The sequence below is a fragment of the Heterodontus francisci genome, chromosome 1 (genome assembly GCF_036365525.1).
Source record: "Heterodontus francisci isolate sHetFra1 chromosome 1, sHetFra1.hap1, whole genome shotgun sequence".
In the NCBI taxonomy this organism is placed as follows: domain Eukaryota; kingdom Metazoa; phylum Chordata; class Chondrichthyes; order Heterodontiformes; family Heterodontidae; genus Heterodontus; species Heterodontus francisci.
In genome coordinates this window covers 41,561,034-42,048,620 of record NC_090371.1, presented here as the reverse complement: position 1 = coordinate 42,048,620, position 487,587 = coordinate 41,561,034, and the positions used below count along the sequence as shown (strand labels likewise).

The 487,587-nt window shown below is 43.6% G+C and overlaps 1 protein-coding gene and 1 long non-coding RNA gene across 8 annotated transcripts; both read left to right on the top strand.

Annotated features, from left to right (window-relative positions):
- Positions 1 to 6,761: 6,761 nt before the first annotated feature.
- LOC137376449 (protein FAM53A-like) lies at positions 6,762 to 146,419 on the top strand. Of its 7 annotated transcripts, XM_068045338.1 has the most exons (6): positions 7,381 to 7,530; positions 22,700 to 22,810; positions 33,023 to 33,272; positions 58,417 to 58,471; positions 70,472 to 71,280; positions 145,375 to 146,419. In XM_068045338.1, the coding sequence occupies exons 3-6, from the start codon at positions 33,120 to 33,122 to the stop codon at positions 145,708 to 145,710; spliced, it is 1,353 nt and encodes a 450-aa protein (XP_067901439.1). In that variant the 5' UTR covers positions 7,381 to 7,530; positions 22,700 to 22,810; positions 33,023 to 33,119; the 3' UTR covers positions 145,711 to 146,419. The 7 variants fall into 7 exon arrangements, with proteins under 7 accessions (XP_067901616.1, XP_067901265.1, XP_067901439.1 ...); XM_068045515.1 differs by lacking the exons at positions 7,381 to 7,530; positions 22,700 to 22,810 and adding an exon at positions 6,762 to 6,819; XM_068045164.1 differs by lacking the exons at positions 7,381 to 7,530; positions 22,700 to 22,810 and adding an exon at positions 6,769 to 6,906.
- Positions 146,420 to 147,966: 1,547 nt separating this feature from the next.
- LOC137376421 (uncharacterized) lies at positions 147,967 to 296,041 on the top strand. The gene is made up of 3 exons (XR_010976215.1): positions 147,967 to 147,993; positions 150,567 to 150,691; positions 295,682 to 296,041. It is a non-coding gene; the product is annotated as an uncharacterized lncRNA (long non-coding RNA).
- The last annotated feature ends 191,546 nt before the right edge of the window (positions 296,042 to 487,587 follow it).

Here is a 487,587-nt window from a genome sequence, read left to right as displayed (position 1 = left end):
GGTCATTGATGAAGCAGCTGAAGTTGGTTGGGCCTAGGACACTACCCTGAGGAACCCCTGCAGTGATGTCCTGGGATTGAGATGATTGACCTCCAACAACCATCTTCCTTTGTGCTAGATATGACTCCAACCAGCGGAGAGTTTTCCCCCTGATTCTCATTGACTTCAGTTTTGCTAGGGCTCCTTGATGCCATACTCAGTCAAATGCTGCTGATGTCAAATGATGTCAAGGGCAATCACTCTCACCTCACCTCTGGAGTTCAGCTCTTTTGTCTGTTTATGAACCAAGGCTGCAACGAGGTGAGCAGCTGAGTGGCCCTGTCGGAACCCAAACTGAGCGTCAGTGGGCAGGTTATTGCTGAGCAAGTGCCGCCTGATAGCACTGTTGACGACCCCTTCCATCACTTTGCTGATGATCGGGAGTAGACTGACAGGGCGGTAATTGGCCGTTTTGGATTTGTCCTGCTTTTTGTGTACAGGACATACCTGGGCAATTTTTCACATTGCCAGGTAGATGCCAGTGTTGTAGCTGTACTAATACAGTTTGGCTAGGGGCGCGGTTAGCTCTAGAGCACGTCTTCAGTACAATTGCCAGAATGTTGTCAGGGTCAGTAGCCTCTTCTATCTCCCTCTGACTGTTCAGGGGTCTATAGTACACTCCCAATAGTGTGACTGCTCCTCCTTTGTTCCTAAGCTCAATCCATATGGTCTTAATTGATGATCCTTGTAACATATCATCCGTCCTCACAGCTGTAATTGCTTCTCTAACCAAAATTGCCAACCTCCTCCCTTTTTATTCCCTGTATCTCATCTGAAAGCCCTGCCACACGAATCGTTGAGCTGCCTTTCCTGTTCCTCTTTAAGCCACGTTTCTGTAATAGCTATGATATCATTCTGCAACATTTTCTATCTGTGCCCTCAGCTCGTCTGCTTTATTTGCTATATTTCTTGCATTGATGTATATACCCTGAGCGCTGCCAAACTCGTTTTTTAAATTTTCTATCCTTTTTTCCTCTGTCTTACAGACTGACTCAATAATTTTCTGCCTTCCACTTCCATTTCTGATTTTGCCCTATCTGAGTCTACCCTTAGGTTTCCCATCCCCATGCCAAACTAGTTTAAACCCTGCCCAACAGCATTAGCAAACCTCCCGCCAGGGATATTGGTCCCGACCCCATTGAGGTGCAAACTGTCCGGCTTGTAGAGGTCCCACCTCCCCCAGTACCGGTCCCAATGTCCCAGGAACCTAAAGCCCTCCCTCCTGTACCATCTCTCCAGCCACGCATCCATCATCTCTAACCTCCTATTTCTATGCTCCTAGTGCATGGCCTGAGGTCCTGCTTTTTAATGTCTTACCTAGCTCCCTGAAATCTGCTTTCAGGACCTCATCCCTCTTTCTATCTATGTCGTTGGTACCAATGTGAACCACGACCTCTGGCTGTTCACCCTCTCCCTTAGGAATGTCCTAGTTCTAGCATAATCTCTGGTCTAGCATAATCTCCCTGTTCTTATACTCTAGGTCTTGGCCAATAAAGGAAAGTATCCCATATGCCTTCTTAATCACCTTATTGACCAGGTCTATTCCTGCCTCCATTTCTTATGCACTTATGTTCTTTCTACATTCAGAGATACGTGGACATGTACTCCAAGTTCCCTCTAAACCCATCTATTTACTATATATTCCCTTGCCTTGTTTATCATCCCTAAATGCAATAGCTCACACTTCACCAGATTGAATTCTATTTGCCACTTTTCTGCTTTGCTGACTAGTCCATTGAAATTGTCCTGCAGTCTACAGCTTTTTCACTATCAACCACATGAACAAATTTCATATCAGCTGCAAACTTCTTAACAATCCCCTCCCACACTTAAGTCTAATTCTTTGCTATATACCATGAAAAGCAAGGGACCTAGTACTAAGCCCTGCAGAACAGCACTGGAAATCGCCTTCCAGTCACTAAATGGGGTGGCAGTGGTGTAGTGGTAATGCCACTGGACTAGTAATCCAGAGGCCCAGGCTATTGCCCTGGGGACACAGGATCAAATCCCACCATGGTAGCTGGTGGAATTTAAATTCAATCAATTAATAAATTCAATCAATTGATTCAAAGCTAGTCTTAGTAATGGTGCCATGAAACTATCACTGATTGTTGTAAAAACGCATCTGGTTCACTAAGGCCCTTTAGGGAAGGATATCCGCTGTCCTTATCTGGTCTGGCCTACGTGTGACTCCAAACCCCAACAATGTGATTGACTCTTAACTGTCCTCTGAAATGGCTTAGCAATCCACTCAGTTGTAAAGGGCAATTAGGGAAGGGCAACAAATGCTGGCCTTGCCAGCACATCCCATTCACATCCCATGAAAGAATAAAAAGAAAAACACCTGTTGGCCATTACTCTTTGCTTCCTGTCACTGAGCCAATTTTGGATCCAACTTGTCACTTTCTCTTGGATCCCATGAGCTTATAATTCTCTGACCAATCTGCCATGTGGGACCTTGTCAAAAGCCTCACTAAAATCCATGCTGACTACATCAAACATGCTGTCCTCATTGACCTTCCTTGTTACTTCCTCAAAAAATTCATTCAAGTTAGTCAGACACAACCTTCCCTTAACAAATCCTTGCTGACTGTCCTTGATTAATCTGTGTCTTTCTAAATGAAGGTTTATTCTGTCCCTCAGAATTTTTTCCGATAATTTTCCCACTGAGGTTAGGCTGACTGGCCTCTAATTTCTCAATCTATCACTTCCTCCCTTTTTAAACAATGGCACATAAGGACATAAGAAATAGGAACAGGAGTAGCCCATTCAGCCCTTCGAGCCCTCTCCACCATTCAATGTGATCATGGCTGATCTTCTACTTCAACACTATTTTCCTGCACTATCCCCATATCCCTTGGTGTTTTTAATGTGTAGAAATCTATCGATCTCAGTCTTGAACATTCTCAATGACTGAGCCTCCACAGCCCTCTGGGGCAGAGAATTCTAAAGATTCACCACCCTCTGAGTGAAGAAATTCCTCCTTGTCTCAGCCCGAACTGGCCTGCCCCTTATTCTGAAACTGTGTACCCTAGTTCTAGACTTCCCAGCCAGGGGAAACATCCTTCCTGTATCTACACTGTCGAGCCCTGTAAGAAGTTTGTATGTTTGAATGAGATCACCTTTCATTTTTCTAAACGCTGGAAAATAAAGGCTCAGTCTATTTAATCATTCATCATAGGACAATCCCTCTATCCCAGGAATTAGCTTGGTGAACCTTCGTTGCATTCCCTCAATGGCAAGTATATCTTTCCTTTGGTAAGGAGACCAAAACTGCACACAATACTCCAGGTGTAGTCTCACCAAGGCTCTATATATTTGCAGTAAGACATCTTTACTCCTATACGCAAATCCTCTTGTACATGTTACATGAAAGCAGTGCCCCAGTCTCTGGCACCATGTCTATAGCCAGAGAGGATTGGAAAATGGTGGTCAGAGCATCCATTATTTCTTCCCTTGCTTCCCTTAGAAGCCTGGGATATATTTCATCCAGGCCTGATAATTTATCCACTTTCAAAGATGCTAAACACCTTACATTTCCTCCCTCACCATGTTTATCCCATCCAATATTTCACACTCCTCCTCTTGAGCTATAAGAACTGTTTCATCCCCCTCTTTTGTGAAAACAGATGCGAAGTATTCATTAAGAACCATGACAACATCTTCCGCCTCCACAAGTTAACTATTTGTCTCTAATTGGCCTTACTCTTTCCTTAGTTATCCTCTTGCTCTTTATGTATTCATAAAACATCTTTGGTTTTTCCTTGATCTTACTTGGCAATTTTTTTTTCATGGCCTTTCTTTGCTTTCCTAATTTCCTTCTCAATTTCACCCCTGCACTTTACTCCTCTAGGTTTTCAGCAGTATTGAGATGTTGGGATCTGACATAAGCTAACGTAAGGTAAGAAAGTACAACCAGATGACATTTTTTTTATTCATTCTTGGGATTTGAGCATTGTTGGCTAGGCTAGCATTTGTTGCCCATCCCTAATTGCCCTCGAGAAGGTGATGGTGAGCTGCCTTCTTGAACTGCTGCAGTCCATGTGAGGTAGGTACACCCACAGTGCTGTTAGGAAGGGAGTTCCAGGATTTTGACCCAGCAACAGTGAAGGAACGGCAATATAGTTCCAAGTCAGGATGGTGTGTGACTTGGAGGGGAACTTGCAGGTGGTGGTGTTCCCATGCATTTGCTGCCCTTGTCCTTCTAGTTAGTAGAGGTCGTGGGTTTGGAAGGTGCTGTCTAAGGAGCCTTGGTACATTGCTGCAGTGCATCTTGTAGATGGTACACACTGCTGCCACTGTTTGTCGGTGGTGGAAGGATTGAATGTTTGTGGATAGGGTGCCAATCAAGCGGGCTGCTTAGTCCTGGATGGTGTCGAGCTTCTTGAGTGTTGTTGGAGCTGCGCCCATCCAGGCAAGTGGAGAGTATTCCATCATACTCCTGACTTGTGCCTTGTAGATGGTGGACAGGGTTTGGGGAGTCAAGAGGTGAGTTAGTCGCTGCAGGATTCCTAGCCTCTGACCTGCTCTTGTAGCCACAGTATTTCTATGGCTACTCCAGTTCAGTTTCTGCTCAATGGTAGCCCCCAGGATGTTGATAGTGGGGGCTTCAGTGATGGCAATGCCATTGAATGTCAAGTGGAGATGGTTAGATTCTCTCTTGTTTGAGATGGTCATTTCCTGGCACTTGTGTGGTGCGAATGTTACTTGCCACTTATCAGCCCAAGCCTGGCTATTTCCAGGTCTTGCTGCATTTCTACATGTTTCAGTATCTGAGGAGCTGCGAATGGTGCTGAACATTGTGCAATCATCAGCAACCATTCCCACTTCTGACCTTATGATTGAAGGAAGGTCATTGATGAAGCAGCTGAAGATGGTTGGGCCTAGGACGTTACCCTGAGGAATTCCTGCAGTGATGTCCGAGCTCAGATGATTGACCTCCAAAAACCACAACCATCTTCCTTTGCGCTAGGTATGACTCCAACCAGCGGAGAGTTTTCCCGGGCTCATTGATGCCTTACTCGCTCAAATGCTGCCTTGATGTCAAGGGCAGTCACTCTCTTGAGTTCAGCTGTTTTGTCCATGTTTGAACCAAGGCTATAATGAGGTCAGGAGCTGAGTAGCCCTGGCGGATCCCAAACTGAGCGTCACTGAGCAGCGTATTGCTAAGCAAGTGCCACTTGATGGCACTGTTGATGACACCTTCTATCAATTTACTGATGATTGGGAGTTGACTGATGGGGCAGTAATTGGCCGGGTTGGACTTGTCCTGCTTTTGTGTACAGGACATACCTGGGCAATTTTCCACATTGCTGGGTGGATGCCAGTGTTGTAGCTGCACTGAAGCAGCTTGGCTAGGGCCGCGGCTAGTTCTGGAGCACAGGTCTTCAGTACTATTGCCGGAAATACATGGAAATGAGTGAAAAGATTTAGAACAAATATCAGAAAAAAACTGCTTTATGCATACAGTAATAAACTTTTGGAATAATTTCTAACCAAGATAATAACATTCAAAAACATTGTTATTCAAATAACTATTAAATGAAATGATGATTAATGTATAATAATGTACTTTTAAAGGGACGAATGAAATAGGCTTTTATCTCCCCGGGCTAATCTTATGGCCACAAATAGACTGGCCACGACTTCTTGTAGTTACTTTTAATTGGTTGAAATCTATGGGGTTTTGGTACCTCTTTTGCGATGGAGGCAGATCTCTTCCCAGCTCCAGTAGATGGCATCACTGACCTGGTAGCGTGCTATCAGCATGCCTGTGACATAGGGACTATTTGCACTTATCATAAATAGTAATTATACATTTAATAAGGTGAAAATTTCCTTCCGTGTATTTTGTGAATGAAAAAGGAACTCAAGTGAAGTCCTTTACTATTGAAATATTTATAATATAATATAATAAGTCTTAAAAATACATTCCCGTGTTATAAGTTATGAACGACAGTTGTAAACGGGATCAGTGTCTTCGGCCCCACTAAATGGAATCAAATGATTTTTTTTTAAGGTACCAGTTATTTATCTTTACTTTTCTAATAAGAGTCTTACTTGGCCTACGCTTAACAACATCAAACGTGTGATTGCGACAAGCACATAATTGCACAATCACCGTTTAGTTGAAAATCTCAGTGGGAAAAATCACGTTGTTGGGTAGGATTGAATGAGGTGAAAACTAATTCAATAATCTCTTTTTAAGCAAGTAGACTTGTGCTAGCTTTACGTGTATATATTTTAAAATATACACACTCAATACGCATTTTAATGTATGTTACTTCTGGGTACGCTGTATTAAGGCGCCGTTTGTAAGGTGAGATCCACAAGGTTAAAAAATGAGCAATATTGCAATGATTGTTGTTTGAAAGCTCTATTCTTTATTGGTGTGGGTTATTGACCTGCTACTGCTCCCACGAGGTTCCATTGTTTATAATCTGGGGTTTGGACTGGGACTGTTCCATACTGGAGTGGGAGGAAAGTTGGGGGTGGATTGAGTCTCTTCCCTCCCCTCCCGGTGTTACTCAAACTAAACAAACCTCTCGAGGGATCGACGTAAAAATTTTATACCCAAGAATAAATATTGTTTTAAGACGTGCCATCGAATAGGCCGTGCATTGTGAATTGTTTGTTCTGACTTGTCTCCCTCCCTTTCCACCCATGATGCGTGAGTGGTAGAGGCTGAGGTTACAAAAGTGGCCGCGCTGAGCCAGCGGCTCAGTTCTCCCGGCAGTTGGGAGATTGAGGGAAGTGTGAATGTATGCTGCTGTTTTACCCGTACGTTGCTCACCTTTATCATAACCAATGTGTCTGTGTTATCCGAAAAAAGGAATACTGGGCAAGAAAATATTTTTTCTTTAAAAGGCAAGCTTGATGTCCTGTACATTTGTTGGAGAGATGTGTTATGTGTCTAGGTATAAAAAAAAAAGCTGGTACAGTAATGAGGCTACAGTAGCTGAGAGAGAAGGCTGTTTTTTACAGACGGGTTCTTATTGTTGCGGGGGCGACTGTTGGGGCCGAGAGGGTCTCGAGCACGCACGGCCTTGTGGGAGTTGTGGTTTTTTTCTCGCCATGTGCGGCTGACTGAGGTATCGTCAGCGGGACAAACTCTATCTCCCGGCATTCCGCTGTATCGCGTCTGCGCACTGGTGTAAAATCAATCCCCTCCTGCTCCGTATTCCGGCGCTTTCTAACTGGAAGGTGAGGTGGTTGGGGGTGGGAAGAGGAAAGAGCTGTGTGATTGATGGTTAGCTTGAAGCAATCAGACGCCTGGAGGATATGCAGCTGTCGAGAGGGGCCACCAATCGGCGTGCGGCGGTGGGCGGGTTTCCACCGGTGGGAGTCAGGTTGAGTTTGCTCCTGGGTTTGTGTTTTTCTTGCGATGATTGTAGGCGGTGGACTGAAGCGCCCTCAATGAAGGGGGAGGGGTGGCACTTTATTATTCAGCACCTCTTTGGGACGGAGGGAAGTTCAGCTTTCATTGATACGGTAAGAAATAATGGTGAGTGTTTTTTAAGGAATGCAAGTTTAAAAAAAAAATGCATTTTCCTTTATGGATGCGCTTGTTACATTTGGGAAATGGATGCAGCAGGAATGTAAATGCAATTTTAATTTGCCTCTATCGGTAACGGGGTTAATTTGAAAAAAATAATAAAACACTCGTGAATAACGAATATTTATTTATCCTGGATGGCATTCATTTCTATATTTTAAAAAAGTGAGCAGAATGGCTTTTCCAATTTTTTTAGTTTCTCTTGGTCAGTGTGTTTCTGGTTTTAAATGACTGATTTGCTTTAGTATCTGTAAATGAGAATTTCCTTTGTATAAATGTACTTAGACTGGGTGAAAATCTAATAAAAAAAATCAGGTGCATCTTGAATTGCTGTTCATCTTTGTGTTCTTCCTTTGCTAAAGCAGTTAATGATGTCATTGTTGTTGCCCTGAATCTTTTTTTTAATATATTATGACTCTTATTTTGCAACAGGAGCTGAATTGTAGCTTTTGCAGTTTTGCAGCTTAAAAACTTGTCTTAATTTTTCATGTATTCAGGTATTGGGTATATGTTTTGATTTTTTTTTTAATATGGGCTGCATTGGAAGACTGGCCCCTTTGGGATTCATGGCATATTCTGAGAATACAGTGACGCACTGCCAGCAGTACATAAGTCTTGTTGCTGAATATTTTTCAGTGAGGTGAGAAGGGAAGTTGTAGTTTAACTGTATTCATGTCCACTCCTACATAAGGTAGCTGCCTATGTTTAAAAGCTATTCAATGATTTCCATTCCGCTGTGTTACTTGAGTATTGAGAACATTCAAAACTTAATTGAGGCAATGTATGGCTTATCAGTGTAGAACTTTGCATTTTGGAATCTGTCCATTTGACAAATCTTTTATTAAATGTACTAAACTTTCAAAATACTTAAATACAGTCATAATTTTAAAACCTACTTTGCATTTATCTTTCAGTATTGGGAAATTGAAGTGAAGTAGTCTGTAATTCATGTTCTCATGCAAACATCTATCTTTTGTGTAGATAAGAATCAACACTGCTGAGAGGGCATTAAACTGTAACCACAAACTGATTTTTGCAAAGTAAGTTAGCTTGTTTAAAGCAATACTTTTGTTGTGGGCAGTAAAATTTCCTTCTAGGGAGATTCCATGAGGTGCATGCAAGTTTGAGAAATCATGTAGGCAAATGTGAAGTGTCAGCATAGGCTGTAATAGCTGGGTTTAAGGGTCTGGGTGGGGGAGAAGCATGATTCCTATTCTGAAATGAATAGGCATGGACATGTCATTATGGTTTGAATTCACTTAAAGTATAATTCATTGAGCCGTACATTTATTGCAAATCTGTTTTTAATGCTAAAATATTCTGAGCAAATGCATTTCATATCCTGTAGATCAAGGTCCCCTGCAAGCTTGAATGTAGGAATACTGCCACAAGAAATACAACATGGAGGAGTGTAGTGATCATGAAAGCAGAAATCTGAACTCTGCAAATGATGGGTATAATTTGATATATACCAGAAATGGTTTATTTTGGGGATATATAGATTCATTTATAGTGCCGGAGGTGGCCATTTGATCCATCGGGTCCATGATTGCTCTTTAGAGCAATCCAATCAGTCCCATTTCCCCTGCTTTATTCCTGGAGCACTGCAAATTTGTTTCCCTCAAGTGCCTGTCCAATTTCCTTTTGAAATTATTCATTCTCTGTTTCCACCACCCTCATAGGCAGCTAGTTCCACATCATTACCACTCACTGCATAAGAGAACATTCTTCCTCATATCTCCCCTGCATTCTTGCTCAAAACCTTAAATCTGTGTTCCTTAGTCCTTGTACCATCTGCTAATGGGAACAGCTTTTCTTTGTATATCTTATCTAATAACTGTCAAATCTTTTACACTTCAATCAGATCTCCCGTCCTTCTCCTTTGTTCCAAGGAGAACAACCCCACCTTCTCCAACTTAACCTTGTAGCTTGAATCTCTCAACTCTGGAACCATTCTGGTAAATTTATATTCCACACCCCCTCAAGGACCCTTGGGTCTTTCCTAAAGTATAGAGACCAGACTGGAGACAATACTGTAGTTGGGGCCTAACCTGAGATTTATTGAGGTTCAGCATAACTTCCTGCTTTGTACTCAATGCCTCTATTTATTTATGAAGCCATATGCTTTGATAACTAATCTCTCAGTATGTCCTGCCACCTTCACAGATTGATGTACATGCACCCCCAGGTCTCTGTCCCTGCCCACTCTTTAAAACTGTGCCATTAAGTCCACATTGCCCCTCCATCCCTTCTGCTAAAATCCAATATCAGTCATTTATGCAAGTCAAAAAAAGCAGTGGTCTTGGCATGAACTTTGGGAAATACCACTTCCAGTCTGAAAAACAACCATTTACCTTTACTTAAATAAAAACAAGAAATGCTGGAACCACTCAGCAGGTCTGGCAGCATCTGTGAAAAGAGAAGCAGAGTTAACGTTTCGGGTCAGTGACCCTTCTTTGGAACTGACAAATATTAGAAAAGTCACAGGTTATAAGCAAGTGAGGTGGGGGTGGGGCAAGAGATAACAAAGGAGGTCTAGATTGGACCAGGCCACATAGCTGACCAAAAGGTCATGGAGCAAAAGCAAACAATATGTTAATGGTGTGTTGAAAGACAAAGCATTAGTACAGATTCGGTGTTAATACACTGAATATTAAACAGCAGCAAGTGCAAACCTGAAAAAAAAAAAGTGGGTAAGCAAACTGAACAAACTAAGATAAATGAAATAAATGCAAAAAAAAAATGTAAAAAAGAATTTTAAAAAAAAGGAAGAAAAAATAACTAAAAATGAAAGTAAAATGGGGGGCTGTCATGCTCTGAAATTATTCAACTCTGTGTTCAGTCCAGCAGGCTGTAGTGTGCCTAATCGGTAGATGAGATGCTGTTCCTTGAGCTTGCGTTGATGTTCACTGGAACACTGCAGCAATCCCAGGACAGAGATGTGAGCATGAGAGCAGGGGGGAATGTTGAAATGGCAAGCAACCGGAAGCTCAGGGTCCTGCTTGCGGACTGAGCGGAGATGTTCCGCAAAGCAGTCACCCAGTCTGCGCTTGGTCTCCCCAATGTAGAGGAGACCACATTGTGAGCAGCGAATACAGTATACTACATTGAAAGAAGTACAAGTAAATCGCTGCTTCACCTGAAAGGGGTGTTTGGGGCCTGGGATAGTGAGGAGAGAGGAGGTAAATGGGCAGGGATTACACCTCCTGCGATTGCAGGGGAAGGTGCCATGGGACGAGGTGGTGGGGGTAATGGAGGAGTGGACCAGGGTGTCGCGGAGGGAACGATCCCTTCGGAATGCTGGGAGGGGAAGATGCGACTGGTAGTAGCATCACGCTGGAGGTGGCGGAAATGGCGGAGGATGGTACTTTGGATATGGAGGCTGATGGGGTGAAAAGTGAGGACAAGGGGAACCCTGTCACGCTTCTGGGAGGGAGGGGAATGGGCCGGACACGGTTGAGGGCCCTGTCAACCACAGTGGGGGGAAATCCTCGGTTGAGGAAAAAGGTCATATCAGAAGCACCGTCATGGAAGGTAGCATCATCAGAGCAGATGCGTCGGAGAAACTGGGAGAATAGAATGGAGTCCTTACAGGAGGTAGGGTGTGAAGTGTAGTCGAGGTAGCTGTGGAAGTCAGTGGGCTTATAATGGATATTAGTAGACAACCTATCCCCAGAGATGGAGACAGAGAAGTCGGGGAAGGGAAGTGTCAGAGATGGACCATGTAAAGGTGAGAGAAGGGTGGAAATTGGAAGCAAAGTTGATAAAGTTTTCTAGTTCGGGGCGGGAGCAGGAAACCGCACCGATACAGTCATCGATGTACTGGAAAAAGAGTTGGGGGAGGGGGCCTGAGTAGGACTGGAACAAAGAATGCTCGACATATCCCACAAAAAGACAGGCGTAACTAGGACCCATGCGGGTACCCATAGTGACACCTTTTGCTTGCTGTTTTCTGTCTTTAATTCAACTGTGGTTCAAGTAGGAGCATTCTTAACTTGTCATAAGGTTCTGGGTTCAAGTCTTGCTCTGGAGTTTGAGCTCAAATGTCAAGGCTGACACTACAGTGCAGCACTGAGGAAGTGCTGCACTGTTGGTGCCGTCTTTCAGGTAAGACGTTAAACCAAGGCCCCGTCTGCCTGCTCAGATGGTTGTAAAAGATCTTTTGGCACTTATTTCGAAGAGCACGGGAATTCTCCCTGGTGTTCTGGCTAACATTTATCCCTCAATCAACATCACAAAAAGATTATCTGGTCATTATCACATTGCTGTTTGCAGGAGTTGCTGTACACTAATTGGCTGCTGTTTCCTACATTACAGCAGTAACTACACTTCAAAGGTACTTCATTGGCTATAAAAAGCTTTGAGATGTCTGGAGGTCAGGAAAAGTGTTACATAAATGCAAGACTCTTTTTCTGTAAGTGTATTTTTTTATCCAAGCTGACTGGTCCTCCTATTCCATAAGCCTCAATTTTAACAGGCTTTTTATGTGGTACTTTGTCAAAGACTTTCTTAAAATCCTTAGACAGCATACGTTGCTTTCCCTTCAACCTTCTCTATTACTTCATCAAAAAATTCAATTAGATTAGTAAAGCATGATCTGCCTTTTACAAATCCATGCTGGCTCTCAATGAACTCAAACCCCTCCAAGTGCCTGTTGATTTTTTCCCCCCTAATGTTTGCATAGGATTACGTATGATAAATGGCACCGAAACCGACCATTCAGCCCAACCAGTCCATGCCAGTGTTTATGCTCCACTTGAGCCTCCTCCATCTTCCCTCATCTAAATCTATCATTGTAACCCTTCTCCCTCATGCTTGTCTAGCTTCCCCTTAAATGCATCCATACTATTTGCTTCAACCATTACTTGTGGTAGTGAGTTCCATATTTCATATTCTCAGCATTCTTTGGGTAAAGAAGTTTCTTCTGAATTCCCTGTTGGATTTTTTGGTGACTATCTTATATTGATGGCCTGTAGTTATGCTCTTCCCCACAAGAGGAAACATTCTCTCTATCCACTCTATCAAAACCTTTCATAATTTTGAAGACATCTATTGGGTTACCCCTCCGCCTTTTTTTCAAGAGAAGTGACCCAGCCTGTTGTTCCTTTCCTGATAGGTATACTCACGCATTTCTGCCATCCTTGTAAATCATCTTTGTACCCTCTCTAGTGCCTCTATTTCCTTTCTATAATATGGCAACCAGAATTGCATACTGCACTCTAGTATGGTTTAACCAAGGTTCAGTACTAGGTTAGCATAACTTCTCTACTTTTCAATTCTGTCTTTCTAGAAATGAAGCTTAGTGCTTGGTTTGCTTTTTTATGGTCTTACTAACCTATGGTGCAACTTTGTGATTGGTGTATTTGTACTCTGATCTATTTGTTCCCCATCTAGTCTTGCACCTTCCAAATAATAGACTTCCCTATTCTTCCTACCAAAATGTACTACATCACATATATCCACATTGAACTTCATTTGCCAATTATTTGCCCATTCTGCTGGTTTATTAATGCCCTCCTGTAATTTGTTGCAGTTCTCTTTAATATTGACTGCTGTGCACCCCCCAAAAAAATTTGGTGTCATCTGCAAATTTAGAAAGTGTTTTTGATTCCAAAGTTCATATTGTTAATGTAAATAATGAACAGCAGTAGCTCCAGTACTGATCCTTGTGGAACACCACTTCCCACCTCTGCCACTCAATGATCCTTTACTCCCACTCCATTTCCCACACCTCTACCCTCACCCCTTCCCCCTCCCTCCCAGAACTGTGACAGGGCTCCCCTTGTCCTCACTTTCCACCCCCACCCTCACTTTCCACCAGCCCCAACTTCCAAAGGATCATCCTGTCATTGCTGCCACATCCAGCATGATGTCACTATTAAACGCATCTTCCCCTCTCTCCCCTGTCAGCATTACGAAGGGATCGTTCCCTCTGCGACACCTTGGTCCACTCCTCCATTACCCCCTTCACCTCGTCCCCTTCCCATGGCATCTTCCCCTGCTATCGCAGGAGGTGTAATACCTGCCCATTTGCCTCCTCTCTGCTCACTATCCAAGGTCCCAAGCACTCTTTTCAGGTGATGCAGCGATTTACTTGTACTTCTTTCAATTTAGTTTACTGTATTCGCTGCTCACATTGTGGTCTCCTCTACATTGGGGAGACCAAACTCAGATTGGGAGACTGCTTAGCAGAACACCTCCGCTGAGTCTGAAAGCATGAGCCTGAGCTTCCGGTTGCTGGTCATTTCAATCCCCCCAAAAAGCGCTCATGCCCACCTCTCTGTCCTGGGATTGCTGTAGTGTTCCAGTGAACATCAATGCAAGCTCGGAACAGCATCTCATTTACTGATTAGGCACGTTGCAGCCTGCCGGACATGAACATTGAGTTCAATAATTTCAGAGCATGACGGCCCCCCTTATTTTTATTTTTAGTTATTTTTTTTCTTTCAGTTTGCTTAGTTTGTTTCTATTGTGCCTACCCATTTTTTTTCATGTTTGTGCTTGGGGCCAGGCTGTTCATTTTTCAGTCAATTAACACCCTCTCTGCACTAAGGCTTTGTTGTTCACCATGCTGTTTGTCTTTGCTTCATGACCTCCTGGATGGTTATTTTCTGTGACCTTGTCCTATTAACACCACCCCTTTGGTTATCTCTTACCCCACCCCTGCTTCACTTGCTTAAAACCTGTTGCACTTCTAATATTTGCCAGTTCTGATAGAAACATAGAAAATAGGAGCAGGAATAGGCCATTTGGCCCTTCGAGCCTGCTCCACCATTCATTATGATCATGGCTGATCATCCAACTCCATAATCTGTTCCTGCTTTCCCCCCCATATCCTTTGATCCCTTTCACCCCAAGAGCTATATCTAACTTCTTCTTGAAAACATGCAATGTTTTGGCCTCAACTGCTTTCTGTGGTAGTGATTTCCACAGGGTCACCACTCTCTGGGTGAAGAAATTTCTCCTCATCAGTCCTGAAAGGTTTACCCCGTATCCTTAGACTATGACCCCTGGTTCTGGACTCCCCCAGCATCGGAAACATCTTTCCTGCACTTACCCTGTCAAGTCCTGTTAGAATTTTATAGGTTTCTGAGATCCCCCCCCCCTCACGCTTCTGAACTCCAGTGAATAAAATCCTAAACGACTCAATCTCTCGTCATACATCAGTCCTGCCATCCCAGGAATCAGTCTGGTTAAACCTTCGCTGCACTCCCTTTATCGCAAGAACATCCTTCCACAGATGAGACCAAAACTGCACGCAGTATTCCAGGTGTGGCCTCACCAAGGCCCTGTATAACTGTAGCAAGAAATCCCTGCTCCTGTACCTGAATCCTCTCGCTATGAAGGCCAACATACCATTTGCCTTTGTTACCACCTGTTGCACCTGCATGCTTACCTTCAGCGACTTGCGTACGAGAACACCCAGGTCTCGTTGCATATTCCTCTCTATTTATTGCCGTTCAGATAATCTTCCTGTCTTTGCTACCAAAGTGGATAACCTCACATTTATCCACATTATACTGCATTTGCCCACTCACTCAACTTGTCCAAATCACCCTGAAGCACCTCTGCATCCTCCTCAGAACTCACCCTCCCACTCAGTTTTGTGATGGAGGGTCACTGACCCGAAACATTAACTCTGCTTCTCTTTCCACAGATGCTGCCAGACCTGCTGAGTGATTCCAGCATTTCTTGTTTTTGTTTCAGATTTCCAGCATCTGCAGTATTTTGCTTTTATTCTGGTTAGTCCCATGACTGATAAACTGACTGGCCTCTAGTTACTCGGGAGGCCATTGAAAAAGGGTGTTACATTTGGAATCCTCTGGCACCACCCGTGTCAATTATTTGATTCATAAATTCATTCTTGTAGTTTAGTTAGGCCTAACAACCCCTCTAATCTTTAATTTTATCTCCCAGCTTCATTGAAAATGTTTGCAAGGCCTTTCATTTCCTCACAACAAATGGGATGTGAGAAATTCACAGGACCTGATCTAAACTTGGTGTGTAGATTTAGAAACAAATTGGTTTAGATTTCATTAATTTTACCAGAAGTGCTTTCTTTTTCCTCTGTACTGAAAGAGATGGAACTTTGTTTTGGAGGTCAAAAAGTGCTGATTTAAATTTGCAGTTTAACATCAGTTTTGTGAATGGGTCTGTAGCTTATCATAACCTTTGCATGAGCCAGAAGCGCAGTCTGTTATGAATAACTTAGTTGTTTAGGCTTTAATGGGAACTGTGCAATTTAGGCTAAAAAAAAAAATCCACTTATTTGTGAGTATTAGTTTGTCCTAGTCTGGGAATGTTGTGTTCCTATACTGAGGTTGGAAACAAGTTCTAGCAGGATCAGCAACTCTTAGTTTTAAAGAAAAAGTAAATGTTTAAGTGTCTAGTCTTGATCAGTTAGCGACTCAAGCAAATTGCATAGGATTCTGATAGTTTGAAATCACTGTTTAGGTTATGCTAAAGAGCTGAATATGTTTGTCATCCATTCACAATTGGAGTAGTAACTAATGCTGGTACACTAAAGTTGCCCTCAAGTAATAGTTCTATTGGAATGGTAAGCTTGGAATTTAGAGCATTGATTTTGATCCTTAAAAGTGCAAACACTACAGAAATATTAATAGCCAAATAAATGCTATATGCCTGTTAAATCAAAAAAAAATTTTCTTAATTTAAATAAATGTATTTTGCTGAAAAGGGAGCTCTTATATTATTGGTCAATGTTAATGTTGGGAAATTTTACACAATTATTTGCATTCCGGAAAAATCTTTTATTTCAAAATAAGAAAGCTTTAATATAAACCTCAGTGAATTTTCTGCTTGCGTGCATGTGCTTTCATAGCTGGTTACTATATAGGAGCAGGAGTAGGCCGTTCAGCAGCCCGAGCTTGTTCCACCATTCAATTAGATCATGGTTATCACAACACCTGATTAAATCAAGGAAAGCTGCAAGTGGTTTACATTGCTTTGGGATTGGGATCTCCAAGTTCGCTCTTGGCTGTGAAAACTCTGGTTTATATCTGTATTTTTATAATCTGGCTTCACCAGTTTGATCTGGATGCTTGTAGAGTTCTGTTTTCAGCAATGGTCCCTTGGTCGCATTTGGCATTTATCCAATCTCATTTGGCATTAATAGTTTGATGTATACAAGTTACTAGCAACATTCATTTAAGTTGAGACTGCAGGCTTTTGTGATATGTATTTAAGTAACCCATGAAGACAGGAGTTTGTTTGCAGTATTACTAAATGTGCAATTCTTAGTACAATTATAAGGAATGTTTAACTGGATGTGATCTAGATTAGTCAGTTTGGAAAGTTCATCAAACGCATTGAGTAGTAGCAGGAAATATTTAGCTGTGTGTGGCTGCTGATCTTTTAAACTACAAACTGGTAAAGACACTTTGGACTTCAGTGTATGTAACCAGGGTGGAACTTGCTGACCAAGCTTTGCAATTGTGCAGTGGAAATTGTCAGAGTAACATCAGATTAACCAGAAAACAAGTGAGCCTGACTGGTGTACCTTGTAATGCATTTATTCCTGCATTGCCTTGTCCCCATGCTGCTACTTAAATACCCTCAGTTCCTGTAGTTGCTGCTACCTCTCTCTCAAATATTCAGCAACAAATCTCCAAACTCCAGAAATATTTTTGGAAAAACAAAATCTATGTAGCTAACTGTGATGCATTGCATTTTTAAAATTTCTAAATTTTTAACCTTGGTCTTGCTTGAAATTCATGCCATTCAAATTTAAACTTGATATAGAGCATTAAATGATTTGCAATGAGAAAATAAAGGCAGCTGTTCAAGTATCAGCACTAAGGTAAGCTTTATTTTATTTGCAGTTGTGCAGCTTTTAAGTATTGGGACAAGTCAGTGTACCCTTTTTCACCATTGAATAGAGTGTACTTGAGAGGAGTGGTGCTCTACACATTGGAAGGAGGAGAACATGAACATTGTGTTTAACGCACATGCCCGAGAATTCTGTTGACCTCTCCCTCTAAAGTCATGAAAGACTAGAGCAAAAACACTAATTCCTTTCAGATAACTTCTATAGTTTTTGAGAGCTAGAGTTTGTTAAACCCTCTGTCTCATGAGTCCATAGGTGTTAAGGTGGAATTTGAAGAAATTTTAAATTGCAAAGCACTTCACAGAAATGCGGTTTAATGTCTCGTACATGAACAAAATGGGGAAATATTTCTCTAGATCAATTGAGAAAATGTGCGCTGTCCTCATCGCATTTTCTGTATCAGCTGTGTGGAATGGTTTCTTTGCATGGTCATGCATGCCTATAAAAACTGAATTGGTGGTCAGAATAATGGTGACTCACCTAATGCTGAAGCTTCATTTTATTGACTAGCAATAACAGTAAGCCATTGGCTAGCAAACTGTCTTGGTTAACGAGTGGTTTTGCATGTGTTGAAGTGAACAGCTTGCTTTTCATTATCTCCAGACTAGCTCCATAGACCTGGGTTTTCAATTGTGTTCTAGTTTTAACAGCAAGTAATTTTAAACTGGCTCTAATGTGCTGTTATTTTTCTCAATCTTTAGAAATAATATTTTCTCTCCTATTTGAGGTCACTGTTAGTTCTCAACCAAGGTGAGGCAGAGGGTGGGGAAATTGTGAACTGGATAATTTACTGAGGAGCGATTACTACTGATCCAGTTAGGTGACCAGAGTAATTATTTCTCCTTTCATTCAGAGCATTAAGTTGAGGGCTGTAAATCTGAGCAATAACTTATTTGATAGCTATTAGTGCAGATGTTTTTGTTTTCTTAAAAAAAGGTACATGGCGTAGCAGTTCTGCTGAAGATCACAGTGAAGGGAAATAGCCTGTAAATGTCCCCTTAATGCAAGTAGTGATAATGGTACAAGACCAGCAACACCATTTGAGTTCAAATCCATGGCAAGTGATGAAATTGAGTTCAATAAGTGTTTGAATATTTTGTGGTCTGACACGAGGGAGGAAAAATTTCTTTAAAAGCTGCTAGATTGTTGTTTAAAAAAAAACTACTAGTTCATGAATGCCCTTCAGGGAAGAGAACCCATCATCCCCACTTGGTGATTCAGCTGTACACAATATGATTGACCAATCCCCCTCCAGGCAGCTAGGGAAGGGCAATAAATTTGTGGCTATGCCAGCTCAAGATGATAAAACTTTGCATGCTATCTCTTGCCTCTGATTTTCTGAGAAAGATTCTCTGGATTGCGAGAGATGTAATTAAATTAACAAGTGCTTGTTCATTGGTAGGTCTTGGTAAGAGAGATGTACCCTTATGCTAGAATGCTATAATTATTTATAAGTCAGAAGATAACAGTTCTTATGTCATCTTTGATAAAATTGCAATCTGTTTTTGTCCTTTAGAGTATTTTAAAAACCTGTTTTGCACCAATCTTCTGCTTAATGTTTGAAAATGTGGTGCACAGCTATTTAAACTGAAATATGAAATGCTTTTGTGCCAAAATCTGGAGCTGTTAGTCAGTTGTACAGCATAGAAACACTCCCTTCGGCCCACCACGTCCATGCTGACCATAATGACTATCTACTAATCGCACCTGCCTGCATTTATTCCATATCCCTCTATGCCTTGTTCATTCAAGTACCTATCCAGATGCCTCTTAAATGTTGCTACTGTTCCTGCCTCCAGCACCTCAGGCAGCTCATTCCAGATACCCACTATTCTTTGTGTGAAAAATGTACCCCTTTGATCCCCTTTAAATCTCCTCCTCCTCACCTTAAATCTATGCCCTCTAGTTTTAGTCACCCCTACCATGGGAAACATACTCAGGCTATCTACCCTATCTATGCCTCTCATAATTTTATATACCTCTATCATGTCCCCTCTCAGCCTCCTTCACCCCAGGGAAAACAGACCCAGCCTATCCAATCTCTCTTTATAACTCGAACCCTCCAAACCAGGCAACATCATTGTGAATCTTTTCTGCACCCTCTCTAGCTTAATCACATCTTTCTGTAGTGCGGCGACCAGAACTGCACACAGTACTCCAAATGCGGCCTAACCAACTGTAACATGAGGTCCCAACTCTTGTACTCAATGCCTTGGCCGATGAAGGCAAGCATGCCATACGTCGCCTTTACCACCCTGCGTTGCTGCTTTCAGGGAACTATGTACTTGCACCCCAAGGTGTCTCTGCTCAAGAACACTCCCCAGGGCCCTGCCATTCACTGTACATGTCCTGCCCTGGTTTAACTTCCCAAAATGCATCACTTCACACTTGTCTGCATTAAATTCCATTTGCCAATCCCTTGCCCACTTTCCCAGTTGATCTATATCCTGTTGTAACCTTAGACAACCTTCTTTACTGTCCACTATACCACCAATTTTGGTGTCATCTGCAAACTTACTTATCATGCCCCTTACATTCACATCCAAGTCATTAATATATATGACAAACAACGGAGGGCCCAGCACCGTTCCCTGCGGCACACCACTGGTCACTGGCCTCCAATCTGAAAAACAACCCTCCACTACTGCCCTCTATCACCAAGCCAATTTTGTATCCAATTTACTAGCTCACCCTGGATCCCATGTGTTCGAACCTTCTGGACCAGCCTACCATGCGGGACCTTGCCAAAAGCCTTGCTAAAATCCATGCAGACAACGTCCATTGCCCTGCCCTCGTCAATCCTCTTGGTCACCTCTCAAAACTCAATCAAGTTCGTGAGACATGATTTCCCACTCACAAAGCCATGCTGACTATCCCTAATCAGACCATGCCTTTCCAGATGTATATAAATCCTGTCTGTCAGAATCCCTTCCAATAACTTTCCCACCACTGATGTAAGGCTCACCAGCCTGTAGTTCCCTGGCTTATCCCTGCTGCCCTTCTTAAATAAAACCACAACATTAGCTATCCTCCAGTCTTCTGGTACCTCACCCGTGGCTAACGATGATACAAAAATCTCTGCCAGGGCCCCAGCAATCTCCTTCCTTGCTTCCCATAGCATCCTAGGATACACCTGGTCAGTCCCTGGGGATTTATCCACCTTAATGTGCTTCAAAACCTCCAACATCTCCTCTTTTGTAATGTTGATATGCCCAGGATATCGCTGTTCTCTCCCTTGAACTCACCAGCTTCCATGACCTTCTCCACGGTAAATACAGACGAGAAATATTTATTTATGACCTCGCCCATTTCCCGTGGCTCCACAGAAAAATTGCCACACTGATCCTTAAGGGGACCTACTTTCTCCATAGTTGCCCTTTTACTCTTAATATACTTGTAGAATCTTTTAGGTTTCTCCTTTTATCTTATCTGCCTGGGAAATCTCATGGCCCCTTTTCGCCCTCCTAATTTCCTTCAGTGTACTCCTACATCCGCAGCCTCACAGCTCCAGGGACCCGGGTTCGATTCCAGGTACTGCCTGTGTGGAGTTTGCAAGTTCTCCCTGTGTCTGCGTGGGTTTTCGCCGGGTGCTCCGGTTTCCTCCCACAAGCCAAAAGACTTGCAGGTTGATAGGTAAATTGGCCATTATAAATTGTCACTAGTATAGGTAGGTGGTAGGGAAATATAGGGACAGGTGGGGATGTTTGGTAGGAATATAGGATTAGTGTAGGATTAGTATAAATGGGTGGTTGATGTTCGGCACAGACTCGGTGGGCCGAAGGGCCTGTTTCAGTGCTGTATCTCTAATCTAATCTATCCCCTATACTCGAGACTCGTTTGATCCCAGCTGCCTATACCTGACACATGCCTCCTCCTTTGTCCTGACCAGACCCTCAATATCCCTTGTCAAGCAAGGTTCCCTAAACTTGCCAGCCTGCCTTTAAAGCTAACAGGAACAGCTGGCCCTGAACTCTTCCTATCTCACTTTTAAAAGCTTCCCACTTGCCAGATGTCCCTTTACCTGTAAACAGCCTCTCCCATTCAACTTTTGAGAGTTCCTGTCTGATGTCATCGAAATTAAAAAATCCCCCAGTTTAGGACTACAACCCGAGGACCAGTCCTATCCTTTTCCATAACTATCTTGAAGCTAATAGTCATGTTAACTGGTTCCAAAGTGTTCCCCCACTGACACATCAACCACCTGCCCATCCTCATTTCCTAAGAGGAGGTCGCGTGTAGCCCCTTCTCTAGTAGGGCTATCCTGCACAATACACAGAAACATTAAGGACACTTTAAATAAAAAGTTATTTTGAAAAACCATATGTTTTGCTGATTTCCAACTTACTGTAATTTTTTAATAATTAAGCTTTGTGATTTGTACACATGGACCCCAAATTGCTTTGCTCCTCTGCAGTTCCTAATCTCACCATTTAGAAAATGTTCTGTTTTGTCTTTCCCTGATCCAAAGTCAATCTCATACTTCCCCACGTTGACCTCCATGTCCTTAGTTTTCCCCCCACTTGCCTAGTCGGTCTATGTCCCTACGTAGCTATTTGCTCTCATTTATGCAACCTACTATGATTCCTAACTTTGCCACTAGCCTCTACTCTGTTCGTTGCCAGCTTATTAATATGGATGGTCTAGTTGAGCTTCTGTTCCTGCTCCCTTCCTCCACTCCTCTTATGGTTGCTTCTCTCTGCCACGTTTCCTTTCTATCTATCTCTTCAGGGGTACCCTTCACCATTTTCCACTTCACCCTTTTCCATTCCTCTTTCTCCTTTGTCTTTTGCCACAGTACCACCAGGCATGGTTTTTGTTGGTTGTTTTTTTTTTAATACATTAATGGTGTCTGTGATCTATTTGCTGTGTTCTTACAACTTTTTATTCTCTTGTGCATCCCTGACTTCCGAGCACTGTTGGAGACTGTTCCTTCAGCCATCTAGACCCTAAGTTTTGTAATTCCCATTCTTTCTGTAGAAATAGAAAGAAAATATGGGGGTAGGGAAGGAAGAGGGAGGGTTATATTGAAGTTGCAAGTCCACCACCCCTTTTTGGATAGCTAGGAACCCTGCAGTGTCTGAATTTCTGGCTTGCACATGAGATTACTGTCCACATCACCCTTTAAATGAAATGTAATTGCATAATAGTTAATAGTTTTCCATCTGCATCTTTGTAAGCTGGTTTATATATTTAAAAAATGTGCACTGCTAAAAATTCCCATTTTTATACTAGCTTTCCGTGCCTGTCTATGATTTCAGAAAGACTAATTCAATATCCTCCCATCCTTCTGTCATCATCCAAATTATACTGGTTCCTCTTGTGGTGATGTGCAATATGAGGAAATCAACTGCTGCCTGTAACACTAAATGGTTAGTACTGGTTTCCAACATCAAGCTAATGTTTGCAAGTGGCCAGTGGAGAATTCAATATTGCATTTTAATTATAATTGCACTGACCATACTCATAGTGTGCTTTGTTGCAAAACTCAAGCTGTAAGCACAAATCTTTTTTCCAAAAACTAGCCTATTTTTGACATTTTTCTCTGGATTCAAGTGACGTTTAGTGCACAAGTGGGAATTTGGCAGTTGGATGATCCTGTACAATATATATTCGTATAGTTTTATTTTAGTTGGAATTTCTTTTACCAAATGGTTGAATTATTGCACAACCACTGTGTTCACTCTGTATTCTATGAATGTCTAATTAATAACCGTGCCAATAAATAAGGTTGTCTGTACTCCACAGCAGTGGTTGGCAGTTTTGAGAGTTGCAGCAGATGTAGATGGTTAATTTTATTTTTTGATAAGTCTCCCAGCAGACTGAGCATGAGCAGTACTACAGTACTGTTAAACTGTGCACTTTGTTTCTATATAATATCCGTGCTATTAAGTTTGATAGCATGAAAAGGAATCATATTTGTAATACTTTTTTTTAACCAGGATAATTGATCTGAAACAGTAACCCTACCTTCCTTTCTCCATAGTTGTTACCTGACCTGAATGTTTCAGTATTCTTTATTTCATATTTACAACATCTGCAGTATTTCACTTTTTTAAATGGTGGTGCTTTTGTTTATCAGTAAACTCCATGTTTTTATTTTGACTGCTTGTCTCAAAGGCAGATTGCCAGATCACTGGATGTTGAGAGCTGAGGGTATGCAATCTGAGTGAATATGATTGGTTGAGTAGAGGGCATTGGTATGGAGAGAAAAAACAGATTATGGTGGAGAACAGAGCCCTTGAGGACTCCACTGAAATATTTATCAATTAAGTTGAGGTATTGGCTCCAGCACAGGACAGTTTGTAAAGGTACGAACCACGATCTGAGGCCACATGGTAAATTGTTCAGAAGTGCCAGCTTCCATCGGAGGCTTTGGCATTGTTCGAGGCAATGATAGATAATTGACCAACAATTTTAGAAGTTCAATTCATGTTGAGATGAACTTGATAGGAATGCAAAATGATTGGGCTTGAGCTCATAATGAGATTTGTTCCTCGTAAATGCCTGCTATAAGTGGGATCTAGTTTCATGATAGTTCAGAGATGTTCTTGACTGTTATATGCTGAGTTAATACTTTTTTCTGGCTTTATTTCTTGCTAGTACCAGCTTTGTTGAAGGATTAGTGTTGAACAGCATGTGGAATGAAACTGCAAGAAGGGAACAAGTTTCCTGTTTTGTTTTGGTCCCTTAAAACCATCTGTTGCTGATTAGAATTGAAACTTCCATTTGAAAACGTTCTCCTGAGTTCAACAGTCATGTTCTCAATGAAGGTGTTGATAACAGTTATCTTTAATAACCTTGGACTGAAAAATGCACTTGAGGTTTCCTTGTTAAAAACATGGAATGATGCAATAAACCTTAATTTTTCTGCATATAATCCTATTGTTACAGTTTAGATCTAAAAAGGTAATAATTTGCCAGGTTAAAGTGTAGGGGTATTCTATGCATGTCATTGATCAGGGAGATGAAAGCTTGTTAAAAACATGCCAAAAATAAATCCATTTAGGTTGAAGGTTATATTGATTAAGAAACGCAAGTGTCACGCAGAGCCCCCACTGCTAAGAATGAGGCATATTAATTTTGTTATATGAAAATTGATTTTAAACTGTTGCTGGAGCAAGGAAATGACTTGTTAAACAGATCAGCTGTGGCTGGAAAAAACATTTGCATGGGAACTGTGCTTGGAGGGGCAATGGGGCTATTCCCTGCTCCAGTGTAACCCACACTGTAGTTTGAGCACCGGATATTGTGTGTAAGACATTCCAGGGTCGGCTAATAAGAGAATCCGCAAACGGATGTGGTCAGACCAGCTAGTCACATGATTAACCTGCTTGGCAACCTGGGTTTTTCTGAATTGTACAAAGTTTGAACTGGAAAAAGACTGTTTGCTCCTGGAGTGAGAAGACCTCTCCTGTCTGCTCCCATCTTTCTCTCAAGCTTCTGGACCCATTGAGGACATGTGAACTTTGAGAAAAGTCTCCTACATAGAACAAGGTTTAAGAATAATACTGGGCCCCAACAAAAAGCAAAAGCAAGACCTACCTACAATCAAGGACTTTACAGTATATTTGAAGACAGCTCCAGTGACCTGGGTTCAATTCTGGGTACTGCCTGTGTGGAGTTTGCAAGTTTTCACTGTCTGCGTGGGTTTTCTCCGGGTGCTCTGGTTTCCTCCCACAAGCCAAAAGACTTGCAGGTTGGTAGGTAAATTGGCTGTTGTAAATTGCCCCTGGTATAGGTAGGTGGTAGGGAAATATAGGGACAGGTGGGGATGTGATAGGAATATGGGATTAGTGTAGGATTAGTATAAATGGGTGGTTGATAGTCGGCACAGACTCGGTGGGCCGAAGGGCCTGTTTCAGTGCTGTATCACTAAATAAAATAAACAGTAACCAAAACCATCTTCAGATATTGCCTCAAACATTTCCACTCTATTTCTTCTGTTCTTTCCTGTCTCTATCTGCATGTGTATTGCCTATGCATGCTAGCATGGGCGCGTTTTGTTTCCTTGGTGTTAACCGAATTAGTTTACATTTAATAATGTTCAACCTTTTTTTCTTTACACCTAAGAAAACCTGTTTGGCTAGTTTCTTTTGCCTTTTATAATTGGAAGTTAATGGACAAGGATTCACTAAGGGGGAGCTAAAAAAAAAAACTGTTAAAATTAAACCCTGTTACGATAAGACCTGGTGAAGGCTGAGAGGGAACCCATGACCCCTTTCTCACCTGGTCATAACACAAGGTAAATATCAGTATAATAAATTAGCGGTGTATCCAAGCTCAATCTTTCATACCTGAAGTTTACACTTTCAGATTTTGCCGTCATGGCAAATTGAGTTTGAGCCTATCTGCAGGGGACTCAGTATTGTAACTCTGGTTTTCATAATCCTGTGTTACAAGGTGTTGGAGATAGGTTTCGTAAATCTGATAAACAATAACTTGCAACTTCACTAGTAACTTGTAGAATAGATAAGGGAGAACCAGTGGATGTGGTGTATTTGGACTTTCAGAAGGCTTTTGATAAGGTCCCACATGAGATTAGTGTGCAAAATTAAAGCACATGGGATTTGGGGGTAAGGTACTGACATGCATAGAGAACTAGTTGACAGACAGGAAACAAAGAGTAGGAATAAACAGGTCTTTTTCAGAGTGGCAGGCAGTGACTAGTGGGGATTAGTGCTAGGACCCCAGCTATTCACAATATATATTAATGATACAGATGAGGGAATTAAATGTAATATATTCAAGTCTGCAGACAAAGCTGGTGAAAGTGAGCTGTGAGGAGGATGCAGAGAAACTCGTGTGATTTGGACAGGTTGAGAGTCGGCAGATGCAGTATAATGTGGATAAATGTGAGGCTATCTACTTTGGCAAAAACAGAAAGGGTTATTATCTGAATGGCGATAGATTGGGAAAGGGGGAGGTGCAGCAAGACCTGAGTGTCCTTGTGCACCAGTCGCTGAAAGTAAGTATGCAGGTGCAGCAGGCAGTTAAGGCAAATGCTAAGTTGGCCTTCATAGCGAGAGGACTCTAATACAGGAGCAAGGGTGTCTTGCTGCAATTCTGCAGGGCCTGAGTGCGACCACATCTTCAATATTGTGTGCAGTTTTGGTCTCCTTTATCTGAGGAAGGATGTTCTTGCTGTGGAGAGTGCAGCGGAGGTTCACCAGACTGTTTCCTGGGATGGCAGGACTGACGTATGAAGAGAGATTGGGTTGATTAGGCTTGTATTTGCTAGAGTTTAGAAGAATGAGGGGGGATCTCACAGAAACCTCCAAAATTCTAATAGGACTGGACAGACTAGATGCAGGAAGGATGTTCCCGATGGCAGGGCAATCCAGGGCGAGGGGTCACAATCTAGGGATAAGGGGTAGCCATTTAGGACTGATGGATTTCTTCACCCAGAGTGTGGTGAACCTGTGGACTTCTCTACCACAAAGCTGTTGAGAGTTAGATATAGTTCTTGGGGCTAAAGGGATGCGGGGAGAAAGCGGGAGCAGGGTACTGAGTTTGGGCGATCAGCCATAATCTTATTGAATGGAGGTGCAGGGTCGAATGGCCTGCTCCTGTTTTCTGTTTCTTAATTGATTTCCTTTTATCTGACAATTTCGTCACTAAAAGACATTTAGAAGCAGTAGTGTTCAATGCTGCTTATAATTACTTGCTCTTGAACTGGAATTTGGCAATGTATTTGATCATATCAGTTAACCAAACTTGCTTTCCTTTGAAATAACAGCAGAGAGTGCTATAAATACTCAGCAGTCTGGCAGCATTTGTGGGCAGAGAAACAGGTCATCGACCTGAAAAGTAACTTTCGTCTGAACTCTCATTTGACTTGGTTTCTTCTAAATATTGTCATGGACTTTCCTTTTTTTGGTAAAACTTGGAATCTGTTTTTTTTAAAACACCTTTTGGGTGTTTTTGTTTGAAAGGAAGTTCAATAAAAATTGAACTGGTAAGCAAGGACTAGAAAGTAGGTGATTTCAAGAAAACCACAGGAGATTTTGACCTAATTGACTGACTATTCTGTGTTGCCTTAAAGAGCGATTTGCTAAGTTACTTCAGAGGGAAATGGAGTTGCCCATGTTGATGTAGGACTGGAATCTCAGGCCATACCAGGGCAGTAGGTTTCCTTTCCCAAGGGACACTAGTGAACCATTTGGGTTTTTACGACAATCCGACAGCTTCTTGGTCTTTTTTAGTGATGCCATTTTTAAAAAAATACAAATTCTCAAAAGGCCATGATGGGGTTCGAACTCTTCTCCGATTTATTAGTTCAGGCATCTGGATTAAGAGTCTAGTAGCATAACCACTCACACTACCTTATATGTGCATAATGCATCACTTTTAAAAGGCCACCTACAATATGCAGTTGACCTGGTTATTTTTGTAGTCGTCCCGTGCAATAAACTAGGTGGTTTCTATGCCTCTACCAGTATTGCCTTGTGGAATTAAGCCTTTCATCACTACAGAACTCTCTTCCTGGGACCTTGGTAAGGTTTATTGAGTTTCATTTTTATGTATTGAAATCTTGCATTTGACAGTTGCAGTCTGGAAGTCTAATGTAGGAATGTTGATGCTTTTAGGCAGCATGGGCCACTTGGGTGCATACTACGAAGACTCATAAGGCACATGATTAACATTCTTGTTAATCTCCCTATATCTCAAGATGCTTACACAACAGATGTAGATGATTTTGATTCAAGCTTTATTCAGTAAGGCTCTTTCCAATTTTCCAGACTTGTGAAATTATGACAATCTGGCTAAGTGAAAATAGAACTAAGCTGCCTAGAGTTTGTGGGTCAGGGTGGGTCATAGTTTGGATACCATAGTTTAATTCAAACTTTAAGTGAAACTTGCAGGAGCAGATCGAATTTACAATGGTATTTGGATTTCTAATTTCTTGTGCTTTTCTTTTCCCACAATATTCCCATAATCCCTCAGTTTTCTTTCATGGGAATTCCATGAGTTTCTGATTTGGCTTTATATGAAGTATGCTAGGTCTATTCCCTTTATCTCTTTCCTCATCTGTAACATCACCTGACTCCGTACCAGCCTCAGCTCATCGGCTGCTGAAACCCTCATCCATGCCTTTGTCACCTCTAGACTTGTCTACTCCAGCGCACTCCTGGTCAACCTCCCAGGTGCTACCTTCCGTACACTTGTGGTCATCCAAATCTCTGCTGCCAGTGTCTGAATTCTCTCCCAAGTCCTGTTGACCCATCACCACTGTGCTCGCTGACCTACATTGGTTCCTGGTTAAGTAATGCCTTGCTTTTAAGAATACTTGTTTTCTAATCCCTCCATGACCTTGCATCCCCCCCCTCTCCAGCTCCACAATCCTCCAATATCTGTGCTGCTCTAACTTTAGTCTCTTGAACATGGCTGGTTTTAATTAGGTGGCCAGCCTTCAGCTCACAAGGCTCTAAGCTCTGAAATAACCTCACTAAATCTCTCCATGTCTCTATCTTTTCCCCCTTTTAAGATGCTCCTTAAAACCTACCTCTTTGATCAAACTTTTGGTTCAGTGTCAAATTTTTTTTTAGCCTTGCTGTGAAACACCTTGGGATGTTCTATTATGTTAACAGCACTACATAAATACAAATTTCTTTTCTCTACATTAGAACAAATATTTACAATATGTATAGAACATACTCAATACATTCCCTTAATGTTTTGCATTACTAGCTCTCAAGGCTAATCTTCCTGTTTGGTTAATTTAGGGACTAATTTAGCACCTGTATCAGATGGAATTGTGGTTTGAAATTGCACAAGTGTAGGCGATGAGGCTGCTTTAGCTTATGACAGATGGCATTGAGTAAATGATACAGTAGTGCAAAACTATAATGAGCTCAGTTCAAACTATTCTGAAGTAGTTTATAGAATCAAAGAAACCTGCAGAGCAGAAAGGCCATTCAGCCCATCATTGTGACGGCTGTTTGAAAGTTATATAATTAGTTCCACTTCCCTGTTCTTTCCCCATAGCCCCTGCTGCTTTTTGCTGTCCATGTAAATCTCATTCCCTTTTGAAAGTTAATTATTTGGGCCACAAGCTTTTTTTTCACCCTGAAAATATCCTGATTGGCAGTGTTTCTGGAAATAGCCCTGCAATTATCTGAATTTAATATTGTGATGTGAATTTTTATATTTCATTGCATTTGTTTATAGTGTCCTTTTTAATACTCAAACCATATAGTGAAAAAATCAATGAGCTGCATTTCAAACAATGGTACTTCATTGAGCCTGCATTGTCTTACAGTTCAACCTTCATGGGTTTTATTCTAAATTCTGATGAAAGGTGTCAGACCTGAAACATTAACTCTGCTTCTCTCTCCACAGGTGCTGCCTTCCTGTTTTCAGCACTTGGTTTTTATTTGGTTTCCAGCATCTGCAGTATTTTGCTTTTATTTGAGGTTTGAACTGTGGTGTGCAGTCTCACTTCCCTACTTTTGCACTGAATGGTCAGCAAGATGTTTACCCCAGTTTGAGTGCTGAAAGACCTTTTCGATTTTCTGAAGATCTTTGTTTCGCTTGCAGATTATCTGCTAAAGTTACACTCATGAACCAAAGATTGATTCTTGTTCATAATTGCGAATAAATTGATTTGAATTTTCATTCCACAAAATGCTAAACCTGTATTAATTTGCAGTCCCAATTACTCAATGATAAGCTGACCTTTTTTAAAAAAAAAGTTGGTAGAAAATAATGCAAATGTGGATAGTTTTGTTGGTTGAGTGTGGAGCTTAAATACAGATCGAAATTGAAGTTCTCTAAATGGCTACTATCTCCAGGATCTTACTGACGATAAATATGGAACCTTTAAAATAAGTTGTGTACTTTAATTATGTCCGACTTGAGATTTTTTAAAACTTTAGGGTATAATTAGGCTACTTTTCAACAACTGCATCTAGTTTTTCAAAAGCCTGTCTTTTTTTTAAAAAGTCAGATATTGCATTAAATATAGGGATAGCTTTTACTGTTGGAAGAATTTATTCCAAAATGACAGTTTTGGGAACATTGTGAAGATTTTCAGGCCAGGTGAAGACTAGGAGTCAAATTAAATTAAATTCTGTTGTCTTTGTGGCATTAGTGCCTTCAACTGAACTTTCTGTTTGAGGTATTAAATGCAGACTAATTCTATAATATGTCCTGAACATATGTAAGCACAGATAGTTCCTATGTAGATTAATTTTGTAAAAAAAAGTAAAGCTTTGTAGCATCTTTCAAATGTACTGTAAGTTCTTAAAACACTAGCATATTGCCTGTGCAAGTATCAGTAAGTTTTGTCAAATTTTTAAAAATATTTTTATTAAATTGCTCTGGGTGGAGTGCATGCAGAAGAGGTGGACTCTGCAAGATGCCTATTGCTGTAGGTTAATTGCAATAAGTTTGTCATTGATTTTCTTTCAGACTTACTTTGGGACAATCTGAGTCTTTGTTACAAAGAGTTGGCCTTTGCCACCTGTAGAAACTTATACAAAGCATGTTTTGGCAATTGTAGAAAAGCTTGATGAAAGCCAGCTGTATGTCGGATGTAAGGTTTTTGCTACTAATTAAGGGTGAATGTACACGACTTTGAAGTGATGAAAGGCTTTTGACCTTTGAACTAGTTATGGTGAAAGATGATTTAGGATCTTCTGCTTTGGCAGCAGTGTTGGATTGCAAACTTCATGTTGGTGACTGGGTGGCTAATTAAAAAGGACACAGCCTAATTTTCACACGATCATATCATATTGGTAAGAGTTTCAGTTTCATCTGCCGTTGCATATGCAGTTATGACAAAAATGCATGGTACTTTCCAATTTACGCAATGCTGTCTTTATAGTGGCCTATCAGTACATGATTTGGAACGCGACCATCTAATAAAGTTAGCATTTAATAAAATATAGAATTAAGTTGTAACCGCATTTTAAATATGTCCATTTTATCTGAAGCATATTTGGTGATTTACTGCCAAAATAAATCAACAGAAGTGGGTGCAGTAAGGTTTAGAATCGGGTGTCTGAAATAGCAAGTGATGACACATGCTAGGCTTGTCCATCCTTTCTGCCTTCCCTGGCAGAATATGACTCAAGCTTGTTTTAAGGTGATGGTGCTTAAGAGTAGCTTTCAGTTTGTGAGTAGGTCTCTGAGATGAGTATGCATTCATTTTGAGCAATGAATGTGTCTGGTCAGAGGTGTAGGAGCTTAAATTTAGATGCTTATGTGAGATTTACTAAAATCTTTTTTTACTAGTCATTTGTGAAGGAATGCAAGCATGGTGCCATCAGAATGGAGCTAATGATAAAGAAGGATCCTAGACAATGAGTAAAATGGCCTTCGCTTACTTAACTGGTACAGGAAGTTAATCTGCTCTGGTTTTATTCTGGGAATAGGTTTCATTAGGGTTTGCAAGTTAAAACTTTGAGATGGTATCACTGGGTGGAGATATGGCTTTATCAGATCTTGCCCTAATGTGGTTAGACCTGCATTGGTGATGTCTTGGCAAAATCAATTTCAGACTGCTTGAGTTAGATTTAAAATACATTGCTTGTATTGGCTGCATGTGCATTGTTGCTTGCCGAGCAAGCATCTGTTAATGGGAGGCAAGTGTACTGCTTACAGGGGAATATACAATACTGTTACCTGTATGTTAAATTTGAAAGGGGTTTGATTGCTTTGGCACCTGTAATTTTGGGTTATGTCTCATAACTGGAGCAGTTTGGACATGCATTGTTCTCTGGTATGGGCAGATACACTAATTGGGATATTACATTTTTGTAGAAATGTAGATGCAAATAGAATTGTGGAGTGAGGAAAGGTCTACCTTGTATGCTCAGTTGGCTTAACTTTTTTCCACTTTGAAAACTTTCGAAGTGACATTCAGGGTTTTTTTCCAATTGCTGATCTGTGATGTGTAGTCACTCTAGCAACCTGCAACAGCATAGCAACTCGATTGAGTTAACTGATTCAAGAAAAATCCTCAAGTGAGCTGCCATGGGAGGGAAGTTGAGAACTTCTGTTCCCTTTTTTTTTTAAAACAAAAAGGTAGTTATTGCTTGACAGTGGAAGTACTCTCTAGATTTGCTTTCCCTTTGAAGACTAGAGTTCCTTAAGAATGAAATTGTGCATGTACTGAATTCTGAGTTCATGGTGTACTTTTGCTTTGCATCACTCCATTTTAAAGCAACAATGTCTTGAGCCTTTTTCAATGTCGTGGGTGAGTTTGGGCAGTTGTCACGCGTCACTATTTCAGAACTTGAATGGCTAACATAGTCAGTTTCAGTAGATTATATAAATAAAAATTGTCATAAAACACGGAATTACTTGGAAAAAAAAAAATGAGGCCACGGAAGTGGCCACAGTTACAGGTTTCCTTATTGGTCTTAATGAACTCCCATTGAGTTTTTAGTTTAGTCTTTGATGGGAGGGCTGATTTCCATGCATAGTACTAGGAAAAAACTAGAATGAATTTGGGGACAGGCTAGCCTGTCATTCAAGCAAAGTTTCAACAATTTTCCATTTCCAATTTTTTAAGTTTGTAAATGGTGTGAATGAGTTTTGCGATAAACCTTATAACTTTGTATTTGTAATTTTGATAGATAATTGTACTGAAGGATATGTTGGCTCGTGAGCATTGCAGCTGCTATGGAGGTCTATGAATAAAAACAGGGATGCAGTACAGCAACCAGGGAATGCATGGGGAATATTGAAACAACGCATAAAGAACCTCCGACGCTTGTTAGTGTAAGCTGTGGAAAGGAGACAGCTACCATGGTAACGCTAATCACAGAAAAGTTGCAGAATCAGAGCCTGGAGGATATTACTTGCAAGGCCTACAGTATTAATCTGGTAAGTGCTTCACAAACCTCCTTGATTAAACTTATGATAAACTTGATTCTTATGATTTCTATGTTAGTCCTAGTTACTGTCTCTTTGAGTTGCATTTTAATATATTACTATTGATGATTTTAGGCATAATTATGATGAAAACAAATAGTGGAATTCCTTTAGTGTCTAAAGTTTATCAGAACTTGAGTTAAATTACGACAAATCATCAACTATGCTACATAACTGCTTCCATCACTGAGTTTAACGCTTGAGTGTCCAGTGGGTGAGTATCCAAGTTGTTAGCCAATCTTGCCAGTTTGATCATCTTTCCCCCTCAGGAAGGGCTGTATCTGCTGCAGAGTACTCTATCTAATGGTCTGATTGATGAGGAATGAGAGTTTGAGTGTTACTTGAAGCGAGGATTTTCATTCTTGGGAACTTTTTTTTTTGTCTGGACTATTTTCCCAATGGGGAAAAAAAATTTCTCTACTCGTCTTCCATAGTTAAGCTGGCAAAGAAACCACATGACCTTCTTTTCTGTTCTGAGATTCCCATACATATCTCAATTTTGCCCATCCAAGCAGTATCTTTCTTGCTGGGACTCATTCCACCACTTTGAGGTTGCTTCTGCCATGCAATAGGCATGCCCTATACAATATAAGCTTTACCCTCTGTCAAAATGCTGTCCATCATTCCATGAGAAGGCAGGCAGTCTGCTCTCTGCCTCTGTTAAATGCCATCATTGAGCAGGAATGTTTATTAACTTTCTCCTATTTGAGCAAAAATGAAAAACCTCTGGTCCAGCTAAGATAAGTTTACAATTTGAGAAATTGAGGGCAAGACACTTATCCTACCATCATGCTGCTCCAGCTGACGCATGTGAATGTTGTTCAGTTTTTGCATTTATGGGAAGTTATAACTTTTAATTATGTAAAATGTTTATCAGCACTCAACACTAAACTGGGATGGGTACACTAATGACATTCTCGTTTGTTGGATTTTTTTTTAGTGTAAGGTCACAGGTCTGTGATCATTGACTTTACTTGCCTAGGAAGAACTAATGAACTTTTAGTATTGGTTTTCTAATGGTTAAGGTCTTAAGTATTGAGTGAACTTTTTATGCCTTCACATGCGTAGTGGACATCTGATTAGCCATTGTAGGCTAAGCCTTCAAAGTTTGACCACATTTTTGAGTAAAATATTGGCCAAAGTTTTGGCATCAATGGCAAAGGAACTGTGCTCTCCTTTCAACTGCCCAAAGACTTAACATGGGCTTTTGTGTGGCAACTTAACGGTAATTAGAGATCCATTTCAGTATGGCATGCTCTCCAGGGGATCTGGGACCAGTGTATGGGGCAAGTAACAGCATGTCTCCTTGACCAATCTGATTGTGCACTGAGACACGCAGAGTCTAAACCAGGAAGTGTAAGTTGTAATTAATTCAATGTAAAATCATGTACAGAAAGTGAAAGAGGGAAAGAAAGATGGGATTGAGAGATGAGACAAAGTTTAAACAAATTAATGTTTTACTTTTTTAAAATCTTTGAGCAATAATTAAAATATGAAGGAATGAGACTCTACACTTTTCAGTACATAGAGGTGTTTACTACTAATTAGACTTGTCATTCCACATTGCATTCAAAAATTCACTTAACTTGAATGGGCACTTCCTAACTTGCATGTTTATTGAGTAAGTACTGCAAGTTCATGCCCTTCTGCTGCCATATCCTAACTCGCACCAAGTCCTGTTCCCCTATTACCTCTCTGCTTGCAGACCTACATTGGCTCCCAGTCAAGCAAGGTCTTGATTTTAAAATTCTCATTCTTTTCAATGGCCTTGGCATCCCTATCTCTCATCTCCTGCAGCCCCACAACTCTCCAAGATATCTGTGCTCCTCTAATTCTGGCCTCTTCCTCCTGATTTTCAATTGTTACACCATTGGTGGTCACGCCTTCATTTGCCTAGGCCCCAAGCTCTGGAATACCCTCCCTATACTTCCACCTCTTTTTCCTCCTTTAAAACACTCCTTAAAACTTACTACTTTGATCAAGCTTTCGATCATCTGACCTTGTATCTCAATATAGCATATACATAACAGGCAACTTGGACAGCAACTTGATGTTTGCATTTAACTGTGCATGTGCGGATGCTGGAAGTTGCTGTCCGATTTACTTCTACTAAATGGTGAGTGCAGATAATCTTACCATTGATATCTCAAAGTCCTGGCTGTTGAGTAAATGTCGTTTTAATAAAATGCCTTGTATCAAGGGAATCAGGCACCATCTTTCAAGGCTTTAATAATTATAAACTGTGGAATTTGTTAGCAAGTTTGTCATTGTTCTAAAATGCACTGCACATTTAGGAAGCTACTATTCAAAATGTTTTTTACTGATACTTAATCCTGCTCTACACAAATCAGTGAATCACTTTTGAATTGTATTGTGTTTAATGTGAACAAATATAGTAGATACATGCACATACCGTTTTGTCAGTGATTACTTTGCCAATTTCTCTCCTTTCTCTCCTCCAACCCCCAGCACCCCAATAAGCCTGGGCTTTTGTTCCACTGCTTTCAGGTGGTTCAGACCCTGGGTGGATCGGGAGTATTTTTATCATGAAGCATAGGTATCACTATTCTATGGAATGTGCTAGGTGTAGCAAAAGGTCTTCTGCCAGTCATGCAGAGCTACCTCAGCAGTTCAGGAGTGTCTGTGGTGGTGCTTGAACTCTCAGCTTTGTGACTGTGCTATCATTTGAGTACTAGTACTAATACTATTACTAAATATCTTTCTTGTTTTTCCCTTCTGTGTGGGAAATGTGCGCAAATAGAATTGGTGCTGACTTCAGTCATAATTTCTAAGCAAAGATGACTCTGTTACGACTCCTTAGAAAGGATGAAATTGACCAAAATAATGAGTGGGGTTGTTCGATGCCATTTAGTGGCAAAGCAATCTGGTGAATATTATACCCTTGACTATTTGCTATTAGTCCAAAGGACAGAATATCACCGCAGTTAGATTTTCGCCACTTGGATTCTTTATATCCAGCATTAGATGTGGTTGGAATGTGTTAATTTCTTGCAAGTGGTTAATATACATTATTTTATTGACACCCCACCAGTCAAACTAAAATCTGTACCCAACTCTCCAATCAGGTTTCTTAGTCACCACAGGGCAGCGCAGTGGTTAGCACCGCAGCCTCACAGCTCCAGCAACCCATGTTCGATTCTGGGTCCTGCCTGTGCGGAGTTTGCAACTTCTCCCTGTGACTGCGTGGGTTTCCGCCGGGTGCTCCGGTTTCCCCTCACAGCCAAAGACTTGCAGGTTGATAGGTAAATTGGCCGTTGTAAATTGCCCCTAGTGCAGGTAGGTGGTAGGGAATATGGGATTACTGTAGGGTTAGTATAAATGGGTGGTTGTTGGTCGGCTCACTCGGTGGGCTGAAGGGCCTGTTTCAGTGCTGTATCTCTAAATAAATAAAGTACCGAAATGGTCCTAATCAAAATTACAAATGACATCCTTTGACTGTCTCTGGTGTATTATCTGTTTTGTCTGCTGCCTTTCACATGGTTGAAAAAGAACCTGGATTTTGTAATTCCTTTCATGATATACCAAAGTGTTTTACAGCGATGAAGTACTTTTTGTAAGTGGAGTCACTAATGTAGGAAACATGGCTGCCAATTTTGGGCATAACAAGGTCCCTCAAACAGCAAAGTGGGCAGCACAGCGGTTAGCACTGCAGCCTCACAGCTCCAGTGACCCGGGTTTGGTTCTGGGTCCTGCCTGTGCGGAGTTTGCAAGTTCTCCCTGTGATCGCGTGGGTTTCCTCCCACATACTAAAGACCTGCGGGTTGATGGTTAAATTGGCCATTGTAAAAATTACCCCTAGTGTAGGTAGGTGGTAGGAGAATTGAGGGAAGGTGGGGATGTGAGGGGAAAATGGGATTAATGTAGGAAAGGCATAAATGGGTGATTGATGGTCAGCGCGGACTCGGTGGGCCGAAGGGCCTGTTTCGGTGTTGTATCTTTCTGATTCTATAATCTGTTTATGTTGGTTGAGGAATAAATATTGGCCAGGACACTGGAGAGAACTCTCCTGCTCTTGGCAATAGTCTCGAGATCTTTTATATTGACATGAGAGCAGTCAGGGCCTGGGTTTATTATCCCAACCAAAAGATGGCATCTCCGACAGTGCAGCGTTCCCTCGGGAGCGGAGAGCAGTCGGACCAGTGTGGGAGCACCTAGAACCAGGAGCGGATAAATTCAGCACCAGGCTTGTTAAAACAGGATCTGGCCGAAGTGAACTGGGAGCAGCTACTTGTAGGAAAGTCTACATCAGACCAGTGGGAGTCATTTGAAAAGGAAATAGTGAGAGTTCAGGGCCAACATGTTCTCGTGAAGGATAGGGCCAATAAGTCAAAGGAACCCTGGATGTTAAAGGATATAGAGGATTGGATAAGGGAGAAAAAAAGAGGCTTATGGCAGTTTCAGAGGGCTGAAAACAGCCTTTAAAGTAATTAGGAGAGCAAAGAGGGGGTATGAAAAAATACTGGCGGGCAAGATAAAGGAAACTCCTAAGGCATTTTATAAGTATATTGAAGGCAAGAGGATAACCAGGGAAAATGTAGGGCCCACTAAGGACCAAAGTGGCAATCTGTGCATGGAGCCGGAGGACGTAGGTGAGGTTTTAAATGATTACTTTTCATCTGTGTTCACTATGGAGAAGGACGATGTAGGTGTAGAGATCAGGGAGGGGGATTGTGATATCCTTGAACATATTAATATTGAAAGGGAGGAGATATTAGCTGTTTTAGCAGCCTTAAAAGTGGATAAATCACCAGGCCCATATGAGATGTGTCCCAGGCTGCTGTAAAGGAAGGGAGGAGATTGTGAAGGCTCTGACACAAATTTTCAAGTCCTCTGGCCATAGAGGTACTGGAGGACAGTGCATGTGGTACCATTATTCAAGAAGGGTTGTAGGAATAAACCAGGTAATTACAGGCCAGTGAGTCTAACATCAGTGGTAGGGAAACTATTGGAAAAAATTCTGAGGGACAGGATTAATCTCCATTTGGAGAGGCAGGGATTAATTGGGGATAGTCAGCAGGGCTTTGTCAGGGGGAGATAGTGTCTGTCTAACTTGATTTGAATTTTTCGAGGAGGTGGCTAGGTCTGCAGATGAGGGTAAAGCAGTTGATGTCGACATGGACTTAGTAAGGCTTTTGATAAGGTCCCGCATGGGAGATTGGTTAAGAAGGTAAGTGCCCATGGGATCCAGGGCAATTTGGCAAATTGGATCCAAAATTCTTTGGCCTCCTTATCTCGAGAGACAATGGGTAAGCACCTAGAGTGGCTATAAAGGCCAATTTTAGAGTGACAGGCTCTTCCACTGGTGCTGCAGAAAAATTTGTTTGTTGGGGCTGTTGCACAGTTGGCTCTCCCCTTGCGCTTCTGTCTTTTTTCCTGCCAACTGCTAAGTCTCTTCGACTCGCCACACTTTAGCCCCGTCTTTATGGCTGCCCGCCAGCTCTGGCGAATGCTGGCAACTGACTCCCACGACTTGTGATCAATGTCACAGGACTTCATGTCGCGTTTGCAGATGTCTTTAAAGTGGAGACGTGGATGGCCAGTGGGTCTGATACCAGTGGTGAGCTCGCTGTACAATGTGTCTTTGGGGATCCTGCCATCTTCCATGCGGCTCACATGGCCAAGCCATCTCAAGCGCCGCTGGCTCAGTAGTGTGTATAAGCTGGGGATGTTGGCCGCCTCGAGGACTTCTGTGTTGGAGATACGGTCCTGCCACCTGATGCCAAGTATTCTCCGGAGGCAGCGAAGATGGAATGAATTGAGACATCGCTCTTGGCTGACATACGTTGTCCAGGCCTCCCTGCCATAGAGCAAGGTACTGAGGACACAAGCTTGATACACTCGGACTTTTGTGTTCCATGTCAGTGCGCCATTTTCCCACACTCTCTTGGCCAGTCTGGACATAGCAGTGGAAGCCTTTCCCATGCGCTTGTTGATTTCTGCATCTAGAGACAGGTTACTGGTGATAGTTGAGCCTAGGTAGGTGAACTCTTGAACCACTTCCAGAGCGTGGTTCCCAATATTGATGGATGGAGCATTTCTGACATCCTGTCCCATCGTTTTCTTGAGGCTGATAGTTAGGCCAAATTCGTCGCAGGCAGCTGCAAACCTGTTGACTTAGTGGAAAGAGGCAGAGGGTGAGGGTTGATTGTGATTGGAAGTCTGTGACCAGTGGTGTACCTCTGGGATCGGTGCTGGGTCCCTTGCTGTTTGTAGTGTACATTAATGATTTAGATGTGAGTGTAGGAGGTATGGTAAGTAAGTTTGCAGATGACATGAAAATTGGTGGTGTAAAGTGTGAGGAGGAAAGCCTTAGATTACAGGACAATATAAATGGGCTGGTAAGATGGGCAGAGCAGTGGCAAATGGAATTTAATCCTGAGAAGTGTGAGGTGATGCATTTTGGAAGGGCTGACCCATCAAGGGAATGTACAATGGATGGTAGGATCCTAGGAAGTGGAGGGTCAGAGGGACCTTGTACTTGTCCATAGATCCCTGAAGGCAGCAGCACAGGTAGATAAGGTGGTTAAGAAGGCAATGGGATACTTGCCTTTATTAGCTGAGGCATAGAATATAAGAGCAGGGAGGTTATGATGGAGCTGTATAAAACGCTAGTTAGGCTACAGCTGGAGTACTGTGTGCAGTTCTGGTCACCACACTATAGGAAGGATGTGATTGCACTGGAGAGTGTGCAGAGGAGATTCACCATGTTGCCTGGGCTGGTGCTGAGGAGACCTATTTTGAGAGATACAAAATTGAGGGACATTGATGGGATAGGTAGGCAGAAACTCTTTCCCTTAGTGGAGGGGTCCATAACCAGGGGGCATAGATTTAAGTTAAGGGGCTGGAGGTTTTGAGGGGATTTGAGGAAATATTTTTTCACCCAGAGGGTGGTTGGAATCTGGAACGCACTGCCTGAAGAGGTGGTGGCGGTAGCAACCCTCAACATTTAAGAAGTATTTAGATGAGCACTTAAAACGCCATTGCATACAAGGCTACAGGCCAAGAGCTGGAAAATGGGATTAGAGTAGATAGGCTTGATGGCTGACACAGGCACAGTGGGCCGAAGGGCCTGTTTCTGTGCTGTGTAACTATGACTTAACCCATAATCTACTGACTTATTGGCAAGAGTGCTACCAACTGAACCACAGCTGACACTGTCCACACCATCCTCCTGTTCTGTTGCATAGCTCAGTGGGATTGCCTTCTCTTGGTTTTTCTCTCCTCTATCAACGATCCAGCAATCGCTTTCCTTCCTGGCCTGCACTCTTAACCTCTGGAGTCCCCTGAGGATCTACCCTTGTGTAAGGAAAGGGTTAACCAGACTGTACTTGTTTACTAAGGCTATATACTATTTTTGAATTCTCATTGTTTGCAGTGATATTAACCTTTAGCCTTTTAAGCAGGAAGTACAAGTCAATTTCAAGAACTAGTGGGCTATTGGACGGGGGTTGATGCTGCAGCACTGGTCGGTTTCAGGGTGAAGTAATAATTAAAGATATGCCATTGCATACTGAATCATTTGCTAACTGTGGGGAAGCAGTTAGTTCTGCAAAGGAAACATCTGCATATACATCCTTTTCAATTGGTACGAATGATACAGAAACAAAGACTGACTGATAATTAAAGGTTTCACTTGGTGGAATAGCAATTGTGTGAAACATGAGTGAAACTATCTAAGATTAGAAAGTAAGGGAGTTATGCTTGTTAACAGAAAAAGAGCTGGTTAAGTAGGGAAAACCAGTTACTTATAGGCAATAAGCCAATTCAATTTTCCATATAGTTTTGTATTTTTATTTCTAATTATGTAATGTATAATTGTGTGGATGGTCATGTAGCAAGATTGAGAAAGGTATAAAAACTGGTTATACTGAGTATTTGGATTTGTAAAGGTGTAAGATACTAAGCTGAGAACTGTAACTCAGTGCCCAATCGACCACCATTGTGTCTCACCTTTTTAAAGTCCATGTTTAAGTACTATTACTCTGCTTAAGTCTGACACCTGATTTTCAACACTTAACCTTACTGATTTGAAGAATAAATTACAAGTAACACTTGGCGGATATCACGCCCTCATCCACATGCTGTCTTTTAGTGATATGGTCCTCCAGTGATTTCACCTTTCACATGTATGCTGACAACATCCAATTTTACTTCACTATCCCATTTGACCCCTCTACTGCCTCTATTGTAAGAATATTTTTTATTCTTGGGATCTGAGTGTCGATAACAAGGATAGCATTTATTGTCCATCCCAAGTTGCCTTTGAGAAGGTGGTGGTAAGCTGCCACCTTGAACCATTATCGGGGAGATGGTGGGAATGTTACTGAATCCAGAGGCCCAGGCTAATGCTGTGGGGACATGGGTTAAAATCTCACCACAGCAGCTGGTGGAAATTAAATAAATTCAATTACTGAACATCTGGAATTGAAAGCTAGTCTTAATAATGGTGTCATGAAACTATCATCGATTGCTGTTTTTTAAAAAAAAAAACACCTGCCTCATGTCCATTAGGGAAGGGTATCTGCTGTCCTTAGCTGGTATGGCCTGCATGTGACTCCAGACCCACAACAATGTGGTTGATTCTTAACTGCCCTCTGAAATGGCCTAGCAAGCCATTCAGTTGTCGAGGGCTATTGGGGATGGGCAGCAAATGCTAGCCCTGCCACCGACTCCCACATCCCATGAAAGACGGAAAGAAAAGGTCCATGTGGTGTAGGTACACCCAGTGCTGTTTGGGAGGGAGTTCCAGAATTTTGACCCAGCAATAGCGAAGGAACGTCAATACAGTTCCAAGTCAGGATATGTGGGATTTGCAGGGGAACTTGCAGGTGGTGGTGCATTAATCTGCAGCCCTTGTCCTTCTGAGTGGTAGAGATTGAGGGTTTGGAAAGTTCTGTCAAAGGAGACATAGTGAGTTGCTGCAGTGCATCTTTCAGATGGTACGCACTGCTGCCACTGAGTAACTCCCTCCACCACAAGCAATGTTTAAGGTGCTGGATGGGGTGCTAATCAAGCAAGCTGCAAGGAGTCAGGAGGGCTAAAAGGGGTCATGAGAAGTCATTGGCAAACAGGATTTTTATACGTATATAAAGAGCAAGAGGATAACCCAGGGAAAGGATTGGCCCACTCAAGGACAGAGATGGGAATCTATGCGTGGAGCCAGAGGAAATGGGTGAGGTACTAAATGAGTACTTTGCATCAGTATTCACCAAAGAGAAGGACTTGGTGGATGATGAGCCGAGGGAAGGGAGTGCAGATAGTCTCAGTCATCTCATTATCAAAAAGGAGGAGGTGTTGGGTGTCTTGCAAAGCATTAAGGTAGATAAGTCCCCAGGGCCTGATGGGATCTACCCCAGAATACTGAGGGAGGCAAGGGAAGAAATTGCTGGGGCCTTGACAGAAATCTTTGCATCCTCATTGGCTACAGGTGAGGTCCCAGAGGACTGGAGAATAGCCAATGTTGTTCCTTTGTTTAAGAAGGGTGGCAAGGATAATCCAGGAAATTATAGGCCGGTGAGCCTTATGTCAGTGGTAGGGAAATTATTAGAGGATTCATTGGTACAGGATTTACTCATTTGGAAACAAATGGACTTATTAGCAAGAGGCAGCATGGTTTTGTGAAGGGGAGGTCGTGTCTCACTAACTTGATTGAGTTTTTTGAGGAAGTGACGAAGATGATTGAAGGAAAGGCAGTGGATGTTGTCTATATGGACTTCAATAAAGCCTTTGACAGGGTCCCTCATGGCAGACTGGTGCAAAAGGTGAAGTTACATGGGATCAGAGGAGAGCTGGCAAGATGGATACAGAACTGGCTCGGTCATAGACAGAGGTTAGCAGTGGAAGGGTGCTTTTCTGAATGGGGGGATGTGACTAGTGGTCCGAGGGATCAGTGCTGTGACGTTCGCTGTTTGTAGTATATATAAATGATTTGGAGGAAAATGTAGCTGGTCTGATTAGTAAGTTTGCGGACGACGCAAAGGTTGGTGGAGTTGCGGATAGTGATGAGGATTGTCAGAGGATACAGCAGGATATAGATCGGTTGGAGACTTGGGCGGAGAAATGGCAGATGGAGTTTAATCCAGACAAATGTGAGGTAATGCATTTTGGAAGGTCTAATGCAGGTGGGAAGTATACAGTAAATGGCAGAACCCTTAGGAGTATTGACAGGCAGAGAGATCTGGGCGTACAGGTCCACAGGTCACAAAGTGGCAACGCAGGTGGATAAGGTAGTTAAGAAGGCATACGGCCTGCTTGCCTTCATCGGTCGGGGCATAGAGTATACAAATTGGCAAGTCATGCTGCAGCTGTACAGAACTTTAGGCCACACTTAGAATATTGTGTGCAATTCTGGTTGCTACACTACCAGAAGGAAGTGGAGGCTTTGGAGAGGGTACAGAAGAGGTTTACCAGGATGTTGCCTGGTCTGGAGGGCATTAGCTATGAGGAGAGGTTGGATAGACTCGGATTGTTTTCACTGGAACAACGGAGGTGGAGGGGCGACATGATAGATGTTTACAACGTTTATAAGCGGCATGGACAGAGTGGATAGTCAGAAGCTTTTTCCCCAGGGTGGAAGAGTCAGTTACTAGGGGACATGGGTTTAAGGTGCGAGGGGCAAAGTTTAGAGGGGATGTGCGAGGCAAGTTCTTTACACAGAAGATGGTGAGTACCTGGAACTTGTTGCCAGGGGAGGTGGTGGAAGCAGGTACCAGAGAGATGTTTAAGAGGCATCTTGACAAATACATGACTAGGATGGGAATAGAGGGATATGGACCCCAGAAGTGCACAAGGTTTTAGTTTAGGCAGGCATCATGATCAGTGCAGGCTTGGAGGGCCGAATGGCCTGTTCGTGTGCTGTACTGTTCTTTTGTTATTTGTTGTCTTGGATGGTGTTGAGCTAAGGATCCCTGATGCCACACTGTCAAATGCTGCCTTGATGTCAGCGCAATCGCTCTCCGTTCACCTTTGTAATGCAGTTCTTTTGTCCTTGTTTGGATCAAGGCTATAACGAGGTCTGGAGCTCATTTGCCCTGGTGAAGCCCAAACTGAGGATCGCTGAGCAGGTTTTTGCTCAGTAAGTGCTGCTTGATAGCACTGCTGACACTTTCCATTACTTTGCTGCTCGAGCATAGACTGATGGGGTGATAATTGGCTGGATTGGATTTGTCCTGTTTTTTTTTTGTGGACTGGACATTCCTGGGCAATTTTCCACGTCCAGTAGATGCCAGAGTTGTAGCTGTCCTTGAACCGCTTGGCTAAAGGTGTGTCTAGTTCTGGAGCACAAGTCTTAAGTACTACACCTGGGATGTTGTAAGGGTCCGTAGTCTTTGCTGTATCCAGTGCCTTCAGTCGTTTCTTGCTATCATGTGGAGTGAATTGAATTGTCTGAAGACTGGCATATGTGATGGAGGTGACCTCAGGAGGAGGACAAGATGGATCATCCTGGCTGAAGGTTGCAAACCTTGTCTTTCGCACTAGAAGTGTTGGTATATTCGTATACTGGGCTCCCGTCATTGGCAATGGGGATGTTCTTGGAGCCTCCTCCTCCAGTTGTTTAACTGTCCTCTACCATTTATGGTTGGCTTGCCTGAAATCCAGTCTTGAATGAGCTACAATTTCCTCTGGTAATGCACTTTATAGAATGAACTACTGTCTTTGGTCCTCACCGCAAACTCCGTACCCTTGGTTTCCTCCTCTCACCACCACCTCTTTTTCCCCCCCCCCCCCCCCCCCCCCCAAGGTTGAGCCAGACTGTTTGGAACTTTGGTGTTCTATTTGATCCTGAGGCAAGTTTCTAATACGAATGGTCTATTCCCACCTCCATAACATTGTGTACCTCTGCCTCTTCGTTTAGCATCTACTGCTGAAACGCTCATTCGTATCTTTGTCACCTTCCGATGTGACGATTCCAATGCTCTCTTGGCTGGCCTCTCTCTTCCACACTCCATAAACCTAAGCTCATCCAAAACTCAGCTTACCATATCCTATGTTTTACCAAGTTCTGCTCATATCACTCCATCCCTGCTGACTTGCATTGGCTCCCAATTCCCCAGTGTCTCATATTTGAAACTCGTTCTTGTTTTGAAATGCCCTCATGGCCTTGCTTCTCATCTTGTTTACCTGTTCCAGCCTGACAAACCAAGCTACCTGCTTCTGAGCACCCCTCCCCCGCCCACCCATTCCAATTCCTATTCTAGGCTTTTGTGCAGTCGTCTTTTTAACGTTGATAGCTATGCCTTAAGCCTTGCAAGCCCCAGACTCTGAAATTTCCCAAAACGCTTTCACCTTTCCACCTGCTATGCTTAAGACCCTCATTAAAACCCATCTCTTTGTCCAAATGTTTGATCGCACCCTCCTGATATCTTTTGGCTTGATATTCCTGTTTTTCTTACACCTCTGATGTATTTTAATATTTTGTTGAAGGCACCATATAAATGCAAGTTGTTAGTCAGGTCTTTGATAATGAAACTAATATGAAATCTCAAATTTTCATGCATTCTCTTAAATGAGCTTCATTTTTCTGCATCTGAAGGAGTTGAAAAACAGCGTTGTTGCACCAAGTTTTAGGACCATGTAGCTTTAATTGCCTTTCCACCATGCCCTTAAAAAGGCAGACCTGCACCATGTTGCTTGCAATGCTAAAATTAGTGATGTGTGCTATGTATAGGAGGTGCAACTACAGAAACTCAGTGCAATAAAATTTATGGGGTTCAAGGTAAATCACATTTCAGTTTTCAGTTTGTTTTTCATCATGCTTGCAGCTGAACCTCCACAGCTCTAAGATCAACATTGTGGGATGGGAAGAATGCTTGTGTCTGTTCAACTGAGATTTGGTTTTGGACAAGCCTGCTAAACAATCTGCAAAAAATTAATGTGTTGAGAGCACCTTAAGTTTCTCAATCTGTTTGGATTATTCACTCTGGATATTTGACTGCCAGCACACATTTCCTACATAATTATTTGTTCTCTGGATTTGGGTGATGTTGGCAATAGTGCATTTATTGCTCATTGTGCATGGGAGATTGGTTAAGAATGTAAGAGCCCATGGGATCCAGGGCAATTTGGTAAATTGGATCCAAAATTGACTTTGTGGCTGCAGGCAGAGGGTGATGGTCAAGGGCTGTTTTTGCAAGTGGAAGCCTGTGACCAGTGGTGTACCACAGGGATCGGTGCTGGGACCCTTCCTGTTTGTAGTGTACCTTAATGATTTAGACATGAATGTAGGAGGTATGATCAGTAAGTTCGCAGATGACACAAAAATTGCTGTTAATAGTGAGGAGGAAAGCCTTGGATTACAGGATGATATAGATGGGTTGGCAAGATGGGCAGAGCAGTGGCAAATGGAATTTAATCCTGAAGTGTAAGATGATGCATTTTGGGAGCACTAACATGGCAAGGGAAGATACAATGGATGGTAGAACCCTAGGAAGTACAGAAGGTCAGAGGGACCTTGGTGTACTTGTCCATAGATCACTGAAGACAGCAGCACAGGCAGGTAAGGTGGTTAGGAAGGCATATGGGATACTTGCCCTTATTAGCCGTGGCATAGAATATAAGAGCAGGGAGGTTATGATGGAACTGTATAAAACGCTAGTTAGGCCGCAGCTGGTGTTCTGGGCACCACATTATAGGAAGGATGTGATTGCACCGGAGAGGGTGCAGAGGAGATTCACCAAGATGTTGCCTGGGCTGGAGCATTTCAGCTATGAAGAGAGACTGAAAAGGCTAGGATGTTTTCCTTAGAGCAGGAAAGGCTAAGGGGGGACATGACTGAGGTATGCAAAATTGAGGGGCATTGATAGGTTAGATAAGAAGAAACTCTTTTCCCTTAGTGGAGGGGTCAGTAACCAGGGGGCATAGATTTAAGGTAAGGGGCAGAAGGTTTAGAGGGGATTTGAGGAAATATTTTTTTTACCGAGGGTGGTTGGGATCTGGAACGCACTGCCTGAAGAGGTGGTAGAGGCAGGAACCCTCCAACATTTTAAGTATTTAGATGAGCACTTGAAACAACATAGCATACAAGGCTATAGGCCAGATGCTGGAAAATGGGATTAGAATAGTTAGGTGCTTGATGGCTGGCGCACACGATGGGCTGAAGGGCCTGTTTCTGTGCTGTATAACTGACTCATCCTGGTGCTCTGAGAAGATGGTGGTGAGCCTTCTTGAACTGCTGCAGTCCTTGTGGTGATGGTGCACCCTCAATAGTGTTAGGTAGTGAATTCTAGGTGCTAAAAGAATAGTGATACAAGTCACAGATGTGGGTAACTTGGAGATGATGTCAAAACATTGCTACTGTTCTGTTGTCAAAGGAGCTGTTGAGAAGTAACCTTGGTGAGATCCTGTAGATCTTGCCTTTTGTAGTCACAGTGCCAGGTGATTATCGGGGGTGATTAAGACCAGTAGCATGGAGGGCCCATCAAATAGCATCTACTCGCCAATAACCAGACCATTGCATTTGTGTGGCAGCCATACCACTCTGCTCCAGACCTCATGACAGCCTCATGGAGCAGCTTGACTTGCTGAGTGGCCTGAATGGCTGGCTGGATGCACATCTAGTAGTGAGAAATTTGCATGTGTATTTATCTTGGCAAATTTAAAGCTGTTGTGTTACCATGTTTGTTAACTGAGGCTGTATTTGGACATATGGAATTGGGAAAAGCCAGAGCCAACTTGTGTAATGTGGTCTCTGCCATGTTGCAATTTTATGTTTGCACCATTGATCTGAATTCACTTTGGTTGTTTAGCTGTGCATCTGCACTTCTGCCCAGTGGGAGAAACCAAGCCCCAGCAAATTTGAGTTCACATAGCTGTTGGGCCTGAGGAGAGCACTATCTTTATCTTGAGCACTGACTGTGGGAAACCTGTGTTTGCACTTGACAGCATGCCTGTAGTGTAAAAGCACCTACAGACCAGCTCTTGCTGACTTCAAATCACATATATGCATTCAGCAATGTAGAGACTGTATTTGGTCAGGCATATTCTGTTCTTCCCTTGACTCTCAACTTCACCTTTTGGCGTAGCCCAAGCCTATACCATTCAGATTCCCATAAATAAATTTCCAGCTGGTATTTCGACCATTTTCATTCCATTGACTTGCTGTCTTTTTTTAATTGGTTCCTGGGATGTGGGTGTCGCTGGCTAGGCCAGTATTTATTGCCTATCCCTAATTGCCCTTGAGGTGGTGGAGAGCTGCCGCCTTGAACTGTTGCAGCCCATGTGGGGTAGGTATACCCACAGTGCTGAGGAAGGGAGTTCCAGGATTTTGACCCAGTGACCGTGAAGGAATGACAATATTGTTCCAAGTCAGGATGATGTGTGGCTTAGCGGGGAACTTGCAGGTGGTGTTCCCAAATGTCTGGTGCCTTTGTCCTTCTGGGTGGTAAAGGTCGTGGGTTTGGAAGGTGCTGTCTGAGGAGTCTTGGTGCATTGCTGCAGTACATCTTGTAGATGGTGTACACTGCTGCCACTGTGCGTCGGTGGTGGAGGGAGTGAATGTTTGTAGATGGGGTGCCAATCAAGCGGGCTGCTTTGTCCTGGATATTGTCTAGCTTCTTGAAGGAAGGTCATCGATGAAGCAGCTGAAGATGGATGGGCCTAGGATACTACCCTGCGGAACTCCTGCAGTGATGTCTGGAGCTGAGATGATTGACCTCCAACAGTCACAACTATCTTCCTTTGTGCTAGGTACAATTCCAACCAGTGGAGAGTTTTCCCCGTGATTCCCATTGACTGCAGTTTTGCTAGGGCTCCAAAGCACTTGTTTGTCTGATTACCATCCATTTATACATTCCATCTATTTTAGAATATAGTAGTCAAGTGCTGTTACTGTGTCACAATGCCAGTTGAAGAAAACAAACCCCAACTCAAGAAGCTAGAATGTCTACAACTACAGCAACTAGCATTTATATAACACCGTTAACGTAGAAAAATGTCCCAAGGCTGACGCTGAGCCAAAGGAAGAGATGTTGGGCATGACAAACAGCTTTGAGTTGGGTTTTAAGGATGGGCTTAGAGGAGTGGACCCTAGTGTTTACTTTAACAGCAGCCTTAAAGGAAAATGCACCTGCTCTTCAGAATAGCAATGCGTTGCAGTTTGTACAGTCTTTTGCTATGACCAGTGCCATGAGTCACTGCTCGTAATTTTATAAGTATTAAGTTTAGTGATATTTCCTATCCATTTTGTTTGTCACATTGCTTAAATTTCTGTATTACATTGCAAAACAAAATGAAGAATTTCAGTATCAACTTAGCACCAGAATAATGCATTGTTTTACAGGTATTACATAATCCTCATGACCTGATGAGCAGCAGGAGATCTGCTATTTATAGATGTATGTCTGTTATTTGAGATTTCACAGCACTGATGGATATACATCAGCCTATTTTTGGGGGCCATTTTTAAAAATCCTACCAGTGTAGGTAACCTTGCATCTAAGTCCACCACCATGCAACTAGGGATGACATGGGGCCAGGAGCATAGCTGCAGTAATATAAAAGCAAAATACTGCAGATGCTGGAAATACTCCACAGATCTGGCAGCATCTGTGGAGAGTGAAGCTAAGTTAACATTTCAGGTCTGTGACCTTTCATCAGAACTGGCAAAGGTGAGAAAAGAATTTAGGTTTTAAGGAAGTGGAGGGGGGTGGGGGAGAGAACAAAGGAGAAGGTGTTTGGGGCAGAGGGCAGGAGAGATTAAATAACAAAGCTGTCCTGGGACAAAGGCCTTGCGGACTGAACATTGAGTTCAATAATTTGAGAGCATGACTAACCTTTTTTAAAACATTTTATTTTTTAACCATGTGCCTGCTTTTCATGTAGTCAGAGCTGTTCATTATTCTGCTATTAACACTCTCTCTGGACTAATGCTTTGTCTTTCACCACAAGCATTAACACACTTTTTGCTTTTGTCCCAGGGTAGCTTTGTTTAATCTCTCCTGCCCTCTGCCCTATCACACACATCCCCCTTTGTGTTCTCCCCACCCCCTCCCCTTCACTTGCTTAAAACCTAATTCTTTTCTCACCTTTGCCAGTTCTGATGCAAGCTCACAGACCTGAAACGTTAACTTTGATTCTCTCTGCACAGATGCTGCCTGACCTGAGTATTCCCAGCACTTTTTGTTTTTGTTGCATAACTGCAGTATGTATATGTAGCTGTTTACACGCTAATAAAAACCTCTATGAAATATGTATGATTAGTCTGATCAGTTTACATGTAAAGCTTTGCTTAGTTATCATTTACAGTCTTTGTAGATCAGCTTCATAAATTTAACTTCAAGGAGCCCTCAACAGCCATTTCTCCCTGTTTAAAATCCTGTAAGCTTGTTAGTTTGCTGAAGTAGGAAAATTTGACTGAGTCAAAAAGAACTCTCGTTTTTAGCCATTTGCAGGCAAATAATCTGATTGGAATGAGAAGTGACAAGTCAAATATATGAAAGGATTTTATTGCAGCTAGACTAAGGCAAACTCTTGTTCCTTTGCTGGCCACAAGGTATGAATTTTGTTTTGTGCTGAGTGAAATTGGTCTGCAGAGTTCTAAGGTGAAAATAGGTTGGTGGCAAGCGTTTTATGCAGTGTCAATTTGTGACCACCATTTCTATGTGGTCACTTGCTGTAGGTTTGCAGAAGCAGTAATTCAAGTGTGAACTAAATGGAAGTCTAGATGTCTGGTGTTGGGGGTTTTGACAACCGCACAGATGTTGCCACACAAGAACCCTCTTCACTAAAGCAGACTTGTTTGCTTGCAGAAATTGAAGGTAGTCAGTGAAGATGGAGCATTAATGAAATGTTTGCTTTCTTTCATAAAATTAACTACAGTGCTCAACAGCAGATAGCCATATTAATATGGAGGTAGACAAATTTTGTTTACTTATAAAATATTTTCTTAATTTTGGAAATCACCCAAAACATTTTTGACAAGGCTTCATTGATTTGGTGGTGTGAAAGTGGATTTGGCCAAAGACATTAAAATTCTAAGGTGTTGAATTTGGGCAGAGGAAATGCTTGCTTGTTTGTGGAATAAATGGTGGGCTTCAAGAGTTGAATCTATTGATTTTATGCAAAAAGAAGTTTTAGAAATTGCAATGTAAAGTAGCTGAGATTTTCTGGCCTACAGCTTGTTTTACAAGACTGCAAGGCAGCTTTGCATAATTTGCCATATTTCTAATCTCTACAGTCTACCTGTTTTAGTCCTGTTCTAGTAAAAGACTGGAATATATAGATTACTGTTTCTTGTGCGAGCAGCATTGACTTTTTATAAATTATTTTCTTTCACGTTGTGCATCATCCAAAATTGACAGGTTGGACTCCTCCATTGCTACTCTGAAGCTGCCAGCTAGAATTTTCAGATATAGCAAAGGTCCATTCGGCATATAACAGCTAAACATTGCAGATGCTGGAAATCTGAAATAAAAACAATGTTGTAATTACTCAGCAGGTCAGACAACATATGTGGAGAGAAATGTGACTTCATCAGGCATATCTCCATTGGCTTTCAATTCCATCTACCTGCTATTCTTCCCTTTTTCACTCAGCAAGCTCATCCAGTTGCCTGTTGCACTTGTATTGTCTGCTTCAATAATAAGATACACAATTGCCTCAGTGAAACTTCCATTTTGCCTTCTATGCTTATTCGTTCATGGGAAGTGAGCATTGCTGGCAAGGTCAGCATTTATTGTCCACCCCTAATTGCCCTTGAGAAGGGCTGGCGAGTGTTTGTCATCTGCTCCGACCCTGTAGTGATACGGCTGAGTGCAAGACCTGGGTTGTGAGGATTTTGATGCTGAAATGGGCTGTCCCAAATGAAATTAAGCTAACAAACTGGTCAAGTCTTTAAAGCTTTATTCCAATCTATTGCTTTCTGTAGTGAGTTCAGCATTAGTTAATTTGATGACTTTAGTGGGAGCCCATTCTTGTTCAAACTATACTGCGAGGATAAATTAACTAGTGTTCCCTCGTTATCCATTTCCAGCAGGTTTGGGCTGATAAGTGGCAAGTAACATTCGTGCCAGGCAATGACCTCCAACAAGAGAATCTAACCATCTCCCCTTGGCATTCAGTTGCATTACGATTGCAGAATACCGACTATCAACATTCTGGGGGTTACCATTGACCAGAAACTGAACTGGAGTAGCCACGCAAATACTGGTAGATACAAGAGCAGGTCAGAGGCTAGGAATCCTGTGGCGAGTCACTCACCACCTGACACCCCAAAGCTTGTCCACCATCTACAAAGCACAAGTCGGGCAGTTGCCTGGATGGGTGCAGCTCCAACAATACTCAAGAAGCTCAATGGCATCCACAAACATTCACTCCCTTCACCACTGACACAGTGGCAGCAGTGTGTACCATCTACAAGATGCACTGCAGCAACACACCAAGGCTGCTTAGACAGCTTCCAAACTCAGCCTCTACCACCTAGAAGGACAAGGGTTGCAGACACATGGCAACACCACCACCTGCAAGTTCACCTCCAAGCTACACGCCATCCTGACTTAGAACTGCATTGCTGTTGCTTCACTATTGCTGGGTCAAAATCCTAGAACTCCATTCCTAACAGCACTGTGGGTGTACCTACCCCACAAGGGCTGCAGCAGTTCAAGACGACAGCTCACCAACGCCTTCTCAAGGGCAATTGGGGATGGGAAATAAATGCTGGCCTAGCCAGTGACACCCTCATCCCATGAACAAATAAAAAAAATAGTTCACTGCAATCTTGAAGGTGACTAATAGTCCTCAACATCATGAAGTTTACCAAATCTTTCCAACACTGCATGCATGGTTAGGAGTATGGAGACTTGGGTTTCCACATGTCTCCCCCATTTTCTTCCAGTCTCATTTGGTTTCACCATGTCTTTAATAATCCAGCTCTTCAGCTGAGAAGGAGCTTTGAGTTCTTACTCCACATGAAAAGTGGCAGCTTCGTCTTTGAAATTGTATCCTTATAGTAAACAGAGACCTGTATTGAATATTTTTGGTGGAAATTTCAAATTTAGGCCAAAGTAAATGGGTGAGCTGACCATGGGTCTGAGTTTTCAGCATGTTATAACTCAAGTGAAATTTGTTGAAAGCTCGTGCAGACACTGGTTGCTTTTCACTGGTAGGTTGATAGGAGTTGAGTTTTTTTTTAAAGTAGAATTGATATGTAGCTAAATTTATTCTGTCCAGGAAATATTATGGTTGCCTATTTTTGCTTAACCAGCTGGTCTTCCTGAAGTTTAGTGTGATTTGTGGCATTTCGAGCTAGATTTATTTCTGTCTCTGAAATGGGCAGAAAATGTAACCCTTCATGTCCTAACACTCAAATTAGCAATCTGTCATGAGCAAGGTTCTTGAACAGATGAGGCTAGATGGTGAAAAAACTGACCATTATGCAAATAGAGCTAAACTGTGCTTTGCACAGTACATCAGCTTCCAAGTTTGTCTTGCATGGTGGAGTTTGAGTAGACTAGCAGGAAATCAAATGTTTAATTGCTTAGCATTCAAAAGCTGAGTTAATAGGCACTTTTTTTAAAGTGTGGTAAAGTAGAAAATAATTAGAGCAGCACCTGAAGTCTGGCCACTAACTGGTAGATGCTTTCTGAACTTAAGGACGATCTAGTAATTCTCATTTTCTCATTTTTAAAAAAAGCAGTTTGCTACAGTACTCTGACTACTAACTATAACATTTCAAATGTTTAGTGAGATTTTAAATAATTTTTGTGACTGCTAGGGCCCAGAACTATCTTTCCCCAAAATTGGAAAGAAATGAATTAAGCCTGAAAATAAAAACCTCCTTTCAGATTTTCCTTATTTGTCAAGCGATTCTCTCCAGGTCTAGTCCAAATGGATGCAAGAACCATAAAGCTCAGCAGATTGTGCCTTGGAACATATTGAATTCTTCAAAATTGAGTCCTCCCGTCTTCAGATCCTCAGTTTCTTCTCTATATAAAGTGGTGCCAGGGGAGTTGTGATCTGAGTACCTATGACCTTTTGTGTATTACACACCCCTATTATTTTTCATGCTATCATTTCCATTTGAGCCTGGAGATCTGTGAATCTCATTGCTAAAAGGATGGAATCTGGCTCTGCAGTTTGAACTGGAGACGTGACTGTTCACAAGATCCCAAGACATCTGGGGCTTTGGAACGTGGGTCATTGTTGTCTGTTACAGAATTACTGCATATCTGCAGTCAAAGGCACTTGTGTAAAGCCATCTTCAGTTTAGCTGGAACCTGTCTTGCTGTGTCTGTGACCAACTGCTCTGATAACGTAACTGGTTGGATTCAACTAACTTTCAATTGGACTTTTGCATATATTTATGTATGCTTGATTTCCAAGAAGAGGGTAGGGGGAGGTGTTTGAGATTCCCACCTATATAGTTTGGTGAATGTGATTAGTGAGTTGATTTAGTCTTTTTTCCCAGTGGCTCCATGTACTCAGCTTCTGTTCAAATGTTTTTCTTTTCGAATTCTGATTTATTACATTGAGAAAATGGTGGATGGTTCCAAATCCCTCTTAGAAATTAAATTCACTTTGAGGATGAGCATTTTTTTTGTCAAGGCCGATTAACAACTCAGCAGTGAGGCAGCAAAAACTAGCAAAATCCCATGAGATAAATGTCTTCTTGCAGAAGGGGAAGGAGGGGTGGGGAGCTTAAGACTCAACATCTGCCATTGCAACTGAAGAATATACCATCATATTTTTAAAAAAAATCCACCTCTTCCCTGCTTTTCCACTCCTTCCCCACCACCACCCAGAGATAGGAACAGGAGTAGGCCATTCAGCCCCTCGAGCCTGTCCCACCATTCAGTGAGATCATGGCTGATCTGCGGCCTAACTCCATATACCTACCTTTGGCCCATATCCCTTAATATCTTTGCTTAACAAAAATCTATCTATCTCAGATTCAAAATTAACAACTGTTCTAGCTTCAACTACTGTTTGTGGGAGAGTGTTCCAAACCTGTACCACCGTGTGTGTCAAGAAGTGCTTCCTAACATCTCTCCTGAATGGTCTGGTCCTAATTTTTAGACTCTGCCCCCTAGTTTTAGAATCTCCAAGCAGTGGAAATAGCTTATCTTCATCTAGCCTGTCTTTTCCTGTTAATATCTTGAAGACTTCGATCAGATCACCCATTAACCTTCTAAATTCTAGCGAAAACGAGCCTAATTTGTTTAATGTCTCCTCATAACTTAACCCCTGTAGACCAGGTATCATTCTTGTAAACCTACATTGCACTCCCTCCAAGGCCAATATATCCTTCCTAAGGTGTGGTGCCCAGAACTGCTAACAGTACTCCAATTGGGGTCTAACCAGGGTTGTGTACAGCTTTAGCATAACCTCTGTCTTTATACTCCAATCCTTTAGATATAAAGGTTAGCATTCCATTAGCCTTTTTGGTTATTTTCTGCACTTACTCATGACATTTTCAAGACCTTTGCACCTGAACCCCCCAAGTCTCTCTGGTCATCCACTGTACTTAACCTCTTCCCATTTAGAAAGTACCCTGCTTTATCCTTTTTTTAGTCCAAAATGGATAACTTCACACTTGCCCGCATTGAAATCCATCTGCCACAGTTTTGCCCACTACCTAGTCCGTCAATATCTCTTAGCATAAAATTGCAATCATCTAGACTGTCTACAATGCCACCTAACTTTGTATCATCAGCAAATTTGGACATATGACTTACTATGCCATCATCCAAGTCGTTAATGAATAATTGAGGCCTCAACACTGCCTGTGCGGAGTTTGCAAGTTCTCCCTGTGACTGCGTGGGTTTCCGCCGGATGCTCCGGTTTCCTCCCACAGCCAAAGATTTGCAGGTTGATGGGTAAATTGGCCGTTGTAAATTGCGCCTAGTGTAGGTAGGTGGTAGGAGAATGGTGGGGATGTGGTAGAGAACATGGGGTTAATGTAGGATTAGTATAAATGGGTGGTTGTTGGTCGGCACAGACTCGGTGGGCCGAAGGGCCTGTTTCAGTGCTGTATCTCCAAATAAATAAATAAATAAACATGGATCCCTGTGGGACACCACTAGTCACATCCTGCCAATCGGAGTACTTATCCATTGTCCCCACTCTCTGTCGCCTACCACTCAACCAACTTTCTAACGATGTCAATAATTTGCTCAACTCCATGGGCTTCTGCCTTAGTTAGCAGTCTCTTGTGTGGGACTTTATCAAATGCTTTCTGGAAGTCCATATAAATAACATCCATAGACACTCCCCTGTCCACTACCTTAGTCACCTCTTCAAAAAAATTCAATGAGATTTGTCAGGCATGACCTTCCAGTCATGAATCCATGCTAGCTGTCCCTGATTAACTGAAATTTTTCTAGGTGTTCAGTCACCCTATCCTTGATTATAGACTCCAGCAGCTTGCCCACCACAGATGTCGGGTTAACTGGTCTATAATTTCCTTGGTTCCCCCTTTCACCCTTCTTAAAAGGTGGAGTGACATGTGCAACTTGCCAATCCAGAGAGACCACTCCTGAATCTAGAACTCTGAAAGACTATAGGGCATCTACAAGTGCTCTCCTATTTCCTTTTAACACCTTCGGATGGAAACTGCCAGGTCCTGGGGATTTCTCACTCTTTAGTTCCATTAATTTTCTTATTACTGATTTACTTGGGTTAATTGTATTAAGTCCCTGTCCCCTATCGGCTATTAATTTTTTCGGGACTTCCGGCAGGTTATCCTCCTTTTCAACTGTAAATACTGAGGCAAAGTAATTGTTCAACATGTCTGCCAGTTCCCCATTATCAATGACAATATCTCCAGTTTCATCTTTTAGTGGGCCTACATTGCTCTTGACCACCTGTTTTCCCTTTAATGTAACTATAAAATTTCTTATTGATTTTGATGTCCCTTGTAAGTTTCCTTTCATCTTTTAGTCGCTAAAACTGCATTTCAAAAGAGCTACAGAACATAGATATTTTGGATTTGTATTATGTAAGGAAGTCTTCTGCCGGTGATTTTTTTTTAAAGTGGATACCAACAGCATAACCAAGTACATCAGTTGATAGTTAAGTACTGAAAGGTTGTTTTTGACATTTTAACTGATATTCTTAGCACTTTTCTTGCTTTGAACATCTCGTTGAGTCAAAGTTTTGGTGATTCCCACTCCTGCATTCCACAATTTATATTTCTCTCATTTTGCTGATCTATTTTAATTTTCTGTGAATTGAAGTTTTTACTCAGCTACCAGTTGCCCTATTGGACTACGTGTTTGCATACTGTCAGAAAAATCCTATTAACTGTGTATAAAAAAAAAAAGCCTTTGAGCTTTGAAATTTACAGAAACCTGTTATGCCTATGTCCCTAGAACTCAAGGATCTAATGCAATTGGCAGCACTGTGAGCCTCTAGCAGTATTGCTGAAGGATGTTTGTTTAATCCCCACACATATCTGTGCAAGAGGAAATTGCTAAACAAGGCTGTGTTCTGGCATATTTCTCAATTAACTTTTTAAAATGTATTAAGTATTACAATAAACATTCTGGTTTGCAAGCTTCCCATCAATTGGATTCAGCTTGCCTTATATTTAAAACATGGCGTGACTACAGTATGGGTCAAAGGTTAATTTTGTGAACACATGTCCATATGCATGTCTCTCTTGATTTAACTTTTGCTTAATAAACTAGGTAGCAGTTTTTAAAAAAGAAAGTAAAGTTCTTTGGGTAAGCAAGCTTGTTATATAAGCAGTACTATTGATAAAATCAGAATTGGTAACCTTCAAGGAATATGGGATGAATGTTTTTTTATCATTAACTTCTGATTTTTAAATGCTGGTTATGCTACTCTAGCCGCGACTGATAAATCTTTGTAAGTTGAATTTTACTGAAATGGCTACATCAACATCTATCATCTCTGATAGAGACTGAGCTCCTATCTGGGATTCATTTGAGTGCACAATATTCAACTGTAGAAAAAGACAGTCTTCAAAAGGTTACTAGAGCTTAGCCTTGTGACAAACCTGAAACTGTAAGGATAATTCCGCCCCTAGTCCCCAATTTGTTGCAGAGTCTTTATCGCCACTGAATTTTGCACCATCTTTGTTTCTATGGTGTTGAATTTTTTTCTCTTTGGTTGATTTCAGCACTCAACTGAGAAACTGAATGAAAGTGGCAGCTTGTTTCCATACGAAATCGATGGTAAGTTTGTTTTGTTTTTCCCACCCCACCCCCAGACAGACTCTTCAGAGTAAAAATAGTGACAGATTTCTGCTAGCCTTTTCAGAAGCTGGCAGTTCTTTGCAGTGAGAAAAGCCAGATTACAATTAATTTGTTAGGAACAGGATTAGCCCATTAAGCTCTGAGGGCTGTTCCACCATTCAGTTTGACTAAGATCGATGTGTACCTCAGTTTACCCACCCCCCCCCCCCCCCCCACCCCACACAGCCAATATCTCCTTGATACCCTTACCTAACAAAACTCTCCATGACTACTTGCATTTTTATAGCAGCTTTAACATGTGAAATGCTTTGACGCTTTCTAAGTGCATAATCAGATAAGGTAAGTTTTAAGAAGTGACTTAAAAGGAGGAGAGACATGGAGACCGAGGTGCAAGAAGGGAGTTTCACAGCTTGGGGCCTATAATAAGGCTGAAGGCACAGTTGCCAATGATAGGGTGAATTTGTATAATTTATCCCCATAATTTAGCTCTTTAAGCCCTGGTGTTTATTTTACCCTCCAAAGCTGATATATCTTTGCAGAACTCCAGATGAGGGATCTGATTAAGGTTTTGCACAACTCTGCTTAAGCATCACCTCCACGCTTCTGTATTTCAACTGTTGAGATAACGGCCAACATCCCATTAGTTTTTTTTGATCATTTTATCTATATTGGCTTTTCAAAAGAAAAAGTCTTACATTTATATAGCACTTTCTGTGACCTCTGTTCCAAAGCACTTTACAGCCAATGAAGTACTTTTGAAGTGTGTTGTCTGTTGTAATGTAGGAAATAGGGCAGCCAGTTTTCACACTGTTTCCCCCAAACAGCAATATGATGACAAAAATGAGATTAATTGAGGTGTAAATATTAGCCAGGACATGGGATAACTCCCCTGCTGCTCTTGGCCATAGTGCAATGGGATCTTTTATGCCCACCTGAGGGCAGACAGGACTGTGTAATGTGCCATCTGAAAGATCGTGCAGTACTCCCTCAGTACTGTGCTGGAGTCTCGAGTGGGACAAGCCCACAGTCTTTGGACCTTGGAGGCAAGACTGCTACCAACTGACCCATAGCTAACTTCACACAGTAGTGACTTGTGTACACACCTGAAATCCCTTTTCTCCTCTGTAGCTGCTAGCCTCTCAACATTAAGAAATATTCTGATGTTTCTTTCTCTGACCTAAAGTGGGTGACCTTGCACTTTACCACATTGAACTCCATATTCCATAATTTTACCCGCTCACTTAGTCTGTGTCCTTTTGCAACTTCCTTCTCCCATCTACACAACTTACTGTGCCTCCTAACCTGGTATCATTTGCAGACTTTTTTGATGTACAACTCTCTTCCTTCATCTAAGTCTTTGATATATATGATGAAAAACTGAAGGCTTCCCTGTACAGATCCCTGGAAAGCAAAAGCCACTTCACATTCCACCAATTGGAACAAATCCTTATCCTGACTGTCTCCTACCTCCCAATTATTTACCCACCCATGTCACATGGTTACCTCCAATTTTGTGCGCACTCATTTTTGTTAATGGCCTCTTCTGCAGAACGTTATCAAATGCCTTCTCGAAATCGATATAAGCAATCCCCAGACACTCCCCTATCCACTGTCAGTGACTTCTTCCAAAAAAAAAAATTAATCTTAACTGAGCCAGACATGACCTACCCTTCACAAATCCATGCTGTCTTTGATCAGCTGATACATATCCAAGTGTTTAGTTACTCTGTTCCTGATAGAACATTGCTCTCCAGTGGAAAGCATTTTTGACAAAGAATAGGGAGAAGCAATATAACTAATAGTTCTAAAGAGTGTGTAGAAATAGAAGGATCTGGGGGTGTATGTGCATTGATCTTTGAAGGTGGCAGGACATATTGCAAGAGTGGTTAGTAAAGCCTACAGGATCCTGGGATTCATAAATGGAGACCTAGAATACAAAAGCAGGGAAGTTATGCAGACCATTTATAAAGCTCTGGTTAGCCCCCAACTGGAGTATTGCATCCAGTTCTGGTCACCACACTTTAGGAAGGATGTGAGGGCCCTTGAGAGGGTGAGAGGAGATTTACCAGAATGGTTCCAGGGATGGAGAATTTTAGTTACAAGGCTAGGTTGGAAAAGCAGGGTTTGTTCTCCTTGGAGCAAAGGAAATTGAGGGGAGATTTGATTGAAGTGTACAAGATCATGACAGGCTTAGATAAGTTAGACAAAGAAAAGCTGTTCCCATTAATTAATGGTACAAGGACTAGGAGACAAATTGTAAGTTTTGGGCAAAAGATGCAGGCGGAATATGAGGAAGCACTTTTTTAATACTGCGGGTGGTAATGACCCGGAACACTGTTCATGCTTCCACCGCCCTTGTGGGCAATCAGTGACTTCAAGAGGAAGTTGGATGGCCATTTGAGAGAAATAGACTTACAGGGCTATGGGAATCGAGCAGACAATGGAACAGACAGGCTAGCCCTGTGGAGAGCTGGTATGGACTGGATGGGCTGAATGGCCTCCCGTGCCGTAAATGACTGATTCAAAGTCCTGGACAACTTGTTTTCATGGGTGAAATTCCTGTTTGAAATCCAAGGGTTGTGAATCTTTAGAATTCTCTCACCTAAAGAGATGTAGGTTCTCAGTCGTTGAGTATATTCCAGACAGAGGTCGATAGATTTTTGGGTATTAAGGGCTATGAGAATAGTACGGGAGGCGAGCTGAGGTAGAAATCAGCCATGATCTTGAATGGTGGAGCAGGGTCAAATGGCTTACCCTTGCTCCTATTTCTTATGCTCTTGTTTATAAAATAAGCTGAGTAATATATTAAAAATGTTAAATAAAAATATTGCTCTATAACAAGTGCTGCAAAGGGTGCATAGAAGTATTTAACACAACTTGGGTTGCTTCTCAAATTGACCTGTGAAACTTTGCCTGTTTAGTGCTTGTTTTGAATATTCTTCATTAGTAAATGCATTTTGAAAGCACCATAGGGGCTTAATTTGTTTTGCCCTCCATTGCTAAGCAGTACGTTAAAATACAAGTACTTGATTTGCTGAATGTGCTGTATAAAGCTCATGTTGATTCGTACATAGTGTTACGACTGAGCCGGGAACAATGCACTCAGTTCAGTCCCATCACTCCACAGGTCACAGCATATTAAAGTTTTCCCACCCAACAGGAAAACGGCCAAATTAAACACACTAGTGACCCCCAGAATAAAACAGACCAAACCAGGTATCTTCAGACAACAACAAATTAACTATTAAAAACTAAATCTTAAACACTATTAAGATAAACCTATGTCTAAAGACTTTATAACTTATTTTAACCTAACTTCCCCCATTCTCTCATTCAAAAATCACAGTTAACCAGTTTCTTTTTTAAATAAAATTGTTTTTAAAAATTAGCTGTTAATAATAAGGACTTTGTGGGTTACGTTCCCGATGGGTGAGGTATACTAGTGTGAAAATAATGAAATGCCTCTCGAAGTCTTCACACTGATTTGATGAAAGTCCTTCAAGACATTCAAAACCCTTTGGCTGCAGCAGGCATCAAAACCACCAGCGAATTCCAGAAAATACAGTCGAGATTCAATTATGAAGCAAATACTTCCTAGCTCGGAAGTAAAGAAAATAAATTTTGCTACCTTCAGCTTTTTTTCTCCTTAGACAGTTAACTTGGCCTGTAGCTCCTTGTAGAATTTCTGCTGAGCATAGACAGCTCTTTTCTTCAATAGCACAGCTTGCTGGTGTCTGGTTCAGACTGGTTTTTGACAATTTTACACTCTTAAATTGAAACATTATACCATGTGACCTCTGTCTCCTGCTGTGGCCTAGGGACAAGTGCAGCTGGCACTCTGCCAATCAGAAAAAATGAAAAGGTTCCATGACAATTGATGCACATGTAAATTTATGCTATACTGTATATGTCCTTGGATGTAGTTATAAGTGGGAGTGGATAATGTAGTCATCAACTCTAGTTTGAGTAATCTCATTTTCATGCACAGGATTAAATCCTGAGTACTGCATTTCCTAAACTTAAGACCATTTCCCACCTGCTTTCAGTTTTGAAAAATCAGCTGTAATTAATGAAAATAGTAAATTTTATAGCTAAAAAAATTGTTGCTGTGCTTTCCATAGACACTCATCCGATTATGGCTTGGAATTTTATTTGCTCCTTTTGAGTTCTAAATGTGTTGCACAAACTTAATTTGCAGGTCATGCAGGTGCAAAAAATACCTTCCCAGTGAATGTGACTTTGCAAGCATTGCCCATGTCCTGAGAACATTTTATTGAAAAAAACTAATTTGGACTCCATTGGGTTGCAAGGGCCACAAACCAGCATACTGATCAATGATGAGCATAAAATGAAAGCTTTCTATTGTGGAAATAGTTAATTGGCTATTCTTCATTGCAGTGTTGATGCAATTCAGTTGAATTTGGGCTTTTTATTAGCCTGCTATTTAGGGTGTCAATCAATGAAAAGCTTGCTGCCATCTTTAATGAGCAGTGGGAGCAAGAAGACAGATGGGCAAGAGATTTCAGATGGTGAGGAAAAAGGCTTGCATTGTTGAAAATGTGTAAAATAAGAGTAATCCTAAAAACCACGAGAGGTGCATAAAGGGTGGCAGGCAAGCAGGTGACGTTTAAAAACATTTCTTTAACTGAGAAATTTGATAATTGAGGGTTACTGTTAAAGTAAATTATATTTCCGATAGTTTAAATAGCATTACCACATAGAGAATCATAGAATAGTTACAGCACCGAAGGAAGCCATTCAGCCTGTCATGACCGTGCTGTGTCTCCAAGAGCAACTCACGTTGTCACACTGCCCTGCCTTTTCCTTATAGCTGTGAGCACTTTTTCTCTTCAGATAGTTATCTAATTCTCTTGAATGCGCTGATTTGAATCTGCCATCACACTGGCAGTACATTTCAGATGCTAACCACTTCATGTGTGTATTAAAAAGAAAAGATTTTCCTCATGCCGTGGCTTTTGCCAATCACCTTAAATCGGTGCCCTCTGGTTCTCTATCCTCCTCTATGAACAGTTTCTCCCTATCTATTTTGTCCAGACCCCTCATGATTTTGAACACTTCAACCAAATCTCTTAATCTCGTCTACAAGGAGAACAGCTCTAGTTTCCTCAACCTAGCCATGTAACTGAAGTTCCTCATCCCTATAACCATTTTTGTGAATTTTTTTCTGGACCCCCTCTAAAGGCTTAACATTATTCCTAAAGTGTGTTGCCCAGAACTAGACAATATTCCAATTGAGGCTGAACCAGTGTTTTATACAGGTTTATCATAACTTCCTTGCTCTTGTACTCTATACTCATTTATAAAGCCCGGGATCCTGAATGCTTCATTAACTGCTTTCTCAACTTGCCCTGTAACCTTCAATGTGCATATATACACCTCCTGATCCCTCTGCTCTTGCACCCACTTTAGAATTATACCCTTTAATTTTTTTTGTGTCTCGTTCACACTTTTTTGCATTAAATGTCATCTGTCACTTGCTTTCCACCATCTGTTTGTGCTTTTGAAGTTTATCATTATTCTCCTCACAGTTCACAATGCTTCCAAGTTTTATGTCATCTGCACATTTTGAAATTGTGCCCTTGCGCCCAAGCCTAGGTCATTCATAGATTCAAAAAAAGCAGTGGTCCTAACCATGCCAACCCCTGAGAAACCCTACTTCCTGCAGCCTGAAAAACAGTTCACAACTACTTTTGTTTCCTATCACTCAGCCAATTTCATATCCATGCTGCTACTGTCCCTTTGGTTCCATGGGGTCTAGCTTTGCTGACAAGCCTGTTATGTAGCACTTTATCAAATGCCTTTTGGAAGTCCATGTACACACCAACTGCATTATCTTCATCAAGCCTCTGTTACCACATTAAAAATATCAAGCAAGTTAGTTAAACAATATTTGCCCTTAACAAATCTGTGCTGGCTTCCCTTAAATGATCCACATTTGCTTAAGTGGCTATTAATTTTGTCCTAAACTATCATTTCTTAAAGCTTTCCCACTACCAAGGTTAAACTGACTGGCCTGTAGTTGTGGGCTTATGCTTATACCCTTTTTTGAACAAGGGTGTAACATTTGCAATTCTCCAGTCCTCTGGCACCACCCCTGTATCTACGGAGGATTGGAAGATTATGGCAAGTGCCTCTAGTCTTCACCCTTATTTCCTTCAATATCCTTGGATGCATCTCACCTGGTCCTGGTGACTTATCAACTTTAAGTGCAGTCAGCCTATCGAATACTGCCTCTTCAATTTTTAGCCCATTCAGTGTCTCAGCTACCTCTTTCAACATGACTTGGGTTCCATCATCTTCCTTGGTAAACAGAGATGCAAAGTACTCATTTAGAACCTCTGCCATGCCCCCTCCTTCCATGTGTAAAAACCCTTTGAGTCCTAATCTGCCCCACTCCTCCTATTACCACCCTTTTACTATTTGTCTACAGAAGACTTTTTGAATCCCTTTTATGCTGGCTGCCAGTCTCCTGATACTCTTTGCTCTCTCTCTTTTTTCACTTCCCCTCTGAGCCTTCTATATTTGGCCTGGTTCTCCATTGTATTGTCCACCTGACATCCATTTCATTCTGTATGTTTCATTCTGTTTCATCTTACTCCATTTCTTTCGTCATTCAGGGAGTTCTGAATCTGTTTGCCCTACCTTTTTCCTTTTGTGGGAATGTACTCAGATTATCTCCTCTTTAAAGGCAGCCCATTGTTCTATTACAGTTTTGCCTGCCAATCTGATTCCAATTTACTTTTTTTTTCATTCATGGGATATAGGTGTCACTGGCTAGGCCAGCATTTATTGCCCATCCCCAATTGCCCTTGAGAAGGTGGAGGTGAGTTGCCGCCTTGAACCGCTGTAGTCCATTTGGGGTAGGTATGCCCACAGTGCTGATAGGAAGGGAGTTCCAGGATTTTGACCCAGTGACAGTGAAGGAACGGCGATATAGTTCCAAGTCAGGATGGTGTGTGACTTGGAGGGGAACTTGCAGGTGGTGGTATTCCCATGCATTTGCTGCCCTTGTCCTTCTAGTTGGTAAAGGTCGTGGGTTTGGAAGGTGCTGTCTAAGGAGCCTTGGTACATTGCTGCAGTGCATCTTGCAGATGGTACACACTGCTGCCACTGTGTTGGTGGTGGAGGGAGTGAATGTTTGTAGATGGGGTGCCAATCAAGCAGGCAGCTTTGTCCTGGATGGTGTCGAGCTTCTTGAGTGTTGTTGGAGCTGCACCCATCCAGGCAAGTGGAGAGTATTCCATCACCCTCCTGACTTGTAGATGGTGGGCAGGCTTTGGGGAGTCGGGAGGTGAGTTATCTGCCTCAGGATTCCTAGCTTCTGACCTGCTTTTGTAGCCACGGTATTTATATGGCTACTCCAGTTCAGTTTCTGGTCAATGGTAGCCCCTAGGATGTTAGTGGGGGATTCAGCGATGGTAATGCCGTTCAAGTCAAGGGGAGATGGTCATTGCCTGGCACTTGTGTGGCGAGAATGTTACTTGCCACTTATCAGCCCAAGCCTGGATATTGTCCAGGTCTTGCTGCATTTCTACACTGACTGCTTCAGTATCTGAGGAGTCACGAATGGTGCTGAACATTGTGCAATCATTAGCGAGCATCCCCACTTCTGACCTTTATTGAAGGTAGGTCATTGATGAAGCAGCTGGAGATGGTTGAGCCAAGGACACTATCCCCTGAGGAACTCTTGCAGTGATGTCCTGGAGCTGAGATGATTGACCTCCAACAACCACCACCATCTTCCTTTGCGCTAGGTATGACCCCAGCCAGCAGAGGGTTTTCCCCCTGATTCCCATTGACCTCTGTTTTGCCAGGGCTCCTTGATGCCATACTCAGTCAAATGCTACTTTGATGTCAAGGGCAGTCACACTCACCTCACCCCTCTCACTTGGGCTAGATCTGTTCAATGCATTGAAGTTGGCCTCCCCTAATTATCTTTACTCTGGATTTCTCCTTGACCTTTTCCATGGTTCACCTAAACCTAATGATTCTATAATCCCTGTCCCCTCAATGTTCCCCTACTGTCACTTGGTTCACCCATCTGGTTCACTAATGTCCTTGCCCATTCTAGCCTATGTGTGACTCCCAACCCACAATAATGTGGTTCACTCTTAACTGCCATTTGAAATGGCTTAGCAAGCCACTCCGTTGTACCAAACTGCTATGACAAAGTAGAATAAGCACCACATGGGCTGCCGAGATTTAAGAATGTAGCTCACTATCATCTCGGACAATTAGGGATGGGCAATAAATGCTGGTATTGCCAGTGATGCCCATGTTCCCTGAATGAATTTAAAAAGAATTAGTTGGCTCACGGTTGGGAATTTCCATAGATCTGATTAAAGATTAATTTTTAAAAAATGCTCCGATTGACTAGATGATTCATTGGGCCAGATTCAGCCTATGGCTACAATGTTGTGCAACTTGCATTACTTTAAAGAATATTCTGTTACCACTTCATTTTTAAACAGATTCCAATATTTTCTAATGTAATGAACTTAAACATTTTTTTATAAAATGTGCTTCACTTGGATTGAATTGCTGTCCTCTGTTCAAGCTCCAAAGTTGCGTGCACAGTATTGATGTATATCGGGGAAAAAATGTAAACTACAAACATTTTCTTATGCTAAATTAGGGCCTTGTATGGTGACCGAATGAAATGTATGTTGCTTTGCTTGAAACTCATGCGGAAGTTATTTTTTGTTTTATAATTCCAGTTGTCAAGTAACACAATCAGCTCTAAACAGCCTAAAATCTTATCAGAATTGTTTAAGTGCTCTCCAAACCTTGCCTTTTTCCAAAAAGACACTAATTGAGTGCTTAAATAATCAGTCATGTGATGTTTGGGGATGGGTGTGGTAGGTATGGGGGCAGCAGGAGGAACAGTCCAATTGTCATACAGCCCTTGACATCCTGGTACTGATATCCTTGTACCTTGATTGCTGCACTGTTTTTCCACTGTGCAGATGTGAATGTTGGGTAATTTTGACTCTTGAAGTACAGGTAGCTAATTTATCCATGCCGTTAGCCTGACATGTTGAACAGAGCTAGCCTATATTTGTATGTGTTTTATACTAGCCTTGACTAACAGCATTTTTTTGACCTATTCTAATTTTTTTTTTTATAAAAAAAGTAATGTTTGACTTGTATTCAAATACCCTTGCTCAACAGAGTTTTGGTACTTTGTGAAATAAACTATGTGCTGTCAATGAGAGCATTTCTTTTGAATTGCTGAAAATAGACATTGTCGAAGCTTTTCGTCTTGCACTCATCAGGACAATCCACAAGAATAACCAATGTAAGGGAAGACAACTTGTACTGCATGAGAGGAGAGTGCTGATTGGTTGGTAAGTGAGCTCTGGTAGAGGCATTGCCATGGAGAATGCACCAGTTTACGGTGACTGATCGTTAACTGCCAAGCTTTGTTTGAAATTTAAACCAGGCGGCTAGACTGTCAAGGCATTGTCCTGAGGAGTGAACCAGCAAATGGCTGTCATTTTGTTCAGCTGAAACAGGTGCAATGTGTGTACATGTTCTTTCTGTCTGCAAGGAACAGGGCCTTGTGTATTAATATATGTAGCTTCCAGTACGCACAAATGCGCCTCACTGCGAGCCTTACTGACCATCTTAAATTGGTTGTCAGTGTAATTCTTAGCACACTGCAGATTATTTAGAAAATGTTGTCCAATCATGGAATCACATCAAATGTTGGACGCTGTTTTGAGTTTAGCAAGTACGGGCTGGTTGGGTACAGCTCGTACCTCGTCTGTTGTGAACATTGGAAGGGACGCGTTGTTTGATACATCTCAAAGACTGGTGGATTGTATGGCCTGTATACCTAGCATCATGCTGGCATTGAAATTCATATCGCATTACTGATTTGTGAGATAGGCAGGATGTCTTGTTTGGCTTGATGGCAGCATCCTGTTGGCGAACACCAGATGTGTTGCTACTGCATAGTAGCGGCATGAAACAGCTAGCTTTATTGCTCATTCTTGGGATACATAACCCTTCCAGGGTAATTTGAAGTAGACTGCACACTTTTCAGGGCTGAAAATGATGGCCTTAGGCCCGTTCATAAGTCTGCGCGATATACAGTAAGAAATTATCTGATCAGGGTAGCCATTGTCACGCAGGATGTCTTTGATTCGCCTCATTTCAGCATCAAGCTTGCATGGTGAGCAAATGACTCGGGCCCTATTTACGAGGTTGCCGATAAGGCCAATCTCGTAGCGTGTGGCATTCTATGAATCCCAATGCGTGTATTGGCCAGCAAAGGTAGGTTTGCGACAGACCGTGGTAGAGAGCCCCTTAACAGATTTCTCAACTAGTACATCAAGGAAAGGGAGCTCATGTGACTTCTCCATTTCAAAGGTGAATTCCAGTGTGTTGCTAGGTATATAGGCTGTACGTCCCAAAGACTTGTGGATCTTATCAAACAACATGTCCCTTCTGCTGTTTTCAACGGGCTGTACCCAACCAGCCCGTGCTTGCAAAACTCAAAACCGTGTCCAATATTAGATGTGATTCCGTGATTGGACAACATTTGCGAAATAATCCGCAGTGTGCTAAGAATTATGCTGATCAATTTAAGATTGTCAGTAGGGCTCAGTGTGGTGCATTTGCATGTACTAGAAGCTACATACATTAACAGGGCCCTGTTTGCAGACAGAAAGAACATGTACACATATTGCACCTAGAACAAAGAACAAAGATAATTACAGCACAGGAACAGGCCCTTCGGCCCTCCAAGCCTGCGCCGATCCAGATCCTCTCTCTAAACATGTCGCCTATTTTCTAAGGTTCACCTGTTTCACAAAGCGTGTCAGTTAACAGTCAGTCACTGTAAACTGATGCATTCTCCATGGCAATGCCTCTACCAAACAATTGTGCCAAACAGGTGCCAGGTAATGACCATCTTCAACAAGAGAATCTAACTATCTCCCCATGACATTCAATGGCATAATGATTGAGTCTCCCACTGTCAAATTCCTAGGGGTTACCATTGACCAGAAACTGAACTGGATTAGTCATATAAATACTGTGGCTACAAGAGCAGGTTAGAGGCTAGGAATCCTGTGGCGAGTAAGTGACCTCATGACTCCCCAAAGCCTGTCCGCCATCTACAAGGCGCAAGTCAGGAGTGTGATGAAATACTCTGCACTCTCCTAAATGTGTGCAGCTCCAACAACGCTCTAAGCTCGACACCGTCCAGGACAAAGTAGCCCACTTGATTGTTCCCCCCCCCCCCCCCCCCCCCCCATCCACAAACATTCACTCCCTCCACCACCGACACAGTGGCAGCAGTGTGTACTCTCAAAGTTGCAGCAATGTACCAAGGGACCTTTAACAGCACCTTCCAAACCCATGATCTCTGCCACCTAGAAGGGCAAGGCCAGCAAATGCATGGGAACACCACCACCTGCAAGATCCCCTCCAAGTCACACACCATCCTGACTTGGAACTATATCGCTGTTCCTTCACTGTTGCTGGGTCAAAATCTTGGAACTCCCTTCCAAACAGCACTGTGGGTGTACCGACCACACATGGACTGCAGTGGTATAAGAAGGCAGCTGACCGCCACCTTTAAGGGCAATTGGGGATGGGCAATAAATGCTGGCCTAGCCAGCGACACCCAGATCCCATGAATGAATAACAAGAAAAGTTCACTTGCCAACAGATCCGCATTCCCTTCTAAGTAGTGCGTTGTTGTTTTCCCTTACATTGGTTATTCTCGTGTATTGTCCTGATGAGTGCCAGACAAAGTTTCGACAACATGTCTCTCTTTTCAGCAGTTCTCCTCAAGTTCTGTACTACCAAATGACGATTAATATTTCTTTTATTAGTGTTGAATGTATGCAGTTAAAATTATTTTCATGTTTCATTTGTCCCATTGAAAATTTGATTCATGTACAAGCTAGAGAAATTGTTGACCATGTTTTCACTTTTCTCCAACAGAAGAAAGTCCATGGGCACTTGTAAACAGGACTTGTCCGATTAAAGCTGAAACAAACCGCAATGTGGCTTTTCCTTTTTCAACATGCACGTTTCATGGCCTGGCTGACCACGTTGGGTTGCAATGGAATATCAACACAAATAAAACTTCTGTCTCCGGCTGGATCAGTGAGTTGAATCTCAATGAGAACTCGAGCACTCCTTTGGCCCCCCCTACTAAACGACATTGCAGGTCTCTTTCAGAGCCTGATGAATTGTCCCGGTGCCGGTCTCCATGGAAACCCTGTAGTTCCAAGGTCTGGACTCCTGTGTCGAAGCGGCGGTGCAACAGCGGTGGCAGTGCAACTTTACAGCGCTGCAACAGCCATGGCAATGCCACTCTGCAGAGAAGCACAAGCATCAATCTGCTCCAGCATATTAATAAACATACACTATCACTCAACAACAGTATATTTAATATCACCAGCTTCAATACTTCACCAGTACCAAGGCCCTCATCTGCCAGCAGTGGTTTTGTAGATAGCAGTGAGGGAAGCACATCAAGTGTCCGTTGGAACTCTGCAGGACCGTTTGATTTTAACCCAAGGCGGAGGCTGTCACTTTCACAGGAGCACATTACAGAGACGACAAATCTCTTGCCTTCAGCAAACAGCACTCCCACCTCCACACCAGAGCTGAGTCGTCGACAGGGATTGCTGCGATGCCGCTCACAGCCTTGCGTGCTGAATGAAAGGAAATGTGGGCTAAAGCGCAGGCGGGAGGAAGACGTCAGGTGGACGCGGCCCTCTTTGGACTTCCTAAAGATGACGAGGGTAAGTTGTAGAAAGCCTTTTCATATTGCCAAAAAATCTGGTAAATGGTAATATTTTGTTTAGTTTGGGATGAAAGGGATTAGAAATAATTGACGTGCAGGGCTCTTGCATATAGTAAGACAGCACATTTTCAACTTCACTGCCTTTTACTAGAATTAGTTTGGCCTGTCACAAGTATGCCTGCTCTCTCACTTTAGTCCACTTGTAAATTTCTATATAAACTATCAACTGATTTCCATCAGGATTCATTTAAAAATCCATTTACAAAGATTTAAATGATTTTTTTTTTGTGCTCCTTATCCTCCCATTTTCTGTTTGAATATTTTAAGTTTTGACAAGCTCATGCCAGAGATGAATTTTAATTTATGGTGTGATTGCGTATGATTTCATAAAGACTTCATAATTTCATACAATAAAGACTGGAAAAATATTTAAATTAAAAGCTCATACAGTAGGGAGAACAACTATAAGGCAAAAGTATCAATACTGTAATGGGGCTTGGATAGACTTCAGCCATTCAGTCACCCTGGGGGTCAGAATTACGCAGTTCATAAAGTTCTGCTGGACCAGCATGAAATGAGCAGTCATTTAGCAGATAAAATGGCCACAGCTATGCAGAGGGTTTCTTCTGAAACTCCAGGTGTGGTCATTTACCATACACCTTGTTATGACCAGTTGAGCAATGTGTCTAGGGGTCTTTGGCTGTCTTCACCACCTGGTCTTAATATAACATAACGGTTTAATTTTAAATAGTGTTTTCAGCTCCCCTTTTTATGAATCCTTGTTCAGTTTCCAATTATTAGGCAAAGAATTGAGCACACGCAGACTTTTTGTTTTAAAGCAGAAAGAGGAAATTTAATAAAACCTTAAACTAATACGGTTCACGCAAACTGATATACGATGCGCCCATGTTAGCATGCACACGTGATATAAACATGCACAATAGGGACAGAAAAGAGAAGATAAGTACAACAGTTTGAGGCAATATCTTGTTACTGTTTCTCTAGCTCACTGTAGTTCTTGATTGAAGATATAGTCTTGCGTTTCGTTGGGGCCCAGTACTAGTCTTAAACCTTGTTAACGTAGGAAACCTTTTCTGAGTTTGTGTCTTCAGTGGTTTTAGTTCCCTGAGATGAGCAGGCAGGAGAGGAGATGTTTTCAGTCCATGAGCACAGTGTCGTTTGACCTCAAATCCCTTTGGGAGTTCAAATTCAAAAAAACTCCCAAGTTGCCCAGCAGGTTAGTCATGTGTCTAGCTCCTTGTATGGAACAGTCTCATTGCATCCTTCGGAGGTTCAAATTTCTCTGCAACAGCCAGTTAGCCATGTGACTAAAACTGGTCTGACCACTTCTGTGTATTGGGGAAGCGACTGCTGGATCCCCATTGTTTCAACATTGTCTTTTTCTGGTCCGGGCTTGCAATTTTAAGTTTTAATGTTCATGTGGTGAAATAATGTGTGCATCACTCCTGGGCAGGTGGGGTTTGCCGGACAACCTTAACCATTCTTCTGCCAGAGAATTTTCTGTCAGGCTAGATGATGAGGAAGGAGTTTCTTACAATGTGAACAGTTCTTCCCCATTCTATTCAGTCATTACACTGCAGAAAGAGGCTATTCGACCCATGGTGTCTGCACTGGCTATCCTAAGAGCATTTCACCTAGTGCCACTCCTTGACCCTCTCCCCATAACCCTGCACATTCTTCCTTTTCAAATAACAGTCTAATTCCCTTTTGAATGCTTCAATTGAACCTGCCTCCACCACATTTGTAGGCAGTGCATGCCAGACCTTAACCACAAGCTGAGTTTTTCCTCGCGTCGCTTTTGCCTCTTTTACCAATTACTTAACCTGTGGCCCCTCATTCTCGATTCTTTCATGAGCGGGAACAGTTTCTTCCTATTTACTCTGTCCCGATCCCTCATGATTTTGCGTACCTCTATCAGATCTCTCCGCTGCCTTTTCTCCAAGGAAAACAGTCCCAACTTCTGCAATCCATCTTCATTAATGCAGTTCCTCATCCCTGGAACCATTCTCGTGAATCTTTTCTGCAACCTCTCTAACGCCATCGCATCTTAAAGTGTGGCGCCCAAAACTGGATGCAATACTCAAACTGAGGCTGAACTAGTGTCTTATACAAGTTCAACATAACTTCCTTGCTCTTGTACTCGATGCCCCTATTAATAAAGCCCAGGATACTGTATGCTTTATTAACTGCTCTCTCAACCTGTCCTGCCATCTTCAATGACTTGTACACATATACACCCAGGTCTCACTGCTCCTGCACCCCCTTTAGAATTGTATCCTTTTATTTTATATTATGTCTCAATGTTCTTCCTACCAAAATGCATCACTTCACATTTCTCTGCTTTGAACTTCATCTGCCACTTGTCTATGTCCTTTTGAAGTTCTACACTATCCTCCTCACAGTACACAATGCTTCCAAGTTTCTTATCATCCGCAAACTTCGAAATTTGTGCTCTGTACGCCAAGGTCTAGTTCATTAATATATATCAGGAAAAGCAAGGTTCCAACACTGATCCCTGGGGAACTCCACTACAAACCACCTTCCAGCCCGAAAAACATCCATTAACTATTACTTTTGTTTCCTGTCACTCAGCCAATTTCATATCCATGTTGCTACTGTCCCTTTTATTCCATGAGCTACAACTTTGTTCTCAAGTCTGTGCGGCACTGTATCAAACGCCTCTAGACCTGCTCTCTTAATGCGCTTAATACTAATTCCCTTCCTGTTACTTACTCTGATTAAAATATTTTAGTTTAACTAGTTAAGCTACTAATTTAATACAGTACTTCTCAATTTCCTGGTCCTAGTTTAAACCACTGCCCTAGTTTTAGAAAGAAACCTCACGCACCAATTAATCACCACCTCTGACATCACTGCTTGCTTTTCTGAAAATGCACCGCTGTTCCCTTGCTCATGTGAGCTGTCGTCCTCTGCCAGCACTAAATGTGTCTCCGGTCAGGTCTGTCGAGATGAATAGTCTTCTGAGGAGTTATGGGCGAGACTCATGCCTCTGCCCCATATATCTTCGAAAGGTGGCGGTTTTGGCATCTCCAGGATTTTCTACTGGTTCTTTGCTGCAATATGATGCCTGATGTTAGGAGGTCATGTGTTTGAGGACTGGCAGACAATTTGTTAATCTCGTGGACCTTGTTCTTAATATTTAATTGAGTTGTATGTCAACTAGTTTTGTGTGGGATATATGTAGCCACATGGGAGTGCAGTATTCTCCAACTGAGTAGTAGAGAGCTAATGCTAATTGCTAAACATTTTCATGTTGGCTCAAATTGAGCTTGCAAGCTGTTTAAGATGACATTTCTGCTCTTGAACTCTTTTCAAACATGTCATACGTACCTAGAAAGAGTTTCAGTACTTTGGAAAAGAGGACACTATGGTTGGACCATTGAATCTACATGTTGAATGTAAAGCTTACAAAAAAGTTATTTTTCTCTTGCCTCATCTGACATTCATGCAGCAGTTGTATTTTTCTCCTTCCTATGTATAGTATTTTACTCTTGTCCATCTTATTTTTAAGGTGTCCTTGTTCTTCCCACTTAGCTTACATTTCATTTTATAGTTCTTAAGCTGCCTCTGATTTAGGGGCCTTCATTGTTTGGTATCTATGATGTCAACCTGGCCAATTATCATCTTTCATCAAATTTAATGGGAAGCGAGATAAGTACTTGAGGGGGAAAGGAATAGAAGGATTTGATTGGGTTACATGAAGTAGGGTGAGAGAATGCTAGTGTGGAGCATCAACACTGACGTAGACTTTTCAGATTGATCTGTTTGTGTTGCAAATGCTATGTAGTTTGATGTCGGGTGCTGGAAGGAGTTATCAGCGTGTCAAATAGCTCTTACTCATAACCTGCTTACTGAGTTCCACGAGGGCTACTCTGCTCCAAGTCTCATTGCAGCCTCGGCCCAAACATGGATGCAAGAATTAGATTCCAGAAATGAGGTGATGGTAATTGCACTTGATGTCAAGGCTGTGTTCAACTGAGTGGCACCGATGTCAGGTTCAGGAGAAAAAAAATCTCTCCACTGATTGGAGTCAGCATGCACAATAGAAGATGGTTGCAGTGGTTGGCGTTCAGTCATCTCAATGCCAGGACATCGCTGCAGGAGTTCTCAGAGCAGTGTTCGGCCCAGCGATGTTTCATCAGTGGCCTTCCCCTATCGTAAGGTCAGAAGTGGGGACAAGTGCTAGGCTATAACACTCCAAGAGTCTAGCCACCTCTGACAGTCAATTGAATTGCCATGGTCAAGCTGCCCACCATCAACATCCTGAGGTCACATTGACCAGGAATTCAACTAAACTGGACTAGCCACAGAAATGCGGTGGCTGCTAGAGCAGGTCGGAGGTTGGGTATTCCGCTGCAAGTGGATCACTTCACTTTCTCCCCAAAGTCCCTCTACTGGCTTAAGGTACAAGTCAGGGATGTGATGGAGTATTCTCCACTTGCCTGGATGGATGCAAGCTGCAGTAACACTCAGGAAGGTTAACACCAGTCAGGACAAAGCTGTCCGCTTGATCAACTCATTAACTAGCCTAAGCATCCACCCTCTTCACCTGGGTATACTGTAGCTGCACTACACTGTGTACTATGCAAAGGATGCACTAAGTCTGCAGCCTCCTCCAAGGATGAGGGCAGCAGGTGTTTGGGAACAGCATCACCTCCAGGTTGCACGCCATCCTGACTTTGAACAAATAATCACTGTTCCTTTATGGCCACTGGGTCAAAATCCTGGAACTCTCTTGCTAATATTGAGAGCATCTTCACCATATGTACCGCAGCAGTTCATAGGAGCATAGGAAATGGAGCAGGAGTAGGCCATTTGGCCCTTCGAGCTCATTGTGCCCTTCAACTAGGTCATGGCTCATCTACCTCAATGCCATTTTCCTGTATTATTCCCATATCTCGGTATCTAATATCTAGAAATTTAACAATCTTTCAATCTCTCTGCTGAACATAATGACTGAGCTTCTGCAGCCGCCTGGGGATAGAGAATTCCAAAGATTCACCACCCCTCTGAGTGAGTGAGGAAATTCCTCCTCATCTCGAGTCCTAAATGGCCTACCTCTTATTCTGGGACTCTGTCCCCTGGTGCTAGAACCCTCAACCAGGGGAAACTTCCTTCCTGCATCTACCCTGTCGAGCCCTGTAAGAATTTTGTATGCATCAATGCGATCACCTCATTCTTCTAAACTCAAGAGACTGGGCCTGCATTCTCTTCAATCTTTCCTCATAGGACAATCCTACTATCCCAGGGATTCGTCTGGTGAACCTCTATTGCACTCCCTATATGGCAAGTATATCCTGTCATAAGGTTTCATTCCAGTGAAATGAACACCTTTGGTAACTTGAAATTGAAATGTTCCAAATCATTCTGCACCTACAACCATTGTTTCCTCTTAAGTAAACCATTCTTGTTCCATTGCTCAGGTGATCCATTTTACTGTTTACTGTTCAAGTTTCACGATCACCTGTGCACTGGATTGCACAGGTGTTCTTGCATCAGCAATTCAAATAATTCAAGGTTAATGTGGAATAGTTTGCAGTCTGGAAAACTGGTTACAAGCCTTACCTAAGTTGCAGTAGAAAATTCTTTGCTCATGCCTCTGCAGATTATTGCAATTAGTGAGAATTCAAGAAAACCTTTTGCTTAAGAAATTGGCTGAAGGGAAGCAATGTATACTTGAGGGAACTACCAATTTAGAGAAGTGTGTGCACAGTGAATGCTGTTTGGGCCTTTTTCTATTTCTAATTATATCAACAATTTGTATTCGGTACCTTGATGTAAATGATTGGAAAATGAGACATTCAAGGCCTTGGTGGAGGAAAGGTATCCTGTATCTGCAGGGCCCAGGAGAGACTCCAGACTTGCACTCAGAAGGTAGTGGCAGCAGATAGCATGGCTACAAGTCAGGCCCTGAGGACCAGGATGCAGTGCCACAAGAAGTTTAGTAACCTCACATGAAGTGGTCATGTTAATCTTCAACATCCCACATTGAACTAAAGTTTGTATTCTGCCCTGTTCATGATTGAGAAGTAAGGGCCGTGCCAGGCTATGAGCATACAGATTGTATTGGGGTCCATAGTGTCTCTTGCATGCCCAGTTTTTGGCTGAGATCTATCAGCTTGTTCCATAGCACAATAGTGTGTCACCATACAACAGAGATGAGACCTTGGGGGCTAAATTCAATAGCATCTGAAAATGGGCACAAGAATTGCGATTTGCCATCAACCTGCACCCGTTGATTGTAATGCAGGTGGCACGCCAACCTGATGCTGCATGCTTATTTCAATGATTTGTATTCAGCCAGCACCAACAGCATCCTCATTGGCTGGATGCATCAGCAGGAGTCAAATATGAATGGCTAGCACCACTTAAAGCTAGCCCCCTCCTTAAAGGGAAGGTATATTGTGGCAGCAGCTGCTGATAGTCAGAAAGTGAATCTGACCTGGGAAATACTGAAGAATGACACATGGAAGAGTGTGGGCTCCAAGGTTTTCAGACACTGCATTGGAGGCCTTGGTGGAGGAAAGGTATCCTGTATCTGCAGGGCCCAGGAGAGACTCCAGACTTGCACTCAGAAGGTAGTGGCAGCAGATAGCATGGCTACAGGTCAGGCCCTGAGGACCAGGATGCAGTGCCACAAGAAGTTTAGTAACCTCACATGAAGTGGTCATGTTAATGAACACATTTCAAATGCTATATCCAACCAGCTGCACCACGAGCTTCAAACCACTCAATTCAGCACAACCCCACTGTTCACCCACCACAAATCTCTTATCAATCAGGGGACTGATACCTAACTTTCATATGCTTCACTGCACCTTTGCACACTTAACATTGCCACAAGTGTCACACCTGCACCTCAATTTACACATTCTTCAGCTATTCAACCATTACAGCCGGAACACCCAAACAGATTGCATGACACTCAAACACTTCCCTCTATCTTGCAGGACAAGGTGGCCCACAACTGGGGACTGGTGCATTGCTTAACTCCCATAAAGGATGTGACCATCATTGAGATACTCCGTGCTGAGGCTGTGGCCAGAAATGGGATTGAAACCACTGAAGATAACAATCTCTTAAGTAATCATCCTCCTCACATCCTGCTTCCCCTTCATCTCTCTTTGATTTACAAGCTGCAGATCATTTAAGCATGCATCTCTTCTCTCTCTCCCCAGCTCCCCAAAGCCTCACCAACATCCCCTCACCAAAACTTACCTTATTGCCTTTCTGCTTTCAGATACCCAAGAATTGTAACATGCCCAGTGAGTGGAGGAACAGAGGAAGGCACTGATGACAGTCACTTGATTTCATACTTACAGCCACCAGGTCAGATACTGACACTGGGCTGAATCTTCTGTGCCCAGGCGAAGAAAACGGTGGCCCGCCCACGCGGGCTGCATGTCGCTGAGCTGCCACAATCTTCCGCAAGGCAGTTCATTTAAATAGCTGGGACAGGGCCTCCCTCCCCAGTCACGTGGAGAGGACTCGCTGTCTGTCCCGGCAATGGAATCAACTGCCTGTGCGCAGGTGCTGATGCCATTTTTAAAGGGCTGTCAGCCCTACTGGGAGGTTAAGTTTTTTTTTTTTTTTTTTTTAAAGTGCAGTAAATTTAAAAACATGACATTTCTTTTGCCCCTCTCCCACACCCCAATCGTAATAAAATTAATTTGCCCTTTCCTTTCCCTCCCCACCCACCCCCAAAATACTTGTCCATCTGACTTAACCCCACCCCCAACCCACCACCCCACACTGATAAACCTATCTACCTCCACCCCCCACACCAGTCGTGCCTCGTTTCCCAGGATGGGGATCCGAAGGTGCGGGGGTGCCAGCCACCGGCCGAAGATCGCAGTGGGACATCAGGCGACGACGTGAGTATCATTTATTGATTCACTTAGTATTTAAATATTCAAATGGGGGTCTCGTCGCCGAGCGGGTGGGGGGGTGGTGGGGAGGTTGTCCACCACGAGGCCTCGCTGCAGCTGCTAACGGGCTGGGTCCTCCCAGTGTCGGGGTGTGTGGTGGCCCTCTCCTAGCTGCGTCCTCAGGGCCCCCCACCCCACCACGGATCCCAACGCCGGGGGGAGAACAAAATCCAGCCCACTACGTAATTTAGAGGATAGTGCAGAGGCAGAATTGCATGGGAACGCCATCACCTGCAAGTATCTCTCCCAATCCCACACTATCCTAACTTGGAACTATATCACTGTTGGGTCAAAATCCTGGAACACCCTCCCTGACGCCACTATGTACATCTACACCACATGGACTGCAGCAGTTCAAGCAGACTGCTCACCACCACATTCTCGAGAGCAGTTAGGGATGGGCAATAAATGCTGGCTTTGCCAGAAACACACTCCTCCCACGAATGAATAAAAATAATGATGAAACACTGGGCACCAAGTGACTTGTAGCCAACAAAAACAAGAAATGCTGGATTCACTCAGCAGGTCTGGCAGCATCTGTGGAAAGAGAAGCAGAGTTAACGTTTCGGGTCAGTGACCCTTCTTCGGAACACTTGTAGCCAAGGCTGAATTGTGCAGGAGCAAGGTGACATGAATTCTGCTGCAGAGAACTCTGATGAACCTGCCTCCACCACACTCAGGCAGTGCATTCCAGACCTTAACTGCTCGCTGCATGAAGTTTTTCCTCATGTTGCTTCTTGTTTTGCAGTGTCTGCCTGATGCAGTTTCCATTGCAGCACAACCCACAACCTCTAAGTGCCTCAGTAAAAGTTCAGACTGCTGACATCATGGCTGTAGATTAGTGTGCAAAGGGGCTTTCAGGGTGTCAGAGCAATCTCTGAAACAGATTATTAGGGTTGCTAAGGTGCTGCCCCAGAGTGGCAATGGCTGCATGGACAAACCTGCTGTCCTTTCTCAAGAAGACTGCACTCCTCCCTACACCTTTGCCACTCTGGTGTCCGTTTGCCGGTCAACCAGCCAGCCCAGTCTGCTGCCACTTATGCTGTGATGGTGCAGACAGCAACCAGGCTTTCTCAGTCCAGAGCTGCTCAAGGATGTCCTGCAAGGCCATCTGCATCCCCCACTGAAAGTAGGCAGCTTTCTACCAGCCATGCTGTTGCCATTGGGGTAGCACTGCATAGGAGCACAAGGACAGGCAAATGCACACTGAAGATGGGCACTAAAGGAATGCATAAGGGTGATTAGTTGACTTTTATACACAATATGACATGATTTCATTTATAAATTTCGTTTGGAATGTTTATTTTGTTTTTGGATTGTGGCCAAGTGGACACAGTGACAGGGAAGGTAACATGGGTAATGTGACCCATTGGTGAATGGGTAATTGGGATTGTGGTTACTGGTATCGCACTTAAATAAGTTGTTCATGGACAACGCAACCAGAAATGGGCTGTCAAGGTTGCCTGCTCCTTCTCTTACTCAGCTGTTCGTCTACGGCTGGTGGCAAGGACTGTGTCCTCATGATGGTGAATTTGTGCAACCTGCAACAGACCCCTATATATCTTGACACTCGCTCTGCAGAGCTCTTTCAGAGTTGTCCGGGCAGTGGAAGTTTTGTTTCAACATGTCAATGGTCTACAGTATTACACTCCATCTGACAGCATAGCTTTCATTATATGCATGCTGCAGAAGTTTGTGTGGGTTGCGCATCAGAATCTTCAATCATCTCGTCGGAGAATAGCTCTTGTTGGCTAGTAAGCCACCCTTCAGTTTGCCATGGTGGCAGAAATGCAGTTGGTACAGCAGCCTGCTTGTGTTTGTTCCACCTGCTGCTCTCTGGCAAGAGAATTAGTGCTAACTGAATGGAGAACCTCAGCGACTTCCTTTTATACACAGTGGATGACAAACTGAGATACATAAAAGCTCATCGACTTGGTCGCCATCACAGCCGCTGGCAATGCAGTCCTCGCCCTGCTGAGTTTACAGTTGTGGCTGCAGCAGGTGGTAAGTTTCAGTGTGGATGTCCTTACTGCAGCACAGACATATCACACATTGTTTCTCACTGAGGCTTGGGTAGAAGAATTACTCCCTGTAAAAGTGAAATACTGTGGTTGCTGGAAGTCTGAAATAAAAACAGTAAATGTTGGAAATACTTGGGTCTTCCAGCATCTGTGGAGAGAGAAAAGAGAGTTAACATTTCAAGCCGATAACCTTGTGTCAGAACTGGAAAATGTTAGAACTGGAATAGGTTTAAAGCAAGTACAGAGATGGCAAAAAAGCCGGGGGAGGAGATCAACAAAAGAGAAGGTCTGTGATTGGGTGGGAGATGGATGTTAAATGATATCATAGTGCAAGGCAAAAGTGGAGTGGTAATTGGACAAGTCAGAAAAATAAAAAATGTCTAGAAGGGGTGTAAATGGGAAAAGGCAGCATAATTACCAACAGCTGCCAACCAAAAACGTAGAACAAAAAAAGGGACCAGAGGTTATGATCTAAAATAGTTGAACTTCGTGTTGAGTTTAAGACTGTAGAGTGCCTAATCGAAAAAAGAGAGCTGGTCCTCGAGCTTATGATGAGCTTCATTGGCAGTGTAAAAGGCTGTGGACAGAGGTCAGAATGGAGCGGAGAATTAAAATGACACATGACTGGAAGCTTGGGATCACGCTTGTGAACTGAATGGAGGTGTTCCGCAAAATGGTCCCTGAACTTGCCTAGCAGATATGGCCTCCTGCTGAGATTCCTCCTTCTCTCCCAACAACTTGTTCTCTGCATAATCTCTGTTCGTTCTGTCATTCTGTATTCCAAGGGGAATGCCTACTAGTGCACCCATAAGAGCAATTGTCTTATGCAGAAACCTTGATGTAAACCAAAAATAAACCTTCACCACTCCTTGTAGACATTCGCAACTTGAAGCATCTGTACAAAGCACCGAACACTTGTAGAATCAAAGCAACAGCCAGAGGGCGGCACATTGGTGCAGTGGTTAGCACCGCAGCCTCACAGCTCCAAGGACCCGGGTTCGATTCTGGGTACTGCCTGTGTGGAGTTTGCAAGTTCTCCCTGTGTCTGCGTGGGTTTTCTCCGGGTGCTCCGGTTTCCTCCCACAAGCCAAAAGACTTGCAGGTTGATAGATAAATTGGCCATTATAAATTGTCACTAGTATAGGTAGGTGGTAGGGAAATATAGGGACAGGTGGGGATGTTTGGTAGGAATATGGGATTAGTGTAGGATTAGTATAAATGGGTGGTTGATGTTCAGCACAGACTTGGTGGGCCGAAGGGCCTGTTTCAGTGCTGTATCTCTAATCTAATCTAAGTGCTACTTTAAAAAAAAAAGAAATCAACCAATCTTTAAGGAGTTTAAACCCTTTAAATGGCACTGGTGCAAGAGGTCCTTCTGCTGAATGTGTACTCCGCTGTGTTAGGTTAACAGGGCATGAACCAGAGTGTTGAGCTCCAAAGTGGCACGACTAATAAATGTTGCATGCTGATTAATGTCATGATCTGCCTCATCTGCATACTTTCACGGCTATTCACTGCATGGGCAGTAACTTCCTTGGCAATAGTGTCCAGTGTGATTTCACTCCAAAGGTCTGTGTGGCGTGGATGCCATATTAGAGATCTAAGTGTACTCGTGCCCAAAAAATGCGCAATCAATCCCATTTTCTCACCTTTTTATCTTCAAGGACCATGCAATCAATTGTCACTGATATTTTGAAACTATAGCAGCAGACAGATGTCTGCAGCAGGTAAGTGGTTGAGGTTCTGTTATGTTTGTGATGCGTGGAGTTAAGTATAAATTTGAGAATCCATTTAATACACCATGAAGTACAGTAATGCTGAGTTTGAAACGTAGGCAATCATACATTTTGGTATTGACAACTTCACAGTTTAAAATAAATTGAACAAAGGTTTACATCAAATGTCCAGGTAGGGTGGCGCAGTGGTTAGCACTGCAGCCTCACCGCTCCAGTGACCCGGGTTCAGTTCTGGGTACTGCTTGTGTGGAGTTTGCAAGTTCTCCCTGTGACTGTGGGTTTCTGCTGGGTGCTCCGGTTTCCTCCCACCGCCAAAGACTTGCAAGTTGATAGATAAATTGGCCATTGTAAATTGCCCCTAGTCTAGGTAGGAGAATGGTAGGGAATATGGGATTAATGTAGGATTAGTATAAATGGGTGGTTGATTGTCGGCACAGACGCGGTGGGCCGAAGGGCCTGTTTCAGTGCTGTATCTCTCTATGACTCATTGGAAATGATCAACAAATTAGAATAACCAAAGCATTTAATGTTTGCATAATTGGGCCATAGATTGTTGCTTAAATAAGACATTTTAGGAAATGTCCTGCAACTTATTTTCTTTATGCTCCCAATGGAAGCCTGTCTGGAATTGGTAGAAGACCCACTAGAGAATACAATGTTGCCATGGAATAACCATTTGAAGCTGCGGTTCTCATTTTGCAGGAAAATTTTAAAATTTGCTGCTCATTAGTTCCAGTGGTGTGATGTACACCTAACTTTAGGAAGCCAGTCGATACAAAAGTATCCACATTTAAGTTCTACTTCTACCCATTTAATGCCAAAATAAAACATTTAAATATTTTGGTCTAAAATAGTAAAATGGTCTGCTCTAGATAACACATCAATCGAACTGTTATTTTAAAATGTATCGTGGTTCTGCAGTCTCTATTTGAAGGAGCTTGTATGCCTTAGTTTTAAATACTGACCAGGTAGGGTCTGTACATGTAATTATTTTCAGTTGTTTATTCCCCCACCCCCCATTCAATAGTCAAGTCATGCTTAAGGTAATGACCACCTTATCCAGTGTCTTAATTTTTAATGCCTCTAAGGAAACTCTAGTCTGCTATGGTGCATTTTTATTTGCCTTATACATATTTATTGCTATGCAAGTGACTTTAAGAAGTAACTGGAAATGGCCACAAGAACAGACACTGAAAAGAACTGTATACTTGGCCTGTATAATTTTGCAAAAGTGAACTGTATGACCAGTTTGTGCTTTGCTGATGAGAATGGCTGGTAATATATGGATGCGTTTGTTTATAATGTATGTAGTATAGGGCAAAATTGCCAGCAAAAGTGTGCCATCAAATTCGAGACTTCCTGCCACTTCAATGCCAATTGCTCCTTCATGTGAATACAGGGAGAAGGCAGTAATATTTTATACATTTATCTGTCTTCCTTTAATGTAGAAGGAAAGAGGGGTTTGTGGGGGACAACGTTTCCCCCGTGCAACAACCCGAAAAGTCCCTGGGCAGGCTGTGCACAAGTTAACCCTTTTTGTATGTGTGCATGGCCATGAAGATTTTTTTTTTTTCCTTAAGGGGTCATGCACTTAAATCACCCACACACTCTTAAATATTAGAGAATGTTAGTGGAGTGGGGGTAGTTGTTAAAATCTGTATTCCCATTATTCTCCACATCTCTGCTGTATAATTCCTGCTCGAGTGCATTGCTCCAGACTAAATTATCTAATACTGTGGTGCATAGAAATGACAGTGCTCAAATTGAGGGCTTTGTTGAGTTGAAATATTTTCATCAAGGTGTAGTGAACACTGGAAGGCAGATTTTCCTTTATAACTGAGTACTGGAGTACACATTTATTTGCCCTAGATTTTGTACTTTGCTACATCTATTTGTTGCATACATGACTCAAATCTTAAAACTGTGGGCCAGTCCCATGCAGGCTGATGTGTGCCTTTTCTGAGTACATGCATGTAAAGTTGTAATTTTATCAGGTAGCTGCTGATAGACCAGTGTTAGGTGGGAGCAAATGTTTGAGAAATTTCAAAGCCTGTTTGTGAAGAAGACAGACCAGGAAGCTTGGGTAGAGACTGTTTATTGCTTGCCACAGCTTGCATCTCCACTCTTAACGGCCCAAAGAGGAAGAGGTCTAGAAGCTGTCTCATGACTTACTGTCTGTCTGATATGGGCTGATTGAGGAAAGGAAAGGGGTGCTTGCTTTCAGCAGCCATAGCAAATGATGTGGTTTCACACCATAATTGTACTGTCATGAATGGTTAAACGCTGCTTGGATATAGTTTTATCTGCTAGCGAGGCACGTATTGTGGTTAATTCATTAACAACTGGACACTCAAATACATAATACAGTGTAGTTATGTAATGTCTATTAGAACACTATCCCAAACAGCTTGTCATATGTACATTTGGTTGGTCACCTTATTTTAAAAATTTCTTTTGGCTATAGAATAGGCTGAGCATTGCTCTTTTTTAAAAAAAAAATATATAAATTTTTGATTTCAAAGTTGTATTGTGAAAGGAACAAATTGGTCCTACCCAAGAAATTTTAGGTGTAAAATTCCCTAAGAGCTGTTGAAGAGTAGAAGGATTTAGGTGTCCATGTATGCATCACTAAAAGCGAGCAGAGCTACAAACATAATCTGAGGCTAATGGACTGTTGGCCTTTGAGTTTAAAAGCGAGAAAGTGATGCTTCAGTTGCATCATCTTGATCAGACCCCATCTGGAGTATTGCATTCAGTCTGGATACCAAATGTCAAGCAAAATATATTGGAAAGGGTACAGTGCAGATTTGCCAGGGTTTAAAAGGGCTAAGTTGAGGATTGGCTGCATAAATTTACCGTGTGTTCCCTTGACTTTAGATGGTTGAGGAGGTGATCTAATATCTATTCTAGTGGGAGAATCAACAAGGGCATATAATAAAAATTCAGCTGGGCCATGAGGAGGAATTTTCTCCTGAAAGTTTCTGGTTCTGGGTCAATTGAAATTTTTAAGATTAAAGTGGATATATTTTTGTTTGAGTATTGAGAGATATGAAGCCAAGGCCAGTAACTGGAGTTGAGGTACAGATCAATCACTATCTAATTGGATGGCGTAATAGACTTGGGGCTGAAAGGCCTATCCTTCCTATATTCCTAAAACAGGAATGGTGGTTGATTGGGTCAGAGATGGGAGTGAGAAGGTGCCCGAGGGCAGAAATGAAAAGTGGTCTAACCAGATGACAGAAGAGACGAGCAAAAACAAAACGGAAGTAATAGGCTCAAATCCAGCGGTTTAATTCTGAAATCTTCTATGGTTGAGTGCATGTGAAATCAAACTGTCAAACACTCATTCAACTTCAGAAGTAAGACTTTTAAACTCCTGGAGTTTTTTTCCGTAAGAGATATTTCCAAATTACAGTTGACCTTCCAAGAGATCATTAATATAAATTAAACCCACAGATGGCTTGACTTCAACAAAGTTGGGCATGTGTGTTCTAAGACCTCACACAGTTGGAGATGGAGTTGGGTATTCTTGCTTGTGATAGTTGGAAGGCAGATAATCCTACTGAACTAGAAATCTCAAAATAAGCCTTCCGTCTCCGTGGGAAAGAGCTTTAATAGACTTAGCCAGTATGGAATATATTGAAGACAGTATGCAAGTCATGATTTGGAGCAGATGTAGGATCTACAAAAAATACTCTTGGGAAATCTGCACATTGAAGCCATCTAAATCTGTTAACCTTAGGGATTTAACTCTTCAAGCAATAAACCAAATCATAAAGTAAAATATTTTAAAACATGAGTTGGGATGTAGTTTTACCACATTAAAAATGTTGTGTTTAATAGCACATCTAATGTTTCAACTTTTAATGCAACACACACTAACTTTCTTAGCAACATATAAATCCATTTCTTGGTTTTTGCAGGCTCTCAGACTTGGAGACAGTTGTATTCAGTTTTTTTCCCCCAAATATTTTAGGACATATATGATTAACTCTGTCTAATGGGCTTAATTTTGAATGAATTACTTTAACATGGTTCTACTACAATACTGATGTATTGATTTATATTTTGAAGAGAATTCTGAACTAAAGTGATTCAATTTTGCTTAATCCAGAACCGCTCCAACTTGAAAAAGATGAAAGTGATGAAGTTGGTGAATCTGTGTTTTTGGTTTTGATCTTGTAGCTTCAGTTTGCCTTTATATATGTTGATTACTTTTTGGCTCTTAGCTTTCTTACTTTGTGAAACTTGTAAGCAGGCCACTTTATTTTCTGAGTAGCCTAATTCCATCCAAATCAATATTTTGTACTGTATATAGATTATCCCTGCAGTAATGAATTCTGCTTTTTTTAAATTATTGACTTTGGGGATCCCTAGTTTTGAGACAAATGGTAAATTGAGTTTATTTTTGATCAGGTATCAAAATTGCTTAATCTTTAGGGTTATGTTTAATTCTTTTGTGCTGTGTTTTCCCTAATATTTTTCTTCATTCCTTAATTTTCCCTCCTAATAAAATATATCATTAAGGTCTGCCAAAACAGCTCAGTGATTAGTAGTTTAAATTTTGGCTTTTGTTTCCAAAACAAAATGCAATCAGAGGCCATCTGCTTGCAGTGCTAGCTCCTCCTAACAAGGATGCTTCCGACATTTAACTTGGAACTAAAATGTTTGTGAGCTGACCTTTTCTGTTAGTTGTGTAATGTCTTCAGTTTTATTTTCAATTGTATCTCATGTATTTTTAATACAAAAAAAAGTCATGTTGCAAGGACAGATGCCTTTCTTCCGGATATAATGCTGTTCTAATTTTCACCACTTGGTACACAGACAATGGACAAGAAATTAAGTTTGTTATAATGTGAACTGTTTTAAACAGTTTTACAACATAACTGGATTACGCACCATATATGTTGAAGTATGACGACCAGATCATGCCATTTGTTTTGGAAATGAAATGCATATATGGCTAACATGTTCTAATACCTATTTAACTTAATACATGTACATAGTACAGATTTAAAAACTGTCAGGTTCCTTTTCACCAACACAAATATGATGTGCACAAGATGTGGTAAGTGTTGAGAAGCTTACTACGTCTCCTGTAACCACCTCAGAGTAGGTTCTGTTGCACAGTTGTGAAATATGTCTTACAAATTAGGCATCAAGACTGAACATTTTCTCTAAGATAGGTGAGCAGATTAAGGTGCCTATTAGATTAAAAGCCTATTAGATCTGGCTTGGAGAAAAATATGTAATGTACACTGCTTCGCAGAAGAATGTCTTGACTTCTTGGCAGAAGTTCTGTTTTATAGTTTAATGCTGATCAATTGCATAGATTTAAAGCAACTGCAATCAAAGAAAAAAACTACTGAATAAACTTGAATGTGATAACTAGCCATAAATAATAGGGTCATTTAAGTAGCATAGCACGCATGTCGCAATGCAGATTTTTTGAAGGACCAGAAATTTAGATTATGCATTTTTGTTTAGCCGTCCAGGGTGCAAGCTGCAGGTGTGACTTTGCCCTTGTGTCTGATGAAAAACTAAATAAGTATCCAATGCTGTCTTTATGATTAACAATTAACAACAACTGTCAACATCAAACACTTGTGGTGTAAGTGACACTGGTGGTGCTGTCCAGTATCGGAAAATTTGTTTTCAGCAACTTTCCCTTGCTTACATACATAATTTTACAATGGAATTAATGGCTATTGAAAAGACCATTTTCTTTAATTCTCTCATTCCATAGTATTAAAAGCAGGAGTGCAGTATAAGGACTAGGAAGGAGGTTTATGGTATCAATTTGTTATAAAGTGTTAATTTTTTTTTTAAACAATTGCTTTTAAATTCCTATGTACCTCATTGTGATGTGTTTGTTTCAGAAGTGAATATTACAGATAAAGAACTTCAGTATGCATAATTTTACAGGATAACCTTGATAAGTTCATAATTATGCTTGGCAACCCAAATTTCTGCTTGCTTTGGGAGATTTGTCCCCCTTGTAACAAGTGAGACTTATTTTACATGAATTCACTAATGTGCATGGATAATGTGTGCGCGCGCGTGCATGCGTGTGTACACCTAGTTGGAGGCTGGCTGCATCTAACAGAACATGCAGTCCTAACATGCTCCTACATTCACCGTCCTTTACACGTAGCCTCTGCTTGGCTGTCACTGAACATAGGAAGCAGTACAATGAAGAAACCAAACTTCAATTTGAATGTTTGTTCAACTCTAAGCCTCTTGCTTCAAAGAACAAAACAGTACAGCACAGGAACAGGCCATTCGGCCCTCCAAGCCTGCGCTGACCTTGATGCCTGTCTAAACTAAAAATGTCTGCACTTCCGGGGACTGTATCCCTCTATTCCCATCCTGTTCATGTATTTGTCAAGATGCCTCTTAAACGTCGCTATCGTACCTGCTTCCACCACCTCCCCCGGCAGCAAGTTCCAGGCACTCTCCACCCTCTGTGTAAAGAACTTGCCTCGCACATCCCCTCTAAACTTTGCCACTCGCACCTTAAACCTAGTAACTGACTCTTCCACCCTGGGAAAAAGATTCTGACTATCCACTCTGTCCATGCCGCTCATAACTTTGTAAACCTCTATCATGTCGCCCCTCCACCTCCGTCGTTCCAGTGAAAACAATCCGAGTTTTTCCAATCTCTCCTCATAGCTAATGCCCTCCAGACCAGGCAACATCCTGGTAAACCTCCTCTGTACCCTCTCCAAAGCCTCCACGTCCTTCTGGTAGTGTGGTGACCAGAATTGCACGCAATATTCTAAGTGTGGCCTAACTAAGGTTCTGTACAGCTGCAGCATGACTTGCCAATTTTTATACTCTATGCCCCAACCGATGAAGGCAAGCATGCCTTCTTGACTACCTTATCCACCTGCATTGCCACTTTCAGTGACCTGTGGACCTGTACGCCCAGATCTCTCTGCCTGTCAATACTCCTAAGGGTTCTGCCATTTACTGTATACTTCCCACCTGCATTAGATCTTCCAAAATGCATTACCTCACATTTGTCCGGATTAAACTCCATCTGCCATTTCTCCGCCCAAGTCTCCAACCGATCTATATCCTGCTGTATCCTCTGACAATCCTCATCACTATCCGCAACTCCTCCAACCTTTGTGTTGTCCGCAAACTTACTAATCTACTACAAACAGCAAAGGTCCCAGCACTGATCCCTGCGGAACACCACTAGTCACAGCCCTCCATTCAGAAAAACACCCTTCCACTGCTGCCCTCTGTCTTCTATGACCGACCAGTTCTGTATCCATCTTGCCAGCTCAGCTTTGATCCCGTGTGACTTCACTTTTTGCACCAGTCTGCCATGATGGACCTTGTCAAAGGATTTACTGAAGTCCATATAGACAACATCCACTGCCCTTCCTTCAATCATCATCTTCACTTCCTCAAAAAACTCAATCAAGTTAGTGAGACACGACCTCCTCTTCACAAAACCATGCTGCCTCTCGCTAATTTCATTTGTTTCCAAATGGGAGTAAATCCTGTTCTGAAGAATCCCCCTCATAATTTTCCTCCCACTGACTTGAGACTCACCAGCCTATAATTTCCTGGATTATCCTTGCTACCCTTCTTAAACAAAGGAGCAACATTGTCAATGTCAATGATATTCCGTTTAAAAATGTTCAACTTTAGCATCATTGCAAAGTCATGTTGGCTTTGAATGTACACTAACCTTGTATAGTCAGTCTGGTGTCAGACCAGTGGGGCGCTCAAAGCTCCGCTTCAAAGATGCTTGCAAGCGTGACATGAAGGCCCTAAAATGGTGACTATTGCACCTAGGATTCACTGGCTGGCGAAAGTGGGAAATGGTGAATCATCCTGTGGACTGGTGTGCACTACCACGATGACCAGTTGCTACAGCAGCTTGGAAGCAGGCACCAACATCAAAAACAGCAACTCAGCGTCACTTGGCAGATTCACATGCAGCACTTGTGGCACAACCTGCGTCTCGAGGATTGACCTTCACAGCCATCAGCAAAAGTGCCCCAAGAGAAGACACCCCACCTAAATGGATTGGTTGCTACGTTTCCATCTTTCATAGATGGAAGAATGCCAACCCATTAGAATTGAATTTGGTGTTAGATGTAGGAAGCTTGAAATTTGAAAATATGCCCACTGTGCATAAGTGCATTTATTTTTTAAAAACATTTGTATTCATATAGTGCCTTTCACAACCTCATCTCAAAGTGCTTTACAGCCAATGAAGTGTTTTTGAAGTATAGTTACTGTTGTAATGTACGAAACAAAGTTAGGCAGCATTGTGAACATAAATGATTGCATAAAATTGCAAGGAGATATTGACAGACTAGGTGAATGGGCATAACTGTGGCAGATGGGTTTCAATGTGGGCAAGTGTGAGGTTATCCATTTTGGACCAAAAAAGGATAGAGCAGGGTACTTTCTAAATGGGAAGAGGTTAAGTACAGTGGATGTCCAAAGAGACTTGGGGGTTCAGGTGCATAAATCTTTAAAATGCCACGGGCAAGTGCAGAAAATAATCAAAAGGCTAATGGAATGCTAGCCTTTATATCTAAAGGATTGGAGTATAAAGACGGAGGTTATGCTGCAGCTGTACAAAACCCTGGTTAGACCCCAATTGGAGTACTGTGAGCAGTTCTGGGCACCACACCTTATGAAGGATATATTGGCCTTCGAGGGAGTGCAACGTAGGTTTACAAAAATGATACCTGGTCTACAGGGGTCAAGTTACAAGGAGAGAACACAAATTGGGCCTGTTTTTGCTAGAATTTAGAAGGTTAAGGGGTGATCTGATTGAGGTCTTCAAGATATTAACAGGGAAAGACAGGCTAGATAAAGATGAACCATTTCTACTGTTTGGAGATTCTGAAACTAGGGGGCATAGTCTAAAAATTGTGGCCAGACCATTCAGGAGAGATGTTAGGAAGCACTTCACGCAAAGGGTGGTAGAGATTTGGAACACTCTCCCACAAACGGCAGTTGAAGCTAGAACAGTTAATTTTAAATGGGAGATTTTTGTTAAGCAAAGATATTAAGGGATATGGGCCAAAGGCAGGTATATGGAGTTAGGCTGCAGATCAGCCATGATCTCATGGAATGGCGGGACAGGCTCGAGGGGCTGAATGGCCTATTCGTCTTCCCATCTTCCTGTGTAGACCAGCAGCCAATTTGCACACAGCAAACTCTTAAAACAGAATGCAGTAATAACCAGATAATCTCTTTGTGATGTTGATTGAGGGATAACTGCTGGCCAGCACACCAAGGCGAACTTCCCTACTCCTCAAAATAATGACACTGGATCTTTTACATCCTCCTCAATGCACAGACAGGGCCTCGATTTAAATGTCTCATCTGAAAGACTGCGCCTCTGGTAGTGCAGCACTCCCTTAGTATTGCACTGGCATGTCAGCCTGGATGATGTGGTCTTTAGAGGCATGTAAAAGTTGGACCCTAACTCTAGATTCAGGCTGCTGTTGCACTATAACTGCATTATCTGTGTGAAAATCCACTTTGTGCTACCGCTGTACTTGGTTTTGCTCTTACACTGGAATTAACGTAAGATCATAAGAAATAGGAGCAGCAGTGGGCCATTTGGTCCCTCCAAGCCTGCTGCATCATTCAGTAAAGTTATGGCTGATTAGATTGTGACCTTAACTCCACTTTCCTGCCTGCCCCTATAACCCTTGTAGATCAAAATTCTGTAGCTCAGCCTTGAATATATTCAATGATCCAGACTCTACTGTTCTGTAGAGAATTCCAAAGATTAATGACTGAAGAAATTTCTATTCATCTGTCTTGAATGGGAGACCCCTTATTCTGCAACTATGCCCCCTAATTCCAGATTCCCCCACAAGAGGAAACATCCTCTCAGCAGCTACCCTGTCAAGCCTCCTCAATCTTGTTTCAATAAGATTGCCTCTTCTAAACTCCAATAAGTTATAGGCCCAACCTTCTCAACTTTCCTCATAAGACAACTCCTTCCCAGGAATCAACCTAGTGAACTTTCTCTGAACTTCCAATGAAAGTATATCCATCATTAAGGAGACCAAAACTACATGCTCTGTGGCCTCATCAACATCCTGTGCAATTGTACTTTTCATCTTTCAGAAGTGACCTTGCATGTTGAGAAAAGCTGAGCACTTTTTTTTTGAATAGCTAGTGCTGGCTATAATCCATCAGTCACCATTTTCTCAGCATAAATAAGTTGTATAGTATTACGCAGTATTCGCAGTTCAGATACAGACCATTCGGCCTAACTGGTCCATGCAGATGTTTATGCTCCCCACAGTTCTTCACCCTTCTAACCTTATCAAAATGTCCCTCTATCTTTTTCTCCCTCATGCTTATCTAGCTTCCCATGAAGTCGCCAACTGTTCCCTGTGGTACAAGTTCCACATTCTAATCGTGCTGTGGGTTTTCCTGAACTCGCTATTGGATTCATTAGTGATTATTTTCATAAATACATTTATATACCTGGTTTCCAGCATCTGTGGATTTTGCTTTTATTCTCTGCTTTTCAATTCTTTCCCTCTAGAAATGAACCAGAGTGCTTGGCTTGCTGTTTTTAATGGCCTTGCTAACCTGCGTCGTTGCTTTAGTTAGGGACACTATGTTCATTTGTGGTAATTGTGATTAAAGGACAAATTATTCTGAAACTCTGCCTTCACTTCTTCCTCTCTAAAAGGAGATTTTTTTTTTTTGACACCAAGTTGTTTGATTCCTGGCCAGCCTACATATCGCTCATTCCTCTCAAATAATAAAGGTTGTATTGTTCCAGAACTTTGGATCATTTGAACTGCAACCATTACTTGTTTTAATTAAACATTTCCAAAACATTGATTTACCTTGTTTGAGCATTTTTCATGAGCACCATGTTGATTACAGCAATTTAGATGTATAGTGGCAGTATGCCAAGAACCTTATTGCTGTTCTTGAATTTAGGAATTTGTCTTAAAAATGTGAATCTTCCTAGTCACAGGGCCTCGAACTAGAGCAAGTCTAAATAATAGAATTCAAATCAGCCTTGGAATCCATCTGTGACGCTATCGGAACGCAGTGTACAGACTGGTGTGTACTAGTAAACTTGCAGTATTGATATCAAGGTGTAATGCTGTCTGAGCATTCCAAGTGCTGCTTAGCTGTAAGACATGAACACAGTTTAATATGAATCAGGATAGTTGATTTGTGGAGGTGTGATCTAGAGATGGGAACTGTGCAACCCACTGTTTACAGCCATTAGTTGTTGCAGGATCTTTTTTTAAAGGCTTATTTTTTTCTAAATTGCTTTTAAAATTCATCTTGAGTGGACTCTGTTTTCTTTTCTCTTCCTGAAAGTGTTAGTATGTGCTGAAGTATGATTCCACTGGTATCAGTACCTATGCCAAGTAATATTTTGTACTTTTGAGCATAGATGTTGCTGACACTTCAACTAAGTGGGTTATTAAGGCCTCATTGTCCACACGTGGAAACCTTCTGGCAGTGATCATTATAGGATCAGGAAGAAAATCTAGTAAACTTTTCTTCAACACTGCCAATGTTCCCTCTAGCTTCTGTCAGTTGTGGGCGGCTGGTTTGTTTCACTACGGGGTCTCTAAGATTGACGCATGGCCGTGCGTGCACATCTCCTAAAGGGAGCATTGCTTGTGGGTAACCTGTTCCCTGTGCGGCACATTCCTGTTGCTGCATGGCTGTGCACCTGCACAGCTGGATGGGAACATTGAACCCTACCGCAAAGGATACTGCAGCTAATTGTTGTATCTGGCACTGGCTGCAGTTGTGTAACTCACCCATACTAGGAGTCTCTCAGTTGCTCTGTATGCCTCACTAAGTAGTAAACTTCCCCTTTGAGCCGGTGGGCTGCTTGAAATGCTGTACCCTCAGTGCTTAGTGATTTGTCTATCAGCTGATCAGGTGGTGTTGTATAAACTAATATATCTCAGCAGACATCCCAAATTAATAGACTGAAATATCTGTTCTGATAACCAGTTGTGCAATGTCTTTAATGAGTGCTGTTCTGTATCAGTTGCCGTCTTAAAACTGAGCCTCTGTTGACAGCAGGACATAGCTTTCATATAGTGCTGGTGGGGTCGTAGAATGGAATTTACTGTCTGTCATGTACCTGACCTTGAGCAAGCACTGGAGTCTAGTAGAACTAAATTTAAGTTGTGCCACCTTGTTACGACCAGGTGAGAAAGGTGACTAGGGGTCCCTTCCAGCCTTCACCTGGCCTTACTGTAACAGGATTTAATTTTAAACAGTGTTTTGAGCTTCCCCCTTGGTGAATCCTTGTTCTCCACTTTTCAGTTATAATGCAAAGAAATGAGCACAAACAAACTTTCTTAAGTTTAAAGAAAAGTGAAATTTATTAAAACTTAAACTCTAATTCGGTTAACACTTACGGATACACGCCCCACACTAGCAGGCATATGCGATATGCACATGCAAATAGAGACAGAAAAGAGCAGAAGAAAAATAAAGTGGAGAGGTTTGAGACAATATCTGAAGAATTTCTTATGCTTCAAACTCGCTGTAGAGTCCTTGCATGTAGGTAATTCTTGCTTTTCGTTAGGGCCCAGTATTCTTCTTAAACCTTGTTCACTGTAGGAGACTTTTCTCTCTTGGGGTTCCTGTGTCTTCAATGGATTCCAAAGCTGGTGAGAATGGGATGAGAGCAGACAGGAGACAGATGTTCTCAATCCAGGAGACAGGAGCTTTAGTCATGTGACTAAACTGGTCTGACACCATCTTCTGTGTATTGGGAGCAGGGACTGGTTCCTTTGTTCCAACAATCTCTGCTAGTATGCAAAAAAAAAAGTCTTTCTTGCTAGGGACCTGGCAATTCCTTGTGATAGGCCCTCTTTTTTTTTTTTTATTTCCCCAGCAACAAGTTTAATTTTAATGTCCATGCGGTGAAATTCATGTGCCTCATTCTTGGCAGGTGGGGGTCTGCATGACACCAGCTTTTACATCTTGAAAACTCAGATTCTTGCTGAAAGTCCAACTAAAGCAGACAATCAGTGTGATGGGATGTCAGTGCTATTTATCTTAGATGAGGTAGCGAGTTGAAGGAAGGAAACTTTGAGGGATATTCAACCTTCCTCCCAATATAGCATAGTGGGAGCTGGTTACTTGCAAAAGAATAGCACAATTGGAATGAAGAGGGGGCGGAAGCTTGAGGAGAAAGTAGGAAAAAGGGAGTGGAATTAATTGAATAGCTTTTTCAGACAGTGTGCACAGTAGGCCAAATGGCTGCGTCCTTCCTGTGCTGTATAATTCTCGGACAAAAGTATAAGATCGAGACAGTGGTAAAAGCCACAAGCTGGTGTTTTATTGTATTTAGCTATAATTTGTAGAGTTGCATTGTCAGATGAAGCTACATTTATTTTAGAGACCATTGGACTGATTAGCAAGTCAGATAACTGCTATGTGTGAAAAGTAAAACCAGTGGTACGTCTCATTCTGATCGCTTAGATCAACCTCCAAGCTATGCTAAAAGTTCTGTTTACAGTTTGTACAAACTGAAACCAATTATGATTTTGTGGTCTAAAAACAGTAAATGAATGTTGTTTTTGCCAAAATTGTAATCCTATTTCGAACAGTCAGGCTTTCCAGCTTGCTAACTGAAGGCTATGACTGAGGTTGAATATAAAAAATTAATGACTAGGGTTAACTGGGAAATGAAGTTGTAGGCCTAGATACTCAGGTTGCAAAACTTGAGAACTGCAAGTTATTGGTGTCAATATGACAAAACTGGAAAAATTGGTGCATAGTTGCACCTCTACGAGCCTGTGGTTGTAACTTTGTTTACTGCGATTTAGTTTCCCATCCTCAAAGTAAGTCTTGGGTCCAATCTTTACACTATATGCCAAATATTCATTCGTTTACTTCCAGACCTGACTCTTCCAAAGCTTTTCCCAGCTGGCCTCCCATTTTCCTCGCGCCATAAATTTCAGTTGAGGCAAAACTCTGTCCTTATTCCAACTTGCACCAAGTCCCATTCGCCCTCAACTTGCTGGATTTTCTCTTGGGTTTGCATACTGGCATTAAAACAGTTGTACCAAAATCCAGAAATGGCTGTTTTTAATCCTGGGAAGCTAAATATCTGCTCTATCTGTTGACCATGTTTGGCATTTGTAGTGCAGTTCCACCGAGCTACAGTCAAAAGATCAGAGTTGCAAAATAGTAGCCTTTCAAATCTCAGTTTTGAACTACATGGTGTGGATCATACTGAAGTGTGGGTTTGTGCTGGAATGTCTAATTTATGAAGATGATTCTGAAAAAATTGTCATTTTTCACAATTTTCAGACTTTGGTGTACTAGTTCAGGAACACAGCATGCAGGTACAGCAAGCAATTAGGAAAGCAAATGACAGCAAAATGTCTTTATTGTAAGGGGATTGGAGTACAAGAATAAGGAAGTTTTGCTAATAATTGTACAGGGCTTTGGTGAGACCACACTTGGAGTACTGTGTGTAGTATTGGTCTGCATGTTTAAGGAAGGATATACTTGCATTGGATGCAGTATAGTGACTGTTCACTAGATTGGTTACTGGGATGAGAAGGTTGTACCATGGTGGGCTGAATAAATTGGGCCTATACTTTTCTGGAGTTTAGAAGGATTAGAGCTGATCTCATTGAAACGTATGAGGTTCTGAAGGGGCTTGATAGGATTGACTGAGGTTTCCCCTGGCTGGGCAGTCTAAACACTGGCACAGCCTCAGGATAAGGGGAATGACCATTTAGGGCTCAGATGAAAAAAATGTTCACACTAAGGTTCTGAATCTTTGGAATTCTCTACCCCCCAGAGGGTTGTGGATGTTCCATCATTGAATATATTTAAGGTCAAGATACAGATTTTTAGTCTCAGGAAATCGGTGGATGTGGAGAACGGGCAAGAAAGTGGATTCAAGGGAGATGATCAGCTATGGCCGTATTGAATGGCAGAGTATGGTTTACTCCTATTGCATGAAGCTGTCAGGGTTATGTCATTACACCAGACAATTTGCTTCTGTCAGATTTCTTTTTTTATATATATATTATATACATTTTTATCTATGCAAATATATGGTCTCATTAATGACCTATTCAGTGGGTTCAGTATTTCAATATACTGTAATATACTTTGCCAGAACAGCGTTTATTTTCAGATACATATTTGTACTGTGGCCTTAACTGGGAATTATGTACCCTTTGACTACAGATTTTTTTATTCATTCATGGGATGTGGGCATCACTGGCCTGGTCAGCATTTATTACCTATCCCTAATTGCCCTTGAGAAAGTGGTGGTGAGTTGCTGCCTTGAACTGCTGCAGTCCATGTGGGGTAGGTACACCCACAGTGCTGTTAGGAAAGCAGTTCCAAGATTTTGACCCAGTGACAGTGAAGGAACAGCGATATAGTTGTAAGTCAGGATGGTGTGTGACTTGGAGGGGAATTTGCAGGTGGTGGTGTTCCCATGCATTTTCTGCCCTTGTCCTTCTAGTTGGTAGAGGTTGTGAGTTTGGAAGGTGCTGTCCAAGGAGCCTTGGTGTGTTGCTGCAGTGCATCTTGTAGATGGTACACATTATTGCCACTATGTCAGTGGTGGAAGGAGTGAATGTTTGTGGATGGTGTGCCAGTCAAGTGGGCTGTTTTGTCCTGTCCATTAAAATTCATTTTTTTTTGTATAAATTGTCTTCAGTGTTTCACCCTTTTATGAGGGTCTGTCACATGCTATCAATTGCAGACTGTTGACCTTCCAGGCTTGTACTAATACCTCTTGCATCAATCCAAATTGTCACTTTGGAAGATCAGCTTAAGGCACCTTCTCTGCTCTTCTCCCCATTCCACTTCACTCCCATTATTTCTCAAACCATACTTCCCCAGCCCACGGAAAAATGGTGGGAAGTGCCTGACTTCTGCTCAGTGTATGGATCTGTGATGTGTGGAGGGTTGGGAAAAAAGTCAACCGTGACAGAACTGAGTATTTTCAAATTTTCCACCCTCTGCTTATCTGAATTTACTGAGAAAAAGGTGCCTTTGGCATTCCAGATACCCATGACCCTTGATTGACTTAGATTTTTGGACTACAGGGGTGTTGCAGTTTTAGTATGACCCTGTTGGGATGCCAGTAGTGACCTGGATTGGGCATCCAAGCTGTTTCACTGCTGTTATCCAGGGGTGGAGGTTAATCGGTACACTCCTGAGCCCACCTAAAGGTGTCCTGGCTAACTTTGGAATGTTGAGAGGCTAGAATGAAAGTCTTCTACGTCTCAATTACAGCTTGCAATATTAATATTGCACATTTTCAGATTTAATTTTTAAAATGCCTTGCATTGATCAGTAAGCATAACATAGAGTTTACCTTGCATCATGAAGAATAACCTTGACCTGCATTCACAATCCCTCCCAAGTGTTTTCCTACTCTGGAAATTACTGAACAAAAATTTATAGCCTGGGTATGCACACATTTTCATGTTTATTCAATCCGTATGGGAGGTGGTCTTAAGTTAATGTTCTCAGATTTTCTTTCAAAAGCCTTAATAAAGGGATGAAGGAGCTGACAGTATATAGCCTAGATTTTACCTCTGATTTCAAAAGAACAGTGCTACATTCCAACCATATACCCACAATGCAATATTGTATTTCAGCTTGTTCGTTTAAATACTTAACAAGGTGGTTCATTACAAAATCAATTAGATTTAAAGATTTAACTAGGCATGTTTTGAGTATTGCTGAAAATAGAGACATGTTGAAGCTTTTTGTCTTGCACTCATCAGGACAATAAGCAAGAATACCAATGTAAGGGAAAACAACTTCATACTGTATGAGAAGAGAGTGCTGATTGGCAAGTGTAACGAACAAAAATGGCTTTTTATCAATAAAAAGTAGCCGTTTGGTCTGCTGAAGATATGCCAATGTAGTATAACCCATGATCATCAAACAGTATATTTGCAAGTGCTATGTCTAGTTTGTATGCTATTTGAGGTTATGCACATTCCAATCTCTTGGACTCGTGCCATGGGATCTTTAACATTCACCTAAACCATAGGAATAAACAGTTGAAAACTTGATTAACACCTCATCTAAAGGCCAGCACCCCTCTGCAAAACTCCTAATGCTGCACTGAAGTGTCATCATACACCATATGCTTAAATCCTGGAGTGAAGCTTGAAATCACAACTTTCTGATTTAGAAATGAGAATGCTATCCGGCAATGTGACCTTGCATGTTTGCTTGTTTATCATGGCCTGCAAAATTAGCTCTGCAGTCTTTTCTTTTCAACCAAGACTTTTCATGATATAGCAGGTTGATTTTGAGGTTGTTGGCTATGTAAGGCTCAATAACCAACAGCAGCAACTTGCATTTATAAAGTGCCATTAACTTAGAATGTCCCAAGGTGTTTCACAGGAGAGTAATAAATTAATATGCAACCAAAGGAGACTATGTTGGGACTAAAAGCTTGGCCAATGAGGTAAGTTTTAATGAGGGTCTTCCAGAGTTTAAGACACATGAAGGGATGGCCAACAATGGTACCAGCACACAATTGTAATATAAAGGCATCTGCAATCAATGCTGAAGTACAAGTGGATATTTACAACCCAAAGCTGGTTGAATTGAAAACTATTTTCTACTTGTAACTTCTAACTCCACTTCTATTTAAAAAAAAAACAAAGTACAAATGCTTCTCCTTTTACAGTGGCATCTAAATCTTGTGTATGTATGCTAAAGTAACAGACAGCACTTGAGACATTTATCTACATTAAAGGCATTATATAAATGCACATGGTTACTTATCTGATAGCCAAGTAATTAAGAATGAACTTAACAGCTGTATCTGCTGTTGACTAGTTTGGAATACTGTTGCGAGATTGTGAAGACCAGGTTAAAGATGCCAATTTATTTGGCTGTTTATAGGAAATAGTTTGTCCAATTTTTATTCAAAAATAAAAAAGGCCTTTTGGAAAGATGATGGATATCCTTGGAAGTAATTCAAAAATGTTTTTGTGTTGGGTACATTTATTTAATGCAGTTCCACCATTAACAGTTATGAACAGCTGTCTCCAAGGAACTGGGAAGCATGGACTCGAGATTCAGACAATGCATATAGAACGGGCGGCGCAGTGGTTAGCACCGCAGCCTCACAGCTCCAGCAACCCGGGTTCAATTTTGGGTACTGCCTGTGTGGGGTTTGCAAGTTCTCCCTGTGTCTGCGTGGGTTTCCTCCGGTTTCCTCCCACAAGCCAAAGACTTGCAGGTTGATAGGTAAATTGGCCATTAGCAATTGCCCCTAGTATAGGTAGGTGGTAGGGAAATATAGGGACAGGTGGGGATGTGGTAGGAATATGGAATTAGTGTAGGATTAGTGTAAATGGGTGGTTGGTCAGCACAGACTCAGTGGGCCGAAGGGCCTGTTTCAGTGCTGCATCTCTAAACTAAACTAATTGGGTGAGTCATGGTGCAGCTGTAAATGTATCGAGACAAATAATGTACGAGTTTTGAACTTGAATTTATTTTTTGAAGTACCCACATGATCTTGCACAACCATTATTTTTCTCATTTTTAGGTCTCCCTGTAGTGAAAGCCCAACTCCCTCGATACTTGTCACTCTGTTTGAAATGATCTTTCCTGTTGCATGTTAGATGCTGATGCACATGGGCAACCTTTTCTGGCTTGCCTACAACCCTTGATAAGATGGCAGTGAATTTGATATTTGTGGACTAATGAGTTCCCAGTGCCAGTTTAGTTGCTTGCCTGGTTAAGATTCTGCATTTCCTGATTCATGGAATATTCTTGTTATTGTGCAAGGCATTTGCTTTCAAGTAAACTGAAGTTTACTGTCAGTGATGGTGGAACCTTTTGACATTGAACTATATGCTTTGCATTGTTCTGAATTTTGAACTCTTAACATTTGGAGATGACACTATCTGTACCCTGTATTGGTTGTCTTTCTCCATCCAAGAGGGATGGATATGCAGTGTAAATCTGCTAAATTCCACTAAGAACCCCTATTTTTTTTCATTCACAGGATGTGGGCATCACTGGCTGGGTCAGCATTTATTGCCCATCCTAATTGTGCTTAAAGGTGGTGAGCTGCTACCTTGGGCCACTGCAGTCCATGTGGGGTAGGTACACCAACAGTGCTGTTTGGAAGGGAGTTCTAGGATTTTGACCCAGCGACAGTGAAGGAATGGTGCTATAGTTCCAATTGAGGATGGTGTGTGGCTTGGAGGGGAACTTGCAGGTGGTGGTATTCCCATACATCTGCTGCCCATGTCCTTCTAGTTGGTAGAGGTTGCAGGTTTGTAGGATGCTGTCGAAGGAGTCGTGGTGAGTTGCTGCAGTGCATTTTGTAGATGGTACATACAGCTGCCACTCCATCAGTGGTGGTGGGAGTGAATGTTTGTGGAGGTGTCATGCTGGGCCCCCACCTGCCAAGAATGAGACTCAAGTTTGTCATGAACATTGAAACTGTTGCTGGAGCGAGGAAATGACTTCTTAAACAGATCAGCCGTGGCTGGAAAAGATATTTGCATATTAACAAACACTGCTTGGAAGAACAAAGGACCATTCCCTGACGCATTCGACCCACAATGGACCTTGATCACCAGGTATTGTGTGAAAGAGGAGCATTCCAGAAACTAAGTTAATAAAATGCAGGACTGGTTAGACCAGCTGGTCACATGACTAACTGGGCTGTTCCAGGGTCTTTTGAAATCGCCAGAGATTGAGCAGAAAGTCTGTTTGCTCCTAGACTGAACTCTGTCTGCTCCAATCTCTTCCTCCGAATCCACTGAAGACACATGAAACCCAAGAGAAAAGTCTCCTACAGTGAACAAGGTTTAAGAATAATACTGGGCCTCAACAAAAAGCAAGATCTACCTACAATCAAGGACTCTACAGTGAGCTCGAAGAACCAGAACTTTAGATATTGCCTCAAATGTTTCCACTTCATTTTATTGCTCTCTTCTGTCTATATTTGCATATGTATCGCATATGCATACTAGCATGGATGTGTCATATATCTGTAGGCGTCAACTGAATTGGAGTTGAAGTTTAATAAATTTCAACCTTCCTCCTTAAACCTAAAAACCTGTGTGTGCTGGTTTCTTCACCACTTTCCAATTATAAGACAAAGATTCACCAAGAGGGAGCTAAAAAGTGGTTTTAAAAATTAAACCCGGTTAGGGTAAGATCAAGTGAAGGCTGTTGGACCCCGAGACCCCTTTTTCACCTGTTCGTAACAATGAGGTGCCAATCAAGTGGGCTGTTTTGTCCTGGATGGTGTCTAGCATCTTGAGTGTTGGAGCTGCACCCATCCAGGCAAATGGAAAGTATTCCATCGCATGACTTAGTCATCCAGCACAGCAAGAGGCCCTTCAGCCCTTTGTGTCCATGCTGGCCATCAAAGACAAGTGCCTTTGTAGATGGTGGACAGGCTTTGGGGAGTCGGGTGAGTTACTCGCCACAGGATTCCGAGCCTCTGACCTCTTGTAGCCATGATTTTAGATGGCTATTCCAGTTCAGTTTCTGGTCAATGGTAACCCCACCCAGGATGTTAGTGGGGGATTCAGCAATCGTAATGCTGTTGAATGTCAAGGGGAGATGGTTAGATTCTCTCGTTGAAGATGGTCATTGCCTGGCACTTGTGTGATGCAAATGTTACTTCCACTTATCAGCCCAAGCCTGGATATTGTCTGGGACTTGCTGCATTTCTACATTGACTGCTTCAGTATCTGAGGAGTTGCAAATGGTGCTGAACATTGTGCAATCATCAGTGAACATTCCCACTTCTAACCTTTGATTGTAGGAAGGTCATTGATGAAGTAGCTGAAGATGGTTGGGCCTAGGACGCTACCTGAGGAACTCCTGCAGTGACGTCCTGGGACAGAGTTACAGCAACCACAGCCATCTTCCTTTGCGCTAGGTACGATTCCAACCAGTGGAGAGTTTTCCTCCTGATTCCCATTGACTACAGTTTTGCTAGAGCTGCGTGATGCCATACTCTGTCAACTGCTGCCTTGATGTCAAGGTCAGTCACTCACCTCGCCTCTGGTGTTCAGCTCTTTAGTCCATGTTTGAACCAGGGCTGTAATGAGGACAGGAGCTGAGTGGCCCAGCTGAACCCAAACTGAGCAGGTTCTTGCTAAGCAAGTACTGCTTGATAGCACTGTCAGCAACACTTACCATCACTTTACTGATTGAGAGTAAACTGATGGGGCAGTAATTGGCCGAGTTGGATTTGTCCTGCTTTTTGTGTACAGGACATAGCTGGGCAATTTTCCACATTGCTGGGTAGATGCCAGTGTTGTAGCTATACTGGAACAGCTTGGCTAGGGGCGCAGCAAGTTCTGGAGCACAAGTCTTCAGTACTATTGCCAGAATATTGTCAGGTCCCATAGTCTTCGCCGTATCCAGGGCTTTCAGTTGTTTGTTTATCATGTGGAGTGAATTGAATTAGATGAAGACTGGCATGTGTGGTGCTATAGACTTTAGGAGGAGGTCGTGATGGAGCATCCATTTTGCACTTCTGGTTGAAGATTGTTGCAAATGCAGCCTTCTGCACTGCTGGGCTCCCCCATCATTGAGGATGGTGATATTTGTGGAGCCGCCACCTCCTGTCAGTTGTTTAATTGTCCACCACCATTCACAACTGGATGTGGCAGGGCTGAGATTTAGATCTGTTCTGTTGGTTGTGGGATCTGTCTATTGCCTGCTGCTTACGCTGTTCGGTACGCAAGTAGTCCTGGGTAGTAACTTCGTCCGGTTGACACCTCATTTGAGGTACGCCTGGTGCTGCTCCTGGCATGCCCCCCACTCTTCACTGAACCAAGGTTGATCCCCTGCTTTGATGGTCGAGTGGGGGATTTGCTGGGCCAAGAGGTTACAGATTGTGGTTGAGTACAATGCTGCTACTAATGGCCCACCGTGCCTCATGGATGCCCAGTTTTGAGTTGCTTGATCTGTTTGAAATCTATTCCATTTAGCATGGTGGTAGTGCCACAATAAGTTGAAACTCTGTTTTACAACAAATCACAATCTCCTGCATCTGTAATATTCTGCTAACTTCAGCTTCAAAAATGAAATCATAGTGTTCAACATCTCCAAAGGCAAATGAATTGTGCACTAAACTATACAGATGAATGGTCCCGATCTGATCATTTATATTGAGTTAATCAAGGATAGCCCAGGGCAGTGATGCAATGCTGCTGTTGGTATCAGCATGTCTCAGTGAAATGATTTTCTTTAGACTCCTAGTGTTGGAAATTGCACATGTATTGATTGGGTGGGTGAGGGTTAGATGCTTTCAAACATCAGCTTGTTGCCTACCCACTTTTTTTTAATTGTGCATGGAGCTAGGGCTGTTCATTTTAGTCAATTGCCACCCTCTCTGTACTAATGCTTTGTCTTTCAGCACACCATTAACATACCATTTACCTTTGTTCCATGACCTTCTGGTCAGTTATTTTCTGTGACCTTGTCCTGTCAACACCTCTTGTTATCTCTTGCCCCACCCCCACTTTACCTGCTTAAAACCTTTTTACATTTCTAATAATTGTCAGTTCTGATGAAAGGCCACTGACCTAAAATGTTAACTCTGCTGTCTCCACAGATGCTGAGTATTTCCAGCATTTCTATTTTATTTGATTCCAGCATCTGCAGTATTTTGCTTTTATATTAATAGCTTGTTAGGTACACACTTAGTATCCAAGTACGAGACTGACATTGTTGAAGCTGACTCCCAGCACCAGAGGAGCATGGGGGAAAATTGGATCTTGCAAGATTTCTACTTGAGCTGCACAAATAAATGGACTAATTTAACAAAATGGTGATTATAGAAATTACTATAGAATAATGAGTCGATTTTGTAGACTGGCTTTTAAATTGCATGTAGTGAGATGATACAAATTGGAAGCATTCCTTAAATTCAAATCAATGATGTTCAAACTCGAAGCCATTGTGTATAGGTAAGATACAAATGATGTCTTTGAACTTTTTTTTTTCTCCATTTGAAACCTGCTTATTCAAATTTGGTTTCATTTGGCCAACCAAATTCATTAAAACTATATCTAATATACAGTAATATATTAAGTCTTGTGTGTACATCTGGTCAATTTATCCATTGTTCATTCCTATAGCCACACTTCTGCAAACTTTTCACCTAAATTTCTCACTGATTACACCCTCCTGCCAGAGGTGGTGCTGTCGTGCATTTTGGTACCCAGCTGCTCTGCCTGTACTGCAAAGAAACTCGTACACTGACCAACTCTACTTTTCTGCTTAGTGTTTTGTTTAAACTATAAATCGAAAGTCAATGTATTATATAAAAATAAGGGCAGAATGTCTGAATTCAAAATGAAGACTTATTTGCTTCTTCCAATTCTCTCCTTTAACTCTCACCTCACCTAAAGACTGCACCTAGCATTGACTTCCTGTCTGTAGTGCTTTAGGATTTTGTAATTGAGTGTTGCATTACAAGCTGTAAAAATTAGCAAACAAAAGGCAAATTCGCCAACATCTGAAAATCTGAACTTCCCCAACCAGTTAAATGGACCATGGAACAAAAACAAGAAATGCCGGATTCACTCAGCAGGTCTGGCAGCATCTGTGGAAAGAGAAGCAGAGTTAACGTTTCGGGTCAGTGACCCTTCTTCGGAACTTCGGAAATGGACCATGGAACCTCTGATCATTTCCACAGTGGGAGCACCTTAAAAATGGGCTTCAAAGAGCAGGCAGGTTTGTGGCTAAGCATCAGAATTGTGCTGCAGAGCCACAGGCTCCTGTGCGCATCATTGTAAACAAAATGAGATTTGGAATTGAGTGTATGCTCAATCTCCCAGCTATTTTTCTTCCCAACGCATGAGGTTGCCAGGATTTTAAAAATTGACTCAGTGGACGCAAATAAGATCATTATAAAATTACACCATTTTCTTGCAGTTTTGTATGATATTTTTAGTGAAGGTGGGATTTCCATATGATTCCAGTGAATCTGTTGGAAGTGGACAAATACTTTGAAAGTACAGAAGTCTCCCTCCCCTGACTCTATATAGAGTGAGCTTTCACTCCTTTACTGTTTCTAATGTTGATTTGGTAAAGCTCTTCAGACAGCTATTGTGGAGAGGATGAAGATCTGATAGGGTTACTAAGCATTTAGCACAGTGATTCAGGAGTTGGTTGAAATTTCATAAACAGGATGCTGTTATTAATGGTAGTTGATCTGAACTCTGGTTGAGAGAAGTACCTACCAGTTCTGTTTGGCTTTATTCATTAATGATCTGGAGGATAGATTAATTGAGAGCTCTCAAATTTGCTGATACAAAAATATGCTTATGACTTCGTAGTGGACACCAAATTGATAAGTTGAGGGGTACTTGCAAGTGGTGTTTGCATGCATCTGCTGTCCTCCTGTCTTCCAGGTGATAAAGATCATTGAGTTTGGAAGGTGCTGTTAAAGGTGCCTTGGTGAGGTACTGTAGTGCATCTTTTAGATGGTACACACTGCTGCCACTGTGCCTTAGTGGCCGAGGGACTGAATGTTGAAGGTGATGGATGGGGTCATGCAGGCTGCTTTGTCCTGAGTGGTGTCGAGCTTCCAGAGTGTTGGAGCTGTACTCTTCCATGTGTGGAGAGTATTCCATCAAACTCTTGACTTGTGCCTTTTAGATGGGGGACAGGTTTTGGGGGAGTTGGGTGGATTACTTGCCACAGAATTCCCAGCCTCTGACCTGTTCTTGTAGCCACAGTATTTTATATGGCTGCTGCAGGTCAGTTTCTGGCTAGTGGTACCCCCACCCCCCAGGATATTAGTGTGGGATTCAGCAATGGTACTTCCATTGAATGTCGAAGGAAGATGGTTAGATTCTCTCTCGTTCGAGATAGTCATTACCCAGCATGTGAGACATGAATGTTACTTGCCATTTATCAGCCCAAGCCTGAATTTTGTCCAGGTCTTGCTGCTTTGAGCATTTTAGCATTTAGTGAGAGCAGAAATTGTTAACCGACACAGTGGAAATCTTGGGACGCTGGGTAGCCATTTCAACCAAGTCCTCAGCTATCTCCTTGAAGTGCCTGTTGACGCATTAAATATCATACCACTTGTCAACCCACCTGCTGTGGCTGAAATCTAATTTGCGTTGAAGCAAATACCAGGTGGAAAAGTAGCCAGTTTGCACAGTATCATGGTAGATGTCTACAAGCATGGGGTTACAAGCTTGAGAAGAGACCACTTGCCCTCCACCATCAAATCTGAACACTAAAATGTGCTGCAAGACTTTGACGAAACCAGCATTATGCACACCACAAGCTCAAAGGTGCAACTCATGCCGCAAATGTTATGGGATTTCGCTTCTATCCTTCTCTGTCCCATGTTCTGCTTGGTAAATGAGCAGCTTGTGGAAAGACCCCTGCCAGAAAGCCAATGTGGCTTTTGGGCTGGTTGTGGAATATTTTCTCAGCCCGTTATATCCAGGAAGAATGTAGAGAAGAGCACTGGATCCTCTGTGGTCTTTGAACAATGGCATTCAATTCTATGAATCATGATGTACTGTCGGAGATGCCATGCCACATTTGTGAACATAGCTCAGTGATTAGATGTTGACATGATGGCCCAAATAATAGATCAAGGTTGAGTGTGATGGAAATCTCCATTTGATATCTCAGCGACCCATTATTATTATTAATGATCTTCAACCATTGTCATCTGCATGTTGAAACAAAAGTATTACAGAAAATTTAGGCATTTTTTTGCCAATCATTCTAGTGGGTGGCGCAGTGATTAGCACCGCAGCCTCACACCTCCAGCGACCCGGGTTCAATTCTGGGTAATGCATGTGTGGAGTTTGCAAGTTCTCCCTGTGTCTGCGTGGGTTTCCTCCGGGTGCTCCGGTTTCCTCCCACAGCCAAAAGACTTGCAGGCTGATAGGTAAATTGGCCATTATAAATTGCCCCTAGTATAGGTACGTTGTAGGGGAATATTGACAGGTGAGGATGTGGTAGGAATAGGGGATTAGTGTAGAATTAGTATAAATGGGTTGTTAATGGTCGGTACAGACTCGGTGGGCCGAAGGGGCTGTTTCAGTGCTGTATCTCTAAATCTAAAGGACGTTTGCTGCTATCCAACTGCTTTGCTCAGGTGGCAGTATTTTGGTCTTCGTCAACCTAAATCTGAACATCTAGTCACACCCCTTGTAGTTCTAATCAGTAGCAAACCACTTGTGACATACTGTGGGTATAAACCTACAATTCTTGGAGCTAGCTTTTGGTCTGAGTGAATTGAGGAGGAACTTCCCAGATTTATCATTTGCCACAGTTTTTTCATTTTTTTTTTTGGTCTCTACTAGGAAATAGCATTTCTAGGGGGTGGGAGGACGATGTGCAAGGTTCTGAAGTTGGGTGGGGTGAGCTTGATGAGCCTGTGGTCTTTTTCTATTTCAGCTTCCTCCTAAACTTGACCTGTAGATTGACTGACTCTGTGTAGTTTTGTTTGACTGCCTTAATTGTTGTTTTTCCCCTTTTGGCAGTGTTTGAATAATCATTAATTGTCTCGTTAAACTGAACCTGAATAAATTTAGTCTTAAATATATTTGCCAAGCTAGTCGACAGTTTTGCAATATATAGTCTATGGAGGAGATATAGTTTCAATGAAGAAAGGAAGGAGGCTTGGATATATATGTGTGTGACGGTCATTGTCAATTATTTTAATTTCTTCGACCATACAAAATAGTCTGGGAAAGACCAGCTGGTTCATCAAGCTTGCTTCACACTCTAGATGGCTGGAACATCAAGACTAGAGTTCCTACATTCCTTCACTGCCCCCCAAGCAGCCATGGAAATTCCTGGGAGAGGTAAAAAAAATGCCCTGCAGAATTCCTCTCCAACACTCAGGTGATCAAAACAAGTCTAGGAGGTGAAATGGACCAAGTGTTAACTGGAAAGGCACTTGCCTTCAATGTGGTGCAATCACTACCCATCAGGAACTGGTCCAGCTCCCTGTTACAGGTATGCAGAGAGTCAGTACCCATCATACCAGCAGGCAATGTATTCTACAGGCTTACTATACTCTGAGAAAAGAACTACAAAAATCCAGTCTATTCCTACTCTTAAATATGGTATAAACTCTCATCTCCTGTTCTCCCCAATCTGTTAAACTGGAATAATCGATCAGTAGGTCTGCTATCAAGCCCTTCAATTATTTTATAGACCCCTCTCTCAGGTCACCCAAGTCTACATTGCTCCAAAGTCAATGGACCAAGGTCCTTGAGCCTATCTGAGGTTCTTTAAGCTATAAATCATTCTTATAGCTCTCCTCTGGGCCTTTTCAAGGCCACTGTATCACCCACCACATCGAGGGACGGATCATACCTAGGCACTGTGTCCAGATGCATTCTGATCAAGGAATCTTGTGACAATGGTATCCTTTTGATATTTTTTCTGGTGAATGGAAAGGGGTTTGTTGTGAGAAAGAGGATCTTTGTCCATGCTACTTGAGCATATTTCCTGTTGAGCCAACCAAGAAACTGCACTGACACTATATTTAGGTTGGACCGTCCTAACTGAGTATGCAATTGAGGGGGGAATTAAGTGGGAAAACTTGAATGATTTTGTATTTGAAATGGACTTTATTTGAAGTTCTGAGTTCAGTAAAGTAGAAAATTGTCATGGTAATTTTTGGGAATCCTAAATCATTGTGGATGCAAAAGGATTTTTCTCCGATTTATTTGGCAAGCAGCATGGTTGCTTCAATTGCTCATTTTATAAAGGAAAATGAATGGGTGCCTATTGAATAGCTCTGAGGCAGACTGTTCACTCTAAGGTTTCTTGGTATAATGCCCTTTTAAGAAATAACTAACAGCTGGTTGAGTATATTATTAAACCAGCTTCCTCAGTGCCGACGCCACTTTAGGGCTGTGTAACTAAATGTACAATAAAAAACCGCATTATGCCAGTTTGCAAAGCAGTGTGCTCTTTGTGTGTGTGCCAAATCCATTCAATTGCTTATTTATCTCCCTTCACACATACACCTGTTGACATAAACCCTTATTTCTGATGGGAGATCAGGTGTCCCAGCAAGAACATTCAGTTGAATTGAACCATTGAGAGGGGGCACTCGGGGCATGTATCGATAAGACCAGCTGCTGAGCCTCCTTCTGCCACAGACATATAGATCAGCTCCCCAAAGACATTGAGTACAAAAGGTTCTGTGTGAAGATAGGATATCCAGCCAATTTATGCAATGTAATGGCAAAACATTCATGCCATTTGTTTCTGAATAGTTCTGCACAATATCCTGCCAACTTTGTTAATGTTTTAAATCTTTTCTGCACTGATTCTCTTTTACTCTAAAAATTGCACTTCTCTGTTTGTAATCATTATCTCCATAGCTGAGTGTAGCACTTGGTTAGTGTGGTGATTGCAAATTGTAATGGTACTGGTTTCTGTGCCCATCGAAACAGTGCTATGATTACAAGGTTTTGACGGAGTTAACAAAAGAAATGTCTGCTCACCATTACCTTCCCAGAAATCTCCCTTTATTGGCTGCTAAACTCTCTCTCAACTTTGTTTTCCATGTATATCCTGGAGCTACTTCTGAGTTGGTACTTAAGAATATATTGTAAAGGAAAGAAAATGAAGGGTATCTCTAGTTTACTACCACTTACCCTAAACATTTTTTAAATTAGAGATTTAATCAATCGTAGGTGAGAAATCTTGGAAAAATAAGGATCATGCTGTGTGTTTTAGTTCTATCTGTGGGTGATATTTAGACGAGATGATTCATTACTTTTGTGGTCAAAAGACATTTGTTTCTATTGTAGATGGAGATTCATAATTCAATAAAGGAGAATCTTGGCTTAATTTTTCATGCCACCAATTATATCAACATCTCGTTAAGAGATAACATGCAATTAGCTACAAAACCTGTTTGTAATTCCTCGTACCAAGCAGTGTCTGGGTGAATCAGTGTTGTACCCTCTCAAATCTCAGTATCTATCCTGTTGTGTGGAGCCCTATAATGCACACAACTGTCTGAGATTCTATTAACATTTATATGTAGGCTTACCATTGCATTTTAGATTTTCTATTCTTTATATAGTCATGACGGTCAATAATTCACCATTGAAAATTTGGAATTGTTTGTTAATCAGTTATGTTGCACTCAACATAAAACGTCCCAAGGCGATTCACAGGGGCATTAGAAAACAAGATATGACATCAAGGCACAAGGCGATTATTAGGGCGGATGACCGAAAGCAGGGAAGTGAGGTAGAGAGGCAGAGGGGTTCAGGAAGGGAATTAGAGCTTCAGGCCCAGGCAGCTGATGGTACAGCCACCAGTGGTGGCCTGATTTAAAATCGGGGATGCTCGAGGCCAGGAGTAGAGGAACACAGTTAAATTAGATGGCTGTAGGCCTAGCGAAGATTAGAGATAGGGAGGATTGAGGCCAAAGAGGGATTTGAAATCAAGGGTGAGAATTTTAAAGTTGTGGTGTTGCTGACCTACACTGGCTCCTGGTGAAGCGAGTACAGGGGTGATGGGACTTGGTAAGAGGATACAGCCAGCTGAGTTTTGGATTACTGAAGGTAGGATGTGAGAGGCTGACCAGAAATGCACTGTAATTGTTAAGTCTGAAGTTAACAAAGGAATGATTGAGGGTTTTAGTAGATGATGAGCTGAGACCAAGGTAGTCGCGCAGTGTTCAGATATGTGATAAGCTTATCATGGGATCAGATATGACACCAAGGTTGCGAACCATCTGACTCCACCTCAGTTGCTAGGGAGGAGGATAGAGTCAGTGGCAGGGGCTGATGACTCTGGCCTTGGTCCTCCCAATATTTAATTGGAGGAAATTTCTGCTAATCCATGACTGGATGTTGGACAAGCAGTCTGGTAATTTAGAGACAGTGGAGGGGTTGAGATGTAGAGCTGGGTGTCATCAGCATACATGTGGAAACTGATGTGTTTTTGGATGTCACTGAGGGGCAGCATGTTGGAGGGGGCAAGTATAAATCCTTGGGGGACACTAGAAGTAACGGTGTGGGAGTGGGAAGAGAAGCAAATGCAGGTGATTGGATGGAGAAAAAAACCAGGTAATGCAGCATTTTCCAAGACCAGATATTTTTGAGTGGGACACTAAATTGAGCATAAAAGTCAAATGAAAATCGAAATTTGGCACTGAGCCACAGGAGATATTGGGGCAGATGACCCAAAGCTTAGTCAGAGGTCAGTTCTGAGGAGTGTCTTAAAGGAGGAAAGAGATGAGGTTTAGCGAAGGAATGACGTGGGACCTTGGCAACTGAAAGCACAGCAGCCAATAATAGAGCAATTAAAATTGGGGATGCCTGAGGCTGGAATTGGAGGAGTGCAGATATGAGGGTTGTGGGGGTGGAGGAGATGGGCCATGGAGGAAGACCAGGATAAGAATTTTAAAATCAAGATGTTGCTTAGCCAGGCACCAGTGTATTTCAGAAAGGACATGGGTGATGGGTGAAGGGAACTTGGTGCGAGTTAGGAAACGGGCAGCAGAGTTTTGGGTGGTCTCAAGTTTAGGGTAGAAAATGGGAGGCTGGCCAGGAATGTGAAGGTCAAGCTGAGAGGTAGTTTGTTGTTTGAGTGGAGTGATTTTAAAGCCTGATCAGTGTTGTCTTTTGCACACCCCAACGAAAGTTGCATCATTAAAGATACACAAAGGAAACTTAAGATACTAGTCGGTTGCATGTTTGGTCGTGCAACAATGCACAAAACTGTAAATTTAGGATTACATCATCAGTTTAATTTTAGCAGGAACCTCATCTGTATTTGATATGAAGTCATTATAGATGGTTTCATGTGTATTCATTAGTGCCAATTTGGTGTGCCGTGTCAGATATGTGAACTGTTTTCTGTCTCCGCATCCATTGGATGCACTGTAGAACTATAACAGAAAACCCTGCTATTTGCTTGTGATTACTTCCTTTATGTTCATCATGGAGAGTGCCAGGTGGGAATGGATTTGATTTTGTTTGTCATAATTTCCTATAATAAATACATTTTGCAAGTGGGGGTTTAATCTTTGCATACATTTAGTTGTTCAGAATTGTGGTTTCTGTGCCATAGTTTCTCCAGCATGTCTTGGGATTGGGGATGATGTGGGGGTGTAGTGTGCATGCAATGGTTAATCTTAATCTGACCCTCAGATTTAGACTTTGATTCCAAAAAATATTTAAAGTTGCATATTTTAGAATTTGCTGCAGTGCACATTCCTGAGATGGCCACTGATGGGGTGAGAGGGGATTTCACAGGCTGTTTTAAGGGCAATTCCTATTCAAGACCTCAGTCATATTTAAGTGCTCCTTTTTTTATGAAATGCATCCTGCTGTTCACCCGTCCTTAATCGAGAACTCTTCCGACAGATTTTTCAGTTTTTTTTTGGTTAAAGCAATGGGTTTGTTTCTGCAATTTGCTGTAGTGACAAACTGTAAAATCACCTAGACTGGTCCAAAGAGGCAGGCCAGCTAGTAGATCTTTCATTGTCACAGTGCAAAATAAAATTGAATTTTGCCAGTTAACTAAATTCTACCAGCTTGTACAGTTATTCACTCATGATAAATGAGTTGTAAATCGGAGACCAGTGTGAACTGAACCCCTAATCATCTGTGAAATGAATTGTTTACTGATGTACTATTGCTCCTGTTTTTTTAGGGTTAGTTTTCTTTAGTACAGTGTAAACTTTTCTTAGGTAATGTGAACTGATTCGTCCAGAATCATTGTGTACTGGCATACAATAGATGCTGTGTTTTACAGACAGCTCACTACAATCCAGAATTGAAGCTTGGCACCTGAACATATCCTGTGGTTCGAAGCAGTATCTGTCTTTTTTTTTAAATTCACAGGATTGTAAGTGCTCATTAGTCATTGAGAACTGCTTGTTAAAAGCTAAAATTGTAATGACATTTTTTAAGGCACCACTCAATGGTTGTTTGACTTGAAGTTGGCTGTTGGAAAAATATAATGTGCAGGTAACAATGCTACTGGTTGAAATAACTGACGAGTCACGCTAGGTCGTGAGCTACTTGGTTGACCATTGCTGTGGTTATGGTTGGCCAAAGCTGCACCTGAGTGAAGGCAAAGGCTTGCACTTTGTGAAGCAATTAATTGCCATTGTAGTGTTGTATCTGACTACAAATTCAGTTTAAAAAAAAAAAAAAAAAAAATTTGTCATTGCAGGCAGTGTAGTGTAGACTTACTTGCTTGGACAATGGCATGGCCTTCACATTCTTATAGCAGGTTGTTGCAGGAGCTGAATCTACTAGGTAATTCTTTAATCTACCAATTGTTCAACTATAGCAATTCTTTTACGAACATACGAATTAGGAGCAGGAGTAAGCCATTCGACCCCTCGAGCCTGCTCCACCATTAAATAAGTTCATGGCTGAACTGATTGCTCCCCGATAACCTTCCACCCATAGTTAAAACTGCAGCAAACTGTGAAGGTTTACAGCTTTGTATGGGGGTTTATTGTACCAGAGGCAAGAACATAAGAGCACCTATTAGTTTTTAATTCCTGCTCTGCACCATTTTTAATAGCATTGCTTTTGCCTTTACTCTGCAGTTTTGGCCAACAACTATAACCACAGCAATGGTCAATCAAATAGCTCACGACCTAGCGTGACTCGTCAGTTATTACAACCAGTAGCATTGTTACCTGCACATTATATTTCACCAACCTTTCCAACAGCCAACTTCAAGTCAAACAACTATTGAGTGGTGCCTTAAAAATGCCATCTACATGTAATCTATTTTTAAATGCATTGCTAAATTGTTAGCATTCACTTTTATAATTTACAGCTCTGGTAAATGGTGTCTTTCCAAGTTTGTGACTGTTATTTCCTATAGTGGAAATTCTCTGGAATGTATCTTTTTTAATTTTTTTTATAATTTCATAATTGTCATTTCATCTAGTAAACAGTTAGCTTTACAATCTTTTATGGAGTGTAATGTCCGAAAACGTGAGTAGGGGAATGAAGCTTTGGAGTCTTCTGTGGAATAGAATCAAATTGTGGTAGCAATTAGCCTAATCTGCGAGCCCACGTATGACAAAGTATCAAGTGCACAGTTGTGAATATTGCTGTTTGTGCTGGTAGGACAAAATGTTTGTTTTTTTAAAAAAAATCATTTTTTCTCCTTCAGTTTTTCTAGCAATATTGTTGCAGTGAAAATGGTTCCATAACTGAATTTGCTCCAATTGTGTTGAAGTAACACTGCAACTGAGAAATTAGTCAAATGTTGAAAATATCTAACGTAGTTATTTGAAAATAGTTTGTGACTAACTCTGGGATGTTTTGAGAACTCAAACTCCTCAATAGTGGCCCTGTTTCAACACTCCAGCTGCTGCAACAGTCATTTTGGTATCTGTGCCCAGAAAAATTGCCTCGAGGGTTTGATCCTGTCCGTTGGATTACGTGTACTAAAGGATTGCCTCTACTGTAGTTAGATACAACCTTGTAAGGCGGGCATAGGAGTTGTACAATCAAAAGTGCTCCCTTGGCAGCCTGATTTCCCTTTAAGAGCAAGTACTGGCTGTGAATAGGATTTAAAAGTTGGCCACTTTAGTTTCAACCAAAACACACAGTTGCTGCTCGTTGGGCTAGGTTAGATTTTACTGGTAGCCTTGTGACTTGGGGCTGGATTTTACAGTGGGCGGGGGAGACCCATCCACTGGCCGGAAAGTCAGTGGCGGTCCCCAGGCCTTTAATTGGCCTTGGGCGGGACTTCCACCTCATGCAGACAGGAAGTCCTGCTTAATGGAGCTGCTGGCCAGTTAGCGCCACTGGGAGTGATGGACACTGCTGAGACTACACCCAGCTGCAGGACGAAGATAACTTGCCGCCCCAGAAAAGAGGTAATTTTTTTAGGGCTTCGCCGGGGGCAATCGCTCGGGCCCCGGCAAGGCAAAGGGGATCAGTTAGGGGGCGTGTTGTGCTTTGGGGGCTTTGGGGATGACCCTCTGTGGGGCACAGGCTGCCTGATTAGGAGGGTTCTCCCCCACCTGCCCCACACCCCCAGCCTGCCAGAAGGCTGCCTAGTTTTATCAGACAGGTTTTCTGAGGCCTCAGCTGCCTAACAGCGGAGGCATTTAAGTGGCAGTTAATTGGCCACTTAAGGGCCTTGATTGGCCTGGGGCAGGCAGGCCATTTCCTGGCGCCACGCTGTAAACTGGCAGCGGAGGCGGGAGCAGATTGGGAAGGGCCCTCCCCCAGCCTCCCATTTCATTTTACGCCCACCCACCCCCCCCCCCCCCCGCCACTAGCCCTTTTTTGTGGGGTGTAAAATTCTGGCCTTGGTTTCAGAATATGCAAAATAAGTGAATCCCAACTCTCTGCAGAACTCCTAAACTGAAAAGGCAATTCTGCACAACTCATTTGGGCAGGAATATAATTAGTTAAAAGTAGTCCGTGTGTCACTAGCTTTGATTATCCATATTGCACCTAAACTGTGGAGAAAACTTTAGAGTGATAGACCCTGAGAAAAATCAGTATTTAGGGGACTAAAATCAGGAGTATTTAGAATAAATGTAGTTTAGGAAAATTGTGCTACTCTAGGTAGTTTAGAAAGTAAATGTAGGCAAAGTTCCTGAAAGATTACAAGCCTCAGGATTCAGAAACAAAAGCTAACCTTGATCCCTAATTGCCTTCATAAAAAGCAGTAACTGCAGCGAACCTGCTGTGGTATTTTTACAGTTACTCTGTTCTCTGGCAATGCAACCCATATTGAAAAGAGAAACAACCAAAACCAGCCTAAAGCTAGAACTCTTTGTGGAGCCAAGAATAGCATTTGGCATATTTTTTTTTTCTTTATGCTACATGACTCTCATTTTCAGATGGTGAATGTGTCTCAAAGACTTGTCTGTTCGATTTGCACTACAGCAGATTGACCTGTTCAGTCGAGGAGTAATCAAGCTAAAAGTAACAGGGTGGAACAAAAACTGCATGACCAGCGGAAACCTTACAATAGAAAATGTTCCACTGTAGTAATACTAGAGTGGGTAGAAAAATGTTTTAAATTGTTTAACAAAATATTCTTCAGATTTTCAATGTACTGAGCGTACAAAGTTCAGAAAAGAAAGTGGTGAACTGATGGGCAAAGAATTCCATGTCTCCAAGTCTCCATATTAGGAATCAGCAGTACTTACTAATTGACTCAATTCTTGTATAGGAAAACCAGCTGTGACTAAATGTAATTGTGCGCGTGCACAAACAGTGTGTCCTTAACTAAGCTCTCCAAACTGGCCTCCTATTTACAAGTTGCTGTATAATTGTCCACAATTAATAACAAATTGGGTTCAGTTTATAATTTACTGTACTATTACTTCCAATCATGATTTAGTGTCTGAAAAACCAAAAAGTAGTTTTGGCCATAACTGCCAATCCAGTGTGGTGTTGAAGTTTATCCATGTATGCTATTTAGATGGCTTTTTTGGATTTCAGTGGTTGATGGAGAAAAGCTGTAATCCAGTTCAGTTACCTTTAATATGCAACTTTGCAGTTTTGAAATTGTATTACATTCGTATTGTATTAGTCATACAGCATAGAAACAGGCCCTTCGGCCCACCGCGCCCATGCTGACCATAATGCCTGCCTATATACTAATCCCACCTGCCTGCATTAATTCCATATCCCTCTATGCCTTGCTCATTCAGGTACCTGTCCAGATGCCTCTTAAATGTTGCTACTGATCCTGCCTCCACCGCCGCCTCTGGCAGCTCATTCCAGATACCCACTATTCTTTGTGTGAAAAGTTTACCCCTTTGATCCCCTTTAAATCTCCTCCTCCTCACCTTAAATATATGCCCTCTAGTTTTAGTCACCCCTACCATGGGAAACAGACTCTAGCTATCTACCCTATCTATGCCTCTCATAATTTTATATACCTCTATCATGTCCCCTCTCAGCCTCCTTCGCTCCAGGGAAAACAGACCCAGCCTATCCAATCTCTCTTTATAACTTTTTTTATAACTCGAGCCCTCCAAACCAGCAACATCCTTGTGAATCTTTTCTGCACCCCCTCTAGCTTAATCACACCTTTCCTATAGTGCGGCAACCAGAACTGCACACAGTACTCCAAATGCGGCCTAACCAACGTTATGTACAACTGTAACATGATGTCCCAACTCTTGTACTGCATGTCTCAGCCGATGAAGGCAAGCATGCCATACGTCTTCACCACCCTGATTTGTTTTGACCCTTGATTTCATGGCACAGCACTGGGGTGGGTTGCAATAAGAAACTACTTGACCATAGTGGAAAGTTTTTTTTTTTATTACTATTTGGACCTCTTGTTTTGGATTCAAATTGTACAGCTGTTCTTTTTACCCAAAGCTTTCCCTTTGCAGTCCTATAGCTTGTGCTTCAGGACCTTGCATTTTGCAGCATTGTGGTTTCAAAGAGCAGCTCGATGTTGGCTCAGCAAAACTAGAGGTCTTCATTAAAACTAAAGAAACTGGGTTCGTTGACAACTTTTCAGAATTTGAAGCTTTGGGGTGAGGGCATTTCCCATACCAGTGTTTGTCGTATTTCTTTACCAGTCTGGCCACACTTCCCATACAGGCCAAATTAACAGCAAACTACTTGGAGGTTATTGGGTTTAGAAACTCTATACTGTAAAGGGGAATTAATAGAGCTTTAATATTGTCTATGGAATTGTTTTTTTAAGAAAAGATCAATACCAGTGGATCTCCAGTGGCATTTCTAGTAGATTTGCACAACCCTTAGTTCACTGTTGCAGGCTGTGGAGTTCTGAGAATGAACCCAGCTGGAAAACCAGACATTTGATTGGTTACTGATGGGGTGAAGAGGAGGGCTGGGCTGTGAATGGAATCGAAAGCAAAGGCAGACCTATGTCTTGCTCTTTTGAAGCTGGAAATAAACATCTAAAACTCAGAATGGGGAGGCCAGGAAGAATGATATGGGTGCCTTGAGGACTCTGAAGGAGATGTACTCAAAGGGTCAATTAGTGGATTCTTTGGCCTCCTTGTCTCGGGAGACAATGGGTAAGCGCCTGGAGTGGCTATAAAGGCCAATTCTAGAGTGACCGACTCTTCCACAGGTGCTGCAGATAAAATTGGTTGTCGGGGCTGTTACACAGTTGGCGCTCTCCTTGCGCTTCTGTCTTTTTTCCTGCCAACTGCTAAGTTTCTTTGACTCGCCACGCTTTAAACCCGCCTTTATGGCTGCCCGCCAGCTCAAAGGGTCAATTAGTGGATATAATCAAAGCTAAACACGTTGTAAATAATGTCAATAGATTGCGACTGTTTAAATATTTTAGAAAACACTGGCTTAAAAACTTGTTCTATATATAAAAAAAAAATTGGAAACTGAAAATGCTTGCTTTCTCCTTTATTAAATGGTTGTGATTCCCAGGGGAAGAAAGATGAATCTCATTGCTCGATTGTGATTCCCTGTAGTATTTTGAAAGTCATTTGTGCACTGAATACTGCAATTCACAGCAGCTGCCCCATAGTTTTTAATTCTTAATTTGATCTGTGTTTGCTTGACCTAAAATCAAATGGACAGTTTTATTCAAACAGCGAGCAACACTTGAGTGGGTGAAATGCTCAATGGACTGAAGAGCGCAGGAAGAAGGGATCGTCATTATGAAAGTGCTGAAAGCAAAAATAGTTTATGTAAGAATGTCAGCTGTTAATCACTGCCTTTTAAAATACTATGAAGACACTCTTGGAAGGCTGTGCAGAATCCAGACACTGATTTATGAAGCACACCAAATAGAAACGTGTTCTAGTATTTCAGAAAGGTCTATAAAAAGACGTAACAGCCTATAGATGTGCTTTCAGGAACTGGGAAGGAGAAACTATTATACAATAGTCGCTGAGAGTCACCTCAGCTGAACTATCAACTTGCTCTCCTCTGGCTTTTGTAAATAAAACCAGCTTTACATCTGTTTAACATTTAACAGTATTTAAGAATGACCAAAAGTTAACATCCTTTTATATAATTTTGAAAAGCAAACATTTGAGCCCTATCTATTCAATACAACTTCAGAAGTATTGTCTTCATGTCCAAAAGAGTCAGTTCTTTAAGATCTGCTACTTTGCTCTTTTTCTGATCAATCTGTGCCCTTCATCTTGTGAATTTGCTGAATCCTTAGATGTGTGGATTTTGAGGTGATTTCAGTTTGTCTCTTTCCCTTTCCCTGGACACTTACATGATATTTTGTGCTGAAAGAATTTCTATCACTATATGGTGGTGTGATTATGCTTGTGTGACGGATCGTATCTGGAGAGATTGAGGTGTAATAAACCTGACCTTGTGGCTTGATTTTTGAAGCTGGGTCTTAATGAGCATAGACATTATTGCATAACCTTTTTTGAACGCTGCAACTTATTCTGCTGGTACTGGTTGCATACTGCTAATGCAAGACAGCAGCAGAATATTCTGGCTTTAGCACCCTGCTTCAAACTGGAAAGGAAAATTGGCCACTGTGTATATGCACATGAATACATTTGCGGTTCAGTAATACCCAACATCTAAATGTTTGTGGCATTAAAGAACAAACAACTTTGACAGCAGACTGACTTTGATTTTTGAAATTGCTAAGTTTAAAATTTTCTATTTTCAGTGAAGTCCAGACTCATCGCACCATTTTCTACCTTAATTTATTCTTTCTCAGGGTGCCACAATTGTCTTTAGCACCCTTCATCTTACCTGCCTTCTACATTCCTCAGACATTTGAATTTCAAGCTTGGTGTGATATAATCACCTTCTTGATTTACCTTGTTTTCTCTTACTCTTCCTACTACTGTCCTGTGTGTCTTGGCCCTACTGTTTAGTTTCTCTATTGCTTAAAGAAGCAAATGTACCAAAGGGAATCCTTCTGTAAATGGTCTCGAATTAAAGCGGTTTCAATTAGGTTTAGGTCAAAGTTAGATTGTTTCAAGTATTGGTACAAAGTGATAACCATTTTGAACTGGCACGAAATCCGTGTAATTGGCCTATTGATTCCCCCACCTCAAGTTCCCCATCAACCTTTAGGTCCTACCTGCCATTGTGCACATTACCCAAGTGGAGGTGATGTATTTAATAACTCTTGTTACAAAGTATTCTGAGCTGAACCCATTATGGGTATTGCATTCTGGTAACTTATGGAGCAGGCGAATAAGTGGGAAAGTAGTCTCTGCATCTGCAAATTTTATTCTATTAACTTTTGGTGTGGCTTTCCAATACAAGAGTGTATGGTAATCAGATTTATTGCAGGCCTGGGAGAATGAAATCTGCAGGAAAAACATTAGCCCTTGTTCACTTAAGCCAAATAAAGTCATCTATCTGGATAGATGTGATAAATAGTTTGCAATTTTCAGTGATTGCTAACATGCAGCTATCAATAAGTAGGCAAATGCAGAGATAATCAAAAAAGCTGACCACAAAATCCTAATATGGCTGACATTCAATTGTTTTAATACTTCATTTTTGACTAAGGCAAAACAGTTTCTAGAAAAATCTTGCTTGAACTGTAGCTGTGTCATGTGGAAGGAAGCTGATCAGGGCTGAATAATATGAATTGTTTTTTTTTCTGGGGTGTGGGAAGATCACCTTTGATTAAGGAGAAATTCCACAGAGTAGAAAATTGGCTGTTTGTAGATTAGAACCCAGAATAGGAAAAATTATGTGGGCTGCAGAGAGAATGCCTTGGTACTTGCTGCAGTATGATCTCATGCACAGCCAGCTGATTATTTGATGGCACTTTCATTGGTATATTCTCAGACCTCCTTCCACCCTATTGCCATGGCTAAACAGCTTTTGCTTCCCCACACAGTGGCCCAGTTTTCCTCTGGTCTGGCTGCCCTGCACTGACTATGACCTGCATCTTCGAGCTGATTCATTTTCCCCCCCCCCCCCCCCCCCCAGTTTTCCCAGTTAATCTTCGGTCACTAACCGCCCCCGCCTGCCACTTTCCCTGAGTTGAATACTCCTTCCCATCTCTGCAGCATTTCCACCACCATGGTACCATCTCCTCCACACAATTCCATAATGAGCAAGTGAGACCTCATTCTCCTTTCCCCATCCGCCCCCACCAAACTGATTACTTTCACAATTAACCCTCCCGCCCTCACCCAATTAAACATTTTCATTGGGCCCAGTCTCCTCCCCCACTGATCAAGCAATCCTTGATGGACTCCCTCCATTCAGTTTACCTAGAGAAGGAATATGTTGGGGAGTAAAGGCGTGGGGGGGGGGGGGGGCTGGTGGAGGGAGTACACCTCCATTTCCTTTCACTTCTACCCCATGTGTCCCTTTCCCCATCAGTGGTTCTGACTAGTTACTTTTTCCAGCCAAAGTAATACTAAACTAGCAGCACATTACTGGGTTTGTTCCCAGCCTCTAAATAATACAACTTTGAGAAATATACTTAGCAAAGTGAGGCTGTGTAATTTCTATCTGTCCATAACCACAGACCACCATTAACGATTTCACTGAACATCCCACTTTGCAGACTGAGTTTTAACACTAATCTAGGAGATGTTTTTTGGTTTTGGATACCTAAAATTGTTCAGCCTCTGCCGAAAAGAAAATCTGGGCTAGTGTAGACTTTCATAGTCGTAATTAGGGGGTGGGAGGGTGTGTGTACATTTTGCATTTCGACGGGGTAAAATATTAGTGATTTGTGGAACTTGCCAATTTTTCAGTTGGCCAACATTTTAGTCTTCTCTGGTTACTAATCTCTTATTTTGCATGCATTTGTCTGAGATATATTTGTACGTTTACTGACTTTGCTTTTTTGAAGACCAAGGTTAACTTTAAGCATGAGCTGTTTGGATTTTTAGTTGGCTTGGATCAAACTGGCTTCTTCCATGTCCAATTCACTATTTAATTCTGTGTTAGGAATAAGTGCATTCAAAGGATTTGAAATCCGTTGTGTTCTGATCAACTATTCTGGGGTATTGTCGTAGTCATTGTGGCAATGAAGGAGGCCATTTGGCCTATCTAATCTAGTTTTGTGATTTTGTATAGGTCTACTGTAAAGTTAATGGAAAAACCCTCTCTCTGAAAAGCTGATTTGCTAATTATACTGTGGGAGTTGGCTACTGTGCCTGTAGACTGGCATTGTTGACACTGATGTTGGATCTGTGAGCTGGCTGCAGTGCACACTTCTGATTTTTTTTCTTTTTGGTGCTTTCTGTTCAGCCTTTTTATAGTGGGTTTTACAAGCCCTGGTCAGAATCCAAGTTGTCATGCAATCTCTTATTCGATGATCAACATTCTAGGAATGTATTTATTTAACCCTTGTTAATTCGGTCACAATTTTCAATTACACTAGAGGAGCTGGATGGGTTCAACCTTTCCTAATTTGGTACAATCAATTACAAGACAGTGATTCTGGCATGGACCTGTTAGGCTGACTGGCCTGTTCCTGTGCTGTAAATACTTTGATTTATAGACAACGCAAAACGGAATCAGCAGCAGCCAGCAGTAGTTTACTGTATCAGTTTATAACTTTCAGGCGGTCATACTGTCTTTATATACATTTACCTTTAGGCTTTTTCTATAGAACTTTACTGGAGCCAATGCAGAGATGCTTTTGTTAGTATTCTTGACACTTAGGGTAGCAATATTTTGGCTCAGGGATAGTAAAACCTGTGTTCAAAGTGCAGATAGAGTAACTTGCATATGAACTGTTGCATCATTGGCAATCGTTTATACATGTTGCACTAAAGTTTATATTGGTGGTCTACACTGAGCTACAGAAGTGAATTACTGGGGCAACAGTTTTGCATTTGTGTTCATGGACAAGTTTCAGCACCTATATTATGAAATGAAAGTGACGATTGGTCTTTGCAGTGCGACTCCTGTGGGCTTGATGTATTGAAGTTAGTAATTTTTGTACTTGTGGCATCTTTGTTAGAGAATCAATATGCTGTTAACTCCCATATAAGCAAAACTCCAGCTTTTAGATGAGTAAGTCTTATATGTGAACTGATGGCTAAAAAGCCTCTTTATAACTTGAACCTTAATGAAAAGAAGATTGCTTTTTCAATAACGTGTGGCTAGCTTCTACATTTTGAGTTCTGAAGTCCCAGGACCATTTCAACTTTTATGAAACAAGTTTTTGGCCCCATTATCCATTAGGGTGTGAAATCCATTGCTTGTTAACCTCAAACCTCTTTCGTTTTGCCAAGCATCTTGCTGCATGCAGAGGCCCCTCAGGTGTCGAGTGTTTCACACTAATGAGTGGAAGAGCAGTCAACGCAATAAGAGTTAATTTGAAAGCTCTTGGGCCTGGTTCTCATGTGGCAGCTGCAGCTCCAGTCGTCGATGTTGTCTGCTGAGGAGAAAAAAAGGCTGGCCGCAGCTGCTTCCACTTTTCATTTCCCTCTCTGTAGTTTAGTTTGGTCTAACAGAGTGAACTTGTTACAAAATATCATTGGGTTTAATGAGCTTGAAACTTGGCAAGCAGTTCCTGGATGAAGCTGCCAGGAATGATTGTTTTCAGCTGGCTTATTGCAGTTGATGAGCATTTCTGCAGCAGTGTTACCTTCTGCAGATCTCAGATCTTTCACTGACTGCTTTTTCAGAAAGGTGAACATTGATTTGGATAGTGATAGATCTAATTTTACAGTGGCTGAAATAATTTGAGAAGAATAAAAGATTGCTGTCTGACTCAGTTGGTTTGAATTGTTGCCAGGAAGGGCCTACCAGTAAAAAGGTTCCCCTGAACTATCCTCGTGAAGCAATTGAGGTCCCATAGAAAAGAAATAATGCTGGAATAATGTATATCCACTCAGGAAATCTACTGAGTGCCAAAGCAGAATCCCAGCTTTTTACAGTAAGCTTCTGGGGATTGTCTGATTTAAACCAAACCTATTGACTTTTATAGCACAAACCCAAACACAGTTGTACATAGGAGTTGGTGTTGAACATTCAAATATGGGTGGTTTGGCAGTAGGCAAATGTCTTCAGGCAGAAAATATAAACAGTGCCAAATATAAGGCTGGCTCAGTTGGAATCACTCTGCTCTTAGTGGATCATTTGAGCACATAATTCAAGCTACTAGTGTAGAACTGAAGGACTGCTGCATTACCTCTTAATTGAGACATTAAACTGAGATTCTGTCTCCTGTTCAAGTGCATGTTAAGATGGCACTAATTGAAGGGAAGCAGGGAGCTCCCCTGATGTCTCAACTAACACCACCAAAAGCAGAATTTTTGGTCATTCAACGGAGTAATTTTGCATACAGATACAAATATTAATCTACATAAGTCACTGCAGTTTTGAAGTCATGCATTCTCTGATTTTGGGAGGTTCCCAAGAGGCACAATGTAACTGGAAGTCTCTGTCTCAGCATGTTGCTGAGACTAATCTTGAGAAATTCTATACAATGTTTAATCCTACCATTTTCTCAATGCATTATGGTAAACCCAACTAGTACCTGGTTGAAAATACCTTTTGCTTCATCTGATATTCTATCTGACTTCCTGTAAATGGACACTTATTTTAGTTGCATTGTAGAGATTTTTAGCAATAACGCACGAATACTGCATCTCTCAATGTATTGTGTGCTGCTATCTTGAGCCGCAGCCTGAACTCAACTATGAATTTTGCATTTATTATGAATTTGTATCTAAATAGTGACAGTATGTGGCCAAGTATAAGTAGTTAGAATAATCTAGCTCTGAACTTCAAGCTGGTTTTTGTGTATATCAGGCAAGTAACACGTGCATGTGCCACCTGCAATCATGTATGGTTCCTAAATCTGGGCAGGCCTAGTTCTAGACTTTCAGGTTGGAATCAAAACTGGTTGTTGTAAGGACCACGGCATGAATAAGATGTTACCTGATTAAATGAAGCCATTATAAAGCACTGTTATTACTTTCAGTCTTCAAGCTGCTAAAGTGAAATTAGAATTAAATACTTGAATTGAAATAGCACCTTATCACAGGGTCAAAATATCTCCAAGTTTAGAACAGTGAATTTGTTTTGGAGTACATGAATCCTGTTATGTGGCCAAATACAGCTGCCTTTCTGTTCCAGCAAATTGCAACAAAATGAACAAATCTTTTTCTGGTATTGGTTGAAGGAGTGGGATGTTGGCCAGGATATGACGAGAATTGTCTGCTCTTTGAGTACCACTACTCACACGAACAGGTGTATTGTATCTCTGGAGAAACAGTAAAGATGTACAGCATCAGTGATAATTTAGGACTCTACTGCACAGGACTGTAAGCCTAGCTAATGTACTTAAAATCTAGTGTGCAACTTAAACTTGCAACCTTCTGACTAAGGACTGAGCCAACAAAACTGCTGGAATTGCAACTTTGAATGCATTCCCACATTTTAAAGGTCTGCAAGCTTGCTGGCCACTTTCTGGGAAGGGTCTATCATAAGATCATAAGAACTAGGAGCAGGAGTAGGCCGTCCGCCCCTCGAGCCTGCTCCGCCATTCAATAAGATCATGGCTGATCTTTTCGTGGACTCAGATCCACTTACCCATGCTCCCACCGTATCCCTTAATTCCTTTATTGTTCAAAAAGATATCTACCTTAGCTTTAAAGACGTTTACTGAAGAAGCGTCAACTACTTCACTGGGCAAGGAATTCCATAGATTAACAACGCTCTGGTTGAAGTTTCTTCTTAATTCAGTCCTAAATCTGCTCCCTCTAATCTTGAGGCTATGCCCTCTTGTCCTAGCTTCACCTGCCAGTGGAAACATCCTCTCTACTTGTATCTTATCTATTCCCTTCATGATTTTATATGTTTCTATAAGATCCCCCCCTCATTCTTCTGAACTCCAATGAATATAATCCCAATCTACTCAGTCTCTCTTCATAAGCCAACCCCCTCCACTCCGGAATCAACCTAGTGAACCTCCTCTGCACCCTCTCCAGTGCCAGTATATCCTTTCTCAAGTAAGGAGACCAAAACTGCACACAGTACTCCAGGTGCAGCCTCACCAGTACCTTATACAGCTGCAACATAACCCCTCTGCTTTTAAACTCAATCCCTTTAGCAATGAAGGACAAAATTCCATTTGCCTTCCTAATTACTTGCTGTACCTCCAGACCAACCTAGCACTGATCCAGCTTCAGTTATAAGGTGCCTTCACCATTACAAATTGAAAAGCAGAGCTTTGGTTAATAGAATCAAAAAATGTTTATGGCACAGAAAGAGGCCACTTGGCCAATCATATCTGTGCCGGCATTCTCCGACAGAATAGCACTGACATTCAAGCTTACTTGATTTGTTTGTAAGCAGTGAAATAAAAATACCAAAATCAGTTGCCCTCTTCACAATATTCTTCCCTGTCAAATTTGTGGTGAGGTTTAAAATTAGAATTTGAGACATACCCATACAAGGGAATTTTGTTTAAGTATTTTCAACTAAAAAATTACTTGTGATTTTGTTGATACGCCACAATGTAGTCTCACCTAGCACAAAGGAAGATGGTTGTGGTTGTTGGAGGTCAAGCATCTCCGCTCCAGGACATCACTGCAGGAGTTCCTCAGGGTAGTGTCCTAGGCCCAACCATCTTCAGCTGCTTCATCAATGACCTTCCTTCAATCATAAGGTCAGAAGTGGGGATGTTCGCTGCTGATTGCACAATATTCACCATTCGTAACTTCTCATACTGAAGCAGTCTGTGTAGAAATGCAGCAAGACCTGGACAATATCCAGGCTTGGGCTGATAAGTGGCAAGTAACATTCACGCCACGCAAGTGCCAGGCAATGACCATCTCCAACGAGAGAATCTAACCATCTCTCCTTGGCATTCAATGGCATTGTGATTGCTGAATCCCCCACTATCAACATCCTGGGGCTTGCCATTAACCAGAAACTGAACTGAACTGGACCAGCCATATAAATACTGTGGTTACAAGAGCAGGTCAGAGGCTAGGAATCCTGTGGCGAGTAACTCACCACCTGACTCCCCAAAGCCTGTCCACCATCTACAAGGCATAAGTCAGGAATGTGATGGAATCGTCTCCACTGGCCTGGATGGGTGCAGCTCCAACAACACTCTAAGCTCGACGCTATCCAGAACAAAGCAGCCCATCACATTGAACAGTGAGAGTAGGGAAACAGAATGCAGCTGGGGTCAGTATTCAGGTAATTTAATCAACATAGAGTAAGACTTGATTGATTTATAAGTATATAGACTAAAGTGGTTTTTTAAAAAAAAAACATTCGGAAATTTAAATAACAAATTTAAAATCTAATTATATAAAGTAGAGCTGCAGGGCCAGGTGATGTGTTGTACCTGCATGATGTGGGAGCTGGTGGACCCCATCGTGGTTCCTGGTGAATACCTCTGTAGCAAGTGTTGGCTGTTCGAGGAACTCTGGCTCAGAGTTGATGAGCTGGAGTCTGAGCTTCGGACACAGCAACACATCAGGGAGGGGAGAGTTAACTGGATGCTGTGTTTCAGGAGGCAGTCACACCCCTTAGATTAACTGCTGTGAATTCGGCCAGTGCTCAGGGACAGGAGAGTGTGACTGAGGCAGGTAGAGGGATCTCTGAGGTAGTGCTGCAGGAGCCTCAGCCATTGTCCTTGTCAGACAGGTTCAAGGTTCTTGCTCTGTGTGTGGACGAGAGCAGGGACTGTAGGGAGGATGAGCAAACTGACGACAGCACCGTGGTACAGGGAGCCATTCAAGTGGGGGGAGAAAAGAGATGTAGTCGTAATCGGGGATAGTATAGTTAAGGGCATAGACACTGTTCTCTGTGGCCAGGATCGAGAGTCCCGAAGGCTCTCATACCTACCTGGTGCCAGGGTTCGGGATATCTCATCTGGGCTGCAGAGGAACTTGGAGTCCAGGAAGGGGAAAGATCCAGTTGCCGTGGTCCACGTAGGTACCAACTATATAGGTAGAACGAGGTTAGAGGTTCTGCTGAGGGAATATGAGCAGCTAGGGGCTAAAATAAAAAGCAGAACCAAAAAGGTGGTAATCTCCGGATTACTACCTGAGCCACGAGCAAATTGGAAAAGGGTCAATAAGATTAGAGGTAAATGCATGGCTCAAAGATTGGTGTGGGAGAAGTGGGCTTGAATTCGTGGGACATTGGCACCAGTACTGGGGAAGGAGGGAGCTGTTCCGACGGGACGGGCTCCACCTGAATCCTGCTGGGACCAGAGTCCTGGCGAATTGCATAACTAGGGCTGTAGATTGGGCTTTAAACTAAATAGTGGGGGGCGGGGTTCAGTTGCATGGAAAAACAGGAAGCTAAAGGAGAAGGTAAGAATGCAGGTTAGTGGTGAGGCTGATAGTTATCAAACTGCAAGAAGTATACTGGTTAAACCAGAAGAGAGAACTGATAAGCAGTGAATAAAGCATCAGTGCTGAGGGACAGGTTAGAGTGTATAGCCCAAATAAGTGTTCTATATGCAGATGCACTGAGTGTAAGGAATAAACTAGATGAGCTGCAGGTGCAAATTCAAATGGAAGATTATGATGTGGCCATTGCAGAGACATGGCTGCAGGACGGTCGGGAGTGGGAACTAAATATACCCGGTTATAAAGTTTACAGGAGGGACAGGGAAAATGGCAGAGGGGGTGGAGTAGCCTTACTGATTAGAAATAATATCACCTCATTGGTGAGGGAGGATATAATGAGGGGAAAGCATCCAGTGGAGACCTTATGGGTGGAATTGAGGAACAGAAAAGGATCTAAAACTGTAATAGGTGTTGTGTATAGACCCCCGGTAGCAGTTCTGAGGTGTTAAATGCACAAATTAGGCAAGTGTGTAACCAAGGCAGAGTAGTATTAATGGGGGATTTTAACTTACCCACTGGGAGAGGCAGACTAGCACCTGTCAGAAAGGTGGTGAATTTCTGGAATGTGTCCGGGATAGTTTCCTACAGCAATATGTCCTAGATGTAACAAGGGGACAGGCAATATTAGATTTAGTTATGAGTAATGAGCCAAATTTAATTAGTAGCCTAACTGTTCGTGAACATTTATCAAATAGTGATCACAACATGATTGAATTCAAGGTAGCGTTTGAAAGTGAAAAGCAGGAATCAGCTACTAGAATTTTGGACTTTGGTAAGGCTGACTTTACTGGATAAGACAGACTGTCCACGGTATCTGGGTAGATCTGTTAATGGGTCAAACGACTGAAGCACAGTGGAGAATATTTAAAGAAACATTTAACGAAATACAGAGCGAGTATATACCAGAGAGGAAAAAGCTCCACTTCACAAACAGCCTTGGACAACTAAAGAGATTAGGGATAGCATAAAACAACAAGAAAGGGCTCAGAAAAATGCAAAGCGCAGCACAGATCCAGCTGAATGGGATCGATACAAAGACCAGCAAAGGGTGTCAAAGCAGATTATAAGAGCTACTAAGAGATTATGAAAGGAAACTTGCAAGGGACATCAAAATCAATAAGAAGAAATTTTATAGTTGCATAAGGGGAAAGCGGGTGGCCAAGAGCAATGTAGGCCCACTAAAAGCTGAAACTGGAAATATTGTCGTTGATAATGGGGAAATGGCAGACATATTGAACAATTACTTTTCTTCAGTATATACAGTTGAAAAGGAGGATAACTTGCCGGAAGTCCTGAAAAAATTATAGCTGATGGGGGACAGGGACTTAATATAATTAAGCTAAGTAAAACATCAGTCATAAGGAAATTAATGGAACTAAAGAGTGAGAAATCTCCAGGACCTGATGGTTTCCATCCGAGGGTGTTAAAGGAAGTAGGGGAGCACATTGTAGATGCCTTAACTATAGTCTTTCAGAGTTCCCTAGATTCAGGAGTGGTCCCTCTGGATTGGAAAGTTGCACATGTCATTCTGCTTTTTAAGGGTGAAGGGGGGAACCAAGGAAATTACAGACCAGTTCGACTAACATTTGTGGTGGACAAGTTGCTGGAATCTATAATCGAGGATAGGGTGACTGAACACTTAGAAAAATTTCAATTGATCAGGGACAGCCAGCATGGATTGGAACTGGAAGGTCATGTCTGACAAATCTCTTCAAAAAAATTTAATGAGGTGACTAAGGTAGTGGACAGGGGAATTCTATGGATGTTAATTATATGGACTTCCAGAAGGCATTTGATAAAGTCCCACACAAGAGACTGTTAATTAAGGTCGAAGCCCATGGAGTTGAGGGCAAATTATTGACATGGTAAGGAAGTTGGTTGAGTGGTAGGTGACAGAGTGGGGATAATGGCTAAGTATTCCAATTGGCAGAATGTGACTAGTGGTGTCCCACAGGGATCTGTGTTGGGGCCTCAATTATTCACATTATTCATTAACGACTTGGATGATGGCCTAGTAAGTCATATATCCAAATTTGCTGATACAAAGTTAGGCGGCATTGTAGACATTCTAGATAATAGCATAAAATTGCAAAGAGATATTGACAGACTAGGTGAGTGGGCAAAACTGTGGCGGATGGATTTCAATGCGGGCAAGTGTGAGATTATCCATTTTGGACCAAAAAAGGATAGAGTAGGGTACTTTCTAAATGGGAAGAGGTTAAGTATAGTGGATGTCCAAAGAGACTTGGGGGTTCAGGTGCATAGATCTTTAAAATGCTGCGAGCAAGTGCAGAAAATAATCAAAAAGGCTAATGGAATGCTAGCCTTTATATCTAAAGGATTGGAGTATAAAGACAGAGGTTATGCTGCAGCTGTACAAAACCCTGGTTAGACCCCAATTAGAGTACTGTGAGCAGTTCTGGGCACCACACCTTAGGAAGGATAGTTTGGCCTTGGAGGGAGTGCAATGTAGGTTTACAAGAATGATACCTGGACTACAGGGGTTAAGTTACGAGGAGACATTAAACAAATTAGGCTTGTTTTCGCTAGAATTTAGAAGGTTAATGGGTGATCTGATCGAAGTCTTCAAGATATTAACAGGAAAAGACAGGCTAGATGAAGATAAGCTATTTCCACTGCTTGGAGATTCTAAAACTAGGGGGCAGTGTCTAAAAATTAAGACCAGACCGTTCAGGAGAGATGTTAGGAAGCACTTCTCGCAAAGGGTGGTAGAGATTTGGAACTCTCTCCCACAAACAGCAGTTGAAGCTAGAACGGTTGTTAATTTTAAGTCTTAGGTTATTGTTAAGCAAAGATATTCAGGGGTATGGGCCAAAGGCAGGTATATGGAGTTGGGCTGCGGGACAGGCTCGAGGGGTTGAATGGCCTACTCCTGTTCCTATCTTCGTATGTTCCTATTAGCACCCCATCCACATAAATTCACACTCTCCTCCACTGACGCGCAGTGGCAGCAGTGTGTACCATCTACAAGATGCACTGCAGCAACGTACCAAGGCTCTTTAGACAGCACCTTCCAAACCCGTGACGTCTGCCACCTAGATGTACAAGGGCAGCAGAGGCATAGGAACACCACTACCTGCAAGTTACCCTCCAAGCCCCACACCATCCTGATTTGGAACTATCACCATTTCTTCACTGTTGCTGGGTCACAATCCTGGAACTCCCTTCCTAACGGCACTGTGGGTGTACCTACCCCACATGGACTGTAGTAGTTCAAGAAGGCAGCTCACCAAGGGCAATTAGGGATGGGCAATAAATGCTGGCCCAGCCAGTGACACACTCATCCCATGAACAAATTAAAAAAAAGTTTAAAGGTAAATGTCCAAAAGGAAATTTCTGGAGGCAGGAATGATGATGGAAGATGGAATGGGAGAACAAATAGCTAAATTTGGTGTCTTTTACTCAAATAGGCTTCAATTAAAAAAAAACATGCATTTGCAGCGATAACAAATATATTAATTATTTTTTCAGAACCTGGCTCTAAATGCAACTGCATTTGCATCAAGAACACCAAAAGCTGTCAACAGTTTGTGGTGACTCGGGTGAACATCTGATTTCTGATTTTATAGAATCATAGAAAGTTTAAGGCACAGAAAGAGGCCACTTGCTCCATTGTGCCTGCCAGCCAAAAAACGATCCACCTATTCTAATCACCCCTTCCAGCATTTTGTCCACGGCCCTCCAGATTACAGCACTTGAGGTGCATATCCAGACTCCTTTTGAATGAGTTGAGGGTCTCTGCTTCAACTGCCCTTTCAGGCAGTAAGTTCCAGACCATCAACACCCTCTGGGTGAAAAAGTATTTCCTCATCGCCCCTCTAGTTTTTCTACCAATCACTTTAAATCTATGCCCCCTCGTCACTGACCTCTCTGCTAAGGTAAATAGACCCTTCACCTCCACTCTATCCAGGCCCCTCAAAATTTTGTACATTTCAATCAGGTCTCCTCTCAGCCTGTCCAATCATTCCTCATCACTGCATTTTTCCAGTCCTGGCAGCATCTTAGTAAATCATCTCTGTACCCTCTCAAGTGCAATTATATCCTTTCTGTAATGAGGTGACCAGAACTGCACACAGCCTAACTTGAGTTACACAGTTCCAGCATAACCTCCCTGCTCTTGTATTCTATACCTCAGCTAATAAAGGAAAGGATTCCATATGCCGCCTTAACCACCTTCTCGACCAGTCCTGCTACCTTCAGGGATCTGTGGACGTTCACTCCAAGGCCCCTTACTTCCTCGACAGTTTTCTTTTTATTTCTACCGCATAAATGACAATTCAAAGTCCAAAGTATCCCAATTCATTCATTTCTGTTTTAATAGAAATATGGCTTTCACACTTGCAGCTTAAATTACTATCATCTCTTTCTGGATGGTCATTTCTGCACTCTTAAATTTTAAGTCTGAAAGGGTTTTTTTTAGAATACTAAAGGGACTGATATCAACACAAACTCAAATTTTGAAATCCTATTTGAGGTGGCCTCAGGTGCATGAAGTGACCAACTTGGCAAAAGAAATCTCTCCCATTCCAGTTAAAAGTATGCTAGCAGTTGTGAAAGAAATCAAAGATACTAATATTTACTGAGTTCCAAATGAGTGTGAGAGAGATACCAGAACAGGAATGGACTGTCCCTCAGCATACATATGTATGTGTACATAGTTAAGTTTGAAAGTTGTCTGTGTGCCAACATAAACCCCCTCCATTCAGAGAAAACACGGTTAAACCTGAGGATTTTTTTCTGAATGGAAGTGCATAATGTCGCTGTAGGCAAAAGCCTTTCTTTAGAATGGGAACTAATGGATAAGTTCTAGCCAGGCTAAGCTGAAGATGGATCTTGGCCTTTTCAATTTGAGCAATGCATGAACAATCAAAGAGTCTTTTTATCTTTTGTTCCTGAGAACAGCATCCATTTAAAGTTCAAATTCCAACAGGCTTGGGAAGAAGGAAAAACGATAGCAGTAGGCAGGGCCCTGGAAATGATGATCAACAGTCAAGACTGAGCTGCAAACAAACCAGTGCTTTGTCCTGTGATAGCAGATAACAGGCTGGGGTACTTAATTGTGAATAGAGGCTAGAGGCATTTGGGGCAATGACAGAGCACTACTAAGGCAGTGAGAGCTGCTTGTGTTTTGCTGCTTTTGGAACACCATGGGTTCACCATGTGAAATTAGGCCTGAAGTGGGCTTTAATGAAGTAATCTTCCGTATTCATAGTTTCCTCAATCTTTGGCAGTAGGTTGTCTAAATGATGGCATTGTGGAAAGGAAATAATGTCAAACAAAGTAGTTTTTTTTTAATTGCATCCTGTAACAAATGTTTTACACTTGGTTCAGTCCACTGATTTCTTTCTATCCTGGTGGTGGTTACTCTGCCACACACACTCACCCACGCTGTCCCAATCTCACTGCAGTTATCATTTCCATTCTAACAGTTAGCAGTCGCACATGGAGTTCTGTATCTCTTACTATGCCTCCTTCATTCAAATTAATACATTCCAGCCCTATAGCACATTTTATTCTTAGTGTTGCTGTCTCTTGTTTTCATAAGTAAAATGCTTCCAGATTTTGGGTAATGGCTGTAGTCAATGACTTTAAGGGATTTTTGCACTGTATGGGGCCACATCAGTGCACCGTGCATAAACCTTCATGTTAATTGTTTGCTCTAGCCTTTGCACAAGGAATGCTGTAATAGCTTTTGATCAACCTTTGTCCTATCTCTGGGGCTCCACCTTTTTTTAATATAAAAAGAAAAAGTGGGTTGGAATTGAGTTCCACAGCTACTCTAAATATCCTGGTGGGGTAGGAGGAAGACGGACCGTATTATTCAAGTCTTTTAAACATGATTTGTACAAAGGCAGTATGAAAGGTTTTTTATAAAATTCAATGCAACAGCAGCATTGCATCTGTGCCCGAGAGCCATTGTTTATCTGTAATGTGTTCAGAGGTTCCGGAGGTGGTGGTTTTATAAACATGTCTTTTGTATAAAAGAAAAAACTAAGTGCAGGTCTGTGCTTAACACAAAAATGTGCAGATGACTGTGTCTGAGTGCCTAAATCAGTGAAACAGCAAGTGATGAGTCCTCCTCACAGTGGGTGTGGCGATTTGTGATCTGGCTGAGAAATTGAGTTATCTGCTTATGTGCAGGGTGTGATGGGAGTGTTCCAGAGTCATTAGCTGGTAAGGACAGGAACAGGTTCTACTCTGGGTCAAGTGGAAGAAGATTTGTATGGTCTCATTGGGTGGGACAACCAAGTTTGAAAAAGAGAAGTTTCATTAATTTATAAACAGATGAGTTGACAAGTTATTAAACCTGCAGTTACATTAAGGGTAAACTTTGGTTTGGAAACTTGTTTTGGAGCAAGTATAGTAGATCACCATTGTTATAACAAATGACTATTTGTATGCATTTAAAGCTTGCCATTTTATCACATTTTTGTTTTTTTTTTAAATGTCTTGCCTATGCTTTAACTTAAGCTTGCACTTTTTGTTTTTGCATCTCTTAACCCAAGTGTGGAGTTATGATTAGAGACTTAGACTTATTTTAAAATGCTATTTTAAATTTTTACAGGATGGGTTGTGTATATATAAAGGACAGATCTTAGTTGACAGTAAGATGCAGTGAATTTTTTATTTCCTCTGAATGTTAACATTTCTGATCCGGCTCCCTTGTGGTGAGATCCTCTATACACATCTCACTGCTGATTGTGTACTTTTAGTTGCTGAATTTTAGATGTTGAATTATAAAATAACTGTCCAAAGGATACAGTTAAGACTGCTAAGTGCAACTTAACCACATTAAAGGTCTAGTAATGCTGACACCAGTAACCACCTTACCAAATTTATTCTTACAGGATGTTGTCTCAAGTTGATGTGTTGGTATTAATATGAAAAGAACATTAAGGGCCTTCAATTTCCTAGAGAAACTATTTACCTCAGTTTTATGCTTATGACTTTTAATCATTTAAAGATTGACTAAGTTGTAGCATTCTGGCAGTAGGAACATGAAACCTGCTTTTCTGTACTGCTCTAAATTGTTTTGAAGCTAAAATGGGCAGGAGTTTATTGATTGGCTTCAGCTTCTGCTCATTGACTGTAACATGTCTTGAAAATGGTATTGCTTAGCTGTGGTTTCTCGATTTCCAGGCCCAATATTATACACTATAGAGATAGTGTAAAATATTGAAGCTTGAGATATCTGAATTCTAACTGAGTTAGAACTGTAGCACATTACAGTGCAGAAGATGACCATTTAGTCCATCATATCTGTGCCAGAGTTTACTAGAGAAGGCTTGAACTAATCCAACTGCGTGTTTGCTCTCTTTTTTTCCACCCGCCCCCCCATTTCCTAATCGTCCGGTTTCAAAAGTTTATCTACTGATCTCTTGAGATGCAATGGACTTTGCCTCAACTGCTCCCTATGGCAAATTTGATTATTTTGAATTTTAAACAGTTCCTCGCTTTTTATTTTTTTTAAAAACTCTCCTCTGCCCATGACCTGTGACAATTTTAAATTGATGACCTTCTGTTATCCCAACCAGAGGAAATGGTGCCTCTCGTTCAGTCTGTTAAAGCCTTAATTTTAAAAACTTCTATTAAATCTCAAAGTCCATTTTATCTTCATGGCAAAAGTCACAGTATCTCAAGTTTTTAATGTTTCTCGTGCCAGGTATCACCCTGGTGAATCTTTATTGGCTTTAATGCCTTTTTTGTAACAAGGTATTTAAAACTGCATGCTGTACTTTGGCCCATTTTATGCCTCATCTAAATTTATTATTGCTCCATTTGTAGGTAAGTTCATGAAAAGGAAATGAGCTGCTTTATGTATTCCATTGTTGTGAATTCTATTTTAACCACAAAAGTAGCCCAGTAGCAAATGCGATGGGGAAATTCTCAACCGAAATGTATTTTTAAAATGCAGAGGCGTGTGATTTTTTTTCATGTAGAGGTGGCTAATTGACTGCTATATTTAAACTATTGTCACTAAGAGCTAACTTTAGAAAATGGGCCTCTTGTGTATTTTCCTAGGGTTCTCTCAGGTTTGCAAATGCAGACCAGATGCTTTGAGGTAATGTTCCACAGTAATGTAAATAAATGAAGCAGGAATCTCTTTATATTTTACTGATGTAACACTGCCATACAATTTGCATTAACAGCAGCTGTGTTGATGGGAGATAAGAAATAGCCCCAACTTGTTTTTCAATAGTGTGAAAAGCATTGGGGATCTTAAAATATGATTTGAGTCATTTAATCTTCCATATCTCTGCATTTGATCAGTTTCAAGCTTGCTGTCAGATATAATCCGAAAAGGGTGGTTAAAAATATTTGTAACTGCAGTACTTATGATGAAAACCTTCAGCCTCTGCCAATCTTCTGGGTCTTGAAACAGAACACCATCTTTTATGTCAATAAAGATGATTTCCATCAATCTATCGTGAAAGTATTATCTCATTGATATTTGTGTGAAATAATGTGTGGTTCTTCTGGGTTTAGTCGCTCTCTGCCTGGTGCACGAAGCCCCCTTTAATGTCAAAATCTGATGCCAGTTCGGTTTGCTTGTCCGACTAGGACGAAGGTCATGCAGAATTAAATACGTTGTTCCAATACTGCTGTAAATTCCAGGGCAAACACTGATCTGTTAATGCCACGTCTTTCTGGAGAAACATTGAAAAGCATACAAAAATAATTTTATCAAAGATGGTGTAGAAAATCTTTGAAAATGATCACTCCATTCTCTTAACCAAAATGATTTTTTTCCAGTTTTTTTTTATATATTTACTAAATTGTTTTCTTGGAACAATTTTTTTCAACCAAAAATGTTTTGGTTGATTTGAGAGATGAAGCCTTGCAGTAAATTTGGAGAGCAAAGAGCTCATTAAGTGTGCAGTCTGTTTTATTGATTATACGTGTGGAGGAACTGAAGCATCATTGAGGTTTAGCACCAGTATGATTCTTGTGAGGCATGTTCTTTTTCCACACAGGATCCTTTACGACTTGGCCAGGGAGTTTGCTGTTTTTGTTCCATCAATAACTTGCATTTAGATAGCGCTATTATTGCATAAAATAGCCCAAGACGCCTCAAGTGTTCGACAAAATTTGACAGAGCCGCATGAGGTACCAGGACAGGGAAGAGGTAGGCTATTAGGAGCCTCTTAAAGGAGGAGAGGCAGAGGTTTAGGGAGGGAATTCCACAGCTTAAGGTCTGGACAGCTGAAGGTACAGCTGCTATGGCTTTCGTTGATGAAAATTGGAGATGTGCAAAAGGCCAGAATTAGAAGAGCAGAGTTCAGTGGATTGTCGAGATGGGGAGAGGTGAGGCCATGAAGGGATTTGAATAAGACGATGAGAATTGTAAATTTGAGACTTCACAAAAGTGAAATCGCATTAAGTGATGTACAGTTATGTTAGGGTATTAATGGTAATTCTGCCACCAGGGACCCAAGATTGATGGTTCTTCCCAGTAAATTCAGCTTTGTACTAATAGATGGGAAGCCATGACTTAATAGTAACAGTTTTAATACACAGGATAGTAGCAAGTGTTTGAATTGCAATATAGATAAATTTTAAACATTATATAAGTTCCCTATGTAAGTGGTTTATAGATAATGCATTCTGCTGACTACAGGTGGTTGCTTTTGACCATTTCACAGAATTGTTAGTGTAGAAGGAGGCCATTCGCCCCATGTCCACATTAGCTCTCCGAAAAAGCAATTCCCTTACTTCCATTGCCCCGCCTTCTCCCCGTGACCCTGCACATTCTTCCTTTTCATCTAACTGTCTAATTCCCGTTTTGAATGCTTCAATTGAACATGCCTCCACCATGTTCTCAGGCAGTGCATTCCAGACCTTAACCACTCGCTACGTGAAAAAGTTTTTCCTCATGTCACTTTTGCTTCTCTTACCAAATACTTTAAATCTTCAAGTACTTGCGGTGGCGTAGTGGTATTATCACTGGACCCAGGGTATTGCTCTGGGGACATGGGTTCAAATCCCACCACAGCAGAAGGTGGAATTTGAATTCAATTAGTAAATCTGGGATTTAAAAAAAAAAAGCTATTCTAATGATGGCCATGAAACCATTGTTGATTGTTGTAAAAACCCATCTGGTTCCCTAATGTCCTTTAGGGAAGGAAATCTGCTGTCCTTACCTGGTCTGGCCTACATGTGACTCCAGACCCACAGCAATGTGGTTGACTCTTATATGCCCTCTGAAATGGCCTAGCAAGCCACTCAGTTGGCAGCTCACTGCCACCTTCTCAAGGGCAATAAAAGTTGGCCTGGCCAGCGATGCCCACATCCCATTAATGAATTTTTTTTAAAAATTTGTCTCGTCTCATTTTCGATCCTTTTCACGAGTGGAAACAGTTTCTATCTACTCTGTCCAGACCCCTCATGATTTTCAACACCTCTATCAAATTAGCTCGCCGTCTTTTCAAGGAAAACAGTCCTAACTTCTCCAATCTATCTTCATAACTGAAATTCCTCATCCCTCTCTTGAATCTTTTCTGTACTCTCTCCAATGCCCTCACGTCTTTCCTACAGTGTGGCGCCCAGAACTGGACGCAGTACTCCCAGCTGAGGCTGAACTAGTGCCTTATACAAGTTCAACATAACTTCCTTGTTGTCCTCTTTGCCCCTATTAATGAAGTCCAAGATACTGTTTGCTTTATTAATGACTAAACCTGTCCTGCCACCTTCAGGTGCACATATACACCTAGGCCCCTCTGCTCCTACACCCCCTTTAGAATTGTACCCTTTATTCTATATTGTCTCTCTTTTCATCCTACCAAAATGCATCACTTCACATTTCTCTGCATTGAAATTCATCTGCCAACTGTCTGCCCATTCCACCAACCTGTCTGTCCTTTTGAAGTTCTACACTATCCTCCCCAGTGCACAATGGTTCCAAGTTTTTTGTATCATCTGTCAACTTTGAAATTGTGCCCTGTACACCAAGGTCTAGGTCATTAATATATCGGGAAAAGCTAGGGTCCCAACACTGATGGAAGCAAAATACTGCAGGTGCTGGAAATCTGAATTAAAAACAAAGTGCCTGAAATACTCAGCAGGTCTGGCAGCATCTGTGGAGAGAGAAGCAGAGTTGAGTATTTCCTGCTGAGTATTTCCAGCACTTTGTTTTTTTTAATTAATAATTGTCCTAACACTGATCCCTGCAGAACTTCACTACAGACTTTCCTCCAGTCCGAAAAACATCCATTAACCATTACTTTGTTTCCTGTCACTCAGCCAATTTCATATCCATGTTGCTACCGTCCCTTTTATTCCATGAGCTACAAGTTTGCTCACAAGTGTGTTGTGTGGCACTGTATCAAATGCCTTTTGAAAGTCCATGTACACCACATCAACAGCATTTCCCTCATCAACCCTCTGTTACCACCTCAAAAAACTCCAAGTTAGTTAAACATGCTTTTCCCTTAAGGAAGGCCAGCATGGATTTCCTTAATTACCTCGCATTTGTCCATGTGACTATTGATTTTGTCCCAAATTACTTTTCGAGTAGTTTTCCCACCAATGAAGTTAAACTGACTGGCCTGTAGTTGCTGGCCTTATCTTCACACCCTTTTTTTGAACAAATGTGTAACGTTTGCAATTCTCCAGTCCTCTGACACTACCCCCCGAGTCTAAGGAAGACTGAAAAATTATGACCAGTGTCTCTGCAATTTCCACCCTCTCTTCCCTCAGTATCCTTGGATGCATCTCATCTGGTGTCTTATCCACTTTAAGCATAGACAGCCTATCTAATACTTCCTCTTCAATTTTAAACCCCTCTAGTCTGACTTATCTCCTCTTTCAACATTGCCTGGGTTGCATCTTCTTCCTTGGTTAAGACAGATGCCAAGTAATACCTTAGCTATGCCCTCTAAAGCAGTTTTTGTGTTTACAACTAAGCAGAAAGGGAATTCAAGAGCTTGGTGTGTTGATTTGTTTGGAAGGGTGGGGGAAATGCAGGGAATGCACACAGGAGGGGATAATTCTTGAGGCCAGTGTCTAATGAATGTGAAGTTTGGAGGAGTTACTGTAGTGTGAGGTAGGTTAGAGATGTGAGCAAGGCCATGGAAACTGTTTGACGTCCAGTCTTGGATGAGACACGGCTGAATGTTATGGGCCCCCTTGGCACGAGAAAGGAAGTGGGGGGTGGGGGGCTCATATAAAATTGCACTGGAAGGCGGGGGGTGGAGTGCCCGTTGCGTTCCTGACGATATCCAATTTAGTCTGGGATAGGGAAGGTAGAGAATGGCCTTCCTGCCCAGGCCAATTGAGGCTGTTAGGTGACAAATTGGTGGCCACTTAGAGGCTTCTTCCCGCATCCGCCTCAATTTGTTAGAAGGCGGAGGGGCCTGCTGCCACCAGGTAAAACCTGGCGGCCTCCTTGCAGGGTCTGTGGAGGTACCTCCTTCGGGGACAATCCAGGGCCCTGGCAGTGATGGCCACCACCCCATTGCTGGGGCCTGCCTGGCAACCCCGACCCCACTTGCCCCTCCTGGGGTCTCTGAATTCTTGGCTGCTGCAGGGCCTTCTGCAGTACTGGCAGTCACCACTACTCTCAGTGGCATTGCTGACCCTCCGATTGGCCAGCAGCTCTCTAGGTGGGAGTTAGTCTCTTGAAGGGAAGGTGTCCCCGATGGGCAGTTAATTGCCTGCCCAGAGTGAAACTGCACTGGGGGTCTGACGGAAGGCTGTCATGGTCTCTCCCCAGCTTCCAACTTGCTGCTGGGACCCCCATCTTCACAAAAATCAGCCCACAATTTCCTCCAGCAAATCATTAAGAGCAAAGTCACCATCTTCAGTCTCAGCACTACCCCTGCCACTGACGCTTCCCCTCCCTCTTCAGCCCGTTTCAGGCAGAACCAGACTGTTCCCGATCTTAGCATTGTATTTGACACCAAGCTGAGCTTCCAACCTCGTATCCTTTCTATCACAAAAGCCATCTGCTTCCTCCAGTCCATCTGCTGCTGAACCCCTTATCCATACTTTGTCACCTCCAGACTCTGCTATTTCAATGCTGGCCTTCCATCTTCCATAAACTTGAGCTCATTCAAATCTCTGCTCAATCTTACCTCACACTAAGTCCCACTCAGTCTGTGTTTGTTCACCCTACAATGACTCCGTTCCACAGTGCCTCAAATTTAAAAGTCATTTTTAAATCCCTCTAAGGCTGGACTTTTCCTAATTAAAAGCAGAAAATGGTGGAAATACACAGCAAGTTAGGTAGCATCTTTGGAGAGAGGAACAGAGAATCATGACCTGCAATGTTAACCTTGTTTCTCTCTCCAGAGCATTTTCAGTGCTATAAACCACTTCCCCCAAAAATTCATTCTTCCTGTTTTTGGCCTCTTGTGATTTGTCCCTCCCTTCACACCATTGGCAGTTGTTCCTGCAGCCAACTAGGCCTCCTGCTCTGGGTTCTCCTTGCACCTCTTCACCTTTTTTTTTGTAAGTTCCTCCTTAAACCCACCTCTTTGGCCAAGCTTTTGGTTACCATTCCTAACTTCCTGCTTTTGGCTGGTCATCCAATTTTTCTCCAACAGTGGAATGTTTTTCTACATTATAGGTGCTGTATAAATGCCAGTTATTGTACTGCATTTGGTTAATTGAAAAGCTTTACCATTTTTCACATGAAATTCCCATGGAAAAAAAATATTTCAGAAATTCTGATTTTCTCAGACTTTCCCATAAAAGTTGCGTAAGCGCATTTTTGGTAGTGTAGAAGTGAACTACAGGAAATGACCTTATCAGTTGCTTTACTTAAGTTACCATTGCTTCCATGTATCGTCTAAAGATGTCAGTCTGTGATGACATCAGTGATGACTTCTGACTCTGAGGCAAGAGTGCTAACCCCATTCCAGCAACTTGAGCACGTAATTTAGGCTTTGAGAAATGGTGCTTTATGCAAATTTTTCTCTACATAGAATTCTACAGCACAGAAATGGGCCATTTGGCCCAATGGAAGTATGCTGGTCTGTGTGCTGCAGGAGGATGCTCCTCAGTCTTTTCATCTCGCCCATTCGATGTATTCTTTTCCTTTCTCTTTCGTTTACATCTCTAGCTTCCCTTTCCATGCATCATTTGCTTTTTTTATTTTCCCTCTTCTCTCTCTTCATGAAGATTGTTGAAGAGCTGCTAGAATGGGACTTAAGTTGTAATCATGCCCTACCAAAAGCAATTCTAATGTGAAAATTGAGTAGTGTTATGACCAGATGAGAGAGGTGTCTATAGGTTTCTTCTCAGTCGTCACCTGGTCTTAGTGTAACAGGGTTTTATTTTAAGCTTCCCTAAGTGAATCCTTGTTCACTGCTTTCCAATTATAAGGCAAAGAAACCAGCACAAACAGGTTTTATTAAGTTTAAAGAAGAAAAGTTGAAATTTATTTAACTTGAACTTCAACTCAAATTCGGTTGACGCCTGCGGATACACGATGCACCCACGCTTGCATGCATATGCGATATACACGTGAAAAAAGCAGAAGAAAAGTTTGAGGCAATATCTGAAGAGCTTTAGTTACAGTTCTTCGAGCTCACTGTAGATTCCTTGATTGTAGGTAGATCTTGCTTTCGTTGGGGCCCAGTATTATTCTTAAACCTTGTTTGCTGTAGGAGACTTTTCTCTATTGGGGTTCATGTGGCTTCAGTGGATTCAGAGAAAGATGGGAGCAGATAGGCGAGATCTTCAGTCCAGGAGCAAACAGTCTTTCTGCTCAAACTCTAGCTAGTTCAAAAGACCCTGGAACAGTCAGTTAGTCATCTGACCCACTGCTCCAACCAGTCCTGGATTGTATCACCTTCGCATCTCTGGACTGCTCCTCTTGCACAATACCTGGTGATCAAGGTCCTTTGTGGGTTGAATGGGTCAGGGAATGGTCCTTTGCCCTTCTAAACACTGTTAATATGCAGATATCTTTTCCAACCACAGCTGATCTATTTAACAAGTCATTTCCTTGCTCCAGCAACAGTTTAAAATCAATGTTCATGGCAAAATTAAAATGTGCCTCATTCTTGGCAGGTGGGGCCTCGCATGACAGTAGTTGTAAGTGGATAATTCAGAGAACCTTAACAGTTTATTAACCAAGCTGTATTTTTATTTCAGACATTAAAGAATTCAAAAAGCCTTTGCTCTCTTGACTATGAAGATGATGATGAGGATGAAGATGATCACCATATGAAGACTATTGTGTCCTCACCATGTGACTCAAATGATCTTTTAATGAACATCATCACACCAGGCTCCAGTCCAGTCAAAGATTGTGATTCTGCAAGGTATCATGTCACTGAGAGCCCAGATGGATGCCATCCAAGGAATTATGGGAAAGAAGTCAGTCTGAGTGAAAGTGAGGAGGATACAAGCGATTGTGAAAGCACTGAAGAAGGAATATTTCCGCTAGACTGTGGCGATCTGGATCTAGAACAAATAGAAAACAACTGAATGCTGCAACAATGTTCTAGATGAGACTGGTTGTTTTTATACTTTTTGTTGTGGTAGAGGATTACCTTTGCATAACTCGTGTCCATTTAAAAAAAAAAAAAAAATTCTATTGGTTATTCTGGGCTGCTTGATGGGTTTTCTTTTGTGCAAAGCATCAGCAAGTAGTCCACGTCGTGTGTGTGCACAGAAGGTGGTAGAGGGTTCAGCAACTTTCTTTGCTGCACAAGGTTGCCAGTTTTTAGGGTTTGCAAAACCTTTTGGAGCAAGAGATTTTCTATAAATCCATCTCAGTTGAGGATATTTTACAACCTGTAGCTTCTGAAATGGTGAGAAAAGCTGACTTCTACAAGGATGTGGATTTTTTTTTTAAAAAGGGCATTCTACATTAAACTACACAGGTTTAACTACAGTGGTGTCGGTGCAGGTATAGTGCTGCTTTTTGTGGAAAAAAAAAGTCGTGTTTCAACAAAAAAAAATTGACGTTTTACTTTTAAAAAGAGAAAACTAATGGCTTTGATAAACCCAAAATGGCTGAATAGACACAATGGATGTCTCGTACTAGTCACAGAATGTAATAAGCACTTGAGCTTTGGAAAGAGACTGTGATTGCCTGTTGTGATCGATCTTCCCAGGAGTCAAAACCCTCAGCAATATTAGAAGGAAGACTTATATAGTCTTTAAATGAAATAAAATGGATTTTTGCTTTGCATTTCCTCTTGCGTGCCTTTTATTATTTCCTGGGTTTTTCTGCATTGCTATTTAATAATCCACATTCTATACAGTAAAAGGCTTCCACCACCTGCAGAAAGTACCTTTTACAATAGAGGTGTTTTGAGGCTTATTTTTGGTGGAGAAACTTTTTTCATGTGCTAATGTTCTGAGTCTTCCAAAATAATAACACTTGTAGCAATTCCATTTACAAAATTTGCTTTTTTGAACCAAGTGTTAAGACCAAGGTCCAGACATTATTTGTTACTGGAGGTGTAAAAGGGAGACATATAAATTAGAGATGAACAGTTAGCTTTGTGCTCTAGTATCTTGGGCATGGAGTGGTAACATTGCCTTCAGGAGTACTTTTTTTAAATTAAATTAAATCAAGAATTTTATTTTGGTGAGATGGATTTTTAAAATGTTGCTTTCATATCCTAGGCACTGTTTTGGAGTCCAAGATTGCTGGTGTAAATGTTGGCACTGTGGCCACTGAATCAGCAGATCATTGATTAAGCAGCACTCCAGAAACTTGGGCAGATAATCTCAGTTGACACTCCAGTGCAGTTATGAGGGATGCTGCACTATTGGTGAAGCTATGTTTTAGATGAGATGTTAGCCTGAGGCCCATTGGCCTTGTCAAGTGGACTTAAAAGATACACTCCACTGTAAGTTCAGACACTTTGCAATAGCTGAAGTTCTTCAAATTTACCTTTATCTACAAGTTTGGTGCCTGGCCCTTTAAATAATAGTGCTGGGCTTCTCTTGCAACAGTGTTAGATCTTTGAGTGATATATGAATTCATCCCTATGGACCTGCATAATCAAAATTTGAGCAATGGGCATCACAGTTGGGCTGCGACGTCAGGATAGCACGAGTTCAGTTGCTTCTGTTGCACTCTGGTATCCCATACGAGTACCCTTCCTACGAGGGTGCGTTGTGCTATGCTGGAAGCAGCTGGTGACAGCAAGCACCCTCAAGAGGGTGATGTACTATAGATATGAATTGCGTGCCCCTGATCTGATAGCCACTGGATTTAGTGTCAAGGAACAGGAAAGTGAGCCATGATTATTTTACTGTTTGTGGACTAGGATGCACATAAGTACCTTAAATTAGCCTGCAGTTGAAATTGGTCAGCTGGAGCAATTCTAGGCAAATGGTGGCCTATATATAAATGAGGAATCGAAAATAGATACCAGTGCACTCTCAGTTTAGAGTAGCTTTTCTGTTCTCTTGAAGGAACAGTCTAAAATTATGCTGTGCTGGCAAACAACACCAGAGAATCAGGAGGCTATAATGTGCTACGTTTCCTTAATGCACAAACATTTACATGATAGAGATATATATATATATATATATATATCTCTGATTTAGTAAAATACAGATCACTTCATTTAATTTATGCACCATGGCTTGAGCTGCCAGCAATGAAGTATCAATGATTATACAGTATTACTTAACAATATTGGTAATACATGACATATTTAATCTGTATGTAGTTCTTTCCCAGATCTGCAAGAGTGTTAGTAGCCACAGTTGCTTACAACAGCTTTGCCTGAGGTCATTGCATGCAACGTAAGTGAATAAGGAGGCTGTATTTATATTTACTAGAAAAAGAAAACTGGGCAAAGCTTTGAGGTAATAGATCCCCTTCTCCCTGATGAGGCTTTTTTTGGGGTATGAGGTAGGTTGTTTTTGAAGGTTGCTAACAACAAATGATTAGGTGTGAAAGTTGTCAGTTTGGCGGGGTTTATCCAATAACACATACTTTAAGTTACAAAGATAAGTACAGATATGGGAGGCCAGTTGGCATCATTCCATCAACAATTCTCCCCTTGCCTCCCTATCGCATCTGTCTCTTGACAGATTTCTTAGCAAACTAACACCACTATTCAAGAAAGGGAGAGAGAAAACTGGGAACTAAGGCCAGTTAGCATTGGGGAAAATGCTGAAATCTATTAAGGAAGTCTTAATGCACTTGGAAAATCATTGTATGATCAGACAGTCAAGGTGGTTTTACAAAAGAGAAAGTGTTTGATAAATTTGTTCCAGTTCGAGGATGTAACTAGTAGGGTGCTGAAGGGGAAACAGTACTTGGATTTCCAAAATGCATTTGATATGGTGCCACACAAAATTAATACACAAGATAAGGGCTCATGGAGTTGCGGGTAATATATTAGCATGAATGGATGATTGGTTAATGGACAGGATGCAGAGACAAAAGGCAAATTTTCAAGTTGACAGTTTGTGACCGGTGATCCCCAAAGATCAGTGCTGGGCCTTAGCTATTTACAATCCATATTAATGACTTAATTGATCAGACTGAGAGTAATGTATCCAAGTTTGCTGGCAATACAAAGCTAGTTGGGAATGTATGCTGTGAGGAGTACATATGCAAGAGGCTGCAAAGAGATAGACTGGTTAAGTGAGTGGACAACAAGGTGGCAGATGGAGTATAATGTGGGGAAGTGTAAGGTTATACACTTTGGCAGTAAGAACAATTTTTTTTAAAAAGCATGAAACTTTTAAATGTTCGGAGACACTTGGGTGTATCTGTGCAAGGAACACCCAGTAAGCAATTAGGAAGGCAACTGGCATGTTGGCCTTTAGTGCAAGGGGATTGGAGTACAAGAATAAGGAAGTCTTGCTACATTCGTTACAGGGCTTTGGTGAGACCATAGCTGGAGTACTATGCACGGTTTTGATCTACATCTCTAAGGATGAATGTACTTGCATCGGAGGAGGTGCAGTGAAGTTCAGTAGATCGGTTCCTGGGATAAGGCCTATATACCCTTGAGTTCAGAAGAATAGGTGATCTCATTGAAATCTAATATTCTGAGACGTTTGACAAGGTAATCAAAGGTTATTTCACTTCGGTGGGGAACCTAGAACATGGAGATACAACTCAGGATAAGGGGTTGATCATTTAGGACTGAGGTGAGAGGAATTCTTTCACAGTGTTGTGATTCTTTGGAATTGTCTACCTCTGATGGTTGTGGGTGCTCCATCATTGAGTATATTTGAGGCTGAGATGGACAGATTTTTGACCTCTGGAGCGATCGGGGAAGGTGGAATTAAGGCAGCAAATCAGCCAGATCATATTGAATGGCTTGAAGGGCTGAATGGTTTATTCCTGATGCTATTTCTTGTGTTCCTTTGCTTCCATTTTACCTGGAAGACCATTCCAACTATTGATGTGTGTGCAGAGGTATTTCCTGACATCGGGCCTAGACTAGTCTTCTTCCAATTTCTACCTTTCTCTTTTGTCCTGCAGTGGGATGTCAACTGTGGCTCAGAGGGTAATAGTCTCCTCTGAATCAGAAGATTGTGGGTGCAAGCCATTGTCATTGGAGTGCACAAATTTAGATTGGTGCTTCAGTACTAGATATTGTGCACTGTTGGAGGTGCCATCTTTTAGATGAGGCACTGAACGGTCCTGTGGCACTATTAAAAGAAAAATGGGAGTTTTCCCTCCGTGTCCTGGTTAATATTTTTCCTTCATTAAAACTGATTTAATCCAGTCACTATCTCATTGCTCTTTGTAGTACTTTGCTGTGTGCAAGTTGGCTGCCATGTTTCCTTTATTTACAACATTGACTGTAAAGTGCTTTCAGATGTCCTAAAGGGTGTTACAAAATGGAAAGTTCTTATGGTTTAACTTGAAACAGTGCTGAGGATTAATTTTTTTTCTATTCCACTTACCACCTTTATATTCTTTGAGTGCTCAAGGTGTTTTGTCTGTGGGCTACTTAATTACATACCACAGAGCCCAGTGGACAGTGTGTAAAATACAATTAAGCCTTCCCATTAAATTTTATATATCCAAAGATTCAGATAACTTATGATTCAGAACTGATTTCACCAATGAGGCAAAAGTGTTTTTTTTTTAAAGTGCATTCCAGGTAGCAGCCCAACAATCTTGAGCAGGACAGACCAGTGAGTAAGAAATGAAAACAGATGGAAGTGAATTGCCTGGGTTTCATGGGCCAGATGGTCAGGGCTTGCAGGCCAGCTATGATCCAATACCCAATTTTTTTGGACACCATGCTCGGAGATTTTTTTTTTTGCTTCCTTTCAAGAGGGTCTAAAGTTATTTTCCCTCATAACTCAATCCTCTTGCACATTATCCTTTTTCTGCATACTTTCAGAGCTTGTATATTCCTGTTGTAATTATGTTGGATGCTCCCTGATCATCTGGAAAACTGGCTTTCTCAGAAGATTTTTGGCTGATAACTGGATTGAAGGAGTACATCTGAGCTCCAGGATAGTGCAGGTAAATGCTTTTGGTGTAAATCTCCTTCCCTTAGTCGTCTCTATATCTTGCACGCTGTTACCTTCCCACACGTGTGTGTGTGTGTGTCTTTTCCCTTTTTCACTTCCTGGTGAAGAATGGGAATACAGTTCAGAGCTCTGACCCTGTGATCATCTCCAATCCTGTATCTCCTGGGTGCAGAGGACAGAGTGAGGAAATTGAGATGGATTCACGGGGCTGGGAGTGAATAAGAGCCTGGGAGCGCACCCTGTTTGAGAACACTCCTATATTTTTTTCCTGTACAGGAATATTGGATGTTTAGTTGAGATCTGCCCTCTCCTATTATATTTATCTTTAACTTTCCTCCCCGCATCCACGTACACAGGTACCCAACTTGAAGACGGGAAAGAGCTCGCACACTATTGGGTATCCTACCTCTCCGCACTCTGGCTAAGTGGTGAGAAAAATGTTTAAATGGGCATTCAACTGCAGCACATGTTTGGTACCACGTGAGCAGGAAGATGCTGGATTGAGTCAAGTGGGCAAAGAGGCTGGATTGGACAGAACAGCTGAGTAGGCCAGGATATAGCCTGTTAAGATTCAGATCGGGCTGAGACACAGTATCTGGCCATGCAAGCAGTCCAGTTAGCCATATGATAGACTCACTGCAATCTTACAGACACTGAAATTTCAGTTCTATAAATGAGATAAATTAAGAGGTTAAATAAACTTTACAATGCTTTAGTTCTATGAATGCACAACCAGAGAGTAAGAGAAAACATGAAGTAAATGATGAAATTATTAATGGTGATGTCAGGCTTCCATTTTGAATATTGTGGGCAGAAGGGAAGATTATGGAAACCAAGAAAATCTGCAGTTCTGAGAATGTACGAGTTAGATTGGGAGAAGTACATAAGTCTTTGTTCCTTTCTATTTAAATTGAAATAGAAGCAGAGTGGGAGATAAAACGTTCTTTTAAAGTCCCTACTTTAGTAACATGATTGCAATGAATGGGTGATGTTATTGTGATCAGGTTTTTCAGCATCAGCATGTGAGGTGGCAAATCATACAAGGCTTTTGTTTTTGTTATGCCTCTGAAATAATTGGTCATTTATTCTACATTAAATAACATATAAATCGTATATAAACACAAGTTTATGCCCCCTGAATTCTGAATTCCTTAAATCTGCCACCAGTTTGGATTTAAATATGGAAGTAGAAAGTAGCTAAAGTAGAAAGGAAACACAGAAAATTTATGACATAGAAGAAAACCATTTAGCCCATCATATCTGTGCTGGCCAAGAAAGAGCTATCCAGCTTAATCCCACTTTCCAGCTTTTGGTCCGTAGCCCTGTAGGTTACAGCACTTCAAGTGTATAGAACCATAGAAAAGTTACAGTACAGAAGGAGGCCATTCAGCCCATTGTGTCTGCGCCAGCTGAAAAAACTAGCCGCCCAATCTAATCCCACTTTCCAGCACCTGTACTGTAGTCTTGCAGATTACACCACTTCAGGTGCATATCCAGGTACCTTTTTTTTAAATGAGTTGAGGGTTTCTGCTTCTGCCACTGATCAGGGCAGTGGATTCCAGACACCCACCACCCTCTGGGTGAAAAAGCTTTTCATATTCTCTCTAATCCTTCTACCAGTCACCTTAAATCTGTGCTGCCTGGTAATTTACCTCTCCGCTAGGGGGAAACTGCTCCTTCCTGTCTATCTGGGCCACTCATAATTTTGTACACCTCAATTAAGTCACCCCTCAGCTTCCACTGTTCTAAGGAAAACCATCCCAGCTAATCCAATCTTTCCTCATAGCTGGAACTTTCGAGCCCTGGTAATATTCTTGTAAATCTTCTGTGTACTGCCCAGAGCAATTATGTCCTTCCTATAATGTGACCAGAACTGTCCAAAATACTCCAGCTGTGGCCTAACCAGCATTTTATACAGTTCCAGCATTCTATCTGCCAATATTCAGCCAATAAAGGAAAGCATTCCATATGCCTTTGTTACCACTTTATCTACCTGTCCTTCAGGGAGCTGTGGACATGCAGTCCAACGTCTCACTTCTTCCGTCAATATCCTCCCTTGTTTTGTTTGCCCTCCCCAAATGCATTACCTCACACTTTTCCGGATTGAATTCCATTAGTCACTTTTCCACCCACGCAACCAAACCATTGATATCATTCTGGAGTCTACAGCTATCCTCTTCGCTATCAACTATGCGGCCAATTTTTGTGTCATCTGCAAATTTCCCAATCATGCCTCCACGTTTAAGTCCAAATCATTATTATATAATATATGCGACGAGGGTTTCTGCCTCTACCACCCTTTCGGGCAGTGAATTCCAGGTCCCCACCACTCTCTGGATGAAAAAAAATTGCTCCCCTCTAATCTTTTCAATTATTCAAAATCTATGTCCCAGGTTATGGATATTTCTGCTAACAGAAATAAGACCTTCCTATTCCCTTTTATCTAGGCCCCTCATAATTTTAGACAGCGCAATTAAATCTGTCCTCAGTCTCCTCTGAGCCAAAGAAAACTGCCCCGGCCTATCCAGTCTCTCCTCAGTTAAAATTCTCTATTCCTTTGTGAATTTCTTCTGTACCCTCTCCAGTGTGATCAATCCTTCCTGTAATGCGGTGACCAGAACTGAATGCAGTACTCCAGCTGTGGTCTAACTAGCGTTTATAGTTCTAGCATAACCTCCCTGCTTTTATATTTGTCTCTGCTAATAAAGGAGAAGAATCCTGAAACATTAACTCTGGTTTTTCTCTCTTCACAGATGCTGCCTGACCTGAGTATTTCTAGCATTTTCTGTTATTGCTGCCTTAACCACCTTATCTATCTACCTGTCCTCCTACGTTCAGGGAACTGTGAACATGCACTCCAAGGTCCGTCTGCCCGTCCAGTGTTTTGTACAGTTCTAACATCCTGCTCTTCTAAGAACATGAGTAATAGAAGCAGGAGTAGGCCTGCTCTGCCATTCAATACGATCGTGGCTGATCTGATTTTGGCCTCAACTCCCCTTTCCTGCCCGTTCTCCATCACCGTCGACTCCCCTATAGTTGAATCTGTCTCAACTTTGAATATTTTCAATGACCCAGCCCCTCCACTGCTCTGGAGAATTCCAAAGATTCATGAGCCTTTGAGAGAAGAAATTCCTGCACATCTGTCTTAAATGGGGGATCCTGATTCTGAAACTGTGCCCCTGAGTTCTACATTTCCCCCACAACAGGAAACATCCTCTCAACATCAACCCTGTCAAGCCCCCTCAGAATCTTGTGTTTCAATAAGATCACCTCCCCATTTATCTAAACTCCAATGAATGTAGGCCCAATCTTCTCAACCTTTCCTCATCCTCATTAATAGTTCTTTTGTAGACAATTCAGATATGTCCTTAACTACATTTTGTCACTTGTTTCCTTTAAAGGGAGATTTTTTTGATTAATATTTTGAGAATATGATTTTAGACTGGGTGGTTGTATCTTAATATTGTCCAATGTAGATTAAATAAATTACCTGATTTCCAAGGACCTTCTAAATCTTGATTTGTGGGTGTATGTGGGCTATTGTAGTTTCCTATATTTTTGAAAAGCTAAATTCTCAAACATTTACAAAGTTGCTGTTGATTTAGAGGGTAAATATACTCTATTAATGTAGAATATTAGATGTCATAGGTATTCTGCAAGTAAACTAAGTGTTATTATTAACTATTATAGTTGCAGTGAAAACCAGTCTTGTGGTTTTTGCAATGCCATCTGCACCTCAAATGTGTTGCTGATTGGCAATACATTTATTTAGAGATACAGCACTGAAACAGGCCCTTTGGCCCACCGAGTCTGTGCTGACCATCAACCACCCATTTATACTAATCTTACATTAATCCCATATTCCTACCACGTCCCCACCTTCCCTCAATTCCTCTACCACCTACCTATAATAGGGGCAATTTCCCTATCAACCTGCAAGTCTTTGGCTGTGGGAAGAAACCGGAGCACCCAGCGGAAACCCACGCGGTCACAGGGAATGCTTGCAAACTCCACACGGGCAGTACCCAGAATCGAACCTGGGTTGTTGGAGCTGTGGTGCTAACCACTGTGCCACTATGCGTTTCAGTATGTTGCCAAATAGCCACATGTGACACTCAACAGTAAGTGTTGGCTATTTGAGTGGATCCTGTTTTCAGTCAATTCACATCCATTGTATGTCACACTTTCATAAATGTGAACCGTTCCTCACCCCTGAGGATGTTGAGGCCAAATATAATGGCTGCTTTGGTGGGCTAATTGAGTTTCACTAACAGATCAAGGACTGAATCTGCAATATTTCTAATCGTGTAGTGAGCTGATCTAGGAACTAAGGGGCAAGCTTGGGTTTCTTTTTCTGGATTTTGAATTTGTGGCATTTCAGAGTGTAGATGCTATTGATACTTCACATTTTGGGTTCATTGTACCATTTGAAACCCTTGATGTTGTACAGATTCCTAATCTCCCAGCTAGCATCCTGTGTATAATTAGTGCACAGTGTCAGAATCTTTTAGATATTTCCTTATCTTACACCTGTCTCGTGCTGCATTGCACGGGATGTGCAATACTTTGAACTTAAATGTCAAGTAGCTTTGTTACATGTTTCTTAGTAATACAACAGTCATGTATTTGAAGATTTAAGCCATTCTTTTTCTGATAAGCTGGCCATCAAAATTAAAGGTTGCTCAGGAGATATATTGAGGCATATAAGGATCCCTTATTCCTTTGGAATTTGCTTAGTGATAAATCAGCTCTTGGCTAAATGTCCATTTGTGGTTTGCCCAACAATCATTTAATTACGTTGTTTAAATTTTGCCGTTGTACTGTTTAACAAGTAGGTGCTTTTGGTTTGGGGAGAATATTTCTCTTAGCTGAGAGTTTTTTTATATAGTTTGCAAGTGGTCACTCTTCCAATCTTTGGAAGCCTGGGTGGCAATGCATGACTGCAACCCACATTGAAATAGCCATGCTAGGTTAGCAGGAGAACTCCTCCATTTCAAATAAACTAGACCATTGAAATAGTAATTTCTGAAATGAAGATTTAAAAAATGAATTGGGTGTGCCACTGTGAGGTACTCAGCATTGGGGACTTCTGGGAGTGCCAATACCCTGAAAGAGTGCAGTCCGGACCTTGGCACCAATGGGCAAGGGACTGTACAGGAGGGAGCAACAAAGTGTAGAAAGGTAGCTATTACAAGATATTCCATAGTCAGGGGAACAGACAGGCATTTCTGTAACAGTCATAGTGAGTCCCGCATGTTGTTGCCTCCCTGGTGCCAGGGTAAAGGACATGACCAAGAGGGTGCAGAATATTCTGCAGGGGGAAGGGAGTGAGCCAGAAGTTGTGGTACATGTTGGTTCCAATGACAGAGAGGGCAGATATTGAGGTCTTACGGTCTGATTTTCAGCAGCTAACGAAGTTAGAATAGGATCTCGAAGGTAGTAATCTCTGGATTAATCCAAGTGCCATGTGCTTGTGAGAATAGAAATAGGAAGATAGGGAAGATCATTGTGTGGCTTGAGACATGTTGTAGGAGGAAGGGCTTCAGATTCTTGGGAGACTGGGAACAGTTCTGGGGCAGAAGGCATCTATTCAAAAGGGATGGGTTGCACATCAACAGGACTGGGACCAATGTCCACATGGAGAGTTTCACGAGTGTGGTTGGGGAGGGTTTAAACTAAATTGGCAGGGGGATGGGCACCAGGATATAGAAGTAGAAATGATGAATAAGGTGCATAATGTTAGTGTTGGATAGTAAAAGAGAAGGAAGTAGTTCCATATTAGGTAGGGGAGACTGAGAACTATGGGGAATGCAAAGACAGAATTACAATGCATGCATGTAAACGCACAAAGTGTGGTGAATAAGGTTGGTGAGCTACAAGCACAAATAGCAGTATGGGAATATGATGTAGTGGCTTAAATGGTGAGGACTGGGCTCTTAATGTACAAGAATATAAAAGTGTTCAGAAAAGATAGAGAAGGAAAAAGGGAGGTGGGGTGGCAGTACTGATTAAGGAAGATGTTATGACCAGATGAGAGGTCCAGGGTTTCCTTTCAGCCTTCACCTGGTACTACTGTAATGGTTTTATTTTTAAACCTGTTTTAGCTCCCCCTTGGTGAATCCTTGTTCACCGTTTTACAATTATAAGGCAAAGAACTGGGCTTTTTTAGGTTTAAGGAAGAAAGGTGAAAATTTTATTAAGCATAAGCTTAAACCTAAACTCTAATTTGGTTAACACCTATGGATACATGACGCACCCACGCTAGCATGCATAAGTGATGCATGCAGATAGGGGCAGAAAGAGCAGAAGTAAAACTGAAATTGAAAGGTTTGAGGCAATATCTGAAGTTTTTTTAGTTATGGGTCTTTGAGCTCACTGTAGAGTCCTTGTTTGTAGGTGGATCTTGCTTTTTGTTGGGGCCCAGTATTTTACTTAAACCTTGTTCATTGTAGGAGACTTTTCTCTTAGGGTTCATGTGTCCTCGGGGTTCCAGTTCTGTGAGAAAGAGATGGGAGCAGACAGGACGCCTTCTTCGGTCCAGGAGCAAAGAGCTTTCTGCCAGTTCAAACACTATCTACAATTTAAAACTCCCCAAGTTGGTCAACAGGATTGTCATGTGACTGGTCTAACCACTTTTGGCTTTGTGTATTGGGTGGGTCAGAGAATGGTCCTTTGTCTACAAATACTAATACGCAAATGCTAATACTCAAATGTCTTTCCAACCAGGCTTGGCACCCCCTTGTATCAGGCCTTCTCTTCCTAGCTGCATGACAGACATTTCTCTTTGGCCTCCTTATCTCGAGACAATGGATAAGCGCCTGGAGATGGTCAGTGGTTTGTGAAGCAGCGCCTGGAGTGGCTATAAAGGCCAATTCTAGAGTGACGGGCTCTTCCACAGGTGCTGCAGAGAAATTTGTTTGTCGGGGCTGTTACACAGTTGGCTCTCCCCTTGCACCTCTCTTTTTTCCTGTCAACTACTAAGTCTCTTCGACTCGCCACACTTTAGCCCCGTCTTTATGGCTGTCCGCCAGCTCTGGCGAACGCTGGCAACTGACTCCCACAACTTGTGATCAATGTCACAGGACTTCATGTCGTGTTTGCAGACGTCTTTAAAGCGGAGACATGGACGGCCGGTGGGTCTGATACCAGTGGCAAGCTCGCTGTACAATGTGTCTTTGGGGATCCTGCCATCTTCCATGTGGCTCACATGGCCAAGCCATCTCAAGTGCCGCTGACTCAGTAGTGTGTATAAGCTGGGGATGTTGGCCGCCTCGAGGACTTCTGTGTTGGAGATACGGTCCTGCCACCTGATGCCAAGGATTCTCCGGAGGCAGCGAAGATGGAATGAATTGAGACGTCACTCTTGGCTGACATACGTTGTCCAGGCTTCGTTGCCGTAGAGCAAGGTACTGAGGGCACAAGCCTGATGCACTCGGACCTTTGTGTTCCGTGTCTGTGCGCCATTTTCCCACACTCTCTTGGCCAGTCTGGACATAGCAGTGGAAGCCTTTCCCATGCGCTTGTTGATTTCTGCATCTAGAGACAGGTTACTGGTGATAGTTGAGCCTAGGTAGGTGAACTCTTGAACCACTTCCAGAGCGTGGTCGCCAATATTGATGGATGGAGCATTTCTGACGTCCTGCCCCATGATGTTCGTTTTCTTGAGGCTGATGGTTAGGCCAAATTCATTGCAGGCAGACGCAAACCTGTCGATGAGACTCTGCAGGCATTCTTCAGTGTGAGATGTTAAAGCAGCATCGTCAGCAAAGAGGAGTTCTCTGATGAGGACTTTCCGTACTTTGGACTTCGCTCTTAGACGGGCAAGGTTGAACAACCTGCCCCCTGATCTTGTGTGGAGGAAAATTCCTTCTTCAGAGCACTTGAACGCATGTGAAAGCAGCAGGGAGAAGAAAATCTCAGTGTGGGTGCGAGAACACAGCCCTGTTTCACGCCACTCAGGATAGGAAAGGGCTCTAATGAGGAGCCACCATCTTGAATTGTGCCTTTCATATTGTCATGGAATGAGGTGATGATACTTAGTAGCTTTGGTGGGCATCCAATCTTTTCTAGTAGTCTGAAGAGACCACGTCTGCTGACGAAGTCAAAGGCTTTGGTGAGATCAATGAAAGCAATGTAGAGGGGCATCTGTTGTTCACGGCATTTCTCCTGTATCTGACGAAGGGAGAACAGCATGTCAACGGTCGATCTCTCTGCACGAAAGCCACACTGTGCCTCAGGGTAGACTCGCTTGGCCAGCTTCTGGAGCCTGTTTAGAGCGACTCGAGCAAAGACTTTCCCCACTATGCTGAGCAGGGAGATTCCACGGTAGTTGTTGCAGTCACCGCGGTCACCTTTTGTTTTTATAGAGGGTGATATTGGCATTGCGCATGTCCTGAGGTACTGCTCCCTCGTCCCAGCACAGGCATAGCAGTTCATGTAGTGCTGAGAGTATAGCAGGCTTGGCACTCTTGATTATTTCAGGGATAATGCTGTCCTTCCTAGGGGCTTTTCCGCTGGCTAGAGAATCAATGGCATCACTGAGTTCTGATTTGGTTGGCTGTATGTCCAGCTCATCCATGACTGGTAGAGGCTGGGCTGCATTGAGGGCGGTCTCAGTGACAACATTCTCCCTGGAGTACAGTTCTAGGTAGTGCTCAACCCAGCGGTCCATTTGTTTGTGTTGGTCAGTGATTATCTCCCCTGATTTAGATTTGAGGGGGAAATTTCTCGGTTGTGTTCAGGAAAACTTCCTTGATCAGTATGTTCTCAACCTAATTGAAGAGGAGCCATTGCTGGATCTGGTGCTGGGGAATGAGATGGGCCAAAGTGGACTGTCTGTCGGGGAGCACTTAGCTAAGTGTGATCTTCGTATCAAAAAGTTTAGACTCAATGTGGAAAAGCAATGGCTAGATTGAAAGAGAGCTAATTTCAATGCGATGATCTAGACAGGATAAAATGGAACCAAAGGCTGACAGGAAAACTGTAATGGAACAATGGGTTATCTTTAAAGAAGAGTTGATTCAGGTGCAGGCTAGGTACATTCCAACATGGGCAAAATGTAGGGGAACCAAAAACAGGGCTCCTTGGATGATGAGGAAGATGGAGATCACGAAACAAAAAAAGAGGGTGTAGATGCATGTCCAGGTGAGTTCACCAAGTGCGCACCAGACCAAATACAGTAAATTGAGAGAGGAGATGGAGAGGAAAATAAGATTGGCAAAGAGAATATGAGAACAGACTGGCAGTCAATGTAAAAGGAACCCAAAAATGTTCTACCGGCATGTAAATAGTGAGTCGGTAGTAAAAGGTGGAGTGGGCCTGTTAGTAACAAAGAGGGTAATAAATGCTTAGAGATGCAGGGCAACGCTAGAATACTTTGTATCGGTGTTTACTAAGGAAGAGGAATATGACGAAATATCGTTAGTGGAGAGAGTAAAGGCAATGATTAAGGTAAAAATTGAGGGAGGAGGTACTGAAAAGGCTGGCTATGTTTAGGGTAGATAAGTCACCTGGTCTGGATGGCTTTCATCTCTGGTTGCTAATGGAAGTGGGGGTGGAAATAGTGGAAGGTCTTGCCATAATCTTCCAATCTTCACTAGATGACATAGTGAGGGGACATAGCTTTAAGTTGAGGGGTGATAGATATAGGACAGATGTTAGAGGTAGTTTCTTTACGCAGAGAGTAGTAGGGGTGTGGAACGCCCTGCCTGCAGCAGTAGTGGACTCGCCAACTTTAAGGGCATTTAAGTGGTCATTGGATAGACATATGGATGAAAATGGAATAGCGTAGGTCAGATGGTTTCACAGGTCGGCGCAACATCAAGGGCCGAAGGGCCTGTACTGCGCTGTAATGTTCTAATTCTAATTCTAAAAGATATGAGGGAGGTGCCAGAGGACTGGAGAGTGGCAAATGTGACACACTTATTCAAGAATGGATGTATGTTCATTCCTAGTAATTACAGACCAATTAGTTTAACATCAGTGGTGGGTAAGGTTTTAGAAGCAACAATTGGGAAAATATCAACAGACGCTTAGAGAGGTTTGAGTTAATTAAGGAGAGCCAGCATGGATTTATGAAAGGCAGAACATGCTTGACTAATCTAATTGAATTTTTTGATGAAATAACAGAAGGTTGTTGAAGGGGACGTAGTTGATGTCTATATGGATTTTGATAAAATTGAGGCTCATGGAATAGGAGGGTCAGTGTTCAATTGGATTTTTAAAAATTGGCTTTAGGACAAAACAGTGAGTTGCGGTAAATGGTTGTTTTTCCAGACTGGAGGATAGTAGACAGTAGTGTTCCCCAAGGGTCAGCACTAGAACCGCTGCTTTTTTTGCTATATGTAAATGAATTTGATCTTGGATTACAGAGCAGCGTTTCAAAATTTGCTGATACTGAACTTGGAGTGGCAAACAGTGAGGATGATACAAACCGCTTGCAACAGGAGATAGATAGGCTAGGAAAATGGGCAGGCAAGTGGAAGATGGAATTTAATACAGGGAAGTGTGAGGTGATGTATTTCAGCTGAAGGGATAGGGTGAGGCAACATAGACTTAATGGCATAGTTCTAAAGAGTGTGCAGGACCAGAGAGACCTGGGCATGCATGTGTATTGAGCTTTGAAGGTGGCAGCACATATTGATAGTGGTTAGCAAAGCATATGGAATCAAGGGCTTCATAAAGGCATCGAGTACGAAAGCAGGGAAGTTATGCTGAACCTTTATGAAGCTCTGGTCAGGCCCCAATTACAGTATTGCAACCAGCTCTGGTCACCACACTTTAGGAGGCTGCGAGGGTACTTGAGAGAGTGTGCAGATTTACCAGAATGGTTCCAGGGATGGAGGATTTTAGTTGCAAGGTTAGGTTGGGAAAGCTGGGTTTGTTCTTCCTGGAGCAAAGGAGATTGAGGGGAGATTTGATAGAGGTGTACAAGATTAACAGGCTTAGATAAGTTAGACACGGAAAAACTGTTCCCATTAACTGATGCTGATCGTGATGCCTGCCGAAACTAACACCTTCTGCACTTCCGGGGCCCATATCCCTCTTCTTCTTCTTCTTTGGCCTCCTTGTCTCGAGAGACAATGGGTAAGCGCCTAGAGGTGGTCAGTGGTGTCAGTCGCTGTGAGGCAACTATGGAGTGACCTCTCCATGGCGCATGCCTGGGCGAATGTATGGAGGTTGAGAGTTGCCCAAGCGTCAAAACCCCCCTCTCGGCCTTTCTGGTGGGGTCCAAAGGAGTGCAGAGCACGACGTTTGGCACCGGTATGGCTGCAGGAACTGCCGGAAACATGCCAAAGGTGACACATGACCGCCTACGGGGTTCCACTCCGGATTTTCTGTTAGGGTTTACTCCCTTAGCCGTGGTCTCTCCCGAGACGCCCACAAGGCAGCTGTTCATTTGACAAATAAAACAAGTTAGGGTTATACCCTCATAACCAAAAAATACTTGCTGCAGTCAGGTGGGAGTTGAACAGTGCAAACCACCCTCACCAGGTGGCCGTAACCAATTGGGGGCTTGTCTGGGATCTGAACTGCCAGACAAACGGGAAATTTGGAAAACGGGAGGGAAAATTGACCTCTAAATTGTGGAAGGGTAAACAAACAGGTTTTCTTGTACTCTTCTGTTTTCCTCTACAGTGCTAGGAACAAAAGAAATGGCCACATTTAATATCCCTCTATTCCCTTCCTATTCATATATTTGTCAAGATGTCTCTTAAACGTCGCTATCGTATCTGCTTCCACCACCTCCCCTGGCAGCAAGCTCCAAGCACTCACCACCCTCTGTTTTAAAAAATAAAAACTTGCCTCGCACATCCCCTCTAAACTTTTCCCCTCACACCTTAAACCTATGTCCCCTAGTAACTGACTCTTCCACCCTGGGAAAAAGCTTCTGACTATCCACTCTGTCCATGCCGCTCATAACTTTGTAAACCTCTATCATGTCGCCCCTCCACCTCTGTCATTCCAGTGCAAACAATCCGAGTTTTTCCAACCTCTCCTCATAGCTAATGCCCTCCAGACCAGGCAGCATCCTGGTAAACCTCCTCTGTACCCTCTCCAAAGCCTCCACGCCCTTCTGGTAGTGTGGCGACCAGAATTGCACGCAATATTCTAAGTGTGGCCTAACTAAGGTTCTGTACAGCTGCAACATGACTTGCCAATTTTTATACTCTATGCCCCGACCGATGAAGGCAAGCATGCCGTATGCCACCTTGACTACCTTATCCACCTGCGTTGCCACTTTCAGTGACCTGTGGACCTGTACGCCCAGACCTCTCTGCCTGTCAATACTCTTAAGGGTTCTGCCATTTACTGTATACCTCCCACCTGCATTCGACCCTCCAAAATGCATTACCTCACATTTGTCCGGATTAAACTCCATCTGCCATTTCTCCGCCCAAGTCTCCAACTGATCTATATCCTACTGTATCCTCTGACAATCCTCATCACTATCCGCAACTCCACCAACCTTTGTGTCGTCCGCAAACTTACTAATCAGGCCAGCTACATTTTCCTCCAAATCATTTATATATACTACAAACAGCAAAGGTCCCAGCATTGATCCCTGCGGAACACCACTAGTCACATCCCTCCATTCAGAAAAACATCCATCCACTGTTACCCTCTGTCTTCTGTGACTGAACCAGTTCTGTATCCATCTTGCCAGCTCACCTCTGATCCCGCGTGACTTCACCTTTTGCACCAGTCTGCCATGCGGGACCTTGTCGAAGGCTTTACTCAAGTCCATATAGACAACATCCACCGCCCTTCCTTCATCAATCATCTTCGTCACTTCCTCAAAAAACTCAATCAAATTAGTAAGACACGACCTCCCCTTCACAAAACCATGCTGTCTCTCGCTAATAAGTTCCTTTGTTTCCAAATGGGAGTAAATCCTGTCCCGAAGAATCCTCTCTAATAGTTTCCCTACCACTGACGTAAGGCTCACCGGCCTATAATTTCCTGGATTATCCTTGCCACCCTTCTTAAACAAAGGAACAACATTGGCTATTCTCCAGTCCTCTGGGACCTCACCTGTAGCCAATGAGGATGCAAAGATTTCTGTCAAGGCCCCAGCAATTTCTTCCCTTGCCTCCCTCAGTATTCTAGGGTAGATCCCATCAGGCCCTGGGGACTTATCTACCTTAATGCTTTGCAAGACACCCAACACCACCACCTTTTTGATAATGAGATGACTGAGACTATCTGCACTCCCTTCCCTAGGCTCATCATCCACCAAGTCCTTCTCCTTGGTGAATACTGATGCAAAGTACTCACTTAGCACCTCGCCCATTTCCTCTGGCTCCACGCATAGATTCCCATCTCTGTCCTTGAGTGGGCCAATCCTTTCCCTGGTTACCCTCTTGCTCTTTATATACGTATAAAAAGCCTTGGGATTTTCCTTAATCCTGTTTGTCAATGACTTTTCATGACCCCTTTTAGCCCTCCTAACTCCTTGCTTAAGTTCCTTCCTACTGTCTTTATATTCCTCAAGTGCTTCATCTGTTCCTAGCCTTCCAGCCCTTACAAATACTTCCTTTTTCATTTTGATTAGGCTCACATCCCGTGTTATCTCAACAAAATAAATAAAAAATAATAAAAAATAAATTTGCTGGTGACAAAGATAGGTAGGGAGGTAAGTTGCAAAGAGGACAAGGAGGCTACAAAGGGATATAGATAGGTTAAGTGAGTGGGCAAAGATCTGGCAAATGGAGTATAATGTGGGAAAATATGAAATTGTCCATTTTTGGCAGGAAGAATAAGGTGTAGATTGCAGAGCTCTGAGATGCAGAGGGGTCCTAGTGCATGAATTGCAAAAGGTTCATATGCAGGTTCACCAATTAATTAGGAAAGCTAATAGAATGTTATCATTGCATGGGGAATTGAATACAAAAGTAGGGAGGTTATGCTTCAGTTATACAGGCGTTGGTGAGACCACATCTGGAGTACTATGTACTGTATTGGTCTCATTTCAGGAAGGATGTAAATGTGTTGGAAGCAGTTCAGTGAAGGTTTACTTGACTAACTCCTGGAATGAGTGGGCTGTATTAGGAAAGGTTGGACAGGCTAGGCTTGTATTCACTGGAGTTCAGATGAGTAAGAGGTGACTTGATTGAAACACGTAAGGTCCTGAGGGGTCTTGACAGGGTGGATGTGGAAAGGATGTTTCCCCTTGTGGGAAAACCTAGAACTAGGGGTCACTGTTTAAAAAAATAAAGGGTCAGATGAGGAGAATTTTTTTCTCAGGGTTATGAATCTTTGGAATTCTCTTCCTCAAAAGGCAGTGGCAGCAGAGTCTTTAAATATTTTTAAGGCAGAGGTAGATAGATTCTTGATGAGCAAGGGGAGTGAAAGGTTATCGGGGTAGGCAGGAATGTGGCCTTGAGGTTACAATCAGATCAGACATGATCTTATTGAATGACGGAGCAGGCTCAAGGGGCCGAGAGGCCTACTCCTGCTAATTCAAATGCATGTTTGTATGTTTGCTGCCCACAAAGGTGTTCGAAGTGGAAAGAATCAATAATTTCAAAAGGAAATTGGATGGGCACTTAAAGGAAATACATTTTCAGGAGTATGGAGATCGAACGGGGGAGTGGAACTGACTGGATTGCTCCGCGGAGAGCTGGTGTTTATTCAATGAGCTGAATGGCCACCTTCGATGCTGTAAATGACTATGAAACTATGAATTGGCAAATTGGTTACCAAATCATAATGTCAAATTTGCTGTGAACATCAATGGAACCCACTCGAGAGAAATTCAAACCATGTCCACCTGTACAGCATGTGAATAAGGGGCTGCCAGCCTATCAGGCTGGTTGGGGAGGTGGGGGTGGGGAAAGAGACCTCGATAGCCTGTTCGATGCCCAAGACTAGCCTGGTGCAATATTCAGGCTGTCCTGTAAAAGGGAGGATAACCGGGCTGCCTAAAACAGCCATACTTTAACTTTGCAAATTGGGTCCAGTGCCAGTTATCGGATCCCAATTGAAAAATTCAGGGACAAATGGGTGGAACACGCCGCTAGTTGTGCCCGTGGCCCAACTGGAGGTCCTGAGAAGGACATCATGAAGTGGCTCAATAAACAGCCAAAGACATTATTAAGCCACTTCTGAAGAAAGGTCACAGACCTGAAATGTTAACTCTGCTTCTCTCTCCACAGATGCTGCCTGACCTGCTGAATATTTCCAGCAATTTGTTTTTATTTCAGATTTCCAGAATCTGCAGTATTTTGCTTTTATTTTATTGCATAGGAACAGGAGTAGGTCATTCAGCCCATCGAGCCTGCACCACCATTCAATATCATGGCTGATCTTCCACTTCAATGCCTTTTCCCCACACTATCCTCATATCTTATGTAATTTGTATTTAGAAATCTGGCAATCACTGCTTTAAATATACTCAATGACTGAGCTTCCACAGCCCTCTGGGGTAGAGAATTCCAAAGGTTCACAACCCTCGGAGAAAAGAAATTTCTCCTCATCTCTGTCCTAAGTGGCTTCCCCCTTATTCTGAAATGGTGTCCCCTAGTTCTAGACTCCCCAACCAGGGGAAACATCTTGGCTGCATCTACCCTGTCTATCCCTTTAAGTATTTTGTAGGTTTCAATGAGATCATCTCTCATTCTTTGAAAGTCTAGAGAGTACATAGTCATAGAGAGATACAGCACTGAAACAGGCCCTGAGGTCCACTGAGTCCATGCCGGCCATTTATACTAATCCTACATTCATCCCATATTCCCTACCACATCCCCACCTTTCCTCAATTCTCCTACCATCTACCTACACTAGGGGCAATTTACAATGGCCAATTTACCTATCAACCGGCAAGTCTTTGGCTGTGGGAGGAAACCAGAGCACCCAGTGGAAACCCACGCGGTCACAGGGAGAACTTACAAACTCCGCACAGGCAATGCCCAGAACTGAACCCGGGTTGCTGGAGCTGTGAGGCTGCGGTGCTAACAACTGTGCTGCCTGGTTACAGGCCCAGTTTTCCCAATTCCTCTTCATAGGATAGTCCTGCTATCCCAAAAACAATTGTGGTGAATCTTTGTACTCCCTCTATGGCAATAATATCATTGCTAAGGTAAGGGGACCAAAACTGCGTACAGTACTCCAGGTGTGGTCTAACCAAGTTTCTATGCAATTGAAGCAAGACTTCACTACTCCTGTACTCAAATCCTCTTGCGATAAAGGTTAACTTACAATTAGCCTTTCTAATTGCTTGCTGCACCTGCATGTTAGATTTCAGTGACTTATTGACCAGGACACCAGGTCCCTTTTGTACATCTACACTTTCTAATCTCTCACCATTTAAGAAATATTCTGTTCCATCTATTCCTCCTACCAAAATGGAAAACCTCTCATTTATCCACTTTATATTCCATCTGCCACATTCTTGCCCACTCACTAAGTCTTTCCAAATCCCTTTGAAGCCGCTTTGCATCTTCCTCCCAACACACACTCCCACTGAGTTTTGTCACCTGCAAATTTGGGAATACTATATTTGGTCCCCACATTAAGTCATTGATTGTGAACAGTAATCTCTGGATTACTCCCAAGGCCACATGCTAGTGAGTATAGAAATAGGAAAATACACCACACTGATGTGTGGCTGGAGCAATGGTGCAGGAGGGCAGGCTTCAGATTTCTGGGGTATTGGGACCGGTTCTGGGAAAGGTGGGACCTGGACAAGCCAGACAGTCTGCACCTGAACAGGACTAGGACAAATATCCTTGCAGGAAGGTTTGCTAGTGCTGTTGGGGATGGTTTAAACTAATTTTGCAAGGGGATGGGAACCTGAGTGCAGTCTTGCATTGGACAATTTCAGGGCAGGGAACAGGAGTCAGAAAATTACCGAGTGACTCAAAGACAGAAGAAGCAAAGGTAAAAAGTGTGCAGTACAAGAATTTGTTGTGCTCAAGGGTATTTATTTAAATGCCAAGAGTGCACTTAAAGGCGATGAGTTGAGGGCACAAATTGACACATGACAACACAATATCGTTGCTATAATGGAAAAGTGACTTTAAGTGGGGTAAGAATGGCAGCTTCACATCCCTGGATGTAGAGTTTTCAGGTAGGATGGAGAGGGAGATTTAAAAAAAAAAGAGGAAGGGGTGTCGCATTATTAGTTAAGGAATCAATAACAGCTTTGAGAAGGGATGATATGCTAAATGAATCATCAAATGAGGACATACAGGTGGAGCTCAAATAAAAAAGGGGGACCCACGTTACTAGGAGTGTACTATAGATCCCAAATAGTGAGAGGAAGATAGAAGAACAAATATGTAGGCAAATTTCTGAGTGCAAAAACTATAGGGAAATAATAGTTGGGGATTTCAACTACCCCAATATTGACTGGGATACCAACAGTGTGAAGGGCACAGAGGGGACACAACTCTTGAACTGTGTTCAAGAGAACTTTTTTAGCCAGCGCGTATCAAGCCCAACTAGAGGGGGTGCAATTCTTGATTTAGTCTTCGGTAATGAAGCTTGGTAAGTGGATGAAGTAACAGTGGGTGACCATTTTGGAGATAGTGACCATAGTACAGTTAGTTTTGGCATAATCGTGGAAAAGGACAAAAATAAAATAGGAGCAACGTTTGTGAATTGGGGGAAGGCTAATTTTACAAAACTGAGATAACCTAGTGAAAGTGGACTTGATAGGGCGACTTGAAGGAAAATCAGTGGCAAACCAGTGGGAGGCATTCAAAAGCGAGATACTACAGGCACAGTGTAAACATGTCCCCACAAAGATTAAGGGTGGTACTGCCAAATCTAGAGCCCCCTGGTTATCTATAATTTTACAGGGTAAGTTAAAGCAGAAAAAGAAAGCTTATGACTATCACAGATATCTTAATACTTTAGAAAGCCTAGAGGAGTTTAGAAAGTGCAGGGGTGAAGTCAAAAGGGAAACTAGAAAAGCAAAGAGAGGGCATGAAAAAATATTGGCAGGTAAAATCAAGGAAAACCCAAAGATGTTTAATCAGTGCATTAAGAGCAAGAGGATAACTAAGGAAAGGGTCGGGCCTATCAGATGGACAAGAGAAATTATGTGTGGATGCAGATGATGTGGGCAGGGTTCTTAATGAGTTTTTTGTCTCTGCCTTGACAAAGGAGAGGGTTGATGCAGACATTGTAGTTAAAGAGGAGGAGTGTGCAATATTAGTTATGATAAGCATAAGGAGAGAGGAAGTACTAGAGGGTCTGACATTCTTGAAAGTGGATGAATTGCCAGGATCATATGGATTGCATCCCAGGTTGTTAAAGGAAGCCAGGGAGGAAATAGTGGATGTCAGTCATACAGCACTGAAATAGGCCCTTCAGCCCACCAAGTCTGTGCCGACCAACAACCACCCATTTATACTAATCTCACATTAATCCCATATTCTCCACCACGTCCCCACCATTCTCCTACCACCGACCTACACTAGGGGCAATTTATAATGGCCAATTTACCTATCAACCTGCAAGTCTTTGGCTGTGGGAGGAAACCAGAGCACCTGGCAGAAACCCACACGGTCACTGGGAGAACTTGCAAACTCCGCACAGGCAGTACCCAGAACTGAACCTGGGTCACTGGAGCTGTGAGGCTAGCAGTGCTAACCACTGTGCCACCCAAATTTAAATTTCATCTGCAGTGGTGGATTTTGAACCCATGTCACCAGAGTATTAATCTGGACTCTGGATTACTAGTCAAGTGACATTACCACTATGCCACCACCTCTGAGGATCATCTTCAAATCATCACTAGATACAGGGGAGGTACCAGATGATTGGAGGTCTGCGGACGTTGTACCATTGTTTTCAAAAGGATGTCGGGGTAGGCGATGGCGTGTTGGTATCACTGGACTAGTAACCTAGAGACCCAGGGCATTTCTCAAGGGACATGGGTTCGCATCCCACCACAGCAGAAGGTGGAATTTGAATGTAATAAATCTGGAATTAAAAGCTAGTCTAATGATAGCCATGAAACCATTGTCGATTGTTGTAAAAACCCATCTGGTTCACAAATGTCCTTTAGGGAAGGAAATCTGCTGTCCTTACCTGGTCTGGCCTACGTGCGCCTCCAGACCTACAGCAATGTGGTTAACTCTTACATGCCCTCTGAAATGGCCTAACAAGCCACTCAGTTGTACTGAACCGCTAAGAAGTCAATAAAAAGAAATGAAACCAGACAGACCGCCCGGCATAGACCTAGGCATCGGAAACAACAACAGCAAACCCAGCCATGTTGACCCTGCAAAGTCCTCCTTACTAACATGTGGGGGCTTGTGCCAAAGTTGGGAGAGCTGTCCCACAGACTAGTCAAGCAACAGCCTGACATAGCCATACTCACGAAATCATACCTTACAGCCAATGTCCCAGACACTGCCATCACCATCCCCGGGTATGTCCTGTCCCACCGGCAGGACAGACCCACCAGAGGTGGTGGCACAGTGGTATACAGTAGGGAGGGAGTTGCCCTGCGAGTCCTCAACATTGACTCTGGACCCCATGAAGTCTCATGGCATCAGGTCAAACATGGGCAAGGTAACCTCCTACTGATTACCACCTACTGCCCTCCCTCAGCTGATGACTCAGTACTCCTCCATGTTGAACAGCACCACTACTGACCGAGCTGGCCGAGTCCTAAAGAACATAGCTGCCAGACTGCGTCTGCGGCAGGTGGTGGGGGAACCAACACGAGGGAAAAAACATACTTGACCTCGTCATCACTAATCTGCCTACCGCAGGTGTTTCTGTCCATGAATGTATTGGTAGGAGTGACCACCGCACAGTCCTTGTGGAGACGAAGTCCCGCCTTCACATTGAGGATATCGTCCATCGTGTTGTGTGGCACTATCACCGTGCTAAATGGGATAGATTTCGAACAGATCTAGCAATGAAAAACTGGGCATCCATGAGACGCTGTGGGCCATCAGCAGCAGCAGAATTGTACTCAACTACAATCTGTAACCTCATGACCTGGCATATCCCCCACTCTACCATTATCATCAAGCCAGGAGACCAACCCTGGTTCAATGAAGAGTGCAGGAGGGCATGCCAGGAGCAGCACCAGGCATACCTCAAAATGAGGTGTCAACCTGGTGAAGCTACAACCCAGGACTACTTGCATGCCAAACTGCATAAGCAGCATGCAATAGACAGAGCTGAGTGATCCCACAACCAACTGATCAGATCTAAGCTGTGCAGTCTTGCCACGTCCAGCCGTGAATGGTGGTAGACAATTAAACAACTAACTGGAGGAGGTGGCTCCACAAATATCCCCATCCTCAAAGATGGGGGAGCCCAGCACATCAGTGCGAAAGAAAAGGCTGAAGCATTTGCAGCATTCTTCAGCCAGAAGTGCCGAGTTGATGATCCATCTTAGCCTCCTCCTGAAGTCCCCAGCATCACAGATGTCAGACTTCAGCCAATTCGATTCACTCCACATGATATCAACAAACGACTGAAGGCACTGGATACTGCAAAAGCTATGGGTCCTGACGATATTCCGGCAATAGTACTGAAGACCTGTGCTCCAGAGCTTGCTGCACCCCTAGCCAAGCTGTTCCAGTACAGCTACAACACTGGCATCTATCCTGCAATGTGGAAATTTGCCCAGGTATATCCTGTACACAAAAAGCAGGACAAGTCCGACCCGGCCAATTACCGCCCCATCAGCCTACTCTCAATCATCAGTAAAGTGATGGAAGGTGTCATCAACAGTGCCATCAAGTGGCGTTTGCTTAGCAATAAGGTGCTCAGTGACGCTCAGTTTGGGTTCCGCCAGGGCCACTCAGCTCCTGACTTCATTACAGCCTTGGTTCAAACATGGAGAAAAGAGCTGAACTCAAGAGGTGAGGTGAGAGTGACTGCCCTTAACATCAAGGCAGCATTTGACCGAGTATGGCATCAAGGAGCCCTAGCAAAACTGAGGTCAATGGGAATCGGGGAAAACCCTCTGCTGGCTGGAGTCATACCTAGCGCAAAGGAAGATGGTTGTGGTTGTTGGAGGTCAATCATCTGAGCTCTAGGACATCACTGCAGGAGTTCCTCAGAGTCGTGTCTTCGGCCCAACCGTCTTCAGCTGCTTCATCAATGACCTTCCTTCAATCATAAGGTCAGAAGTGGGGATGTTCACTGATGATTGCATAATGTTCAGCACCATTCGTGACTCCTCAGATACTGAAGCAGTCCGTGTAGAAATGCAGCAAGACCTGGACAATATCCAGGCTTGGGCTGATAAGTGGCAAGTAACCTTCGCGCCATGCAAGTGCCAGGCAATGACCATCTCCAACAAGAGAGAATCTAACCATCTCCCCTTGACTTCAACGGCATTACCATCGCTGAATCCCCCACTATCAACATCCTAGGGGCTACCATTGACCAGAAACTGAACTGGAGTAGCCATATAAATACCCTGGCTACAAGAGCAGGTCAGAGGCTAGGAATCCTGTGGCGAGTAACTCGCCTCCTGACTCCCCAAAGCCTGTCCAACATCAACAAAGCACAAGTCAGGAGTGTGATTGACTACTCTCCACTTGCCTGGATGGGTGCAGCTCCAACAACACTCAAGAAGCTCGACACCATCCAGGACAAAGAAGCCTGCTTGATTGGCACCCCATGTACAAACATTCACTCCCTCCACCACTGACGCACAGTGGCAGCAGTGTGTACCATCTACAAGATGCAATGCAGCAATGCACCAAGGGTCCTTAGACAGCACCTTCCAAACCCACGACCTCTACCAACTAGAAGGACGAGCAGCAAATACATGGGAACACCACCACCTGCCAGTTCCCCTCCAAGTCACACACCATCCTGACTTGGTGCTATATCACCGTTCCTTCACTGTCGCTGGGTCAAAATCCTGGAACTCCTTTCCTAACAACACTGTGGGTCAACCTACCCCAAATGGACTGCAGCGGTTCAGGAAGGCAGCTCACCACCATCTTCTCAAGGGCAATTAGGGATGGGCAATAAATGCTGGGCCTGGCCAGTGACACCTGCATCCCATGAATGAATTTTTTTTTAAAAAATGTGTGGGATAGGCCAAATAATTATAGGCCAGTCAGTCTGACTGGTGGGTAAGTTGTTAGAATCAATTCTGAGACAGGATAAACTGCACGGATTAATCAGGGATAGTCAGCATGGATTTGTTAAGGGAAGGTCATGTCTTACTAACTTGATTGAGTTTTTTTGAGGAAGTGACAGGGAGGATTGATGAGAGTAGTGCAGTGGATGTGGTCTACATGGACTTTAGTAAGGCATTTGACCAGGTCCCATATGACAGACTGGTCACTAAAATGAAAGCTCATGGGATACAGGGAAATGTGGGAGGTTTAATCCAGAATTGGCTCAGGGACAGGAAACAAAGGGTAATAGTTGATGGATGTTTTTGCGAATGGAAAGCTGTTTTCAGAGGTGTTCCACAGGGCTCAGTGTTGGGTCCCTTGCTGTTTGTGGTATATATTAATGATTTGGACTTAAATGTGGGAGGCATGATTGGGAAATTTGCTGATGACATAAAAATTGGCCATGTAGTTAATAGTGAAGAGGATAGCTGTAGACTCCAGAATGATATCCATGGTTTGGTTGAGTGGGCGGGAAAGTAGCAAATGGAGTTCGATCCAGAGAAGTGAATTAATGCATTTGGGGAGGACAAATAAAGCGAGGAAATACACAATAAATGGGAGGATATTGAGAGGGGTAGAAGTGAGATACCTTGGAGTGCATGTCCACAGATCCCTGATGGTGGCAGGACAGGTGGATAGAGTGGTGAAGATGCCATATGGATGCTTTCCTTTATTGGCCGAGGTATAGAATACAAAAGCAGGGATGTGATGCTGGAACTGTATAAAATGCAGGTTAGGCCACAGCTGGAGTATTGTGTACAGTTCTGGTCACCACATTACAGAAAGGGCATAATTGCTCTGGAGACAGTACAGAGGAGATTTAAAAGAATGTTGCCAGGGCTTGAAAGTTGCAGATATGAGGAAAAATTGAATAGGCTAGGGTTGTTTTCCCTGGAACTGAGGAGGCTGAGTGATGACTTAATTGAGGTGTCCAAAATTATGAGGGGCCTAGATAGAATGGATAGGAAAGACCTGTTTCACCTGCAGGGGAGGTCACTTACTAGGGGACACAGATTTAAGGTGATTGGTAACAAGATTAGAGGGGACATGAGGGAAAAACGTTTTCACCCAGAGGATGGTGGGTGTCTGGAATTCGCTGCCAGGAATGGTGGTGGCAGAAACCCTCAATTCTTTTAAAAGGTACCTGGACATGTACCTGAAATGCTGTAACCTGCAAGGCTATGGACCAGGTGCTGGAAGATGGGTTTAGATTGGGCGGCTAGTTTTTCCAGCCAGTATTGACACGATGGGCTGAGTAACCTCCTTCTGTGCCTTAATTGTTCTATGGTTCTAACAGCTGGGGCCCCAAGTACTGATCCTTGCGGTACCCCACTAGTCGCAGCCTGCCAACATGAGAATCACCTGTTTATTCCTATTCACTGTTTTCTGCCTTTTCACCAATCCTTAATCCATGCCAGTATATTATCTCCTATCCCGTGTGCTTTAACTTTGCTAACTAACTTCCTGTGGGGGACTTTATCAAAGGCCTTTTGAAAATCCAAGTATACTATGTCCACTGACTCCCCTTTATCAATTCTGCTCGTAAAATCCTCAAACAGGTTCGTCCAACATGATTTCCCATTCATAAATCCATGTTGACTATGCCCAATCAGATCAATATTATCCAAGTGCCAATTTATCACATCCTTTAGAATAGATTCTAACTTTTTCTCAACGATGGATGTAAGGCTAACAAGTCTGTAATTCCCTGTTTTCTCTTTCCCTCCCTTCTTAAATAGTGGGGTAACATTTGTGACCTTCCAATCTGCAGGAACTGCTCCAGAATCTATAGGATTTTGGAAGATGATCACCAATGCATCCACTATCTCCATCACCAGCTCTTTCAACACTCTGTGATGAGAATATCAGATCTTGGGGATTTATCAACCTTCATCCCCATTAATTTCTCCAATGCAACCTTCTTACTAATATGAATTTCCTTCAATTCCTCATTCTCCCTAGTCCCTTGGATCGCTAATTCTGGGAGATTTTTTGTATCTTCCTCAGTAAAGACAGACACACAGTAATCATTTAGCTTCTCTGCTATTTCTCTATTCCCCGTTATAAATTCTCCTGACTCTGCCTGTAATGGACCCACATTTGTCTTAGCCAAACGTTTCCTTTTTACATACCTATAGAAGCTTTTAGTGTCCGTTTATATATTTTCTTGTTAGCTTACATTCATATTCTATTCCCCCTTTATCTGTTTTTTGGTCCTCCTTTGCTGTATTTTAAAATCCTCCCAATCCTCAGGTTTAATACTATTTCTGGCAACTTCGTAGGCCTTTTCTTTTAATTTTATACAATCCTTAACTTCTATTGTTAGCCACAGTTGACTGTCTTTACTTTTGGTGTTTTTGTGCCTTGAAGGAATATATAGTTGCTGTATACTGTGTAATAGTTCTTTAAAGACTATCCATTGCCTATGTACTGTCGTACCTTTTAATGTATTTTCCCATTCCACCTCAGCCAATTTTCGCCTCATAGTTTTCTTTGTTCAAATTTAACACCCTGGCTTCAGATTGAACTACCTCACTTTCAAACCTAATGTAAAATTCTATCACATTATGGTCACTCATCCCTAACGGTTCTTTTATAACAATATTATTAATTCGCCCTTTCTCATTGCATAATATTAGATCTAAAATAGCCTGTTCTCTAGTCAGTTCCTCAACATGCTGCTCTGGAAAATCATCCATAACACTCCAGAAACTCGTCCTCCAAAGCATTCGTGCTCATTAGGTTTACCCAGTCTATGTGCAGATTGAAGTCACCCATGATTATTGTATTACCCATGCTACCTGCTTTTCTAATATCCTGATTAATGCCATGCCCCACACTACCGCTACTGTTTGGTGGCCTATAAACAACTCCTACCAATGTTTGCTCCCCCTTGCTGTTTCTTAGCTCCATCCAAACAGTTTCCACATTGTGTTCTTCCGATCTGAAATCCTCTCTTACTAATGTACTGATCCCATCCCTTATTATCAGCACAACGCCACCTCCTTTTCGCCTGTCCTTCCTAAATGTTGAATATCCTTGAATATTCAGTTCCCAGTCTTGGTCACCCTTTCTGTTATGGCAGTTAGATCATACCCATTCGCCTCTATTTGAGCCTTTAAGTCATCTACCTTGTTGGGAATGCTGCATGCATTCAGGTAAAGTGCCCTTAACCTTGTTATCTTGGCATTCTGCATTCTAAGCCTAGTTGATGCTCATCTTTGTTTTGCCTGCCTTCTAATATCACTTGCTACTTTTCCACCTCCTGTTACCAACTTTACTTCCTTCCAATTTGATCTACCCCTCAGGTTCCCATCCCCTGACAAGCTAGTTTAAACCCTCCCCAACAGCACTAGCAAATCCCCCTACAAGGATGTTGGTTCCTGTCCTGTTAAAGTGTAGCCCGTCCATCTTGTACAGATCCCACCTGCCCCGGAACTGGTCCCAATGACTAAGAAATCTGATGCCCTCCCTCCTACACCAATTCTCCAGTCACGTTTTCAATCAATCAGTCCTCCTAATCAATACATTATTAATCCTTATATTTGTGGACCCAAGCAAAGCAGGAGTGCTCCTGCTTGGGCCCAGAAAGTGAAGCTTCAGCAGGGGGGATCCTCACGAGGTCTGCTCAGACCCAACCTGCTGGCCGGCTCACAAGAGCTGAATAGTTTTCCATCCTTCCTATTTGGTGCTCACCAGTGATGTTTAAATGATGCCCTAAGTCTCATCTGGCTTGGGCCACAGGCTGGTACGGCTGGTGAAGCCAAAGTTCTATTGAACTTGCAGCTATTAAAGGCGCAAGTCGAATTTATTGGCCACTGTCTCTTTTAATCTAAATTGATGAATGCTCAGTGCTATCCATTGCTCTGTGAGCTGTTGCACATGATTCTGAATATAGGTCACTGCAGTACATCGATCTAACTGTGAAACTGAAATTGTTATGCAGGAGAGTGAAGAAAAATCTGACTGCACCAACAATAGTTAAAATATAAGATAATTAGCAGTGTTGAGAGGTATTACAGATTCTTAGTTAAGCTGTTCTCAACTTTGACTAAAGCCTGTTAATGATATTTTTAAAATTTGTGAAGAACATCTTTGTTTTCTTTTGAACAACAGAACTTTCTCTAAGAATCAAATAAATAAAAACACAGAAAATTGATTAACATCCCTTGTTTGTTTATGTGGGGCTTTTTATGTGTGGAAAGCTTTTCAAACAGTGCTGGCGACATTACCGGGAGGGGCGGCGCAGTGGTTAGCACTGCAGCCTCACAGCTCCAGCGACTCGGGTTCAATTCTGGGTACTGCCTGTGTGGAGTTTGCAAGTTCTCCCTGTGTCTGTGTGGGTTTCCTCCGGGTGCTCCGGTTTCCTCCCACATGCCAAAGACCTGCAGGTTGATAGGTAAATTGGCCAGTAGAAATTGCCCCTGGTATAGGTAGGTGGTAGGGAAATATAGGGACAGATGGGGATGTGGTAGGAATATGGAATTGGTGTAGGATTAGTATGAATAGGTGGTTGATGGTCGGCACAGACTCGGTGGGCTGAAGGGCCTGTTTCAGTGCTGTATCTCTAAACTAAACTAAAACTAAAGGGGAAGTGGATTCGAGGAGATTTTCAGCACAAAGAGCATGAAGGAACTGAATCAACATCAACAGAAATGCAGTCATCAGCCAGGCTTGCTTCAACAGTCAGATAATTTCAACTGTTCGTGTGTGTGTGTGAATGCGCATGTAGTGGGGTAGGGAGAGTGGATGAGGCCATGCATGGTGTGTTTTGGGGTGGGGGGGGGTCGTTGGTGTATGATGGGGTCCATACGCTTGGGGGATGTGTGTGTGGGGTGAGTGTGGGGTTGCTCTGGGTGGGGGGGGGGTGGAGAATGTGGGTGGGGGAGGGTAAGGGTGTGATTTATGTATGTGGTGGGGTTTGTGCATGCAGGGGGTAAATAGTAAGTAGGGTATGTCGATGGGTAATTGTGTGTTTGTGAATGGAGAGTGTGTGTGGTGTCTGAGGGGGCGTGAAAGTGAGAGGTTGTCAGTGAAGTGGGGGAGGGGTTTTGAGCTCTGACATTTAAAAAAAAAAGACTTTGAATGATCAGCTGAAAAAGAAGTCCCCACATGGTTGTAAAGTTGACTGTAATTCTTTTTCTCCTCTTGTCATATGAATGAGTGTGGAATACTCGGAAGTTAAAGACCTCTTTTATATCTAGTGAGTTAGTGGCATTAACAGAAAATTGTGAAAATAACCTAGCAACCCAAAACTCATTAATTTTGATTACTCAGCATGGTTTCTTCCACAATTATTTCATAGAATGTTGTAAAGTAAAGGTTAGTGATACAGAGCAAAATAATGTTTTTGGCAGCTGAGAAGTGACACTTGTGCTTTTATCTTTAGATGGGAGGCATGCAATGTGGTTTTCAAAAAAACATCTTTAACCTCCAGCTAGCGTGCAAAATATACATTAAATCTGTTAGAAACTGTTACCTAATAACCTACTGTGGGATATCCATTGTTCTCGCTGAGGCATTAGTCACAGTAAGATGAACATAAAAGTTCGATTCAGTGCCACATTACTGGCAGTCATTCTTGGTTTGCTCTGCTGATCTGTCATTTCTTAACAAAATATTCAAGTCAGTTGAGCCTGGTTAAGATTTGCTCAGGGTTTGAGCTTACACAAGATAACAAATGGGATATAATTATTTCCTAATTTTGAAAATGTGAGCAACAGCAAGCAACATCTTGCTTTCAAAAGTACCTTTAATGTAGTAAAAGGCTCCAAGGTGTAATCAAACAAAAATTGATGCCGGGCCACAGGCTTTGACTAAAGCTTGGTCAAAATGCAGGTTTTAAGAAGGGGAGAGAGGTTTAGGGAGGGAATTCCAGAACTTGGGACCTAGGTAGCTGAAGGCGTCCATCAATGATGTGGTAATGGCAATGCAACAGGGGCAGGGTTGGATGAATGGCAAATTCTTGGAGAGGCTGGTTAGGTTGCATAGGGAGGAGCAAGGCCTTTGAGGGAATTGAACACGAGGATCAGAATTCTAAAAGTAAGACACTGATGGACGAAGTGCCAGTGTAGGTCAGTGAGCACAGGGATGATGGGTGAACAGGACGTTGCAGGTTATAACATGAACAGTAGAGTTTTGGATGAGCTTGAGCTCATGGAGGTGGAATGTGGGAAGCTGGGCAGGAGAGCTTTGGAATTGTCGATGGATGTATCAAAGGCATGGATGAGGGTTTATGCAGCTGATGAGTTGAGGTAGTTGCAGGGGCAGGTGAGAGTGGAAATCTTTGTGATGGAGAGGATATGGGGTTGGAAGCTTAGCTCAGGGACAAATAGGACACTGAGGTTGCAAACAGTCTGGTTCAGCTTGAGACCGTGCCAATGTAGGAAGATGCAGTCAGTGGCGAAGGAACTTAGTTTGTGGCAGCTTCCAAAGACAATGGCTTCAGTCTCCCCAGTGTTTATCTGGAGTGTTTGCTAGATTCTTTTTTCCAGGCACATACCTTCTGTTTGGAGGTTGTAGCATGATACCAGCCAACTAAATAATTTCAGTCGACATTAAGCAACAGCCCACATTGAAGCAGGCAAATTGCTGACATCCTTGTAGAGGGAGTTACAAATTTATCTTTTATTTTTGTGAACTGGTTCCAGTAAATCAGTTTGCAGGCATCCCTAGTGAAATTGGCAGCTCCTCAATTTTCTCTGACAGCTGCATGCAAGAATGCTGAGGGAAGTCAGATAACAAATGTCCTTGGATACGAAAGTTGTGCCAAAAGACTGAAGGGTTACCAATGCAACACCTCTATTCAAAATCTCTGCTCCAGCAGCCCATGGTCTGCTCAATAATCAGCCTGGTGGTCCCATGGCTTTGATTATACCCATGTGGTATAATACCCATACTCTGGCATAGTGGAATTGCAGAGGATTGTCATGAGCCACGGGCATAGCAGGTATCCTTTATCTTCCAGCAGCTATCATGTTACATTGGTGGAAGAGTGGAATATTGGAGGCAATGGTTGAGTTTTGCAGAATTACTGAATTGTAAAAGCACAGAAGCATGTCATTTGACTCCTCCTGTCTGCACTGGCTCTCCGAGTGAGAAATTCACTTAGTGTCATCTCCCCATAACCCTGCACATTCTTCTTTTTCAGGTAACTATCTAATTCTCTTTTGAATGCCTTACTGAACCTGCCTCCATCACACTTTCTGGCAGTGCATTCCAGATCCTAACCACTCGCTCCATGGAAAAGTTTTCCCTCATGTCGCCATTGCTTCTTTTGCCAATTACCTGTCTCTCTGAACACGAGCTGGACATGAATGGAGTGGTATCCCTTTCTATTCACCAAGGCTGGTGTCCTGGCACCCTTGTGGAAACCTGTGCGCAGTCAATCCCCTGGACACAAGGGAAGCCAGCCACTGCTGCAAACCCAGATGCACTACTCCTAAGATAGAGCCAAGAAAGTGACTCTTGGCATGTACACCCTCCTCGGGTGGGTATGTACTTGAATGAACAGCAGCACCCCCACCCCCTCTTCTGTCTTTAAGTGACCCAGCTCACGCTGTTTGCTGAGGCTGCTGCTGCAAACAGTAAGAAAAAGGAAATTTGTGTATTATTACATTACCAAATAGTGGTCATTTCTAGGGGCTATCAGTCTTGGCTTGAGCTGGAATAAAACCAATTTATTGATGTAGAACAGAAGAGATATTTAGTTTCCTCTCCACAGTTGCCTCAGGCTGTACCTTGTTATTGCTATCTGTACAAAAGCATTTGAATTGATGCTGGGGAGACTGGAGATATTGAATGCATTAACAAGTGTAAGAATTGTCGTGTCATTTTATCAAACCGACCCACAATTATTATATCTACAGGTATCTAACTCACTCTTATTCAGTCTTGTCGTCATATCAAAGCAATCCTGCGTAAACATATTGCTCCTACTGTTTTGTTTACACAGTTCAACATCTTATTGGCTTTGTTGATTGCTGTTTTACATTGGTTGGACACGTTGCAGGTCAAGCCTACCAAGATCCATGACTCTCAGCTTTACCATAGCTATTGCAATACCATTCCTGGACTACATGGCTCAGCTATTTTACCTTCCTATGAAGTACTTGACATTTGTCTAGAATCATAAAATGTTGCAGCACAGAAGATGGCCATTCGGCCCATTGTGCCTGTGCCAGCTTTTTTTGATAGTCCAATTAATTCCACTCTCCTGCTCTTTCTCCATAGTCTTATAAATGTTTTCCCTTCAAGTATTTATCCAATTCTCTCTTTAATGTTACTGTTGAATCTGCTTTCACCACCTTTCAGACAGTGTATTTCAGATTACAAGAAGTCTCTGTTTTAAAAAAAAAGTTTGCCTTTGGTTCTTCTGTCAGTCACCTTAACTCTGTGTCTTCTGATTACCGATCCTTCTGACACCTAACAGTTCCTCCTTATTGAAAACAATTGATGATTTTGAACACCTCTATTAAATCTCCTGTGAACCCTTTCTGCTGTTAGAACTATCCCAGCTTCCCCAGTCTGCTCACATAACTGAGGTCCCTCATCCCTGGTATTCTTTTAAATCTTTTTGTGCCTTCTCCAAGGCTTCAGACATCCTTCCTAAAGTGTGATGCCCAGAAATGAACACTGCTCCAGTTGAGGCCTAACCATTGTTTTATAAAGGTTTAACTTAAATTCTTTGCTTTTGTACTCTATTTCTCTATTAATAAAGTCAAGACCCCCATCTGCTTTTCATCAGGCTTCTCAACTTATCCTGACACTATCAAAGATTTGTGCATACACCCCAGGTCTCTGTGTTCCTGCACCCCCTTGAAAATTGCACCATTGATTTCATATTGCCTCTTCTCATTCTTCCTATCAAAATACATCACTTCAGACATCATTGTGTTCAGTTTCATCTGCCGTATATCTGCCCATTTTACAAGTCTGTCTATATCCTCCTGAAGATTTTTGCTATCCTCCAATGGAGGATAGAGATATGAAGAGATATTAAGAGGTTACGCAAATAGGCAAAACGGGCAAATGGATTTCAGTGTAGGTAAATGTGAGATCATTCAGTTTAGACCTAAAAACAACTTAAGTTTTATATAGTGCCTTTAATGTAATGCAACATCCCAAGGTGCTTTGCAGGAGCATTATAAAACAAAGTATGACACTGAGCCACAAAAGGAGATATTAGGTCAGATGACCAAAAGCTTGGTAAAAGACGTAGATTTTAAGGGGTGTTTTAAAGGAGGAAAGTGAGGTGGAGAGTCAGGTGTAGGGAGGAAATTCCAGATCTTGGGGCCTAGGCAACTGAAGACATGACCATCAATGGTGGAGTGATTAAAATCATTAAGATTAAATAGGATAGAACAGGGTACTTTCTAAATAGTGAAAAGCTAGAAACAGTGGAGATCAGAGACACTTGGGGATCCTGGTGCATTGATCATTAAAATGCCATAAATAAGTATGGAAAAAAATCAGAAAGGTTAGTGGAATGCTGGTCGTTGTATCTAGATCATAGAAAGTTTAGATCATAGAAAGTTTAAGGCACAGAAAGTGGCCACTTGGCCCCTTGTATCTGTGCAGGCTGAAAAAGATCCACCTATTCCAATTCCACCGTCCAGCATTTGGTCCGTAGCCCTGCAGTTTACAACATTTGAGGTGCATATCCAAACTCCTTTTGAATGAGTTGAGTGTCTGTGCCTCAACTAGCCTTTCAGGCAGTGAATTCCAGACTATCACCACCCTCTGGGTGAAAAAGTTTTTCCTCATCTCCCCTCTAATTTTTCTACCAATCACTTTAAATCTATGCCTCCTCGTCACTGACCTCTCTGCTAAGGTGAATAGACCCTTCACTTCCACTCTATCCAGGCCCCTCAAAATTTTGTACATTTCAATTAGCTGTCCCCTCAATCTTCTCTGTTCCAAGGAGAACAACCCCAGCCTATCCAATCTTTCCTCGGAGCTGCATTTTACCAGTCCTGGCAACATCTTCGTAAATCTCCTCTGCACCCTCTCTAGTGCAATTATATCCTTTCTGTAATGAGGTGACCACTCCTGCTCACAGTACTCAAGTTGTGGCCTAACCAATGAGTTATACTGTTCCAGCATAACCTCCCTGCTCTTGTATTCTATACCGATCTAGAGGGTTAAAATACAATGGGGTAGAAGTCATGCTTCAGATATTAAAAAGCTCTGGTTAGACCAAACCTGGAGTACAGCGAGCAGTTCTGGGCACCACACCTTGGGAAGGATTTATTAGTCTTTGATGGAGTGCAGCGTAGATTTACCTGAATGATAGGTAGACTCCAAGGATTAAGTTATGAGGAGTGATTACACAAACTAGGGTTGTAATCTCCAGAATTTAGAAAATTAAGAGGTGATGTAAATAGAAGTTTCAAGACACTAAGCGGAGTAGATAGAGAGAAGCTATTTCTACTAATTGGGGAGTCTAGAACTAGGGGGCATAATCTAAAAATTAAAAAGCCAGGCCTTTCAAGGAGTGAATTTAGGAAACACTCCTGCACACAAAGGATGGAAGAAGTTGGGAACTCTCTTCTGCAAACAGCAATTAATGCTGAATCAATTGTTAAATATAAAACTGAGATTGATAGATTTTTGTTAACCAAAGGTATTGAGGGACATGGGGAAAAGGTGGGTATATGCAGTTAGGTCATAGATCAGGCATGATCTCACTGAATAACAGAACAGGCTCGAGGGATTATAAGGCCCGTTCCGATTCCCATGTTCCTATGTTCTATACTGGCAAGGAAATGTGTTGACTTGTCAAAATATTTTCTGCTCATCAAATCACCCTATGGTTATTTTTGAGTCCCTACCCACACTGCAGTGAATCTTCAATATCTGATGAAGGACAGGCTTGCACCAAAACACTAAACCGTTGAGGGGGAATTTATCAGGTCGCACAGATTCTTGAAAAGATAGGAAATTCTAATAATTGTTCCAGGCACAGGCTACTTATTGGAGAAGTCAAATTTGATAATATCGGTTAATATCATGACCTTCATGTTTGTGAATTGAGTGAGCTTCAGTCGCCTGGATTTTGCAGTTGTAATGACCAGTGAAATGGTTAGCGTTCGCTGTCATTACTCTGCGAAATTAACAACTTCTGGCACCTGCACGTGCAGTTAAATGTGGAAGTCCAGAGGTTTTTTAATTCTTTCATGGGATGTGGGCATTGCTGGCAAAGCCAGCACTTCTTGCTCATTCCTAATTGTCCTCAAGGATGGTGGTGAGGTGCTTTCATGAACCACTGCAGTCCATGTGGTGTAGGTACACCCGCAGTGCTGTTCGGAAGGGAGTCCCAGGATTTTGATCCAGCGACAGTGAAGGAACAGTGATATAGTTCCAAGTCAGGATGGTGTGTGACTTGTGGAGGGGAACTTGCAGTTGGTGGTGTTCTGATGCATCTGTTGTCCTTGTCCTTCTAGGTGGAAGAAGTTGCAGGTTTGGAAGGTGCTGTTGAAGGAGGCCTGGTGAGTTACTGCAGTGTATCTTGTAGATGGTACACACTGCTGTCACTGTGCATCAGTGGTGGAGCGATTGAATGTTTAAGATGGTGGATAGGGTGCCAAACAACCGGGCTGCTTTGTACTGGATGGGGTTGAGCTTCCTGAGCTTTGTTGGAGCTGCACTCATCCAGGCAAGTGGATTTCATCACACTCCAAACTTATGTCTTGCAGATGGTGGGATGCTTTGGGGGGTCAGGAGGTGGAATACCTGCTGCAGAATTCTCAGTCTCTGGCCTGCTCCTGATGCCATAGTATATATGTGGTTGCTCCAGTTCAGCTTCTGGTCAATGGTAACCCCCAGGATGTTGATGGTGGGGGTTTCAGCGATGGTAATGCCGTTGAACATCAAGGGGAGATGATTAGATTCTCTCGTTGCAGATAGTCATTACCTGCCTCTTGTTTGGCACAAATGTTACTTATCAACCCAAGCCTGAATGTAGTCCAGGTCTTGCTGCATCTGGATATGGCTGCTTCAGTGTCTCGGGAGTTGCGACTGGTACTGAACATCGTACAATTATCAATGAATATCCCCACTTCTGACATGATGGAGGGAAGACATTGATGAAACAGCTGAAGATGGTTGGGTCTAGGATTTTACCCTGAGGAACTCCTGCAGAAATGTCCTAGGGCTGAGATAATTGGCCTCCAACAATTCTCCCCCTAGCCAAGCTGTTCCAGTACAACTAGAACACTGGCATCTGCCTGACAATGTGGAAAATTGGGCAAGTATGTCCTGTGCACAAAAAGCAGGACAAATCCTATCTGGCTGATTACCACCCCATTAGTCTTCTCTCAATCATCAGAAAAGTGATGGAAGGTGTCATTGACATTGCTGTCGAGCAGCACTTGCCAATTACCTGCTCAACAGTGCTCAGTTTGGGTTCCACCAGGGCCACACGGCTCCAGAGCCTGTTACAGCCTAGGTATAAACATGGACAAAAAGAGTTGAATTGATGAGATGAGAGTGATTGCCCTGGACATCAAGGCAGCATTTGACTGAATGTGGCATCAAGGAGCCCTAGCAAAATTGAAGTCATTGGGCATCGAAGGAAAAACTCTCTTGGTTGGAGTCATAACTTGCACAAAGGAAGATAGTTGTGGTTGTTGGAGGCCAATCACTCAACCCTAGGACCTTGCTACAGGATTTCCTCAGGGTAGTGTTCTAGGCCCAAACATCTTCAGCTGCTTCATCAATGACCTTCCCTCCATCATATAAGAAGTGGGCATGTTTGCTGATTGCACAGTGTTCAGTAACTCCTCAGATAATGAAGCAGAGTGCCCACATGTTGCAAGATCAGGACAATATTCAGGCTTGGTCTGATGAGTAGCAAGTAACGTTCCTGCCACAAATGGCAGGCAATGACCATCTCCAACAAGAGAGAATCTAACCATTTCCCCTTGATGTTCAATGACATTTCCATGGCTGAAACCCCCATATCAACATTTACCATTGACCGGAAACTTAACTGGAGCAACCATATAAATACTGTGGCTACAAGAGCAGGTCAGAAGCTAGGAATCCTGCAGTGAGTAACTCACCACCTGACTCTTCAAAGTCTGTCCACCATCTATCCACTAGGCACAAGTCAGGAGGGTGATGGAATACTCTCCACATTCCTGGATGAGAGCAGCTCCAACGTTCAAGAAGCTCAACATTATCTAGGACAAAGCAGTTTGCTTGATCAGTGCCACATCCACTGCCTTAAACATTCACACTCTCTACCACCGGTGCACAGTGGGAGCAGTGTGTACTATATACAAGATGCACTGCAGCAACTTGCCAAGGCTCCTTCAACCGTACCTTCCAAACCCACAACCTCTACCACTTAGAAGGACAGGGCAGCAGATGCATGGGAACACCATCACCTGCCAGTTTCCCTCCAAGTTGCACGCCATCCTGACTTGGAACAATATCGCCATTCCTTCATTGTTGGGTCAAAATCCTGGAACTCCCTCCCTAACAGCGCTGTGGGCGTACTACTCCACATGGACTGCAACGGTTCAAGAAAACAGCTCACCACCACCTTCTCGAGGGCAATTAGGAATGGACAATAAATGCTGGCCTAGCCAGCGACGCCTACATCCCATGAATGAATTTTTAAAATGTACAAAGCAATTGTAGCTGGCCACTAGCATCTACAAGCACTAGGTGCAAGCAACAGTATCGGCACCATAACCAGGTCGAAAAGGGCAAACGAGCTGTAAGTGTGGTCTGTCCCACTCATGCCGAATTTGCCCTGCATTTCGTGACCTGTGCAAGGCATGCAGTGCACAAGGACACCGGGCCCGCCTATGCAGGAATTCTGGCTCCAAAGACGTAGCCAGATGCCACGCTAGGATATGAGCCAACAGAAGACCGGCGCAGCAGCAACAAAAGCACCAGAGATCTGCGTAATTGCAAGCCAATACATGAAGTCCATGACCAAATAAACCTGTAGGAGCAAGTCCGTCAGAAGACGAGCAAGCATTCCATATTGTGAACCTGACGCACCATGTTGATGAAGTCAAGCAACTGGAAGCTTTTGCCACTATCAACATCACGTGACCAAAGTAAGCTGGCAAATATACACTCGGGGTCAAGATTGATACCGGTGCTTGTCCTCAAAGATATGTAACGAAATCATTGGAGATCGATGATACAACCGACAACTGCCAAGTTCTCTGCATACAGAATCACAGAATTGTTGGTGCAGAAGGAGGCCATTCAGCCCATTGTGTCCACACCAGCTCTCCAAAAGAGCAATTCACTCAGTTCCATTCCCCCGCCTTCTCCCTGTAACCCTGCACATTCTTCCTTTTCATATAACTGTCTAATTCCTTTTTGCATGCTTCAATTAAACCTGCTTCCACCAGGCTCAGATAGTGCATTCCAAACCTTAACCACTCACTGCTTGAAAAACGTTTTCCTCATGTCACTTTTGCTTCTCTTACTAAATACTTTAAGTCTGTGCCTTCCCGTTCATTTCTCTCTATCTACTCTGTCCAGACCCCTCATGATTTTGAATACCTCTATCAAATCACCTCTCCTTCTCTAAGAAAAACAGTCACAACTTCTTCAATTTATCTTAATAGCTGAAGTTCCTCATCCCTGGAACTATTCTTGTGAATCTTTTCTGCACCCTCATCCTAACACCTTCACATCCTTCCTAAAGGAAAACCGTCCTAATTTCTCCAATCTATCTTCATAACTGACGTGGGTAACCCATCCTTTGCAGTGGCACACTAACAATGCAATGCAGCTATGGCAAATCTGCATGGAAACCATAAATGTTTTACTTAGTAGACACGTGAAGACCCGCAGTGACAGGACTACAAGTGTGTAAGAACCTCAACATCATAACCATCCATGAGGTCACCAAGGTACCCAATACAGCAGAAGAGACCAAGGGTACCCCCATTGAGTCGGTCCATGACCGACAATGAATGTTCGCGGACAGGTTCAACACTATAGGAAGTTTCAAAGGCGATGCAATTCCATCAATCAACCCTCCCAGAAAGTGCAGTGAGCACATACAAGAAAAACTTGAGCACAAGTTCCATGACATGCAACGCGATGGCATCATCCATCATGTGCTTCATCTCCGACTGGTGCAGTTCAATTACGTGCGTACTGAAGAAGGATGGCGCAATCGGTATGTCTAGATCCAAGGCGTCTAGAGCTCTCCCTAAAGAGATGTTGGAATCTTGTGGGGACATGAGAGGAATTGAATCCCAAGTTCACAGGAGCCAAATTCTTCTCGTTGAATGCTAAACATGGATATTGGTCGGTACGCATTTTTTATTCATTTATGGGATGTTGGTGTCGTTGGCTAGGCCAGCATTTCTTGCCCGTCCCTAATTGCTCTTGAGAAGGTGGTAGTGAGCTGCTGCCTTGAACTGCTGGAGTCCATGTGGGGTAGGTACACCAACAGTGCTGTTAGGAAGGGAGTTCCAGGATTTTGACCCAGTGACAGTGAAAGAACAGTAATATAATTCAAAGTCAGGATGCTGTGTGGCTTGGAGGGGAACTTGCAGGTGATGGTGTTCCCGTGCATTTGCGGCCCTTGTTCTTCTAGGTGGTAGAGATCACGGGTTTGGAAGGTGCTGTTGAAGGAGTGTTGGTGCATTGCTGCAGTGCATCTTGTAGATGGTACACACTTCACCGATGTACAGTGGCAGCAGGGAGTGAATGTTTGGGTGGGATGACAATCAAGTGAGCTGCTTTGTCCTAGATGATGGTGAGCTTCTTGAGTGTTGTTGGAGCTGCACCCACCCAGGCAAGTGGAGAGTATTCCATCACACTCCTGATTTGTGGCTTGTAGATGGTGGACAGGCTTTGGGGAGTCTGGAGGTGAGTTACTCACTGCAGGATTCCTAGCCTCTGACCTGCTCTTGTAGCCACAGTATTTATATGGCTGCTCCAGTTCAGTTTCTGGTCAATGTTAACCCTCCGGATGTTAATAGTGGCGGATTTAGTGATAGTACTGCCACCGAATGTCAAGGGGAGATGGTTAGATATTCTCTCGTTGGAGATGGTCATTGCCTAGCACTTGTGTGGTGCGAATGTTACTTGGCTTACTTCCTTACCTGGCTAAGGAATCTCAAGGAGGTACCACCTTTAGGATGCCATTTGGAACTTCGAATGCTTCCAGAGACTACCCTTCAGCTTGTCTGTCAGTCAAGATCTGTTTCAGCAGCATATGGACAGAATTATAGAAAATGTGCCTGGCTGCATAGGCATTGCCGATGACATTGCGAACATCGGCAAAACCAAAGAAGAACATGATCAAAATTTCCATTCACTGATAGCAGTAGCTCGTTGCGAAGGGCTCATTTTTAACAGCAAGAAGTGCCAGGTGAATGCAAGTCAGATCAATATCTTTGGCTTCATCTATTCAGGTTGCGGAATCCGTCCTGACCCAAGCAAAGCCAAAGATGTAAGGAATGTGCCTACCCCACAAGACAAGGAAGATCTCCAGAGATGTCTTGGATTTTTCAACTTTTTGGCTCCATAGATTCCAAATCTTTCTGACAAAGCATCATGCTGAGATCTCTTAAAAATGACGTACCATTTGTATGGCAGGAGGACCATCAGCCGAAATTTGAGTCTCTCAAACAAGCATTGTCAGCAGTAACCTGTCACCTGCAGTACTACAGCCCAAGGAAGAAGACAATCCTGGAAGTCACCGCCTCACAAAGGGCTGGGAGCATGCATCCTGCTGGGTGGCAAACCAATTGCATTTGGTTCCAAGTGTTTATCCTCAGCACAGTCCAATTATTCAAACATAGAGCATGAAACACTTGCTCTGATGTTTTGGATCACAAGGTTCCACACCTACCTGTTCGGTAAGCAGTTCACAGTGGAAACTGACTACAGACCACTGGAGATGATCTGGCGCAAACCATTGACAAGCACCTCGACTACAGCAGCTCTTAGTGAAAGTACAGGGGTATGAATTTGTCAGCTACAAACCAGGTACCAAAATGATCAGCTCGGATATGCTGAGCAGATTGCCAAATCCGAACAAGAATGAAGAAGTTCCACTGGATCTGCAAGTAGACAGCATGGACATCGATGTGACAGATGTGCTCAAAATCAACTTATTGCATTCTGGTCAGCACAAATGTGGCCAACTGCAATCGCAAAAAGCCAATGGCTCATAACTGAAGGCACTGTGGAGAATCATCATAGAAGGCTGACATGGTAAAAGAGGTGCCAGAAACCCTCCGATGCTTCTGGCCTTCGAGATGAACTCGGTATCTCGAGAGGTGTTGCCTTCAAGGGAAATCAAGTTATTGTGCCCAAAGCTCTCTGACAGGACATCTTGTCCCAACCTCTCAAAGGCCATATGGGCATAGAGTGACCAAGACGACTGGCATGAGACACTGTTGGTCAGGGATCAATAATGACATCGAAAGATTGGTGTGGATGTGCGAGGTATGTCAGAGCCACCAGCCACAACAACGTAAAGAACCTTTACATCCTGACGAGATTTCGTCAGTCCCTTTGTCCAAAATCGCCACTGGCCTATTTTCCATTAATGGAGAAGACTTATTCATAGTCACTGACTATTTCTCCAAATTTCCAATTGTCAGACAGGTAAAAGACACTTTAAGCATGATCATCGCAGCTACATTAAGTGCCATATTCAGTCTATTTGGTGCACCTCAAGAAATCACTTCTCAGTGGACCACAGTATATGGGTAAACCTTTCAGAGATATATGTGCCGAATGGGGCGTAAGCCTATGTCTAATGATCTCGCTGAGCGAATGATCCACACAGTCAAAGCACTTATCCTGAAGTGTAGGGCAATGAAACAAGATCTTCGTGTTGCCATGCTCCACCTCAGAGGTATACCTATGGATATGGGCTTACCGTCCACAGCAAGATCATGTTGGACAGACCAGTGCGGACGACTCTGCCAAGACAAAGACATCATCTGTCCAAATTCTCCGACACTGCTCAAAGAACTGGAGAATGGAAATGGTGCATGACCGACACACAGGGGCGGAACTACCTCAGTTACATGTAGGACAAAAGGTCAGGGTCATGCACCCCACAATGAGAACGTGGTTGCCTGTAGAGGTGTCTGGAATGTGCAGTGAGCCTAAGTCCTACGAGATCACAACATCTAGTGGAGCGGTGTTGAGAAGGAACCAAAGCCAACAGAGGTGTGCAGTACTCCAATTGCACACGGCGGACTCGAGGGAGCACGCTCCAACGGTGGGGATGTGACAGATCAATAGGACGGCAGCCAACGCATTGACAACATGCCTGAAAACCCAGGACAGCCAAGGGTAAAATCCACATCCCCAGAAGGTTATACCATAATCAGATCTAGAGTTGTCAAACCACCAAAATGATATATGGACTCCTAAGCCTCTCTTTGTAAAATTTCACAATCTCTATCCATGTGTAAATAATTTTGATACCAAATTTTATGTATTTTTACTTTTGGCATACGAAACTTCCCTTTGGTAAGAAGGGAGATGTGTGATTGTGTTTAAGAGTAATATACGTTTAAGATCTTAGTACGCTAATGACCTGAGTACCAGGATGCAGTCGTGTGACTGCATACCAGTCGCACCCTACTATTATAACACCTGGAGTCAAGTCATGTAAATAATTAGCTCTGCACTGCATATACTTGTTAGCTGTTAATAAACCTGTTTGAGATCTTCAACAACCTGGACTCCAACATAAAAGCTTCTCATTACACATTCCTTTCAGGACTGTGATCAACTGCTAAATATATTGCAATTAGTCTCCCAAACATCCTTTGGAAGGGTCCTTCAGTGTGGTTAACGGGTCAGAGGTTCTGAGCGAATGCTGCATTCTTCATAGAAGATGAAGCAATCACCCTCACTCTCCAATAGTTTTTCATCCTCTTCCACTTCCTACTCCTTTTCCCCTCATCTGCTAATGAGTGTGTGCGTAGTAGACCATGGATGTCTAGCCCCACCTCGTTAAATTTACTTAATGTTATTATATGAATCGTGTTTAGAATCATAGAATGGTTGCAGCACAGTAGGAGGCCATTCACTCCATCGTATCCATGCCATCTCTCTAAGAACTATTGAACTAGTCCCGCTCCCTTAACCTTTCGCCATAGCCCTGCAAGTTTTTACTCTTGAGATAATTATCTAATTCCCTTTTGAAAGCCACATTGACTCTGTCTCCACCACTCATTCAGGCAGTACATTCTAGATCCTAACTACTTGCTGCATAAAAACAATTCCTCATGTCACCTCTGCTTCTTTTACCAATCACCTTTAAGTCGGTGTCCTCTGGTCCTCGGCCCTTGTGCCAACAGGAACAGTTTTTCCTTATTATCTCTATCAAACTTCCTCTCAACAGACTCTAAGGAGAACAGCCCCAGCTTCTCCAATCTATCCCTGTAACTGAAGTTTCTCATCCCTGGAACCATTCTCGTGAATCTTTTCTGCATCCTCTCCAATGACTTCACATCCTTCCTAAAGTGTGGTGCCCAGTTGAGGCTGAACCAGTCTTTATAAAGGTTCACCATAACTTCCTTGCTTTTGTACTTTCTCTGCTTATAAAGTCCAGGATCCTGTTTGCTTCATTAACTACACTCTCAACCTGCCCTGCACCTTCAACGATTTGTGCATATATATGTCCAGGTCCCTCAGCTCCTGCACCCCCTTTAGAATTGTGCCTATCCTTGTTCTTCCTGCCAAAATGTATCACTTCTCATTTCTCTGCTTAAATTTCATGTGTTACCTGTCTGCCCATTCCACCACCCTATCTATGTCCTCTATCACTATCCTCACAGTTCACAATGCTTCCAAGTTTTGTCATCTGAAAATTTTGAAATTGTGCCCTGCATACCCAAGTCTAGGTCATTAATATAGATCAAGAAAAGCAGCGGTCCCAGTACCGCCCCCTGGAGAACCCCACTGTATACCTTTCTCCAGTCCAAAAATTAATCGTTTACCACTGCTCTCTGTTTCCTGTCACTCATTCAACGTCGTACCCATGCTGTCACTGCTCCTTTTATTCCATGGGCTTCAACGTTGTTGACAAGCCTGAATGTGGCACTTTATCAAATGTCTTTTGGAAGTTGATGTGCACCACATCAACTGCATTACCCTCATAAACCCACTCTCTTACTTCATCAAAACATTCGAACAAATTAGTTAAAACAATTTGCCATTAACAAATCTGTGCTGGCGTTCCTTTATTGATCCACATTTGTCCAAGTGATTATTGCTTCTTAAAGCTTTTCCACCACCGAGGTTAAACTGACTGGCATGTAGTTGTTGGGCTTAGCCTTACACCCATTTTTGAACAAGGGTGTAACGTTTGCAATTCTCCAGTCCTCTGGCACCACCCTCATATCTAAAGAGGATTGGAAGATTATGGCCACTGCCTCCACAATTTCTACCCTTCCCTCCATATCCTCGGATGCATCTTATCCGATCCTGGTGACTTATCAATTTTAAGTACAGCCAGCCTTTATAATAGCTCCTCCTTATCAATTTTTAGCCCATCCAGTGTTTCAGTTTCCTCCTCTTTCACTCCAACTTTTGCAGCATCCTGTTCCTTGGTAAAGACTGATGCAAAGTATTCTAATATTATGTTCTTGCATTCTATCTCCTGGTAGGGAGCAAGTATACCACTTCCCCCAACAATGACACATGATTACACATTACAAATATATAGATATAAGGTAATTTTGCATTATTTTCTGTGTACGGAAAAAGAAATTGCATCTCACTAGATGCCCTCTGCAAGAAAATTGCTTTAATTTAGTAGAAGGGATTCGATAAGGTGGCACATAAAAGGATACTACACAAGATAGTGTTGGGGTGTTATGATCAGGTGAGGGCAGGTAACTTTCCCTCTTTGACGACAACAGGTTTATTTCTTTTTGAAGTGGATAGACTTTCCAATTCAGTGAGTGTTTAACTGTTTACACACCTTGATCATAAAAAGAACCAATTAGACAGGCTTTCTTGAGTCTAACCAAGAAAGAGGTTAGCTTTATTGTACTTAAACCGATCTAAGTAAAATAATATATGATCTGACTTTCTCACACAGACATGCATACCTGAAGTGCACGTACACAAATAGGTTACAATGTGGGGAAGGGTAGATTGGTCTAATTAGAGTCCAGAGAAATAAAAGGGGTATACAGTCTATGGAGGTTGTTGACACAGCTGCTTCAAGCTGAATTTGGTGGTCATGTGACTTTCCTTTGGTGGTCCTGAGGCTTCCGATTTGGAGATGTGGGGCGCTGATTCGGTGGTTCTCCTGGAGACAGTAATGCAACTGATTTCCTTCAAGGGGTCTGTCTGCAGCAGGGGTATCCATGGTTGGGCACAGTCAGCACACCGGGTTTAAAGCTTGCAAGGTGGCTTGGAGGGAGAGAAAGGAAGGAGGGACCCCATTCGGATCTTTTCTTGTCAGTGTCTAGCTGCTTGTCTCTCGACTAGGGTGGCGCAGTGGTTAGCACTGCAGCTTGACCGCTCCAGCGACCCGGGTTCAGTTCTGGGTACTACCTGTGCGGAGTTTGCAAGTTCTCCCTGTGACCGCGTGGGTTTCCGTCAGGTGCTCCGGTTTCCTCCCACAGCCAAAGACTTGCAGGTTGATAGGTAAATTGGCCATTGTAAATTGCCTCTAGTGTAGGTAGATGGTAGGAGAATGGTGGGGATGTGGTAGGGAATATGGGATTAATGTAGGATTAGTATAAATGGGTGGTTTTTGGTCGGCACAGATTCAGTGGGCCGAAGGGACTGTTTCAGTGCTGTATCTCTAAATATATGAAAGAAAAATAAATGAATACTGCAGAGAAAATACCAGCTTAATCACATGAAGGATTGGCCCATCACATGACCATCACCCAGTGGTTCAAGCATGGTTACTAGTGTGCATTCCCTCTTGCAACTTAATTAGTCATGTCTAGGAATTCTCCTCTTACAGCTAGGGTGCCATTGTTCAAGTGATTAGGTTTGAGTGGTTTGTTTCTACCAGTTGAATATTCAGGTAATAACCTTGACCCCTTTCTAATGGGTACAGGAAAGATGGTTCACTCATTCCTCCGGTCATTGTCCTTGATGGGTCTGTGCAGACATGATGTCTCCATCTTGATGCATTGGAATGTGGAATGTACAGTGATGCAAATTGAGATGGTCATCTTTAGCTGCCAGCATTGAGCCATCTTTTGTCTTTTTAAAAAAAATTCAATTCAGGTCCAGCCAGTGGATTAAAAATCATCAGTCGACATAAAGTATGTTTTCATGACAGGGGTAATGTATTAGCATGGATATCGGATTGGCTAACAGGAGAGAGAGTGGGATAAATGGCAGGATGACAAAGTGTAACTAGTGAAGTGTCATAGGGATCAGTGCTGGGGCCTCAACTATTTGTGATCTATATTAATCTGGATGAAGGGACCAAGTGCATTGTAGCCTAATTTATGGATGATACAAAGATAGGTAGGAAAGCGAGTTGTGAAGAGGACACAAAGTGTCTGCAAAGAGATTATAAATAGGTTAAGTGAGTGGGCAAAAATTTGGCAGATTGAGTATAATCTGGGAAAACGTGAGGTTGTCTACTTTGGCAGGAATAATAGAAAAGCAGAATATTATTTACATGGAGAGAGACTGCAGAATGCTCCAGTACAGAGGGATCTGGGTGTCCTAGTCCATGAATCACAAAGTTAGCAAACAGGTACAGCAAGTAATTTAGGAAGGCAAATGGAATGTTGGCATTTATTGCAAGGGGGATGACTCCATCCCCCTTGCAATAAATGCCAACATTCCATTTGCCTTCGTAATAAATGTAGCAAAATCCTGCTATAACTGTACATGGCATTGTTGAGACCACACCTTGAGTATTGTGTACAGTTTTGGTCTCCTTAGTTAAGGAGGGTTATACTTGTATTAGAGGTTCAGCGATGATTCACTAGGCTGCTTCCTGGGATGAAGGGGGCTGTCTTATGAGGAAAGGTTGAGCAGGTGGGCCTATACTCATTGGAGTTTAGAAGAATGAGCAATAATCTTATTGAAACATATAGGATTCTAAAGTGACTTGGCAGGGTAGATGCTGAGATGATGGTTCCCCTCGTGGGGAAATTAGAACTGGGGTGACTGTTTAAAAGTAAAGGACCTCCCTTTTAAGTTGGAGATGAGGAATTTCTTCTCTGAGGATCATTAATCTTTGGAATACTCTTCCCCAGAGAGCAGTGGAGGCTGGGTCATTGAATATATTTAAGGCTGTTAGACAGATTTTTGATCGACAAGGGTGTCGAGGGTTATGGGGCGCAGAGAAGAAAGTGGAGTTAAGGCCACAATCAGATCAGCCATGATCTTATTGAATGGCGGAGCAGGGTCGAGGGGCCGATTGGCCTACTCCTGCTCCTAATTCGTATGTTCCTTTTATGGAATGCACCACTGATACATAGGGCCAGAATTTGCTGCAGCAGGGAATCTAATCGTGTCCACTGTGAGTTAGACCTGCCCCTGCACCCTCCAGCTCTAAACATTTCCCCCCCACTAAGCTGCTGAAAGTGCAAGTTGATAATGGTGCAGTGAGGGAAACTGGGCAGCAGGGATGAGTGTGAACAGGGCAACCAACAAGGTGTTTCCTTAACAATCAGATTGAAGGATTGGGAAATAGAATCATATTTGACAGCTTTTAGTGTTTCTTCATTTCCTTTTGACATAAACAGCGGAAGGACTGTGAAGGAGGATGAATTAGAGTGAATTCAATGTCAAATCAGCTGCAGAAAGAGAAATAGAGAAGAAAAGAAAGGATTAAGAGAAAAAAAGTAAAAAAAAAAATCTAACTTTTAAAATTTGACATTTTTAAAATTGCCCTGAAAAATTCAAAACTTGAAGCAGTGACTCTAAATTTGTAATTAATTTTTAGTGCCAGAGAGATTGATTGGTAGTAATTAACACCATTAAAAAGGTACTTGCACTACTAATTACTAACCCTAAATATTTGTGGCAGATTTAGTTTCTATCTACCACATTAATACAGGAACTTCATGCACGTCAATAGTAAAGCAGGCAGCTAGATGTGGTTTTTGCAAAGCTAATGGAGGAGTGGCATAACTCAGGACACCAACTTTTGATCACATTTAATCATGCATCTGCCCCTTGCCTGAAGTTGCTGTACCATTTATACTTAAATAATGGAGAGTGCCTTTAGCCTCCCTATTATTCTGACAGCTCATTGTGGCCCAATGTTGTTTTCTTGGCATAAATGATTGCACAGTGAATGAGCATAATCACTCCTGCAAAGCAGTTTGCCTGCTTTATAAACACGGGGGCTGGGGTGGGGAAGATTGCTCAATTGCTTTATAGGAGTGGTGTAACCGAGCTTCACATTGATGGCTTTTAGTGTTTCTTCTTTTTCTTTTGACAGAAATGCACATTAAATGTTAAATCCTTAAAGAATGAAGGCATATACAAAGTGCGGCATGAAATGCTGTTAGTAGCTCACTTGTATTAGTCATCTTCCAATCTATAATTTTAGACTACTACTCCACAAATACATCAGTGATATTTTTACAATGTCTTTAGCTTGTTGTAGGCACTGACATGGTGTTTGCCTGGTGTTTCTTTCAACATTATTACGATGGCTGCGTGTATTTCTCAAATGGCGTTGCTGTGGTTTGTTGTGCAAGCAGTTTCTTAAGGGGGAGCAGGGGAACAGACAACTGGTAAGGTTACTAATGAGATGTAGTCAGGACGCATTGGTAATATCTGATTCTAACTATTTGGAACACATCTGTGTAAATGAGCTGCAATTTTATACATTTTATTCAAGGTGAGATTGCACTCCTATTTCCTGACTTAAGCTGGCATTGTCAATGCAGCATCTTCCTCTCCCCTGTAATTGGGCTCAGTTTACACAGCTATGTGACATGTTTTATTTTTGCTGGGTCTCTCCTTGTATCACGCTTAGAGATAGCACACAGCCAAGTGGGATAGGGCAGCATAGGGCAGTGCTACCTTAATCTCTTCCAATTAGTTTCATTAAAACAATCCTTAAAATATTTGAGAACAGCTGATGACTATACTTAAGAATAAATGAAAGTAAATGGCCAGTGGCTGCGTGGATAAAGGCGCCACCTGTTACTGTGTCATTGTCGACCATGAAGGTTCCAGGTTTGGTCCCTGATTTGGCTGAGTGAGCTTATCTCAGCTGAGGCAGCCACAGGGTGCCACTAGTATTGGTTTCAGTACTCGAGCTAGAACAAAGGGGACAATCGCAAAGTTCTCCTGGAAATTGGCTGTGGACCAGGGGAAAACAAAATCAGGCTCAGCTGTCATGTCACCGTGGCCAAATGCCCTGTTGGCACTGGCTGTGTCTTACACAAAGAATGGCCACCTGACTCCAGTGCACATGGAATTGTGCCCTAACATGTCACTGAGGTCATTTCTGCTAATCACTGGAGCAAAAAATTGCCGTTGTGGGTCAGTCGCCTGTCATAGAAACGCCCACTGTTCATCGTCTTCAAATCTACAGAAAAGAAAAACGAGCAGGTTCTATAATGGGTGGCCACCCACCATACCAGTATTAGACTCCAGCTGCCCCCACAATCTTCAAAGAAAATGGACAAAGAAGAATAAAATCATCTGTTACGTTAATGGCTTATTATTGAGTAAGTGTGGCTGATATTTTCATACTGTGTTGCTAAGAAGTAATAAGTCCATAGGTTCCAGTCTGTGTTTATCATTTGGAAGTCACATAGCAAAGAAATAAAGGGCCCATCTGTTTAATAACGTGCTTATTTCATGCCTTATGTTACAATTTGCTTCAGTCATTTCTAATAAAAGTGGCATTCATCTGATTGGGTCATATAGTTACCTTAGGTGCAGCTTGTGAGTCGCTAGATTTTTCCCTCACCAAGAAATCTGGCAAAGACCAGTAACCTGGCCCCATGGGAGCTTGAAGTGCAAATGTCAGTGGGAAGTGGGACTCCGACGTGGAATTGTGTGGTTGAAATTCCAGCGGTGTAGCACTGTAGCTCCTAGGTTGCCATAATACATATTTATTGAGGTGAGATTCACAGTGTGATACTGCTCTATCTCATCCTGTGAAATTGGCAACTGTATAGTGAAAACTAATAATGTCACTGAATGCCAAATGATGGAATAATAGTTAAGAGGAAACAGACTTATGCCCTCATCTGCTTCCTTATACGCTTACCAAAGGAAGCAAAAGCCTGTGATTATAGTCACAAACATGTACTATGCACAAGTGGTTAAGGGCGGAATTGAGTATTTGATAGTTAAGTTTGAGCTACCAGCTACAAAGTCAAATGAATAATTGAGCTGCCTTTCAAGGCGGCTACGGAGTGGCCAATAAGTGCGAGTACAATAAATGATGGTTTCCTAACATAAGGTCTGGTTACAAAGGGTTAAGGCTTCTGTTTTATCAGTATAGAGAAGTATTGCATATGAGCTAAAATCATTGTGTGATTACCACCCACAGACATCTATCCTTCCCCCGCAAGTGATTTTTTTTTTAGAAACAATGCTTGGTTGCAGTGTTTAATTGGGAAATCAACCAAAAAAAGATGATAAAATGACTCATTTATGGCAGGGAAGAGACAACCTTTATTACATGATTTTGGTTGATTTGAACATGACATTTGGGTTCTTGCATTTTGGAATCAAACCCCAAAAGTTGAAATGCCTTATAATTGAAATGATTATTTACCCAAGTCAGTAAATCAACTGTAAATAAGCATCGCACCATCAAATCGTGGAAGCCCAGCACTCCCCATCCATGAACCAAGGAGCCCCCACCTCCGACAAACACACTTTCCTTAACTTAACATTCCAATTGTACTTTGAGGACTTTGAAAGAAAGACTAACCACTGCGGCACAGTGGCGCAGTGGTTAGCACCGCAGCCTCACAGCTCCAGCGACCCGGGTTCATTTCTGGGTACTGCCTGTGTGGAGTTTGCAAGTTCTCCCTGTGTCTGCGTGGGTTTCCTTCGGGTGCTCCGGTTTCTTCCCATATGCCAAAAGACTTGCAGGGTGATAGGTTAATTGGCCATGATAAATTGCCCCTAGTATAGGTAGGGAAATATAGGGACAGGTGGGGATGTGGTAGGAATATGGAATTAGTGTAGGATTAGTATAAATGGGTGGTTGATGGTCGGCACAGACTCGGTGGGCCGAAGGGCCTGTTTCAGTGCTGTATCTCTAAACTAAACTAAAAATATAGTGTCTTTCAAGACAACAGGATGTTTTTATTCATTCATGGGATGTGGGCGTCGCTGGCTAGGCCAGCATTTATTGCACATACCTAATTGCCCTTGAGAAGGTTGTGGCGTGTTGCCTTCTTGAACCGCTGCAGTCCACGGGGTGTAGGTACACCCACAGTGCTGTTAGGAAGGAAGTTCCTAATATCCCAGGATATCGATGCTTCAGGCGGGATAGAGAGGGAGGTAAAAGGGGTGGAGGAGTTGCATTACTGGTCAAAGAGGATATCACAGCTGTGCTGAAGGAGGGCACTATGGAGGACTCGAGCAGTGAGGCAATATGGGCAGAACTCAGAAATAGGAAGGGTGCAGTAACAATGTTGGGGCTGTACTACAGGCCTCCCAACAGCTTGCGTGAGATAGAGGTACAAATATGTCAACAGATTATGGAAAGATGTAGGAGCAACAGGGTGGTGGTGATAGGAGATTTTAATTTTCCCAACATTGACTGGGATTCACTTAGTGTTAGAGGTCTAGATGGAGCAGAATTTGTAAGGAGCATCCAGGAGGGTTTTCTAGAGCAGTATGTAAATAGTCCAACTTGGGAAGGGGCCATACTGGACCTGGTGTTGGGGAATGAGCCCGGCCAGGTGGTTGAAGTTTCAGTAGGGGACTACTTTGGGAATAGTGATCACAATTCCGTAAGTTTTAGAATACTCATGGACAAAGACGAGAGTGGTCCTAAAGGAAGAGTGCTAAATTGGGGGAAGGCCAACTATACCAAAATTCGGCAGGAGCTGGGGAATGTAGATTGGGAGCAGCTGTTTGAAGGTAAATCCACGTTTGATATGTGGATAGGCTTTTAAAGAGAGGTTGATTAGCGTGCAGGAGAGACATGTTCCTGTGAAAATGAGGGATAGAAATGGCAAGATTAGGGAACCATGGATGACAGGTGAAATTATGAGACTAGCTAAGAGGAAAAAGGAAGCATACATAAAGTCTAGGAGGCTGAAGAAAGACGAAGCATTGAAAGAATATCGGGAATGTAGGACCAATCTGAAACGAGGAATTAAGAGGGCTAAAAGGGGTCATGAAATATCTTTAACAAACAGGGTTAAGGAAAATCCCAAAGCCTTTTATTCATATATAAGGAGCAAGAGAGTAACTAAAGAAAGGATTGGCCCACTCAGGGACAAAGGAGGAAAGTTATGCGTGGAGTCAGAGAAAATGGGTGAGATTCTAAACGAGTACTTTGCATCGGTATTCACCGAGGAGAGGGACATGACGAATGTTGAGGTTAGGGACAGATGTTTGATTACTCTAGGTCAAGTCGGCATAAGGAGGGAGGAAGTGTTGGGTATTCTAAAAGGTATTAAGGTGGACAAGTCCCCAGGTCCGGATGGGATCTATCCCAGGTTACAGAGGGAAGCGAGAGAGGAAATAGCTGGGGCCTTAACAGATATCTTTGCAGCATCCTTAAACACGGGTGAGGTCCCAGAGGACTGGAGAATTGCTAATGTTGTCCCCTTGTTTAAGAAGGGTCGCAGGGATAATCCAGGTAATTATAGACCGGTGAGCCTGACGTCAGTGGTAGGGAAGCTGCTGGAGAAGATACTGAGGGATAGGATCGATTCCCATTTGGAAGAAAATGGGCTTATCAGTGATAGGCAACTTGGTTTTGTGCAGGGCAGGTCATGTCTTACCAACTTAATAGAATTCTTTGTGGAAGTGACAAAGTTGATTGATGAGGGAAGGGCTGTAGATGTCATATACATGGACTTCAGTAAGGCGTTTGATAAGGTTCCCCATGGTAGGCTGATGGAGAAAGTGAAGTCGCATGGGGTCCAGGGTGTACTAGCTAGATGGATAAAGAACTGGCTGGGCAACAGGAGACAGAGAGTAGTAGTGAAAGGGAGTTTCTCAAAATGGAGATGTGTGACCAGTGGTGTTCCACAGGGATCCGTGCTGGGACCACTGTTGTTTGTGATATACATAAATGATTTGGAGGAAAGTATAGGTGGTCTGATTAGCAAGTTTGCAGACGACACTAAGATTGGTGGAGTAGCAGATAGTGAAGGGGACTGTCAGAGAATACAGCAGAATATAGATAGATTGGAGAGTTGGGCAGAGAAATGGCAGATGGAGTTCAACCAGGGCAAATGCGAGGTGATGCATTTTGGAAGATCCAATTCAAGAGTGAACTATACAGTAAATGGAAAAGTCCTGGGGAAAATCGATGTACAGAGAGATTTGGGTGTTCAGGTCAATTGTTCCCTGAAGGTGGCAACGCAGGTCAATAGAGTGGTCAAGAAGGCATACGGCATGCTTTCCTTCATCGGACGGGGTATTGAGTACAAGAGTTGGCAGGTCATGTTACAGTTGTATATGACTTTGGTTCGGCCACATTTGGAATACTGCGTGCAGTTCTGGTCGCCACATTACCAGAAGGATGTAGATGCTTTGGAGAGGGTGCAGAGGAGGTTCACCAGGATGTTGCCTGGTATGGAGGGCGCTAGCTATGAAGAGAGGTTGAGTAGATTAGGATTATTTTCATTAGAAAGACGGAGGTTGAGGGGGGACCTGATTGAGGTGTACAAAATCATGAGAGGTATAGAACATAGAACATAGAACATACAGCACAGAACAGGCCCTTCGGCCCACAATGTTGTGCCGATCCTTTGTCCTCTGTCAAGGACTATTTAATCTATACCCCATCATTCTCCTTTATCCATATACCTATCCAAAAGCCTTTTGAAAGTCCCTAAAGTTTCTGACTCAACAACTTCCCCGGGCAAGGCATTCCATGCCTCGACCACTCTCTGGGTAAAGAACCTTCCCCTGACATCCCCCTTATATCTCCCACCCTTCACCTTAAATTTATGACCCCTTGTAACGCTTTGCTCCACCCGGGGAAAAAGTTTCTGACTGTCTACCCTATCTATTCCCCTGATCATCTTATAAACCTCTATCATGTCACCCCTCATCCTTCTCCTTTCTAATGAGAAGAGGCCTAGAATGTTCAGCCTTTCCTCGTAAGACTTATTCTCCATTCCAGGCAACATCCTGGTAAATCTCCTCTGCACCCTCTCCAAGGCTTCCACATCCTTCCTAAAATGAGGCGACCAGAACTGCACACAGTACTCCAAATGAGGCCTTACCAAGGTCCTGTACAGCTGCATCATCACCTCACGGCTCTTAAATTCAATCCCTCTGCTAATGAACGCTAACACCCCATATGCCTTCTTCACAGCCCTATCCACTTGAGTTGCAACTTTCAATGATCTATGCACATAGACCCCAAGGTCTCTCTGCTCCTCCACATGCCCAAGAACCCTACCGTTAACCCAGTATTTTGCATTCATGTTTGTCCTTCCAAAATGGACGACCTCACACTTTTCAGGGTTAAACTCCATCTGCCACTTTTCAGCCCAGCACTGCAACCTATCCAAGTCCCTTTGCAGACGACAATAGCCCTCCTCGGTATCCACAACTCCACCAACCTTTGTATCATCTGCAAATTTACTGACCCACCCTTCGACTTCCTCATCCAAGTCGTTAATAAAAATCACAAACAGGAGAGGACCCAGAACTGATCCCTGCGGCACGCCACTGGTAACTGGGCTCCAGGCTGAGTATTTACCATCTAAGACCACTCTCTGCCTTCTATCAGTTAGCCAATTCTTAATCCAACTGGCCACATTCCCCACTATCCCATGCCTCCTGACTTTCTCCATAAGTCTACCATGGGGGACCTTATCAAATGCCTTACTAAAATCCATGTACACCACATCCACTGGTTTACCCTCATCCACTTGCTTGGTCACCTGCTCAAAGAATTCAATCAGGCTTGTGAGGCAAGACCTACCCCTCACAAAACCGTGCTGACTGTCCCGAATCAAACAGTGTCTTTCCAGATGCTCAGAAATCCTATCCCTCAGCACCTTTTCCATCAACTTGCCTACCACCGAAGTAAGACTAACTGGCCTGTAATTCCCAGGGTTGTTCCTATTCCCTTTCTTGAACAGGGGCACAACATTTGCCACCCTCCAATCACCTGGTACCACCCCCGTCAGCAGAGAAGATGAAAAGATCATTGCCAGCGGCTCTGCAATTTCATCCCTTGCTTCCCATAACATCCTTGGATATACCCCGTCAGGCCCGGGAGACTTGTCTATCTTCAAGTTATTCAAAAACCCCAACACATCTTCCCTCCTAACGAGCACTTCCTCGAGCTTACCAGTCTGTTTCACACCGTCCTCTTCAGTAATACACCCCTTCTCATTCGTAAATACCGAAGAGAAGTACTCATTCAAAACCTCACTTATCTCTTCCGGCTCAACACACAGTCTCCCGCTATTGTCCTTGACCGGACCTATGGTCCCCCTAGTCATCCTCATATTTCTGACATACGCGTAAAAGGCCTTGGGGTTTTCTTTTATCCTACCCGCCAAGCATTTTTCATGCCCTCTCTTAGCTCTCCTAATCCCTTTCTTCAGATCCTTCCTGGCCATCTTGTATCCCTCCAGAGCTATGCCTGTGCCCTTTTTCCTCAACTTTATATACGCATCCTTCTTCTTCCTAACAAGACTCTCAACCTCTCTTGTCAACCACGGTTCCCTCACATGACCATCCCTTCCCTGTCTGACAGGGACATGCTTATCAATGGCCCCTACTATCTGCTCCTTGAAAAAGTTCCACATTTCGACCGTGCCCTTCCCTGCCAGCATATGCTCCCAACTTATGCTCCTCAGTTCCTGCCTGACAGCATCATATCTACCCTTCCCCCAATTGTAAACCTTGCCCTGTTGCACATACCTATCCCTCTCCATTACCACAGTGAATGCTACAGAATTGTGATCACTATCTCCAAAGTGCTCGCCCACCAACAGCTCTATCACTTGCCCTGGTTCATTACCTAGTACCAAATCCAATATTGCCTCCCCTCTGGTCGGGCAGTCTACATACTGAGTCAGAAAAGCTTCCTGGACATACTGCACAAACACTACCCCATCCAAACAGGTTGGATAGCAAGAAGCTTTTTCCCAGAGTGGTGGATTCAATTACAAGGGGTCACGAGTTCAAAGTGAGAGGGGAAAAGTTTAGGGGGGATATGCGTGGAAAATTCTTTACGCAGAGGGTGGTGGGTGCCTGGAACGCGTTGCCAGCGGAGGTGGTAGACGCGGGCACGATAGCGTCTTTTAAGATGTTTCTAGACAGATACATGAATGGGCAGGAAGCAAAGAGATACAGACCCTTAGAAAATAGGCGACATGTTTAGATAGAGAATCTGGATCGGCGCAGGCTTGGAGGGCCGAAGGGCCTGTTCCTGTGCTGTAATTTTCTTTGTTCTTTGTCAGGATCATGTTTGTCCCAAAGTGCTTTACAGCCAACAAAGTATTTTTGAAGTGTAGTCACTTTTGTAATGTAGGAAATGCAGCAAGCTCCCACAAATAGCAATATGATAATGAGCAAATATATATATTTTTGTGGTGTTGATTGATCAGGAAACCAGGGATAACTCCGCCACTCTTTTTCCTAAAGAGTGCCATGGGACCTGTATTGCCCACCTGAGAGGGCAGACAGGGCCTTTCTTTAACACAGGGTGTCCAACATTGTCTACTAGTTTGTGGGGGGGTCACATTACAATTTTTATCTTAAATAGGGGGCTGAGACACAATTTTGGAAAGATAAAGGCATTAAAAATGATACTATTAATCAAAACGACAAAAATACATTTTTGTGAACAAGCTTTAAATAAGACGACTAATATATTGACTTACTTTCTCTTCACTATGTTGGACACTGATTTAGTGAGATACCTGGCATTTTTTTGCTTGCGCAAGCAGTCAATGTTTTCCCGCGCACTTGTTGTAGCGATGCAGAGGATTCCGGATAGATGTCGTTCTGTCAAGAGTGAGCTTGATCACTCTCTCCCTCCTCTTTCTCTCTGTCTCCCACCCTGTGTTCCCCCTCTCTGTATTACCCTCTTTCTCTATTGTTCTCCCCCGTGTCATCCTCACTTTCTGTGGCCTATCTCTGCCCCCCTCTGGCTGGTGGTTCCCCCCCCCGCGCACGTTCTCGCTGGTGGTTTCCCCCCCCTCCCCCCGTGCGCGCTCTCGCTGGTGGTCCCCACCCCTGTGTGCGCTCTCGATGGTGGTTCTCCCCCCCCCCCCCCCCCCCCCCCGCGCGTGCTCTCGCTGGAGGTCCCCCTGCGGGCACTCTCGCTGGTCCCCCTTTCTCTGTCTGACTGTTGCAAAGAGCAGGAACGCTCAGCAGATGGTTGGTCATTTTCTTTTAAAATTGCAAGTCAGTTTCGCAGCTGACAGGTGCTGACATTGGGAACAGCAGTTTCCCAACCTTGGACAGATGTGGATTTTCCGGCCGGCTTTTTAATAAAAAGTCGGAACTGCCGGAAAACCTGTATCTGTCCAAAATTCAGAAAATGAAGCAGAGTTTCTCCTCCTGATCATTGTCTAGTGATTCCTGCATTAAGTTGTGTGTGTTTTGGCTTGATGCCATCTGTGATGAAATACAAACAGGTCTTTATTTTTATTTCATGGGGTATGGGTGTCAATGGCAAGGCCAGCATTTGTTGCCCATCTCTTACTGTCTGTGGTGAGCCACCTTCTTGAACCACTGCAGTCCATGTACATTCCTGGGATATAGGTGATGCTGTGCATGGCAGATGGACCTCCATGCCACTTCAAAGGAAAGTCCAAAAAATGTAGGTTTTTTTTATGTTAGACATAATTCCTGTGATCTATATTTATAATAAAAAACTTTCTGTCACAATGGCTACTCGGGAACAGTTTGCTAAATATTTACAGCTTTACAACATAAAGTTCCTTAAAGGGGCAGATCCGGAGGTTCAAAAGAGGAGACAAAGACTTACTGACATCACGGGAAATCTGTAATCTGATTGGGTGAATAACAGCTGTTAGTGCCTGTAAATAACTTTAAAAAAAATCAGGGGAAAGTTCTTTTTTGAAAAAATATCAAAATCTAACATAAGAGATGAGGTTAGTAATACTAAAGTGTGTTTTTAAAAAATTAGTGTAATTTATTAAGAACTTTAGATTGTCGTAGGTAGTGTTTGGAGTAGAACAAGGCCCCTCCTGTAATTACTAATTTTTAATTAATCTAAAGGTAAGTCATGGCAGGAGAGCTCAGCCCTGTGATATGCTCCTCCTGCGCTATGTGGGAAATCAGGGACGCTTCCAGTGTCCCTGACAACCATGTGTGCAGGAAGCGTATCCATCTGCAGCTGCTGGCTACCCGCATTACGGAGCTGGAGCTGTGGATGGATTCACTGGAGCATCAGTGATGCTGAGATCATCATGGATAGCACATTTAGCAAGGTGGTCACACCGCAGGCAAATGCTGCAAAGGTAGAAAAGAAATGGGTGACCACCAGGCAGAGTAGGGGAAGGCAGGTAGTGCAGGAGTCCCCTCTAGCCATCTCCCTCTCTAACAGATATACCACTTTGGATATTGTTGGGGGAGATAGTTCAGGGGAAAGCAGCAAGGGCCAAGTTCATGGCACCATGGGTAGCTCTGCTGCACAAGAGGGGAGGAAGAATAGTGGCAGGGCTGTAGTGATAGGGGATTCAATTGTAAGGGGAACAGACAGGCATTTCTGCGGCCACAAAAGAGACTCCAGGATGATATGTTGCTTCCCTGATGCTAGTGTCAAGGATGTCTCTGACTGGCTGCAGGGCATTCTGAGGGGGGAGGACAAGCAGCCAGTTGTCATGGTACATATCGGTACCAATGACATAGGTTAAAAAAAGGATGAGGTCCTGCAAGCTGAATATAGGGAGTTAGGACGTAAATTGAAAAGTAGGACCTCAAAGGTAGTAATCTCAGGATTACTGTCAGTGCTGCGTGCTAGCGAGAGCAGAAATAGCAGGATATATCAGATGAATACGTGGCTGGAAAAATGGTGTAAGGGGAGAGCGATTCAGATTCCTGGGACATTAGGACTGGTTCTGGGGAAGGTAGGACCAGTACAAGCTGGACGGGTTGCATATGGGCAGGACCGGAACCAATTTACTCTGGTGGGGGGGGGGGGGAGGGGTTTTGTTTGCTGGTGCTGTCGGGGAGGGTTTAAACTGGAATGGCAGGGGGATGGGAATCTGAGCAGGGAGACAGAGGAGAGGGAAACGAGGATAGAAATGAAAGACAATGGTAAGAAGCAAAAGTGGAAGGCAGAGAAAACAAGGGTGAGAAACAAATGGGGCCATAGTGCAAAATAAAGCTAAGATAACTAACCATGTTAAAACGGCAAGTCTAAAGGCATTGTGTCTTAATGCACGGAGCATTCGCAATAAGGTAGGCAAATTAACAGCGCAAATAGATATAAATGGTTATGATATAGTAGCGATTATGGAGCCATGGCTGCAAGGTGACCAAGGATGGGAACTGAACATCCAGGGGTGTTCAATATTTAGGAAGGACAGGCAAAAAGGGAAAAGAGGAGGGTTAGCATTGTTAGTAAAGGAGGAAATCAATGCAATAGTGAGGAAGGATATTGGCTTGGAAAATCATGATGTGGAATCTGTATGGGTGGAGCTAAGCAACACCAAGGGGCAGGAAACATTGGTGGGGGTTGTGTATAGGCCCCCAAACAGTAGTGGAGATGTAAGGGATGGCATTAAACAGGAAATTAGAGACGCATGTAATAAGGGTGCAACTGTAATCATGGGTGACTTTAATCTACATATAGATTGGTCAAACCAAATTAGCAATAATACTGTGGAGGAGGATTTCCTGGAGTGTGTCCGTGACTAATATGTTGAGGAACCAACTAGAGAACAGGCTATCTTCGACTGGGTATTATGCAATGAGAAAGGATTCATTAACAATCTTGTGCGGGGGTCCCTTGGGAATGTGCGACCATAACCTGATAGAATTCTTCATTTAAGATGGAGAGTGAAGTAGTTGAGTCCGATACTAAGGTACTGAATCTAAATAAAGGAAACTATGAAGGTATGAGGTGCAAGTTGGCTATGGTAGATTGGGGAACTTTACTAAAAGGGTTGACGGTAGATAGGCAATGAATAATATTTAAAGAACATGTACATGAATTACAACAATTATTCATTCCTGTCTGGCGCAAAAATAAAACCGGAAAGGTGGCTCAACAGTGGCTTACAAAAGAAATTAGCGATAGTATTAGATACAAAGAGGAGGCATATAAAATTGCCAGAAAAAGCAGCAAGTCTGAGGATTGGGAGCAGTTTAGAATTCAGTAAAGGAGGACAAAGAGGTTGATTAAGCTGGGGAAAATAGAGTTTGTGAGTAAACTTGCGAGGAACTTAAAAACTGACTGTAAACGCTTCTAACAATATGTGAAGAGAAAAGATTAGTGAAGACAAATGTAGGTCCCTTACAGTCAGAAACGGGGGAAATTATAATGGGGAACAAAGAAATGGCAGAACAATTAAACACGTACTTTGGTTCTGTCTTCACAAAGGAGGACACAAATAACCTCCCAGAAAGGTTAGGGAACCAAGGGTCTAATGAGGGGGAAGAACTGAAGGAAATCAGTATTAGTTAAAAAAAAAAAAGCTAGGGAAATTAATGGGGTTAAAGGCCGACAAATCCCCAGAACCTGATAATCTACATCCCAGAGTACTAAAGGAAGTGGCCCTGGAAATAGTGGATGCATTGGTGGTCACCTTCCATAATTCTATAGACTCTGGAGCAGTTCCTACAGATTGGAGGGTGGCAAATGTAACCCCATATGTAAAAAAGGAGAGCGAGAAAAAACAGGCAACTACAGACCAGTTAGCCTTTCATTATTATTGGGGAAAATGCTAGAGTCTATTATAAAGTATGTGGTAGCAGAACACCTGGAAAGCATTAACAGGATTGGGCAAAGTCAGTTTACGAAAGGAAAATCATGCTTAACACATCTACTGGAGTTTTTTGAGGATGTAACTAGTGGAACAGATAAGGGAGAGTCAGTGGATGTGGTGTATTTGGATTTTCGGAAGGCTTTTGATAAGGTCCCACATAACTGGTTAGTGTGCAAAATTAAAGCACGTGGGATTGGGGGTAATATACTGGCATGGATTGAGAATTGGTTGACAGACAGGAAACAGAGTAAGAATAAACAGATCTTTCTCCGGGTGGCAGGCAGTGACTAGTGGGGTACCGCAGGGATCAGTGGTTGGGTTCCAGTTCTTCACAATATATATTAATGACTTGGGTGAGGGAACTAAATGTAACATTTCCAAGTTTGCAGATGACACAAAGCTGGGGGGGGATTGTGAGCTGTGGGGAGGATGCAAAGAGGCTCCATGTGATTTGGACAAGTTGGGGGAGTAGGCAAATGCATGGCAGATGCAGTATAATGTGGATAAATGTGAGGTTATCCACTTTGGTTGTAAAAATAGGAAGGCAGATTATTATCTGAATGGTGATAGATTGGGAAAGGGGGGAGGTGCAATGAGAACCTGGCTGTCCTTGTACACCAGTCGCTGAAAGCAAGCATTCGGGTGCAGCAAGCAGTTAGGAAGGCGAATGGTATGTTGGCCTTCATTGCAAGAGGATTTGAGTACAGGAGCAAGGATGTCTTACTGCAGTTACACAAGGCCTTGGTGAGACCACATCTGGACTATTGTGTGCAGTTTTGGTCTCCTTATCTGAGGAAGGATGTTCTTGCCATGGAGGGGAGTGCAAAGAAGATTTACTAGGCTGATTCCTGGAATGGCAGGATTGATGTATGAGGGGAGATTGGGTTGACTAGGCCTATAGTCACTAGAGTTTAGAAGATGTAGAGGGGATCTCATAGAAACCTATAAAATTCTAACAGGACTAGACAGGCTAGATGCAGGGAGGATGTTCCTGATGGCTGGCGAGTCCCGAACCATGGGTCACAGTCTCAGGATACGGGGTATGCCATTTAGAACCGAGATGAGGAGAAATTTCTTCGCTCAGAGGGTGGTGAACCTATGGAATTCTCTACCGCAGAAGGCAGTGGAGGCCAAGTCATTAAATATATTCAAGAAAGAGATAGATATATTAATGCCAAAGGGATATGGGGATAAAGTGGGAGCAGGGTACTGAATTAGACGATCAGCCATGCTATTTTTTTGAATGGCGGAGCAGGTCCGAAGGGCCGAATGGCCTCCTATTTTCTATGTTTCTATGTAAACCTAGTGGAGCACTTCATGGATGTGCTGATTTCACAAGCAATGCAAGTACTCATAGTTATAATCCTATTGAGATGTCTTAAATGATAATGCCTTTTCGAACTGTATAATACACGGGCAGTTTGTGACTCAAAAATTTGATGAACTTTAAACGTGTAAAACTATATTTTTATTATTTAGGGCTTATTAATGGGAGCACAGGTCACATGACTCTAGACACATAGGGTGGAACTTTAGCTGAATAGACCCACGGGGGAGTGGGGGGGGTGGAGGTAGAGAACCCATTTGCCATTTAACCGAGCCATAGCATTAGCATCCTGCTTCCGTGTTTCCTGGCTAATCAGAGATGGTGGGCGGGATGATGACTCTCTCTCTGTCAAAGGAAGGCTTTTGAGTTAAAGGGATCTCGGTAGAGCTCATAATGGCTGAACTGTGCCTGGATTCCTGTGGCTTTAGCAAAAACAGAAATGTGTTACAGACAGGTAGGAAATGATGGGAGCGGTTTCCCCTAATCTTTTGATTAGAATTGTGTTTGTTTGAACCCTTGAGTGTTTAAATGGTCAGTAAACAGGTTTAAAGAAAGATAAATGTTTATTAAACAATACCTGAAAATATTCGCAACCTCACCCACTCTCTCTCTCTCTCTCACACACACAAGAAAAGATAGTGATTAAAACATAGCATGCATTTAGGTCTGGTATTTCTAAAAAGAGTTCATTGTAAAACCTTGGTTGTTTTTCCATGAGGAAAATTTAAACGGTGCGGGCCTGGTTTTTCTTTTCCTGGTTCTCTGAAGTCAAACTTGAAAAGTTTCAGGTGGACAGATGCTTTGCCGCAGAATTCTTTGGGTTAAATCTCAGTCACAGTCCAATGGCGCAAATTCCTATCACAATCTTTCAGGTAGGGAGTTTCAAAGTTCACCTTTTGTCTTGGCCTTGAGGTAGTTTTAAAATGGGTTCAGGCAGGGTCTTTGCTGGAATAGATCTCTCTCAGCCTCTTGGCTTTCTGTTTTTCTGGCTCAGCAATGTGTCTTATTAAAACCTCCTTATCAGAGTTTTGGTTTCAGTCAGGTGACCAAGGTTTCTCTTATTTTCTCTGTTCTGATGAAGGGTCTCTGACCTGAAACGTTAGCTGTGCTTCTCTCGCCACAGATGTCGCCAGACCTGCTGAGCATTTCTAGCATTTCATGTTTTTATTTCAGATTTCTGGCATCTGCAGTATTTTGCTTTTATTTTAAGGTTTCTGTCTCATTGTGTTTTCATAAATGGTTTGATGTTGTGACCATTGTTAGACAATGGATTTGGATATTGCTCATCTCTATGCCATCTTGATATAGTGGTGTTTTTTTGCATCTATTATCCTGAGTTTCAGTCTGGAGACTAAGTCTGCAAAGTCATTGTTTGTCCACTGGTTGAAAAAGATAGCTATTAATATGGAAAGGGCCATTAGCATTTCCATGCTTTCTTCAACATTTGACCAGACATGACATCTGGTTCAGCGTTCCAGCAGTTACCATACGCATTCACAGTACAGGAGAGATCTCCTGAAGTCTTAATCCATTTTGTCTTGCAGCAAAAGCATCCAGATTGGAGTTCAATTACTCATTTCATTTTTATAGTTCATATTTGCTCCTTGCATGAGTGTGACAAATGGAAAGGAGACCTGGGAAGGCTGTTCACCCCCTGGGTCTCAGAGGTTCTTCTGTGGGATCTGAACAACTGAAGTTTTCCAAAGACAAGAGGAAGAGGCCAGCCTCTCAAACCAAGCAGGTGTGGATGGAAGTGATTGAGAAAGTGAGCAGCAGGAATGTAGGTGCCAACCTCCACACTGACTTTCCCAACATTCTCCTGCACAGCACTCCTCAGACCAACACATCTGCAGTTCCACTCACTCCTCTCTCTCTCAAGGCACCTCCTCACATCCCTATCTGAATAGACAACACTCACACTCACCCCTATCTTTGTGTCATCTCACAGTCAGTTCCCTCAGTACTGCACTGGAGTATCACCCTTGAATCTTGTACTCAAGTTCTGGAGTGGGACTTGAACCCACATCATCTGACTCAGAAGTGAGAGTGCAACCCAGTAAGCCACAGCTGACACCTTCAGAGTGGAAACTGGTTTAAAAAAAAAACCTGTTTTGACTTCATAAAGCATAATTTATTTTTGAAGAAGTGAGACATAATAGGAGTCAATATCTTAAATAACAACCTGTCCATTAACTGTGCAGAAAATGGAAAATTGTAATCATGTGGTATTTTTAGAAGGTGCTGTGTTACTGCAACCATCAGGGGGTTATCAGAGAATGCATTAACCACATGGCCTGAATGCAGGTGTCTGCAAGAATTTGCTATGTACCCTTTATTAGAAGAACACATTAATCCACAGTCATACCATTGCCACTGATAAGTTTTTAAGGAAAAATTAGTGAGACACCTCGCCGAAGCAAGCAGTTTTGCATTCACTTCTTAATGAGATACACAGATACTGATTGAAAATAAATGAGATCTACTCGTAATATTCTGAATATAATACACTTCCAATCCCAATATAACATGCACCTAGACTTTCATGAATAAAAAGTCCATGTGAAATATATACCTAGACTTTTGCAATACTGGAGTAAAGGAGTTATGATTTCCGGGGGCAAGACAGGCGACTTGGAAGTCATAGACATCAGCTGCGGCAGGTTGGGGGACCTGTTTGAGAGTGCCACACTCTCCTGCACTGCCTGCCTCTTACATGTTATATTATATAATATACCAACTGACATACCTGGATTATGAATATCAAAATAGTCATCCCAAAAAAGGTTTGATAATATCCTACTGCTTATGATGCCAGCTGAGTCCTTTGTTAGATTAAAGTCTTGCAGTCCTCTGATGGTTTGCCTCAGAGGAGAACAGTCACCAAGCCGATCTTGAAAGAAATGTTACAGGATACACTGTTTAACCCTCTTGCAGGTAGCAATTCTCTTTTATAGCCTTCCTGTTTGCTTGTAAGTGTTTCCATCCTTCTACCCTTCTATAGTCGCAGGCAGGGAAACTGAGATGCATACGAACGAACAAACTAGGAGCAGGAGTAGGCTATTTGAGCCCGATGGCTGATCTGTTTGTGGACTCAACTCCACTTTCCCTCCTACCCCTGATCCCCTTTGACTCCCTTGTTTGTCAAGAATCGGTCTGCCTTAAAAATATTCAATGATCCTGCCTCCACCACTCTCTGGGGGAGAGAGATCCACAGACTCATGACCTTCTGAGGGAAAAAATTCCTCCTCATCTCTGTCTTAAATGGGGGATCCCTTATTTTTAAACTGTGTCCTCTAGTTCTAGCTCTCTCCCACAAGGGGAAACTTTCTTTCAACATCCACCCTGTCAAGTCCCCTCAGGATCTTGTTTCAATAAGATCATCTCTCATCCTTCTAAACTCCAGTGAATACAGACCCAACCTATCCAACCTTTCCTCATAAAACAACCCTCCCATTCCCAGGAATCAGTTGAGTGAACCTTCTCTGAACTGCTTCCAATGCAATTATATCCTTTCTTAAATAAGGAGACCAAAACTGTACACAGCACACTCGATGTGGTCTCACCAATGCCCTGTACAATTGTAGCAAAACATCTCCACTTTTATGTTCCTTTCCCCTTGCAATAAACGACAGCATTGCATTTGCCTTCTTAATCGTTTGCTGTATCCGCAAACTAACTTTTTGTGTTTTGTGTACTAGGACACCCAGATCCCTCTGCATCTCAGCAATCTACAATCTCTCTCCATTTAAATATGTTGCTTTTCTATTTTACCTGCCAAAGTGGACAAGTTCACGCTTTCCCACATTATACTCCATCTGCCAAATCTTTGCCCACTCACTTATCCTATCTAAATCTGTTTGTAGACTCCTTTTGTCCTCTTCACAACTTACCTATCTGTGTTATCTGGCCTGAGTTTCTCTGGGAGCCGAAGAAAAGGACGACCCAAACCTTTGCCAGGGAAAGATAGTTGATCCCAAACAGCATCAATTGCATTCCCCGACTTACCAGCTGCAAAAACACCCATTTTAATAGTTATCATTGTATAATACACACCGTAACTTCTAGATCAATTTTTAGGGGAAAAAATGACATGTGGAAAATTACGGTACTTTCTAAACTTGTTTTTTTCCAGAAATCTTTTTCATAAATAACCATTCTGAATGCAGTGAGAGTAGTAAAGCAGTACATAAACACTTTGATACTAATTCAGACATGTGAATATGTTTGTGGTTATGAAACTTTTTTATAAAATCATAAGGTTAAGTCTCTAATCATCCTTGATGCATTTTGTTTATTTATTAATTCATAGGACGTGGGCATTGCTAGCAAATCCATCATTTATTGCCCATCCCTAATTGCCCTTGAGAAGGCAGTGGTGGACCACCTTCCTGAACATCTGCAGTCCAACAGCGAGACTACACCCACTGTGCTGTTAGGCGGAAGTTCCAGGATTTTGACCCAGTGACGATGGAGGACTGGGGATACATTTCCAGGTCAGGATGGTGTGTGACTTGGAGGGGAACTTGCAGGTGGTGTTCCCATGTGCCTGCTGCCCTTGTTTTTCTAGGTGGTAGAGGTCGCGGCTTTGGAAAGTGTTGTCAGAGGAGCTGTTGAATGTCAAGGGGAGATGGTTAGATTCTCTCTTGTTGGAGATGGTCATTGCCTGGCACTTGTGTGGCGCGAATGTTACTTGCCACTTATCAGCTTAAGCCTGGATATTGTCCAGGTCTTGCTGCATTTCTACACGGACTGCTTCAGTATCTGAGGAGTCGCAAATGGTGCTGAACATTGTGCAATCATCAGCAAACATCCCCACTTCTGACCTTAAGATGGACGGAAGGTCATTGATGAAGCAGCTGAAGATGTTGGGCCTAGGACACTACCCTGAGGAACTCCTGCAGTGATGTCCTGGAGCTGAGATGATTGACCTCCAACAACCACAACCATCTTCCTTTGCGCTAGGTATGACTCCAGCCAGAGGAGAGTTTTCCCCCTGATTCCCTTTGACTACAGTTTTGCGAGGGCTCCTTGATGCCATACTCGGTCAAATGCTGCCTTAATGTCAAGGTCAGTCACTCTCACCTCACCTCTTGAGTTCAGCTTTTTTGTCCATGTTTGAACCAAGGCCAATGAGGTCAGGAGCTGAGTGGCCCTGGTGGAACCCAAACTGAGCGTCACTGAGCAGGTTATTGCTCAGCAAGTGCTGCTTGATAGCACTGTCGATGATACCTTCCATCACTTTACTGATGATTGAGAGTAGGCTGATGGGGCGGTAATTGGCAGGGTTGGACTTGCCTTGCTTTTTGTGTACAGGACATACCTGGGCAATTTTCCACATTGCCAAGTAGATACCAGTGTTGTAGCTGTACTGGAACAGCTTGGCTAGGGGCGCGACAAGTTCTGGAGCACAGGTCTTCAGTACTATTGTCGGGATATGGTCAGGGCCCATAGCCTTTGCAGTATCCAGTGTCTTCAGTCATTTCTTCATATCATGTGGAGTGAGTCGAATTGACTGAAGTCTGGCATCGGTGATGCTGGGGACTTCAGGAGGAGGCCGAGATCGGCACTTCTGGCTGAAGATTGTTGCAAATTCTTCAGCCTTATCCTTCGCACTGATGTGCTGGGCGCCCCCATCATTGAGGATGGGGATATTTGTGGAGCCACCTCCTCCAGTTAGTTGTTTAATTGTCCACCACCATTTACGACTGGTTGTGACAGGACTGCAGAGTTTAGATATAATCCGTTGGTCGTGGGATCGCTTAGCTCTGTCTATTGCATGCTGCTTACGCTGTCTGGCATGCAAGTCGCCCTGTGTTGTAGCTTCACCAGGTTGACCCCTCATTTTAAGGTATGCCTGGTGGTGCTCCTGGCATGCGCTCCTGCACTCTTCATTGAGCCAGTGGTAACGATCAGTATTAGCAATTCAAGCATTTCTCCCATAAATATTTTGATAGGGTAGTCACAGACTAGTATCTGAACCTATAATTATTTCAAAGATGGAGCCAGACCAGTCAGGTTGCACAACAGCATTTATAGTTAGTGTTATGACCAGGTGAGAAAGATGTCTAGGGATCTTCAGCTGGTCTTATTGTAACAGGGTTTTATTTTTAAACACTGTTTTGAGCTCCACCTTTGGTGAATCCTTGTTCACCACTTTCCAATTGTAAGGCAAAGAAATGAGTACAAACAGGCTTTCTTAGGTTTTAAGAAGAAAAGTGACATTTATTAAACCTTAAACTTAAACTCTAATACGGTTAACACCAACGGATATATGATGCGCCCACACTAGTATGCACCCGCGATACACACATGCAAGTAAGAACAGAAAAGAGCAGGAGAAAAAAAAATGAAGAGGTTTGAGGCAATTTGAAAATGGAATAGTGTAGGTCAGATGGTTTCACAGGTCGGCGCAACATCGAGGGCCGAAGGGCCTGTACTGCGCTGTAATGTTCTAATTCTAATGTTCTAATATCAGAAGAGTTTCTTGTTTATTGTGCTTCGAGCTCACCGTAGTCCTTTTGTAACTGGTCTTGCTTTTTGTTGGGGTCCAGTATTCTTCTTAAACCTTGTTCACTGTTGGAGACTTTTCTCTCTTGGTGTTCATGTGTCTTCAATGGTTTCCGAAGCTGGTGAGAGTGAGATGAGAGCAGACAGGAGAGAGGTGTTCAGTCCAGGAGAAAACCGCTTTCTGAGTTCAAAATTCTGTGGCCAGTTTAAATTCAAAAAACCAACAGCCAGCCAGTCATGTGACTAAACTGGTCAGACCACTTCTTCTGTGTATTGGGGAAACAAGAACTGGGTCCCTTGTTCCAACACTATCTGCTAACATACAAATGTCTTTCCAGTCAGGGGCCTGGCAATTCCTTGTGATAGGCCCTCTTTTCTTTCCGAGCCACAATTTTAAGTTTTAATGTTCATGTGGCGCAATAATGTGTGCCTCAGTCTTGGCAGGTGGGGGGCTTGCCTGACAGTAGAATGATCGTCTGTTGTTTTTGCTGTACTTGATACCTTAGAAACTGATGGTGTGGGTAGCAAGACTGTGGGTGCGGCATTAATGAAGGGCCTAAAGTCAGAGGTGTTGAAGCTTGCTGTGGTTCAACTTCTAATAGATTTATAAAATTCTGATTCTAAATGTCAAAATTTGCACTGCATGAATTTAGCATAGAATTTGGCTCCCCAGTACTCAATGAGTCATTTGTTTGTGGTGAAGTGGATAACTGTGCTGCTGTTTTATATTCTGGCCAAAGATCTGCACTGTGCTTCCAGTGCAAATCAGCTGTACAGTGCAGCTTCGAAGTTTATACCATCAGCCATTTTTGTGAACCCAGCCATGAACACCGCCCCCTTTTAAAGCTGCCCATACACAAGTTGTGTACCAACAAAGGACAGAAACACAGGCAAGTGAAGCGTGGGAAATACACCGCAAATTTGTTGCAGGTCAATGGGATCACTTAGTGTGGAACAGAAGTGATGAATGGAGTGAGCTAATGGATGATAGTTTTCAAATAGTACAGATAAGCATAATGGCTATGACGATTATTACGATCAGGTGAGGGGGGGTCAAAGGACTCCTCTTTTCCTTCCCCTTGTTTGACCATAACAGGTTTGTTTCTTTTTTTGAAGTGTATATACTTGCCAATTCAGTGTTTAACTGTTTATGCACCATGATCAGAAAAAGAGCCAATCAGACAGGTTTTCTGGATAAAGAGGTTAACTATATTGTACTTAAATTGATCTAAGTAAAATTATAAAATACGCTCCGACTTTCTCACACACACCCAACGTTCATGCACACACACATATAGGTTACAGAGTGGGGAAGGATAGATTTGTCAAATTAGAATCCAGAGAAATAAAAGGGGCATACAGTGTGTAGAGGTTGGTTACTCAGATGGCTTCAGGCTGAATTCAGTGGTCATGCGACTTTCCTTCTGCACTGAGTGTTGCTGGAGGGCACAGTGTGAAGAAGGGAATTTGGTAAGTGACTGGATTTTAAGGGTTAATCTCTCTGAAGTCTAGTTTTTGTTTTGTTTACATTTAGCAATTAATTGAAATTAGTGCTTAAGAGGAAAGTTCGGTTTCTTACAGTTTTAAAGAGGGCTCTGCAAACCCTTTTGAGAGTAGCTGTAACTAGTTAATCAGGTAGTTAGTTTAAACTGGTTTCTGAGCTCTAGCAGAGCTGACACAGCATTATTTACAGGGAGCATAAATTCAGGGGACTCTCAATGCTGTTTGACTGCACTGAGTGTTGCTGGAGGGCACAGGGTGTGAAGAAGGGTGTTTGGTAAGTGAGTGAGTTCAGTAAGGAGGGGAACTATAAATTAAGAGAAAATAAGTTTCTCTGCACTGAGAGCTACTTTGAGTGCACAGAGTGTAAAGTGAGACAGTGCGTGAGGGAATTCAATGAGGGAGCGGTTCCTTTCTTTTTTTTTCTACCTTTTTTCAGCTTCCAGTAGCTGCATCTCTCTTCATTACAGGGGAAGAAGCTGATTGGTAAGCAATTGGTAAGTTATTCTACTTTTACTTGTAATAAATAGTTTTTAAAGTTATGGTATGGCAGGTCAGCTCGGCCAAGTGGAATGTACATCCTGCGGTATGTTGGAACATCAGCAGGAAGTGTCACTGGCTGCAAAAGCTTGAGCTCCAGGTTTTGGAACTTGAGCGGGTGGCTGGAGTCACTGTTGTGCATTCGCCAGGCGGAGGATTACATGGGTAGCACGTTTAGGGAGTTGGTCACACCGCAGGTGTGTAGGCAGGCAGAAAGGCAATGGGTGACCACCAGGCAGGCAGTGCGGCAGTCCCCTGAGTCTATCTTGCTTGCTAATCGGTTTTCCATTTTGGATACTGATGAGGGCGATGGTTCCTCAGGAGAGTGCAGCCAGAGCATAGTCTGTGGCACCAGGGGTGGCTCAGTTGCACAGGAGGGAAGGATGAAGAGTGGAAGAGCAATAGTGATAGGGGATTCCAAAGTCAGGGGATCAGATAGGCATTTCTGCAGCAGTAAACGTGACTCCAGGATGGTATGTTGCCACCCTGGTGTCAGGGTCAAGGATGTCATAGAGCGGCTGCAGGACATCCTTCTGGGGGAGGGTGAACAGCCAGAGGTTGTGGTCCACATTGCTACCAATGAGATAGGTAGGAAGAGGGATGAGGTCCTGAAAGCATATTTTAGGGAGTTAGAAAGGAAATTAAAAAGCAGGACCTCGAGCAGTAATCACAGGATTACTCCCAGTGCCACGTGCTAATGAGCAGAGGCTTAGGAGGATTGATTGATTGAACACGTAGCTGGAGAATTGGTGTAGGAGGGAGGGCATCAGATTTCTGAGGCATTGGGACCAGTTCTGGGGCAGGTGGGACCTGCAAGATGGATGGGCTACACCTTAACAGGACCAGAAATAATATCCTTGCAGGGAGATGCACAAGTGCTGCTGGGGAGTGTTTAAACTAGCATGTCAGGGGGATGGGAAGCTGAGGGGTAGCTCAAATTGTAAGGAAGTAAAGCGACATTAGAAGACAGGCAAATCAAAGGCAGGCATCAATGAGGTTTAGAATGCAGAATAATGTCAAGAAGACAAGGTTAAGGGCACTCTACTTGAATGCACGCAGCATTTACAACAAGGTAGATGGTTTAAAGGCCCAAATAGAGGTAAATGGGTATGATCTAATTGCCATTATGGAAGTATGGCTACAGGGTGACCAAGACTGGGAACTGAATATTCAAGGATATTTGACATTTAGGAAGGACAGGAGAAAAGGAAAAGGAGGTGGTGTTACACTGATAAGGGATGGGATCAGTACAATAGTAAGGGAGGATCTCAGATTGAAAGAACAAAATGTGGAAACTGTTTGGGTGGAGCTAAGAAACAGCAAGGGGCAGCAAACATTGGTAGGAGTTGTTTATGGGCGACCAAACAGTAGTGGTAGTGTGGGGCATGGCATTAATCAGGAGATTAAAGAAGCATGTAGCATGGGTAATACAATAATTATGGGTGACTTCAATCTGTTATAGAATGGGTAAACCTAATGAGCACTAATGCTGTGGAGGACGAGTTTCTGGAGTGTTAGGGATGGTTTTCTAGAGCAGTATGTTGAGGAACTGACTAGAGAGCAGGCTATTTTAGATCTAGCATTATGTAATGAGAAAGGGATAATTAATAATCTTGTTGTAAAAGGTCCTTTAGGGATGAGTGGCCATAATATGATAGAATTTTACATTATGTTTGAAAGTGAGGTAGCTCAATCTGAAGCCAGGGTATTAAATTTGTACAAAGGAAATTATGAAGGTATGAGGGGCAAATCTGCTGAGGTGGATTGGGAAAATACATTAAAATATATGACAGTGATAGACAATGGATAGTCTTCAAAGAACTATTACATAGTTTACAGCAACTATACATTCCTTCAAGGCACAAAACCCCATAAGTAAAGGAAGTCAACCATGGCTAACAAAGGAAGTTAAGGATTGTGTAAGAATAAAAGAAGAGGCCTATAAAGTTGCCAGAAATAACAGTAAACCTGAGGATTGGGAGGATTTTAGAATACAGCAAAGGAGGATCAAGAAACTGATAAAGAAAGGGAAAATAAAATATGAATGTAAACTAGCAAAAAACATCAAAATGGACTGTAAAAGCTTCTACAGCTACGTAAAAAGGAAATGTTTGGCTGAGACAAATGTGGATCCATTACAGGCAGAGTCAGAATTTATAATGCGGAATAGAGAAATGGTAGAGAAGCGAAATGATTACTTTGTGTCTGTCTTCACTGAAGAAGATGCAACAAATCTCCCAGAATTAGAGATCCAAGGGACTAGAGGGAATGAGGAATTGAACAAAATTAATAATAGTAAGAAGTTTTATTGGAGAAATTAATGGGGCTGAAGGTTGATAAGTCCCTGAGACCTGATGATCTACATTTCAGAGTGTTGAAAATGGTAGCTATGGAGAAAGTGGATGCGTTGGTGATCATCTCCCAAAATTCTATAGATTCTGGAGCAGTTCCTGCAGATTGGAAGGTAGCAAATGTCATCCCATTATTTAAGAAGGGAGCGAGAGGGAAAACGGGGAACTACAGACCTTTTAGCCTTACATCAGTAGTAGGGAAAATGTTAGAATCTATTCTAAAGGATGTGATAAATGGACACTTGGATAATAAAGATCTGATTGGGCATAGTCAACATGGATTTATGAATGTGAAATCATGTTTGACGAATCTGTTTGAGGATGTTACTAACAGAATCGATAAAGGGAGTCAGTGGACATAGTATACTTGGATTTTCAAAAGGCTTTTGATAAAGTCCCTCCCCCACAGGAGATTGGTTCGAAAAATTAAGGCACATGGGATAGGAGGTAATATACTGGCATGGATTAAGGATTTGTTAACGGGCAGAAAACAGAGTAGGAATAAACAGGTCATTCTTGTGTTGGCAAGGGTGTCCTTGTTAATAAGCCACTGAAAGCTAACATGCAGGTGCAGCAAGCAATTAGGAAGGCTAATGGTATTTTAGTCTTTATCGCAAGAGGATGGAGAGTAGTGAAGTCTTGCCTCAATTGTATAGAACCTTGGTTAGACTGCACCTGGAGTACTGTGTTCAGTTTTGGTCCTCTTACCTTAGGAAGGATATTATTGTAAAAGAGGGAGTGCAACGAAGGTTCACCAGATTCGTTCCCGGGATAGTGGGACTGTCCTATGAAGAGATTGGGGAAAGTTTTGAAGAATGAGAGATGATCTCATTGAAACCTACAAAATACTTAAAGGGATAGGCAGGGTAGATGCAAGTAAGATGTTTCCCCTGGTTGGGGAGTCTAGAACCAGGGGACATCATTTCAAAATAAGGGGGAAGCCATTTAGGACAGAGATGAGCAGTTTCTTTGCTCAGAGGGTTGTGAATCTTTGGAATTCTCTACCCCAGAGGGATAGATTCAGATTCCCCAGGTCATTGTCCTTGATGGGTCTGTGTAGATATGCTGTCTCCATCTCGATGCATTGGAATGTGTAAAGTAAAGTGATGCAAATTGGGGTGGCCATCTTTAGCTGCCAGCATCGAGTCACCTTTTATCTGTTTTTTTAAATAAAAATTCAATTCACGTTTCCAGCTGGTGGAGTAAAAATCATTATTCAACATAGCACATTTTTGTGACACTATGTTTTGCGATGCTAGTAAAGAACATTTAATATGATGGATTCTTCTGTGTTAGTTTTGGGGAAAGGCCATTTCTATTGCAAAGGCTACTTCTAATACAGGGACTGGGTGGTGCATGGAATTAGAAAATTGCCCTTTATCCCCAAGGACCTGGCAAATAGATTCAGCTCAGTCTGATGCAAAGTCTCCTCTGTTTGAAGGTTGTACATAGTCTTTAGTGAAATGAATGGGCCATCTCCACCCAATTGAATATTAATCCACATGATCAAACTGTCTGCGACTCAGTTCAAGTTAGCAAACCCATAGTGTGGGACATGGAAAATTTAACATTGGTGTGGTCAACATTGCTTCAGTGAGGCTGCAGTTAGAATCATAGAATGGTTACAGCACAAAGGGAGGCCATTCGGCCCATCATGTTTGTGCCAACTCTCTGCAAGAGGAACTCAGCTCTTCCCACTCCCTGGCCTTTCCCCGTAGCCCTGCAAATTGTTTCTCATCGGATAATTAACCAACTCCCTTTTAAAAGCCATGATTGAATCTGCCTCCACCACACTCTCAGGCAGTGCATTCCAGATCCTAACAACATGCCATGTTAAGTCACATTAGGTGTTAGGCCACATTACTGAGGCAGAGTAACATCTTCCAATGCTTTACCTGGTACTGGTGCTCAAGATGCTGGGAAAGAATCTAGGGAGCTTCACCTTGCAGCTGACCAATTGTTACCTCCCCCAAAAGAGTTTGAAATTGATAATGGATGCCTCAGGTGAGAAAATGTTTCAATCTCCAGTGTCGACAATGTGAAGCAATAGATTCACAAGCAAACAAACTTGTTTGACAACTCTCATGGGTAAAAATAAAAGAATCCTACGTGGTCAATTCATACGTTCGGTGCTGCCATTCCTCCGAGTGGAAATGTAATTGATAACATCAATCGTCCTATTTGAGCTATTGATTCAATGCCCAGATACTCTTGTGGGTAATGATATCTTCAAAAATGATCATAATTGGGGTAGAAAATGGTTGAGTTATTTAATTTTCAACTTTATAACCTTCATAGCTAATGAGGTGGTTGGACGAATTTTGTCCATTCCCTTCTTAAGCTTCACTGGCTGACTTAGAGCTAACTATTTCTTACACTATAACATCTTGGCAAATTCTGTAACGTGGAACATCCCATCTTAATCTTTTTTGTAAATGTACAGATTACCGCACAGCAACAGGCTTACTGAAAATAATAACCTATTTAAAAATCTATTACCTATCCTGTCATATTTACCATATGGAAAAGTGAAAATAACAATAGTTGAGAAATAAGCCATCTCTGATTGCAACCATTGGTTCTGTGGGTTATGTGGTTGGCCGTCACTTGATTGTTCATCTTTTAGATATGTTAAAAGAGATACAAGACTAAAGGCTACATCTAACTGGTTCAGTTTGTGGGACTACAAAGGAGTTAATGATCTTTATTGCTATCTAGTGTCACTGAGATTAAACCATTTTCTGCAGTGATGGTTCAAATAGATACACTTGGTATCTTCAGGCCACAGAAGGGGCCATGTGGTTGATCAGTGCCGTCAATTAAAATATGTGATTTTGATATAGTGGGGCATCATGAAAAGATGTGCATTTTGTTCTTCTGATGCACGACTGCCCTGCCTGGGCTGGACATATGTTCTCTCTGGCCTTTTTGTAACCAGACTGCCAAAAAAAAAATTTGTTTCCCCCAAGATAAAAATGAAAGGAAATTCTAATTACTTGCATTATAAAAATCGTTGCTGTTTAGTGTGGTGCATAATGTGTTGGAAACGGTTCACTAGTCAGAGCTGATGTCAGTCACAGATGAATCTGTACATTGACATTTTCAAGATACTTTGGGGCAGATGGCCTTTCCTGTGATGTTGGCAACCATAATAGAATATGAAATCTCTGCTGTCTGAAGGCATGGTTCACTTGCTACAGTGATTTCATCACTTTTTTCCCCAACGTTTTGTTGCATTTCATTCCTACAGAAGTGACCTTTGTTTTATAATAGCTTTAACGAATCTATGTTGCAAAAATTTGTTGTGAACTATTTTGGTGTAAAAGAACTCTGTTTTAAACCTGAGAAGGTTCCTTATGATTGGATCTTCACAGCCTGCACATTTAACTGTTAAAGCTAGTCCTCGTGGCTCAGTTACAACACTGTAGTCCCAATCGGATGATTGCTAGGATTGTGTCCCTTGGCTTTTCTGTCCCTCAAACCAAACTGCCTCACTTGTGATGAATTTGTCAGTCCTTTGGGAGGCTGGTGAGTGATGTTTCTTTTGTACCAAGTAAGTTTTCAGATACGGTGATGCTGGAGAAGGAACTTAGAGCTGTACTGGATACAAAGTGGGATAGAGAAGATTAGTCTGCGGCACTATTGCAAGTTAAATTCTGACTATCATAAGGGAACACAGGTGCAAACTGGCAAAAGGCAAGTTCAGGACAGTGATAAATAACATTAAAGGAGTTTTTGTGTAGGGTAGTGGAGGCAAAAATTCTGGAACCATTCACTAGGCAGAGAAGCTGGGACGGCAGGAGAGTAAAGCCTGGAATTTCCATGTCATTTTCCTGATTTTTCAGGCAGAATCGAGTGAGAAATCGGCTTGAAATCTGTTGTGCCAAATCGTGCCCAATTATGCCAGGTTTTTCCCACTTTTGCAGCATCTGATGCTCTGTTGTTAGACTCAATGGAAGGTGAAAGTGCCTGCTCATTTTTGGGTGTGTGCATGCAAGTGAGATAATGATGCAATGACTGGATATGCCCCATTTCCCATCACTGTTACTTCAATTATCCAGGGCGGCACAGTGGCGCAGTGGTTAGCACCGCAGCCTCACAGCTGCAGCGACCCGGGTTCAATTCTGGGTACTGCCTGTGTGGAGTTTGCAAGTTCTCCCTGTGTCTGCGTGGGTTTCCTCCGGGTGCTCTGGTTTCCTCCCAAAGCCAAAAGACTTGCAGGTTGATAGGTGAATTGGCCATTATAAATTGCCACTAGTATAGGTAGGTGGCAGGGGAATATAAGGACAGGTGAGGATGTGGTAGAAATATGGGATTAGTGTAGGATTAGTATAAATGGGTGGTTAATGGTCGGCACAGACTCGGTGGGCCGAAGGGCCTGTTTCAGTGCTGTATATCTAAATCTAAAAAAAAATCTAATCAGGTCCGTATAAAATTGACATCCGAAGCTGAAGGTACAGAGTTTGCAATGAGGGCCAAAGACAATGGCTTCTGTCTTCTCAATCCAACTGGAGGAAATTGGGCCTCATCTAAGTTTGGATGTCGGACAGACAGTCTGACAGCACAGAAGCATGGCAGGTTTGGGAGACTGGTGGTGAGGTAGCTGAGTGGCATCAGTGTACAGGTGGATGCTGACTCCACGCCTACAGATATTGTCGCCAAGGGACAGCATGTAGATTAGGAAGAGGAGAGGGCCAAAGATAGATTCTAGGGATACTCCTGAGGTAACAGTGTAGGGCTGGAAAGTGAAGCCATTGGTGTAGATGCTGAGGGTGGGTAGGTAAGAGTGGAACCAAGTGAGAGCAGACCCACTTAGTTGGACAGTGAAAGAGAAGCATTGGAGGAGGTTGGTGTGGTTGATTGCAGAGTGATTGAGTGGGGTAAGGAGGAATAATGGACAACGGTCACCATCACAGAGAACAATGTTTGTTGTTGTCATTTCAGTGCTGTGGGAGGTGTTGGAAACCCAATTAGAGGGATTCAAACAGGGAGCTTGGGGACAGATGGACATGAATCTTCATGTTGTCAGCACGTTCAAGCAGTATTAATGTGAATTAGGTAACAAGAAGGCAGGAGCCCTCCTAGATTAAGCGAGGGAAAATGAAGGGAAAATTCAGAAAAAGCCTGATGAAAACATCCAGCTGTTCCTTACTGAAAGCAATGGGGACAAAAGGCGGCAGAAAAATGGCATCGGACCTCGTGTTAATTATTCACTCACGCTCCAGTTCTCTCTTGTGGGAATAGCAAGCTGCCAGCACAGAGTCTGGGTAGCCAGCTCCCATTACAGAGAAAATAGGTCACAGCTAAAGGGTTTCAAGAAAGTCTTCAAAACTATCTGCAAAAAATCCATGTTGAATTGAAAATAGCAGGATGTGTAAAGTTTTCTGCACTTTCATGGCAACTGGAGACTTGATCACAGAGGTGCTTGACTGTGTGTGATCTTAAAGTAGTGATCGTTTTGTGCTGTTGAATTACCATAACAAGGCAGTCATCTATTATAGACCAGCACAGTGTCAGACAGAGGTCGGCTCTGACCCAAGATTGGCTTAACTCTGACCTTTCCTTGGTAGTGTAACTGTGTAGCTATATTATTGCTTCACAGCTGATGGCAGGCTCTGAAGTCAGTAACAAGCTTGGAAAATGAATGAGGTGGTCCGCATGCCACCTCTCTGCCCACGTTACCAATATTCTGCCACTAGGAGCAGAGGCCTCCATTGGGCTGAGCAGCTGAATGGCACACAAACACTCTCTCTGTAAAGTAAGATTCACAATTGTTGTGTTACCTAGGCTGACGCTCCCATGCGGTACTGGGCAGTGCTGCCCTGGTGATGCTTTTCTAATAAAAACTTGAAACCGGGTCCCCCATCTGCCCTTTCAGGTGAAGGTAAAAGAGAGCCCTTGCCATTATTTCAAAGAAAAGCCAGGGTGTCCTCCTTGCAATCCGGGCCAATATTTATCCCTCAACTAACATCACTAAAACAGATTATCTGGTCATAATCGCATTGCTGTTTGTGGGAGCTTGCGGTGCGCAAATCGACTGCTATATACATTGCAACAGTCAGTACTTCGTTGGTTGTAAACAGTTTTTGGATGTCCTGAGGTCATGAAAGGCGCTATATGAGTGCAAGTCTTCCTTTAATAATCTCTAAGGGCTTAACTCAAATTAATTATTTGGAAGATTGTGGCGTGTGTTACGTAGACGGTCTCAACAGCCAATTCATGGAATGGGCGGTTAGTCCAATTTTAATGGTGTTGGTCACTGCAATAATGTTGGCCAGGACACGCCAGGGGTAGATCTTGACCTTGTGTGACATCGTTTGTGACTGTGACAAAGGTACATTTTCCCTCCTTGTCCTTCTCGACCTGTCTGCAGCCTCTAACATGGTTGACTACACCATCCTCCTCCAATGCCTCTCCACTGTAGTCCAGCTGGGTGGACTACTCTCATCTGGTTCCATTCTTATCTATCTAGTCATAGCTAGGGAATCACTTTCAATGGTTTCTCTTCCTTCTCCCGCACCATTATCTCTGGCCGCCTCCTATTTCTCATCTACGTGCTGTCCTTGGGGGCATCATCTGAAAGCATAGTGTTAGGTTTCACATGTACGCTGACGACATTCAGCTCTACCTCACCACCACCACCTCTCTACTCCTTCACTGTTGCTAAATTGTCAGACTGCTTATCTACATCCAGTATTGGATGAGCAGAAATTTCCTCCAATTAAATGTGGGGAAGATTGAAGCCATTGTTTTCAGTCCCCCCTCCAAACTCCGTTCTCCAGCTACCGACTCCATCCCCCTCTCAGGCAACAGTCTGAGATTAAGCCAACCTCGGTGTCACATTTCACCCCGAGATGAGCTCCCGACCTCTTATTGGTGCCATCACTAAGACTGCCTATTTCCACCTCCTTAACGTCGCCCGACTTCAGCCATCACCATGGCAAATTAAATGAAATTTGATTAATATATCTGGTAATTTGCAGGCTATGGAAGTTTCCAGACTGTTGCAAAAATCCAACGGAACGCCACTGTCTACAAGTTCCCCTGTAAGCCACACAACATCCTGACTTGGAAATATATCACTGTTCTTTCACAGTCACTGGGGCGAAAGCCTGGAACTCCCTTCCTAACAGCACTGTGGATGTGCCTACACCAGGTGGACTGCAACGGTTCAGGCAGGCGGCTCACCACCACTTTCTCGAGCAATTAGGGATGGGCAATAAATGCTGGCCTTGCCAGTGATGCCACCCAAACTAGTCAGGCCCACGTGTGGATTTAGTTCCATGTTATGTGGCTGACTCTTACTGCCCTCTGAAGTACCTAGTGGCAAAAACAGCAATGACGTCACAGCCAGTAGGAATGGGCAATTGCTCTGCTCTCATTGCTCACATCCTGAGAAGAAATAAAGGTGATAGAACAGGTGCTATACTAAAAGAACGTCTGTAGGAAGTGTGTGACGAGGACACGAGCTGTTTGGCTGAACGTATCAAATGGTTGACTAAAGGGGGCAATATTCCAACTCAAAACAGAAATATTTCAAGAAACTGGAAAATTCTACACGTAACCCTACCTAGTTTGACTTTTCTCAAATCAACATGCCTAAACCCACAGCATCTGAACTCTCAGTACTCTCGACCACATTTTTATGTTCACGTGGAGGCTCCTTGTCCCTATGGCAATTCATGTGCTTACATTTAAATAAGAATTTCAGCAAACAGTAGTTGTCCCTATTTAGTCGTAAAGCAATGTGGAATAAATCATTCGCACCAGTAATGTCTCTTAAACATGTGACCCCTGACCTTTAAATAACACCCATCAATATGAGTGCCAAAGGAAACAATGTACTTTGCTATGAGCTGAGGGTGATGCTCCAGTCCCCTGTGTTCTTGGTCAGGTCAGATACAACAATAACGTTTTCACAAACTGATCATATCTGAGTGCAGGAATGTGGCAACAGCCACATCCTTGAAGGGCTACATTACAGCTGGAATTTCTCCATGGTCAGATGCATTGAAAAGAAGGAACAGAATAATGTCAGACATTGCCTGCCTGTACTGGTAGCTGCATCACAACAGAAAGCAGACAAATTCTGATGAGATTAGCTCAATTGTGCCAGAGTGGAAAATAATAACTTTTATGAGAGGTGCCAACATACAAAGCTTCAGATAGAGGTCAACCAATACCGAATAGCTTATTTTAATGAAACTGAACACGAATGGTGTAATTCTACCTCACTGGGCTGTCAACAAATGTTCCCTTTTAAAATTCTGTTGTTGTGAGTGGCCAGTTCCTTCAATGCGCATTGCAGTGACCACTCACGTGCAATATTTAACACGAAGCAAAGTGTGCGCGGAAACCTCCAGGCTGCAGCAGGGCTGCGTCTGCCTGCAGTTTAGCGGCAACATTGTCGTCAATTAAGAAATACGAGTTTGAATCCCACCATTTTCATGTAATCATTATTAGTTTATCATTTTTGCAGAAGACTTCTTAAACAACAAAAATGTCATCGCTTTTATGACCACCAAGGTAGCGAAAGGTTGGAAAGAAGAGCACAAAGTACAATTAAGTGAATGCAGGCATTGTTTTAAGAAGTCCAAAGGTTGTAGGAAAAAAGGACGACTAGAGGAGATGAGGAATTCTATAAATTTGTGGTCCTGGGAAAGTGAAGCTCGCTGAAATGGAGAAAGAACAAAATGGGAGAGACAGCAAGGCACTGGGGAATTTCTGTGTTGAGTGTGGGGTGGGGGAGGGTGTTGAATTTCAATTTCACTGGGGATACAAAACATGCCATGGAAAATCAGGTGGCATGTAAAAGAGCCACCCCATCCTGTTTTATGTAGGCCATGGTCTCTCCTGAGACTTACATGGTGTGAAAATTGAATCATCTTGTTTGCGGTCCAATATGGAGTCTGTGGTGTGCGTGCACACGCACTTTTGGAATGAGTTGCACCAGATGCCATCTTGGTGAGGGCATTAGCACAGGCGCAGTGAATGGCTGCCGGAAATATGCAGAGTAGGCAGACCATGTTGCCAATCAGCATGCAACACCAATTCAATGCTCCAGTTAACGTCCTCTCTCAACCTCATACAGCTGAACATAACCGCAGCAGGAATGATCCTGCCACCAACACTATTTAAAGAGATCATCAGCTACTTACAGGTTGTGGCTGGTTAATTGCTTCTGGCTGTTGCTATGATTTCCTTAAGTGTTTGGTGCTTTCTATAGTTGTTTAAAGTTGCAAAAGTCTCCAGGGAGTGGTGTAGCAGGTGCTGAAAGAGCTTTTGCTGACTTCAAGGCTTCTGAGCAAACCAGTTGCTCCCACACAGGTGTGCAGTCATAAGCATTCCCTTCGGAATACAGGAGGACTTGGAAAATGAACAGAGTCCGCACTGAGCAGGACAGGTAGATAGAAGAGGGAGGGGGAGAAGGACACTCAGTAAAAGGCCATATCTGCCCAGGGTGTTCAGGGAGTAATTCTTCTACCTGAGCCTCAGTGAGGAACAATGTGTGATATGTCTGTGCTTCAGTAAAGTTGTCTGCACTGAAACTTACCACCTGCTGCAGCCACAACTGTAACCTCAGAGCAGGGCAAGGACTGCATTGCCAGTGGCTGTGAAGGTTGGAGCTGGAAACATAAGCAATATCATGCAGTTTGTCATTCACTGTTGTGTATGGAGGGTCACTGAATCTCTCTATTCAGCCAGAGTTAATGACATTTCATTCTCTCTTGCCAGCAGGTGGAATGAGCACATGCTTCACTAGGATTGCAGGCTTACCCATGGTGCAGGGCGCCAGTGACTGGACACACATCACACTTTGTGAGCGCTGCCTGTCGACACTGCTCTATACTGGAACCAAAAGGCATTCAACTCCCTCAACATCCAGCTGATGTGTGTCGAGAATCATGCAGGTCAATGCCAAGTATACTGGCCAGCTGCATTTGAGCACCTAAGGTGTGGCTGGTGGGTGACGAGGGCTATCCACTCATGACATGGCTGATGATTCCGGTGCACAATCCACACAGACGTGTGCAGCATCCATACAATGGAAGCCACTATGCCGGAAGAAATGTGATTGAGCAGATGATTGACATGCTGAAACAATGCTTCCATTGCCTGAACTGCTCTGGAGGAGCCCTGCAGTGCTTGGCAGAGAGAGTGTCGATTCATAGTGGTCTGCTGTGTGCTGCACAGCCTCGTCATCATGAGGGGACGGTTATATGGCCAGCAGCTGAGTAGCAGGAGCAGTAAGAGAAGAGGCAACCTAGACAGTTCCTTTCTGGCCGGGCTGTCTGTGACGAACTCATCCAAGTGCGATACCAGTAACTGCAACCCCAATTCCCCATTCATCAGCATTCCCACACCTTACCTTCCCTTTATCACTGACTATCACAGCATCCTTTTGCACATTGTAACCCACAGCCATGATGGCAGCAGTCTGAGTGTGCATGACGTCAATTTGAGCTCACACTGCAGCACTCAGACTTCTGATGCGAGTTGTTTTGTGCTACAATAAAGCTGAGACGTCGACCATCAGATGCTGCATCATGATCAGGTCCACAAGTCTTATGATGGAGGTGGCCAGCACTACTTACATACTGGAAAGGATGGGCTGCCAGCTCTGCATTAAACCCTATGCCAAGTTGGTGCTGGATCTTCTCCATGCTCCTTGATGTTGACCATATGCTTTTTAGCAGGCCTGCTTTTTTGTTGGGCGTAAGCATCAGATTTCTTCTGCAGCCTGCTCCATCGATGTCCACATCGGAGTCCTCTGCAGCAGAACACTTGTACAACCTCACTCTTTAATGAGCTGGCACCTGAACTATCCTTTCCCCCTACCCTGGCTGCGGTCATTAGTGCCCCGTGTGCCACCATGTGCAGATCCCACTTGCACAGGGTGCGAGCTGGTGGGTGTGAGTGTGAATTGAAGTAACAGTGCTGTATCTTCATCATCATTGTCTTTTTGCTGTTCCTTCACTGCCTGGCCAGATTGCACTTCTTGGGTCTCTGAAAGGAGAAAGGCACAAGGTTAGGGTTGCAGTGGGGGGGCGGTGGTGGGGGAGGGGGTGGGAGGGTAACTAAGAGATGCATGCTTACATCATCTGCAGCGTGTAAATCAGAAGAGTGTGTGGGATGAGGGATTGTTGGAATGTGAGAGGGATGGTTTCTACCCATCCACTGCCCACCATCTCTGCAATAGGCAACTCAATAATGGACAGCACTGTCTCCTCCGTGGGGATTAGGACATGCAGGCATGCCTGTCCCTTCCAGTCAGTTCCTGCTACCTCTCATGTGGTACCTTGTCTTGCAAGAGAGAGGGAGTGAGTCAGTGAGTGTCGTGCAATTCTGTGAGCATTTGAAGATGCGCTCACTGACCTTGACCACTTGTGTGAGGTCATTGAAGTTCGACCAAAATGACGGATGTCAGGAACAGGGTCAGGAAACTGGCGTGCTGGACAGCCTTGTCATTTTTGGGCTCATTCTGCCTCTGTTCCTGACCTTGGCGGCGCCCAAAAATTCAGCCCATTGATTTTAGGGGCTCTGTTTCCTCTTTAAATGCCCATCCCCCTCTTATGGTGCTGCAGGAGCAGTCCTGCAATATTATGGGTATGTACTTGCGGCTTTCCTTTCGGCTACGGATATCCTGTGCATAGTCCCCCAACCGAGGGTCGGCATGGAGTCGAAGGCATTGGTGGAAGTCCAACTCCATTTCTACTCTGCCCCAATGAGGAGAGCCCAGTGCTGTATGTTCATTTATAGCTGAGACTCTTTGTAACAAAGGAGACATATTAGTTTATAGATGTCCTGGAGAACAGAAAAACTGGGGTTATTAAGGCCCGTTCTTTAATGGATTACACTTACTATTAGTTAACAGACAATGATAATTAACTCCCCAGATAAACATTCTCACGGACGTCAATCCTGGATAATAGCTCCTTTGATGTGCAGGAGTTCATCGACGGAGAAACATATCTTAAAGTAGTCACATTTCTGTTGATTGTAAAATCAGAACAAGCTCTGTGCACCCAGCACTGCAGCTAACTCTAATAAAGATGACTGCTCTGTGGACCTCCAGATTCATTTGCAAACTCCTGAAGACACGGGGCTTTTAAAAAGGCTTCACTGCACATCCATCATGGTTTGTTTGACTTTTTTTTTTGCTTGTCTGATTTGATTCAGCTCATGGCTGGGCTACAGTCTCGTTCACCATGTGCGTCGATGGTTGGCTGCATCTGGAATGTGCTGCCTTTGAAGCTGTAATTGAGAAGGTGCTGTTACAACAGAGAGCGAGGGGTTCAAGCCTAATGTTTGGGAATCAAAAAGCCTCACTAGCCAAAAGTCAATTATATACCTTTTCATTGTAAGTTTTATATGTCTGGAGTAAAACTACATTAAACCTGGTTGCCCTAGAAACATTACTAAACAAATGCCACCTGCTGGTTAAGTAGTATCATTACACCAAAATGGTCCCCTGAGGTACCTTTACATCAATGGCCATCAGCAATACAGAGTATACCAGTAATTAACTTCATGACCAGACCTTCCAACCCACCCTCATTTCCAAACAATTGGCCACATTTTCAAAAGCTATTTATATAAATATACCATATTATTTGGCTCGTTGATGTATGTTGAATCACTAAAGAATAATTTTAGAACAGCCTAAAGCAGCTGTGGTCCTAATGCAGCCCCTGAATCCCCAGTAAACATGTGCTTTCAGCACTTGTCTGATCACAGTTTGGTGCAGCTGAGAGCACTCTGACTCTAGCTTGAGAAATCCCACATACTAGGACTTGAATGCATAGTCTAGACTGGCAGTCCAGTGCAGCATTGTCAGAAGGGCTAGCTTTCAGATGAAACTTAATCTGCAGCCCTGACTACCGCTTCCTGTGGTTCAGCTGGAGGAAGAAAAATTCTTCCTTCAAAGCAAACAGATTAGCTGGCCACTGGTCTCATGGCTGTCTGCGGAGTATTTCTGTAATGAAAATAGCTGCTGCTTTTGCCCAACTAATAACAGTTAAAGCAATTCATTGGGCTGGATTTAATGGGTGCCCTCTGGAGGTAGGCCAGGAGGTGGGGGGCTCCCATAGACTTGTGATGGGAGGCAGGGGTAAAGGGCCCATCGCCTTCCCATTTCACCACGATAAAGTCGGGGGTGGGAAATACCAAAAATGGCCTTCCTGCCCAGAGGCTAATTGAGGCCCTTAAGTGGCCCATTAGTCACTTAAGGGCCTTTTCCTGCCTCTGCTGGAATTAAGCCAATGACGGGGTGGTGGGTGGGGGACGCCCAGTGAAATGAGGCGACCTCTCTGCAGGCTTGGGTGGGGGCAGCCTCCTCCGTAGGCAGTCTGTGGCTCACGGAGGCCCCTGGTGGCAAGGGCCGCCTTTCTGTTAACACCTCCTTTGGCTTCACCCACCCATCGCCGGGGCCTGCCACATTGGCCCCAGCGCCCCCCCGTCTCACTTACCTGGGCCTGGTTCAAGGCCTCTTGTGGTACCGGCAGTGGCCACTGCTCCCGGTGATGCTGCAGGTGTTACTGAGCTACCGGGGGGCTCTGAAAGGTGGAGGTGGGGTACCCGTCTTTTCGGTCTGGCGCTGGGAGCCCTGCTGACGTGACTAAATCCAGCCCATAGTGTGCAAAGTACTTTGAAATGTTTCCAAGAGATTTCAAAGATAAACGCTGCTGGGCAAGGCCATTGGATCTGTCATAGAATCATAAGTTTATGGCACAGAAAGAGGCCACTTGGCCCATCGTGCCTGTGCTGGAGTCCAGCTCATTCTTTCACAGAAACCTACGATTCCCCATCACATGAAATATTATACAATCCAAATGCTTCTTGAGCGACTTCAGAGTTTTAAGCTGCACCATTATACCCTGAAGACAATTCTAAGTACTGGACTAATAACTCTGTATGAAGACGTAGCTGCTCACATTAGCCCTGAACTTGCCTTTTACCAGTTTGTACCGATATCCTCCTTTCCTGCAATGATGGTTTACATTGAAGTTAGTGCTGAGGATTGTAAGAATTGTATTCAACCACAATCTGTAACCAGCATATTCCCCCACTCTACCAATACCATCAAACCAGGGAATCAACACTGGTTTAATGAAGAGTGCAGGAGGGCATGCCAGGAGCAGCACCAGGTATACATAAAAATGAAGTGGCAATCTGGTGAAGCTACAACACAGGACTACATGCATGCTAAACAGCAGAAGCAGCAAGCGATCGGCAGAGCTAAGCAATCCCACAACCAACGGATCAGATCTAAGCTCTGCAGTCCTGCCACATCCAGTCGTGATTGGTGGTGGACAATTAAATAACTAACAGGAGTAGGAGGCTCCACAAATATTACCATCCTTAATAATGGGGGAGCCCAGCACATCAGTGCAAAAGATAAGGCTAAAGCATTTGCAACAATCTTCAGCCAGAAGTGCCGAGTGGATGATCCATCTTGGCCTCCTCTTGAGATCCTCAACATCACAGATACAAGACTTCAGACAACTTGATTCACTGCACATGATAGATAGCAAGAAATAGCTGAAGGCACTGGATAGTGCAAAGGCTATGGGCACTGACAAGATTCTGACAGTTGTACTGAGGACTTGTGCTGCAGAACTAGCCGCTCCTCTAGCCAAGCTGTTCCAGTACAGCTAAAACACTGGCATCTACCCGGCAATGTGGAAAATTGCTCAGGTATGTCCTGTACACAAAAAGCAGGACAAATCTAATCTTGCCAATTACTGCCCCATCAGTCTACTCTCAATCATCAGCAAAGTGATGGAAGATGTCGTCGACAATGCTATCAAGCGGCACTTACACAGCAATAACCTGCTCACCGATACTCAGTTTGGGTTCTGCCAGGGCCATCCAGCTCTTGACCTCATTACAGCCTTGGACCAAACATGGACATGACAGCTGAATTCAGGAGGTGAGGTGAGAGTGCCTGCCCTTGACATCAAGGCAGCATTTGACTGAGTATGTAATCAAGGAGCCCGAGCAAAACTGGAGTCAGTGGGAATCGGGGGGGAAACTCTACACTGGTTGGAGTCATACCTGGCACAAAGGAAGATGATTGTGGTTGTTGGAAGTCAATCATCTCAGTCCCAGGACATCACTGCAAGAGTTCTTAAGGGTAGTGGCCTAGGCCCAACCATCTTCATTTGCTTCATCAATGGCCTGCCCTCTGTCATAAGATCAGAAGTGGGAATGCTCGCTGATGATTACACAATGTTCAGCACCATTTGCAACTCCTCAGATACTGAAGCAGTTTGAGCCCAGATTCAGCAAGACCAGGACAACATTCAAGCTTGGACGGAGAAGTGGCAAGTAACATTTGTGCCGCATAACTGCCAGGCAATGACCATCTGTGATGGAATATAGGTATAATAGGCTTGATTAAGTAGAATTTGGAAATAGTGTATTGTGCCTTTAGAGTTAAAGATTGAATAAATGGTTTGTTTTCAGAGCTCACTGAAATTCCCCCTTAAGATGGTAGAGTTAAATATTTCAAGGTCTCTGTTAGAATAGAATTGCTGTTACCAGGGACTTGGGAGATAACACACACACTGAAATATCCTGTGTGACCTCAATAAGAGGTAGCAATAAAACTTGATTGGTTTATGAAGTTGTTGTTCAGACAGGTCGGCTTTGGAGGTTGCTGTGGGTGCCATGGAAAGGGCAATTACCAATAAATGGATTGTACTCACAGGAAAAAGAGAAGTCAAGTAAACACAATTATAAACATTTTGATATAATCTCACAACTTCAAATTTCAGTAAAACACTAAATTAATTATATGGATTTTAAAAGGAACACAGGAAGGTCACAACTAGTGCAAAAGTCAAATGACACCTTAGAAATAGTATAAAAATACAAGGTTCTGAAGTAAACGCTTAGGGGTGTTGAATCCTCAACAACACTTCTCATCCCATGCCTTATTCAGGGATTTAAGGTACAAGTTTACTTTAAATTTTGATAGATATTCTGGATATTCTAAGATAATTTTGCTGTAACATTAGCAAGGTTAAACTTTTGGATTCTATGTTAGAAATAAGAATATGTGTTACATCTCTCAGTAATATTTGATATTGTAATATACTTATCCACTTAAGTTTATTGCATGTTAAATTCTTTAATAAATATATAAAAGTTAATAAATCATCTCGTATTCTGTATACAACTACAAGAACCCCCTCTCTGTGTCTCTTTAAGTGAAGAGATACGTATTGAAGAGAGTTTCCCAGACCCTTATAATATCTGGGATATTTATGACTTAGTCATAAAAGATTAGAAATTGGCTATCTGAAAGATGGTAATATTCTCTGTTAGTTTTCTTTCTTTGAGGGAAAGCTAGTGCAATTCTTTGGACCCAAATAAGTGTCCAAGAATTTGTCTGGTTTGAACTTGATTAAAGGAGATTTATGGGGATGTGCTCCTGATTTGGTTTAGTCCTTACAAGGGGTTAAAGTCATAAATCACTTCACATTTCCAACAAGAGAGAATCTAACCATCTCCCCTTGATATTCAATAGCATTACCATTGCTGAATCCCCCACCATCAACATCCTGGGGGTTACCATTGACCAGAAACTGAAATGGAGTAGCCATATAAATACTGTGGCTACAAGAGCAGATCAGAGGCTCGGAATTCTGCAGCGAGTAACTCACTTCCTGACTCCCCAAAGCTTGTCCATCATCTACAAGGCACAAGTCAGGAGTGTGATGGAATACTCTCCACTTGCCTGGATGGGTTCAAGCTCGACACCACCCAGGACAAAGCAGCCCGCTTGATTGGCAACCCATTCACAAACATTCACTCCCTTCACCAACAATGCACAATGGCAATAATGTGTACCATCTACAAGATGCACTGCAGTAACTCACCAAGGCTCCTTCAACAGCGTCTTTCAAACCCGCGACCTCTACCACCTAGAAGGACAAGGGCAGCCGATGCATGGGAACACCACCTGCAAGTTCCCCTCCAAGTCGCACATCATCCTGACATCGCCCCCATTTTGTGTCCCTTTCCTTTGTATGTTTCGGTTTTACTCTCATTTTCTCTTTTTTGCTTTCGGATGGCAGCTGTTCATCATTCTGTCTTTCACACCTCCTCTAGACACATCTTTTGTTTCTTTACTTGTCCCATTACCACCAACCTCTTTGTCATTAATCTCTCCTGTCTTCCACCCTATCACAGACCTTCCCTTTTGTTCTTTTCCACCCTCCCCCATTTCACTTGCTTAAAACCCAATTCTTTTCTAACCTTTGCCAGTTCTGATGAAAGGTCACAGACCTGAAACGTTAACTCTGCTTCTCTGTCCACAGATGCTGCCAGGCCTGCTGAGTATTTCCAGCATTTTCTGTTTTCAAATTGGCAACTAACCTGTATGAAGTGAACAAGCCATTTAAATAGAGCAGCTTCAGGGTCCTTGTTTCCTGTTACAACCATGGCTTGCATTGAGAGTTTATCATGTGGCAGCCCCAATGTCTCTCTAGCTCAATAGGACCCTTATTTAAATATTAAAGCGAGTGTTTTAAATACTTTCAGCAGAGCCCTGGATGGCCACAGAGGAGCCCATTCCTATATGGCAGGTGGTAGACTTCTGGTGTGAAATGAGTATGATCCTCATCCACCATGTTAGACCCTTAGGTGCTTGTTTTATGCCTATGTTGGTATGAGTATCATCTACCCTTCTTCATAAGACTCTGGGATGTTAAATTATTTGGAAGATTGGCCTCTACACAGGTGACTAACATATCCCCTAATTAACATCTGAAATGCATTTAGCAGGCCCTAGTGACAATTTTAGTAGTATCTTCCTGCCTGTTGTGGATTCCCACGCCTGGACGGAAACTGTTCAGTGGGAGCAGTTGTCCCACTACCACAGGGTTGTCCAACATACAGCCCGCCAAAGGTTTCCATCCGGCCCGCAGGTGTAAACTGTTCCTGGGGCCGTTCCCCATCCTCACCATGACTGGAGATGAGAAATTTCCCATTGTCTTCTTCCTACAGAGCGACCTTTTTAAAACATCGCGCTGTCAGTTTCACAGGTGTCAATATTGGGAACAGCCGTTTCCCAACAGACTCGGGGTTTTCTGAAGTCAGAACCCACCGGAAAACCCTGAGACTGTTGGGAAACGGCTGTTCCCAATGTTGACACCTGCGAAACTGACAGCGTGATGTTTTAAAACCACCCGCTGAGCGATCCGCTCTCTGCAACTGAGGGAGAGGGGGGAACAGAGAGAGGGAGAGAGAGGAGGACAAAGGGGGGGGGGTGCAGGGAGAGCAGGGCAGAGAGTTAGAGATAGGGAACAGAAAGAGAGAAAAAAAGGGGGAGAGAGAGAAGAGGGAGAGATGGGGGGGCACAGAGAGCACGGGGAACACTGGAGACATGGGGGTGGAGAGAGAGGGAGGAAAGATACAGATAGAGGGTGGGTGGAGAGGGACAGCGAGAGGGGGGAGAAGGAGACCGAGATAGGGTTGGAGAGAGAGAGAGACAGAGATGGGAGGAAGGGAGAGTCAAAGAAGGGGAACAGAAGGGGGCCATTCTGTCCATCGAGCCCATGCCAGCTCTCCATAGAGCTCTGCAGTCAGTCCCATTCCCTGGCTCATTCCCCATAGAGTGGGTGGGTGGGGGGAGGGAGAGAGATCAAGATCTCCCCTGACAGATGGACATCTATCCAGAATATTCTGCATTGCTACATCATGTGTGCGGGCAGAGATTGATTACTTAATAAAGCAAAAACAATGCCAGGTATGTCACTAAATCGGTTTTCAATATAGTGACGAGAATGTAAGTCAATAAATTAGTCTTATCATTTAAAGCTGCTTCACAAAAATGCACATTTATTGTTGTTTTTATTAGTAAGATAAATTTTTAATGCCTTTATCTTTTGAAATTTGCTCACCAGCCCCCTGGGCCAAGAAAAAACCATATTGCGGCCCTCTGCCCGAAAAGGTTGGACAGCCCTGCACTACTAGTTGATTCCTTGGGCTGAATTTTAAAACAGGGTCGAGAACCCAATGCCTGGATGATATCCGGCTCCCGATCCCACATCTCAGCTGCGTCGCTAACGTGACGCGATCTGTACATGTTAATATCCTAATTGGGCAGAAGGCAATCTCAGTGCCCAGTTAGGGGCGCCAAGCATCTACAGGTGGTGGGAGCTGCCTGCAGAACGCGAGCGGCAAAGGAAGGTGGCAGCCATGCCGAGGCCTGCCGCTGCCTTGCTGAAGTGATCAGGCAGCTCCATGGAGGGCCAGCAGAATAAAGAGGTGAGGCAGCACTTGCAAAATAAAAAAAAAAATCCTGCGCTTGACCTAGCTCAAGATCCCCGTGGGCCCAAAACATTTAAACTTCCAACAATAAAGTTTTCCCTCTGCCCGCTGTGAGCCCGATGGCTGTGCATCATTGTTCACCAGGCTGGTCGCTGGAATCCCAATTGAAAATTACAGTGTGGACCTCCTCCCACATCACCCGGCCCCTTAAACGAGCTCCTCCATGAGGTTAATGCGCCATTAATTGTACAACAGTAGTAAACTGAGTGCTGTACTTAATATATTCTCACCAAATGCATCCTGTGTGTGCGGTGTTCAGAAAAACTCCTGCTTTCTGACAAGATTGCCAACATTGAAAGAAGGAAAGCAGGCTATTCAGCCAACGAGTGGCAGACCTTTGCCCCTCGGCTGTTGATGAGCTGTTTCATTGTTCTGCAGAGGTCGTCTGAGGCCCTTTGCTAAAAATAAGTTTTAATCAAGACCACTCGTCTTCTATATAGAGCAAGTGAGCGAGGTCAGCCTGAGCCCTCATGCTTTAAAAACGTGACCATATTCAGAGACAAAATAATGTCTGAAAACACCTTTGACAGCCTTGGGCAGGTTGGTACATGTGAAAGAATTTCCATTCATTGTTTAAGATCCCATCTCTGTTTATAGGGTTAGTGTTGATGCACACAGTATTTCTTTGGAAAGAAACCACTTTAACAAGTTAAACTAGACCAAGTGGTTAGGGCAAAGAAAGCTGTTTCTAAGGAATTTATTTCAATACAAATATTATCCAGGTAATACAGAGCAATGACCCCATGTTGCTCCCTTGCACTTACCAGAGCCCAGACAGAGATGGAACAAAGCATTGTACCTGTTAGAGCAAAATAAGCTGCATTGTATCTCAACCTCGAATGGAGTGGAGCGCAGACATTAAGGACATAAATAAGAAGGAATTCAAAAAGATCATTCAGCCTATTCAGTTGATTCCTTTTTTTAGATGATCAGGCTCTTGCTTCAACACTGACACGGTAATATTTTAATTTTCTGTCCATCAAGACTGAGTGAGAAGAGGTTGCTTTGAGTTGGGTTTGGATCCTGCTCTATCAGCCTACTATCACACCCTCCTTCTCTGCTTCCTGTTACTGTCAAGTGAGGTGGGGTTGAAGGGCTTCCATCTTTTCCTGCTTCTTGTTTGACCACAACAGGTTTAATTCTTTCTTAAAGTGGATGTACTGGCCAATTCAGTAGGTGTTTGATTATTTACTTGCTATGATCATAACACAAACCAATCAGGCAAGTTTTCTTGAGTTTAACAAAGAAAGAAGTTAACTTTATTGTACCTAAACCAAACTAATGAAAATAATAAACTATGCGCCAACTTTCACTCACACACGCACGCGCGCACACACACACAAGCACACACGCACACACTAGAGGTTTACACACACACAAAGAGGTTACAGAGTAGCAAAGGTAGATTGGTTGAGTTAGAGTCCATAGGAAAAAGGGGTGTACAGTCTGTGGCGTTTGGTGATTTGGCTGGCTTCCAGCTCAATTCAGTGGTCTTGAAGCTTTTAGTTTGAAGAGGTAGATGACTGGTTTGGTGGGTCTCTTGGAGACAGCAATGCGGATAATTTCCTCCAACGGGGTTTCTAATTGTAGCTGAAGTAAGCAAAGGTGGTCAGTCAATAGGCAGAGTTTGAAGCTTGTAAGCTGAAATGGAGAGAGAGAGCGGGATCCTCCCCCCCGCCCCCCCGACTTAGATCTGCACATGTCAGTGTCCAGAAGCTTCTCCTCTGCTGCAGAGAAACACAAGCTTAAAACCACAGATGGGGAGGGGCTTGTCATATGACAGTCACTCAGTGATTCAAACATAGCAGTTGGCAGTATTTTCCTCTTGCTAAAAAGAACAGGTAGTTCCCTTAAACACCCTGGGTCTTGGTTCTTGCTGGGAAATAATCAGACATTTCATCTCCACCTCACAAGCCTTGCAATGTAGGATACAGTGTTGCAAATTAGGTGACCATCCTAAGCTGCCAGCAAAGTCATCTTTTTTAATGTTCAATTTTACATTTCATCAAAAAAAATATAAATTCAGATCTCCAGTCAGTGGATTAAAGAAAATTATCATTCAACAAAGCAAGTTGGTGTGACACTCCACTGTACTCTCTTCTTCCTCTTTTCTAGCTCCCTTTGAAAGAAAGACATGTACTTATATAGTACTTTTCATGACCTCAGGATCTCCCAAAGCTCTTTACAGCCAAAGAAATACTTTTGGAAGTGTAGTCACTGTTGTTATGTAGGAAATGTGCCAGTCAATTTGCAGAAAGCAAGATGCCACAAACAGCAATGAGACAATGATCAAAATGATAATACACAAAAAAATGGTATTATCTTGGGTTATGTACCATTCCCTGACTGAGAAGGTGGGCAGGAAATCGACTCCTAGGCTTCTATCTCTGCTGGAGATGATGATCGGGACACAAGGACATACTTATGGACAATGTGGGTTAACAGGTCAGGTCTGAGCCAGATCATATGTAGGACAGCATATAGTCAGTCAACTGGCAGGCCACCTGTAGGAGTGCAGGATATCCGGAGCAAAGGAAAGTAAAACAGGGTGACTCAAAGTGCTGTTTGTTAGGTGTCAGCCATGGCTCTTGCCCTGTGTTAGAAGGTTGTGGGTTCAAGTCTCACTTCAGAGATTTGAGCAGATAATGTAGGTTGACAGTTCAGTGCAGGGTTGAGGGAGTGCTGCATTGTCTTTCAGAAGAGGTGTCAAACCAAAGCCCCAGTAGCCCTCTCAGGTGGTTGTAGTAAAAGATCGCAATATTTTGAAGAAGAGCAGGGGAGGTCTGCCCTGTGCCCTGTATATGTATCCCTCAATTAGGACTGAAAACAGTTTTTCTGGTCATTATCACATTGCTGTTCACTGGGGGGAAAGGGTGTGGGGATGTGGTGGGGGAAGGAACTTGTGTGGAAATTGGCTGCTGTGTTTCATACCTCACAATAGTTGGTTGTATAGTGCTTTGGGACATGCTGAGGATGTGAAAGGTACTGCATAAACACAAATGTTTCTTTCTTTTAAAGATGAACATTTCCATTGTCTCTGTTTACAGGCCCTGATGAACATTTCTGTGACGTTTTACACGTTATGTCTCTTATACCTTAAAGAAATTTGTGCTTTTTTCAGTTGCTGTGTGTGCCGAACATGGTGTAGTTTCACAGCCTGCCGCACGCAGCCTTCTATCCTGTATGGGTCAAATGTTAAAATAGAATAGCAGAACTTCAGCGAGTGTTACTTTTTCAGTTAGGAGCCTGTGATCAGCTTGAATAAACTCAACTGTTACAGTAAAAGAAAACTATTTATTTATTTTGTTGAATTCCTCAGAGACATAGAACCCACTTTTTATTTGCCAGATCTACAGAGACCAATTCTGAAATAATAATGGCCTGAGATTGATCCTCAGTCATCATTGAATAACTTTTAATTATATAATGTCCTTGTTGCACAGGAGCAGACTGACTGTTCAGATGAAACCTACTCATCATTACTCAAGATAATTTAACTGCAAGAATGTTCAGGTCAGGAACTGAATACTTTCCAATCTGACATCCTTAAGAAAACTTACAATACAAGCTCTTATGAAACCCCCATTTTATTTTAACTGAAGCTGCAACATTACCTTTTCATTGCTCATTCTACGAACAAATGAATTAGGAGCAGGAGTAGGCCATTCGGCCCTCGAGCCTGCTCCGCCATTCAATAAGTTCGTGGCTGAACTGATTACTCCACATTTCCATCTACCCCCCCGATAACCTTTCACCCCCTTGCTTATCAAGAATCTATCTACATCTGCCTTAAAAATATTCAAAGACTCTGCTTCCACTGCCTTTTGAGGAAGAGAATTCCAAAGACTCACAACCCTCAGAGAGAACATATTTCTCCTCATCTCTGTCTTAAATGGGTGACCCCTTATTTTTGAACAGTGACCCCTAGTTCTAGATTCTCCCATAAGGGGAAACATCCTTTCCACATCCACCCTGTCAAGACCCCTCAGGATCTTATATGTTTCAATCAAGTTGCCTCTTACTCTTCTAAATTCCAGCGGATACAAGCCGAGCCTGTCTAATCTTTCCTCATAAGACAACCCGCCCATTCCAGGTATTAGTCTTGCAAACCTTCTCTGTACTGCCTTCAACGCATTTACATCCTTCCTTAAATAAGGAGATCAATACTGTACGCAGTACTCCAGATGTAGTCTCACCAATGCCCTGTATAGCTGAAGCGTAACCTCCCTATTTTTGTATTCAATTCCCCTCGCGATAAATGATAACATTCTATTAGCTTTCCTAATTACGTGCTGTACCTGCATACTAACCTATCATCTCAGAGCTCTGCAATCTCTCACCATTTAGATAATATGCTTTTTTATTCTTCCTGCCAAAGTGGACAATTTCATACTTTCTCACATTATGCTCTATTTGCCAGATCTTTGCCTCACTTAACCTATCTATATCCCTTTGTAGCCTCCTTATGTCCTCTTCACAAGTTACTTTCCTACCTATCTTTGTGTCAATAGCAAATTTAGGTGCCTTCATCCAAGTCATTTATATAAATTGTAAAAAGTTGAGGCCCCAGCACAGATCCCTGTGGCACACCACTTGTTACATCTTGCCAACCAGAAAATGACCCATTTATGCCTACTCTCTGTTTCCTGTTAGCTAGCCAATCTTCTACCCATGCCAAAATGTTACCCCCTACACCGTGAGCTTTTATTTTCTGCAACAACCGTTGATGTGGCACCTTATCAAATGCCTTCTGGAAATCTAAGTACAGTACATCCACCGGTTCCCCTTTATCCACAGCACATGTTACTCCCGCAAAGAACTCCAATAATCAGCTTCTACTGTTCGTAGTGCCACAATATGAAACTATGTGTGGCAAATGAGCTTTGAATCCTGGTAAGTTACGTCTTTATCCCTCAGATCCACAGTCTCACAGCCTCCTTGTATTTTGATGGAAAATCAGATGCATCCCCTGTGTGCACCTACAGAGGTTGAAAGAGTGAGATCATGATGTTACAGATGTCAACAGCCTGATGCAACACACAAATAGTAAAATTGGTTAACATTTGTTCAGGGAATGCCTTCCTTATTCACACCTGAAACAACAAGCATTAGGAAGCAAGATGGGCCCTCGTCTGGGGCTATTTTAAGGACCACACAACAAGTTGCAGCTGAAGTGCTTTTGACTAACTTGTGCTCAGGCAAAGTTGGTGGAAGCACTATGGTGAGTTGCTGAAGGAGGGTGAAGGTTTCTGCTGACCACAGAAAGGATAAGAATTATGTTGCAAAGTATGGGGGTGGTAGTTGCAGTGCAACTTGCAGAACATGTAGAAGAGGAGGCAGAGAGGACAGTGTAGGGAAGGAGGGCTCTCCTTAAAGGGACTTCTAGGAGCACCAGTCCTATGTTGGGATGAGCCATCAGCAGGGGCTTTCACCACTAAAGAGGTAATGACGGAAATATGCCACCTCCTTCACAAAGACTTGGAGCCTCAAACCAGGGCGAGGATGGCCCTCACAGTGTTTGGGAAGATAACTGTAGCCCTTTCGTTCTTTGCAATCGGCTCCTTCCTGGTGGCAGCTGGTGACATCAGCAATGTGTTGCAAATCACTGTCTACAGAAGTATCTGGAAGGTGACAGAGGCACTCTACAGGAGGAGAGGGGTCTTCATCCTCTTATCTCTGTGGAGGGAAGACCAGGGTGAAAGGGCATGTGGGTTCACCAGGATATCAGACTTCCAATGGTGCACTGTGCCATAGACTGCAGGTATATGGCTTGGCGGGCCCCATACATCAACAGAGAGCGGAACAGCGCAATCGCAGGGGCTATCACTCTGTCAGTGTGCAGTTGTTGTGTGACCACACCCAGAAATTCATCTTGGTGAATGTCCGCTATCCTGGCAGGACCCACCATGCTTTCATCCTGTGGCAGTCAGCAATTCCTACTATCTTGAGGTCTCCAAGACAGACAACAGGATGGCTGCTAACCCCCTTCTGCCATCCCAACAGGCGAGGTCAGAGGTCCTTCAATAAACGCCATGGAGCCACACTTAACATCGTGGAACTAGCCACCAGTCTGCTAAGCAGACATTTTGCTGCATGGTTCGCCTGGGCGGGGGGATATCTATAGCACGTGTCTGAGAGGGGTCTCCATATTTGTGGTGGTGTGCTGCATCCTCCACCACTTAGCAATTACAAGGGCCCACCGCTTATCTACAGCGATCCAGAGGCCACTTTGTGAGGAAGAGGAGAAAGACCATATGCAGCAGGTTGGAGCAAGAGGAACCACATTGTAAGGTTTCACTCCAGTTCACAAAATCACAGAATTGTTACAACACAAGAGGCCACTCAGCCCGTCGTGTCTGCATTAGTTCTCCGAAACAGCAATTTACCACTCCCCGCCTTCTCCCCGTAGCTTTGCATATTTTTTCCTTTTCAGATAACAATCCAATTCCCTCTTGAATAGATTGAACCTGCCTCCACCACGCTCTCAGGCAGTGCATTCCAGATCCTAGCCACTCGCTGTGTGAAAAAGTCTTTCCTCATATCCCCATTGTTTCTTTTGCCAATTACCTTAAATCTGTGCTCTCTTGTTCTCGATCCTTCCACCAATGTGAACAGTTTCTCCCTATCTATTTTGTCCAGACCCCTCATGATTTTGAATACCTCTATCCAATCTCCTCTCACCCTTGTCTTCTCCAAGGAAAACAGTCCCAACTTCGCCAATCTATCTACATAATTGAAGTTCCTCATCCCTGGAACGATTCTCATGAATCTTTTCTGCACTCTCTATAATGCCTTCACATCTTTCCTAAAGTGTGGTGCCCAGAACTGGACACAATACTCCAGTGTTTTATATAGGTTTAACATAACTTCCTTGCTTTTGTGCTCTATGCCCCTCGTAATAAAGCCTAGGATGCTGTATATTTTATCAACCTGTCCTGCGCCTTCAATGACTTATGTACATATACACCCAGATCCCTCTGCTCCTGCACCCCCTTTAGAATTGTACCCGTTATATTATATTGTTTCTCCATGTTCTTCCTAACAAAATGAAACACTCGACACTTCTCTGCATTAAATTTCATCTGCCACTTGTCTGCTCATTCCACCAATCTGTCTATGTCCTTTTGAAGTTCTACGCTATCCTCCTCACACTCATCAGCAAATTTTGAAATTGTGCCCTGTACACCAAGGTCTATGTCATTAATATATATCAGGAAAAGCAAGGCTCCTAACACCAACCCTTGGGGCACTCCACTACAAACCTTCCTCCAGTCCGAAAAACCTCCATTAACCACGACTCTCTGTTTCCTGTCACCCTGCAATTTTGTATCTATGTTGCTGCTGTCCCTTTTATTCCATGAGCTATAACTTTACTTGTGTGGTACAGGGAGTAATCCAGAGATTACTTCTTTGGAGGTCCTGCTTGCTAATTTCCTACTTGGCTCCCTAAATTTTGACTGTCGGACCACATCCCTCTTCCTACCTATGCTGTTGGTAGCAATGTGGACCATGACTGCTAGCTGTTCACCCTCAGGGTGCTCTGCAGCTGCTCAGTAACATCCTTGATCCTGGCACCAGGGGAGCAACACAGCATTCTGGATTCACATCTGTGACTGCAGAAACACCTTTCTATTCCCCTATCATATCTCCTGTCACTGCTGCTCTTCCAGTCTTTTTTGTACCCACCTGTGCAGCTGAACCAACTGTGGTGCCATGGACTTGGCTCTGGCTGCACTCCCCAGATGAACCATCACTTTGCTGAATACCGGTTGGAGAGTGAGATGCACTCAAGGGACTCCTCACTACCTGTCTATTTCTTTGTGACTGCCTGGTGGCCACCCATTCCCCCTCTCCCTGCATATGCTTAAGCTGCAGGGTGATCATATCTATAATCAAAGCTCTCAACCTCATAGATGCACTTCAATGATGCCAGTTGTTGCTCAGGTTTTGAAACCCAGAGCTTGAGCTGCTGTAAATGACGACAGTGCCTGCACATATGGTTACCCAGGACACTGCTCTGTGTCATTCGCCTCCCGGTCTGCTTCAGTTCGAAGAATTTCCCCACCCACAATATGTAACCACCCCCTTCCAGTACATTCAGTTCGGACGCCCCACCTTAGCCAACATCAGTCAATAAAGGCCTTCACACATCACCTTTATCCAATAATGCATCAAAAATACAAAAGAAAATAATCATCCAGGCCCTTGCCTGGCCTAGTGCTCCTATGCAATGCTTCCCCAGTGGCTTCAGCATGCCGGTGGAAGGCTGCTGACTTTCATTCAGGGGCAGGGGGAGATTGCAGATGGCCTTGCTGGATGCTGTAGAGCAGCTCTGGGCCTTGAGGGCCTGGTTTCAGACTGCACCACCTCAACATGGGCAGTGGCAATCTCAACTGACTGGCTGAGACAGGCAACAGCAAGAGCACTGGCAGTGGTGAAAAAAGACTCGCATTCCTGTAGTGCCTTTCACAACTGAAGGATGTCTCAAACCACTTTAGAGCCAATTGATGTCACTGTGATAATGTAGGAAATGCAGCAGGCAATTTGCACACAGCAAGCTCCCACAAACAGCAATGTGATCATGACCAGATGTTATGTTTTTGTAATGTTGGTTGAGGGATAAATATTGGCCAGGACCTCCCTCTCTTCTTTGAAATCATGCCATGAGATCTTTTATGTTCACTTGAGAGAACACATGAACCCTCAGTTTAATGTCTCATCCAAAAGACAGCAACTCCAATAATGCTGCAATCCCTCAGTGCTGCAGTGGAGCATCAGCCCGGATTTTACTGCTCAAGCTCTGGAGAGGGACTTAAACCTACAACCTGCTGGTTCAGAGGTAAGAGTGCTGCCCACTGAGCCACAGCAGGGGTATGCATGTTGTCATTCTGAGAGAGGTCAGCAGGTTCATGCTCCACAGTGCCATTACCACTCCCACAGGGCGGCACCTCAGTAATCCTGGTAATCTGCTGGAGGGCTGATTGCTGGACTGCTATGAAAAACTGCATGCCCCGTCGAGCACTGAGATTTGCATCAACAATGGCAGCAGTCTCAGACGCCAGCATGCAGGAATCTCATGACCTCTGTCTGAGCTGCCACTGCAGCACTGATAAATCAGAAGGACTCTGCCTGTGCTGCGGTGGTAGCTGAGAGAGCAGCCAGTTGATGCTCCATCATGAGTCAGTCTGGCAGGGCTGACATGGAGGTGCCACTTTCCACAGTTGAAATGAGGGGCTCTAAACTCTGCACAATGCCCATCGCCACAGTAGAGCTGGACTCCTGCATGATCCAAGCCAGTGACTGGAAAGCAGAAGATCCGCAGTCAGGCCATTGACAATTTCCATTTCATGATACCTTTCAGCATAAGAGTGAAGGAGTTAGTGGCGAGGTTACATAAGGCAGCAACTTACAGCTGGGTGAGTGATGGGGGATGTGCTGCATTGAGGAGTGTGACAGGTGGGTGAGTGATGGGGGATGTGCTGCATTGAGGAGTGTGACAGGTGGGTGAGTGATGGGGGATGTGCTGCATTGAGGAGTGTGACAGGTGGGTGAGTGATGGGGGATGTGCTGCATTGAGGAGTGTGACAGGTGGGTGAGTGATGGGGCTGTGCTGCATTGAGGAGAGTGACAGGTGGGTGAGTGATGGGGGATGTGCTGCATTGAGGAGTGTGACAGGTGGGTGAGTGATGGGGCTGTGCTGCATTGAGGAGAGTGACAGGTGGGTGAGTGATGGGGGTGTGCTGCATTGAGGAGTGTGACAGGTGGGTGAGTGATGGGGGATGTGCTGCATTGAGGAGTGTGACAGGTGGGTGAGTGACGGGGGATGTGCTGCATTGAGGAGTGTGACAGGTGGGTGAGTGATGGGGGTGTGCTGCATTGAGGAGTGTGACAGGTGGGTGAGTGATGGGGGTGTGCTGCATTGAGGAGTGTGACAGCTGGGTGCTCTGATGTGCAGATGCCTTCACACACCTTGACCACCACAGTGACGTCAGTAAACTTTTGCTGCATTGCTGCCATCTTGTGCCACGCTCTGGATATTCACGACCCTTGCCACCTGCTCCCACTCCCTTCGCAGGCTAACCCTGGAGGGATTCCTGCCCACCCCCACCCCCTCCACTGGAAACATGACCACTTTTTGGCATGGAGCTCTCGATGGAGTGAGTCACCTAATCTGGGAGCCCTCTCCTGCCCTTGCTGTGCCATTGTTACACTGAGCCCTCAGTGTCTAAAAATAATTATTCTGCAGGCTGCAGTGCATTGCTGCAACTTCCCTTTTATAGGTACTGCACCTTTAAGATGGGAAGGCTGACTGGAGCATGTGGGTTGTGAACAATGCTGCTCAGCCCCCTGGAGTGTGCAGAGGGTGTCTGCACAGAAATGGAATTTGGGCTGCGTGTCAGACAATTGTGGCTGCAATCATGGAAATGAGGTCGGAAGAAGAATTTCGTGTCTTACTCGCTTAATTTCCAATATGCACAGGCATGCCACCGATTGTGACCCCCAGGTTCAAATATTAGGGTGAATGAAGTTTGCATCCACAGAGTTCGCTGTGGAATATCATGTCACAATAAACTACTGTACCCACATATTTCAGGAACATAGAAGTTGCTCGGCAAAGAAAGACCAAGGTTCATCTGGTTTGCCTTTTACCTTTCTGGTAGTCACGTCTTAAATCTGTTATTCTGCCAATGGAAACAGTTTCTCCCCATCTACTATATCAAAGCCCCTAAAACATCTCATCATTAAATTAAAGGCAATATTATACAATCAAACAACTATTACCTTTTTAACAAAAAATAAAAATGAACAGGTTCACATAGTCTGATGCTGAGCCGTATAGGAGAATACAGGGGTATAGGGAGACAACACGACATTAGGATTAGATTTAGACTGCTCTAGCAAAGAGCCGACGCAGACATAATGGGATAGATGATGTCCTTCTGCAGTATAAAAGTCTATGGTTCTATGGATAAGCTCAAGGTGATTCCTTTTGTAAAATAAATGTAATTGTCAGGTAAAAACAGCAATGGGCTTGGTGTGATGCCAACCCGTGGCCCAATAACTTACTGAAGCTCAGTCTCTTTTTACTCATGAAGAATGGACAATAGGCTGAGATAATAGGCTTGTAGCCCAGCACTATTCCTGTGTTACTGGAGGAATAGCAGAATTTAGGAATGTAAAGCAAGATGGTTACTGTTGTATGACATTCATGGCCAATCTATTTAAACCCATACAAAGCACAAATTTAATAGAGTTTGGAAAAAACAGCAAAGAGCATAGGCGTTTAGTTAGAACAATCAACCATAAAATAGGTCATGTTTACATCCATGCTTTCTCATGTTACTTATCCATATCCCTCAGTCACATAGCTGGGAGAGGGAAGCATTCACCAGATTTCTGTTAATCATCCAGAAATCAGTAGCACTGTTTCCATTTATGGGCCAACTCTCATTGATTAATTCCATCTGTCTGAGCAGTTAGATATTCCGCTTGATGTCTAAAGTTTAAAAAGAAACTGCCTGTTTACTCAATAGTCAGAAAACTAGCTGAACACACTGCACAACTCTCCTATACCTAGAAAGTGGCAAAGCTGAGGGTTTTTTTTTGTTGTATGCAGCAATTGTGAATTAATGACTAAACAGACCAATGAATTATATGGGATACCCTGGCTCTCTCTTGTACATATTTGAAAAGAGCAATCTGTGGAAGGTATTTCTTACTGTATGAGGGTGTGACTTAATTTAAAGAAAACCCAGGGAAGCAATGGACCCAAACATTCATTCTAAATATTAATCTATATTGGTGTTCGATTATTTAAAGAATGAACTTCTTTCTCATTTCTTCTTCTTCTGTGGTGAAAAGCTCAGTGCCATCTTAGTACAATTTCTTGGATGTTTTTTATTATCTGTTCATGGGATGTGGGCATCACTGGCTAGGCCAGCATTTATTGCCCATCCCCAACTGCCCTTGAGAAGGTGGTGGTGAGCTGCCTTCTTGAACCGCTGCAGTCCATGTGGGGTAGGTACACCAACAGTGCTGTTAGGAAGGGAGTTATTTCACAGCCTGTCCTTGGCTCGGAGGTAGCTCTCTTGTCTTGAGGCAGAAGGCCCCATTCCAGAGACCTGAGCACATACAATAGACCCATCCTTCAGTGCAGTACTACATTTTTGGAGGTGATGTGGTAGTAATAGCTCAAAAATAACTAAATTCACAGGGATATGCCCTGTGCCACCCAAGAGTGCTTGAAAAAAGTCCAATGCCTTCTTGACCTTGGATAAATTTCAGATGACTGCCTAAAACAGGGGTTAAGCCCTGTGCATATGCTCATGAAAGGGTTTTAGGACCCCTTCTGCGCAATTGGGCGGAACAGGCACCAACCTCACTCAGTTCATGTTTTCTACCTTGATGAATACCTACATGTTATCTTTTGACTGAGATGTGAAACCAAGACCCTATCGCCCGCTTAGGTAAGTGAAAAAGATCCACTTTTCAAGAGGAGCCAGAGATTTCTCCTAGTGCCAACATTTATCCCTCAGCCAACGTCACTAAAACAAATTACTGGACCATTTATCTCATTGTTGTTTGTGGGACCTTGCTGTATGCACAATAGCTGCTGCATTTCCCTACCTTGCATCAGTGACTGCACCTCAAAATGACTTCATTGGTTTCAATGCACCTTTGGGATGTCCCGAAGATATGAAAGGCAATTTATAAATGTAAGTTCTTTTGTTACACTTTTCAGGTGTGATGGTGTCCAGTACTATGGACATTGACCCAGTTATCTCAAAATTAACCCAGAGTCTTACAGCTTTGGCCTCCCAATTAAGCAATCCTGAATTCCTTTTACAATGAGTGAGTTTTTCCTGTCTTGACAAGATAGTCTGGAGCATTCCTGTATGATGGGAGAGGAGAAGATACCTCTGATGCCGGTACTGTTGGGTTGACCAGCTACATCATTTGATCTAAGAGAACATGGGAGGGTTAATTTTGGAGAGACGGTAGCCATTGGAGCACGTGCTACCAGGCCACTGCTAAATTTGGCAGGGCCTTTTTTTTAGGTGTTCCTGGCAGCTGCCTGAATTGAGCGCAGGCCTCTTTACAATTGTGAAATGTAACACCCTGCATCCATTTCAGGGTCCCCTCAAACTCTGCAGTGGTCTAACCAGTGTTCCTTAAAAGGACCTTGATGTAAAACCAGGAGGAGAAGCAGTTCTCCTTTGCCGCCATCATAAGGTGCCAGCCATTGCTGCCCTGCACACACACACACTCCTCCAAATTGCCTCCCTGTCTTCCCAAACTTACCTGCAGTCGTCGACCAGCAAGCAGTGTAAGGTAGCTCATTTGGTACCTGCAGCTTGGCACAATTATGATGGCAAGCTTGAGGACCATCCTAATTGGCTGCACGCCACATCGATTATGCCCAAATCCAGTTGCTAATATTTAACTTTCTCCCACCTTCTTTAACATTATATTCCCTCCCACTTCCATTTGTCCCTCTGACTCTGGCCGAACGGTGCATTCCCTTCATTTTTCCACATCACTGGTGGCACAACCCTACTCTTTGGAACATAAGAACATGCCTTTCAGCTCTCTCTACATCACTCAGTGCCTTTAAAAACCTTCTGAAAACTCACATTTTTAACCTAGCTGTCAGTCACCCCTTGTGAACACCCCTCCATGCTGTGGCATCCGTTTGCTTACTTATTCATCTCTCTCTTTGTGAAATGCTTTGGGATGTTTTCTATATTAAAAGTATTGTTAAATGCAACTAGCAGTTATTGTATGATTTCACCTTAAGGGAAGAAAACATACCTCAGGCAAATCATGAGATGGGGCAAGCAATCTTTTCCAAGATAAAATAGTGATGTAGTTAGACCTATTGCTAGACCAATAGATGTCCTTGTGAAGAGGCTGAAATCTTACAGTTCCATTACTACAAAGAAAGAATCCTTGAAATGAATTCTTAACTGAATACTCAAGGACTAGCTAACTAAGTCAAATGCTATTATTATTTAAATATTTGTGTAATGAACGTAGCCTGAATTTAAGCCTCGTTTATAAGTCGGAGTCCAGCATCTGGACTCTAATCACATTCTCACTAGTAGGATAACAGTTGCTGCAGTTAGAAATGACATGCTTTTCTTGAACAGAAAGCCTCAGAAAGTCACATTCAGCAACGGTAATTTCTTTATGATTTTGTTTTGTTTTATTGTCTTATTGCATTGTTTTATTTTATTTTTTCTGAAATATTACTATCTGGGGCAACTGTCTGGCTGGCATTTGAGCTCCAGGACTCAGGTTTACACCCAATCCGGGTTCAGGGATGCTGTAGGCTAGCTAATGTGGGGCAAGGAAACAAAAATGCCACACTGGGCAGTAAAGGGTCTGATTCGCAGGTGGTGCTTGAGATCTGTTGCTGAGTTAGGGTATAGGGGCCTTTACTCTGCATGTGAATTGTGGGCCAAGGGAAGCAGGAGTGACTGAATCTTTAGCCGAGTGGCAGAACCTTTAGCCACAATGCCCCTACACTCTGGAACTCTCTTCCTAAACACCTCAGTCTTGTGCCCTCTCTTTCCACCTTCAAAAGTCTGCTGGAAATGTATCCCTTTGGCCACTCCTTCAATTACTTCCTGTAACCACTTGTCCACTTCCTGGCTAATGTTCTCTGGTTTCCTGTAAATTGCTTTGGGATGTTGGTTACATGAATGATGATACACAAGTGTGAGTTGTTTGTATTTGTGGTTATTTTAACTGTGCCCACTATGATGTCCACTCTCACTACCTGACTAATGATCTATTAGGTCCTGAGATTGACAGAACAGGACCCGCAGTCTGAAACTCACAGGGTAAATCTTCTGCTCCTTTGGTTCGCAATATCACCAGGCAAACACATTGGATGGGAAACCATGAACTGCTCTGTACATTTTTCTAATGTGTGCTCCAGCAGGTGAGATTCCAAATCAGAAACAGAAAAAGGTCTTTCATTTCTTTGGTGGGTTGCACTAGCGTTGGTGCACTGCAGGCTAACATCTCAGTCAAAAAACTGAACGCGACATCTCCTGAAACATTCACATTCTATAGGATGGTTACTGAATATTTTAGTTCATATTTGCATATATGGCAGGTTAGTCTTTGAATAGTATTAAAAATGACTATTATGCTGCTGAGGTGCTGTAGAAACTTTAACTTTAAGCTGTAGAAACATCAAGTGTTGAAATAATTCCTCTGTCTGCTCTATTAAGAAAGGCCCATGTAAAAGACTGGATACAGATTATTTTGTCTATTACTGATATCATAACCTGTAACTTCAATCATGCACTGCCAATACTGAAGATCTTTTTTGCTCCAGTTATTGAAGTTGTCTTCAGTACTTCTGGCTCAAGAGCTTCCCATATTGGAAACACCAGTCATGCGCCCACGATTTTCCTTCCTACCCCACATGGACTGCAGCAGTTCAAGAAGGCAGCTCACCACCACCTTCTCATGGGCAATTACGGATGGGCAATAAATGCTGGCCTGGCCAGTGATGCCCACATCCCACGAAACAAATAAAAAAAAGTTAATTGTGGGCTTGCGAATCAGCCTTTAGCTCAGATTCCCAATATATGCTCCCAACCAGCAAAGTTATGTGCTGGGGGTGATGAAGAAGGTCTTGTAGTGACTGGAGCGATTCATTAACATAAGAAAAACAGCAACAGATAGATTTAGAATCTAGGGTCCAACTAGCTTCATTCTGTTACAGCCTTAATAGAATCATGATTTTTTTCTGGTATTAACAGATTGTTAATGAAATTACAGGAACACCTGTGTCAAGAAAACATGCTATGCCAAATGAGGATTTTTAATTCATCAGTTGGAAACTTACATTAAACTTTAAAAAGGAAGGAAAACTGGAATATTACAGACAACTTTTACTAGACTTTGCCACAGCTAGAAATGGCCGTATTTGAAAACCTTGCACATTCCAATGCATCGAAAGCGGAGACACATGTCTGATTAGCCTGTACACAAAACAATGGCTTGCCCGATTGATTGAACTAACTGAGATTGCTTTCATTAGCAAGACATTCAAAGCCATCCTGGGACATTAGCATTGAAAGGGCGAACACCTCCAGGGGAGAACATTGGCACCATAAGGCTTGGGAGCTGGAAATTCCTAAACTTGAATCGCATTAGCAGGTATCAGAGACTACGCCAAGACAGTCATGTGATCGTCTGTTCATCTCTGTGAAAGTGGGGAGTTTTCCTTGGACAAGCGGACAAGCCAGAAGCTCAATCTGTTCAGAAGCCAGAAGGGGTCTCTCAATCTCTCTCTCTCTCTCTCTCTCTCTCTCTCCAGAAGGCCTGGTTTTCCTGTGAAGCCTAGCTGCTGCTGTTAGATCCAAGACAAACACACTGAGAAGGAAGCCCTCTGCTCAACAGTCTCCAAGAACAACTATCAACGCAGAACGTCAGGACCACAAATTCAACCGGAAGACCGCTAAAGCTACCAGACCACAGACTGTATTATTTTTATTTGTTCTGGGCTCTAATTCAATACAAATCTATTCCTCATTACTCTGTAATCCATTTGTATGTGTGTGATTCTTATGTGTGTGTGTGTGCGCAAAATTGTAGCATCATTTTATTATTTTTATCGAGATCAGTTTAGATTTTTAAGTGTAATAAACTCACCTCTTTCTTATTTAAACTCAAGAAAACCTGTTTGATTGGTTCTTTCACGATCATAAACAAAGGTAAAAGGTAAAGCACTCACTGAAGTGTTAAGCACATACACTGGTTAAAAAGGAATAAACCCTGTTGCAGTCCAATAAGAGGAAGGAGCCTTGTGACCCTCTCCTCACCTGCTCGTAACAACGTGGCTTTCAAACATGTGATTTCGGAGACTGTGATTATATTAGCATCAGTGAGAAATGAGCCACATCATGACACAGCTGGAATAGTGATCCTTTCATGGCACTTAATTAACTAATAAACTACTTAATCACGGACAACGTCAAAGGCTGAGTAATCTGGCTGTGCAGAGAAAATCGGAAGCTAGCAGTGAAAAATCATTTTACTGACAGAGTCCTTTTAGTTTTGTTGAACAGAATAATGCACAAAGTCATAGCACAAAAAGCTATAAAGAGTGACAATAGATGACAGTCAGAGCCAATTTGCCTCAACAACTTGGAGGACCTGGCAATAGATTCAGAAGAAATAGAAGAGTAGGAAGGTAAGTTATCAATATTACTTTAAAACAACACCACAGGAGGTTTATGCAGGTCAAGCATCATCTGTGAAACAGTAGTTGTTAAATAAATGTGTGGTGAACGTTTTACTGCTACAGAAAAATGTTAGTTAAGAGTAACAAATAAAAATAACAGGTCATGACAAGTTCCCTTAAACATGCTATGATGGAACAGAAAACACGCTGCAGGAAGCTATTTTCAAAAACTGCTGGAAGATGTGAGCAATGAGATTCTTAGATACCCGTCTCCTTGTAGGAAGAACTGATCCATTACTCTTTCTCTCTGAGATATATTTAGCAGGGAACATTGTGATACAGGTCTTTAGGTATCTCCGTAATAGAGCTATAGAGGCTGAAGTGGCTGCCTGGTGTGATGTCCCCTTTGGATACCCAGAAGATACCTTGGTGAAAAGGTCGAGGGCAATAATAAACTCAACTGCCATTTGTAGTGCATTTATTGACTGTTCCTGTAGATCTTCACAGATCTCAGTACAATAACCTGCTCACTGACTCTTAGTTTGGGTTCTGCCAGGGCCAGTCAAATGCCCTCTGAAATGGCCTAGCAAGCCACTCAGTTGTATCTAACCGCTACAAAGTCAATAAAGCAGAATGAAACCGGACGGACCACCTGGCATTGACCTAGGCACCGAAAACGACAACAACAAAACCAGCCCTGTCGACCCTGCAAAGTCCTCCTTACTGACATCTGGGGGCTTGTGCCAAAGTTGGGAGAGCTGTTCCACAGACTAATCAAGCAGTTGCTTGAGATAGTCATACTCATGGAATCATACCTTACAATCAATGTCCCAGACACCACCATCACCAATGTCCCACCGGCAGGACAGACCCAGCAGAGGTGGCGGCACAGTGGTATACAGTCGGAAGGGAGTTGCCCTGGGAGTCCTCATCATTGACTCCGGACCCCATGAAGTCTCATGGCATCAGGTCAAACATGGGCAAGGAAACCTCCTGCTGATTACCACCTACCGCCCTCCCTCCGCTGATGAATCAGAACTCCTCCATGTTGATCACCACTTGGAGGAAGCACTGAGGGTGGAAAGGGCACAGAATATACTCTGGGTGGGGGACTTCAATGTCCATCACCAAGCGTGGCTCGGTAGCACCACTACTGTCTAAGCTGGCCGAGTCCTAAAGGACATAACTGCAAGACTGGGTATGTGACAGGTGGTGAAGGAACCAATAAAGGGAAAACATACTCGACCTCGTTCCTCACCAATCTGCCTGCTGCAGATGCATCCATGACAGTATTAGTAGGAGTGACCACCGCACAGTCCTTGTGGAGACGAAGTCCCGCCCTCACATTGAGGATACCCTCCGTTGTATTGTGTGGCACAACCACTGTGCTAAATGGGATAGATTTTGACCAGATCCAGCAATGCAAAACTGGGCATCCATGAGGCGCTGTGGGCTATCAGCAGCAGCAGAATTGTACGCAACCACAATCTGTAACCTCATGGCCCAGCATATCCCCCACTCTACCATTACCATCGAGCCAGGAGATCAACCTTGGTTCAATGAAGAGTGTAGGAGGGCATGCCAGGAGCAATACCAGGCATATCTCAAAATGAGGTGTCAACCTGGTGAAGCTACAACACAGGACTACTTGCATGCCAAACTGCATAAAGAGCATGCGATAGACAGAGCTAAGCGATCCTATAACCAATGGATCAGATCTAAGCTTTGCAGTCCTGCCACATCCAGCCGTGAATGGTGGTGGACAATTAAACAACTAACTGGAGGAGGTGGCTCCACAAATATTCCCATCCTCAATGATGGGGGAGCCCAGCACATCAGTGCGAAAGATAAGGCTGAAGCATTTGCAGCAATCTTCAGCCAGAAGTGCCGATCTTGGCCTCCTCTGGAAGTCCCCAGCATCACAGATGCCAGACATCAGCCAATTCGATTCACTCCGCGTGATATCAAGAAATGACTGAAGGCACTGGATACTGCAAAGGCTATGACAATATTCCGGCAATAGTACTGAATACCTGTGCTCCAGAACTTGCCGCACCCCTAGCCAAGATGTTCCAGTACAGCTACTGGCATGTCCCTGGCAATGTGGAAAATTGCTTAGGTATGTCCTATACAAAAAAGCAGGACAAATCTAAACCAGCCAATTACCGCCCCATTAGTCTACTCTTAATCATCAGTAAAGTGATGGAAGGTGTCATCGACAGTGCTATCAAGGGGCACTTGCTGAGCAATAACCTGTTCAGTGACGCTCAGTTTGGGTTCCGCCAGGGCCACTCAGCTCCTGACCTCATCACCACCTTGGTTCATACATGGACAAAAGAGCAGAACTCAAGACGTGAGGTAAGAGTGACTGTCCTTGACATTAAGGCAACATTTGACCGAATATGGCATCAAGGAGCCCTAGCAAAACTGAAGTCTGTGGGAATTAGGGGGAAAACTCTCTGCTGGTTGGAGTCATACCTAGTACAAAGGAACATGGTTGTGGTTGTTAGAGGTCAATCATCTCAGCTCCAGGACATCACTGCAGGGGTTCCTCAGGGTAGTGTCCTCGGCCCAACCATCTTCAGTTGCTTCATCAATGACCTTCCGTCAATCATAAGGTCAGAAGTGAGGATATTCGCTGACTTTTGCACAATGTTCAGCACCATTCGTGACTCCTCAAATACTGAAGAAGTCCGTGTAGAAATGCAGCAAGATCTGGACAACATCCAGGCTTGGGCTGATAAGTGGCAAGTAACATTCACGCCACGGAACTGCCAGGCAATGGCCATCTCCAATAAAAGAGAATCTGACCATCTCCCCTTGACATTCAATGGCATTACCATCGCTGAATCCCCCACTATCAACATCCTAGGGGTTAAAATTGACCAGAAACTGAACTGGAGTAACCATATAAATACCGTGGTTACAAGAGCAGGTCAGAGGCTAGGAATCCTGCAGCGAGTAACTCACCTCCTGACTCCCCAAAGCCTGTCCACCATCTACAAGGCACAAGTTAGGAGTGTGTTACGGCCAAGCGAGGAGGCGTCACAGTCGCCCTTCTTGCCCTTCCTCTTATTTGACTGCAACAGGGTTTATTCCTTTTTCAAAAGTAGTTGTGCTTACCACCTCTCTGAGTGTTTTACCTTTTTCCTTTACTGTGATCGTGAAAGAACCAATTGGACAGGATTTCTTGAGTTTAAACAAGAAAGAGGTAAGATTATTATACTCTAACTCTGCATTAAAAATAATAAAAAATACCCTACACATCACGCACACATTCACAAGAGAATCAACACACACAAATGGATTACAAAGTGAAAAGTAGGGTTTTTGGTTGGATTAAAGTCCAGAGTTCAAGAGTTCACCTACCTAGGCTCAACTATCACCAGTAACCTGTCTCTAGATGCAGAAATCAACAAGCGCATGGGTAAGGCTTCCACTGCTATGTCCAGACTGGCCAAGAGAGTGTGGGAAAATGGCGCACTGACACGGAACACAAAAGTCCGAGTGTATCAGGCCTGTGTCCTCAGTACCTTGCTCTACGGCAGCGAGGCCTGGACAACGTATGCCAGCCAAGAGCGACGTCTCAATTCATTCCATCTTCGCTGCCTTCGGAGAATACTTGGCATCAGGTGGCAGGACTATATCTCCAACACAGAAGTCCTTGAAGCGGCCAACACCCCCAGCTTATACACACTACTGAGTCAGCGGCGCTTGAGATGGCTTGGCCATGTGAGCCGCATGGAAGATGGCAGGATCCCCAAAGACACATTGTACAGCGAGCTCGCCACTGGTATCAGACCCACCGGCCGTCCATGTCTCCGCTATAAAGACGTCTGCAAACGCGACATGAAATCGTGTGACATTGATCACAAGTCATGGGAGTCAGTTGCCAGCATTCGCCAGAGCTGGCGGGCAGCCATAAAGACAGGGCTAAATTGTGGCGAGTCGAAGAGACTTAGTAGTTGGCAGGAAAAAAGACAGAGGCGCAAGGGGAGAGCCAACTGTGCAACAGCCCCGACAAACAAATTTCTCTGCAGCACCTGTGGAAGAGCCTGTCACTCCAGAATTGGCCTTTATAGCCACTCCAGGCGCTGCTTCACAAACCACTGACCACCTCCAGGCGCGCATCCATTGTCTCTCGAGATAAGGAGGCCCAAAAGAAGAAAAAGTCCAGAATAAATAAAAGTTAAATACACAGTTTGAGGTTGGGTGATTTGGTGATTGTCTGGCTGGAGTTGTATTCTTGAAGTCCTTGGTTGGTCAAAGTGCACTTTGTGGTTGGCCTGCTTTGCTCAGGGTTTTCTTGAAGGCAGAATTGTAGTTGGCTCTCTTCCCCTGGTCACTGGCTGTAGCAGTCTGTAGGTTTGGACTGTCCACAGTCACAGTCGGTTTCAAACTTGATGTTTTCTGGGGAGAGAGAAAGAGAGAAAGAAAGGGAGGCCCACAGCTTTCTCTGCTGCTGCAGTCTCAGTTACTGCTTGTCTTTCGTGAGCGTACAAAACTCCCAGATTTTCTAGAGATGGACAGATGGTCACATGGTTCTCTTAATCCCCTTTGTTTTAAATGAGGTCCAAAGTCTAAAACCCAAAACCTATCTTAGGTGGAGTTGTCAGTGTTTATCCCCTGGAGGGACGTCTCCACTTACGAATGCCTCAAGATAGCTTTGAATGTCCCACTAACGGGGATGATCTGCATAATCTACTTAGTTAGCCAAAGCATTGTTCTGGCTGGGCTTCTTGTTAGACTTTTGTCTCCAATTCAATCTCCTGGTATTTCAAATGCAGATTGCAATGGGCATCTTGACTGCTAGTTTTTAAAAAGTTAACTGTAGGATTTTTTCCATTAAAAGTCTAATGTAAGTTTCCAACCGATGAAACTAATATTTCTCATTTGGCATATGGGGATTTCTTGACAAGTGTGATGGAACTCTCTGCACTTGCCTGGATGAGTACAGCTCAACAAAACTCAAGAAGCTGGACACCATTCAGGACAATACAACCTTCATGTTTGGCACACTATCCACCACCTTAAATATTCACTCCACCACTGACGCACAGTGGTAGCAGTGTGTACCATCTACAAGACGCAATGCAGCAACTCACCAAGGCTACTTCGACAGCATCTTCCAAACCTGTGACCTCTACCCACATAGAAGAACAAGGACAGCAGACGCATGGGAATGCTACCACCTTCACGTTCCCCTCCAAGCCACACACCATCCTGACTTGGAAATATATCGTTTTTCCTTCATCGTTGCTGGATCAAAATCCTGGAACTCCCTCCTAAACTGCACTGTTTATGTACCAGCACCACATGGACTGCAACAGTTATAGAAGATGGTTCACCACCACCTTCTCAAGGGCATTTAGGGATGGGCAATAAATGTTGGCCTTACCAGCAACAAGCACATTTCAGGAACGAATAAAAAAAGGTGTAACTGCCTGCTAATAGCCTGACTAGCTGTTAAGTATTTTCTTTTGCACTTTTCTAGCAGCAAGGAACTGGATTTGTGCAAACTGACAGACAAAGGAACTGCACCTGAAATGTTAACTTGTCTTTTTCTCTTTTTATATGCCGACGAACCTGCTTTTGGACACATCACCGGGTTTCCTGTATGAGGGGGTAATTTCTTCCTCCCCAATGAAAGGTCTGTTACATGATTTCATCCTTTACAGATTTGCAAAAATGACCGACCTGTTCCATGAGTCAGTGGATATGTATTTTTTCAGCTGCTCATAAGCCATATGGAAAAGGACAGCATAGAGTCCTCTTGCCAGTAATTATTTCAACACAGTGCTGTACACCAGCAGAGGCAGCTGAACCCATTCCCACAGACAGTAAGAACGGTTGGCATTAGGCACATTAGCTTATGCAGGCCCCTTCCCTAAACTTATTACCTCAGCCAAAGATCACAGTTGGCAGCTTAACAAGTGGCTTCAGCCGCATTATTGAAGTTGGGTTATAATTGCAGTAAATCCGACCTCCTGTTGAAGTTGCACGGACCTGCCAATGGACTGAACTATGGAGCAGAAATTAATCTCCATCTGATGTGCTCTCAGTGCACTGAAGTGTAACATTCACCTCCCTAAGAGTACAGCAGCTTGTCTGCCTGTTTTAAACTGGCAGGATTGAGGCCTAATGTTGATTGGGCCAAGGGGTGGATTTTCTAATCCCTTTTTCTCTCTCTCTCACTGCTAGTGTAACTAATTTCAGATTACTGTGTGCAGTCCGCCGTGAGGACACCCATTGGAGCGAAGCAGGTCAACTCATTCCCAGGGTAATCAGCTGTGGTAAATTCAAGACCCCCCCCCCCCCCCCACCCCTTGGAAAAACGCCTGGTATGCAGAGCACAAAACGGTTTCTCCCTCTGGTGGTCAACAAGTGTCACTCAGAGGCCATGACCCTAGGAATTGTTCACGAGGAGGGCCTCCAGTCACAGGCTGGCCCTGAGACGATTAACCCAGCCTACCGCACAGATAATTACATTGTGGAAACATACATCACAACACATAATGCGTAAGTGACTTTTAATGGTGCTACTCATGTCAAGCATTTCTTTCGGAGCTTTGTGAACACAACAAAAGTGTGATTACAATATAGGCACTTGTCAGCACAACAATCAATTTGGGAAATAAAACATTGAGAATGTACCTCTTAGCAATCTAGATGGGAATGAAAATATAGACTGAGAAACATGGACAGTTTAACCATTTAATGCACAATTTCACTAGTTTAATGCTTCTGCAACATTAGACCCCCACTTAATAATTGTGGGGATCTGAAGTATTTTTAATATAATGCTCTCAAACATCTCTGAAAGCACTTTTCAGCTTTCTTTCCATCGTTTTCCTTATTTGATTATGTTTTCCATCTCCTCTCTGTTATCTTTAATCAGACCTTGTTTCCCTCCTGTCCCCAAACTTCCTTCCCTCCACCACCCATCTCCCAGTCCGCCCTCTTCACGCCAGCATCATTCATGGTTGCTTAATTTCATGCAACCTTTCTCCAGTTGGATCGGAGACCAAATAGGCCACCCACAGTTCAGTGCCCAATATTGCTCCATTCAATAGCTGACTCCGGAGCTGTGCTACTACAGGGCCTAACAATTGAGTGCTTATTTTCTCCAAGGTAACAGCATCAGTTCTAGCAGCTGACAATACACAGTGCAGATCGACTGCTGGCTTCAAGCAGCAACTATGTTCTGGGACCTGAGCCCATAATACCATATGGACAGCAAACATTCCAACTGCTACACCACTAGGTCAATGCAGTTTTCATTATCTTCATAATAGGTTAGTTAGTTAGAGATACAGCACTGAAACAGGCCCTTCGGCCCACCGAGTCTGTGCCGACCATCAACCACCCATTTATACTAATCCTACACTAATTCCATATTCCTACCACATCCCCACCTGTCCCTATATTTCCCTACCACCTACCTATACTAGGGGCAATTTATAATGGCCAATTTACCTATCAACCTGCAAGTCTTTTGGCATGTGGGAGGAAACCAGAGCACCCGGAGAAAACCCACGCAGATACAGGGAGAACTTGCAAACTCCACACAGGCAGTACCCAGAATTGAACCCGGGTCGCTGGAGCTGTGAGGCTGCGGTGCTAACCACTGCGCCACTGTGCCACCCCTGGTGTCATCCTCTGTTAATGAGCCACCAATTCTGTTGCTCATATACCATTGGTCAGATATGAAGATTTTGCAAATATATATTTGCCTGCAATGTTTATCCGGAGTTTCTCTCAATACTGATTTTTCCAGATTATAAGTTGAATATTTTAAGTAGTCCCTTGCTGTAATGCCCTATGATATGCTCCTAATGCAATAGAAAAACTGTGAAACAAAGCCCCTCATTCCAAGCACTTCAAATTTAGGATCACAAGAGAAGGAACGCATTACATTTTAGAAATTATATTTACCTATTTTTTTCTTTCTCCTCCACCTCTAGTTTTCTTCCCTCCTTTCACAAAGCCTGCAGTTTATACTGGGCTGCAATTCTCCAGGTTCTAGCAGCCCTCTGGCATCTAGGCCAAGAGACCACTGTGTGAATTTTGGCTTTGAATGTCAGCAGACTATTTCCTTTGAGGAAGTGGGTGGTGACATCACAGCTCTGCGTAATTCTGCCCTCACTTAGATCAACAGGATTCCTTGCTATTTGGATGGTAAGAGGGAAGATGTTGTCTCCAGAGGTATGGAGGGAGTGGGATACAGTGGTATACCAATGGTGGGGGAGGTTGGATAAATGTATTGAAGTCTTGTTTGATTACCTTTGCAAGTCTGGTCATACCGGAGGAAATAGGTAGGGCAGAGTCCATGAAAGAGTCGGATGCTCTGGTTTGATGACCAATATGATATCTTCTCATTGAATCCTTTCTTATTATATCTGTAGTATAATGTAATATAGTGCACATTGGGTTGTTACTGGGCAGATTATGTAAATAGATTGTGTGCATAATCACAGGAATAGATGTAATGTAATCTGTGCAGAACCTTGTGAAGAGTTAAAGAGGAAACCTTAAATGCAAGACGTCTTCAATAAACTCCCGTTATTTAAACCGTCAGACTCATTTTTTTTATTCATTCATGGGATGTGGTCGTCGCTGTCTAGGACAGCATTTATTGCCCATCCCTAATTGCCCTTGAGAAGGTGGTGGCGAAGGTGTCCTTCTTGAACCGCTGCAGTCCATGTGGGGTAGGTATACCCACACTGCTGTTAGGAAGGGAGTTCCATGCGTTGGTGGTGGAGGGATTGAATCTTTGTAGATGGGGTGCCAATTAAGCGGGCTGCTTTGTCCTGGATAGTGTTGAGCTTCTTGAGTGTTGTTGGAGCTGCACCCATCCAGGCAAGTGGAGAGTATTCCATCACACTCCTGACTTGTGCCTTGTAGAAGGTGGACAAGGAGTCAGGAGGTGAGTTACTCGCCTCAGGATTCTTAGCCTCTGACCTGCTCTTGTAGCCACAATATTTATATGGCTACTCCAGTTCAGTTTCTGGTCAATGGTAGTCCCCAGGATTTTGAGAGTGGGGGATTCAGCGATCGTAATGCCATTGATTGTCAAGGGGAGATGGTTAGATCCTCTCTTGTTTGAGATAGTCAGTGCCTGGCACTTGTGTGGCGCAAATGTTACTTGCCACTTATCAGCCCAAGCCTGGATATTGTCCAGGTCTTGCTGCATTTCTACACAGACTGCTTTATTATGTGAGGAGTCGCGAATGGTGCTGAACATTGTGCAATCATCAGCAAACATCCCCACTTCTGACCTTATGATTGAAGGAAGGTCGTTGATGAAGCAGCTGAAGATGGTTAGGCCTAGGACACTACCCTAAGGAACTCCTGCAGTGATGTCCTGGAGCCGAGATGATTGACCTCCAACAACTACAACCATCTTCCTTTGCGCTAGGTATGACTCCAACCAGTATAGAGTTTTTCCCTCTGATTCCCATTGACTCCAGTTTTGCTCGGGCTCTTTGATGCCATACTCGGTCAAATACTGCCTTGATGTCAAGGGCAGTCACTCTCACCTCACCTGTATTCTGTACTAAGCCTTAATAGTTATCAGAATATTATATGATGACAGCAGTAAATTAGAAAAAATGATGGAGAAATCGTTACCTTTACCAGAGAACTTCAAATAATTAGCTGGACTGAACCAAGCCTAGGTGTGGCCGAGATGGTTCTGGAGGTTTGCAAGGTATGGTACTGCATCAGGTCCCATGCAGAAGCCAGATAAGGAGCAGGTCAGTACACGATTGTAGGCAATGGGGGAGTGTGTAGATGACATCCTCATCACTCAAGGCATAGATGAAGAGAAGGATACATATGAAGAAGTTATGAAGGCTCTTGAGACTTACTTTAATAAGAAGAAAGGTCATCGTGGAGTGCACCAAATTAAATAAGTGTAGCCAGCAGAAAGGGGAGTGCATTGGTCATTTATCAATGATTTGTATAAACACGCGGAGGATTGGGAATACGGCAGCTTACGGGAAGAGCTGATTAGAGGCAGGATTATAGTCGGGTTATTAGACCACGTCCTTTCGGATCGTCTACAGTTGAGGGATGATCACACGTTAACGAAAGCGACTCAGATGAGCAGACAAGCAGAGGTTATAAGGTTTAACCGATTCATTTTTCGAGGAGACAGGGAGAGTCTGATCTCGAGAGTAGCAGACTCCATTGAATACGGTAAGAAAACAAAAGGGAAAAATGGCGGTAAAAGGCAAGAAAGACGGGAAGAGCAAGTAGAGGTAACAGCAACCAATTGCAGTAGGTGCAGCCAAGAGACAGAAGCAGGGGAACTGCCCAGCCAGAGAAACGGAGTGTTTTTCATCCAAAAGCAAAGGACACTTTCAGTCAGTGTGTTGCAGCAAAAAAAAGCACTGAATACAATTTTTAAAAAAGTCCCAAGAGAGCAAAAAAGTTAATGAAGTACATAATATCCAAAGTGTGGAAATACCTTTTTTTTAGCGGAAATCCAGGGAACAAGTGAGAATTGCTGGACAGCAGAAATTCTTGTGGAAGGAAACAGGACTAATTTTAAACTGGACACAAGAGCAGCAGTTGCAGCTCTGGGAGAAACTGAACAGTGGTTGAAAAAGAGAACTCTCAAACCAACAGGTAAAAAAACTATAAAAGCAAAATACTGCAGATGCTGGAAATCTGAAATAAAAATAAAAAGTGCTGGAAACATTCAGCAGGTCCGGCAGCATTTGTGGAGAGAGATGCAGAGTTAACATTTCAGGTCAGTGACCTTTCATCAGAACTGGAAAAAGTTAGAAATGTAATAGGTTTTAAGCAAATAAAGCAGGGGTGGGGAAAAGAGAACAAAAGCTAAGGTGTGGATAGGACAGAGGGTCACAGAGATTAACTCACAAGGAGGTCATGGGGCAAAGGCAAAGGCAAAGAGTGTGCTTATGGTGTGGTGAAAGACAAAGTATTAATGCAGAGAGGGTGTTAAATTGCAGAATAATGAACAACCCTAGCCAAAAGCATAAAAATGAAAAAAACAGTGGGCAGGGACATAGTAAAAAAAAATTAATGATGAAACAAACTAAAATAAAATAAAAATAAAGAATAAAAATAAAAATAAAAAAGGGCCAGTCATGCTCTGAAATTATTGAACTCATTGTTCAGTCCAGTAGGCTGTAGTGTGCCTAATCAATGAATGATGCCACCACCAAACTCATCTTCCCCTCCCCTCCCCTGTCAGGATTCCAAAGGGATCATTCCCTCCGTGACACCCTGGTCCATTCCTCTCTTACCCCCAACACCTCGTCTCCTTTCCATGGCACCTTCCCATGCAATCACAGGAGGTGTAAAACCTGCCCTTTTACCTCCTCTGTCCTCACTATCCAAGGCCCCAAACACTCCTTTCAGGTGAAGCAGCAATTTACTTGTACTTCGTTGAATTTAATATACTGTATTCACTGCTCACAATGCGGTATCCTCTACATTGGGGAGACCAAACGCAGTTTGTGTGATCGCTTTGTGGAACACCTCCGCTCAGTCCGAAAACATGACCCCAAGCTTCCTGTCGCTTGCCATTTCAACATCCACCACCCACCCCACCCCCCACCCCCGCTTGCATGCTGACATCTCTGTCCTGGGATTGCTGCAGTCCTCCAGTGAACATCAACGCAAGCTCGAGGAACAGCATCTCATTTACCGATTAGGCACGTTACAGCCTACTGGACTGAACGTTTAGTTCAATAATTTCAGAGCATGACGGGCCCCTCTTTTCATCTTTATTCTTTATTTTTATTTTTTTTATTTTTTTTTCATCATTTTTTTTACTATCTGCCCATCAGAGATCCAATGCAGGATACTAGTGGGGAGGGGGAAGCAGGTAAGTATTTCAGTGCGGGGTGGGGGGGATGCGGGTCTAAGCAATCTGATTGGTGGAGGGGATGTTGGGAAGGGGTTGAAGTGAAAAGGTCATAAACTTTGCAGGGGGAAGGTCAGGTCCGGAAGGTAAGATTTTTGGCGGGGAGAAGGCATGGAATTAACTGTATGGTCATTGCCGGGGGGCGGAGTGGGAGAGAGGCAAGAAAGATTACATTAAATTTTATAATAAAATTTAAAAGTGATATATCTTTAACTATGTAAGGTAAACTGAAGGGCTCGAAGCCCTTTAAAAATGGTGTCGGCACCTGCGCATAGGTGCCTGATGTCATTGTCGGGGACGGAATGCCTGCCCTCTACATCATCAGGGAGGGGCGGTCCGCCCTGTCCATGTAAATGAGCCGCCACATTTAATATTGTGGCGGCGCCACGGAGTAAAGCCCGTGCGTGTGTGGCGTCATCTTTGAAGTTGGCGGTGAGCTTGTAAAATGCAGCCCAGTATGTGTGAAAATCAGGGAATATTGCTTGAATGGATGGCCAGAATACATGCCACATAACCCTGCTCTAAGACAATATTATGAACAGATGAGAGATTAGTTATCCTTACTGTTGGATCTTGCACCGGACCGAAAAGGTGGGGGGGCCCCTGCTTCGGCCTTTTCCCCATCTCCTCGAAGCGATCCTCTGGTCTTTTAACCTCTAAGTTTCAGGAGCCAGGATCCCTTTAAAAACAGGGATCACGCCTCCATGAGCTGCTGGCCAATCAAGGGGCTGGCAGCTCAGCAGTATGGGCAGCGCCACCGGGAGTGATGGCCACTGCTGGTACTGCAGCGGCCTCGACCCTGGTCCAGCATTGGAACCTGGAGCCTCAGATAAATTAGGCGGGGTCGCTGGGGCCAGTCTGGAAGGCCCCGATGAGCGGGAGGTAGGGGGGTGATCATGCAGTCCAGGGGGAGGAGGGTGCTGGGTAAAGTGGTTCCTGGCAGGTGTCCTCCGTGGGCCACAAATTGCCCACGGAGGAGGGACCCCCCCCACCCCCCAAGCACATAGGGAGGGCACCTCATGTTACAAGACGTCCTCCCCGCGTAACCAAGTCACCCCTACCACTGGTAAGATCCCAGAGGCAGTGGGAAGAGGCCCTTAATTGGCCATTAATAGGCCACACAAGGGCCTCAATTGGCCTCTGAGCAGGATGGCCGTCGTTGGTCTATCCCGCCTCCGGGAAGATCACTTGGCGATGGGGAGGCAATGGGCCCTCCAACCCGCCGTCCCCCCCTGCCACCCATAGCGATACTCCTTCCTCCTCAGCCTCCGACCCTGATTCAGAGGGCCACATAAAATCCGGGCCCTAGAATCTTGAGATTAGACATCTTGGAGAGATTGCACTAAGGTCACCTGGGTATTACAAAGTGTCGAGCCAGGGCAAGACTATCAGTATGGTGGAATAAAAACAAGAAATGCTGGAAATACTCAGCAGGTCTGGCAGCATCTGTGGGTGGAGAAACAGAGTTAATGTTTCAGGTCAGTGACCCTTCATCAGAACTGACCTGAAACGTTAACTCTGCTTCTCTCTCCACAAATGCTGCCAGATCTGCTGAGTATTTCCAGCACTTTCTTGTTTTTATTTCAGATCTCCAGCATCTGCAGAATTTTGCTTTAATATCAGTATGGTGGCCTGGCATATCAAAAGAAGTTGAAGGGATGATAAGGAGAAACAGAAGGTGGTGATACCAAGGAAGCATCAAATACAAGAGAACCAATCATCTCAAAGGTTTGATGAATCAGTGACGCTGCAATCAGCCATCAACCCAGAGGACAACCCGAATGAAGAACTTGAGTCATCCGACAGCTCCACAAGCACTGCAGAGTCAGGAGGAAGAGCTAGAAGAATCAAAACCTCAAACACCTTCGAAAGAAAGAAGAACTCGTTATGGCAGACTTGTAAAAACACTACAGCGATTATCAATCTGAAAAGAGAAGTCAGAGACCTGGGGGGAGTTGTAGCATAATGTAATATAGTAGACATTGGGTTGTTACTGGGTACATTATGTAAATAGACTGTGTTTACCATCACTGCAACTGATGCAATGTAATCTGTGCAGAACCTTGTGGAGGGTTGTAGAGGAAACTTTAGATGCAAGACGTCTTCAATAAAATCCCTTTATTTTAACGGTCAGGCTGTTAGATATTCTGTACTAAGCCTGAATAGTTACCAGAATATTACAATATCCATTGCATGTGCACTAATAATGCTCAGGGCCCTGAGCACAAAATCTAAGTTGACCCTCCAGTGCAGTACTGAGAGAGTGCTGCACTGTTGGAGGTGCCTTCTTTTGGATGAGATGGCGCTGCCTGTCAATCATACGATGCTGTGTATCATCTATGTTTTTATAGCATGCAAACCAGAATGAACATTTGTAAAATGCACTGTCATTCTGCCATTGCTAAGTACTGCCAGGTATAGCTGGATAGAATTAAGGACAAAGGATGTAAGGTTGTCTTGCTAGTCCTCTGTGTGATATCTCAGAGCGGCCAAACACAACTGACTTAGACTATTTTATCGCACACCCATCTTCAGATTATCAGGAGGACAGGAGGGATACGAATAGAAGGATTTTATTTATGTTTTGTTAAGCTTCTCAGCAAGAAGGTGAAGAACCTGAGAAACTGCAAGGCAGCTTGAAGCTACTTTTTGTCAGGAAGCCAACAAGTACAAAGGTGTAGGGTAGGTGTTCACCGCAGTCCTTAATTATGGCAACAACCCCTCATTTAGCTGTCATCATGAGGTTTGAGTAAGTATAACTGTAAAATCCTGACTGTTTTTGTCAGATGCTTCTTATGGCTGCTTTCTTTTACCACATATAGGCCGTTGAGGGTTACAATAGGTTACCAGGAACCATTTGGAGTTGGGCTATTTTAATGGGATCATGCACAATGCTGCACATTTATGCACTTTGTCAAGCACTTTGGAGGAGGTAGTGAAAGGTGCTGTATAAATGCAAGGGGACTTAGTGCTGTACAGGATACACGTGGCAAATATTTGGACAGGCTGGAGTAAATGGAGCTTGAGCAATAGGGGTTAACGAGAAGAGAGTATCTGATAAAAGCATGTATAAGAATTTCACCAGTGAAAAGGCCGAGGTTAGATAGGAGGCTGTTGATGTTGCAGAGGTGGAGCCATTGAAAGTATGCATTTTCTGAGCAAAACAAAAGTCACAGATTTACAATAAATTGCATGCTTCCTACATATTTAGAGGCATAAAATATATTGTGAACAAAATTAATACCTATCCTTATGCAGTTCAGACACAATGAACAAACGTGGCTATGCCTAAAATAAAAAGGGAAACGGATTGGTGTGTGGGGAGGGTGCATCTTTATACTGAAAAACAATAATGAGAAAATATTGAATGAACATTTCTGCATTGATATTAATGGTCTCCTGTTTTCATGGTACAATTCTTGGAGATTTCCACCCTTTATATGAACCTTTTGTCTGCTGCTCTTGTTTTTGTGTATTCTCTCAGATTAACATCGATACACATGAACGAAAGACGTTCAACTGCCTGAACTGTCCCAAGCGAGTCACACCAGACTAAATAAGCAACGTAGAATTTCACTTCTCACACCTGGATAGTTACGTGCTGGTGTGATCAATAACCCCTGTACTTTGAGAAATGCAGATGTATGGTGAAAGTGGGATAAGCCCAATGCTAGCCTGAGGGGAGATGGAGGCAGAAACGTTGAATGAAGAGGTGCCTTAACTACCATGTCATGTCAAAGGTTAGTTTCAGTCTCCTTGCAGCAAAGGGCACAACAGTGCAATTGCCTCTGTGCTGACCTGGTGCCTACAGAGGAAGTTGCCCTTGGTCATTGCCAAGTAGATATGTCAGGGCCTGTAGATACAGTTGATGGTATTTTGGTAAGTGTGGACAATGTGGGTCTGCTGCCAATCTGATCTCTGTGATACGCCTTCTTTCATCTTGCACCACTTCAATCATTTAAATACTGCAACTTGGGTATTTTAAAAGTAATTTTTAACTGGACTTTCTAAACACAATGGAGTCTGAAGTCAGGAGTCAGTTTATTTTCTACCTAGGAGCCAATTTACAAATTCTATTTTCCTGAAGGATCTTGCTCTCTTGAACACATGCATATATATGTTTTCAAATCAGCTTTCTAATTATTTTGACAACAATGATCCATCTACTTTGCTATTACCATAAATACGATGCAAAATAAGCACTTTCAGAGCCGACCTGTACACTGGACTGAATAAAATCATAAGTTTTGATTCATAAGGGACTCAATTGGCTTATAGAAATTGCAGTCTAGCTGTTAGCATGTGAGCAGATTTCGAGAAACTGCCCTATTTGTAACAGTAAGGTTACAATTTTTTACTTCACTTACATGGATAGATTGGAGAAGCTGGGATTGTTTTCCTTAGAAAAGAGACATTTGAGGGTTGTTTTGACAGAGCTGTTCAATATCATGAGGGGTCTAGACAGAGTAGATAGGAACTGGTCCCATTGGTGGAAGGGTCGAGAACCAGAATACACAGATTTAAAGTGATCGGCAAAAGAACAAAAGGTGACAAAAGGAAAAAGGTTTTTATGCAACAAGTGGTTCGAATCTGGAATGCACTGCCCAAGAGTGTGGTGGAGGCAGATTCAATTGTGGCTTTCAAAACGGAGTTGGATAAGCAGCTGAAGAGAGAAAATCTGCAGGGCTACAGGGAAAGGGTGAGGAAGTGGAACTAGTTGAATTGCTTTTGCAGAGAACTGACATGGACACGATGGCTCAAATGCCTCCTTGTGTGCTGTAACCACTCTAATTTTTGGCATCTCACTTTTTGTTCACTTCTAAAGACACTGAGTCATGTCCGAGCCTCCTCTGGCTCTTCACTGAAAAGAGACTGTAAGAAGAACCTTTCATAAAAGGGCATATTCATCCCCTGTAAACTGATTCGAGGAATATCTTTTTCTGTTATTTTTACATACTGTGCTGTTTCTGTTGATTTTACATACTGTGTTGTTTTAGCAATTTGCTGTCTTTTTATTTATTCACGGGATGTGGGCGTCACTGACGTAGCCAGCATTTTTATTGCCCATCCCTATACAACTGAATGGCTTGCTAGGCAATTTCAGAGGGCAGTTAAGAGTCAAACACACTACTGTGGGTCTGGAGTCACATGTAAGCCAAACTTGGTAAGTACAGCAGATTTCCTTCCCTAAAGGACATTAGTGAACCAGTTGGGATTTTACAACAATCCAGTATTAAACCATTAGGGGAGCACACTAGTCTCAATTATACTGCTCTCCTGCTTGATGCCTTCGTTACCTCTAGACTTGACTATTCCAACGCATTCCTGGCTGATCTCCCACATTCTAGTCTCTGTAAACTTGTGGCCATCCAAAACTCTGCTGCTTGTATCTTAACTCGCACCAAGTCCCCTGTTCCTCTATCACCCTTGTGCTCGCTGACCTACATTATTTCCTGGTCAAGCAACTTCATGATTTTAAAATTCTCATTCTTGTTTTCGAATCCCTCCATGGCCTCACCCCTTCCTATCTCTGTAATTTCCTCCAGCCCCACAACCCTCCAAGATATCTGCGCTCATCTAATTCTGGCCTCTTCTGAATCCCTGGTTTTAATCACTCTACCATTGGTGGCCGTACCTTCAGTTGCCTAGGCCCCAAGCTGTTGAATTCCCTCCCTGCACCTCTCCATCTCACTTTTCTCCTTTAAGACAGTCCTTAAAATCTACATCTTTGACCAAGCTTTTGGGCATCTGACCTAATATTTATTTTTGTGGCTTGGTGTCAGAATGCTTCTGTAAAGCACGTTGGGAGGTTTTATTACGTTAAAGGTGCTTATATAAATATAAGTTGTTGTTGTTGTAACATGTCTCCTGTTTAATAAGCTGTCAGGGAGCACACTTGCCTCACTTTTTATACTGCGCACCTGGTAACAGGTTTCATGGGTTCCCAGCTGGGGAGCAGTTTCATGGTCATCATTACTGATACAAGCTTTTTATTCCATATTTATTTAATTAACTAAATTTAAACTCCCCACCTGCCATGATGGAATTTGGACTCGTGTCTGCAGATTATTAGCAAATTTCAGCAAAGCCTTTGACAAGGTCCCGCATGGGAGACTTATCAAGAAAGCAAATGCACATGGGATACAAGGTAACTTGATAAGGTGGATTCAAAATTGGCTTAGCTGTAGGAGACAGAGAGTGATGACAGACGGCTGTTTTAGTGACTGGAAGCCAGTGTCCAGTGGCGTACCACAGGGATCTGTGCTGGGTCCCCTATTGTTTGTCATTTATATAAACGACATAGATGACTATGTGGGGGGTAGGATCACTAAGTTCACGGATGACGCAAAGATTGGTCGAGTGGTTAACAGTGAGGTTGAGTGTCTTGGGTTACAGGAAGATATAGACGGGATGGTCAAATGGGCAGAAAAGTGGCAGATGGATATTAACCCTGAAAAGTGTGAGGTGATACACTTTGGAAGGAGTAATGTGGCACGAAAGTATTCAATGAATGACCTGACACTGGGAAGTTGTGAGGAACAAAGGGAACTTGGCGTGTTTGTCCATAGATCTCTGAAGGCAGATGGGAAGGTTAATAGGGTGGTGAAAAAGGCAAATGGGACACTTGCCTTTATCAATCGAGGCATAGATTACAAAAGCAGGGAGGTTATGTTGGAGTTGTATAGAACTTTGGTAAGGCCACAGCTAGAGTACTGTGTGCAATTCTGGTCGCCACATTATAGGAAGGATGTGATTGCACTGGAGGGGGTGCAGAGGCGATTCACCAGGATGGTGCCTGGGATGGAACATTTAAGCTATGAAGAGAGGTTGGATAGGCTTGGGTTGTTTTCGCTGGAGCAGAGAAGACTGAGGGGTGACCTGATCGAGGTGTACAAGATTATGAGGGGCATGGACAGGGTGGATAGGGAGCAGCTGTTCCCCTTAGCTGAAGGGTCAGTTACGAGGGGACACAAGTTTAAGGTGGGGGGGCAGGAGGTTTAAGGGGGATTTGAGGAAGAACTTTTTTACCCAGAGGGTGGTGACGGTCTGGAATGCACTGCCTGGGAGGGTGGTAGAGGCGGGTTGCCTCACATCCTTTAAAAAGTACCTGGATGAGCACTTGGCACGTCATAACATTCAAGGCTATGGGCCAAGTGCTGGCAAATGGGATTAGGTAGACAGGTCAGGTGTCTTCAATGCATCGGTGCAGACTCGATGAGCCGAAGGGCCTCTTCTGCACTGTATTATTCTGTGATTCTGTGATTAGTCCAGCCTCCTGGATCACTAGTCTAGTAACATACCCACAGTGCTACTGTACCCCTAAAGTGCAGTATGGAGGGGGTGCTACTGCATAATATTTAGCATATGACTAAGTTTGACCAATTGACCTGAATGCATTGGTTCACTAGTTTATTATTTGATACCCTCAGTAAAGGTACAGTCTGCAGTTAGATGGGCTGATCACAATGGGTTCACTGTTAAACATAGGCAGGCTCCCCTGTACACCACAGTGAATAAAGACACAAGTTTTGATTCGTAAGGGACTATTAGCATAATGTTGAGCTACACAGAGCAGGAAGGTCCCATCTTTGACTCCTCTGGTATCTGTCGAATTAACTGTTATCCCTCAGGTTAGATGTCTGGGTAATACAATTGGCCTCAGCAGTAATGTACAATTTTTTGCCAACACTTTAATTTGCACAATCACAATGCTGCATAAGTTAGACTCGTTGATGTGGAGTCTTTTCAGAATGGTCTAATATGTGTCAGCCGTGGCTCAGTTGGTAGCCCTCTGAGTTAGAAAGCTGTGGGTTCAAATCCCACTTAAGTACAAAAAAATTGAGGGAAGACTGCACTCTCGGAAGTGCCATCTTTTGGATGAGACATTAAACTGAGCCCTCAGCTGAATGTAAATGACCACATGGCACTATTTTGAAGAAGAGCAGGGGAGTTATACCCAGTGTCTTGGCCAATATTTAGCACTTAATCAACATCACTGTCACATTGCTGTTTGTGGGAGCTTGCTGTGCAAATTGGCTGCTGCATTTCTTACATTACAAAAGTGATTACACTTCAAAAGTACTTAATTGGCTGTAAAGTACTTTGGGGTGTCCTAAGGTTGTGAAAGGCGCTATGTAAATACAAGTCTTCCTTCTCTTTAATAAGGCTTGTTTACCCTGATCCTGGTTAGGGCTAAGAGATAATAAGGAATGGATTGAACAATCCTCTGGCAAGTGCATACAATTTTTTAAAATCAATGTTACAGTACAGTTAAGCCCCCATTAAGCCCTGAGGTAGTGCAGGTAGGGCCAATGACAGACAGGTTTTTTGGTGATATTTACAGCACAGCGAATGTTGCAGACACAAATGTAATTTGAATAGGGAAAGAACTGGCAGGCGAGATGAAATTTAGTTCTGCTTAGTTATATATTTTGCATGACAAAATTCAAAACAATAAACTAAAGTGGATGTTAAGCAAAACTGTTAAAAATGATTGGTTCTGAATCTCCCATGATGACTTAGTTGGTACATTAACGAACCACAGTGACAAGAAAGGTCGCTGGCCTGTGCTGAGTTAGCTGTTCTTAGCTGTGGCAGTGGAAGGGGTACTACAATTAATCTGCATGTGGCAATTTGCTGGTGGGTGTTTCTGTGTCTTACCAGTTGAGTTGTGTTCAACTCTGTGGGATTGGATCAACCCAGATCTGCTGGAAGTGTGTGAGAGGATACTTCTGGCTGGCAGCATGTCAGAACCCATTAGGGAAGTCATCAACACCTTCACCTACAAGCGGAAGGGGGAAGAGGAAGGAAATCAGAAATTGGCAGCCCATTTGTCTGCTTAATGTGGATACATAATTCTTTCCAAGGTCCAGTCTGCTCTGGAGTTGTTGATTCACCCTGACCAGACCTGCACTGTACCCAGCAGGAAGATCACTGATCGCCTTGCAGTGGACACCTGCTTCATCAGCTTGGACCAGGAGATGGTCTTTGACAGGCACACCTACATGATGGACGTGCTCTCCAAAATGGGGTTTGGGGATGGAATCTGCAAGTGGATCCAACTGCTGTACGCAATCATCAGTAGCGCAGTTTCAATCAATGGGTGGGAATTGGAAAGTTTTCCAATCAATTCTGGAGTCAGGCAGGGCTGTCCTGTTTCCCCTGTCTTGTTTATTTGCTGTATCAAATGTTTTGCTGAGTCCATCAGGAAGAATATGGGCATAAGAGAGATGACAATCCCAGGCAGTGGGGGCACTCAGGTCAAAGCCTCCCTGTACATGGACGACATCGCCATCTTCTGCTCGGATCCGCTGTCATTTGCAGACTGATGAGCATCTGTGACCAGTTCGAACTAGCCTCGGGAGCCAAAGTAAATTGCGGAAAGAGAGAGGCCATGTTCTTTGGGAACTTGGTCGACCGATCCTTTGTCCCCTTCACCATCAGGTCAGACTATCTGAAGGTGCTGGGGGTATGTTTCTGAGGGCAGGGGCATGTGCCAAAATCTGGAAGGAGCATATCGCCATGGTGAAACAGAAACTGGCAAGTGTGGGTGAGATTCTATCTCCTTTGCGGGTAAGAACCTGATCAGCAGGTGTGAGGCACTCTCAGTGTCGCTGTATGTGACACAGATCTGGCCCATACCCCTTTCCTGCGCTGTGGCAGTCACCTGAAACGTCTTCTGCTCGATATGGAGATCAAAAATTTATCATGTCCACAGGAACATGATGTTCAAACCTCGAGAAAAAAAAATACCCAACGCCGCCCTCTTCGTGATGGCCACCTTTATCTGTGGCTGCATCAAGCTGTGCGTAGACCCTTGGTATGCAAACACCAAGGGTGGAATTTTATGTTGTCCGCCACGGCAGATTTGGTGGCATGCAGGGTGATATAATCAGGTGGGAGGTGGTTTTTCAGATTCCCGACAGGCAAGATATTTTAGAGGAATTAAGTTGGTGGCGGGTTTGCAGCATTCTGGGGTTCCTCTAGCACGGTGGTGGATTGCAGCTTTGCATTCACTTAAATAATACTCATTACTCTATGTATAGTTACAATTTAGTCCTAAATGCCAGATTAAGTGAACGTGAAGTGATTTATGACTTTAACCCCTTATAGGGACTAAACCAAATCAGGAGTACATCCCTTTAAATCTCCTTTAATCAAATTCAAACCAGACAAATTCTCAGATACTTATTTCCCTCAAAGAAAGAAAACCAACAGAGAATATTACCATCTTTCGGATAGCCTATTTTTAATATTTATGGCTAAGTCATAAATATCCCAGATATCATAAGGGTCTGGGAAACTCTCTTCAATATGTATCTCTCCACTTAAAGAGACACAGAGAGGGGGTTCTTGTAGTTGTATACAGAATACTACATGAGACGATTTATTAACTTTTATATATTTATTAAAGAATTTAACATGCAATAAACTTCTTAAGTGGATAAGTATATCACAATATCAAATATTACTGAGAGATGTAACACATATTCTTATTTCTAACATAGAATCCAAAAGTTTAACCTTGCTAATATTACAGCAAACTTATCTTAGAATATCCAGAATATCCATCAAAATTTAAAGTAAACTTATACTTTAAATCCCCGAATAAGGCATGGGATGAGAAGTGTTGTTTGAGGATTCAACACCCCTAAACTTTGCCTTCAAAACCTCTAATTTTTATACTTTTCTAAGGTGGCATATGACTTCTGGCATTTATGTGACCTTCCTGTGTTCTTTTTAAAATCCATATCTTTAATTACCATTTCCACTTAATGTTTTACTGGAATTTGAAGTTGTGAGCTTTTATCTGGTCAAAATGATTATAATTGTGTTTACTTGACCTCTTGTTCCTGTTAGTCTATAATTGCCTTTTTATGGTACCTTAAAGCAACCTCCAGAGCCGATTTGTCTGCATCAACAACCCCTAGACTAATTAAATTTATTGCTACCTCTTACTGAGTCACACAGGATATTTCAATGTATGTGGTTATCTTCCAATTCCCTGGCAACAGAAATTCTATTCTAACAGGGACCTTGAAATATTTAACTCTACCTACATAAAGGGGAATTTCAGTGAGTTCTGAAAACTGACCATCCATTCAATCTCTAAGTCTAAAAGGCATAATACATTAACTATTTCCAAATGCTCCCTAATTAAGCCTATTATACCTATATTCCATCACAAACTGTGAGCGATATTCCTGTGCCACACAGTTCACAAATATTTCAACGTGATGTGTAGTTGAGTCTCAGGTCTGTGCTCTTTTTTTAACTCATCCGCTAAACTAATGCTAGCATTGCAATGGATGTTTGCTTCCAGGTCAGCATTGCAATGGATGTTTGCTTCCAGGTCAGCATTGCAATGGATGTTTGCCTCCATATTCAACGGTAACAAGGGTGAAACATCTCCGGGGATGTTGGCGACAGCATGGGCGGGGGCTTACTGGAGGAGCAGGGCAGGGCAGGGTAGTCAGGGAGGGAAGGGTGGGGTTGATCGAGTGCATGGAGGAACAGGGTTTTATTCATCTGTGCAATCTGAACGAAGTGTTGCTTCACTTTTATGTGATTGTCATTTGAAATCATCTAAGGGCTATGATGAATGTGACTACACACCACTGCAAGCAGCATTAGCTTATGACCGTAGAAAACAAAAGACATGACAGTATTGGAAAAAGTTATTGATCATCAATAGGAAAATAGCCATTATAGAAGAGTGAAGGCTCAAATTCCAATGAGTTACGGACACTGGACATTTCCTGAGATGCTTTGCAAACGTCATTTTTGCGTTCTTTTCACGCTTTCTCCCACTGTGTCTAGGTGATATCCTGAGCAGCTGAGGTGGAGGCAGTCTGCTCAGTGCGCCAGTCCGTTGGCTGTGGATGACTGTGGCGGGCATCCTCTGGAGGAATGGGGCCTTGATGGCTCCATCCTACTGGGGGTCTGTAGCAATGGTGTTTGAGTATCCCCCATGTGCTCGCCTGCTGGAGGTAAAGGGGTTAATGTTGGTGGGGGGGGGGGGGGGCGGGGATAGAGGACGAGATGCCGCTGACCCTGGGTGTCCTGAGAGGAAGGCTCGGGGGCAGCTGGCACGTGCTCCTCCTTCATCTGTGTGCACGATGGCACCTGCCTGTCTCCCTGAGTGGAAAGAGCACCTGGAGGGAGGTCCAGGTTCCTCGATCATCTCTCACTTAGACTCTGCTGCATGGAGCCCACGGCAAAAGCAATGGAGTGCAGGTCAGATTGCATATGGCTCAAGTGCTCAACCTGACTCACCACAGAGCTTGCCAGACTCTTGACTGAGGCAACCGTACACTCAAATGCCTGGGACATGGCAGAGGTCATGGCTTGCGTAGATTCCTCCATGACAGGCACAAAGTCACACATGACTTCAGGCATCTCCGACATATTTGTCAGGGGATCCGGCTGGCAAATGCTCCCTCAGCTGTTGGGATGTGTCTTTGTCGTGCACTCCAGCTTGTGACCCTGTTTCTAATCTTAAACCCCCCACGGACTGTGTGGATGTATCAGTACTGGCGGAGGTGGAAGAAGAGGCAGGTGATGGTACACCCTCTGGGGCATTCGCTTCTTCTTCCTCCCCAGAGGAGGATTCTTGGGCTGCGAGGTGTTCTGCGACTCGAGTGCGGCAGCTGCAGTGGAGACACAAACAGAGGCACTTTAAGCATGTACTTCACATGAGTTCACACAATTTCCTTTAGTTTCTAGATATGGCTGCAGGAGCTGAAATGACAGTTCATCCTAACACATTGAGATTCCTGCCTCACCATCTCTGCTCACGCTGCCTCCCTCCTCTCTCACGATCTCAGAGGCCTCCTCCTCTGCCATGGTCAGCAACCTGATGTCAGGGAACCTTCCTCCCAACTTAGCAAGCTCACGCTGATTGAGGCTTTGTTTATCCTTCAGCAGACAGTGCAGATTTAATATCATAAATGATGCATCACAACCACTGCATACATACATCAACAACATTCATTTTGCATTGGTTTTTGCATGGCACATCCAATCACATAAACAATGTCAATTCTCATCTTGGTGCAGCATCATTCAGTGAATGGCACCAAGGCTGTTCACGCATTCCTTGTGTATCCCTTGCCTCAAAGACACACAGCAATGAAAGACATCAATGGAACAGCTTCGCCAAGACCACTTACCCTCGCAAGTCATTGATTTGCTTGCTGCACTGCACCCACGATCTACAAGTGACCCCACAGTTTGAGACCTCCCCAGTTACCTCCATCCAGGCCACCTTGGTGAGGCGGGGCTGCCTTCAGACTCCATCTGCCAGGAAGAGGACCTGCCGCCTTTCCCTGATGGACTGGAAGAGAACCTGCAGGGAGGCATCACTAAACCATGGGGTGGGACACTGCCTGCTTACTGCCATTTCATTCATTTTGGCTGCAGGGAAAATAAATGATGTGAAGTTGGTGATGACTTTCACAAAATAAGGGAGGCAAAAACATTTTGAAATAAGTAAAAGCTTCAATTTAAGGTTTTCTGAAGATACTTACATGAAAGGAAGGCTGCTGCTCCTTGAGGCTGCAAACACAGAATGTTTTATATCTGTGGCGATCACGGTGCTTGGGGCAGTGATGGTGGGTTCACCAATGAAAGGCTGTCCCTGCCGCATGATCCCACATGTTCCCTGTGCCCGTCACCGCATGATTAATTTAAATACAAAATCGGGTGGGAAACTAGATTTGCAGTGAAAGTGGAAGTTATTACAACTTGCGGTCCCGCCATTGGGAATGCTGTGGCACTCATAAGATGCCACCCCAAGTTTCACTACGTGCTGAGGTTCTATCCGTCCTCAGTGTTGCGAAGGATGGGTCTGGCCACGTTGCCACAGAACACTCCATTCAATTGGATTGTGCCATACCACCTGTCCTTTGTGGAACATTGTACAGAAAAACATGTTTGAGCACAAGTCCGTCAAGCAGTGGTTTACACATAACATCCTTGAGGCCCTGCGGGAAAACAAGATGGTGGATCCTGTCGGCTGATTCCCCGAGCAGATTGTCAAACTCATTTGGCAGAATGACTCATCGCCAGAACATTCAAACAAGTACCAAGAGGTAGCTTGGCTGATGCTGAGAAGATCCTTCCTGTATGTCTGGAGTCTTACTGCTTCCGCAAGCTGCCCTCGAGGCGGCTGCGGTTGGGAAGAGACGTACAGCCACTTCCATCTGAATGTGCTTTAGCAAAGCAGATCCGGAAAGAGATGCAGTGGTTTTTGTTGAAGTTCATCCCGAGCAACTCTGAAATGCAGGACTCAGTGCTCTACAGGCTGTTCCCAGAGACACACACTGAGATAAACATCAGAGGTCAGAGGCTAGAAATTCTATGGCGAGTAACTCACCTCCTGTCTCCCCAGTACCTGTCCACCACCTACAAGACACAAGTCAGGAGTGTAATGGAATATTCTCCACTTGCCTGCATGGATGCAGCTCCACCAACACTCAAGAAGCTCGACACCATCCAGGACAAAGCAGCCTGCTTGATTGGTACCCCATCCAGCACTTTCAACATTCATTCCCTTCACTACCGATGCACTGTGGCAGCAGTGTGTGCTATCTACAAGATGCACAGCAACAACTCACCAAGGCTCCTTCGACAGCACCTTCTAAACCCGCAACCTCTACCGCATTGAAGGACAAGAAAGCAAATGCATGGGAACACCATCACCTGCATGTTCCTTTCCAAGCCACATACCATCCTGACTTGGAACTATACCACTGTTCCTTCGCTGTCACTGGGTCAAAATCCTGGAACTCCCATCCTAACAGCACTGTGGGTATACCTACCCCAATTTGTTGGCTGTTCGTCCAGCTCATCCATGACTGGCAGAGACTGTGCTGCATTGAGGGCGATATCAGTGACAACATTTTCCCTGGAGTACAGTTCTAGGTAGTGCTCCACCCAGCGGTCCATTTGCTTGCTTTGGTCAGTGATCATGTCCCCTGATTTAGATTTGAGGGGGGCGATCTTCTTGATGGTTGGCCCAAAAGCTCTCTTAATGCCATCATACATTCTTCTGATGTTTCCGGTGTCAGAGGCCAGCTGAATACGACTGCATAGGTGTTGCCAGTAGTCATTTTCACAGTGCCTATCTGTTCTTTGTGCAGTGCTTCTGGCTGCTTTAAGTGCTACGGATGTTAACTCGCTGGGGGCTTTCTTGTAGTTCAACATAGATGGCGTCTCTGATGTGGGCCCACTTGGTCTCTGCATCCCCTGCAGGAGTGTTTTGAAGGGCTTTTTCAAGTGAATTTAGAAACTTATGTAACAGCTGTGGATAAGAAATTCTGTTCGTGTTGATGCGCGGGCGGCCCTTCTGCTTGGAGGGATGTAGCTTCTTTGCTTTGAGTCTAACTTTGCTGCACACCAGGGAGTGGTCGGTGTCGCAGTCCGCACTGTGGAAGCTGCGTGTGATTTGAACACTGTTTATAGAGGATCGCCTTGTGACGATGAGGTTCAGCTGGTGCCAACGACATGAAACCTGGTGACAGGTTTTAGTATGAAAGAAAGAGTTGGCGTTGCAGAGGTTGTGATAGGTACACAACTCCAGCAGTCTCTGTCCATTCTCATTCATCCTTCCAATGCCACAGCGCCCAAGGCAGGAGGGCCATGAGTCATGGTCGGCCCCATTCCTGGCATTAAGTCCCCCAGCAGGAACAAATGTTCGGTATTAGGAATGCCACTAATGATATTATAGAGTTCCTCGTAGAACTGGTCTTTAAATTCAGGAGGGGAGCAGAGTGTTGGAGCATAGATGCTGAGTAGGTGTACTGGACCAGAGGCGGTGAGCAGTTGGATCGACAGTATGCGTTCTGAGCCATTTGAATGTGGCTCTGAGAGTTTCTGATGGCGAAGCCCACTCCATGCTGTCTTGGTTCTTCAGAATCCCTACCCTGCCAGGAGAAGGTGTAGTCTTGCTCTCTTAGAGATCCGCTCGCAGGGAGGCATGTCTCCTGTAGTGCTGCAATGTCCACATTGAGTCTAGTGAGCTCATTGTTAATGATGGCGGTCTTCCGAGAGTCGTTGATTTGTGTAAGGTCTTCCAACAGGCCAGGACACATAGTTCTGACGTTCCAGCTTGCAAAACGAAGGGCTGGTACCTTCTTTCCTTTTTTTGTCGTGCTGTTTGGTGCGGTCTTACAGTCCACTTGTCGGGCAATGACCCTGAGCTCCAAGCACCCATTGAAGCAGGTGGACTGTGGCGGGACAGAACCTTACTGACTGAGGGGCTGCCTGGTTTGAGGCAAGTGCTAGCTGTCCAGTGAGATGCAATGACCTCTCCCTCTGACAAAGGCAACCCGTGGTGTCCAATCTCTACGCCAATTGAGCTGGACTTATAACCCGTAACTGCTGCCTTCTGTGCTGTTTTGGTCGCTGTGGGGTGACTATGGAGTGACCTCTGCATGGCACATGCCTGGGCGGATGTATGGAGGTTGTGAGTTGCCCAAGCGTCAAAACCCCCCTGTCGGCCTTCTTAGTGGGGTCCAAAGGAGTGCAGAGCACGACATTTGGCACCGGTATGGCTGCAGGAAACATGCCAAAGGTGACACATGACCACCTTATGGGTTCCGCTCCGGATTTTCTGTTAGGGTTTACGCCCTTAGCCTTGGTCTCTCCTGAGACGCCCACAAGGCAGTGGAGTTGTTAGATCCTATCCCTGAACAGGGGCCCTAACAATTAAACCGTGCAATTTCATGGAGGGAGAGGGAAGGGGGGAGGGGGTGCGAGGAGGGAGGGGGAAGGGGGGTCAAGGGGGGAGGGGGGAAGGTGGTGCGAGGGGGGAAGGGGGTGTGAGGGGGAGGGGGAAGGGGGTGCGAGGGGGAGGGGTAAGGGGGGAGGGGGGAAGGGGGTGCGAGGGGGGAGGGGGAAAGGGGTGCGAGGGGGGAGGGGGAAAGGGGTGCGAGGGGGAGGGGGAAGGGTGCGAGGGGGAGGGGGAAGGGTGCGAGGGGGAAGGGGATCCATTATCCATTGGCCCCTCGTTTAAAGTGAATATCAGGATCATGTTTGGCCTTTAAATGCCCCATGGTCATATGGCTGTCCGACACTCAGTGCATTCTCAATGGGTTGCCTGGGTGTAGTGCTGGAAGCTTGTAGGAGTCTATAGTAGCTGACCCCAACGTGAATCAGGAAGAGTAGGGAGTTGAAATGGAGAGGTCATTTGAAAAAAAAACTGCAGAGCAGAATTTTCTCATTGACACTTGAGTGTGAATAGTTGCCTGGATGGAGTGTACAAAAAACTCATGTCTCTGCAGCATTAGTGCAAGCCTCTGGATGACTAGTCCAGTAACATTACCACTATGCTACCATCCCTTGCTTTAATATAACGGTTAGAAAATCAGGTGCAATCTCCTCTCCTAAATTTCTTCAGTGTGCACTGCCCAGGATATTCACTACACCCAAGTACAAAACCTCTTAAATTTTTCTTTAGTTTGTAAATTCTTCATGATTCTTGGAATCGTAAAAAGAAGGCCTGTGGGTATTAAACCAGATATTGCACAGTTAGAAAGATATTATAGGTTTTGTTAAAACCTTTTTCGATATTAGATAGCCTATTTGTGTGTGTTTTCTTAGAACTTACTGATACCTATAGATTCTGGAACAGTTCCTGCAGATTGGAAGGTCACAAATGTCACCCCACTATTTAAGAAGGGAGGGAGAGTGAAAACAGGGAACTACAGACCTGTTGGCCTTCCATCAGTCATTGGGAAAATGTTAGAATCTATTCTAAAGGATGTGATAAATGGACACTTGGATAATAATGATCTGATTGGGCATAGTCAACATGATTTATAAATGGGAAATCATGTTTGATGAACCTGTTGGAGTTTTTTGAGGATGTTACTAACAGAATTGATAAAGGTGATGCGGTGGACGTGGTATACTTGGAGTTTCAGAAGGCTTTTGATAAACTCCCCCACAGGAGATTGGTTAGCAAAGTTAAAGCACATGGGATGGGGGGTAATATACTGGCATGGATTAAGGATTGGTTAACAGGCAGAAAACAGAGGGTAGGAATAAATGGGTCATTCTTGCATTGGCAGGCTGTGACTAGTGGGGTACCGCAGGGATCAGAGCTTGGGCCTCAGCTGTTCACAATATATATCAATAATTTGGATATGGGGACCAAATGCAGTATTTTCAAGTTCGCAGATGACACAAAAGTAGGTGGGAATGTGTGTTGTGAGGAAGATGCAAAGTGGCTTCAAGGGAATTTGAAGACTTAATGATTGGGCAAGAACGTGGCAGATGGAATATTATGTGAAAAAATGTGAGGTTATCCATTTTGGTAGGAGGAATAGATGTACAGAGGATAGACAGGTAGATGCAGCTAAGATGTTTCCCCTGGTTGGGGAGTCTAGATCGTATTGAATGGGGGAGCAGGCTCAATGGGCTGAATGGCCTACTCCTGCTCCTATGTTCCTATTTCCCATGTTCCTGACAATAGCAAACACAACACGTTTGTGAGAAAATTCTCTGTCCGTTGCTTTAAAATAGACGTCATATATAACACGATAAATGGCTATTATTGCCAACATAGACTTCTACCTTTTAATATCCTATTGATATTTCATATGAAGGTAGAAATTATAATCAGTGCAGTCTTCATAAGAATGCCTCATGTAATTTGCACCAATTGCTCTCTCCATTAATGTCTCAATGTAATAGAACATAATTTTTGTCTGCTTGTTTTATTTGAGCAATGTTTAATATGAATTGCATAACAATTTTTTGGTTAGTCAACTATTGTTAGTTTATAAATTTGTTTGTTAAAATCCTGAGGGGCAGTTAAAGCAAGGGAGTTGCCATGGATACAGGCTGCTCAATGATGATGAGTACAAATGCACAGCTGTTTGATTATTTTTAAATTGATGGTCATGTTGTAAATGGTATTTCACGTGTGAGATTTACATGTATATTGTGTCACATGAAACTACTATTTTTGTATTATCTGGAGTAGATTATTAATAGAGTTCTTAAATGAATAATAACACACATATTGAATTGTTCTCTGTGTAAGAGATTTGAATTTCTTTACATAGGAACATATCAACATAGGAAATAGGAGCAGGAGTAGGCCATTCAGCCCCTGGAGCCTGCTCCGCCATTCAACTAGATCATGGCTGATCTTCTACCTCAACACCATTTTTCCGCACAATCCCTGTATCCCTTGATAGTGTTAATATCTAGAAATCTATTGATCTCTGTCTTGAATATACTCAATGACTGAGCCTCCACAGCCCTCTAGGGTAGAGAATTCCAAAGATTCACCACTTTTGGAGTGAAGAAATTCCTCCTCATCTCAGTTCTAAATGGCTACCTCATTCTGAGACTGTGTCCCCTGGTCTAGACTCCCTGCCGACCCCCACCCCCCCAAGCCAGGGGAAAAAATCATTCCTGCATCTACCCTGTCGAGCCCTGTAAAAAATTTTGCATGCTTCAATGAGATCAACTCTCATTCTTCCAAACTCTAGAGAATACAGGTCCAGTCGCCTCAATCTCTCCTCATAGGACAATCCAACCATCCCAGGAATCAGTCTGGTCAACCTTCATTGTACTCCTTCTATGGCAAGCATATCCTTCCTTAGGTAAGCAGAAACAGTACACAATAAACACAGATATTACGATGTCACTCAAATATCACAAACAATGCTGTTCCCTCCGTGACACCCTGGTCCACTCCTCCATCACCCCCGATACCTTGTCCCCTTCCCAGGACACCTTCCCACGCAATCGCAAGAGGTGTAAAACCTGCCCTTTTACCTCCTCTCTCCTCACCATCCAAGGCCGCAAACACTCATTCCAGGTGAAGCAGCGATTTACTTGTACTTCTTTCAATTTAGTATACTGTATTCGCTGTTCACAATGCGGTTACCTCTCCATTGAGGAGACCAAATGCAGTTTGGCTAACCACTTTGCGGAATACCTACGCTCAGTCTGCAAGTATGACCCTGAGCTCCCAGTTGTTTGCTATTTTAATTCACCACCCTGCTCTCATGCCCACATTTCTGTCCTCGGCCTGCTGCAGTCTTGCAGTGAAACTCAACACAAGCTCGAAGAACAGCACCTCATCTTCCGATCTGGCACTCTACAGCCTTACGGACTCAACATTGAGTGCAATAATTTCAGAGCATGTTTGCCTTTTTTTACTTTATTTTTAACCATGTGCCTGTCTTAAACTTGTTTTTCATGTTTTAGCTTTTGGACAGTGCTGTTCATTATTCTATCATTAACCCTCTCTCTGAACTACTGCTTTATCTTTTACTACAACTATTGGCACTCCCTTTGCCTTTGTTCCATGACATCTTTGTCATTTACTCTCTTCTGCCCTTTACCCTATCACACACCTTCCCTTATGTTCTTCTTCCCACCCTCCCGCCACACCCCTTTCACTTGCTCAAAGTCATTTCTAACCTTTGCCAGTTCCGATGAAAGGTCACAACCCTGAAGCGTTAATGCTGTTTCTCTCTCCACAGATCCTGCCAGACCTGCTGAATATTTCCAGCACCTTCTGCTTTTATCACAGACCATGCAATTGCATATCACATGCAATTAATTTCTTTGCAATACTTGTTGTTTGGTGAGATATTTAACAGCTACACACAGCAAAGTACCACAAACAGCAATGTGATAAATGAGCAGTTAATCTGTTGTAAAAATGGAAAATGCTAGAAATACTCAGCAGGCCAGGCAGCATGTGTGGAGAGAGAAACCGAGTTAATATCTCATCAGAACTCTGAATCAGAATCTGTTGGTTTGGTTGAGGGAGAAATATTAGGAAAAACACATTCAGAGAATGCTTTGCTCTCCTTTAAATAATGCCAAAGGATCTTCAGCCATCTGAACTGGTTTCACAAAAAGAGAGGGTCTCAGTGTGGGTTCTCATTTGAAGGACAGCTTCTGTGATGAAGCAACACTCTCCTCATAGACCATAGGAGTATAACCCTAGGCTATGTGCTCAAGGTCATGAGCCCACAACCTTCTTGACTGCGAGACGCGACAGCTATTAACTGGGAGGCTGCTTATTTGAATCAGTTGTGGGACCCTGGGTGGCAACTTTGAAGCAGTATGCCTGCAGGCTCTGCCTATTTATACCAGGTATAAAAACAGAAAATACTAATTTACACTCATCTTGTTAGACAGCATCTGTGAAGAGAGAAACAGTTACTATTTCAGCTCGATGACCTTACCTCAAAACTGGAAGGAGTTAGAGATATAACGGTTTGTATGCAAGTACAGAGCCAGAGAAAAAAATAGGGCAGGGGTTGGTGGGATGTAAGAACAACAGGAAAGGTGTGTAATAGGGTGGAAGGGAGGAGTGACTACATTTATACCAGGTGTTGAGTGGCCTAATCAGCAGTCTTACTAAGATAATGGAGGCTGTTCTAGAAAAGGCCTAGGAAAGTTGGGCCTGCTGCTGGCCTTTCTGAAGCTTTTGCTGAGATTGTTTCCCTCCCTATCCTGTCCCTGCAGCCCCCATGTCCGACCTACCAGCCGGACCTGGACAAGAACTCCTTTTCTGCTTGGCCCCAATGGGAAAATAAAAACACTCAACTGTTTGAGCCTCTTCTGCCCCACTTCACTTCCCAACTGTCTTCAGCTGGCAGAAAAACCACTGCAGTTTCCTACTCTGACCATTAAGTTAAAATTGCATTATGTAAAGAAGGACCCAGCCGCAATTCGGCAGATGTCCTTGCCACTTGCTCAGTAAGAGCAGGTTAAAATCAGGAACAAAAACAAGAAATGCTGGAATCACTCAGCAGGTCTGGCAGCATCTGTGGAAAGAGAAGCAGAGTTAACGTTTCGGGTCACTGACCCGAAACGTTAACTCTGCTTCTCTTTCCACAGATGCTGCCAGACCTGCTGAGTGATTCCAGCATTTCTTGTTTTTGTTTCAGATTTCCAGCATCCGCAGTATTTTGCTTTTATTAAAATCAGGAACGGTCATCTCCCGGGCGGATGAGTAACCTGGGCGATTTTAACTGCTCATCAGACATTTTTTGTTGAATGGGTAGGATTAAAGCTGCCTCCATGTTTTCTGGCACAGTTATTAACCCCAGATGTGAATTGTCCAGCTTGACAACTCTGGTTAAAGAAGTTACTCTTGCTCTGTATTATAAATCTCTTTTGTTTAATCTTACATTAATGGCTCTTTGGTCTTCAACCCTCAACTACTGGAAACACTCTGCTTCAATCGACTCTGTCTCATCCTTTTGAACTTGTTTGCCAATCATTGTATGCTGATCAAATTTGAATTTACTTTGGTCATATCCTAACGCACTGCCTATAGCTAAGACATAGATGGGCTGAATTTTCCCAGCCCATTGGGATTCAGCTGGGAGGCAGGAGGCTTGGCAATATGGTGGGGGAAAGCGCTGGGAGAGGAGGCTGACATCTTCTCACCACTATGGCACATTGGCTGGGCAGCTAATTGAGCCACTTAAATGGCCAATTAACAGCCACTTCCCATCCCCGCGGGCACTTTGCCCTCATCAGGTTCCTTGGGGGAAGGCCCTCATTTATGCGAATTCCATGGCCCATGGAGGGCCCCCCGCGATAAAGGATGCCCCTACAACAACAGCGCCGCCGGTGCACCACAACCTCATCCCTCCATTAGCCGGGGCCAGCCTGCCTGGCCCTGGTTTCCCCCCAAAAAACCTCACTTTCTCTTTGAAGGTGCCTCCCATTTGAGGCGCCTTCATCCTGGAGCTGCATCCTCAGCACTGGCCACTGCTAGGGTGGCGCTGCTGAGCTGCTGGCCGTCTGATGGGGCTGGCAGCTCTTGGAGGGCGGGCCGTCATCCTTCATTGGATGGTGGCCCTGCGGTGGCCTCTTAATTGGCCGCTGCTGGCAAAATGCCACCCCAGGGTCCCGCTGCCCGCTGGAGCGGGGGTCGCCTCCCGCTTTTCACCCTGGTGGCAGGATTTCAATGTCCCCTGCAAAATTCAGCCCATAAATATTCACTTAGGACAGACTAATGGGGCATCAAAGCCACTTCAGCGTATCATTAAAAATAAATACTGTTATATCATCATAGGAATGACAAAGTTGAAGAAAATAGGTGCAATATTTTGCCATGGGTCTTTGTAATGACATTGAAATGATACTGCACATGTGCAAATTATGTATACTTGAAAATTCCACACATTCTAGAGAATAAAGCTGGGAATTTCCTCAGGGAATTTTCGATGGGCCACAGTTTCAGCTAAAGGTTGATGAAAAGCTAATTTATGTTGTGTATTTTCTAAACTTATGCATTGGACGGGGTTCACTGCAACACTGATTTCAAGACTTGTATGTCATAGAATCATAGAAGTTTATAGCAAAGATGCAGGCCTTTTGGCTTAACATGTCAGTGATCAATGAACACTATTCCCATTGCCTTTGTCCACTGTTCCCTTAAACTTCCTGATGCAAATGTTTATTTTAAATTCACACATACACCTGAAAGTTAAGACCAATAAGGGCCTATTTCACTAAAGTCTACCCACTCCGAGAAGTGCGATTCTATAAAATTGGCCCTTATGGTGCAAGATGCAAGAAAGATTGAAGAGAAAAAGAGAGACAAGAGGCAGAGACAAGGAAAGATAAATCAGAGGTGATGTTGGGGGTTTAAATTTCTGTAGATGGTAGAAGGCCTGGAACACTGAATGTGGCAAAAATGTTCTAGCGTATCGAGGCTCTGGCAATGAATAAGTTAAATGAAGCATGCTGTGGTATATGCATCATGATGTCAAAACAGTAGGTTCAGAAAGAGTGTCTTGGAGCTGAGAAGAGTGAAGAAATTTGATTCAGTCTGTGTAAATGTAGGTTACTGTTTTCTACTATTTGAAAGAAAACTGCAAATGGCTAGTATTCCAGAACAATATGGCGTATGGACATAGGCAAAGGAAACAACCCTCCAGGTTCCTATGGAGGTTCTGCAGCTAAATCCAATGGGTTTAGTGGCCTATATTTCATTGTCTTCAATGGCCCACGCATTATTTTTTAATTTGCTATTAATTTGATTTCAGTTGACTTCTTATTTCCTGATTTCCTTTACATAAGCTATATTTTTAGATAAAGTATAATCCCTGAGTCCATAGGCATTGTTGATCTAGCTTTCAGGTTTCTCATTATTACCTTTTGATTCTTAGAAAAATAGGTGTAGTTTTAAATGAAGCGCTGAGAAAACCTGCAGCTGGTGTCTTTATCTAAATCTGTATTGCTATTGTGTAAATACATTGTGCATTGTGCAGCCTAAAGAAACATCTCATACATAAATAGTTATAATGTTGAGTAATCTTTGATACACATAACTGAACACAGTACTGCAAACTGAATCTAACCAAAACTCTGTACAATTGAAGCATCACTTCCTCACTTATGAATTCCAACTCCCTTGAAATAAAGGCCATCATTCTATTAGTGTTTTGATTCATTTTCATGCCAGTGCACTAGCTTTTATTAATTTGTGTACATGGACTCCTAAATTCCTTTGCTCCTTCATTGCTCCTGGTCTCACCATTAAGAAATATTCTATTTTGTCCTTTTCAGGTGCAGATCAGACCTCACGTTTCCCACCCAGTTAGTCTGTTTCCGTTTGTAACTTCCTGCGCCTAACTACATAATTTACTCTGCCTCCAAACTTAATTTCATCTGTAAAATTGATATACGGATCCCTATTCTTTCAACCAAGTCATTGATATATATGGTTAGAAGCTGAGGCCCCAGTATATATCTCTAGAGAACATCATTTGTCACATTCCATCAATCAAGGAACATTCCATTCATCTCTACTTTCTGTCTCCTACCTACCAATCAATTTCCAACCCATGTCATAATATCATAAGGGTTACCTGTAATCTGTGCACTTTAATTTTTGATAAGCTTTTGTCGGGAACCTTATCATAGATATAAAACATTAACTTAACAAATTCTTATTGTCCATAATGATCTCACTTATATCTGTCTTTAATGGACCCACAATACTTCTTTATTACTCTCTTTCTCTTAAACTATCTATAAAAATTTTTGCTATGGACTTTGATAATCTTTGCGAGTTTATTCTTATATTCCCTTTTTGCAAGTCTTGTTACATTCATTATTTCCCGTTTGTTGCTTTTTCTAGCTCTCTCATCCTGCTGGATTTCCAATTTTCCTTGCATTTGTGCAAGCCTTTCCTTTTAGATCGATACTATCTGTTGACCATAGTTTCTTAACTACTGACCACCTCTAGGCGCTTACCCATTGTCTCTCGCGACAAGGAGGCCAAAGAAGAAGAAGAGTTTCTTAGCTACACAAGTGGAAGATTCTTGATGACAGGAGAATCTTCAACAACAGTGAAGTTGTAAAGTGACCCTAAATGAAAGGGTTTTGAGTTGTTTGGATCCCATTGACTGTGCCAATATAAGTTGTTGACATTTTGCTTGTGTAAGCTTGTCCAGTATTTAAATCATTTATCTCTTGAATGTCATCTACTGTAAGATCATGCCTGAAAATAAAACTGCTGCTGTACATAGACCAGACCTACTGTTTATTGTGGTTTTACTGTACAAGTTCAGTTGGGCCAGACTGGGTATAGTAATAGGCCCTCAGCTATAGTATAAGCAGGCTACTTCTGTAGTACTTTCACAACACATTTTACAATTTTATGTTTCATGGAAAATATTGCCAGAGAATTAAAGCACATTTATGGGCGGCACAGTGGCGCAGTGGTTAGCACCGCAGCCTCACAGCTCCAGCGACCCGGGTTCAGTTCTGGGTACTGCCTGTGCGGAGTTTGCAAGTTCTCCCTGTGTCTGCGTGGGTTTCTGCCGGGTGCTCCGGTTTCCTCCCACCTCCAAAGACTTGCAGGTTGTTAGGTAAATTGGCCATTGTAAATTGCCTCTAGTGTAGGTAGGTGGTAGGAGAATGGTGGGGATGTGGTAGAGAATATGGGGTTAATGTAGGATTAGTATAAATGGGTGGTTGTTGGTCGGCACAGACTCGGTGGGCCGAAGGGCCTGTTTCAGTGCTGTATCTCTAAATAAATAAATATAAAAATAAAAAAATTTGGATGAGATTTTTTAAAATAAAAAAATGTGCAACCCATTTCCTGTTTGCTACAACCTTAAGGTGACTACTTACTGGAACATGGATCTCTTCCCAACTTGTAGCAATAAATGCCACTTATATACTTAAATGATCTGGAAAATGTCGAAATAATTTCCACTTTCCTGGTGCTGTTGACTACAAGGAAAATATGGCCACAGCAGGCCTAAAGTGCCGTTGCTGAGTTTGCACCTCCAGGCCTGGTTTTCCTCTGTGGACTGCCAACAAGTATGTCCCAAGTAATGGTTCACCGGGTCACACACTAATCACTTTTGTGATCTTCGTTCGGAAGTTAAAGAATAGATTCCAGAGCTAGTTTTCAGATAAAAGAAAAGAAAATGTCAGGGTGAATTTTCATCTCCTTTGCTGCCAGGAATAAAGCTTCACACATTGGAAGAGCATATCAGAAAACCAGGCATGAACTCAATTTGTGGGCCTGCATTCTTCCCTCTATTCGTTTAAAAATTAATCTTCCTTCTTTTTTTTAAATAAAAGTTGCTCCCACCACCCAAAATGAACAGTGGGAGTCAAGCAGAAGAGGAAACAAGGTGAGTGGACTTTTAATGATACCTAACTTCTCTCTGAAAAGCTATGAAAAAAATAAGGAATAGTATACATTAGGTAGAAAAAAAGTTAAAAACAGGACAGGGAGAAAGAGACAATACAGTAGCACAATTGAAGTGCTTAAATTATGTGTTCGTGTTTGTTTTTGTAGCTTAGGTTTTATATCACTGTACGCAATATTGAGTATGGAAGTTAGAGGGGTGTTTAAAACGTTAGAAAGATTCAATAAGGTAGCTGCAGAGAAGCTATTTTCTCTGATAAAGGAATCAAGAATAAGGTGGCATCATCTTAAATTAGAGCTGGGCCATTTAGGAGGGAAATCAGAAAGCATTCTTTTTCAAAGAGGGCAACAGAAATCTGGATTTCTCTAAGACAGATAAATGAAGTTGAGGTACATCTAAGCCATGATCTATTGAAATGGCAGAACAGGTTCGAGGGGCTGAATAACCTACTCCTGTTCCTATGTTCCTATGTAATAATGCTACTCCTGACACTGGCGTCCCACTTGACCCTGAGCTGAGCTTCTGACCCCCATATCTCCTCTGTCACCAAGACTGCCTACTTCCACCTCTGCAACATCACCCAACTGTGCCTGCCTCAGTTCGTCTGCTGCTGAAACCCTCATCCATGCCTTTGTTTCCTCTAAATGTGACCATTCTCTCCTGGATGGCCTCCCACCTTGCACAGTCAGCAAACTTGAGTCCAAGCAAAACTCTGCTGCCCATATCCTTACTCTCATTAATTCCAGTTCACCCATTACTCCATGCTCACTGACCTGCATTGGTTCCCAGTCCGGCAATGATTTGATTCTCATCCTTGTTTTCAAATCCCTCCATGGCCTTGCCTTTCCTTATCTCTATACCTTCTACCAACCTTACAATCCTCCAATTCTGGCCTCTTGCACTTCTCTGATTTAATTGCACCACTATTGGTGGCCGTCCCTTCAGCTTCTTCGGCTTGAAGCTTGCCTCTTTTACCACGCTTCTGGTCACCTGACCACTGCTGGCAGCTGCCCGCCTGTTCAGCCAGCAAACTGTGTCATCAAGAATCCTAAAAAGGGGGAGCAAAATTAATCAGAAAGACAGTAAGGGGAAATAAGGAGGAGCAGGAAAATAGACTCCAGATTTGTTATAGGACCTGGCCCCCACCTGTGTTGAGACAAAAGCCTGTGAAAAAAATGTAATAAAAGAAAATAAAAAGAAAATGTCTCTGAACGGACAGAGGGCATTCTGAAGGGGGAGGGTGAACAGCCAGAGGTTGAGGTACACATCGGTACCAATGACATAGGCAGGAAGAGTGATGAGGTCCTGCAGGGGGAGTTTAGGGAGTTAGGTAGTAAGTGAAAAAACAGGACCTCTAGGGTTGTAATCTCTGGATTACTCCCTGTGCCACGTGCCAGTGAGGCTAGAAATAGGAAGATAGTGTAGCTAAACATGTGGCTGAGCAGCTGGTGTAGAAGGGAGGGTTTCAGATATCTGGACCATTGGGCTCTCTTCAGGGACAGATGGGACCTGTACAAGAAGGACGGGTTGCATCTAAACTGGAGGGGCACAAATATCCTGGCTGCAAGGTTTGCTAGCGTCACTCGGGAAGGTTTAAACTAGTGCGGCAGGGGGTTGGGAACCAGAGCAGTAGGACAGCTAGTGAAGTAAATGAGGAGGACATAGTAAATAAGGCCAGTAGGACTAAGAGGAAGAGCAGGCAGGGAGATGTTGCTGAGCACAGCGGGACTGGTGGTCTGAAGTGCATTTGTTTCAATGCGAGAAGTATAACAGGTAAGGCAGATGAACTTAGAGCTTGGATTAGTACTTGGAGATATGATGTTGTTGCTATTACAGAGACTTGGTTGAGGGAAGGGCAGGATTGGCAGCTAAATGTTCCAGGCTTTAGAAGCTTCAGGCGGCATAGAGGGGGATGTAAAAGGGGTGGGGGAGTTGCATTACTGGTTAAGAAGAATATCACAGCTGTACTGCGGGAGGACACCTCAGAGGGCTCATGCAGCGAGGCAATATGGGTGGAGCTCAGGAATAGGAAGGGTGCAGTCACAATGTTGGGGGTTTACTACAGGCCTCCCAACAGCCAGCGGGAGGTAGAGGAGCAGATATGTAGACAGATTTTGGAAAGATGTAAAGGTAACAGGGTTGTAGTGGTGGGTGATTTTAACCTCCCCAATATTGACTGGGACTCACTTAGTGCTAGGGGCTTGGATGGGGCAGAATTTGTGAGGAGCATCCAGGAGGGCTTCTTGAAACAATATGTAGATAGTCCAACTAGGGATAGGGCCATTCTGGACCTGTTATTGGGGAATGAGCCCGGCCAGTTGGTCAAAGTTTCAGTGGGGGAGCATTTCGGGAGCAGTGACCATAATTCCATAAGTTTTAAGGTACTTGTGGATAAGGATAAGAGTAGTCCTCGGGTGAAGGTGCTAAATTGGGGTAAGGCTAATTATAACAATATTAGGCAGGAACTGAAGAATTTAGATTGGGGGCGGCTGTTTGAGGGTAAATCAACGTCTGACATGTGAGAGGCTTTCAAACGTCAGCTGATTAGAATCCAGGACCAGCATGTTCTGTGAGGAAGAAAGACAAGTTTGGCTAGTTTCGGGAAGCTTGGATAACACGGGATATTGTGAGCCTCGTCAAAAAGAAAAAGGAAGCATTTGTAAGGGCTGGAAGGCTAGGAACAGATGAAGCACTTGAGGAATATAAAGACAGTAGGAAGGAACTTAAGCAAGGACTTAGGAGGGCTAAAAGGGTTCATGGAAAGACATTAGCAAACAGGATTAAGGAAAATCCCAAGGCTTTTTATACATATATAAAGAGCAAGAGGGTAACCAGGGAAAGGGTTGGTCCACTCAAGGACAGAGATGGGAATCTATGTGTGGAGCCAGAGGAAATGGGCGAGGTGCTAAATGAGTACTTTGCATCAGTATTCACCAAGAAGGACTTGGTGGATGATGAGTCTAGGGAAGGGAGTGCCGATAGTCTCAGTCATCTTCTTATAAAAAAGGAGGAGGTGTTGGGTGTCTTGCAAAGCATTAAGGTAGATAGGTCCCCAGGGCCTGATGGGATCTACCCTAGAATACTGAGGGAGGCAAGGGAAGAAATTGCTGGGGCCTTGACAGAAATCTTTGCATCCTCATTGGCTACAGGTGAGGTCCCAGAGGACTGGAGAATAGCCAATGTTGTTCCTTTGTTTAAGAAGGGTGGCAAGGATAATCCAGGAAATTATAGGCCGGTGAGCCTTACGTCAGTGGTAGGGAAACTATTAGAGAGGATTCTTCGGGACAGGATTTACTCCCATTTGGAAACAAACGAACTTATTAGTGAGAGACAGCATGGTTTTGTGAAGGGGAGGTCGTGTCTTACTAATTTGATTGAGTTTTTTGAGGAAGTGACGAAGATGATTGATGAGGGAAGGGCGGTGGATGTTGTCTATATGGACTTTAGTAAAGCCTTTGACAAGGTCCCGCATGGCAGACTGGTGCAAAAGGTGAAGTCACACGGGATCAGAGGTGAGCTGGCAAGATGGATACAGAACTGGTTCGGTCACAGAAGACAGAGGGTAACAGTGGATGGGTGTTTTTCTGAATGGAGGGATGTGACTAGTGGTGTTCCGCAGAGATCAGTGCTGGGACCTTTGCTGTTTGTAGTATATATAAATGATTTGGAGGAAAATGTAGCTGGTCTGATTAGTAAGTTTGCGGACGACACAAAGGTTGGTGGAGTTGCGGATAATGATGATGATTGTCAGAGGATACAGCAGGATATAGATCGGTTGGAGACTTGGGCGGAGAAATGGCAGATGGAGTTTAATCCGGACAAATATAAGGTAATGCATTTTGGAAGGTCTAATACAGGTGGGAAGTATACAGTAAATGGCAGAACCCTTAAGAGTATTGACAGGCAGAGAGGTCTGACAGGTCCTGACAGGTCTGGGCATACAGGTCCACAGGTCACTGAAAGTGGCAACGCAGGTGGATAAGGTAGTCAAGAAGGCATTCGGCATGCTTGCCTTCATCAGTCGGGGCATAGAGTATAAAAATTGGCAAGTCATGTTGCAGCTGTACAGAACTTTAGTTAGGCCACATTTAGAATATTGCGTGCCTTTCTGTTCGCCACACTACCAGAAGGACGTGGAGGCTTTGGAGAGGGTACAGAAGAGGTTTACCAGGATGTTGCCTGGTCTGGAGGGCATTAGCTATGATGAAAGGTTGGAAAAACTCGGATTGTTTTCACTGGAACGACGGAGGTGGAGGGGCGACATGATAGAGGTTTACAAAGTTATGAGCGGCATGGACAGAGTGGATAGTCAGAAGCTTTTTCCCAGGGTGGAAGAGTCAGTTACTAGGGGACATAGGTTTAAGGTGTGAGGGGCAAAGTTTAGAGGGGATGTGCGAGGCAAGTTTTTTACACAGAGGGTGGTGAGTGCCTGGAACTTGCTGCCAGGGGAGGTGGTGGAAGCAGATACGATAGCGACGTTTAAGAGACATCTTGACAAATATATGAATAGGAAGGGAATAGAGGGATATGGACCCCAAAAGTGCAGAAGGTGTTAGTTTCGGCATGCATCAAGATCGGCGCAGGCTTGGAGGGCTGAATGGCCTGTTCCTGTGCTGTACTGTTCTTTGTTCTTTGTTTATATGAGATGGAACAGGCTCGCTTCATCTGAGATGCATTGGCAATTATGACAACAGTAAATCTTGTAACCACGGTGGGAACAGACATCAAAACAATCTCACCGAAGCTTTACATATTTTAAATGCTTCAGCTCGATTCTTTTAATATAGATTTGCCTTGAAGTTATCCTTTATTAAAGCTATTATTGTAATAAAAATGTTACTGTTCTACTCAGTGGGTACATTGTAATAGAGCTGAAGGAACATTCCCTTTAAGTCAGAGATCAGTTATTCTCTGTGTATAGAAGCTGCTTTCCAGCTGTCAGAATGCATAGTTTCCATCTGTAGAAAGTTATGCAAAGTTTGCCTCCATTCTCCAAGTCATGCATCAATACAGAATGCATGGGGTATTAGAGATTATACACGACTATCAGGTAGATACCGATTTGTACATTTGACTTCGGTGATTCCTTGACTGTGATGGTGGGGAGGGCGGGGGACAGTGGTGTGGCTGGAGGGCACTGGAGAAGGTCTGTGTAGGTCATAGGGCTGGTTGGACACTGGATTTGGGTAGTGTATGGTCACTGTAGGCATTGGGAGGGGCAGTGAGGAGCCAGGAGCAGCTCAACCATCAGTTGGGTCCAGGCTCATTTCAAATGTGAGGACTGTAGAAAGGTATGGGGGTGGGGTGGTGCAGTGTGGTGGGAGAAAGGTGTTGGGGGGTTGTGGGGGGGAGTGGTGTAAGGTAGGGTAGAGGGTAGGATGTGGAGGGTTGTGAGGGAGTAGGGTAGGGTGGGGTGGGAGTATGTTGGGGGGTAGGGTGAGGGCAGGTGAGGTGTGTGGGGTCGGGTAAGCGAGGTAGGTTGTATGGGGTTGAGAGTGTGGGGCATAGGGTATGGGGAGAGTGTGGGGATAGAGCGTGGTGGGGTTAGGGTGTAGGGGATGGGAGGGGGTAGGGTGGAGGGGTTGGGTGAGGGCGGATGTTCTGTGGGAGGAGGGTGTGGGGGTAGGGTGAGAGAAGATGGTTTGGGGGTTAGAGTGAGGGAAGTAGGGTGAGCGAGTAGGGTGTGCATGGGTAGAGTGAAGGGGTTTTGGGGGTGAGAGGGGTAGGCTGAGTAGAGTGAAGGGGAGGGTGTGGCGGGTAGAATGAGGGGCGATAAGGTGTTGGGGGATAGAGTGAAGGGGTCTGTGTGGGTGGATAGAGTGATGGGCAGATAGCGTGGGGGCTTGGGTAATGGGGGAGGTTATGGGGAGGGTACCTTGAGGGGGGCGGCATTAGGCTGAGTGGGAGGCTGTGGGGGAGGATGTGGGGTGGTAAAGTGGTGGGGAGGGTGTGGGCGGGTAGTAAGGGGGGAGGGTGTGACAGTTGGGGTATGGAAGGGAGAGGGTGTGGGGTTAGGATGTGGGTTAACTGAAATCTGGGCAAGTGACAGGAAGCCTGTGCCTGTAATTGGGAAGTGCCTGGAGGTGTGACTCAGTCTTTTGGCATTTTACATTTCTAATGCTCTAATCTCTCATTAGAATTCGCCCCTGGACTTTTTCATTTTGTTAAGGCCAAAAACATAAGCAGCACTGTGCACAGTCTGAGGTAAAAACAGGGTCATTTTTAATCAAAAGCAAGAAGTCTACATTTTCCACTGAATACAAAACTTTCTTTATCTAGTGGGAAAGATGTAGAGGAACAAATTTGCAAGGAAATTACAGAGAGGTGCAAAAACTGTAGAGGAGTTATAATGGGAGACTTTAAGTGAATGTAGACTGGGATAGTAATCTTGTCAAGCGAGGAGAGGGGTAAGAGTTTCTTAAGTGTCTTCAGGAGAGTTTTCGACCTCAGTATGTTTCTGGCTGAACAAGGAAGGAGGCATTGCTGGATCTGCTTCTAGGGAATGAGAAGGGTCAAGTGGATCAAGTGTCAGTAGGGGATCATTTAGGGGGGCATTGATCATTGTATCATAAGGTTTAGGAAAAGGACAAACTGCAATCCAGAGTAAAAAAATTAATTGGAGGAGGGCCAATTACAATGCGGTAAGAACAGTTCTGGCCTAGGTAAAGTGGAATCAAAGATTGTCAGGCAAAACTGCAGCAGAACAATGGACTACCTTTAAAGAGGAATTAGTTTGGATACAAGAAATGCTGGAACCACTCAGCAGGTCTGGCAACTTCTGTGGAAAGAGAAGCAGAGTTAACGTTTCGGGTCAGTGACCCTTCATCGGAACTGACAAATATTAGAAAAGTCACAGGTTATAAGCAAGTGAGGTGGGGGTGGGGCAAGAGATAACAAAGGAGGTCTAGATTGGACCAGGCCACATAGCTGACCAAAAGGTCACGGAGCAAAGGCAAACAATATGTTAATGATGTGTTGAAAGACAAAGCATTAGTACAGATTAGCTGTTAATACACTGAATATTGAACAGCAGCAAGTGCAAACCTGAAAAAAAACAGTGGGTAAGCAAACTGAACAAACTAAGATGAAATGAACTAAATTCAAAAAAAAGGTTGTAAAAAATGTAAAAAAGAATGTAAAAAAAAAGGAAGAAAAAAATAGCTAAAAATGAAAGTAAAATGGGGGGCTGTCATGCTCTGAAATTATTGAACTCAATGTTCAGTCCGGCAGGCTGTAGTGTGCCTAATCGGTAGATGAGATGCTGTTCCTCGAGCTTGCGTTGATGTTCACTGGAACACTGCAGCAATCCCAGGACAGAGATGTGAGCATGAGAGCAGGGGGGAGTGTTAAAATGGCAAGCAACCGGAAGCTCAGGGTCCTGCTTGCGGACTGAGTGGAGATGTTCCGCAAAGCAGTCACCCAGTCTGCGCTTGGTCTCCCCAATGTAGAGGAGACCACATTGTGAGCAGCGAATACAGTATACTACATTGAAAGAAGTACAAGTAAATCGCTGCTTCACCTGAAAGGAGTGTTTGGGGCCTGGGAGAGTGAGGAGAGAGGAGGTAAATGGGCAGGTATTACACCTCCTGCAATTGCAGGGGAAAGTGCCATGGGACGGGGACGAGTTGGTGGGTGTAATGGAGGAGTGGACCAGGGTGTCGTGGAGGGAACGATCCCTTCGGAATGCTGACAGGGGAAGGGAGGGGAAGATGCGACTGGTAGTGGCATCATGCTGGAGGTGGCGGAAATGGCGGAGGATGATCCTTTGGATATGGAGGCTGGTGGGATGAAAAGTGAGGACAAGGGGAACCCTGTCACGGTTCTGGGAGGGAGGGGAAGGGGAAGGGGTGAGGGTAGAGGTGCGGGGAATGGGCCGGACATGGTTGAGGGCCCTGTCAACCACAGTGGGGGGAAATCCTCGGTTGCGGAAAAAGGAGGTCATATCAGAAGCACCGTCATGGAAGGTGGCATCATCAGAGCAGATGCGTCGGAGACGGAGAAACTGGGAGAATGGAATAGAGTCCTTACAGGAGGTAGGGTGTGAAGAAGTGTAGTCCAGGTAGCTGTGGGAGTCGGTGGGCTTATAATGGATATTAGTAGACAACCTATCCCCAGAGATGGAGACGTAGAAGTCGAGGAAGGGAAGGGAAGTGTCAGAGATGGACCATGTAAAGGTGAGAGAAGGGTGGAAATTGGAAGCAAAGTTGATAAAGTTTTCCAGTTCAGGGCAGGAGCAGGAAACGGCACCAATACAGTCATCGATGTACCGGAAAAAGAGTTGGGGGAGGGGGCCTGAGTAGGACTGGAACAAAGAATGCTCGACATATCCCACAAAAAGACAGGCATAACTAGGACCCATGCTGGTAACCTCAGCAACACTTTTTACTTGAAGGAAGTGAGTGGAGTTAAAGGAGAAGTTGTTCAATGTGAGAACAAGTTCAGCCAGGCAGAGGAGGGTGGTGGTGGATGGGGACTGGTTGGGCCTCTGTTCCATGAAGAAGCGGAGAGCCCTCAAACCATCCTGGTGGGGGATGGAGGTGTAGAGCGATTGGACGTCCATAGTGAAGAGGAGGCGGTTGGGACCAGGAAACTGGAAATTGTCAAAATGACGTAGGGCGTCAGAAGAGTCACGGATGTAGGTGGGAAGAGACTGGACCAGCGGAGAAAAGATAGAGTCTAGATAGGAATAAATAAGTTCAGTAGGGCAGGAGCAGGCTGACACAATGGGTCTGCCGGGACAGTCCCGTTTGTGGATTTTGGGAAGGAGGTAGAAGCGGGCTGTCCGGGGTTGTGGGACTATGAGGTTGGAAGCTGTAGAGGGAAGATCTCCAGAGGAGATGAGGTCAGTGACAGTCCTTTGGACGGTGGCTTGATGTTCGGTGGTGGGGTCATGGTCCAGAGGGAGGTAGGGAGAAGTGTCCGTGAGTTGGCGTTGAGCTTCTGCAAGGTAGAGGTCGGTACGCCATACGACAACAGCACCACCCTTGTCTGCAGGTTTGATGACAATGTCGGGGTTAGACCTGAGAGAATGGAGTGCCTCAAGTTCAGAGGGGGACAGGTTAGAGTGAGTGAGGGGGGCAGAGAAATTGAGACGACCAATGTCTCGCCGACAGTTTTCAATGAAGAGATCAAGAGCGGGTAAGGGGCCAGGGGGAGGGGTCCAGGTAGAGGGAGAATGCTGGAGGCGGGTGAATGGGTCCGCTGGTCGGGGGGAGGACTCCTGGTCAAAGAAGTGAGCCTGGAGGCGGAGGCGACAGAAGAAGAGCTCAACGTCATGCTGAGTGCGAAATTCATTGAGGTGGGGACGTAAAGGGATAAAACTGAGACCTTTGCTGAGCACAGAATGCTCAGCATCAGAGAGGGGGAGGTCAGAGGGTATAGTGAATACACGGCAAGGGGTCAGATCAGAAGGGGTGGGGTCAGAGGGAAGTGAAGCGGAGGGAGGATCTGGAGGGGCATTGGTCCCCATCAGCTGCTGGAGCTTGCGTTCCTTAACACCTGAAAGGAAGAAAAACAGTTTTTTGTTAATGCGTCAGATGAGACGAAAGATGAAATGAAACTGCGGAGTAGAACAGCTTTGAGATAAGGTGAGGCGGTGCTGCTGGAGAGAGAGGTCCAGTGTGTGCATGCGGCAGCGCATAGCACTGAGTGTGGATCTCAGGATGCGGCGAGAGTAGCAGTCCGAGGAAAGTTGTATTTCTCGGAGATACCTGTGATCCTGGGTGGTTTCAAAGCATGATGGGTGAAACTGCAGTTGGAATCCACGTGGAATAAGTCGGAGCCGGAGATAGTCACTGAGGAAGGAGATGTGACTGGGAAAACGAGTTTTGGTAGATACCTTATCAAACACCAGGAGGGAAATAGAAAGCAATGAAGGTGAACAAGGTAAAAGAGACAAACGAAAATCCCGTTGGAGAGAAGAGCAGAACTTCTCATCAGACGCATTAACAAAAAACTGTTTTTCTTCCTTTCAGGTGTTAAGGAACGCAAGCTCCAGCAGCTGATGGGGACCAATGCCCCTCCAGATCCTCCCTCCGCTTCACTTCCCTCTGACCCCACCCCTTCTGATCTGAACCCTTAACATATTGTTTGCCTTTGCTCCGTGACCTTTTGGTCAGCTATGTGGCCTGGTCCAATCTAGACCTCCTTTGTTATCTCTTGCCCCACCCCCACCTCACTTGCTTATAACCTGTGACTTTTCTAATATTAGTCAGTTCCAAAGAAGAGTCACTGACCCGAAACGTTAACTCTGCTTCTCTTTCCACAGATGCTGCCAGACCTGCTGAGTGGTTCCAGCATTTCTTGTTTTTATTTCAGATTTCCAGCATCCGCAGTATTTTGCTTTTATAATAGTTTGGATACCTTCGAAGTACATTCCCATGAGGGGAATGGTAGGACAAACAAAACCGAGCTCCCTGAATGACGAAAGAGATAGAGAATAAGATGAAGCAGAAAAGTGTTGTGTCTGACCGATGTCAGGCTGACAACTAAGAAACACGCTGAGCATAGAAAGCCCAGACAGAAAGTAAGAAAGGAAAAATAAGAGCAGCAAATTGAGAGTATGAGGAGAGAGTGGCAGCCAACATAAATATATATATAGGCATATAAAATAGTAAATGGGTGGTAATTGGAGTAGGGCTGATTTGGGATCAGAAAGGAGATTTATGCATGGAGGCTAAGGGCATGGCTGAGGTACTAAATGACTACTTTGTACCTGTCTTTATCAAGATGGAGATGCTACCAAAGTCATAGTGAAAGAGGAGGTAGTTGACACACTGGATGGGTTAAAAATTGATGAAGAGGAAGTATTAGAAAAGCTGACTGTACTTAAAATTGATGTGTCACCATGACCGGATGAGATGCATTTGAGGATACTGAGAGAAGTAAGGGTGGAAATTGTGGAGGCACTGGCCATAATCTTCCAATCCTCCTTAGATACAGGGTGGTTACAGAGGACTGGAAAATTGCAAATGTTACATCCTTGTTCAAAGAAGGTGGTAAGGACAAGCCCAGCAACTACAAGCTTGTCAATTTAACCTCGGTTATGGGAAAGCTCTTAGAAATGATCATCTGGGACAAAATTAACAGTCACTTGGACAAATGTGGATTAATTAAGGGAAGCCAGCATGGATTTGCTAAGGGCAAATTATGGTTAACTAATTTGATTAAGTTTTTCGATGAAGTAACAAAGGGTTGATGAGAGGAAGACAATTGATGTTGTGTATATGGATTTCCAAAAGGCATTTGATAAAGTGCCACATAACAGGCATGTCAGCAAAGTTGAAGTCCGTGGAATAAAAGGGACAGTGGCAGCATGGATACGAAGTTGGCTGAGTGACAGGAAACAATGAGTAGTGGTGAATGGCTGTTCTTTCAGACTGGAGGAAGATACATAGTGAGGTTCCCCAGGAGTCAGCGTGTAGGACCACAGCTTTTCTTGATCTGTATTAATGACCTAGACTTGGGTGTACGATTTCAAAATTTTTGGATGACACAAAACTTAGAAGTATCGTGAACTGTGAGTGATAGACTTCAAGAGGACATAGACAGACTGGTGGAATGGGTGGACACATGGCAGATGAAATTTAATGCAGGAAAGTGTGAAGTGATACATTTTGGTGGGAAGAATGAGGGAAAGGATGCAATTCCAAAGGGAATGCAGGAGCAGAGGGGGTATATGTGCACAAATTGTTAAAGGTGACAGGACAGGTTGAGAAAGCAGTTAATAAGACAATGGGATCCTGGGCTTTATAAATAGAGGCATACAGCACAAAAACAAGCAAGTTATGATGAACACTGGTTCAGCCTCAACTGGAGTCTTGTGTCCAGTTCTGGGCACCACACTTTAGGAAGGACGTAAAGGCATTGGAAAGGGTACAGAAAAGATTTACGAGTATGGTTCCAGGGATAAGAGACTTCAGTTACTTGGATATATTGGAGAAGGTGGGGCTGTTCTCTTTAGAGAAGAGAAGGTTGAGAGGGAGATTTATTAGAGGTGTTCAAAATCATGAGGGGTCTGGACAGAGTAGATAGGGAGAAACTGTTCCCATTGGTGGAAGGCTCGAGAACCAGGTACACCAATTTAGGGTGATTGACAAAAGAAGCAACGGCGACATGAGGAATAACTTTTGTACGCAGCAAGTGGTTAAAATCTGGAATGCACTGCTTAAGAGTGGAGAAGGCAGAATCAATCATGGCTTTCCAAAGGGAATTGGTTAATTATCTGAAGAGAAAAAAAATTGCAGGGCTCCGGGGAAAAGGCAGGAGGATGGGACTAGCTAAGTAGTACTTACAGGGAGCTGGCATAGACACACTGGGCCTAATGGCCTCCTTCTGTGCTGTAACCATTCTATGATTCTATGATTTTGAAGATCCAACTGATAGCAGTAATGTAACATGTATGCATTCGATAGTGGAGAATTAGGGATGGCCGAATGGATTGGAGTGCTGATTCTGCAGTAAACATAATTTCTTAGACTTTGTATCATTCACATTTCCTCAGTTTCTCCCTTCAGTGCTATGTGTGTCTGGAATTGCTTGTGGAGCGCACATAAATATATGAGGCCATTGAGTGTTCCATAGTTCAGGATAGTTCCTTCCTTCCTTTCTTCCACAGTTTTCCTTGATCTCCAGAGTTGTGCTAGAACTTGGAGCCACAGGCACTGGCTGCTATCTAGGATCTTGCTCAAACTCTTCCCTCCTCGTATATAAACTGTTGTCAAGCTGTTCTACTTAAAGGGGAGTATCGCTGCCACGCCCCACCTCGCTTTCTAAATGGCATTCACATATGAATACTTTCCAGTATGGGTTGGTGGATTGCAATCAAGAGGAGGAACCCTTAGCCGCTGCTCCTCAACCTAGTCCATTTGTGCTGCCTTTACCATTAGAATGAAGCAAGTGGTTTGGAGTCATTGTAAAAATGGTGCACCTGAATCAAAGTAGATCTGAAACTGTAGCAGAATTAAGGTAAAGACTGAGACATGTGAAAGCTGTGTGCAGTTTTGGGCCAGGGTGAGGCATAGACACATCTGTTTTGCTTATGCAGAGAAAAAAAGAGGTCTTACTGGTTTTAAATGAAGCAAGCAATGAATTGGTCTTAAAATCCAAATTACACCACCCTTAAAGTTTCAAAACAATGTGGTTAGACTGTCTATTTAGGCAGTCCTGTACAAGATTGGTTAGCCTATTTAAGTCGTATCCATGGGGTATTTATGTACTTTTGTTACTGTATGGTGACTTGTGATTTGTGACCTTTAATGATTTCGAATTACAATGTATCTTAAATTAAACCATCTGATGGTGCATTAGATGGAATCAGGCAAATGAAACTCAGCTGGAAATCGACCTTGGTGAACAGTAAATGGAATAAGATGGCTTGTCAAACCCCACTAAAGTAAAAGAATGAATCAAGGGGGTTTGCTCTGTGACAATGTCTCAATTTTAAAATTCTTATCCCTGTGTTCAAATCCATCCATGGCCTTGCCACTGCTTGGGCCGGATTTTATTAGCGCAGTGCAAATCGCAGCGGCCCGCTTTGAAGTTGGCGGTCCGCCCACGTGGAGCGACTGCTGCTGAGCCCCCGCAATATTTTGTGTGGGGGCTCATTTAAATGGAGGGGTCGGTACAGCTGCCCCCGAAGCTGTAGAGGGAGCAGCCGCTCCATACCCGTCAATGGTGTCCAGCGCCACCACGCTGGCACTAGCACCATTTTTAAAGGGCTGCAAGCCCTTACCAACAATTTTAATTTTTAAAGGAAACATTACCTTTAATTTAAATAAAAACAGTAAAGTACACATCAAAGCCCCTCTTCTACCTGCTCCAATCATCAACCAATAAATTTATTTCCCTCTCCCCCCCCAAAAACCTTTCACCCCCAAACTTTATGATCTTTGCCCTTCGACCCCTTCCCACCATCCCCTCAGCCAATGGAATAGGTTTCCTCCGTTTCCCCCTCGACCTGAAAATTAAACTCCTCCCCCCTTCCAACAGCGTCTCGCCTTGAATGCCCAAACGGGAATCGGAAGGCGCGGGACTTCCAGCCACTAGCTGGAATATCAGTGTGGGACAGCTGCCCGGTCCAGGTAAGTTAATTAACATGTATTTGCATAAATTTTATTTAACAAATGAAGGCCCCACCGTCGAGCAGCAAGGGCTGCACCGAGGCCTTACCACTGCCGGTAAAATACGGCGGGGCCTTCTCGGCGTCGGAATTTTCCGGGCCCTCCCCACCACGACCCCCGATGCTGGAGGGCTAGCAAAATTCAGCCCCTTATCTCTGTAACCTCCTACAACAGTCCGAGATCTCGGCACTCCTCCAATTCTGCTCTCTTGCGCATCCCTGATTTTTATTACTCCAACATTGACAACTGTACCTTCAGCTGCCAGGCCCAAAGCGCTGGAATGCTCTTCCTAAACCTTTCCGCATCTCCACCTCCCTTCTCTTTAAAGGCGCTCCTTTAACCCGCAGTTGTTGTTGTTGCTCGATAGACCCAAGATAAAGAAAGTAATGATAGCATTCCGACCTTGGCTGAATTCAGCTAAGTCAGCACAGACCAGGAATCAGGTCTGAAACATTCAAGGTCTATTCAGCTCGGTCTCATGTCACACTTGGAGCATTTTATCCAGTTTTCTAATGGTAATATAAAGACCCTAACTAAGAAACAGAATGGTGCAGAGATTCAAGCATGTTAACAGCATTGTAATAAGATCATGGAATTGTACTTCCACTCTCACTGCTAGGATATTAAGATTATGCAAAAGTCCTTTGACCACTTCTCACCCGGCCTTGTCCGAGAGCTCAATAATTTATACTATTCCACATGTGAGCTCTTAGTAGCAGCAATTTATTTGCAATGCATTATTTCAGAACCTGACATGACTTTTCAAGGTCACCAGTTATGGTAGATCAACCTTGTTTTCTGATTGCATTCACAAAAGTCAGATTTTTCCTGGATATCACAAGTGAAAAATAAGTAAGATCAATTCCAGTCGCATGAGAAAAGCATCTTCTATTCTCTCCCATTCACAGCCTATGCCTCTCTCCTTCATTTCCACTAGAAACTGCACTGCTGACCCTGATGGTGGCAGGGAAGAGACCCCTCCTTTGGATATCAATGCCAAGTGCCTGCACCATTCTGGACATATCAGGGGTGTTTTCTCACTGAAGGAGGCCCCATACTTGATTATAGCCAGCATGATCGGCCAGTGGGCCCGGAGGTACTGACTCCACTGCCCAAAAGGAAGACAGTAGTGTCCACTTGATCCACTTTGTAAGGGGACTAAAACAAGAGTTTGCCAAGCATTTTACCCACAATCCTGTTCTCATTAGCTGGCCACTTAAGGGCCTTGATTGGCTTGAGGCAGGCGGGCCGTTCATTGCGGCCACCGCTGCCCCACATAAAATGATGGCGGAGGCGGGAGTGGGCCGGGAATGGCCTCCCGAGCCTCCCACTCCATTTTACGCACCCCCCGTCACCATTGCGCTCCTTGGTGGGGGCATAAAATTCTGGCGGAGAATACATTACAGGATTTGGTAGTTTCCACACGTGATGTTGAGGCATAATCTGTGAGCCTGAATTTATGCACCATCTCATAGAATCTTACCTCATAGAAGGAGGCCATTCAGGCCATCGTGCCAGTGCCAGCTCTTTGAAAGGATCCAATTAGGCATTTCAGATCATAACAACCCATTGTAAAAGACAAATTCTTCTCATCTGCCCATGGTTCTTCTGCCTATTATCTTAAATGACTTCATTAGAAGTGGTACCAGTTCATGGGGCATAACAGGCTGGGAAAAGGGTGAAGGTAGCTAACACATTCGCATATTGTTATATTTCAGCTGGGCCTAGTACTTTGAAATCAGGGCAGCTGGATGATCAGCTGCAGGCATGTAAAGAGTAAAGTATGATGATGAAATGAAGCTTCAAGACCATTTCTTCAGCGCTTTTCCTTATCTTTCATTCTGTCACAAGGTTTTGTGGTACTTGATCTGCTTCTTTTCAACCTACTGCTTTATTAGTTCTTTTCTATTTGTTCAGGGGATGTGGGCTTTGCTGGCTAGGCCACCATTTATTGCCCATCCCTAATTGCCCTTGAGAAGGTGGTGGTGAGCTGCCTTCTTGAACCGCTACAGTCCTTGGGGTGTAAGCCTACTAACAGTGCTGTTAGGAAGGGAGTTCCAGGATTTTGACACAGTGACAGTGAAGGAATGGCGATATTGTTCCAAGTCAGGATGGTGTGTGACTTGGAGGGGAACCTGCTGGTGATGGTTTTCCCATGCATCTGCTGCCCTTGTCCTTCTAGGTGGTAGAGGTCGTGGGTTTGGAAGGTGCTGTAGAAGGAGCCTTGGTGAGTTGCTGCAGTGCATCTTGTAGATGGTACACACTGCTGCCACTGTGCGTCCGTGGCGAAGGGAGTGAATGTTGAAGGTGGTGGATGGGGTGCTGATCAAGCGGGCTGCTTTGTCCTGGATGGTGTTGAGCTTCTTGAGTGTTGTAGGAGCTGCACCCATCCAGGCAAGTGGAGAGTATTCCATCACACTCCTGACTTGTGCCTTGTAGATGGTGGACAGGCATTGGGGATGAGTTACTCACCACAGAATTCCCAGCCTCTGACCTTCTCTTTTAGCCACAGTATTTATATGGCTACTCCAGTTCAGTTTCTGGTCAATGGTAGCCCCTAGGATGTTGATAGTGGGGGCTTCAGCGATGATAATGCCATTGAACATCAAGGGGAGATGGTTAGATTCTCTCTTGTTTGACATGGTCATTGCCTGGTACTTGTGTGCAATCATCAGGGAACATCCCACTTCTGGCATTAAGATAGAGGGAAGGTCATTGATGAAACAGCTCAAGGTGGTTGGGCCTAGGACACTGCCCTGAGGAACTCCTGCAGTGATAACGTGGGACTGAGATGATTGACCTCCAACAATCACAACCATCTTCCTTTGTGCTAGATATGATTCCAACCAACGGAGAGTTTTTCCCCTGATTCCCATTGATTCCAGTTTTGCTAGGGCTCCTTGATGCCAGACTCGGTCAAATGCTACCTTGGTGTCAAGAGCAGTCACCCTCAGCTCACCTCTGGAGCTCAGCTTTTTTGTCCATGTTTGGACCAGGGCTGTAATGATGTCTGGAGCTGAGTGGTCCTGGCGAAACCCAAACTGAGTGTCACTGAGCCGATTATTGCTGAGCAAGTGCAGCTTGATTGCACTGTCAACGACCCCTTCCATCACTTTGCTGATGATCAAGTGTAGACTGATAGGGCAGTAATTGGCCTAGTCGGATTTGTCCTGCTTTTTGTTCACAAGACATACCTGAGAAATTTTCCACATTGCGGGGTAGATGCCAATGTTGTAGCTGTACTGGAACAGCTTGGCTAGGGGTGCAGCTACTTCTGGAGCACAAGTCTTCAGTACTATTGCTGGAATGTTGTTAGGGCCCGTAGACTTTGCAGTATCCAGTGCCTTCAGCTGTTTCTTGATATCACGTGGAGTGAATCAGATTGGCTAAAGACTGGCATTTGTGATGCTGGAGACCTCAGGAGGAGGCCGAGATGGATCATCCACTAGGCACTTCTGGCTGAAGATGGATGCAAATGTTTCAGCCTTGTCTTTTGCACTGATGTGCTGGGCTCCCCCACTGTTGAGTGCCTTCAGTCGGTTTCTCAATGAAAGTGCCCAGCTATGTGAGCTTTTAAGAGGAGGATGAGGGATACCAGCAGGCTGATACCAAGCAGGCCAGGCTGCTTCAGAAGTGTCCTGTGTCCACTTGCTGGTACCTTTGTATTCTCATCTATGGTCAGAAGTGCACTTTGCTTTGGAGGAGGATTAGTTCATGAGTAGGCTCCAAGTTTGGTTATGATAGCAGACCTAATGCTGCAGATGCACATGAAGACCAGAATAACCGCTATGCTGGATGGTCCTCCAAAAGCAGACCAATCACAGTATTTCATGTATTAATGATACAACAACTTACATTTATGTTGCGCTTTTAACGTAGTAAAAAAGACATTTTACAGGAATGTTATCAAATAAAATTTGGCACTAAGCTACAAAAGGAGAAATTAGGACAAGGGGCCAAAAGCTTTGTCAAAGAGATAAGTTTTAAGGAGCATCTTAAAGGAGGAGAGCGAGGTAGTGAGGCGAAGAGGCTTAGGGAGGGAATCCAGAGCTTAGGGCCGAGGCAGCTCAAGGCATGGCCACCAACAGTGGGGCAAAGAAAATCGTGGATGCATAAGAGACCAGATTTGGAGAAATGCAGTGATCTCAAAGTGATGTAGGATGGGAGGTGGTTACAGAGATAACAAAGTTAAGAATTTTAAAATCGAGGTGTTGCCTGATGCGTCAGTGAACACTGTGGTGAAAGAAAGTACATATCCCAGGCTGAATCCACCAAGATGCCACCAAACCTATCCCAAACTCCTAGCAATGACTAGGGAAATTGTTTTACACAAGGTCCAGGCCAGCAGACAGCCAGAAGCAGAGCTATTCCACTGATGTAAGGACATAGAATATGCACTACAGGGCTGGCACTGCCAGTGATAGAGCCAGTCAGCTGCAGCCTCCAGCCTGCCTCCACTTCCACCTCCACCTCCACCTCCTTTCAGTCATCAATGCTGACCTCTTGTACCAAGGTGCAGCCCTTGCAGAATTACCTCAACTGTAACCAGCAAACTGGGATACTCAATCATTTCTCCGCAGATTCCTGTCTGCACCTTTGGTTTTCTTTCCTTTTACAGTGGCGCAGTGGTTAGCACCGCAGCCTCACAGCTCCAGGGACCTGGGTTCGATTCTGGGTACTGCCTGTGCGGAGTTTGCAAGTTCTCCCTGTGACCGCGTGGGTTTTCGCTGGGTGCTCCGGTTTCCTCCCACAGCCAAAGACTTGCAGGTGATAGGTAAATTGGCCGTTGTAAATTGCCCCTAGTGTAGGTAGGTGGTAGGGAATATGGGATTACTGTAGGGTTAGTATAAATGGGTGGTTATTGGTCGGCACAGACTCGGTGGGCCGAAGGGCCTGTTTCAGTGCTGTATCTCTAAATATAAATAATATTTCTGCCTGTCACATCTTAGCCATTTCCATGGCTGCTGATGGTTTGAGATCAGCGCATGAAATAGTTGGATGCCTTGTGGATGGGTGAGCTAAAATAGGGACACATGGTTCCCCTATGTGTCTATCTAGTGAATCTAATTCACAAAACAGCATCATTGCACTGTGAAATTACCATTGCATTGCTTGTGTGTGGCATCAAGTAGCATGGACTCTACATTGTGATAATCTTTCTTTAATTCTCCTGAACGTAGCAACATTTGGAAGACACAGGCTCTGAATTGTTGGTGTTCTTGTGCAATAGTTTTATTATGGCCAATAAAACATTATTAGAGTCCATGTGCGGGAAACCTTGGTTTTGTTAGTATTTTGCAATCATTTGTCTATAAATCTCAGAGTGACAAGTAGTCTTGGAATTTACATGACATTTGGCATTTGACAGGAATACAGAAAACCGACTGACTACTGCCTGCCATGCACAGAATCTGGCGAGAAACTAGCTGCCACAATGCTCTGATGCAGCGTGAACACAAACAGCCATGTTCCACTGACAGAGCTAAGTGACTAGTCGATCGATTAATTTTTAAGAATCAGTTAATGATTAACCCTCCCTCTGCCATGAGATCACGTGACCCTGCAAAGTAATTGTTAAGCACCGAAAACAGTGAACCTGCTGCTGTATAAGGAATACCGATAATAAATTTCTAAATAAAAAGAATATTTTGGAAAACCTATGCAAACCATCATGAGAGGCAGCAGATAGGAGGATGGGGGTGGGGGGTGGGGGGGTGGGTGGCGGGGTGGTGGGTGGGATGTTTGTGGGGGGCGGGGAGGAATGGTAGTTGGGGGTGGAGGCTGGTCTGTGCTCTTTTGAAGTTTGATTTCCATTGAAAATGAAAGGCAACAGCTTTGTCCCTCATGTCAGTGCAATTGGTTATGAAATAGCTGCAGCGTTTATGGTGAGAGGAACTCACATTGAGGATGTCAGAGCAGTCAATGTGCTGCGGTTCTATAATTACGTCTGAAATGCAACACTATTTGGAAAACATGTAGCAAACTTGTGATGCTCTGCTGCATGGACATTGACAGAAATGTGAAACTGCTATGTGCTTTATGTGCTAAAGATCTGTTTTTTTCTAAAATGGTGTAAAGATACACCATTTTCACACAAACACTGGACCTAGATTTCTGTCACTATCTTTGATTCTATTGAACCAATACTGTTGTTATGGCAACAGATTAGGCTATTGCCCACCATCCTGTTGAGAAGGCCAGCCAGAATATCCGGGCAGGCCAAGAAAGAAAGGATATAATGGAAGCCCTCCCAAGCTGAATATCCTGGGGGGAAGGGAAAGGGCAAGAAAGTACAATGGGGGCCCTCCCAAACATTGGTGGGTGCCTAGGATGAGACAGTCCTGGTCTGAGCTATTCTAAATCACACTAACTAGAAAACATCTTGCTCTCTCAACTGGTTTAATGAGGAAACAGCTAATGTGATCATCTACAATCAGTCTGACACTAAACAATAAATTATATCATTTATTTACAACAATCAGGGGATAGTTAGCTAAGGGTTAGCAAGAGCCACATGATGCTGTGGCACTGCTTTGTACAATTCCACAATCCTTTCTTTAACAATTGTGCAATAGCATGCGTTCTGCCTGTGTCTTCGTGCATCCGCATGGTACAAACAATCAGCCATTATTAAAGAGTTCAGTCTTTTGGAAGCAAATTTTAATCATGTTCTCATTACCGAACATGTTGAAGTCCCACCATGTGTGAGGTCCAAAAGTCTCTGACAGGATGTTTACAATATAGCCATTTGAAAGAAATCATTGGCTTCGTGTTTATCATCCAATGTCATTTTTGGTTTGCAGTTTTTTTCATCTTCGCTGCACAGAAATGCCTAATCTAATATTGTAAAAGAGAATTGTTCCTGGCCTTTGGGAAACACCTTTAATGAAGGAAGCATACTGCAGACTTACAGTCGAGATGATCTTTTTTCTCTATAAGGAAGGTGATTGCTGAGAACCTGAAATCAATCATTTAATCCCACTGTGTATCATTTACACTATATAGGACAATCTCTCAAACTCTTCTGTTTCCTTTTAAATGATATGTTTTTATGAGTGATTCACTGGCTTGTGAAAATCAGAATTGTGTTCAAAGGCACATCCTTTCTTTCTTTTATATAATGCCTTGTAACATCCCTCAGAAATGTCTTAAAGTGCTTCACATACAATGAATCACATTGAAATGCAATCAAAGGAGGCAATTATGGAAGCCATTTGGCACACAGTAAAATCCCACAGACTGCAATAAAATGAAGGACCAGTTTATCTGTTTTAGCTAGTTGTAGTTGAGGGAACAGCGTTGGCCAGGGCTGCTTGCTGCTCCTCGTCATATTGTGTTCAGGGATTATTAATGTCAACCTGAACAAGCAGGCAGGGCCAAGGCTTAGCATCTCACCTAGTGTATAGTAATTGGGCTTATCATTCTCATGTAACACACATTGAAAAACCTCCTTGCATAATAAAAACCTCATTGTTTCCTGAAAAAAGCATCACATTGCTTGCGCACGATACCATTGTGACATAAAGTAATATACTTGGCTATCCCTCTCCTGGAATAATGACACGCTCATTTTCAAAACCATTATCTTCTTGTACTTAAGGCTGGGATAGATGGATTTTTGGTCTCGCAGGGAATCAAGGGATATGGGAAGCGGGCAGGAAAGTGGAATTGAAGCCCAAGATCAGACATGATCCTATTGTATGGTGGAGCAGGCTTGATGGGCCATATGGTCTACTTCTGCTCCTATTTCTTGTGTTCTTGTATCCCTTCAAGGACAGAACTTCTGTCACATTTTCTGGAAAATGCAGGTGGTCTTTCAGTTAGGACTAGGAAAGGGTGATAAATCCCAATTAAATAATGATGAATGCAAGAGGTTGTTAAAAAAAACAAGGCAAGTCCTTGTTGGATGGATGCCATGGTAAAGGTCCTGATATATACACACTATTATAGTTCCTCCAATGTACTCCTCCCATCTCCTAAAAGTACATCTCCAGTATTTTGCTGAAGCAGCAATTCTTCTAGGGAGTGAGTGTAGCTGACTCTTTGACTGAGGTAGGATTTGATTCCAATCCAATCACCAACCAACTTCCAGATTGGAAAAAATGATCCAAAGCACAGACAGAAGAAGAGGGCAGTTATAAAACCCCTGCTGCTGCATTGCCTAACTCAGCTTAGACTTGACACTGAACTAACATGGCTCAGTTGCATAATGCCTTTACCAATAAGCTGACACAACTGTCTGTTTTTCAAGATAAATAACTCACTGTACTGATGGTTACACTCATTTTTATGGACACCAATCATGTCTTCACATCTCTCAAGGTATTTATGGATGAATTCAGTGTTAGACTCAGCAGCATCTGGTTGAAACATTACATGGACAGCTACTTAATGACAGAACTAAGAGTCAAAACACTAAATCCTGATTGTCTATAATGACAGTCAGACTCAAACCTCCATTAAAGGGCCACTTGATGTCAGACCCCAAAAGAAAGGGTTTAATCCAGATACATAAACATCAATTAAATGGTCATAATCTCTGCCCTCATCTTTTTCATTTTGTGTTTTTTTTTGTTTTGGACAACAGCTATTGATGATGATTCTTTTCCATTTACACTTCCTCTATACCCATCTTTTGTTTCTTTACTTGCCCCATTACTACCACCTTTTGCCTTGCACCATCATCCCTTTTGTTATTTAATTTCTTCTGCCTTCCATCCTGTTCTTCTTTTCTTTCCTCTGTACTTGCTTAAAACCTGTTACATCTCTAATTTTTTCCAGTTCTGACGAAAGACCATCGATCTGAAACATTAGCTCTGTTGATGCTGCCAGGCCTGCTGAGTATTTCTACCATTTTTTTTTATTGTCAATTCAATGATGTTTTTTCAGAAAACATTGTATTGAAGATCTATTATAAATTATGCTTTATTGATGCTTGAGGAAAAACAAACACACTATCTAGAAAATCTCTGGAGATCAACGGAGTCTTGGCAATTAGTTGTGTATTTGTCAACTTTGACACATCTCTTTATCTTCATTTTTGCATTAAAAATGGCAACCTTGTGGTCCTTTGCACTCATTTACACATTTCCTTCATTTTATTTGCTAATCCTCCAATCTTCCCCTTCCCTCATCCCCTAGATGGGAGAAATGACATGCCCTACCCCTAGCTGGCCCTGCTGCACTATAACTGGCCTCAAGGAGAAATGTGAGAATGGCTTACGGTATATGTGTCAACTCGTTCTGCCTTGCCTCTTCCATGTGGGTAAACTCTAGGGCTGTCTGTTAGGAACCTCCCATTTCAACCTTGCTGAGATTAGGAACTCTGTAACCAGGGCATTTGTAAGATTATTAATACTAAGTTTTATTAAGATGCCTTTTGTAGTATAGTAAGGTAGGAAAATGTAGAAATAGGCATGATATAAATTGATACCAAGGTCGAAGGATCATGGGAAATGATGTCAGGCTTTAAAACACTTGCAGTAAGCTAAAAAATAAGGTCCCTGCAGAAACTTCAAATTGCTTGTGTAAGCTAAAAGAGCAGATGTGCTAGAGACTGAGAAGAGACCATGGGATGCAATAGCTGGAGATAAAAGAAAGTAGAACAATGGTGAATATGGAGAACCTTACGTGATCATGTTCAGGCTAAAACAGTTAACATGGAATGTACATGATTGGTCGAGAAAAGCATGCACAGGGCATGGCCACCACGGGGATGAACATGATTGGGCACTGAAAGGGTTAATTGGATAAGAGCCAGGATAAAAGAGACCCTCCCGATGGAACCCACATGGCGGGGAAGAATCAGAGAGCAAAAGACAAAAGACAAGAGAGAAAGAAGCCTGAAGACCTAGGACCAAAGCGGCAAGAGGAGACGTGTATTTTTCCATCCAGGCCTAATACGGGTAGTATAGCCTGCGTTAAACTGTAAATCGCTGTCAACGTTTATAGCAGTAGTTTGCATGAAACTTAACGGACTTGTTCAGACTTTGTCTCAATAAAGTAGTTTCACAACTGAATTTTGTTGCACTGTGTGTTCCTGCACCAGTAAGGGGGACGAACCTTACAAAATTACACATTGTAGTATTTCTGTCTGCCCATTTATACTGGAATTTTGGAAAGAAATTCAAGGACAACAGCATCGCACCACACAATAATTACTGTCCATTCTTATATTCCTCTGAGAATCATATGATCATGCAGCACAGAAGGTTGCAATTAGAATTAGAATTAGACTTAGAATTAGAACATTACAGCGCAGTACAGGCCCTTCGGCCCTCGATGTTGCGCCGACCTGTGAAACCATCTGACCTACACTATTCCATTTTCATCCATATGTCTATCCAATGACCACTTAAATGCCCTTAAAGTTGGCGAGTCTACTACTGTTGCAGGCAGGGCGTTCCACGCCCCTACTACTCTCTGCGTAAAGAAACTACCTCTGACATCTGTCCTATATCTTTCACCCCTCAACTTAAAGCTATGTCCCCTCGTGTTTGCCATCACCATCCGAGGAAAAAGACTCTCACTATCCACCCTATCTAACCCTCTGATTATCTTGTATGTCTCTATTAAGTCACCTCTCCTCCTCCTTCTCTCTAACGAAAACAACCCCAAGTCCCTCAGCCTTTCCTCGTAAGACCTTCCCTCCATACCAGGCAACATCCTAGTAAATCTCCTCTGCACCCTTTCCAAAGCTTCCACATCCTTCCTATAATGCGGTGACCAGAACTGCACGCAATACTCAAGGTGCGGCCTCACCAGAGTTTTGTACAGCTGCATCATGACCTCGTGGCTCCGAAACTCGATCCCCCTACTAATAAAAGCTAACACACCATATGCCTTCTTAACAGCCCTATTAACCTGGGTAGCAACTTTCAGGGATTTATGTACCTGGACACCAAGATCTCTCTGCTCATCTACACTACCAAGAATCTTCCCATTAGCCCAGTACTCTGCATTGCTGTTACTCCTTCCAAAGTGAATCACCTCACACTTCTCCGCATTAAACTCCATTTGCCATCTCTCAGCCCAGCTCTGCAGCCTATCTATGTCCCTCTGTACCCTACAACACCCTTCGACACTATCCACAACTCCACCGACCTTCGTGTCATCCGCAAATTTACTAACCCACCCTTCTACACCCTCATCCAGGTCATTTATAAAAATGACAAACAGCAGTGGCCCCAAAACAGAACCTTGCAGTACACCACTAGTAACTAAACTCCAGGATGAACATTTGCCATCAACCACCACCCTCTGTCTTCTTTCAGCTAGCCAATTTCTGATCCAAAGCTCTAAATCACCTTCAACCCCATACTTCCGTATTTTCTGCAATAGCCTACTGTGGGGAACCTTATCAAACGCCTTACTGAAATCCATATACACCACATCCACGGCTTTACCCTCATCCACCTGTTTGGTCACCTTCTCGAAAAACTCAATAAGGTTTGTGAGGCACGACCTACCTTTCACAAAACCGTGCTGACTATCGCAAATGAACTTATTCTTTTCAAGATGATTATAAAGCCTATCTCTTATAACCCTTTCCAACATTTTACCCACAACTGAAGTAAGGCTCACAGGTCTATAATTACCAGGGCTGTCTCTACTCCCCTTCTTGAACAAGGGGACAACATTTGCTATCCTCCAGTCTTCCGGCACTACTCCTGTCGACAATGACGACATAAAGATCCCTGGCTTCCCAGAGAATCCTAGGATAAATCCCATCTGGCCCAGGGGACTTATCTATTTTCACACTTTCCAAAATTGCTAACACCTCCTCCTTGTGAACCTCAATCCCATCTAGCCTAGTAGGCTGTATCTCAGTAATCTCCTCGACAACATTTTCTTTCTCTACTGTAAATACTGACGAAAAATATTCATTTAACGCTTCCCCTATCTCCTCTGATTCCACACACAACTTCCCACTACTATCCTTGATTGGCCCTATTCTAACTCTAGTCATTCTTTTATTCCTGATATACCTATAGAAAGCCTTAGGGTTTTCTTTGATCCTATCCGCCAATGACTTCTCGTGTCCTCTCCTTGCTCTTCTTAGCCCTCCCTTTAGATCCTTCCTGGCTAGCTTGTAACTCTCAAGCGCCCTAACTGAGCCTTCACGTCTCATCCTAACATAAGCCGCCTTCTTCCTCTTGACAAGCGCTTCAACTTCTTTAGTAAACCACGGCTCCCTCGCTCGACAACTTCCTCCCTGCCTGACAGGTACATACTTATCAAGGACACGCATTAGCTGCTCCTTGAATAAGCTCCACATTTCGTTTGTGCCCATCCGCTGCAGTTTCCTTCCCCATCCTACACATCCTAAATCTTGCCTAATCGCGTCATAATTTCCTTTCCCCCAGCTATAATTCTTGCCCTGCGGTATATACCTGTCCCTGCCCATCGCTAAGGTAAACCTAACCGAATTGTGATCACTATCGCCAAAGTGCTCACCTACATCTAAATCTAACACCTGGCCGGGTTCATTACCCAGTACCAAATCCAATGTGGCATCGCCCCTGGTTGGCCTGTCAACATACTGTGTCAGAAAACCCTCCTGCACACACTGGACAAAAACAGACCCATCTAAAGTACTCGAACTATAGTATTTCCAGTCAATATTTGGAAAGTTAAAGTCCCCCATAACCACTACCCTGTTATTCAGCTTATTGTTCCTGTGTTGGCTCTTTGAAAGAACTATCTCATTAGTCTCACTCCCTGTTCCTTCTCCAATAGCCCTGCAAATCTTTCCTTTTCAACTGTACATTAAATTCATTTTTGGAAGTTACAATCTGGGATGTCAGCTGTGGCTCAGGTGGCAGCACTCTTACCTCTGGGTCAGAAGGTTGTGGATTCAAGTCTTGCTCCAGAGACTCAAGTACAAAATCCAGCTTGATATTCCAGTACAGTACTGATGGAGTACTGCACTGTCAGAGGTGATGTCTTTCAGATGAGATGTTAAACTGAGGCTGTGTCTGGCCTCTCATAAAAGATGCCATGGCATAATTTCAAAGAGCAGGGGAGTTATCCTCCCTATTCTGGCCAACATTCATCCCTCAACCAACAACAAAAAATAGATTATCTGGTCATTACCACAATTCTGTTTGTGGGAACTTATTGTGCACAAATTGGCCGCTGCATTCCTTACATTACAACAGTGACCAGACTTCAAAAAGTACTTCATTGAGCACTTTGAGATATCCTGAGGTTGTGAAAGACACTGTATAAGTGTAAGTCTTTCATTCTTTATTGAATCTGCTTCCTTTCAGGGAATAGATTCCAGATCATAGCAATTTGAAGCGTTAAATAAAACTTCTTCACTGATGACAGTGACCTTAGCAATGAGCTGGAGCACAGCAGCCGATCTGTTTACAGACTTATTGACAACACCTACATTTCTTCAGCAACTTTGGAAATTAGAATGGAAACTGAAGCTGCAGTTAATTCAGCTGGTCACACCAGACTGGATTTAAGTGGAAGGGAAGGGGGAAATATCTCACCTACCCTGAATTCAGCCTGTTTGGATATAAAGGATAAGTGAAAAGGGATTAAAAAAGTGCCTCTCAGCTCGATGCATGATGCTGATAATAGCATATTGAACGGATCAAATAAATGAAAGAAATGGAGCATTGGACCAACGTTACAGTAATAACCCTGTTCTGAGATTAAGCATCGGGCCAATTGCTGATCTTAGTCAGCCTCACCCAACAATGGTTTACTAGTTATCCACCCTCAATAAAAACAGCCTAAGCCTCACCCCAGGCATCTGTCCAATTACCTATGAGTTGGTGCCAAACTGATACCGTAGTCCTCCAAAGAGTTTAATGTTCATGCTCAGGATACTTCAAAAGTGAATGTCCGTAGCAGAATTGAAATGATTGCTTATTGATCCTTGCCCTCCCAGGTTCTTACTGCAGGCAGGTCTTAGTCTGTGGCTCTGAGGTCTCTGACTATGCTCGAGATGAGCATCAATGAAGTGGATCTATGGATAACAGTCAGCTGCCAGTGAATAAATCAACCCACTCTGGCCAGTACAGGAGCCAGGCAAACTGCAGTGCCGCGCTCGGCTGAGCACAGCATGAGGTCTATTTTGAGGCGTCTCTTTGGTCAGTTGACATGGAACTGAGTGCTTACAGATTTCATGCCTACTTTCACAGCAGGGGAGGTGCAGGGAATATGAGAAAGAGCGAGAGAACACAATAAGACAGGAAGGAGTACAAAGAAGGCAAAAGGCACTGAGCTTCTGCTGCAATTTCCAAAATCATTTTTTGTGACATATTATTTGAAATGTAATTCCTTTTTTGCTCAGTGCTGCTCAAGTCACTATGCTTTGTAACACAATGGGGAGAAGGTTTGGCTGATGAGTATTTAATGAATTGGGTGTAACACCAATTATGATACAGCATGTGGCTTTATATTGGGCTGGCCAAAACCCAACAGGCTGTGTTTGCTTTCCTAATTTCTCAGCCAAATGCTCTTGCCTTCCTTTCTCCCATTCTAAAGCTGCTGATGGGCACCAGTCACCCTTTGATAGCTTCTGCAAGCAGCCATTCTTCGCATGTGGACCTAGGTGGTGTGAGCAGGCAATTTAGTCGCAGGAGCCAACACAGCACCTGTCCCCTGAATCTGTCCTCATCCAGCACTCACACCCATGCACATCTAAGAGGGAGTTTTAAAAAAAACGACAAATGTTAGGAACCCCAGATGATTTTCTCTTTTCTAACCCAGGGTTAGTGATCCCAATTGTTGTACCCCCACAGTGCCACCTCAGCTGCAATAAATCCAATCCAAGACCTGTTCTCTCAGTAGAAAAATGATTTAAACTGGATAGATCACAAGGAAAACTCCCACTTGAAAAATCTTAGTTTTTTGGAGAGGATGAATGCGGTACTTGCTAAACTGAGGAGTCAGCATCAGCATCAATTCTAGATAAAACATAGCAAGTGTAGGTCCAAGGGTAAAATTCTCAGTACGTTGCCTAGACTGTCACTCAGAAGAGCATCCTTTAGCTTACCAATGTGACATTTCTATTTTCCCATTGCGGTCTGTCCAAATGAGAGTAACAATTTATTGACAAACAGTTCTGACTTGTGGACAGTTTGTTCTCCAGGGATTTTATGAAAAATCAGAAACTGGTTAGAAAGTACAAACTTTCAGTGTTATTTTAAAATGTAAAGAAAAACAGTATAAGTGAGCAGGTATATGTCTGAGTGCATTCATGCTGTGCATGTGAGCGTGTTTGTATGCGTTTGTGTGTGTGCACGGGCGTGTGTGGTATGTACGTGCACCTAGTCTTTGTTGAAGCCAAGCTATCTACAATGACCTAAATCAATGTCTTGTCCTGGTGCTGCTATTGTATTTGGATTATCCTGTCTGAGCCTGCTTGGTGCCCTGCTGGTGATCCTCCTTTGTGTTTGAAGAGGAACAGCCTTTCTTAATCTTGATGGAGTGGTTGTCAATCAAACTTTATTCAAGCATGATTGTAACATGTCACATGTGACCCTTTGTTAAATTTTGGCTGTGTCCATTTTTCACATTATTCCTGATCTTTGAACTAACCACTGAGATGCCTCAAAAGTATTTATATATCAGTTTGCTGATTTTAATGATGAACTCTTTGGATGTCTTGGTATTACGTGGACTAACACTGAAGGATGCTGTGGCTCTCTTTAACCTGTAACTAGGGCTCAAGCTCTACGCCCTTCACTATGGGAAATTATTTCTATTCCTAATGTTACAGAAGATGGGGTTTTACCGAAGCACTGATAAGCTTATTTGCTCCAGTTACTTTTTTTTATCCCACCTCTGAACTGAAAGCAGAATGCAGAATTATAGCCAGCTCAAACAACAGGAGTGGTGGGAACTTTCAAATAAGTTTGATCTAAAATGCGAATAGAATAGAATTGTTTTTTTTCACGCTCCTTTCCTTTTCCAATCAATGTACATAAATTATGAATAGCAACAAAACACTAACAAATAGCATTTTTAAAATGGCATCTTTAAAATAGTTAACATCCCAAGGCACTTCACAGAGGAGAAATAGGCATCGAGGAGCAGTGGAAGAATGCATAACTTACATTTTTATAGCACTTTTCACAACCTTAGGAAGTCCCAAAGCGCTTTAAACCACTGAAGTATTTTAGAAGTATAGTTACTGTGGTAATATAATAAATGTGGCAATCAATCTGTGCACAGCAAGCTCCCACAAAAATTAATGAAATAATTGAATGCTACGTCTATTTTAAATTTTGGTTGAGGGATAAATATTGCCTAGGATACCAGGAGAACTCCCCTGCTCTTCTTTGAATAGCATTGTGGGATTTTGTTACATCCACCTGAGAGGGTAGACATTTAATGTCTGATCTAAAAGATGGCATCCTCAGACAGTTGTTACTGTCATGCAAGGGGAAATTAAGAACTATATAATGAACTTATGAAACAAACCCAAAATGTACACTTTTCCTAAAAAACACAATTGAGTTGAGAGTCAGGAAACAATACCTTGTACTGTTAATACACATGGAAACTGCAAGAACCCTGAGCCAATCTTCATGTCTGGACAAGCCTTGAAGAAGGCATTAAAATGTAAATGACCTATTCTGTGTTAATGGCTACTTCTCTCCAATGAAATGGGTTAACAATGCATTGCAGACTTAGTAACTCCAAATTCAAACTTAAGAGGATAGGTATGAAAAACTCCACTTTATCAAGATGCAATGAAGATGAGTGACACCCAGACCCTGTTGCCTAACAATGACCTCACCATCAGACACCATTTATGAGAACAATGAGAGAGAAATTCCAGTCACATGACAGAAACCAGGTTTCTGATAAGGAGTTTAATAAATGTATATGCTGGGCAGACAAAGCTAGAAGAAGAGCGAGAGATCCATCTATGCCATTGAAGGAACAGAACTATGCCTAAGATTGCCAGCTTTGAACTACATGTAGGCAGTGACTGGAGTTTGGCCTTGAACTCTCTACCTGAGAAATCATACCAGGACTTCACCAGTGACCTTTGGCTGGAATATAACAAAAGCAGTCTGCAGCAGCACATCTATCTTCCTAAACTTCCCAAGTCTTTCTTCAGTGAACCATAAAAATGGGGAATAAAACAGGCCTGCACCCTTTCAGTCTTCATCCTGGAGAAATGCAAGTTTACCAGAGGACTCATTAAAACCATCAGACCTAAATGTGTGTTATCTTTTAATCTCTATCTTAAAGTGCGTGTGTGTGATTCTGTATGTATGTGAGAGTAGGTGAAGTTGCATACATTTTTGGGTGCTGTATAATAAACATTTATCTTTCTTTTAAATTTACAAGAAAACCTGTCATTTGTCTGTTTGTTTACCATTAAAACACTCCAGGATAAAATAAATTTTTTAACAAAATGTTGTCTTTGGCCAGTTGAGAGGTGAAAGAGGGGAAAGCGTCCCAATCACCTCCCATATCATGTCCATAACAGACTGGGGGCTTGTCTGGGATCTGAAACATTAGATTAAATGAATGATTTGGAAGTGGAAGATAAATTGACCGTAAATTGAAAAAAAAAAACAGAAGCTTTTCTCGTATTATTTTTACTGTGCTAAAATATTTAAGACATGGCCATGTTCGATGTCAAAGCGGTTGTAGAACAGGAAGTGTGTTGAGGAACAAAAGGCTGCGGCTAACCAGGTGGGAGTAACTTTAAGGCTGAAAGCAAGAAAGCCTGAGATCCTTAAAACTCTAGCTAGTCATTTCAATATTGTCCCAGAAACCTGAGACTGCCAAAGCAGCAGCACTCCCTTAGTACCAGACTAGAGTATATCGTCATATATCAGGAGTCCTGAACCAACAACCTTCTAACTCAGAGGTAAGAATGCTACCACTGAGCCAAGGAGGAGACATCAAATGTCAGGAGCAATGACAAAAAGGGAAAAATATTAAGGAAATTTTTGAACTAGGTGGAGAGATTTAGCAAGAGAGGTCCAGAGAGTAGATCTGAGATGGCTTGTTTATTTCAGATCAGTGTGGATCAGCCAGTACTGTATGATGGACAGATGAAAAGGTAATGTGTTTTTTTTTACTTTTAACATCCTGCACTACACAAAGGTGGGCTGTGGTTGTTCTTTTGTTTCATTCCCTTATTATTTATTCTCATTGCTGCTTGTGGGAGCTTGCTGTGTGCAAATTGGCTTCCATGTTTCCTGCATTATAATAATGACTACATTTCAAAAGTACTTGATGAGCAGAGATTTTCTCCAACTAAATATTGGGCAGACCAAAGCCATTGCCTTTGCTCCCTGCCACAAAGTCTGTTCCCTAACCACTATCTCTATCCCTCTCCCTGGTAAGCACCTGAGGCTGAACCAGAATGTTTGCAACCTTGGTGTGGCTTTTGACCTGAGATAAGTTTCTGACCATATATCTGCACCCTCACTAGGATCACCTATTTCCATATAATGTTGCCTGACTCCTGCCTCAGCTCATCTGCTGCTGAAACCCTCATCTGTGCCTCTGTTAACTCTAAAATGGACTATTCTGATGCACTCCTGACTAGGATCTCGTCATCCACCCTCCATAAACTTAAATTCATCCAAACCTCCATTCCTGTTCACCCATCACCTCTGTGTTCGCTGACCTACATTTTCTCCCAGTTAAGCAATGCCTCAAAATTAAAAGTCTGATCCTTGTTGTCAAATCCTTCCATGGCCTCAGCCCTCCTTATCTCTGTAACCTCCTCCAGCCCTAGAACACTTAAAGATACTCCAATTCTGGACACTTGCGCATCCTTGATTTTAATCGCTCCACTATTGATAGCTGTGCCTTCAGCTAGTGAGGACCTAAGTTCTGGAACTGCCTCCCTAAACCTCTCAACTCTCTATCTCACCTCCATAAAGACTCCATCTTGGCTGGTATGAAACTGATGCTCAACCGACTGCAGCGATGGTAGGGAAAGAGACAATGTTGCAATGTATCGGGCCTCAAGGGGTGTTGATTGTAGTGTGTAAGACCTGATATGCTTTATGAAACTGATAAAAAATTTTAACACTGCCACACATACAAGAAGGGTGACAATGAAAAATTCTAGACAAAAACTGTAGAGTTATAAAAATTGACTTTGCCTTTTTAAAAAATGGACCTTTCTTTTAAAAAGTGAACAATGTGCTCCAAAATGGCTGCCAAAGGTTAAAAACACTTGGCCTTTGTATATTCAAACTGTCTGACAGGGATAAAGGAAAATCTTCAAAGCTAAGAGGTGCCAATTGCATCCATCCTACACCCATCCTGAAATATTCCTGAATTGAATGGGTTCTTCTGGAACAAGGAAGGCGTGAAGTTGCCACATCATAGGCCATTGTTGATTATGACAGGGAAGAAAATACCTGTCTCCCAGCAGAGGCAAGATTTAACACATCTTTTGAGCTCTTGGGCCAACCATCAAGAAGATCACCCCCCTCAAATCTAAATCGGGGGACATAATCACTGACCAACGCAAACAGATGGACCGCTGGGTTGAGCACTACCTAGAACTGTACTCCAGGGAGAATGCTGTCACTGAGACTGCCCTCAATGCAGCCCAGCCTCTACCAGTCATGGATGAGCTGGACATACAGCCAACCAAATCGGAACTCAGTGATGCCATTGATTCCCTAGCCAGCGGAAAAGCCCCTGGGAAGGACAGCATTACCCCTGAAATAATCAAGAGTGCCAAGCCTGCTATACTCTCAGCACTACATGAACTGCTATGCCTGTGCTGGGACGAGGGAGCAGTACCCCAGGACATGCGCGATGCCAACATCATCACCCTCTATAAAAACAAAGGTGACCGCGGTGACTGCAACAACTACCGTGGAATCTCCCTGCTCAGCATAGTGGGGAAAGTCTTTGCTCGAGTCGCTCTGAACAGGCTCCAGAAGCTGGCCGAGCGCGTCTACCCTGAGGCACAGTGTGGCTTTCGTGCAGAGAGATCGACTATTGACATGCTGTTCTCCCTTCGTCAGATACAGGAGAAATGCCGTGAACAACAGATGCCCCTCTACATTGCTTTCATTGATCTCACCAAAGCCTTTGACCTCGTCAGCAGACGTGGTCTCTTCAGACTACTAGAAAAGATCGGATGTCCACCAAAGCTACTAAGTATCATCACCTCATTCCATGACAATATGAAAGGCACAATTCAACATGGTGGCTCCTCATCAGAGCCCTTTCCTATCCTGAGTGGTGTGAAACAGGGCTGTGTTCTCGCACCCACACTTTTTGGGATTTTCTTCTCCCTGCTGCTTTCACATGCGTTCAAATCCTCTGAAGAAGGAATTTTCCTCCACACAAGATCAGGGGGCAGGTTGTTCAACCTTGCCCGTCTAAAAGCGAAGTCCAAAGTACGGAAAGTCCTCATCAGAGAACTCCTCTTTGCTGACGATGCTGCTTTAACATCTCACACTGAAGAATGCCTGCAGAGTCTCATCGACAGGTTTGCGTCTGCCTGCAATGAATTTGGCCTAACCATCAGCCTCAAGAAAACGAACATCATGGGGCAGGATGTCAGAAATGCTCCATCCATCAATATTGGCGACCACGCTCTGGAAGTGGTTCAAGAGTTCACCTACCTAGGCTCAACTATCACCAGTAACCTGTCTCTAGATGCAGAAATCAACAAGCGCATGGGTAAGGCTTCCACTGCTATGTTCAGACTGGCCAAGAGAGTGTGGGAAAATGGCGCACTGACACGGAACACAAAAGTACGAGTGTATCAGGCCTGTGTCCTCAGTACCTTGCTCTACGGCAGCGAGGCCTGGACAACGTATGCCAGCCAAGAGCGACGTCTCAATTCATTCCATCTTCGCTGCCTTCGGAGAATACTTGGCATCAGGTGGCAGGACTATATCTCCAACACAGAAGTCCTTGAAGCGGCCAACATCCCCAGCTTATACACACTACTGAGTCAGCGGCGCTTGAGATGGCTTGGCCATGTGAGCCGCATGGAAGATGGCAGGATCCCCAAAGACACATTGTACAGCGAGCTCGCCACTGGTATCAGACCCACCGGCCGTCCATGTCTCCGTTATAAAGACGTCTGCAAACGCGACATGAAATCGTGTGACATTGATCACAAGTCGTGGGAGTCAGTTGCCAGCATTCGCCAGAGCTGGCGGGCAGCCATAAAGACAGGGCTAAATTGTGGCGAGTCGAAGAGACTTAGTAGTTGGCAGGAAAAAAGACAGAGGCGCAAGGGGAGAGCCAACTGTGCAACAGCCCCAACAAACAAATTTCTCTGCAGCACCTGTGGAAGAGCCTGTCACTCCAGAATTGGCCTTTATAGCCACTCCAGGCGCTGCTTCACAAACCACTGACCACCTCCAGGCGCGTATCCATTGTCTCTCGAGATAAGGAGGCCCAAAAGAAAGAAAAGAACTTTAAAAAGCAGAGAGAGAGAAACAGAAAGACAGACAGCGACACCCAGAAAGCAGCATCCAAGAAGCTTGTTTCCAGCAAACCAGAAGGGAAGCGCCCTGCTGTAGATTTCTACATCTACACTTTATTCAACAGTGAATTAGAAGTGATCCACTGTCTTCAACTAAACTTTCAACCAAGAGAGAAATTTACAAACACCTCAGGCCTGCAACCAATGAGAACTTGACTTCCAAGAGACTTCAACAGGTTTACCATAACCTCCCATTTATAAACCCACTTACCCCTTTTCCTCTCTATCTTTCTCTTGTGTGTATGTGTGTGTTTGCGCGTGAATGAATAAGTGAGTGGATGTGGTTGCGATAATTTTGGGATAAGCCCTATTGATCAATAAATCATTGATTTTCTGTTTTCAACCTACAAGAAAACCTGTCGCTGTCTGTTTATTTGACAAATAAAACACAAAGGTGTTAAACCCTAATAACAAAACACACTTGCTGTTGTCAGGTGGGAGTTGAACAGTGGGAATCTCCTAAACCTCTCGCCACCTAGCCGTAACAACACTACGACACGCAGGAGGTTAGTATTCCTTGATGGCACCCTGCTTCAAACATTAGTGTAGGACTTATTGCTGTTCATCCAGCCATTAATCTGTTTAAAATAAAAGGGAGAAAGATGGAATGGAACCCCAAAGTGGTCAAATTTCCACAATGATTAACCTGGAAGTAAGCAAATGTTGACAAGCCTGAGGGAGACAGATCACCATTTTTCACTGATCTACAACTTGCCTAAACTGGAATTCCAGGTAATAAAACTTGCGAGTTAATGAATCTCACTTACTCTCTCACACTCCCACCCACCTGAGTCCTATTGTTTAAAAGCTTGACGAGACACAGGCAGGTGCTTTATCCACCCATGTGAATTCGACATAATAGTAAGCAGCCGGTTAGGAGGTACCAAGGCAATCATGCTGAATAATTACGCTTGACAATTGCGCTCATTTTAATTACATCTGCTCTCCCATGAAGGAGGTGGGGCAGACATCCAGCTTTCTAAATCCTTTTTAATATTATTTAGAACTCTGCAATCTTTCACCTGGGAAATGGTCTTTATCCATGGAGTTAACTCATTATTCTGAGATATTCCAATCCTATCTCTTTCTTTTCAAAACAGGATCAGGATATCAGAGATTTGAGGATTTGATATGGAAAGAGTCTCCAGATTAGAATCAATTACACTCATGGTAAACAAAAAAAAGTAGAATGGCGTCAGGCCATTTAACCCATTCCCTTCAATTGATCTTGTAGAATTTGTATTATTTGAATTTCCTCAGGGAGGAGCTTAAACATATGTAAAGATTTCAAGAAGCTAAAACTGTGAGCTCCCTCTTGAAAATATTGCCATTTCCTAGATTCTGGGCCTCTTGGTCCTCTAAAACGACTTACTGGAAGAAACACTTTTGTCTGTGTTGGGTCCATTTACTACTCATGGTGTTCCTCCTGCCAAGAACATAACAAGGGTGTGGGAGTTCTGAGCTATTGTGCATTCTTGGCTGACCCTGATGTATGATGGTTTAACTGATCAAGCCAATGCAATAAGTATTGTTATTTTTTATATTCTGAATATTTATATTTTTTATATTCTAATATATTTTTATACTATATCATGGATAGGAGAGATTACAGTCAGGGCATAATATTCAGCTACTATAGATAACCCTGCCACCTGGCTACTGCTGGCTCACTTGTTCTCTGGTGATTATTCGCTCCATTTTGTGTAATAATTTAAATGAGTCATAATAGGAAAGTTTTGCTATGTTCTAAAGACACAATATAATTGCAAGTTGTTATTATAATGACTTTGGCTAAAGGTGCTTTAGTTACAAAGAAGATTGCAGTGGGCACTTCTGGCTTATACCTTATTTGTTAACATCGCCATTGAAATTGCTTTATATGGAGTTCTGATCCAGGCCCTCCTGTTTGTCAAAAGCCTTCTATGCATCAGCGGGCTGGCAGCTCTTAGTCCCAGCAGCGCCATCGGGAGCGGTGGCCACTGCTGGGACTGCAGCCCAGCCGATGCCATGGACCCTGGAGAGTGAATGGGTTCGGCATGCCTCACCAGGGGGCCTTCCCTGGTGAGGCTGGAGTGGTAGTTTGGGGGGAGGGGGGTGTCTTGGGTCCCGGGGGTGGGTTGGGAGGTGGGGCGGCCCTCAATCGGGCACCCTGTGCCTGACTGCCGTGCCCCCCCACCCGGGGCGCGGAAAGGCCGGCAGCTATTGCTGGGGGCCTTTCATGTCCCCAGCACGCCTGCTTGCCATGGGTGAAATACCCATGGAGACGGGCGAGGGCCCTTAAGTGGACGTTAAGTGGCCACTTAAGGGCCTTGATGGGCAGGCGGGCCGTTTCCCCCCACGCCCGGCCACCGTAAAGTCGACCGGAGGTGGGAGCGGGGTGGGTAGGCCTCCTGGAGCCTCCTGCTCAATTTTACGCCACCCCCACGCCATCAACTGACCCGCTGGGGCAGTGTAAAATTCAGCCCTATATGTGTCCAATGGAGTTCAGTTAAAAGGCAAGGTCAAAAGCCACAGCCAAGCTAATGAAATTACCAATGTTCAAAGCTGAGAGCTCCTGTAGAATAACAAGAATGGGTGGGGTTGAAAGGGTTAATCCACAAGGCTAGCCAATCATTGAATGATAGATCCAGGTGTACACATGGTTGGAGGCAGGTTGGTTGAATAGACACTAATGAGCAGCTGAAAATGCAGATGGTGGGCCATATGGTTTTAAAGATAAGTACTCGGTTGCACCTTGATGCAGGGCGTGACTCCAACTCAACTCCACATAAAACTACACACAACCGTAACCACTGGGTTGGAACTCCAGTCACTTGGTAGTATTGCACTCGCATCTGGGATGGGGAATACTGTTGTAGGAAGTGTCTGCCTGAAACATGCGTTGGGATTCTTACAGTTCCATGTGCTATAAGATTAGCCATATCAGCAACCTCGTAAATAGGGCCTAAGCCATTTTCTCACCATGCAAGCTTGATACTGAAATAGGGTGAATCAAAGACATCCTGCGTGACAATGGCTACCCTGATCAGATCATTTCTCGCTGTATATCGCGCAAACTTATGAACGGGCCTAAGGTCATCATTTCTGGCCCTGAGGAGTGCCCAGTCTACCTCAAATTACCCTGGAAGGGTAATGTATCCCGAAAATTTGAGCAACAAGTAATGCCAGCTGTTTCACGCTGCTACTATGCAGTAGCAACATGTGTGGTGTTCGCCATTAACAGGATGCTGCCATCAAGCCAAAAAGACGTCCTGCCTATTACACAATGAGTAATGTGATATATGAATTTCAATGCCAGTGTGATGCTAGGTATATAGGCCATACCTCCCAAAGACTGGCGGATCATATCAAACAACATGTCCCTTCTGCTGTTCGAAACGGGAAAGGCATGGGCCATACCCAATCAGCCTGTGCTTGCAAAACTCATAAGACAGTGTCCAACATTAGATGTGATTCCACGATTGGACAACATTTTCTAAATAATCCACAGTGTGCAAAGAATTATGCTGACAACCAATTTAAGATTTCAGTAGGGCTCACAGTGTGGCGCATTTGAACGTACTGGAAGCTACATATATTAATACACAGGCCCTGTTGTTTGCAGACAGGAAGAATATGTACAAACACTGTGCCTATTTCAGCTGAACAAAATAAGTGACAGCCATTTGCTGGTTCATTCCTCAGGGCAATGTTAACTGTCAGTCACTGTAAACTGGTGCATTCTCCATGGCAACGCCTCTACCAATCAGAGTTCACTTGCCAACCAATCAGCACTCTCTTCTCATGCAGTATAAATTGTTGTTTTCTGTTACTAAGTTATTTTTGTGGATTGTCCTGATGAGTGCAAGATGAAAAGTTTCGACAACATGTCTCTATTCTCAGCAATACTCAGGTTCTGTATTACTAAACGACTATTCATGTTGTAGTTGAAAGTTATCCTCCCAGTAAGGCTCAAGTAAATGCATTTCGATTATGTCTTGCTGTTTTACTTCTGTTTTTTTATCTACTGGCAGTTAGGTTCCCAAGTGCCAGCTAGGATTAGTGGTAGCATTCTGACTTCTGAGTCTGAAGATTGCCGGTTCAAGCTTCATTGCAGGACCTGTGCACATTATCTGGGCTGCTATTTCAAGATAGTATTGAAGGGGTGCCTCACTGGCAAAAGTGCATCTTTCTAGGTAAGACGTTAAATCGAGATTCCATTTACTCGTTCAGGTGGAGGTAAAAGTTATTTTTGAGAAAGAGCAGCAATGTTTTTGCAATGTTTTTCCCAACATTAATCCCTCAATTTGAAAAAAAAGATTTAGGTCACTAATTTCATTAATGTTTGTGGGACCTTGCAGTGTGTAAATTGTTTAGTTTAGTTTAGTTTAGAGATACAGCACTGAAACAGGCCCTTCAGCCCACCGAGTCTGTGCCGACCATCAACCACCCATTTATACTAATCCTACACTAATCCCATATTCCTACCACATCCCCACATTTCCCTACCACCTACCTATACTAGGAGCAATTTATAATGGCCAATTTACCTATCAACCTGCAAGTCTTTTGGCTTGTGGGAGGAAACCAGAGCACCCGGAGAAAACCCACGCAGACACAGGGAGAACTTGCAAACTCCACACAGGCAGTACCCAGAATTGAACGTGGGTCGCTGGAGCTGTGAGACTGCAGTGCTAACCACTGCGCCACTGTGCCGCCCTACAACACTTTGCCTACAACACTGACTACCCTTCGCTGGTCCTGAGGCACTTTGGTATGTCCTGAGAATGTGAAAGGCATTATATAAGTACAAGTTAGTTCTTTATTTGTGCAAATTTTTTTTAAATTGCTCTTTACACTATTAGTGCCACCTATGGTTTTGCAAATATAAGGAGTTTGGAAGAGGAGAAGGAGAAGGACCTATGGAGATAGGTCAGGCAGCCTGGGAGACTGACCCCGCCCACCTGCTGATATTTGCACACTCACATGTAATGTTGGATGCTACCTAGGCAGCATGCCAATCACAGCATGTCATGTTTTCACTGGCACTGCATGAAAGAAAGCCTGCCAGTGTGATCAACAGCCAGCTGGGCTGTCTCATCACTTGCCTGCGGATTTATGCTTGCACGTTATGTTTTCATTCCCTTCATTTTTGACTGACGCTTCTTAGGCATAAGTCATTGAAGGTGGCAGGACAGGTTGAGAGAGCGGTTAATAAAGCGTACAGTATCCTGGGTTGTATTAATAGGGGCATAGAGTACAAGAGCAAGGAGGTTATGTTAAACTTGTATAAGACACTAGTTCAGCCTCAGCTGGAGTATTGCATCCAGTCTGGGCGCCGCACTTGAGGAAAGATGTGAGGGCATTGGAGGGAGTACAGAAAAGATTCACGAGAATGGTTCCAGGGATGAGGAATTTCAGTTATAAACATAGATTGGAGAAGTTAGGACTGTTTTCCTTGGAGAAGAGAAGGCTGAGAGGTGGTTTAATTTGGGTATTCAAAATCAGAAGGGGTCTGGACAGAGTAGATAGAGAGAAACTGTTCCCACTCGTGAATGGATCGAGAATGCGAGGGCACAAATTTAAAGTATTTGGTAAGAGAAGCAAAACTGACATGAGGAAAAACTTTTTCCCGCAGCAAATGGTTAAGGTCTGGAATGCGCTGCCTGAGAAGGTGGTGAAGGCAGGTTCAATTGAAGCGTTCAAAAGGGAATTAGACAGTTATATGAAAAGGAAGAATGTGCAGGGTTATGGGGAGAAGGCAGGGAAATGGAAGGAGGGAATTGCTCTTTCAGAGAGATGGTGTGGACACAATGGGCCAAGTGGTCTCCTTCCGCACTGTAACGTTTCTGTAATTCTGTGTGATTCTGTAGTCCTCTCCACTCCCCATCATTCTCCCTCAAATTCCCTCCATTTCCTCCTCTATTCCTGGCAAAGCCTGCCAATCGATTGAGATGTTTTCTGAGCCTTTTGAAATGCTTTCAGAATTTTTGCCCCCTTATTTTACCATTTCCTTTAAAATTTCAGTTTTCCATTATCTGCTACCTGTACCTCCTATGAGCTTCCATAACCCACCTCGTGAAATACCATATCCGACCTGTCCTTACGATTTTAACCGGCTGCTCTCACTGCTCTCCGGAATCGGCAAGCTGCCTCTGGGGTCATGACTGGTGCCTGCACCTCTGCAGTGTTGAACAAGCGAGGCCGGTAGACCAGTTACCTGTGGTCCTGCCATTGACTTCGAGTCATAGAGTCATAGAGAGTTACAGCACCGAAACAGGCCCTTCGGCCCAACGAGTCCGCGCTGACCATCAACCACCCATTTAAACTAATCCTACATTAATCCCATTTTCCCTCTCATATCCCCACCTTCCCTCAATTCTCCTACCACCTACCTACAGTAGGGGCAATCTTTTTTTACAATGGTCAATTTACCTATCAACCTGCAAGTCTTTGGCATGTGGGAGGAAACCGGAGCACCCGGAGGAAACCCACGCGGCCACAGGGAGAACTTGCGAACTCCGCACAGGCAGTACCCAGAACTTCTTTGGGCATGATCCAATTTCTAGGCCCATGTCACCTCCAGTTAAACATTGGGAGACCCGAGGCCATTGGACTAAATCTTGCTGTAAAAATAACAATGTGTTCATGACGCATGTTGCTATTAATGCACAACTCGACCAGAAAATTCAGGGAATTAAGAAATACGTCATGAGTTGCTACTGTCTCAGAATTTGCTGGTTGATTTATACTGCTGCACCTGTAGCCTCACACAAATGGCATCTCACCCCGAGCCTCCTGGTTATTTTTAAGAATTTCCTGGATTTACACATCAATTGCCCATTTATCTTACCATGAAACACATGTATCCTTTTAATGATGTGATAATTGTGAATGCAATGTCAATCAACTTCTCTGGCTCAGAAAGGAAACAAATTAAACTGTTCAATCTCATTCCTGCATATATTAAATTCTTCTTGGAGATTTAAAAAATGGCATGTTTTTTCTTACTTATCCTTTCTGTCTCTCTTTATCTCTCTCCCTAATTCAGTCTTTTTCTCTATTTATTTCGCTTTCAGTTCTAGATTTGACTTTAATTTACCTTCCTGCTCTGTCATTCTTCTATTTCTTTCCAAATCATTCAATCTCATTGGTTAAGTTGGTCCTGTTGTTCACTCGGGTCTGACATCACTTGTTGATATCATCGCGCCATTATCAGCTAGCACTTCTAGCAAGTTAGGGCTCAATAAAAATCTTGGTGCTGAAGGGTGCAGGAGAAAGTCTAACTAATGGCATATCCTGCAAGTTGCTCCATTCCAGCGAGATCAGGCCCATTGTGTTCGGTCTCTGCCACAAACTCTTTTCCCTAACCGCCAACTCTCCCTGGCCACTGTCTAAGACTGAACCAGACTGTTTGCAAACTTGGTGTCTTATTGGACCCTGACCTGAGTTTCCAACCCCATATCCTCTTCATCACCAAAACTGCCCATTTCCACCTCTGTAACATTGTCCATCTCCATTCCTGCCTCAGCTCATCAGATGCTGAAACTCTGCTTCATGCCTTTTTCGCTTCTAGAGTCGACTATAATGCTGTCCAGGCTGGCCTTTCATCTTCCATTCTCTGTAAACTTAAGCTCGTCCAAACTCTCACAAAGTCCCGTTTACCCATCGTTTTCATTGACTAATTTTGGCTCCAAACCGACAACAACTTAATTAAAAAATTCTCATCCTTGTTCGAGTCCCTCCATGGCCTCTTCCCTTCTGGAACCTCCTCTAGCCCTACAATTCTTTACGATCTCTGTACTCCTTCAATGCTGGCCTCTTGTGCATCCCAACTTTATATGGCTCTGGCACTGGAGGGCTGCCCGAATCTAAAACTTTGGTATTCCCTCCTTAAACATCTCTGCCTCTCTACCTCTCTCTCCTCCTTGAAGATGCTCCTTAAAACCTAGCTTTTGATCACTGGTCCTAATACCTCCTATGTGGTTTGGTGTCAAAATTTTGTTTGATAACACGCCTGTGAAGCACGTTGAGATGTTTTACTAAGTTAACAGCGCTCTATAAATGCAAGTTGTTGTTGTTGAAGGTTGGCACCTCCAACAATGTAGCACTGTCCCAGTGCTGTATTAGAATTCAGTCTCTATTGAGGTCAAATTCTGATATGGGTCTTGAGTGCAGTTCACAATGGCACATTTCATTCCTCATCCCTCTCCCTCAGCTCATACCAAACCTTTTCTACCCACCTCCCCCACCCCCCCCCCGCCTCCCTCCACCTCAGTTCCTGTTGGCACTCATCTTCACCTCCACATTCAGATCCAGCCCCTGCTTCTGATTCCTGTGCTTCAGAAATGAAATCCTGATCTACTAAAACTATTCCAGAAACTCTCACACATAGCAACGTTTTATTTCTGGAACATCAAGAGCAAAGCATCAGGAAAAATGAATGGCTTTGAGGGGTAGGAGTAACATTTTCACCAACACAGGAAATTAAACAAAATGTACACCATGTGCACCTGGCTCTGAAGGGGTTAAAAGTTAGGCTCATACTGAAAATGGCAGCCTTTTTTATATGCAAAGCTTGTAAGGGGCTGAGATGCATAAATAATTAGAACTTCTGTGGTTGATGGCCAGGGCCATTGTGCTCTAAATTGCTGTTACAAGCAGATGACAAATGAATTGTTACATCAGCAATTCAATCTAAGGGCCAGTAAGAACTGATTGAATGGTGATGGGTGCAACAGTATGTTAATATTCTTTTGTTAGGACATGTCTCCACAGGGTCTTTCAAGTTTCTGGCCTAACGCCATGCATTAAAGCAGCATAGGGCTGTGGTTTTGATTGTATCGCTTGCTGATATAGGTCCGACTTGTGGAAATGGACAGCTAGAAGCCCCATTTGTAAAATGAAAGAAAGACTTGCATTTATATAACACTTTTCATGAACATCAGACATATGAATTAGGATGAGTAGGCCATTCGGCCTCTCGAGCCTGCTTGCCATGGCCGATCTGGTTGTAATCTCGACTCCGCATTCCCACCCCCTTGTTTATCAACAATCTATCTACCTCTGCCTTAAAAATATTCAAAGACTCTGCTTCCACTGCCTTTTGAAGAAGAGAGTCTCAAAGCCTCACAACCCTCTGAGAGAAAAAAATTCTCATCTCTGTCTTAAATGGGCAACACCTTATTTTTAAATAGTGACTCCATTTCTAGGTTCTCCCATGAGGGGAAACATCTTTCCACATTCACCCTGTCAAGACCCCTGCAGGATCTTATATGTTTCAATCAAGAACTACAGTGGATACAAGCCTAGCCTGTCCAACCTTTCCTCATAAGACAACCTACCCATTCCAAGTCTAGTAAACCTTCTGTGAACTGCTTCCAAAGCAGTTACATCCTTCCTTAAATAAGGAGACCAATACTGTACTCCAGATGTGGTCTCTCCAATGTCCTGTATAACTGAAGCATAACCTCCCTACTTTTGTATTCAATTCCCCTCGCAAAACGATAACATTCTATTAGCTTTCCCAATTACTTGCTGAACCTGCATACTAACCTTTTGCAATTCATGTTCCAGGACACCCATCTCAGAACTCTGCAATCTCTCACCATTTCGATAATATGATTCTTTTTTATTCCTCTTGCCAAAATGGACAATTTCACATTTTTCCATATTTGCCCTATTTGCTGGATCTTTTCCCACTCACTTAACCTATCTTTATCCCTTTGTAGCCTCTTTATGTCCTTTTCACAACTTACTTTCCTACCTATCTTTGTATCATCAGCAAATTTAGCAACCATACCTTCGGTCCCTTCATCCAAATCATTTATACAAATTGTAAAAAGTTGAGGCCCCTGCACTGATCCCTGTGGCACACCACTTGTTACATCTTGCCAACCAGAAAATGACCCATTTATACCTACTCTCTGTTTCCAATGAAATACATTTGAAATGTAGTCACTGTTGTATTGTAGGAAACGTAGCAGCCAATTTATGCACAGCAAGCTTCCACCATCAGCAATGTGGTAATAACCAGATAATCTGCTTTTCATTGAGGGATAAATATGGCCAAGGCACTAGGGATAACCCCCTGACTTGAACCCAGAGCCTGGTGACAGAGGCGAAAGTGCTACCAATTGAACTACATCTGGCACACTTCTAGGGCATCTGAGCAGAGCTAGTTGCTTTTGAACAGTAGTCACTGTTGTAATGTAGGGAAATACAGCAAACACTTGGCGCATAGCATGGTCCAACAAACAGCAATGAGGTGAATGATCAGATATTCTATTTTAGTCATGTTGGTTGTGGAATTAGACATCAGGTGATTGGCTAAAACATCAAGAGAACTCTCCTGCTCTTGTTCAATAGTATAATGGGATCTAATACATCCACCCAAGAGGACAATCAGAGCTTCAATTTAACGTCTCACGCAAAAGATGGCAAAAACTACGAACATCACACCTTGTAAGAAGTGAATACCATTTTCAAGATTCAATGTATGTAGAGCTATATCTCAAGAGAACCCTGTATCATTTAAGAAATAATTGGATCTCACAATTGGAGGGTTGGTGGGAGCAGCTGGGATTACGTTCCCTCTGAATGGATTCAGTTGGACCCAATTCCCTTCATCATTCCATCCATAAATATCTTGTGATTTTGATAGAGGAGAATTACAAAATTTGTAAATGACTGTAAATATACCAATGCTGAAATTCCAGTGAGGTAAGGGGCACTTCCAAGAATAAGTTCTAAGATACATGGCTGTTGCCAATTGTGCCACTGAAGTTTATGGGTTGGGGGTGGGCCAGGAGCAATGGGACTTTGGTGTCTGGGGGCATGTCTTGGGCTCCCAGACACAAATATAGGATGCTCCCATGCCCTATCTATAGGGGGAATCAATGGCTTTGACTCCAGACTGCAACACTAGTTGGGCCCCACTTCTGTCAGCAGGGAGGTTGGTATGCCTGGTCCTGACTGAGAACGGGGACAATACTTTAAGCCCCAGGGTTGGAAGTAGCTGGTTATTAAAAATAGGCCTGCTGGCTGGTGTGCCTGTTTCCCCAGCTCCATTTCGCCCTTGGGCCATTTTTGTGGAGGTGGGATGTGCGGGGTGTGGGGGGTGGGGTGGTGTGGGGGTGGTTTGTGCAGCAGGGTTACCTGCCTGCACATGCCGGGTAGCCACTTAAGATCAATTAAAGGAGGCTAACTGGAATTTTCCAATCAGCCTCCAGGTTCCTGCATTTTAGGTGTCTGGAGGCAGCCTCCCTGCAGTAGACCAGGGAGCCAGTACTTCAAGCAGGCTTAGAGGCCCTGTCTGTCTGTGGCAGCCACAGGCCACCCTGTAGAGAAGCTACCCCCCACTCCCACCCCTACCCCCTACAGTTTTGGCCTGGCTGCAAATGCCATTTTTTAATTTACATTTTAAAAAGTTGGAGAGAGGTGCCTCCATCTTGAAGCGCCCTCTCCCTCACCTATCTTCCATTGCAGCCGACTGCTCCTTTCAAGGCGGAAGGCCTCTGATTGGCCCTCCAGCTTTAAGAGCCTGCCGCCATCCTTAATTGGATGGAGAGCCTGCCCTTTGGCTATTAATTGGCCGCCCCAGGGAAAAACACAAATCCATCAGGCTGAAATGTGTTTCAGAAGCCTGCACTTTGTGGGATACAGTCAGTTTCCCACAAAGTGCAGGCTTCTGAAACACATTTCAGCCTGATGGTGGGGTCATTAGAACATGAGAACACAAGAAATAAGAGCAGGAGTAGGCCACTCGGCCCCTTGAGCCTAGTTCGCCATTCTGCAGGGAAAATCCTGCCCTGGGAGTGGGAACTTGGGCCTTCAGTGGTCCTGGTCCCCAGCTCTGTCACCTTGACATTGATGGCACTGTAGGGGCAGATAGTGGCTTCACCCCTTCCAGGTACTTGTGGAATCCCGACTTGAGATCCCAACCGATGGACTCATGGTGGTATTCTACTGGAATGACCAAAAGGTTTCAAAGCCACAGTTTTGTATGCAATATTGTTCATTTACCTGTTTTATGGTAAATAAATAGTTTATAATCTGAATGTAGTTTGATGGGCTACATTCATTCAAGATATGGCAAATCATGTATGATATATTTACAGTAAATTGGATAACGATGGTGTTATGATCATGGTGTTATGATTGTTTACGCTCCATGATCATAAGAAAAGCCAATTGGACAGGTTTTCTCGAAGTTAACAAAGACAGAGGTTAACTTCATTGTACTTAAACTGATCTAAGTAAAGAAAAGAAAATATGCTCCAACTATCACACACACACACACAAATAGGTTACAGAGTGGGGAAAGTTAGATTGGTCAAATTAGTATCCAGAGAAATAAATGGGGCATACAGTATGTGGAAGTTGGTAACTCGGCTGGCTTCAGGCTGAATCTGGTGGTCCTGAGGCTTCCGGTTTGAAGAGGTGGACGCTGATGCAGTGATTCTCCAGGAGACAACAATGTGACTGAATTCCTTTAAGGGAGATTTCTGTATGTTCTTTCCAGAAAATTCTCTCTAAACTGTGTAGCTGAAGGAGGGTTCTGTCTGTTCTTTCCAGAAAGTTCCCTTTCCACAATAGTTCCTCTGCTTCAGTACGTAAGCATAGTCAGCAGACAGAGTTCAAAGCTTGCAAGGTTTGAGTGGTTCGTCTCCACTCGTTTTAATGTTCAGGTTTCCAAGCCAATGGATTAAAAAAAATCATCCTTCGACCTAGCACATTTTCATGACAGATGGCAAGAATTCGCTGTTTACCTAGATACTGGGCTAGTTAAGGCAACTCTAGTTCATAAGATACAAGACCACCTATGAGAGGAGTGGTGAACCTGAGCCTAAAGTCTAGCAAAGAAAACCAAAAGCTTACACTCCTATGTCTAATGTTCAATTCCAGATCTGTGCTGAGCCAAGTCAATGGTGGATTGTGATAACTAGCCTCAGTATCTGCATTCTCAGGAGAGGAAAAATCAGCTTGGGTTCCCACCGCTCATCACTATCCAGTCGATGAGCTTTCCCAATTAGCCAGGATCTCAACAGTTAGTTGGTGGTGCAAGATTTGCATTTGTCTGACTTGCCCGTTACTGAAATGTGAACTAGAGCATCCCCTTTAGCTGGAATGATGGCACAGTCCTCCTTTAAGTTAACCCTTTGTCTGCTGTTTTGTTTTTAGTATTCCTCTCTCAGATACAGACAGATACATTTGAGGCATCCCAACCACTCAGAACACATTACAAAATAAACAAATAATGGAAATTTCAAATGCTGACTTTCACTTGTCTAACACACATTCACTTGTCTAACACACGGGCAGCCATAAAGGCGGGGCTAAAGTGTGGCGAGTCGAAGAGACTTAGCAGTTGGCAGGAAGAAAGACAAAATCGCAAGGGGAGAGCCAACTGTGTAACAGCCCTAACAAACAAATTTTTCTGCAGCACCTCTGGAAGAGCCTGTCACTCTAGAATTGGTCTTTATAGCCACTCCAGGCGCTGCTCCACACACCACTGACCACTTCCAGGCGCTTACCCATTGTCTCTCGGATAAGGAGGCCAAAGAAGAAAAGAAGAGCACAAATTAGCTTAGCTGAAGTCACAGAGAATAACCAAGGTTGAGCTGTTGTTGACGGCAGTGCGTAAACTGACAGGCATAGCACATTGTTCACAAACCTGTACAGCAGGTTGATTTTGACACTGGAAACAAATTCTGTGCATTATAGATGATGTGATTTATTACTTTATTTTTTTCTTCCCTCTTGAAGGCACTGAGTCATGCTGGGATATGGTTCTATGGGATTTGGCTTTTATCCAACCCAACTGGACATTTGTTATGTGTGGGCTTAGAGAATGAGTGTTGACAGTGGGTCAGTTACAGTTGTCCCTGATTCTATTCTTATACACACACAACTGCACACACTTCACAGTGAGTACCTGGGTGATTGTTTGCTTTCTCTTGTCCAGGGATATCGTGAGGCCCCTTTGCTGGTGCCAGGCTGAGTAAAGCTAACTCAGCCCAACCAGAGATCGGGTTCGAGACCTTTGGTCTTTGTGGCTTCGTTCTAGACTGGGCATTTCATTGATTAACTGGACCATCAAGGAAGCTGCATGCTGCAATTATTCTGCTGACTTGCTGGAGTCCTGTGTTGTATGTGTGAGGAGCTGATATTGATGCATCTGGCACCACTGTCGCTATGTTCTGCACTTGAAACAGGATGAAAATTGAAACAGTATTTCTTTCAACCATGGATGAAAAGTCACAGTCTCATGACACCATTAACATCTTTCTCCTACATCATGTCTCTCTGGCATTCTCAGTACACCAAGCATATAATGGTAATGGGAATGTGTCGGACTTCCCTCCTGACACTTTCTGCCGCCATTTTCCACCTCTCCCGAGCCCATTTCCAGAGGGCTGGAAAACGTTAGCCCCTAGAATTTACAGCACAGAAGCAGGCCTTCTGGACCAACTGGTCTGTTCTGCTGGTTATGCTCCAAAAGAGCCTCCTCTCACCCTACTTCTTCAACCTTATCTGCTTAACCTTCTTATCCGTTTCATACTCATGTGCTTAACTAACTTCCTGTTTCATTCTGGTCGCCACACTACCAGAAGGACGTGGAGGCTTTGGAGAGGGTACAGAAGAGGTTTACCAGGATGTTGCCTGGTCTGGAGGGCATTAGCTATGAGGAGAGGTTGGATAAACTCGGATTGTTTTCACTGGAACGACGGAGGTGGAGGGGCGACATGATAGAGGTTTACAAAGTTATGAGCAGCATGGACAGAGTGGATAGTCAGAAGCATTTTCCCAGTGGAAGAGTCAGTTACTAGGGGACACAGGTTTAAGGTGAGAGGGGCAAAGTTTAGAGGGGATGTGCGAGGCAAGTTGTTTACACAGAGGGTGGTGAGTGCCTGGAACTTGCTGTCGGGGGAGGTGGTGGAAGCAGGTATGATAGCGACGTTTAAGAGGCATCTTGACAAATACATGAATAGGATGGGAATAGAGGGATACGGTCCCCTGAAGTGCAGAAGGTTTTAGTTTAGGCAGGCATCAAGATCGGCGCAGGCTTGGAGGGCCGAATGGCCTGTTCCTGTGCTGTACTGTTCTTTGTTCATGCATCAATGCTATTTTCCTCAACTACTCCCTGTGGTAGCAAATTGTACATTCTAACCTCTCTCTGGGTAAAGACGTTTCTCCTGAACTCTTCATTGGATTTATTAGTGACTATCTTATATTTATGGCCTTTAGTTTTGGACTTCCCCCAAGCAACCCTTGCTTAAATAGTTCATATTCTTCCCAGTTTCAGGCCTGCAGCAATCCTGGGAGTTGCACAGCTCTCAAGACCCTTACTCTATCTATTTCTGGTCCAGCTGCTACAAGGGGTGTGAGAAGGCTCAGATTAATCTATATTCTGCTTTTCCATCTCCCTTATTCTTGTTGCAGCAAAGTATATAATTTGCATTAAGAGACTGGCTGGCAATTATGCTTATCAGAAAGTATTTGAACTCATTGACATTGGAACTTCCTTTTTTAATAGCCTTCTCAAGCTGTCAATAGGTGAGCGAACTCAGTGCACTTTGGGTTTTGTATGTTCCATCATTATCATAGTTGTCTTCAAGGAAGGGAGTCATCTTGAGTACTAGCTTATTGCAAATTGAAAATAAAGCTTTTATTTTTAAGTCTCAATGGCCTGACGTGCATGATGTATTGTCATGTGGCAGAAAATGACATAAATTCCAGACAGTGTGATTCTATTTTTGTACAAAGGGAGGATGAGTAATATAAATGTGCCAAATTACTTCAGTTCCTTCTTTGACTACCTGTCACATCACAGTGATGAAAGTAAATTTCTTGAAAATTGTAGGTCTTTTGCAACCTTTAGGAAGAAAAAGTTTTGTATTGTGTAAGATCTCCAAACACAGAACTATATAAATATTACAGTCATAAGAAAATAATAAAAACAAAATACTGCAGATGCTGGAAATCTGAAATAACAACATAAAGTGCTGGAAATACTCAGCAGGTCAGGCAGCATCTACATTACAATAACCTGCTCACTGGCACTCAGTTTGGGTTCTGCCAGGGCCATTCAGCTCCTGAACTCAACAGCCTTTGTCCAAACATGGACAAAAGAACTGAACTCAAGAGGTGAAGTGAGTGTGACTGGCCTTGACATCAAGTCAGCATTTGACTGAGTATGGTATCAAGGAGCCTGAGCAAAACTGAAGTCAATGGGAATCAGGGGGAAAACTCTCCACTGGTTAGAGTCATACCTAGCACAAAGGTGATTGTTGAAGGCCAATCATCCCAGCCCCAGGACATTGCTGCAGGAGTTCCTCAGGGTAGTGTCCTAGGCCCAACCATCTTCAGCTGCTTCATCAATGACCTTCCGTCCATCATAAGGTTAGAAGTGGGGATGTTCGCTGATAATTGTTTAATGTTTAGTACCAGTCACAACTCCTCAGATAATGAAGCAGTTCGTGGCTGCATGCAGCAAGATCTGGAGAACATTCGGGCTTGGGCTGATAAGTGGCTAGCAACATTTGTGTTACAAAAGTGCCAAGCAATAATCATCTCCAACAAGAGAGAATCTAACCATCTCTTCTTGATGTTCAATAGTATTACCATCGCTGAATCCCCCACTATCAACATCCTGGGGGTTAGCATTGACCAGTAACTGAACTGGACCAGTCATATAACACTGTGGCTACAAGAGCAGGTCAGAGGCTGGGAATTCTGTGGCGAGTAACTCACTTCCTGACTCCCCAATGCCTATCCACCATCTATAAGGTACAAGTCAGGAGTGTGATGGAATACTGTCCACTTGCCTGGATGGTGCAGCTCCAACAATACTCAAGAAGCTTGACACCATCCAGGACAAAGCAGCCCTCTTGATTGGCACCCCATTCACCATGTTCAACATTCACTCCCTGCACCACTGACGCACAGTAGCAGCATTGTGTATCATCTACAAGATGCACTGCAGTAACTCGCCATGCCTCCTTCGACAGCCCTTCCAAACCCACAACCTCTACCATCTGGAAGGAGAAGGGAGGAGACACATGGAAACTCCATCAACTACATGTTCCTCTCCAAGTCACACAACATCCTGACTTGGAACTATATCGCCGTTCCTTCACTGCCGCTCGATCAAAATTCTGGAACTCCCTTCCTAACAGCACTGTGGGTGTACCTACACCACATAGACTGCTCAGCACCATCTTCTCAAGGGCAATTAGGGATGGACCATAAATGCTGATCTTGCCCACATCACATGAAAGAATAAAAATACCCTCTGTGCTCCTCCAATTCTGGTCTCTTGTACATCTCTGATTTTCTTCACTCTACCATTGGCAGCCGTGCCTTCAGCTGTCTAGGTCCTAACCCCTAGAATTCGCTTCTTAAACATCTCTGCCTCTCCACTCCTTTCTCCTCATTTAAGATATTTCTTTAAACTTACCTTTTTTGACCAAGCTTTTGGTCACCTGCCTGAGTGTGAAATTCAGAGGAAGTGGGGCCCACTTGGGTGTCCATACTTGGGTTGTGGGCTGGACCTCTGAAAGCCTTCAAGAGTCATAGGATTTTGAAAAGCTATCCAATTAGTCCTACTTCCCTGCTCTTTCTCCATATCCCTGCAATGTTTCCCTCTTCAAGCATATATCTAATACCTCTTAGAAAGTTATTAATGAGCCTGCTTTCACCACCCTTTCAGGCAGTGCATTATAGATCATAATAACTCACAGCATAAATTTTCTTTCCTTAATTTGCCTCTGGCTTTTGCCAATTACCTTATATCTGTGTTCTCTGGTTACTGACCCTTCTGCCGCTGGTAAATGTTTCGCCATATTTGCACCATCAAAACCCTTCATGATTTTGAAATCCCCCCTTAGCCTCTCTGCTATAAGGAGGAATATCCCAGTTTCTCTAGTAGTTTCTCCATGTAACTGGAGTCTTTCATCCTGGTACCATTCTAGTGAATCTCCTCTGCACCTTTTCTATGGCTTTGATATTCTTCCTACAGTGAGGTGCCCAGAATTTGTTACAATAATTCAGTTAGGGTTTAACCAGCATTTTTTTTTAGAACATTAGAACATTAGAACATTACAGCACAGTACAGGCCCTTCGGCCCTCGATGTTGCGCCGACCATCTGACCTACACTATTCCATTTTCATCCATATGTCTATCCAATGACCACTTAAATGCCCTTAAAGTTGGCGAGTCTACTACTGTTGCAGGCAGGGCGTTCCACGCCCCTACTACTCTCTGCGTAAAGAAACTACCTCTGACATCTGTCCTATATCTTTCACCCCTCAAATTAAAGCTATGTCCCCTCGTGTTTGCCATCATCATCCGAGGAAAAAGACTCTCACTATCCACTCTATCTAACCCTCTGATTATCTTGTATGTCTCTATTAAGTCACCTCTCCTCCTCCTTCTCTCTAACGAAAACAACCCCAAGTCCCTCAGCCTTTCCTCGTAAGACCTTCCTTCCAAACCAGGCAACATCCTAGTAAATCTCCTCTGCACCCTTTCCAAAGCTTCCACATCCTTCCTATAATGCGGTGACCAGAACTGCACGCAATACTCAAGGTGCGGCCTCACCAGAGTTTTGTACAGCTGCATCATGACCTCGTGGCTCCGAAACTCGATCCCCCTACTAATAAAAGCTAACACACCATATGCCTTCTTAACAGCCCTATTAACCTGGGTAGCAACTTTCAGGGATTTATGTACCTGGACACCAAGATCTCTCTGCTCATCTACACTACCAAGAATCTTCCCATTAGCCCAGTACTCTGCATTGCTGTTACTCCTTCCAAAGTGAATCACCTCACACTTCTCCGCATTAAACTCCATTTGCCATCTCTCAGCCCAGCTCTGCAGCCTATCTATGTCCCTCTGTACCCTACAACACCTTTCGACACTATCCACAACTCCACCGACCTTCGTGTCATCCGCAAATTTACTAACCCACCCTTCTACACCCTCATCCAGGTCATTTATAAAAATGACAAACAGCAGTGGCCCCAAAACAGAACCTTGCGGTACACCACTAGTAACTAAACTCCAGGATGAACATTTGCCATCAACCACCACCCTCTGTCTTCTTTCAGCTAGCCAATTTCTGATCCAAAGCTCTAAATCACCTTCAACCCCATACTTCCGTATTTTCTGCAATAGCCTACCGTGGGGAACCTTATCAAACGCCTTACTGAAATCCATATACACCACATCCACGGCTTTACCCTCATCCACCTGTTTGGTCACCTTCTCAAAAAACTCAATAAGGTTTGTGAGGCACGACCTACCTTTCACAAAACCGTGCTGACTATCGCAAATGAACTTATTCTTTTCAAGATGATTATAAATCCTATCTCTTATAACCCTTTCCAACATTTTACCCACAACCGAAGTAAGGCTCACAGGTCTATAATTACCAGGGCTGTCTCTACTCCCCTTCTTGAACAAGGGGACAACATTTGCTATCCTCCAGTCCTCCGGCACTACTCCTGTCGACAATGACGACATAAAGATCAACAACAAAGGCTCTGCAATCTCCTCCCTGGCTTCCCAGAGAATCCTAGGATAAATCCCATCTGGCCCAGGGGACTTATCTATTTTCACTCTTTCCAAAATTGCTAACACCTCCTCCTTGTGAATCTCAATCCCATCTAGCCTAGTAGGCTGTATCTCAGTAATCTCCTCGGCAACATTTTCTTTCTCTACTGTAAATACTGACGAAAAATATTCATTTAACGCTTCCCCTATCTCCTCTGATTCCGCACACAACTTCCCACTACTATCCTTGATTGGCCCTGTTCTAACTCTTATCATTCTTTTATTCCTGATATACCTATAGAAAGCCTTAGGGTTTTCTTTGATCCTATCCGCCAATGACTTCTCGTGTCCTCTCCTTGCTCTTCTTAGCCCTCCCTTTAGATCCTTCCTGGCTAGCTTGTAACTCTCAAGTGCCCTAACTGAGCCTTCACGTCTCATCCTAACATAAGCCACCCTCTTCCTCTTGACAAGCGCTTCAACTTCTTGAGTAAACCACGGCTCCCTCGCTCGACAACTTCCTCCCTGCCTGACAGGTACATACTTATCAAGGACACGCATTAGCTGCTCCTTGAATAAGCTCCACATTTTGTTTGTGCCCATCCCCTGCAGTTTCCTTCCCCATCCTACACATCCTAAATCTTGCCTAATCGCGTCATAATTTCCTTTCCCCCAGCTATAATTCTTGCCCTGCGGTATATACCTGTCCCTGCCCATCGCTAAGGTAAACCTAACCGAATTGTGATCACTATCGCCAAAGTGCTCACCTACATCTAAATCTAACACCTGGCCGGGTTCATTACCCAGTACCAAATCCAATGTGGCATCGCCCCTGGTTGGCCTGTCCACATACTGTGTCAGAAAACCCTCCTGCACACACTGGACAAAAACAGACCCATCTAAAGTACTCAAACTATAGTATTTCCAGTCAATATTTGGAAAGTTAAAGTCCCCCATAACCACTACCCTGTTACTCTCGCTCCTGTCGAGAATCATCTTTGCTATCCTTTCCTCTACATCTCTGGAACTATTCGGAGGTCTATAGAAAACTCCCAACAGGGTGACCTCTCCTCTCCTGTTTCTAACCTCGGCCCATACTACCTCAGTAGACGAGTCCTCAAACGTCCTTTCTGCCGCTGTAATACTTTCCTTGATTAACAATGCCACACCCCCCCCCTCTTTTACCCTCTTCTCTGTTCTTACTGAAACATCTAAATCCCGGAACCTGCAACATCCATTCCTGCCCCTGCTCTACCCATGTCTCTGAAATGGCCACAACATCAGGATCCCAGGTACCAACCCATGCTGCAAGCTCACCCACCTTATTCCGGATGCTCCTGGCGTTGAAGTAGACACACTTTAAACCAAGTTCTTGCTTGCCAGTGCCGTCTTGCGTCCCTGTAACCTTATCCCCTACCTCACTACTCTCAACAGCCTGTACACTGGAACTACCATTTAGGTTCCCATTCCCCTGCTGATTTAGTTTCTAAAGGTTTAGTACAACTTCTTTGCTTTTGTACTCTATGCCTCTATTTATAAAGCAAAGGATTGCATCTTTCTTTTCACTAACTTGTCCTGTTGTGTGCTGACACTCCCCAGGTTTTTCTGTTCCTGCAACTCCTTTAAAATTGTACCATTTAGTTTACATTGTCTCTCCTCATTCTTCTTACAAAAACAAATCACTTCACACTTTTCTGTATTAAATTTCATCTGCCATGATGTTGAATTTCTGACGGAATTTTGGCCGGTGGAATTTCGACTCCTATTTGGTTGACTCTTGATGTCCTCTGAAGTGATTGAACAAGCCAGTCATTTGTGAAAGTCTTTGCTGCTTCAAGAAGGCGGCTCATTACCACCTGCTAAGGTCAACCAAGGATGGGCAAGAAATGCAGCCTTGTCAGTGTGGCCCGCATTCTGAGGCAAAGAAAAGTGAGTGCAGTCACTGTCAGAAGGTTTGCAGTAATTATTTTCACCAACTGCAAAATATGCCACTCATCTCCTAAAGACTATGATTAATAGTATATCTTTAATTGCACAGATTCAAAGACCAAGGACCTCTTGGAACATTTCTAATGTTCAATATTGGACAAGAAAATGGATGACACTTAAGTTTAATGTGTCATAGTCATTCTAAAAGGAAGATAAAAACTTCGTAAATTCCAATCCACATATTAGAATTCTGTAATACTACCTAGATAAAAAAAAACAAGCACTGAGGTTCATTTCTAAAGGGATAGAATTAAAAAGCAGCAAGATATGTTAAGCCTGTATAGAACCTGTTTTGAACCACACCTAGAGTACCATGCATGGTTCTCATCTCCATATTATAAAATGGATGCAGATGCATTGGAGATGGTGCATAAAAGATTTACAAGTATGTTACCAGAACTAAGTGGTTATATGAATCAGGAAAGACTGAACAGGCTGTGGCTCTTTTCTCTAAAATGGTTGAGAGATGATGTAAAAGAGGTCTTGAAAATTAACTTTGATAGGGTAGATGTAGAGATATTCTACTTGTGGGGAGCCTAATCTAGGGGTTACAAATATAAAGCCGTCACTAATAAATCTAATAATGAATTCAGGAGAAAGATATTTACCCAGAGGGTGGTTAGAATGTGGGATATGCTACCACATGTAATAATTAAAGCGAAGAGCATAGATTTAAGGTGAAGCTGGATAAGTAAATGAGAGAGAAAGGAATAGAAGGACATGCTGATAGGCTGAGATAAACATAGAAACATAGAAAAATAGGAGCAGGAGTAGGCCATTCGGCCCTTCGAGCCTGCACCACCATTCAATAGGATCATGGCTGATCATCCAAACTCAGTACCCTGTTCCTGCTTTGTCCCCATATCACTTGATCCCTTTAGCCCCAAGAACTATATCTAACTCTTTCTTGAATATATTTAATGATTTAGCCTCAACTGCTTTCTGTGGTAGAGAATTCCACAGATTCACCACTCTCTGGGGCGGCACAGTGGCGCAGTGGTTAGCACCGCAGCCTCACAGCTCCAGCGACCCGGGTTCAATTCTGGGTACTGCCTGTGTGGAGTTTGCAAGTTCTCCCTGTGTCTGCGTGGGTTTCCTCCGGGTGCTCCGGTTTCCTCCCACATGCCAAAGACTTGCGGGTTGATAGGTAAATTGGCCATTATAAATTGCCCCTAGTATAGGTAGATGGTAGGGAAATATAAGGACAGGTGGGGATGTGGTAGGAATATGGAATTAGTGTAGGATTAGTATATAAATGGGTGGTTGATGGTCGGCACAGACTCGGCGGGCCGAAGGGGCCGTTTCAGTGCTGTATCTCTAAACTAAACTAAACTAAATCCCTCCTCATCTTAGTCCTAAATGGCTTACCCCTTATCCTTAGACTGTGACCCATGGTCCTGGACTCCCCCGCCATCGGGAACATCCTTCCTGCATCTAGTCTGTCCAGTCCTGTTAGAATTTTGTAGGTTTCTATGAGATCCCCTGTCATTCTTCTAAACTCTCGCGAATACAAGCCTAATCGATCCAATCTCTCTTCATACATCAGTCCTGCCATCCCAGGAATCAGTCTGGTGAACCTTAGCTGCACTCCCTCCATAGCAAGAACATCCTTCCGCAGATAAGGAGACCAAAACTGCACACAATATTGCAGATGTGGTCTCACCAAGGCCTTGTATATTTGCAGCAAGACATCCTTGCTCCTGTACTCAAATCCTCTCGCTATGAAGGCCAACAACAAAGAGGGGTTGGAGGAGACTCGTATGGACCAAAAACATTGGCATAGACCAGTTGGGTCAAATGGCCTGTTTCAGTGCTGTAAATTCTGTGTAATTCTTTGTAAGATGATAGTGGCATAGGAACATAAGAACATTGGAATACAGTAGGTCATTTAACACCTTTCAGGTATGAAGGATTGCAAGCTTCAACAATTCATGAGTACCAACACCCCTTTAGATGCTCTTTCCCCTTCCCTTCCCTCTGACCCCATCTCTTCTTCCAATCTCACCCCTTGCTCCGTATTCATGATTCTCTCTGACCTTCCCCTCTCTGACTCTGAACAATCTGTGTTCAGCAAAGGCATCAGCTTCATCCCCTTATGGCCCCACCTCAATGAATTTTGAGCTCAGTATGACACTGAACTCTCTGTCACCTCCACCTCTGTGTCTACTTCTTTGGCCAGGAGTCATACCCCAGCTCAGCAGACCCTTTTACCTGTCTCCTGTATTCTGCCTCCACTTGGACCCCTCCCTCCGGCCTCTTACTCTCCCTCAATCTTTTAATAAAGAACTGCTGGTGTGACATCTTGTCTGTCCTTGGTTTGCTGCACTGTTCAAATGAAGCTCAATGCAAGCTCAAGGAACAACACCTCATCTTTTGACTGGGCACTTTATACAGCCTTCTGGACTCAACATTGAGTTCAATAATTTTAGATCAGAATCTCTGCCACCATTTTTTTTCTTTTTTCCTGTCATTTTTGCTTTTTTTTCTCTCACTTTTCTTTCTTTATCCCTTTACTTTGCATTCAGATGGTTGCTATCCTGTCATGTCTACTTCATCCAGACACATCTTTTGTTTCTTTACATGTCCCATTACCACTCCCCTTGGCTATGTACCATGAAACCGTTTGTTAGTTAATCTCTCCTGCCCTCCATCCTATCACACTATCCTAATACCTTCCCTTTTGTTCTTCTTCCACCCTTCTCCCTTTCACTTGCTCAAAACCAGTTACATTTCTAACTTTTGTCAGTTCTGATGAAAGGTACAGACCTGAAACATTGACTCTGTTTCTCTCTCCACGGATGCTACCTGAACTGCTGAGTATTTCCAGCATTTTTATTTTTGATTCAGCCCCTGGAACCTATTCCAGTATTCAATGAGATTATTGCTGATCTGTATCCTAACTCTAACACCCACCTTGGCTCCATATCCCTTCATACCCTTGGCTATCAAAAATCTTTCAATCTCAGATTTAAAGTTATTAATTAAGCTAGCACTTCCTGCTTTTTTGGGAGGGAGTTCTATACTTCGACCACCCTTTGTGTGAAGAAGTGTTTCCTAATCTCTCTCCTGAATGGCCTGACTCTGGTTTTAAGGTTATGTCCCCACCAGCAGTAAAAGTTTCTCTCGATCAACTCTAACAATTCCTTTCAAAATCCTAAAAACCTCAATCAAACCACCCCATAACCTTCTAAACAATAGGGAATACAAGCCTATTTTAAGCAATTTCTCCTCGTAATCTATCCTTTGGAGCTGTGCTTACATTCTGGTGAATCTATGTTGCATTCCTTCCAAGGCCAATATATCTCTTCTAAATTGCGGTGCCCAGAACTATACACATTACTCCAGATGTGGTCTAACCATGGCTTTGTATTGCTGGAGCAAAACTTCTTCCCCTTTATATTCTAGCCCTCAAGGTATAAAGGCTAACATTCCATTAACCTTTTTGATTATAATATGCACATGACTGCTGCATTTCAGTGATCAGTGTACATGGGCCTCACACTTAGCTGCATTGAAATCCACCTGTCTACTCACTTAATCTATCAATGTCTCTTAGTGATTTTATATAATTAGGGACCATAGGCTAAGAATTTCCTCAGAGCCCTTCTCGATCCAGTGCCATAACTTCACTGGATGTGCTTACTATGCCACCAATACTTGTGTCATTGGCAAATTTGGATATCTGGCTCTCTATTGTGTTTTAAAAACAAGAAATGCTGGAACCACTCAGCAGGTCTGGCAGCATCTGTGGGAAGAGAAGCAGAGTTAACGTTTCAAGTCAGTGACCCTTCTTCGGAACAGGTATAAAAATTGGCAAGTAATGTTGCAGCTGTACAGAACCTTAGTTAGGCCACACTTAGAATATTGCGTGCAATTCTGGTCGCCACACTACCAGAAGGACGTGGAGGCTTTGGAGAGGGTACAGAACAGGTTTACCAGGATGTTGCCAGGTCTGGAGGGCATTAGCTATGAGGAGAGGTTGGAAAAACTCGGATTGTTTTCACTGGAACGACGGAGGTGGAGGGGCGACATGATAGAGGTTTACAAAGTTATGAGCGGCATGGACAGAGTGGATAGTCAGAAGCTTTTTCCCAGGGTGGAAGAGTCAGTTACTAGGGGACATAGGTTTAAGGTGCGAGGGGCAAAGTTTAGAGGGGGTGTGTGAGGCAAGTCTTTTACACAGAGGGTGGTGAGTGCCTGGAACTTGCTGCCAAGGGAGGTGGTGGAAGCAGATACGATAGCGACGTTTAAGAGACATCTTGACAAATACATGAATAGGAAGGGAATAGAGGGATATGAGCCCCGGAAGTGCAGAAGGTGTTAGTTTCGGCAGGCATCAAGTTCGGCACAGGCTTGGAGGGCCGAATGGCCTGTTCCTGTGCTGTACTGTTCTTTGTTCTTTGTTCTTAATTCTAGCTTTCAATAATTTCCCAACAACAGATGTTAGAAATACAGGTCTATAGTTTCCTCTCTCTTACCTTTCTTAACTAATAGAATTACATTTGTAATTTTCCAAGCGAAAGGGACAATTCCTGAATGGAAAAATAATGACTTAAAGCATCTGCAGATCAGGATGGCACAGAACAAGTTAAAGAGTGGGCTGCAAACAGAGGGACAGTGGTAGAAAGTGAGGAACACAATTTAAATAAAAGTGTCTCCATGAGTAATGTCGCACAGAATCAATTACATTTAGGAATATTATATTTTGTTCTCAGAGTTTGAGCTGGGAAATTTGATCGTTCTGCAGTTTGGTGAATAGATGAAGCCATGAAGTGGCAGATGTCACAACTCCACCACATGACAAGGAGCCAAACAAAAGTTTGACACCCACCCACCTCTCTCTCTCTCTCTGGCATGAGTTAGTGAAGTTAGGTGGGGTTGTGTGAGTCCACGAAGACTGTGCAGCAGGAATTTCTACAATTGTCATAATGTGACTGGTATTCAAAGTAGAAATCAAAATTTCTTGCAATATGGGGCATATGCCCATTTCTTTTTTAACCATCTGTTTCTCTTTTGGTTGTGTAGTCACTGAACAGAACGTTCACCTATATATTTATTCCCCTGTGGGTGTACATCATGTACAGTGAGGCCATTGAAATCTAAACATAACAAACTTCATTGTTGGTATCAGGTGTTCTCATCGACTCCCTTTCCCCGTCTCCAGCTGCCAGCTTGGAAACAACAGGCTGTCTACTTACCCTCTCAAACAGAGGATAGTGTGTGCTATGGACAGGGAAGGGAGAAGAGGGGGAAAATTGTAATGAGAATAGAATTAAAATAAACCTTTGACCCAAAAGAATAAAATAACTTTTTGTTTTTGTGCAGTATGACTGGTAAAGAAAGTTTGAAAGGTAATAAAACAAAGAGTTATATTTGTCTTGCCAAGGGTTTGAGAATGATGTTTTGAGTAATTTTTGATCAATATGTATAAATGCTTAAGGAGAGCTCTTAACTGCCAGTATTGCCAAGGTCAGACTTTTAAAAAATTCTTTCATGGGATGTAGGCATTGCTGGCTAGGCTAACATTTGTTGCCCATCCTTAATTGCCCTTGAGAAGGTAGTGGTGGAGCTGCCTTCTTGAACCGCTGCAATCCTTGGGGTGTAGGTACACCAACAGTGCTGTTAGGAAGGGAGTTCCAGGATTTTGATCAAACGATAGTAAAGGAACAGTGATATAGTTCCAAGGCAGGATGGTGTGTGGCTTGGAGGGGAACTTGCAGGTGGTGGTGTTCCCATGCATCTACTGCCCTTGTTCTTCTAGGTGGTAGAGGTCGTGGGTTTGGAAGGTGCCATCTTAGGAGCCTTGGAGCATTGCTGCAGTGCATCTTGTATATGATACGCACTGTTGTGACGGTGCTTTGATGGTGGAGGGAGTGGATGTTTAAGTTGCTGGGGGTGGTGAGGGGGGGGGTGGGGGGTGCCAATCAAGCAGACTGCTTTTTCCTGGATGTTGCTGAAATAGTGGAAACTTATACAGAAAAACGAAAACGTTGATCACAAACCCATTGAAATGAATAAAGCTGCTTTGACAGTGACACAAACAGAAAGATGATACAATTCGCAAGATCACAAGATAATCACTAATAAGGAAAGCCATTCAGCTGATCTCAATTCATCTATCTGAAGTAATCTCAATTTTCCCTCCTTTGTAGATCCCGTTATTTCTAGGATTTTCACTTCCACTACTCTATCTAGAAGTTTATTACATACATTCTTTATACTTTGTATAATGCATTTCCTTTTATCAATCCTAAAAGTACCTATTGCTTCCATAATTTAATTTAAAGGATTAATCTGTTTTAACTTTCTCTATCTCCTTAACGGCTTTAGAAGATCAGCTCTAAATGCGTCCTTTCTAGGCTGGAAATCTCAAGTTTTTCCAGTCTTCCCTCATAACAGAGCCTTGACACTGGAGATCAGCCTCATAGCTCTTCTCTGAGCTGCTTCCAATGCTTGAGTTTCTCCCTCATTTCTTGGCGACCAGACTGGATGCGGTATTTAAGTGTGGTCTGACTTAGAACCCCATAAAATTTGATCACTATCACTTCTGACCTATATTTTACTGTTCTGGCTACAGAGTTCAACTTCCTGTTGGCTTTGTTAATTGCTGCTCTGCATTAGTTGGATATGTTTAGTGTCAAGTCTGTAAAGCCTCTTTCAGCTAATACAACACCACTTCATGTGGTGATCCATATGTGATCTCTTTTTCCTTGGTAGCACGTTATACTTGCCTGCAGTAAATTTCAGCTGTCATTGTTCTGCCCACTTATATATCTTGTCTAACTCCTTCTGTAATTTCTGAGTTGCCTCTTTTGATTCCACTTCCCCTCCTAGTTTAGTATCATCTGCAAATTTGACTACTTTGCATTGAATTTCTGAATTCTCCACTTCAAAAACAATGTCTGGACTAGACATAAGATTGAGAGGTAAGATAAAAAATACAATTAGACAGTTATGAACTGGCAGTTTCCCTTAAAAAATCCTTTATTTAAAATTTTAGGTACAACTAATTGGAAGTGTTTGACTTGTGAGTCTAACAAAACTGAGCTATTTCTGTGTTTGACAACACCTCCATAATGGTCAAAAGCTGCTGAGTTGAGCAAATGTTTAAAGATAATGAACTAAATTGGTGTAAAACACAAACAGCCGGGAATTTCCCCAGAGTTGTTGCTGTAGATGTGGTGAAAACACTATTTACGCTCATAAACAGGGTTTCTGTCACACTTTCAGTGAAGTTAGAAGGCCAAGTGGGAGGGGCTCTGAGGAAATTCACAGCCTGTTGTCCCTAATTACTGCAATAGGACACCAGTAGCCACATGACTAAAAATGTTTATTTTGAATTCGTCTTTCTGCCACTTTAGTCGAGATGATAACTTACTTAAAATAAATGATTTAACACCTGCATCAACATTGGAGAGAGACGAAAATCAGACAAATATATTAAGCATTCATTTGCTGGTATCCGATGACATAATATCAGTTACTGTGTTTCCTACATTTTACCTTAATACCTCTGAGCCAAATATGTAAAAAAAAAATCAGGTTTTCTCTATTCCCCTCCCCAGTGTCTAGACTGTTCACACCCTTGGCATTCTATTTAAATCTTGAGCTAGACATCTGATTCAATATTCTCTCCGTCACAAAGACTGCTTGCTCTCGTATGCGTCTCATCACTTGCCTCTGCCTCTATCTCTGCCCATCTGTCACTGAAACCTATATCCATGCCTTTGGCACCTTCAAACTCAGTTATTTGAATCTTGTCTGGGTGGCCTCCCATACTCAAACTTCCTAAATTTCAGCTCCCCCCCACCAGGAACATATCCTATCCCATGTCAAGTCATGCTCACCCATTCCCCTTATTCTCACATTGGCTTCTGGTCCCCCAGCTCCTCAAACTTTAAATCCTCATCCTTATGTTTTAATATCTTATGCCCTTGTTCCTCCCCAGTTCAGTAACCTCCTTCAGCCCTACAACCCCTGTCCCATGCATGCATTTCCTCTAACGCAAGCCTTTGGTATATCCGCCCTCTCTCTTTACCCCTCAATTGGCAGTCATGCCTTCTGCAGCTTATGCCCCACATTCTAGAATTTGTTCCCCTAACCCCAGTGCCTATCTACCTCCCTCTACTCCTTTAATAACCTTCTTAAAAAGCACCTCGATGACCAAGCTTTTGGGCGCCCCTTTGGCTTTATGCCTCTGCAAAGCATGTTGGGATGTTGTTCTTTAATAAAGCTGCTATATAAATGCTATTTGTAGTTGTTGATCACCATCTAGTGACCTCACCCATCCCCTTTCCGGAAGGTTTGTATGTGTGGACAGCCTCTGGTTTTGATGGTGAGGGTTCTCCTCCCCATGGTAGAAGTATTCATCAACTGGACTCCCTTGGATCACATTTGAAGTATGGTTGTGTTACCCGAAGCCCACTGCAACCTTTGTAACTCCAGACCATGATACAGCTAAAACTATGAAACGGAGAAATATATTTAAAATTATACATAAATTCATAAGGTGACTTTTTTTGTTTAGGGAGAGTTGGGCAGAAAAAGGTGAAAAATTTAATGACAAAAATAGCATTCCAGAAACAGATGTAGTGAACTGATGTGAATTGTCTATTGTTTGGTTAAGCATATTGAGAAGGCATGTACTTATTGTGCATTTAAATGCACTAGGGACCATCTAGAGATGAAGCAAAGCCAAGTGCTAAGTACTGAAATGGACTGCACTTTCCAGAAGCTAGAAAAATGTGAGCTTGGAATTTTCTGCTATTGTAATTAAGGTTATTTCTAATTTTCTGCACACCAAAAATAACACAGCACAGGTCCATTTTAAGGCGGTCATAAAACTACAGATGTCTCACCAGATCAACACGTTCTCAGAGTAGAAATATTTGAAACCGCACGTGAATTTTTATCTATAAATGATGTAGGAATATAGATGCAAATATAGAAATAGAGCAACGTAGCCAGAGGCATAAGGTCATGGGGAGATATAGAGACACCGATATAAATCGGGATGAATAGCTGCATCGTCCTGTGTGAGGTAACGTTACAGCAAATTTACTGTTGAAAGCTAAATGTTTCCATTGCAGTAATCCAATATGTACGGTAATCACCACCAGTCCAATGTTTTCTCAATACAATTTAAACAGAATTTCAATGGAATAAGTCAACTTGGCTAATGCAGTAATTAAGATCATTATTGTGGGTGATACCATATGAAGAGCCGAGGTTGGTACATTCCTATTGTTTTAGCAGTGCAAAAAAAAGGTGCCATCTGAGTCAAAATGGAAGTGGGATATAATGCTGATTTTATGATGATTGCTCACAGGTATCAATTTATTTGTCATAGGAACATAGGAACATAAGAAGATAGGAACAGGAGTAGGCCATTCAGTCCCTCGAGCCTGTCCCGCCATTCAATGAGATCATGGCTGATCCGCGGCCTAACTCCATATACCTGCCTTTGGCCCATATCCCTTAGGATCTTTGCTTAAAAAAAATCTATCTATCTCAGATTTAAAATTAACAACTGTTCTAGCTTCAACTGCTGTTTATGGGAGAGAGTTCCAAACCACTACCACCCTTTGCGTGAAGAAGTGCTTCCTAACATCTCTCCTGAATGGTCTGGTCCTAATTTTTAGACGATGCCCCCTAGTTTTAGAATCCCCAACCAGTGGAAATAGTTTATCTTTATCTAGCCTGTCTTTTCCTGTTAATATCTTGAAGACTTCGATCAGATCACCCCTTAACCTTCACCCTTCTTAAAATGTGGAGTGATATGTGCAACTTTCCAATCCAGAGGGACCACTCCTGAATTTGGGAACTCTGAAAGACTATAGTTAGGGCATCTGCAATGTGCTCCCCTACTTCCTTTAACACCCTCGGATGGAAACTGTCAGGTCCTGGAGATTTCTCACTCTTTAGTTCCATTAATTTCCTTGTTACTGATGTTTTACTTAGATTAATTGTATTAGGTCCCTGTCCCCTATTGGCTATTAATTTTTTCGGGACTTCCTGCAAGTTATCCTCCTTTTCAACTGTAAATACTGAGGCAAAGTAATTGTTCAACATGTCTGCCATTTCCCCATTATCAATGACAATATCTCAATTTTCAGCTTTTATTGGGCCTACATTGCTCTTGACCACCCGCTTTCCCTTTATGTAACTATAAAATTTCTTCTTATTGATTTTGATGTCCCTTGCAAGTTTCCTTTCATAATCTCCTTTTGTAGCTCTTCTAAGCTGCTTTGTGACCCTTTTCTGATCTTTGTATTGATCCCATTCGGCCGGATCTGTGCTGCGTTTTGCATTTTTGTAAGCCCTTTCTTTTTGTTTTATGCTATCCTAATCTCTTTACTTGTCCATGGCTGTTTTTTCTGTGAAGTGGAGCTTTTTTCTCGCTCTGTATTTCGTTAAATGTTTCTTTAAATATTCTCCACTGTTCTTCAGTCATTTAACCCATTAACAGACCTTCCCAGTTTACCACGGACAGACTCTGTCTTATCCCGGTAAAGTCAGCCTTACCCAAGTCTAAAATTCTAGTAGCTTATTCGTGCTTTTCACTTTGAAACGCTACCTTGAATTCAATCATGTTGTGATCACTATTTGATAAATGTTCACGAACAGTTAGGCTACTAATTAAATTTGGCTCATTACTCATAACTAAATCTAATATTGCCTGCCCCCTTGTTACATCTAGGACATATTGCTGTAGGAAACTATCCTGGACACATTCCAGAAATTCACCACCTTTCTGACTGGTGCGAGTCTGCCTCTCCCAATCTATGTGTAAGTTAAAATCCCCCATTAATACTACTCTGCCTTTGGTACACACTTGCCTAATTTGTGCATTTATACAATCTAACACCTCAGAACCGCTACCAGGGGGTCTATACACAACACCTATTACAGTTTTAGATCCTTTTCTGTTCCTCAATTCCACCCATATGGTCTCCACTGGATGCTTTCGTCTTATTATATGCTCCCTCACCAATGAGGTGATATTATTTCTAATCAGTAAGGCTACTCCACCCCCTCTGCCATTTTCCCTGTCCCTCCTGTAAACTTTATAACCGGGTATATTTAGTTCCCACTCCCGACCATCCTGCAGCCATGTCTCTGCAATGGCCACCATATCATAATCTTCCATTTGAATTTGCGCCTGCAGCTCATCTCGTTTATTCCTTACGCTCGGTGCATTTGTACATAGAATTCTTATTTGGGCTATACCCCCTAACCTGTCCCTCAGCACTGATGCTTTTTTCGCCTGTTTATTATTTCTCTCTTCTGGTTTAACCAGTATACTTCTTGCAGTTTGATAACTATCAGCCTCACCACTAACCTGCATTCTTACCTTCTCTTTAACTTCCTGTTTTTCCATGCAACTGAACCCCTCCCCCCCCCCCACTATTTAGTTTAAAGCCCTATCTACAGGCCTAGGTATGCAATTCGCAAGGACTCTGGTCCCAGCATGATTCAGGTGGAGCCCGTCCCGTTGGAACATCTCCCTCCTTCCCCAGTACTGGTGCCAATGTCCCACGAATTCAAACCCATTTCTCCCACACCAATCCTTGAGCCATGCATTTACCTCTTTAATCTTATTGACCCTTTTCCAATTTGCTCATGGCTCAGGTAGTAATCCGGAGATTATTACCTTTTTGGTTCTGCTTTTTAATTTAGCCCCTAGCTGCTCATATTCCCTCAGCAGAACCTCTAACCTCGTTCTACCTATATCGTTGGTACCTACGTGGACCACGACAACTGGATCTTTCCCCTTCCTGGACTCCAAGTTCCTCTGCAGCCCAGATGAGATATCCTGAACCCTGGCACCAGGTAGGCAACAGAGCCTTCGGGACTCTCGATCCTGGCCACAGAAAACAGTGTCAATATGTAACTCTGAATTGTGAAATAGGGCTTTGTGATGCTTCATTGCGAACCGCCTACATAATTTTGCTGAGACAGCTCTTCCATGGTGGAACCTTGCCAGCACCAGCATGAGTAAGAAGATAGAAAAAAACCTTCCATTAATAGAGCACCTAAGAGGTCCTTAGGATGTCCCAAAGTGCTTCACAGCCAATGAGACACTTTTGAAGTATAGTCACTGTTGTTTTGCAGGCAAATGTGCCAGCCAATTCACACGCAACAAGGTCCCTCAAACAGCAATGAGATGAATAACTAAATAAACTTGGTGTGGACTGAGGCGATAGGCTTTGACCAGGACAGCAGGGAACTTCCTGCTCCTCTTCAAATAATGCCACGAGATCTCTACCTGAACAGACATTAGTCCAATGTTTCAGCAGGGACATTAAACAATGTAGCACTCCCCTGGTATTGAAATGAGCTGCTAGCCTAGATCATGTGCTCAAGTCCTGACTCCGAGGTGAGAGTGCTACAGTTAAACAAAGCTGAGAATTTTAAATGGAGACTGGGCTTTAACATATAGTTCCAATTCTCTGCTATTTCAGCTAGTAAAGTTCTGCACCAGGAACATAGCCTCATTTATTTTGAGTTCATACATTTTTTTCTGCTTTTCCTAATATTAATGACCTAGACTTGGGGGTGTACAGGGCACAATTTCAGCTAACTCTGCAAGACCAAGAGTTGAACTTAGTGCTTTCTTGATCTTTTTGGTTGAATGTTGCATCAGGTAATGCGTTTTTGAGCTGCAACATTTGGGAGTGACAAACAATTACAATAGTAACATAGTTTGAAATTTCACACTGTGCAACAATTTAAAAATCTAATTAACTGTTGTTGGGCAAGTTGCCTCTACATGTTGGGAAAATCAAAATACGCAGAAACGCAAGATACCAGACACAGGGCATTCTGAAGCTTGATTCGTATCACCTTTATATGTGAAATGCTAACTGGTTATTTGCGTTTGGGTAGCGATTTTAAAAAGTGTAAAGACTTCAATAACAACAATAAATACATTGTATTGCATTTTTTTACATTATTTATTAAAATGGATGCAATTGCTTAATTTCCTTTGGAACAACAGATTGAAATAACCATGGATATTAAAATCTGTTTCTGTGGAAAGAACACGATTTGCCTCAGAGCGACATTAACACTTGTGGCGCAATCACAATAACATGCCCATCAGCACTTTCCAAGCAACTCAGGCTGGAACCAGTGCAGAGATGGCTGGCACAGTTAACAGATTGACAATAGAATAATCTGGTTAGCTAATCAAGCTAGGCCTATTAGCCTACTCTGCTGCATCGTAACATAATCTGTTTTTGAGACCTTAATCTCCCAGTGGAGTTGAGCAAAGGAGAAAGTTTTTATTCTTGTCTTTTGGGTGGCTTTGCTGAAAACCTTAGCCTTTTGTGAAGTGGCTTTGTGAAAGATTTTCAGTTTTCATGGCTTTGATACCTACACTGAGATCAGTAAAGGATTAAGAGTACAACCCACCAAAGGCTGGAGTCACACCTGACACACAGTTGTCCGAGGCCAGTCATCACTTCCCCAGGCCATCGCTGCAGGAGTTCCTCAAGGTAGTGTCCTTGGCCCAACCATCTTCAGTTGCTTCATCCTTGATCTTCTCCTGTCATAAGGTCAGGAGTGGGACTGTTTGTTTCAAATCACGTAAGTGTCAGGTAAAGATGATCTCCAACATAAAACAAAATATTATTTAAATGGAGATAGACTACAGAATGCTGCAGTACAGAGGGATCCTGGTGTCCTGGTGCATGAATCACAAAAAGTTAGCGTGCGGGTACAGCAAGTAATTAGGACGGCAAATGGAATGTTGGCCTTTATTATGAGGGGGATGGAGGATAAAAGTAGGGAACTCTTGCTACTACTGTACAGGGTGTTGGTGAGAGCACATCTAGAGTACTGAGTACAGTTTTGATCTCCTTACTTAAGCAGGGATATACTTGCATTGGAGACAGTTCAGAGAATTTCACTAGGCTGATTCTTGGGATGAAGCGGTTGTCTGATGAGGAAAGGTTGAGCAGATTGGGCCTGTGACGGAGGGAGGGTCATTGATGAGGCAGCTGAGAATGGTTGGGCTTGGGACACTACCCTGGGGAGTTCCTGCAGTGACGTCCTGAGACTGAGATAATTGGCCTCTGGTAGCCATGGCCATCTTCCTTTGTGCTGGGTGTGGCTCCAGCCAGCAGAGTGTTTTCCCCCTTGTTCCCATTGACTCCAGTTTTGCTGGGGGTCCTTGATGCCATACTCGGTCAGGTGCTACTTTGGTGTCGGGGGCAGTTACTCTTGCCTCGCCTCTGGAGTTCAGCTCTTTTGTCCACATTTGGACCAGGACTGTAGTGGGGTCAGGAGCTGAATGGTCCAGGTGGAACCCAGGCTGGGGGTCAGTGAGCAGGTTGTTGTTGAGCAGGTGCCGCTTGACGGCACTTTCGATGGCCCCTTCAATTGCTTTGCTGGTGATTGGGAGTGAACTGGTGAGGCAGTGGTTGGCCGGCTTGGATTTGTTCTGCATTCTGTGCATGGGACCTGCCTGGACAATTTTCTACATTGCTGGGTGGATGCTAATGTTGTAGCTGGAGCAGCTTGGCTAGGGGTGCAGCTAGTTCTGGAGCACAGGTCTTCAGTATTATTGCTGGAATGTTGTTGGGGCCCACAGCTTTTGCAGTGTCCAGTGCCTTCGGCCGTTTCTTGATGTCATATGGAGTGGGTCTGATTGGCTGAAGACTGGCATCTGTGATGCTGGGGATCTCAGGAGGAGGCCGGGCTGGATCATCCACTCAGCACTTCTGGCTGAGGATGGGTGCAGGTGCAGGTGCTTCAGCCTTTCTTTTGCACTGGTGTGCTGGGCTCCCCCATCATTAAGGATGGGATATTTGTGGCGCCTTCTCCTCCTGTTAGTTGTTTAATTGTCACCACTATTCATGACTGGATATTGTTGGACTGCAGATCTGATCCATTGGTCGTGGAATCATTTAGCCCAGTCTTTCGCATGCTGTTTCTGCTGTTTGGCACACAAGTAGTCCTGTGTTGTAGTTTCACCAGGCTGACACCTCATTTTTAGGTATGCCTGGCGCTGTTCCTGGCATGCCCTCCTGCACACTTCATTGAACCAGGGTCGGTCTCCCATCTTAACGATAATGGTAGAGTGGGGGATATGCCGGTCCATGAGATTACAGATTATGGTCAAGTACAATTCTGTAGCTGTTGATGGCCCATTGTGCCTCATGGATGCCCAGCTTTGAGTTGCTAGATCTGTTCGAAATCTATCCCATTTAGCACGGTGATTTTGCCACACAACACGATAAAGGGTATACTCAATGTGAAGATGGGACTTCGTCTCCACAAGGACTGTGCAGTGGTCACTTCTACCAATACTGTCATGGACAGATGCATCTATGACAGGTAGATTGGTGAGGACGAGGTCAAGTATGTTTTTTCCTCTTGTTGGTTCCCTCACCACTTGCCGCAGACCCAGTCTAGCAGCTATGTCCTTTAGGACTTGGCCAGCTCAGTCAGTAGTGGTGCTACCGAGCCACTCTTGGTGATGGACATTGAAGTCCCCCACCCAGAGTACATTCTGTGCCCTTGCTACCCTCAGTGCTTCTTTCAATTTGTGTTCAATGGAGGAGCACTGATTCATTAGCTGAGGGAGGGTGGTGGGTGGGAAGTGGCAGGAGGTTTCTTTGCCCATGTTTGACCTGATGCCCTGAGACTTCATGGGGTCCACAGTCGATGTTGAGGACTCCCAGGGCAATTGGGAGTTTTCTATAGACCCCCCAATTGCCACAGAGACACGGAGGAACAGATTGGGAGGCAGATTTTGGAAAGGTGCAGAAGTAACAGGGTTGTTGTCATGGGTGACTTCAACTTCCCTAATATTGAATGGAACCTCCTTAGTGCAAATAGTTTGGATGGAGCAGTTTTTGTCAGGTGTGTCCAGGAAGGTTTCCTGACTCAATATGTAGATAGCCCAACTAGAGGGGAGGTTATATTGGATTTGGTGCTTGCAACGAACCAGGCCAGGTGGCAGATCTATTGGTGGGAGAGCATTTCGGTGATAGTGATCACAACTCCCTGACCTTTACTATAGTCATGGAGAGGGATAGGAACAGACGGGATGGGAAAATATTTAATTGGGGGAGGGGGAATTACAATGCTATTAGGCAGGAACTGGGGAGTTTAAATTGGGAACCGATGTTCTCAGGGAAATGCACGACAGAAATGTGGAGGTTGTTTAGAGAGCACTTGCTGCGACTGCTGGATAGGTTTGTCCCGATGAGGCAAGGAAGGGATGGTAGGGTGAAGGAACCTTGGATGACAAGAGATGTGGAACAGCTAGTCAAGAGGAAGAAGGATTAAGGTTGAGGAAGCAAGGATCAGACAGGACTCTAGAGGGTTACAAGGTAGCCAGGAAGGAACTGAAGAATGGACTTAGGAGAGCTAGAAGGGGACATGAAAAAGTCTTGGCGGGTAGGATTAAGGAAAATCCCAAGGCGTTCTACACTTATGTGAGGAACAAGAGGATGGCCAGAGTGAGGGTAGGGCCGATCAGGGATAGTGGAGGGAACTTGTGCCTGGAGTCGGAGGAGGTAGGGGAGGTCCTAAATGAATACTTTGCTTCAGTATTCACTAGTGAGAGGGACCTGGTCGTTTGTGAGGACAGCGTGAAACAGGCTGATATGCTCGAACAGGTTGATGTTAAGAAGGAGGATGTGCTGGAAATTTTGAAAGACATGAGGATAGGTAAGTCCTCGGGGCCAGACGGGATATACCCAAGGATATTACGGGAAGCGAGGGAAGAGATTGCTGCGCCTTTGGCGATGATCTTTGCATCCTCACTGTCCACTGGAGTAGTAGCAGATGATTGGAGGGTGGCAAATGTTATTCCCCTGTTCAAGAAAGGGAATAGGGATAACCCTGGGAATTATAGACCAGTCAGTCTTACGTCGGTGGTGGGCAAATTATTGGAGAGGATTCTGAGAGACAGGATTTATGATTATTTGGAAAAGCATAGTTTGATTAGAGATAGTCAGCATGGCTTTGTGAGGGGCAGGTCATGCCTCACAAGCCTTATTGAATTCTTTGAGGATGTGACAAAACACATTGATGAAGGAAGAGCAGTGGATGTGGTGTATATGGATTTTAGCAAGGCGTTTGATAAGGTTCCCCATGGTAGGCTCATTCAGAAAGTAAGGAGGCATGAGATACAGGGGAATTTGGCTGTCTGGATACAGAATTGGCTGGCCCATAGAAGACAGAGGGTGGTAGTAGATGGAAAGTATTCAGCCTGGAGCTCGGTGACCAGTGGTGTTCCACAAGGATCTGTTCTGGGACCTCTGCTCTTTGTGATTTTTATAAATGACTTGGATGAGGAAGTGGAAGGCTGGGTGAGTAAGTTTGCCGATGACACGAAGGTTGCTGGAGTTGTGGATAGTGTGGAAGGCTGTTGTAGGTTGCAACGGGACATTGACAGGATGCAGAGCTGGGCTGAGAAGTGGCAGATGGAGTTCAACCTGGAAAAGTGCGAAGTGATTCATTTTGGAAGGTTGAATTTGAATGCAGAATACAGGCTTAAAGACAGGATTCTTGGCAGTGTGGAGAAACAGAGGGATCTTGGGGTCCACGTCCATAGATCCCTCAAAGTTGTCACCCAAGTTGATAGGGTTGTTAAGAAGGCGTATGGGGTGTTGGCTTTCATTAACAGGGGGATTGAGTTTAAGAGCTACGAGGTTATGCTGCAGCTCTATAAAGCCCTGGTTAGACCACACTTGGAATATTGTGTTCAGTTCTGGTCGCCTCATTATAGGAAAGAAGTGGAAGCTTTAGAGAGGGTGCAGAGGAGATTTACCAGGATGCTGCCTGGACTGGAGGGCATGTCTTTTGAAGAAAGGTTGAGGGAGCTAGGGCTTTTCTCATTGGAGCGAAGAAGGATGAGAGGTGACTTGATAGAGGTGTACAAGATGATGAAAGGCATAGATAGAGTGGATAGCCAGAGACTTTTTCCCAGGGCGGAAAGGGCTATCACCAGGGGGCATAATTTTAAGGTGATTGGAGGAAGGTTTCGGGGAGATGTCAGAGGTAGGTTCTTTACACAGAGAGTGGTGGGTGCGTGGAATGCACTGCCAGCGGTGGTAGTAGAAGCAGATACATTAGGGACATTTAAGCGACTCTTGGATAGGTACATGGATGATAGTAGAATGAAGGGTATGTAGGTAGTTTGATCTTAGAGTAGGTTAAAGGTTCGGCACAACATTGTGGGCCGAAGGGCCTGTACTGTGCTGTACTGCTCTATGTTCTATGTTCTAACTCCTACCACTGTGCTGCCACTTCTGCTGGGTCTGTCCTGCCGGTGGGACAGGACATACCCGGAGATAGTGATGGCGGTGTCTGGGACATTGTCTGTCAGGTATGATTCTGTGAGTATGACGATGTCAGGCTGTTGCTTGACTAGTCTGTGGGACAGCTCTCCCAACTTTGGCACAAGCCCCCAGATGTTAGTAAGGAGGACTTTGCAGGGTCGACAGGGCTAGGTTGACTGTTGTGTTACCAGTGCCTAGGTCGATGCTGAGTGGTCCGTCTGGTGTCATTCCTTTTCTTAGACTTTGTAGCAATTTGATCCAACTGAGTGGCTTGATAGGCCATTTCAGAGGGCAGTTAAGAGTCAACCACATTGTTGTGGGTTTGGAGTCACATGGCGGCCAGACCAGGAATGGACGGCAGATTTCCTTCCCTAAAAGACGTTAGTAAACCAGATGTGGTTTTATAGCAATCAACACAATGTTTAGTCTGACTATGGAAAAGGACAAAGAGCAATCCAGAGTAAGATTAATTAACTTAAGTGGGGTAAGAATGGATCGGCAATGAATACATTGGAGTTAAAAATTTGCAGGAGAAATGGTAGCCGAACGGCTACTTTCAAAGAAGAGATAGTTTGGGCACAGTCAAGCTATATTCCCTCGAAGGGAAATGTGGGGTAAACAAATCCAGAGCTCCCTGGATGACAAAAGAGATAGAGATAAAGATAAAGAAGAAAGAGTGTGCTTACGACAGATGCCAGGTAGAAAATACTATTGAGAACCAGGTTGAAAATACTATTGAGAACCAGGTTGAATATAGAAGGTTCAGAGGGAAAGTGAAAAAGCAAATAAAAGAAGCAAAGAGAGCATAGGAAAAGATTAGGGACCAACAAGGGGATTTGCGCATGGAGGCAGAGGCCATAGCTGAGGTATTAAATGAATACTTTGCATCGGTCTTTACCACCAAGCAAGAAGATGCAACCCAGGCAATGGAGAAGGAGGAGGTAACTCAGACACTAAATGGGTTTAAACTTGATAAGGTGGAGATGTTGGGTAGGCCGTATGTACTTAAAGTGGATAAGGCACCAGGATCGGATGAGATGCATCCAAGGATACTGAGGGAAGTGAGAGTGGAAATTGCAGAGGCACCAGCCGTATCTTTTCAGTGTTCCTTAGACTCGGGGGTGGTGCCAGAGGACTGGAGAATTGCAAAGGTTACACCCTTATTCAAAAAAGGGTGTAAGTTGAGCCCAGTAACTCCTTGCCAGTCCATTTAACTTCAGTGCTGGGGCAAATTCTAGAAAGAATAATTCGGGACAAAATTAATAGTCACGTGGACAAATGTGGGTTAATTAAGGAAAGCCAGCATGGAATTCTTAAGGGAAAAGCATGTTTAACTAACTTAGAGTCATAGAGTAGTACAGCATAGAAACAGACCCTTCGTCGCACCACGTCCATGCCGACCATAATGCCTATCTATACTAATCCCACCTGCCTGCATTAATTCCATATTCCTCAATGCCTTGCTCATTCAAGTACCTGTCCAGATGCCTCATAAATGTTGCTACTGTTTCTGCTTCCACCACCACCTCAGGCAGCTCATTCCAGATACCCACTATTATTTGTGTGAAAAATTTACCCCTTTGATCCCTTTTAAACCTCCTCCCTCTCACCTTAAATTTATGCCCTCTAGTTTTAGTCACCCCTACCATGGGAAACAGACTCTGGCTATCTACCCTATCTATGCCTCTCATAATTTTATATAACTCTATCATGTCCACTCTCAGCCTCCTTCGCTCCAGGGAAAACAGACCCAGCCTATCCAATGTCTCTTTATAACTCAAGCCCTCCAAACCAGGCAACATCCTTGTGAATCTTTTCTGCACCTCTCTAGCTTAATCACATCTTTCCTGCAGTGTAGCGACCAGAACTGCACACAGTATTCCAAATGCCGCCTAACCAATGTTATGTACAACTGTAACATGACGTCCCAACTCTTGTACTCAATGCCTCGGCCGATGAAGGCAAGCATGCCATACGCCTTCTTCACCACCCTGTCTACCTGTGTTGCCACTTTCAGGGAGCTATGTACTTGCATCCTAAGGTCACTCTACACAAGAACATTCCCCAGGGCCCTGACATTCACAGTATATGTCCTGCCCTGGTTTAACTTCCCAAAATGCATCACTTCACACTTGTCGGCGTTAAATTCCATTTGCCAATCCCTTGCCCACTTTCCCAGTTGATCTATATCCTGTTGTAACCTTAGACAACCTTTTTCACTGTCCATTATACCACCAATTTTGGTGTCATCTGCAAACTTACTAATCATGCCCCCTACATTCACATCCAAGTCATTAATATATATGACAAACAACAGAGGGCCCAGCACCGATCCCTGCGGCACACCACTGGTCACCGGCCTCCAATCGGAAAAACAACCCTCTGCCTCCTATCACCAAGTCAATTTTGTATCCAATTTGCTAGCTCACCCTGCATCCCATTTGTTCAAACCTTCTGGACCAGCCTACCATGCGGGATCTTGTCAAAGGCCTTGCTAAAGTCCATGTAGACAACGTCCATCGCCCTGCCCTCGTCAATCCTCTTGGTCACCTCCTAGAAAAACTCAATCAAATTCATGACATGATTTCCCACGCACAAAGCCATGCTAACTATCCCTAATCAGACCATGCCTTTCCAAATGCATATAGATGCTGTCTCTCAGAAACCCTTCCAATAACTTTCCCACCACTGATGTAAGGCTCACCGGCCTGTAGTTCCCTGGCTTATCCCTGCTGCCCTCTTTAAATAAAGGCACAACATTAGCTATCCTCCAGTCTTCCGGTACCTCACCCGTGGCTAACGATGATACAAAAATCCCTGCCAGGGCCCCAGCAATCTCCTCCATTGCTTCCCAGAGCATCCTAGGATACACCTGGTCAGGCCCTGGGGATTTATCCACCTTAATGTGCTTCCAAACCTCCAACACCTCCTCCTTTGTAATGTTGATATGCTCCAGGATATCGCTGTTCCCTCCCTTGAACTCACTAGCTTCCATGACCTTCTCCACGGTAAATACGGACGAGAAATATTCATTTAAGACCTCGCCCATTTCCCGTGGCTCCACACATAGATTGCCACACTGATCCTTAAAGGGGACCTACTCTCTCCCTAGATACCCTTTTACTCTTAATATATTTATAGAATCTTTTAGGATTCTCCTTTATCTTATCTGCTAGGGAAATCTCATGGCCCCTTTTCACCCTCCTAATTTCCTTCTTAAGTGTGGTCCTACATCCCCTATACTCCTCGAGGGACTCGCTTGATCCCAGCTGCCTATACCTGACATATGCCTCCTTCTTTGTCCTGACCAGACCCTCAATATACCTCGTCAGTCAAGGTTCCCTAAACATACCAGCCTTGCCCTTCCATCTAACAGGAATATGCTGGCCCTGAACTCTTCCTATCTCACTTTTAAAAGCCTCCCACTTGCTAGACGTCCCTTTACCTGTAAACAGCCTCTCCCAATCAACTTTTGAGAGTTCCTGTCTGATGCCATCGATATTAGCCTTCCCCCAATTTAGGACTTCAACCTGAGGACCAGTCCTATCCTTTTCCATAACTATCTTGAAGCTAATAGAGTTATGGTCACTGGTCCCAAAGTGCTCCCCCACTGACACATTAACCACCTGCCCATCCTCATTTCCTAAGAGGATGTCGAGGGTAGCCCCTTCTCTAGTAGGGCCATCCACATACTACTTCAGAAAACTATCCTGGACACACTTAACAAATTCTTCCCCATCTGATCCCTTAGCACTAAGGCAGTCCCAGTCAATATTAGGGAAGTTAAAATCACCTACGATTACAACCCTATAATTCCTACACCTATCTGTGATTTCCCTACATATATGCTCCTCCACTTCCCTCTGACTATTGGGGGGCCTATAGTGTAATCCCATCAAAGTGATCACCCCTTTCTTATTTCTAGGTTCTACCCATATGGCCTCGCTGGACATTCCCCCCGGGATATCCTCTCTAAGTACTGCCGTGATGTCCTCCCTAATCAATAGTGCAATTCCCCCTCCTCTCTTACCTCCACCTCTGTCACGCCGGAAGCATCGGTAGCCTGGATCATTGAGCTGCCAGTCCTGCCCATCCCTCAACCACGTCTCCGTAATAGCTATAATATCACAATCCCATGTACCGATCCATGCTCTGAGTTCATCTGCCTTACCTGTAAGGCTTCTTGCATTAAAGTAAATGCAGTTTAGCCTACCAGACCTTCCACGCTCCCTGTCCTGCCCCTGCCCGGCCTGCCTACTGGACTTGCTTGCTTTAACCTCTACATTTGCCTCAACTATGTCATCGGGGAGACTACTACTTTGGGTTCCACTCCCCTGTAAGACTAGTTTAAACCCTCCTGAGTAGTACTAGAAAACCTTCCTGCAAGGATATTGGTCCCCCTCCAGTTTCGATGCAACTCGTCCTTCTTGTACAGGTCACCTCTGCAGCAGAAGAGATCCCAATGATTCAAGTAGCTGAAGCCCTCCCGCCTACACCAGCTCTTCAGCCGTGCATTCATTTGCCTTATCCTCCTATTCCTACCCTCATTAGCACGTGGCACAGGGAGTAATCCTGAGATTACAACCCTAGAGGTCCTGCTTTTTAACCTTCTGCCTAACTCCCTATATTCACTTTGCCGGACTTCATCCCTTTTCCTGCCTATGTCGTTAGTACCAATATGGACCACGACGTTTGGCTGCTCCCCTTTCAGAATGTCCTGCAGCCGCTTCGAGACATCCTTGACCCTAGCACCAGGGAGGCAACATACCATCCTGGAGTCTCATTTGCAGCCACAGAAACTCCTATCTGCACCCTTACTATAGAATCGCCTATCACTATCGCTCTTCCAGCCCTTTTCCTTTCCTGCTGTGCAGCAGTGCCCTCCGTGGTGCCAGGAACCTGGCTGTTGCTGCTTTCCTCTGGGAGGTCATACCCCCAACAGTATCCAAAGCGGTATATCTGTTTGAGAGGGGGATGGCCACAGGGGACCCCTGCAGTACCATTCCGTCTGGTGATCACCCATCCCTTTTCTGCCTGTCACCACCTCACTAAAAGTGCTCGCCACGATGTCCTCAGCATCGCGGATGCTCCACAGTGAATCCACCTGCAGCTCCAGCTCTGTAATGCGGGTAGCCAGTAGCTGCAGATGGATACACTTCCTGCACACATGGTGGTCAGGGACCTGGAAGCGTCTCTGATTTCCCACATAGTGCAGGAGGAGCATATCATGGGCTGAGCTCTCCTGCCATGACTTACCCTTAGGTTAATTAGTTACTCCCTTAATTAAAAAAACTAATTACACAACTAATTATACTAATTACACTAATTAGACTTGTTGGAGTTTTTGGAAGAGGTAACAGAGAGGATTGATGAAGGTAGTGCCGTTGATGTGCTGTACACGGATTTCCAAAATGTGTTTGATACAGTGCCACACAACAGACTTGTAAGCAAAGTTGTAGCTCATGGAATAAATGGGACATTAGCAACCTGGATATAGAACTGGCTGAGTGACAGAAAACAGAGGGTAGTGGTTAATGGATGTTTTTTGGGCTGGAGGAGGGTTTGTAGTGGAGTTCCTCAGGGGCCAGTGTTAGAACCCTTGCTTTTCCTGATATTTGTTAATGACTTCGACCTTGGTGTACAGGGCACAATTTCAAAATTTGCAGATGATATGAAAGTTGGTGGAATGGGCGGGCAGATGAAGTTCAATGCAGATGAAGTGATACATTTTGTGGGGAAGAACATGGACAGAAAATATAAAATAAAGGCTACCATTCTGAAGGGGGTGCAAAAGTTATTGAAGGTGGCAGGACAGGTTGAGAGACCGGTTAATAAAGCATACAGTATCCTGGACTTTATTAATAGGGGCATAGAGTGCAAGAGTAAGGAGGTTATGTTGAACTTGTATAAGACAATAGTTCAGCCTCAGCTGGAGTATTGCTTTTGGAAAGATGTGAAGGCGTTAGAGAGGGTACAGGAAAGATTCACGAGAATGATTCCAGGGATGAGGAACTTCAGTTATGAAGATAGCTTAGAGAAGTTGGGACTGTTTTCCTTGGAGAAGAGAAGGATGAGAGGTGCTTTGATAGAGGTATTCAAAATCATGAGGGGTCTGGACAGAGTAGATAGGGAGAAACTGTTCCCACTCATGAAAGGATTGAGAACGAGAGGGCACAGACTTAAAGTGATTGGTGAAAGAAGCAAAAATGACATGAGGAAAAACTTTCACGTGGCAAGTTGTGAAAGTCTGGAATACACTGCCCGAGAGTGTGGTGGAGGCAGGTTCAATTGAAGCATTCAGAAGGGAATTAGACACTTATATGAAAAGGAAGAATGTGCAGGGTTACGGGGACGAGGCATGGGAGTGGCACCCGGTGAAATTTCATTAGGAGAGCTGTGCAGACATGATGGACTGAATGGCCTCCTTCTACGCTGTAACAATTCTGTGATTCTGTATTCATTGGAGCTTAGAAGAATGTGAAGTGATCTTATTGAAATGTGTAAGATTCTGAGGGGGCTTGACAGTGTAGATGCTGACAGGATGTTTCCCCTTGTGGGGGAAATCTAGAACTAGGGGGAATGGTTTAAAAATAAGGGGTCTCCCTTTTAAGATGGAGATGAGGAGGAATTTCTTCTCTCAAAGGGTCATTAACCTTTGGAATTTTCTTCCCTAGAGAGCAGTGGAGGCTGGGTCATTGAATATATTCAAGGCTGAGTGAGACAGATTTTTGGCCTCCAAGGGAGCCAAGTGTTCTGGATTGCAGATAGGAAAGTGGAGTTGAGGTCATGATCAGATCAGCCAGGATACTTTGATCTGAATGGTATTGAACTTCTTAATTGTTGCTGCAACTGTACCCATTCAGGCCAGTGCTGAGTATTCTATTATCCTCCTGACGAGATTTGTAGATGGCGGAGGATCTTTCAGGGAGCAGCCACATAAATACTGTGGCTATAAGAGTAGGTTAGTGGCTGGGAATCCTGCGGCAAGTAACTCACTTCCTGTCTCCCCAAAGCCTGTCCACCATCTACAAGGCACAAGTCAGGAGTGTGATGGAATACTCTCCACTTGCCTGGATGGGTGCAGCTCCAACAACACTCAAGAAGCTCGACACCATCCAGGACAAAGCAGCTCATGTGATCAGCACTCCATCCACAAACATTCACTCCCACCACCACTGATGCAGATTGGCAGCAATGTGTATCATCTACAAGATGCACTGCAGCAACTCACCTCACCTTCTTTGACAGCATCTTCCAGACCCGTGATCTCTACCATCTAGAAGGCCAAGGGCAGCAGAGGCATGGGAACACCACCACCTGCAAGTTCCCCTCCAGGTCACACACCATCCTGACTTGGAACTATATCACCATTTCTACAATGTCATTGGAACAAAATCCTGGAACTCCCAACCTAACAGCACTGTGGGTGTACCCTCACCAGATGAACTGCAGTGGCTCAAGAGGCAGCTCACCACTACCTTCTCAAGGGCAATTAGTCAACAAATGGTGGCCATGCCAGCAATGCCCAAATTCACATGAAATGAATGAAAAAATAACTACCACTGAAAAGGACAGGAGCAACAATATCATGGAACCAACATCACCTCTGAGTTCCCTGTAAGCCACACACCACCCTGACTTGGACATATATTAATCTTTATATGCATTCTTACTGGGTCAATATCCTAGCATGCTTTAACTAACACCACTGTGGAAGTACTGTCAGCTAGACACCTGCAGAAAATCAATGGGAAGCCTCACCACTACCTTCGCTGAACATTTAAGAAGTATTTAGATGAGCACTTGAAATGCCATAGCATACAAGGCTACGGGCCAAGTGCTGGAAAATGGGACTAGAGTAGTTAGGTGCTTGATGTCTGGCAAAGACACGATGAGCCTGTTTCTGTGCTGTATAACTCTATGACTCTATGACTCTATGAATAACTGAAAAAAAAATCTGGAATTGAAAGATAGTCTCAGTAATAGAGCCATGAAATTATCATTGATTGTTGTAAAAACCCATCTGGTTCACTAATGTTCCTAAGGGAAGGAAATCTTCCATCCTTACCTAATCTGGCCCACATGTGACTCCAGACTCGCAGCAATGTGGTTGACTCTTAACTGCCTTATGAAATGGCCTAGCAAGCCAGTTGTCAAGGACAATTAGGGATGGGCAACAAATGCTGGCCTTGCCAGCAACACCCACATCCTATGAAAGAATTAAAAAAAACTAGGGATAGGCAGTAAATCTGGTGTTGCCAGCATCACCCACATTCTGTGAACTAATAATAAAAAAATTCTTGGCTGCTGCTTCTCCACGGCTGTTTAAATTTAAACGTGAATAAATGTAATGCGGGTAATGCTCATTCATACAAGGAAGATCAGTCATGCCTATCTGATAGAACAGAGACAAAAAGTCAAAGGATTGTGTGTGACTGTGATCAATTTTGATCCAGTTATTGTGAAACTGTTATCAAACAGGATCACCAAGTAGTGGAGTGCACCTTAATGATGTCTTGTTGTATGCCAGGACAGATGCCTTTAGCCTTGTATCTCTCACTGATAAGGCTATATATTGTGTGCAGGTTTGGGCATTTTCTCTTTAAAAGTTCATTGATGCATTCATAATCAGTTCAAGAGAAATAAAGATAACTTCAGGAATTGCAGCCGTAAATCCTATCGCAGAAGAGGGGACAAGATGCGATCTTTAAAACGCGGAGAGGTATGAACAATGGAGCAATAGTATATAAAATCAACAAAATTCAAATTAAGTTAGAAATCAGAGGATTGTTTTATTTTCTCCATGAAATGGCAAATATTTTGAAGAATCTTACATCCAACCAGTTAACTGATTCCTTTAAAATGAACTGAAGTTTGTTTTTTATTCTTTCATAGGATGTGGGCATCGCTGTCAAGGCCAGCATTTGTTGTCAACTGAGTGGGTTGCTAGGTTATTTCAGAGGGCAGTTAAGAGTCAATCACATTGCTATGGGGCTGGAGTCACATGTAGGCCAGACCAGAAAAGGACGGCAGATTTCCTTCTCTAAAGGATATTAGTGAACCTGTTAAGTTTATTACAACAATTGATAGTTTGATGGCACCATTACTGAGACGAGCTTTCACTTTCAGATTTTAAAAATTAATTAATTAAATTATTAAATTTAAACTCCACCAGCTAGAATGATGGGATTTGAACCTATGCTTCCAGGCCATTAGCATGGGCCTTCAGATTACTAGCCCAGTGACATTACCACTAGTCACCATCTTCAGGAGTTAAGTACAGTGTGTACACAGAAGAATACTCTATGGAACACAGTAGGCTGCAAGTTGATGGAAATTTCACATCTGGAATGCAACTGGTCAGAGATGAATGACATAAATTCTAAGGACAGATTGAAACACTGAAGTTTTTCGCCATTACTTAACAAAGTTTGGAGAAATTCCACAAAGCTTAGAAATTATAATTTTGGTTAACTGACTCTCTCAGGCAACTTATACATGGTTGAGAGAACAAATGAAGACCTTTTCTTTCACATTTTCTCTTGTCTTATTATGTGTATTTAGTATGTATATACAAAGAATGACATGATAGGCTATAATTTGTCAGAATCTGAAGATGCAGTTTCCTCCTTGTGACTCCAGTTAAAATTTCTTACAGTCCTCTGTTCAGAAACAATCCTTGTTTTCTGACTGGCATCTCTCCACACTTTGCCCTTCTTCTTCAGACTATTATTACAGTCCATCAAACATGCCAATCTCTTAACATTATTCAGATATCTTATATTCCTTAGTACTTCATTAATACCAGACATTTTACATTGCCTGAGCTATCTTATTCCAGCCATTTTACCTTATTGCTGTTGATTTATTTTTCTCTATGAGATATCATAATGACAAGATACAGTTGGACATGCATGTAACAAGAACAGATAGGTTCATACAGAACAGAAGTCGCTTCTTGGGCTTGCACCACCATTGAATTAGGTCCTGGCTGATGTGCTCTATGACTTTATTTTGCTGCCTTGCTCTCTATTTCTTGATAACCTTACTTAACAAAAATCTACCACAGTCTTGAAGGCTTCAATTGACCCAGTAACCACTGCAATTTGCATGAGTGAGCTGCACATTTCCACTATCCATTGTGTGACTGGCCTAGCTCTAATTTTAATTTTAAGATTATACTCTCTTCTTCTTGATTCCGTATCTACCCTACCAAATTCTTTTACACACTTTGATCATATTGCCCCTTCAAAAACAACTTACACTTATATTGTATTTTTAAAGTTGTAAGATGCCCCAAGGTGCGTCTCAGAAGCATTATCAAACGAAATTTGACCCTGAGTCAAATAAGGAGATATTAGGACAGATGACCAAAAGTTTAGATAGAGAAGGAGGTTTTAAGGAGCATCTTGAAAGAGGAAAGAGAAGTGGAAAGGTGGAAAGGTTTGGGAAGGAAATTCTAGAGCTTAGGTCCCAGGCAGGTGAAGGCACGGCCACCAATGATGGGGCAATTAAAATTGGGGATGCTCAAGATGCCAGAATTGGAGGAGAAAAGAGATCAATGGGAGGAATAAGAGGGCTGGCAGCTCTGCAGTACTGGCAGCGCCGCTGGGAGCAGTGGCCACTGCTGGTACTGCAGGAGGCCCTGCAGTATGGAGGGCACTGGAGACCCTGGGAGCAATAAGTGGGGTCAGGTCCCGGCGATGGGGTGGGGGGGGTGGGGTTAGTGAGGGTAATGGGTGTGGTATCCTGGGGTGCACCAGGGTGGCCCTCTGAGGGCCCTGGATTGCCCTCAAAGGAGGGACCCCCTGACCCCCACTTGGAGGCGCCGGTTGTCTCGCCATGGTGGCGGACCCCTCTGCCTTTAATTAAATTGAGGCAGAGGCGGGAAGAGGCCCTGAAATGGCTATTAATTGGTCAATTAAGGGCTTCAATTGGCCTAGGCCGTCCTTGGCCTTCCCATCACGGATTAAATTGGAAGGTGTTCGAAAGGCACTCTGTCCCCTGCCTTCCAATGCAGTTTTATGGCAACTACCCCACCTACCCCCCAACCGCCCCCCACCTCCAGTGTCCATTCCCATCCTGAGGGGGCCTGTAAAATTCTGTTTGTTAACTCTGCTTCTCTCTCCATGGATGTAGTCAGACCTGCTGAGTAATTCCAGCATTTTCTGTTTTTATTTCAGATTTCCAGCATGTGCAATATTTTGCTTTTGTGTTAATATCCCACTGCATTATCTTGATGTATAGAGACTGCTTTTTGCATAAATACAAATCTGTTATGAGTCATAGCTATATAGACTCATTATCCTTCACTTTGATGCAACAACTAACGCATTTTAAGCAGTTTTAAGAGATGGGCAATCTTAGAATAACAATTTTACTATGTTATATAAAACATCAGATCAAAGGGGAAAGGAACAATATAAATGCAGTTTTTGTACTGCATAACTAATACTGACCCAGCTAAACCCAGTTTCAAAACAAATAGCTAATCAAGAAAAAAAGAGATCAGCATTTGCTAGAGTACTCTCAGAGGACAGTGACATCATATGTGACTGAGCACTGTTCTTGTCATTTCACACTCATTATCACCTCTAGGTCCAGTTACTTGAAAATCAAAATAACTGGAAGCTACTGGACAGATTACTGACAAAGCTGCCACTTTCTCATTCTTATTTTTGGGTCATTTCTATTGCCTCTGATGCCTTAAGCAAAACAGTGCATTGCACATCCCTCATGTTAGCAAAACACAGAAGCTATATTGATCGTGCACCCTGTTGCTAAATTGATCTGTCCTTGTTTGTTGAACAATGCGCAGATTATGACAATCATTGCCTGTATGCTAATATCAAATTTTGGATGTCACTAAACCGCTCCTTGTGTGATTTTTAAATACTGTGGGTCCATTGTCTCCTCCACATAGAATTATAGAATCATAAAGCGGCACAGTGGCGCAGTGGTTAGCACCGCAGCCTCACAGCTCTAGGGACCTGGGTTCAATTCTGGGTACTGCCTGTGCGGAGTTTGCAAGTTCTCCCTGTGAACGTGTGGGTTTTCGCCGGGTGCTCTGGTTTCCTCCCACAGCCAAAGACTTGCAGGTGATAGGTAAATTAGCCATTGTAAATTGCCCCGAGTGTAGGTAAGTGGTAGGGAATATGGGATTACTGTAGGGTTAGTATAAATGGGTAGTTGTTGATCGGCACAGACTCGGTGGGCCGAAGGGCCTGTTTCAGTGCTGTATCTCTAAATAAAATAAAGTGCAGAGGGAAGCCTTTCAGCCCATCCTGCCTGTGCCGACTCCCTGAAAGAGCTGTTAAATTTGTCCCTTTCCAGTTGAAAGTTACTAATGAAGCTGCTTCTACAACACTTTTAAGTGGCACATTCCAGATCATAGCAACTCGCCGAGTGCAAAAAATTCCATCACTCCTTCTTTCGCTTCACACCCTATTGGATGAATTCTGGAATGATGAATGGTGGTCCTGATCACATTTCTGGAGTGAATGAATCTCAATTTATTGAATCAAAATCAGGAAAATTCATCATTTTGATTTTCGCCTTCATCTGTCACATGAGTACTGTTACGGCCAGTTGAGAAACGAGTCTAGGGTTCCCCCTCAGCCTTCACCTGGTCTTACTGCAACAGGGTTTAATTTTAAACACTCTCTTTTTATCTCCCCCATGGTGAATCCTTGGTCACCGCTTTCCAATTGTAAAGCAAAGAAAGCAGCACAAACAGGTTTTCTTACGTTTAAAGAAGAAAGGTTGAACTTTATTAAACTTAAACTCCAGTTTAGTTTTCGCCTATGGATACACGACACACCCATGTTAGCATGCATACGTGATACACACATGCAGATAGAGACAGAAAAGAGCAGAAAACAAATAAAGTGGAAAAGTTTGAGGCAATCTCTGAAGAGGGTTTTTGTTACAGTTCTTCAAACTCACTGTAGGTCATTGTGCTTGATTGTAGGTAGATCTTGCTCTTCTACCCAGTATTCTTCTTAAACCTTGTTCGCTGTAGGAGACCTTTCTCTTTTGGGGTTCATGTGCCTTCAGTGGATTTGAAGTTCCTTGAGAAAGAGAGGGAGAGCCAGACAGGAGAGATCTTCTTCAGTCTAGGAGCATACTGCAGTCTCTCTGTTCAAAACTCTTTGTACAATTCAGAAAAAGCAGGTTGCCAAGCAGGCTAGTCACTTGACCAGCTGGTCTGACCACGTCTGTTTGTGGATTCGGTCATCCCAGCAGCCATCCTGTAATTTGAGCTCCCTCACCATCAATGTCTGGTGCTCAAAGTCCATTATGGGTTAAATTGGATAAGGGAAGTAACTCCTTTGTCTCCCCAGGCACTCACTGTTAATATGCAAATGTCTTTCCAGCCAAGGACCTGGTGATTTCTTTTTTAAATAAGTCCTTTCTTCACTCAGCAACAGTTTCCAAATCAATGTTCATATGACAAAATGAATGTGCCTCATTCTTGGCAGGTGGGGGGGTCTGCATGACACCTCCACACCAAGCAGAATGAAATGCGATTTGAGAAAAGCGCATTTCATTAAAAGGGTCGAGAGAAAATACAGAAAAAAAACATGCATTTCTCTCATTCATTCACAAATCCTAAAGCTTATTAAAATTACCCATTTCCATGACTGCCCAGGATCTTTGTTCCTGCTGAGGTCTGCAAAAGGCAGGGGGGGGAGGGGAATTAGATTTAATTAGCCCTTAGGGAGAGCCAGACAGGAGGGGTGTTCTTCAGTCCAGCAGCGTACTGCAGTCTCTCTGTTCAAAACTCTTTGTACAATTCAGAAAGAGCAGGTTGCCAAGCAGGCTAGTCATGTCAGTTGGTTTGTGGATTCGGCCATCCCAGCAGCCATCCTGAATTTTGAGCTTCCTCACCTTCAATGTATGGTGCTCAAAGTCCATTGTGGGTTAAACTGGATAAGGGAAGTATCCCCTTTGTCTCCACAAGCACTGTCTGTTAATATGCAAATGTTTTTCCAGCCATGGGCCTGGTAATTTCTTTTTTAAACAAGTCCTTTCTTCACTTCAGCAACAGTTTTTAAATCAATGTTCATATGACAAAATTAATATGCCTCATTTTTGGTGTGTGGAGGGTCTGCATGACAAGTACATTCATGCTTCAGCTCCCACCATGAGGCTGTACTTTCCAGTTTATCCTTCTCAGAGCTGCTTTAATTTGTGGTCAGAAAATGAAACAACAGGGTCAGTTTTAACTTTAGAGCAACTGAACTGCTGTGTCTGCTGGTCGGCCACCCAGTTCCGACTTAAAATGATAATTCGGGTTCTATTTATTCCATAAGATCTTGATTTCCATCATAAAAAGGGGCCTATCACCTGAAACAGGTGGGCTCTTTGGGAATCTGGTAGAAGACCCATATTAAAACAGAGCTAGCTATATATCCTGTGTGAACACAATGGCAAGGATACTGACCCCCATTTTGAGGCCTTCCCGTGTATGTAAAAAGGAAAGTTTCTATCTTTCCTCTTTATTTCTTTATATGGTTATCTTAAATTTGTGTCCTCTTGTCAGTATTTCATTGACTAGTGGAAGCAATCTATTTTTCTTATAATAGCTCTTAATAATCTTGAAGACCTCTCATCAGTCTCCAGTGCTAATAGTACGGATGAAAAAGCCTCTCAAGTCTTTCTTCATCCTTCATCCCTGTAACGTCCTGGTGAATCTATGCTGCAACCTCTTAATTGCTTTTATTCTACACTTAGCACAATACTTTATTGTGACCTATATTGTGAGACCACCTTAAGAGGCTGTAAGTGAAGGTCACTGGAGGAAATGATGTTGCATCATACATGACAAGGAAGTTGTGGGTGTAACCCGACAGAGTGAGATGTGTGTTAATGTGGCTCCTGTAGTAGCTGTTTTTTTATATGTATGTACAGCTATCATACACTGAATTTTTTTCAGGGTTGATCGGAGGGGTGAAGAAAAGATGAGCTGGGTGTTTCTTTCAGCAGGCTACAAACACAACTGACTCAAAACAGTATTCAGAAATGAAACCCACTCTTGAGCACCATAAATCTTGACATGTCACTTCTCTTGTAAACAACTCCCATAGTCAGAAGGCACCTGTTGATTACTTAGCTGAAGACATGTGACATCTAGTAAATGTTGTTTTGAAACAGAGTCCTTGCAGTGGCCCTTTAAAACAACAAAGTCCAGCAACTATGGAATTACTTCAATCCTCCAATGAATCCATCTCCACAATTATAAAACACGAGTCCTCAAAAATATTAAAAAGAAGCACTTTCATAACTATATATATATATGTGTGTGTGTGCATATATATATATATATTTGTGTGCTATATATATGTATGTATGTATGTGTGTGTGTATATATTTTTATATCTATCTCTATGTGTGATATATGTGTGTGTGTGTTCTTGTTAAGTTATAATATAAACCCATGTATTTTGGGGATATTACTTGGAGTCCTGTGAATCTTACAATAGTTCACATACCAAAGGAACAAATAATATTACTGGTGGCTATATTTTTTTCTGAAGATCACCTATTATTATATTGTGGCAATGTTGGATTTTTTTTTTGAAAGAACACACCAAGATAGAACAAAGAACAGCTAATTGCTTACCTGGAGTGGCTGGAGGTTCAGGCTGAGAACAGTTGGCAGGAGGCCGCACAACAGTGCAGTGAGCTAAGACTGTAGACAGGACCTCAGGAGGTGTTGAAAGTCTGTTAGTACATTAGGCAATTTTCCAGGAGATTCAAGATTTCAACTAGTCTGGCAGTGGGTCAAAAAATTTGAAACAAAGTAGTACAGCCATAACTGTTTTAGTTTTCCCTTATTTTGGCTTCATGGTATGGCCTAAGCTGAAAAGAGTGTGAAGACCTCAAGTGCCACTGGAGGGCCAGCACATTAAAAGGCTGGCTGTAACAGCTGCTGGTACTGTAAGCTACAGTTCCCTCCATAGAAAAAAAAGCTGCAGTCAGTTTTTAAAAGATGAACAATTGTGTAAACAAAGAAAGCAGCTGTTGTCTGACTCTTAAAAGGGGCAGGCCTGCAAAAACAAACCAGTCTGAAAAAGGAAACAGAAAGCTTTACCTGTAAAGCAGAGAGCTTGTGAAAGAAGTGTACCTGTAAAAAAAACCTGTTAAAAAGTCCCTTAATTATAAAAAAGCAGGATCATCCAGAAAATGGCTTTCAGGAGTCCAATTATGGATTGGTAGGCATTTGACATAGTGTCTGAACTTAAACTGTTTCAACAACAGATGGAACTGTGTTTCCTGGATCAAGAAGTGAGCAAACCAGAGAAACATGCTATAAAACTCAAGATCACACTGGGCAAATAGTGCCTGCAATGGATCAACACCAGGATTGTCAGCTGAGGATCAGAAGGACCCTAGCAAGCTATGGACATTCCTGGAGGAGCAACCAGAGGTGAAGGTCAATTTCTGAGTACATAGGCTTGAGCTTATGACCTATTGGCAAAGGCAAGATGAGCCCACTGACCAGTTTGTTGCAAAGTGCCAAGACAAAGCTCAATATTGTGACTTTGCAGATATTGAATTGTCAGAATGGGTTATAGAGCTAGTAATCATGTCTACCCCGATAGAGGCCTTTCAAAAAGACCTGCGAAAGAAGAAAAGGCACACCACAGATGTACTACTTAATGTTGGAAGAAAATTTGAAGCCACTCATCATGGCTGGGCACCAACAATTACAAGTGTTGGGGGTGGCTACGATAATTGATGTGGTAACCAAGGTTCAGAGGTCTGCTACGCTTTGGGGCTAATGTGGCCTGACTCATCAAATTCGCAGTTGTCCAGCGTACAAGGACCAGTGCAAAGCTTGTGGCATGTGAGGACATTGGGCAAGGCAGTGCAAAAGGCTGAGCTTGGATACTGCACACAGGAATGGTGGCAGATCACATGCAGAGAGAACACCTGCAAGACAGGATGGCGAATGTAATAAAAGATAGGCAACACATAACAAAAACCCAAGCAGGTACATCAGGTCGACAGAGAGACAGATTGTCAGGAGGACACAGATGAAGAATGCACTTGTGTGAACACCAAGCAAGCATTCCACTTAGTTAATTTGGATCAACATGTCAATGCTATCACGCAATCTGAGGCATTTTCCACGATCGGGATTATATGTCCACAGAAGAGTAGTAGGCAAAAGCTCAGAGTAAAAATCGACATTGGAGCAAATGCAAACATTCTGCCCATTCATCTCCGAATGTACGAACATACGAATTAGGAGCAGAAGTAGGCCATTCGGCCCCTCAAGCCTGCTCCTCCATTCAATAAGATCATATACTGAAGGACATCTATCTAAAGAAATGGGAATCTATGGTGCAACCCAGCATGGCGAGGCTGACTGCCTACAATGGTTCTCCAATCAAGTGCATTGGAATGATAAACTTGCAGTGCAGTTATTAGAGTTCTAAATGGCTATCACAAATGTTTCATATTGTAGACACAACTGGACCAACAGTGGAGATTCACCACCCTCTGAGAGAAGAAATTCCTTCGCATCTCAGTTTTAAATGTGTGACTGTAACATTTTCCCAATGACAGATGTTAAGCTAGCTGGTCTATAGTTTCCTGCTTTCTGTCTCCCTCCTTTCTTGAACAGGGGTGTCACATTAGCAGTTTTTCAATCAGCTGGTACCCTACTGGAAACCAATGAGTTTTGGTATATTACAACCAACGCCTCCACTATCTCTGAAGCCACTTCTTTTAACACTCTTGGATGCAGGCCATCAGGTCCTGGTGACTTTCTGCCTTTAGTTCCATCAGTTTGCCAAGCACCTTTTCCCTCGTGATACACCTTGCTCATCTATTATTTTTGGAATGTTTATAGTGTCCTCCACCGGGAAGCCCGATGCAAAATATTGGTTTAAATTATCTGCCATTTCTCTGTTCCCTGTTATTAATTCTCCAGCCTCATCCTCTAAGGGTCCCACACTTACTTTAGCTACTCTCTTCCTTTTTATATACCTGTAGAAGCTCTTACTGTTTGTTTTTATATTTCTTGCCAATTTACTCTCATAATCAATTTTCTCTCTCTTTAGTTTTTCGGTCATCCGCTGCTAGTTCCTAAAAAATTCCTAATCCTCTGGCCTACCACTAGCTTTCGCCACTTTATACACCTTTGTTTTTGATTTGATACTCTCCTTAACTTCCTTTGTTATCCACGGATGGTTCATCGTTCTCATCGAGTCCTTCATTCTGACCAGAATAAATGTTTGCTGAGTGTTATGAAATATCTGCTTACAAGTCTACCACTGCTCATCTACTCACTTTCCCTTTAGTCTATTTTCCCAGCCCACTTTAGACAACTCTTTCTTCATACCTCTGTAATTGCCCTTGTTTAAGTTGAAGACACTGGTTTGAGACCCGAGTTGCTCACCCTGAAACTGAATTTGAAATTCTACCATGTTGTGATCGCTACCCCCTCGAGGATCCTTAACTACGAGATCTCTTATTAATCCTACCTCATTACACATTAACAAATCTAAAATAGCCTGTTCCTGGGTAGGTTCTGCAACGTATTGTTCTAAGAAACAATCCCTGATGCACTCTACAAATTTGTCTTCCATGTTACCCTTGCCAATTTGATTTGTCCAGTCTATATGCAGATTAAAATCACCCATGATAATTGTAGTGCCCTTCTTACACGCCTCCATTATTTCCCGATTAATATTTTGTCCTACAGAGAGGCAACTCCTCAGGGGCCTATAGACCACTCCCACCTGTGATTTCTTTCCCTTGCTCCACCCAAACTGATTCTACATCATGATCTATTGCACCTATATCATTACTCACAACTGCACTGATCCCTTCCTTTAATAACAAAGCTACCACACCTCCTTTTCCTTTCTGCCTATTCTTCCAGAACATTCAATATCCATGAACATTGAGTTTTGAGTCCAGGTCATCCTGCAACCACGCCTCTGAGATAGCTATCAAATCAAATTAATTTATTCCTATTTGTGCTGTCAGCTCATCTATCTTGTTACAAATGCTACGTGCATTCAGATAATGAGCCTTAAGCTTTGACCTTTTACTATTTTTACCTGCTCTGGTTCTAATTTCTGCTGTACTTCCAGATGTATTCTCTGTCCCTTCCTGTCACTCTCTGATTAATGTGTGCCCCTTCACTACCCTGCACCTCTGCTCTCTCGTTACTTTTTAAAATTCCCTTCAATTGAACCCTCCCCCTGCGTTTCCCCACCTCCCACCCCCAGGAGGTTTCTCCCTATTCTCTCCCTATTAATTTTGCCAAAATACATCACCTCATACTTCTCAGCATTAAATTCCATTTGCCACTTCTCTGCCCATTCTGCCAGCCTATCTATGTCCTTTGCAGGCAGTTCATATCATCCTCCAAGTTTGGTGTCGTTAGCAAATTTTGAGATTCTACTTTGTATTCCAAGTGATTTATATATATCAAAGAAAGCAGTGGTCCTAGCACTGACTCTTGGGGAACACCATTGTTTACCATCCTCCAGTCTGAAAAACAACTATTTACTACGACTTGCTGTTTTATGACCTTAAGCCAATTTTTTATCCAATTGGACACTGACCCTCTTATTCTATGAGCTTCAATTTTGTTAACCAGCCTTTTATGTGCTACCTTATCAAACGCTTTCTTAACATCTACATAAACGACATCCACCGCATTCTCTTCATCAACCTTCTCTGTTACTTCATCAAAAAACTCAATTAGGTTAGTGGTGGGAAACCACAGGGGACTCCTGCAGAAGGGGGACAGCTGTCAACCTCTGAGAAGGAACCGCAGTCAGAGGAAGCACCGTCTTATAACTCTTCTGTACCTTCCATCAGGTCAAATACTTTCACCTCAGTGGGTTTCTGCTCGGCTGTGGAATCAGGGTCACAAGCTGTTGAGAGCACCACACATGCACCCGAGCAGCTGGCTGAGGCTGAGACAGCCGAGGCCTCTCACAGTCAGAGGACTGTGGATTGGCCAGGCCCATGCTGTACCCCAGGCTGATGATGAGCCTCTGGTGTTGACAGCACAGGGCATGCTGGAGTTGCAGAGAGAGGTAAGGCAACATCTGGCAGAGCTGCCAGAGGTCATGTCCAGCCATGAGGAGTCCATCCATGCCATGAGTGATGCCATGTCTCAGGCACGTGAGCGCATAGCTTCCTCCATCGAGAAGTTGGTGACCGTCATGGAAAGTCAGATCCCACAAATGTGCACAGACCTGTACACCATCACCTTGGCTATGAGCTTAACATATCAGTGGCGAGAGAAGGATCAGGCGCCTGGAATCTTCTCCAGGTCCTTGTCCATCTCTGGTGAGCAGGGAGGTTAAAGTGAGCCTTGAAAGGGAGCAGGAGAGGCTGCTGTTCACATCTGGGGGTGCCCCTCAGGGTGCTCTGAGTGTGGATAGCGGCTCCTCCACCAGTGAGCCCAGCTCCAGTAGCTGCAATGCCTGAGTAGAGTCCTTCACCTGTGCATGAAACCCTCAGGCAGCTGGGGCCTTCCAGGCCTCAGGCAGCCAGAGGATGCCCGCCAATGTCATCACAGGCCAAGGGGCAACCTGATCAGCAGCCTGCCTCCAGCACAGCTGCTCGCACTGGGGTCACACTGCATAGAAGCACTCGAAAATGTATAAATAAAACCACTGAGAAACACTTGGGGGTTCACAGGTGTTTGAAATTTGACATGTGCTGTATCATATAAAGTTCTTTTATTCAAGCAATTAACCTCATTGTGTAAAAATGATTATTCTATCATGCATTAATTGTGAGCTGTTGAATTCCCCCTGCCCCCTCAGTAAAATGCCAATATAAGCATAGCCCTCATTTGAATAGGATTTCACATGGGCCATAGCACGTGGTTCACCTGGGTGCTAGGCACAGAACGCTAATAAAAAGGAAGTAACAGATTGCATGCATTGAGGTGAGTCTTTACTGTTTTAACTCTGAGTGGCCATCAGGGTGGCTGGAAGTGGGCAAGTATGAGATTGTCTCTTGCCTCCTTGGCCAGTCGCTCAGTTTGCCTGGCCTCTGGTGCAAGGGCTTCAACATCCAGTCTGCTTGATCATCCCTGTCCTCTGCATGCTCCTCATCAATGAAGGAGTATTGCTCAAAGCTCGTTTTGTCATTACCGAAGTTCCTATTAGCTGATGGTACAAGGACTGGGGGACACAATTTAAGGTTTTGGGCAAGAAATACAGGGGGGATGAGAGGAAGAACTTTTTTATGCAGTGAGTGGCAATGACCTGGAACTTGCTGCCTATGAGGATTGTGGAAGTGGAGATGATGAGTCATTTCAAAAGGAAATTGGATGGGCGCTTGACAGGTATAGAGCAGGGAAAAGGACTGACTGGATTGCTCAACAGAGAGCCGGCATGGACTCGATGGGCCAAATGGCCTCCTTCTGTGCCATTATGACGCTATGACTTTATGTATGTTATAATTCTGTACTCTTCAAAATTGCTGCAGATATAGTATATACTTTTCAGTTTATTTTAGTGTTTGACCTAAAATACTAATGACCATCCACACATTATATCATTAAATTCTAACTCCTAACTTGCATCAAGTCCCATTCACTGATCACCTCTGTGTTCACTAACCTATATTCTTCCTGGACTGACAATGGCAAGTTCTAAAATTCTCTTCTGTATTTTAGAATTTCCTCCATGGCCTCGCTTCTCCCTGTTGCTGCAACCTCCTGCAGCCTTACAAGCCTTTGAGATCTCTGTGCTCATCCAATTCTGGCCTCTTGTTCATCCCCAGTTTTAATCGCTCTAACATTGGCGGCCGTGCCGTCAACTGCCCAGGCTGTGACTCAGTTGGTAGCACTCACACCTCTGAGTCAGAAAGTTCAAATTCCACTCCAGAACTTGAGCACTGTCAAAGTAGCTGATATTCCACTAAGGGGGCATTGCACTGTCAGAAGTGCTGTCTTTCCGATGAAACATTAAACCAAGGCCCCATCTGCCCTTTCAGCTGGATGTAAAATATCCCATGGCACTATTTCGAAGAAGAGCAGGGGAGTTATTCCCAATGTCCTGGCTAATATTTATCCCTCAATCAACATCACAAAAAACAGGTAATCTACTCATTATCACGTTAATGCTGGTGGGAACTTGATGTGCACAAATTAGCTGCTGGTTTCCTGCATTACGACAGTGACTACACTTAAAAAGTACAACCTTTGCATGTAAAGCACTTTGGCACATTATGTGGAAAACTCTAGAATTTCCTCCTTAAACCTCTCTGCCTCTCTACGCTGCTCTTCTCCTTTAAGTCGTCCTTAAAATTTACCTCACCTTCCCTAATACCTCTTTATGTGGCTCGGTGTCAAATTTTGTTTGATAATGCTCCTTTGAGCACCTTGGAACATTTTACTATCTTAAATGTGCTATATAAATGCAAGTTATTGTTGTTGTAAATTATATAATAAGCAATGCTGACCGACTGAACGTTGTATTATAGAAATTACCCTGGTTACTGAGCATGTCAAGTGCAAATATGTAGTTCAAATCAAGTGGCAGCTAGTACAAATGTTAACTAGTGGGAGACCTATGCTAAAGACCAATGAGTATAATAGAATGATATTTTTTGCATATTAAATAGAAAGGCAATCCTTTAGTTTTGTTTTTATGTTCCCTTGTCTTCTTATTGATAATATTTACAGTTATAATTAAGATTGATCCCCAGGTTGGTGAGTAAAGTGCACATTCTGGGCAGGTACAATGATCTTCCACAATATTAATGTAGGCTGCAGTTCAGAACTGACACAGAACAGCTGGATCTTGCCTAGCTAGGCAGTGGCTGTTGGCTGCAGTCCCGCGTTTCCTGGCTGAAAAGCTTTTGGGGTTAATTATACCTCTGATTTCTCAGCATACTGAACTTCATTGTTGCCAATACATCATGTACAGCATCAGTGAAAATCTGTGTTGCAAATGTTCAAACAACATTGGCAAAATCCACCGAGTGTAAGGAAGCAAAGGCAAAAGGAAAGGGGAAAAGCAGGTTTCCTGAGTTTTATCCTTCAACACCTTGTGTTGATTGGCCGGTCACAAAACTACTTTTATTCAAGTTTTCCGTGGTTTATGTCCAAATGCTGTAAATGCAACAGCTGCTCGGCAAGACTTCAAGGTTGGAATGTTTTGTACATCGGTCTCAGGAACTGTGTCCCACTGAGATATCAGCAGCAACACCCATTAAACAGCATGAAACCAAGCAGTAAAGCCATCTCTGCTGCTGCATGCTGGAACAAGCTGGTTCTGGGAGCTGCAGAGAGAGGTGGTTCATAGTAAAAATCCAATATCTCTGGGTATTGGGTGGTGCAGCTGACAAATTGGATGGAAGATATCTAAGCATTCCTTGCTGAGCAGAATAACCATTCAAAGAGTAAATTAATCTCATGGCCTATAAAAGGAGACCCAAACAGGTTGCAAAAATCAAGCCACAAGCTGAGCATTAAGTGCTTGGTACCTGAGCATTCTGTGCCACATCAAATTTGATGCCCTTTTATTTAGTTAAGGGAAAGTCTGATTTTTAATTAATGTACAGTGTAAGTGAATGTGCTACGGGTTTCACTACAGCATCTGTAAGCTTACGTATTGTGGCTTCAGTTGGGCCCGATGCCAGACGTTTATTTAGCTGGAGTGCAGATCAATGGAAGATACTAATGAGCAATATGGGGGATCCAGACCTACAAATAAAAACATAATAAACTGAATCCTGGAGAAAAACAGATGTTCTGCAGAGATGCAGATTTAGAAAGTAATGGTGTCTGTGCCTGGAATGTAAAGGACGAGGCAGTGGAAAGGAATGGTTATTATGGATACCTACTTACAGACAGGTGGTTCCCTGGGGAATTCTTCTACAGAGGACTCAGACCTGAAGCATGGATGTTACTGGGGAGTCATAGTGTCATAGAGTCATTTACAGTATAGAAGGAGGCCATTTGGCTCCATGCTAGCTCTCTGCGGAGCAATCCAGTCAGTCCCACTCCCTTGCTCGATTCCCGCAGTCCAGCAAGTTTATTTCCTTGAAGTGCCCATCCCTTTGAAATCATTGATTATCTCCGCTGTCCCCACTCTCCTGGGCAGTGAGTTCCAGGTCACTACCACTCGCTGCGTAAAAAAGTTCTTCTTCACATTCTCCCTCCATCTCTTGCCCAAAACCTTAAATCTGTGTCCCCTAGTCCTTGTACCATTAAAAAGAAAGACTTGCATTTATATAGCACCTTTCATGACCACTGAATGTCTCAAAGCACTTTACAGCCAATGAAGTACTTTTTGAAGTGTTGTTTCTGTTGTAATACAAGAAACATGGCAGCCAGTATGTGCTTAGCAAACTCCCACAAACAGCAATGTGATAATGACCAGATAACCTGTTTTTGAACTCTGAACTGTAGCAATGTCTGTTACTGGGGACTCTGAAATGGAGTAGTGACACTGATCTAGAGCAGTGACTTACTGGGGACACTGAAACACAGCAGTGACTGTTCATAGGATTATAGGATCATAGTTATTGGGGATTCTGAACGAAAACTTTGCCTATTATTGGGAACTCTGATCCGGAGCAGTGACCTTTACAGGGGACTCTGAACTGTAGCAATGTCTGTTATTAGAAACTCTGCAACAAAGCAGTGGCTGTTATTGGGATCTCTGAACTGAAGTTGTGGAGGTTATTGGGACTGAATGAAAGCTGTTCCAGGAAGGGAGTTTGACAGCAGAAGTCTGGTACTAATCCAGCACCCTGTGGCTTACTGATTCACTGGGACTAATGGTGTAGAAAGTGTTACACTGTAATAAGATAATTCACGTTTCATAAATAATTTCTGAAAATTCTCATGGGGCACAAGCTCTGGGGTAAATGCCAGGATGCACCTAGTGGTGACCTCCAACACTGACCATGCCAGGATCAGAGGAGGACACTCCATTTAGATACTTTGGACAGCCACCCATGCCGTCAGGCCCTCATCCTGTTTAACTGCCAACCTCAATACGCCAAAAAAATGCCTTGAGACTGACATTCTGTCGGGTGATCTCCAAATGTCACGCTTCCGCCAAAAGTAATGCAGAAATGGCCCACAGCACCTTTCTTTCTAACTTTAAAAAGAAGCAAAAATTGATCCAATGATCAGCACAGACGTATGATTTTAAAATAGCTATGATGATGTAAATTTTACCACTGTGCACCTTGAAATAATTCACCCCTGCTCTCTAACCACTCTTCACCTGAAGACTACACTTGGTTTTGACTCCCTCTGTGCAAAGCTAAGAGAGATTGAATAGCCTGTATAAATAATCTTGAGAAACGTTCCATAGATGCAGATATGAATGGGAATTATCCATTATTGATGAGCATGGATGCGTTTCCATTTATATGTAAATTGCTGCTTTCCCACAAGGTGGTTTGCTCATGATCTGTGCAGCTAGTAAATATGCTGGACTATCTTTTGCTTCTTGTTAATTTGAAAAAGTTCAATAACCTTTTTGTGTTTGCTGAACTCCTGCAGCATCATAAGAACTGGAGTCAGCCATTCAGCCCCTCAAGCATTTTCCACCATTCCATTAGATAATGACCAATCCGGATCTTAACTTTATCCACCTGCCTTAGTTCCATAACTTGTATACTCTTGCCAAACAAAAATCCATCAATCTGTTTTGAAATTCCCTGTTGACTGAGCCTCAACAGCTTTTTGGGGAGAGAGTTCCAGATTCCCACTAACCTTTGTATGAAGAAGTATTTTCTGATTTTCTGAATGGCCTACCTCTAATTTTAAGGTCATGCTCCCTTGTTCTAGACTCCCACACCAGAGGAAATTGTTTCTCTGGGCGGAATTTCAAATTGTCACTGAGGGCGTGAATGTGGGGGGGGGTTACTTAAACCCACCGTCGGATAGGCGTGGCAGTTTTCCGACAGGAAACTGTCACACTCATATTTTTATTGGTACTGACAGGAGACTCTCCAGTCCAATGTCAATGAAGGAAGGGCATAAGAGGAAATGGGATCAAGCTTCTCCGAGCTTGCTCCAACCAGTGATGAGGAGTAGCAGCTGCCAGAGCAGAGGCAAACCCCGAGACAGCGGGGGCACAGGGGTGAGGAAGGAGGGGCAGGAAGGCTCCTGAGTCTCCACCTTACCCAATCTTCTCCATCGCTCTCCCAACCCTCACTTCCCATTCTCCTGTGTTTTGCCAACATGAAATGGAAACACACAAGTCAGCCATAGTGCAATAACTTTCCCAGTGCTTTATGGCATAACAGTTAACTTTACATCATAAACACCCAAGTGACCCACAAAGTGACATTACCGACATGATGGTCTCCGAGGACGGCCACTTCTACGAGGTGTTCCCCTGTGGCTGAGGATGAGATGGAGAAAGACTGCTCGCTGGTACCTCCCGAGGACTGAGATACCCCTGAAGGTCGTCCTCGTTGTGGAGGTGCTATGGGGGGGGACCTCCAAAGACTGCTGCACTGGCAACCCTGCGTGGTCAGCCCCTGTCACAGGGCGTGAATCCACAGATACTCTGTCTGTCAGAGGGGCCATGGGGGAGGAGAATGATGATTGAGCCCCATGTGGGGTGGCCATCTCATCACCATCTGTCACCTTCTCAGCCCTTTAATGGTGCCCTTGATTGCTGGAGGGGACCACCAGCTGGAGTGCAGCTGGCATCCACTCCATGCTAAAGGCCTGCTCAGGTCAGGAAACAAAACCAATAACCTGAACCTGACAGAACCACATTGGACCCGAGCCCAACCCGGCCCGAGTCCTTCCATTCTTTCCCGCGCCTGACGCCTGCGCAACCAACCTGACCCGAGCCTGACCCGACCCGAGCCCGACCCCACCACTGGAATGTTCACTTTACCTATCTTCCGATTCCAAATCCGCTTTTCACTTTTTCAGTTTGTGCAGCTAATGAAGGGCATAAGAGGAAACGGGATCAAGGTTCTCCCAGCTTGCTCTGACGAGGGATGAGGAGCAACATCTGCTGGAGCAGAGGCAAACCCCTGGGCAGCAGGGGTGCAGGGGTGAGGAAGGAGGGGCAGGAAGGCTCCAGAGTCTGAACCTAACACAATCTTCACCAGCACACTTCATCGCTCTCCCAACCCTCACTTCCCATTCTCCTGTGTTTCGCCAACATGAAATGGAAACACACAAGTCAGCCATAGTGGAGCATGAGAGATGGACTCCTCCATTCTCACCCCGTGGCTCCACACTGCCTCAGGTAACTCAGACATGTGGACACACATCTCAGGCACAACCGCCAGTTTCGTGAGTCCTGAGGTATTGCATCTCCGCCCTGCTGAGCAGGGCTGCACCTGTCCTTCATCCTCCGAGGGGGATTGGTCACAGCCAACTCTGCCTTCCATGAATCCTCCTGATTTGAGGTGATGTGTGCATTACCCTCTGCCACGCTTTCCAATAACGTGTCAGGACCCACTGAGGTCCGAGTATCTATGCTGGTGGAGGGTGAGCTGGTAAGATGTGATGGTGCAGGCTCCGAGGTCTCTTCCTCTTCTGAATCCTTGGGGACTTGTTCTCGGAGTGTGGGCTCCTGCCCCTCTGCAGCTGGCTCTGTAGGAGACATTAGAGAAGATGGCGATGAGATATCGGGACAGTCAACAGATGTTTCTGCTGCTTAAGATAATATGATGACAGCTTATGCATTGACAGCTTGTGGCACAGAGAGCATTGTGATGCATCCCCTGAACATAGGTATGTTGAGATGTCTTCACCCTGTCTGTGGAAGATTCCCACTTCTCCATCCCCAGCATCTTTGTGGCTGGACACACCAGACACATCAAGGCTCTGCTCCATGAATCACATCACTACTGCGAGCTGGGGCACCCCGCCATCCAGGCCTGCCCTTACGTTCATCCAAGTGTTCAACTTCCTTTTGGCCTGCAAGGTGAAGACCGATACCATTAAGACTACAATTGGAGAGGGGAAAAGAATTTGTCAGGCTGCCTTCTGTCTACGTCAAGGAGGCACGTCTGGGGACTTCTTGGGCTACTCTGTGAATTCTATCAATGACATTATTATGTTCTTGTCGAGCCTCAACAGAACTCTCACCAGTTGCGAGCTAGCATGGGTTCTTCAAGGCCTTTGGAAAGGCCCCAGAACTTCCAAAATTAATATAATTGATCCCTGAGAATATCAATTACTGTGATCAAAATGTATTTTGCCAGTGAAGGCACCTTGTTCTTTGACCAGGATGGGTTCTTGGATCCCTCCCCATCAAAATGAACGGGTGCTGTTTTGATCATCTGCCTGCTTCTGAAAATTTGATTACAGGCGAGGGCAGTCCACCCCGAATATAAAAATGACCCGATTCCCAGGGTCAACATCTTTCTTTATGGGAGGGCAGAAATTGCACTCAGTGGCAGTGGAGTGGTGCTCATGGAATTTTGGCTCCAAAAATTTACCCTTAAAAAAATAAAGGAATAAGGCGACCATAATATAATTTAAAATGGAATTGGATAAGTACTGGCAAAATAGGAATACAAAAGAGGACAAAGAAGAAAGAAAAGCCTATACTGGGTCTTCTGGTGTCAACTGAGTATGGTAGCAATGTGGTTATGTTACTGGACTTGGAATCCAGAAGCGTGTAAGTTCAAAGCCCACCCTTGCAGATTGAGAATTTGAATTCAGGTTGAGGAAAAGAAAAATCAGGAAATCCAAATAGAAAAGCTGGTATCAAAGTGACCATAAAGCTGTCAGTTTGTTGAAAATATCCAACTGGATCACTACTGTCCCTTAGGGAAGGATACCTGTACCTAGTTTAACCAGTCCCACACCAATACAGTTGACTCTCTGAATTCACTCAGTTGTTCAAACATCTACAAAGAATCTTCAGCTTACCACCACCTCCTCAGGGTAACTAATAATGGGTGAAAAATACCAACCTTGCAGGGATGCTCAGACCCTGAGAATGAATTATTAAAACAACATCTGGCAGACATGCCCATCCAAATACCACAGGCGTAATTAACTACAGTGGTAATGGTTGAGTAATTCTTTTTTCACCATTACAGTCTTAGCAATGCTGGATGTTGGTCACGCCACCATTCTATTGGTATCTTCTTTAGCTGGGGCTAGCGAAGGTAGCAATTTTAAATGGCCCATGCTGGAACAATTGATGCATTGACCCTACCCTCAGATTTTGTCAGGCATTGCAGAGAGCCCACACCTTCATGTGGCAGCTGTCTATAGTAGCACCAACTTTAACGCATTAGTCCTTTCATCATGGCAGGTTCCCCTATGCAGATAGAAATATTATGGTTATGGTAGCCTTAGGGTTACTGTACTAGAATAGCCAGCCGGAGACAAGCTAAATTCAATAAATCTTTTGGACTATCTGTTAAATTCCAGAAAGCCCCTTGGTGAAGGATCATACTGGAGCCAATCTTTACTCATTCTTATATTTATTTACAGAGTGAAGCATGACAAGCAGTATATCTCCTAACTCAACCTCCACACAGTTTCAGTATTTCCTTCTTTCTCTTCAAAAAAACAATTTAGAGTTTATATGCACAAACAACATTTCAAAAGAAATAATTCCATATTCTGTGCAAAGCATTGTGAGATGCCCCTCCTCTAGGACCCCTAACAATTTCTTTGTACATGCATTTCTTTTTACAAAACAATCCGACAGTTGATGACTTGCATCTACCCATTTAATTTTAGAGATTTCTTTTCTTTCCAGCATTTGTTTCAAGCCAGCGAGTAACTGTAACCTTTTCTCTCTCATTTTTTGTACAGTGTACATCAGCCCACAATGAACTATTATCAACGTAACATTCAATGGGTATAGTATCTTCAGTATGCCCCTTGTACTGTATCTCACTTAAAATATTTGACAAATAGATGCTCATATCCACTGCCTCCACAAGAGCCAGTGTTTCCGCAGCCAATGTGCTTTTAACAATTATTTTTATTTTCTTAGCTTCCCAAGCTAAAGGACAACATTTCCCATTTCCCCCATCAGAAATATTAGAATACCCATCAGCAAGATTAGCATGTGAAGCATTGCTAAGAATGACTAGTTTCATGTTCTTTGGGTCACCTAAGGATGGGGACTTAAGTACGCATTTCTCCAGATTTAATTTTTTAATGTTTTATTTGCCCCTAAAACATTCTCAACATTAGGGTGTTTCATCATAGTACTTAACTCCAACACATCAAAACAAGCATCTGGTCTAGTCTGAGTGCACAACCAGTTCAACTAACCAATCAAATTTCCCAATAGTTCTATCTCTTCTTTAGATATAATATCATACTTCATAGTATGATTAATTTTGATGGCAGTAACACCTCTAAATAGGATTGTTGATTTAAAGTTATTCCAGATTGACTCTACTTAATATCTAAACCAATATATTTGAAAGCCCCACAAGCCTGACTCCTAATCTTAAATTCTACTTTAATCTTATTAATAATACATTTCTCAAATTCTGCAGTACCATCCCATAAGAAATCAACAACATGAATCATGAAGATGCCTGAAAGTTTTCCATTATGATACCAATAAAACATAGCGGGATCTGTTTTTAGTTGAACCACTGCCTATTTTCAGCAAAATAGATCTCACTGAAAATGTCACACCCTGGAAGGATCATTCAGACCAGAGACCTATTTGTTTAATGTTCATAGTTTCCCTTCTGCATCTGCTGTCTCTTTGGGCGGTTTCAGAAATACTTCTCTCTGAAAAGTATCACTCTGCAGAGACGTGGCTTTTATGTTGATTGATTTACACTCCCATGAATAAATAGCCAAAAGAACGAAAAAAAAATCAAGATTACCTTTCCAGCTGTTTTTTTATTCTTTCATGGGATGCAGGTGTCACTGGCAAGGCCAGCATTTGTTGCCCATCCCTAAGTGCCCTTGACAACTGAGTGGCTTGCTTGGTCATTTCAGAGGGCTGTGGGTCTGGAATCATATGTAGGCCAGACCAGGTAAGGACAGCAGATTTCCTTCCCTGAAAAACATTACTGAATTAGATGAGTTTTTACAACAATTGATGATAGTTTCAGGGCACCATTACTGAGACTAGCTTTTAATTCCAGATTTTAATTAGTTAATTGAATTCACATTCCACCAGCTACCATGGTGGGATTTGAACCTGTGCCCTCATGACATTAGCCTGAGCCTCTGGACATTACCACTCTGCCACCACTTTCCCTTGTGGGAGAGTGCACTCTAACATTGGTATCACCCAGTCACTCTTCAAAACGCCTAGCAACTAGCCTCATTTTAGCCTTATAAGTTCCATCTGCGAGATTCTTTTCAGTACAAGGCCGTCTATGTGATACCAAACTCTTTCCAATTATCTAATTCCTTTTATTTGTCTCTCTTCTTAGTTTATCCACAAGTTTATTGGCAACCACCAAAATTTCACAGCCATGAGGACTTCTGCTTCTAGTTCTATTGCGAGACTGTTCTTTAGCCTTCATTTCATTGTCTAATCTATTCACGCTATGGAATGTACACACACTTTGATGTCTTTCAGGACTACGACTGTAAGATCTCCCTCTTGCACTATTGGAGGCTTGTTCTCTAGTATGTGATCATTTTCTGACGCAAAGTCACTTCCAGACACACTATTAGAACTTGGACTGTGCTTTTTTACTCTCCACTCTTTCATCCCATTCTGTCATACTATGGACCTCTTTTCTTGGCCATCATCCTGAACATTCAGCCAATATTTAAACTTGCCAGTAGATTTTTCTGCACGTCCCACAATTGTTGCATTCCTCCATTCATTAGACCCGTCTGGAATATATGTCACCTGAGTACCCATTCCGGGGAATTGGCTTTTGGATGTGATAGCTCTGTCCTGTGCATCGTGATTGCTCACACTACCATAATCCAACCTTTGATCGACCATCCTCAGGACCTTCATCACAAAATATGAGCATTTGAGGTACAAGGTACCTGGTTTCCTTCTATCAGCTGCTTAGAGTCTGAGATTTTGTAATTATCCCGATTAATTGCAGGGAATAAACCTTAACAGTTTGATTTCCATGTTTGATAACTAAGGCCTATGACCTTATCAGGGCCCCTCCATTCCCTATGACCCTCTTTTATAATACACCAAATCTCCTGCATTAAATTCTCTCTCAGATGTTCTTATATGATGCCTCAGAGTTCTCTGAATTTTCTCCGAGACCTCAGCCTTGATAAAAGCCTATCTCCCTGTATGTAAAGCATTCAAATGTGCAGAAAAATATGGAACTAATTGTAATACCTTCAAGAGAGGGCGAATCACACAGCACAGAATGCAATTTGGGATTTTGCCCATAGACCAATTGATAGTCCAATCATCTGAAGTAAATTCTATGCATGAACTGCCCATGCCAGGGCAGCTGTAAACTTGCAGTTTTGTTGATCAGCTAAGATTTTGTGCTGCAATTCAGCGATCACCACATGATTCCTTTCACAGAGTCCATCGCTGAAAGGACATTCAGCTGCAGTATTCAAGGCCATAATGTTCATGTTTTTACACATATCTCTAAACTCATAATTGGCAAATTCTCCTCCATTATCAGTGAGAAACTTAGCTGGTACCCCTCGTCCAGTCCCTATACATTTTTCCATGATGTGTCGATAATCGCCCTTTTGTCCTTGCTATGTAGTATTGTAGAAAGACTAAATCTAGTTGCCAGCTCTATAAAATGACAAATGAAAATATTTCTGTCTTTGTCCCAGAACTTCAGATCCATGGCAACTACTCCGTTAAAGTCACATGTCAATGGAAGGCTTAGAATAGGACGTGGCGGCGTCCTCTAATACTTTTTACAGATTACACACTTCTCGCTAATTACTTCTATTAGCCTCGTTTATTCTTCATCAATCACACCCACATCCTTTAGCAGGATTTTTAATCTTTGACAAGAGGGTGAGCAAATTGTCTGTGTAACTTTAAGATCATTTGCTTTTTTTCTGTCTGATTCTTATCACCTGATGCCATTAATACTTCTCTAATACTGACGAGAAATATCAAGTTTTGTTAAGGGAATATAATAATGCCCTGATTGGGTAAACTGCAGATCCACTGACTTTCCAGAAACAATTACCTTATCATGCTCCATGTCAAGTTTCATTTGTGCCTTTTTCAGAGAAGGCTTACTCAACAGTAAAGGTATCTGACTAGAGATTACATCAGTACTGATAAAGTGGCTTACTCCAGCTATTTTATATGGGATTACAACTCTCTTTAGTGACCTCAATGTGTTGTCAGCACTCCTTTTGGGCCTCCTTATCTCGAGAGACAATGGATACGCGCCTGGAGGTGGTCAGTGGTTTGTGAAGCAGCGCCTGGAGTGGCTATAAAGGCCAATTCTGGAGTGACAGGCTCTTCCACAGGTGCTGCAGAGAAATTTGTTTGTTGGGGCTGTTGCACAGTAGGCTCTCCCCTTGCGCCTCTGTCTTTTTTCCTGCCAACTACTAAGTCTCTTCGACTCGCCACAATTTAGCCCTGTCTTTATGGCTGCCCGCCAGCTCTGGCGAATGCTGGCAACTGACTCCCACGACTTGTGATCAATGTCACACGATTTCATGTCGCGTTTGCAGACGTCTTTATAACGGAGACATGGACGGCCGGTGGGTCTGATACCAGTGGCGAGCTCGCTGTACAATGTGTCTTTGGGGATCCTGCCATCTTCCATGCGGCTCACATGGCCAAGCCATCTCAAGCGCCGCTGACTCAGTAGTGTGTATAAGCTGGGGGTGTTGGCCGCTTCAAGGACTTCTGTGTTGGAGATATAGTCCTGCCACCTGATGCCAAGTATTCTCCGAAGGCAGCGAAGATGGAATGAATTGAGACGTCGCTCTTGGCTGGCATACGTTGTCCAGGCCTCGCTGCCGTAGAGCAAGGTACTGAGGACACAGGCCTGATACACTCGGACTTTTGTGTTCCGTGTCAGTGCGCCATTTTCCCACACTCTCTTGGCCAGTCTGGACATAGCAGTGGAAGCCTTACCCATGCGCTTGTTGATTTCTGCATCTAGAGACAGGTTACTGGTGATAGTTGAGCCTAGGTAGGTGAACTCTTGAACCACTTCCAGAGCGTGGTCGCCAATATTGATGGATGGAGCATTTCTGACATCCTGCCCCATGATGTTCGTTTTCTTGAGGCTGATGGTTAGGCCAAATTCATTGCAGGCAGACGCAAACCTGTCGATGAGACTCTGCAGGCATTCTTCAGTGTGAGATGTTAAAGCAGCATCGTCAGCAAAGAGGAGTTCTCTGATGAGGACTTTCCGTACTTTGGACTTCGCTCTTAGACGGGCAAGGTTGAACAACCTGCCCCCTGATCTTGTGTGGAGGAAAATTCCTTCTTCAGAGGATTTGAACGCATGTGAAAGCAGCAGGGAGAAGAAAATCCCAAAAAGTGTGGGTGCGAGAACACAGCCCTGTTTCACACCACTCAGGATAGGAAAGGGCTCTGATGAGGAGCCACCATGTTGAATTGTGCCTTTCATATTGTCATGGAATGAGGTGATGATACTTAGTAGCTTTGGTGGACATCCGATCTTTTCTAGTAGTCTGAAGAGACCACGTCTGCTGACGAGGTCAAAGGCTTTGGTGAGATCAATGAAAGCAATGTAGAGGGGCATCTGTTGTTCACGGCATTTCTCCTGTATCTGACGAAGGGAGAACAGCATGTCAATAGTCGATCTCTTAGATCTCTTATTTTATATGGGATTACAACTCTCTTTAGTGACCTCAATGTGTTGTCAGCACTAAATCTAAAGAAAGTAATACTTTTATACTCCTTAACCTTGCATTGATCCTCACTACTGAGTGAATCTAGATAACATTTTAACCAATCTGTTCCACATACTGCTGAAGTGCAAACATTATCTAGCACAACACAGTTGAATGAGTCTGAGAATAACACATTCATTACAAGACTAAAACTCCTTGTGACCAGTACAATTCTTTCAGGTTCATCATCTTCTTCTTCTTTTGCCTCAGAATTCTGTTTGTCATGTGTCATTTCATGGCCCTGCCTCTCTGCTTTGGGTACTTCGAGTCGCACCTGAAATACCTATTAATGGTTCCTTGGGAATTCCTGATTCACCTTTCATTATTGTTCCAAATCTGTCTTCGACTGTAATAGCCAGATCTGCTAAAGGTGCTGTCATCCTCATTCTGCCTGGATATAACTCTTCTATTGTAAAAAAGAACAAAGCAAATTACAGCACAGGAACAGGCCCTTCGGCCCTCCAAGCCTGCACCGATCCAGATCCTCTATCTAAACATGACGCCTATTTTCTAAGGGTCTGTATCTCTTTACTTCCTGCCCATTCATGTATCTGTCTAGATACATCTTAAAAGACGCTATCGTGCCCGCGTCTACCGCCTCCGCTGGCAACGCGTTCCAGGCACCCACCACCCTCTGCGTAAAGAACTTTCCACGCATATCCCCCCTAAACTTTTCCCCTTTCACTTTGAACTCGTGACCCCTAGTAATTGAATCCCCCACTCTGGGAAAAAGCTTCTTGCTATCCAACCTGTCTATACCTCTCATGATTTTGTACACCTCAATCAGGTCCCCCCTCAACCTCCGTCTTTCTAATGAAAATAATCCTAATCTACTCAACCTCTCTTCATAGCTAGCGCCCTCCATACCAGGCAACATCCTGGTGAACCTCCTCTGCACCCTCTCCAAAGCATCCACATCCTTTTGGTAATGTGGCGACCAGAACTGCACGCAGTATTCCAAATGTGGCCGAACCAAAGTCCTATACAACTGTAACATGACCTGCCAACTCTTGTACTCAATACTCCGTCCGATGAAGGAAAGCATGCCGTATGCCTTCTTGACCACTCTATTGACCTGCGTTGCCACCTTCAGGGAACAATGGACCTGAACACCAAATCTCTCTGTACATCAGTTTTCCCCAGGACTTTTCCATTTACTGTATAGTTCACTCTTGAATTGGATCTTCCAAAATGCATCACCTCGCATTTGCCCTGATTGAACTCCATCTGCCATTTCTCTGCCCAACTCTCCAGTCTATCTATATTCTGCTGTATTCTCTGACAGTCCCCTTCACTATCTGCTACTCCACCAATCTTAGTGTCGTCTGCAAACTTGCTATACTTTCCTCCAAATCATTTATGTATATCACAAACAACAGTGGTCCCAGCACGGATCCCTGTGGAACACCACTGGTCACACGTCTCCATTTTGAGAAACTCCGTTCCACTGCTACTCTCTGTCTCCTGTTGCCCAGCCAGTTCTTTATCCATCTAGCTAGTACACCCTGGACCCCATGCGCCTTCACTTTCTCCATCAGCCTACATGGGGAACCTTATCAAACGCCTTACTGAAGTCCATGTATATGACATCTACAGCCCTTCCCTCATCAATCAACTTTGTCACTTCCTCAAAGAATTCTATTCAGTTGGTAAGACATGACCTTCCCTGCACAAAACCATGTTGCCTATCACTGATAAGCCCATTTTCTTCCAAATGGGAATAGATCCTATCCCTCAGTAACTTCTCCAGCAGCTTCCCTACCACTGACGTCAGGCTCACCGGTCTATAATTACCTGGATTTTCCCTGCTACCCTTCTTAAACAAGGGGACAACATTAGCAATTCTCCAGTCCTCTGGGATCTCACCCGTGTTTAAGGATGCTGCAAAGATATCTGTTAAGGCCCCAGCTATTTCCTCTCTCGCTTCCCACAGTAACCTGGGATAGATCCCATCCGGACCTGGGGACTTGTCCACCTTAATGCCTTTTAGAATACCCAACACTTCCTCCCTCCTTATGCCGACTTGACCTAGAGTAATCAAACATCTGTTCCTAACCTCAACATCCGTCATGTCCCTCTCCTCGGTGAATACCGATGCAAAGTACTCGTTTAGAATCTCACCCATTTTCTCTGACTCCACGCATAACTTTCCTCCTTTGTCCTTGAGTGGGCCAATCCTTTCTCTAGTTACCCTCTTGCTCCTTATATATGAATAAAAGGCTTTGGGATTTTCCTTAACCCTGTTTGCTAAAGATATTTCATGACCCCTTTTAGCCCTCTTAATTCCTCGTTTCAGATTGGTCCTACATTCCCGATATTCTTTCAAAGCTTCGTCTTTCTTCAGCCACCTAGACCTTATGTATGCTTCCTTTTTCCACTTCGCTAGTCTCACAATTTCACCTGTCATCCATGGTTCCCTAATCTTGCCATTTCGATCCCTCATTTTCACAGGAACATGTCTCTCCTGCACGCTAATCAACCTCTCTTTAAAAGCCTCCCACATATCACATGTGGATTTACCGTCAAACAGCTGCTCCCAATCTACATTCCCCAGCTCCTGCCGAATTTTGGTATAGTTGGCCTTCCCCCAATTTAGCACTCTTCCTTTCGGACCACTCTCGTCTTTGTCCATGAGTATTTTAAAGCTTACAGAATTGTGATCACTATTCCCAAAGTAGTCCCCTACTGAAACTTCAACCACCTGGCCGGGCTCATTCCCCAACACCAGGTCCAGTATGGCCCCTTCCCGAGTTGGACTATTTACATACTGCTGTAGAAAACCCTCCTGGATGCTCCTGACAAATTCTGCTCCATCTAGACCTCTAACACTAAGTGAATCCCAGTCAATGTTGGGAAAATTAAAATCTCCTATCACCACCACCCTGTTGCTCCTACATCTTTCCATAATCTGTTTACATATTTGTACCTCTATCTCACGCTCGCTGTTGGGAGGCCTGTAGTACAGCCCCTACATTGTTACCGCACCCTTCCTATTTCTGAGTTCTGCCCATATTGCCTCACTGCTCGAGTCCTCCATAGTGCCCTCCTTCAGCACAGCTGTGATATCCTCTTTGACCAGTAATGCAACTCCTCCACCCCTTTTACCTCCCTCTCTATCCCGCCTGAAGCATTGATATCCTGGGATATTTAGTTGCCAATCATGCCCTTCCCTCAACCAAGTCTCAGTAATAGCAATAACATCATACTCCCAGGTACTAATCCAAGCCCTAAGTTCATCTGCCTTACCTACTACACTTCTTGCATTAAAACAAATGCACCTCAGACCACCAGTCCCTTTGCGTTCAACATCTGATCCCTGCCTACTCTTCTCCTTAGTCACGCTGACTTCATTATCTAGTTCCTTACAGGCTTTCGTTACTACCTCCTTACTGTCCACTAACCTCCTCATTTGGTTCCCATCCCCCTGCCATATTAGTTTAAACCCTCCCCAACAGCGTTAGCAAAAGCACTCCCAAGAACATTGGTTCCAGTCCGGCCCAGGTGTAGACCATCCAATTTGTAATAGTCCCACCTCCCCCAGAACCGGTCCCAATGTCCCAAAAATCTGAACCCCTCCTTCCTGCACCATCTCTCAAGCCACGCATTCATCCTGACTATTCTTTCATTTCTACTCTGACTATCACGTGGCACTGGTAGCAATCCTGAGATTACTACCTCTGAGGTCCTACTTTTTAACTTGGCTCCTAACTCCCTAAATTCTGCTTGTAGGACCTCATCCCATTTTTTACCTATATCATTGGTGCCTATATGCACAATGACAACTGGCTGTTCACCCTCCCCCTTCAGAATGTTCTGCAGCCGATCTGAGACATCCCTGACCCGTGCACCTGGGAGGCAACATACCATTCGGGAGTCTCGTTTTCGACCACAGAACCGCCTATCTACTCCCCTTACAATCGTTTCCCCGATGATTATCGCCCTTCCACTCTTTTTCCCGCCCTTCCGAACAGCAGAGCCAGCCACGGTGCCATGAACCTGGCTACTGCTGCCTTCCCCTGATGAGCCATCTCCCTCAACAGTATCCAAAATGGTATACTTGTTTTGGAGGGAGATGACTGCAGGGGACTCCTGCGCTGCCTTCCTGCTCTTTCTCTGCCTTTTGGTCACCCATTCCCTTTCTCCCTCAGCAATCCTAATCTGCGGTGTGACCAATTCGCTAAACGTGCTATCCACGACCTCCTCAGCATCGCGCATGCTCCAAAGTGAGTCCATCCGCAGCTCCAGAGCCGTCATGTGGTCTAACAAGAGCTGCAGCTGGACACACTTCCTGCACGTGAAGGAGTCAGGGACATCAGCCGTGTCCCTGAGCTCCCACATTGAGCAAGAGGAGCATGACACGGGTCTGAGATCTCCTGCCATTTTTAATCTTAAGCTTAACTTAGTTAAATGAAAAAGGAATGAAAAGTTTTTACCAATCACACGATAAAAAAAAAAGAGAAATAGAAAAAGCCTTACCTTATCTACACACCACCGAGTCCTTTTTTTTGGTTCGAGGAGGAGGGCGGGTGGCAGACACTACCCGTGTAGTGTCTCGGGTTCAGAAACGGCCCAAATATATAGGGTTTTACTTACCCAGCAGCCCCCTGGTCTCCGGCGAAAACAAAAGGAAATTAAGTTTACTTTGAAACTGACCTTCCCAGCTGATCACTCGCTCGCACTCTCTGCTCCAGAATAAGCTGCTGCAATGAAAGTACTGATGCCTGCATCCAGTATATGGACCATTTCAAAATCTGGTGATCATGGAATCCTCTATTCTTTGTGTCACCACAGAATGTTCAATTTGTTCCACCAAGCCTGCATGAAATGACTGATTCCCCAGGAATCTTTTCAAAGCAGCAGACATTTGATCCAATAAGGAGTCTCTCTCCAAGAACCGAACCCCAGTTAGAACCAGGAACCAGTCCTTATGTGATACCTTCACACAATCCAGCGATTTGAACACTAACATTGTACCAGGGATCTCTAAATTGAATTTCCTCAATCTTTTATACAGTCTGTTAAAATCAATTATATATTCCTCCATTGAATAACCCATCCATTTTCTGAAATCTATCAAAGTCTGATGTCATGCTAGGCCCCCACCTGCCAAGAATGAGGCACATTAATTTTGTCATGAACATTGACTTTAAACTGTTACTGGAGTCAGGGGAGGACTTGCTGAACAGATCAGCCATTGACTGAAAAAGATATTTGCATATTAACAGATGGTGTTTGGAAGGACAAAGCAGCCATTCCCTGACATTCAACCCACAATAAACTTTTGATCACTAAACGTTGAAGGTGGGGGAGCTCGCATTCCAGGTTGACTGCTAAGATGGCCGAATACACAAACGGACATGGTCAAACCAGCTAGTCACATGACTAACCTGCTGGGCAACCTGAGTTTTTTGAATTTGTACAAACAATTTGGGCAGAAAACTGTTTGTTCCTGGACTGAGAAGATCTCTCTCCTGTCTGCTCCCATCTCTTTCTCACAAGCCTCTGAATCCACTGAAGACACATGACACCAAGACAGAAAAGCCTCCGACAGCGAACAAGGTTTAAGAAGAATACTGGGCCCCAACGAAAAGCAAGATCTACCTATCTACCTACAATCAAGGGCTCTACAGTGAGCTTGAAGAACAACAACTCTTCAGATACTGCTCTTTTCTGTCTCTATTTGCATGTGTATATCGTGTATACATGCTATCGTGGGGCGTGGCGTTTAAGTTTAAGTTTGATAAATTTCAACTTTTCTTCTTTAAACCTAAGAAAACCTGTTTGTGCCGGTTTCTTTGCCTTATAATTGGAAAGTGGTGAACAAGGATTCATCAAGGGGGGGCTAAAAACACGATGTGTTTATAATTAAACTTTGTTACAGTAAGACCAGATGAAGGCTGAAAGGGAACCCTAGACCACTTTTTCATCTGGTTTTAACACTGACTATGCCTCAGAAGCATTCAGTAGATCATCTTTCTTGTAAATTTCATCCAAGAACTCTAATAGAGATCCAAACTTTCATCAGTATCCAACTGACAGGCATCCAGCTCACAAAGTATTTAATTCTGATTTTACTTCTGGTAGAAACATAATCCGTGTCCATATATCCAGTCTGAAAAAAAAAACATTTTTACTTTCCAACCTTCACCTTTAGGCAACCATCCTCTACTACCATGTTATAATCCAGAAAGCCTGTTGGTGAAAGATGATATTGGAGCCAATCTTTACTCAGTCTTATATTTATTTACAGCCTGAAACATTACAAGCAGTATACCTCCTAACTCAACCTCCACACAGTTTCAGTAAGTGCATTTTTATATGTGCTCATGTAAGACCCAATTAATGCCCTCCGCCTGCATATAATTAAACACAATTGATATACAATTAACACTACCATCAAGGAAAGGTGCCCATGAAAGCTGCTGGAATGTTTAAAGACTTGACTTCATTAGAGTCCTTCAAGGAAGGGAAACTGCCAGCCTTACCTGGTCTGGCTTCCCTGTGACTCTAGTCCCACATTATGCACTCTGAGAGGCCCTGATGGATGGCAATAAATGTTATCTTTCGGATCTCGGGAAAATTTGTTGGCATCGCCTGTGGGATAGATGGGCAGGAAGGAAGTCCTGCCTGCCACATTTCCAGCTGCACTGCAGCCGAAGTGAAAATGTTCACCTAATTATTTTAGTTGAAGAGCTCGAAGTGACACAGTATAATGGGGTGAATGGCCTCCTTCTGTGCTGTCATTTTGTAATTCCATAAGCAGGAAACAATAGGTGGAATCCACCCTTCTGTCCAAAATAGGACTAACTCAACACTCTTGAGTCATAATCTGTACTGCTAACATCATCAGCTTGTGTCAACATTTCATGGTTGCTTGCTGTGCCATAACTATCTTTCACCCATTGTATATTCAATCATGTTCTTTGAATAAGACAGAAGAGAAGTAAAATATGGGTTAAACTAGCACGGATGTGAAAGGCTATTCATCTAGCAAGAATATTACACATCATCTGGAAGTGCAGCATTACCTCAACCATGCAGTTTAAATGATAGCCTCAAGTCAGCTGTGCAGTATTAAGTGATAGAATTTAACCTATACAGTTAATGTAACTGTTGAAACTCAGGTTGCTGAAATGGGGTAAGTCTTGTCCATTACAATGTCTTAACTGGGTAATTCAATTTCATTGGAAAGCTGCTTGATAATGGGATCAGTCTTCCAATGGAGACAGGTATCAGTTCAACTTCTATAAAATCCAATAGCTAACACTAATAGCAAGGAGAGGCTTTCAGTGCCGTAAAACCTAGCTCCTGAGAGATAGCGCTAAACATACCATTTTTACTCTGTAGATTAGTGGTCTTCTTCTTATTGACTCCTTTCACTCGCCCATGTGTCTGTCATGGAATGATAAGCCTCAAAAACCAACTCCGTCCTGACTTGGTGAAAGTTTGGAATGCCTTTCTTGTTTTAATCTCTATTTCTTCCCCTTTCACCTAATGGTTCACCTCCACTACGTTCCCTTCAGTGTGAACCATAGAACATGGAATATGGCGGCCTACAGAGGTCAAATGTTTTTATTTCCCTATCTCTGAAACATAACTTTCAAAAGTAAAAAAAATGTAGTTTCATTGGGATTGAGCGCCATGTTTCCTTGCTGTCCACTTGAAATAATTCCAGAAATGTATGTGTGCCCTTGAAAGTTTTGGAAGCACACAGGCAGATGAACGTGGCATTATTTCCTGTCTCCTGCATTGTATGATGTATGGAGAATGGCAACACTATCTGTATATGTGTACAATGCTATTATTGTCAGAAGACTTCCACCATCAAATGGTAGATGGGTTGGGGTTTTGTCTGCTGTTAATAACTTCATTTTTTTTTACATCTAGTGATCTAGAAAATGGAGTGTATTTCAAAGAGTATTTAATATGGCTGAGAAATATGCTTACAGGGTAGGCACCTAATCATGTGGTAGTCTATTGACAGAATGTGTCTCCTTGTACTTAAAATATCTTTATTTACTTCTTTGCTATTTTTTTCTGACCTCTGTTCAATTTTTCTTTTCAAGCTTTGACTCCTATTGGGACTGCGAATGTCTCAGCTGCATGTGTCATAGATCAAGCCTGTATTGGTCTATATAGTTTAATTATTCACTAAATAAGGCCATTCAGCTGCCAATCCCTGTTACACAAGTGGTGAAGTTAGTATCCATGTTATTTGGTGGCCAAAGTGGTCCTGAAAGATAATAAAGACTCGTATTTATATAACACCTTTCATTGCCTTAGGACATGGGCAATTGATTCCAATGAAGTCATTTTTAAAGTTATGGATGTTAAACTGGTGCAATGCTGATTAAAATTAGCAGCGAGGTGCCTGCACCTAATCTACACATGCCTTTGGGACACTACTAAATTTGTCAGGCACAGTATTTCAGGCATCCCAAATGGCCGCCTAAAACAGGCAATAGGCCCCTTGCATATGTTAATTGGGAACCTATTGCCTTTTGGAGGATCTCTTTGAAAAATGTGTTTACTGTGAGCAGAGCAGGTGTCCATTCTGCCCTGCTTAGAATTCTTCAATGCCTCAAGGGGCCTCCAATGGAAGGTATGGTTTAAAATTTAAATTAAAAAAAACCTTGTGGAGTCAGGAGGAACAGGACTGCTCCCAACACACAAACACATACAGCGCCATTTCTAACCTCCTTCGCTCTTGCCAACTCCCCTCCCACTGTCCACTCCAGCCCTCCTCTTATCTCACCACCAGTGGCCTTATATTTGATATCTTCAATGCGCGAACTGCCTATGGAGGCAGGACAGGTTCTGACAGCTCATGCACAAAATATTATTGAGGCTTGATACCCAATTTTGGACTGGCTTCAGGGGTCTCACTCGAGGTGCACAATGCCTTAGTGACACTGAAAACAGACCCAGATGAAATTCTACCCCATAATGCTTGTACCACATTTACTCTGTTTCTAATATGGCATAAAATGCAGATTACAATTTAGCATGGAAAGCTTCTAAAATAACTTAAAAAGCATTAGCACTGCTAAACAGCCTCTTCCTTGGAGCCAATTTTTCTTTGAATCATTAAAAACAGCACAATCACTTCATGCAGACTGGTGAAAATATGCCAGCAGTTCCAAAAGTGTACAATGGTAGTTCTTTTTTTGCAGGGTAACCCTAAAACAGTGCAACAGTGTTTAAAAATTAGTCCTGACTTTTAGCTATCAGCGAATGAATGAATACAACCACTGTGCAAAAACGACTGTCAGGGATAAACATGCATTGATGTCTTGAGATCTGAAGGCTGTGGCCTCAGAGAATTGGCATTTTAGGCCATGCATACAAATAGGCAGGCCCCGTGCCTTTCCATAAGTTACATTTTTAACAGATCACATTTCTGTGCTGTCAACGTCATGAGTTAGTCACCATTATTGCCAGTGCCAAGTGACATAATGTGACTGAGGATGGTTAAATCAGATCAACATCATTTAGAAGGGCATTGAAGCCATTATATTCCCTAAGAGACTTTTCACCAGTGCAAAGTAATGTTCTGTAATTACCTCAGAGGGATGCAGTTGTTGGGCTGGAGGAGGTTACAGAGATAGGGGAATGGCTATGAAAGATTTAAACGTAAGGATGAGAATTTTAAATTGCAGATGGACTAATGTGAGTCAGTGCACAGGAGTGATGGTTGAACAGGATTGGTGTGAGTCAGAATTGGACAGCAGAGCCCAACCAGTGTGAACATTGGAATGACCCAGCAGAGAGAATATTTGAATAAAAGCAAAATATTGCAGATGCTGGAAATCTGAAATAAAGACAGAAAGTGCTGGAAATACTCAGTCGGTCAGGCAGCATCTGTGGAGAGAGAAGCAGAGTTAACATTGATGAAAGGTAACAGACCTGAAACGCTAACTCTGCTTCTTTCTCCACAGATGCTGCCTGACTTGCTATTTCCAGCACTTACTGTTTTTATTTTATATCAGAGAAACAACTTGCCAGAGCTGAGTCACAAGGTCTCCATTGAGGAGCAAAATTGCTACAAACTCAGTTCCCTGACCTCTGTTTCCACCCCCCTCCCTGGCAACTGTCTGTCGCTGAACCTGACCATTCACAAACTTGGCGTTGTGTTTGACCCCGAGATGAGCCTCTGATCTCATATCCACATCAGCACCAGGAATACCTACTTTCACCTACGTAACTGTGGTAACAGGATGTCAAAGAGTTAATCTTGAGAGAATGTAAAAATTACCGCCCAGCATGATGATGTAAGAGATCATGTGGGAGAGACTCGAGAACAGTTACAGCGTGGCTTTTAAAGGAGACACAAAGGCAAGTGTGGAGTGTATATAGTTATCATACAATAAACACTACAGTCTAAGACGCTCTCGGGGTAGGCTTTATATGGTGGCAGCATAAAGAATCAAATATATAACATGGTGAACAGCGCTGGGATCGAAGTCCTATACCCAGAAGAAAAAATTTGAAGCAACAATCATCCTTCAGCCAGAAGAGAAGAAACTTAAAAACAAGTAGCTGAAGAGAAAAAACAAACTACATAGCCTAGAGAGCGGAGAAAAGCTCCATAGAACGACAGCGTGGCTGAAAAGCAAGCGATCAGGTGAGCCATTGTGCCGATGATCAAGAAATCCTGGTTTAAAAAAAGCCTTTGAAGAGTTTAAAAAATCAATTTCCTAAAGGCTCCGTGTCAGCTGAAAAAAAAGGGGAAAATCCAATCCCTCATTTGGGCTGCACATGAGGTCAAAGAGTGGGAAAACCCTAAAAAGCATACATAGAGTCATAGAGTCATAGAGAGATACAGCACTGAATCAGGCCCTTCGGCCCACTGAGTCTGTGCCGACCATCAACCACCCATTTATACTGATCCTACATTAATCCCATATTCCCTACCACATCCCCATACAAACTGGAAAAAAAGTCCGGTAGTGAAGAAAAAAAGTGCAGGAAACCCCCAAAGACAGCAGAGTCTCTATTAAGCTGAAGAGAAAAAAAATCATTAAAGCAATCGAACTTGAACAAAATAAATAAACTCTAGCTTAAAAAAAGCAACTGGAACTGTAAACATTTCAGTGAACTGCTGAAAGAAAGGGGGAGTCCCTACCAGAAACCTATAAAAAAACAAACAGGGAACACTGTCAAGCACCTACAACACTCCATCAAAGCAAGCTAGCCTGAAAAAAGAGTTTCTTAAAGGGGAACACTCTAAAAAGGTTATACAAATTTTAAAAATGGATCATAATTTGAGCGTGCCAGAGAGTTTCAAAAGTCACAATGGATCCAATCAGATTCAAGACTGGGTACTATGGAGGAAAAGGTTCCTCAGATACAGAATTGTATCAAAATTGGACAGCAAGTCCGAAACAGAGCAAATTAATATATTATTATATGTAATTGGTGCTGTAGCTGATGATATAATAGCAAGATGAGATACTGATGAAACATCAGCCAAATTCAACATCTTAAAAGCTTGTGATTCCTACTTCAAATTGCTCAGCAATAACAGACCAATCCTGTGAGGTGAGAAAAGAAAAGACCTTGGTACAGGAAACCTCCTGTAACTTTTCAATTCCTTAATCAGAGGGCAGAACAAGAGGCACCAGGAAAAAAGGTATACTATGGGGCGGGGTGGGGGGGTGGAGGTGGAGAGCGAAAGACGCCTTTAAACCCGGCCAGCGCTGTGGTGCAAAAACTTCCCACAGGCGTGATCAATGTCCCGCCAACAGAGCAGAATGCTTTTATTGCAGAAAAATAGGACATTTCAGTAAGATGTGCTGACATAAAATCTTGACTACCTCAACCTCTAATGGAAAAGTAGTTAAGAATAGAGAGGTAAATGAAGTTACACAACCTCCTGCAGCAGACCAATCGAAATATTTTCTGGGCGAAATCAATGATCCTAAACAAGCATTTTGGTCAGCAGACGTATATGTCAACAGACAAATCACTAATTTCAAACTCGACACCAGAGCAAGTGTGACGGTCCTGTCAGATAAAGAGCCGTGGCTATCTACACACGTTCTGCAACCAACAGAAACTCAGTTACATGGGCCAAGAGGTGTTGTACTTGAAGTAAAGGAAAAGTTACAAGCGACACTTCAGTATAAGGGAAAGCAGGTATTAGAAACACTGTGGGCTGAATTTTACGCCACCCCAGCGGGTCAGATGGTGGCGTGGGGGTGGATAGATGCGGCATTAAATTGAGCGGGAGGCTCCGGGAGGCCTTTCCACCCCACTCCCGCTCACCCGCCCCAGGCCAATCAAGGCCCGTAAGTGGCCACTTAACGGCCACCTAAGGGTATTCACCCGCCTCCACGGGTATTTTACCTGTGTCAAGCGGGTGTGCTGCAGACTTGAAAAGCCGCCCAGTGAAAGCTGCCGGCCTTTCCATGCGCTGGGGGTGGGGGGGAGTGCCTTGGCAGTCGGGCACAGGGTGCCCGATTGAGGGCCAACCCCACCTTTCAACGCACCCCCGGGACCCAAGACGCCCACCCTCCCCCCAAACAACTACCCTTGCCTCGCCACCATGACCGACCACCCTCCCGATGAGGCAAGCCCAACTTACCTGAGGTCCTGGCTCCATATCCTCAGCTGGGCTGCAGTCCCAGCAGTGGCCTCCGCTCACAGTGCGCTGCTGGGACTAAGAGCTGCCGGCCCACTCACTGAGGCGGGAATTCCTCCCTCAAACTGGTGGAAGTCCCACTTCAGGACAATTAAAGCCCGGGGACCTGTAATATGTGGGTCGGATCCCCGGGTTATGCGGAAAAGGGTTGGCCACGGACGTAGAAGTAGGTGGCGAAATCCCGTCCGCCTATGGTAAAATCCAGCCCTGTATGTCCACTGTATGTCTGTATGTTATGACCGTGGTGGGAGTAATGCACTGTCAATTCAGTCCCAATGCTCCACAGGTCGCAGCATAGTATTAACTATTTCCCACCTAACTGGAAAACAGTCAAATTAAACACTTTAGTAATCCCCAGAATAAAACAGTCCAGACCAGGTAGCTTTATACAACAACAAATTAACAAGTTATCAATAAACTAAATCTTAAACACTATTAAGATAAACTTATGTCTAAAGACTTTATAACTTATTTTCTCTTAACCCTAATGCACACACAAGTACATTCAAAAATCAATGGTTAACTGGTTTAAAAAATAATATTTCTTAGGAATAAAATAAGTAGCTGGGTTGTAAGTCCTGGATGAGTTACGTTCCTGGTTGGTGAGGTGTCCCAGATTAGAACAATCAGATGTCACTTGAAATCTCTGGCCAAATTCGACGAAACTGTCTTTTGATAGATAGGAATTCAAAGCACTTTGGTTGCAGCAGGCATCATACAGTTCTTTTAACAATGTGTATAGCCACAGGTCTATTTGGATTCTAAAATTGGTAGTTTTTCAATAGAAACTTTATTGAGAACTCCAGCAAACACAAACAACAGATTCCCTCTTGAAGACAAATGTTCTTTTTTTCCAGGGTTTGTTTGTTTCTCTTCTGCTGTGGCCTAGGAAACAGGTGCATCTGCTGGCACACTGTGCTGAGTCTTAAGGGCACATTGTTTTTTAAGCACAGTCTTAAAGGCACACTGTTTTAAACAGAGGAGAAAAAACAGTTCCATGACACAAAGCAATCAGGAGTTCTACTCTTGAGTAGAAGCGCTTGTATTAACCTTCATCTTATAAAGAAAGTTGAAGAAGATAAAAAAGAAGAATCCAGGAGCCAGGACAGAGGGAGAGCTCCCCAACCTGACCTGAGCACTGCAGAGTGTCTGGATTCCGCCAGAGAGCCAGCACAATGTGGAGAGAACCTGTACAACGTAGCACAGCCCACCATGCCACTCAAAGATTACAAGAGTGAGAAAGAGAAATGCAGCAAGTTCCTACAGGAGTGCTACACAGACAGAAATCATGGGAAGAATCAAGTCCACAAATTTTTCAGGCACACGGACAAGATCAAAGAGAACCACTACTTTCAACCCAATTCCCAACCAGCCCTACAAGCCTTTGAAATCGTTACGCTTCTCCAATTCTGGCATCTCCAATTTTGAAGGAGACACACAGGAGGAATGGTTGGCGATGGATTTATTCTTCTTTGAGGAAAGATCCTATCTAGTTATAGTTGATTACTTCTCAAGCGGATGTATAAAACAACAATTGAAACAGTCATCAGAGTTTTACAAGACGTTTCTGCAACACATGGTATACCTGATCAGATAGTATCTGACAATAGACCACAATTTGCAAATGATTACTTCACACACTTTGCAGAAGAATGTGGATTTGTTCAACTAACAAGCTCTCCTAAATATCCACAATCAAATGGAGAAGCTGAGTGAGCAGTCAGAACCATTAAAACTATGTTGATGAAAAATTAAGATTTCCAATTAGCACTGACATACAGAACGACTCCATTATTGTGCAGATTAGCGCCATCAGAACTCTTAATGGGAAGAAAGCTTCGAACACAACTTCCAATTCTACCCAGAAATTACTTCTAGGATTGCAAAGCAAGGATTATCAGAAAGTACAAGACAAAGAAAAGTTGTATCAAAACAAACAGACCCATAATTATAACAGAAAATACCATACAGGAAACCTATCAAAGTTGTCAGAAGGGCAAAAGGTAGGAGACGAGACCAAAATAGAGAAGGGGTAATTGTCCAGAAAGATAAGAATCAACAGCGATCTTATCGAGTACAAACTCAAGAAGGTTCTATCTGGAGAATTGGAAGGAATCTTATTCCTTTACATCAAATACATCAATTGGTCATACATTTAGATGAATCAGATGATGAACTGCAAATTCAAAAAGCACTGAATGCTACGAATCTCAACGAAGGCCGTCCAAGTGAAGAAACAAGGGATCAGAGAAAGATTACCAATCTTCCACATCTGACAATAACATGATCAGGGACAGTTGTGAAGCCTCCTGATAGGTTGAATCTAAGAAGTCAGAGAGTTGGGGGGAGATGGAGTAGCATGTAGATAAAAAAGTGAATCTATGTAAATATATATTGGGATAAAGACTTGGGAGGAGATGTAGTATAAGGGTATCAAAGGGATAATCTTGAGAGAATGTAAATATTACTGCCCACCAGGATGAGGTAAGAGATCATGTGGAAGACTCGAGAACAGTTACAGCGAGGCTTTTGAAGGGGACACACAGGCTAGTGTGGAGTGTATATAGTTACTATTCAATAAAAATTAATGATTAAATACTACAGTCTTAGAACCTCTCTGGCTAGACTTTTTATGGTGGCAGCATAAAGAACCAAATATGTAATAGTAACATCACCCAACTCCGACCTTGCCTCAACTCATCTACTGCTCAAACCCTCATCCATGCCTTTGTTATCTCTAGACTTGACAGTTTCAATGTACTCCTGGTCAGCCTCCTATCTTCCACCCTCCATAAACTTGTGCTCATCTAAAACTCTGCTGCTTGTACCTTAACTTGCACCAAGTCTTGCTTACCCATCACCCCTGTGATGCTGACCTACACTGGCTCCCGGTCTAACAACACCTCAGTTTTAAAATTCTTATCCTTGTTTTTAAATACCTCCACGGCCACGCCCCTCCCTTTCTTTGCAACCTCCTCCAGCCCTACAAGCCTTTGAAATCGTTGCGCTTCTCCAATTCTGGCATCTCCAGTTTTAATTGCTCCACCATCGGTAGACGTGTTTTCAGTTGCCTTGGCCATAAGCTCTGGAATTCTTTCCATTCCTAAACCTCTCTGCCATGCTGTCTCCTCCTCTTTTAAGATGCTTCTTAAAGCCTATCTCTTTGATCAACCTTTTGGTTATCTGTCCTGCTATCTCCTTCTGTGGCTCAGTGTTTTTATTTTATTGATAATGCTCTTGTTAAGCACCTTGGGATGTTTTGCTACATTACTATAGATAAGATACCAAGTAAAATGGTGTTTTGGTCTTGTCTCGAACCCCCACTGACTTGAAGGTCTGAAGTGGTTCTCGGGGCAGGATTAAACGTAGGCCACAGGTTTTATTTCAATTTGAACTTAAGGGAATCATGGGATATGGGGATAGGGTGGGAAAATGTAGTTCAGGTAGAAAAGATTAGCCATGATCTTATAGAATGGTGGAGCAAGCCTGAGGGGCTGTACGGCCAACTCCTGCTCCTATTTCTTACGTTCTTTTGTTCTTTACTTCATGACTACTGAACTCCATTAACAGCCAGTAGCTCCCGATTAGCAAGGCCAAAGAGACAGCATAAAACTAAAATTAAAATGAAAATTAAATAGTGGCACAGGACAAATCTACGGCTAATAACACAGTAGAAAATGAAGTGGCAAAAGACCTAGAAGGGAAGAAAAGAGAAATATTTGCACTCAAATAGCGATCAGGATGCAGAGCACTCTACCTGAAATGATATGAACATACGAATTGGGAGCAGGAGTAGGCCACTCGGCCCTTCGAGCTGCTCCGCTATTCAATAAGTTCATGGCTGAGCTGATTACTCCACATTTTCACCTACCCGATAACCTTCCACCTTCTTGCTTATAAAGAATCTATCTACCTTTGCCTCTGCTTCCACCACTTTTTGAGGATGAGAATTCCAACGACTCACGATCTTCTGAGAGAAAAACATTCTCCTCATCTCTACCTTCAATGGGAGACCCCTTATTTTTAAACAGTGACCCCTAGTTCTAGATTCTCTGATAAGGGGAAACATCCTTTCCACATCCACCCTGTCAAGACCCCTCAGGATCTTATATGTTTCAATCAAGTCGCCTCTTACTCTTCTAAATTCCAGCAGATACAAGCCTAGCCTGTCCAATATTTCCTCATAAGACAGCCCGCCCATTCCAGGTATTAGTCTAGTAAACCTTCTCTGTACGGCCTCCAATGCATTTACATCCTTCCTTAAATAAGGAGACCAATATTGTACACAGTACTCCAGATGTGGTCTCACCAATGCCTTGGAGAGCTGAAGCATAACCTCCCTATTTTTGTATTCAATTCCTCTCGCGATAAAAGATAACATTCTATTAACTTTCCTAATTACGTGCTGTACCTGCGTACTAACCTTTTAGGATTCATGCACTAGGACACCCAGATCCCTCTGCACCTCAGAGTTCTGCAATCTCTCACCATTTAGATAATATGCTTCTTTTTTATTCTTCCTGCCAAAGTGGACAATTTCCCACTTTTCCACATAATACTTCATTTGTCAGGTCTTTGCCCACTCATTTAACCTATCTATAATCCCTTTGTTGCCCCCTTATGTCCTCCCTTATGTTACTTTCCTACCTATCTTTGTGTCATCAGCAAATTTAGCAACCATATCTTCGGTCCCTTCATCCTATGGGGAGGTGGTGGCAAGTGATATTGTCACTAGACAAGTAACCCAGAGACCCAGGATATTGCTCTAGGGACATGGGTTCAAATCCCACCACAGCAGAAGGTGGAATTTGAATTCAATTAATAAATCTGGAATTAAAAAGCTAGTCTAATGGTGACCATGAAACCATTGTCGATTGTTGTAAAAACCCATCTGGTTCACTAATGCTCTTTAGGGAAGGAAACCTGCTGTCCTTACTTGGTCTGGCCGACATGTGACTCCAGACCCACAGCAATGTAGTTGACTCTTACATGCCCTCTGAAATGGCCTAGCAAGCTACTCAGTTGTATCTAACTGCTATGAAGCCAATAAAAAGGAATGAAACCGGATGGACCACCCAGCATCGACCGAAGCACCGACAACGTCAAACCCAGCCCTGTCGACCCTGCAAAGCCCTCCTTACTAACATCTGGGGGCTTGTGACAAAGGTGAGAGAGTTGTCCCACAGACTAGTCAAGCAACAGCCTGACACAGTCATACTCACAGAATCATACCTGACAGACAATGTCCCAGATAATGCTATCACCATCTCTGGGTATGTCCTGTCCCACCAGCAGGACAGACCCAGCAGAGGTGGTGGCACAGTGGTATACAGTCAGGAAGGAGTTGCCCTGCAAGTTCTCAACATCGACTCTGGACCCCATGAAGTCTCATGGCATCAGGTCAAACGTGGACAAGGTAACCTCCTGCTGATTATCACCTACCACCCCTCTCTCAGCTGATGAGTCAGTACTCCTCCATGTTGAACACCACTTAGAGGAAGCACTGAGGGTGGCAAGGGCACAGAATGTACTCTGGGTGGGAGACTTCAATGTCCATCACCAAGAATGGCTTGGTGGCACCACTACTGACCGAGCTGGCCGAGTCCTAAAGGATATAACTGCTAGACTGGGTATGCGGCAGGTGGTGAGGGAACCAACAAGAGGGAAAAACATACTTGACCTCGTCCTCACCAATCTGCCTACCGCAGATGCCTCTGTCCATGACAGTATTGGTAGGAGTGACCACTGCACAGTCCTTGTGGAGACCCTCCATCGTGTTGTGTGGCACTACCACCGCGCTAAATGGGATAGATTTCAAACAGATCTAGCAATGCAAAACTGGGCATCCATGAGGCACTGTGGGCCATCAGCAGCAGCAGAATTGTACTCAACCACAATCTGTAACCTCATGGCCCGGCATATCCCCCACTCTACCATTACCATCAAGCCAGGAGACCAACCCTGGTTCAATGAAGAGTGCAGGAGGGCATGCCAGGAGCAGCACCAGGCATACCTCAAAATGAGGCGTCAACCCGGTGAAGCTACAAAACAGGAGTATCTGCGTGCCAAACTGTATAAGCAGCAGGCGATAGAGCTAAGCGATCCCATAACCAACGGATCGGATCTAAGCTCTGCAGTCCTGCCACATCCAGCCGTGAATGGTGGTGGACAATTAAACAACGAACTGGAGGAGGTGGCTCCACAAATATCCCCATCCTCAATGGTGGGGGAGCCCAGCACATCAGTGCGAAAGATAAGGCTGAAGCATTTGCAACAATCTTCAGCCAGAAGTGCCAAGTTGATGATCCATCTCAGCCTCCTCCTGAAGTCCCCAGCATCACAGATACCAGACTTCAGCCAATTCGATTCACTCCGCGTGATATCAAGAAACTACTGAAGGCACTGGATACTGCAAAGGCTATGGGCCCTGACACCATTCTGGCAATAGTACTGAAGACCTGTGCTCCAGAAATTGCCGTGTCCCGAGCCAAGCTGTTCCAGTACAGCTACAACATTGGCATCTACCCGGCAATGTGGAAAATTGGCCAGGTATGTCCTGTACACAAAAAGCAGGACAAGTCCAATCTGGCCAATTACCGCCTCATCAGCCTACTCGCAATCGTCAGTAAAGTGATGGAAGGTGTCATCAACAGTGCCATCAAACGGCACTTGCTTAGCAATAACCTGCTCAGTGACGCTCAGTTTGTGTTCCGTCAGGGCCACTCAGCTCCTGACCTCATTACAGCCTTGGTTCAAACATGGATAAAAGAGCTGAACGCAAGAGGTGAAGTGAGAGTTACTGCCCTTGACATCAAGGCAGCATTTGACCGAGTATGGCATCAAGGAGCCCTAGCAAAACTGAAGTCAATGGGAATCAGGGGGAAAACTCTCTGCTGGTTGGAGTCATACCGAGCGCAAAAGTAGATGGTTGTGGCTGTTGGAGGTCAATTATCTGAGCTCCAGGACATCGCTGCAGGAGCTCCTCAGGGTAGTGTCCTAGGCCCAACAATCTTCAGCTGCTTCATCAATGACCTTCCATCAATCATAAGGACTGAAGTGGGGATGTTCGCTGATGATTGCACAATGTTCAGCACCATTCGCGACTCCTCAGATACTGAAGCAGTCCGTGTCGAAATGCAGCAAGACCTGGACAATATCCAGGCTTGGGCTGATAAGTGGCAAGTAACATTCTCGCCACACAAGTGCCAGGCAATGACCATCTCCAACAAGAGAGAATCTAACCATCTCCCCTTGACATTCAATAGCATTACCATCGCTGAATCCCCCACAATCAACATCCTAGGGGCTACCATTTACCAGAAACTGAACTGGAGTAGCCATATAAATACCGTGGCTACAAGAGCAGGTCAGAGGCTAGGAGTCCTGTGGCGAGTAACTTACTTCCTGACTCCCCAAAGCCTGTCCACCATCTACAAGGCACAAGTCAGGAGTGTGATGGAATACTCTCCACTTGCCTGGATGGGTGCAGCTCCAACAAAACTCAAGAAGCTCGACACCATCCAGGACAAAGCATCCCGCTTGATTGGCACCCCATCTACAAACATTCTCAAGGGCAATTAGGGATGGGCTATAAATGCTGGCCTGGCCAGCGACGCCTACATCCCATGAATGATTTTTTAAAAAATTCACTCCCTCCACCACCGACACACAGTGGCAGTAGTGTGTACCATCTGCAAGATGCACTGCAGAAATGCACCAAGGCTCCTTAGACAGCACCTTCTAAACTAGTGACCTCTACCAACTAGAAGGGCAAGGGCAGTAAATGCATGGGAACACCACCACGTGCAAGTTCCCCTCCAAGTCACACACCATCCTGACTTGGAACTATATTGCCGTTCCTTCACTGTCGCTGGGTCAAAATCCTGGAACTCTCTTCCAAACAGCACAGTAGGTGTACCTACCCCACGTGGATTGTAGCGGTTCAAGAAGGCAGCTCACCACCACCTTCTCAAGGGCAATTAGGGATGGGCAATAAATGCTGGCCTTGTCAGCAACGCCCACATCCCATGAACGAATAATGAAAAAAAATCTAAGTCATTTATATAAATTGTAAGAAGCTGAGGCACCAGCAGAGATCCCTGAGGCGCTCCACTTGTTACATCATGCCAACCAGAAAAGGACCCATTTATGTCTACTCTGTTTACCTGTCAGCTAGCCAATCTTCTATCCATGCCAATATGTTACCCTCTGCACCAGGAGCTTTTATTTTCTGCAATAACCTTTGATATGACACCTTATCAAATGCCTTCTGGAAATCTAAATACAATATTATTGTTCCCCTTTATCCACAGCAGATGTAACTCCCTCAAGAACTGAAAGGCAGGACAGCAATTGAGTCATCTGTCATCCCCAAATGTAAGGAATTTGAGGGAAATTCTTGGGCTTTCCTCGGAATTGCACCAATTATGCCTCATCCTGAGGCTGTGAACTGGGGCAAGATTTTTAGCCCCCACTGGCGGTGAGCATGGATTCAGGTGGGTGTGAAAATTCGCACCAATGACCGGCGTGCTGCTTTCCCGGCACCATTCCGCCGTGGGCCATTTTTCTGGAGTCGGGATGGGTGGTTCGGCAGGGCTACCCAACCGCAAGTGGCATATAGCCAGTTGGTCTTGTTAAAGGCCTATTGTCAGAGACCGTCTGGAATTTTCCAGTCAGCCTCAGGATCCCTCGAGGTGTCCAGGACTAGGCCAGTTGCCTGGAGACAGCCATCCAGCGGCAGACCGGGAGGCCAGTGCTCTAGGCAGGCTTTGAGGCCCCCCCTACTTATCTGGCTTCAGCTGCAGCCACAGGTCACAGTGGGGGCCCAGCTGCTGATTCTACCTTCTACTTAAAAGTTTAAAAAGTTGGAGAGAGTATGCCTCCATCTTGGGGTGCCCTCTTTCTGTCTTATCCAAAAAGGCAGCCTGCTGCTTCTTCCGAGCTGGAGGGCCTCCCGTTGGCCTCCCAGGTTCGAGACACCGCCCATCCTTAATTAGACAGTGAGACCGCCCTCTGGCCACTAATTGGCCAATCAGGGATAATCACAGCCAGGTGACGAACAGTGCGAGCTTCTGACCCCCATTTGACCCTGACATCAGTGTTCAGAAGTCTGAGTGGAAAATCCTGCCCCTGGCGTAGGTTTGTTTCAGGGCCCCAGTAAAGCCTCCAAATGGTTAAGTAACCAAAGGTAATCAGTCCCAGATGGACAAACCATGGAGATTTTCTGCCTTAGCAATATTTGGAAAATGGTACTGCCTGTCCTCTTTCGCCCTTCCCAGGCTGCAGGCCTGCCTTTGGAATAGCATTGGCACTATTATGATATCCTCTTAGCTTTCAGGCCAGATCTCACTGAATTGCTATTTACAATTATAAAGAAAAACTTGTATTTATATATTGCTTTTCATAATCTCAGGGTATACCAAAGTGCTTTAGAGACAATTAAGTATTTTTGAAGTGCAGTCACTCTTGTGATGGAGGAAACACGACAGACAATTTGCACAGGGCAAGGTCCCACTAACATCAATCTGATAATGAGCAAAAAATCTATTTCAGTAATATTGGTTGAGAGAGTAAAAGCAGGACCTCAATGGTAGTAATCTCAGGATTATTCCTGTGCCACATCTTAGTGAGTATAGGAACAGGAGAATAGGCAAGATGAATGAGCGGCACAGTGGCGCAGTGGTTAGCACCGCAGCCTCACAGCTCCAGTGACCCGGGTTTGATTCTGGGTACTGCCTGTGTGGAGTTTGCAAGTTCTCCCTGTGTCTGCGTGGGTTTCCTCCGGGTGCTCCGGTTTCCTCCCACCTCCAAAAGACTTGCAAGTTGATAAGTAAATTGGCCATTGTAAATTGCCCCTAGTGTAGGTAGCTGGTAGGAGAATAGTGGGGATGTAGTAGAGAATATGGGGTTAGTGTAGAGTTAGTATAAATGGGTGGTTGTTGGTCAGCACAGACTCGGTGGGCCGAAGGGCCTGTTTCAGTGCTGTATCTCTAAATAAATAAATAAATGAAATGAGTGGCTGGAGGAAATGGTGTAGGAGATGACTAAAAATGTTAAGATGACTTCTTCTTTCGCCTCCTTATCTCGACAGACAATGGGTAAGCGCCTGGAGGTGGTCAGTGGTGTGTGGAGCAGCGCCTGGAGTGGCTATAAAGGCCAATTCTAGAGTGACAGGCTCTTCCACAGGTGTTGCAGAAAAATTTGTTTGTCGGGGCTGTTACACAGTTGGCTCTCCCCTTGCGCCTCTGTCTTTTTTCCTGCCAACTGCTAAGTCTCTTCGACTCGCCACACTTTAGCCCCGCCTTTATGGCTGCCCGCCAGCTCTGGCGAACGCTGGCAACTGACTCCCACGACTTGTGATCAATGTCACAGGAATTCACGTCGTGTTTGCAGACGTCTTTAAAGCAGAGACATGGACGGCCGGTGGGTCTGATACCAGTGGCGAGGTCGCTGTACAATGTGTCTTTGGGGATCCTGCCATCTTCCATGCGGCTCACATGGTCAAGCCATCTCAAGCGCCGCTGACTCAGTAGTGTGTAGAAGCTGGGGATGTTGGCCGCCTCGAGGACTTCTGTGTTGGAGATACGGTCCTGCCACCTGATGCCAAGTATTCTCCGGAGGCAGCGAAGATGGAATGAATTGAGACGTCGCTCTTGGCTGACACACGTTGTCCAGGCCTCACTACCACAGAGCAAGGTACTGAGGACACAGGCCTGATACACTCGGACTTTTGTGTTCCGTGTCAGTGCGCCATTTTCCCACACTCTCTTGGCCAGTCTGGACATAGCAATGGAAGCCTTTCCCATGTGCTTGTTGATTTCTGCATCTAGAGACAGGTTACTGGTGATAGTTGAGCCTACGTAGGTGAACTCTTGAACCACTTCCAGAGCGTGGTCGCCAATATTGATGGATGGAGCATTTCTGACGTCCTGTCCCATGATGTTCGTTTTCTTGAGGCTGATGGTTAGGCCAAATTCATTGCAGGCAGCCGCAAACCTGTCGATGAGACTCTGCAGGCACTCTTCAGTGTGAGATGTTAAAGCAGCATCGTCAGCAAAGAGGAGTTCCCTGATGAGGACTTTCCGTACTTTGGACTTTGTTCTTAGATGGGCAAGGTTGAACAACCTGCCCCCTGATCTTGTGTGGAGGAAAATTCCTTCTTCAGAAGACTTGAACGCATGTGAAAGCAGCAGGGAGAAGAAAATCCCAAAAAGTGTGGGTGCGAGAACACAGCCCTGTTTCACGCCAGTCAGGATAGGAAAGGGCTCTGATGAGGAGCCACCATGTTGAATTGTGCCTTTCATATTGTCATGGAATGAGGTGATGATACTTAGTAGCTTTGGTGGACATCCAATCTTTTCTAGTAGTCTGAAGAGACCACGTCTGCTGACGAGGTCAAAGGCTTTGGTGAGATCAATGAAAGCAATGTGGAGGGGCATCTGTTGTTCACGGCATTTCTCCTGTATCTGACGAAGGGAGAACAGCATGTCAACGGTTGATCTCTCTGTATGAAAGCCACACTTTGCTTGTTAAGAATGTTAAAAAGACAAGCCTAAAGACATTGTGTCTCAATGCGCGGAGTAGTCGCAATAAGGTAGGCGAATTAACTGCGCAAATACATGTAAATGGATACGATATAGTTGCAATTTTGGAGACATGGCTGCAGGGTGACCAAGGATGGGAACTGAACATCCAAAGGTATTCAATATTTAGGAAGAACAGGCAAAAAGGGAAAGGAGGCAGAGTAGCATTGTTAGTAAAAGAGGAAATCAATACAATAATGAGGAAGGATATCAGCTCAGAGAATCCTGATGTGGAATCTGTATGGGTGGAGCTAAGAAACACCAAGGGGCAGAAAACATTGGTGGGGGTTGTATATAGACCCCCAAACAGCAGTGGTGATGTAGAGGATGGCATTAAACAGGAAATTAGAGACACATGCAGTAAGGGTGCAACTGTAATTATGGGTGACGTTAATCTACATATAGATTGGGCAAACCAAATTAGCAATAATACTGTAGAGGAGGAATTCCTGGAGTGTGTACGTGGTGATTTTTTGGACCAATACGTTGAGGAACCAACTAGACATCAGGCTATCCTAGATTGAGTATTGCGTAATGAGAAAGGATTAGTTAACAATCTTGTTGAGCGGGGTCCCTTGGGGAAAAGTGACCATGACATAATAGAATTCTTCATTAAGATGGAGAGTGAGGGAGTTGATTCCGAGGCTGGGGTCCTGAATCTAAATAAAGGAAACTATGAAGTTATGAGGCGCGAGTTGGCTATGATAGATTGAGGAACGTTACTTAAAGGGTTGCCAGTGGACTGGCAATGGATAGCATTTAAAGAGCGCATGGATGAATTACAACAATTGTTCATTCCTGTCTGGTGCAAAAATAAAACAGGAAGGATGGCTCAACCGTGATTTACAAAAGAAATTAAGGATAGTATTAGATCCAAGGAGGAGAAATATAAAATGGCCAGAATAAGCAGCAAACCTGAAGATTGAGAGCAGTTTAGAATTCAGCAAAGGAGGACAAAGGGATTGATTAAGAAGGGGAAAATAGAGCGGGAGAGTAAGCTTGTGGAAAACATAAAAACTGACTGTAAAAGTTTCTATAGATGTGTGAAGAGAAAAAGATTAGTGAAGGCAAATGTGGGTCCCTTACAGTCAGAAACGGGGGAATTTATAATGTGGAACAAAGAAATGGCAGACCAATTAAATACAATCTTTGGTTCTGTCTTCCTAAAGGAGGACACAAATTGCCTCCCAGAAATGTTGGGAAACATAGGGTCCAGTGAGAAGGAGGAACTGTATGAAATCAGTATTAGTAGGGAAATGGTGTTAAGGAAATTGATGGGATTGAAGGCCGATAAATCCCCAGGGCCTGATAATCTACATCCCAAAGTACTTAAGGAAGTGGCCCTAGAAATAGTAGATGCATTGCTGGTCATTTTTCAAAATTCTATAGACTCTGGAACAGTTCCAACGGATTGGAGAGTAGCTAATGTAACCCCACTATTTAAAAAGGAAGTAGAGAGAAAACAGAGAATTATAGCTTGACATCAGTCGTGGGAAAAATTGTAAAAGATGTAATAGCAGAGCACTTGGATAACAATGACAGGATCGGACAAAGTCAACATGGATTTATGAAAGGGAAACCATGCTTGACAAATCTACTGGAATTTTTTTGAGGATGTAACGATGTAGAATAGATAAGGGAGAACCAGGGGATGTGGTGTATTTGGACTTTCAGAAGGCTTTCGATAAGGTCCAACATAAGAGATTAGCGTGCAAAATTAAAGCATGGATATTTTAAAGCACTGACATGGATAGAGAACATGTTGGCAGATAGGAAACAAAGAGTAGGAATAAACGGGTCTTTTTCCGAGTGGCAGGCAGTGACTAGTGGGGTATGGCAGGGATCAGTGCTGGGACCCCAGATATTCACAATACATATTAATGATATGGATGAGGGAATTAAATGTAATATATCCAAGTTTGCAGATGACACAAAGCTGGGTGTGAGTGTGAGCTGTGAGGAGGATGCAGAGAAGCTCCAGTATGATTTGGACAGGTTGAGTGAGTGGGCAAATACATGGCAGATGCAGTATAATGTGGATAAATGTGAGGTTATCCACTTTGGTGGCAAAAAGAGAAAGGCAGATTATTATCTGAAGGGCGATAGATTGGGAAAGGGGGAGGTGCAGCGAGACCTGAGTGTTCTCGTGCACGGTTGCTGAACGTAAGCATGCAGGTGCAGCAGGCAATTAAGAAGGTAAATGGTATGTTGGCCTTCATAGCGAGAGGATTCGAGTACGGGAGCAAGGATGTCTTGCTGCAATTATACAAGGCCTTGGTGAGACCACATCTGGAGTATTGTGTGCAGTTTTGGTCTCCTTATCTGAGGAAGGATGTTATTGCTATGGAGGGAGTGCAGCAAAGGTTCACCAGACTGATTCCTGGGATGGCAGGACTGACGTATGAAGAGAGATTGGGTTGATTAGGCTTGTATTCGCTAGAGTTTAGAAGAATGAGAGGGGATCTCACAGAAACCTACAAAATTCTAACAGGACTGGACAGACTAGATGCAGGAAGGATGTTCCTGATGGCGGGGGAGTCCAGGACCAGGGGTCACAGTCTAAGGATAAGGGGTAAACCATTTAGGACTGAGATGAGGAGGGATTTCTTCACCCAGAGAGTGGTGAACCTGTGGAATTCTCTACCACAGAAAGCAGTTGAGGCCAAATCATTAAATATATTCAAGAAAGAGTTGGATATAGTTCTTGGGACTAATGGGATCAAGGGATACGGGGAGAAATCAGGAACAGGTTACTGAGTTTGGATGATCAGCCATGATCGTATTGAATGGCGGAGCAGGCTCGAAGGGCTGAATGGCCTACTCCTGCTCCTATTTTTCTATATCGTGTCCAGGCGACTGTGGAGAATTCCTCTGGTTGTCTTCAAATTAATGTCATGGGATCTTTTATGTCCACCTGAAGGGGCAGACAAGGCCTTGGTTTAAGATCTCATCCAAAAGACATCTGCTCGTGCACCCCTCTATCAGTACTGCACTGGAGTGTAAGCCTAGATTTTGTCCTCAAGTCTCTGAAGTGGGACTTGAACCCATAACCTTCTGATTCAGAGGTGAGAGTGCTACATATGAGTTATGGCTGACACCCAGTTTTTATGCTAATAGCTCCATCCTCGCAATTTATGGCACGGGTGCCTGAGAGTTCCACTCGGTTACACTTTCACCGATGGAGCGGGACTTGCAGCATTCTGATTGTCGGAAGCAACGACTGAATTGAATCCAAATGCATCTAAGCCCCCCATGTTTCTCAATTCCATAAAGTGTGGCTCATTTCCCAGCTGCTAGGATTAGGAAGACATGTTATGAGACAGCCATTGTCTCTTACGCAAGAGTTGAATTTTAAATTGACCCAAAATAAGAGCCTGGTGAGATGACACAGGTCATTGGCAGAGATGATTTTGGGCACTTCATACAGTCTGCACTTTTAGACCATTTACTTTAACTGGACATTGTGGGAAAGGCCTTGAATGTCCACATGGATGCAGCCAACAACCCCTCCAAAGGCCTTGCAATGTGGCACCCTCTGAATGCTTGTATTTCTGGATAGCGAACAAGTCTGGATGCCTGAGTTATGATGGAATCTGTGATCTCCCGGATGCAATTAGATATTTTTGACTGTGTGAGATGCCTGCGTAATCACTCCTTGTCTGGAAGGTGACTGTGGCATAAAAATTCATGACTGCAATTACCTTCACAGCTGCATGCAATGCAGGGACACTGAGAATGATTCGAAGTCAGCATTCAACACTTGACAGATGTCAGTAAGTGTGTCTCCGCTGAGGAGGAACTGTCACAGACATTTAATTCTTTGTTATGGCCAAGTAATTGGTCAGGTAAGGGAAGTATGCCACAGATTATGCTTCTGTATTCTTCCTCCGTTTCTGCCTTTGCTGCTGAAAAGCACCAATAATTAAATCTAAACCTGCACTCATATCAGTCACATGGGTTATTAGCAAACTCACCAAAACAGTGAAAGAATGAATGTCTTATTGCAGCATTTAAACCCACTTCAGTTGTGATTTCATGTGCATGTAGAATGCACTTTGTTACAACCAGGTGAGAAAGGGGTCTACGGTTCTCTCTCAGCCTTCACCTGGTCTTACTATAACAGGGTTTAATTTTTAACACCATTTTTTTTTAGCTCTCCCTTAGTGAATCCTTGTTCACTAACTTCCAATCATAAGGCAAAGAAACTAGCCAAACAGGTTTTCTTCGGTTTAAAGAAAAAAGGTTGAACTTTATTAAACTTAAACTTTAATTCGGTTCATGCCTATGGATACACGATGTGCCCATGCTAGCATGTATACAAGAGAAACATACATGCAGACAGAGACAGAAAAGAGCAGGAGAAATAAAGTGGAAAAGTTTGAGGCAATAACTGAAGAGTGTTACAGTTCTTCGAGCTCACTGTAGAGTCGGTGATTGTAGGTAGATCTTGCTTTTTGTTGGGGCCCAGTATTCTTCTTAAACCTTGTTCGCTGTAGGAGACTTTTCTCTCTTGGGGTTCATGTGTCTTCAGTGGATTTGGAGTTCTGTGAGAAAGAGATGGGAGCAGACATAGAGTAGAGGTCTTCTTCAGTCCAGGAGTATTCTGCAATCTCTCAGTTCAAGCTCTTTGTACAATTCAGAAAAACCCAGGTTGCCAAGCAGCTAATTCATGTGACTAGCTTTTCTGACCACATCTGTTTGTGGATTCTCTTGTCTTAGCCGACCCTGAGGGGAGGCGGCGGCATAGTGGTATTGTCACTGGACTAGTAACCCAGAGACCCAGGGTAATGCTCTAGGGACATAGGTTCGAATCCCACCACAGCAGAAGGTGGAATTTGAATTCAATTAATAAATCTGGAATTAAAAAGCTAGTCTAATGATGGCCGTGAAACCATTGTCGATTGTTGAAAAAAACCCGGGAAGGAAATCTGCTGTCCTTACCTGGTCTGGCCTACATGTGACTCCAGACCCTCAGAAATGTGGTTGACTCTTACATGACCTCTGAGATGGCTTAGCAAGCCACTCAGTTGTATCTAGCCACTATGAAGTCAATAAAAAGGAATGAAACCGGACGGACCACCCGGCATCGACCGAGGCACCGGAAATGACAACGGCAAACCCAGCCCTGTCAACCCTGCAAAGTCCTCCTTACTAACATCTGGGGGCTTGTGCCAAAGTTGGGAGAGCTGTCCCACAGACTATTCAAGCAACAGCCTGACACAGTCATACTCACGGAATCATACCTGACAGGCAATGTCCCAGACTCTGCCATCACCATCCCCGGGTATGTTCTGTCCCACTGGCAGGACAGATCCAGCAGAGGTGGCGGCACAGTGGTATACAGTAGGGAGGGAGTTGCCCTGGGAGTCCTCAACATTGACTCTGGACCCCTTGAAGTCTCATGGCATCAGGTCAAACATGGCAAGGAAACCTCCTGCTGATTACCACCTACTGCCCTCCCTTAGCTGATGAGTCAGTACTCCTCCATGTTGAACACCACTTGGAGGAAGCACTGAGGGTGGCAAGGGCACAGAATGTACTCTGGGTGGGGGACTTCAATGTCCATCACCAAGAGTGGCTCGGTAGCACCACTACTGACCGAGCTGGCCGAGTCCTAAAGGACATATCTGCTCGACTGGGTATGCGGCAGGTGGTGAGGGAACCAACAAGAGGGGAAAACATACTTGAGCTCGTCCTCACCAATCTGCCTGCTGCAGATGCTTCTGTCCATGACAATATTGGGAGGAGTGACCACCGAACAGTCGTTGTGGAGACAAAGCCCCGCCTTCACATTGAGGATACCCTCCATCGTGTTGTTTAGTTTAGTTTAGTTTAGAGATACAGCACTGAAACAGGCCCTTCGGCCCACCGAGTCCGCGCCGACCATCAACCACCCATCCATACTAATCCTACACTAATCCCATATTCCTATCACATCCCCACCTGTCCCTATATTCCCCTACCACCTACCTATACTAGTGGCAATTTATAATGGCCAATTTACCTACCAACCTGCAAGTCTTGTGTGGCACAACCACAGTGATAAATGGGATATATTTCGAACAGATCTAGCAATTCAAAACTGGGCATCCATGATGCGCTGTGGGCCATCAGCAGCTGCAGAATTGTACTCAATCACAATCTGTAAACTCATGGCCCAGCATATCCCTCACTCTACCATTACCATCAAGCCAGGAAACCAACCCTGGTTCAATGAAGAGTGCAGGAGAGCATGCCAGGAGCAGCACAGGCATACCTCAAAATGAGGTGCCAACATAGTGAAGCTACAACACAGGACTATCTCAGTGCCAAACTGCGTAAGCAGCATGCGATAGACAGAGCTAAGTGATCCCATAACCAACAGATCAGATCTAAGCTCTGCAGTCCTGCCACATCTTGTCGTGAATGGTGGTGGACAATTAAACAACTAACTGGAGGAGGTAGCTCCACAAATATCCCCATCCTCAATGATGGGGGAGCCCAGCACATCAGTGCGAAAGATAAGGCTGAAGAATTTGCAACAAGTGCCGAGTTAATGATCCATCTCGGCCTCCTCCTGAAGTACCCAGCATCACAGATACCAGACTTCAGCCAATTTGATTCACTCCGCGTGATATCAAGAAACAACTGACGGCACTGGATACTGCAAAGGCTATGGGCCCTGACAATATTCCGGCAAGAGTACTGAAGACCTGTGCTCCAGAATTGGCTGCGTCCCTAGCCAAGCTGTTCAAGTACAACTACAACACTGGCATCTACCCTGCAATGTGTAAAATTGGTTCGGTATGTCCTGTACACAAAAAGCAGGACAAGTCCAACCCGGCCAATTTCCGCCCCATCAGCCTACTCTCAATCATCAGTAAAGTGATGGAAGGTGTCATCAACAGTGCCATCAAGTGGCACTTGCTCAGCAATAACCTGCTCAGTGACGCTCAGTTTGTGTTCTGCCAGGGCCACTCAGCTCCTGACCTCATTACAGCCTTGGTTCAAACAAGGACTAAAGAGCGGAACTCAAGAGGTAAGGTGAGAATGACTGCCCTTGACATCAAGGCAGCATTTGACCAAGTATGGCATCAAGGGGCCCTAGCAAAACTGAAGTCAATGGGAATCAGGGGAAAACCCTCCGCTGGTTGGAGTCATACCTAGTGCAAAGGAAGATGGTTGTGGTTGTTGGAGGTCAATCATCTGAGCTCCAGGACATCACTGCAGGAGTTCCTCAGGGTAGTGTCCTAGGCCCAACCATCTTCAGCTGCTTCATCAAAGACCTTCCTTCAATCATCAGGTCGGATGTGGGGATGTTCGCTGATGATTGCACAATGTTCAGCACCAATCGTGACTCCTCAGATACTGAAACAGTCGGTGTAGAAATCCAGCAAGATTTGGACAATATCCAGGCTTGGGCTGATTAGTGGCAAGTAACATTCGCGCCACACAAGTGCCAGACAATGACCATCTCCAACAAGAGAGAATCTAACCATCTCCCCTTGACATTCAATAGCATTACCATCGCTGAATCCCCCAGTATCAACATTCAAGGGGCTACCATTGACAAGAAACTGAACTGGAGTAACCATATAAATACCGTGGCTACAAGAGCAGGTCAGAGGCTAGGAATCTTGAGGCGAGTAACTCACCTCCTGACTCCCCAAAGCCTATCCACCATCTACAAGGCACAAGTCAGGAGTGTGATGGAATACTCTCCACTTGCCTGGATGGATGCAGCTCCAAAAACACTCAAGAAGCTCGACATCATCCAGGACAAAGCAGTCTGCTTGATTGGCACCCCATCTACAAACATTCACTCCCTTCACCACCGACGTACAGTAGCAGCAGTGTGTACCATCTACAAGATGCACTGCAGCAACGCACCACAGCTCCTTAGACAGCACCTTCCAAACCCGCGACCTCTACCAACTAGAAGGACAAGGGTAGCAAATGCATGGGAACACCACCACCTGCAAGTTCCCCTCCAAGTCACACACCATCCTGACTTGGAACTATATCGCCGTTCCTTCACTGTCGCTGGGTCAAAATCCTGGAACTCCCTTCCTAACAGCACTGTGGGTGTACCTACCCCACATGGACTGCAGCAGTTCGAGAAGGCAGCTCACCACCACCTTCTCAAGGGCAATTAGGGCAATAAATGCTGGCCTAGCCAGCAACGCCCACATCCCATGAATCAATATAAAAAGAAGTCTCTTCTTACACACAATACCTGGTGCTCAAAGTCCACTGTGGGCTAAATTGGAGCAGGGAATAGCCCCTTTGACTCTCCAAGCACTCTCTCTTGGTATGCAAATGTTTATTGCAGCCATGGCTGATCTGTTTAACAAGTCATTTCCTCGCTCCAGCAACAGTTTAAAATCAACGTTCATATGATAAAATTAATATGCATCATTCTTGGCAGGAGTGGGGGGTCTGCATGACAGCTCCACACCCAGTGGAATGAAATGTAATTCAAGAAAAGCGCATTTCATTAAAAAGGGTCAAGAGAGAAAATATAAGATACAGGAGAAAAAGCATGCATCTCTCTCCCTCATTCATTCACATTGATTCATAAGTCCTCAAACTTATTACAGCCTGTCTTTTCTTGGTGCCAGTGCTGTTTTAACTACCCCCCTTTTGGCATCGCAATAAACATGTGGTTCTTTGGGGAAGTTTCTCTTCAGTTTGCCCATTTCCATGACTGCCTCGGGTCGTTTTTCCTGTTGAGGTCTGCAAAGGGGGATGGGGGTTGGGTGAGTATGTTGTGGTGGGGAGTTAAATTGAATTAGCCCTAAGTTAGAATTTTTTTTTCCTCAGGAGAGTCAGTAGTGGCCGGGTCTATCCTGAACTCTCGTTGTGCTTTGCTGAGTCATGCAAAGGCTTTTGACTTCAGGGGATGGGTGGTTCTCTTTTTTCTGACTGTGGGGGAGGATTCTTTGCTAATCTCCCCTTTGTCCTCTGGGACACTCCTGCCTGCAGGTTTTTGTGCAGACTCTACTGCACTCCCCTGTGGCAATTCCACTAGGTGAGGCATCACCCTCGTAATTTCTCTGCCCCCTAGAGGTCTTTCTCTGTCTCTGCAAGTTCCTGTAAATGCTGTTAGCAGCCCCAGCTCAAATATCTGCATTTACATCGGAGGATGTGGGGTCTAACTTTTCAAATTGTTCGGGGCTGGCTGACTGGACATTAGGAGTTTTCATCTGGGATTCCTCCCGGACTTCCTTTAACCTGTCCTCTTGGTTGCTTTTTCCCCTTCTCTTTCTAACCTTTTGCCAGCTGTGTGCCTGCCTGTCCCCTGTTGTTCTTGGTGGCGGTCCCTTAAAGTCAACCAGCCCTCTGCTGGAGGGTCCTCCTAACACCGGTACAGGACGTAGGAGTGAAGGTTTCACCATAGGTTGGTGTTTCCCCTCAACCTGGCACATGTGGCAACTCCTGCAGTACTCCATTACATCTGTGTGGAGTTTTGGCCAGTCAGACTGCTGTCTTATGCTGGCTTTGGTCTTTCATATGTACCGGCATGTACAGCTACTGTAGTCTCCTGGGCCCTTATTAATATTTTTCTCTAGTACCTCTGCGGCACCACTAACTGGTGAACTACTGTCCACTCCTTGCTCGCAGATCTGTGAGGAGAGCTCCATTTCCTCATCAGTACCTCATTCTTTAAATAGTAGCAATCAGGGACTCCCTCTACTTCACTTTCAGACTGGGCAGCCTGTTCTAACTCTTGCAACACTGGGCCGGCTCGCTGAACCTCAGCTAGGGAAAATCCATTTAATTCATTCCCTGGGTCTTCTAACTTCCCAAAGAAAGTCTTGGACAGACAGTTCTCTTGGTCACTTGCCTGCAATGTCAATGCAGTCTCCTCTGGGGAGCTGCTTTGATCATGGCGTGATTCATTACACATTTGGGGAAACTGCAGGGGACCGTCTCCTGCCACTGCCCTGTCTCTCTGACCTCCTGCAGTCTTTCTTTCACTACTGGGGTGGCTACCACCTTCACCCTGCCAGATCATTACCTAGGAGCAGGTCAACCCCGTCCACAGGCAAACTAGGAACAATCCTTATGGTCACCGGTCCCAAAACCTGGTCGCACTCCAGGTGCACCCAGTGTACAGTTACAGGCATACACTGCCCTCCAATACCATTCACCACCATTTTGGTGTTCACTGCAATCTCTGGGGGAAAGGTCAGGCCTTTTCCCAGTAAAAGGGATCTAGTGGCCCTTGTGTCCCTGCGAATTACTATGGGCTTGCTTGCCCCACTCGAGGGGTATGAGGTTACTTTCCCTTCAAACACAAAACCTGATGGCCTTCAGGAATTCTATTAACATTTCCTGCACTTGCAGCAGTAAACCTCCTGGGTTGCACTCTTACTGCAGTTAAAGCCTTAGCTTGCTCTGCTGTGCTTTCCATCAGGGTCACTTCTTCACTGAGCGGTTGTGCCCTGATTGACCCTGCAGGTTTTCCCTTCAGTTGCCAGCAGTCAGCCTTTAGATGACCTACTTTATTACAATTGAAGCACACAGGTCTCCGGGTCTCACTCCTCCTTACAGCTTTTAGGCTAGAGGAGTGTCCCCTGTGTCTCCTGATTTTCTTTCTCTCCTAGAACTGCTTGGGTTGCCACCTTCCTACCTTTTCAGATTTGTGGGGGTGATTAGGAAAGATTCTCCCCTGGGAAACCGACCTATAGATTAAAGCAAACTCATCAGCCAGAATGGCTGCTTGCCGGGCTCCCTGAACCCACTACTCCTCTACATGGGTCTTTATGGAGAGAATGTTTAAATTCCTCTAACAGAATTACTTTTCTGATATTCTCATAGTTGAGCTGTACTTTAAGAGCTCTCAGCCACTGGTCACAAGCCAACTGCTTACATCTTTCAAACTCCAGATAACTTTGATCAACTTGCTTCTTGAGGGTTTGAAACTTTTGGTGATAGCTTCGGGTACTAATTCATATGTCCTGAGGATAGCATTTTTTGTCAGTTCATAATTTGATGAACTGTCATCTGGCAACAGGGAATAAACCTCATGGGGCTTTCCGGTTAGCTTGCTTGGTAGTAAAGGAGGCCAAGTCTCAGCTGGCCATTTTAACTGCCTTGCCAGTTTCTCAAAAGACACAAAAAATTCTTCTACATCTCCCTCATTGAATTTTGAGATAGTTTTAACAATTCTATACCCATACCCTCCATATTGGCCATGGTTTCACTGGGGTTACTCTATCTCCCCCTAGTTAATTCAAGCCCCTTCAGCTCTCTCTCTCTTCACATTCCTTCCAGAATGTTCTTTCTCGCTCCCTCTCCTGCCTTTCATTTTCTTAACATTCCTTCTAGAAGGCTCTTTCTCTCTTCCATTCTGGTCTCTCTCTTTCTTTTTCCTCTAATTCAAGTTTCCTTTGTTCCAATTGTATCTTTGCTAGCAGTACCCTGTCTGGGTCTACTTCTAACCCTATTTCTGCTTCTTCAGATTCAAGGGAAAAACGTTTGGCCACTGGTATTAGGAGTTCAGACCTGAGATGATGTACAGTGATCCCAGATTGCTCAGCCATTTTTCTCAACTCCTCCATAGACAGTGCTTTTAATTTATCCCAAGTTACTTCACCCTGGCTTGGAGAGCTACTAGCTTCAGTTGCAGACATGTTAGTATTCCAGCACACGCAACCACATGAAAACCGGTATTGGAATCTTGCTCTTTTTTGATTGGGAACAATTTGGCTTCCCACTTCCAATTTCTCTCATTTGTCTGTGGGTCAAATCCAGGATGGTAGCCCCCCAAATTTCTGTTACAACCAGGTGAGAAACGGGTCTTGGGTTCCCTCTCAGCCTTCACCTGGTCTTACTGTAACAGGGATTAATTTTTAACACACCGTTTTTTTTTTAGCTCCCCTTTAGTGAATCCTTGTTCACTAACTTCCAATTATAAGGCAAAGAAACTAGCCAAACAGGTTTTCTTAGGTTAAAGAAAAAAGGTTGAACTTTATTAAACTTAAACTCTAATTCGGTTAACGCCTACGGATACACGACACACCCTCGCTAGCAAGCATACGGGATAAACAAACATGCAGATAGAGACAGAAAAGATCAGAAGAGACAAAGTGGAAAATTTTGAGGCAATATCTGAAGAGCGTTTTTGTTACGGTTCTTTGAGCTCACTGCAGTGTCGTTGATTGTAGGTAGATCTTGCTTTTCGTTGGGGCCCAGTATTCTTCTTAAACCTTGTTCACCATAGGAGACTTTTCTCTTTTGGGGTTCATGTATCTTCAGTGGATTTGGAGTTCCGTGAGAAAGAGATGGGAGCAGACATGCAGGAGAGGTCTTCTTCAGTCTAGAAATCTTCTGCAGTCTCTCAGTTCAAACTCTTCGTACAATTTAGAAAAACCCTGGTTGCCAATTCATGTGACTAGCTGGTCTGACCACATCTGTTTGTGGATTCTCTTGTCTTCGCCGAGCCTGGAATGTCTCTTCTTACACACAATACCTGGTGCTTTAAGTCCATTGTGGGTTGAATTGGAGCAGGGAATAGCCTCTTTGACTCTCCAAGCATTGCCCGTTAGCATGCAAATGTTTATTGCAGCCATGGCTGATCTGCTTAACAAGTCATTTCATCACTCCAGCAACAGTTTAAAATCAATGTTCACATGACAAAATTAATATGCCTCATTCTTGCCAGGTGGACGGTCTGCATGACAACTTCAATAGTAATTTCACAATTACTATTGAATACCGGAATTTGTAGCCTACTTTAGCTTTAAAATTTACCTGGAAGTTCCTCAGAGCTTCTCTAACTATGCCAACAACTCTGGCAGAAGTAAACATGGTTCGCGTCTAAACATTAAGGAGGCTATAGCTGGGCACTTAGAAAAACTCAAGGTAATTGGGAATAGTCAGCATGGTTTTGTGAAAGGGAAATCATGTTTTACCAATTTATTGGAGTTCTTTGAAGGAGTAACATGTGCTGTGGAGCCCGTTGACATACTGTACTTGGATTTAAGGTGATTGGTAGAAGGATTAGAGGGGACATGAGGAAAAGCTTTTTCACCCAAAGGGTGGTGGGTGCTTGGAATTCACTGCCAGGAACTGTGGTGGAGGCAGAAACCCTCAAGTCTTTTAAAAGGTACCTCGACATGCACCTGAAATGCTGTAACCTGCAAGGCTATGGAGCAAATGCTGGAAGGTGGGATTAGATTGGGTGATTAGTTTTTACAGCCAGCACGGACACGATGGGCTGAATGGCCTCCTTCTGTACTGTAATTTTTCTATGGTTCTATGGTTCTAGAAGACATTTGACAAGGTGCCACATAAAAGGTTATTGTGCCAAGTAAGAGGTCATGGTGTAGTCGGTAACATATTAGCATGGATAGACGACTGGCTGGCTGGTAGAAAACAGAGAGTATGCATAAATGGGCCCTTTTCTGATTGGTAGGATGTGACAAGTGGAGTCCCGCAGGGGTCTGTGCTGGGGCCTCAACGTTTTACAATTTATATCAATGACTTAGATGAGGGGAGCGATGGCATGGTAGCTAAATTTGCAGAAGACACAAAGATAGGTAGGAAAGTATGTTGTGAAGAGGACATAAGGAAGTTGCAGACTGATATAGATAGGTTAAGTGAGTGGGCAAAAATCTGGCAGATGGAATATTATGTGGGAAAATGTGAAGTTGTTCACTTTGGCAGGAAGAATAAAAAAGCAGAGTATTACTTAAATGGAGAATGACTACAGAATTCTGAGGTGCAGAGGGATCTAGGTGTTCTTGTGCATGAGTCACAAAAAGTCAGTATACAGGTACAGCAAGTCATAAAGAAGGCTAATGGAATGCTATCCTTTATTATGAGAGGAATTGAAAATAAAAGTAAGGATGTAATGCTTCAATTATATAGGGCATTGGTGAGACCACATCTCGAATACTGTGTGCAGTTTTGGTCTCCTGATTTAAGGAAGGATGTAAATGCGTTGGAGGCGGTTCTGAGGAGGTTTACTTGATTGATTCCTGGAATGAGCGGGTTGTCTTATGAAGAAAGGTTGGACAGACTGGGCTTGTTTTTACTGGAGTTTAGAAAGGTGAGGGGAGACCTGATTGAAGTATATAAGATCCTGAACGGTCTTGACAAGGTGTATGTGGAAAGGATGATTCCTCTTGTGGGTGAGTCCAGAACTAGGGGGCACTGTTTTAAAATTAGGGGTCACCCTTTTCGAACAGAGATGAGGAGAATTTTTTTTCTCTCAGAGGGTTGTGCAACTTTGGAACTTTCTGCCTCAGAGGTGGTGGAGGCGGGGTCATTGAATAATTTTTAAGGCAGGGATAGATAGATTCTTGTTAGGCAAGGGTATCAAAGGTTATCGGGGGTAGATGGGAGTGTGGAATTGGAGACACAAACAGATCAGCCATGATCTTATTGAATAGCGGAGCAGGCTTGAGGGGCCGAATGGCCTACTTCTGCTCCTAATTTGTATGTTTGGATGTCCGAGTGGGAGAAGTTTCAAGGAAATTCCCAGCAATGATATAGTTTCAATGTCTTGTGACCTATTTCTTCTTGTATGGTCTGACACACTTTCATCAGCAACATTATATGTAATTTGAATCAGTTATAGCTCGGCCTATGTCCCAGTGCCAAATCAGGAATGAGTGAGGTGATCTTGCCATCTCCCTAACTGCACTGTAACTAAACCATAGGGGTCAGGAAGGTCCCAGACTCCATCCCTAGACTGTGCTAGGGTAGTGCAGAGTACCAATTGTCTTCAGCAACAGTGGGCTAATGGGGAGAAGAGAATTCAGTCCAGCTCCCCATCCCTATAGTTGGCCAGGGACCTTGACAGGAAGTGTGCAAGTATGAATGTTGGCTGAGGACAATGTAGAATTCGTTGTGATGGCTTCCTATCAGCAATCATTTGAGCTTATAGATGAAGAACGGTCAGTCAGATGAGTTATTGGAGGGAAAATGGCACTTATAAAACCTTACCCCAGCTTTGGGCTGAATTTTTAGGTCCTGACGGGGTTGGGCATGGAGGCGGATGGACATGGAGTTTCACATCTCTGGCTGGTATGACAGTACCGTGACTCCATCCAATCCCCGCGCCAAATTCCTGGAGGTGGTATGGGGCATGCGGCAGGGCTACTCGCCCGCAAATGGTGGGTAGCCAATTCACCTAATTAAACGCCTATTGTCGAAGGTCGACTGGAATTTTCCAGTCAGCCTCCAGATCCCCGGAACCGATGGGGAGCAGTGCAGTTGTATTGAGGCAGCCGCCAAGCAGCAGACCGGGAGGCCAGTGATCCAGGCAGGCTTAGAGGTCCTCTCTGCATGCCTGGCTTCAGCTACAGCTGCAGGCCGCCCTGTGGAGGCCACTTTTATATGAAATTTAAAAATGTTGGAGAGAGGGCATCTCTACCTTGGGCCGCCCTCTCCTTCACTTCCCTGCCTCCAAGCTGGAGAGCATCCTATTGGCCCTCAGCTTCAACTCGCCTGCTGCCTTTAATTGGATAATGATCTCACCCTCTGGCCACTAATTGGCCAATCTAGGGACAATCACAGCTAAGTGACTGTTCCTCCCACGGTGCAGGCTTCTGACCCCTATTTGAGCCTGATGGTGGGGTCCTGAAGCCCACAGAGTAAATCCTGCCCTATATGAGTCAGTGCATCCAAAACCTGAGAATGAAAACTCGTGGGAAACAAAGGCGATCATGTTATCAGGTTTAGAAGCTTTTGGGGAAATCAGATCCCGCCATCAGTCTGCACCATAACTGATGGGGTTCATTTCATATATTTGATGTAGCATCAACTCTTACAAATTGTTTCTTTACATTTCAGTTGCATACTACATATTATATTACATTTCTGATAATGGCAAAATCATTACTGCACTCGCAATGATGTGGGCACCTGCGCACAGTCAGTGAGAGGAGTCAAATTTTGCAAGGCATGTCTCCCACCTTCAATTTTACAGGCTCCCCTTGTGTAATTAGGGAGACAGGCCTGTCTGCTGATTGGCTGGCAGGTAGAAAATCAGGAGAGTCAGAGCCTGTCAGAGGGTTGCTGCTGTTTGCTATTGTAGGGCATCACTGGAGTGCAAGAGCAGGTTGGAGGTTGGACATTTTTGCAAAAAATAAGTGCAGTGATAGCAGTGAGGAAGTGCTTTGTATCAATTCCTTGGAGATGCTGTTGCAGGAGGTGTGGGAAACAAAGGTGACTCTCATTGGAACTGAAGGAGATCGATCTGTTAAAACAGAAACCTAACTCGCCTGGGTGGAGGTTGCAAAGTGATGAAGTGCAGACTTCCAAATCTCTCTTGCCTCGAGCCTCATGCGGATAAGGAGAAAATTTAGTTATGAATGTATCCCTTTTTGTATACATACTTACCCTAACTTTATAGAAGGTGTGGCACAATGTCAGTGTTTTTACCATGGATACTGATGGGGATAACATGTAGAGACATGTTCTCTCAACATTGTTTCAGAGAAAAGATAAAAGGGCACCATTAAAGTGAGGCACTTGGCATCTAATAGTTCAACAATTAACTCGCAAGGAATGATGTCAGCAGAAATGCCTTGCTAACTAATTTGCAGAGTCCTGATCCTGAGCAGGAGGTGCTTGGAGTACAGATATTCTGCTTGAAATGCTTCTTTAATGGGTTCTGCTTACAGACCAAGGCTGTGCACAACTACAGAGAGAGGAGAAGAGGGTAGGAAACAAGCGTTGATTAAGCAGTTCATCCAATATAACGAGATGGCCCTCAGCGTTTTCATCTGAGAAGCTAAGAAAGGGACTGGCGAGGGTTAGAACATAAGAACATAAGAAATAGGAGCAGGAGTAGGCCATTCAGCCCCTCGAGCCTGCTCCGCCATTCAATAAGATCATGGTTGATCTGACTGCGGCCTTAACTGCACTTTTCTGCCTGCCCTCATAATCCTTGGCTCCATTGTCAATCAAAAATCTAACTCGGCCTTGAATATATTCAATGATTCAGCCTCCACTGCTCTCTGGGGAAGACAATCCCAAACACAAGTGATCCTTTGAGAGAAGAAATTCTTCCTCATCTCCATCTTGACTGGGAGAGCCCTTGTTTTGAAACTGTGCCCACTTGTTCTAGATTTCCCCATGAGGCGAAACATCCTCTCAGCATCTACTCTATTAAGCCCCTTAGAATCTTATACATTTTAATAACATCACCTGCCATTCTTCTAAACTCTAATGAGTATAGGCCCAACCTGCTCAACTTTTCCTCATCCCAGGAATCAGTCTAGTGAAACTGTTTTCAATGCAAGTATGTCCCTCCTTAAATAAGGTGAACAAAACTGTCTGCAGTACTCTAAGTGTGGTATCACCAATGCCCTGTACAGTTGTAGAAAGACTTCCCTACTTTTATACTCCATCCCCCCTGCAATAAAGACCAAAATTCCATTTGCCTTCCTAATTACTTCTTGTACCGGCATGCTGACTTTTTGTGATTTATGTACAAGGATACCCAGGTCCCTCTGTACCGCAGAATTCTGCAGTCTCTGTCCATTTAAATAAAATTCTGCTTTTCTATTCTTCCTACCTAAGTGGACAACCTCACATTTTCCCACATTATACTCCATCTGCCATTTTTTGCCCACTCACTTAACCTATCTATATCCCTTTGCAGACTCTTTGTATCCCCGTCACAACTTGCTTTCCTACCTTTTTTCATATCGTCAGCAAATGTGGCTACAATACACTCTGTCCCTTCATCCAGGTTATTAATATAGATCATAAATAGTTGCGACCCCAATACTGATCCCTGTGGCACTCGACTAGTTACAGTTTTCCATCCTGAAATAATCTGACTCTCTGTTTCCCGTTAGTTAGTCAGTCCTCTATCCAGGCTAATGTATCAACTCCAAAACCATGAGCTCTAATCTTGTGTAGTAATCGTTTATGTGGCACCTTATTGAATGCCTTTTGGAAATCCAAATACACTACATTGACTTGTTTCTCTTTATCCATCCTGCTCGTCACATCCTCAAAGAGCTCTAATAAATTTGTCAAACACGACTTCCCTTTGACAAAACCATGTTGGCTCCGCCTGATTGTATTGTGATTTTCTAGATGTCCTGCTACTACCTCTTTAATAATGGATTCTAGCATGATGTTTTCAGAAGATTGCAGGTTCGAGTCCTGCCTCGGCTGTTTTGGCCCAAGAGGATTATGTAGGGTTAGGCAGGGCTACGGGGATAGAGTGGGGGAATGGGACTGACTAGATTGCTTCGTGGAGAGCTGAAATAGACTTGATGGGTTGAATGGCCTCCTCCTGTGCCGTAAATGACTGTATGACTCTATTTTCCCAATGACAGATGTTAGACTAACTGGCCTATAGTTTCCTGCTTTCTGTCTCCCTCCTTTCTTGAACAGAGGTGTTACATTTGCAGTTTTCCAATCTGCAGGGACCTTTCCAGAATCTAGGGAATTTTGAAAGATTACAACCAATGCAGCCACTATCTCTGCAGTCACTTCTTTTAAGACCCTCGTATGCAGACCATCAGATCCAAGGGACTTATTAACCTTTAGTACCATTATTATTCCCATTACTTTATCTCCAGTGATAATTATTGTTTTAAGTTCCTCCCTTCCTTTTTTCTCCTGATTTTCTACTATTCTTGGGATGATTTTTGTGTCTTCTTCTGTGAAGACAGATACAAAATACTTGTTCAAAGCCTCTGCCATTTCCTTCTTTCCCATTATTAATTCCCCAGTCTTACCCTGTAAGGGACCAATGCTCACTTTAGCTACTCTTTTTCCTTTTTATATATTTGTACAAGCTTTTACTGTCTGTTTTTATATTTCTTGCTAGTTTTCTCTTATACTCTAATTTCTCACTCCTTTTTTTTTGTCATCCTTAGCTGGTTTCTAAAATTATTCCAAACTTCTGGCCAACCACTAATCTTTGTAGCATTGTACTTTTTTCTTTCAATTTGTAACTGCCCTTAACTTCCTTAGTTAGCCATGGATGGTGCATCCTTCTGGTAGAGTCTTCCTTCCTCAACGGAATATATCTTTGTTGAGAGTTATGAAACATCTCCTTAAATGTCTGCTACTGCTTCTCTACCATCTTACCTTTTGATCTATTTTCCTGTCCATTTTAGCCAACTCTGTGTAAGGGGAACATATTTTCGATGCAATGTTTTTATTCAGCTATTTGCTTGTCGCAGTTTTTACTGGATTTCAGTTTATGTTTTAACCGCTCTGTCAAATTGCGAAATGTGTTTGTTACAGATGTAAACTGGTACTTAGTAATTTCGTGTGCAGAGTTTGACAAAGAGTAGTAAAAACATGGAGTGCGGAGAACATCGGGAAGAAGGGAGAAGAATTCTGACCAAAGACATCATCGCTGGGGCTACACACACACACACACACACACACACACACACACACACACACACACACACACACACACACACACACACACACACACACACACACACACACACACACACACACAACATGTCACTAAGGTGGCAGAACCCGACTATTACAACATCAGACCTCTGACTACAACAGCTCTCATAGACAATGGCTTCTCTGAATATATGTGAATGGGTTCGTCCTGCCTTATCAAAATGCAGATATCACATCCATTGTTGGTATGCACCTAAGACCCCCCCACCCACTGCTGAGAGCAGGATATGACCACATGCAGGTGGTCTTGCATAGCAATGGTGGGATTGATAAGACACCAAAACCCAATTGGATGACCCAATTCGACACATTACCTAATATGCCAAGGGACCAGAGGTCAGAAAGGGATATAAAGCCACAGTCCAGAAGGACATTGTTGCTGCAGTTGGGAAGAGTGGCCTGGTCAGTCACTGAAGGCGTGAAGAGAACTCGTTCAGCAGACCGACCACTCGGGGACCAACTCTTGCACGCGGGGTTACCAACTACCAGTACAATGAGTATGTCTGTATAGTTGGAGTAGAAGGTAAATAAGGTAGTTTGTGAGAACAAATACTTTATGTGTCCTTGTTATGTGTCATTGATATCAAGAGTAAGGCAAGATTCCAAAACATTTGGGGGAAGGTAGCTGGGGTAAACAGGTGACCAGCTACATCTGTCTTCATACCCTTGTAATTAACTTTATTTAAGTTTAAGACACCAATTATGGACCCAAATTTCTCACCCTCAAACTGAATGTGAAATTCGATCATGTTATGATCGCTCCTGCCTAGAGGATCCAGGGAGAAGACTCGGAGGGCGGAGTTCCGGACCGGTAAGTATAAAAACCTTACCTCGGGGATTCGCGGCCTACATCCAGGGAGAAGACGCGGAGAGCGGAGTTCCGGAACCGGTAAGTATAAAAACCTTACCTCAGGGATTCGCGGCCAACATCCAGGGAGAAGACTCGGAGGGCGGAGTTCCAGACCTGTAAGTTACCACAGGTGGAAAAAAACTGAAAAAAAAAATGAAAAAGTGATGTCACAGGAAAGCTGTGACCTGATTGACTGGAAGGGAATCTGCACTGAATTTGTAAATAAAACATTGATTAAAACCCTAATTAACTAATTAATTAATAAGTAGAGGAGTAACTAAACTGGAGGGAGGAGATTACTGTATATAGCATTTAATATTTATAGTAGAAATCTAGCGCTAGGGACCATATAATTAATTGTAACTTAATTTAGTAAGGATTTAATAAGTATTTAAGTATTTATTTAAATTAATTTATTAATTAGTGCTAGAAATGTCAGTTAGAGGGGTAAAGTGCTTCACCTGTGAGATGTGGGAGGTCCGTGACGCTTCCAGCGTTCCGGGCGACTACATCTGCAGGTAGTGTACCCAGTTGCAGCTCCTCACAGACCGCATGGATCGGTTGGAGCAGCAATTGGATGCACTTAGGAGCATGCAGGTGGTGGAAAGCATCATAGACAGGAGTTTTAGAAATGTGGTTACACCCAAGATGCAGGCAGATAGATGGGTGACCGCTAGAAGGGGCAGGTAGTCAGTGCAGGAATCCCCTGTGCTGTCCCCTCGCTAACAAGTATACTGTTTTGGATACTGTTGGGGGAGATGGCCGATCAGGGGAAAACAACAGCAGCAGCCAGAACAGTGGCACCACGGCTGGCTCTGTTGTTCAGCAGGGAGGGACAAGGCGCAGAAGAGCAATAGTTATAAGGGACTCTATAGTCAGGGGCATAGATAGGCGCTTCTGTGGATGTGAAAGAGACTCCAGGATGGTATGTTGCCTCCCTGGTGCCAGGGTCAAGGATGTCTCTGAATGGACAGGGGGCATTCTGAAGGGGGAGGGTGAACAGCCAGAGGTTGTGGTACACATTGGTACTAACGACATAGGCAGGAAGAGTGACGAGGTCCTGCAGGGGGAGTTTAGGGAGTTAGGTAGAAAGTTAAAAGACAGGACCTCTAGGGTTGTAATCTCGGGATTACTCCCTGTGCCACATGCCAGTGAGGCTAGAAATAGGAAGATAGTGCAGCTAAACACGTGGCTAAACAGCTGATGTATGAGGGAGGGTTTCAGATATCTGGACCATTGGGATCTCTTCCGAACCAGGTGGGACCTGTACAAGAAGGACGGGTTGCATCTAAACTGGAGCGGCACAAATATCCTGGCTGCGAGGTTTGCTAGCGTCACTCGGGAGGGTTTAAACTAGTGTGGCAGGGGGGTGGGAACCAGAGCAGTAGGTCAGCTGGTGAAATAACTGAGGGGGAACGAGTAAATAAGGCCATTAAGACTAAGAGGAAGAGCAGGGAGGGAGATGTTGCTGAGCACAGCGGGACTGGTGGTCTGAAGTGCATTTGTTTCAATGCGAGAAGTAAAACAGGTAAGGCAGATGAACTTAGAGCTTGGATTAGTACTTGGAACTACGATGTTGTTGCTATTACAGAGACTTGGTTGAGGGAGGGACAGGATTGGTAGCTAAATGTTCCGGGACTTAGAAGCTTCAGGCGGGAAAGAGGGAGATGTAAAAGGGGTGGGGGTGTTGCATTACTAGTTAAGGAGAATATCACAGCTGTACTGCGGGAGGACACCTCGGAGGGGTCATGCAGCGAGGCAATATGGGTGGAGCTCAGGAATAGGAAGAGTGCAGTCATGATGTTGGGAGTTTACTACAGGCCTCCCAACAGCCAGCGGGAGGTAGAGGAGCAGATATGTAGACAGATTTTGGAAAGATGTAAAGGTAACAGGGTTGTAGTGGTGGGTGATTTTAACTTCCCCTATATTGACTGGGACTCACTTAGTGCCAGGGGCTTGGATGGGGCAGAATTTGTAAGGAGCATCCAGGAGGGCTTCTTGAAACAATATGTAGATCGTCCAACTAGGGAAGGGGCTGTACTGGACCTGGTATTGGGGAATGAGCCCGGCCAGGTGGTCGAAGTCTCAGTAAGGGAGCATTTCGGGAACAGTGACCATAATTCCATAAGTTTTAAGGTACTTGTGGATAAGGATAAGAGTAGTGCTCGGGTGAAGGTACTAAATTGGGGGAAGGCTAATTCAGGTCCTAGAGGACTGGAGAATAGCCAATGTTGTTCCTTTGTTTAAGAAGGGTAGCAAGGATAATCCAGGAAACTATAGGCCGGTGAACCTTATGTCAGTGGTCGGGAAATTATTGGAGAGGATTCTTCGGGACAGGATTTACTCTCATTTCGAAACAAATGAACTTATTAGCAAGAGGCATCATGGTTTTGTGAAGGGGAGGTCGTGTCTCACTAACTTGATCGAGTTTTTTCAGGATGTGACGAAGATGATTGATGAAGGAAGGGCAGTGGATGTTGTCTATATGGACTTCTATAAAGCCTTTGACAAGGTCCCTCATGGCAGACTGGTACAAAAGGTGAAGTCACATGGGATCAGAGGTGAGCTGGCAAGATGGATACAGAACTGGCTCGGTCATAGAAGACAGAGGGTATCAGTGGAAGGGTGCTTTTCTGAATGGAGGGCTGTGACTCGTGGTGGTCCGCAGGGATCAGTGCTGGGACCTTTGCTGTTTGTAGTATATATAAATGATTTGGAGGAAAATGTAGCTGGTCTGATTAGTAAGATTGCGGACGACACAAAGGTTGGTGGAGTTGCAGATAGTGATGAGCATTGTGAGAGGATACAGCAGGATATAGATCGGTTGGAGACTTGGGCGGAGAAATGGCAGATGGAGTTTAATCTGGACAAATGTGAGGTAATGTATTTTGGAAGGTCTATTCCAGGTGGGAAGTCTATGGTAAATGGCAGAACCCTTAGGAGTATTGACAGGCAGAGAGATCTGGGCATACAGGTCCACAGATCACTGAAAGTGGCAACACAGGTGGATAAGATAGTCAAGAAGGCATAGGGCATGCTTGCCTTCATCAGTCGGGGCATAGAGTATAAAAATTGGCAAGTCATGCTGCAGCTGTACAGAACCTTAGTTAGGCCACACTTAGAATATTGCGTGCAATTCTGGTTGCCACACTACCAGCGGCGACAGGGAGAGCGAGGTGGCAGCTGGGTAAGTGAGTTTCAACTGAGATAAACTTACCTTTTTGTTTCGGCAGTTTCTTTTTGCAGCGGCGACAGGGAGAGCGAGGTGGCAGCTGGGTAAGTAAGTCCTATATATTTGGGCAGCGGCTGAACCCGAGACACTACACCTGTAGTGTCTCCCACCCGCCCTCCTCCTCTAACCAAAAAAAAGGACTCGGTGGTGTGCAGATAAGGTAAGGCTTTTTCTATTTCTTTTTTTTTTCGTGTGATTGGTAAAAACTTTTCGTTCCTTTTTCATTTATCTAAGTTAAGACTAAGTTAAGCTTAAGATTAAAAATGGCAGGAGATCTCAGACCCGTGTTATGCTCCTCTTGCTCAATGTGGGAGCTCAGGGACACGGCTGATGTCCCTGACTCCTTCACGTGCTGGAAGTGTGTCCAGCTGCAGCTCTTGTTAGACCGCATGATTGCTCTGGAGCTGCGGATGGACTCACTTTGGAGCATCCGCGATGCTGAGGAGGCCGTGGATAGCACGTTTAGCGAATTGGTCACACCGCAGATTAGGATTGCTGAGGGAGAAAGGAAATGGGTGACCAAAAGGCAGAGAAAGAGCAGGAAGGCAGCGCAGGTGTCCCCTGCGGTCATCTCCCTCCAAAACAGGTATACCGTTTTGGATACTGTTGAGGGAGATGGCTCACCAGGGGAAGGCAGCAGTAGCCAGGTTCATGGCACCGTGGCTGGCTCTGCTGTTCAGAAGGGCGGGAAAAAGAGTGGAAGGGCTATAGTCATAGGGGATTCGATTGTAAGGGGAGTAGATAGGCGGTTCTGTGGTCGAAAACGAGACTCCCGAATGGTATGTTGCCTCCCAGGTGCACGGGTCAGGGATGTCTCAGATCGGCTGCAGAACATTCTGAAGGGGGAGGGTGAACAGCCAATTGTCGTTGTGCACATAGGCACCAATGATATAGGTAAAAAACGGGATGAGGTCCTACAAGCAGAATTTAGGGAGTTAGGAGCCAAGTTAAAAAGTAGGACCTCAGAAGTAGTAATCTCAGGATTGCTACCAGTGCCACGTGCTAGTCAGAGTAGAAATGAAAGAATAGTCAGGATGAATGTGTGGCTTGAGAGATGGTGCAGGAGGGAGGGGTTCAGATTTTTGGGACATTGGGACCGGTTCTGGGGGAGGTGGGACTATTACAAATTGGACGGTCTACACCTGGGCCGGACTGGAACCAATGTCCTTGGGGGTGCTTTTGCTAACACTGTTGGGGAGGGTTTAAACTAATGTGGCAGGGGGATGGGAACCAAATGAGGAGGTCAGTGGACAGTAAGGAGGTAGTAACTAAAGCCTGTAAGGAACTAGATAATGAATTCAGTGTGACTAAGGGGAAGAGTAGGCAGGGAGCAGATGATGAACGCAAAGGGCCTGGTGGTCTGAGGTGCATTTGTTTTAATGCAAGAAGTGTAGTAGGTAAGGCAGATGAACTTAGGGCTTGGATTAGTACCTGGGAGTATGATGTTATTGCTATTACTGAGACTTGGTTGAGGGAAGGGCACGATTAGCAATTAAATATCCCAGGATATCGATGCTTCAGGCGGGATAGAGAGGGAGGTAAAAGGGGTGGAGGAGTTGCATTACTGGTCAAAGAGGATATCACAGCTGTGCTGAAGGAGGGCAGTGAGGCAATATGGGCAGAACTCAGAAATAGGAAGGGTGCGGTAACAATGTTGGGGCTGTACTACAGGCCTCCCAACAGCGAGCGTGAGATAGAGGTACAAATATGTAAACAGATTATGGAAAGATGTAGGAGCAACAGGGTGGTGGTGAGAGGAGATTTTAATTTTCCCAACATTGACTGGGATTCACTTAGTGTTAGAGGTCTAGATGGAGCAGAATTTGTAAGGAGCATCCAGGAGGGTTTTCTAGAGCAGTATGTAAATAGTCCAACTCGGGAAGGGGCCATACTGGACCTGGTGTTGGGGAATGAGCCCGGCCAGGTGGTTGAAGTTTCAGTAGGGGACTACTTTGGGAATAGTGATCACAATTCCGTAAGTTTTAGAATACTCATGGACAAAGACGAGAGTGGTCCTTAAAGGAAGAGTGCTAAATTGGGGGAAGGCCAACTATACCAAAATTCGGCAGGAGCTGGGGAATGTAGATTGGGAGCAACTGTTTGAAGATAAATCCACATTTGATATGTGGGAGGCTTTTAAAGAGAGGTTGATTAGTGTGCAGGAGAGACATGTTCCTGTGAAAATGAGGGATAGAAATGGCAAGATTAGGGAACCATGGATGACAGGTGAAATTGTGAAACTAGCTAAGAGGAAAAAGGAAGCATACATAAGGTCTAGGCGGCTGAAGAAAGACGAAGCTTTGGAAGAACATCGGGAATGTAGGACCAATCTGAAACGAGGAATTAAGAGGGCTAAAAGGGGTCATGAAATATCTTTAGCAAACAGGGTTAAGGAAAATCCCAAAGCCTTTTATTCATATATAAGGAGCAAGAGGGTAACTAGAGAAAGGATTGGCCCACTCAAGGACTAAGGAGGAAAATTATGCGTGGAGTCAGAGAAAATGGGTGAGATTCTAAACGAGTACTTTGCATCGGTATTCACCGAGGAGAGGGACATGACGGATGTTGAGGTTAGGGACAGATGTTTGATTACTCTAGGTCAGGTCGGCATAAGGAGGGAGGAATTGTTGGGTATTCTAAAAGGCATTAAGGTGGACAAGTCCCCAGGTCCGGATGGGATCTATCCCAGGTTACTGAGGGAAGCATCCTTAAACACGGGTGAGATCCCAGAGGACTGGAGAATTGCTAATGTTGTCCCCTTGTTTAAGAAGGGTAGCAGGGATAATCCAGGTAGTTATAGACCGGTGAGCCTGACGTCAGTGGTAGGGAAGCTGCTGGAGAAGATACTGAGGGATAGGATCTATTCCCATTTGGAAGAAAATGGGCTTATCAGTGATAGGCAACATGGTTTTGTGCAGGGAAGGTCATGTCTTACCAACTTAATAGAATTCTTTGAGGAAGTGACAAAGTTGATTGATGAGGGAAGGGCTGTAGATGTCATATACATGGACTTCAGTAAGGCATTTGATAAGGTTCCCCATGGTAGGTTGATGGAGAAAGTGAAGTCGCATGGGGTCCAGGGTGTACTAGCTAGATGGATAAAGAACTGGCTGGGCAACAGGAGACAGAGAGTAGCAGTGGAAGGGAGTTTCTCAAAATGGAGACGTGTGACCAGTGGTGTTCCACAGGGATCCGTGCTGGGACCACTGTTGTTTGTGATATACATAAATGATTTGGAGGAAAGTATAGGTGGTCTGATTAGCAAGTTTGCAGACGACACAAAGATTGGTGGAGTAGCAGATAGTGAAGGGGACTGTCAGAGAATACAGCAGAATATAGATAGATTGGAGAGTTGGGCAGAGAAATGGCAGATGGAGTTCAATCAGGGCAAATGCGAGGTGATGCATTTTGGAAGATCCAATTCAAGAGTGAACTATACAATAAATGGAAAAGTCCTGGAGAAAACTGATGTACAGAGAGATTTGGGTGTTCAGGTCCATTGTTCCCTGAAGGTGGCAACGCAGGTCAATAGAGTGGTCAAGAAGGCATACGGCATGCTTTCCTTCATCGGACGGGGTATTGAGTACAAGAGTTGGCAGGTCATGTTACAGTTGTATATGACTTTGGTTCGGCCACATTTGGAATACTGCATGCAGTTCTGGTCGCCACATTACCAGAAGGATGTAGATGCTTTGGAGAGGGTGCAGAGGAGGTTCACCAGGATGTTGCCTGGTATGGAGGGCGCTAGCTATGAAGAGAGGTTGAGTAGATTAGGATTATTTTCATTAGAAAGACGGAGGTTGAGGGGGGACCTGATTGAGGCGTACAAAATCATGAGAGGTATAGACAGGGTGGATAGCAAGAAGATTTTTCCCAGAGTGGGGGATTCATGCCGGGGAGGTGGTGGAAACAGGTATGATAGCGATGTTTAAGAGGCATCTTGACAAATACATGAATAGGATGGGAATAGAGGGATTATGGACCCCGAAAGTACAGAAGGTTTTAGTTCAGACAGGCATCAAGATCGGTGCAGGCTTGGAGGGCCGAATGGCCCGTTCCTGTGCTGTACTGTTCTTTGTTCTTTGTTTTTTGTTCTTTGATCCTTTACAATGAGGTTTTTAATTAATCCTGTCTCATTGCACATTACCAGGTCCAAAATAGCATGTATTATTCTAAGAAACTGTCCCAATACACTCTATAACCTCATCTTCTAGGCTACCTTTACCAGTTTGGTTTATCCAATTGATGTCAGTGTAGAGGGATGGCAACTAGCTTGCTTAATATGCCTGTAATTCCCCATGGTGAATTAAAATGCCTGCTACTCTTGATATCTTTACTTCCCTGCCTGCTGCACATGCTTCTGTCCCACTTCCTTCCCCCACACCTCTGACAATATTGAAAATGCTGGTCCCTTTAATTTAACAGGACTCACTTCAGTGTTAATAGAGAGCAGGTGATGCTCATTATAGTTCTGTATTTAAGGGCTGGGTTTTTGTCTAGTTGGGAAGTTGCTTCTGGACTGAGAGTTAGTCCTGAATGGAAGAGTGGGGGTGGCACAGTGGTTAGCACCGCAGCCTCACAGCTCCAGTGACCCGGGTTCAATTCTGGGTACTGCCTGTGTGGAGTTTGCAAGTTCTCTCTGTGTCTGTGTGGGTTTTTTCTGGGTGCTCCGGTTTCCTCCCACAAGCCAAAAGACTTGCAGGTTGGTAGGTAAATTGGCCATTATAAATTGCCCCTAGTATAGGTAGGTGGTAGTGAAATATAGGGACAGGTGGGGATGTGGTAGGAATATGGGATTAGTGTAGGATTAGTATAAATGGGTGGTTGATGGTTGGCACAGACTCGGTGGGCCGAAGGGCCTGTTTCAGTGCTGTATCACTAAACTAAACTGATGTTTGGATTCAACTATGAGTTGTCAATGAAACAGTTGTGGATTAGAGATTGTCATTTGCTTCCTCATTTTGGTGACTGGACATCTGCATGTTTAATGAACTCTGCCTTAATTCCTTTTCTCTATAATTTCTGCCCTACTTCCTTCTCTTCCTATCTCTGCCCCACTTCATAACATAAAAATTTGGAGCTGGGTTAGGCCATTCAGCTCTTCAAGCCTACTCCACCAGTCAATAAAATCATGGCTGTTCTGCTTCAGCTATGCTTTCTGCATTATTCCCCATTTCCCTTAATTCTTTAGTATCCAAAATTCCAGCAATTGTTGACCTCAATATACTTAGTAACGGAGCATTCACAGCTCTCTGTGGTAGGGAATTCTCTGTTGATAGCTGATACCGGTGATGCTGTCAATGAAAATAAGGAAATGGTGGACCTGCTGAATAATTACTTTGCATAGTATTTACAATAGGTGAAGAGATCGGTATGTCAAACATCCCAAGGAAACTAATACTGAATCAAGGACAGGGACTCACCAAAATTAATATAAGCAAAATAACAGTAATAAGAAAATAATGACACTAAAGAGTGACAAATCCTTAGGACCAGATGATTTTCATTCCTGGATTTTAAAGGAAGTAAGTGAGAACATTTCAGATGTCCCATCTATAATCTTCCAAAGTTCTCTTGATTCAGGAAATGTTCTGTAGATTGGAAAATTGTGCATGTCACTGCTATTTAAAACAATTGACAGAGGGAAACCAGGCAATTATAGCCTAACATCTGTTGTCAGGAAATTACTAGAGTCTATAATTAAAAATTAGGGTGACTGAACACCCTGAAGATTTTAAGCTGATGAGAGAGAGCCAATATGGATTTGTAAAGGGCATCATGCCTGATGAGCCTGATTGAACATTTTGAAGAGGTGATTAAATTAGTGGACAGGAGAATGTCTGCGGATTTTATTTCGAAGGACTTCCGGAAGGCACATGATAAAGTCCCTTACAAGAGACTGTTAGCTTCAGTTGATGCCCGTGGAATTGAAGTCAAATAATTGACCTCGTTAGGAAATTGGTTGAGTGGCAGGAGACAGAGAGTAGAGATAATGGCAGTCTAATTGGCAGGATGTGACTAGTGGTCACAGATCCACAAGGATCTGTGTTCGGGCCTTGACTATTCATTAAGTTTATTGATGACATAGATGATGGAATAGAAAGACAAATTTGCTGATGACACAAAGATAGGCAGCAGTGTAGATGGAAGCACAAAATTATAAAGAGATATTGATAGGTTAAGTGAATGGGCAAAGCTGTGATAAATAGATTTCAATGTAGTCAAATGTGAGGTCATCTTTGGACCTAAAAATATAGAACAAGAAACTTTCTAAATTGTGAAAATCTAGAAGCAGTAGAGGTCCAAAGAGACTTGAAGGTCCAAATAAGAAAGGTGATTAAACTGTCATTAACAGGTACAAAAAATAATCAAAAAGGCTAATGGAATGGTGGCCATTATATTTAGAGGAATAGAATACAAGTGGGTTTAAGTCATGCTACAGCTATACCAAGCCTTGGTTAGACTCCACTTGGATAACTGTGAGCAGTTCTGGGTACCACATCTTCGGCAGGATATATTGGCCTTGGATGGAGTGCAATTTAGATTTACCAGCATGATACCTAGACTCCAAGGGTTAAATTATGGGAAAAGATTACTCAAACTAGGGCTGTATTTCCTGGAATTTAGAAGTTTAAGGGGGGATTTGATCAAAGTTTTCAAGATGTTAAGGGGAACAGGATAGATAGAGAGAAATTATTTCCACTGGTTGGGAAGTCTAGGACTAGGGGACATAGTCTGAAAATTAGCGTCAGGCCTTTCAGGAGGGAAATTAGGAAATACTTCAATGCACAAAGAGTGGTAGAAGTTTGGCACTCTCTTCCGCAAATCCAATTGCTGGTTGATCAATTGATAATGTTAAATGTGATATTGATAGATTTTTGTTAGTTAAAGCTATTCAGGGATATGGGCAAAGGCAGGTGTGTGGAGTTAGGTCGCACATCAGCCATGATCTCATTCAGTGACAGAACAGGCTTCAGGGGCTACATAGCCTCTCCAGTTCCTATATTCCAATGTTCCTATCAAGGTGAACAACACTCTGAGTGAAGAAATTTCTCCTCACCATGTTTCTGCCATGCCCTTCATGTTACTTTCATCCTGCGTTCTGAATACCTGCCTTTTCCCACCTGTCAGCTTTCGGTTCTGGTGATTGCCCTCCTTTGACCGGCATCCCGAACCCACTGACTCCAGCACCCATTAGTGGAAAATGCAGTTTACAGTCCTTGACAGCACCTAGCTACTTCACAATGTCACAGCACACGTCAGCACTTCCAGTGTAAAGGCAAGAAGAAAAGACAAGGGAAAGGAATAGAGGATGATAGAGCAAAGAAGCAGAAGAGAAAGGAACAGAACAGAAAGGAAAGAGACAGATATAAGTAGAAGAGGGAAGACCGAACCAGCACGTGAGGCTGACAGGCAGGTAAACATTGCTCTTCCTTATTGTGAACAAAGTGATACACTAATAAATATTAAATATACAATGACACTTTCATTTATATACTGTCTTTATCCTAGGAAAGCAGCCCAATGTGTTTCACAGGAGTGTAATCAGACAACACAATTGACACCGAGCCTAAAAAGGAAACATTAGGGCAGGTGACGTAAGCTTGGTCAAAGAATTAGGTTTTAAGGAGGGTCTTAAAGGGCAAGAGAGAGATGGAGAGGTTTAGGGAGGAAATTCCAGAGTTTAGAGCCTAGACAGCTGAAGGCACAGCCACCAATGGTGGAGTGAAAGAAGTCAGGGATGTACAAGAGTCCAGATTGGAGGAGTGCAGAGGCCTAGATGGTTGGAGAGCTGGAGGTGATTACAGAAATAGGGAAGGGCGAGGCCATGGAAGGATTTGAACAGGCGCATGAGAATTTTAAATTTGAGGCATTGCTGGATTGGGAACCAATGTAGGTTAGCGAGTACAGGGTTGATGTGCGAATGAGACTTGATGTGAGTTAGGATACAGACAGCTGAGATACACAAGATTTCTTTTGGGCCCGCCTTTCCTTATTTAACAGCGTGCTTAAGAGTGCAGTACATATTGTTTTTGTAGTCACAGTGTCCTGGGATCTCAGCTCCAGCAGAACTCGTTGCTGGCTGGACAAGCTTGGAACATAGACTGATTCCATGCCAAGACAATGATGCAGATGGATGTCTGTTTTCCTGAAGCTGGAGCCAGCTCTGTGCGACAGCTTCCTTGTTGATATTTTCTTTTAGTTTCTACAGTCAGCCTTCAAATAATTTATCTCATTAGAGCAGGCGATATTTGTTTTAAAGCAATCTCTTCATTCTTACTACTGGAATTTATTTACTTAATTCTTATTTTCATTTTAGGATGTATGCTTAGCATCTGCTTAGAGCTTTCAAGCCGCTGTTAAGTGCTTTACGATAAGCAAAAGCAAACAAGTTGAAGGATCTAAAATGCGATGGATTAACGAGTCCTTCAGGAGCAGTATCTGTTTTTCAAATGTACTGTTAGCTCCTTTCTTTGTGCATGTCAACCTTCAATGTGCTGTTTGGCTCATCTGCTTGAGTTGAGAATCAATTTATCAAGCGTCAAACTACAAGCTTTTATCTCTCACACAGCTGCCTATTCTGTAACAAGGGGCTGAACATTTTTCTGCATTTGCAAGAATTTTTTAAATCTTTTCCTGTGCACTTTGGAAGACAAATGATTGGTTAAAGCCATTTCCTAGTGAGGTGGATAGAGAATAGCAACAATGGTGTGTCCTAATCTGGGTCTGAGGCTAGACTTGCTGCAGGGGTATTGGTTGCAAAATAAACATTATTGAGGTAGAGCTTTCACTGTAGGCACAATCAACAATCTGGGTGCAAAATGTACTTAAAATTGCTCTAGTTCTCCAAAGTGAAGTTATGCTTGCGGTTTCCATTCAAATGCACTTGCATATTGACAAATGTAAAATCATCAATGAATCAGTGCAACCAGGCAGCAGAATAGAACATTATTGTTTATTATTTATTTCTTACTTTTAAAAATAATCCTTGATATATTTAAGAACAGTAATCTGGCACAGTTATATTAATACAGTCGAAAATGGGTTAATCCCAAAAGAATAAGCATTTTTGTTGAGTGTCTAGTCCACCATCTCTGAGTAGCCCTGATTTTAAATCACTGAAAATAACTTTAACAAACTATACTGAACCATTGACTAGTTTCATTGGTGTCAGGCATGTCACGCCCAGTGGAGCTGGCTTTGGGTGATTAGTGCATTAGTGCCCCAATTCTGGGCAGGTTGATTTGGGAGAGGACACTGCTGTTGGACTGCCTTTCTTGCCACCAGATTTGAAGGATCTTGTGGAGACAATTCTCATGGAACTTCATCAGTGCTTAGAGGTGCCTGCTGCAGGTTGTCCAAGTCTCTGAAGCATATAGGAGAACAGGGATCACTGTTGCCCGATAAACCATGATCTTAGTCATGAGTTTGAGATCCTGATCCTCAAATACTCTCTTCCTCTGTCGGCCGTAGGCTGAGCTGGCACATTATCATCTATGTCTGCCTTCGCCAATAGGATGGTCCCAAGATATGGAAAATGGTCCACATTTTCACATTCCTGACACCAGAAGCAGCTGTTCTACTCAGAACTTGGTCACGGCAAGAGACTCCCAGGAGGACAACAGAAACACTTTACAGATGTCCTCAAAGCATCCCTGAAGAGATTAAACATCCCCATCGACTCATGGGAGTCCCTGGATCGTGACCGTCCTAGATGGAGAAAGATCATTCGGGAAGACATCGTACACCTCGAGGGACTTTGTCGGGAATGTGCGGAGGTGAAGTCAAGCATCGGAGGAAGAGTTCAAACCACTCATCTACCTGACCCTGCAAGCATCACCTGCTCCTCATGTGGCAGAGTCTGCAGATCATGCATCAGCCATCTCAGAACCCATCAAACCAGAGTGGAAGCAAGTCATCCTCGATCCCAAGGGATGGCCGAAGAAGAAGAGAAGTTTCATTGGTGTACACTAGTCAGTTTCTTAGTAAATTAAATGATTTAATATCTAAAATTTTTTATAATGTGCTGACTAGTGACTTTGTGCCTAAAAGTCCCCAGCTTAATTTGAAGAGCCTCCTTAATTAGGTGCAGTTGGCAGAAACTTGCCATGGTGTTTAATTCGATTGAGGTGATGGCCAATTTTATGGGTGGAGCTGCTTTCCAGTGCAATTTTTTTTTTAAAACAGTGGAAGAGATCGCAGCAGCTCGATTTATGCTGGATGTAACTTGCCATTAAAATTCAAGCAGACACGAAGGTAGCAGCTCATGACTGAGTGCACTTCGAGACAGAGTGAGTGCTTGGGAATTTGGTAAGTGAGGAAGCTTTAAGAGTTAATTCTAATGGTTAACTTTAAAGGTTAATCTCTTTCTGAAAGCTGGTCAAGTTTGCATTTAGCATTTATCTACAATTTACTGCTTAAGTTAAGTTTCTTTCAGTCTTAGTTGGGGATAAACATACTCCCTGCTAGAATGGCAGAAAAAGTTAGTTAATTAGATAGCTAGTTAGAATTGTTTTCTCTAGCCAGCAGTGCATGACTTAACTCTGTAGAATTTCAGCAAGTATAAATGCAGGTGGTCTTGCTCAGTGCACAAAATAATCAGGCATGAAGGTTGCAGCAGAAGACAGAGGCCTGAATTTTATGGGCCTCCTGAAGTGGGATCGGAGATGGGGGTGGGGCTGGGGGGTGGTGGGAAGGCAGCCCTTCACCAAATGATTTTGCTGCAGGTGGGATAGGCTGACAACAGCCTTCCCGCCCAGATGCCAGTTGAGGCTCTTGAGTGGCCAATTAATGGCCACTTGAGGGCCCGTTCCCCCTGCTGTTGTGATTTAACCAGTGGTGGGCAGTGTCTAGCCGTGAGGGGAGGGTGCTTTGTAATATGAGGTGCCCTCCCTGTGGGCTTGCGGGGTGGTCCCTCCTCTGTGGGCAATCTGTGGTCCACAGAGGATGCCCCCAGCAAAACCTCCACATCCATGGACCCCCTCCACCTGGATTCATGCCCACCCTCCCACCCCGCCTCACCAGGGCCACCCAACTGGCACCGGCGACCCTGCTTCACTTACCTGAGGTCCTGGTTTCCAACGCTGTGCCTGTGTCCAAGGCCTCTGCAGTACTGGCGGTGGTCACCACTCCTAGTGTTGCTACCGATACTGCTGAGCTGCTGGCTCTGTGGTAGGCTGACAGTTCTTGGAGGCGGGATCCCTGTGTTTGAAAGGACGGGGTTCCCGGTGCCAGGCTGTAATGTGTAATGAGACAGGATTAATTAAAAACCTCATAGTAAAGGATCCTCTAGGTAGGAGTGATCATAACGTGGTAGAATTTCACATTCAGTTTGAGGAGAAGAAATGTGGATCCATAATTAGTGTCTTAAACATTAATAAGGGCAATTACAAGGGTATGAAGGCAGAGTTGGCTGAAGTGGACTGGGAAAATAGGTTAAAAGTTAAGACAGTAGAGAAGCAGTGGTAGACATTTAAGGGGATATTTCATAATTCACAACAAAGATGAATTCCATTGAGGAAGAACAACTCTACTAGAAGCATGCACAATCCGTGGCTAACTTAGGAAGTTAAGGGTGGTATCAAATTGAATGTAAAGGCGTACAATGCTGCAAAGATTAGTGGTAGGTCAAAAGATTGGGAATATTTTTGAAACCAGCAAAAGATGACTAAAAAAAAATAAAGTGGGAGAAATTGGAGAAACTAGCAAGAAATATAAAAACAGACCATAAAAGCTTCTACAAGTATATAAAAAGGAAATAGTAGCTAAAGTGAGCATTGGACCCTTAGAGGGTGAGACTGAGGAATTAATAATGGGAAGCAAGGAAATGGCAAAGGCTTTGAACAAGTATTTTGTATCCATCTTCACAGTAGAAGACACAAAAAGCATCCCAAGAATAGTGGAAAATCAGGAGGCAAAAGGGAGGGAGGAACTTAAATCAATCACTGTCACTAGAGAAAAAGTAATGGGAATACTCATGGTATTAAAATCTGACAAGTCCCCTAGATCTGATGGCCTGCATTCAAGGGTCTTAAAGGAAGTGGCTGGAGAGATAGTGGATGAACTAGTTGTAATCTTCCAAAATTCCCTAGCCCAGTGGATTGGAAAACAGGATGAAGACAGAAAGAAGAAAATAATAGGCCAGTTAGCCTAATGTCTGTCGTTGGGAAAGGCTAGAATCCATTATTAGAGATATAGGATCAGGACATCTAGAAAATCACAATGCAATCAGCCAGAGCCAACATAGTTTTGTGAAAGGGAAATCGTGTTTGACAAAATTATTAGAGGTCTTTGAGGATATAACAAGCAAGGTGGATAAAGGGAAACCAGTAGATGTAGTGTATTTGGATTTCCAAAAGGGATTTGATAAGGTGCCACAAAAAAGTTTACTATACAAGATAAGAATAGAGGACTGACGAACAGGAAACAGAGTCTGGATAAATGGGGCAATTTCAGGATGGAAAACTGTAAGTACTGGAGTGCTACAAGGATCAGTTCTAAAGCCTCAACTATTTATATTAATCCATATTAATGACTTGGAAGAAAGGATCGAGTGTATTGTAGCCAAATTTGCTGACAATACAAAACATAGAAACATAGAAAATAGGAGCAGGAGTAGGCCATTCAGCCCTCTGGGCCTGCTCTACCATTCAAAAAAGATCATGGCTGATCGTCTAATTCAGTACCCTGTTCCCACTTACTCCCCAGATCCCTTGATCCCTTTGGCATTAAGAAATATGTCTATCTCCTTGAATATATTTAATGACTTGGCCTCCACTGCTTTCTGTGGTAGAAAGTTCCATTGGTTCACCACCGTCTGAGTGAAGCAATTTCTCCTCATCTCAGTTCTGAATGACATACCCTGTATCCTGAGACTGTGACCCCTGGTTTTGGACTACCCAGCCATCGAAAACATCCTCCCTGCATCTAGCCTGTCTAGTCCTGTTAGAATTTTATAGGTTTCTATGAGATCCCCTCTCATTCTTCTAAACTCTAGTGAATATAGGCCTAGTCGACCCAATCTCTCCTCATACATCAATCCTGCCATTCCAGGAATCAGCTTATTAAATCTTCTTTGCACTCCCTCCAAGGCAAGAACATCTTTCCTCAGATAAGGAGAGAAAAACTGCACACAATACTCCAGATGTGGTCTCACCAAGGCCCTGTATAACTGCAGTAAGACATCCTTGCTCCGGTACGCAAATCCTCTTGCAATGAAGGCCAACATACCATTCGCCTTCCTAATTGCTTGCTGCACCTGAATGCTTGCTTTCAGCGACTGGTGTACAAGGACACCCAGATCTCGCTGCACCTCCCCCTTTCCCAATCTATCACCATTCAGATAATCTGCCTTTCTGTTTTAACAACCAAAGTGGATAACCTCACATTTATCCATGTTGTACTGCATCTGCCGTGCATTTGCCCACTCATCCAACTTGTCCAAATCACATTGGAGCCTCTTTGCATCCTCCTCACAGCTCACTTTCCCCCCTAGCTTTGTGTCATTTACAAACTTGGATAGGTAGCAAAGAAAGTTGTGAGGAGGATACAAAGAGTTTGAAAAGGGATATAGATAGATTAAGTGAGTGGGCAGAAATTTGGCAGATGGAGTACAATGGGGGAAAATGTGAGATTGCCCACTTTGCCAGGAAGAATAGAAAAGCAGTATATTGTGTAAATGGAGACAGACTTCAGAATGCTGCAGTTCAAAGGGACCTGGGTGTCCTTGTACATGAATCACAAAAAGTCAGCATGCAGGTACAGCAAGTAATCAGGAAGGCAAATGGAATGTTGGCCTTTGTTGCAAGGGGGATGGAGTATAAAAGTAGGGAAGCCTTGCTACAACTACAACTGCATTGGTGAGACCACACCTAGAGTACTGCGTACGGTTTTGGTCACCTTATTTAAGGAGGGAAATACTCTCCGAGGGAGCACAGTTTCAAAAGAAGGTGTCTCCCATTTAAGACAGAGTTGAGGAGGAATTTCTTCTTTCAGAGGGTCATTAGTGTTTAGAATTCTCTTTTCCAGAGATCAGTGGAACTGGGTCATTGAATATATTTAAGGCTGAGTTGGACAGATTTTTGATTGACAAAGGAGTCAAGAGTTATGGCTGGCAGGCAGGAAAGTGGAGTTAAGGCCACAGTCAGATCAACCATGATCTTATTGAATGGTGGAGCAGGCTTGAGGGGCTGAATGCCCTACTCCTGCTCCTATTCCTTATGTTCTTATGTTATGTTCTTGTTCCTTGATCTTTTACACTGGTAGGCAGACTTATTATAAACTCTAGGCTTTTTTAAATATACAAGGAACAGGGTTTTCTTGCAGACCAATCACGAATGATGATCCCAATAATGCCATAGCAGAACTATGAGTTTAAACGCATCAGGAAAGAATGAACAGATTGGGCCTCTCTTCTCTTGAAAAAGGAAGGGAGGTGACCTTTGAAATCATGAAAGCGTTTGATCGGGTAGGCACCAGGAAAATGCTTCCACTTGCAGGGGAGACCTAACCTAGGGGACGTAAATATAAGATAATCACTACTAAATCCAATAGGGACTTCAAGAGAAACCTCTTTACCCAGGAAGTGAATGGAATGTGGAACTCTTTACCACAAGGAATAGTTGAAGCAAATAGCATAGATACATTTACAGGGACGCTAGATAAGTACGTGATGGAGAAGGGAATAAAGAATATGCTGATAATTGGATGAGGAATGATGGGGGAAGACTCGATTGGAGTATAAGTGTCGACGTGGAGTGGTTGAACTGAATAGCTTGTTTCTGTGCTGTATATTTTCTACAATTTATGTAATCTATGTAAACTTAAATCTGGGCCGTACCTGCATATTGACAATGCTGCATCAAAGGAATTTTATACTTGCTACTATGAAATGGGAAACAAATGGTTTGGAGTGACTATTATCCATTCGTTGAAAATACCTGGTCAATGAAGATGTTATCAGTGAAGGTAATCAATCACTGGGAGACATCTCAAATGCATTTCATCATCTAAATATTATATTACATTTATCTTACATATGTACTTGAAAATTGTGTGCATTTTTGGTTTTGAAAGGACAACCATTTGGAGAAGGACAACAACGAAGATTCTAAGAATCAAAAAAAAACAAGTTATGAGAAGAGAGTGACAGAACTAGACTTGATCTTACTGCAAACAAAAAAGGATTTTGAAATTAGACATGATCCACATCTTTGAATTGCTAACAGTTCTGAAAACTTTAGATCTAAGTATGTGATTCTAACTTAAACTGCGCTCACAAAGGAGAACAGATGATCATAATATTAGGAAGACTGAATTGGGACCATAGATTAGGGGGAAAGAAAGAGCTTTCTCACACAGTGGTAGACATGTAGGCTCCAATGTTTTTGACTCTGGGAGGGCTGCAACCTACGGCTTGTTGGATGGTTGAGGGTCTGCTGGAATTTGGTGCAGGACCCAGTTCTGTCAGTTCTCCATTCCTTTCTACCCACAAGCAAAAATTCCGACTGGAGGTGGTGAGTACTCCTTGTGCCTCCCTCCCATCCTGAAATTACTCAAAGAGTTGGCACTGGTGGATGACATTCCTCGCCAGAAATCCTACCAGTGCTGCCTTTCTTGTGGGCAACCTAAAGTAAGTCTGTATGATGAAGGCACTGTAGAAAGACAGACCCACAATGACTTGTCACAATTGATTGCAGTTAGGAAAGTGGCAACTGGAGAATCTCTGCTGTAACAGCCCACCCCCAACAGAGCAAAAGAGTGTAGCTCAATATTCCTGGCACTTTGTGGGCTGAATGCCCATGACTGTCAGAAATAATGTAGCATCCACATGTTTCTGTAAATTACTCTGTCCACAGGATTTAAGATTAGTGAACATGGAGCTAGATTTCTGGTGGCAGAGTGGGGCTAGAGAAAATCTGGCCTGTAGAATTTCTTGCACATAAAGTAACAGATTTGCAGACTAAATGACGTGGAAGATTTGTTGAAGCAGCCAATGTAAATGGGTTCAATGAACAATGAAAAGAAAGGCCTCAAAATTTGGTTGCATAGCTCCCATACGTTTGGCACTATGGGTGCCATTTCCTGTCTAAAATGGCATCCGTGCCACCTGTGCACACCTCTGCGGATGGCTGCACTGGATGCCATTCTGGTGAGGTTTGCATTTATGCAGGTCTCTGGCGCTCTCCTTGCTGCTGTTGCCATGTTGCTGTGCTTGTCTTCCATTTGCTTGTGTCCTATTGTGACTTCTGGCTGCGTCCTTGGAGCCAGATTGCTTGCATAGGCGGGTCCAGTGTCCTTTTGCACTGCATGCCTTGCACAGGTGTTGAAATGCAGGACAACTGCACGGTGAGTGGGACAAACCACACTTACCACACAGCTTGCTTGCTTTTTGCAACCTGGTTATCGTGCCGATACTGTTGGCTGCACCTAGTGCTTGCGGATGCCATTGTTCATCTACAATGGCTTCATATTTCCTGCCATCTTCCAGCAGCTTATCTGTGCTGTGACCTTTCTTTTTCCCAAAGAGGTCTTTTTGAAATGCTTCAATAGGTGTTGAGACAATCACCAGTTCCATTATTCATTCCAACAGCTCAGTTTCTGGAAAATCACATTCATTTCCCTTACTATAGCATCTACTGGTGAATTGATCTATTGATTCCTGTGGCTGTTGCCTGTAGGACATCAATTCCAGACGATGAATTCTAAAATTCACTCTTACCTGCAGCTGATCTTCTAGCACTTTCCAGCAATTTCAGGGGAGATCGTGGCATAGTGGTAATATCACTGAACTAGTAATCCGGAGGCCTAGGCTAATGCCCTGAGGACACGGGTTCAAATCCCACCATGGCAGCTAGTGGAATTTAAATTCAAGTAATTAATTAAAAAATCTAGAATTGAAAGCTAATCCCAGTAATAGTGCCATGAAACTATCACTGATTGTTGTAAAAACCCATCTGGTTCACTAATATCCTTTAGGGAAGGAAATATTCCATCCTTACCTGGCCTGGCCTACATGTGACTCTAGACCCATAGCAATGTGGTTGATGGATAGAATTGAAAAGCGGACGGGGTCATGTTAAACTTGTGTACAGCTTTGGTTAGGCCACACTTGGAGTGTGGCGAACAGTTCGGATCTCTATTATAAAAAAAGATATTGAGGCACAGGAGACGGTGTAAAAATGATATATTAGCATGATACCAAACTGAGAGGCTATACTTGTCAGGAATAATTGAACAGGCTGGGCTCTTTTCTGTGGAAAAGCAAAGATGGAGGTGTGACCTGATAGAGGTCTTTAAAATTATGAAAGAGTTTGACAGGCTTGGCCTAGAGAAGATGTTTCCCCTTGCAGGGGCCATCAATATAAGATAGTCACTAATAAATCAAATTGGAAATTCCGCAGAAACCTCTCCACCCAGAGAATGGTTAGAATGTGAAACTCGCCATTGTAAGGAGTAGTTGAGATGAATAGCCTAGATGCATTTAAGGGGAAGATAGATAAACATGTGGGAAAAGAATTGAGTGATATGATGATGTGGTTAGATGAAGAAGAGTGAGAGGAGGCTCGGGTGGAGCATAAATACCAGCACGGACCTGTTGGGCCAAATGGCCTATTTCTGTGCTGTAAGTACTCTGTAATACTTCTTCTTTCTTTTGGGCCTCCTTATCTCGAGAGACAATGGCTACGCGCCTGGAGGTGGTCAGTGGTTTGTGAAGCAGCGCCTGGAATACTATGTAACACAAATATACTGAAATCTAATCAGGTTATTTCAATGTCGAACACATTCTGCAGCACAGAGCTTTTCAGTCTGTTAACTGTATGTTTACATGCCAAACCATTGACAAGAATTGATTAGTAAATGTACCTAGCAGGTTATACTTGCAGAAATTTTCTATTATCAGTGTATGTTATTGGACACTGAGTAACAATGATTGATGTCTGATTATCATTGGCTACAATGGAAGCTGTTGCTTTGTTACAAATAATATCTCCCAGTTGCATTGCTTTAGCCTTACATTGAAACCTGCCCTTTAAATCCTCCTTATTAAACATGGATTTTGGGCTGGATCTTGTGCTCAGCCTGCAGGTGGATTTCGTGATGGGGTGGGGGGCCGGAGAATCGGAGCAGAATCGCCCTCCATGGAAACCGACGCCATAATTCCGGGTTCCGATTTTCCCAGAGGCGGTGAAGTTCTGTGGCGGCATCTCCACCGCTCTGGGACGGGACCGTACTTTAAATATGTTAATTACCTTTTTGGATTAATTAGAATGCAATTCACCGCAATCCCACTAGCCGTTCGCAGTCTTCTGCTTGATGTGTGGCACTCACGTGCCTTCACTTTCCCATCCTTGAAAAGCTGGCACCACCGAGCCGAGAGTATGTTTTGCCTTGCTATCCTGCAGAATTTGTTGTAGCAGCAGACACTGCCACTGAGGTTATTCCACAGAGGTTGAGGAAGGTTGGAACTTTGCCAGTTTAAATCATTGAGGGGAGGGGGAATGGGGTGATCTCTGCAATTGTCTATCATTGAGGGAGGGAGAAGGGGGAGAACTCTACAATTGTATATGTTGAGGGGGGCAATGGGGTGAGCTCTGCAGTTGTAAATCATTGAGGGGAGGGAAGGGGGAAACCCTACAAGTGGATGCATTGTTTGTGCGGGTGGCCAGAACTGGGAAACTGCATAGGCTGCTTTTGTCGGGGGTCCAGTGCAAGCAACTCAAACGCTGAAGAGCGTTACAGTGCCTGCCATGGCTCCACCCAAATGACAATCGAGCAGGCCATTGGTAAGCTGAAAATGAGATTCTGCTGCCTCTATAGATCTGGTGGAGCCCTACAGTATGCACCAGGGTTGTGCGCATCGTTGAAGTCTGCTGAATTCTGGACAATATCACAGTACAATGCGGGGAGTCCTTGCAAGATGAAGAAGTACGGGGGCAGGACACGTCCTCTGACAATGAGGACACAAACCAAGAACAAACACACATGCGAAATCAGAGAACATTGATGGAGGCCCGACATGGCCAGCAGTAAGCAAGGGAGGCAAGGCAGAGGCTGATAATGGGGCGCTTCCAGAATCTGTGAACTACAATAAATATGTTTATAAACACAACTCACCATCTAAGACCCCCATCTTGGCCACCTCAGTGGGTCTTTAGCCCCTGAAGGAGCCATCAAAAATCACCCGTCACCACTACTTCCCCCGGTCTCTGCCCCTACTTCCTGCACTTAGAGCATCAGGAATAAATGTTACCTGGGTGCAAGTCACAGGAAAATCTGCCCAAATAGCTGAATGGTATTTGTAACTCTTTGCATTCTTTGGTGGCTTTCCAGTTGAATTTTTAACACATATAATGACTGATAATGGCACCAATGTCTGATTTTGGTTTCTCATTTAAGGAGGTGATATCCAGAGCAAAGGAAGAAATATATGTGAGGCAGAGTATATTGAAAAGACTGATATACAAACAGGAAAAAACCCTCTGGTCCATTCAGTCTGTCCACACAATTGTGATACCTTATGTATCATGATATATTCACTCTCCACCCCATCCGGTATTAATTACTTTACAATCATCGGTTGTGGCAGTCCATGCCGACCATGCAACATCCTTTAGTGGAGATAAAGAGAATAGGGCTTAAAAAAAACAAACCTTTAATCCTAGTATCAGTGCCAGGGTCAGTCACTGGGTACCTCTGAAGCTATTGTATCTGAGGCTAAAGTGACGTTCCTCAATTTCAATATGGCTGGTGGGCACCCACACCAAAATGGGCACAGTTTGTCTTGCTACCGTTCCAGGAAGCTGCCCCCAAAGCATTTTCATTCGATGCCCTACTGACCTCCACCTTCTGGAGTCCATCCCACAACCAAGGCCTGGGATCCCAAGTGAATTCCACTTGTACCACTCTGGTACCTCCTTTTACCCAGTCTGCCAAGCACTAGTCTTCTACCAGGCCATATCCTCTCTGTGCCAAAGATCTTGCTTGGGGAAGATGGAGGTTCTACCTCAAACAAGGCCCCAGGGAAACTGACATAGAAATTCAGGACAAGAGTGTATCACAGGACTTCTGCCACATCCCTGCTCTAAATTCAGGGCCAGTGTTTCAATTGGACAAGGTTCAGAGATATGGTGAATAACCGTGAATGGTCCAATCTGAGTCATTTTGGGCTTAAAGTTCAGTTTAAGTTGCATTCCAAGTTAATGGCTAGCTGAAAACTAGGCACTCTTATAAAAGTAATTACTGCCATCAACCTTAATTTAGGACAGAAAAACAGGAAAATAGCAACTATGAGATACCTGTTTCTTCAGACATTCTGCAGACTCACTGTTGAAGCTGTACCCGAGAGGCAGACTATTGTAATGAATCCAAGTCTAAAGACACCTCAACTACATCCCATAATTAACCAGGGCCATCCACTTTATTTTATCTGTCTTTGTCTCTGGGCTGTTGAGGCTTCTGTAGTAGATGCTGGTGAGTTAGTAGCTAAGTGGGAGTTTAGAAAGTAGCAGGATGCTGAGGGTTTAGTTGGGAGCTCCCTAGGTGTGAGGGCTGAGATTGAGGTGAAATTGTGTGCAGTATGTGAACATGAAGTATACCCACACCTGTTGATTAAGGCAGCTAGGCCTCCTGCCCAACTGAAGCCTACTGGCAGCCTTGGAAGTATTCAATTTCTCCTGAGTGCACTAAATGTGACAGAACTTCAATGCATACACCATGGAAACTATGTATTGCTGGACTCTATCATGACCTGATGAGAGGTGTCAATTCAGTGCAGCTCAATAATGAAAAATAGTTCAGCAAGGTGTTGTCAACTTGAAAATAGTTTAATATCTAATCTATAATGAGAAGCTTCTACCACTGCCACCATATAATGCGAAGCTTTTTATGTTGTCTGATGCAATATAAATTCTTTGGCCTCCTTGTCTCGAGAGACAATGGGTAAGCGCCTATATAAATGAGATGCATGGAGTTCAGTTGATTGAAGATCTCAAACAGGTTTATCAAACAGCTAAACTATTATACAATGCAAGCCTATCTATTTACAGGACTTTCCATTTGGTATTACAGCTACAGAGTGAAACTGTGGCTCTGAGTCACATGACTACATCCTGGTATATAGCTCATTAGCATACTCAGATCTTAAAGGGACATCACTTTTAAAGGCAATCACACAACTTAATCCATAAATAAATATTCTCTGGATAGAGTGTCTATTATACGTATAGTTTGTATAATCAGGGCGACACACTCTCAAAATTCCAGTTGAAATTAGGGTGCAGCATGATTCACGTGCACCTTAAGTCAAATGGTCAGCTTACACTATAACTTCTGGGGTGAATCTCATTAACATACATGGAGGGAGCTGCAAGCATACCTCTGATTGGGACTTTGTTTCTTGGGGAAGAAACAGCAGGGAGCTGTTGGAGTCAAATGCCTGCAGCAGCTTAAAGAGGCATGTAACCACATAAATGTTTTTCAGTGGGAGCACTGCAGCAAGCATCAAGCTCGATTTAAAGATAATGGTCGAGACTTTCTGCTTTGTCAGAATTGAGGTGCAACTTTGGTGGGGCAGAACTTCCACCCACCACATAAACCTTAAGTTCAACCAAATTTTCTGCCTTGTGGTTGTTTAAATTTTGAAAAGAGGACCTCAGCAATGGAACATAGAAGCAGGAGTAGGCCATTCAGCCCATCGAGCCTGCTCCACCATTCAATACGATCATGGCTGATCATCCACTTCAATGCCTTTTTCCCACACTATCCGCATATCCCTTTATGTTATTTGTATTTAGAAATCTGTCAATCTCTACTTTAAACATACTCAATGACTGAGCTTCCACAGCCCTCTGGGGTAGAGAATTCCAAAGATTCACAACCCTCTGAGTAAAGAAATTTCTCCTCATCTCTGTCCTAAGCGGCTTCCCCCTTATTTTGAAAATGTGTCCTCTGGTTCTAGACTTCCCAACCAGGGGAAACATCTTATCTGCATCTACCCTGTCTATCCCTTTAAGTATTTTGTAGTTTTCAATGAGATCACCTCTCATTCTTCGAAACTCTAGAGAATACAGACCCAGTTTCCCCAGTCTCTCTTCAAAGGACAGTCCCGCCATCCCGGGAACAAGTCTGGTGAACCGTCGTTGCACTCCCTCTATGGCAATAATATCCTTCCTAAGGTAAGGGGACCAAAACTGAACACACTACTCCAGGTGTGGACAAACCAAGGTTCTATACAACTGAAGGAAGATTTCACCAGTCCTGTACTCAAATCCTCTTGCGATAAAGGGATAACATACCATAAGCCTTCTGAATTGCTTGCTGCACCTGCATGTTAGCTTTCAGTGACTTATTGACAAGGACACCCAGGTCCCTTCCTAAGCTCTTACCATTTAAGAAATACTCTGCACATCTATTCCTCCTACCAAATAGATAACCTCACATTTTTCCACATTATATTCCATCTGCCACATTCTTGCCCACTCACTAAGTCTGTCCAAATCCCTTTGAAGCCGCTTTTCATCTTGCTCACAACACACATTCCCAACTAGTTTTGTGTCATCTGCGAACTTGAAAATGTTACATTTGGGCCCCACGTCCGAATCATTGATATATATTGTGAACAGCTGGGGCCCAAGTACTGATCCTTGTGGTACCCCACTAGTCACAGCCTGCCAACACGAAAATGATCCATTTATTCCTACTCTCTGTTTTCTGCTTGTTAACCAATCCTTAATCCATGCTAGTATATTACCTCCTATCCCATGTGCTTTAACTTTGCTGACCAACTTCCTGCGGGGGACTTTATCAAAAGCCTTCTGAAAATCCAAATATATTACATCTACCAACCCCCCATTTATCAATTCTGTTAGTAACATCCTCAAAAAACTCTAACAGGTTCGTCAAACATGATTTCCCATTCATAAATCCATGTTGACTATGCCTAATTAGATCATTATTGTCCATGTCCATTTCTCACCTCCTTTAGAATAGATTCTAACATTTTCCCTACTACTGATGTAAGGCTAAAAGGTCTGTAGTTCCCTGTTTTCTCTCTCCCTCCCTTCTTAAATAGTGGGTTGACATTTGCATCCTTCCAATCTGCAGGAACTGCTCCAGAATCTATAGAATTTTGGAAGATGATCACCTTGTGCATCCACTATCTCCATAACTACCTCTTTCAACACTCTGGGATGTAAAATATCAGATCCTGGGGACTTATCAACCTTCAGCCCCATTAATTTCAACAATGCAACCTTCTTACTAGTACTAATTTCCTTCAATTCCTCATTCTCCCTCGTCCCTTGGATCTCTAATTCTGGGAGATTTCTTGTATCATCTTCAGTGAAGTCAGACACAAAGTAATCATTTAGCTTCTCTGCCCTTTCTCTATTCCCCATTATAAATTCTCCTGACTCTGTGTATAGTGGACCCGCATTTGCCTTAGCTAAACGTTTCATTTTTACATACCTATATGAGCTTTTCCAGTCCATTTTTATGTTTTTTGCTAGTTTACACTCATATTCTGTTATCCCTTTCTTTATCAGATCCTCCTTTGATATATTCTAAAATCTTCCCAATCGTCAGGCTTACTACTATTTCTGGCAACTTTGTAGGCCTTTTCTTCTAATCTTATACAAACCTTAACTTCCTTTCACTGTCACTGACCTCATCTCCTCTGGAGATCTTCCCTCTACAGCTTCCAACCTCATAGTACCTCAACCCCGACCAGCCCGCTCTACCTCCTTCCTACAATTCACAAACAGGACTGTCCTGGCAGACACATTGGCTCAGCCTGTTCCTGCCGCACTGAACTTATTTCTTCCTATCTTGACTCTATCTTTGCTCCGCTGGTCCAGTCTCTTCCCACCTACATCTGTGACTCTTTTGACGCCCTACGTCATTTTGACAATTTCCAGTTTCCAGGTCCCAACCGCCTCCTCTACACTATGGACGTCCAATCGCTCTACACCTCCATCCCCCACCAGGATGGTTTGAGGGCTCTCGCTTCCTCCTTGAACAAAGGCCCAACCAGTCCCCATCCACCACCACCCTCCTCCGCCTGGCTGAACTTGTTCTCACATTGAACAACTTCTCCTTTAACTCCACTCACTTCCTTCAAGTAAAAAGTGTTGCTGAGGTTACCAGCATGGGTCCTACTTATGCCTGTCTTTTTGTAGGATATGTCGAACAATCCTTTTTCCAGTCCTACTCAGGCCCCCTTCTCCAACTCTTTTTCCGGTACATTGATGCCGTTTCCTGCTCCCACCCGGAACTGGAAAATTTAATCAACTTTGCTTCCAATTTCCACCCTTCTCTCACCTTTACATGGTCCATCTCCAACACTTCCCTTCCCTTCCTCGACTTCTCTGTCTCCATCTCTGGGGATAGGCTGTCTACTAATATTCATTAGAAGCCCACCAACTCCCACACCTACCTCGACTACACTTCTTCACACCCTGCCTCCTGTAAGGACTCCATTCCATTCTCCCAGTTTCTCCGTCTCTGACGCACCTGCAACCTTCCACGACAGCACTTCTGATATGTCTTTCTTTTTCCTCAACCAAGGAATCCCCCCCACTGTGGTTGAAAGGGCCTTCAACCGTGTCTGGCCTATTTCCCGCACCTCTGTGCTCACCCCTTCCCCTCCCTCCCAGAACCATGACAGGGTACCTCGTCCTCACTTTCTACCCCACCCGCCTCCACATCCAAAGGATCATCCTCCGCCATTTCCGCCACCTCCAGCGTGATGCCACTACCAGTCGCATCTTCCCCTCCCCTCCCATGTCAGCATTCCGAAGGGATCGTTCCCTCCGTGACACCCTGGTCCACTCCTCCATTACCCCGACACCTTGTCCCCTTCCCACGGCACCTTCCCATGCAATCGCAGGAGGTGTAATACCTTCCCTTTTACCTCCTCTCTACTCACAAGGCCCCGAACACTCCTTTCAGGTGAAGCAGTGATTAACTTGTACTTCTTTCAAATTAGTGTATTGTATTCGCTGCTCACAATGTGGTCTCCTCTACACTGGGGAGATCAAATGCAGATTGGGTGACCGCTTTGCGGAGCACCACCGCTCAGTCCAAAAGCATTACCCTGAGCTTCCAGTTGCTTGCCATTTTAACACACCCCCCGCTCTCTTGCTCACATATCTGTCCTGGGCTTGCTGCGGTTTTCCAGTGAACATCAACTCAAGCTCGAGGAATAGCATCTCATTTACCGATTAGGCAGTCTAAAGCCTGCCAGACTGAACATTGAGTTCAATAATTTCAGAGCATGATGGGCCCCCCTTTTTATTTTCAGTTATTTTTTCTTTTTTCTTTTTCTTTTATTTTAGTTTGTTTCATCATTCATTTTTCTTACCATATGCCTGCAAACTGTTTTTTTTCATGTTTGTGCTTTGGTCCAGGGCTGTTCATTTTTCTGTCCATTCACACCCTCTCTGCACTAATGCTTTGTCTTTCAACATCACTAACATACTGTTTGCCTTTGCCGCATGACTTCTGGTCAGTTATTCTCTGTGACCCTGTCCTATCAACATCTTTACTTTTACTTAAAGGGATGACGGTGGATAGGCAATGGCAAACATTTAAAGAGTGCATGGATGAACTGCAACAATTGTTTATCCCTGTCTGGCACAAAAATAAAACGGGAAAGGTAGCCAAACCATGGCTTACAAGGGAAATTAGAGATAGCATTAGATCCAAGGAAGAGGCATACAAATTGCCAGGAAAAACAACAGACCTGAGGATTGGGAGCAGTTTAGAATTCAGCAAAGGAGGACCAAGGGATTGATTAAGAAGGGGAAAATAGAGTACGAGAGTAAGCTTGCGGGGAACATAAAAACTGACTGTAAAAGTTTCTATAGGTATGTGAAGAGAAAAAGATTGGTGAAGACAAATGTAGGTCCCTTACAGTCAGAAACAGGGGAATTTATTATGGGAAATAAAGAAATGGCTGACCAACTAAATGCATACTTTGGTTCTGTCTTCACAATAGAGGACATAAATATTATACCAGAAATGTTGGGGAACACAGGGTTTAGTGAGAGAGAGGAACTGAAAGAAATCAGTATTAGTAGAGAAATGGTGTTGGGGAAATTGATGGGATTGAAGGCCGATAAATCCCCAGTGCCTGATGGTATGCATCCCAGAGTACTTAAGGAAGTGGCCCTAGAAATAGTGGATGCATTGGTGGTCATCTTCCAAGATTCTATAGACTCTGGAACAGTTCCTACAGATTGGAGGGTAGCTAATGTAACCCCACTATTTAAAAAGGGAGGTAGAGAGAAAGCAGGGAATTATAGACCAGTCAGCCTGACGTTGGTGGGGGAAAATTCTAGAGTCCATTATCAACGATTTTATAGCAGAGCACTTAGAGAATAGTGGTAGAATCGGGCGGAGTCAGCATGGATTTACGAAAGGGAAATCATGCTTGACAAATTGACTAGAATTCTTTGAGAATGTAACTAGTAGAGTTGATGAGGGGGAGTCAGTGAATGTGGTTTAGTTGGACTTTCAGAAGGCTTTCGACAAAGTCCCACATAAGAGATTAGCATGTAAAATTAAAGCGCATGGGATTGGGGGTAGTGTATTGCGATGGAAAGAAAATTGGTTGGCAGACAGGAAACAAAGAGTAGGGATAAATGGGTCTTTTTCCAAATGGCAGTCGGTGACTAGTCGGGTACCGCAGGGATCGGTGCTAGGACCCCAGCTATTCACAATATACATTAATGATTTAGATGAGGGAACTAAATGTAATATCTCCAAATTTGCAGATGACACAAAACTGAGTGGGAGGGTAAGTTGTGAGGAGGATGCAGAGAGGCTTCAGGGTGATTTGGACAAGTTGAGTGAGTGGGCTAATGCATGGCAGATGCAGTACAACGTGGATAAATGTGAGGTTATCCACTTTGGTAGCAAAAACAGGAAGGCAGATTATTATCTGAATGGCTATAAACTGAGAGAGGGGAATATGCAGCGAGACCTGGGTGTTCTCGTACACCAGCCACTGAAGGTAAGCATGCAGATGCAACAGGCGGTAAAAAAGATAAATGGTATGTTGGCCTTCATAGCGAGAGGATTTGAGTACAGGAGCAGGGATGTCTTGCTGCAATTATACAGGGCCTTGGTGAGGCCACACCTGGAATATTGTGTGCAGTTTTGGTCTCCTTATCTGAGGAAGGATGTTCTTGCTATAGAGGGAATGCAGTGAAGGTTTACCAGACTGATTCCTGGGATGGTGGGACTGATGTAGGAGGAGAGATTGAGTCGGTTAGGATTATATTCGCTAGAGTTCAGAAGAGTGAGGGGGGATCTCATAGAAACCTATAAAATTCTAACAGGACTTGACAGGGTAGATGCAGGAAGGATGTTCCCGATGGTGGGGGAGTCCAGAACCAGGGGTCATAGTCTAAGGATAAGGTGTAAACCTTTCAGGACTGAGATGAGGAGAAATTTCTTCACCCAGAGACTGTTGAGCCTGTGGAATTTGCTACCACAGAAAGCAGTTGAGGCCAAAACATTGCATGTTTTCAAGAAGGAGTTAGATATAGCTCTTGGGTCTAAAAGGTTCAAAGGGTATGGGGCAAAAGCGGGAACATGCTACTGAGTTGGATGATCAGCCATGATCATAATGAATGGCAGAGCAGGCTCGAAGGGCCAAATGGCCTACTCCTGCTCCTATTTTCAATGTTTCTATGTGTTTTTATCTCTTTCTCCAACCCGCTTCAATTGCTTAAAACCTATTATGTTTCTAACCTTTGCTAGTTCTGATGAAGGGTCACTGACCTGAAACGTTAACTCTGCTTCTCTCTCCACAGATACTGCCAGACCTGCTGAGTATTTCCAGCATTTCTTATTTTTATTTCAGATTTCCAGCATCTGCAGTATTTTGCTTTTACCTTAACTTCCTTTGTTAGCTATGGTTGACTGCCTTTACTTTTGGAGTCTTTGAGCCTTGAAGGAATGTATAGTTGCTGCAAACTATGTAATAATTCTTTGAAGACTATCCATTGGTTGGGTAAACTGCTGGATTGAAAGTGGAGTATATTGGTCCATGACACAGAAACCTACAGCAGTGTAAAAGGGACCTGGTCCATCTCTGTGCTGTGTTTAAAGGGATACAGTCCCTCTCTCTGTGCTGTGTGTAAAGGGATACAGTCCCTTTCTCTGTGCTGTGTGGAAAGGGATACAGTCCCATTCTCTCTGTGCTGTGTGTAAAGGGATACAGACCCTCTCTCTGTGTTGCATGTTACAGGGATACAGACACTTCCCTGTGCTGCATGTTAAAGGGATACAGTCCCTCTCTCTGTGCTGCATGTTAAAGGGATACAGTCCCTTTCTCTGTGCTGCATGTTAAAGGGATACAGTCCCTCTCTCTGTGCTGCATGTTAAAGGGATACAGTCCCTCTCTCTGTGCTGCATGTTAAAGGGATACAGTCCCTTTCCCTGTGCTGCATGTTACAGGGATACAGACCCTTCCCTGTGCTGTGTATTAAGGGATACAATCCCTCTCTCTCTGCTGCATGTTAAAGGGATACAGACCCTTCCCTGTGCTGTGTATTAAGGGATACAGTCCCTCTCTCTGTGCTGTGTGTAAAGGGGATACAGTCCCTCTCTCTGTGCTGTCTGTAAAGGGATACACTCCCTTTGTGCTGCATGTTAAGGGATACAGACCCTCTCTCTGTGCTGCGTTTCAAGGGGATACATATCTTCTCTCTGTGCCGTGTGTCATGGGGATACAGTCCCTCTCTCTGTGCTGTATGTAAAGGGGATACAGTCCCTCTCTCTGTGCTGTATGTTAAAGGGATACAGTCCCTCTCTCTGTGCTGTGTGTAAAGGGGATACAGTCCCTCTCTCTGTGTTGTATGTAAAGGGGATACAGTCCCTCTCTCTGTGCTGTATGTTAAAGGGATACAAACCCTCTCTCTGTGCTGTATGTAAAGGGGATACAAACCCTCTCTCTGTGCCGTGTGTCATGGGGATACAGGCCCTCTCTGTGTGCTGTGTGTAAAGGGGATACAGTCCCTCTCTCTGTGCTGTATCTTAAGGGGATAAAGTCCATCTCTCTGTGCTGTCTGTAAAGGGATACACTCCCTTTCTCTGTGCTGCATGTTTAGGGATACAGACCCTCTCTCTGTGCTGTGTGTAAAGGGATACAGACCCTCTCTCTGTGCTGCGTATCAAGGGGATACATACCTTCTCTCTGTGCCGTGTGTCATGGGGATACAGGCCCTCTCTCTGTGCTGTATGTTAAAGGGATACAGACCCTCTCTCTGTGCTGTGTGTAAAGGGGATACAGTCCCTCTCTCTGTGCTGTATGCTGAAGGGATACAGACCCTCTCTCTGTGCTGCATGTTAAAGGGATACAGTCCCTCTCTCTGTGCTGTATGCTGAAGGGATACAGACCCTCTCTCTGTGCTGCATGTTAAAGGGATACAGTCCCTCTCTCTGTGCTGTGTGTTAAAGGGATACAGACCCTCTCTCTGTGCTGAATGCTGAAGGGATACAGTCCCTCTCTCTGTGCTGTGTGTTAAAGGGATACAGACCCTCTCTCTGTGCTGTGTGTTAAAGGGATACAGTCCCTCTCTCTGTGCTGTGTGTTAGAGCGGCCTTGGTTCTGAACTGTAGGCGATGTAGGTTAAATAGTTTGCCGCTCATCCTGTAGAGTAGATCTATTCCCGCAGAGATCTTCAAGGAGATGAGGTGGAGTGTAACGGCAAGGAAGATGGAAAAGATCATTGGTGCAATGACACAGTATTACTTGACCCCAGTTTGTACTCGGAATGGGTCAGTGGCAGATCTGTTGGCAAGGATTACAGCTTGCATGTTGTCGTGCAGCAGATAATTGTGGTGACGATTTCTCTGGGCTGCCAAATTTGAGGAGGATGTTCCACAGTCCCTTCCAGTTGATAGTTGATAAAGTTGAAGGCCTTTGTGAGGTCAAAGAAGGCCAGGTTGCTGCTACTCCCTACATTTTTCTTGGAGTTGTCTTGCTGTGAAGATCAAGTCCACTGTGCGTCTTGATGGATGGAATCCACATTGTGATTCTGGCAGGAACTCTTCAGCCAAGGGGAGGAGGCAGTTGGGAAGGAATCTTGTGATGACCTTCCCTGTGGTGGACAGCAGGGATACCCTTCTGCAGTTACCACAGTCGGTCCGGTCAGCTTTTTTGAAGATGGTCACCATTACGGCATCTCAGAAATCCCCTGGCATGCTCTCCTCCTTCCAGATGAGGTAGATGAGACTATGTATTGTTCTGGAGAGATATCACCAGCGGTGTCTCCACAAGATCCTACAAATTCAGTGGCAGGACAGGCGCTCCAATATCAGTGTCCTCTCACAGGTCAACATCCCCAGTATCAAGACACTGGCCATGGCTGGTCAGTTACGTTGGGTTGATCACATTATCCACATGCCTGACACAAGACTCTCAAAACAAGCTTTCTACTTCAAGCTCTGTCAAGGCAAGAGGCTACCTGGAGGGCAGAGGAAACGCTACAAGGATGTCCTTAAAGCCTCCTTGAAAAAATGTGATATCTCCACTGATTCATGGGAATCTCTTGCACGATACCACCCAAAATGGAGAAGAAGCATCCGCAACGGTGCCAGCAAGTTCGAACAACATCGACATGCCCAGGCAGCGACCAAATGCAAACAGTGCAAGGAGCGTTCGGAAATTCAAGCAGCTCATTCACTCGCCTCACCAAACACCACCTGCCCCACCTGTGGCAGTGTGCAGATCCAGAATTGAACTAATCAGTCACCTAAGGGCCCCACAACCCTTGAGTGGCATAAAGTCATTTTCATTCCTGAGTGACTGCCGAAGAAGAAGAGAAGAAGCTGTGTGTAAAGGGATCCAGTCCCTCTGTGCTGTGTGTAAAGGGATCCAGTCTCACTGTGCTGTGTGTAAAGGGATCCACTCTCTTTGTGATGTGTGTAAAGGGATCCATCTCTGTGTGCTGTGTGTAAAGGGATACAGTCTCTCTGTGCTGTGTGTAAAGGAATCCAGTCCCTCTGTGCTGTGTGTAAAGAGATACAGTCTCCCTGTGCTGTGTGTAAAGGGATCCAGTCCCTCTGTGCTGTGTGTAAAGGAATCCAGTCCCTCTGTGCTGTGTGTAAAGGGATCCAGTCCCTCTGTGCTGTGTGTAAAGAGGTACAATCTCTCTGTGCTGTGTGTAAAGGGATATAGTCTCTCTGTGCTGTGTGTAAAGGGATCCAGTCCCTCTGTGCTGTGTGTAAAGGGATCCAGTCCCTCTGTGCTGTGTGTAAAGAGATACAGTCTCCCTGTGCTGTGTGTAAAGGGATCCAGTCTCTCTGTACTGTGTGTAAAGAGTTACAGTCTCTCTGTGCTGTGTGTAAAGAAATACAATCTCTCTGTGCTGTGTGTAAAGTGATACAGTCTCTCTGTGCTGTGTGCAAAGGGATCAGTCTCTCTGTGCTGTGTGTAAAGGAATCCAGTCCCTCTGTGCTGTGTGTAAAGAGATACAGTCTCCCTGTGCTGTGTGTAAAAGAATCCAGTCTCTCTGTACTGTGTGTAAAGAGATACAGTCTCTCTGTGCTCTGTGTAAAGAAATACAATCTCTCTGTGCTGTGTGTAAAGTGATACAGTCTCTCTGTGCTGTGTGCAAAGGGATCAGTCTCTCTGTGCTGTGTGTAAAGGGATCCAGTCCCTCTGTGCTGTGTGTAAAGAGATACAGTCTCTCTGTGCTGTGTGTAAAGGGATTCAGTCTCTCTGTGCAGTGCGCAAAGGGATGTGGTCTCTCTATGTGGTGTGCAAAGGGATCCAGTCTCTCTGTGCTGTGTGTAAAGGGATCCAGTCACACTGTGCTGAATGTAAAGGGATGCCATCTCTCTGTTTTGTGTGCAAAGGGATCCAGTCTCTCTACGCTGTGTGCAAAGGGATCCAGTCGCACTGTGCTGAATGTAAAGGGACCCACTCTCTCTGTGCTGTGTGCAAAGGGATACAGTCGTGTGCTGTGCATAAAGGGATACAGTCCCTCTGTGCTGTGTGCAAAGGGATCCAGTCTCTCGATGCTGAATGTAAAGGGATCCCATCTCTCTGTGCTGTGTGCAAAGGGATCCAGTCTCTCTACACTGTGTGCAAAGGGATCCAGTCCCACTGTGCTGAATGTAAAGGGACCCACTCTCTCTGTGCTGTGTGCAAAGGGATCCAGTCTCACTGTGTTGTGTGTAAAGGGATACAGTCATGTGCTGTGTGTAAAGGGATCCAGTCTCTCTATGATGTGTGCAAAGGGATCCGTTCCCTCTGTGAGGTGTGTAAAGGGATCCAGTCCCTCTGTGCCGAATGTAAAGGGATCCAGTCTGTGTGCTGTGTGCAAAGGGATACAGTCTCTCTGTGCTGTGTGCAAAGGGATCAGTCTCTCTGTGCTGTGTGTAAAGGAATCCAGTCCCTCTGTGCTGTGTGCAAAGAGATACAGTCTCCCTGTGCTGTGTGTAAAAGACTCCAGTCTCTCTGTACTGTGTGTAAAGAGAT

What these genes read in the sequence shown, in the direction of transcription:
- LOC137376449 (XM_068045515.1), top strand. Translation starts at nt 33,120, where the DNA reads ATGGGGAATATTGAAACAACGCATAAAGAACCTCCGACGCTTGTTAGT. An exon ending in AGGCCTACAGTATTAATCTG is followed by an intron (nt 33,273 to 58,416) that starts GTAAGTGCTTCA and finishes GGTTGATTTCAG; the next exon opens with CACTCAACTGAGAAACTGAA. An exon ending in GTTTCCATACGAAATCGATG is followed by an intron (nt 58,472 to 70,471) that starts GTAAGTTTGTTT and finishes TTTCTCCAACAG; the next exon opens with AAGAAAGTCCATGGGCACTT.